General features: G+C 48.8%; 5 protein-coding genes and 6 pseudogenes across 26 annotated transcripts; 7 read left to right on the top strand and 4 right to left on the bottom strand.

The window, feature by feature from the left end:
- Window positions 1-33268: 33268 nt before the first annotated feature.
- On the bottom strand, window positions 33269-250801 carry LOC141407972 (SH3 domain and tetratricopeptide repeat-containing protein 1-like). 6 transcript variants are annotated; one of them, XM_074005880.1, is made up of 4 exons: window positions 250098-250801; window positions 248516-248636; window positions 246350-246546; window positions 33269-33492 (listed from the first exon to the last, which is right to left on the bottom strand). In XM_074005880.1, exons 1-4 carry the CDS (start codon window positions 250518-250520, stop codon window positions 33385-33387), a joined length of 849 nt encoding a protein of 282 aa, XP_073861981.1. In that variant the 5' UTR covers window positions 250521-250801; the 3' UTR covers window positions 33269-33384. The 6 variants fall into 6 exon arrangements, with proteins under 6 accessions (XP_073861981.1, XP_073861979.1, XP_073861976.1 ...); XM_074005878.1 differs by having other exon boundaries at window positions 33269-33495; XM_074005875.1 differs by lacking the exon at window positions 33269-33492 and adding an exon at window positions 220154-220703.
- LOC135966376 (SH3 domain and tetratricopeptide repeat-containing protein 1-like) lies at window positions 42651-60984 on the bottom strand (the record flags this gene model as incomplete). The annotated part of the gene is given in 14 exon segments (XM_065525145.2): window positions 42651-45578; window positions 45581-45784; window positions 45786-45815; window positions 48500-48693; window positions 49755-49889; window positions 49892-49904; window positions 50592-50714; window positions 52034-52225; window positions 54690-55165; window positions 55168-55188; window positions 55191-56128; window positions 56130-56364; window positions 58072-58113; window positions 60843-60984. Coding segments are annotated over 14 exon segments (2769 nt in total), but the record flags the coding sequence as incomplete, so codon positions are not given.
- LOC141407981 (uncharacterized) lies at window positions 106579-108231 on the top strand (annotated as a pseudogene).
- LOC135966377 (SH3 domain and tetratricopeptide repeat-containing protein 1-like) lies at window positions 250112-296097 on the bottom strand. 5 transcript variants are annotated; one of them, XM_074005872.1, is made up of 3 exons: window positions 295929-296097; window positions 252252-254401; window positions 250112-250248 (listed from the first exon to the last, which is right to left on the bottom strand). In XM_074005872.1, exon 2 carries the CDS (start codon window positions 253389-253391, stop codon window positions 252279-252281), a length of 1113 nt encoding a protein of 370 aa, XP_073861973.1. In that variant the 5' UTR covers window positions 253392-254401; window positions 295929-296097; the 3' UTR covers window positions 250112-250248; window positions 252252-252278. The 5 variants fall into 5 exon arrangements, with proteins under 5 accessions (XP_073861973.1, XP_073861972.1, XP_073861975.1 ...); XM_074005871.1 differs by lacking the exon at window positions 250112-250248 and adding an exon at window positions 256041-256082 and having other exon boundaries at window positions 251583-254401; XM_074005874.1 differs by lacking the exon at window positions 250112-250248 and adding an exon at window positions 256041-256082 and having other exon boundaries at window positions 252728-254401.
- A 9289-nt stretch (window positions 296098-305386) lies between these two features.
- Window positions 305387-306537, top strand: LOC141408126 (uncharacterized; annotated as a pseudogene).
- A 48356-nt stretch (window positions 306538-354893) lies between these two features.
- LOC135966378 (uncharacterized) lies at window positions 354894-355890 on the top strand (annotated as a pseudogene).
- An 86403-nt stretch (window positions 355891-442293) lies between these two features.
- On the bottom strand, window positions 442294-504655 carry LOC135966379 (SH3 domain and tetratricopeptide repeat-containing protein 1-like). Of its 13 annotated transcripts, none has more exons than XM_074005863.1 (6): window positions 504433-504655; window positions 467274-467315; window positions 464057-465634; window positions 461331-461481; window positions 457578-457774; window positions 442294-442527 (listed from the first exon to the last, which is right to left on the bottom strand). In XM_074005863.1, the coding sequence occupies exons 3-5, from the start codon at window positions 464622-464624 to the stop codon at window positions 457759-457761; spliced, it is 735 nt and encodes a 244-aa protein (XP_073861964.1). In that variant the 5' UTR covers window positions 464625-465634; window positions 467274-467315; window positions 504433-504655; the 3' UTR covers window positions 442294-442527; window positions 457578-457758. The 13 variants fall into 13 exon arrangements, with proteins under 13 accessions (XP_073861964.1, XP_073861963.1, XP_073861962.1 ...); XM_074005859.1 differs by lacking the exons at window positions 442294-442527; window positions 467274-467315 and adding exons at window positions 443607-447218; window positions 459744-459865; XM_074005862.1 differs by lacking the exon at window positions 467274-467315 and having other exon boundaries at window positions 442294-442524.
- A 4579-nt stretch (window positions 504656-509234) lies between these two features.
- Window positions 509235-518712, top strand: LOC135966152 (taste receptor type 2 member 19-like; annotated as a pseudogene).
- Window positions 518713-536076: 17364 nt separating this feature from the next.
- LOC102131095 (large ribosomal subunit protein uL30 pseudogene) lies at window positions 536077-536992 on the top strand (annotated as a pseudogene).
- A 3290-nt stretch (window positions 536993-540282) lies between these two features.
- Window positions 540283-541078, top strand: LOC123567634 (taste receptor type 2 member 20-like; annotated as a pseudogene).
- A 7847-nt stretch (window positions 541079-548925) lies between these two features.
- On the top strand, window positions 548926-551438 carry TAS2R14 (taste 2 receptor member 14). The gene has a single exon (XM_005570145.4). The coding sequence runs from the start codon at window positions 549637-549639 to the stop codon at window positions 550594-550596; it is 960 nt and encodes a 319-aa protein (XP_005570202.3). The 5' UTR covers window positions 548926-549636; the 3' UTR covers window positions 550597-551438.
- The last annotated feature ends 13977 nt before the right edge of the window (window positions 551439-565415 follow it).

A 565415-nucleotide genomic window follows, 5' to 3' on the forward strand; every position in this document is an offset into this window, starting at 1 on the left:
ATCCTAGCTCTCCTCTCTCACTGCTCCCCTCGTGTGTGGCAGAAATCATATGCCCTGAAGTTTACCAGTCCCTTCATTTGAAAATCAGTTAATGTATGCGATCCTCATGAGAATTTTACTTTTTATAAAAGCAATCACAAAGACTGGGTTTTGTGAAACCAGTGTTTTATGTGTGTATTATAATTGCACTCACAATAAGCTTTGTCTTCTAAATATTCCATGTTTCAGATTAGCACTGGAATCATGCCCTGGAGTGAGTAGTTTTGCTTTTCCGCTTTTATTTTTGGCTAAGGTAAAGTTGAGAACGTTGTGATATTAGGTGTAGTGAGCCCTTTTAGTTCCTTCTATGTCTGTTTTCCTTTAAGCCAAAAGCAGCAGACTGATACCAGTTTGTGAGCACCAGGCATCTCCCAGGCCTTTCCTGGGTCTTCCCTCCGCTGTCTCGTGGACAGAGCAGTCACTCATGGAAGGTGAACCTGAGAATCCCTGTGTGGAATTAAGTAAATGTCATAGCTCTCTTCTGTGATGAACTGAATCATATTAGGCCCAGTAAATTGTAACAGCAGGCTTTGCACATACAAAGCATTGAACACCAGGACAGGTAACCAGGCTGTGACGCTTCTGGTCCTGCCCAAGACCTGCGGTATCACAGCGCATTTAACATACTGGCAGCATTGAGTGTTTGAAAACATTGTGTATGTACCATGTCCGTGATTTTCGAGGGCCTGGATAAACACCTCTGTGGGTATCGCAGTCTTTATCAATGGGAGCTTAAGGTTAGTACTGGGGCAGACTGTATTAAAGAATCAAGGTCTCTTGAGTATGTTTCAGTTTTCCCATGAAGAAGAAAGATGTTAGCTGTTCTTTCCCGGACTGTGGCTATCCGAGTGCCCCAGCACAGTCACTCACACGTTTACCTCATTTCCATTTAACCGGGCTGGGCTTGGGCCAGAGTACTTCGGTTGCCAAATGTCATATGAGGCTGACGAACTGTCTTCTGCTTCATCATTAGCATATGGAAATACTGTTTTCCAAAGCATACTCTACTTTATCACTTGGGTTTATATAAAATAATGGAACCGTTACTTTAACTGTGCAGTTTCCTATGCTTGGTTATTTAATTGCAGAAAGATAACGGTTTTATTTTGCTAAAATCTGTGCTAGGAATTGTGCCAGATCTTTGTGAAATGCCCAGTTTACTAGCTTAAGGTATATATCTTTGTATGAAAAGAAAAAGCCTATTGCTAAAAGGAGCGTTGTCTTTATCGATGCAAAAAGCTTTAAACTTATTGGCCGTGTAGTCAGTAAAATGCATCAGAATGTGACGAAAATGGAGAAAACATTGAAGTTTTAAAATCTGCTATGCAGTTTTCTTCAACTCCCTTGCAAGATACTTAATTTGAATAAAAGACAGAATAAAGTGTTCCCATTGAGGAAAGTTGGCAGGAGAATGTGTTCGGAACCTGAGCAGTCCTGCCATGCTCGTCTGTGATGTGGTGGTGTTCATGGTATCACTTTTACAGAACTTTAAGAATGCTGCTTCTGCGAATAAAAATACATTTTATTCTTAGCATTCCAGTTTTGAGATGTGTAAAACGTGTTAATGGTTTCTTTCCCTTACAGAATTTGCTTGTTGTTCTTTTTTTTTTTCTAAATGTCTACAAGACTCTGAAGCACATTAATCACTTTAAAAGAAAAGAAAAAAAAAAAAAGGCGGGGCGTGATGGCTCATGCCTGTAATCCCAGTGCTTTGGGAGGCCGATTGTTTGAGCCTGGGAGCTTGAGACACAGGAAACCAGCCTGGGCAACCTGGTGAAATCCCATCTCTACTGAAAACACACAAATTAGCTCAGTGTGATGGCTGCACACCTGTAGTCCCAGCTACTCCAGAGGCTGAAGAGAATCACTTGAGCCTGGGACACGGACCTTGCAGTGAGTGGAGATCACGCCCCTGCTGTCAAGCCTTGTTGACAGAGTTGGGATCCTGTCTGAAAAACAGCAACAATAATAACTTATGGGTGAACTGCTCGGCTGCTCTCTGTCTAGAGTAGAATAAATCCAATTACATTTTTGTCTTTTATTAGCATTGAAATTTTCTAAATCATCTCTTTGTTTTCATTACATTGTAGCAATATATTGCTGCTTAGAGTCTGGAACAAGTAGGTTTCTCTTGATCAGGTTCTTACTGAGTTGCTAAAACTTAGAATGATTTTCCCCACCTTGAATGTGACTTATAGAACTTTGCCTTTTGAGGTGTGATGTGCTGCATTTGACAGCAGACACAGGAACACCCAAAGAATTCACTTACGGGCTAAAATGTACATGCTTTGTAGTGTTTCCCTCCTAAAATGAAAACGGTACCTCTCATTTGTGGGTCGATGATGCTATTTGCTGAAAACTTGTTAAATTTTAGGGTTTTTTTTGAGACGGAGTCTTGCCCTGTTGCCCAGGCTGGAGTGCAGTGGCATGATCTCAGCTCACTGTAAACTCCGCCTCCCGGCTTCACGCCATTCTCCTGCCTCAGGCTCCCGACTAGCTGGGACTACACGTGCCCGCCATCATGCCTGGCTAATTTTTTGTATTTTTAGTAGACACGAGTGTTTCACCGTGTTAGCCAGGATGGTCTCGATTGCCTGACCTTGTGATCCGCCTGCCTCATCCTCCCAAAGTGCTAGGATTACAAGTGTGAGCCGCCGCACCTAGGCGAAAACATGTTTGTTTACTGCCTCAGTCCTCAGTTGGGTAGCCCTGTTCTTGGTAGGACATTCAGGGAGTGTGGGGACGTCTTGAGTCTTGAAAGGCGCCCTCTGCGAGATGGGAATTTTCCAGCTGCTTATTTAGGGAATCCTGCCAGCTGTCATTGACTGCAGAGCGCAGTTTCCTGGCTGCCCTGGTCTTTGAGGGGAGTGAGACTGAGGGGTCATTTTCCCACCTGGACCAACGTGTTTATTAAACCTGGCTTGTGGATCATTTGGATCTTGTTATGAAGGAAAAACCACATCTGTGTCTTTCAGATGAGTGGAAGTCATGGTAAAAATTTTTATTTTTTTTTGGCTACTATGGAGAAGTTTTGTCCTTGTGACCTGTGAATACAGTCACGGGAGAGCAGAATGTTCACGGTGTGGGTGCTAACAGTGTACATACAGAGTCACGTTCTTCACAAGAGAAAAATATTTTTCTCATTACAACCTCGGTAAGAAGCTGGCAGTACTCTTGTTTTTGGAGGGGTGTGAAGGGAATATTGAGAAAGTATCAACGTTAGACTCGCCCACTCTGCAAATTCTGTACCAGCTGGAGTGAGGCCCCCGTGATGGAAAGATGCAACCCTCTGCCCAGAAGGAGGTGAATTTTGGTGGCGCTCAGGATGCGCGGTTCATCTCTATATAAAGGCAGAGCGTGAAACGCCGTGGAGGCTGAGAGAAGAGATGTGGTTAGCAAGTATGAGTGAGACATTTGGGGCTTGTTAGCACCTGACGTGTGTGCAGCAAGCTTTGCCATGTGCACGCGTGTGATCCTTAGAACACTGGCGTGTGGAGCCGTGAGGCTATCGAGGGCCCCAGCTCCCGGCAGGCTGAGGAGTTCCCTGTTACCACCAGGATAACCGTGATTGAAGGCTGTCACTCAATCCCCAGTCCCAGAAGGGGCTCCTTTCAGAGAGGAAAACACCCCTAGAGCCTCTGGCAGAATTCGGTGATTTTTATTATTACGTTGCTTAGATTTCACAAACATGAAACCAAGAACATATTTCAGAATGCTTATGGTTCTTTTGTAACCATGGAAAGAAAGTAATTTGCAGTTGATGGACAGTTTGCGGAAGCCGAACTGCCTACATCATGAACACGGCGCTCTCCCTACCGCCCTGGGCCTTGCTCCGGTTTGCTGGGGAGGCTTTGCAGGGCCTCTTGGCTGGGATACCTCTCCCATGTTGCTGCCCCTGGTCACAGCCATACTGCTGGGCACCTGCGCCGTGAGGACACTGAGTGGACATGGAGCCATGGGGCAGCAGTTGGTCATGAGGTGGCATCCACATGGTCTGAAACAGGTTTCTGTTCATTAAGAATGATCATTGCAATAAAAACATAGAGTGAAAGAAAACCCTCTACTGACCTGAGAATGCGTCAGCTGAGTTGGATGGGGAAGTGGAGTGAGGAAGGTGAGGGCTGAAAGGAAATGAGGGAGGGAGAGGAAAGGAGAGAAGAGAAGCGAAAGCGGGAGGGAGGATGGGAGTGAAGAGGGAGATGGAGGAGAAGGAAGAGAGGGCGGTGGGCAGGAGCCTGGGAAATGAGCCCCAGAACCGGTTCCTGACCCTCGTGGGTGCGTCAGAGCTGATCTTCCAGGAGAGGCGGCCCGGGAAGGCTGCCCCTTAGGAAGTGAGGGCCGGGAGGAGCTGATTTTTTGGCTCTCAGTGGGGCTGTTGCTGACCTGAGATGCAGTTGACAGTTATCCCGAAGAGGTAAGAGGTCGTCTGCACAGCCACCATTTGCCGTCAGGTTGGAGAGAGAAGTGCTCGTCCCCATGAGTTCTTTCTATTGTGGATTTTTCCCAGTTTAGCTGATCAGCCTGTCAGTGGAAATGTCAGGGATTACTAACATGTCTCCATTCTACAGAGCAGTCGGCCAGCTTCCGATCCTGTCGTTGTTGGGGGCACCACTCCCGACCTGTCGTTAGGCCAGTGCCAGCCCAGCGTGGGAACTGCAGCCTGAGGCGCTGGGAAGCCTGTGGGGCTTTTGCTGCCGGGGCTCTGATGGGAGTTGTGCACTGAAAGAATGATGTCCCTTGAGCAGAGCCTGGCGAGGAGGGGGTGCTGCTGTTGCTGCAGTACATGGAATTTCAATGACGAATGAAATGCCCTTTTAATTATGACCAGAGCTCTATGCTCTGCGTTTCTTCAATGGAAATGTGCTGAAATGAATTTGCTGTTAATTGGTTGCCTCATGCAAGACAGTGTGCTTGGGAGCAAAGTAGGATGTGGACTTACCTACAGAACTTCCTTCTCTCAACAGACTATAATCAGTTGGATGGTGCTACACAGGAATACGTGAGAATTCATGTGAGAAAGGTGATAGGTGCAGATCTGTGTGACCAGCAGGTGTGGGGGGAGGTTTGAGAAAAGCTTTTGGCTGAAGTGGTGTCAGGTGCAGGTGCTGAAGTGTGATGTCTGGCTGGATGGAAGAGCACATGCCTCTAGGCTGCAGGAAACAGATAAAAGAGGAGGTGGGCACACGTGGGTCATGTCTTAGGAATGGTAGCAATTCAGGCAGACCCAGGATCAGGCTCCCACGGGGGAGGAGTGGACTTTAGGACCCAGGGAGCATGGGGTGGGGGTCATGCCCAGGCTGCTGCAGGGCTTGCTGCTGTGTCAGTAGGGCCCTGTGCTTGGCCTCTTTAAAACTGTTTCCTGATCCATAAAATGGGCACTACAAAATCCACCTTGTGACACTGAAGCTTAAATGAGATGATCTACATGGTGCCTTCCTTGCCTTTCTGACATCATAGGCTCACAGCTATGGTGGCAGTGACAGGCTGGATGGAATGCTGGAGCCACTTTGTGTCTGGTGAAGCCACATGGATTTGTGCAGTGCTTGTGACTGTCTCTGAAAGCCTTTGGTCATGGCAGTGGCAGCCTCGAGTGGCTCTTGGCATATTTCAGTCTGTAGAGTGCAAGGTTGGCTGGAGCTCCGAGGCCATTGATACTATCCAGGGGTGAGCTGATGGGACCCTAAAACTTGGGGGAAGGTCGAGAGGAGTTGGCCGCCAGAAGTATTGTAGATTTCTGGCTTCAAGAACTTGTTGATTTATGGACACAGGAAGGTAAACCCAGATGCCTCCAAAATTTTAAGTCCAGAAGAAAGGTGGGAGTGTACAATTGTTGACTAGGTCATGGTTGCCCTGTCCCTTTCTTTCTGACCATCGTTTCTCCTCCCTCCCCTTGCCTTATGTGGGCAGGAGGGCCTGAGTCTGTACAGTGGTCTGTTTCATGGTGATGATGGCCGATTATTACCCTGCAGTAAGAAGTCTCTCCACTTTATTTTGCAGCAGTAGTTAAATAAATTTAAGGAATAATGGTGAAGTGGAATTTGTTTTGTTTTTGCCTTTTTTTTTTTTTTTTTTTTGAAGTATGATTTATGTGAATGTTCTTCCCAATTTCACTGATCACTTTGAGAGGCCAAAACATGCTTTGGTTTGTTATTTTGTGTTTGACTTTGAGCTAGTTTATTTTCTCACAGAATTACATTCCTTATTTGGGCTTTTACAAAACTGAAACACAGGATGGTGCATCTCCATTGAGGGTTGTTCTGAAGTGTGACTTTTCTTGGCATGCTTGAGAATCAGTGACATTATTTTATAGAAACACTTTGTAACTGACAACAAAGCTTTAGAAGCTGTTGTAAAGGGCAAGGTAGGCAACGTGTTATGCTTTGTGGGTCACAGAATTCTCTGCATATTTTTCTTTTGTTAAAACTTCAAAGTGTAAAAATCACTTGTGGTTCCCTGGCCAAGGCTGGTTCGGGGATCATGGTTTGCAGACCCTTGACAGCACCTTACCTGAAAGCTGATCTCCCTGCTCAATGAAGTGAGTAGGAGCCCACCTCATAGGTTCAGCTAGAAAGATGCTGCCCTCATGCTGGAATTTGCTTCAAACAAACTTGAAAGTTCTGGCACCGCTGCTCATTTCCGTACTGTTGCAGGTCATCTAAAATACGGAGGGTGCCTTGGCGTTTTGATTTTGTTACTCCTCTTTATCGGTTCTGAGATGGCTTATCGAGGGTTAGACATTTTCAGAAATGATCAGGCAGAGCCGCAGCCATCTTGCAGATCAAGTGAGGTTTTTTCTGAAAGTTTGTTACAGGCTTAAATTTCTGATCCCTTTCCATCCACTGATTTTGTATGATTGGTTTCTTTTTGTTCCCATTTGGGTCTATGAAACTTGTTGAACAGCGTCTCCCCACCACGGTAGAACTTTAGCTCTGATTTCATGCATGAGTAGGTATCCTCATTTCTCATTTGCGATGAGAAAGTGCTGCAGGTCCTGCATGGCTTCCGTCTCTTCCCTGCACACGGATGGATGTGGGAGTTATTTGAGGTGTGTGAACTTGCTACCCTTAGAGCCTCCAGGTTCACTCCCCTGGACCACACTCCTCCCTCCTGGTTCACGCCCCTGGACTGTACTCCTCCCTCCTCCCCTGGACTGCACTCCCCCCTCCTGGTTCACTCCCCTGGACTGCACTCCTCCCTCCTGGTTCACTCCCCTGGACTGTACTCCTCCCTCCTGGTTCACTCCCCTGCGCCGCCACCCCTGCGCCGCCACCCCTGCCTCCTGGTTCACTCCCCTGGGCCCCCACTCCTCCCTCTTGGAGCTCAGTAGTTTCTGCTGTGCTTGTGCCAGCATGATAAGGCTGAGTGGCAGCTCCAGGGCTGTGGCAGCTCACACAGCTGTGACATTAGTGCAGAGAACCGCGGGGATGCAGCTGCCCTTGCTGTGACGCTTTGAGTGTTGTAGTCGGGGTGGGAAGCTGGGTGGGACGTGGATGTCCCAGGGTGGGACAGGAGCCTCCCCTCAGCCTCTGTCAAACACTTCTCAGCCAGGTGTGGTGGCTCATGCCTGTAATCCCAGCGCTTTAGGAGGCCGGGGCAGGCGGATCACCTGAGGTCAGGAGTTGGAGACCATCTTGGCCAACATGGTAAGACCCTGTCTCAACTAAAAATTAGCCGGGTGAGGTGGTACCCACCTATAGTCCCAGCTACTCTGGAGGCTGAGGCAGGGGAGGATCCCTTGAACCTGGGAGGTGGAGGCTGTTGTGAGCAGAGATCACACCACTGCATTCCAGCCTGGATGACAGCAAGACTCTGTCACAGAAAAACAAAATGAAACTTCTCTATATCATGCTCACAGCTTGTAAGCAGAGGAGAGAATGTTTGTTTGGCAGAAATATTCAGATTTAGGAAGTCTTTTCTGATTAAGAGAATCAACAACTCAGTTAATCGTCTGCCAACTTTCAGTCGTGTTGTGGCTGGGAGCAGGGGTGGCTGTTAAAACAGGTGCCTGTCTTTGGGAGGCCGAGGCGGGTAGATCACAAGACCCAGGAGCTGGAGAGCAGCCTGACCAACATGGTGAAACCTCATCTCTACTAAAAATATAAAAGCTAGCTGGGTGTGGTGGCGTGCACCTGTAATCCCAGCTATTCAGGAGGCTGAGGCAGGAGAATTGCTTGAATCTTGGGAGGTGGAGGTTGCAGAGAGCTCAGTCAGGGGTGGGTGCCGGCTCCCGCAGATAGAAGAGCCAAGCGTCCTGCAGGAGGCCAACGTGTGCACTGGGAGTTTCCAGGTGCGTGTCCTGGTACACGGCCCAGAGGCTCCTGACAAGGCTCAGTGCACCAGGCACACAGTGGACTGTTGGTGCCTGATCCAACGAGGGAGTGAGTGAGGGCCGAGACACAGGTGCGGGGATGCACGGGACGGTGTAGAGTCAGGTGGAGAGTCATGCTGTGGGGTCCGGAAGAGACTGGTTCGAGAATAAATGGGACGGGGGTACATGTAGGTGGAGAGTCATGCTGCTGTGGTCTGGGAAATGTGTTTTTGCTTCTATCTGAGAAGGTGGACCTGAGCATTTCTGTGCTTTGGCATTTAATCTGTGCACTATCCTCCATGGGGTGCGTGTCTCTGTGGTAGAGGACACCCCGGGCACAGTGGATGTCAGCGGCCGTGGCTGGACTCAGGGTCCATGAAAGTTGCGTGATCGAACGTGTTTGGTACATTCTCAGCTCCTGCCCAGGTGCCTCCCAAGCATCGGGTGTTGTGGCTCCCCACAGCCTTCCCATCTGCGTGTAGCATGACCACCACCTTCCTACCATGTGTTTGTCCTACCACGGATGCCGTGTCTAACGGACGCTGTGCTCTCCAGCTACTTTCCTATAATCAAAAGCCTTGACTTTGCCTGTGTTTCAGAGACAACAGGGTATTAATCTTTCATGATTGCTCTGAGGATTTCCAAAAGCAAATGCATCTTACAGGATGCAAGATAGAGGAGACAGTAATTACAGATGACTTTTCTCAGTCTTTTGATTGTGGTAAAGTTATATAGCATTTGAACCATTTTTAAGTGTATGGTTTGGGGGCATTAAGTGTGTTCACACTGTCGTGCCGCGATCACCACCATCCATCTCCAGAGCTTCCTGGTCTCCCCATGCTTGAAACTCGGTCTACCGAACACTAGCTCTCCTCCTGCCGCAGCTCTGGGAAGCATACAGATTGCTTGCAAAATAGGCTTTTTCAGTAAGAGAAGGGGTGAGGAGAAGAGCTCTCAAAACTCTCTTGAGATTTGAGGAAGTGTTTTAGGTTTTGCTCTCTGGTTCCCAGTGTAAAGGAGCTATTGAAGACGTGGGAAGGCAAAGGTCTGTGATCTCAGGAAGTGCTGGGCTGGGCAGCTTTCCCGCTGTGATGGGGACACTTGCCCTCAAACCCTCTTGAGATAATCGCGTGAGGATGGTGCTGTATTGTGACAGCTCTGAACTTGGTCTCCTCCAACGTTGCCAAGTACATAAACTTTGGTGGTTGCCGTCTAGTGTCTGCGAGAGACCTAGAAATGGAACATTGTTGACTTTAGAACACACTCATTCTTATAACACTCTACCTGTTCTCATCAGTAGGAAATACGCTGTGTCCTTTTTTTTTTTTTTTTTTTTTTTTTGCTTTAATAGTCTGTGTTGCAGTAGCAGTAGTTGCAGCAGACGCTACTTCTGGTTCATGGTTATTGCCAAACACAAGCTTCTGGAAACCGTGTGAAAAATGAAGGGGAAAAGTGGTTTTTTGCCTAAGGCTTTTTTGAACATCTTCTTTTTTCTGGAATATCTGTTGTGGTGTGAAACATTTTCAATTTAGGGAGTTGTAACGTGTTTTATTCTGGTTAGCTTTGAAACTCCATGTTTCTGCATGTCATGGGGTTGCTTTATCCTGTTATTCTATGATATAGCTGGTTTTCAAAACTATTGGTTATTTCACTTTAAAAACCAAAGCAGCTTACAGTATGAGTGTGATTCCCATAAGAATTTAATTGTAAAATTGATTCGTGTTCAATAAACTTACTGGAATGACTCGTTAGATCAATGGACAAAAAGGTGATAAGAACATGTCAAGTCTCTGGGCCAGGAAGGACTTGCAAATAATACACGTGATACACAGGAATTTCTTAACAAAAGATTAGATTTGGTACATAACTGTTTAAAATCTCTGTATTTTCTATTATAGCCATTCCACAGTGCCCACGGGGGTGGGCTGCAGGACTGCCTATGGATACCAAGGTCTGTGGGCGCTCAGGTCCCTGGTATAAAATGGCATCATGTTTGTATATGACATACGCACATCTTCCTGCAGACTTTCAGTCATGTCAGGGTTGCTTGTAACACCTATACCATGGACATGCCATGCGAGTAGTTGTTAAACGATATTGCTTACTGAATAATAAAGTCTGAATGCTTGGTACAAACACCCTAAAGTGTTCTCGATCTATGCTTGGTTGAATCCACAGGCCTGGAACCCCGGGATAGAGTACAGACTCTAGAAGCAAAATGAACAAATAAAGAACTTGAGGTCAGCAGTGACGGGTGTGGGATCACACTGAATCTCTTGTGTTTTGCTGTCTGTGTCACTACAGAGTGTAAACGGGGACCATTTTTGGCTTAAGGTAAAATAGGTAACAGGAAACACTATGGAATGGGCACGAAGGCGCGCCCCTCATTACCACATGTTACAGCCAAGCCCCTGCCTCCTGGGGAAGAATCTGTTCTGTGGGGAGACTAGACGTTGATGATTTCTGGACATGTGAAGGGAAATGCCCTCCAAGAAGCGTGGCTTTGGCTGGAGCACATCAGACGAGAGTTAGCGTGGTGTGGAGTTGCCACAGTGCCCCTCACACCTGCTGCTTCTCTCCTCTCCTCACCCCTGGCCCTGGTTCTGACCCTGGCCCTGGCTCTGGCTCTTACCAAGGGAGGAAAGTTCAGCTCCAGCTGAACCCCACACAGGGCTGTGGGTCTCTAGGGTAGGTGCTACCTTCTCCTGAACAGGCTGTGGCAGAGGAGGGTCTGGCCGTACTTGAGCTGTGAGCGATGCTCTCAGAGATCCAGCATCGTGCAAACCCAGGTGCTGAAGGTCCCTTCTCCACCGTCCTGCAGGGAGAGGGGTCTGTTCCTGCTTCCCCTCCACCTGAGCTGACTTCTTGTCTGTCCTGTACACCTCGCTCTTAAGAGCAGTTATTGTTAAAAATAATCATCCAGCAGACAAATACCATAAGGTGACAGCCTAGGAGGGTAGATGGGGCTGGAAGGTGGTTTCCTGAATAACAGGGTTCAGGTTCCTGTTTTGGCGTCACTCAACCCAAGGCCCCGGGGCAATTGAAATATTGTTAGCAAAACACCCATGTTGTATCTGAGTTTTTTTTTTAAAGGAATGGGCGCAAACTTCTAACAGGGACCTGCCAGAAGAGAAGGATTTCTTCTCTGCAAAGCGAAGGTCAGGGCTGATTGGCATTTGCCACCTGGGACTAGCAGGGACCCAGGCTGCTTCCCTCCTGCTGCCCGACCCCTGCCCCTCCAGCTCCTGCCCCTGTTCCTGTTCCCACCAGCAGGAAGAGGAGTGGGTAGGTGCCTTTTCTCCTTTAAGGGGATGAGGTGAGAGTTGCACTTGCCATTTCGCTAGTCCCTGGAGTGATTCTCCAGCATGGATGGGAGTTGGGTTTGGCGGCCTGAGCCCCGTGAAGCTGGGGTTGCTGTTCCCTGAGCAGCAGGAAGCCGGGACTCTGGGGAGTGGGGTCAGAGGGTAGCCTTTGCTGCATCCCCAGGAGGGGCCCCTCGTCCCAGTTGACATCACTGCAGAAGGGGGTGTGGGGTCTCATGGTCCATTGATAAATAGAACGTTCCTTTTTTTTTTTTTTTTTTTTTTTTTTTAAGTACATCAAACCCTAATTCCTTCGGCCTTTACTAAAGTGGCATTTTGTGATTCCACATGATTGCATTATACCCGCAGGAGAGAATGCTTCCTGTAAACCAGAAGCGTCTGAGATAGTTCTTGGCCCATTCAGAAAGTTCATTTTCCCAAGGTTAAAGACACAGCCTCAGGAGGGGTTGAGGACACACCCGGGACACCAGCCTTAGGAGGGGCTGAGGATGCGCCGTGACAGTCTCAGGTCCTGGACATGTGCCCAAGGTGTGTGGGGCACAACTTGGTCTTACACATTTTAGGGAGATGTGAGACGTCAATATATGAGATGTTCGTTGGTTTGGTCCAGGAAGGAGGGATGACTCGAAGCGGGGAGGGGTTTCCAGGTCACAGGTAGATCAGAGACAGATGCGTTTCTGGTGAACCTTTCTAGAGAAAGCAGTAAGATCTGTATTTGTCTCCGTGTGCAGATGGTGACTTTGAGTTCTGTCCTCTGTCCCTGAGGAATTTCCTTGTGGACCAACGGTTGTGAGGGAGGAACGTGGCTTTTTTTTTTTTTTCTTCCCTCTAGTCTCTGTTAGGAGCATGGGAGGCAGGTTTGCCCTAAGCCGTTTCCCACCTTGACTTCCCTTTAGCTTAGTGATTTTGGGGTCCTGAGATGTATTTTCACTTCATACTTCTGAACACACTGGCACTCTAAACAGCGTAGTAGGAGGTTGTCTGATTTAGAAGAAGAAACTATTTGGAAGGACATGAGCACCTTTCCCCTTGAGAGAAACAAGCGTTTGTCTATTTGCCCCAAGGCTATTACGCTGCCCGGGGTGGGCCCCCTTAGAAAGCTGTGCCTCTCTGAGCACCTGCCTGTGGAATCTGGTGACTTTGAGGTTAATCCAGCAGCGACATGTTTTGGAAAGCAGATTGTCTCTTAAAGTGTTGATTATGATTCTAACACCGGAATTTCAATGTGTATTTTCCACCCTTCTTACTTTGTCTCCTCATACCCTGAGATGCTGCTGCATTTGCCCTTAGGCTTCATTGAGGGGAGGGTCAGTTCTGGCCCTTTCTTTAGGTGTTGATCTTGAATGGACAGAATCGAGATTCAGAAAAACCCTTGAGCTGTGAGAGTGTGCTTGTATCTATGTCAGTGGAATTCATGTGTTAAACTCAGTTAATAGTTTAAGAAATATCAATTCTAGGCTGAGCATAGTGTCTCACACCTTTAATCCCAGCACCTTGGGAGGCTGAGGTGAGCAAATTCAGTTTTGAGCCCAGGAGTTTGAGACCAGCCTGGGCAACATAGCAAGACCCTGACACTACAAAAAATTAAATAGTGGTGGTGTGCACCTGTGGTCCCAGCTACTCAGGAGGTTGAGGCTGCAGTGAATCGTGATAGCACCACTGTACTTACGGTGCACTGTGCCTGAGTGACAGAACGAGAACCCCTGCCACCACCCACACACACACGTCCTCACACACACACGCCCACACACACACATACACAAAGTGTCAATTCTAAATGGACAAAAATGAGACCTTTTAAGTGGAAAAACATCCCGTTTGGTTGCTCTACTTGGGTAACTGTTGACTCTTTTGCCAGGAAGAAAATGCAGCGGCCAGGTCTGCTGGGACCACCTGTTAAGGCTACTCTGGGCCTCATGGTTTGAGAAGGCTCTGTCCAGGGGACAGTGGGAGGTGGGAGTGGCTTAAGGCCTAGAAGCCAGTTCTTGTGGTTCAGCGTGACTGAGGGTGTGGAGCTGGGGGCAAGGATCTTCAGGGCATGAGAGGGTAAATGGATGGGCTTCCAGGATGAGCCCCGGTGACTTTGCCTGGTTTACATCCATCGAATACAAATCCACAGGCTCTTACTCTAGAAGCTTCTGCCGGGGCTGATGGACTGGTCTGGGGACAGAGGGTGCCTTCTGGTTTAGGAAGAGCACTTAGTCACCTAGATCTAGGACTTATGGCACTGCAGGGGACTCATGACACTCGGAGCAGCAGCCATCTGCATTCTAGACTTGGTTCTAGGCAAAGTATTTTGGAGCCTGTTGGAACCCTGTGTTGTTTATCTGTAAAACAAGTTAGAGTTGTAAATAGCTAAAACCTATTTTTAAAATTTTGTCACAGAATATGGCAGTTGTGGTGGAGCCTGGCCAGAGACCCCCACACTCGGACACTGCCGCGTGCTGGGGTTGCAAGCGTTGCCTTCATCGGCTGCCTCTCCTGGCGTGTCTGTTCTTGACACGGGTGCCCATCGAGGTTCGGCCTGTGGGACTCGTGCAGCCATTTGTCTGTGTTCCTCTGAGGTTCCGCAGATTTCACGGTTCTGTGGCAGAGCGTATGGTATCTACTAGCATCCTGATTTCCCCAAACCCCAGGACAGACCAAGAATTCCTTACACACAGCTGCAGAGGGCCCCAGGGTGTGGATTTGTGGGTGACGCAGCCTTTCCCCAGCTCGGCCTTCATCTCCAGAGTTGGCTTTAGGGCGACAGAAGCTTCCGTCAGACTGGGGGGCCCTGAAGCTTTGGTGGTAGGAATTGGGTGACCAGCACGGATGATACCCCATTTCTTTGCATTTGTAGCAATAGTTGCTAATATGACCTATGAAATGTACAGAGGAAGGAAAAAAGGAGGTTTTATTTTCAGAGTAAGTCTGTGCTTTGGGAAATGTGGTCTCGGGGGAGCTGTAAGCACACATCCTTCAGGAAGGGGGGAGGCCGCGGCGTTAAACGTTCCGGTTTTTGTTTGCTGTGTGTGTTCATCGGGCTCATGGAATGTCTGAACGTTTACAGGGAAAGTGGGGCTTCTTCATCCGGTTCGTGGAGTGTCTGAACACTTACAGGGAAAGTCTAGCACATACGCGGTGAGTTAACCTGTAATATCCATACTCGCCTTGGGGCTAGTGAAACATTTGAAATGAGGCGGACTCAGCGTGTCATGTACAAAGGTGAGTTGTTGGGCACAGACGTTTATGCGCAGCCTCAGTCACAGCCAGGACTGGCTCAGGGTCTGCGGCTTCTGGCGGGAAGGGACACTCACGAGGCCATTCTCTCCAGTCGGCGCTGCCGGCAGGGTCCCAGGGTGGGGCTGTCTGGTTGGCTGGTGTCGGAAGTCCACCCAGGTCCCGTGGGCAGCATTCCTCTAAACCAGGCTTCTGTCTGATGGAGGAGACTTCAGGCTGGTTAACAAACTGCACAGGAGTTAGTGTCGTGGGGCTTCGGGGCTGACCTTCCTCCCTGTGATGCCGATTACATTTTTCTCCGGGCCTCATTGTAGCCACAGAGAATCCACCTCGTCTGACAGCAGGGGGTGCCATGTTGACATAGTAATTTATTGTATTAACCTTTTTATTACTATTTTAATAAAAGACTTTTTTTTTCTTTTTAAAGTGATAGGGTCTTGCTGTGTTGCCCAGGCTAGTCTTGAACTCCTGGTCTCAAGCAATCCTCCCATCTCAGCCTCCCAAAGTGCTGGGCTTATGGTCGTGAGCCACTGCGCCCAGCCTACAGCCATGTTTTTAAAACTCGACAGTTTAAAAACACTGCTCCTTTCACCCCTCAAGCAGGATGGTTGGCCTTGTACAAACTGGGGTGTCAGGACCTTGGTCCCCCTTTTATTTTTCCCTTTCTTTGGCCTCAAGTTCTGATGGAAACAGCAGAAACTAAATGGGCATTAGTTGAGTCTTCCGTTACTAAAGCCAGAATTCTCACTAGTTAGAGATGTTTGTCCCCAGGATCCCAGAAAGCTGTTTTGAATCAAGCCTATGGCAAATAAGTAAGGAACTAAAGCCTTAGTCCTCTGCTTAGTATCTGGGAAATGTGTTGTTGCTCACACCCTTGGATCTGTGCTCACGTGTTGCATCTCATCACGGGGAGCAGAGTCACCCTGTGGAATAAAGCCCGGCTTACGGTGGCACGTCGGGATGCTTCGGGCTGTCAATCCCTCAGACGGCGGCAGACATGGAGACTCAGCATTGCATGCAGAGCCCGGGCAACAGGGGTGCATCCTCCTTAGAGACCACACAGCCGGTCAGCAAGGTGGACACCCGGGCAAATGGTCCTGATGGGCTCACCGCACGGTGGTGAAAAGGAATTGGTTAGCAAAGAAATGAAACTCGCTTGTGGGTCCCAGCTACTTGGAAGGCTGAGGCGGGAGGATTGCTTCAGCCAGAAGGTCAAGGCCACGATGAGTCATGATTGTAATACTGCACTCTGGCCTGGGTGACAGAGCGAGACTCCGACTCAAAAAATAAAAGGAAAGCAAGCTCAACCCTTACTCTCCATAGCAGGAGGGAGAATTTATCAAAGTAACTGAAACAAAAATCTTAGATGATGTAATTTCAGTGGCTAAATGAGCTGTCCAGCCCACGTGGCTGGCTCACAACGCAACAGAGCCAGGTGCTGCTGCAGCTGCCCTCCCACCCGATCGCTTGTGGACGTTTTCTGTTTTCCCATATCTCTTTTGGATACGTAGCTCCCTCCTTTATAGTTAAGCATCAGTAAAACAGGTTGTCTATTTTGAGACCTAATTATGGTGTCTTTTAAGGACAGAAAATGAAGCAGGTGAGAGGAGCATGGAGATGTGGTGAATAGATTTAGATGAATATTTAGTACTTGGCACCACTCTGATCCCTTCTTCTTCTCTCATGCTTAATTACAGCTGCCGCCTCCTAGCACAGAACACTTTCAGCTCTGTGAGTAGGAATTAGATTTTCTAAATCAGAAGTTTCAGTTAAGCAGTATTTTACATGAATGGCCAGTCCCTAAGTGTTCTCTGTACGGGTGTGTGGTATAGAGGAAGGAACGGGGGCTTGGGGCAGGGTCTATGGTGCAGTGTCCTGGTTCCCATCTGTGAGATGAGGTCCATGAAATGGCCTAGAATGTTCAGACTGTGGAGATTGAATGGCTCTGCCCACTCCTGGGAAGCCTCGAGTCTAACTCGACTTGGGCTGGTTTTAGGGAGATGCCGGCAGCGCTGTCCTCACAGTTCACTGGGAGGGGCTCTGGCACCGTCCCCATCAGGTGTCTCATGATCAGCCCAGCTTGCTCATCTTAGAAGCTGCTGGTCGTGTTCTCGTTCCTGTTTGTTGCGTGTTACTTAAGTTCTGTTCATGTGGGGACCTAGGAAGTTCCACAGTGAGAGGAGAGCTGCTGAGCCGCCTTCCTGCCTGGACGCCAGCCCCACGGAGGACCGTGACTGCTTGAGGTTGGCTTCTGCCCCCGGCGTCACCTGTGGACACATTGATGCAGTGGTAGTTTCTAAGCTCCTGGGGCACACAGCGCGGTTGTGTGGATCCACAGGACACTCTGGCGTTCAAGCACGTGCTCCCGGAGGAGAGGACCCGCCATCTGCGCAGGCCCTCCTGATGCCAAGATGGTCGTGCGATAAATGCACAAAGCGCATCTCCAGCAAAAGGCCGCCGAGTGTCCACATCCAGGATATCCACCACGGTGGCTTTTTGGTGTTAATACGATGAATGTGAGCAGCAGGTGGTCTGCGTTCTGGGGGGGTGTGACTGTGCCACTGCAGTTTTGTTCTCATGTCTTGATGAGCATGAACGGCTCCTGACGAGGGTAGGTAAGGATGCTGTGACCGGAGACTCTGCAGGATTGTAGCTTCAGGAACAAAGGAGGTTTTCTCTCTTGCAAACCCTTCAGGGAGGAAGTTCCAGGCTGGTGACTACTCCATGAGGTATTTGGGGATCCAGGTTCCTTCCAGACCCCTGCTTTGCGTTCCCAAGGACACAGCTGTCCTTGCTGTGGTTGGGACTGGGTGAGTGCCACGCTGGCAGAGCGGGGTGTAGGGGTGAGGCTTAGGGTGAGAGTGTCCATGATTTACCTAATCTACATAATGACAGGGAGCTGGGAGTAAAGTGTAGCCATGGTCTGGAGGACGGATGTTGGTGAAGGACTGGCTGCACTCACCGCAGCTGGCCCAGGGATGGGGAAGGATGGCTGATCATGCCACTCAACGGTGCCTGGTTCTTTCAGATTTGACTTTCTTATGGATTTTCTGCTGTAAAGAGGAGAGAGCCTGTGGTTCTAGGCCAAGCATCTCACTCATCTCAAAGCATCTTATATCCCTTAGCCAACATTTATGTCAAGTTTTAGAAGTCCTACAAACTGGCAAGCATTTCTCAATCTGGTTTAACAATTGGATTTTATATCTGTCTGCATCTCTATTTACATCTATGTGGTTATTTGACACCCTGTAGTACCTTTGTAATAGGTTCTCTTTGGTGGAATTTATTTTCAACAAACCCTTGCTGCTACTAGAATTTTCAAGGTTGCAAGTAGAAAGGAGAGAATAAAAACCACATCTTCTCTAATTTTAAAATTTGTTGTTCCTCAAATCACACCCGAAGTACAAATATTACAAATTACAAAAGCAGCCAGAATCAAGAGATTTCTGGGTGATTCTGGCTAATCAGCAGTATTTGCTGGGGTGTGTGCAGCAGAGCAACACACCAAGAAGCCCGGGATGGGGGAGAGTTGGGAGGCCAGGCTGTGACTCCAGAGGTGCTGTTGCCTCAGGGTGAGGAGCTAGATGCAGAGAGGATAAATGGCCGCAGGTGCGACCACCGCCGTCCTTGCTGCGGTACGGGAGCCTTTGTATGGGGGCCTTTGTGAGCTGAGTTATGAACCAGGTGAAGGCCGTGCAGGCGTCAGAGAATCCAGGCCAGACACGAGGGGTGGAGGCTTGGCGGAGGTGAAGAGCCAGACAGCCTCACTAAATGCGGTGGCTCACTGCAGACAGCATCCATCAGTCGCTAGACAGACAGGCTTGATCTTCAGCTCCTACGACAGCTGCCCTTATCCTGTCTGCCTCCACCTTCTGAGGCCTATAGGCATCTCAAATGTGTGTTTCTTAAACAGATTTGGATGAGTTGCTTTCTGCATAACACACCTGGACAGACAGAGGCTGGTTCTTCACAATGGCACCAGGGACTTGGCGGGGACTGGCAGGACAGAGGCACAGCACCAGCTCCCTGGGAGAAGACAGTGCCTGTGGGATGGAGGAAAGAAGAGGCACACAGTGCTGAGGTGTGAACTCTAGTTTGCTCTTAGACATGACACACATGCTTTCCGGAGGTTTCCACGAAGCACCGTTAAAGCCACCAGTGTGGACGGGTCCTAAGATCAGGAGACCCAGAACATACGTGTATTTGAAATCCTTCACGTGCTGCAATCTCTTCAAAGAGGACCACAGGTCATCTCTAATAATGTTGTAAAATTAATTTTTTAATAAGTGCCATGGCTTTTTGTGTGTGTGTGGGGGGGGTAGGGCTGGTCTGTGACAGTAAAACAGATTCAGTGACATAGCTGGTGGGTGTTGGTTCTGGGCCCCAATTGGGCAGTTGTATGAAAACAAACCAAAAAGTCTCCACAGTGGTATGAACAGAAACACCTGGATTACGTGTTTTCATGTATTTAACATAAATGCACACATTTGTATTCTAAACACACATTTTTCTATATGTAATAAAATTCACACCTTTAAGTATTTAGCATAGAAACAGCTGTGCAGCATCTTCTCCATGCCCGCAGACACCCGGACGTTCTGAGTGGAAACCGCACTGCTGTGGACTTTGTGAGTGGTGAGCCGTGCACAGATATGGGCTGTGTTTGCTGTGTCCGCTGACGCAAGCCCTGGTCAGTCCTGTTTCAGGTGGATGTTTTCCCTTGTAGTTCCCTTCTCTTGTTCTGTTTGTAAGTTCAGTAAACTCGGGACCAATGGTGAACAGTAGGCGTAGAGGAGCACGGTGTCGGCAATTAAGGAAAATCCACGCCAGACCTTGCTGAAGCAGGAGGCGTGTGGAGTTCAATGCCTGTGTGAGCCATGACTGGTGAGGGCCTCTGGGTAGCAGCTCATCTGGGCTACTTGGAAATGCAGATTCCTGGGCACAGACCTGAGAGGCCCTGGAGTGACCACCCTCCAGGGATTCCGCCCAAACTTGGCCATCTTGTCTTTTGGCAGATCACCCGTGCCCAGCTGTCTCATTGAGATGCCCAGCCATCACAGTTACCTGCACAGCTGGTGTGGGTGTGCCAATGGGTGTACGGGACTGGCCTGTCTTCCTTTCTCCCCCTATGAAGTGTTTGAAGGTCTGTTATCCTACCCTGTTCTCTCCCTGTCCTCAGTGGGCAAGCAGGAGCTTCATTTTCACTTGCAGATGAGGAAAATTCTGAAAGTCTCATAAAGCAGGCAGGATCATCTTCAGAATCTTCTTTGTTCCAATCAGCTCTGATATTTTCACTTGGAAAGACGTTTCCTCAAACACTTTGCATTCGTTCTGTATGAGAAGTTGTGTATGAGAAGTGCTGTAGACTTTCCTGTTGTTTTAGTAATTAGGATCTGTTCTGTTGTCCATCACAAACGTATATATTTTCATTCTGAGACACGCTGAGTCAGTCTTTGCAGTCCAGAGGGATTTCATGTGCATTCATAGAAGCTTCCATCAGAAACCACATTCCAAATAGCTGTGGACATACAACCTGCTTGTGACTTTGGGAATTGCCAAAGTCAAATTCTCTCTCGATTTGAGGCTTTAGGAGCTTTAGAAATCTTGAAATTATAAAACGAAGATGTGACAAAATTAAGTGTATGTCAAACAAAAGAGATACTATGCTGCGGGTTTTAAGGGCTGTGGTGCATTATTTCGTTATCTTTAAGGATGTCGTGTTCCACCCAAGTTACAAATACATGAAATAATTTAAACATAAGGTGACCCCTTCAGAACATCCTGGATTTGGTCTTGATCTTCTGCCCTTGAAAATGAGATTTTTTTTTTTTTTTCTTGAAAATGTGATTTTTTTTTTTTTTCTTGAAAATGTGATGGTCCTAAACTGTGTGTCTAGACCATCTCATCTGAATTGCTTTGGAAACATCTGCACGGGCATCTTTCTCTTCTTGGGTATAGAGAGAAAGACATCATTATGCTTTAAAATAGCAAAAGTCCCGTAGAGCAGTTTTTCTGAAACTAAGGAGCTATTGTTGGAAATCAAGGTGTGTAGCAAGTTATAGAATCTCTCAGTGAAAGTGATTATTTAAAATAGAAATCTTAGTTTTTAAAATAAAATGCTAATAGAGAACGTTTTGTTCACAAGAATCTAAAATGTTACGTCTTTGTTTAGAATTTAAGGATAGTAATTTGCTTCTGAGATCTTTGTGACTGAGATTTGAAATCTTAACTATGGTTTATCAATGTTTTATATATATGCATGTATGCATATATATATGTAAGGTATATAACACAAAAATAAGCATGTATGTATTTACATTTCTATACCCTTCTATAATGTGTATACTTCTAGTCACACAGAGGTCTAAGTGACTATGACTTTATTTGATGACCAAGAGGGTAATTAAATAATTTTCCTGCTCTTAGCCTTGCTTTTGCATCTGATCAGGGACCCTGCGAAGTGCGCCTCCCATGTTCCAGGCTTCACACAGCCCATGCCAGGTTTTGGAAGCAGGAGTTTGTCTGCAGCCACTTCGGGAAGCAGGTGGTTGCCTAGAGCTCCAGGCTGTCTCCAGTCCAAGCCTCCCTGGGTAGAAGCTGCCCCACTAGGGGCCTGGACATGGATGTTGGGGCCTGGAGCCAGGGACTGCTCCGGAAGAAGCGCTCCTGTCACTGCTGGGCATGAGAACCGAGGACAGGAGGTGGAACCAGCCTCGGGCCAGTGCACGGCCTCCCGGGAGTGCTTGCGGGAAGCCCCAGCCGCCCTTTCCTGACCCCACAGCCAGCACCAAACTGTGAGATCCCCTTGGCCCACCCCTCAGGTTCCTAAAATGGTTAGGGTTTCCTGGGCTGTGAATTTTTAAGTCTAGGCTAAAAAGTCCTGGGACAGACTCACAGGGTTCTTCATGTAGAAACGACGAGGGTGCTGGTGACTCAGAGCAGGCACTGCACCCTTACTCCAGGGTCCTTTGCGTCAGGTGGAAATGAGCGTGTGGGTCACACAGAGTCCCTGCATCCTCGCTCCAGGCATTGCTCTTTGGTTTCTTAATTAATAAGCCTTGATAATGATAATGTGTTCTCCCCAGAGTAGAGTTTCCGGTTACGGAGGCTCAACTGTAAATGCCGTGCCAGGTCAAATACGCTGAGATCTGGGCCAGGTCCTGCTTCCTGCCCATGGCCAAGGCAGGTCCTTCATTTGGGAGGTGACCCAGAGGGACATCTGAGAGGCCTGCCTGTCCCCGAAGGATGAAGCCACTGGCCTTCACACTCTGCTCTGGCCTCCATCAGCTCCTTCCTACCTGCAAACTGCCTGCTTTTATGTTGCCATCGTTGGAGATATGTTAGGAACTTCGTATGGAGCGACCCCCATAGGACAAGCAGATCGTGGAAAGGTGGGAACCAGGGCTGGGAGGGTGGTGACCATGGCCAAAATGAGAACCGCGGTGGGCTGGGAGGTCCATCTTCTGTCTAAAATGTTTTTTAAAATAGTATCTCAGGAGCATGAGAGGGCAGGCCACAGACGAAGAGAACGTATCTGTAGAAGACTCATCTGATAAAGGCTGTTATCTAAACCATGCAAGGAACTCTCAAAACAAGAAAATGAACAACCTGATTAAAAATGGAAAAAAGACCTGGACAGATACCCCAGCAAAGAAGATACACAGATGGCAAATCTACACATGGAAAGATGGCCCACGTCTTATGTCATAGAGTGAGGCGCCAATGCACACCCACCAGCCTGGTCAATACTGGAACTCTGACACGACCATGAGCTGGTGGATGTGTGGGCATCAGGACCGTCACTCATCGCTGGGGGAAGTGGGGCAGCTGCTGTGGGAGGCAGCGTGGCAGTTTTCCATGGAACTAAGCACTCCGACCACAGGAGCAATCACAGTCCTGGACGTTCACTCAGAGGAGCTGAAAATTTACTTCCACGAGGAAATGTGCACACAGATGTTCACAGCAGCTTTATAGCTTTATTTATGATTGCCAAAACTAGAAAGCAACCAAGATGCACTTCAGTAAGTGAATGGATAAACTGTGTTACGTCAGAAACTGGGATATTACTCAGCACTAAAAAGAACTGGACCAGTAAGCCATGAAAAGACACGGATCTTAAACGCATGTTGCTAAGTGAGTCTCCAATCTGGAAAGGCTGCCTGCTGTGTGAGTCCAACCGCAGGACAGTCTGGAAAAGGCAAAGCTGTGGAGACAGTAAAATGGTCAGCGGCTGCCAGGGGTTGGGGAAGGGAGGGATGAATGGGAAGAGCATAGGGGGATGTGTAGGTTGGGGAAGCAACTCCGGATGGGGCTTTCATGGGGGATCCATGCCGTTCCATGTCTGTGAAACCCACAGAGTGAGCAGCAGCAGGCCGAGCCCTCGTGTGAGCTGTGGACTCTGGGTGGTGGTGCCGCGTTGATGCGGGTCTGTCGGTCGTATAGAAGTGCTGCTCTGGTGGGGGCAGGAGAATGATGGAGGCTCTGCCTGTGCTGGGGAAGAAGATAGAAATGTGAGGACTCTGTACTTTCCTCCTGATTTTGCTGTGAACTGAAAACGGCTTCTAAAAACGTCTATTGAAAAGGCAAACAAGAAAGAATGCTAGCCAAAGAGTGCTAGCCAGATAGCATCTGTGTGAGGGTGTGGCCTGTGTTCTACGTTCAGTATTTCCCTGTTAGAATACACATATCTGAATTACTCAGAAGTTAAACCTTTGCATTAAGTAACTCACTACAAAGTTACAGTATCAGCTTGAGCACTGCCAGGATAGCCAGGATCCTGTATCCTGACCAGCTTCTCCCCTTACAGGTGCAGTGACACCCACGGCCTCACGCCAGTGAGCAGCAGGGCTGGGACCAGGAGTCAGGCTTTGGGGGACGGAAAGGAAGTGAGATCTGTAAGCCCGTGGCAGGGAGGAGCCCATGGCAGGGAGCCGGCAGGGATTTTTTTTTTTAAACCAGTTTTCCTTATCGCTGAGGCCTTCTTAGACTTGGGGAGTTGGGAATCCCCACTCTCGGGCACCTCAGAAACCAAAGGCTGCTCCTAATCCTCATGTTCCAGATGCCTCAGGGGGAGGTACCTGGGTTGTTGGATGCAGTTCATTATTTACTGCTCGGTGGAATTTGCCCCCAGCATTTCTGGTGGTTTTTAAGAGCTGATGCTTAAGCTGCTTAAAATCACACATGGATATTGATTTACCTGTAAAAGTTAAGAATGGAATTTGAGTTCAAAGGTTTGTGAAAATGTTCAAGTTTGTGTACTAATATATACGTTACATTTCTGGAAATATCTAAAAGTCCAGGATTTATATTAAACACTTCTCTTGATTTTTGTAATATCCACCTGTCATATTTCCATTTGGTTAATAGATGTCAGAGGGCTTAAATTTTGAGTGCCTGAATTCACTGAATTTAAAACTTCTTACCTCAAATGTAATTAAACTGAATGTAGCCAACAGTATTATAAGTTTTGATTAAAATATATATAAAAGCACATATCCATGAGCATGCAGATGGGGGCAAGATATTAAACCATGGAAGTAGAATTAGTGTTCTTTGTTTTCTGAGAAGACAAACTTTTAAAAAACCAAGGGGTCTTACAACTTTTTAGTTTCCAACTTACTTACCCTAAAGTGAAAGTTTGGCAGGAGAAGATTGACAGCAGCAGAAGAGTAGATCCTGGGCGAGTGTAGGCTCTGGGAGCAGCGGGGTGAGTGCTGGAAGGAGCTGGCTGGAGGCAGAGCAGGGAGGTGCTCAGGCAGGTCAGGATGGCCTCAGGGAACGTGGCTCAGTGAGTGAGAAAGGGTTCACATTTCCTGGAGAGCCCTTGTCTCTGCCCATGGAAAACCCAGACTCCTTCCAACTGGGATGTGCATCTCATGTAAAAGTTACTACTCCCAGAAAGGAAGCCAGTGGATATAGAATTTTTTTTGTATGCAGAAATTACTTTAAATTTGTTTTTAATCTTATCCTTTTCTTCCCCCATCTTAGTGTCTAGTGACTTCCTGCAGGTAATGCACACATCTTAGGAGAGCGCTGTATTTCAGTTGCTGTTGGCTCTGATGTGACTTTGTGGTGTCTGAGGTTCTGCCCAGAGCGTGGCGCTCTCTGCTGAGCGTTGCTTGTTGAAGGCCCGTGTGGAAACTTTGCCTGTAAGCTCGTCGACCCCAGCAGTCTTGGTTCAGAAACCTTTGGACTTGCTGAGACTTCACAGGGCCTGCTAAACTTTCTTGCGTGACCTTTTCATTTTAGTGTTCCCCATTAATTCAGATGTTTTCCAGAAGGTAAGTAAGCTGCTGAATGCAGGGTGGGGGGTGCCCTCCATTGGCCCTGGGGAGAAGCATCGCTGTTTCTCCGGGTGGAGCTTCCCTCCCGCCATGGTGTGCTCCAAGATGGAGTAGGGTTCTTTGGCAGAAGTAACCGTCAAAGGCCCTTGTCTCAGCGGCAGGGTGGCTGTGGGTGTGCGGCCTTGCGGCCATACGGGCCCCTCCCTGTCAATGGCACCAAGGAGAGGAGCAGGGGGAGGCCTGGGATCTGTGCTTCCGAGACTGCGTCGTCTGTTTGTAACTAGACATGCAGAGAAAGTGTTGGAGATAAGCAGGAGACAGTGTCTGTCCCTATTGAGCTCAGGCGTGCCGTCTCAATCGGCCCCCTTCCAGGCTCGCTGTGCCAGCTGAGCGCCCAGGCCTGACTTCCCACCAGGGCAGAGGCCCCGTGTATGTGGGGTGGGGGGGAGGGTCTTGCTTTATTGCGGTATCCAACGCCACGCGGGGTCAGCGATTGAGTTCAGAAACCTCAAAAACTCAGCAGTGCAGACTTTGGACATGACCCGTCCAGCCCTGGGGCTCTTTCTCTGAATTTCCTTCCATGGTATCCTCATCCCAGAGGCTCCTGTCCCCGCACGGCTGTTGGCAGCTTCACAGCTTCCTCTGCCTCCCCTCCCAGGCCCTGGTGTGGCTGGGGCAGCTGGTGGCTGTGCAGACCCCACAGCCAGTAGATCGTTGGTGCCAATGGCTTGGGTCTGGGTTACCTGAGCCAAGGACTCCAGTGCACGGCTGAGCTCACCCTGAATTGACTGGATTGGAAGGCCTTGGGTTGTAGAGAGGCAACCAGAAGATTGCGGATCGAAGGACAATCTGCAAAGGAGAAAGGGAAATAGGTGTGCTGGATGGGCAACTGGAGAAGTCTGTGCAGAGCCTGGGACCCGGTACAGATGCAGAGCTGGCATGGGGAATCCGGTGACACGGCCACCGTGGAAGTGGGCAAAGTCAAAGGCTTCAGACTGACAAGGAGGGGCTGGTCTAAAACGATCCTCCTTTTCCTTTAATCGTAGCAACTGTTGACTTACAGGGTGGGGGAATGAGATCTGTGGTGGTGGCGAGGAGAGACAGGGATTTTAATTAAACCCCTCTTTCTGGGAGAGGGGAGTAGCCGTCTCTGTAGGACGGTGAGCATTGTCATCTCAGGCAGCTCAGGCTGCTGTAACGAAACACCATTGACTGAATGGCTTATGAACAACAGAAATTTGTTTCTCGTAGTTCTAGAGGCTGGAAGGTGGGATCAGGGTGCCGTACGGGTGGGTTCCGGTGTGGGCCCCTTCCTGGTTCACACACACCTTCTCTCTGGCCCTGACACAGTGGGAGGGTGATGGATTTGCTGGGCTCCTTGTCTGAGGCACAAACTCCATTCACGGGGCTCCAGCCTCAGGAACTCATCACCTCCCAGAGACCTCCTGACAGCATCGCATTGAGGGTGAGCATTTCAACCTGTGTTTCGGGGGACAGGCAGGTGGTTCATAACCGTCAGCCTCTTTGTGTATTTCTGACTCAACGTTGAGTCTGCATTGGGCTGTCCAGGGAACAGAGCCTGTGTGGACACTGAGCGAGGTCAGAGCTGCAAGCATGTACACATCGGGGGTAGGGGAGCTGCCAGGGCTGTGAGAAGGGGGTTTCAGCATCAATCAGAGCTGCTTTCCTGCCAAATGTACTCATAAGCTATCCTGGCAACATTTGCTTTTCGTGAAGGAGTCGGTCAGGCAGGGCAGCAGGCGGTGTTGCCAGAAGCTTAGAACTGATGGTCAGCAGAGAAGGGGCAGAGGCCATGACCTTGGTGTGGTCAGCAGTGCCAGGTGTCTGCCCTCCAGGCCTCACACCTGTGACTGTGCATAGACTGAGCCGACTGGGGCTGCCAGCCAGTGTGGCACTCATGCAGGTGATTATTGGGGTGTGCTTTCTATGTAATGTTCCCTCAACCCTATCCCCACCCCTCCAGTTTCTGTGCCTAGCAGAAATCATGCTGCATCTCCTTGATGAAGCATTGAGTTTCCTGTGGAGGTGTAGGAAGAGCACGATTTGGCTCACGTCAAAATACTTTGCAGTGAAGCTGCGTGGAAGAGGATTTTAGGCTTCCATTTGATGTTTCAGACAATGCCTGAGTGTTACAGGGCCCTCTTGCTTGTTAAAAAACACCAGATGAGAAAGGCTACTGGTTAATAAGGGAGACGTTTTACATTAGCGCAGAGAGGGTGGCTTGAGATAAATTCAGTGTAACGTAGGTGTGTTTGTAAGCCGTGAAAGGGACCATCTCTCTGCTGGCGACACATGTTGTATGGATTTTGTTCTGAAAAAGGATGACTGGCTTTCAGTAGAATCATTCCAAAATTCACCTGGAAGGCGTCCACATGGTGCCTTGTTTTCTTCTGACATTCTGGGCACCACGAGGAATTACTCTTGTCTTCAGCACTAGCAGGAGACTTTTCCTGAACACATGCTCCTCTTTGGCGTTGTGGGTGTGAGGGGGTCAGAGTGACCCTGTCTTCCTGGAGCTTTCGGACACCATGGGGACAGTGGGGCACGATGTCGGGCTCGGGTGGGATGGAGGCTTTCCCCAGAAAACAGCTGCCGATTCCAGGGCGGCCCTCGACCCCTCCTCCCTCTGTTCCTCCACGTCATGTCTGAATTAAGGTGGTTCTATCATAGCGGGGGTGTCATGTTAACTGGAAGTGTGCTTTTGTTCTGGGCGGTAAATAAATTAATGGTACATTTGCCAAGGACAGCGAGATGTGATTTGAGGAATCCAGTGTGGAAAAGGAGAAGGGGCTTGGCGGGGTGGGGACGTGTGTGATGGGAGCAGAAAGGAGCAGCCATGAAAGCTGGTGGGATGGAGGGGCCGCGCCCGCATTTCCATGGGGTCCATCGATGTTTGTGCCACTAGACCTGAACCTCTGTCTCCACTTCTAAAACCTGCATAGTGAGGAAGCCCCTGATGGGCCTGAGTTGTTACTTCCCATGGCCATTGCTGGGAAGGGCCCCGGACGCCTCTCCTGGCTGGTGACGGCCCCGGGACTAGACACTGGCTTCGTCCTGACCTCTGCGAGGGGCTTGGGCTCCACGCACAGCAGGTACCTGCGCATGCCTTTGGACGTGAGATGTTGGCGCTTGGCTTGGAGGCCACCGCGATCTGGGTGTGGTCAGGACTGGCTCATCCTTTGGGGAGAGAGCACCTGCCCGGGGGCTTCTCTGAGGTGCATAGCCCTGCAGTGCCCTCACAGGATGCCCTGTCCTGCGGGGACTTCCCGCCATTCCCATGGACCCTCAGGTGTGGGAGCCAAGTGTGGTGTGTGTGTGTCCCGGGTGGGGGTGCTGAGGACACCACGTGCCTGCTCGTGCGAAGACCCGAGGCACTGCATGGGCTCATTTCCAGGGGCCTGTTGGCATCTGGGGGCCTGTGGGTGTCTTTCCACTGGCAGGAAATAATGGGTGGCCCATGTTACCTTTTTGGTCTTTTCTTTTTTTTTTTTTTTTGCCAAAAAGCCCTAATGCCAACGTTGCAGTCCTGCTGTGGGAACCACCCATCTCAGGCTCACTGGCCCTTCTGTTTCTGGGCTGTTGCAGTGTTGTGTTGGGATAACTGTGTTAACTTCGTTTGAATTTTCTTCCTGTTCCTTTGGAATAAGTGTCGATAGTTTGTGCTGCTTGTTCACCCCAGAGGCAAGGGTGTCCTTTAGGCCTGGCAGAGCACAGCGGTGCAGGGAGGTGCTGGGCCTCGGCCTCCCTTGTCCGCAGCCCTCACTGCACGTCTGCTCTTCACTCCTCGTGCACACGGCCGGGGTCACGGGCTGCTCACTCTGCTGTTTGAGATCCTCTGAAAAGGTGATGCTTACACTGAAGGGAGATTGGGGGTGTTTGGCTGATTTTAAATAGGAGGAAATGACGGTAACAGAATGAGCAATGCCTAGCACTTAGTCTCAGGCCTGAGAAATTGTGTTTTAGAAGCAAGGTATCCTCAACTCCGGTTTTCTTCAAATTAAATCTTTTAAAGATTCCACAAATAACAAATAGTTAAAGCCTAAAACTATGTAACAGAAGGCCTAGAGCCCAAGCCACTGCCACCTCTGATTCCAAGACACCTCATCAACTTGGTCCTCTTCCTCAGAGAACCCCACTTCTGCTCCTCCCTCCACACTCCTCTTCCTCCCCCTGCCCCTCCCTTTCCCTTGGACAGCCCTCTCCTTCCCCCACTTCCTCGGACAGCTTTCTTCCTCTTCTTCTCCCTGCCTGTCCTTGGGCAACCTCCTTGGAACTCCGGTTGAAATTCACTGGTCTGTGGGGCCACCCATTTGACAGACGAGCATGCTGAGGCTCAGGCACAAGTGAGTGACTCAGACCCGCGCAGAGGCTGACCCAGAGGCCGTACCAACGGGTTGTCACTAATGCAAGAGAAGCAATGATGCGGCTTCACTGATCTCCAGGGAAAGCAGATCGATAACAGGTTATAAACATGGGAACATTTTGGAAAAGCCGTCGTCCACCTGTCAGCTTCATCTCTCCTGCCCGGAAGATGTAGGGAGAACCTGCCTTCAGCCCACCCTCATCCCGTAACAGGACAGAGGACAGGGGCAGAGACCCAAGTCCTGTCAGTGCCCTCAGGAAACCCCCGTTTCCTCCTCACGGTGGAAGTGGAAACCATCCCGCTGGATGATCTTCCCGGGGAGACCCTCCACCCTGAAAGCGAGGAATCTGGTTTGAGCGCACACACATTCTTGGTGCCATCACTTTCTGTGGCTGAACACTGCGTACGTGGCCCGTTATTCTTGCTAGTCCGGTGTTACTGGGTCCTGGGAGTTTCTGTGGGCTGATGGCAAGTGTTTACCATTGTGTTTAGAGAGAACAGAACTTTTTTGTGTCGAAATCACATGATAACCATTGCCATGTGATTCCTTGGGTTGGTTGGGGCGGGGGATGCTCAAGTTTTTTCTGAGGTCTAAGTGCTTGTTTGAGACAGTCTCACTTTGTCACCCAGGCTGGAGTGCAGTGGTGCGATCTTGGCTCGCTGCAACCTTTGCCTCCTGTGTCAAGCAGTTCTCCCTGCCTCAGCCTCCCGAGTAGCTGGGATTATAGGTGTGTGCCACCACGCTTGGCTAATTACAAAAATTTCTAATACAGGAAGGGTTTTGCTGTATTGGCCAGGCTGGTCTCGAACTCCTTACCTCAAGAGATTGGCCCACCTTGGCCTCCTAAAATGCTGGGATTACAGGCTTGAGCCACTGTGCCCGGCCCGATCCTGACATCTTTTAAAGCTGCCTTCATGTACCAAAAGCCAGTCTATGTTTGAAAATCAGCCTTGTTGAAGAGCCTAAGAGGAGAGGGATATACTTCAGCTAGGTGAATAACTATGCATATGTTAAAAATATGGGCCAAAATCTACCCCAAATATTAACTTTTTTGTTTTGTGCTACTACTGAAGTTGCTTAGCTGTGGAAATGAGGTGATTGCAGGCACCTAGAATTTGATCTCCTTCACTTCCACGATGGGAAGAAATTCTCCAAGAAGCACAGGAATCTGACTTTCTGATATTGAGACTCCTAGGCGTCAAGCCCCATGGAAGGGGTGGTGATTACATGAGCGTTGGCGTTGATGTGGGCATCCTCCAAGCCGGACGCAGGGAGCAGGGAAGGGCAGAAAGAACAGGCCCCTCAGGAGCCATGAGAAAATAAAGTGTTGGCAGCAGTGGTGAGGGTTGGTGTCAGGGGCCAGGAAGAGGTGGCGAAGGGGGAGCATGTGCCTCAAGGCAGCCCTGGAACCCGCAGTCCCTGCAGGGAGGTCTGATCTGCAGGGGACATGGATGGCCAAGCGGCAAGGCCCACAGACAGCCTGGACTCTGCTGCCTCAGAACTCTGGTGGACGTTGCAAATGGCCCCACAGGGTTGCAGTGCACATTCCTCGGACAGAAAGAAGACGCTTGGAACTGTTCCCGGCACGAAGCCAGTGCCCTGTGAACAGTGGCTGCTGCTGTCGTGACTGAGTGCCGTCCAACTGGGGACATTTGCTCTGCTCAGTTCACTGCCTTCAACAAGCTTGACGCATTGAACGAGGGCTCAGTCGATAATGTACTCTGTAAATACTGTCTCCCGGCTAGAGTGAGCAAAGCCCAGGGAGCGGGTGGTTCTTCAGTATTACTCAGGTGTTTGTGGCAGGGCCAGCTGTGCGGCTGCCAGAGCGAATGTGACCAGGAAGCCTCTGTCCCCCCGAGGTGGCCAGCGATCCTGTTACATGTGCCATAGGCAGAAGGTGGGCACTGCTGGGGAACTTGCTCATGTTCCTGTTTTCTGATTGGAAATTCAAGGTTTCTGAGCATCCTACTTCGAATTTGTACATTGCTGAGACTTGTACACATTTCAACGCTTGTTTTTTTCTGCTTTTCAGATCTATACAACCTGGCGTTTGGCCATGGCTTCCAGGACAGGCTGGATGCAGAGTGAAGTCCTCTCCTCACTGTCAATGCTTGCAGATGTCTTCTTGTATAAACTTCGTATTTCTTGAGACTTTCAATTAGGTTTTTACTTAACTGGACTTTTAAAATTGCCATGCACATAACTCTACCAGTTACAATCTTGAGCTAACATGGGTTTTTGGTTTTTGGTTTTTGGTTTTACTTTGATGAATGTTTAACATTTGCATGCTGGATGTGGGGGTGGAGGTCATTTATCTGCTTTTCATTGCCTTATTGGTTATACTTAGTGACTTTCAGGTAAGGTGTGGAAGGCGTGGTACAGGGTGAATTGCAGGCCGCACTGTGGCGCCGTGGAGGACAGGTGCGGGCTGCAGTGGTGTGCACAGTGGATGAGAGACAAGAGTAGACTTCCATCCTTGAGGGAAACACACAACAATTTAAAAAACTGATCGTCTAGCTTACATGAGGTCCAACAAATTCAGTTTGCAAAGTTTAACTTCCAAGTTAATTTAGTAATTTTTCCCCTAAGTCATTAATTTAGTAGCTTATGTTTAAATATATTTCTTTTGTCTAAAGGAGGCCATAAATTCTAAAATGAATGACTAAACATGTAATAATTTAGGCATACAGCACCTGAAGGGAAAACTGCCAGTATGCTAAAATATTGGATACAGATGCTTTTAAAAAATATAATGTAGCATTCTTACAATGCATGTGCTCTTAGCGTGTAACTTGGTGGGTAGTTTTGAACTATATTTGTGGGAATGTGTATCTTGAATACTTGAGGCTACCACTGCAGATGTGTGTGTGAGATGTATAAATACTGAATGTTATTCTCCCTTCCCTTAAATGGAAAACATTAGCTCCCTTTTATTTCCATTTTTATTTTTTATTTTTTGAAGTGGACTCTTGCTCTCGTTGCCCAGGCTGGAGTGCAATGGCACAATCTCGGCCCACTGCAATTTCTGCTTCCCGGGTTGAAGTGATTCTCCTCTCTCAGCCTCCTGAGTAGCTGGGACTACAGGCACCCGCCACCACGCCCAGCTAATTTTTGTATTTTTATTAGAGATGGAGTTTTGCCATATTGGCCAGGCTGGTCTTAAACTCCTGACTTCAGGTGATCTGCCCACCCCGACCTCCCAAAGTGCTGGGATTACAGGCGTGAGCCACCGTGCCCAGCCAGCTCCCTTCTGTAATGATTTTTTATACAGTTGTTTTTGCTTTTTGTTTTTTTGAGACGGGGTCTCACTGTGTCACCCAAGCTGGAGTGCAGTGATGCAAATGTAGGCTGACTGCAGCCTTCACCTCCTGGGCTCAGGTGATCCTCCCACCTCAGCTTCCTGAGTAGCTGGGAATAGACACATGTCACCACGCCCAGCTAATTTTTTTTTTTTTTTGTATTTTTAGTAGAGACAGGGTTTTGCCATGTTTTCCAGGCTGGTCTCGAGCTCCTGGGCTCAAGCGATCTGCCCGCCTCAGCCTCCCAAACTGCTGGGATTACAGGCGTGAGCACCACATCTGGCCCATTTTTTTTTTTTTTCCTTCCAGGATTAGAAGTTGACTTTCAGAAAACCCTTCAACCTTGCAAACTTAATTTTCCATAACAATATGCCTCTAGGATAAAAACAAGACAGAAAGAAAGTATGTGTGGACTGCAGTTAAAAATTTTCTACACAGCATAGCTTAGGAGAGTTGACATTTACAAAGAGCAGGAGGCCCCTTCAGTGCCTTCTAGGCATTGGGAATGGCGATCTGTGGGCGACCCTAACGTGTGCGGCGTCCTGAGACTTGATCGTGGTGCTCACGCTTTTCCCGAGGGCCCACCGGGAGTACCAGAGACTCTTCTTCTGCAGTCGGCCAGCCAGGCAGCAGCTGCTGGAGAAGGAACAAACAGTAAAAGACAGATGTACACGGTGTTGTTGTGGCAGAGAGGTTAAAACCAGGCTCACTCTGTTCTTACAGTTTTAAAAAAAACTAATAATGAAGTCCTTGAATATGTATTGCATTTCAGGATTTTAAAGCAGTTATGGGTGTGTCTGTGTGTCTCTCTAGCTCCCGGGTGCTACCTGTGAAGAGAGCTCAGAGACACCACCTTTCCTTGCTGAGGTGACAGGGTCTGGAGAGGTGTGAACCCCGTGGTGAGGGGGGTGACTGACCTGGGGGGAGGCTGGGTCAGCAGTGGGGATCCACCCCCACTACACGTTTCTGTAGGGAATCCACAGTTCTAAGTCTTTATGATCTGGGTAACATGAACCTGGAAGAGGTGTTATTTTTTAAGAAGTAAGTGCCATGCTCTTTTTTCCTCATACTTCCCCATGTTTAAGCAGCATTGAAGGATAAGGCACTAGTAGCATGTTGGTTTGGAAACAATCTTGTTGGTTATTTTACCTTGAATCTGATACTAAGGTTGCCTGGTAACAGAAGTTTTCCTTTAACAACATGGAACTCTGTTGAATCTGTTGCCCCATTGGCTGAGCAGTCTGAAGTCAGTGCCCTGGCAGCTAAAGAGGCCTTAGAGGAAGGCCTTGGAGGAAGCCGCTGGATGGGCAGGAGGCACCCCCCTTGATTGAGGGAGAGAGGTGCAGTTTGCAGGGACCCCACGTGGCACTTGTGGCTCTCTCCTGCCCCCTGCTGGCTGCCAAGCAGCCTCGCCACAGTGTGCTCAGCGTGAATGTTCACGGGGCAGGCCAAGGCTTTTGTTCCAGAAACACTGACTTCAGAAACCGCAGGCTGTGTGTGTTGAGCATGGCAAGAAAGACTTACGTGTGTCTTAAACCTCTTGAACAAAGCAAGTTGATGTTTCAAATGCATCTCCAAGGCTAATGACTTTGCTATGGTCAATATTCAGGAGAAAATAGGGTTTGATGAAATAGAAGCACAGGAGTGGCAAGTGAGGTGCTTGTGCCCCGTATGACTAAGCGATGTCCTGGCCGTTCCACACCATGGCCTCTGAGCAGCCAGCGTGCAGATACTGGGTGAATTTAGATGGGACTCCTGGAACTGTCGGCCGTCCGGGAGAAGTACGAGGAGTTGTGCCTATGATCATGGTTCCCGCTACTGTGTCCAGCAATGTGCCGCGTTCCGATTTCAGCATGGGGCAGACACAGCCCTGAACACTATCACTGAGGTAAGTCCCAGTGCGCCCCGCCAGGTGGGCGCCCGCTGATGCTAACCCGATGGCCCCGGCCATTATTATCTACCAGTGCGCTAGAAACAGCCTTTTACAAATACCCTGAATGAGAGCTTCTCGTTCTTTTCTCCCCCCTGGAAAAGTAGGTTTTTAGACTGAACATTTTTGATCTCACTCCCAAAAAAGTTTTATCGCCTCTTCTGTGTGGCCACCGGCCCGGACTTAGCGTGGCCAAGACCCCGGATGTGCCCGTGAGTACCTGCAGCGCTGAGGATGGCTGGGCCGCAGTCTCCTGTGATTGCACCAGCATTAAAATCCGCTTTTTCTTTTTTTTAATGTTGAGCCTAAATTTTCTTTGAGCCTCCAATTCCCATTATGAGGAACCCCTACCTTGATGCTGAGGGTAGAAATTGAACTGAATGTTTTATAATTGTAGTCATTGTTCTGAACGCACCACTGCATTTGTTATCTCTTTGGTCTTGGCTGTTGACCTCATTTTCCCCTTTGTAAACTGGGGATGTTAAATTACATCTAAGGCAATATTGGGACTAGTTTAGTTTTTTTGCCAAGAGACAATACTGAAACATACTCTTCTGTTTGTTTTTTTCTTTGTGAGACAAGGTCTTACTCTGTCACCCAGGCTTGAGTGCAGTGGTGTGATCTCGGCTCACTGCAGCCTCGACCTCCTGGGCTCAGGTGATCCTCCCACCTCAGCCTCCCGAGTACCTGGGACCACAGGCACATACCGCTATTCTGGGCTAAAAGAAATATATGCCTATCCTCATGTTTGTGAATCACTTGGTGATTCACGTGGGAATCTGAACCGTACCTAACGCAGGAAGCATTTCATTTTTTTAAAACTTGATGTCTAAAATTTTCCAGAAATTCTCAAGTTTTGATTTTTCTTGTGCGACTTAGTTCTCACGAATATTTTTCAAAGTTTTTTTTTTTTTTTTGTAAACCCTTGGCATGCAACTTATTTTGAGCACTGGTAATTAAAATAACAAGATTTTAACATACAGCTCAAATGGTTACAAATGCTTAGCACTCATTTCTTGCTTTTCTGAGTGTCTTAAACTTTCTTCACTTTCTTTGTGAAGGAAACCTGCCCAGGTTTTCCCGTGTTCACTGGCTTTGGGGACAACTTTCACCTTACTTTTGGCAGTCACTAATCTCTGACCTAGACATTGCTTCTGTAATCCTGGTGACGGGCGTCACGGCTTTGCTGCTGTGGGTCCAGCCCGGCTCTGGGCTGACCTTCACGCTGGGAACATGAACATGAGTGTCTGTTTCACAGAGGGGGAATTCCAGCATGGCTTTCACTGCTTTTTCACCAGCTTTAGCTGGATTTTTGAGTCTGTGAAAGTTGGGTATGCAATGGGAGGGATTGAAGCTTCTTTTTTCCCTAATCGTTACCTAATTGGCGCTTGCCCAGAGGGAATGGGTGGAGAATTTGAGAGCAGTCACTGCAGTTAGCTGAGCATCTGAAGATGTGGGACAAAGCTGGTGTTGATCTCCCTGTGACACTTTATTTTCAAGTTTCCACACAAAGCATAGATGCTTGTGGTATGTGATGTACACTTTCATTCAGGAAGAAAATCTCTCTTTAATTCCAGCGTCCTCTGCTATAAATAACTTTTTTTTTTTTTAGATTGTAAATATGTAACAAATGTGTAGGGTCAAAATTTGAAAACCAAAACACGTGAGGCAAACACCCCACAAATGGTCAGTTCCACCCGCTTTGAGGGACTGTGTGATTTTATTATGCGATTGTTTTAAATTCAGTTTTTCATTCATTCGAGTTTCTGAAAGCTAGGTTAAAGAATTTTGTTTTCTTTTTTTTTTTTTTTTTTTTTTTTTTTTTGGAGACAGGGCCTCACTCTGTTTCCCAGGCTGGAGTGCAGTGGTGAAATCATGATTCACTGCAGCCTCGACCTCCCAGGCTTAGGTGATCCTCCCACCTCAGCCTCATGAGTAGCTGGGACTATACGTGCATGCCACCGTGCGTGGCTAATTTTTTGTATTTCTACAGAGACGAGGTCTCCCTGTGTTGCCTGGGCTGGTCTCGAACTTCTGGGCTCAAGCAATCCCCCTGTCTTGGCCTCTCAAAGCACGGGGGTTACAGGGATGAGCCACTGTGTCAGACCTTAAGTTAACTGATTACAATAGAGAAAGAACTGGAGCGTGTAGTTAGTTGAGCCTCCCGTTGGCCAGGCACAGCCACCTTAGTGTGTTTGTGTGTGTCCTCATTGCCCTTCTGATCCTGAGCTCCGAGGAATGAGGCTGTCTTGGGAGTGCTGTGGTTCTAGTCTCGTGATGGGTGAGTGACGCCGGCTGAGCTGATCGAGGTCACCCTGGCAAATGCTGCAGCTGCTCAGGAGTCGGGGCAGGGACGAGAAAGCCGCCGAGGATCCCTCCGTGGACCCCTGAAGGGAGAGGGACCGAGATGTGGACATGGCAGCTGTTTTCTCCAGAGCCCTGTTTACTGACGGCCAAACAGGGTGAATCCTGAGAAGGTTTGAATTTGGGTCTGAACTGGGCTCGTCTGGCCGTAGAACAGGAGCTGGTGGCGAACTCAAAAAATGAGGGCATGAGGCAACTTGACGTGGGTGACTCCAGGTCACTCCAGCCACTGTCCTGAAGCCGTCAGAGGCTGAGGATGTGTGGGAGTGAGCGTCTCTTCCCTGTCTGGCCACACACCCTCTGTGACCCGTGACTCCTGGCCTGGCCCTGGGCAGAATTTATGTTTGCGGTCTGTGGATGGCTCCAGTTGTTCAGTCAATTTGGTGATTCTCATGGGGTGATTGTGCCCCAGGGGATGTTTGCACCGTCCAGGAAGGTTTCTGGTTAGAACTGGGAGAAGGGATGCTTCCAGCACCTGGGACTGGAGACAAGGGACGCTGCGGAAAGTTCCTCCAAGCACAGGGCGAGCTCCATAGTAGGCGTCTGGCTCAGGACGTGGCCATGTTGCGCTTCAGAAGTCCTGGGCGGATCTGATGTGGTGAAGTCGTCATCTGCTTTGGACACGTGCGTCCTCATCCTCATCCTCACTGATGATTTGCTTCTTGCCAGCATTGATGCTTAGCTGACGCCATAGCCCCTCAGAATCTATGCGGTGCTGGCGAGTGGGTCTTCCCGGCAGAACAGAATGAATGGAATATCTCAGAGCAGGTGTTACACATTCTCAGGATGTGGCTGCAGGGAGTTTCGGTTGGACTCTTCATTCCTTAGCGCTGGCTGGTGCATTACTCTGTCCTGTAAGCTTGATCAGGTCACATCAGAAACACAGTAGGTGGGTGCCACGCTGCTGTCAGGTGTCGTGAAGGTGGCGGTGACCACAGCCTTGTAATTCCTTGTCATAGTGGCCCCACCACAGACCCAGGGGCCCGGCTGTGTTTGGTCTTGAGAGTTTTATGCTTTTCTGGGCAGGGTCTCCCCTGTCTTGAAGCTTCCCTGCCCTTTTTTGGAGACTGAAGGAAGGGAAGAGGGGAGAGAGGATTTGCAGCAATGTGGCCATTCCCACAGATTTCAATGTGGAGTTAAGGAGCTGAGACCCCCCCACCTGCCCTCTTGTGTGCCTCAGGCCCCTCCTGGCCCCGGGTCACCCACAGCCTCTGGCTTCCGGCAAGGGCTTCTTGGAGAAGCAGCCAGCTCCCCGCAGCCAGTCTTGGTCAGTCCTGAGCTAGGGTATTCCACAGTAAAGGAGTGACGTCACCTGTCTGAAAAGCATAAGGAGCCCCGCATGTGGTGGTCCTGAGGGGGCCACATCCTGGGCACCAGGCCAGTGAGTATCCCCAGATGAGTGTTTCTGGCTGGGAAGCAGGCTGGCATTCGGATTGAAGTCCTGCAAAGACTGCCATGGCCAGAGCCTGTACAGAGCAGCCCAAGAGCTGGGCATATGCTGGGCCTGGGTGGACGTGGAGGCTGTCCCATGGGGGCACGGGGGCCCCTGCTCACAGCTCACCTCGTGGTCACCCAGCACTGACCCACCCACCTTACCCTCCTACCCACCACGCTGTGAACTCACCTGCCACGGATCTCTACTCACTGTCCAAAGCCCTCTGCCCACACACGGGCTCCTGGCCTTGGGATGCTTTGGGTTGCACCAGGGCTGCAGAGCCTGGGTCGCTCACTGTCCAACTCTCCTGGGGAGATGTGGGCCCCGCCCTGTGTCCCAACAGTAGCATTTCTGCAGCAGATGTGGGGATATTCACAGGAAGAGGGACACATCCAAGTCCATAAATAGTTGGTTTTGCCACCAAGTGGATGACAAAACACCTTGCTGTGTGGGGCCGCTTGGAGGTGGGAACAGTGGGCGTGTGGACCTGTCCGGCTGTTACCTTGGTTAACACCCTGAGGTGGAGTCTGAAAAACCCCGGTGCACACAAGCTTGAGAACTGCTCCCATTTCTGACACCAGAGCCCATTTCCCAGTGGAACCCCAGAGCAGCAACTCAGGTTCTTGCTCGCGTGTGTGGCTTTGTGTGCGGCTTCCCGAGGGCAGAAATGGCAGCCTCCCGCCGGAGAGCAGAGATGCGGCCCGGGGCTGAGTGTGGCCCCCCGGTTATCCAGCTGCCTGCCTCCTTCCCTGCCTGCGCGGGGAGGCCGCCTCTGCACGATGATGGCGGTCACTTGGTGTGGTCCTTACAGCTGTGGGCCCCATCCCACTCATCCTTGCCTGCCTGCAGAAAGCTACAGGACTGGCTTTGGCTTTAAACGTCCTGACCGCCCTGGCCTCCCTTACCCACAATGAGATGCCGAGAGCTGAGCTGTCCCGCTCGTGACTAACTCGCCACTGCCTGCAACCTGCTCTGCTGCTTGCCTCACACCCACCCTGCTGTGCTGCCTGCAGGCCTCCCCTTTCATGAGGACCTGGGCTGTGCCCAGGCAGCCCCCTGTGTCACTGAGGCCTGTCCTGCTCCCACATGACCTCCAGAGCTCCTCTGGGCTCCTTGACCCGCATGAACCGGCTTTCCCTGGTGACTGAGGTCCCTCCTGTCGCTTCCTGGACCTCAGCGCAGGCCCTGGGGCTGGCAGGTGAGCACCCAGCACCCCCGCTAACCGCTTGGCCCTGCTGCTTCATGCTTACAAGAGCACGTGTGACATGGCCAAGGCATGAGGCCACCACCAGGAGCTTTGCATCCCCCGTGTGTGGTGCCAGCCACGATTAGCAACAATGTCCCGGGGACAGAAATAAGCCTGGGCACAGACACTGGCCTGAATGCTGTTGTCCAGGTAAGAGAACCCCGTTTCCTCCCATTGCTTTCTTTTATTTTAGCAACTTGTTTCTTCTGTGCTAAGAATGAGCCAGATTTATTATTACTCTTTCCCCCCAACCCTTTGCTAGCTTGGCTTTATGTCGGTCATACTGGCCAGAACAGGGTAAATTTTTAGCTTCTCTGCCTTAGGGAGAGCCTGTCTTTATTGATTGAAAGTGAGATGATATATCCAGTCCTTGGGGTCCTGTTTCTATGCCACCTAGACGAGGGGAGCGTTAGCACCATTTCTGTGGAGCCGGCCTCTCCTGCCTGCGTTGACGAGCGAGGCTGCAGGGCCAGCTGCGGGATCCTGCAGGAAGGGGTTTGAGTGCCTGGTACCTACGAGCTCTGGGACAGAGCCGTGCCCACTGGGGGCCGCTGCCTGGAACCATAGCCTTCCTGGTGAGATGAGAGGTTCTTTAGAGAGCTGAAATCATGCCCTCCTCGGCAGGCAGCTACACCAACATGTGCTGTTGGAGGAGTGGATTCTGCCGGTCATGGGTGTGGTGCTGACACCCGCATGGTGGCCCCTCCAGTCCCTGATAAGCTGATCCACCTCTATGGTCAGGTAGTTCCACAGTCCTTTGCTGCAGAGAGGGTCCTCACTCAGCTGCAGACGGGATGGCGGCCACCTTGGCACGTTGGGGTCACATCAGTGGCTTGGTTGCCTGGTGCCTCCTGGAGAGCAGCCGCAGGCCTTTACCTTAGATGTTCACATCCAAAAGGCCTCCAGAGTTTGCGGTGAAAACTCCCAGCCCTGTTGAAGACTCCTTAGTTCAGCGTGGCACAGAACCTCGGAAAACAGTAGTTCTGCTCCGGGTTCTTCCTTCAGAACTGAGTTCCAGTGCAGGGAAGAGAGCAGAGGGGCCATGAGGTCAGCTGAAGCCTCCTGTGCCTCCCTCTTGAGCTGAGGGCCATCTCTCTCCTGGGCTTTTCCCTGTTGCGTTCCCTAGTGCTATGCTGGCCTTGCCGAGGCTGGCCCCGGCTCGTTTCCTGGACTTCCTTGGGCCCCGCGCTTGACTCCTGTCCGTTGAATGCCATTAGGGTCCGGTCATCGCTGGCTTCACTCTCCTTCAGCACCTTGTAGATGTCCACACGTGCTTCCACCCTCGCACCCCGCACGTGGTGCAGCATTACCCCGGCCAGTCAATTTTTTGGTCAGACACTGTTTATCAGGCCGTCATAGGAGATTCCATAGAAAGGCCACAGGTCGAAGAGGCTGTTACTCCCAATATCGCAGGGGCCGTGGCTCTACACCCCTCCTGTGATATTGTTAATATCCTAGGGAAGAGAGGTTTATACTACACCCAATATCGCAGGGGGTGTACCCCCACCCAGTGATATTGTTCTTAATGTAATCCACCCCCCACCACCAGGGATATCGTTCTTAATATCCAGGGGAAGACAGGATAACATTATGCCCAATATTGCAGGGCAGTGTACACACCCTCTGTGATGATGTTCCTAGTATCCAAAGGTAGAGACGATGATATTACTGGCCATATCGCAGGGGGTGTACACCCTTCTGGGATGTTGTTTTTGACATTCAGTGGGGGAGAGGATGACATTAATCCCAATATCGCAGAAGGTGTACAGACCCCTGTGATGTAGTTCCTACTGTACAGGAGAAAGAATATTGCTCTCAGTATCGCAGGGGGTGTAACCACACTGCCCCCCGAATATTGTTCCTAATATGCAGCGGAGTGGAGGCTGATAGTACTCCCAATATCCCAGAAGGTGCACACACACCTGTGATAGAGTTCCTAATATCCAGCGGGAAAGAGGCTGATTTTACTTTCGATATCGCAGTGGGTGTACACCGCCCCCAACCCTGGGGCATCGTTCCTAATATCCAGGCGGGAAGAAGATGACACAGCTGACAATATCGAAGGGGGTGGACAATTCTTCTGTGATATGGTTCCTCTTATCCAGGGGGTGAGTGGACGATATTACTCCCAATAAAGTAGGAACCTTACAGCCACCCTGGGATTTTGTCCTTAATATCCACAGGGGGGAGGTGATATTACTACCAATATTACAAGGGGTGTACACCCCTCCTGTGATACTGTTTCTTATATCCAGGAAAGGAGAAGATGGCGTTACTACCAATATTGAAGAGACGTACAACCCCCATGGGATATTGTTCTAAAGATACAGGTTGAAAGAGGTTGAGATTCCATCCAATATAACAAGGGGTGTACACCCCGCCTGTGGTATGCATCGTAAAACCTAGAAGAGAGAATGACATTGCTTCCAAAAACACGGTGTGTACACCCACCCTGTGATATTGTTCCTGTCATCTAAAGGAAGAGATGATGATGCTACTCCCGCTACCAGAGAAGGTACACACCCCCCTGTGATACTGTTCCTCGTAACTTGTGGGCGAGAGCATGATATTACTTCCAATATGACAGTGGCTTGACAGCCAGTCTGTGACATTGGTTCTGCACACCAACTCCGTGCCCCTCGTTTCCCATGCGTTCTCTCCTCACTGTTGGAACCTCGGGGGAGGCTTTGTCTTTGGTTACAGATGAAGAGATGAAGGGTCTGAGAGGTTAAGTAAGTTACTGGAAAGGGGTCCCGATCCAGACCCCAAGAGAGGGTTCTTGGATCTCACAGAAGAAAGAATTCGGGGCAAGTTCATAAAGTGAAAGCAAGTTTATTAGGAAAGAAAAGAATTAAAAGCATGGCTACTCTGGTCGGGTGCAGTGGCTTACTCCTGTAACCCCATAACTTTGGGATGCCGAGGCAGGTGGATCATCTGAGGTGAGAACTTCGAGACCAGCCTGGTCCAACATGGCAAAACCCTGTCTCCACTAAAATACAAAAGATTAGCTGGGTGTGGTGGCAGGTGCTTGTAGTCCCAGCTACTAGGAAGGCTGAGGCAGGAGAATCGCTTGAACCCAGGAGGCGGAGGTGGTAGTAAGCCAAGATCACGCCACTGCATTCCAGTCTGGGCAACCTCCAAAAAAAAAAAAGAATGGCTGCTACATAGGCAGAGTGGCCCCAAAGGCTGCTGGTTGCCCATTTTCATGGTTATTTCTTGATCATACGCTAAACAAGGGTTGGACTATTCATGAGTGTTCCAGGAAAGGGGTTCCAGTAATTCCCAGAACTGAGAGTTTCTGTCCTTTCCTTTTTAGACCATGTAGGGTAACCTCCAGATGTTGCCATGGCATCTGTAAACTGATGGCGCTGGTGGGAGTGTCTTTCAGCAGCTAATGCATTATAATTAACACATAATGAGCCATGAGGACAATCAGAGGCCACTCTCGTGGTCATCTTGGGTTTGGTGGGCTTTGGCTGGCTTCTGTACTGCAACCTGCTTTATCAGCAAGGTCTTTATAACCTGTATCTTGTGCCGACCTCCTATCTCATCCTGTGACTAAGAATGCCTAGCCTCCTGGAAATGCGGCCCAGCAGGTCTCAGCCTCCCTTTACCCAGCCCCCATTGAAGATGGAGTTGCTCTGGTTCACGTGCCTCTGACAAGTTGGCGTGGGTTGAATGTTCTCTAGTGTGTGGTTGTTGGAGCTGTTCCTAGGAGTAAGAAGTATTGTCAGTAGGAAATAGGCCTCTATTAGCCCTGGAGCAGGCAGTCTGCCCCAGTAGGTCGACCTCATTTTAGTGGTGACCAAACTGGGGCTCAGAGAAATCAACTCCCTCACCCCGCACCCCCAGACTGAGTGGTGGGCTGGGGTTTGAATGTGGGGCTTGAAGACCCATCATCTCCTCTGGTCCCCCAGTCTCTGCTGCCCAAGAGGAACAGGATCCCAGGATCCAGGCCCCTCATGGCACTAGCCACGGTGGGTGGAGATGGGGAGGCACAGTTCCAAAGTCCCCCAGACTCTGAGGCGGGTCGGGGGCCGAGAGCAACCTGGACCTGCGGACCCCACCCTGAGAAGAATGGCTGCAGGCTCGGCCCAGCGGGCAGGAGGTCTGTGTCCTCAGTAAACGTGACGGCGCTTCCCGCTGCTCCAGCCAGGCCGAGCCGTCTTCATGTTTCCAATCATGCGGCCTCCAATTCCCAAGATCAACCCACAGAGACAGCGATCTGGGGTCAACATGAATGAGGCTTGTCAGCAGATCTGACCCACTGCTTCCCGCCAGCCCCGCGGCAGGTTCTGGAAAGCTCTCTGCTGCCCCCTGGTGGGGAGGCTCCGGGCAGGGCTCTGGCTCTCCCAGAACCTCCAGGCTCTGTCACCTCTGCTGGGTGGAAAGCCAAACCAGGACTGAAGCAGCAGATGGGTGCCTGATTCCTTCTCAGAGCTCCTCCCACTGGCAAGTCTCTCTCCGGGCCTCAGTTTCCCCTTTCATTAAACGAGGGGCTTGGGGGATACCAAGGAGTGGTAACTGCTTAGTGAGGATGGGAGGTTTCTTCTGGGGAGATGAAAACATTTTGAAACTAGATGGCGTGAGTGGTTGCACAGGACTGTGAATGCACAAATGCCAACACATGATTGGCGTTGAAATAGTTAATCACATGCGATGTGAATGTCACCTCATTTAAAGTTTAAAAGAGGGGCCTGGGAGAGTGCAATGTATGTAAGAATCACGTGGGACACCCACAGTCTCTGAACCTCGGTTTACTTGCTGTAAACTGGCAAAGAGACCGTGTGAGCCATGTTCCCTGGGGCCAAGAGATTCCAAGAAGGAAAACCTGGATTCCTGGGACTGGGATGAGGGCTGGGGGCCGGAAGAGGAGGGGTATGTGGGGACGGCTTGGGGGGCAGCCCAGATAAGGCTTTCAACATTGGGCAGCAGCGTCTACATAGGCAGTCTGTGTAGATCCCTGCATCTCACTTCCCGCAGGGCTGATCAGTGGCCAAAGGTGGGACTGGCCAGGCTCGGCCCAGCCAAGTCTGGGAGCAGAGGACACTGAGTGAGGGATCCCCGGGGCCACCCTCACTGGCCTGTGGCTCTCCTGACACAAGAGAGGATCAGGAGCTGACCTTGGGTCCTAATGGGGGACACCTTCCTGGCAGCAGGCTGGCAGGGTGGTGTGTTGGTCAGTGTACTGGGCTCTGTCTCCGCCCCTACCTGCTTTGTGATGGTGGGCCAGACACTTAACCTCTCTGTGCCTCTGTTTCTTCAATGGTGAACAGGGGCACTAGCAGCCCCCACATCCGGGCACAGTGGCCTGAAGGTTAAAGGCAAGGGTGGCATGAGACCTACAGCAAAAGCTCTGAGCAGGGAGCTGCCCAGGGAGTTCACCATCTCCCTTCTGGCCACCAAGGAAACCGAGGCTCATGGTGACCTGGCCCAGGTGTGTTGGACTCAGGGTCCTTCCCATTCCCAAGATCAGAGGGCTGCCACCAGGGAAGGAGCTGGCCCCTAGACACACCCCAGGAAGCACACAGGGAAGGATGCCCCGGGGATTTCGGTAGGTTATTGCAAAAAAAAAAAAAAAAAAAAAAAAAAAAAAAAAAAAAAAAAAAACTTTACTGCTATTTGACCCCTGCTTTCATGCCTCCATTTCCCAGAAAATGAGCCACGGGAGGCAGGAGACCACCCTCCTTGCACAAAACCCACTCCCTCGGATGCTGTCCTCAGCGAGGGTGGCTGGGGGCCAACCTAAGGGGGCCCACCCGCAGAGTGGCAGAGGAGGCGGGTGGACCCTGCGGACGTTGAGCTCTGTGGCGAAGGTCCTGGCCTTCTGGTAGAAGAAGAGCGACTTCTCGCGGTCCAGGAGAAAGTTGTGGGAGATGGTGGCCAGCCGCGTGTAGATCTTCAGCTGTGCCTCCTTGTTGCCCAGGTCCACAGTGGTTGCCAGTGCCAGCTTGGTAGTACCCGGCTGCATCAAACGGGTCCTGAAGGGGACAGGCCATGGTCAGCAAAAGGGGGACTCAGAGTCTGTCTTCCCAGAGGGCGTTCCTGTCTCCGGGTCCTTCCATATGTCCAGCCAATCCTGGCTCACCCCATGAGCCCTAAAGCCTGTGACACTGCTGTGGTCTCAGCTGCAGGAGGTGGGGATGACCCTGACACCCCTGGAATACTTCCTGACTGTCCCTACGCCCCCACTCACATGCAGCCTCCTGCCCCAGTCCCACCCTCTCTGCAGGCAGTGGCTGCTTTCCCCATGGGCTGAGGTCAGGGCCGATCCTGCCTGCTCTGAGAGTTCCATGCAGGACCCATGGCTCCAAGCCCCAGCAGGGGCACAGCGTTGAGTGACCCAGGCTCCCCTCTGGCCCCTGTCCTTGCTGACCATTTCCAGGCCCTCCAAGGGCCAGGCCAGGTACACAACCATCTCCCAGGTGTCCTCTCTGGCAATGTTCCCTGAAATATTGACGGAGCGTGACTCCCCAGACATCCACTCCTGTTTTCAATGCATCTTTGGCTCAAACTCACCATCCCTGGGTTGGCCTCCCATACCTCCTCCTTGACCGTCCCATCCCCCACCCGGCTTCTCCCCAGGTGCCGCCTCCACATGGGGGTCACCCAAGGGACCTAAGTCTCGAGCCTGGCCTGTCCCCCTTTACCATCTCAAGATGCCTCCCAGGGCCAAGGGCAAAGTCCAAGATGCAGCAGTCCATTCCCTGACTGCCCCGCCCCACACACGGAGCAGGGGCGTGAGAAGGCCCTGAGTCTCCGCCCAGCCGAACACTGGACTCTGTGCTGGGTGTATGGCTGAGCCTAACATCCTTGCTCCCAGGCTGAGGGACCTGGGAGTGAACACTGACCATACAGGGTGGCCCGGGCTGTGGTAGAGGGAAGCCCAGAAGCCTGTGGGGGGCCCAGGAGGCCCCAGACTCAGCCAGGGGTGGGAGGCAAGGGCTTCCTGAAGGAGTGGGGGCATCCCAAGTAAACAGGAAGGAGCCAGCCAAAGCATATGTCTCTGCGTATGCGTGTGTGTGTCCTCCAGGAAGGAGTTGCTCAGTGCAGGCAGGCCTGTGTGTGTGTGTGTGTGTGTGCGCCTGAGTGTGCGTGTGCCTGTACATGTCAATGTGCCTGTAGTGTGTGCAGCAGCTAGTGAGTGGCAGGCTGAGCCAGGACACACCTAATCCACCCTATTCCAGGGCTCACTCTCATGTGTAGACTAAAGGGGACCCCATTTTAGAGGCAATCAGCAAGGATGCCCATTTACCCCTGCCTCTCCGCCAGCCTTCCAGGCCCCATCCAGCCCGGCTTTCTCTCCCACTCCTCTGGGCCCTGGGTCCAGAGCCTCCTATACAAGGAGGAGGGTGTGGCCTTGGAAAGACAGCCTCCCTTGGGAATTCCAAAGGGGCCTTCCTGTGGACAGCATAGTCACGATGAGGCCCAGAGGGCTGTGCATGGGAAGGAGGTTGAAGGAGGCCTCTGCCCCTCGACCTCAACCGTGGACGTTGGCATCTCAGGTACTACTTGGCCGTTTCCTTCCTCCTGGGCAGGCGGAGTGGGTGGCAGGCTTGACCAAGAGAGAGAGAGGCCTCTTCTGGGAGGCCCGTCCCCTGGATCCCAGGTGAGCCCCTGAGCAGTGAGCAGTGTCCCTCTGGGCCTGACACCTGGCACCTCCCTGTCTGGCTGGGACCTGGGAGGCCACCGTGACAGCTTCTGAGCACCAGGTGTCACCAGCACTGGGCGGGGGCCTCCTGGGCAGCCCCAGGCCTGTGGTGGGGGATTCGGGGTGGGGTCTTAAGGCTGCCCCAGCTCCTCATGTTGTTCTAAGGTCCCCAAGATCTCAGTTCCTGGACTGGAGTGCCCTGGCCCCTCAGCCCATAAGGAGCACTGACGCAGTACCAGTGCGATGCTGAGGAGGGGTGGGCACCTCGTGGACAGAGGGGTGCAGACATCCCAGGTCTGAGTCTGCCACTCCCAGCTCTCCACTCCTCCAGGGCTGGGGGCAGAGGGAGTACAGGTCCCAGCATCTTCCCTCGAGATAGACCCGACCCAGCAAGGCCTCAGTCTGGCTGGCTTGGGCCCCACCCCATTGCACCTGCCCTGCGCTGGGGTTTCCCTGTCTGTGAAGCACACGGTAAGACACTGGCCCCACCCCACCCTTCCTGGGTGATGTGAAGATTCAAGGTGTCTCGGGACTCCAGGAAGGAGTTGCTCGGTGCAGGCTGGCACCCTGGGCAGGCTTCCTAGAGGAGGCGCTGGGATTTGGGTTGGATCTTGCAACGTGGATTCAACGTGAGGATGATGCCATCCTCCTAAATGTCCTCCTCCCGACCCTGTTTTTGTCAAATGCAACTTGACACTTGACTGTCAAGACTCAGCTTTGGTGTCACCTCCTCCAGGAGGGCCTCCCGACTACGCTCCCCCTTTACCCAGAGGCCACCATTGCATACTCATGTGTCAGCCTCCTTGGCTGAGACTGAGTTCTTGGTGGGGCCTGGCCAGCTTGGGAGCTGGGTTGTATCTGCTAACCTTGCCGGCTCCTCCAGCCAGGTGCAGAGCTCCCGGGAGGCCACTGGGCCATTCCTAAGGAAGGCTGGAACCCAGGCCTCTGGGGTCTGGGTGGAGATCCCTCTCCAAGGGGGCCGGGAACACCCCGAGCCCTGCCCCTCCCACCCACCTTCAGGTCGTAGATGATGTCGCCGAGCACCAGGTACACCTTCAGGTAGTAGAGGGTCTCCTGGTCGAACTCCAGCGGCGAGTTGCAGAGCGACAGGGCCTTGAGATAGAAGTGCTCCGCCAGCTCGCCGTCACCCAGCCGGTGGTGCAGGGCGGCCAGCCGGTGGTAGGCCATGCACTCATTCAGCCAGTCCCCTGGGGTGTAGGCCAAAGGGGCAGGTGTGAGGACGTGGCTTCCTTGGGCAGGCAGGGCACAGGCCCCTTAGGAGCAGGTATGCAGACCCCGGGCAGCCCCTGGCTTGCCTCCAGGCACCTGCAGTCACCTGGGCAGCTCTGGCCAGTCCCTTCCGGGTTCCCAGACTCACTTTCCCATCTGCAAAGCAGAACTAATAAGGCCTGCCCCCGTCTACTGTGAGGCTTTGGCAAAGTCGGACTTGGATGGCCCAGCTCTGCCTACACATAGTGACCTGCCTTTGCTCACTGGTTTTAACCAGGGGAGCCCAAAAACCATGCAGTCCAGGTGCTCCAGGGCTCCAGGCAACCCACAGACGTGACATCCGACTCTTGGGTGTGTCACGATCAGAGCCCCCTACCCTGGGGAGTCACTGCGTGCCTGAGCTCCAGGTCCCCCCACAGATGTGCAAACCCACCTCGGCTGTCTCCGATATCTTTCCCTTTTCAGGGCGAGTGCCGTGGAGCCTGCATTCAATGCATTCCCACACAGCTGCACACCTACTGTGTACTGGGCCCGGGGCACAAGGCGCTGGGGCATGCGGCCTGCCCAGGGCTCCCTGCCCCTGGAGGCAGACAGACAACCCTGGCACAGCACCAGGGGATGCCCGACCTTAAAGGGCAGGCTGCTGGGAGGGGAACTGGGACTTCATCAGCCAGAGAGCTGTGTGCTTGATGAGGGTGGGAAGGGCACAAGAGAAAGGGAATATGCCATTCAGCCAGGCACAGGGACCAACGAGATGCCTGGCATGTCTGGAAGGCACAGGCCACACTGGGCAGCCCTTGTGGTCAGCAGCGGGAAGAGGCAGAGGAAGCAGAGCTCAGCCAGGCAGGGGGCTCAGCACCGCGTGAGAGACCTCGGGATGTGCCCCACGGCCAGACGGGGAAGCCAGCTGACCAGATCTGCCTGCCTGGGCAGAAGATCAGGAAAATCCGGCAGGTGTTTCAGCTCCTTCCCTGAAGACCTGGAGGCTGGGCTCTGGCAAAGTGTGGGTCCTGGCAGGGTGGGGGCTCAGGGGACTTACCCAGAGTGATGCTGAGTGCTAGGGCCATGTGGGCAAACTCCGTGCCCTCCTGGGCTTCCTCCAGCGTGGCCAGCAGTGCCACCAGCTTGTTGCACAGCCACAGCTCCGCCTTGCAGTTGCCGGTAGTCACTGCTGGGGCAGGGCCCGGTCCTACCACACAGGCAGGTGGGGTCAGGCTTCCCGCAGCACCCACCTTGTCCAGCGCCCCCCTCAGAGCCCGAACATGTGCTTGGAGCTTCCCACGCCCCAGCTACCCCTGGATCTCGACGCAGCTCTGTGCTCTCAGATAAAGCACAATTCAAACACCCAAGTTGGGGGCTGAAGAGTCACCCGAGGCCCATCCAGCTACACCCGGCAGCCTCAGACCCAGCCTCTCCCACCTGGGCACCGGGGGTCTGACTGGGGGGAGCCAGCACTCCTCTCTAAAAACATATTTATCTCTGCCCAGGGCTGAGCCACACCGTGAGCTCAGAGAAAGGGAGAAGCCGTCCCCGCTTTGGGATGCATGCAGTCCTGGACCTCCCACTGACATGCTGTGTCCTTTGACATGTCCCTGTGCCTCTCTGAGCCTCAGTTTCCTCATCTGTAAGATGGGGACAGGACTTCCTGCTCATGGTTGCTTGAGAGCATCAGGTGCAAGGGTAAGGCCATTGCCATGTCCAGGCCCCAAGCATTTGTCCCAGGCACAGTATCATTCCCGGGGAGACCACTAGGAAACCAAGCATGTGCATGGGTGGCCCTGCCTCCAGGTGCGAGGCCTCTGCCCTGCCACACCTGTGCCTCAGCCCTCCAGGTGCCCCCTGAGGCTCACCCACATCAGCCCACAGGCCAGCTCACCGGGTAGAAGGACACGGCTTTCTCCCGCTCCCAGGCCCCACTGAAGAATATGTCTCCAGCTGCCTCAAACAGCTCCAGCCCCAGGTTGGGGTCGCCTGTGTACAGGGCCACATTCTGTGCCCCCTGAAAGGAGGCAGAAGTTCCCTCAAGACCCACACCTGGCGAGGTGGCCACGCCCACCTTCACCAGCCTCCTTCCTGTCACACACTGCAGGTACACCTGAGCATTTTTCAGACCCTGGGCATTAGGGCTGCCCCCACCACTGGCATGAGGACAATGAACTGCTGAACCTGAGTGCCAGGAGGTGACTGAGCAGCTGCAGCCCGGGAGCCCGACACCTGTGAATCCTACCACCAGGGCTAGCCCTAGCCCACTCTCCCTGGATTCAAACCAGTCTCCGTGGCCCCCAGATTGCTGGGAGCCCATCCCCCGGCTCCTTTCTGCATTGCCACATCCCTGCCACAGCTCCGGACTGCACACCAACAGTGTTTGTGGGTGGGCCTGGTCCCCTCTTGGCCATGAGCTCTTGATCCCTCTCCTCAGCTCAAGGAGGTATACAGCAGGTGCTCAATGATGAAAGCTTCACCAGGTTCATGGGCTTCACAAGTTGTTCCAGATCACACTGTTTGGGAAAGCCTCTGAAAACAGCCGCTACGATAGATGCATTTTGTAAGGAGATGTGCCACGTGTCGCCTGGAGCAGGTTCTTCTGTGTGTTAACTGAGTGGCCACATTATTTGAGCATGTGCTGTACACCAGCAGGTGCTGGGCACTGTGAGGGGCCCCGCCTCTGCCCTCAGGGAGAAGATGCTGGCCATTGGGGGAGGATATGAGGGAACCAGTTGGACAGAGGGAAAAGGCATACAACAGATGCTCAGCAGTGGCTTAGGAATGAGTGGATGGATGGATGAATGGATCAATAGATGTATAGACATGGATGGATGGATGGACAGATGAATGGGTGGGTGGTTAGAATGTTGTGTGTATGTATGGGTAGGTAGACAATGTATGGATGGGTGGAGGGTAGATGATGTATGTGCATATGGATGGATAGATGGGTGGATAGACCAATGTATGGATAAACAAATGGACAGATGAATGGAGGGATGTATTAATAGGTAGGTTGGTGGGTGGATGGATAATGGAAAAATGGATGAACAGGTGAATGGATGGACGAACAGGTGAACAGAAGGATGAACAGTTGGATGGATGATGGATGGACCCACAGGTGGATGGGTAGATGATGGAAGGATGGATGGATGAACAGGTAAACATGATGGACGGATGAATGGATGGGTGGATGGACACGTGAATGGATGGATAGACGGGTGAATAGATGGATGATAAAAGGATGGATGAATGGACAGATGGATGGATGGATGAATGGATGGACAGACAGACAGTGAACAGCACAGGGGCCCTCCTGCAGCCCTTGCCACTCACCTGGATGTACAGGTCCACCAACTCGCTCTGCTGCTGGATGTAATAGATCTTCCCTGCTTGCAGCCAGGCATGTGCTGCCAACTCTTTCTTCTGGAGGTCAGTGAAAATCCCCAGACTTCGTTTGGTGTAGTCCAGAGCGGATTTGTAGGCCCTGGAATCAGACACAGTGTCAGAACAAGGGCTCTCATCCTCCTGGAACCAGTCTGCCTCCTCCCGTGGGTCTGGTGACAGATGAATCTGGAATGTGGGGACTGGGAATGGCCCCCTTGTGTGTGCAGTGTTCTGCCCTTCCCAGGCTGCTGGGAGGGCCAGGGTGAACACACACGGCATGGAAAAGATGAAGGACATCCTTCTGAGGGAATCGAGCATCATGCTGCCCTGTGGCAGGAGAAGTGTGCTAGTCCATCTCCCCTGCCTCCCAGACATGGCCTGTGTCTTCTCCAGACGCACCAGGAGACGTTAGTATTCAGAGGCTATCTAGGCCGATGGTTCTCAAGATGTGCAGGCATCGCAGTCACCCCGAGGCCTGTCTGTATAGCTTGCTGGCCCTGCCCCCAGACCTTCTGGCTCCACAGGCCTGGGCCAGGCCCTAGAACTCCCACTTGCCACAAGCTCCTAGGTGACATGGATGCTGCTCTGCTGGTCCAGGCACCATACTTTGAGAAGCATGGCTCTAGCACACTGGCCCATTTTCCTTCTGTGAACCTGAGGCCAAGACTGGAGCCAGTCTCCCAGGTCCCCATGGAATCTGGCTCCTTCCCTGCTCTCTCAGTAAGTCCGACAGTCGAGAGGGTGTGACTGCAGCAATGTCACCGGGCCCTGTGAGTGGGGTGGCCAGGGCCATGGTTACCCCACCAGGTCAGGATGCTCGGGGGAAGCCAAGTGGGCCACATATGGGACGTGAGACCTTGAAACCCTGCCCCAGGGAAGCGGGTGACACAACGGGCTCTGGCTGCTGTGGTCACATTTAAGGGGACAGATGAAGGCCAGGAGTGAAGACTCGGGGCAGGCAGAGGTCAGATGATGAAAGCCACCCTAGTAGAAGAATAGCCCCGACTGCACGTACTGCCTCTGCTGGGGTTGAGATGACCTTTGGGGAGGTGTGCAGGCAGGGATGGGAAGACGTGTCACCCAACAAGAGAGGCTCAAGCTGGGACTCGGGCCATCCGCAGCCCTGGGACGACCCCAGGCCCAGCAGCTCAAAGAATCTGATGCCAAGAAACCAGATGATCCCAAGGACAGGGGCTGCTGTGGCCCTGGGCCAGCTTCCCTGTGCTCCCCCTCCCTGCCCTGCCCCCCCCCCGCCCTCTTTGTGCCCCTCCCCGCAGTGGGGGCTTGGGCGCTGGGTTCCTGGAGGGTCTCCTTCTAGTCAGAGAATGCCCCTGGGGAAGAAGCCTGGGTCTGAACCCCCCACCCCTCCTTGGGCAGATGTGCGGGACCGGGGCCCCTTCACACGGTCCTCTCCAAAATCTCATCCCTCCTAGGGCCAGGAGTGGGTGACAGGCCTGTGCTGGGAAATGGGCAGATTTGGCCACAGCCCCTGGGGCTCTGGGCCAGGCCACAGGAGGCACCTCTGAGTGGTCTCACTATGCCATGACGTCCATCCTGGGAGGATGGACAAAGCACTGCAAGGCAGAGGGGATCCGCAACAGCATCCCTTGTCTTGGTCATTTCCCTAGACTCAACTTCCTCATCTATCCTATATCCTATTCCTGCGGCCTAGCTTTCAGACAGCCCTGCCCACCTACTGTCCGTTCACTGCTCAGTCTGCAGTGACTGTTCTATAGCACTCCATGGCTCCCCAGTGCTCTTGGGGAAAAGGCCAAGCCACAGCCTGAGGCCCCAGGCCCTGCTTAGATCTGCAGAAGAGCTGCTCACCATACAGCACCCAACCCACCCACTCCCAACTCTGCACCTCCCTATGTAAGCCCGGCTCACTCAACCCTGCTCACACTCCCGCTCACCCACCACCCACCACCATTCACCCACCGCCACTCATCCTCACTAGCTCACCCCTGGGCCTTCACACAGGCTACACCACCAGCCCCTCTCCCCTACCACCACCATCTATTACTTGACTAAATCCTCTCAACCCTCTGGTCCCACACTAAAGAGACTTCCCTAACCCGGGGCCAAGTGCTGCCCCGCCATCATGCCACTCACCCTTTTGTGGCTTCTCTGGCCTGAAGCTCACATTCCCATGTTCAGCCCCTGCCACCCGAGGACCCCACAAGCCCCATTTGTGGGTGGGGCCTGGCCCACTCTGCACAACAAACTGCTTTTGCATGAACCGCTCTGCGGCTTTGGGCAATCACCTGCCCCGTGTCCTCTGTGAAGTGGGATGACAGGTGCACAGGCTGCCGCTATACCAAGCAGATAACATGGGCACAAGAACCGGCATTCCAGGCCTGGCTCATGGAGGGGCCCCAAGTCCCAGCTCAGCAGAGCCTGCCTCCACCCCAGGGTTATGTCTAGGGATTCCCAGCATGCAGGACTTTCAGTGCTCAAGGCAGGATGGTCCCTGGGCAAACCGGGAAGAGCTGGCTGCCCCAGTAGGGCACAGAGGGCCTGCCCCTGCATGGGAACGGCCTGTCTCCAGGGCGCTTGACAACATCTGCTGTTGGCCATGACGCAGCACTTTCGATGGTGGAAAAACCATCACTTGTTTCTGAATCACAAACCCCAGGTGTGCTCTGACCCAGGTGGCCACGGAAGGTGCACAGGAGGAACTGGGGCACTCACTCTCCACGTGGCCCATCTCCACGGCGACCAGACGGGCCCACTCATAGTAGCCCTTGCCCTGCTGAGCCGGGCCCTGGTGGGTGCAGAGGTGGCCCAGCTGCAGGAGCACATGGGTGAAGTCCCGGCCACACTCTCCACAGGGCAGCCTCGAGAACAGCCTCATGGCCTCCAGGAGGTCGTGCTGGGCCAGCCTGCTGGCACCCACATGCAGGCACCGGGCCCCAAAGTTGGCCAGCACCACTGCCTGGTTCCTCCGCTGGCCCAGGTCCCGAGCCACCCGTAGGGCACGGTAGTAGCTCTCGGCTGCCTGCCTCATCCGACCCGTCCTCTTCAGAGCCATGGCCCCCATGTTGGCAATCACACCCTCCTGGTCCTCGCTGGCCACCACTGGACAGACTGCAGGATGTCCAGGCCACTGGGCTCTGCCCATGAAGCACGTGCAGGCAGTCCACGATGGCACGGACTCCGGCAACAGCACTGGCTTCCACCGCGTGCGTCAGGAAGGTGATGGCCGGGCCGTGGTAGCCACGGTGGCTGTACAGCTGGACCAGGCAGGCGTGGAGAAGCCCGCGCAGCGCCTGGCCTGTGCCCGGGGTTAGGGAGGCCAGCGCTCGCCTGAGGTAGTGGGAAGTCTGGGTGGGCAGGCTGTGGGGCTGGAGGACGTTCTGGAGCACCAGGTTCATGCTCCTCAGCGAGTCCTGTGCCCTCAATGAGGCCACCTTGACACAGCTCAGCACCAGGTGGGGCAGGCACTTGCAGCTGTAGATGTCAGCTAGGAGTAGGTGACAGTCTGAGAGCCACGCAGCCTCTGGGGCTCCCGAGTCCCTGTGCAAAAGCAGCAGCTGCTCTAGGAAGGGCAGGGCCTCCTCGGGCTGCTTGAGGTGCACGTGGTGCCTGGCCAGCAGGAAGCAGGCCCGGGCCTCGGCCTGCAGGCTCTGGCCACCCACCGCCTGCCGCAGCGCCAACTGTAGGAGCTCTCCCTCCACCTCAGTGCTGCAGATGTGGCCAGGCGTCCCCAGGAGCAGGGCCATGGCTTTGGGAACCACCTGTGTACACTTCTCTCGGTTCTTCTGCTTCCAGTAAATGCTGGCCAGGTTGGCATACACACCCACCACCAGGAACAGGTCCCCAAAGCTGCCCTCCAGGGCCCCCGGTGCTTCCTCAAAATACACCCAGGCCTGGGACAGCTTGAGCCTCCTGCTGCACAGCCGCCCCAGGAGGAAGCAGAGTCTGGCCAGGGCCGTGACGAGGCCAGCTTTCTTGGCCGCCCCTCGGGCCTGTGTCAGGTGCCCAGTCAGCTCCTCGTCGCTAAAGCTGCAGAACACGCTGCTCAGCCATGGCAGCGCCACGTCAGCTGGCCTTGTACCCGGGGGCGTTCAGGAACAGCAGCAGTGAGCTCAGGGCCTCTGGGTCCTCCCAGTCATCCTCAGCTTCCAAGCAGAAGGAGGGCTCCTCGGGGTCCTGCAAGCTCACGTTGCTGGATGCTGGCTCCTGGGGGCAGCCTGGGCAGGTCTTACATTGTTCCAGAACATTCTTCATCTTCCGCAGGGTCTCCTGTGGCTCCGGGCCCAGGCAAGGTGGAGGTATTTCTGCAAGTCACAAAAACACCTAGACAGATTAGAGTCTAGCAGTGAGTCCTTGGTCCACTGGGGAAAGGGTCCCCGCATCCCTGCCCCCTGTGTCCCTGGTGCAGCTTGCCATGAGCCCTTGAGAATTATGCGCAATACAAACCCGGGGCCTGGAGCACGTAGGAACTCCGGCACTATGGGGACAGAACACGCAGGCCCGTGGCCCGACTATCCTACAAAATCACCCTCCCGTCCTGCTTTGTCGCCCACCTGACAGCACGGTTTTAGGGCACTATGTCAGCTCAGTGATCCCTCAGAGATGCCTTTCCCTTTAGAAAGCAAGCCTAACTGGACCCATGTATATGCAGCACTACAACTACCAATGTAACTTTTGTCAGCATATCCGGCCCCCCGATGGGGTAAAGGAATCCATGAAATGCCCAACAGCCAATCAGCTATTGATCAGCTCAAAAGTTGCTATGCAAAATTGGTAAAGCCACCGACAGCACAGGACAGGGATGTTGTACCCATGTACCCAGCTCCGTGCACGGAAACGGACCATCCCTGCAGGAAGGATGGGAAAGCTTCCAGGCCCCTGTGGCCACCTTCACCTTGGATGGTCTGAAAACCTGAACCCCACAGTTCCTAAAGGGTTAACAAAGGCCAGGCTGCTCAAGCAGCCCGCTGGCATCTGCTGGCTTCTTAGCCAAAGCCCCCTCCCAGAGGTGAGCAAACAAGCGCATTTCCTGTTGGAAAACCTGGGATGAAAGGAGGCATTACTGGGAAAGAAAAAACCTAGATTTAAACAGACTCTGTTTCAAGCTCACATGTAAAAAGGATTTTCAATACAAACTGTCTCCTTTTTCATCTGTAAAGCCTTGGAATTAAAAAAATAAATATGATTTAGAGACAAATGTCTGACTTGACTACACTAGATTAGCTAAGAAATCTCCCCCACCCGGCAGAGGCACACAGCCCCTCCCAGCCACTACCCTGGCCTCGAGGGCAGCTGGAAAGCCACGTGCCTTTGTTCCAGGGACTTCGGCAGAGGGTGGAACCACCCCCTCCCCGAGGCAAACCTACAACAGCCTTCCCTTCCCCACTGGCTTCGCGGGCCGCCTCTGGGACCTTGTGCCTGCATCCCAAATGTACTGGGATGGATCCCATTCCCAGGGAACTTCCAAGGGCCTTTGGGGCGTCCACATCACCAGGCTGTCCACATGCGGACCCTGTGTGAGGGGAAGAGACAAAGCCGTATAGGGGAGACGGGAGGGCCTCCCTGAATCAGCCCCTCAGGAAGGAGCAGACCCTTCAGGGACCTCAGTTGAGGCCCCTGCAACCTAAGACTCTGAATTCTGCCACCCACTGAGGGCAGTGTGGCCTCCCACCTCTGAGGCAGAGCACAGGGCGAGCTGCAGCTTCTCCAGGTCATGAGAAAGGAACCCACAGCTACACGTGGGTCCCAGCAGTGGAAAGGATGCCCCGCCTCTGTCGGGGACCAGGCGGGGGCCAGCATGTTCACTGGAAGAAGTGTGGGACCCCACAGCCTCCAGTGCCAGAGTAGATGGGAGGTTCAGGCCCACTTCAGGCGACGTCCCCCCAGCCCACACCACAGAAGGGTGACAGCCGGATCCAATGCCCACCGTACTCAGCTCTGTCACCTCCCCTGGCATTACCCCAAGGCCCAGCTCATAACCAGAGGAAGCCTGAGCCACGGGCAAAACCCACCTCGTTCCTGCGGCTGCTCGGTCTCAGCTTCCTCTACTGAGTCTGGCAAGGGAGAAAAGAGAAGCCATCAACACCCCCAGCCAGCGCCTCTGGTCCCATGTCAGCTTGAGTTGGTGTCGGTGTTGCAGGGTGAGAGCATTGCAGGGTGCAGGGGTTGAAAGTAATATCAGTCTCTTCCCTCCTGGATCATGGGAACAACATCACTGGGGGGTGTACACTTTCTGCGATATTGGGAGTAACATCGTCTTCTGTGCCTTGGAATATTAAGGACAATATCACGGGGGGGGGGGCGTGTACATCTTCTGCAATATTGGGAATAATATTATCCTCTCTCCCCCTGCAAATTCGGAAAGCTATCACAGAGTGGGTGTTCACCTCCTGCGATATGGGGATTAATACCATCTTCTCCCCTTCCGGATATCAGGAAGAGTATCACACGGGGGTGTACAGTGTCTGCGATACTGGGAGTAATATCAACCTCTCGACCTTGGGATATTAGGAACAATATCCCAGGCTGGGTGTACGCCTCCTGCTCTATGGGGAGTCATATCATCTTCTCCCTTCCAGAATATTAATAACAATATCTCATGGCGAGTGAACACAGCCTGTGATACTGTAATTATTATCCTCCTCTCCCCCTCTGGATACTAGGAACAATATCACAGAAGAGCTGTACCCTCCCTGCGATACTGGGAGTAATATCATACACTTCTGTGAATATTAGGAGCAATATGACCGGGTGGCTGTCCGTTCATTGCTATGTTGGGAGTCATGTCATACTCTACCCCCCTGGATATCAGGATCAGTGTCACAGGGTGAGTGTACACCTACTGCGATATTAAAACTAATATCATGCTCTCTGTCCCTGGATATTAGGAATGACATCACAGGTATGTGTACACCCCCAGCGGTATTAGAAGCAATAATATTATAAATTATTAAACATCAATGATTGATTTTAATAATTTTCAGTCTGGTCTCGAACTCTTGACCTCAGGTGATCTGCCCGCCTCGGCCTCCCAAAGTGCTGGAATTACAGGCGTGAGTCACCGTGCCCGGCCAACACTTCTTGACATCTCTTTTTGGACCTCAAATTTAGCATGCCCAAAACGCACTTTTGATTCCCCCTGCTATAACCCACTCCTCCCAGTCTTCCCAATCCCAATAACAGCATCTCTAGTCTTCCAGTTACTCAGACTAAAATCCTTGACATCATCCTTAAAACTTCTTTTTCTCTCTCTTGTCATCCAACCCATTTAAACTCTCCTTTCAAAACATATGCCAGACCTAACCAATTCTCACCTTCCTCATCCTTTCCAACCAGGTCCAGCCCTCATCATACAGCTCTGGGTAACTGCAAAAGCCTCCCAATCGCCAGGCACAGTGCCTCACGCCTGTAATCCCAGCACTTTGGTAGGCCAAGGCAGGTGGATCATCAGAGGTCAGGAGTTCAAGACCAGCCTGGCCAACATGGTGAAACCCCTCTACTAAAAATACAAAAAATTAGCCGAGCATGGTGGTGGGCACCTGTAATCCCAGCTATTTGGGAGGCTGAAGCAGGAGAATCACTTGAACTCAGAAGGCAGAGATTACAGTGAGCCGAGATCGTGCCATTGCACTCCAGCCTTGGAGATAAGAGCGAAACTCCATCTCAGAAGGTTAAAAAAAAAAAAAGCCTCCCAACCCACCTCTCTCCTTCTGCCTTTCACCCTACCCTGCATTCTACCTTCCACTCTCAAACGTTTCAGGAAAAAAAAATTATATCCACAGAGAGAGAAAGAGAAAATACAAATGGGGTGAAATGTTTGGGGAATCTGAGGGAAGAGCATACAGGAATTCTCTCTACTATTTTTGCAACTTTTCCAAAATTCTGGATTATTTCGAATTCAAGAGTTAAACAAAGAAAAAAAACAAAAAACAAAAAAACCACTATCTCCTTTTGTGAATCCATCCTGTCTTTCCCCTGGCAACTGAAGGACGTTCTCAACTAAACACATCTATTTTTTCATGAACAGTAAAAGAATCCTTGCCTAGTTTTGTCTTTCTGTGCTTGGCAGTAGAAGTGTGTGTGAGTGTGTGTGTGTGTGTGTTTCATATATATGTGTATATACGTGTGTGTGGTGTGTGTATATATAGAGAGAAATATATATGTGTGTGTATATATATAAATATATATTGCATATTGGCAATGATAACGTGTATATATATAAATATATGTGTGTGTGTATATATATGTAATACATACCCCATAGCCTGTCCTTAACCAGTTCTAAACTTAGTGGGAAGAATACATACCTAAGCAGAGAATTTCAAAATAATATGATGAATATTTTGACAGAGGGATGCGTTGCTATGGAACACGTTGCTAAGACACAAAACCTCCTAGATGGGACAAGGAATGAACTAAGTTTTGCACCTATAGGCACCCCCACTGATATCCTCACAAACTTTTATAGTTATATGCATTTGCTTCCCCCGGAACCCCCGTTTCATAAGGGTTAGTCCTAGAGCCTAGTAAGTTCCTACTACAGCTGGCACACGTATGCCATTCAAGAAACAGTGGCTGAGTGAATGACGAGTTAAGAACCATTTGTCAGCCAGTGCTCAGTAATACAACACGCACTGGTATGCAAATTATATTTGTGTTGAAAGCAAGGGCAGGATCACAAATTGTCTTTCCAGAGAAAGCAAACCTCAAAAACTTCTTTGCCCTAGTAAAGCACGTTATAAGAAGCTCCCCTTATATAACAGAAAACCTCCTCATTCGTTACCAATGGCACGTAAACCTAGTACGCCTCCGCCTCTGATGACATCTCTTCCATCCCCAGGGCTAGATAAAGGAGGTTCTGGAAACCCTGGTAGTAGTGAAGGTGGCTCCCAGCTCTGACAGTCTTGAACCCTGCGGCGCGGAGGTCACACAGCAGAAGAACAACCGAGGGAAGCATCAGCAGGCTCCGAATATGTTTGAACCAGAGACGGCAAATAGGCTGCAACCAACTGAAAACACCAGAGATTCACGGTGGCCACCTGAGGGGTTGTGCTCTTAAAAAACAAAAATTAAAAATAAAAAGTAAAAAAGTGAAAAAGGAAGGGGTCAAGAATCCATCAGGTCTGACTGAGACGTGTGTCAGTGACTAACACCTCATATGGCAAAGCACTCCGGTGCGCTTTGGGTCCCCACAGCTTCAGCAGTATTCAAACGCGTGTGCTGAACTAAGACTAAGCCATGGGAATACCCCCAGCAACTCTGCCAGGAGAAACAGCTCACGTGGATTTAGCTAGAAATACTGTTGTCTTTAACAAATTAACACTGAATAAATCCTGACTTATTAGAGCCTGCGAGAATGACATTCTCAATGATAACAGTTATCACGACAATCTCCAAACATCTGCAATCCTGCAAGGAGGAACTGTGACAGCACAGGCCACATGTCCAGAATGCTTCCCAGACTGCCTGTTACAGAATAAAAGAAATGAAAACCCCCTAAGAATGTCTTCACTCACGTTTAGCCAGTTGTTCCTTTGTGTATCTCTGTGCTAAAATGGCCATTCTTCCCCACAGCCTGAAGTCCTATGCTAAAATAAATGAGACTCACATGAAGCCAGAAACGTTCAGATGCGAGGAAACCAACACAAACGAAATGGGCTGGAGAGTGTGGCCAGGAGGATGGTACTTCCCAGGAAGCAATTACTCCATCTCTGCCCACGAAGCAGGCAGCTGTCACTGTCCCCCAGGCCCACGCCAGCCACTCGCAGTAGGTTCTAACCAAACTACCTCCAACAATCAACGTAAATACACCACACAATTGGCTTCTAAAAGGACACCTTGCAACCAACAAGAAACTGTAAGCACAACTTTGAAAAACTGTGCAACTAAAAACCTTGGAGAGGGATAAACACTGCCACATTTTGACTCAAATACTGTTACGTGGTAGCACTGCAATAATTCACTGAAACGAAAGAATGAATGAGGAATATGTTTACATAGGAATCAGGGGAAGCATGACTAATCATTTAAAGAAACAGGTCAAGAAACTGCTAGGTTCAGATGCTACCGTGAGACACTGTCAGGGCCTTAGGCAAATTCACTTCTCTTGGTCGTGTTTCCAGGCTCATCAAAAACCAGCTTTGGACTAGGGAACCTGTTGCTTTCCAACGCCTTCCTTCTGCGATTCCAGCCCAGATTTCAGGACTGCTCTCCCACTTGGTATATGAAAGCGCTTTCAGTGTATAATAGCAAGAGTACATTTCTGTGTTGAATGCGGTTTGGGACCTACTCTATGAGGAACAATATCACCATGTAACTTTAAGCATCATGACAAGGCGCACTCTAGAGAAGGATAACACATAGGATGTGGCCACACGCCTGTGCATGCCTGGCAGGGAGATGGGGAATAAGATGTGGCCACACGCCTGTGCGTTCCTGGCAGGGAGATGGGGAAGTCTCGTGTAGTGAGGCCAGGGGGGCCGGTTGTACCTTGACATCCGCAGTCCACATCAAGTTCACAACGTCCTTCTGACATCAAACCACAGGTATCACATACTTTTCCATCCTTTCCACCCAAGATTAAAATATGCAGAGCATCGTGATAAAGACTCCTCCATCACCAGCATGTTGGCTCTCGTTCTGTAGAATTATATACTTTCAGTGCAAAATGATCCCCAGGCTGCAGCGGCAAGCAAGACTGGCCTCCGTGGGGACAGCAGGCCCTGCAGCAGCCACCACTCCTCTCGCCACAGTCTGATGCAGCTGCAGAGAAGCTGTGGCTGAGGCCATTCACTTTGTGAGAGAACCACACAGGAGGGAAAAGGTAGGGAAGGTAGGGAAGAGGGCAATGTGGGCCTCTGAGTCCAAGCCAAGCCATCGCATCCCCTGTGACTTGCACGTATATGCCCAGATGGTCTGAAGTAACTGAAGAATCACAAAAGAAGTGCAAATGCCCTGCCCCACCTTAACTGATGACATTCCACCACAAAAGAAGTGAAAATGGCCAGTCCTTGCCTTAAGCGATGATATTATCTTGTGAAATTCCTTTTCCTGGCTCATCCTGGCTCAAAAACCTTCCCCACTGAGCACACTGTGACCCCCCCACCACTCCTACCCGCCAGAGAACAACCCCCCTTTGACTGTAATTTTCCTTTACCTACCCAAATCCTATAAAACGGCCCCACCCTTATCTCCCTTCGCTGACTCTCTTTTCGGACTCAGCCTGCCTGCACCCAGGTGATTAAAAAGCTTTACTGCTGACACAAAGTCTGTTTGGTGGTCTCTTCATACGGACGCACATGACAGGCAGGTGCAGAGCCAGGGAAGGACCTGTGATGAGAACAGAAAGGAATTCGCCTCCCTGTATGCACACTCGGATTTTATGACAATGTGGGCAGGGGGCTGAACTGGATGCCTGAGAACATTCCTCCAAGTTCTTTTGCTGATTTTCTAAATATTGATGTAAAATCTGAACTCAGACAAAATTTTTTTAAATCGCTTTAATCAACATCTTTGTCTGGTGCTCAGCATCATGTCCACATGATCATCTAGAAAACCAACTTCTGTTCTAAGGCTCACATCTTCCTATAAAGTCCCAGGGATTTTACAAGGGAATGCACCTCTCATTCGCATCTAGAACACACACAACTACCATTAAAGAAATGCTTAATTTGCTTACACGATTTTTTAAACACCCAGATTTGAAATACAATAGAGAAGATAACTTTTTGATAGTTCCGCTTTTGAACTGCGAACTGCGAACTTCGAGTGGAGAAAATAACCTACCATGATTTCTAACCAGTCAACAACCTGTCTTCCCTGGCTGCAGTAGGAGTAGTGTTTCTGAGCTCTTTCTGGGTTCTTTCTGAAAAAGAACCCAGCTGGTTAGGGGACAGATAATCAGCAGTTGTCAGCGGGCTTCCCGGGTCCCACATCCCCACGTGATACATGGAAGTAAAAAGCTATCAATGACCAAGCATCTGAACGCTTATCCCACCTCCCCATCTGCTTCTTCTGCCACGCAAATTTAAAATTAATAAGGCTGCTATTAGAGAACAGAGTTGGTGCTGCGTCTGTCTTCCTAAAATTATGGATAATTACCAGCCCATAATGGCTTCAAATCAGATTTGAGTAGTCCCTTAGACAGGAAGCTAAAGTGCCTCAGCCCTAAACTGAGAAGAAAACAGAAACTGGAAGGCTTTAGGTTTGATTTTTTCCCCCTTGTTCTAAAGTTGCTGTTCCCAAATCTCCTTCTACTGTCTTGTTTAGAAAATGTATGGGAAACAGGGAATTTAAAGACATTATAGAAATGGACACTTTTTCTAGGTACAAACTTTGTGAACATGATTTTCAGCTGCTGGGCTTTTTCTCCACAAACTGTGAGCCTGGAGTACATTTTCTCCCTCGTGGTTACACATTCAGAGTCAGGGAAGGTGGCTTTAGCAGTAAAGAGGGGACTGCAGTGAGAAGTGACCGGGCACTGAGAAGGGCAGACAGGGACTCTACCTCGGTGGCCTGCAGTGCTCCCGGGCCTCGGCCTTTACTTTTCTATCTGTACAAGGGATCTAAAGGCCCGTGATTCTAGGCCACGACAGCTCTTCATACACACATACGCAAACATCACATGCCTATGTCAAAAGCTGTGACACTTGGCTGATTTCCTGAAGAAGTTATCTTGTATCATTTCTACTCAAGTACTCCACTTCCTTCCAGACAAGTATCTGAGGATGATGGGCTATCCCACAGCAATGTGTGTAACCTCTCCTGCTCACGATCCCTGTTCACACAGCATTTTCCAAAACCATTTGGCGTGAAGTGACAGAAGAAAGAAGAATAAGGTTCTTTCAGCCCATTCATTCATTCATTCAACAAATACTATCTACGTGCCAGGCACTGGTATATCACCAGGGAGATATATATAGATATAGATATAGATATAGATATAGATATAGATATAGATATAGATAGATAGATAGATAGACCTCAGATATAACAGGGAACATATATTTTTGTAGGTGGAGACAGACAACCAAAAAGCATGTTCAAGAGTGATCAATGCTGTAGAGGAAACACACCAGGAAACAGGAAAGAACAATACCCCTAGCCACCCTACACTGGGGTGATGCTAGCGTTACAAAATGGAAACAGCGGCCGGGCGCAGTGGCTCACACTTGTAATCTCAGCTCTTTGGGAGGCTGAGGCAGGCAGATCACCTGAGTTCCAAGATCAGCCTCACCAACACAGCGAAACCCTGCCTCTACTAGAAACACAAAAATTAGCTGGGCATGGTGGCACACGCCTGTAATCCCAGTTACTCAGGAAGCTGAGGCACAAGAATCACTTGCACCTGGGAGGCAGAGGTTGTAGTGAGCCGAGATCGCACGGCTGCACTCCAGCCTGGGCCGAGATCGCACCACTGCACTCCAGCCTGGGTGACAGAGCAAGACTCTGTCTCAAAAAATAAAAAATAAAAATACAATGTAAACAGAGAATAAGATACCAAAAGAAAGAACATGAAAGATTAATTGTAACAAAAGGCTTTGTAAGCTGATACTTTCCTTTCTTGCCCCTTACAAATGGAAAAAAAGGGCGGGTAGGGGGTAGCATCAAAATGATGGTGATGTTTTAAGCTGGCTTCGGGTTTCAGATGTCTGACAGCCACACTCATGTACTTCAAGGAAAAAGCTCTGTAAGCCATCTGGGCAATGGTTTAATGTCTTTTTTTTTTTTTCCAGAGAGTTTTTAAAATACAGGAAAACGTGTGTGTTTCTTTAGCTGCCCTGTGCCTGCACACGTGCAAACTGTGCTAACAGATTTTTCCACGTTTTGCTGAATTTGCCAGCTTGCCATAAACAGGCTTCCATATCTTTTCTTAATTGTCTATAAATAGCACAAACACCCAAAAATGCAAATCAAGACAAGCTGTCCCTTCAACTGCTGCTGCCAATACCACGAGTAACTCCAGTGATAGACTATGTTTAGCCATAATGACCCATTAGCATTCTTTTTCCTCTAAAATGTTGAAAGAATAACATTGAGTGTGCACTCACGAGGTGCCAGGCTCTGAGTTTTATCTCGTTTAGTTCTTGTTGAAATCCTGTAAGATCAGTACCATATTCTCTCATTTTTCATCAGTGAGGAAACTGAGGCCTAGAAAGGCTAAGTAAGTTGTCCATGGTCACAGGTTATTTAGGAACTTTTCTCCAAACTTTCAAAAGTTAACTACTGTCACTATTACAAATGGGTTTCTCTTTGTTTGTTTGTTTTGAAACAGGGTCTTGCTCTGACCAGGCTGGAGTGCAGTGGCGTGATGATGGTTCACTGCAGCCTCGACCTCCCGGGCTCAAGTGATTCTTGCATCTCAGTCTCTCCAGTAGCTGGGATTACAGGCTTGAGCCACCACACTTGGCTAATTTTTTAATTTTCATTTTTTGTAGGGATGGGGTTTCACCATGTTGCCCAGAGACTGGTTCTGAACTCTGGGCTCAAGAGATCCTCCCAGGTCGGCCTCCCAAAGTGCTGGGATTACAGGTGTGAGCCACTGTGCACAGCCCTACAAATGTGACTTATACAAAGTCCGAGCAGTGACAGGAAGAGAACAGAGACTTCAGCGAAGTCTCCTGGCTGTGGCAACACCATATCCCTCCTCCATACCGTCACGTGTCTACACCCACCAAGCTCCTAGACGTTGAAGGCAGCTCAGAGACGAAACAGCAGTAAAGAAAGAGAAGGTGCAGACATGTGTCTTGATTTCAGCGCCAGCGTGCCTCTCTGCCCTGCAGCTGCACAGGCAGAAACCAGGGGCCGGGAGTCTGAGACAGTGCGTTTGGTTCCTGGCAGGTAATCTTTTGGGAGACCATCCCATACAATTAGTGTTACACTTCTCAAAAAGGAAGTGTGACTTTTATAGAAAAATCGCTTCCATTTGGGAGAAAGGTTTAATAAAACCACAAAAGGATAATACATTCATACAACAAATTAAATTCATCCGCCACAAACTGAAATCCCAAAGCTCTCTGGGCTGCTTTTCTGAGCTGAAATTCAACTCCAGTTGAGAAACAGGTCCACTTTCCTAAAAAGATTTCTTTTTCACATGTCTTAAATAAAAATTCCTTTCTCTCACTTGTCATTTTCCAGATTTAATGGCTCTGTTGGCCTTCCTCTCATTTAGGCCATGAGCACTGACTGCATGTCGGCTACGGCCAGGACTCCAAGGGAGGCACCCTGGGGAACACAGATGACCACAGCACAGTGACACCCTCAGGGAACACACACGGGGAAGGCAAGATGATACAATCGCAGCCTTCACACAGAAAAGAACTTGGCATCCATACCCCGTCCCATTTCTAGAAAACAACGATGCTGAGTCAGAAACATTTACCGAACAGCCTGCAGTGTGGAGGCAGCACGAGGGGGTCCATGCGGGGAAGAGCACCTTCAGAAGGGGGCATGCAAACAACCTGGAGGCAGGAGACGCCCCCACGCACAAGGGCCAGCCTGGGGCCCTGCGGAAATGCCCACGCATCTGGGAGGAGGGAAAGAGGACAAGATACTTAAATGCTCCAAAATGAATAGAAACCTCCCAAGAACCTCCTCCGAAATGGGGCAGGGATTTACAAAAGACCCAAGCAAGCATGCGCAGTTACCTGAGCATAGCGCCACGAGAGCGAGCTATCGAGGAAGAAACAGGGTCCCTAGAAGCCTGAGCCTCTACTCCCAGCTCTGTGACTCATTCACCCTATGACCTTGGTGAAGGCTCTTAGCTTCTGCGAGCCACAAGAGAATCATGGGAAAACAGAAGCATATGAAAACAGAGCATATGAAAACTGCTCTTTTTCACAGAACTGCTGAGGGAATAAAATCAGATAATGGATTTTAAAATTCTCTGTGAATTACGAAGCAAAATACAAACATATGAAATCATTCTTACCATTAATAACAGCACTGTAAAATTAAGAGCAGAGTTAAGACTGCAGCACTTTGCAACCCCCGACTCCCCAGAGAAATAGTGAGTCCAGCCGATGTATTCGGGGAACCCCAGTATCTTGGCTTCGAGAGCCTCAAACAGCTCATGAACTCTGACAATATCACTCCAGCCCAGTGCTCATTAAGTTCTCCAAGACAGCCAACTGACAGAAAATACTATAGCTTTTTCAGCTGGGCTTGAAGCGCTGCACGCTCACAGCACAGCTAAACAATGAAGAGGTTTTCTGCCACTAGACTCAAAAGCTGGCTTTTGTAGATTCCCATAGAAAGAACATTCAAGGCCAGGCGTGGCGGCTCACGCCTGTAATCCCAGCACTTTGGGAAGCCGAGGCCGGAGGATCACCTGAGGTCAGAAGTTCAAGAACAGCATGGCCACTATGGCGAAGCCCTGTCTCTACTAAAAATACAAAAATTAGCCAGGCATGCTGATGGACACCTGTAATCCCAGCCACTCGGGAGGCTGAGGCAGGAGAATCGCTTGAACTCAGGAGGCCGAGGTTGCAGTGAGCTGAGATCACGCCACTGCGCTCCAGCCTGGGCGACAAGAGCGAAATTCCATCTCAAAAAAAAAAGAGCATTCTTTTTTGCTGATGTTAAATTTCCTGTGCTTAACACAGAGAAATCATACAACACTGAAATCCTGAAAAACTTATCATAAAAAGCATTTAGTGACTGAAAAGACATTCAATATAATCTGTAACAGTGAGTTCCCCTCCTCTTTCCAGCCAGCTCCACTAACGCTGTGACCCTTAACAATGCTTTCACTAACACAGAGGAAAATTAATAGGACCGCTTACCCCTCTCAGCTGACAGTTAAAGCAGTGCTTCTCCCTGGGCTCACTAAAGATGACCTTTACCCAAAACCAGGCTGCAACGACCCCGTAAATGTTGACTAACAATTTCAAAATTCCCATGTTCTTTGTCCACTCCTAAGGAAGATGAACTAAAGCCAGGTGTCTCCAAGTCAGAACTAACAGAGGCCTTAAACATCAGATGGCCCATCCCCTTCTTTCATAACCGGGGGGATCTAAAGCCAAGATTATGGAAGAAAACAGCCTGTTTAGTAACAAAGCAAAAACCAAAGCCTAGTCACCTAACCTCTGGTCCAGGACTCCTGCAGCAGTCCAGCACCCACAAAGGATGAGTCTCCCTAACCAGAAACTCCGAAATCCACAACTTTTCAGTGCCGACGTGATGCTCAACGAAATGTTCATTGGAGCAGCTCAGACTCTGGATTTTTGAATTCAGGATGCTCAACTAGCAAGTATAATACAAATATTCAAAAATCCAAAAATGTAAAAAAATCTGAGACACTTCTGGTTCCAAGAAGTTTGGATGAGGGATATTCAGCCTGCATTTTTTTTCCCCCCTCTAATGAAGGAAATTAAAAATGAGGCCCGAGCAAAGCCATTCAATCCATACTAAAGCCATTCAATAGTTTAATTAGTACCCATTGAAAGTTAAGTGCTACCCACAGATATTTAAAAGGATGAATTCATACATGCCCATAATCCCAGAATTTGGAAGGCCAAGGCGGGAGGATCACCTGATGTCAGGAGTTCAAGACCAGCCCAGCCAGCATGGTGAAACTCCATCTCTACTAAAAATGCAAAAATTAGCCGGGCCTGGTGGCTCACACCTGTAATCCCAGCTACTCGGGAGGCTGAGACACGAGAATCGCTTGAACCTGGGGGGAGCATGTTGCAGTGAGCCAAGATCACACCACTGTACTCCAGCCTGGACGACAGAGCAAGACTCTGTCTCAAAAAAAAAAAAAAAAAAAAAATTAATTTAAATTGTGTTTTCACATGGAGCGCATGTTCCCAGAACACAAGCCCTGCCCTATGCTCCAAGGGCACACAGGGTGCCCCTTTATCTTAATACTCACCATATTCTATGGCAGCCGTTGGCACATGTCTGTACATCACACTAGACTTCCTGCGCATGAGGCAGGGATCATATATTATTACCTCTCTGTCCCCAATGTCTGGCCTAGAAGACACTCAGTAAATGATTACTGAACTAAGTCAGTTACTAAGACATTTTAAACTTGTATTAACAAAATTGATTTAATAAGTTTGCCAATGCAGCGTTCATACCACACAGCTTAAATCTCAACCTGCAGATTTATCTTGTGTTCTGCTAGATTATCACCTATTAACATTCAGGAGGCACCTAGTGTGTGCTAGGCATTACTAATTGCTAGGGACCTAGCAGTGACAAAACAAAATTCGTTGTTTAAAGAGAAGTTCTAGTGAAAAGAGGAATAGAAGGAACAGGCTAGATTGATGAGAGAGCTAAGAAAAGGACAGGCTGCCATGGGAAGCACCTGGTCTTGTCTGGATGGTACACAGTTAACGAAGTCTGAGTGCTTCGTACAGCGTAAGATCATCTCCTCCAAAGAAGCTAATGAAGCTTTGATTCCCCAGTACCACAAGTCACCACAAAGGTGCGCACAGCCACATGCTTAGTGTAGGAAGTGAAACCAAACAAACAAAGTACCAACTTCCAGAGGCAACGGTCCAATTATGAAATCTTCTGGCTACGTTCAATTGAAATTCAAGGTATTCAAGAGGCCAATATTTAAGTGATAAATTAACTCAATCACTTAAAACTAGTCTTTGGTTCAAGAGGTAAGGGTATACTACCTTTTACAAATTTATTAGCTCTTAATATTTACATTTAAATATGATGATGACGGTGTAATAATAACTTCACTGATAGTTTCTATGTGTTAGGCACCAAACTAAGCACTTTACACACACATTTGCACAATCCTATGAGATGATAATGACCCCTTGTCATCCCATTTCACAGATGAAAGTCAAGTTTACATAAGCTTAAAAACTTGCCCCAAATGACATAGCTAGTTAGCAAAACCCAGGCAGCCTGACTCCGTAGGCCTTGCTTAAAGAAGTAATATTTATAAACTGTCCAGCACAGCGGTGGTACAAACAAGAGTTTAATAAATGCCTAACGAGCACTTCATACCCAAAATCATTTCCTGCCAATCAAACGAGACTTACTCTGGTTCTGCAGAACCAACTGTCAAATTATTGTTCCATGAAGAAAAGGTGGAATGGGTAGAGGTCACAACAGAGTGAATAACTGGTAAATATACTTCATGGCAGGTAGTAACAGGATGTGGCATTTAGGCTATTTCCACATTGGTTTGCATAACACTTTTTTTCACAGTTCTAAAGCACAAGAGCCATTTTAAGCTGGTGAAAGCATAAGGCATGTCTACGATCCAGGACTCCAATTCACTGTGGATCAGTGGATCTCAACCTTTACGGTATATCAGAACCACCTGGAGGATTTTAACAGCACTATAGCTGCCCAGGCTCCATTCCTGCAGATTCTATTTCAACTGGTTGGGAGTAAGCAACGCATGCTTTTTTCACAGCCCCCCAGATGCAGCTAGGTTTGCAAACCACTGTCCAAGACGCTCTCACATTTCCGCTCAGTTCAACACACACTCGCTGAGATTCTAAGCACTACGAATCGGGCTAAGTTAACAAGTCAGGCTCCACTCCCTAATAATATTGGCAAAGAAACCAATATCAGAGATTTATTCCAGTCCAAACCAAATAAATTGCCAGGTGAAAAAAATCCCCTGGTATAGTTTGTCATACAAAACAACTTCCTGTATCTTCCCAGTCAGTAGCCTAGGGACTGACTCTGAGCGATGAGAATTCAGAACCAGGGGAAAATGCCAGTCTGAGGCATCTGCCACACTCCTAGCACACCCCCAAAAGTGCCCAGCTACACTTCACATCCACTGTCCTAACAGGGGTCAAAATAGAGAAGAGCAGTGCAATACAGAAAACAGAGCCTGCTGGACATCAAAAGGCTGGGGAATTCCAGTCCTAGCCCTGCTACCAATCAGTCTGGTCACTTCTCTCTGGTCTTGGTGTGGCCAACAGTTACGCGAGAGGGTGAGGCATAAAAACACAGATGTTAGGCAACCTCCAGCATCCAAAATACAGAGAAATTAAAAAGCATTAAGGTGATATCAAGGAATGTATGCCATCAACCAGAAAAGTAACTGAAGTATTCCTTTTCCCTTTTCTTTTTTTGAGACGGAGTCTCGCTCTGTCACCCAGGCTGGAGTGCAGTGGCCAGATCTCAGCTCACTGCAAGCTCCGCCTCCTGGGTTCACGCCATTCTCCAGCCTCAGCCTCCTGAGTACCTGGGACTACAGGCGCCCACCACCTCGCCCGTCTAGTTTTTTGTATTTTTTAGTAGAGACGGGGTTTTACCGTGTTAGCCAGGATGGTCTCGATCTCCTGACCTCGTGATCCACCCGTCTCGGCCTCCCAAAGTGCTGGGATTACAGGCTTGAGCCGCCGCGCCCGGCCCCCGCTTTTCCCATTCTTAAGAAATCAAAAGTGGAAGCAGAAAATTGAGCAATCAGCCTACCAAGTTGACTGGGGCAACAAAATACACTCACGGATTCTGCTCATAACAGCGGGGGTGACAAACCAACAGGAGAACGGCAGAGCGTCCCTCTCTCCTCTGTCCACCCATGCCACGAGCCCGTGAGTGCGTCCACATGCAGCGCCCAGTCTCCTGTTCCACTGACGCCAGTGTCCACTCACCGCAAGCCTACCATGTGCCACATGTGCTATGATGCTCCCTCATCTCATCACCATAGACATCCCTGCTGGAGGTGAGTATGTGACAGACGAAAATCACGGAGGCCTAGGGAGGTTGAGACCAGCATTCCCACTGCGGTGAGGGCGTGCTTCAGAGGGGACTCCACGGCTGGGCCCTCCATGCCGCTCTCCTCAGTGATCACTCCCAGACCAGAGCAGCCAGGGTGGATTGTCTTCCTCTCACTATTTTCAGCCCCTTGGCTGACCCAGTATTCCCCCAGAAAGCTATGGAGTCCTGCCAGCTCTGAGGCCACAAAGCCATAAACGCACGGGACACACAGCCCATCTGTCTCTAACGGGTCTTTTACTTGTCATGCTGGTCATTTCTAAGAGCAGATGGGTTAAGAAAGACTTGGCAAGTTACCATGAAATGACCCCTCCGCTCCTCCTCCCTGGGGGAAGGCTGACTACCGAGCAGTCAGGCCGGCTTTCTGTCCCCAAGGAGCCAGAGAAAATCTCACCAAATATAGGCAGGAGACAGCGGCCTCCTTCCTACAGCTGGAGTGGGGAAGGGTCCTCTCGGGCCTTTCAAACTGCATGAGAACCAAACTGTGAGCTGTACTGACCCGGGCCTCGCCCATGTTGCAGGCATGTACAACACAGGCTCTCAGTGGTATCATCAGGCAGAACTACGAATGTACTTTCCATTGTTTTCATACAATGATTCCAGAACCGCTATCCACACAGCTCCACTTCTCACACATACGACGTGCTTCACGGATTACACAGCATGTTCACCATGCCCCTCATCCGCTCCTCCCAGCAGCCTTGTGTGATCCCTTGAGTATGCTTCCTCATCTCCATTTCTTAAGAAATGGAGTTTCTGAGGTTATGAAACCAAAACTTTCCCAAGAACATCCAGCTAGAATTAGAACCAGGATATGAGGGCTTCTGATTCTAGAACCAGTATTTGTGCCACTGTTCCACATGGGCCCCTCCAGGGATTTCTGCCTGATCTTAAAATGCAGACAGCAAATCCGTCTCTCTAGAGTCCTGGGGTTCCCAATACACAAGAAGTCAAACTTCTAACAGAAAGCTTGTACTTATTTGGAAGGCTACCTGGGATATTTCTTTTAAGTTAGTTTGTTCATGTTTTGGAAAGATTGTTCCAATGGCAATGCAGGGAATGAAGTGTAGAAAGGATTCCATGATGAGGCAGAGAAACAATTCGGTGGCTCTTACAACAGTCCAAATGAGGCATGAGGCGCAACCAGAAAGGACGGAGGGAAAATGCATTGGAAAGCAATGCAAAATGAAGCCCACTCAGACCCAGGATGGAAAAAAGGAGATTAAGCATGATGGTGGTTTCTAGTTTGAAAGACTGATGAACAAGGATGTCACTAACTACTGCAGAGTGGTATCTGGGGCCTGGGTGCACCAGTTTGTTTAACCATTCACCTGCTGAGCAGTCTCTGGGCTGTTTCCAGTTTCTAGCCTTTATAAATAATGCTGCTATGAACAGATACATAGAGGCTTTTGTGTGAACATAAGTCTTCATTTCTCTGGGATAACCGCCCATGAATGTGAGTGCTGCATCCTACGGCAATTGCACGTTTATTTTTAAAGAAACTGTCAAACTGTTTTTCAGAATGGCTGTACCATCTTCCATTCCCACCAGCCAAGTGTAAGTGATCCCGTTTCCCCGCATCCTCACCAGCATTGGTCTTGTTACTACTTTTTATTTTAGCCATTCTGACACTTGTATAGTGACTTGGCTTTAGTGTGCATTTTTCTGATGGCTGATGACGTTGAACATCTTTTCATGTGCTTATATGTTATCTGAAATGTCTCTTCTGGTCTTTTATTCATTTTCAAAGTAGATGGTTTGGTTTCACTGCTGAATTTTGATCGTTCTTTATAAATTATAAATATGAGTCCTTTATCAGACATGTGGTTTGCAAATAGTTTCTCCCAGTCTCTAGCTCCTCTTTTCATGTTTATTTTGCATTTTACATTTTGGTCCATGATCCATTTTGAGTTAATTTTTGTACGAGGTATAAGGTTTAGATCAGAGTTCAGGTTTTTTTCCTATGAATAATCAGGTAGCCAGTAATTTTTTTTAAGAGACAAGGTTTCACTCTGTCACCCAGGCTGGAATGCAATGACAAGATCAGAGCTCACTGCAGCCTCGACTCCTGGGCTCAAGTTATCCTCCTGCCTCAGCCTCCTGGAGTAGCTGGGACCATAGGCAGGTGCCACCATGCCCAGTTAATTTTTTTAGTTTTTGTAGAGACAGGGTCTTGTACCATGTTACCCAGGCTGGTGTGGAACTCCTAGGCTCAAGTCATCATCCCACTTATATGGGGCCAGGCAGTGGCACATGCCTGTAATCACCGCACTTTGGGAGGATGAAGCAGGAGAATCACTTGAACCCAGGAATTCCAGACCAGCCTGAGCAACAGAGGGAGGCCCTGTCTCTGCAAAAAATTTTAAACATTAGCTGGGCATGGTGTTGTACACCTGAGGTCCCAGCTACTTGGGAGGCTCAGGTGGGAGGATCTCTCAAACCCGTGAGGCTGAGGCTGCAGTGAGCCATGATCACACCACTACACTCCAGCCTGGGAGACAGTGAGACCCTGTCTCAAAAAAAAAAAAAAAAAAAAAAAAAAAGCTAGAGCATCGCCCATGTTAAAGACAGGTATTGTCTTTTTGAAAATTTATTACTGTTATATAATGGACATGTAAAATGTCCAGTTTGAAAGTCTGAAAATATATAAGTCTAAGTATTCTTACCTTAAAATTCTGATTCCTATCTAAGATATCACATACTGTTTACATAAGTATCACAATGTCTGGACAACAACTAAAAATGTGTACGAGGGAGAAAAATGAGCATGTATGCCTATTAATTAAGGTACATTTCCCCCTTATTACATAAACAAGTCATCACTGCAAACCCCTGTGACTGTATCCAAAGCAAGCCTACAGTTTTACTTCTCTGTATTATAAAATGCAAGGCTAAAATTCAAATACTCTACATTTCCTGAAGCCAAGGGTAGTTTACTTAAAATAAATGCCTAGGGTCTATATCAAAAACATGAAAAAGCTAGCTACTTCATAGCCATTCCAATCTAAGTTCAGCTTTTTCTTTTTTAATTGACATGTAATTGTGTCCTGTACATATGTATGGAGTACCCATAGTGATGTTATAATACATGTAATGTATGTGATCAGCGTAATTAGCATATCCACCATCTCAAACATTTATCATTTCTTCGTGTTGGTAACGTTCAATGCCCTTCCTCCAATTATCTGGAACTATATATTCTTTTTTTTTTTTTTTTTTTTTTTTTTTTGAGACAAAGTGTCGCTTTGTTACCCAGGCTGGAGTGCAGTGGTGCGATCTCGGCTTGCTCACTGTAGCATCCGCCCCCCGGGTGCCAGTGGTTCTCATGCCTCAGCCTCCCGAGTAGCTGGGATTACGGGCGCCCGCCACTGCACCCGGCAAATTTTTGTATTTTTTAGTAGAGGTGGGGTTTCACCACATTGACCAGGCTGGTCTTGAACTCCTGGCCTCAAGTGATCCACCCACCTCAGCCACCCAACAGTGCTGAGATTACAGGTGTGATCCACTGCGCCCAGATAATTTTTGTGTTTTTAGTAGAGACGGGGTTTCACCATGTTGGCCAGGCTGGTTTCAAACTCCTGACATCAGGTGATCTGCCTGCCTCGGCCTACCAAAGTGCTGGGATATCAGCGTGTGCCCCGCGCCCAGCCAGCTGCTCTAGCTTACATTCCCCTACAGTGTGTAAGAGCTCCCTTGTCTCCATATCCTCGCCAGCACTTGTTATTTTTTGTCTTTTTGATAATACCCATCCTAACAGGTGACATGATACCTCACTGCAGTTTTGATTTGCATTTCTCTGATTATAAGTGATACTGAGCATTTTTTTCACATATTTTTTGGCCATTTGTATGTCTTCTTTCAAGAAATGTCTGTTCGGTTGGGTATGGTCACACAAACTTGTAAGCCTAGCACTCAGAACGCTAAGGTAGGAGGACAGCTTGAGCCTAGACCAGGCTAGGCAGCATAGCAAAACCCTAGCTCAAAAAAAAAAAAAAAAAAAGGAAGAAGAAGAAGAAGAAGAAAGAAGAAAGAAGAAAGAAGAAGAAAGAAGAAAGAAGAAAGAAGAAAGAAGAAGAAGAAGAAGAAGAAGAAGAAGAAGAAGAAGAAGAAGAAGAAGAAGAAGAAAGAAGAAAGAAGAAAGAAGAAAGAAGAAAGAAGAAAGAAGAAAGAAGAAGAAGAAGAAGGAGGAGGAAGAAGGAAGAAGGAAGAAGGAAGAAGGAAGAAGGAAGAAGAAAGAAGAAAGAAGAAAGAAGAAGAAAGAAGAAAGAAGAAAGAAGAAAGAAGAAAGAAGAAAGAAGAAAGAAGAAAGAAGAAAGAAGAAGAAGAAGAAGAAGAAGAAGAAGAAGAAGAAGAAGAAGAAGAAGAAGAAGAAGAAGAAGAAGAAGAAGAAGAAGAAAGAAATATCTGTGTCTATTCAGCTTTTTGACCTCCAAAAATTAACAGCCCATTTTGGAATTGGATGACCTGTCTGATTCAGAGACAATCTGTGTTTGGTTCTACTCTGCTACTTCCTATGTGACTTTGGGAAGTTCCCTTAACCACTTTGAGCTCAACTTCCCCAATATTAACCAGGAATAAGTACCACCTACCTCTGCTGGTTAACGCTGAGGACTGAAAGGAGAACCTCCACAACGCCACTTGACAATGCCGCCTGGCGGAACCCCCTCAATGCGGGACTGCTAGGATCATCTGAAGCCAAGTACAACCTTCCTTTCCACTTTCCCAGGCTCACTCTACATACGATTAGCAAGGAATAGCGAATAAAGGAAACCAAAATAATTGCTTCATTTTTAATAAGAAATTTTTTAAAAGTGGGGGTGGTGGAAAAGTAGGAGGGAGAGGAGGGGAAGGAAAAGCAGCCAGTCACAAGTTCTAGTCCAGGGCTCATCCCCGGCCTCCTGACTCAGGTAATCACCAGTCCCCACCTCCTGGGGAGGGGTACTTTCTCGGCTGGCTTCAGCCACATGGAAGGCACTGCCACAGGTGTTCAGAAACCAGGAGCACCTTGAAATGGGCAATGTGCTTTGGGTAGCAATTTCCCTAAAGAAACCACGGCACAAAAGTGACCCACATAGGAGGCACCAACGGCTGTAAATACTTGGTGGCAAAAACTGATGTCATACCTTCTGTACAGGAGACACACACCCAAATACAACTTGCCAAAATAGCAGAGACAAAAATACAGCAGACATCCAGTGCCATTCTGTTACAGAAATATTTATATCCCAAAGCCAGGGACCTCTCTGGAACACTGTCTTTATTTCCACGTTTCATGGAAGATGTTTGAGTGCACTCACCGGTGTCTCAACAAACTTCCAGCCCCTGCTCTAAACCCTGTGGCTCCTCAGCAAAACCCAAAAACAAGTACCAGTTTTCCCTCCAAATGGGAAATTTCCTGACCTAGCGAAACCAGCATCAAAACCACTTATGAGATAGCTGATTCCAGGCGAAGCCCTCTAGTCCAGGATGACTCCCCTCCTGCAGGAGCGGGAAGGGTGGGCACAGCACTGGCCTGCCAGACCACATCTCCAGGCAGTTTGAAACCATGGCTGCTCAGGTGAGCCATGACAAAAATCAAAACCAAGTATCTCTGAAAAGTATGTATGTCAAGAACCAGACCTCGGACCAGACTCAGCAGAAATGAATGTTGCAAGGCTTGTTCAGACACCTCCTCTCCATGCCCCCTCTCCCCGGGACCTCCCTCCTTTCACTACGGGCCCAGGGCCAATGGACCGCTCCCTTTACCTCTAGTCCAGTGCAATTTCAGGCTGTACCAGACCCTGAAATGTATTCACTGAATGCACTATTTCTTGAAATGATCGTAAATCACCTGACTACAACAACAATTGTTTTAAAAGTGTTCTCTCTCTCTCTCGGGAATCGTGCCATGAGTTTAAGCAAGCAGCTTTGCTTCTCTCTACTGCAATTCTATCATTTGCAAAATGTTAACAATTACTGTGTTCACCCATAGCATTATTGTAAAAAGCCTTAAGACCCACTTATGTAGCCTGCCTGGAACACGGCAAACGTCCACTGAAGGTGAGTTATCTGTAGCTATTATTACCTAGCACTCCAGCGAACAAAAGGAGTCGATCAGGTCTCATTGTATCACCATGAAAGGATGTCCACGTAGACTGCAGAGTGGGAGTGGGGGGGACTCAATGTTTATCAGGTACTATTTTGTTTTTTACAAAGTGTACATATACATTTGTAGGTACACTGGAAAAGTTCTGGAAGGAAATACACCCAGTGTTAATAGTGACTACCCCAAAGACACATTCATCCAAACACACAACAGAAAAACACTTTCTTTCTGTCTTCCATATCATTTGAACTATTTTCAATAAGCATCTATGGCTTTTGTAAAGTTTTTGAAAGGAATTTATTGCAATTTTTTCTGGAGAAACAAGCAGGAGCATGAAAAAAGTGGAAACAGAAGGTAAAATGGAATGGGACTCAGTGGAATGGAGTCCAAGCCAGGCTCAGCAGGCACACGAACCACACACCTCTCACTACAACTCAACACCAGCTCTCTCTTCTCTTGGTCCAATGGCCCAAGACTTAGAGATAAAATGTCTATTGTGATCACATCAATCACACCAAGGAGCTTGGAACCACCCTTCCAAACTCCTGTGGTTCTGTGTACCTGCCCGGGGCTGTTAGCTTTCCTCTTGTGTCTTCGGCTGGCCTGTAGCCCCCTAGTGGTGGAAATGCACCCTGACACTTAGCCATCATCCCCGCAACACTCAGCACCGCAGAGACCAGGGCAGTGATGCCCACTCGGACTGTGATTCTACTTATAAAGCAAAGGACCAGGGGCCAGATGCGACTTGTCTGTGGTAACTCACCAGCTGTTGCTTGAACCAGAACAAAGCCAGGTCTCCTGATGCCCAGAAAAGAGCTAGTGCCTGTTCCGCTAGAAACGTGGTGAAAATGTTTTGCTTGCTGTGAAAAGATGCACTACTGGAGAAGATGGGTGCAACTTCCCATGGAGCCGCTCGGCCCAGATCACCAGGCAACAGGGCTGCCGGATGAGACACTCGGCCCAGATCACCAGGAAACACGGCTGCCAGATGAGACACTCGGCCCAGATCACCAGGAAACATGGCTGCCGGATGAGACACTTGGCCCAGATCACCAGGAAACAGGGCTGCCGGATGAGACACTCGGCCCAGATCACTAGGAAACAAGGCTGCCGGATGAGACACTCGGCCCAGATCCCCGGAAGCAGGGCTGCCGGATGAGACATGGGGCCCAGATCACCCGGAAACAGGGCTGCTGGATGAGACACTCGGCCCAGGTCACCAGGACACAGGGCTGCCGGATGAGACACTCGGCCCAGATCACCCGGAAACAGGGCTGCCGGATGAGACTCTCGGCCCAGATCACCCGGACACAGGGCTGCCGGATGAGACACTAAGCCCAGGTCACCCGGACACAGGGCTGCCGGATGAGACACTAAGCCCGTCCACCGGAAAGGAAATCTGGCTGGGCAGTGCAGGGAAATTCACACAGGTTACCCTGGCCTAACAGCAGCAACAACATGAACAAAGCAAAAAATACCTGACTGGAAAGTCGTAGCCTGGCTAGCAAATTCGAAACAGAGCCACAATCCTAGCAGCACACATCACTGCAACACAGAGCTTCCATCAGTGTGTGCACACTTCAATTAGAAATGTAAAATGTCCATGTTTTTGGAACAAGGGGGCTATTTGTGTGTGTGTGTGATGTTAAACAAAACAGCTCAGAAGAAACTGTTGGCAAGGAAATAGAAGTAGGCACCCTTATACGTTGACAGTGAGATAACGGTATGGCCCTAACGGAAGGGAATCCAGGAACACCCATCAACATTTAAAATGCGCAGAACCCTGGATCCCACAATTCCATTTCTAGCAAAGCATCTTATGAACATATTCACGTAAATATGCAAGAATTATCTACAACTCAGCATTGATTAATCCAAATGGCTGGGAACAACCTAAATACTTACCAGTGGGGAACTGGTGGAGAACAGTGTTTATCTTATGCCAACATCTATGTTTTTAAAAAGAAGACACATACGCTGGGCACAGTGGCTCACGCGTGTAATCCCAGCACTGAGAGGCTGAGACAGGTGGATCATGAAGCCAAGATATCCAGACCATCCTGACCAACATGATGAAACCCCGTCTCTACTAAAAATACAAAAATTATCTGGGTGTGGTGGTGCACGCCTGCAGTCCCAGCTACTCAGGAGGTTGAGGGAGGAGAATCGCTTGAACCCGGGAGGTGGAGGTTGCAGCGAGCTGAGATCATGCCAGCCTGGTGACAGAGCAAGACTCTGTCTTGGAAAAACAAACAAACAAAAACTGGCAACAGTGGTCACAGGGCGGTGATGGGAGTAGGACTTCCTTTCACTCTCCAGGACCTTTTGAATGCCGCTCATATTACATATTCAAACTATATGACTACAGTAAATATTTTCAAAGTAACTATGAAAAACTGGGGGAATAATAATATCTAACACACAGGACTGCTGTATAAAGGATGAAAAACATTAAGCACTATCAGAGTTCAAAGGAAGCAAGATTAATTCTAGCTTGGATGTCAGAGCGAGGATCATGTAAAGGAAGTATTTCAAGTCTTGAAGGAGGGAGAAGATTTAAAGAGGCAGAAGTGTGAAGAAGATGTCCCAGATGGAGATAAGAACACAGGTGAAGAAGATGAAGAGATGAGAAGGTATAAATTCTAAGTGCAGTTTTCAGGCTGGGCTTCAGAACAGGGCTTAGGCAACAAGCTGGAGTGCAAGGCTGATGGTGGGAATGGAAACACTGAAACCCAAACTTGCATATCACGCCCAGATCATGAGCCTTGAATGCCAAGCCAGGGAACCCGTCCTCGATCATAACAACAAAAAAGTCACTGGGCCGGGTGCGGCGGCTCATGCCTGTAATCCAGTGCTTTGAGAGGCTGAGGCGAGAGGACTGCTTGAGGCCAGGAGTTTGAAACCACTCTGGACAACACAGCAAGACTCTGTCCTTACAAAAAATTTAAAAATTAGCTAGGCAGGATAGCAAACCTGTAGTCCCAGCTACTCAGGAGGCTGAGGCGGGAGGATCACTTGACCCCAGGAATTTAGGGTTACAGTGAGTTGTGATGGCACCTGCATTCCAGCCTGAGCAACAGAGCAAGGGCATGTCTCAAAAATCAAATAAAATGAAATTAAATCACTAAAAGTTTGTATAGACATAAAGTATAAAATCATACCATATATGATTTAATCCAGATATATAATATAAATTAGAGGGGGAAAAGAGAAATTAGGAAGCTATTATAAGAAGACAAAACTCAACTAAGACATGTGCAAAGGCCCTGGGCTCACAGCGCTATCTTTATATAAAGGAATGAACTACCACATTTATTTTCATGGCATCACCAACTTAAATACAGACTACATTATTCTGGAACCATCTCTGCATCAGTCAAATCAGATGGCCATAATACCATAGGCAAATACCATAAAAAAACACCATAGGCTGTGTGGTTTAAACATTAGTTTATTTGTCCAAGATCAAGGTGTCGGCCAACTCAGTTCTGGGACAGGGACCTCTTCCTGGCTTGCAGACAGCCACCTTTCTTCTTGTTTCCTCACACCAGGGCAGTGGGAGCTCTCTGCTTTCTCCTCTTCTTTTCTTTTTTGAGACAGAGTCTCGCTCTGTTACCAGGCTGGAGTGCAGTGGCACAATCTCAACTCACTGCAACCTCTGACTCCCTGGTTCAAGTAACTCTCCTGCCTCAGCCTCCCGAGTAGCTGGGATTACAGGCACGTGCCACCACAACCAACTAATTTTTGTATTTTTAGTAGAAACAGGGTTTCAGGATGGTCTCAATCTCCTGACCTCGTGATCTGCCCACCTTGGCCTCCGAAAGTGCTGGGATTACAGGTGTGAGCCACCACACCTGGCCTGGTTTCTCTTCTTCTAAGGACACTAATCCTGTCAGACCAGGGCCCACGCTCATGACCTCATCTAACCCTAATCACCTCCCAAAGGTCCTATCCCCTAATACCGTCACACTGGCAGTTAGGGCTCCAGTACAAGAATCTGGGGGAGACATAAACATTCAGTTTATAGCAAGGTCTTTTCAATCCTGTTGAAAAAACAACCAACTGAGTAGGCGAAGAAGTACCTTATATGTAAGCAAGTCAGGATTTTTCATATTTCTGCTAACACATTAAAGTCAATTTAAAATGTCTGATAACAAGAGTCAGAAGCAGAGATAAATGGAAGTTACTTACTCTGCATTTTAGGCCCACATTGAGCTGTCTTTCAACGACATTGTGGCACAAAGAACATTACTTTCTATTCCTGGTTTTGCCACCAAAAAAGCTGGAACATTTCCCTGTATTTCTATTTATCTCTAAAATCACTGGGCTGACCTAGAAGACCTCCAAGGTCCCTTCCATTCACAAACTCCACAAATAACTTCCTACAAACAGAGGCTACACAAATAAACTACACTGACGAGGGGGAAAGCTAACACTAGCAAACAATGAGATGCACACAAGACAAGACGTATAGAGAACTGGGTCAACCACAAACTGGTGGACGATGAGCCGGCAGGGGATAAAAACACATTCCCTAACGATGGAAAGAGAGGCAGTGGCGCCGAGGTATTATTGTTGAAGATTTCCTGTTTTAAATCTTCAAGATAAATGGCCCAATTGTTTATATTCATTCTGATTAAATGTGAACGTGAAAACTTCCTCCGGGGGACACAGACATCTAAAAAGTTCCCAATGTATCCAATCCGTCATTTGATATTTTTAATGACAAGAAAAATGAGGGACTGAATATACAAACAGACCATGCCTGATCATATGTATAAAGACAGAACTCAGACCACAACCTGCAGCTGCCCACCCAGGAAACCAATCCCCTATCTACAGTCAACAGCCAGGAGGCCAGCCAGGCTAGCACATCAGACAGGAAGCCAGACTGCTCTCTCTCCACAACCCAGAAACTAAACCACAACTCTGTCCCACGTGGCCAGGACTTGACTCAAAACTAACAGCCACCCTAATTTTGGCCCCTGTTTCCCAGGTAGGATCATTCAGAGAAAGCCAAATACGCCCCTAACCAATCACATAGGACACCCCGCTTCTGCACAGCCACGTCCAGCCCCCACAACAGCCGCCACTGGGAGCCGTTCTTTTCCATCTTGAAGCTTCCCCGCTCCTCATCTGCCACTCACTTGCATGTCAGTCTCTGCCACACGCAAGTGACGGTGCCGACTCCCTTACCACAGCAGCTCTGAGAAAGTCGCCTCTGCCTGTCTCATGTGGGCGGCCTTCCTTTATTTCCCCCAAAGAGTAAGTCTTAAATGAGGGGCTTCTCTCTATATGGCCAAGCTATGGCAGATTCCAAGCCTGGAAAGACCATACACCCCTCAGGTCCTCTTTCCACAAAACACAGCTTCCTTGAGTTCTTCAGTCACTCCCCACCAACCAGGGAAGGAACCACGTGTTATGGGAAGATCAAGGGCCTTGAAGTCAAACTTCTAAGTTCAGCAAGTACTTCATCTTTCCATTTAATAGATTACATGGCCTTGGCCAGGCATGGTGACTCACACCTGTAATCCCAGCACTTTGGGAGGCTGAGTCAGGCGGATCACCCGAGGTTGGGAGTTCAAGACCATCCTAACCAACATGGAAAAACTCCGTCCCTGCTAAAAATACAAAATCAGCCTGGCGTGGTGGCGCATGCCTGTCATCCCAGCTACTCGGGAGGCTGAGGCAGGAGAATCACTTGAACCTGGGAAGCAGAGGTTGTGGTGAGCTGAGATTGCACCATTGCACTCCAGCCTGGGTAAGAAGAGCAAAACTCTCTCAAAAAAAAAAAAAAAAAAAAAAAATGACGTGACCTTGAATAATCTTCTTAACTTCTCTAAGCCTCTATCTTCATCTTCAATAAAATAATTTTACCTCCAAGATTGCATTAAATGGAATCCCACATGTAAAACAGCTGATAAATATTAGGGGCCTAACAGCTGTGCGCTCCTACTGCTGCCCCACTTTACCCCAAGGGAGAAGCGCAAGACGTCCAGAAAAAGCCTGTTGACCCCTACACGTCAGCATCCTGTGTTCACACAAGGCACAGTGGCATCCAGACTTACCGGGGTCGCCCAAATACAAGACATGTTTTGATTTTTCAACTTAGATACACATGGCTTCTAACGTTCACCATATATGATCCATAATTTAGAAGAGATTTTCCTACACTACCCCGCGGTTCTATTTTAGCAGACTTAGATGTGCCATAATAGCTCACTCTCTTAAGCCCTCTTCAGTATCAAAAACAAAACTTTAATCTGTAACACAGTTATCAGCAGTGAAAGTGGAAAAAGTACCTATGAGTCAAAATGACCCTCTGGCCCGCCCCGCCCCACCGTACAAAAAGCCGTTCAGGAGGATTTGGGCCGATTAAGAGAATGCTGTCTGTATTCCCAGGGACAGACAAACGCCTACCCTGGTTAGAAGCTGTGCTGCTCAGCCTCCAGGGTAGAAAGCTCCCCACACCCTCTACCCAAGGAGAAGAGAAGCACATGGGGTGGCCAGGCTCCAGCATGTGGACTGCTGAGTGTGGTTTCTGCAGTCCAGGTCACCGCCCTGGGTGAAGCTCTTCCTTCCTTCTTTTCCACCCAAGTGGCCAAGGTCGTACGGCTGCTGTAGGGCCTCTTCCCTAGGATAAGTCAGCCCAGCCATTCCCCTTCCCCTTCCTTTTTTTTTTTTTTTTTTTTTTTTTTTTTTTTTTTTTTGAGACGGAGTCTCCCTCTGTCATCCAAGCTGGAGTAGTACAGTGGCGCAATCTTAGCTCACTGCCACCTCTGCCTCCTGGGTTCAAGCAATTCTCCTGCCTTGGCCTCCCAAGTACCTGGGATTACAGGCGCCCGCCACCACACCCAGCTAATTTTTATATTTTTAGTAGAGACAGAGTTTCAACTGGTTGGCCAGGCTGCTCTCGAACTCCCGACCTCAGGTGATCCACCTACCTCGGCCTCCCAAAGTGCTGGGATTACAGGCATGAGCCACTGCGTCTGGCCGAGTCAGTCCAACCATCCTAACTTTTTGTTCTGGCAAAATTACTCTCTTCCACGTCTACCTTCCAAGTAGCTACATCAGAGATCTGGCCTTGGGGCAGGCTTGAAGAATCCCCGTTTTTGGTCCTCAAGAGGTCCTACCAGGGTCTGGGACAATTCCAAGGCTTGTGTTCTTAAAGAGGAAAGAAACCTCACATACACAGCTCTCACAGAGCTCAGGCGAGCCCGTATCGGAAGCAAGGCTTGGGAGGCGGCCCTAAGGTTTGGGTGTGCCATCTATGATAACAGCTAAGAGATCTGAAGCCAGCTGTCTGGGTTCAAACCTCAATTCCAACAGCACTGGCTGTGTGATGTTAGACAACGTCCCCAGCCTCTCTGTGGTTCCGTTTCCTCACGGTAAAAGGGCCACAATAATAGAGCTGCTCTCAAAATTAAGTGAATTCGTGCATATAAGGTATTCAGAACAATGCTTGGCACATGGAGGAGTTCAACAGACACGTATTGAACAGAGTAACTTAGCAATTAGTAAATATACTCATGCAGGCCAGGGGCGGTGGCTCACACCTGTAATTCCAAAACTTTGGGAGGCTGAGGCCAGAGGGTCACTTGAGCTCAGGAGTTTGAGACTAGCATGGGCAACACAGCAATATTCCATCTCTAAAACTGTGTTTGTGTAACATATATGTATATATACACTCATATATTCACAGTGTATTTATAATATACAAAATAGTTGGAATACAGACTTAACTATTCACAATGGTTACTTCTAGAGAAGGGGGAATGCAAATTTCAGCTTTTTATCCCACACATATATTCTTGTATCATCTGAAATATTTAAGCCAATTGTATGTATAAATTTGCCCCGAAACACATAGCAGAACACTGTAGTTTTGACTCAAAAATCTTCAAATCATGATGGAATTGTTCTGTGAAAGTAAAGTTAGAGAGATGAAAAGTCTCCCTCCAGCCTAAATGCTCTTTCATCTGACCTATATTACACACACCAATGCAGACGCCCCAATCCTTTCCCCACTGTCACAAGAATTTTTCAGAGAACTGCATTCCCCTTTACAAACTAGATGATAGTTAGAGTTACCAGGCAAGAACGTGGATCCAGTTCTGCTTTTTCAAAGCCCAATGTTCCTCACATAATAGCAATGCATTCTTCAACCGGTCAACTGCCCCCAACACCTGAGCTCTCTGTTGTACACAACTCAACCAGGCCTGGGAGAAAGCAGGTGCAAATTTCACTTACTCAGTAACAACACATCCCGCCTGATTCTTCTGCTGGGCTAGTTCTCAAGTCATCTTTTCCTAAGCTTTCATTCGGCTCTACCACACGTACCCAGGCTGGGTCAAATACTTTACCAGGTTTTTTTTTTTTTTTTTTTTTTTTTTTTTTTTTTTTGAGACGGAGTTTCACTCTGTCGCCCAGGCTGGAGTGCAGTGATGCCATCTCAGCTCACTGCAACCTCTGCCTCCTGGGTTCAAACAATTCTCCTGCTTCAGCCTCCCAAGTAGCTGGGACTACAGGCGTGCCACCACACCCAGCTAATTTTTGTATTTTTAGTAAAGATGGGGTTTCACCATATTGGCCAGGCTGGTCTCAAACTCCTGGCCTCGTGATCCACCCGCCTCTGCCTCCCAAAGTGCTGGGATTACAGGCCTGAGTCACTGCACCTGGCCTACTTTACCAGTTTTATTCCTGAATTAAACCTGTTATTACTATCAATAATGTCAATCAGTGCCATTTCATTCACCGTATGACACACACACACAAAGCACTTCATACTCGCTCCACCTATCTGCTTTTCTGCAATGGCCACAGTGTTCCCCATCTTACATGAGAGGCACAGAGAAAGACAATGACTTCTCCAAGGTTCTGTAATTCACAATCAGTGGCAGAACCAACATGCCCAACTAGGTCTGGCCAAAGCCTGTGTTTCAGCCACACCACCTCGTTGCTGCCCCGAAGGTTCAGTGGGCAAGTAACAGATCACTCCGATGGCAGAGGCTTCAGAAATGCCTTCCACCATGGTACAAGGGACGGTTCGCTCTCAGGAGGGGAGGCAGGGGTGGGAATCAGCACACAGTTCTGCTAGGTTTCTCATGCAGGGCACAGACTACGTATTTTGTGCCTTGCTTTGCACGTGAAATGTCTCCTGCCCCCTGTACAACAGCTTTCTTTGTCCTCTCCACATAAAAGTACAACTGAGTTCCTCAGGGGCAGGCAGTGATCACTGCCCTGTGCCACACCTGACTGATGTCCAAACAGGAGGACACACAGGCTCTTCTCTTATGGCCCAGGCTGCCCCCATCTGCTAAGCATCGAAAACTACACACAGGATTCGCAGAACATGAATGACATGGAGGTGACTGCTTTATCTCTGTTGAAAACTTACTGCACTATACTAAAAAAGAGAATTCAGGAAAAGCTGAGCATTTGAGGCTGGCTGGCTGTAATCTTCAGCTGCTGAGAAAGCCTCAGCTGCTGGGTTCCACTTTGGAAATCCAACTCCTCCCTCAAAGTCCAACTCAAGTACATCTCCTCTGCGATACCCGCCCCCTTCCTCCCTTTCACAAGCATGTGTTCTCTCTGCAGTCCCAGAGCATTCTATCGTCACCTCTGGAGCCACACTGTCCCAGCCTACAGCCAGCTCAGTGCACAGCTGCCTCTCCCTGTGTGTACCTGCAGGCCCCACCTGGTCTGGAAGGCTGCCTCCTTCTCCTCCACACAGAGGTGGCACTCAGGAACTACTGAAGGACGGAGGGAGTGGATGAGGAAGATCACGCAAGGGCCACAGGGAGTGGCCTGCAGCTCCCAGCAGGAAGAGCCCCTGCCCTGCCAATCCGGAGGTGCTGGCTCTGTTCTCAGCAGGGCCGCTAAAAGCTCCGTTATAACAGCTCTAGGCCACAACGGTCAACTTGGTGTCAGGCCCTAGAGACACCAAAACTCCTAACAAATAAAGAGGCCGCGTATGCAGCTTGCTGGTTAAAAGCACAGGCTTTGGAGTCAGAGCTTCAATTCCACTTATTATGTGACCTTGAGCAAGTTACTCAATGCATCAATCTCATTTTGTCACTGGCAAAATGAGGACATTATCTGCCACACAGTGTTGCTGAAAAAGTTAAGAGAGGTGACAGACGCAAAGTGCTTGGCACTTACTTACTCTTACTGGTTTATTACAAAGAAGAGAACACAGGAACAGCCAAATGTAAGAGACGCACAGGGCACACCACGGGGCAGAGAGGTCGGGGCTCCCATGCCGTCCCTGGAAGTGCCGCCGTCCCTGGAAGTGCCACCTCCCCAGCACCAAATGAGTTCACCAAACCAGAAGCTCTCCAAACCCAATATTTGGAGGGTTTTATGGAGTTTTCATAACATAGACATGATTAAGACATTGGCTACTCGTGACTAGCTCAATCTCCAGCCTGTCTCGTCTCCCCTCCCAGAGGTAGGGGTGGGGCTGATATGTCCAACTCTTTACTCATGACTCATCTTTCTGGCAACCAGCCCTAATCCTGAACCTGTCCAGGGGCCCGAAGCCACCTGTCATCTCATCATACAAAAGACACTCCTAATACCCCAGAGATTCCAAAAGTCTTAGAAGCTCTTGTGTCAGGTATTGAAACCTAAGACCAAATATTATAACCAATGATGTTTCTATCACTCAGGAAATTACAAGGGTTTTAGAAGCTCTGGGCCAAAAACCGGGAAGAATACTAAATACATACACTATTGTACTATGTAGCCCACATCACAATAATTTTTTTTTTTGAGAGAGTCTACCTCTGTTGCCCAGGTTGGAGTACAGTGGTGCAATCTCAGCTCACTGCAACCTCCACCTCCCAGGTTCAAGCAATTCTTGTGCCTCACCCTCCTGGGTAGCTGGGACTACAGGTGTGCGACACTACAACTGACTAATTTTTGTATTTTTTAGTAGAGACGGGGTTTCACTGTGTTGGCCAGGCTGGCCTTCAACACCTGGCCTCAAGTGATCTTCCTGCCTCGGCCTCCCAAAAATCTGGGATAAGTCACAAGCCACCATGCCTGGCCTCACTACCACAATAATTATACTGAGAGGATGGGGGAGAAAAACGTGGGCGCCGGGCGCTGTGGCTCAAGCCTGTAATCCCAGCACTTTGGGAGGCCGAGACGGGCAGATCACGAGGTCAGGAGATCGAGACCATCCTGGCTAACACGGTGAAACCCCGTCTCTACTAAAAAATACAAAAAACTAGCCGGGCGACGTGGCGGGCTCCTGTAGTCCCAGCTACTTGGGAGGCTGAGGCAGGAGAATGGCGTAAACCCGGGAGGCGGAGCTTGCAGTGAGCTGAGATCCGGCCACTGCACTCCAGCCTGGGAGACAGAGCGAGACTCCGCCTCAAAAAAAAAAAAAAAAAAAAAAAAAAAAAAAAAACCTGGGCAACAGGAGCAGGGGGGAGGGTAAGCAACCTGAATCCTTGTCTTCCACAGTAGGACATCTCCCTGTCTTTCACACAATCTAGAAGCACCAGCTAAAACATAAACATAGTAACCTCCAAGGAGCAGGAATCAGGGTGAAGAAGGGTAAGGTAGGGGATTGCTGGGTTTTGTTCTAAGCCTTGTTAATTTCTGATTCTTAGAGCTGTATGCCTGCACACCTTTGTAAAAATGAGTATTTACCTGTAATCCCAGCACTTTGGGAAGCCAAGGTGGGAGGATCACGAAGTCAGGAGATGGAGACCATCCTGGCTAACACGGTGAAACCTCGTCTCTACTAAAAATACCAAATATTAGCCGGACGTGGTGGCGGGCGCCTGTAGTCCCAGCTACTCAGGAGGCTGAGGCAGGTGAATGGTGTGAACCTGGGAGGCAGAGCTTGCAATGAGCTGAGACCACGCCACTGCACTCCAGCCTGGGTGACAGAGCGAGACTCCGTCTCAAAAAAAAAAAAAAAAAAAAAAAAAAAAAGAGAGAGAGAATTTAATGTTTAAACAAAATCTGATACTTGACCAACAACAATAGTATATTAAGTGATATGGTTTTTTGTTTTTGTTTGAGAGAGGGCCTTGCTCTGTTGCCCAGGCTGGAGTGCCGTGGTGCAATTCTAACTTACTACAGCCTCAAATTATTGGGATCAGGTGATCAACTTCCTGAGCAGCTAGAACCACAAGTGTGCACCACCACGCCCAGCACTTTTTTTTTTTTGGTAGAGGTGGAAGTCTCGCTATGTTGCTGGTCTTAAACTCCTGACCTCAGTGGATCCTACTGCCTCAGCCTCCCTAAGTGCTGGGATTACAGATGTGAGCCACCACACCAGGCCCAAGTGGTGTATCTAAAATTTTTTGGAATCCAACCACTTTGAAAATGTATGGAGAGTTATAAATAGTCTCCCCATAAACACACATGGATGCATATACACAAAATTGTTGCACAGGATTTTGGGGACTTCATAAATTTCTGAAAGCCAGGTTAAAAACCTTAGAATTATAGATTCTGGTTTCTCTTTTTTTTTTTTTTTTTCCTTTTCTTTGTTGTTTTTCTTTTTTTTGAGACAGAGTCTCACTCTGTCGTCCAAGCTGGAGTGCAGAGGCCTGATCTCAACTCACTGCAAGCTCCGCCTCCCATGCATTCTCCTCCCTCAGCCTCCCGAGTAGCTGGGACTACAGGCGCCCGCCACCTCGCCCGGCTAATTTTTTGTATTTTTAGTAGAGGCAGGGTTTCACCATAGCCAGGATGGTCTCAATCTCCTGACCTCGTGATCTGCCCTCCTTGGCCTACCAAAGTCTGGGATTACAGGCGTGAGCCACCACGCCTGGCCCTAGATTCTGGTTTATTAAAGGAAATGTATTTCAAGTCAGAGCTTGTCATTTATTGCATAGGAAAATAAAAACTTAGTTAAAAAAATCAAAAACACCCACATGATAAAATGAGGTCCTGCTTGGTTTTAAACTACTTGGTGACCATCAGTTGTTTTCTTGACCACGGGATGCACCTAATTCCTAACTATGAATAAAGGTGCAAACATTGTTTATTGGGCTTTTGGCTTCAGCCTTGAAACAATCAGATTCTCTCAAACTCAAGAATGTGAATCGCTGTTGGGTTGATACAGCTGTTTGCATTCTAGAAATGGACCTGGAATCATGTACTTTTCGCCCATGAAGAGTCCTTTGCGTAAAACTTGAAAAGGCAAGGTCCCAAATTCCCCATATGGGTGTTTCTTCCAGTAGAGGAATTACTCTAATGACTTCTTAGCAAAACTTACATAATCAGAGCAGACCATCAAAATACTCCTAAACACAAAGTTTAGCTCCGTTTCTGATGGACCTCTCTCCACTGCTATGAATCTCACCAACAGCCTCACATCAAGTCAGAGGAATGTTTTTTTTCATTTAAGAAGGATCTTCCTGGCTGGGTGCGGTGGCTCACGCCTGTAATCCCAGCACTTTGGGAGGCCAAGGTGGGCGGATCATGAGGTCAGGAGTTTGTGACCAGCTTGGCCAACAAAGTGAAACCCCGTCTCTACTAAAAATACAAAAATTAGCCGAGCTTGGTGGCTCGTGCCTGTAGTCCCAGCTACTCAGGAGACTGAGGCAGGAGAACTGCTTGAACCCGGGAGGTGGAAGTTGTGGTGAGCCAAGATCGTGCCACTGCACTCCAGCCCGGGCAAGAGAATGAGACTCCGTCTCAGAAAAAAAAAAAGAGGGATCTTCACGTTCCTGCCAATTTGCAAAAAAAAAAAAAAAAAATTGGTATCTCTTAACCAGAGGCAATGAAAAGCACCTCCCAGGCTGCTGTAGTAAGTGGATCGGTAACTGTGGTGGGAGATTCCAACCCCCTAGACCTGTGACTATGTCACACAGCAAAAGAGCTTTGCCACAGGCCTTAGGAGGAGTATCCTGGGCTATCCAAGGAGGTCCAATCTAATCCCATGAGCCTCTAAGAGCATAGAACTGGCCAGGCACGGTGGCTCACGCCTGTAATCTCCACACTTTGGGAGACTAAGGCGGGTGGATCACGAGATCAAGAGATGGAGACCATCCTGGCTAAAATGGTGAAACCCCATCTCTACTAAAAATATAAAAGTTAGTCGGGCGTCATGGCGGGCACCTGTAGTCCCAGCTACTCAGGAGACTGAAGCAGGAGAATCACTTAAACCCGGGAGGTAGAAGTTGCAGTGAGCTGAGATCATGCCACCGCACTTCAGCCTGGGCAACAGTGCAAGACTCCATCTCAAAAAAATTTTTTTAAATAGGGCATAGAACTTTCTCCGAGTGGAAGAAGAGAAATGCACACACGGGAACTGGAGAGCCTGACCAGGTCCCTGGCCTAGCTAGTCCTGAGCTGATGGGACCACATGCAAAGACCAGATAGAGGCCTCAGGAGCTGAGGGCAGCTCCCAACAGATGGCCAGCAAGGGAACAGACACCTCAGTCCTGCAACCACAAGGAACTATATTTGGCCAAAAGCACTTGGAAACAGTTCTATAGTGAGGAATGCAGCCCAGCCCACGTGGTGATTTTTGCCCAGTGACACCCACGTCAGACTTCTGCCCCACAGAACTGTGAGGTGATACAATTTCGATTGTTTTAAGCCACTAAATTTGTGGAAATGTGGTAAAGCAGCAACAGAAATGAATAACAGTGATTTACGTGGAAACCCCTAGAAGTGTCTGGCACGGTGTTGACACCTGACAAGCGTTTCCTGATTTCCTTACATCGCAAGGCAAGGCTGGCCACACTCCATCCAAAACAATAGATGATAGACTTGTTCTGACAAAACAGATTCAGTGAATTATAAATGGCCCAGAACACCTACAGATTTTAGGTTTCAGGTCAGTGATTGCCTTTCCTTTCACTTAGAAACCTCCCAATGCTCATCTTACTGATAAACTCTAAGTACCATGCAGGAGACTAAACACCAGACAAACCCAGCCCCAGATGCCCCGAGGGAGCCCATCCCAGCACTCACTCCGTTGCACTGAAATGATGTCCAGGTCAGTTGATCCCACTAGAACAAGAACTCCAGCTCTCCATGTGTGAGTCACCAGGGCTGCCTCTGCATCTCTGCTTCTAGGATGGTGCTTCTGCACTTCACAGGAAATCTGTATCAATGTTTGTCAACACTATGTATGACAGTGTCACTTAATATCTGCACAGAAAACATCAATTCTCTGAGGACTAGGGCCGGGTTTATTAGCCTTTGTACTCCCACTGCCACTGTCTGGGACATCAGAGGCACTCGGTAGAAGTAGGTGAAGAGAAAGAAAAGGCAGAGGAGAGAGGAAAGCAGGACCAACACTGCAGACACAGATTCTGAGGTGGCTGGAGGACAGACAGTGCAGAGAAACTTCCTGGATGCTGGAATGGGGTTCACTGTGATACCTGCTGCTGGATTTCAAATGTCAAAGGTGATGCTTTGCTGACCTTGACCTCTGACTGCCCTTCAGCTTTCCCAACCTCAAGACAGGGCACTTAGAAACTGCAATGTGAAGAAATTATGCTTCATTAAAGCATGGGAATGTTATTTACATGGACGTTCATTACTTCATTTTTTACGTGGGAATGTAAATAATTGAAGAGATTGTTAAAGACTAAATCATGCACATTCAATAACTTTGTAAAATATTAATGATACCTGAAACACAAATTTTGATGTTCCCCAAAAATGCTAAAATATAAAACAATACTGGCCAATTAAAGATAGAAAACAATCCTAATGAAGCTCCCCAACAGACACATTAAAACTTCTCTGTACATTAAACACTTGGGATTTCAAAGGAAAACCCAGATTCATTCCATTCTTAAATACAGTGTTTTTGTTTTGTTTTGTTTTAATCTTAGGTAATACAATATTTCATTTAAAATTTACAAAATTCCATTACATTCATGATTTCATTTGATCCTCAAAACAATCTCCTGAGTTAGGCAGAATAGATATTATTAACAACTAACTCCATTTTATAGGTAAGGGAACTGAAGTTCAGAAAGTATTTGGACTTAACAAAAGCTTTAATAGGGCCACATATCGAAACCAAATCCTCTGCTCAAAAGAACTAGAGTAAGTTTTTTGTATTTTTAGTGGAGATGGGGTCTCACCGTGTTAGCCAGGATGGTCTCCATCTTCTAACCTCGTGATCTGCCTGCCTTGCCCTCCCAAAGTGTTGGGATTACAGGTGTGAGCCACCACACTCGGCCACAAGTGGTAATTTTAAACTATGCTTCAAACCATTACACAAAGCCAAGTACATCTACTCAAGGCACTCTCAAATTTCCATTTATTCCCATTTTACTCAACCAAATAAAATGTTAAATTAGAACATATTTCACATGACACTTAAAAGGTCAACAAACTGCTCCTGAAAAGTTCTGAGCTCAACAACTCCATTAATGAGAAAAAAACAAACCAACTGGATAGAGTGAAGATGCTGCACATAAAACACAATTGTGAAGAATATGCAAGATATTGCCAAAAAGCTGCTTAAGCTTTCATCATAGATACTTGTCCTTAACTCCAAGATAAAGTATATACTCATGTAACTAAACTCGTTTAAAAGGAAAAAAAGGGGAAGAAGAAAAAGAATTTCCATTTTAGAATCCACATTTTCAAAGGCCTCCATTACTTACACCATTGCCGGGAAGAGAATTTTTCTCTGCTATATTTGCTTGAAAGAATTAAAGGTGTAGGGCAAAGATTCTTGGAACTTATGTAGTTTGCCATCCTCAAAAGTAAGAAAAATGAAGCCCAGAAGAGAAGGCCTTCCAGGAAAATTCCAGAGCCGGAGGTAGACCCAGTACATTGTTTTTGTTTTTGTTTTGAGACGAAGTCTCACTCTATGGCCCAGGCTGGAGTGCAGTGGAGCCATTTCGACTCACTGCAACCTCCGCCTCCTGGGTTCAAGCTATTTCCTGCCTCAGCCTCCTGAGTAGCTGCGATTACAGGCGCCCACCACCACGCCCAAGTAATTTTTGTATTTTTAGTAGAGACAGGGTTTCATCATGTTGGCCAGGTTGGTCTCGAGCTCCTGACCTCAAGTGATCCGCCTGCCTAGACCTCCCAAAGTCCTGGGATTACAGGCGTGAGCCACAGCGCCCGGCAGACCTGGTAAGTTTTAATCAAGTACTCCGAACTATGCAACAAACACTAGGAACTAATAGAAAAAAAAATTAATCTAAAAGCCCTCTGGAGAGTCAAAGAATTGCAGATTTAAAATAGCATGAATACTTGGATTCATGGTATTGAAAAAGGACCTCGCATTTACCCGCATGTACAAACTGCCTGCCCACCTCTATCAGAGCATTTTTCAAGCTGTGCTACAGTTAACTATGTACTGCCCAAAGCCAATCTGTCCCTGCAGATCATAAGCTCTTAAAGACCAGGACTTCAGGAGAACAAGCAAAACTTCAGAGAGAAGGGAGCCACCGAAACAGAGTTCATAGCAATGGGTCCGCAGGAGCTGATGACTGGAGGTGCGCGTAGTGTTGGGGTCTGGGACAGTGGAGGGCAGAGAAGGCAAAAGGGTCTGCATGACACGCTACAGGGCTAGGAGCCACAGCTGCGGTGATTAGTTCAGTTTTCTCTTGTATGCCTGTTATTTATACACCATCTCTTGTTCAGAAAGAACTTCAGGTTGAGTATTTGGACTCCTTGAACTTTCTGCTGTTTGTCTCCGGGACTTTTAACACTCTTAAAAGGGGGAAACTGTCTAGTTTGATTTTGCTTCCTGGGACATTACAGGTTTTTCAAAAGTTTGATGAAAGCATTCACTAAGGAGTGATTCCACTTTCTTTGGTGGCTGAGAAATACAGCGTCTGAGGGGCAGCATCAGGTCTTCCCATCAAGCTGAGGTCGGAGTCTCCCCACCCATGGACCTCACCCTGGCTCTCTCCTCATAAATCTGACCTCTAGCTGTAACTGCCTTGGCCTCATTCCCTGCGTGTGGATGCTCCTGCTTGAAACGCATTTTCCGGCCCGCCAAATTTTGGGGAGAGTTTCTTCCACTCTCCAGGCGCTGAGAGCTACAAAGTTTAATCTGACTTTCCAGATTTTTTTTCTTCCCATTACTAACGGAAGAAATCAAGAAGCGCCAGGCAGAAGGGCCCTGCTTCCTCCAATCAGAGCTCAGCCCGGGGCCAGAGCTGGAAGCGCGGCGGTGGGACGCGGTGACAGCCCCTCGCCCCCCCCCCCACCGGACGCGCCAGCCAGGGCAGAGGTCTGTGCGGCCGCTGCGCGACAGCTTCGGGCGCGCGCCTCTCGCTTCCTCCCGCCCGGCAAGTGAGAGGATAAATCACGGGTTGGGGGCAGTGCGCCCCGACCAACAGCGCCCCCAGGACACAGACAACCACTACACCCGCGTCCCAGGTGGGGTCGACCCAGACGAGCCACGGGGCGGCGCACAGCCCCACTAGCAGGGCGGCCAGGACCCACGCGCGCGGGTCCACGCAGCCACCTATATAGGTGACAAAACACTCAGGAAGCCGTCATGCGGGCCGTGAAAGAGCCCCCACCCAGAGTCACGGACTCCCTCGTTCGAGGGTCCGCGCAGTCCCTTCGGTGATAGCCAAGCAGTCTCGCTGCGAGGGAGGGCGGGGAGGGCGACGGAGTGTCCCACTCGCGGTGACCCGGACCCGTCCCACGAGTGGGTCCTCGCAGGACGCCCTCTGCCGCACACGGGGACCAGCCACGCCGCGGGGGCACCGGGCAGAAGTCAGCGCCCGGGTCCATGCAGTCCCCTCCGCGGCAGACGCGGGGAGCCGGGGAGCAGTGGGGACCGGCCCCCACCCGCAGGGCGACCGGGACCACCGCGCGGGCCCACGCGGTGTCGCAGGAGGCGCGAAGCCCCCGGTGGCACCCGAGGCCGAGACAAAGCCCAGGCGCACGGACCCCGGATCCCGACCCCGGACCCTAAGGAGCCCAGCTCGAAGCAGCCACGCCTGGGGCAGAGACCCCCGCCCGGTCCGGAGAGCCGGTCGCCGGTCGCGCCGTCTCACCTCAGGCCGCCGCCTCGCAGCGCTCGCTCCTAGCCGCGGCGCCTGGGCCGACTGGAGGGCAGCTGAGCAGCCGACAGAGCCGCGGCAGCCTCAACAATGAAGCCCCGGGGCGGGGCCGCAGCCTCCGCTTCAGCCCGTGTTCCCCGCTCAGGATCCGGCTGGGATCACTGAGCTGCAGCTGGCGCTGGGCTGCCGCGGGGACACACACACAGCGCAGGCCACACGGCCCCGACCGCCGCCCCGCCCCCAGTGGAGCCGGGCGCCCAGGGCCCGCCCCCCGGCCAATGGGGAGCGAGCTGCGCGGAGAGGGCGGGGCCTGGGGAACAAAGGGAAGTTGGGAGGGGGCGGCGCTGGGACTGGGCGTGCGGGGTCCCTCGGGAGGACCGGACCCTAGAGCTGGCCGGATTCTGGCCTTCTAGAAGACCCAGCTCAACGTCCACTTGGAGTCTGCTCTACGGGACCCGCTCATCTCAAGCCCAGAACTCAGGCTTTTAGGGCAGAGAGCGAGATACAGGCTTGCTTTACAAAAAGGGAAACTGAGGTCCAAGGAATAGGATTGCCTGCTGCCCAAAGTCACCTAGTCCCATTCACTCGTTCACCTTGTCATTCAGCAAACATTTGGAAGCACGTATGGTGGGCGTTAGGAGTGAAATAGGGCCGGGCACGGTTACTCGCGTCTGTAATCTCAGCACTTTGTGGGGCCGAGGCAGGTGGATCACTTGAGGCCAGGAGTTCGAAACCAGCCTGGCCAACAAGATGAAACCCCGTCTCTACTAAAAAGACAAAAACTTAGCCGATCGTGGTGGCACGTACCTGTGGTCCCAGCTACTGGGGAGGCTGAGGGAGGAGAATCGTTTGAACCCGGGAGGTGGAAGTTGCAGTGGGCTGAGATTGTGCCACTGCGTGCACTCCAGCCTGGGCGACAGAGTGAGACTCTGTCTCCAAAAAAAAAGAAAATTAATAGATGGGAAGTAGAAGCGAACTTAGGCCTTCCCTGAAGGAGCTCGGCCAAAGAGTACCTGAAATGTCTCTGCATCTCTTTAAGGTCTGATAAAGGAACGAGGAGCGAGCACTAATCACCTCCCTTTCCTGCCTCAGAGCTTTCATGTGTTTGCTGTTCCCCGCCTGAAATGCCAAGTACCAATGATATTTATTTGTTTATAGAAATGGGGTCTCCCTATGTTGCCCAGGCTGGTCTCAAACTCCTGGCCTCAAGCTATCCTCTTGTCTGAGCCTCCCAAAGTGTTGGGATTACAGGCATGATCCACTGTCCCCAGCCCTGATCGTTTTTAAAACCTCTTTCCTCATCTTATTTGAGCTTCCTGCATCATGTGACCCCACACCCTTGGTTTTCCTGTACCTCTATAGCGGCTCCTCTGTGGGTGCCAGGGACCCACCCCTTTCTCTGCCCAACTTGTATATGTCTGGGCTCAGGTCAAATGCCCTTCCATTTGCAGTGGGCACTGCTACAGGAAATCTCTTGCCCTTCCGGGCTTCACAAACCATCCACATGCTCTGCTGCCTGCCAGACATCCATCCCAGTCAGATGCCCAGCCCTGACCTTTCCCAAAGCCCCAGCTGGACACAGGGAAGCATCTCAAATTTTCTGCGGGCCAAAACAGAGTGCTTTATTAGTGCCCTAACCTGCTCATCCACATTCTTGTGATTCTCTGTAAACAGCCCCTCCATCCACACACCTGCTCAGGTGAAAAATCTCACATCCTCCTTCAGTCCTTCCTCCCCGAACCTCTCAGCAGCCCTCTGCCTTCCTAGGACGCTGAGCACCCCTCACTCCCAGCGCCAGCTGGGGTGCTGTCTGAGTGGCTGCCTCCCACGTGGCATGAAGTGTGACCTCTCGCCCAGTGTGGTGGCTTACACCTGTAATCACAGCACTTTGGAAGGCTGAGGCGGGCAGATCGCTTGAGGCCAGGAGACTGGGACCAGCCTGGCCAATATGGTGAAAGTAAAATACAACAATTAGCCAGGCATGGTAATGCATGCCTATCATCCCAGCTACCCTACCCAGGAGGCTGAGGCAGGAAAATTACTTGAACCTGGGAGGCAGAGGTTGCAGTGAGCCAAGGTCACACCACTACACTCCAGCCTGGGCAACAGAGTGAGACTGTCGCAAATATAAAAAAAAAAAAAAAAAGAAGAAGAAGAAGAAGGAGAAGAAGTGTAACCTCTCTAAGGCAAGGCAGTGTCCCACTCTGATTCACTTCCATGTGCAAAACAGGACCTGCACTCTGAAGGCACTCTGTCAGGGAGGCTGCTGGGATGGGTGGATGCACAGTTAAGGTCTTCATGGTGGCTGGGGCTGACCCCATCCCCATCGCTCTTCCCACACACACCTGCACACTCATCACTGCCACACTTGCACCCACCACTGAAAGCCTGGCCCCTAATCTGATTTGCCTAACAAGGTCCCCGGATGAAGAACACATGCTTCCCTACATCTCCCCTGCTAGGGCCCCACCGTGTTCTGGGATGTACTCAGGGATCAGGAGAACAAAACCTCAGGGAGTGAAAGGACATTCCAGGGTGCAGGCCTCTGCATCCCCCTCCATGCCCTCACCCCTGCCTGACACACCCTCACCCCTGTACCTGGCCAGCTCCTACCAACCCTTAAAGTCTCACCAAGTTCAATGGTGGCAGCCACACCCTGAAGTGACTGACCCCCCAATGACCTATGCCCTTACATAGTCTTCCTGACCTTGGGTACGAGCAAAACCGGTGACTGGCTTCTAACCCACAGAGCCTGGCAAAAGCAATGGGATGTCAGTGTCACAGTGCATCACCTTCGCACACTAGAGAGAGAGGTTTCGCCTGCAGGCGCTGCAGGAGGGAGATGCTGTGCTGAGAAAGGACCTTTGAGGGGGCCCCATAGGCAAGGAAGCAAAAAGCTGGGCCCTTGCCAAGCGGGTCCGAGGAAATGAATTCTGCCAATAACCTCAGCGGACCTGGAAATGGATTCTGCCCTGGTTGAGCCTCACATGAGGATGCAGCCCAGCTGCTTAGCGTGAGATCCCAAGCAGAGGACCTGCTAAAATGTGCTCAACTCCTATCTTGCCAAAATTGGCTTAAAGGTGTGTGTTGTTTTAAGCTTCTAAGTGTTTAGTTATTGCCTATGAAAGTGTTAAAGCATGAGACAATAACTTAGGTCCCCTCCCCATCACACACACTCTTCTTTCTGGCATTCATCACAGTTATACTTATTGATTTAAAATCTCCCTCTTGGCTGGGCACAGTGGCTCAGGAGTTCCAGACCAGCCTGGCCAACATGGTGAAAATCCATCTCTACTAAAAATACAAAAATTAGCTAGGCGTGGTGGTGCATACCTGTAATCCCAGCTACTCAGAAGGCTGAGGCAGGAGAATTGCTTGAATCCAGGAGGCAGAGGTTGTAGTAAGCCGAGATTACACCATTGCACTCCAGTCTGAGTGACAAGAACAAAACCCTGTCTCAAAAAAAAAAAAAAACTGTCTCTTGCCACTAGCATGAAGGTCCCATGAGAAGAAAAATGGAAACTCTTGCTCATAACAGTGCCCCAAATGCCCAGCACGGTGTAGCTCTAGGGCAGTTGGTCGATGGTGGACGCTGCTGGTTGGAGGGCCCAGCTGGCCCTCCCAGCTGCCTTCTTCCTGATCACATTCCATTATAGAGAACAGAATAGTTTCTTGCCTTTCCAGAGTCCCTCTTAGTGGGGATTGGCCAAGTGACATTGTCCTGCCCCGGGAGACATAAGTGGAAGTTGGCTGAAAGGTTTCTAGCTGTGGTGTGCTGGGGCGATTTGAACCAGGACATGAGAGCTGACCGTCCATTGTTCGGGAATTCTGCAAGATGGCTGTTCAACACATTCAGTACTTAAAAATATTAAATAATATAAATTCACAAACTAAAAAATGCATTAGACCAGATGCAGTGACCCACGTCTAACACATTGGAAGGCTGAGGCAGGAAGATCAGTTGAGCCCAGGAGTTTAAGACCAGTTTAGGCAAAAAAGGAAGACCCTGTCTCTACAAAGAATTTTAAAATTAGCTAGGCATGGTGGGGTGTGCGTGCAATCCTAGCCACTCAGGAGGCTGAGGTGGGGGCATCGCTTGAGCCCTCTGTGCAAGGCTCCAATGAGCTATGATAGTGTCACTGCACTCCAGCCTGGGTGACAGAGCCAGACCTTGTCTCAGAAATAAACATATTTTATATATTAATAAATTTATAATAAATGTATTTTATATATACATTTGTGTATTATAATTATATATTTAGACATAAATATATATTTTTTGTTTTATTTATTTATTCATTTCGAGATGGAGTTTAACCCTCTTTGCCCAGACTGGAGTGCAATGATGCAATCTGGGCTCACCGCAACCTCCATCTCCCGGGTTCAAGTGATTTTCCTGCCTCAGTCTCCTGAGTAGCTGGGATTATAGGCACGCACCACCACGCCTGGCTAATTTTGTATTTTTAGTAGAGATGGGGTTTCTCCATGTTGGTGAGGCTAGTCTCAAACTCCTGACCTCAGGTGATCTGCCCACCTCGGCCTCCCAAATTGCTGGGATTACAGGTGTGAGCGACCGTGCGCAGCCTATATTATATATTTATATATTATAATTATGTATATTAATTTTATATAATTATATATAAATATAAATATAAAAACTTTCCCTGCCTTCTCTTGTTTCTACCTACAGTCAGTCCCATGACTTCAAATACTATCCACACGTAGTAATTTTAAATGTATATTTTACATATATACATATATATATATATATATATATTTTTTTTTTTTTTGAGACGGAGTCTCGCCCTGTCGCCAGGCTGGAGTGCAATGGTGCAGTCTCCGCTCACTGCAATCTCTGACTCCCGGGTTTAAGTGATTCTCCTGCCTCAGCCTCCCAAGTAGCCGGGCTTATAGGTGCCCACCACCATGTCCAGCTAATTTTTGTATTTTTAGTAGAGACAGGGTTTTGGCATGTTGGCTAGGTTGGTTTCGAACTCCTGACCTTAATTGATCACCCGCCTCGGCCTCCTAAAACGCTGGGATTTCAGGCGTGAGCCACTTTGACCAAAATATTTTTCTGTTTCCAAACATTTTACATGACAGGAAAGCGGAGAATAAATCATCTGACACTCTACTGTAAAAAAGTCTTTGCGCCTCTCTTCTTTTCATCTTTCCTAAGTGTACATATTACCAAAATGTCTTTAGGTTGAGGTCCCCCTGTGAAAACTTTACAGGGTGTTGTGTCCTCAGCCACCCTCCTGTCTTTTCCTAGTCCTGGCATTTTAGAACTGTCTGGGGATGACCCAGGATACCCACTGTGGCCATGTCTATTGGAGGGTCTAGTGAGTATGAGTATCAACCCCGGGGTCATCTCATCGCCAAGGACAGCCTGAGGTAGGGGGTAGAGTCTCTCAGGGGAGCAGCTGGATGCTCTTGGCCTTAGAGGAATCTCCTGGTATAGTTTCATCTACAGTGGTGACCCCTTAGGGTCATTAAAATTTGAGGACATTAAAATTATGGACAATACAATGTAATGTCATTAAAGTTAGGTCTTTAAAGTTGTTCCTCCAGCCCGAGTTTTTATTCCTCGGAGACACGTTGATGGTCTGCCAATCGGATGCTGACATTGAGAGGAAAAGGCAGAAATGATTTCTGCTCTCTAGATTGTCCCAGACTTGTGAAGAGAGAAAAACTGTCCCAAAGGACAAGGAAAACCCACCCCAGAGAGGATGTACAAGAACCTGAATATTCAAATGCACTTAAGGCACACAGGAGGACAAAGAGCAGTGCCAGTGCCTCCTAGGTGGTCACTGAGTACTTTACTGAACAGGATGGGTGTCCCGAGGGATAGAATGGCCTGCCGTGACACTTAGAAAGGTCTGCGTTGGAGTCAGCACTGCCTCTCCCTGAGTTTGTTACCTTGAAAAGGCTTGTCCGCTTATTTGAGTTTCAGTTTTTCATTGACTGTAAGATACATTTTGTCAGTACAGCTTGAAAGATAAAAATACTATTTCCAAAGAAGCAAGGTAAAATGATATATTTTATTTGCTAAAAATTCATATTTATTTCTTCCCCAGAGTGAGTGTAGTAAGTTTTAAAGGTCTGTTCTATTTATGGATAATTTCAAATGGAATTGTATTACTTAGCTTTGTAAATGCTACTAGTGAAATAAAAGTGTGATAGATAAATTGATGATTTACAAAGATTCACCAAAATGTCACTTCCCCTCTTGTAGCGTGGTGAAGAATTTATAAGAGTGGACACATCTGTATCCTCTTATCTGGATATATGAGGGTTTTTGTTTTGTTTTGTTTTGTTTTTTTGAGACAGAGCCTCATTCAGTCACCCAGCCTGGAGTGCAGTGGCATGATCTCAGCTCACTGCATCCTCTGTCTCCCGGGTTCAAGCAATTCTCCTGCCTCAGCCTCCCAAGAAGGTGGGATTACAGGCGCCCACCATCACACATGGATAATTTTTCATATTTTTAGTGGAGACGGGGTTTCACCATGTTGGCCAGGCTGGTCTTGAACTCCTGACCTCAGGTAATCCAACCGCCTTGGCCTCCCTTAGTGCTGGGATTACAGGTGTGAGCCACTGTGCCCGGCCTCTGAGGGTTTTTGTCGTTGTTGTTGTTGTTGTTTGTTTTTTTGGAGACGCTGTCTTTCTCTGTAGCCCAGCTAGAGTGCAGTGGCGCCATCTCTGCTTACTGCAACCTCCGCCTCCCAGGTTCAAGTGATTCTCCTGTGTCAGCCTCCCAAGGAACTGGGATTATAGGCACCCACTACCACACCTAGCTAATTTTTGTATTTTTAGTAAACACGGGGTTTTAGGCCCGGCACAGTGGCTCATGCGTATAATCCCAGCACTTTGGGAGGCCAAGGTGGGTGGATCACGAGGTCAGGAGTTCCAGACCAGCCTGGCCAACATGGTGAAAACCTGTCTCTACTAAAAATACAAAAAAATTAGCTGAGCATGGTGACAGGCACCTGTAATCCCAGCTACTCAGGAGGCTGAGGCAAGAGAATTGCTTGAACCCGGGAGGTGGAGGTTGCAATGAGCCAAGATCTTGCCACTGCACCCCAGCCCAAACGACAATGCGACAATGCGACAATGCGAGACTCTGTCTCAAAAAACAAACAAACAAACGAACAACAAAAAGACGGGATTTTGCCATGTTGGCCAGGCTGGTCTCAACCTCCTGACCTCAGGTGATCGTCCGCCTCAGCCTCCCAAGGTGCTGGGATTACAAGCGTGAGCCACCACTCCCGGCCCATTCCATTTTCTTTTTATTCCCTAAATTTTAATATGTTTGAGTTTGTCTGTTCCTTTATCACTTTTTTCTTACATAAAAAAAATTCTGCCTAATCCTTCATAAAAAAAAAAAAATGTTGCTGTGACTTCTGAAAGTGTTTTGGTTTTTTTTATCTTTCATATTTGAATATATAATAAGTTGACTATTGTTCATGGAATAGAGAAGAATGCAATGCATTTTCCCAAGTAGATGCTAGCCTGGTTTGCCTCATATTTTAATGTGCATGTGATTTCTTTTTCTATTCTACAGTGCCTATTCTCTCATTCATCAGCTTTCCATATAAATGCTGGGTCATTAAGACTTTTTCTTCCCTTGGTCTGCTTGCTCATCTCTCTGCTAATACTGTGCTGTCCTGAATATTTTCGTTTGAAAATCTTAGAAGTATGTTAGACAAGCCATCACTCTTTTTTTAGATGACTAAAAATCATTAGACATTTGTCATTTTTACTCTGTATGAAAAAGTAGTTTTTCTTGCCTAAAACAACCTGATTTGGGAATTTATGTGATTTCATAGGATTAACATCTGGAAGTGGTGACATTAATGTCATTTTAAAAAACATGTGTCATATTTCCTCTTATTCCTTTCTGCCTTGACATTGTGCAATAGAAATTTTAAAAATTATTGTATTAGTATTATTAAATATCAACTATTGGTTTTATTTTCTTCTCAATTGAATTTAATAAGCCTATTGTCTCTTGGTGTAATCACATGGAATGGGCTCAACTGCCCAGTTAACAAGCGACAGCACATGTAAAATATTGTCTACCAGGGAAAGTCATTGAACACTTACTGTTCAGACTGTGTTTTGGCGTCTGGTTCCCTAAGCACCACTGCAGTGACACAAAATAATAGATCTTCAGCAGAAAAAGTTCTGGCAAATATATTGCATAAGTAATTCTTATTCTTATTACTTGGGTTGGTGGAATCCCTTTCAAAATGTAAGTTACTAATACAAACGAAGATTGAACTTTGTGAGCAGGCATTTTTAAGAATAAGTAGTCTCAGGACTGATAATATTAACTCACTTATGCACATCAGGTAGGACTTTATTATGGCACATACTAGAAATGTACAAAGTGAAGTTACAAGGTAACTCCTGGCAGCACATCTTACTCCCTGGATTCTCTAATGAGATGGGTGTTTCTACTTTGCTGTTGTCTTTTTGAAAAGTTCAATTCTAGCATTAGTACTGCCGTGTGGGAGGGAGTATGTGTGAACAGAGTAAGAGTTGTGACAATCAAGTCATAGAATATATGCTTGGAAATTTTAGAATCATGTACATAGCTTATGAATTGAGTATAGGTTCCCAGGGCTGTCAGTCTCACCTATCCTTCTATACATATGTGTGGAATGTTCTAGGACTCCGTGGCTTTTGAGGATGTGGCTGTGAACTTTACCCAGAAGGAATGGGCTTTGCTAGATTCTTCTTAGAAGAATCTCTACAGAGAAATGATGCAGGAAATCTGCAGGAATCTGGCTTCTGTAGGTGAGAATGACAACACATTTCACTTAATTACAGAAGTATTTCCCTATCATCAGTGCTATTTGTGATTTGGAATGTGGCAAGGGAATGATTTGGTGAAGAAATCAGACATGGGCACTGTGTACAATGAACATGAAATCTAGTAATGTTTCTACAGTTTGTAATAATTCATGATAATTTTGTGGGTCTGCATTTTAGGAAACAAATGGAAAGACCAGTATATTGAAGATCACTTCGAAAAACCTGGGAAAGATATAAGATAATTTGCACTGAGAAGAGGAAATAAAGTCCTCTGAAAGAATCTTAGCATGTCATGAACTTAAAAACAAGCAATCAAAACAAATAAGAGTCACTGTAAATTTATTTCTTTTTAGAAAAATTTCACCCAAAATGTAACGTACTTCAGTGTAGCAGTCAGTGTTTGGAAAACAGTTTACTTGAAAATAGTACTACAAAATTGTGTATATGAATCTTACTATGTTGGTCATAGCCATGCAGGTGGTAGGTGTGTTTTCAGTAGTAACCCATTTACTTTCAAATAATTCGGTCATGGCAAAAAAAAAAAAAAAAAAAAGGCATTTTCCCTGGTATTGGCAGCAGTGTAAGTCCAAGACCTATTAATAAGTAGAAAGTTACTAAACCAAGCAATAAAAATGTGCTTGTCATTTTTTTACAGAAATCATATGTCACAGAGACTGTGTGAAAGCAAAGAAGGTAGTCAGTATGATGGACAAGTTGTCAGCCAAATTCCAAATCTTGATCTGAATGAGAACATTTCTACTGGATGAAAGCAATGTGAATGTAGTATTTGTGGAAAAGTCTTTGTACGTCATTCCCTCCTTAATAGGCACATCCTAGCTCACTCAGGATACAAACCATATGGGGAGAAGCAATATAAATGTGAACAGTGTGGGAAATTCTTCGTTTCTGTTCCAGGTGTTAGAAGACACATGATAATGTATAGTGGAAATCCAGCTTATAAATGTACGATATGTGGGAAAGCTTTTCATTTTCTCAATTCAGTTGAAAGACATCAGAGAACTCACACAGGAGAAAAACCCTATAAATGTAAATAGTGTGGTAAAGCGTTCACTGTTTCCGGTTCTTGTCTAATACATGAATGAACTCACACTGGAGAGAAACCCTACGAATGTAAGGAATGTGGGAAAACATTCAGATTTTCTTGTTCTTTTAAGATGCATGAAAGGACTCACACTGGAGAAACACCCCATAAATGTACCAAATGTGATAAAGCCTTCAGCTGTTCCACTTCCCTTCGTTACCATGGAAGCATTCATACTGGAGAGAGACCCTAGGAATGTAAACAATGTGGCAAAGCCTTTAGTCAATTGAGTTCCCTTTGTAACCATAGAAGTACTCATACTGGAGAGAAAGCCTATGAATGTAAACAGTGTGACCAAGCCTTCAGTCGCCTCAGTTCCCTTCACCTCCAGGAAAGAATTCATACTGGAGAAAAACCCTATGAATGTAAGAGGTGCGGTAAAGCCTACAGTCGTTCCAGTCACCATACTCGCCATGAAAGGAGTCATGATACAGAGGCTGCGTGTAGTGACTCAGCCTATAATCCCAGCAATTTGGGAAGCTAAAGTGTGTGTATTGCTGGAGCCCAGGAGTTCATAACTAGCCTGGATTAAAACAATGTGAAACAACCTGGGCAACATGGTGAAACCCTGTCTCTACAAAAAATAAAATAATGCCGGGCACGGCGGCTCACTCCAGGTACTCAGGAGGCTGAGGCAGAAGAATGGCGTGAATCCAGGAGGTGGAGCTTGCAGTGAGCCGAGATTGCACCACTGCACTCCAGCCTGGGCAACAGAGCGAGACTCCATCTCGAAAGAAAGAAAGAAAGAAAGAAAGAAAGAAAGAAAGAAAGAAAGAAAGAAAGAAAGAAAGAAAGAAAGAAAGAAAGAAAGAAAGAAAGAAAATAATTAGCTGGGCATGGTGGCACATTTCAGTTGTCTTAGTTCTTTTTCAAGGACATAAAAAGCTACGGGGGGTTGGGGGAAATCCTGTGCATGCCGATCACGGGGTCAGGAGATCGAGACCATCCTGGCCAACATGGTGAAACCTCGTCTCTGCTAAAAATACAAAAATTAGCTAGGTGTGGTAGCATATGCTTACAATCCCAGCTACTCAGGAGACTGAGGCAGGAGAATCACTTGAACCCAGGAGGCGGAGGTTGCAGTGAGCCGAGATTGTGCCATGGCACTCCTGCCTGGCGACAGAGTGAGACCCCATCTCAAAAATAAATAAATAAATAAATAAATAAATAAATAAAGCCCCTTGAATGTAAGAAATGTGGTAAAACATTTACTCTTTCCCATTCCCTCAAAAACATGAAAGAGCTCACACTGCAGAGAAACCTTAAGAATGTAGGAAATGTGGTCAAGCCTTCAGATTTTCCTGTTTTTGAAGATTTGGGAGGACTCAGAGTGGAGAAAAGCCTTTTTAATTTTAAAAATTTTAAAAATTTAAATTTGTGGTAAGGCCTTCAGTTGTGTTAGTTCCATTTGAAGACATCAGCTCATTCCTGAGAAAAACCCTATGAATGTCCCGAATGTGGGAATGTTTCATTTCCCTCATACCCACTGAAGGACATATGAAAATGCACACTGTAGCTGGCTGGACCTTGTAAATACAAGAACGTATACAGGATTAAAACTCTAATAGTTTAGAAACGGCAAGAATATTTTCAGTTTTCAGATTTACTTGAAAAGTCATGTGAAAACTCCCACTGGAAAGAAGTTCTATAAGTGAAGCTTTTCTAATTTGGAAAGCCTGATGCAAATTAATTATCGTGCAGTGCTTGAAAAAAATGTATGAAATTTAACACAAGTTACAAGTGTATTGTTTTTATCAGTGGCTTATTCTTAAAGAGTCTTGAGTATGCATTTCATCTTGTTTTGCAGGGAAACCTTGAGGTGAGAGTTCTGTCAATGCTCTTTAAGCAGTAGTACTTGAATTTCAGAGATAATGATATTTTCTTAAGTTTGTTGGTAGAATGTTTGTCTCTTCATTTGATAATGTGCTGGATTCATGGTTGAATTTTGATGTTTTTCTAATATGTAAATAAGTTTAATTTTTTTTTTTTTTGAGATGGAGTCTCACTCTGTTGCCCAGGCTGAAGTGTGGTGGTGTGATCTTGGCTCACTACAACCTCCGCCTCCTGGGTTTAAGTGATTCTCCTGCCTCAGCCTCCTGAGTAGCTGGGACTACAGGTGCCCACCACTACGTCCAGCTAATTCTTTGTATTTTTAGTAGAGACAGGGTTTCGCCATGTTGGCTATTCTGGTCTTGAACTCCTGACCTCATGATTTGCCCGCCTTGGCCTCCCAAAGTGCTGGGATTGCAGGCATGAGCCACCGCACCCGACCAGATAAGTTTCATTTGTATGTATTGTCCTCTGATTAATGGACCAGTGAACAATGATTGTGAATTGTTAGGATTGTCTTACTAGCCTCATTTGGCAAATTTTGGTTATCCCTTGTCCATTACACATATTCCACCATTTTTTATTAAAGGAAAAACTACTCTTGATGTAAAGATGTTTATTTTTTGCTAATAATGAGTTGGTATTAATTCCTAAGTACATAAACTTTACCATAGAGTATCATCTCGTGAGTTCTTTGCATCTGTTGCCCTTTATTCTTTATGATTTCTGTCGTTATTTGGATCGTTCACTTTGAATGAAGGAGAGAGAATTGAAATAGGACAATATGTTGCAACCAATCAGAGGGAAGAGACATTCAGTCTCTCAGTCACATATGATAGTGTTGGGCTTTTCATCGATGCCTTTGGTATTGTAGTAGATAGTATTACACCATTATGGTATTATAATTTATATACTGTATTTTATAGTATTACAGTCTTACCAGTCAGTGTCACATGATTCAGTTCCCTACCAGCCAACAGACAAGCCAATCACATCCTCCTGTAGGAACAAAGGAGCATGCTCGGCCGGGTGCGGTGGCTCACGCCTGTAATCCCAGCACTTTGAGGGGCTGAGGCGGGCGGATCAGGAGGTCAGGAGTTTGAGACCAGCCTGACCAACATGGTGAAATCCCATCTCTACTAAAACTACAAAAATTAGTCGGGCGTGGTGGCATGTGCCTGTCCTCCCAGCTACTCAAGAGGCTGAGGCAGGAGAATCTCTTGAACCCAGGAGGCAGAGGTTGCAGTGAGCTGAGATTGTACCTTTACACTCTGGCCTGGGTGACAGAATGAGATTGTCTAAAAAAAAAAAAAAGAAACCATTGCAATGAACACATTTTTGCCAATGAGAAATAAACTTGTTTATTCCATGTTTTCAGGGTTCAATGAACTCTTGGAAAGCATTTTCTGCATCCTGCTGGTTGTGTAAGTGTTTTCCCTGCAAAAAGTTGTCAAGATGCTTAAAGAAGTGGTAGTTGGTTGGCGAGAGGTCAGATGAATATGGCAGATGAGGCAAAACTTCATAGCCCAGTGTATTCAACTTTTGAAGCCCTGGTTGTATGACATGTGGTCAGGCGTTGTGTAGAACTGGGCCCTTCCTGTTGACCAGTACTGGCTCCAGATGCTGTAGTTTTCTGTGCATCTCATCGAATGGCTTGGCATACTTCTCAGATGTAATGATTTCACCAGGATTCAAAAACTGTAGTGGATCAGAAGACCAGCAGCTGACCACCAAACAGTGACCATGACCATTTTGGTGCAAGCTGGACTTTGGGAAGTGGTTTGGAGCTTCTTCTCAGTTCAACCACTGAGCTGGCTGTTGTATGAAATCCACTTTTCGTGGCATGTCATAATCTGATCAAGAAATGGTTCATTGTTGTTTCACAGAATAAGAGAAGATGGCACTTGAAAAGAATGCTTTTTAAAATATTTGGTCAGCTCATGAGGCACCCACTTATCAAGCTTTTCCAACTTTCCAACTGGCTTCAAATGCCAGATGACCATAGAATGGTCGACATTCAGTTGTTTGCCAACTTCTCGTGTGGCTGTAAGAAGATCAAATTCACTGGTTGCTCTCAATTGGTCGTTATCAACTTCCGGCGGCTGCCCACTACGCTCCTCATCTTCAAGGCTCTCGCCTCCTTTGCAAAATTTCTTGAACCACTGCGCTGTACATTACTTAGCAGTTCCTGGGCCAAATGCGTGCATATTGTGAGGTGTCTCCCCTGCTTTAGGACCCATTTTGAACTCAAATAAGAAGGTTGCTTGAATTTGCTTTTTGCCTGACATCATTTCTATAGTCTAAAATAAATAAGTCATTAGAAAAAAAAAAAAAAGACAAGAAATGCCAATTAAAATGATGAATAACATAACCACATTTATTTAAGAGTGTATTCCAGTATCAAACAGCAAATTCCAAGAATGCAAAAACTGCCATTACTTTTGTACTCACCTTATAGTAATTTGTGTGATTTCTTCTTTTCTTTGTTAGCCTGGCTTGATAGTGACCAATTTTGTTGATCTTCATGAAGAAACAGCTTTGTTCTATTGCGTTCTTCTGTTGATTTTCTGTTTTCAGTGCCATTGACTTCTCATCTTGTTCTTATTTCTTTTGAGTGAATTTGGCTTATATTGTTCTTTTTCTTTTTCTTTCTTCTTTTGTTTTTTTTTTTTTTTTTTTTTTTTTTTTTTGAGACTTAGTTTCTCTCTGTCGTCCAGGCGACCTTGCTCTGTCGCATGAGGTCAGGAGATCAAGACCATCCTGGCTAACAAGGTGAAACCCCGTCTCTACTAAAAATACAAAAAATTAGCCGGGCGTGGTGTCAGGTGCCTGTAGTCCCAGCTACTCAGGAGGCTGAGGCAGGAGAATAGCATGAACCCAGGAGTTGGAAATTGCAGTGAGCCGAGATCGTGCCACTGCACTCCAGCATGGGTGACAGAGCAAGATTCCGTCTCAAGAAAAGAAAAAAAAGAAAATGTATTAGCTGGGCATGGCGGTGCATGCCTGTAATCTCAGCTATTCGGGAGGCTGAGGCAGGAGAATTTCTTGAACTGAGAGCCGGGAGGCAGAGGTTGCAGTGAGCCGAGATCATGCCACTGCAGGCCAGTGTGGGCTACAGAGCGAGACTCTCTCTCAGAAAAAAAAAAATAATAATAACATATATATATATATACACACACACACAGACACACGCACATTTTTACATATATATATATATGAAGTATATCCTATGAGAGTAGGTGTTCCAGAAAACCTCATTTACACACAGAATCTGAATGGGGGCCCATGTCACACCCGCCATTTTTTCATCTTTGCGGCTGGGCGTTTCTCCTCTTCTCTGCTGGACTCTGCTGTTTCCCACAAGGTCTTCAGATAGTCTGCCCTGAATCCTACAACTAGGAGATGAGAAACACAGAGTGACACCAGCAGGAGAACATAAACATGCGGTGATAGTTGTCCTCCTCCTGCAGAGTCCAGTGCAGCTGGTGCCCTAGCTAAGCCTGGGGGCCAGCATGCCCGATGGTAGTCTGGGAATGCTGCCGTCAGGGTCCCCACAATGGGCACCCAGCCTGTGCCCTTGCACTCTGCATGACCGTGACCATTGTCACCTCAAAGTCCCTGGGTACAGATCAATGCATCCTACCAGAGCTGCATGTGAGGAAGGACCACGTGAGTCCCGGGAAAGAACTGAGGCCCTGCAGGGGGAGGTGGCTAGGACTGAGACCTGATACCTGTGTGGAGAATCGTCTGTGGGTGTGAGTGGCACTGTGGGGTCAACTCCCGGGTTCTGCTGCTCCCCCTCCTCAAAGATTAGGTCCTGAGCTGGGGCTGGCGTGTGTGTGGCACCTGGAACTGTAGGGCCACCACCCATGTGTGAGGCCATCATGGGGACCTGAACACGGTGTCGTCTGCAGACCCCACCCGTCCATTGGCCCCAATTCCTGGCCAGCTTCTGCCAAGGTGAGACGGTGGAATTTGGAAGGTGGGTATAAGCTGAAGCCTGTCCCCCAGTGGCTGACGTACAGGGTGACACTCTCTGTGTCGGGGAAAGAGAGATCAGACTGTTATTGTGTCTATGGAGAAAGACGAAGACATAAGAAAGTCCATTTTGATCTGTACTAAGAAAAATTCTTCTGCCTTGAGATGCTGTTCATCTGTAACCCCAGCCCCAATCCTGTGCTCACAGAAGCATGTGCTGTGTTGACTCAAGGTTGAATGGATTTAGGGCTATGCAGGATGTGCCTTAGTGAAAATGTGTTTGCAGGCAGCATGCTTGATAAAAGTCATCACCATTCTCCAGTCTTGAGTACCCAGGGACACAGTGCACTGCGGAAAGCGTCAGGGACCTCTGCCCAAGAAAGCCTCGGTATTGTCCAAGGTTTCTCCCCACTGAGGCAGCCTGAGATATGGCCTCCTGGAAAGAGAAAGACCTGACCGTCCCCCAGTCCGACCCCCATAAAGGGTCTGTGCTGAGGAAGATTGGTGAAAGAGGAAGGCCTTTTTGCCCTTCAAGAGAAGGCATCTGTCTCCTGCTCATCCCTGGGAATGGAATGTCTCGGGGTAAAACCTGACCATACATTCTATTTACTGAGATAGGAGAAAACCGTCTTATGGCTGGAGGTGAGACATACTGGCGGCAATACTGCTCTTTACTGTATGGAGATGTTTGTGTAAAGTCAAACATCAATCTGGCCGACGTGCACATTGAGGTACAGCACCTTTCCTTAAACTTATTTATGACACAGAGTCCTTTGCTCACATGTTTTCCTGCTGACCCTCTCCCCACCACTACCCTGTAATCCTGCCACATCCCCCTTGCTGAGATAGTAGAGATAGTGATCAATAAATACTGAGGGAACTCCAGAGACCGGTGCCGGTGCGGGTCCTCCATATGCTAAGCGCAGGACCCCTGGGCCCACTTTTCATCCTCTATACTTTGTCTCTGCATCTTATTTCTTTTCTCAGTCTCTCGTCTCCACCTTTCGAGAAATACCCACAGGTGTGGAGGGGCAGGCCCCCTTCACTCATGCCACCCTTGCCCTCACCTAGCTCTCTCATACCTGGGATTCTAAGGGGTCTGCCCCAGGGTTGCATGCCCACTGCCAATCAAAGGTGAGCACGTCGATGCCTCCTGGATGTGGGGTTACTGGTGGTCAAGGCCTGGCAGTGTGTGGAGGATCTTCTCAGAGGGGCCATGGGGCCAGGGATGGGGCAGTAACTCCACCCTGCACAGGAACCACAGTCCCCAGCCAAGCCGGCCCAAGTATTCCAGGTGCTGTCCACCCCGCATGCACACGTCCAGGCTCCAGGTGGCCTGGCAGAGAGGGATGGCCTGGTGGGCAGCTGAGAAGCCAGAATGAAGGGGACGTGCACTGCCATCCGCAGTCTGGCAGCCAGGAGCAGGGAGGCTGTGGTCTGGTGAGCGAGGGGGATTGGGGAAGAGCGGGCAGCCCAGTCGGCCTGATTTACCAGTGAATGAGCTGTGGGCGGAGCTGCTCCTGGCTGAGGGCTTGGGTTGGGGCAGTATGTTTGGACCTCCTGGGCTCCAGGCTGCCAGGTGCCTTCCCAGGGTCTGAATGTCCTACTGTGACCTGTTTCCTCACCTGGCCCAGAGGACAGATAGGGAAGGCTTCTTTTGAGGATAAGGCAGGGTAATCCCTGTAGGCCCTCATTAGCTTGCCTATCCTCCAGGTCTTTTTGATTTCTTTTTTCTCTTCTTTGTTATGAGACTCTGGAGAATTGTCCTCCAGCCTGTCTTCAGCTGGGGAGGTGGAAAGGCTGGACCTTGCCCTTGGCTTCAGGGCCCCTTCTGGGTGCCCCCTCCTCCTAGGGTTTTTAAAAGCATATACTTGGCAACATACCCTGTACCTGAAAGAGCTGCAGAGAACCTCCTGCATGTCCAAACCAGAACACTTTGTTCCCTGACCCTCATCACACCCCAAAGCCCAAATCCTTTCAGGTGGCCAGCTTCAGACAAGAGTCTGAACTCAATGCTTGTTTTCTGGGGTCTACAGAGGCCCGTATGATGGGGCTATCTCCATTCTACCCCTGTGCCTCCCCCAATCCATTAGGAGCCTCAATTCCAGTGATCCCTAACTGGCAGCAAGGTTCCCCAGGCAAGGAATGCAGCCCTCCCCAAGATGCTGGCCTGGCCATGTCCCAATGGACATCAGTCCTAGAGCAAGAGGTCCAAGGCAGGGAGTTTCACCCCCCATTTCTCCAGGTGTGGTGACCTTTCTGGGTTCCTAGCCTTCAAGATGGGATTTTTACACTGTACCACAGTGGGGGAAACTGAGGCACAGGGCTGGTGAGCAGTAAAGAAAGAAAACCTCTGTGACAAGGAAATATGTCCCTTGCCCAGCACAGCCACTCCAGGATAGCACCCTTTGGGATGTACCGCTGAGCTGTTCTTGGCACGTGGCATGGCAGATTGTGGAGTTGGGGGTGGGGGTGTGGCAGGAGCAGGTAATTTTGGACCCACCATGGGGAGGAATGGGACATTGCCCCTTTCCCCACACCTTGGGCACAGCAGCAATTTTCTTCTCTGATGTGTGTGGGCACCAATGCCTATGTGGGTGTGGGTGCGTCCTCCCCTTTTGTTGATGAAGAACCTTCCTGCAGCCGTTGGGGTGGGTATGGGCACCAGGTGTGCCTGGCAGCAGGGTGGTGCCTGTGGAGGCTTGGCTGCTATATATCTCACTGCCACCTCCCCAGGGGAAGCAGACCCTGTGCCCTTAGTGCCCCTCATGCCCAGTCCCTCACATTCTTCACTTGGCATCCCCCTGCCTGATTCTCCCAACTCAGCCCCTGCCAGGTTTCTCCAGGGGCTGTGGGCCCTGGGATGGGATCAAAGGAGGCAGCAACTGTGCTGCCTGACTCTACCTGAAGTCGGGGATTCCTGGCCGCTACTGGCATCTGGTGGGCAGGGTAGGTGGGGAGGTCAGGGGTCAGTTTTTCCACTCCCCAGCCGGCACTGTCTAAGTCACTAGGTGTAACTGGCCTGGAGGCTGATCTGTGTCCTCCACAGTCCCTTGATGCATTATATTGAAGCTAGCCCTTGTGTGAATGACAAGACCTGGTGTTACCACCCGGATGAAACCAGAACCGAAAGACTGTTGCACTTGGGCCCAGAGCCTGGGGCTGAGGCTGCCATGACCACCCTGTTCTCTTCCTTCTGGGGTCCCCAGGAAGCTCCCAGGACTGAATGATCCCCACAAAACACAGTGGCCAGGATGGGAGGGCTGGAGATCAACTGCCCCCCCGCCCCTACCACCAGAACCAAGAGGCCCCCATGGAGGTTGGCCCTGAGCTGTGGGTCCCTGTGGGATGCAGGCTCCCACGGATACTTCAGGGGATAAGCATGGGTCCTCCTGACTGACAAGAGCCTGGTGGGCACTGGGCGTGTGGGCTCTGTGTAGGTGGGTTGGACAGCACTGGGCCTAGCCAGGGAGCCAGGGACTAGTGTGGCCAAAGTGGGCAGCAATATGTTGCCAGAACCAAAACTACAGTGCAACCAGCCCGGCTGGTAGGGAGAAGGAGGCCTGCCTAGCAGGACCATCCACTCCTGTCCCGGTCCCAAGCCTAGACTGCCTGCCTGTACTGGACATTGCCTGGTCCAGGAGGCCTGGGTATGATGGTCAGGTGGTGTGTCCCTGGGTTCCAGGCCTGGGTGTTCCCTTGGGAGCTGAGCATCCTCTGGGCAGAAGGAGGGTCTGTGGTCCACTGTTTGCATCTGCCCCTGGGGGTTTGCCCCCACCTCAGCTTCTCAGCCCACATGGGGACGTGGCCAGGGCTCCTCACCTGCTCTGTGGCTCCAGGTCTGATCAGCTCACTTGGTGACTCTGAAAGCTTCCTCCCCAAAGCTTGGGTCCTCATCTGTGGGAATGGGGTGTCCCAGGCCCCCTGCAGGCAGGAACCCACCCCCAGCTCCTCTGGTGGGCCCTCCTGGGCTTTCTTACCTACTGGCTTCTGAGACCCAGCTGGCCAAGCTTGGTGTCCTATTTTTATTTTGGCCTTTTTCTCAGTGTGTGTTTTCTATAACTACTGCTGTGTAGAACCTCTATATGAGTGTTAGGTAGAGAATCTTGCCCATCCAGAGGTCCCCCACACCAGAGAGCCTCCATTCAGCACCCCTGGGCTGGTCCTGCCTGTGCTCCGCTTGGTGTGAATGTTGAGTGTGACTGATCCACATAGCTGTTTGACCCTGCATCTCCTTCTTTCTTGTTGCTGAGGCCAGTTCTGTTCTCTCTTTCTCCACCTGAACTGCACTTGAAGGTATGATGAAGGATGAGAAGTGGTTGCTAAGAAGGATCCTCCTGCAGCGAATCCACCGTGAGGAGGCTGCACTGGCCCAGCCTGTCCTTTCCTTCTCTAAGCTCATTCCAGAGGTCGGCAAGGGGCAGCCTGTCCCTGCCTGCTCTTCTGGCCCGTAAATCAAGAATGGATTTTATATTTCCAAATGATTGAACAAATAAAAAAATAACACTTCATGACACTGAGACGTTTCCATGTCCATAAGTAAAGTTTGATGGGGGTGCAGTCATGCCCATCTCTTCACAGGCCACCTGCAGAAGCTGCTGTCGTTCAGCCAGGGCAGAGATGCATTCCTGAGACAAAGATCAGCTAGCAAAGCTGAAAATACTGACTCCTGGCTCTTTAGGGAAACAGTTTCCAGTCCCTGGTTTAAAGGCTGTGTGGCAGGAAACCAGGATCTTGGTCAGATTGTTCCTCATTCAGAGCCTGCTGTGGCCTTCGCTAGTATGTCTGCAAAGTTTGAGTGCTATGGTGCCTCTCATGGGGGCGTTGAGCTCTGTCGTGCTAGATTTAAGGATGTCTGCCTCATGGTCATGTCTCACCAACAGAGACCCTGTGGCTAGATTCAAACTAGCAGGAACAGTTGGTCTTTGGCAGCAGGGATACCTTAGAGCTGAGCTGCCACCCACCCTGAGGTGGTCCCATGACACCCACTGTCTGGGTCAAGGTTGGGGCAGGGCTAGTGTCCTGAGCTGCTGTGCGATGTGGATCGTAATAGCCAGGGGGGGAGAGGGGGCTGCTATTACTCCCCATATCGCGGGGGGTGCCTCACCCCCCTGCGATGTGGATCGTAATAGCCAATCACTCCCCCTTGCAATGTGTGTCCATTATTAGCAGTCTCTTTTGTTCAGGATATTAGCAACAATTTCACAGGTTGTGTGTACACAGCCTGCGATTGGAGAACAAATACCATAATCTGCACCTCCGGATATTAGGAACCATATCACACAATGGGTGTACACTTTTTGGGAGATTTGGGGTAATGTCGTCCTGTGTTTCCCTGAATATTCGGAGACACATCACAGGGCGGCTGTATACCCACTACTCTCTTGGCAGGAACATCATACTTTACCTACTGGAAATTAGGAGCAATATCACAGACTGGGTGTCAAGCCACTGTCATATTGGAAGTAATATCATGCTCTTCCCCACACGTTATGAGGAACAATATCACAGGGGGGTGTGTACCTTCTCTGGTAGTGGGAGTAGTATCATCCTTTCTTCCTTTAGATGACAGGAACAATATCACAGGGTGAGTGTACACCCCGTGTGTTTTTGGAAGCAATGCCATTATCTCTTCTTCTAGGTTTTACGATTCATATCACAGGTGGGGTGTATACCCCTTGTTATATTGGATGGAATCTCATTCTCTTTCAACCTGTATCTTTAGAACAATATCCCATAGGGGCTGTCCATCCCTTCAATATTTGTACTACTACCATCTTCTCCTTTCCTGGATATAAGAAACAATATCACAGGAGGGGTGTACACCCCTTGCAATACTGGCAATAATATCACCTCTCCCCTGTGGTTATTAAGGACAAAATCCCAGGGTGGCTGTAAGGTTCCTACTTTATTGGGAGTAATATCATCCACTCACCCCCTGGATAAGAGGAGCCATATCACTGAAGAAGTGTCCACCCTCTTTGATATTGTCAGCCATGTCATCTTCTTCCCACCTGGATATTAGGAATGATACCCCAGGGTTGGGGGCGGTGTACACCCACTGCCATATCGAAAGTAAAAGCAGCCTCTTTCCCGCTGGATATTAGGAACTATATCACAGATGTGTGTGCACCTTCTGGGATATTGGGAGTACTATCAGCCTCCACCCCGCTGCATATTAGAAACAATATACGGGGGGCAGGGAGGTTACAGCCCCTGCGATATTGAGAGCAATATTCTTCTCTTTCCCCTGTACAGTAGGAACTACATCACAGGGGTCTGTACACCTTCTGCGATATTGGGATTAATGTTATCCTCTCCCCCACTGAATGTCAAAAACAGTATCACAGGAGGGTGTACACTCCTCAGGATATGGCCAGTAATGTCATCGTCTCTACCTTTGGATACTAGGAACAACATCACAGAGGATATGTACACTGCCCTGCAATATTGGGTATAATGTTATCCTCTCTTCCCCTGGATATTAGGAATGATATCCCTGGTGGTGGGAGGTGGAGTACATTAAGAACAATATCACTGGGTGGGTGTACACCCCCAGTGATATTGGGTGCAGTATCATCCTCTGTTCCCTAGGATATTAAGAACAATATCACAGGAGGGGTGTACAGCCACAGCCCCTGCATTATTGAGAGCAATAGCATCTTCTCCACTCTCAATATAAGGAACAATATCCCAGGGTGGGTGTACATCCCCTGCGACACTGGGCATAATGTCATCGTCTCCCAATATGGATATTGGGCATAGTGTCACAGGGGGGTGTATGCTTTCTTCGATATTGGGAGCAATATCATCCTCTCCTCTCAGGATTGTAGGCAAAATACAGAAGGGGGTTTACAACTTGTGCGATATGGGCAGTGATATCATCCTCTCCCCACCTAGATGTTAGGAACTATATCACAGGCGGCTGTACATGTCTTGCGATATTGGGAGTCATATCATCCTCTCCCATCATGGATATTAACAACAATATTACAAAGGTGGTGTACACCCCCTGTATATTCAGAGAAATATTATGCTCTCCCCTTCGGGATATTAAGAACAATATCGCAGGAGGTGTGTACAACCACTGCGATATTGGGAGTAATATCATCCTCTCCCCCTGAATATAAGAAACAATATCACAGGAGGATGTACAGCCCTTGTGATATTGGCAGTCATATCATTTTCTCTCCCTCTGGATATTCGGAACAATATCACAGTGGGTGTGTACACCCCCTACGATATTACCGCTAGTATCATCGTCTCCCTCCCAGGATATAGGGAACAATATCACAAGGGGCTGTAAACCCCCTGCACTATTGGGAGTAATATCTTCCTCTCCCCCGCTGGCTATTAGAAGCAATGTCACAGAAGGGGTGTACACCCCCTGCTCTATTGCGAGTGATATCGTCCTCTCCGTCCCTGGATATAAGGAATCACATCACTAGGGAGAGTACACCCCCTGCAATATTGAGACTAATATGATCTTCTCGCCCCCTGGATATTAGGAACCATATCACGGGGGTGGTGTACACCCCCTGCGAAATCGGAAGAAATATCATCCTTTTCACCTTTGGAACACTTTTTAACAGAGCTTTGTATGTGGTGAAGACTCGAGTGATTAATCGAATGTTTCATCAGGTGCGGTTCTTCTGTTTCCCAGTTTTGACACAACATTTGGTGAAATTTCCAGAGACTCCTGTGGTCAGCCTCACGGTTTCACTCTGTCACTTTCTAATGCAGTATTCTTTGGGAGTCTTTCAAATTAAGCGCCGTCATTTAAAAATAAGTTTTATAATATGCAGTTTCAGGTTAATTCTGTACCTTTGTGTCTCAGGCAGTGGCTCCCCACCTGTGATTAGTCAGAAAGGTTCAAGCAGTTTTCCAGGGCGGGCTTTGCATTTCTTGGAACTATTAAGAGCGCCTTCCTGCTTCCGTGGTGATTGGCACGCAGTGTACGTGAGGCCTTGCGTGGCTTAGCCTCTTCTGCAGGTTTAGAGGTCACTTTCTGTTCCTCCCCAAGCCTGCTCTGCTGTGCCAAGTGTTCACTGTGGGTGACGGTCACACTGTGTGGCACAGGCCACCGAGGCCACAGGGCAGGCTCCACGTAGAGGAGTCTGCAGAATGGCAGAGCCCGGCCCCCTTGCCGCCCTTCACAGGGAGTAGAAAGCGCAAACCTGTGATCAGAGCTGTGCTAGCCCAGAAAGCCTCCGAACAGGTTTAATCGAGGAATCGGCTCCTACCAACTGCCCATGTTTAGGATGTGTCTGAGTTTTTGTGATTTTTCCTGCACTGAAGCCACTGGGCTGGCTCTGAGTCACCGACATGGGACATCACGTTGCTCCGACAGGAAGCGGCGGGGGAGGTGGGCCTCATAGAGTCTTGCGGCAGTGATAATTAAGGGCTTGTTGCCCCTTGGGACAGCCAGTTGAAGCTCTTTGTAATTGTCAGCGTAAACAGTGACCCGCAGAGGATACGGCTGTAATTCAGGCTGGCATGATTGATTGTCATCCTTGGTATCAGGTACTAGCCTCTAAAGTGACGGTACCCATAGACCTGCTCCAGGAGGGCAGCTCCTGCCAAACACTTATGCCCCTGGGCCCCTGCATCCCAGGTCTTGCTGGCAGCCAGGCCTACAGCTGTGGGTACAGCGGGGTCTTCATGGCACTGAGCGCCTGTCTCGTTGCTTGTGGTGCACAGCCCTATCTCCCTCGGCATCCCCAGGGCAGCTCCACTGTCCCACCCCCCGTCGATGGGTCCCCCGGCAGCCGTGGGTGCGGGTGGGGGCGGCTGCCGGGGGGCCGATCGCGGGGGGTGTCCCACCCCCCGTCGATGGGTCCCCCGGCAGCCGTGGGTGCGGGTGGGGGCGGCTGCCGGGGGGCCGATCGCGGGGGGTGTCCCACCCCCCGTCGATGGGTCCCCCGGCAGCCGTGGGTGCGGGTGGGGGCGGCTGCCGGGGGGCCGATCGCGGGGGGTGTCCCACCCCCCGTCGATGGGTCCCCCGGCAGCCGTGGGTGCGGGTGGGGGCGGCTGCCGGGGGGCCGATCGCGGGGGGTGTCCCACCCCCCGTCGATGGGTCCCCCGGCAGCCGTGGGTGCGGGTGGGGGCGGCTGCCGGGGGGCCGATCGCGGGGGGTGTCCCACCCCCCGTCGATGGGTCCCCCGGCAGCCGTGGGTGCGGGTGGGGGCGGCTGCCGGGGGGCCGATCGCGGGGGGTGTCCCACCCCCCGTCGATGGGTCCCCCGGCAGCCGTGGGTGCGGGTGGGGGCGGCTGCCGGGGGGCCGATCGCGGGGGGTGTCCCACCCCCCGTCGATGGGTCCCCCGGCAGCCGTGGGTGCGGGTGGGGGCGGCTGCCGGGGGGCCGATCGCGGGGGGTGTCCCACCCCCCGTCGATGGGTCCCCCGGCAGCCGTGGGTGCGGGTGGGGGCGGCTGCCGGGGGGCCGATCGCGGGGGGTGTCCCACCCCCCGTCGATGGGTCCCCCGGCAGCCGTGGGTGCGGGTGGGGGCGGCTGCCGGGGGGCCGATCGCGGGGGGTGTCCCACCCCCCGTCGATGGGTCCCCCGGCAGCCGTGGGTGCGGGTGGGGGCGGCTGCCGGGGGGCCGATCGCGGGGGGTGTCCCACCCCCCGTCGATGGGTCCCCCGGCAGCCGTGGGTGCGGGTGGGGGCGGCTGCCGGGGGGCCGATCGCGGGGGGTGTCCCACCCCCCGTCGATGGGTCCCCCGGCAGCCGTGGGTGCGGGTGGGGGCGGCTGCCGGGGGGCCGATCGCGGGGGGTGTCCCACCCCCCGTCGATGGGTCCCCCGGCAGCCGTGGGTGCGGGTGGGGGCGGCTGCCGGGGGGCCGATCGCGGGGGGTGTCCCACCCCCCGTCGATGGGTCCCCCGGCAGCCGTGGGTGCGGGTGGGGGCGGCTGCCGGGGGGCCGATCGGGGGGCGTGTCCCACCCCCGTCGATGGGTGGCAGCCGGGGGCAATGGGTGGCAGCTGTTGGTTTTGAGATTACTAGGGGTGCCTTGCAGATATCACAGAATTTATGTTCTCCTGTTACCATAAGGGGATTGGTGGCGTCCTCTCCCTTTCCCGATATCTGGAAGAATATCACTGGTTGTACCACTGTGTCTTCCATTCTGGGAGTAAGATGGAGCTGTCTGCCTTGGAATATTAAGTAGAATGTTCCAGGGTGGCTGTACACCCTCTGCCATGTTGGGAGTTATAATAACCTGTCCCCTCCATGGATATTAGGAACAATATCCCAGGCTGGGTGTTCCCCTCCTGCTATACGGTATGTAATAACACCCTCTCCCTTCCACGATATTAATAATGATATCGCCGGGGTGGTGAACACAGCCTGTGCATTATTATCATCCTCCACCTCTTCTGGTACTGGTAACAATATCACAGAAGATCTGTACAGTTCCTGCGATACCTGGAGGAATAGCCTAGACGTCTTTCGGGAATATTATGAGTAATATTACCGTGTGGCTGTCCATTCATTGCTATGTTGGGAGTCATGTCATACTCTACATCCCTGGATATTAGTATCAGTGTCACGGGGTGAGTGTACACCTACTGCGATATTAAAACTAAAGTCTTGCTCTCCGTCCCTGGATATCAGGAACCATATCACAGGTAGGTATACACTCCTCGTGGTATTAGGAGTAATAATATGGTTATTAATCATCAATGATCGATTTTAATAATTATCAATGATTCTAATTATTAATTGGATACAATTATTACTTGTGGATAATTCTTTTAAACACATGATTAGGCATGCCTGAAATTAATTATTAATATTAATGTCATTGAACAATATTATTAGTCTCTAATACTAATTATTATTTCATTACCTGCATCAATGTGTATTGATTTAAGGAACATTAGTTTTTGATATCATTATTTAATTATTAATAGTCATATTATTATTAATTATTATGACAAATCCTTAATATATGAAACCAGTATTAATTTTTACTATGTTTTCTGTGATCATTAATATTGATAACTACTAATAATTTTTATAATATTTATTAATATTAATAATTAATAGACTTGTTCCTGATATCCACTGGGGAGAAGATGATATTACTTTCAATATCACAGAAGGTGTACACGCCCCCTGTGAGAGTAGTACCAATTTCCGTGTGGGAGGGGATGATATGATACCCAATATAACAGGGAGCAGGTACTCTCCCGGGATAGTGTTCTGAATAATCAGGGAGGAAGAGGTTGATATGACATCTGATACACCTGGTGAGGGTGGACACATTGAGGGTCTACACCTGTCTGTGAAAGACATCATAATTTGCAGAGGGGATGCTATAACTCATAACTCACAATATCAGAAACAGGATGTGAGGGCACTATGGCCTGCAGCAGTTGGGGGGGCTGGTGGGAGCAGCTGCTGGGAGGCCGATTGCGGAGGGTGGCCGACGCCCCGGCGATGGGGTCCCCAGCAGCCGGGGAATCGGTTGGGGGCAGCTGCTGGGAGGCCGATCGGGGGGCGTGTCCCACCCTCCGTCAATGGGTCCCCCAGCAGCCGGGGGGTCATGTGGGGGCGGCTGCTGGGAGGCCTATCGGGGGGCGTGGCCCACCCCCCGGTGATGGGTCCCCCAGCAGCCGGGGGCAATGGGTGGCAACTGTTGGTTTTGAGATCACTAGGGGTGCCTTGCAGATATCACAGAATTTATGTTCACCTGTTACCGTAAGGGGATTGGTAGCATCCTCTCCCCTTCCTGATATCTGGAAGAATATCACAGGTTGTACTACTGTGTCTGCCATACTGGCAGTAAGATGGAGCTGTCGGCCTTGGAATATTAATTAGAATGTTCCAAGGTGGATGTACACCCTCTGCCATGTTGGGAGTTACATCAACCTCTCCCCTCCATGGATATTAGGAACAATATCCCAGGCTGGGTGTTCCCCTCCTGCTATACAGAGTGTAATAACACCCTCTCCCTTCCATGATATTAATAATAATATCGCCAGGGGGGTGAACACAGCCTGTGCATTATTATCATCCTCCACCTCTCCAGGTGCTGGAAACAATATCACAGATCTGTACACTTCCTGCGATACCTGGAGGAATAGCCTAGACATCTTCCGGGAATACTAGGAGTAATATTACCGGGAGGCTGTCCATTCATTGCTATGTTGGGAGTCATGTCATACTCTACACCCCTGGATATTAGGATCAGTGTCACGGGGTGAGTGTACACCTACTGTGATATTAAAACTAAAGTCTTGCTCTCCGTCCCTGGATATCAGGAACCATATCACAGGTAGGTGTATGCTCCCCGTGGTATTAGGAGTAATAATATGGTTATTAATCATCAATGATCGATTTTAATAATTATCAATGATTCTAATTATTAATTGGATACAATTATTAATTATGGATAATTCTTTTAAACACATGATTATGCACGCCTGAAATTAATTATTAATATTAAGGTCATTGAACAATATTATTAGTCTCTAATACTAATTATTATTTCATTACCTGCATCAATGTGTATTGATTTAAGGAACATTAGTTGCTGATATCATTATTTAGTTATTAGTAGTTATATTATTATTAATTATTATGACAAATCCTTAACATATTAAACCAGTATTAATTTTTACTAAGTTTCCTGTGATCATTAATATTGATAACTACTAATAATTTTTATTACATTTATTAATATTTATAATTAATAGACTTGTTCCTGATATCCACTGGGGAGAAGATGATATTACTTTCAATATCACAGAAGGTGTACACGCCCCCTGTGATAGTACTACCAATTTCCGTGTGGGAGGGGATGATATGATACCCAATATCGCAGGGAGCAGAAACTCTCCCCGGATAGTGTTCTCAATATTCAGGGAGGAAGAGGTTGATATGACACCCGATACACCTGGTGAGGGTGGACACATTGAGGGTCTACACCTGTCTGTGAAAGAGATCATAATTTGCAGAGGGGATGCTATAACTCATAACTCACAATATCAGAAACAGGATGTGAGGGCACTATGGCCCCCAGCAGCCGGGGGATCGGGTGGGGGCAGCTGCTGGGAGGCCGTTCGGGGAGCGTGGCCCACCCCCCCCCACCGGCGATGGGGCCCCCTACAGCCAGGGGCAATGGGTGTGGCAGCTGTTGGTTTTGAGATCACTAGGGTTGCCTCGCAGATATCACAGAATTTATGTTCACCTGTTACCGTAAGGGGATTGGTAGCATCCTCTCCCCTTCCTGATATCTAGAAGAATATCACAGGTTGTACTACTGTGTCTGCCATACAGGGAGTAACATGGAGCTGTCGGCCTTGGAATATTAAGTAGAATGTTCCAGGGTGGATGTACACCCTCTGCCATGTTGGGAGTAATATCAACATCCCCCTCTATGGATATTAGGAACAATATCCCAGGCTGGGTGTACCCCTCCTGCTGTACAGAGTGTAATATCACCCTCTCCCTTCCCCGATATTAATAACAATATCCCTGGGCGTGTGAACACAGCCTGTGAATTATTATCATCCTCCTTCCCTCCGGGTACTAGGAACAATATCACAGAAGAGCTGTACACTCCCTGCGATATTGGTTGAAATAGCCTAGACTTCTTCTGGGAATATTAGGTGCAATATTACTGTGTGGCTGTCCATTCATTGCTATGTTGGGAGTCATGTCATACTGTACACCCCTGGATATTAGGATCAGTGTCACGGGGTGAGTGTACACCTACTGCGATATTAAAACTAAAATCTTGCTCTCCGTCCCTGGATATCAGGAACCATATCACAGGTAGGTGTACATTCCCACTGGTATTAGGAGTAATAATATGGTTATTAAACATCAATGATCGATTTCAATAATTATCAATGATACTAATAATTAATTGGATACCATTATTAATTATGTATAATTCTTTTAAATACATGATTATGCATGCTTGAAATTAATTATTTATATTAATGTCATTGAACAATATTATTAGTCCCTAACACTAATGTTTATTTTATTACCAGCATCACTTTGTATTGATTCAAGGAAGATTAATTGCTGTTATCATTATTTTATTATTAATAGTGATATTACTATTAATTATTATGACAAATCATTAATGTTTTAAACCAGTATTAATTTTCACTAAGTTTACTGTGATCATTAATATCGATAATTACTAATAATTTTTATTACATTTATTAATATTAATAAGTAATAGACTTGTTCCATCTTCCGGGGAGAAGATGATATTACTTTCAATGTCACAGAAGGTGGACATGCCCCCAGTGATAGTACTATGAATTTCCGTGTGGGAGGGGATGATATGATACCCATTATCGCAGGGAGTAGTAACTCTCCTGGGATAGTGTTCTTAATATTCAGGGAGGAAGAGGATGATATGACTCCCGATACACCCTCTGAGGGTGGACACATTGCGGGTATACACCCATCTGTGAAAGAGGGCGTAATTCCCAGATGGAGAGATGATTTTACTCACAATAGCGGAAACAGGCTGTGAGTCCTCTGTGCCTCCCAATAGCCAAGGGGCGAGGCGGAGTGGCTGTTGGGAGCCAGATCACGGGCGCGCCTCACCAAAGAAAGCGGCGAGGTGCAGAGTGAGAGTGCGAAACAAAGAGAGTGAGTCACACACACACACACACACACACACATACACACACACACACACAGAGAGAGAGAGAGAAAGAAAGAAAGAAACAGGAAGAGTGAGAGAAACCGAGAGAGAGATAGAAAAAGTGAGAGAAGCAGAGACACAGAGAGACATAGAAAGATGGAGAAGGAGATGAGGGGAAGAGAGAAACAGAGATATACACAGAGTCTTAAAAGGATACAGAGAGAGACAGTGCAACCAGGAGAGAGACGCACACAGGGAGAAACAGAGACAGACAAAGTGAGAGGCAGAGAGAGATGGAAAGAGAGATGGGGAGAGGGACAGAAAGAGAGAAGCAAAAGCACAACATTCGTTGAATTGCTTCTCCCTGAAGTCAACATTCTATTTCTGCACTTTCAGTCACCACCAAGAATCTTTCTATGTCACCTGTCCTCCTTCCTTCCCCATCTTCCTCATGCCCTCTTACTAAAGCCTCCTGAAATCTGCCTTCCCAATGACAACTCCTCCTTGAAATGTCACCGCTGACTTCCAAACCACCAGCAAATAAAAAAGGTTTTTAAAACAATTACTTCCACCTCTTTCTCAGTTTTGCTAAAGGTTATGGTGCTGTTTCTTAATACCTCTCTCGAAAATCTTTCTCTCTGTTTTTTATTTCTTTGCATGAATTAACATCGAGATAGAGCACAACATATCATAGTGAATATAGACTATAAATGATGTTTTGTGCATACCTTATTTTTAGTGATATACACTGTATAAGTAATTTATTTTTGCCATTTGTTTCTTACTATGGTTTGAAAGTGTCCCCCAAATTTCAAGTGTTGGAAACTGAATCCCCCATGTAGTAGTGCTGAGGGGAGGGATCTTTAAGGGGTGATCAGGTCATGAGGGTTTCACCCTCGTGAGTGGACTAATGTTGTTATTGGTGTAATGGGTTCCTTATCACAAGAGTTGGTCTGTTACAAAAGTGAGTTTGACCCCTCTTACTCCTTCATGCTCTCTTGCCCTTCCACCTTCCTGTGGGCTGACACAGCACAAAGATCCTTGCCAGATGTCCACCACCCCTTAACCTTGTACTTCCCACTTCCAGGACTGTGAGAAGTGAATCTTTGTTTTTGTAAATTACCCAGTCTCAGACACTCTGCTAAGAGAAGCAGAAAACAGGCTAAGACAAAATGTTTTAGGATCCTCTTCCCTCACAGTTGCAGTAAGAAGTTTATAGCTTTGTTTTGCTTTGTGGAAGATACAATGCTAAATAATAGGCATAACTTTGAAGGTTTCTCCTCCCATCCAAATATTTGATTCATTTTAAAATTTCTATTACACTGAGCTGTTAACCCTTGCTACTGATGCCTCAGAGATGTCTGGAAGAAAACCACGGAGGAAACCTTGAATGCCATGTAGTCTGTCTTATCTAAGTGCTCTCTGGACTTCGAGAAGGCTCTTTCTGTGAACCAGAGAGCTAACAATGTAGACCAGCTCAAGACACTTTCCTGGAAAAGCTCTCAGAACATAGCCATTCCCGGGGAGCATCACAGCTTTTAAACTTCACAACAGGCACCAGAGAGCAGTCAGAAGACCATGGAACATTTTGCCTGAATTCCTTCCAGCATTGTGTTCCAGGAACCTTGAAACTCCCTCTCCCTCTACATGGGTCTTAGGTTTCTCTTTCCAAATCCAAACAGACTTGTTTTTAAACAATCCCCAAGAAGACGACATCTTAGCATTACATATAATTGAGTTGTAAATCTTCTAAATTCAGAAAGAAAGAATATGGAAATCATTCAGAAGCCCTTCAGTTTTTAATGAGAAGAATCTGCAGTGAGGGGAAGACTCTTTTTATCCTGCGAATTCCTGGCGTACTTCTTCCACACATGATCCTTGCTTGTGTCTCTCTCCAAACCTCTCTGTGAATAACCCACTCATCCTTCCAAGCTCAACTAACACGCTATGTGACAGAAACAGTTGCTTCAGTATCCATTTCCTCCTCCTCTTGTGACCAAGGCTCTGCACTAAATGCTTCATTCCCCAGCTGTCTTTGTGCACCCATGCGGCCATGTGGGTCCATTCTGGCCCATGTGATATAAGTAGAATTGTTGAGCAGGACGTCCAAAAGGACTCCTTAAAAGGAGCCAAGCTACTGGGTATGGCTCTTTCTTATTTTTTCTTTTTCCTGCTGCTTTGAATGCAGCTGTGATTGCAGGAACAAAGCTGCTATCTTGGGGCATGAGGTGATCTAGAAGATACAACCACCTTCAGTCAAAGTGCCTGAGGGAATGATAGGAGAAGCTGGGCTCTCTGATAAGATCACAGATCCAGTGCACAGGGGAGGACTGCCTGCTTTCAGATTCCGTTCATGTGAAAAGACAGACCTTTATAGGTGTGAACCTCTGTCAGCTTGAGTCTTCTGTTTTATGCAGCCAAACTTAACCCTAACTGCCACACACCGTCTACTCATATTTTATGACGCTCTCTCTAATCTCTTAGGTAATTGTGTCCCCCCAGAAACCTATGGAGAGCTGAAGGGGTTTTAGGGTCATGGAATCCACCCTCCTCCTCTGGTAAAAGAGGACAAAGAGCAGAGAGCTGAGCGATGGCTGAGGCATGCGATTGTAAACCAAAAGGTACCTGAGACCGATCTCAATCCATTTAAAAGTTAATTCTGCCAAGGTTAAGGACGTGCTTGGGAGAAAAAAACATGGAATCACAGAAACAGTCTGTGGTCTGTGTCTTCCTCCCAAGACGATTTTGAGGGTTTCAGTAGTTAAAGGGGAAGGGTGGGCTGGAGGGAAGGGTGGGCTGGAGGGAAGGGTGGGCTGGAAGGGAAGGGTGGGCTGGAGGGAAGGGTGGGCTGGAGGGAAGGGTGGGCTGGAGGGGAAGGGTGGGCTGGAGGAAAAGGGTGGGCTGGAGGGGAAAGAGGGAGTCTGTGGTCGTCCTCAGGTTGCAAGAGAAAGAGAGCAGGTGGGGAATGGTCAGTTACGTCTTCATCTCACACGCAATAAATCAGTCCTTTACATAAGATAAGGTGAACATAGAACAGCTTCCTATGGAGATACGTAACCCTTTATCTGTAGCTATCTGCTTAGGAACAAAAGGAAAGGCAGTTTCTCGTATGATTCAGCTTCCAGCTTAATGTTTTCTTCCTTTTTGGCTGTGAATTGGGGTGCCGCGGCTTTATTTTCCCTGCACACTATGTTGTGTGTGAAAATTGTTGTTCGGGACCCAGAGTTATTAACTTCCTCCAGCTACATCCCTTAGCTCAATTTCCATTTGGAGTGGCTTCTGGAAGGCTGGAATTGAAATCCACCAGTGCCCATTTCAAGGTGTTCCCAGCATCGCCCGGATACGCTTCCCTGTGGATGCAGGTCAGTCATCATAATGCACAGAAACAGCGCTGACCTCAGCCTGGAGCCATTGCCCTGAAAGGGGATTCTTCCCAGCTCGGGCCTGAGACTGATCTCTGAGAAGTGGCCGCTCCATCCCTGAACACTTCCTGCTTGTGTCTCCTTACTTCCTAGAGATCACGGCATTCAGGCTCAGAATGCCGCAGGCCTATCCCACTGGAAGCTGCCGAGGTGCCTCCTGGCACACAGGACGCCCGGCACGGCAGCAGCATCAAGGGACCAGCAGGGAAGAGGCTGCAGTGATTTGGGGGAACAGCCTGAAAATCACCTGGAGCCTGGTGGCAGGTGGTCCCACCTCCTCCCAATATTAGGTCCCAGAGAAAATGACAATATGAGCAACTCATGTCACCATTATTAGCAGAGTCTTTTTATTCTTTCCTTAATTTTTTGCCATTAAGTTGAGCTCTATCGGTCCATTCTCTTTTCTTTTCTTTTCTTTCCTTTTTAGACAGAGTCTTGCTCTCTTGCCCAGACTGGAGTGCAGTGATGCGATCTCTGCTCACTACAAGCTACACCTCCCGGCTTCACGCCATTCTCCTGCCTCAGCCTCCTGAGTAGCTGGGACTACAGGCACCTGCCACCATGCCTGGCTAATTTTTTGTATTTTTAGTAGAGACGGGGTTTCACCATGTTAGCCAGGATGGTCTTGATCTCCTGACCCCGTGATCCGCCCGCTTTGACCTTCCAAAGTGCTGGGATTACAGGCTTGAGCCACCCCACCAGGCTTATAGGTCCATTTTCTGCTTTTAATGCCACCAATCCATGAAATTCTAGATCTGCTTCTGTAAAAAAAAGTTTCATTTTCATTATTTTATTATTCATTACATTAATTCTATTATTTTATTCTCTTTGTTTTTTTAAGAAGAATTTCAGCGTGAGAGGGGCTATCCCTGCTGCCTTGTGGCTGCAGAAGGAGAGAGAAGGAGCCTCTCCAAAAAAGGGTTTCATGAAAGCCCTGAGACGAGATATTCACTTTAGAGGGTTCAGGACAAGGACACTCACTTTGTTCTGTGCGGTGTGGAGATGCGGGTGAGCGTTCCTCAGTGGCACCACCTGGTTCCCTCTTGTCCTCAGCTGCCAGTGTACCCTGGGACATGTCATTTGGACAAAACACTTTTCCATGTCTGCCCTCCATTCCACGGAGGCAGGAGAAAAGGGTCTGGAGGCAGGAACAAAAGTCCGATTCACCCTGACTTCGGAGAATTAATCAAATGGAAACTTTTGGGCTATGACAGGAAATATCCTCTCCATTTACACAGGGCATACACTGAGTACATGACTTTGTAATTTTACTTCATCCTCTTCATTTACATAGGGTACACATCAAGTAACCAATGGAAACCTCTAAAGGGGATTTGAACCCCAGAAACTTCAGTAACGGGCTCCCTGTGCTCAGGTGCTCCCACTCTGTGGAGTGTGCTTTCATTTTCTGTAAATCTCTAATTTGCTGCTTCATTCTTTCCTTGCTCCATTTTTGCATTGTGTCCAAGTCTTGGTTCAAGACACCAAGAACCTGGACACCGTCGACCAGTAACATTATCTTAATATCTTGTTTTAAAACTGAATTCTGTTTTTCATCTGTTCACCTAGTTTTTAGAAAATTACAGTAAAATACAACTTGGAACTTACCACAGCTTAATACGGGGGTCACTATGAGCTATACAACAAGTTTGATGTTTAAAAGTTTGCAGCATTTTTTATTGCTCTTTCATTTACATACTACAGTAAATATTTTATTTTTTATGTTTAATTATGAAATATATGACACAAAGGAGTCTATAAAATTTGGGTGGGCACGGTGGCTCATGCCTGTAATCCCAGCACTTTCGGAGGCTGAAGCAGGCGGATCATTTGAGGTCAGGTGTTCGAGACCAGCCTGGCCAACCTGATGAAACCCGTCTCTACTAAAAAAATACAAAAAGTTAGCTGAGCATCATGGCAGGCACCTGTGATCGCAGCTACTCGGGAGGCTGAGGTGGGAGAGTTGTTTGAACCCAGGAGACAGAAGTTGCAGTGAGCCGAGATCGTGCCATTACACTCTAGCCCGGGCTACATGAGCAAAACTCCACCTCAAAAACAAACAAACAAAAACTGAATGTATAATCCGATAGATTAATAATTGCGCTGATGTCATCATCCATTAGCATCGAGGGTCTTGAAAGGCTACAATATGCCCTTCTTTGATAACCTGGGTCTCCCTTCTTCACCCAGACATAGGACTAATGTGTTAATGTTTGTCTTGCTTTTCATAAGGTTTATCATTTCTGTGTATATTATTAAGCAATAGCACATACTATGGTGTGTGAACTGTATAGGGAATAGCAGTGTATTTTTCAGAAATTTCCTTTGTTCACTGTAATTTTTCATTGTTGATGCTGCTAAGTGCCGTTCATTTTCACTTCGGTATCATATTCCACAATGTGACTAGGGCAGCTTTTTCCCTTGATAGAGGTGTGTTTGGATGGCTTTCAGGTGTTTTCTATGTCTACAATCACTGCCTAAATATTCTTGCCCCGTATATGTCTCTTGGAGAAGACCGTGCAAGGGCATTTCTAGGGCAGACATGCCGGAGAAGGCAAGTGTGAGGCCACAGAGGGGCGTGTCTAGCTTTTTATGAAATACAGTCTCTTAACAGGAGCAACAGCAGTGGATACTTTGCCAGCAGTTGATCTTTTCCACCTTTTGGATTTTTGTGGCTCTGCTGAACTTGTTTCTTGAATTACTGGATGTATCCACAGTACTTTGTTTACTTAAGTTTTGTAACGTTTTGCACGCGGACTTATCTTCCTTAGAATTTTACGTGGGGAGATATTTTGAGGACAGGGTTGCATTGTTTCAGCAAAGATGTTCACTCACATGGGGTAGGGGTGAAGTGAGCAGCCGCCTGGTGCCGCGTCGATTTGACACATGCTCTCGAGGTCTTCCAGCACAAACTCTTGGAGGACTGCTTCTCATCAGTTCTCAGGGTCAGTGGTTTTCCCCCCCACCCAGCACCAATGCAGGGACAGCTGCTCTCCTTGCTGCTCCTGCTCTGAGGTGGGCTTTTATTTTAAGTCTAAGATGTCAGATTTCTGACCTCATTTTGGAGAGACATCCGGTTTTGTTTCTGATGCCCCATCCTCTGTGCAACTGTCTAAACAGAAAAAAAAATTCCACTTTGGTTCCTGCCAATTGCTTATTGACTGCTGTGGATTCCATCCTTCAATGCCAGCTCAGTAATGCACTTACAAAGATGCATTTTGGTAGGTTTTACTCCCCCTTTCCATCATCTTCATGCTGGGTCCAGGACTTCTTTTCCTCTGTGATTAAGATGCCACAATGGGCTTGGCATGGTGGCTCTTGCCTGTAATCTTAGCACTTTAGGAAGCCAAGGTGGGTGAATCACCCGAGGCCAGGGGTTCAAGACCAACCTTGCCAACATGGTGAAACTCTGTCTCTATTAAAAGTGCAAAAAATTACCCGGCATTATGATGCATGCCTGTAATCTCAGCTATTTGGGAGGCTGAGGCAGGAGAATTGCTTGAACCGGGACCCGGCAGGCGGGGGTTGCAGTGAGCCGAGATCATGCCACTGCACCCCAGCATGGGCTACAGAACGAGACTTTGTCTCAAAAAAAAAATATATATATGTATATGTATATTTATATATATATATATTTGAAGTATTATCCAATGAGAGCAGGTGTTCCGGAAGACCTCATTTAAATACAGAATCTGATTGGGGGCCCATGTCACACCTGCCATTTTTTCATCTTTGCAGCTGGGCTTTTCTCCTCTTCTCTGCTGGACTCTGCTCTTTCCCACAAGGTCTTCAGAAAGTTTGCCCTGAATCCTACAACCAGGAGATGAGAAGCACAGAGTGACACCAGCAGGAGAACATGAAGATGCAGTGATAGTTGTCCTCCTTCTGCAGAGTCCAGAGCAGTGCACTCCTACTGCTGGTGCCCTAGCTAAGCCTGGGGGCCAGCATGCCCGATGATAGCCTGGGAGTGCTGCAGTCAGGGTCCCCACAATGGACACCCAGCCTGTGCCCTTGCACTCTACTTGAGCGTGGCCATTGTCACCTCAGAGCCCCTGAGTACAGAGCAATGCATCCTACCAGAGCTGCATATGAGGAAGGACCACGTGAGTCCCGGGAAAGAGCTGAGGCCCTGCAGGGGGAGGTGGCCAGGACCGAGACCTGATGCCTATGTGGAGAGTCGTCTGTGGGTGTGAGTGGCACTGTGGGGTCAGTTCCCGGGTTCTGCTGCTCCTCCTCCTCAAATATCAGTGTCTGAGCAGAGGCTGGCGTGTGTGTGGCACCTGGAACTGCAGGGCCACCACTCATGTGTGAGGCCATCATGGGGACCTGAACATGGTGTGGTCTGCAGACCCCACCCATCCATTAGCCCCAATTCCTGGCCAGCTTCTGCCAAGATGAGAGGGTGGAATCTGGAAGGTGGGCGTAAGCTGAAACCTGTCCCCCAGTGGCTGACATACAGGGTGACACTGTCTGTGTGGGGGAAAGAAAGAGAGATCAGACTGTTATTGTGTCTATGTAGAAAGACGAAGACATAAGAAAGTCCATTTTGATCTGTACTGGGAAAAATTCTTCTGCCTTGAGATGCTGTTCATCTGTAACCCCAGCCCCAACCCTGTGCTCACAGAAGCATGTGCTGTGTTGACTCCAGGTTGAATGGATTTACGGCTGTGCAGGATGTGCCTTAGTGAAAATGTGTTTGCACCTCCTGGGCTCCAGGCTGCCAGCTGCCTGCCCAGGGTCTGAATGTCCTACTGTGACCTGTTTCCTCACCTGGCCCAGAGGACAGATAGGGAAGGCTTGTTTTGAGGATAAAGCAGGGTGATCCCTGTAAGCCCTCATTAGCTTGCCTGTCCTCCAGGTCTTTTTGATTTCTTTTTTCTCTTCTTTGTTATGAAACTCTGGAGAATTGTCCTCCAGCCTGTCTTCAGCTGGGGAGGTAGAAACGCTGGACCTTGCCCTTGACTTCAGGGCCCCATCTGGGTGCCCCCTCCTCCTAGGGTTTTTAAAAGCATATACTTGGCAACATACCCTGTACCTGAGAGAGCTGCAGAGAACCTCCTGCATGTCCAAAGCAGCACACTTTGTTCCCTGACCCCAGGCCCTCATCACACCCCAAAGCGCAAATACTTTCAGGTGGCCAGCTTCAGACAAGAGTCTGAACTCTATGCTTGCTTTCTGGGGTCTACATAGGCCCATATGATGGGGCTACCTCTATTCTACCCCTGTGCCTCCCCCAATCCATTAGGGGCCTCAACTTAGTGATCTCTAACCGGGAGCAATGTTCCCTAGGCAAGGAATGCAGCCCTCCCCAGGATGCTGGCATGGCCATGTCCCAATGCACATCAGTCCTGGAGCAAGAGGTCCAAGGCAGGGAGATTCACCGCCCGTTTCACCAGGTGTGGTGACCTTTCTTGGTTCCTAGCCTTCAAGATGGGATTTTTACACTGTGCCACGGTGGGGGAAACCGAGGCACAGGTCCGGTGAGCGGTAAAGAAGGAAAACCTCTGTGACTAGGAAACATGTCCCTTGCCCAGCACAACCGCTCCAGGATAGTACCCTTTGAGATGTATTGCTGAGCTGTTCTTGGCACATGGCATGGCACTGTGGTGGAGGTCAACAGCTTGTGGAGTTGGGGGTGGGAGTGCTGGCAGGAGCAGGTAATTTTGGAGCCACCATGGGCAGGAAGGGGACAATGCCCCTTTCCCCACAACTTGGGCACAGCAGCAATTTTCTTCTCTGATGTGTGTGGGCACCAATGCCTATGTGGGTGTGGGTGCGTCCTCCCCTTTTGTTGATGAAGAACCTTCCCGCAGCCGTTGGGGTGGGTATGGACACCACGTGTGCCTGGCAGCAGGGTGGTGTCTGCGGAGGCTTGGCTACTATATGTCTCACTGCCACCTCCCCAGGGGAAGGAGACCCTGTGCCCTTAGTGCCCCTCATACCCAGTCCCTCACATTCTTCACTTGGCATCCCCCTGCCTGATTCTCCCAACTCAGCCCCTGCCAGGTTTCTCCAGGGGCTGTGGGCCCTGGGATGGGATCAAAGGAGGCAGCAACTGTGCTGCCTGCCTCTGCCTGAAGTAGGGGATCCCTGGCCGCTACTGGCATCTGGTGGGCAGGGTAGGTGGGGAGGTCAAGGGTCAGCTTTTCCACTCCCCAGCCTGCACTGCCTAAGTCACCAGGTATAACTGGGCTGGAGGCTGATCTGTGTCCTCCACAGTCACTTGATGCATTACATTGAAGCCAATCCTTGTGTAAATGACAAGACCTGTTGTTACTGCCCAAATCAAACCAGAACCTAAAGACTGTTGCACTTGGGCCCAGAGCCTGGGGCTGAGGCTGCCATGACCACCCTGTTCTCTTCCTTCTGGGGTCCCCAGGAAGCTCCCAGGACTGAATGATCCCCACAAAACCCAGTGGCCAGGATGGGAGGGCTGGAGGTCAACTCCCCCACCCTGCCCCTACCACCACAACCAAGAGGCCCCCATGGAGGTTGGCCCCGAGCTGTGGGTCCCTGTGGGATGCGGGCTCCCACGGATACTTCAGGGGATGAGCATGGGTCCTTCTGGCTGACGGGAGCCTGGTGGGCACAGGGTGTGTGGGGTCTGTGTAGGTGGGTTGGACAGCACTGGGTCTAGCCAGGGAACCAGGGACTGGTGTGGCCAAAGTGGGCAGCAATATGTTGCCAGAACCAAAACTACAGTGCAACCAGCCCAGCTGGTAGGGAGAAGGAGACCTGCCTAGCAGGACCATCCACCCCTATCCCGGTCCCAAGCCCAGACTGCCTGCCTGTACTGGACATTGCCTGGTCCGGGAGGCCTGGGCATGATGGTCAGGTGGTGTGTCCCTGGGTTCCAGGCCTTGGTGGTCCCTTGGGAGCTGAGCATCCTCTGGGCAGGAGGAAGGCTTGCGGTCCACTGTTTGCATCTGCCCCTGGGGGTTTGCCCCCGCCCCAACTTCTCAGCCCATACGGGGATGTGGCCAGGGCTCCTCACCTGCTCTGTGGCTCCAGTTCTGATTAGCTCACTTGGTGACTCTGACAGCTTCCTCCCCAAAGCTTGGGTCCTCATCTGTGGGAATGGGGTGTCCCAGGGACCCTGCAGGCAGGAACCCACCCCCAGCTCCTCTGGTGGGCCCTCCTGGGCTTTCTTACCTACTGGCTTGTGAGACCCAGTTGGCCAAACTTGGTGTCCTATTTTTATTTTGGCCTTTTTCTTAGTGTGTGTTTTCTGTAACTACTGCTGTGTAGAACCTCTATATGAGTTTTAGGTAGAGAATCTTGCCCACCCAGAGGTCCGCCACCCCAGAGAGCCTCCATTCAGCACCCCCGGGCTGGTCCTGCCTGTGCTCCGCTTGGTGTGAATGTTGAGTGTGACCGATCCACACGGCTGCTTGACCCTGCATCTCCTTCCTTCTTGTTCCTGAGGCCAATTCTGTTCTCTCTTTCTCTACCTGAACTGCACTTGAAGGTAAGATGAAAGATGAGAAGTGGTTGCTAAGAAGGATCCTCCTGCAGCGAATCTGCTGTGAGGAGGCTGCACTGGCCCACCCTGTCCTTTCCTTCTCTAAGCTCATTCCAGAGGTCGGCAAGGGGCAGCCTGTCCCTCCCTGCCTGCTCTTCTGGCCCGTAAATCAAGAATGGATTTTACATTTCCAAATGGTTGAACAAATAAAAAAAATAACACTTCATGACACTGAGACGTTTCCATGTCCATAAGTAAAGTTTGATGGGGGTGCAGTCATGCCCATCTCTTCACAGGCCACCTGCAGAAGCTGCTGTCATGCAGCCATGGCAGAGTTGCATTCTTGAGGCAAAGATCACTTGGCAAAGCTGAAAATACTGACTCCTGGCTCTTTAGGGAAACAGTTTCCAGTCCCTGGTTTAAGGGCTGTGTGGCAGGACCCCAGGATCTTGGTCAGATTGTTCCTCACTCAGGGCATGCTGTGGCCTTCGCTAGTATGTCTGCAAAGTTTGAGTGCTATGGTGCCTCTCATGGGGGCATTGAGCTCTTTCGTGCTAGATTTCAGGGTGTCTGCCTCATGGTCATCTGTCTCACCAACAGAGACCCTGTGGCCAGATTCAAACAAGCAGGAACTGTTGGTCTTTGGCAGCAGGGATACCTTAGAGCTGAGCTGACACCCACCCTGAGGTGGTCCCATGACACCCACTGTCTGGGTCAAGGTTGGGGCAGGGCTGGTGTCCTGAACCGCCGTGCGATGTAGATCATAATAGCCAGCGGGGGAGAGGGGGCTATTACTCCCCACATCGCGGAGGGTGCCTCACTCCCCTGCGATGGGGATCTTAATAGCCAATTAATCCCCACCGCAATGTGTGTCCATTATTAGTAGTCTCTTTTTTTCAGGATATTAGGAACAATTTCACAGGTTGTGTGTACACAGCCTGCGATTGGAGAATGAATACCACAATTTGCACCTCTGGATATTAGGAACCATATCACACAATGGGTATACACTTTTTGGGAGATTTAGGATAATGTCATCCTGTGTTTCCCTGAATATTCGGAGACATATCACAGGGCGGCTGTACACCCACTACTCTCTTGGCAGGAACATCATAGTTTACCTACTGGAAATTAGGAGCAATATCACAGACTGGCTTTCAAGCCACTGTCGTATGGGAAGTTAAATCATGCTCTCCCCCACAAGTTATGAGGAACAATATCACAGGGGGTGTGCACCTTCTCCAGTAGTGGGAGTAGCATCACCATCTCTTCCTTTAGATGACAGGAACAATATCACAGGGTGGGTGTACACCCTGTGTGTTTTTGGAAGCAATGTCATTCTCTCTTCTTCTAGGTTTTACGATTAATATCACAGGCTGGGTATATACCCCTTGTTGTATTGGATGGAATCTCATCCTCTTTCAACCTGTATCTTTAGAACAATATCCCATGGGGACTGTCCATCCCTTCAATATTGGTACTAATATCATCTTCTCCTTTCCTGGATATAAGAAACAATATCACAGGAGGGGTGTACACCCCTTGCAATACTGGTAATAATATCCCTCTCCCCTGTGGTTATTAAGGACAAAATCCCAGGGTGGCTGTAAGGTTCCTACTTTACTGGGAGTAATGTCATCCACTCACCCCCTGGATAAGAGGAACCATATCACTGAAGAGGTGTCCACCCCCTTCGATATTGTCAGTCGTGTCATCTTCTTCCCGCCTGGATATTAGGAATGATACCCCAGGGTTGGGGGCAGTGTACACCCACTGTGGTATCGAAAGTAAAATCAGCCTCTTTCCCGCTGGATATTAAGAACTATATCAATGGTGTGTGTGCACCTTCTGGAATATTGGGAGTACTATCAGCCTCCACCCCGCTGCATATTAAGACCAATATTCAGGGGGCAGGGTGGTTACAGCCCCTGCAATATTGAAAGTAATATTCTTCTCTTTCCCCTGTACATTAGGGACTACATCACAGGGGTCTGTACACCTTCTGCGATATTGGGATTAATGTTATCTTCTCCCCCACTGAATATCAAAAACAATATCACAGAAGGGTGTACACTCCCTGCGATATGGCCAGTAATATCATCGTCTCTACCTTTGGATAGGAGGAACAACATCACAGAGGGTGTGTACACTGCCCTGCAATATTGGGTATAATGTTATCCTCTCTTTCCCTGGATATTAGGAACGATATCCCTGGTGGTGGGGGGTGGATTACATTAAGAACAATATCACTGGGTGGGTGTACACCTCCTGCGATATTGGGTGTAGCATCATCCTCTCTTCCGTAGGATATTAAGAACAATATCACAGGACAGGTGTAGAGCCACGGCCCCTGCGTGATTGGGAGCAATAGCATCTTCTCCCCCTCTCTATATAAGGAACAATATCCCAGGGTGGGTGTACATCCCCTGCGATATTGGGCGTAATGTCATCGTCTCCCAACGTGGATATTGGGCATAGTGTCACAGGGGGGTGTATGCCTTCTTCGATATTGGGAGCAATATCATCCTCTCCCCTCAGGATTGTAGGCAAAATATCGAAAGGGTTTTACAACTCGTGTGATATGGGCAGTAATATCATCCTCTCCCCACTTAGATGTTAGGAGCTGCATCACAGGCAGCTGTACACTTCTTGTGATATTGGGAGTCATATCATCCTCTCCCATCATGGATATTAAGAACAATATTACAAAGGAGGTGTACACCCCCTGCCATATTGAGAGAAATATTATGTTCTCCCCTTCGGGATATCAGGAACAATATCGCAGGAGGTGTGTACAACCACTGCGATATTGGGAGTAATATCATCCTCTCCCCCTGAATATAAGAAACAATATCACAGGAGGATGTACACCCCCTGTGATACTGGCAGTCATATCATTTTCTCTCCCTCTGGATATTTGGAACAATATCACAGTGGGTGTGTACACCCCCTGCGATATTACCACTAGTATCATCGTCTCCCTCCCAGGATATAGGGAAGAATATCACAAGAGGCTGTACACCCCCTGCAATATTGGGAGTAATATCTTCCTCTACCCCGCTGGCTATTAGGAACAATGTCACAGAAAGGGTGTACACCCCCTGCTCTATTGGGAGTGATATCGTCCTCTCCTTGCCTGGATATTAGGAACCATATCACTAGGGAGTGTACACCTCCCACAATAATGAGACTAATATCACCCTCTCTCCCCATGCATATTAGGAATCGTATCACAGGGGTGGTGTACACCCCCTGCGAAATCGGAAGAAATATCATCCTCTCCACCTTTGGAACACTTTTTAACAGAGCTTTGTATGTGGGGAGGACTCGAGTGATTAATCGAATGTTTCATCAGGTGCGGTTCTTCTGTTTCCCAGTTTTGACACAACATTTGGAAAATTTCCAGAGACTCCTGTGGTCAGCCTCACGGTTTCACTCTGTCACTTTCTAATGCAGTATTCTTTGGGAGTCTTTTAAATTAAGCACCGTCATTTAAAAATAAGTTTTATAATATGCAGTTTCAGGTTAATTCTTTACCTTTGTGTCTCAGGCAGTGGCTCCCCACCTGTGAGTAGCCAGAAAGGTTCACGCAGTTTTCCAGGGCGACCTTTGCATTTCCTGGAACTATTAAGAGCTCGTTCCTGCTTCCGCCGCGATTGACACGCAGTGCGCGTGAGGCCGTGCGTGGCTTAGCGTCTTCTGCAGGCTTAGAGGTCACTTTCTGTTCTTCCCCAAGCCTGCTCTGCTGTGCCAAGTGTTCACTGCGGGCGACGGTCACACTGTCTGGCACAGGCCACCGAGACCACAAGGCAGACTCCACGTAGCGGAGCCTGCAGAATGGCAGAGCCCAGCCTCCTTGCCGCCCTTCACAGGGAGCAGAAAGCACAAGCCTGTGATCAGAGCTGTGCTAGCCCAGAAAGCCTCCGAACAGGTTTAATTGAGGAATCGGCTCCTACCAACTGCCCATGTTTAGGATGTGTCTGAGTTTTTGTGATTTTTCCTGCACTGAAGCTACTGGGCTGGCTCTGAGTCACTGTCATGGGACTTCACGTTGCCCCGACAGGAAGCCGCGGGGGAGGAGGTCTGCACAGAGGCTTGCCACCATGATAATGAAGGGCTTGTTGCCTCTTGGGACAGCGAGTTCAAGCTCTTTGTAATTGTCAGTGTAAACAGTGACCCGCTGAGGACACGGCTGTAATTCAGGGTGGCATGTTTGATTGTCATCGTTGGTATCAGGTACCTGCCTCTAAAGTGACGGTACCCGTAGTGCGGCTTCAGGAGGGCAGCTCCTGCCAAACACACGTGCTCCTGGGCCCCTGCAGTCAAGGTCTTGCTGCCAGCCAGGCCTGCAACTGTGGGTGCAGTGGTATCTTCAGGGCACTGAGTGCCTCCCTCATTTGCTTGTGGGGCCCAGCCCTCCATCCCTCCCGGTCCCCAGTGCAGCTCCTCCCTGGGTTCTCCCAGCCCCATGCACACCTCCGTCTTCACAGCTTCCCTAGTTTTCTCGTGGGCGCCATAGGTGGGTGCCTGGGCAGGGTTCGTGTGTTAGTTGAGTTCTCTCCAGCCTTCCCTGGCTCGTGGTTCAGCAGGTCCCTTCAGATGAGTCAGCCAGCTGTGTGCCTGCATGTTCAGGATACTTGTCAGGGGCTCCCTCAGGTCACAGCAAGACCCAAGCTCACCTCCTCCAGGGGACTTTGGAGCCCGCCCTGGAGAGACACCAGCCACGTCCAGAGGGGCCGCCCAGGTCCCCGCGGGCTGGTGGGAGTGACTTCTGAGCCACTCGAGGCCCCACTTTGTGTTCCTACACCCCACAAAGACACTTAAAGCTCCATGTTCTGGTGCCGTGTGCCTCTCCAGTGTGGCACACAAGCCTGGACGGGGATCTGAGCGGGCGCTGCCTTCCTCAGGCTGCGCTTGTGTTTGGGGGCTCCTGGAGCACTGGTGGCTGTGATTCCCGCCGCTGTCTGGGCTCCCCTAGACGGTCTCACCCGCAGCCTGAGGGCCACATCAGCAGCCACCGAGGAGCCGGCAGGTCCGGCGTTGGTCCCACTCAGTCCTTCTCGACTTTGGTGACAGAGGAGACAGCAAAACTTCAGCTGGGAGCCCCAGGCCTTCTCTGCTTGGGGCCCTGGGACTGAGATAGCACAGATCCTGCCATCCACTGCTGGAGGCCCTGCTGTGCGCCTCCTTCCTCTGGTCAGGGGCCGCGCCCTTGAGCTGGGCAGCTCCAGGTCCTCACACTCAGGGGCTCGGGGCGGGTCCTGGCTGCAGAGAGAAGGAGAAGGGCGACGTTTTGAGCCCAACTGTGTTGGCTTCATCTTCTGCCTCTTGTCCCTAAATGCATTTGCAAAGTTTTCCAGGTGAAAACTCAGATGGGATTTTTAATGACTGGAATCTGTGAATTCCATGGAAGCCAAGTCTGTCCACCTCTTTCACCCACCTCACTTCTCCCCATTGGGGCTGATTTTGGCAGTGTTCATAGGGGCATGGACGAAAGGGGTGGTGGCCAGCCCTCAGCCCTGCGTCCCTCCCCTCCTCCCCTCAGCGCCACAGCATTTCAGTGTCATCCCCTTCCCTGCACGCGTCCTCATGAAAACCAAGTGCAGCTGGAGGGAGATGCCTGTGCCCGCTCCCGTGACCTTCCCGGCCAGCCCGGCTGCAGTGGCCCCTCAGCAAGCATCTGCCTGGTGCTGCCTCCGTGCCCCTCCCATCACCTGACGCTCCTACTCCCGAATCTTCAAGCGTGTGCTCCGTGCAGCCACCTCACGGGCTCCCCAGGAACGGAGACAGTGTCTTACGCAGGTCAGAATGCTCTTCTCTGTCCACTGAATAGTCCAACACAGAATCATTCCTCTGTGATTATTTATGCTTTGTCATGTAGAACTGGAATAAAGAAAAAGTGAATTTAGACATTACAGCCATCAGGTTGAAGCTAGGTAATTGCATTAGGGAATTAAATGAAAGCATTTGAGCTTCTCGAGCTCTAATTCCACATCTTCGTATCTCCATCACCCCATAGCCAGTGTCTAACACAGCTCTTGGTCTAGGAGTTTCTTGACAAATGCTTATTGAATTGAACGGGACTGAGCTTAACATTCCCACCCAGAGTTAGAAGCCAGTCCCTGAGCAAATTGCATTTCGAACGTGAATTTGATGTTACTGTGGTAAGGGGTGTCCTACACGTCATAATTCCTAGTCAATATCGGGTATTTAGTCAAATAGACTCAAGTATAGAGAGGCATGGCCCATCTGGTGAAAGGGCAAGGCACAGTGCTGTAGGTCCAAGTCCCCAATATCAACTATGAAAATAAAACATTGTCACCTCCAATTACAGCCCTGTCCTCTGCTGGTCCCTGTTTACGCTACCAATTATAAACAGCTTGAACTTGCTGTCCTGAGAGGCAACACACCCTCCATTCTGTCTGCAGTGCGGCTGCCTTGGTGGATGGAACATGCCCCTCCTCCCTCCCTCCCCCCTCCTCTCTCCCTCCCTCCCCCCTCCTTCTTCCTGTCTTCTGTCACCTTTCTCCCCCAACCTTCTCTCCTGGTCGAGGGACAGAAGAGAAGAGACCTCCGGAATCTTCTGCTTCATCCAAGCAGCTTGGGGGCAGCATCAAATGCTACAATTTGGCTGCCCCAGCAGGTGCCTCAGGGCAGCCTTTCTAATGGGAATCCTGGAATCATGTCTTTCCTTAATGTGTCCTAAAGGCTGGAGGACATGAAGTGAAACAATGCTCCATGCTCAGTGCTGCGATTTTGTGTATTTATTGGACTTACTTTGAAATTAAACTAAATGATACCCAAGGTAGAGCATTAAAAAAAAAAAGGTAAAAACAGGCTATGGTGTTTGAAAAACAAACAAAGCCATTTGGTTTGTTAGTTTGTTCTTAGACCTTCACAGGCTCCTACGTCACACGTTTCAGTTTCTCAGCGAGTGACATTCTCTACAGAAGCCGTGTCAGTCTCTTGTTTGATGATGTCAGCCACAGCAGAAAGAAGCACTCCGTAGGCCTCGTGCTCAGCACCTTGGCGTGAGTTCCTGCCGTCTTCTGTTCATGCTCATCACAGCTCTGTGCAGTGGGCATCCTCCTGATCCATGTGGGAGGGTAGAGGATGGAAGTGGAAGGCTGAGTGACGGCAGGATCACATGAGGGGTCTCTCCCGAGGTAGAGAGGGGAACCGGCCCAGGACCTCAGTGCCCATCGCGTCCTTCCTCCTCCTCCTATGCTTCTCTGTGACTGTTTGACTCAGGATGCAGGGACAGACGTGAGTATGTGCAGAGTGTGTGTGCACTCCTGGGGTGTGTGCTCATATTGGCTGGGAGGGATGTGAGCGTGTACAGAGCATGTGTGCACACCTTGGGGGTATGTGCTGGCGTTGGCAGGGACAGATGTGAGCACGTACAGAATGTGTGTGCACACCTTGGGGATGTGTGCTGGCGTTGGCAGGGACAGATGTGTACAGAGCGTGTGTGCACACCTCGGGGGTGTGTGCTGTCATTGGCATGGACAGACTTGAGCACGTACACAATGTGTGTGCACACCTTGGGGATATGTGGTGGCATTGGCAGGGACAGATATGTACAGAGCGTGTGTGCACGTCTCGGGGTTGTGTGTTGGTGTTGGCACGGACAGACGTGAGCGTGTAGAGAGAATGTGTGCACACCTGGGAGTGTTTGCTGGTGCTGGCACGGACAGACGTGAGCGTGTACAGAGCGTGTGTGCACACCTGGGGGTGTGTGCTTATGTTGTTTTGTAAGCGGCAAATACGTGGCCCGTTGCCTACGGCGGCCCTGCGACCGTGCTGAGTCCAACAGTGGCCCTCGGGTTGGGGCCTCCATCTCCCCAGACAGCACTCGAGTGTCTTGAGGTTTCAGATTCTTCCTCTCCGGGTACTTGGGCCTCCTCAGGACCAAGCATCAGAACCAGCCAACTGCAAACTACAAGAACGTTCAAATGCATCTTCAGTAGGAAAAACAAAAGCAATTGGAATAATTTTCCAACACGACCCCGTGGTTAAGCCGTTAGATGCTCCAGCCAACAGATTGAGTCACTTTAAAATTCACACCAATTAAAATGGTTGTGAGAGTTGCAGAGCTTTATCGCTAAACCTTGAAATAATTGAAGCGTTCTGCTCCGCTTGCTTACAAACTAGGGTTGAAGATAACTTTCATTCAAAGTAGCAACCTTCTAAATCCAGTTTAGATGCGAGGCTCCCACTGACACAGGAAGAGACAGTGGTCCTTGTTTATTCTCCTGTGTTCAGATACTTTGTCATTTTTTCTTTGTATCCTGATCATCACTTCTGCTTTTCCAATTCAAACTAAAGGGAGTTTAGTTCTGTTTTAGAGAAGCTGTGGTTAGTGGTCTCTTTTCATGGTTTGCTTAATCTCTTCAGTTTGGTGCTTACATTTACCCAAATGGACTTTTCTTTAGTAAGACGGTGCCATAGCCCAGGGCTTCTCCTTCCATATCTGCTCCCCAGGAGACCCCCCAGGAATGGGAGCTGGAGATCCAGCCCCTCTCCGTGTGCCGTTTTCTTTGAGTCCAATGTAGGTTTGGCTCAGAGAAGAAAACAGGCCTCCGGGTTGGGTGCCTCTGACTGCTTGCTTGTGAAATGTGTAATGATAAGGCGCCTTCCAAACTAATTTTACACATTGATAGTTGTAGCTTGAAGTATCGCTGCAGTCATAAGAATAAGAAACACTCCCATAAAGTAGATAAACAGAAAAAAGCCATAAAAGTTTAATAAAGGGCAAATAAAATGGTGTTGTAAGAAGGTACAGTGGGAAATGCTCTCAGTCCACCCAGATCGGCTGTGGCGTCCTCCTGTAAATACATTCAGCTACGTGTGGCCCTGATCACAATCACTACTGTGAATCGTGATCCAAAATGTTCTTGGGAGCGGATGCCTGGACTGTGCCAGCAGCAGAGTCTGATTGGGCGTCACGGCGGTGATGTGCTTAGCGCGGCCAGCTGGGCTGAGGGGTGGCCACCCGTGCACTCGCCACGTGCAGCCACTATTCTGGTGATGGAGTTGCACGCTTCACAGCTTGTCCACCTGGGCTCCTTAAAGTACCGGGAACCCAACCGCAGGTGGGTGCCTCCCGACATGGGAGCTTTCTTTTTTATCCAGGGCCCTCTGGCGCTGCAGACCCCAGTCACCGGTCCCTTGAGCCCACGGGGAGGCACCACAGGACTCCGCTGGGCCATGGAGGTCCCCGAGCAGGTGGTCATTTGTTGCTTATGAAGTGGTCCATGGCCTGTGAGTTTATTCCCGGGGTCTGTGTGGGCGAGAGTAACCAGTTCACAGCTGGGCACTTACCCCTTACACAGGTGACACTAGTTGAAGTGGAATCTATATTAGCTCATACAGGAGTACGTGAGGAGCTAGGAGGGTGGGGAGGCATGGTCCTAGCGTTAGAGTCTGGGCTCCTGACGTTCTGTGTCTTCCTGTTGAGGGGCCGTCAGGGCCGCTGTGGGTCCTGAAGACAGTGGGTGCCATATGGACCAGGGGGTGCGCAAGCCTCTAGAGGTTGCGGGAGGCAAGGAGACGGTCGCTTTCCCAGAGCCAGCCCTGCCGACACCTCGATGTTAGGTGGTGGGACCTGTTTTGGACTCCAGCTTCCAGAAATGTGAGAAAATAAGTCAGTGTTTAGGGCGCTAAATTTGGGGTGATTTAGTGGAGAAATAGAAAACTAGTCCACGAAGGTGCACGCATTGAAATGTGCTCTGTCCAGGTGTTCACAGTGGCGTGAGGGGGATGGCATCAGGGTTCTGGGAACCGTGCAGTTTTACTGAAGGAAGGGAGCTCGCCACGCCTTTCCTCATGTAACTGAAGGTATGTATGCCTGCCACACCGCCCAGGAGACAGGGACTAGAATTCGGACTTTATTTCTTATGGGAACCAAGCCACAGTCAGAACACGGTGAGGGCTGAAATGAGCTTCCTACAGCCTGAACTGGGAAGAGGAGTGGCAAGTAGTTTGTGTTTTTCTACACAGACCTGTCCTTTCAAGTTTTAAGTTCTGGAAAAAGGGAGAAGCTAGACACACCTCGGCGAGGGACAGTGTTTCTGGAGGTGGTGTGGCTTCAGCCTGAACGTGGCCATGTGGCTGGGAGACTCAGAAACTGCCCTCCAAGGGCACTCATCTGTTCCTTATTGCACTAATACCTCATTTATAGAAATCCACAGAAATTCCAGAGCAGTGCGGGAGGCCTCTGGTCTGGATGGGTTTGTGTGGACCGAGGGCGTGGGGTGTTGTCCCAAGTGCTTATCCTGATCTGGCAGAGGCTCTGTTCCCAAATAATTCCACAGTTTCAGAGCCTATATGTGAGGGATAGTCTTGTAACTTTGTTGCATATAAAGGAAACAAAGTATGTCTTGAGGGTCCAAAAATCCATTTAGTAGTCATGGCTGTAAACTCACACATGGGGCTTTGGGATGGAGTGAAAAGCACCGTCACCTGGCGTGGACGCTGCGTGGTATTTTTAGTGTGGTGGCTTGCTCGTGCCTTGGGCGCCATCTGCGGTGTGAGCAACAGCTGTGCAGTTGAGAGATGTGGGCAGGTCAGCTTGCTCCTCCAGGTGCGTGCAGGCATCCGGGTGAGGGGCCTGGGATGAGGCCACGTCAGTGGCAAGGAGCTTGGTTGTGTCAGCAGATATGTCTGCCTCTACGGTCCAGCAAGCCAGCCAGAACCCAGTTTTCCTTTGGTCATCTAATGCCAGAAAAAAAACTGTTTCTTAGAGATTCTCATAATTTATATTAATGAACCATTTGACCATACATAAAATGTTATAAATGCATGAGGCTTTACAACTTGGCAGATATGTAACTCACATGTTATGATTGAATCAAACTGTTGAAGATACTTGTTTCACTTGAAGGTTTTTAGCATTTTATGCACAAACCAAATGCCAATAGCATTTTGAAAGAGTGTTTTGGAATTTTAAACAGAGTGAGACAGTACTGGGTCTCTGGGATGCTGGTGAGGTGGACGTGACCTCAAGCTCTTGGAGCTTGCAAGCAAGCAGGATTCCTAAATTGTCACACCTGCAGTGCTGGAAGTCAAAGTGGATTTCTGTAAACGAGGTATTAGTGCAATAAGGAACAGATGAGTGCCCTTGGAGGGCAGTTTCTGAGCCTCCCAGACACCCCAGGGGGAAGTAGGGGAGGGGTGCAGTTACCCACCAGAACCTGGACGGTGGAGCCGGGTTTGCAGGTGGCCCTACGTGGCAGGTCATTACGTGCAATAAGGAACAAGTGAGCGCCCTTGAGGGCGGTTTCTCAGCCCTCTTGGGAACCGCAAGTGGAAGAAGACCCAAGGTGGGGGGTGGGGGGTCAGTTATTCCCTGGAGCCTGGATGGTGGCGCCGGGTTTGCTGGTGGTCCTGCGTGGCAGGTCATTACGTGCAATAAGGAACAAGTGAGTGCCCTTGAAGGCAATTTCTCGGCCTGCTTCAGAACTGCAAATGGAAGACGTCCCAAAGTGGGGGGGGGGGGGAGATGGTCAGTTATCCAGTGGGACCGCGTTTGCTGGTGGCCGCTGCATGGCAGGTCACTGCGTGGAGCCATGGGAGGTGAGTGGAGTGGGAATGGAGGACGCACCCTCCACAGCTACTTCTGGGAGTTGACTCTGGTAGCAAAGGGGGCATAGAGGGATTCCCATCAGGGGCAACACGGCTGGTGTCCCACGTGTACTGGACGCCGAGGTGTGGCTATATGTGATCTCAGTCTCCACAGTCACCCTGGGACGTGGGTTCAGTTACCTTTCCATTTCTCAGTTGAGAAATCTCACAGGCTCACATCACAGCTGGGTGGGTTAGAACTCATGTCTCAGGCAGGATTGGTCCCAGAGCCCAGCTCTTACCCCACCTGCTCTTTTCAGTCCACCAATCTTGAGAGGGGTGTGTGGTGGTGGTGATGGGCGGCTGAGAAACCAAAACAGTAGAAGGGGGGGCAGGAAATAAACCAGGCAGGAGACACAGGCAGTGCTTGGGAGGTCTGCGTGGGGTCTGGGTGTGGGGGGGGCACCTCTGGGCCTGTGAACCCCATTCTGTGCTCCTGGCTTGCCCAACCTTGGCCCTCAGCCACATGTTGCACACTTTACGTGAAATCTCAGTCCCTCGCGTGGTGTGGGCATCTTTTCTCCCTGACTTTGCCTCTCCTTAAATCACGGAGTCTCAGTGGGGGTGGCAGGGTGGTTGGTGGTCCCTGTAATTTGCCTTCCACCTCCCCATCCTTGTCCTATCCGGCCTGTTACCTGAATCTGCCTCTTCAGAGCCTGCAAATGAGTGGAGGCCACGGCAGCCTCTCACTGACCGGCCTCTCAAACTTGTTTATTCATCAGAGTTGTGTTAAATGCTGATTCCTAGGCACCCCATTAGACTCTACGCCTGCCTGACATGGGTACTTTGAGTAAAGTACAGAGGGTTGTTGGGCTGTTGTAGGAGGGAATTTGCATTTGCAGAATGTCCACTGTGGTCCTTCCAGCACTCTCCACACACACGTGGCATTAAGCCTGGAAGATCTCTGGTTGCTGTGCTGGTGAGGAAGCCTCAGTTGAACGAGGGGCTGCTGGGGCTCGGACTTGATTCCTGGGCTGGGGGCTGCGGGCTTGTTCTCTTCAGTGGGCCTGCTGATGGGATGCCCTGGGAAGTCCTGCTGTGCACTCGGGGGAAGGTGCAGAGACAGGCTCAGGGAATACAGACCATGGATTTAAAAATTCCTACTGGAAAATCTTTTATGAGCAAATTTGCATCTGACTGAAGACAATCAGTGCTTGAATAGTTGGTTTGTTTACAAAATTGATCCTATGAGCAAACAGATTAAAGTTATCATTCATGCCTTGTCTATAATGTAAATAGGAGCTATTACCACAACCTAAATTAGCTTTACATTTTGTATCAGATTGCTGTCCAGATTACAAACGGCTGCTTGATAATGTAATTGAGAAAATGGAGGAATTTAGTACTTGGAACCCAGAGTGAAGAGAACAGAATTGCTTTGATTTCTCAAAAGTGTGTGACTGAGGGGGTGACCTGGGGTGAAGAGAAGTGGGGAGTCATTACCCTGGAGGAGATGATCTGCCCCAGCCTTTCTCAGCTGTCTTCTCGATAAAACAAAGGGGCGATAAAAGGAAAAATTCAGCACTGAGTTCGTCTATGCCCTGAGCTTCTCATACGGTCATTAATGTGACCGGGCTATATCTGTGAAGCCTCCATAGAGGCACAAAGGAATTAGGCTAGAGTAAGGCAGCCAGCGGCCTCTGGTGTTTGGACCGCGTGTCATTTCCTAAAGCCCTTTTGGGTGGAATGACAGTCGCAATGTCTGTTCGGAGGAGTGTAATCTCACATATGAGATGCAGAATTTAAACACCAAAGCCAGGAAGCTTGGTGGGAGTGGCTGTCTTCCAAGTGCTTTTCTGTGCTGCCGTGGACGAGGCCTGGATGTGTCATCTGTTGGTGAGATCCACTGGTGAAGGGGCTAAGCAAACCCTGGGGGGTGGGGGGGTGGTGTGTGAAGTTACATCTTTTCTGGCATCCCAAGTAAATACATTTTGTAAAACTTGTGAATTTGACCCTGACCCTAACCCTGAGTGTTGAAGTCTGGTGCAGTGTCTTGAGCCCTCTTCTGCATTGAGGGTGAGTGACTGTAAATGACCGATTCCTCAGTGGTGAAGGTTCAAATTTAGCTTCCCTGAGGAAGCCAGACCTCAGTCACATGTATCTCCATTGTAAACACTGCGGCCCCTAGGCAGGTGGCTGCAAGTTTCCAGGCCCTCCTTGGAGAAGCAGCCATGCGGTGCTTGGTGATTTGACAACATCAGCTACCTTCTGTCTTCTGTCTAATCACGGTACTAAATGATTCTCCTACAAGGAAATGGATCTGATTTCTTCCCCAATCGTTGGAAGAAGCAGCCTGCCTAGGGACTGCACCATCCTCTGCACTTTCACAGCGAAGCTTGTGTCTGTCTCTGAGGAGTGTCACGTGTGTCGCGGGAATCGCGGGAATTGCCTCAATTCTTGCTTTTGAGGGCTCAGGCAGCTCTGCCTGTTTCACCTGGGATGAGCAGCGGGTGGTCTCTGGCTGCTGTGGGACTAGGGCTTGGGGTGCCTCATCACATCCGGTGGCCTGTCCAGGTGGGCATCATTGTCTTGCCTGTTGGCTGAGGCAGCGGTGATGCCATGGGAGTCATGCTTGTGTCAGGGCCAACCCAGTTCTTCCCATGCACACCTCTCCTGCTGGAGTGCCTGTCCTTATGATGACGTGTTGAATTAGCGTGGAGAACGGAGAGAGGCTCTGGGCCTCTCCTTCCCATTCTTACTCCCTGGAGCTGTGATGCCCGACAAGGGAGCCCATAGCCTGAGACTCCTTTAATTAGAATAAAGATTTGATTACATAGCTAATCACACTGGAAAAGAACTTCACAGGTTCAATTCCAGATTCAGCCCTTTGGGTCTAGTGGCCACGTTTCAGGGCTCAGCAGCTGTAGGTGGCTGTTGCCTTCGAGTTGGCTGAGCACTTTGGGACGTTTCCAGTTCAGCAGGCAGTTCTCTTGCATGGCTCTGCCTGTGGTGAGGGCACCTCAGCTGGAGACCCTTGTGGGGATCCCTTAGGCATCTGGCTGCAGCCAGGCTGCACGGTTCCTGTGCCCCGGGTCCTCTGCAGGCCCAGATGGATCCCACCACAGAGCCAGCACTGCTAGACTTGTGGTACTGTGTGCAGACACCAGAGGGGCAGGTCCAGGCCTTGCAGGGGCTGGGGTGACTGGCCTCTTTGGCCAGGCTCCTGTCTCCGAGTCTTCATGGGAAATGCATCCACCATCCACACCGTGCACCAGAGGAAAACTGCAGGCTTCTCTGTGGATGGTGAATTGAGATCATGCAGAGTGACTAGGCTTGGGCTCCTGACCAGCGTGGAACCTGATGATACCTTTAGGTGGAACCTGACATGCCTCCGTGTGTACATGGCAAAGAGAATGCAGCATTGTCAGCTTGAATCCAGATATGCTCCCGTTTTGAGGTGGAAGGTTCTGGGAGTATTGACCGTTGGTGATTGTCCTCCGTGGAAGACTTTGAATGCTGGCACTGGTTTAGGATAACCCTGGTATCCTGGTCCTGTATGTGGGCATCCCTGAATATCCCGGGCTGGAGGAAGGCAGGGCAGATGGGAGGGTGATAAGCGGTGAGGTGTTTCCAGCTGTGGGGAGTGATGCCATCAGATGGCCGAGATCGGGAGGGTGGTGGCCGGGGGACCAAAGCAGGGGTGCGTGGAAATGCCATGTTTCCTGGGGCGTGGGGAGGACCTGTTGAACTCTATTCCTGGGCAACAGTTCTTCCATTCTCAGGAATCGGTGCCATTGTAAATGAGTAGCAAATTCTGTAATTGCTCTAACTACTTACTGTTAAGTCCCCATCCCAATTACCGTGAATTAGCAACAGTGATAACAGCTTGCCTGGTCAAGCCTTGCCAAGAAAAACAGTGGAACTGGTTTTAGTTGCCTTGAGTTCCCTCCAAATCAGATTCCTTAGCGGCTTGTGTCTCCACAGCTGCTGCAGTTCCCCCTGGGCGTGGCAGGCACGTTCCAGACATTCACATCTCAGTCAGATGCGGGTGTGCATATTATTTATAGAAAATCGCACTGCGCTGTGATTGGCTTGAGCTGACATTTTCTAGGTGGGAGGTGGAGGCCAAGGACCTGTGAGGGACTGTCCTCGTGTCCGAGTGTCCTCTCATTGGAGCAGGTGCACATCTGTTATTCAACAGTTCTAATGGGATGAAATTAGAAATACGAATTTTTAAAATTCACGTGTTATGAACTTTCTTCAGTGATTTCCTCTGAAATGAGAGACTATTTGTGGACAAGGCACTTAGCCTGCAGCTCTCCTGAGAACTGTCCTAGACCTCGATGCTGTCCTATGGCCTCTTCCTGGGTGTGGGGTGCTCTGCTTGAAGCAAAACCAAAGGAAAGAACGTGGTCATTGTGCATCACTACTGCAGCCAGCTCAATGCACACCCACTGGGAGGGGGGCCGGACCACTTAACATTTTAAATGCATTTAACATTAAACCAGCAAGTCAGCCAGTGCTTTCTGTAACCAAGCTGCCTGGCTCATGGGAACCTGACACTTTTTGGAAGAGAATACTTGTGTCTGTGGAGTGTCAATTTTTGTCTCATTTCTTGAGACTTTGTTCAAAGTGATGAACGTGTGTAAATTAGGACATTTTTGTGTAAATTGGGCCACAGAGCTCTCTAGGCACAGTCAGGGGAGTAAACGGTTGTGAAAGATGCCGCCTGATGTGAACCATGGCCAGGCACTTTGGAACCTGGGATCCCATCTCCAGCCTTTCAAAGGACGTAGAGGAATATAAAATGCAGACGCAAGAGTTTATATTTTGGGCATCTCTGTTCTTTTGAAATCAAAGTGCAAAAAGTTTGCCTTGAGTTCTTGCCCCATACTTGTTTTTCTCCTGAGGTTTTAAAATTTTCTTAACTGTGCTTTTTTCTCCCCCGGTCCTTGGGGACCTTCTATCTTCATATCTTCTTAAAAGATATGGTTAAATTCAACACTGAAATTTAAAAACATGGTTTCATACTATTTTTCTTTTAACCGATGTATCTGACATTGGTGAAGAACTAAGTGGGCGTGTTGGTTTATTTTTACTTTTTTGTGAGAGTCTTGCTGTGGTGCCCAGGCTGGAATGCAGTGGCATGATCTTGGCTCACTGCAGCCTCACCTCCTGGTTCACGCCATTCTCCTGCCTCAGCCTCCTGAGTAGCTAGGATTGTAAGTGCCTGCCACCATGGCTGGTTCATTTTTGTATTAGTAAAGATGGGGTTTCAACATGTTGGTCAGGCTGGTCTTGAACTCCTGACCTCAGGTGATTCACTCACCTTGGCCTCCCAAAGTGCCGGGATTACAGGCAAGAGCCACCACACTCGGCCTGGGATATTCTTAATTGTAACTGTAACAGATCCCTTTAATAAAAACAAAACAGAACAACAACAACAAAAAACCCAGCTGTCTGAAAAGTCCCAAAATTAAAGAGCTCACTTGGACACGGATTTGGACACCAGTGGAGTGGCCCAAAACAAACCATAGTTACATGGGCCATTCGGCCTGTTAGATCCTTAGGGTATTTGAAGTCGTGGGGATATTTGCATTTCTGCCTCTGGATATCGTGCTAGTATGAATTCGACTAGTGTTTGAGGGCCAGGCTCAGATCTGGGAAAATGAGCCCCTGTCCTCATGGTTCTTCTCTTCTGTGTGTGTGTGTGTCTTAGGAAAATAGAAAGCATAAGAGATTTTTTGTCAATGAGCTGGGAAGATGGGAAAACAAGCTTAAGATGTTGACTTATTTAGAAGAAGGGAAGTGCAAGGAATACTCAGATTTGCTGCTACAAAAAGAGGCCCCTGGCGGAGGCTGTTTCAGAGGTGGGATCTCTCTGAGAAAGGTGGTAAGAGGCAATAGGATGCCCCATCTGGTTTAGCAGAGATGGGGTAAGTTAGTATCCCCAAAACAGCCTCAGCATTCTGGAAAAGGCTTCGGAAAACCAGCTAGGGTGTGGGACCTTGTTGGCCGCTGGGTAGAAGGAAAACATTGCTGGTCCTGAGGACTGTACTGTTCTTCAACTGCTATAAAGAGCTACTTGAGGCTGGGTAATAAGGAAAATAAGGTTTAATCGGCATACAGTTCTGTGGGCTGGACAGGCTTCTACATCTGGGGAAACTGACAATCAGGGTGGAAGGTGAAGGGGAGGCAGGTATGTCTTCACATGGCTGGAAGGGGAGAGAGTGAAGGGGAAGGTGCCATGCACCTCCAAACAACTAGATCTCAGGAGAACTATCATGAGGACAGCACGTGGAGGATTGTGCTAAACCAGTAGAAACCACCCCCATGAATCAATCACCTCCCATCAGGGCCCACTTCCAACACAGAGTTACAGTTCAGCATGAGGTTTGGGTGGGGACACACAGCCACACCATGTCAGGCTTCCCATTCTTCTGCATGTGCTTGGCAAATGCTTCTGTCACTTGTTTTGGTTTTTGTTGATATATAATATGTGTACATATTTTCAGAGTGCATGTGATATCTTGATTCATCCCTATATTGATCAAATCTGGGTACTTGGGATGTCTTTCACTTGAAATACTTTCTTTTCCTTGTGCTGGTAATGTTCAAGTTATTCTCTCCTAGCTGTTTTGAAATACACAGTAGATGACCCACTGCCATCCACCTGCTGATTTATCAATAGTAGGTCTTGTGCTCCCGTTAGGCTGTGTGTTTGTGCCTGTTACCAGCCTCTGCCCATCCTGCTTATGATTGGGCTCTGCTGGGCCCTGTTGGCCACCTACTCTTGGCCTCCATGAGATCTGCTCTCAGCTCCTGCTTATGAGTGAGAACATGCGCCGTTTCTTTGTTTGGCTCGTTTGCTTAACGTCATGTCCTCCAGCTCCATCCATGCTGTCGTGGATGACAGGGCTCTCCACTGTGGTGGAGTATTGCTCCTGTGTATGTTCAGGCCACATTCCCTTCATCCCCTGTTGATGGGCACTCAGGTGATTTCGGACCTTGGCTGCTGTGGATGGTGCTGCATTGAAGCCGGGAGCAGTCACTGGCTTTATACTCGGGGGACGTGAGCCACTTTGATGTTCTCAAGCAGCGTATCCCCAAAATCCTCCATGGAATGCCGCATTCCTTTGTGCCCACGGCTTCCACTAGGATGAACCGCTGGGAAGGGACTTTGAGTGAACGCTTGGGTTTCTGTCTTTAACTGGTACCTGATGGCACTGACCAAGTAGGGGTCCCAGTGACCCTGGACACTGCCTCACATAAGGTCCAAAGATGCAGTTAGGTTCTTTTTTTAACTTTAAAAAAAAAAAAAAAAAAAAGCTTTTGACCTGGTTAAGCTATAGCATTATCAGTGTTTTTCATATTGAAAAGATGTATATTTTATTTTCTAAGAAGGAAAAAAATCCTGTTAAATACTCTAACCACAGATTAAATCATGTCAAGGAAAGAGGTACTATTTTGGGGGAAAATCACCCCTTCATGTCAAAGATGAAGGAGATTACTTACATAATTTGAGTTAATTATGAAATCTTAAGTGGTTTTGAGAAGACAAACTGTGGACGCTGCAAGACATGAGACTGAGGCTGATTTAATGTTAGTCAGCCCTGATAGAATGCGGCTATTTAAAGCTTGCTCCAGTATTGCTTGATAGATTGTAAGTTATTGTAAAGAGCTGTTTGATGCTTTTATTTTACAAAATATTGAGAAAAAGTTTGACAGCCAAGGAACAGCCTTCAACCAGTTTCTATCACCAGAAAAATTTGTCCTGTTAATTCCAGAATTTACTTTTGGAAAGTTCCTCTCGGCAGAGCAGAGGTATTGGTGGTTGAATGGTGACTTGAATTTAGGTGAAGACCGTTAAATATTTCATAGTCATGTTTCTCTTGGTGGTTTTAGCAATTTTATATTATATTTAGAACTGCGAGTCAAACCAAATGTGTTCTTTTGCTTTTGTGATACTCCTTTGTTTGTATAACTATATGGTAAAGAATGATAAAATGTGTATAGGTTATTTTTTCTGTGTAGATATTAGGATTTTTAGGGGAACAAATTAATCATTCTAATAGACATTGCGCTGTATGTTGGGTCCTTTGCATTTTGAATCAGTATAATGAGGACCACTTGAAAGTATGTTTCTATACAAGATCTTTTATATACTGACTTGTGTTATACAAAATCCTTCATCCTCTAAGACTAAGCAATGGGTTGGAGGAGAGGTTTAATCCCCCATTAGGTCTATTCCAAATGCCCAGAATTGAATGCAAGTAACAATTATGCTTTTGAAGTGGGGTGTGTGTGGGGGCGGGGTGTGGACTCCTTTTGAGGTCATGGGAGGGAGGTAAAGCAAAGATCAGATTTGCTGAAGAACATTTGTGCATATTCTAGTGGAGAAGTCATATGACTTGACTGCACTTGCGTACTCTGATTTTGGTTTCATTAGTGTCCATAGCCACAAGCCTCAGCCGCCTCTGGGAACCACACTGAGGGGCTGTGGTGAGGGTTATTACAGAGTGGTGTGTCTTAGTGAATGGCACAAATGGCCTTGTGGGCCTACTTTGGGTTTGCTTGAACCTGTAGATTGTTAAACTAATTTTAGTTTAACATTTTGAGGATTATAAATTGTGATTCTTGTCTAAGAAGGTGTTTCTATTGTCTCTGAAGACAGGAGCCACAATACAGATGGTCCCTGGCTCACAATGGTTACATTTGTGAGTTTTTTTTTTTTTTTTCAACCTTGTGATGGTGTGAACTAGTCACACTCAGTGAATTGTTCGACCCGAGATGGGCTGCCTCTGGATGAACCCGTTGTAAGTTGAAACTATTATGTCAAATGCCCTTTCTATTTAGGATATTTTCAGCTTACACTGGGTTTATTGGAACAGTTTCATCCCATGGTAAGTCAGGGAACATATGTGCTCATAAAAGTAGAGACGATCTCATAGATACCATGAGATATAATGTCTCTGATGTTATCGAGATACGATGAAAACAATCAAGTGGGACTTGGAAGCCTTGGAGGGACTCACATGGGTGGCTCCTGGAATGCAAACGTGGGCGCCACTGGCTTGTGGATGTGAGGTCTTTGCCTTCTGCTTAGTCCAGTGGGTTATTGACTGCTCTCCAGGGCAGAGAGGTCCGGTGTTCCTGTGTTTAGGTGTTTGAGCTGCCTTAAGAGGCTAGGTCAGTTCTCACTGGTGTCTTCAGGGCTTTAGGCCTTCGGAACAAGCGGGAGGAAGCACGACTTTGGAGAGCTTTGGAAAGCTCAACGGACTTCAGGGCCATCCCCTTGGCAGGAGAGAGCTCCACTGGAGGCGAGCAGGGTGCCCTGCAGGCCTGTGCAGGGCCCAGGAATGTACGGACGTTGTGAGGGCCACAGGACACAGATCGGTCTTGGCTCACAACTGGTGTGATGGCCACGCAGCATTTCTGGCAGGTACATGAATGCGGGGACTTAGGTTTTGGGGTGTGTGTCCTGGTTGCCTAGTTGCTTGGAAGACCCCTATTCAGACCCCAGCCTGAGTTACCGTGACAGGCCTCCCGTTTCACAGGCCACAAGGAAGCCGTGGCGTCAGTCACTCGGTGCCCACCAGATGTCAGATGTGCGTGTGTATCTTCCCTGGTCTCGGAATGGGTCTTGTTTTGAGGTTATAGTAAACGTTCTTTAAGAGGGGTTTTTGGATTTTTTGTTTGCGAGGAGGCAGCAGGGAGAGCTTGAGCAGTGAGATCCCCTTCCCAACCAATGCGATTTCAGATCAGAGTAGGTAATTACGGCAGCGGAGCTGCGAGATCACCTTCCCAACCAATGAGAATTCAGATCACAGCAGGTAATTAGGGCAGTGGGGCGGGTGGCAGAACCCTGAACTGTGGCTGTTTCTGGTGTCTTTCCCCCGCGGACAGAGCGTGCTGGGGCCTCCGTGGTCCTCTGTGGGGTGGGTGGAGCGCATGAGCTGGGTGCTGCTGGGCCGTGGCTGGCTCCCCAGCCCGGGGTTTGTGCAGGACTCCTTCTGAAGACAATTTGGAACCCAGAAAGCAGCACTGAGGAGAACGGGTTTGTGCGTTTCTGGATCCTTGGTGCTTCCCAGTCTCAGACGCTGCGCAGGCTCTGAGGGGTCTCACCAGGGAGACTTGCACAGTCGGCCCCGGGGTGGAGTGGGGCTGCAGCGGGTCTTGCAGGAGCCGGAAGGTGGGGGTGAGTGTCTCGCAAGTGGGACCTTTCAAATGGGCCCAGCAGGATGCATCTGTGGAAATGGTGCCACCTAATGCGGGGCTGTGGCCAGCAGGACCTGAAAGGCTACAGCGGGCTGTGTTTCTGCTCTCTTGAGAGTCTCTGCACAGTTTTCCTTGGTTTTTGTCTGTTTGGAGGACGCTTCCCCTTTTCTTGGGCTTTCCTAGCCTTCTGAGCTTCCTTGTTAAGTATGACAAAGCCCTGAGAGGGCATTTTTATGGCATAATTATATTATCCTGGTGGCTGGGTTAATGACCTGCAAATGCGGGTGACTCAATAGCTCTGAGGGTGTTCACTATCCAAGACAGAGGTGGGAAGGAAATGTTCAGGCAGGCGTCAGAGGATCTGTTCTCTGCTTTACACTGGGGCCCTGGTTCACTGACAGTCTTCACACTCCATCCAAAATGGGGATAATGAAGTCTCACGGATTCGGCGTCAGCTGAGAGCTGCCTCCAGCACAGTCCTGTGTGAGTAACAGTTTGTATGTTTGGTGCGAAGGGCGGGCGTCATTTGATCTTATTTGTGGTGGTGCTTATTGGTGGCTTTTCCGTAAGGAATTTAGACTTTATTAGCTTTGGCAAGGGAATCCTGAGTGATAAATTGGAAGAATGTTTCAGGAAATTCTGGAACCTGCAGTGAATCTGGAATCTGTTTGAAGTTGAGATTTGGATTCTCATGATTTCCTAATGCTACCCCAAAACCCAGTAGTTGAGACAGTCGTAGAGCTTCAGTTGTGCTGCCCCAGTTCCCCATTTTAAAAGGAACACGTTGCTTTCATCTAGAATGTTCTGAGCTCTGAGTGCTGCTGGCGGAGTGACCAGCCCTCTGCATCAGAGGGGAAGCCAGGGCTGCGCTCACGACGTCGCAGCAGCTGGGAGCTGACCCTGGACCTCAGGCACGTGTGCTGCTGACCATTTTCTGTAAACTCCAAGGGTGCAGTGTTCTCCTTGGCGCTTTACAGTCTTCTGAAGCTTTTGAGGTGTCTGCACCTTACAGATTTTACCGAAGTAGACGGCCTTTTCCCACACCCTTGTGCTGAGTTTTGTCAGAGGCTGGTGTGTGGGAAGCACCACACCCACATCCTGTCAGGGAAGACTCTGGTGCCCAACTGAGGTCAGAGTGGAAATTTGTTTTTCCTTCCCTCCAGTCTGGTCCAGCTGCTCCCTGCTTGGCCAGAAGAAAATCATGCTTATCTAAGTCATAGGCAAACCCCCTAAGTCAAACATTTGTCTTTTTTCTTTATTATACCAGTTTAGTTTATATGTGAATGATAGATAGAGAAATGTCTTTTTAGGGGAAAATTAATTTCTTTAATCACAGAGAACTTTTTGGATTAAAAACTGCAATCAAGAGGCTATTTTGTAATAAGATCTAGTTAAATACTACAGTTGAAAGCTCCTTGTATTAGATCTTAAACTTGGGCCCGGTGTGTGTGTCAGCACGCTCGTGCTCATGAGGCCAGGCTCAGCTGTGAACTACAGGCACGGTACATACTTTCTGGTTGCTTTTTTGAAAGTCTTACTGCTTGGCCTCTCTGACTCAAATGTCGAGTTACATTGATTCTGTTCAGAATGATCATCCTTCTATCTAGGGTCCAGTCATCTTCCTCTTCTTTGTCTCCTACAGTACTGTGTATTTAATAGTCAAATATTTTATAGGTTATATGGGTGACTGATCTGTTCATTAGGAAAACAATGCCAATTTTTACATCATTATAATGGACTTGTTAAATGATTATGTTAGTATAATGAAGTTTACATGGCAAAAGAGGCTTTGCAGATGTGACTGTAACGGACAGTGAGATGGGGGAGGACCCTGGGTTGTCCAGGAGTGGTCCAGTGTCCTCACATGTGCCTTGATGAGAGGGAGTATGAGAGTCTGCCTCAGGAGGAGACCTGAGGATGAGATAGGGGCCAGAGGGCTGTGGGGCTGAGGGCAGGGGTGGGGCAGGGGCCGGAGGGGCATGGGGACAAGGGTGGGGCAGGGGCCAGAGGGGGGTGCAGGGCTGAGGCTGGGGCAGTGGTCGGAGGGGTGTGGGACTGTGAGCCAAGCTGCATGGTGTGACCTCTATAAACTGGGAGACTCCAGGCAGGAACACAACCTACTGACCCCTTGGCTTCAGCCCTGGGACTCCTGACTTCCAGGGCTGAGAGGAGGTTTGCATTTGTGGTAATTTGTTGCAGCAGCAATAGGAAGTTAATGCATTGTATCTGCTCTTCACCTCCAAACCTTTGAAAAGTAACCGTGTTGTATCGGCCTTTTGTGTGCCCTAAATTCTAATGAGATGGTTTGTAGAAAGTAATGGACACAAACGATGGCAGAACAGAAAGGTGGAGAGAAGCAGTGTCTTCTGTGGTTCTGTAGTTTGGGTCTGTGAAGTTAGATTTCGGTCAGAGTGTGTGGTCTTGTTCAGTGTATACCTGGAGTACTTGTTCAGAGCTCCTGGGGGAGTGGTCTTTAACACTGTTGGGATTAAAGCTTCAAGCACATCAGAGAGTTCCTGAGTCAGTGTTAGGTGACCTTCGAATAAGAGTTGGCATGTAGAATCTGCCCACTTTACTAGTATGAAGCAGCAAAATCTTTTTTTTTTTTTTTTTTTGAGATGGAGTCTCATTCTGTCACCCAGCCTGGAGTACAGTGGTGCGGTCTCAGCTCACTGCAACCTCCGCCGCCTGTGCTCAAGTGATTCTCCTGCCTCAGCCTCCAAATTGCATGATTTATTTTCCTGTTTTATATACTTAGTATATGAAAACTCTGCAAACTTTATTAATACAAATGACATGCCAGAACTTATGAGAATCCAGCATTTTCCCAGGCAAATTAGTAGTGATGTGGAATTCTGGGCTGGTTTGGTTTTATAAGACGTAGCGGTGGATTCTTTGCCTAATTTCTGCGGAGCTAACAATTGTTAATCACCCAGCACTCTTACCTCCCCCAACAGCTCAGGTGAGGGGTGCTACCCCCGCTGTCGTGTTGACAGGTGGGAGACTGAGGCTTAGATGAGCAGGTGACATGTTACTGTCCAAACCCACCCACCCCGTAGTTTCCTGCCATGGCTCAGTTATCTTCCTGCAAGAAAGGATAGATGCCCTGATGCTGGGTAGAATTCCTTGGGAACCCCTTTCCATCCTCCAGGGAGTTCGTGCTTTATGGTGGTGGCTCACGGGGAGGCCTCTGGCCCACTGAGAATGTGATTCATATTGTAACATGACTGTCTCTCTGTCCGGCTGCTGTCGATTGGGTGATTTGTAAGCACATTTATTGCTCACAGTTCTGGAGGCTGGGAGGTCCAAGGTCAAGGCACCTGCAGATCTGGTGCCCCAGGGCCTGTGGCTTACAGTTGGCAGCATCTCACCGGGTCTCGCATGGCAGCAGGCGTCTCATCAGGCCTCACGTTGTGGAGGAGCAGGAGGGCTCCTTCAGGCCTCCCAACAAGGACACCAACCCCAGTTCTGAGAGCGGGGCCTCCCAAAGACCCTCCCTACCTCTTAGTTTCCCACTGGAGATGGTTTCAGCATGAGTCTTTGGGGACATTCAGGCCAGAGCCGTTGCTCTGCTGTGGTGTCAGGGCTGCCATGGCATCACTACTGCAGCAAAGCCACAGCCTCTCATCTGCATTTGCTGCAGGAGGAAGATGCAGGTGCCTGTGCAAGTTGGGGTTCAGTGCAAGAAGTGGAGACTCTCTGGGAGTCTTAGCAGGAGGAACCTAAGGGCTTTGAGAACTGACACCTTAGGACTGTAGTTTTCTTCAGACTGTTAAAACCTTGGTGTGTGACAATACTGAACATTGCCTGAGCCTTGTGATCCTGTAAAACTGATGGTTAAGACATTCCCCCTCCCCACAACTGCGTCCCCACTTTTACTGCAAGAAGCCCCTTCCCATGTGGCTTAGGCTGACTTTCGGATGACCATTTACCGAGGACAGGGCGAGACACAGGCCTTCAAATCCCCCTTCTCTGCCTTATAAATGATTAGCTAAACTGCCTGTTCCCACTGATGAATCAGAACAAAACGCTTGTTAGCCAAATCTTGGTTCCTCCTCTTCTCTCCTTACCCGAGCCTGAGGCCCCTCTGAGGAAACCTCTGATCCCCAATCAGCCACCCCTTCGCTTCCCCCACCGCTTCCTCCTGGCCTTGTTTCCCCTTCCCTGTGAAGGAGGGAGCAGTTCTGGCTGCTCTGAGATGCTGGCAGGCCTGCCGTTGGAGCAGTGGACACCTCCCACCTTGAAATGGTTCTTCGTGGTGCGGTTGCGCCTAGGGGGGTGGACTTGTCTTTGACTGTTGCCTTCCGCAGAGGATGGTTAGGGTGGGCAGGAAAGAATTCTCTGCTACAAGTCTGCATTTCAGGCTGTTTCCAGAAGTGGGAATTCTCATACCCTGCAGTCTGGGAATGGATTTCGTTTCCCAACTTCAGGTGGAGTTGAAATTGAGTGAGGCAACCCAGCACATATCTGGAGCCAGGAACTAGAGCCGTTTTTAAAGTGGCAGTTTCTCTGTAAGATTACAAAAAAAAAAAAAAAAAAAAAAAAAAAAAAAAAAATGCACTCAGCACATTTCTTTCTTTCTCCCATGCATTTGGCCTTCTACAATGGGAATGGTGGTTTTTTGAAGCATGGATATAGTTTTAAATTTTGGAAACCTTAATGTAGCTTCTTAAAATGTTTGCCTGATTATCTGGAGATTTACTAAACCTTTGGAGTGGTAATAAGTTGATCTATATGACTCTGCTTTCTATGATGCAATGAAAGTAGTATAATTAAAACCTCTGCAGCTGGGTTCAGCAGGCGATTGGCCAAAACAAATTCTGCCTTTTGGTTTTCTTGAACCTAACAAGGGAGTAGAGTGTAAGCTGAAGTGGCAAATTCATTTCAGAGCACGCCAGAGCCATCAACAATTGAGCAGCCTTCTCAGGTGAACGTGTAACGTGCCGTGAGTCTTTTTTTTTTTTTTTTTTTTTTTTTTTTTTTTGAGATGGAGTCTCCCTCTGTCGCCCAGGCTGGAGTGCAGTGGCCAGATCTCAGCTCACTGCAAGCTCCGCCTTCCGGGTTCACGCCATTCTCCTGCCTCACCCTCCCGAGTAGCTGGGACTACAGGCGCCTGCCACCTCGCCCGGCTAGTTTTTTGTATTTTTTTGTAGAGATGGGGTTTAACCGTGTTAGCCAGGATGGTCTCGATCTCCTGACCTCGTGATCCACCCTTCTCGGCCTCCCAAAGTGCTGGGATTACAGGCTTGAGCCACCGCGCCCGGCCCGTGCAGTGAGTCTTGACAAGCCTGCCTACTGATGTGTGCACGTGACACCATGGAGCCACACCTAGGAAGATGTGGTTTTTGTAAGAAGCTTTGGAAATCCAAAGTTCAACTTAATTATCCGACTTTGTTACAGAAAAAGCTTTGACCAAGATGACCAAAGACCTGATTGTCTCATGGTCGAGACGTGGTTGTAAAATTGCCCTTACTTGGTGCCCATCAGTGTTGGTCCACAGTGATACTCCTCCCACCTCACTGAATAGTTTGGAGACTGAAATGAGACTGTGAACATCTCCTTAAGGTGAAAAGGGCTCTGGGGCATCCGGGAATATCCGCACACCCGTGACCATTCCCCTTTAAGGTGGAAAGGATGGCTGGGTCATGCGGGAGCATCCGCACACCCGTGGCTGTCCTCTTTAAGGTGGAAAGGGCTGCTGGGGTGCCCAGCAATATCTGCACACTCGTGGCCATTGTGGCTGTCCCTCTTTCTGCTCAGTCACCTCTGGGTTCCCGCATTCAGGCTTTGGGACACTCATGAGCAGCTCATCCCCCTGGGCTGGTGAGGATGTAGTGGGAGGTTGTTCTGAGGCTCTGTCACCGTCTGCCCTGTCATGAGCTGGGCAAGGCAGCGGCAGTGACCCTGGAGGAGTCTGGTTAGTGAGGGCTCCGGCAGGAAGTGCCGAGGCTTGAGGTGGCTCTGCCAGTCGTAACCAAATGTCTTTCCTCTTATTTCCACGATTCCTTCTAGTTCTGCGCCATGCACTGCAGAGTCTCTGTGTGTCTATAAATACACATTAATTACGATACAGGTGTCTCTTTCCCCTCTGGGGCTGGGCCTAGGTAGTGAAGTGCAAGACCCCCTTACTGCTGGATGCCCACCAGCACGAGGCACTGCCCGCCCTGCTGACGAATGCCTACAGCGAGTCCTGGAAGCTCCCTCCTGAGCACCTGGCCTGTTGACGGTGTACACGGGAGATAGATGAGCTCCCCTTGCCCCACCCTGAGCAGAGACTGAGGAGGTGGCGGCAGCGCTGTCCCCCATGGTGCATCCTGGGAGCATGGAGGAAAAGTCTGTTCATGCTTAAAACAGCCCATCCTCTCAAAAGCAGGGTGACAACCACATTTACATCTGGAATCTTATAAAAGGGCCCATCTCTTTGAGAGAAGAACGTGGCATGTGTGTGTGTACCTCCTTTTTTTTTTTTTTTTTTTTTTTTTTTTTTTTTTTTTTTGAAAAAGACAGTCTCCCTCTGTCACCCAGGCTGGAGTGCGGTGGTGTGATCTCAGCTCACTGCAAGCTCTGCCTCCCGGGTTCACACCATTCTCCTGCCTCAGCCTCCCTCCCGGGTAGCTGGGACTACAGGCGCCCGCCACTATGCCTGGCTAATTTTTTGTACTTTTAGTAGAGACCGGATTTCACTGTGTTAGCCAGGATGGTCTCGATCTCCTGACCTCGTGATCCGCCCGCCTCGGCCTCCCAAAGTGCTGGGATTACAGGTGTGAGCCACTGCCCCGGGCCATATGTGTGTACTTCTTTACAAGTCTTGCCCGACCTTTGCATTTAAAAATTATTGAAAAACTTAATGTACCTGACAAGAACTTTATAGGTTTCCTCAAGTAAAAATTTGAAAAAGTTAAGTGAACCCATAATGGATTTATTTCTATGAGTCCCACACTTGGATTTCAAAGGTGGGCAAAACATCTCAGTTCTTCAGCCTGATTTCCGTGGAATCTTGAAGGAAACGTGCTGACGTTGCTGCGCGGATTTTGTTATGTGGTGGTGACAAGTGGGGCTGGTCATGAAACAACTGGAGCGATCCCTGTCCTTTCTGTGCTCCTGTTGGACACTAGGCACGTGCTTGGGTGTTTTCTGTGTGTATGGACAAGATTAGGATAGAATTTCCGGACGATCCACACGGTGGTATCTTCTCCCTTTTCTGTTATAACGTGTCTTCTGCTGCTTCTACATAGACCAAGTATTTCTCTTGCCTGTCTACATAAACGCTGTTTAACAAAAACTGTATTGTAGACATGTGAAGCAGAATTCCACATTATAAAGCAGATAGAGATAACTGAGTATACTGTTTTGTGGAAGGTTTAAAATGATTTTTAGCTTTTTCCCTGAAAGAGGGAATAATTTTAAGTTTTTCCCTGAAATAGGGAAGAATGAAATGGGAAAATTTTTCCATTTAATTGTTAGATTATATTTAATTATTTGTTAGATTATTCATGTATTGCAAGGGAAAAAGGAACTACATCACCCCATGTACCCAAGTGAAAATTTAAAGGGTATGGGCAAATTCGTTTGAACTCCTTTAAATTTTTTTTTTTTTTTTTTTTTTTTTTTTTTTTTTTTTTTTTGGACAGTCTCACTCTGTTTCCTAGGCTGGGTGTAGTAGTGCAATGACAGCTCACTGCAACCCCAACCTTCAACCCCAGGCTCAAGTGATTCTCCTGCCTCAACCTCTCCAACTGCTGGGATTTACAGGCATTAACCACCACACACAGCTTATCACCTCTTGGACACTAACTTTGAGTTTGGGCATTCAGTGAACTATATTTTGGTTAATTCCCAAAGTTTCTCACTGTTTATCTTTAATTTGCTAAAAATCTAAATGTATTGTGAAATGGATTAGATTTCCTTAGCATTCACGGATTCCCTGTTAATGGGGCAGAGACGTAGAAGGCGTTCGGACATCATCAGGGTTGCAGTTGAGTGCTTGCCCCGTACACACTGGAGCTCTGGGCTCTGTGGCCCCACGGGGGTCCTCTGTCCACTGAGGGGGCTGGGTTACCTGGAAGGTCCCTCCAGCCTCTGCGATTTTGCCCTTTTCAGGTTAACATCTCCTCGTTGTCCTGGACAGCATTGCCTTTCGTTCACTGACCCACGAGTGAACAGCTGGCCAGTGGCCAGGGCTGCTTCCTTCAGCTGGGAGGTGGTGATGTGATTTCACTTCTGTGGAGCTTGGTTCTTGGTGTATTAGGGGTTCAGTTGTATCTTGATTTTTAATCTGCACCTCTGAATTGCTCTTTTGATTGCAAAGAGATTGCTTGTTGGATTTGTTTCTGAATATTTCGTGGATAACAGGAGAACTTTGCTTATCTGTGTGTTCCTTTAATGTGTTTTTGCTGGGCATGTACATGGGTGTCTTAGCCCTTAGCCCACTTTCTGTGTGTGGTAGATTCATTCTAATCATTTATGTGAAGTCTCTCTTGTATTAAGGCCAGAGGACGTGGGGTGCCGTCTCCCTAAACTCGGGGGAAATGGCATTGTTCTGCCTTCCTCGCTGGGAACGCTGGGGTTTCCAGGTGTCTGGACTTGGCTCCCACACTGGGAGAGTGGCTGTGGCTTCTGGAGCTCGTTTTGTGTGGGACCAACTCCTTCACTTGCTTTATTCCCCGCTGTCTTTGCTACTTTATGATGAAGGGATGAGGGAGTTGAGCCCGGGGGCCAGGCCTGTGCCTGAAAGGCTCGATGCAGAAACTCCTCGTGGGAAGGATGTTCCCTGAGGGCAGCTTGGAGTCTTTCGCTACTTTTAATAGAGAAGTAACTATTGACATGGTTCTATTCTGCTAGTGATGTTTCAAAATAATTGGTGTAGAGTTACGAAGACGTCCGAGACACCCATGATCCACTCCGGGCCAGTGCCAGTCATTGTGCTGAGATGCCTTCAGACCACATTCAGATGCCAAAGATTCTTGCTTGGTTATTCTCAAACTTATGAGAATCTAAAATACGGGCCACGGTGTGGGTTTTCTCTTGAGCCCCCGTGCCTTTGCTTTGCAGTTTGGGAATGAATGACTTCATCAAGGGGAAAGAATTTGAGGAAGGAGCCTCTGAAGCTAGGAGGGGGTGGGGAGGGGCGGTGGCAGAGGGAAAAGGAGTTGTAGGGGGAGGAGCCAGGCTGGGGCTGGGGGGTCTCCCCATGATGCTCCCCCACCCCTGGCGCGAGGCCCCAGGGAGGGACTGACTTTCCCACAGGAAATGTGTATGATTGCGTGTCTGTTTTGTGGGTTGGCCATTTGGATTGAGGGAATGTCCGTGTTGTGATTCTTTATTGATTCGAAGGTTGAAAAGGTTTGTGCTCAATACAGGGGTCTCTTAGTGCGATGGGAAACATGATCACAGCCGCCTTCGGGGTGGGAAGGGTCCTCAGTGGTGGCCGGTGCTGGCCTTCACCTCCCTGGGTGAGCTGCCTTCAGGGTGGGAAGGGAGGTCCTCTGTGGTGGCCGGTGCCAGCAGGCCTTAGCCTCCCTGGGTGAGCTGCCCTCAGGGTGGGAAGGGAGGTCCTCAGTGGTGGCCGCTGCCGGCCTTCGCCTCTCCGGGTGAGTGCTGCCCCATCCCTGGCGTCTCCGACTCCTTGCCTGGCACCTTCCTCGTTGGAGGCCGTGATCCATCAACCTTGTCCATGCGTGTCCTGCAGACTAGTGCTGACTGCAGGTCCAGGGGTGGTCAGAGGAGGCCAGAGGAGGCCCTCGTGATGCAAAGCTAAACACTGAATGAATGCGCTGCTGAGTGCATGAGCCGCGTCAGCCCAAGAGTCCGGGTAGGAGGGAACTGCGGGGTTGGAGGGAATACTGGATAGATGGATGCTTTCCTCGGCCCCTGGGGGCATGGCCAGGTCCGTGCTCAGACCCTCCTGGTTTCTCCCATAATTCCATAAATAGCAAGGGAAGGACTCGGGGCACCCAGGGACCTCATGGGTATAAGCTGTGTCCTCGCGTGGCCCCAGCTGTGGCCAGTGACGTTATTCTCTTTAACCTCAGGCTTATTTTGTATAAAAACACAAAGGGACAGAAGTAGTTCAAGGGCCTCTAAAGACTTACGTAATTGCTAATAGGCCTACTTTTATGATTTCTTATGTATTAAGAGCAAATCATGAAACAAACTCATTTCTGTTTGAAGAAATCTTTACTGATCTCTTTTTTGTGGAAAGCAACATTGATTCTTTGCTTAGTGAGAGCGTTAGTGCCCTCCTGCCCAGCGCCGCTGTCCTCGGCACACACCTCTGTCCACTGGTCTCCATTCATCTTTCCGTTTAGAATTGTAGGAGGGGCGCTGGGATCTTAGGGCTAGAAAGAAACTCTGAAGACCACTTGTTTTAGGGGCAGCTTTTAGTCAGGGCTCTCCAGAGAGACAGCCAGCCAGCCACGTGTGCGTGTGTCTCCAGGGGAAGGCTTGCTGCAGGGGCTACAGAGTCCAAGAAGTCGCAGGACCCACAGCCTGCAAGCTAGAGTCCTGGGAGGGTGTGGCTTGAAGACTTGAGGAGCAGAGGGTGCAGATCCCACCCGGGTCTGAGGAGCTGAGACCCAGGAGCACGGGTGGCAGAAGACGGATGTCACTGGCCCATCAGCCAGACAGGTGGAGTGAGCCCAGTCTTCCCTGCCTTGCTGTTTTACTCGAGCCCTGGGTGGATAGGGTGGTGCCCCCAACACCGGCGAGGATGGGTCTCCACTCAGTCCAGAGGCAAACATGCATCTCACACAGAAATAATGCAGAACCAGCCATCTGGGAACCCAAGGCACGCTCAGGTCGAGGCACAAAACGAACGCCGCGCGTGGCCCTGACGTCTGCGTGTTCGCATCACTCCACGCGCATTGCTCGGTCATCGCCTCGGTGAGTTTGTAAGCTCGTGTGGTTCTGGGGGTCTTTGCCCCGGGTGGTGGTGGTGACAGGCTCCCCACTGCCCCAGCTCAGGTGTGGAAGGTGATGCCACCAACGGGTCCTTATTTCTCAGACACTTGAGCGGGTGCTCTGTGCAGCCAGTTCCACCTGCAGCAGCATCTGTGTTCCCTACGCCGATTCCATTCGCAGTGTGTGCCTGCCTTCTGTTGGGGTGCAGCCTTCCTTCAGGGAGGAACTGTGTCCTGTTCGCCTATGTCTCCTGTGGTGTGTATCATGGCTGAATAAGTAGCTATAGGATACCTCGGTGGCTGAATGACAGGTTCATTGGAAGGAAAACTTTACACTTTTTTTTCTTTTTGAGATGGAGTTACACACTCAGCGCCCAGGCTGAAGTGCAATGGTATGATCTCAGCTCATTGCAACCTCTTCCTCCTGGGTTCAAGTGATTCTCCTCCCTCAGCCTCCCAAGAAGCTGGGGTTACAGGCGTCTGCCACCATGCCTGGCTAATTTTAGTATTTTCATTAGAGACGGGGTTTCACCATGATGACCAGGCTGGTCTTAAACTCTTGACCTCAGATGATGCACCCACCTCGGCCACCCAAAGTGCTGGGATTATGGCCATGAGCCGCTGCACCCAACAACTTAATACCCTTTTTGTTTTTGTTTTTTTTAATCATAATGGGCTTGTTAAATGCTTACATCAATGTTTATTTTTAAAAATGTTATCTGTGACCTTTCAGCTTTTCATAGCACTTCTCGTGTGAATATTTTTAAAAAAGCCCTTTCATCGTGGGGGAGAAGGAGTTATTCCTTTCAGCAGAGGGATATGGAGGAACAGGCCTTAGTGGGTCTGAGCACAGGCAGTCACCCCAGCCTTGGTGCTTGCTTAGGTCTGTTCTCCATTCACCGTAGCAGCGTCCACTCTCATTGTCAGCTTGTAAAAATAAGCTTCTTCCTCTTTCTAATCAGAATGAACAGTTAGTTTGTTAACCGTCATGTTAAGGTATCAAGAATGATGGCTTTCAGGCCTCAGATATGACACAAGTAGTAAATGCAGCTGACCCTGAACGACATGGGTTTTGAGCTTCGAAGGATCACTTATGTTAATTTTTTTTCCAACCTAACCCTTACTGAGAAAACGTGGCTTTGTGGAGGGCCGACGTTTCCTACATGCGGTTCCATGGGGTGGCCGTGGGATCCTGTAGATACGTAGATTTGGGTAAACTCGGGGAGTGTTCTGGAATCTATGTCCCTGTGTATACAGAGGGACAACTGCAGCTTTTTAAAAGTTTGTGTCCTGCCTTGTCCTAAAAAGGCTCCAAGGTGGATGCAAAATTATTTCATTCTTTTGGTTTCCTTGGTGGGATATTGATGTTTATTCTTCAGTGTCTAAAATCCTGAGTGAAAAGAGTTGGTGCTTCAGGAACAAAGCCAGTCTGGAAACACATACTGAGATATCCACCTTTTCTTCATGGTTTCACAAAAGGTCATGATCATATTTTATTCGGTTGAACCGTAGCAAACTGCCAATATTTGCTGTTTTTGGCCTACAAAATGGCAAGTTCATACAATATTAAAAACAAAGGCTTCCTGGATGGGGAGAATAGGAATCGGTAAAAACCTGAAGTTGTCTGTCATGGCCTGTGAGTCACAGGTAAATAAACCTGTGTGAGGGGAGGTTGGCTGTACAGTATTTTCTTCTGTTTTGAGACTGTCAGAAAAAGATCAGTTCTATTCCGTTGGGTCCCTGCGCCTCAGCTTTGCTGCAGAGGGGACTTGCCATTATACTTCGTGTCCGCAGTGCCCAGGAGGCTGACGCCACATAGAAGACCTATAGGTCGGTGAACATGAGCAGGCATTGGACACGCTGTGCACCTTGGGACGCATCTGAGAAATGTGTGCTTGCAACAGGTCTGGGGTGAGGGCGTGTTCCATCTCCTCTCTCTTCTCTGACTTTGCAGACCTTTGAAGTTGGTCCCCTGGAAAGTGAAATTAGTTAATGCTGATGAGCTCGAGGTCAAAGCCGGAATCAGGCTCATCATTTCCTGCAGTGTTCACAGCAGCAGGTCATAAACTCGACATGACCTGAACCCAGAGAGTCGAGGTTCCGCCCTGCTTTGTGACTCGGTTGTGTGTGGTCTTGAGAAAGTGAACATGGGTTTTCTTGATTCTGAGGGGGCCGAAGAGACCCGCTCTTCACTAGGGGTGTGAAGCATTGGACCTTCCCATCAGGAGGCAGCAGGGACTCGAGAAAGCCCCACATGCCCTCCAGTTCCCTTATGTTGAAATGGTTTGTACTGGGCCATGCCGGGTCATTTTCGGAGGTAAGTGGGGCGTTCACATGGAGGTATACACTATTCTTGGTGTCAGGTGCGAGAGTTGAATTTGTAGAAGCTGTACAGATAGGAAAGAGCCTGGCAGGGAGTGCTGTTTACACGGAACCGATTTAACGCGAGGTCTGCGCTCTCCCTGGGTCCTTGTCTGACCAGTGTCTCCCAGTCTGCAACGGGATGTTCACGTGACTCGGCGCTATTGTCCCACTCTGTAGATGTCTGAGGTTCCGTGCGCGGTTGCTGTTAGAGTGAGTTGTGATAATGAACTGAAACAGTGAACAAACCCTGAATTGGTTAGCACTGGTTCCACGGCCACTTCTGCTGTGGTTGGAGTCATTCATATTAAAGTGTGCTGGACTCCTACGCAGAGCTCTGAATTCCAGAGACCCTTTAACTCGGCAGCTAACCAGCTGCTTCCTTCAGAAGACATTTGAGTCCCCTTTACCTGCCAGGGTGACCCTGGGAGTTTGAAGATGAGTGAGACAAGCCCTCCCCGTCTTATGGATTTTACTGTCCAGAGGGGGAGACAGATGTGGATGGTGAAGGAGGCCCTATCAGAGGTCAGCGCACATCCGTTTTATTTCTTCAGCACTTGCTGTGTTCAGGCGGTGTCCCGGGCCATGTGCAGAGCATCTGGGGACCCTGCCCATGGCATCCCAGGCACAGTTAGCATCTGCACCATCTTCATACTTGGCCTGAGTTTTGGGGGAAGTACCGAGGACGGCTTCTGTCTTTGCCGGAGAGGGTTGGAAGTCAGGGCAGCCCTCCACAGGGAGATGATCGCCAGCTGATTCCTCAAGAAAGAGAGGTGGTCCCCACATGGGCGGAGCAGGGCAGCATGCACAGACCTGGCTGTGGGGTCTGGGGCAGGTGCATCTGAGTGGGGTCTGCTGTGAGACAGCAGGGGTGAGGTGTGAAGGCAGTTGGAATTTACAGGATAAATTATCACTAAGGCGATGCTCGGTTAACAGATAAAATCGGGACTCTCTGGGGTAAACTTGGACTTAAGGTTACCCTGGGCAAGGGTGTTATCAGGCTCTGAAGGCAGAGATTTAGGAAATTGGGGCAGAGCTGAGCCCCAGACGAGGATGAAGACCACCCTTGCGGGGATGTTGAATGAGACAGGGGTGGAAACCCAGTGAATGTCTTGGGGTCAGTCCAGCAGGAAGGCAGCAGAGGACACCAGTGCCCTCAAAGGCCCTGTGGATTTTACAGGCATGAGCCACTGCTCCCTGATGCTACTGGTAAAATTTCTAAGCAGCTCTCTCTCATACCCACTCCTGTATTTTTTTGTTTTTAAACCAGGTTTATGGCTGTATTTTTTCCAAGAAAACTAAACAGTTACCTGTTTGAAGTAAAAATAACACCTGTTTAAAAACCAAAAATGTCAATTTGCACAGAAGTTTCCAAATACCCAGCTGGTTTGAGCCTTGCATTGCAGTGTCACTACCTGCTCTTAAATTTCTACACGATGTATAGATAGCGAGGCAGGGACAGCTGGTACATCTTCAGGTTTCGATTCTACTATCTTGGGCTATATTTTCATTTATTTTGGCACACCTGTGGGTGTGGGGAGCAATGCCAGGTATTTATTTTGAAGCTTGTCAAAGGAACAGTTGGGAAGATGTTCACATTTTTAGAATTTTCATAGTAATAGTTATAATTTACAAAGTATTTAAAATTGTGTAGTCATCATTCTGCTTTTTGCTAGATGTACCCCTCAACAGGGTTGCTAGCTATAATTCTACATCACAGGATTCAGAACAGTACCCTTTTGGAGCAGATGCCTGTAATCGAGGAATTCCGCCTAGTCAGTTCACTTTAAGCGTGTTTAAAAGATTTTCTTTATCCTAGTTGGCACCTGTGGCTATAGTTGGTTTTCACTGCTGTGGAATATTCCATGATGGAAACAGTAATTCATCTCTTTTTGATATCGGTGGACATCTGGATTATTTTGGGAGAGTGTGTATGTCTATTCAGCCTTCATTTTTTCAGGATTTTTTGTAGAAGATAGTGTAACAGTGAAATATCCTCTGCTACGGAGCCAACACGAACCCTGATTACAGCCACACAGACTCTCACACAGACTCTCATGCCTTGTTACCAGTACACAGAACCAGTTTCTTAAGTTGAAACCCAGTAGCAGATCCTGAAGTCATGTGAACTTGTCCTCCGATCTTACACTTGGAATTCACTTTTTATTACTATGTCTGCTAATTAGGAAGCATATCAATTATACAGAAATCTGAGAATGTATAATTATACGTTTATAACAGAGAAAAGCTTATTTAATACCCCGGAACACATGGCTATGTTTTTCCCTCATGCCCCACCACTGTTTTCTTTGCTTGAAATGTGAAATGACACTTGAATACAGTTTTCCAGTGACTGTTAGACTGACATAGTTCTTCAGAGACAGCACATGTAAAGCACATGGAGAATTTCTGTTTGTGGAATGTGATTTCCCGGTCGCCTCATTCAGGCTGCCGCCGCCTTCCCCTTTGGCCGCCTGCACCGTGGGACGTCTGAGGAGGTCACTGTTTCATCCTCTGGAAGTTCTGAAAAGGAAGGAGGAGAGGAGGGCGTCTCACGCTTAAAGTGAACTGACTAGGCGGAATTCCTCGATTACAGGCATCTGCTCCAAAAGGGTACTGTTCTGAATCCTGTGATGTAGAATTATAGCTAGCAACCCTGTTGAGGGGCACATCTAGAAAAAAGCAAAATAATGACTACACAATTTTAAATTCTTTGTAAATTATAACTATTACTATGAAAATTCTAAAAATGTGAACATCTTCCCAACTGTTCCTTTGACAAACTTCAAAATAATATCCCCTTTATGTTGGTCCTTCAAGCTTTCATTTGGAGTCTCGGCTGCCTTAGTGGTTGCTGCCTTTATGTCCCTAGCTTGTGGCTTGGTCCTTCTGTCTAACTCACAGGCAGACAGATGGATAGGAAAGTTGTGTTCAGCCAACAGCTTGATCATACTCTCAAGGCTCATATCGACTGGGTATTTGGAGACGTCTGTGCAAATTGGCATTTTGGGTTTTTAAATATGGTGTCTTATTTGTACTTCAAATGGGTAACTGGTTCTCTTGGAAAAGAGATAGCCATAAAGCTGGTTTAAAAAAAAAAAATGGGAGTGGGTGTGAGAGAGTGGCTTAGAAATTACACCAGTAATGGCAGGGCGTGGTTGCTTATGCCTGTAATTCCAGCACTTTGAGAGGATGAGGCAGGTGGCTCACCTGAGATCAGGAGTTGGAGACCAGCCTGGCCAACATGATGAAACCCCGTCTGTACTGAAAATACGAAAATTAGCCGGGCACGGTGACGGGGACCTGTAATCCCAGCTACTTGGGAGGCTGAGGCAGGAGAATCACTTGTACCCGGGAGGCAGAGGTTGCAGTGAGCCGAGATCGCGCCACTGCACTCCACCCTGGGGCGACAGAACAAACTCTATCTCAAAAAAAAAAAGAAAAAAAGAAAAACACCCCGGTAATGGAAACCTGACTGCGTCATCTGTGATGGAGATGGCGGATTATTTCACTTTTAGTGACAGGATGAATTGGATATGTTTGCAGTATTGATCTTGACAAGTGAAATGGTCAGAACCAAATGTGCCCCTCAGCTTGGGCCTCGCGGTTGGCAGAAGACTCTGGCGGGCAACAGACTGGAGACTCGGAGACCGAGGGGAGAATTCTCACGCCCTGACGCTGTTGCAGTCACTGCTTCTGGACTCCTGCTGGAGTGAGCGGCCCCTTCGCCTTGCAGGTTTTGGTGCAGTGGAGACCTTAGGACCTGCCCCTCCTGGCACACCTGTGGGTGTGGTGAGCAGTGCCAGGGCTGAGGCATAGGTGCTGAGCCCGGAACGTGGGACTGGAGAGGCTGCACACACCGGGCGGCAGGCATCTGCTCCAGCAGCCGGGGTTTCCGCAAAGGGGCGGGGCGATGGTTTTCTTCCTTGAATTTGGGTGGGGAGGGTGTCCTGGGGTACTGTGTCTGCACTTGTGTTGCTCTGAGGTCAAGGTGTGGCCCCGAGTCCCTGTCCCTCTGCCAAAGTGAGGGTTTGCCCATTTTCAGGTCAGATTTCCCTTGGGTCCGGGCCTCTAGGAGTGGGGGGCATCGAAGGGGGCGTGAGCATGGTGGACGCGCGTCGGCCTCTTCCTCTCCCCCTCCCCCCAGCTCCTGGGCTGTGTGTGAAGAGCTGCCCATCGGAATCGCCCTCCTGCCTGGTGTCTCATTCACCACAAATCATTCTCACTGTGGACTTGCCCTGGGCTTGCCCTGGAGCAAGCTTTGGGTCTACGAGTCTCTGCGCCTGGACTTCCTCCTGGGACCTCCGCCACTGTCCCGAGGGCCCTGGTGCCACTTTTCCAGTGGGACCCAAGCCTTGGGCAACTGCGACCCCAGATTCGGTTGCTTTCCCTGACGTCTCATTCCAGCACGAGTGCTCACCTCACTCAGTGCAGAGCCTCAGGTTCCCTTGAGATCCCCAGACAGAATCTTCCAATTTAACAAGATCGTTGGTGACAAGATTTGAGCGGCACTGATTTAACTCAGTTTCCAGAATTTAAGTTCCCAAGACACAGTCCTGCTCCTTTCCTGCCCTCATCCTGTGTGGATGCGGGGTTTCTGGAGGGTGGGGCTGAGGCAGTGGCTGCTGTGGGATTTCAGTTTCCGGAGGGTGGGGCTGAGGCAGGTCAGCAGCAGGGGGATGAATGGCTCATTATTGTTCGTTCAATGCCTTGAGGGATAGCTAGGATTAATGACCTTTATAGGATTGTAGGTTTGGGGTTTTTTTTTTTTTTTTTTAAAGCGAATTGGATTTCATGTGGGGCAACCTACAGCAGTGTGGCCTCACCACGTGCCCAGCAAGTCACCTGCTGACACTGTTACTGTGTGTGTTCCCATCATCCCACGAGGTGGCCACAGTTTTCACCGCATTTTTCTGACATGAAACTTGGAGAGCAAAGGGTTTAAGAAACTCCTGAAGCCACACTGTCAGCGGGACCCGGGTGGTCTGACCTTAGACCCTGCATTGTTTACCCCTCGCCACGCTGTCAGCAGACCCGCGAGGTCTGGCCTTGGAACTCACGCTGGTTGCCCCTCCCTGCCACGTTGTGGGGTTTTTCCTGCTTCGGGGCAGCGTTTGATAGCTTGTGAAATAATACCAAGACTTACTACAAGTGGATATGCCATTCTCTGAGATCCAGAACATTCCTTGGACCTGGCCTTGCGGATGTCACGTAAGGGGAGGTAAAAAGCATTTTCACTGTGGTCATTGGGGCTCCTGAAATAGTGTTCTTCCCAGTGAAAGTTCACCATAAAAATCTGTTAACTCAATACTGTGAACAGGAAGGAGGTGTGTTGGGCTCTAGTTAAATGTCTCAGAGCCACAGAAGTAAATGTGAGGGCACCATCAGAGCACAGCCTCCTGGAGGAGGCCGAGGACGTTTGCCTGGAGGGTTTGCCGTGAAGCAGGACTTGGGCAGGCCTGGTCGGTCTGGAGAGGCCTCTGGCATGATGTAAGTTAGTTGAAGTAGTTGAGGGGTGGTGGCGTGAGGTCAGTGGTCCCCGAGGAAGCCCCTAACAAGGCCGGTTGCGGTGGGATGGAAAACTGCCCTTCAGTGGCTGTAATCCTGGCTTCACGGGTCCGACATACATTCCTGCACTTTGGATACTTGGATCGCAGCCAGGTCAGATGGTCCTGAAAGGACATTCGGGCTGTGACGGCTGCACCCATTCTCAGCATCTGCAGGGACTTTGCGGGTGTGTGTTTCCATTTTCTTTCAGAGGCTCAGCACAATTTAATTCTCTCTCCCAGAGAAGTCTCGAGAAATAGAAGGACACGTGGAATGAAGGACGTGATTGAAGAGAGTGTGGTGTGGTCTTCGACCTTGTTTTGCCTTGGTTGGTGCTCAAGAACTCCGCCTGCCCTGGGCTGAGCGTTTCTGCCAGGAATTCCTGCCTTTTATCCTGCCTCTGAGGCCCGTTGAGACACTCCAAGAAGCTTCTTTAACAAATTGCCTTTTCCTTTTACAGCCGTTGGATATATTTGCAGCAAAACAAAGGAATAACCCCCCAATGTGGTGATTGTTGGAACCGAAATGTCGATTCCCTCCTGGGCAGGGGTCGCCGCGAAGGATCACCGACACGAGATTCACAGCAGAGAGTTATTTATTACTAGCGCGCTAGGGTCCCAAGCTCTAAGTTGGCCCTGGGACCCCGACTGCTTGTTACAGGCTGTTTATATAGGCAAACATAAGTTCAAACACAGCTTAGGGCGCGAAATTCAAACAAAGCTTTAAGCGCGTGGTAATTGGGTCTGTCTATGGCCTGAGCAAGGTGTCTTGTTCTAATTGGTTAGAGCAGGACCTTATGAGGTTTTTTTTTCCAGGAGTTGTTGATTCCGGGAACTTCGAGGCAGGGTGGGACCCCATGAGGTTGTTTCAGGAATTGGCAGGGTGGGACCCTATCAGGGTGGGACCCTATCGAGGCAGGGTAGGACCCTATCCAGAGCCACCTGGTGTTAATTTTTTTAAGTTCTTTTTTTATGAGGCCTAGTTTCTAAGTTTTATGCGGCCTAGTTTCAGTGATTAAATGCATTTAAGTATAGATAACATTCAGTCTTGAAGGGCCTGGGGTTTTAATCATCTTTGGGTCATGTAACCAGCGTTGTTGGTGATTCAAGTCTCCTGACAGCTCTGTTCTGCCACGTTCTTCAGTTTTGAATGATCTTCCTGGTTGTACCTTGGAGCGGCGTTTGTGGCAGTAGAGAGGAGAGTGGTGGTTCCCAGAGGCTGGGAAAGGACAGAGGTGAAGCCTCTGCAGGACGCCAGTCTTCCTGGTTTAGGGGTTTCGGGCTCAGCCACCTTCCTGTGTCAGTGTAAATTATACCCAGGATCATTTTCACTCCCCCCACTTTAGTTGAACATTGGATCTTCAGGATGTGTGCGCCCACGTCACCTGGGCCATGATCCTGGAGCTGGGTGAGACTGTGATTCCTGGTTTTATAGAATTACTTGGGGATTATAAAAACTAAAAGCGCTTTGAGGCATTCAAATGTTATTTCTTGAACGTAATTTATGTGTAGTTCTTGGGAAACATTTCTCTGAGGAAGCATCTATAATTTTTGTTTTCTGCTGCTCAGTGCTAGAAAGAATTGTGCAACACTTGAGTGAGAGCGGCGTTATTCCCCTCCCTCCGCCATGCAAGCAAGATTAAATGTGCCTCTGGCTCCCCTCGGTCTTCTCGCCTGGTGTGGCAGTGTGCTGCCTTCCGTCTTCTCTCTGGGGAGAATTAGTGGTGTTTGTGTGTGCTGCTCAGCTCAGCGTGGTGGTGCGGGTGAGGAGCTTGGTTTTGTTAGGTGATCCTCCCAGGCGCGCCTCCTGCCTCCCCAGGCCTTGTTCTAAACTGACAGATAACTGGTGTGTTTTGGAAGAGGACAGCTGCAGGGCAGGAGAGCGTTTGTTCAGACTTTCTCCTTGCACTGACGTTTGAGACCTGGTCCAGCCTGGGTCCCTCTACCACTCCCTCCCTGTAACTGTGTGTTGCAAACCACTCCCTCCCAGTAACTTTTCTTTCAGAGGTTTGGAAATGTGACTTAACTCATCTTCAATTTAAAGCATACTATTAAATTTTAATGTTGAAACTGATATATTTTATGACCTTTATTTGATTTCTCTTGATTTTTTTTTCCCCATATGAGACATGGCATCTTAAGGGAGACAACCTGGTTTTGGCCGCCTTTCCTAAGGATGGAAGTGAATTCTGAAAGCCCTTTAGGCAGCAAAACACTCAGGGAACCGTTATTATGGCTATGTCTGTCCACGTAAAGCGAACACGACTCATAAGCAGAAAAAAAATGCAGCCCGGGGGCAAGGTGAGCACTAATGCTGCCTGTGCCTGGCCTCCCCGCCATGAGGAACAGAAGTGCAAGCGGAGGTGGTTGATTAGCCTCCAAGCTGGGTCTGCGCCCCCCTCACATCCCTCTGCATCTGCAGGGGCACAGGTCGTGCTGCCACCCCTCGCTCAGTGCCAGGGCTGATGCGTCAGGAACAGGTGGGGCTGTCCGCCCCTTGTTCAGTGCCAGGGCTGATCTGTCAGGATGCCTCGTGCTCATCTGGTCCTCGTGTCTTCATCACCAGCCTTCTGCTCGTACTGGGCTTGTTATTACCTTGGTATGGGTTGTGGAGCGGTGCTCAGTCCTCCGAGGGAATCGGCCCTTAGCCGATTCATATTCAACAGGACCGGGGAATGGGTGCTTGTTCCATGTCCTGGATCCCAGGAAGCCTGTGCCCTGGACCCTGTAATGCCCAGGGTCTTCCTGAGAAACCCCGGTGCCACTGGAGCACAGCCCGGCCCGGCCCCCTCCAGGCATCCCTGTTTCTCCGCTTTGTAACTGCATTTGTGTGTAGCAGGTCTTCCAGGACTTAGACGTTGCTTGGTGTGAGCCAGGTTTTGTGTGGAAAGAGGACAGGTCATAAGCAGAAGCCTGAGCCCTGGTCCGAGCCAGCAACCAACCAACCCAGAGCCATCTTTTATGCTTCCAGATTCTGTTGCCAAAAACTTACCCATGGACATTGAGGGTGATGCACTTCTGCTCCGAGACGTCTGTGGCCTCAGCTGGAGGGATGGAAAGGATGTGGAGCCTCTTCACTCCTGGCCTGGGCTTGGACCTGCTGTGCAGCCTCTCAGGGGCACCAGGGCCCCCGTGTGTCACAGCGGCCTCGGGTTGGTGGCACTGCCCCAGGATGTCCCAGGCTTCATGATGTCCAGGCTCCCCTGGCATGGCGGCCTCAGGTCGGGGGCCCTGCTCCGATGGACATCTCAGGCTCCATGATGCTAGGGCCTCCTTGTGCCATGGCGGCCTCGAGATGGTGGCACTGCCCCAGGGTGTCCCAGGCTCCAAGGCCAGTGTTCCTTCCAGCAAGGGCAAGTTGTACTGTAAGGTCTAGTCTCGGAAGGTGCCTGGGGTCCTATCCTTCAGAGCGGTCCCACGCCCACCACAAATCAAGCCAGGGGAGGCTCTGCCAGAATTTGCAGCTGTGTTTCAGGTGGTCCCACCAGGCCTCTTATTTTGGCCTAGCCATGTATATAATTCTTTTTCTCTTTGGTTTTTTCGAGACAAGGTCTCACTTTTGTTGCCCAGGCAGTGGTGTGAGCACAGCTTACTGTAGCCTCGACCTCCAAGGCTCAAGCGATCCTCCTTCCTCAGCCTCCTGAGTAGCCAGGACCCACAGGCACATGTCCCCATGCCTGGCTTATTTTTGTTTTTTTTGTAGAGATGGAGCTTTGCAATGTTGCCCAGGCTGGACTCGAACTCCTGGACTTAAGCAGTCCAGCTTCCTCAGCCTCCCAAAATACTGAGATCACAGGCATGAGCCACCGTGCTTGGCCAAGCATGTTTCTAATTTCAAAATTAAGAGGACCCAGAGCCAGTTAATGACGTCTCTACTGGAACATGCTGCTTATAGTACATTAAGAAAAATCGTCCAGAACTTGGAAAGGGGCTGGTCAGACACAGTCCTTTGAGGTTGTCTGAGCCCCTGGGGTCTTTAACCATCTGGAGGGATGTACCATGTCAGACTCACTGTTGTCGATGGGCTGAAGCCCAGGTTTCGTGAGGTCACATGTCGGCTTGTAGGACTTTCTCTGGCAGAGAGATGTGAGTGACTTCTGTTCACTGAGAGGCTCATCTCAGGGACTTCATGGCCTGAGGGACGGCAGCCTGTTTGAGCTGATCAAGCAATCTCATGCTACCCTTATTTTTTGAAATGAGTGTGTGAGTGACTTTTCACACGTTCTTTGAAGCGGCTTCTTGCCCGTGTTATTTGTTAAGGAACGAATGCTTTTTTTTTTGATCCCTCATCCCCTTTCTTTGTGGTGTTCCAGTCTCGGTTCTCACGTGTTCTGCTTCTACGGGAATTTCTGACGCTGCTAAGTGTAGAAAGCACTGAGGAGGCTGTGCTCCTGTCCCCTGTGAGCCTTCCAGGTGGCCTCCTCTCCCCTCCAGGGAGTCAGGAGGAACCTTTCAAACCCTTCTTAATCTTGTTTTCATGTTTTTGTTTTAACAGATTTCTTGGCATCTTCTCCCTTATCCAGAAGTGAGGGTGAACGCCAAGTTATTCACAGGAGTCAAGAGACCACACACAGCCCAAAGTGACATTTGTTTCCCTGAAATGATTTGTGTGTGTTCACCTTAAAATGCAACTCAGCAAAACAGGTATGTTTTGAGGAATGACTTTAAATTACCCAGGTAAAAATGTGACAGTTCAATTTCATCCAGTCTGTGCAGGTGTCCATCATCCCTTCTGTGGTTGCGTGTGAGTTTATGTGACTTGTGGTTATTTTTGAAGAAAGAAAATCTGTTGTTGCTGAGGACTTCAGATGGTGCGCTGGGATTGTGTGGGGCGGACATCGGGGGCTTCAGTGTGTGGCTTCCTTGAAGAGGTTCAAATTAAGGCTGAGCGTCCCTACTCCAAAATGCTCTGAAACAAACATTCCAAGCTCCCTCATGACACTCGAAGGAAATGCTCTTCGGAGCACTTTGGATTTCAGGCTGGGGATGCTCAACCAGAAAGTGAAATATTGCAAGACCCTTCTTGTCCCAGGAGCTTGGATGAGGACATGTGGCCTGTGCCGGGCATCCCTGGCGTGCGTGGCAGCCTGGGCTCCCTGGACTGGTTTTGTAGGAGCCACAGAAGGAAAGAGGCTCAAAGTGGCCATGCCTGACTCCTGAGAAGGGCGGACCAGAAGGGGGTGGGCACGGAGGGCAGCAGCGGAGTCCCCAGCGTCTGGAGCTCCTGTCCCTGTTGGAGCTGAGAGCCTCCTTTAGTTGTGGCCTCTGCCCTGTCAGCAGCCACTGAGGCCTGGAGGGGAGCTGGGGGCTGAGAGAGGAGGAAGGATGATAGGCCTGCTTCTGGAGAGGGCCAGGATCAGCCTGTGCTAGCCTCGTGTGCTACTCCTGCATCCAGGGTGCACGGATTCCTCGTGGCGCAGCAGTTCCCGGGGTGCACAGCGCTCTTGTGTGCAGTAACAGCTTTGTCTCCAACCCTTGGAGGCAAGTTACCTTTTATTCCCCCACAGTGAAAAGAGGAAGAAAATCTTATAGAAATGCATTTGCTGGAATGTCTATTTTCCGATAAAACATCGTACGCTTAGGCGAAATCTGAAAGTGTCTCCTAGTGAGTCCCGTGTGTAGAGTAAGAACAGTTCACGCATATCTTAAAGCAGGTAGATCTAGGAACACAGAGCATCCCGGTGCTAGGACGGAGTTTTCCACTAACTCTGGGAATGGAATCTGTAGAGCCTCGGGTGCTTTTGCACCATGAGGTTAGCCAGGTTAGCGAGGGTGCACTCACAGCCCCGCCTGTGCCGCATCCCTTCTGCTAGAGCGTCTGCTGGGGCCTGCGTGAGTCGCCTGAGCATTGCTGTTACCTTTTTCACTTGAGCCTTTTTACCGAATACTAGGATAAACTTGACCTCACATACTTTGTGGGGAGAGAGAGAAAAGTATATCTGGGACCTCTGTAATTATATGTTGGAAAATAGATTTGGGCAAAATATTTCTGCGTATGCGTGCTTGGTGGGCATGGGGTTCCCTGCCGCACCCTGAGGCACGTTCGCACATTTTGATTTAATCTTGAGCCTATGGCAACAAAACTGTAGAAGCTGGCAATGACTTACTTTCTAAAATCTAGAAATAAACATACACTTGGAATCATAATCTATTGGACTTCTTTGTAAAACCTGATTTGAGCTATCACTTTTGCTTTGTATAAACAATTTCATTTTTTTATTTAACGTGGCGTAGAATGAATGGAACAAATATTCAAACTCAAATTTAAAAATGAAGAATTGTTACCATTTTGTTTTTGTATCAACATATTGCTTCACCGAGTTTCTTATTATAATAGTTATACTTTCTCTGAATGTGGCACAATTGTTATAGAATTAAGAAAAAGATTGGGCATGCTGACTTATGCTTGTAATGGCAGCTCTTTGGGATGCCAAGGCAGGAGGATCACTTGAGGCCAAGGAGTTCAAGACCAGCCTGGACAACATAGCAAGACCCCATCTCTATAACAATCTCTATAACAGAAAAATTAGCTGAGTGTGGTGGTGCATGCCTGTGGTCCCTGCTACTCTGGAGGCTGAGGTGGGAAGATCACTTAAGGCTACAGTGAGCTGCGATTGCTCCACTGTACTCCAGTCTTGGCGACACAGCCAAGACCCTGTCTCAGAAAAAAAAAAAAAATCCAGAAATATCATTTTCTTTTTTAATCATCCCAAAAGAGAAATCGGTTTTTTCTAAGAATGTCAAGAGTAACTGATAAGATTCTTTCCTTGCATTGTTTCTCCTTTTCAAGTATTTAGAGTATTCTGTCCACATGGTCTCTCGTCATCTCGTTACAAATCAGCAGGTGTCTTCGAGGTTAGTGGTGGTTCTCTGTGTTGCACCTTGGAGAACAGCCATCATGAAACCTCTTACCATGATCGTGCACATTGTAGTCCCAATTAAAATCCTCTGTAGAGCGCCTGTGCTGCTTATTAGAACAGAACTTTGGTTGTGCTAAAACGTGCATTCAGCTAATGGTTTTAAGTTCATATCTGAGATGATGTTGTATAATTCATTAGGCATATGGGATCAGTAATGATAGAAGATAATTCTGGCTGATGTCATTTAGAGGATATTTTTCACATCAAGTTAAAACTTCCTTCGTGATAGTCATTTTGGGATTCATTTAAATATGTGGTTTATTTCATAGCTCAAATTTTCATTAGTCATTTCATAACATAGGATTTTGAAAGCAGATTTGGCAAAACCTTTCTAACAAAATGTTTGCTTATGATGTCCCAGGGAACAGCACTCAGAATTGCTGGTAACTGTGGTACATTTTTAAGGCTGATGATAGAAGTCACTTGAACAGTAAGGGCTTCTTCGTGAGGCAGATGGGGTTTTGAACCCTGACCCTCCTGATACGCCAGCCCTGACCCTGGCCTTCTCTCCTCTCCTCTCCACTGGGAGATGAGAAGGTTCCAGCATCCACCTCACAGGCCGTCCTGAGAACCTGGGACTAAGGGCTTGTGTTCCTCTTGCAGGTGGCACAGTTGTGAGGGCTTGACGATATATACACTGCAGGCTGCCAGTGTCGGGATAATCCAGTTTTAGTTAAAAGGTGGGATTTGCTTTGCTCCCGTGCGGACCAGGTGCGGTGCTGCTGTTTCAGCAGGTGTGCGGATCCTCTTGGGTGGTCAGGTGGACAAGGAGTCACTGATTCCGATTCCCAGGGTTAGATGTGAGGGAACCATGGACCTCATGTGTTCAGAGGGAAGGGGAGTAAAAAGCTTCCCTTGTAATTCCAGGACTGTCTGTCCCAGGAATGCCAAACCACTGGCTTTCACTTGATGCTGTCATAGGTGGTACTGTATGGAAATGAGGACTCATGTTCCGCATACCTGGGCCAGTACCCGTCTCCCTCCAGGGCCGTGGCCGAGCCCTCCTGATTTCGCTGGGTTTCCAGCCTGGGGATCTGTAAGCCCAGTGACGTCTCCGGTCTCAGCCCCCGCTCCCCTTGGGGACAGGAGGTGGCTTCAGGAGACTGGTGATGAATGCCTGAATGAAGCCGACTTGTGACTGCAGTTCTAAGGGCCTCCCTGGGTGTTAGATGTCAGTAAATGACACCTGTGTGTCGATCTCATGTGATGAAACAGTGGGAGAAACCAAAGCTTGTGGAGTCTGCAGGTTCTGGACTGGGGGGTGTGTGCACCTGTGTACTTGGTGAGGGGTGTGATGTCTGGAATGAGTGTGCACGTGTGTCACGTTTGTGCGTGTGTGGGGAGTGTATTTAGCAGGTGTGGGTGGAGTGAGCATGTTCATGTGTGTCGTATGTATTTGAGGGTGTGTGTGGAGCGTGTACACGCATCACATTTGGTGAGTGTATTTGAGGGTGTGTATGGAGTGCATACATGTGTTTGTATAGTATTGGGTGAAGGGGTGGCGTGTGTGGAGTAAGCATGCACACGTGTGTGCTGTGTGTGGGGTTTCTACCTGGTCCTCCCCTGAGCCTGCTCCTGGGCCCTGCTGTCCTGGCAGCTTTACAGTTTGGTGTGTCTTTGATTCTGGAAGATTCTGGAACCAGATTCTGAAGCTGTGATCACAAACTTGCAGCCCTGGAGGACGCCGGCCCGTGGAGCTGGTGTGAGGGTCTCTGTGCTGGCCTCTCCCTGGGCTCTGTCCACAGCAGAGCGTGTCTGATGATTGAGCTGTGCGGGTCTGTGGCTCCCCAGCCTCCAGTCAGCCCTCAATTCTGTCCTGCCTCTGTTTTTCTTGCTGAGGGGCTCCGAGAAGCAGTGCCTGGGATGACGTTTTCACCCTGGGGTTGCTTCGCCAGCTGCCCAGGTGCTGGCTGCCTGAGCCCTGCTGCCGTCCTGGGTGGACGGGGCTGGCGCGGGGACATCCCTGAGCACCTGTGGGGGAGGCAGGTTTAGGAAGTGCCAGAGGTGAGTGGTTTCCTTCCAGACTTGATTTTCTGGAAAGTTCTGGGCCTCATATTTTTCCCTAAGGGAAGTTAGAAACTGAGTTTCTCTTTAGGGGAACGTCTTTGCAGCATCTGTTTGAATGTTCTCCAGGTGTGGAATACTCAGGGCCGTGTGTGTTTGGGAACATCCGTGTCCTGAGCGAATTCAGTAGGGAATGGAGAGAGGCCTCCTGTCAGCTTGGCCTCTGTTTTGAGTTTGTGAGGGTTGACGGCTGCTGGTATGCCAGGGAGAGTAAAACACTGGGCGCCGTGGGATGGGAATGTTCGCTCTGACAAGGTCAGTGGGAAAGTGTCTAAACAAACGTTGCTGTTCTCCTGGCTCCTCGGGGTCGAGCTTGTTTTGTGGTGTTGAGGGAAAGCTACCCTTGTTCCTGTTCCTCACCATTTGAATGGTGTCCAGGGCCTGTTCCGCTGGAGAGGTGATGCTCATGAGTGGGGGTCAGGTCACAGGCTGCGAGGTGATTTGGAATCTTTCAGCTGATTTCCTAAAAACACAGGTGCCTGGTAAAGATGTTCCTGATTAGCTAAAACATTTCAACAGGATGTGATAGCTGGTGGTGGTTCAAAGACTATCACAATTTTCCTGTTACTTTTTAAATGCCTGTTGAATAGGGGAAGATTCACATATTTTTCTTTTCCTGTCTGCATACTTGATATTTCGTTTTTTGTTTTATATGTGGGTGTGCAGTTAACTGGATTTAGAAGCAGTCTCAGCCCTGGGGAGACTTCAGGGCAGCCTCAGTCAGTGATGAAGGGAGGCAGGGATTGGGGGGCTACCTCCTTCATAGGATGGACACCAAGGGCCAGAGGTCAGCAATCTCAGTGAGGTCACAAAGACGGGCACACCCAGCACCCTCGCCCCTGTGCCTCTCCTTCACGTTTGCCTCTGCTCAAAGCTGCTCTCCTAGGTCATCACGGGTGATCTCTTGGCGTGTGCTTGGTTCTTGCAGAAGTGGTGTCTGGCTGTGGTCAGTGTGGGCCCTCAGGACTTCCATGTTTTTGGCTCACATCAATACTGGGCAGTGGTGTACGTTTGTTTTGGAGTGGTTGGTCGGGTGGATTTTGGCTTTGCCAACTCATTTAATATCTGCTTCTCCTGTTTCTGTATCAGGTGTTCTCTATTTGGTTAGAAGGGGGATGAAGGTGGTGGAACTGCTTCCGGCTCTTGAGCGCCTGCTAAGAGCTGTTTGGCGTGCACAGATCCATTTCGGCACAATCTCAAGAGCAGTCCTGGGCGGTGCAGAAAGCAAGGCCCAGGCGAGGCTGTGTCGGACACAGGAGGGCCCTGACCTGTGTGCTTTCGGCCTCTGAGCCACCCCTCTCCTGACTGCTTACAAAGCTGTATCGATAATGAAATCTGCGCATTGAAAATTCGCTAGAGGAATGCCATTTCCAAGGATCTTACTGTGGACCTTCTGTAAAGGTTCGCTGTAGAATAATGAATTGCCTTTTAATGCAGGTACCAAACAGGCTCCCTGGGATAACTCATTCCATACAAACTTTTTAAAGTAATGTTCCCAACCAGCTGTCCTATACATTCTTTCTACTAAGAGGTGCTCCTCTCCTGTGCGCTTTAGTGATATCCTGTGTTTGCTTTGCATGTGCTTGGATTTTCAGAAGAAACCGTGTTTGCAGATACACTTGGAGTACAACATTCCTCTTCCTATTAGTGTAGATGCTCCATTGGAGGAGATATTCTCATGCATTTGTGTGTTTTGTGGGGAATAAAAGTAGTCACTGGCTTTTGCAAACCTAGAAGATGCCCAAAAGTTGATACATGTGAAAATATGCGGCCACTGCCATAAATCCCCTTGTATGATGTGTGGCAAAGTGGTCTGTGTGTTCTGTCTGTGGAGAAAATTAGTCTTCCCTATTTTCCCAAGAGGTAACACTTGAATAGACACCAAAAATTGTCTTATTTGAAAATGATACCTTCTTTCCATTGTTATGAGACTATGTCATAGGAACTCACACATGTAATTGTTTTCTCCAGTTGGAACTTCCAGGTTTTGTCATAGTCCCTTTGTGTCATTACAGTGTCTGGTTCCACTTTATTTAAAGCAGGAAGAGACCAGCCATGTGGCCTCACTGGTGCTACCCAAGCACAGCGTCTCATAAGGGCATGAACACTTGGTTTGGAGACACGCTGTTCTTCCTGATAGAAACCCTATCATGCCATTCTTTAGTCTCCTGCGGGGTTTCTTCCACCCTAAATGCACCCAGTTTCTGTTGGTTTTTAGTTTATTTGTATTTTCTGAGACAGGCTCTTGCTCTGTCACCGAGGCTGGCATGCAGTGGCGTAATCCCGGCTCACTGCAGCCTGGACCTCCCTGGCTCAGGCGATCCTCCCACCTCAGTCGCCCGAGCAGCTGGGACCTCAGGCGCGCACCAGCGTGCCTGGCTAATTTTCTTTTCTTTGTTGTAGGGATGGGGTCTTGTTACGTTGCCCAGGTGTGGCTCTGTTTTCTGTTGAGTGTACAGTGGGTTTTTATGGAGAACCTCTGTATTTGGGTTGGGTGTGTGGCATCCTGGTCAGGAAGCTGCCCTCAGGCTTCCTTCCTGCCCAGCAGGGTCACGAGTGATGTCTCCACCTGGGCTGGTGTGTGTGCTGGCCAGTAGGGCTTAGTCCTGGACTGCAGACTGGTACTGGTCCATGGTCTGTTAGGAACCGGGGTTATAGCAGGAGGTGAGTGGTGGGCAAAGTGAGCATGTCCGCCTGAGCTCTGCCTCCTCTTGGATCAGCGGCAGCATTAGATCCTCCTAGATGCTGGGACCCTCTCGTAAGCTGCGTGTTCTCCTAGGTGCTGGGGTCCAATCATAAGCTGTGTGTTTTCATAGGCGTTGGGGCCCTATTGTAAACTGGATGTGAGGGATCTCGGAGGTTCTCCTTATGAGGATCCAATGCCTGACCTGAGGTGGGACAGTTGCATTTCAAAACCACCCCCCAGAAAAATTGTCTTCCACGAAACCCATCCCTGGTGCCAAAAAGGCTGGGGGACAGCTGGCCTAACGCGTGGATGATGTCAGTAGATTTTTGGACTCGGGCCACAGTTGGAGAGGATTAGACTTTGAAAGGTGGGGGATTGAAGGCTTCTAAAGGGCAGGTTTTCATCTCCAGTGGGGCCTGGGCAGAACTGGGTAGAACTGACCCAGAACCTGATGACTAGTCAGGCTAGCTCACTGCATCCTGTGTATGCAGCCTTGCTGTTTATTCAATTGTCTCGTCATGTGGTGGATTCCATCCACAGCCTCAGAGTAGTGGAACCCATTACTTCAAGGCTGACCTGATTTAACTTTATCAAAAAAATTAAAATCATTGAGTATAAATCTTCCAGACACCCGTATCCTTTCTTTTTCCAGAGGCTTTTAAATATTGCAACTTAAAAATCTTCAAAAATAACTTTAAAAGAAAACCTCTAAGTACATTTTTGATGAGCGTCCTTGACAGCTTTAATATGTGAAGTAAATTACCTTGACTTTTGTATTCCTAGAAACTCGTTCATATTTGCAGAAGACTTTGTATTTTGTCAACAGTGGCCACTATTTTGTGACCATCATACCTGTCGTTTCATTTAGAAAGTTGGATGTGGATGTATTAACTTCTCAGACATACAAACACATGGGCTGTTTGTTTTTGATTTTGATTTTTTTTTGTCCCCCCACCCCCCAAGCTAAATTCAAGAAAGGGAAACAAGTAGACTAGAGTAAGTACCAGAAAGCGTCTAAGTGGCTGGGTGGGGGATCCTACTATGGTGTTGCATTGTGTTCTGCCGGACATTGCTCCTCAAAAAGCTGACCCTGAAAGGGCTGGCATTGCCCTCACTCTGGGACATTCGTCTGTCTCACCAGAAAATGAAGAATCTGCCAGAGTACCATGAGTCAAATTCAGTCAAAACTCGATTAAATAAAAGAGGCTTTGTCTCAAAGGCCAAAACATGAGGACACACTTCTAATTTTTAAGGAGCGCTTCGTCGTGAGTCAGTCCTGACGTGTACTGCATTAGGAAACCTCTGAACTTCCACGGTCAGGCCCAGAGCTCTGAGGGAAAGTGGTTGTGCCCTTCCCACTGTTTCTGTCACTAGTTTTATTCATTAATTTCCTTAAAACCCTTTTTGTATGAGTTCTATTATAGTTTGGAAAAAAATTCACATAGGTAGAACTGGAAGCGTTTCCGCAGTGTTAATACTCATGACCTAAAGTTCTGGAAATGTACACACTAATACATATACATGCTGCATATGTATGTACACTGTTGCATATGTGTATACTTTAGACTTTATACGTTAGTGTACTGATGTACATTGTATACATGTGCATATGTGTACACTGTGCATGTGTATGCGTGCTGTAGTGCACCTACATACATTGGATAAGAATGTACGCTATATGCATGCGTATACATATAGCAAATAGCATACCTGTGTACACACGGATGTGCATGTGTATGCCATATGCATGTACATACAGGTTATAGTATATCTGTATACTTTTTACATATAGATGTGTGTACATGCTATGCATGTGCATACATGTTAGCATACCTACGTACACATGCCATATGGATAGGGATGTGTGTATGCTCTATGCTTGCACACGTAGTGAACTCTTGTACACTATACATATGTGGATGTGTACACTATGCAGGTACACTACATGGATCTGGATGTGTGTGCACTCTGTACGCATGTAGTGCACTTATGTACACCATACGTATTTGGATGTGTGTATGCTCTCTGCATGTACACGTGGTACAGTGTACCATATACGTATATTATGTGAGTGTAAATGTGTGTGCGTTCTATGGCACCAGGAATAGGGCTCCCGCAGGGATCCAAGAACGCACCATCTCGCTGGCACCAGAGTGTAGGATGAAAACAGTTGTTTGTTGCAACCGAGTTGAAATTTGGCAGGTTCCTATACCCTTTGTAACGATTAAGGAACAATCGCTTCATTGATGTGTGTGTTCCTGAAATCACAAACAGCTCTGTGAGGTGTGTCTCATCCCCAGATGAGAGAGGGAACCAAAACAATGACTCGGTCACTGAAGTGAGGTAGAACGAACATAGCAGCTGTCTAGCTTTCCATATTATAACTTTGTCAGCAGCTCAATGAGAAATCGCCACTCATCAGGAAATGTGTCCATTTTCTACTGTTCTTTATTCGTGGCATATTTACTGCCTTGTGCTATTCCTCACGATGTAGCAAAATCCCTTCTAGAGTTGTGAATATAAACAGTTCATGACAAATGTAGTATATTCTTTGTTAACATTGAAAATGATATGTAAGTTCATCTTCAGGTACTGTTTGGAAGGATGAGAAGATATTTAGGACAAAAGAATAGAGAGCTTTCAAGTAAACAGGGAAAATAAGGGCTTAGTGCAAAATATTTCCAAATTTGGAATTTGAGAATAATAAATCTCACATCTATGATCATAGGTAGTTTTTTGGGTTTTTAACATTAGTACTTGGTTTTCCATGCCTTTGGGAATTTTCCTCCTGATGGAGGACTGCAAGAATAATCTGATTTTTCAGAACAGAAGGGACAGTCTGTCTCTAAAGGTAAATTCCAGGTTCTACCATAGAGAAATAGAAATTGCTGCCAATTTTCTGTAAGGTTCTTCAGTTCTTTCCTCTTCTGTGGTTAAAAAACCATCTCTGGGGCTGGGCGCGGTGGCTCACGCCTGTAATCCCAGCACTTTGGGAGACTGAGGTGGGTGGATCACGAGGTCAGGAGATCAAGACCATCCTGGCTAACACGGTGAAACCCCGTCTCTACTAAAAATACAAAAAATTAGCCGGGTGTGGTGGCGGGCGCCTGTAGTTCCAGCTACTCGGGAGGCTGAGGCAGGAGAATGGTGTGAACCCGGGAGGCGGAGCTTGAAGTGAGCTGAGATCATGTGCCACTGCACTCCAGCCTGGGCGACAGAGCGTGACTCCATCTCAAAAAAAAAAAAAAAAAAAAAAAAACCATCTCTGGGTTTAGTCTCAGCCAAGTTCCTCTTCTCAGGTTGCCTTACATTTCTCACAGCTGTTGAGAGTTGTCATCATTTGTAGTTAACTTGTTGAAAGCAAAAGCTTGTACTAGTTAGATCTGAGCACCTTGAAGACAAGGCTTTGTTTTATATTTTTAATGAGCAGCAGGGTGATGGCAGGGCTAGGGCCCTTCATCCCATCATGCGTTCCCCTGAGCTTTCAGAGTTCCCACTGCGTGCTGAGTGTGGTGTTGGCTGTTTAGGGTTTAAATAGGAATACGAGGCTCTGCAACTTGGTATACTCTTACCTCCTTCATAGAGAGCTTGGTGACAGCTTAGCATGATAAAGTATACACAACAGGTGTGCAAACTCTTACGGCCCCACTGAAAGGGTATTGATTTAAACGTGACTAATTTCTCATGTTTATTTTTGCCTTTATTCCTAGTTACAGTCCTGATACTTTTTCTTCCTTTACCATCTTGCTAATCGCTAGTGAATTAGTGATAAACTATATTTATGTGTCCTCTAAATCTAGCGACTTAATTGCAGGTCATTCTTCTTGTACCATCTGTCAGTGCTATGTCAGGATGGCTCAGTTTTACGTTGTCAAAGGATTAACTACGGCAGGATGTAGCCTTTCTGGAACTTGCTCTCTTATGAAATATCGGCACTTTATTTTTTGTTATACGTGAGGTGTGCTCAAATGTAAACATTCTGAGCTGTGTTAGAAGGATATACAAGATTGTAATGAAGTAAACAACAACTTGATCAAGTATCAGCTAATGAATTTTATATTTTAAGTACATGGAACGTGGACCTTGGCAATCAGTTTTCATCTTGACCTTTTACTTTTTTGTTAGAATCTTGCTCTGTCATCCAGGCTGGAAGGGTGGAGCACAGTAGTACGATCTCCATTCACTGCAACCTCTACCTCCCAGGTTAAAGCGATTCTTATGTCTCAGCCTCCCTAGTAGCTGGGGTTAGAGGGTGTGTGCCACCATGCCCGGATAATTTATTTTTAGTAGAGGTGGAGTTTTGCCATGTTGGCCAGGCTGGTCTCCAACTCCTGACCTCAAGCGATCCACCCACCTCAGCTTTCCAAAGTGCTGGGATTACAGGTCTGAGCCACCATCCCTGGCCTGACCTTCTGTTCTAATATTGGTTATTCAGTCTCGATGATAGCGCCTGGTTGTATTAAATTGGGGTAGAAAGCACAATTGAAATGAATTTGGTTGTGTATGTACGTGCTGACTTAGCGTTCATGGCAGCACTGTGAGTTGGGCATTGTTCCTGAAGGAAGGCCAGATGGGTAAGTCGGGGCTTAGATATGGGACTTGTGGGCAGTCACTGCTGTCCCATGGCTGAGATCAGGCCTGTCTGACGCCTGTACCCCGAACTCTTCTTAACACACGAACCAAGCAGTTGTCAAGAGTCAGTGCTTGAGTGTGATGTGGCCCGTGGTGTTTGCCTCACAGCGTGACTTTGGCTCGGGGTAACAGGGCAACATCTCCCTCCCTCTTGCGGCTGCCTGGGAGTCCCAGGAGAACCCACTGATACCGTTTATAAATGCCGGACATCGAACCTTCTGCTTGGTGCCAGCACATCTGGAATCGGACAGCGCGGTTAGATTCTCAGCCAGCAAACCCGTACAGGAGTGTGTGAACTCTGCGTTTGCTTCTCCCGGACAAAGGTGAATTCCTGGTCACTACTGGATGGCAACAGGTGTGGCCTCAGGAGCAGCATGGAGATGGGCACTCTGGTGCAGGAAAAGCAACTGCATGAGGGGTGGGGAACGTGACAGACGAGCTCAGCTCTTACCGTGGGGTGGGGGGGGGTGTATGGGTAAGACCAGATTTTCTCATTGTTGCCCCTTTCTGAAAAGGACCCTGAATTGACTTCTCTGTGGCACCTCGTGCCTCCTTGTCAGGTTGGAGGAGACTGCGCCTCTGGCTCAGGCTCTGCTTGCAGTGAGACAGAAGCCGCTGTTGCTTGCCCTGCGCTCCCTGTGACGTCCTCTGTGCTGTTCTCCTCCAGGAACAGTTCTGCTGAGCAAGCTTGGACTCTGCTCCCTTCTGCTCTTGGATTTCATGTCTGGAAGGCTTTTCTTCTTTCCTGGTTTTTGATGATGCTGTGCTATGTTTTTGCAAGGATCACACGTACCCATAGCCGGGAGAAGCCCCTTTGCAACTTTAACATCTTGACGCTCTCAAGCAGAGCTTGCTATCGAAGTTGACAGACTCCTGGGTTTTTGTTTTGGCAGAAACTGAATGTCAGTCCTAGGACAGCTTCAGCACACTTGATCCTAGCTCTCCTCTCTCACTGCTCCCCTCGTGTGTGGCAGAAATCATATGCCCTGAAGTTTACCAGTCCCTTCATTTGAAAATCAGTTAATGTATGCGATCCTCATGAGAATTTTACTTTTTATAAAAGCAATCACAAAGACTGGGTTTTGTGAAACCAGTGTTTTATGTGTGTATTATAATTGCACTCACAATAAGCTTTGTCTTCTAAATATTCCATGTTTCAGATTAGCACTGGAATCATGCCCTGGAGTGAGTAGTTTTGCTTTTCCGCTTTTATTTTTGGCTAAGGTAAAGTTGAGAACGTTGTGATATTAGGTGTAGTGAGCCCTTTTAGTTCCTTCTATGTCTGTTTTCCTTTAAGCCAAAAGCAGCAGACTGATACCAGTTTGTGAGCACCAGGCATCTCCCAGGCCTTTCCTGGGTCTTCCCTCCGCTGTCTCGTGGACAGAGCAGTCACTCATGGAAGGTGAACCTGAGAATCCCTGTGTGGAATTAAGTAAATGTCATAGCTCTCTTCTGTGATGAACTGAATCATATTAGGCCCAGTAAATTGTAACAGCAGGCTTTGCACATACAAAGCATTGAACACCAGGACAGGTAACCAGGCTGTGACGCTTCTGGTCCTGCCCAAGACCTGCGGTATCACAGCGCATTTAACATACTGGCAGCATTGAGTGTTTGAAAACATTGTGTATGTACCATGTCCGTGATTTTCGAGGGCCTGGATAAACACCTCTGTGGGTATCGCAGTCTTTATCAATGGGAGCTTAAGGTTAGTACTGGGGCAGACTGTATTAAAGAATCAAGGTCTCTTGAGTATGTTTCAGTTTTCCCATGAAGAAGAAAGATGTTAGCTGTTCTTTCCCGGACTGTGGCTATCCGAGTGCCCCAGCACAGTCACTCACACGTTTACCTCATTTCCATTTAACCGGGCTGGGCTTGGGCCAGAGTACTTCGGTTGCCAAATGTCATATGAGGCTGACGAACTGTCTTCTGCTTCATCGTTAGCATATGGAAATACTGTTTTCCAAAGCATACTCTACTTTATCACTTGGGTTTATATAAAATAATGGAACCGTTACTTTAACTGTGCAGTTTCCTATGCTTGGTTATTTAATTGCAGAAAGATAACGGTTTTATTTTGCTAAAATCTGTGCTAGGAATTGTGCCAGATCTTTGTGAAATGCCCAGTTTACTAGCTTAAGGTATATATCTTTGTATGAAAAGAAAAAGCCTATTGCTAAAAGGAGCGTTGTCTTTATCGATGCAAAAAGCTTTAAACTTATTGGCCGTGTAGTCAGTAAAATGCATCAGAATGTGACGAAAATGGAGAAAACATTGAAGTTTTAAAATCTGCTATGCAGTTTTCTTCAACTCCCTTGCAAGATACTTAATTTGAATAAAAGACAGAATAAAGTGTTCCCATTGAGGAAAGTTGGCAGGAGAATGTGTTCGGAACCTGAGCAGTCCTGCCATGCTCGTCTGTGATGTGGTGGTGTTCATGGTATCACTTTTACAGAACTTTAAGAATGCTGCTTCTGCGAATAAAAATACATTTTATTCTTAGCATTCCAGTTTTGAGATGTGTAAAACGTGTTAATGGTTTCTTTCCCTTACAGAATTTGCTTGTTGTTCTTTTTTTTTTTCTAAATGTCTACAAGACTCTGAAGCACATTAATCACTTTAAAAGAAAAGAAAAAAAAAAAAAAGGCGGGGCGTGATGGCTCACGCCTGTAATCCCAGTGCTTTGGGAGGCCGAGGCAGGCTGATTGTTTGAGCCTGGGAGCTTGAGACACAGGAAACCAGCCTGGGCAACCTGGTGAAATCCCATCTCTACTGAAAACACACAAATTAGCTCAGTGTGATGGCTGCACACCTGTAGTCCCAGCTACTCCAGAGGCTGAAGAGAATCACTTGAGCCTGGGACGCGGACCTTGCAGTGAGTGGAGATCACGCCCCTGCTGTCAAGCCTTGTTGACAGAGTTGGGATCCTGTCTGAAAAACAGCAACAATAATAACTTATGGGTGAACTGCTCGGCTGCTCTCTGTCTAGAGTAGAATAAATCCAATTACATTTTTGTCTTTTATTAGCATTGAAATTTTCTAAATCACCTCTTTGTTTTCATTACATTGTAGCAATATATTGCTGCTTAGAGTCTGGAACAAGTAGGTTTCTCTTGATCAGGTTCTTACTGAGTTGCTAAAACTTAGAATGATTTTCCCCACCTTGAATGTGACTTATAGAACTTTGCCTTTTGAGGTGTGATGTGCTGCATTTGACAGCAGACACAGGAACACCCAAAGAATTCACTTACGGGCGAAAATGTACATGCTTTGTAGTGTTTCCCTCCTAAAATGAAAACGGTACCTCTCATTTGTGGGTCGATGATGCTATTTGCTGAAAACTTGTTAAATTTTAGGTTTTTTTTTGAGACGGAGTCTTGCCCTGTTGCCCAGGCTGGAGTGCAGTGGCATGATCTCAGCTCACTGTAAACTCCGCCTCCCGGCTTCACGCCATTCTCCTGCCTCAGGCTCCCGACTAGCTGGGACTACACGTGCCCGCCATCATGCCTGGCTAATTTTTTGTATTTTTAGTAGACACGAGTGTTTCACCGTGTTAGCCAGGATGGTCTCGATTGCCTGACCTTGTGATCCGCCTGCCTCATCCTCCCAAAGTGCTAGGATTACAAGTGTGAGCCGCCGCACCTAGGCGAAAACATGTTTGTTTACTGCCTCAGTCCTCACTTGGGTAGCCCTGTTCTTGGTAGGACATTCAGGGAGTGTGGGGACATCTTGAGTCTTGAAAGGCGCCCTCTGCGAGATGGGAATTTTCCAGCTGCTTATTTAGGGAATCCTGCCAGCTGTCATTGACTGCAGAGCGCAGTTTCCTGGCTGCCCTGGTCTTTGAGGGGAGTGAGACTGAGGGGTCATTTTCCCACCTGGACCAACGTGTTTATTAAACCTGGCTTGTGGATCATTTGGATCTTGTTATGAAGGAAAAACCACATCTGTGTCTTTCAGATGAGTGGAAGTCATGGTAAAAAAAAATTTTTTTTTTTTTTGGCTACTATGGAGAAGTTTTGTCCTTGTGACCTGTGAATACAGTCACGGGAGAGCAGAATGTTCACGGTGTGGGTGCTAACAGTGTACATACAGAGTCACGTTCTTCACAAGAGAAAAATATTTTTCTCATTACAACCTCGGTAAGAAGCTGGCAGTACTCTTGTTTTTGGAGGGGTGTGAAGGGAATATTGAGAAAGTATCAACGTTAGACTCGCCCACTCTGCAAATTCTGTACCAGCTGGAGTGAGGCCCCCGTGATGGAAAGATGCAACCCTCTGCCCAGAAGGAGGTGAATTTTGGTGGCGCTCAGGATGCGCGGTTCATCTCTATATAAAGGCAGAGCGTGAAACGCCGTGGAGGCTGAGAGAAGAGATGTGGTTAGCAAGTATGAGTGAGACATTTGGGGCTTGTTAGCACCTGACGTGTGTGCAGCAAGCTTTGCCATGTGCACGCGTGTGATCCTTAGAACACTGGCGTGTGGAGCCGTGAGGCTATCGAGGGCCCCAGCTCCCGGCAGGCTGAGGAGTTCCCTGTTACCACCAGGATAACCGTGATTGAAGGCTGTCACTCAATCCCCAGTCCCAGAAGGGGCTCCTTTCAGAGAGGAAAACACCCCTAGAGCCTCTGGCAGAATTCGGTGATTTTTATTATTACGTTGCTTAGATTTCACAAACATGAAACCAAGAACATATTTCAGAATGCTTATGGTTCTTTTGTAACCATGGAAAGAAAGTAATTTGCAGTTGATGGACAGTTTGCGGAAGCCGAACTGCCTACATCATGAACACGGCGCTCTCCCTACCGCCCTGGGCCTTGCTCCGGTTTGCTGGGGAGGCTTTGCAGGGCCTCTTGGCTGGGATACCTCTCCCATGTTGCTGCCCCTGGTCACAGCCATACTGCTGGGCACCTGCGCCGTGAGGACACTGAGTGGACATGGAGCCATGGGGCAGCAGTTGGTCATGAGGTGGCATCCACATGGTCTGAAACAGGTTTCTGTTCATTAAGAATGATCATTGCAATAAAAACATAGAGTGAAAGAAAACCCTCTACTGACCTGAGAATGCGTCAGCTGAGTTGGATGGGGAAGTGCAGTGAGGAAGGTGAGGGCTGAAAGGAAATGAGGGAGGGAGAGGAAAGGAGAGAAGAGAAGCGAAAGCGGGAGGGAGGATGGGAGTGAAGAGGGAGATGGAGGAGAAGGAAGAGAGGGCGGTGGGCAGGAGCCTGGGAAATGAGCCCCAGAACCGGTTCCTGACCCTCGTGGGTGCGTCAGAGCTGATCTTCCAGGAGAGGCGGCCCGGGAAGGCTGCCCCTTAGGAAGTGAGGGCCGGGAGGAGCTGATTTTTTGGCTCTCAGTGGGGCTGTTGCTGACCTGAGATGCAGTTGACAGTTATCCCGAAGAGGTAAGAGGTCGTCTGCACAGCCACCATTTGCCGTCAGGTTGGAGAGAGAAGTGCTCGTCCCCATGAGTTCTTTCTATTGTGGATTTTTGCCAGTTTAGCTGAGCAGCCTGTCAGTGGAAATGTCAGGGATTACTAACATGTCTCCATTCTACAGAGCAGTCGGCCAGCTTCCGATCCTGTCGTTGTTGGGGGCACCACTCCCGACCTGTCATTAGGCCAGTGCCGGCCCAGCGTGAGAGCTGCAGCCTGAGGCGCTGGGAAGCCTGTGGGGCTCTTGCTGCCGGGGCTCTGATGGGAGTTGTGCACTGAAAGAATGATGTCCCTTGAGCAGAGCCTGGCGAGGAGGGGGTGCTGCTGTTGCTGCAGTACATGGAATTTCAATGATGAATGAAATGCCCTTTTAATTATGACCAGAGCTCTATGCTCTGCGTTTCTTCAATGGAAATGTGCTGAAATGAATTTGCTGTTAATCGGTTGCCTCATGCAAGACAGTGTGCTTGGGAGCAAAGTAGGATGTGGACTTACCTACAGAACTTCCTTCTCTCAACAGACTATAATCAGTTGGATGGTGCTACACAGGAATACGTGAGAATTCATGTGAGAAAGGTGATAGGTGCAGATCTGTGTGACCAGCAGGTGTGGGGGGAGGTTTGAGAAAAGCTTTTGGCTGAAGTGGTGTCAGGTGCAGGTGCTGAAGTGTGATGTCTGGCTGGATGGAAGAGCACATGCCTCTAGGCTGCAGGAAACAGATAAAGGAGGAGGTGGGCACACGTGGGTCGTGTCTTAGGAATGGTAGCAATTCAGGCAGACCCAGGATCAGGCTCCCATGGGGGAGGAGTGGACTTTAGGACCCAGGGAGCATGGGGTGGGGGTCATGCCCAGGCTGCTGCAGGGCTTGCTGCTGTGTCAGTAGCGCCCTGTGCTTGGCCTCTTTAAAACTGTTTCCTGATCCATAAAATGGGCACTACAAAATCCACCTTGTGACACTGAAGCTTAAATGAGATGATCTACATGGTGCCTTCCTTCCCTTTCTGACATCATAGGCTCACAGCTATGGTGGCAGTGACAGGCTGGATGGAATGCTGGAGCCACTTTGTGTCTGGTGAAGCCACATGGATTTGTGCAGTGCTTGTGACTGTCTCTGAAAGCCTTTGGTCATGGCAGTGGCAGCCTCGAGTGGCTCTTGGCATATTTCAGTCTGTAGAGTGCAAGGTTGGCTGGAGCTCCGAGGCCATTGATACTATCCAGGGGTGAGCTGATGGGACCCTAAAACTTGGGGGAAGGTCGAGAGGAGTTGGCTGCCAGAAGTATTGTAGATTTCTGGCTTCAAGAACTTGTTGACTTATGGACACAGGAAGGTAAACCCAGATGGCTCCAAAATTTTAAGTCCAGAAGAAAGGTGGGAGTGTACAATTGTTGACTAGGTCATGGTTGCCCTGTCCCTTTCTTTCTGACCATCGTTTCTCCTCCCTCCCCTTGCCTTTGTGGGCAGGAGGGCCTGAGTCTGTACAGTGGTCTGTTTCATGGTGATGATGGCCGATTATTACCCTGCAGTAAGAAGTCTCTCCACTTTATTTTGCAGCAGTAGTTAAATAAATTTAAGGAATAATGGTGAAGTGGAATTTGTTTTGTTTTTGCCTTTTTTTTTTTTTTTGAAGTATGATTTATGTGAATGTTCTTCCCAATTTCACTGATCACTTTGAGAGGCCAAAACATGCTTTGGTTTGTTATTTTGTGTTTGACTTTGAGCTAGTTTATTTTCTCACAGAAATACATTCCTTATTTGGGCTTTTACAAAACTGAAACACAGGATGGTGCATCTCCATTGAGGGTTGTTCTGAAGTGTGACTTTTCTTGGCATGCTTGAGAATCAGTGACATTATTTTATAGAAACACTTTGTAACTGACAACAAAGCTTTAGAAGCTGTTGTAAAAGGCAAGGTAGGCAACGTGTTATGCTTTGTGGGTCACAGAATTCTCTGCATATTTTTCTTTTGTTAAAACTTCAAAGTGTAAAAACCACTTGTGGTTCCCTGGCCAAGGCTGGTTCGGGGATCATGGTTTGCAGACCCTTGACAGCACCTTACCTGAAAGCTGATCTCCCTGCTCAATGAAGTGAGTAGGAGCCCACCTCATTGGTTCAGCTAGAAAGATGCTACCCTCATGCTGGAATTTGCTTCAAACAAACTTGAAAGTTCTGGCACCGCTGCTCATTTCCGTACTGTTGCAGGTCATCTAAAATACGGAGGGTGCCTTGGCGTTTTGATTTTGTTACTCCTCTTTATCGGTTCTGAGATGGCTTATCGAGGGTTAGACATTTTCAGAAATGTTCAGGCAGAGCCGCAGCCATCTTGCAGATCAAGTGAGGTTTTTTCTGAAAGTTTGTTACAGGCTTAAATTTCTGATCCCTTTCCATCCACTGATCTTGTATGATTGGTTTCTTTTTGTTCCCATTTGGGTCTATGAAACTTGTTGAACAGCGTCTACCCACCACGGTAGAACTTTAGCTCTGATTTCATGCATGAGTAGGTATCCTCACTTCTCATTTGCGATGAGAAAGTGCTGCAGGTCCTGCATGGCTTCCGTCTCTTCCCTGCACACGGATGGATGTGAGAGTTATTTGAGGTGTGTGAACTTGCTACCCCTAGAGCCTCCAGGTTCACTCCCCTGGACCACACTCCTCCCTCCTGGTTCACTCCCCTGGACCACACTCCTCCCTCCTGGTTCACTCCCCTGGACCGCCACCCCTGCCTCCTGGTTCACTCCCCTGGACCGCCACCCCTGCCTCCTGGTTCACTCCCCTGGACCACACTCCTCCCTCCAGGTTCACTCCCCTGGACCACACTCCTCCCTCCTGGTTCACTCCCCTGGACCACACTCCTCCCTCCTGGTTCACTCCCCTGGACCACACTCCTCCCTCCTGGTTCACTCCCCTGGACTGTACTCCTCCCTTCTCCCCTGGACTGCACTCCTCCCTCCTAGTTCACTCCCCTGGACCACACTCCTCCCTCCTGGTTCACTCCCCTGGACTGTACTCCTCCCTCCTCCCCTGGACTGCACTCCCCCCTCCTGGTTCACTCCCCTGGACTGTACTCCTCCCTCCTGGTTCACTCCCCTGGACTGTACTCCTCCCTCCTGGTTCACTCCCCTGCGCCGCCACCCCTGCGCCGCCACCCCTGCCTCCTGGTTCACTCCCCTGGGCCCCCACTCCTCCCTCTTGGAGCTCAGTAGTTTCTGCTGTGCTTGTGCCAGCATGATAAGGCTGAGTGGCAGCTCCAGGGCTGTGGCAGCTCACACAGCTGTGACGTTAGTGCAGAGAACCGCGGGGATGCAGCTGCCCTTGCTGTGATGCTTTGAGTGTTGTAGTCGGGGTGGGAAGCTGGGTGGGACGTGGATGTCCCAGGGTGGGACAGGAGCCTCCCCTCAGCCTCTGTCAAACACTTCTCAGCCAGGTGTGGTGGCTCATGCCTGTAATCCCAGTGCTTTAGGAGGCCGGGGCAGGCGGATCACCTGAGGTCAGGAGTTGGAGACCATCTTGGCCAACATGGTAAGACCCTGTCTCAACTAAAAATTAGCCGGGTGAGGTGGTACCCACCTATAGTCCCAGCTACTCTGGAGGCTGAGGCAGGGGAGGATCCCTTGAACCTGGGTGGTGGAGGCTGTAGTGAGCAGAGATCACACCACTGCATTCCAGCCTGGATGACAGCAAGACTCTGTCACAGAAAAACAAAATGAAACTTCTCTATATCATGCTCACAGCTTGTAAGCAGAGGAGAGAATGTTTGTTTGGCAGAAATATTCAGATTTAGGAAGTCTTTTCTGATTAAGAGAATCAACAACTCAGTTAATCCTCTGCCAACTTTCAGTCGTGTTGTGGCTGGGAGCAGGGGTGGCTGTTAAAACAGGTGCCTGTCTTTGGGAGGCCGAGGCGGGTAGATCACAAGACCCAGGAGCTGGAGAGCAGCCTGACCAACATGGTGAAACCTCATCTCTACTAAAAATATAAAAGCTAGCTGGGTGTGGTGGCGTGCACCTGTAATCCCAGCTATTCAGGAGGCTGAGGCAGGAGAATTGCTTGAATCTTGGGAGGTGGAGGTTGCAGAGAGCTCAGTCAGGGGTGGGTGCCGGCTCCCGCAGATAGAAGAGCCAAGCGTCCTGCAGGAGGCCAACGTGTGCACTGGGAGTTTCCAGGTGCGTGTCCTGGTACACGGCCCAGAGGCTCCTGACAAGGCTCAGTGCACCAGGCACACAGTGGACTGTTGGTGCCTGATCCAACGAGGGAGTGAGTGAGGGCCGAGACACAGGTGCGGGGATGCACGGGACGGTGTACAGTCAGGTGGAGAGTCATGCTGTGGGGTCCGGAAGAGACGGGTTCGAGAATAAATGGGACGGGGGTACATTTAGGTGGAGAGTCATGCTGCTGTGGTCTGGGAAATGTGTTTTTGCTTCTATCTGAGAAGGTGGACCTGAGCATTTCTGTGCTTTGGCATTTAATCTGTGCACTATCCTCCATGGGGTGCGTGTCTCTGTGGTAGAGGACACCCCGGGCACAGTGGATGTCAGCGGCCGTGGCTGGACTCAGGGTCCATGAAAGTTGCGTGATCGAACGTGTTTGGTACATTCTCAGCTCCTGCCCAGGTGCCTCCCAAGCATCGGGTGTTGTGGCTCCCCACAGCCTTCCCATCTGCGTGTAGCATGACCACCACCTTCCTACCATGTGTTTGTCCTACCACGGATGCCGTGGCTAACGGACGCTGTGCTCTCCAGCTACTTTCCTATAATCAAAAGCCTTGACTTTGCCTGTGTTTCAGAGACGACAGGGTATTAATCTTTCATGATTGCTCTGAGGATTTCCAAAAGCAAATGCATCTTACAGGATGCAAGATAGAGGAGACAGTAATTACAGATGACTTTTCTCAGTCTTTTGATTGTGGTAAAGTTATATAGCACTTGAACCATTTTTAAGTGTATGGTTTGGGGGCATTAAGTGTGTTCACACTGTCGTGCCGCGATCACCACCATCCATCTCCAGAGCTTCCTGGTCTCCCCATGCTTGAAACTCGGTCTACCGAACACTAGCTCTCCTCCTGCCGCAGCTCTGGGAAGCATACAGATTGCTTGCAAAAGAGGCTTTTTCAGTAAGAGAAGGGGCGAGGAGAAGAGCTCTCAAAACTCTCTTGAGATTTGAGGAAGTGTTTTAGGTTTTGCTCTCTGGTTCCCAGTGTAAAGGAGCTATTGAAGACGTGGGAAGGCGAAGGTCTGTGATCTCAGGAAGTGCTGGGCTGGGCAGCTTTCCCGCTGTGATGGGGGCACTTGCCCTCAAACCCTCCTGAGATAATCGCGTGAGGATGGTGCTGTATTGTGACAGCTCTGAACTTGGTCTCCTCCAACGTTGCCAAGTACATAAGCTTTGGTGGTTGCCGTCTAGTGTCTGCGAGAGACCTAGAATTGGAACATTGTTGACCTTAGAACACACTCATTCTTGTAACACTCTACCTGTTCTCATCAGTAGGAAATACACTGTGTCCTTTTTTTTTTTTTTTTTTTTTTTTTGCTTTAGTAGTCTGTGTTGCAGTAGCAGTAGTTGCAGCAGACGCTACTTCTGGTTCATGGTTATTGCCAAACACAAGCTTCTGGAAACCATGTGAAAAATGAAGGGGAAAAGTGGTTTTTTGCCTAAGGCTTTTTTGAACATCTTCTTTTTTCTGGAATATCTGTTGTGGTGTGAAACATTTTCAATTTAGGGAGTTGTAACGTGTTTTATTCTGGTTAGCTTTGAAACTCCATGTTTCTGCATGTCATGGGGTTGCTTTATCCTGTTATTCTATGATATAGCTGGTTTTCAAAACTATTGGTTATTTCACTTTAAAAACCAAAGCAGCTTACAGTATGAGTGTGATTCCCATAAGAATTTAATTGTAAAATTGATTCGTGTTCAATAAACTTACTGGAATGACTCGGTAGATCAATGGACAAAAAGATGATAAGAACACGTCAAGTCTCTGGGCCAGGAAGGACTTGCAAATAATACACGTGATACACAGGAATTTCTTAACAAAAGATTAGATTTGGTACATAACTGTTTAAAACCTCTGTATTTTCTATTATAGCCATTCCACAGTGCCCACGGGGGTGGGCTGCAGGACTGCCTATGGATACCAAGGTCTGTGGGCACTCAGGTCCCTGGTATAAAATGGCATCGTGTTTGCATATGACATACGCACATCTTCCTGCAGACTTTCAGTCATGTCAGGGTTGCTTGTAACACCTATACCATGGACATGCCATGCGAGTAGTTGTTAAACGATATTGCTTACTGAATAATAAAGTCTGAATGCTTGGTACAAACACCCTAAAGTGTTCTCGATCTATGCTTGGTTGAATCCACAGGCCTGGAACCCCGGGATAGAGTACAGACTCTAGAAGCAAAATGAACAAATAAAGAACTTGAGGTCAGCAGTGACGGGTGTGGGATCACACTGAATCTCTTGTGTTTTGGTGTCTGTGTCACTACAGAGTGTAAATGGGGACCATTTTTGGCTTAAGGTAAAATAGGTAACAGGAAACACTATGGAATGGGCACGAAGGCGCGCCCCTCATTACCACGTGTTACAGCCAAGTCTCTGCCTCCTGGGGAAGAATCTGTTCTGTGGGGAGACTAGACATCTGGACATGTGAAGGGAAATGCCCTCCAAGAAGCGTGGCTTTGCCTGGAGCACGTCAGATGAGAGTTAGCGTGGTGTGGAGTTGCCACAGTGCCCCTCACACCTGCTGCTTCTCTCCTCTCCTCACCCCTGGCCCTGGCCCTGGCCCTGGCCCTGGCCCTGGCCCTGGCTCTGGCTCTGGCTCTGGCTCTGGCCCTGGCCCTGGCCCTGGCCCTGGCCCTGGCCCTGGCTCTGGCTCTGGCTCTGGCTCTGGCTCTGGCTCTGGCTCTGGCTCTGGCCCTGGCTCTGGCTCTGGCTCTTACCAAGGGAGGAAAGTTCAGCTCCAGCTGAACCCCACACAGGGCTGTGGGTCTCTAGGGCCCGTGCTGCCTTCTCCTGAACAGGCTGTGGCAGAGGAGGTTCTGGCCGTATTTGAGCTGTGAGCGATGCTCTCGGAGATCCAGCATCCTGCAAACCCAGGTGCTGAAGGTTCCTCCTCCACCGTCCTGCAGGGAGAGGGTCTGTTCCTGCTTCCCCTCCACCCGAGCTGACTTCTTGTCTGTTCTGTACACCTGGCTCTTAAGAGCAGTTATTGCTAAAAGTAATCATCCAGCAGACAAATACCATAAGGTGACAGCCTGGGAGGATAGATGGGGCTGGAAGGTGGTTTCCTGAATAACAGGGTTCAGGTTCCTGTTTTGGCATCACTCGACCCAAGGCCCCCAGGCAATTGAAATATTGTTAGCAAAACACCCATGTTGTATCTGAGTTTTTTTTAAAGGAATGGGCGCAAACTTCTAACAGGGACCTGCCAGAAGAGAAGGATTTCTTCTCTGCAAAGTGAAGGTCAGGGCTGATTGGCATTTGCCACCTGGGACTAGCAGGGACCCAGGCTGCTTCCCTCCTGCTGCCTGACTCCTGACCCTCCAGCTCCTGCCCCTGTTCCTGTTCCAACCAGCAGGAAGAGGAGTGGGAAGGTGCCTTTTCTCCTTTAAGGGGATGAGGTGAGAGTTGCACTTTCCATTTCGCTAGTCCCTGGGGTGCTTCTCCAGCATGGATGGGAGTTGGGTTTGGCGGCCTGAGCCCCGTGAAGCTGGGGTTGCTGTTCCCTGAGCAGCAGGAAGCCGGGACTCTGGGGAGTGGGGTCAGAGGGTAGCCTTTGCTGCATCCCCAGGAGGGGCCCCTCGTCCCAGTTGACATCAGTGCAGAAGGGGGTGTGGGCTTCATGGTCCATTGATAAATAGAACGTTCCTTTTTTTTTTTTGAAGCACATCAAACCCTAATTCCTTCGGCCTTTGCTAAAGTGGCATTTTGTGATTCCACATGATTGCATTATACCCACAGGAGAGAATGCTTCCTGTAAACCAGAAGCGTCTGAGATAGTTCTCGGCGCATTCAGAAAGTTCATTTTCCCAAGGTTAAAGACACAGCGTCAGGAGGGGTTGAGGACACACCCGGGACACAGCCTTAGGAGGGGCTGAGGATGCGCCGTGACAGTCTCAGGTCCTGGACATGTGCCCAAGGTGTGTGGGGCACAACTTGGCCTTACACTTTTTAAGGAGATGTGAGACATCAATATATGAGATGTTCGTTGGTTTGGTCCAGGAAGGAGGGATGACTCCAAGCGGGGAGGGGTTTCCAGGTCACAGGTAGATCAGAGACAGATGCGTTTCTGGTGAGCCTTTCCAGAGAAAGCAGTAAGATCCGCATTTATCTCCGTGTGCAGATGGTGACTTTGAGTTCTGTCCTCTGTCCCTGAGGAATTTCCTTGTGGACCAACGGTTGTGAGGGAGGAACGTGGCTTTTTTTTTTTTTTTTACCTCTAGTCTCTGTTAGGAGCATGGGAGGCAGGTTTGCCCTAAGCCGTTTCCCACCTTGACTTCCCTTTAGCTTAGTGATTTTGGGGTCCTGAGATGTATTTTCACTTCATACTTCTGAACACACTGGCACTCTAAACAGCGTAGTAGGAGGTTGTCTGATTTAGAAGAAGAAACTATTTGGAAGCACATGAGCACCTTTCCCCTTGAGAGAAACAAGCGTTTGTCTATTTGCCCCAAGGCTATTACGCTGCCCGGGGTGGGCCGCCTTAGAAAGCTGTGCCTCTCTGAGCACCTGCCTGTGGAATCTGGTGACTTTGAGGTTAATCCAGCAGCTAGATGTTTTGGAAAGCAGATTGTCTCTTAAAGTGTTGATTATGATTCTAACACCGGAATTTCAATGTGTATTTTCCACCCTTCTTACTTTGTCTCCTCATACCCTGAGATGCTGCTGCATTTGCCATTAGGCTTCATTGAGGGGAGGGTCAGTTCTGGCCCTTTCTTTAGGTGTTGATCTTGAATGGACAGAATCGAGATTCAGAAAAACCCTTGAGCTGTGAGAGTGTGCTGATATCTATGTCAGTGGAATTCATGTGTTAAACTCAGTAATAGTTTAAGAAATATCAATTCTAGGCTGAGCATAGTGTCTCACACCTTTAATCCCAGCACCTTGGGAGGCTGAGGTGAGCAAATTCAGTTTTGAGCCCAGGAGTTTGAGACCAGCCTGGGCAACATAGCAAGACCCTGACACTACAAAAAATTAAATAGTGGTGGTGTGCACCTGTGGTCCCAGCTACTCAGGAGGTTGAGGCTGCAGTGAATCGTGATAGCACCACTGTACTTACGGTGCACTGTGCCTGAGTGACAGAACGAGAACCCCTGCCACCACCCACACACACACGTCCACACACACACACGCCCACACACACATACACAAAGTGTCAATTCTAAATGGACAAAAATGAGACCTTTTAAGTGGAAAAACATTCCGTTTGGTTGCTCTACTTGGGTAACTGTTGACTCTTTTGTCAGGAAGAAAATGCAGCGGCCAGGTCTGCTGGGACCACCTGTTAAGGCTACTCTGGGCCTCATGGTTTGAGAAGGCTCTGTCCAGGGGAGAGTGGGAGGTGGGAGTGGCTTAAGGCCTAGAAGCCAGTTCTTGTGGTTCAGCGTGACTGAGGGTGTGGAGCTGGGGGCAAGGATCTTCAGGGCATGAGAGGGTAAATGGATGGGCTTCCAGGATGAGCCCCGGTGACTTTGCCTGGTTTACATCCATCCAATACAAATCCACAGGCTCTTACTCTAGAAGCTTCTGCCGGGGCTGATGGACTGGTCTGGGGACAGAGGGTGCCTTCTGGTTTAGGAAGAGCACTTAGTCACCTAGATCTAGGACTTATAGCACTGCAGGGGACTCATGACACTCGGAGCAGCAGCCATCTGCATTCTAGACTTGGTTCTAGGCAAAGTATTTTGGAGCCTGTTGGAACCCTGTGTTTGTTTATCTGTAAAACAAGTTAGAGTTGTAAATAGCTAAAACCTATTTTTAAAATTTTGTCACAGAATATGGCAGTTGTGGTGGAGCCTGGCCAGAGACCCCCACACTCGGACACTGCCGCGTGCTGGGGTTGCAAGCGTTGCCTTCATCGGCTGCCTCTCCTGGCGTGTCTGTGTTCTTGACACGGGTGCCCATCGAGGTTCGGCCTGTGGGACTCGTGCAGCCATTTGTCTGTGTTCCTCTGAGGTTCCGCAGATTTCACGGTCCTGTGGCAGAGCGTATGGTATCTACTAGCATCCCGATTTCCCCAAACCCCAGGACAGACCAAGAATTCCTTACACACAGCTGCAGAGGGCCCCGGGGTGTGGATTTGTGGGTGACGCAGCCTTTCCCCAGCTCGGCCTTCATCTCCAGAGTTGGCTTTAGGGCGACAGAAGCTTCCGTCAGACTGGGGGGCCCTGAAGCTTTGGTGGTAGGAATTGGGTGACCAGCACGGATGATACCCCATTTCTTTGCATTTGTAGCAATAGTTGCTAATATGACCTATGAAATGTACAGAGGAAGGAAAAAAGGAGGTTTTATTTTCAGAGTAAGTCTGTGCTTTGGGAAATGTGGTCTCGGGGGAGCTGTAAGCACACATCCTTCAGGAAGGGGGGAGGCCGCGGCGTTAAACGTTCCGGTTTTTGTTTGCTGTGTGTGTTCATCGGGCTCATGGAATGTCTGAACGTTTACAGGGAAAGTGGGGTTTCTTCATCCGGTTCGTGGAGTGTCTGAACACTTACAGGGAAAGTCTAGCACATACGCAGTGAGTTAACCTGTAATATCCATACTCGCCTTGGGGCTAGTGAAACATTTGAAATGAGGCGGACTCAGCGTGTCATGTACAAAGGTGAGTTGTTGGGCACAGACGTTTATGCGCAGCCTCAGTCACAGCCAGGACTGGCTCAGGGTCTGCAGCTTCTGGCGGGAAAGGACACTCACGAGGCCATTCTCTCCAGTCGGCGCTGCCGGCAGGGTCCCAGGGTGGGGCTGTCTGGTTGGCTGGTGTCGGAAGTCCACCCAGGTCCCGTGGGCAGCGTTCCTCTAAACCAGGCTTCTGTCTGATGGCGGAGGAGACTTCAGGCTGGTTAACAAACTGCACAGGAGTTAGTGTCGTGGGGCTTCGGGGCTGACCTTCCTCCCTGTGATGCCGATTACATTTTTCTCCGGGCCTCATTGTAGCCACAGAGAATCCACCTCGTCTGACAGCAGGGGGTGCCATGTTGACATAGTAATTTATTGTATTAACCTTTTTATTACTATTTTAATAAAAGACTTTTTTTTTCTTTTTAAAGTGATAGGGTCTTGCTGTGTTGCCCAGGCTAGTCTTGAACTCCTGGTCTCAAGCAATCCTCCCATCTCAGCCTCCCAAAGTGCTGGGCTTATGGTCATGAGCCACTGCGCCCAGCCTACAGCCATGTTTTTAAAACTCGACAGTTTAAAAACACTGCTCCTTTCACCCCTCAAGCAGGATGGTTGGCCTTGTACAAACTGGGGTGTCAGGACCTTGGTCCCCCTTTTATTTTTCCCTTTCTTTGGCCTCAAGTTCTGATGGAAACAGCAGAAACTAAATGGGCATTAGTTGAGTCTTCCGTTACTGAAGCCAGAATTCTCACTAGTTAGAGATGTTTGTCCCCAGGATCCCAGAAAGCTGTTTTGAATCAAGCCTATGGCAAATAAGTAAGGAACTAAAGCCTTAGTCCTCTGCTTAGTATCTGGGAAATGTGTTATTGCTCACAGCCTTGGATCTGTGCTCACGTGTTGCATCTCATCACGGGAAGCAGAGTCACCCTGTGGAATAAAGCCCGGCTTACGGTGGCACGTCGGGATGCTTCGGGCTGTCAATCCCTCAGATGGCGGCAGACATGGAGACCCAGCATTGCATGCAGAGCCCGGGCAACAGGGGTGCATCCTCCTTAGAGACCACACAGCCGGTCAGCAAGGTGGACACCCGGGCAGATGGTCCTGATGGGCTCACCGCACGGTGGTGAAAGGAATTGGTTAGCAAAGAAATGAAACTCGCTTGTGGGTCCCAGCTACTTGGAAGGCTGAGGCGGGAGGATTGCTTCAGCCAGAAGGTCAAGGCCACGATGAGTCATGATTGTAATACTGCACTCTGGCCTGGGTGACAGAGCGAGACTCCGACTCAAAAAATAAAAGGAAAGCAAGCTCAACCCTTACTCTCCATAGCAGGAGGGAGAATTTATCAAAGTAACTGAAACAAAAATCTTAGATGATGTAATTTCAGTGGCTAAATGAGCTGTCCAGCCCACGTGGCTGGCTCACAACGCAACAGAGCCAGGTGCTGCTGCAGCTGCCCTCCCACCCGATCAGTTGTGGACATTTTCTGTTTTCCCATATCTCTTTTGGATACGTAGCTCCCTCCTTTATAGTTAAGCATCAGTAAAACAGGTTGTCTATTTTGAGACCTAATTATGGTGTCTTTTAAGGACAGAAAATGAAGCAGGTGACAGGAGCATGGAGATGTGGTGAATAGATTTAGATGAATATTTAGTACTTGGCACCACTCTGATCCCTTCTTCTTCTCTCATGCTTAATTACAGCTGCCGCCTCCTAGCACAGAACACTTTCAGCTCTGTGAGTAGGAATTAGATTTTCTAAATCAGAAGTTTCAGTTAAGCAGTATTTTACATGAATGGCCAGTCCCTAAGTGTTCTCTGTACTGGTGTGTGGTATAGAGGAAGGAACGGGGGCTTGGGGCAGGGTCTATGGTGCAGTGTCCTGGTTCCCATCTGTGAGATGAGGTCCATGAAATGGCCTAGAATGTTCAGACTGTGGAGATTGAATGGCTCTGCCCACTCCTGGGAAGCCTCGAGTCTAACTCGACTTGGGCTGGTTTTAGGGAGATGCCGGCAGTGCTGTCCTCACAGTTCACTGGGAGGGGCTCTGGCACCGTCCCCGTCAGGTGTCTCATGATCAGCCCAGCTTGCTCATCTTAGAAGCTGCTGGTCGTGTTCTCGTTCCTGTTTGTTGCGTGTTACTTAAGTTCTGTTCATGTGGGGACCTAGGAAGATCCACAGTGAGAGGAGAGCTGCTGAGCCGCCTTCCTGCCTGGACGCCAGCCCCACGGAGGACCGTGACTGCTTGAGGTTGGCTTCTGCCCCCGGCGTCACCTGTGGACACATTGATGCAGTGGTAGTTTCTAAGCTCCTGGGGCACACAGCGCGGTTGTGTGGATCCACAGGACACTCTGGCGTTCAAGCACGTGCTCCCGGAGGAGAGGACCCGCCATCTGCGCAGGCCCTCCTGATGCCAAGATGGTCGTGCGATAAATGCACAAAGCGCATCTCCAGCAAAAGGCCGCCGAGTGTCCACATCCAGGATATCCACCACGGTGGCTTTTTGGTGTTAATACGATGAATGTGAGCAGCAGGTGGCCTGCGTTCTGGGGGGGTGTGACTGTGCCACTGCAGTTTTGTTCTCATGTCTTGATGAGCATGAACGGCTCCTGATGAGGGTAGGTAAGGATGCTGTGACCGGAGACTCTGCAGGATTGTAGCTTCAGGAACAAAGGAGGTTTTCTCTCTTGCAAACCCTTCAGGGAGGAAGTTCCAGGCTGGTGACTACTCCATGAGGTATTTGGGGATCCAGGTTCCTTCCAGACCCCTGCTTTGCGTTCCCAAGGACACGGCCGTCCTTGCTGTGGTTGGGACTGGGTGAGTGCCACGCTGGCAGAGCGGGGTGTAGGGGTGAGGCTTAGGGTGAGAGTGGCCATGATTTACCTAATCTACATAATGACAGGGAGCTGGGAGTAAAGTGTAGCCATGGTCTGGAGGACGGATGTTGGTGAAGGACTGGCTGCACTCACCGCAGCTGGCCCAGGGATGGGGAAGGATGGCTGATCATGCCACTCAACGGTGCCTGGTTCTTTCAGATTTGACTTTCTTATGGATTTTCTGCTGTAAAGAGGAGAGAGCCTGTGGTTCTAGGCCAAGCATCTCACTCATCTCAAAGCATCTTATATCCCTTAGCCAACATTTATGTCAAGTTTTAGAAGTCCTACAAACTGGCAAGCATTTCTCAATCTGGTTTAACCATTGGATTTTATATCTGTCTGCATCTCTATTTACATCTATGTGGTTATTTGACACCCTGTAGTACCTTTGTAATAGGTTCTATTTGGTGGAATTTATTTTCAACAAACCCTTGCTGCTACTAGAATTTTCAAGGTTGCAAGTAGAAAGGAGAGAATAAAAACCACATCTTCTCTAATTTTAAAATTTGTTGTTCCTCAAATCACACCCGAAGTACAAATATTACAAATTACAAAAGCAGCCAGAATCAAGAGATTTCTGGGTGATTCTGGCTAATCAGCAGTATTTGCTGAGGTGTGTGCAGCAGAGCAACACACCAAGAAGCCCGGGATGGGGGAGAGTTGGGAGGCCAGGCTGTGACTCCGGAGGTGCTGTTGCCTCAGGGTGAGGAGCTAGATGCAGAGAGGATAAATGGCCGCAGGTGCGACCACCGCCGTCCTTGCTGCGGTATGGGAGCCTTTGTATGGGGGCCTTTGTGAGCTGAGTTATGAACCAGGTGAAGGCCGTGCAGGCGTCAGAGAATCCAGGCCAGACACGAGGGGTGGAGGCTTGGTGGAGGTGAAGAGCCAGACAGCCTCACTAAATGCGGTGGCTCACTGCAGACAGCATCCATCAGTCGCTAGACAGACAGGCTTGATCTTCAGCTCCTACGACAGCTGCCTTTATCCTGTCTGCCTCCACCTTCTGAGGCCTATAGGCATCTCAAATGTGTGTTTCTCAAACAGATTTGGATGAGTTGCTTTCTGCATAACACACCTGGACAGACAGACAGGCTGGTTCTTCACAGTGGCACCAGGGACTTGGCGGGGACTGGCAGGACAGAGGCACAGCACCAGCTCCCTGGGAGAAGACAGTGCCTGTGGGATGGAGGAAAGAAGAGGCACACAGTGCTGAGGTGTGAACTCTAGTTTGCTCTTAGACATGACACACATGCTTTCTGGAGGTTTCCACGAAGCACCGTTAAAGCCACCAGTGTGGACGGGTCCTGAGATCAGGAGACCCAGAACATACGTGTATTTGAAATCCTTCACGTGCTGCAATCTCTTCAAAGAGGACCACAGGTCATCTCTAATAATGTTGTAAAATTAATTTTTTAATAAGTGCCATGGCTTTTTGTGTGTGTGTGGGGGGGGTAGGGCTGGTCTGTGACAGTAAAACAGATTCAGTGACATAGCTGGTGGGTGTTGGTTCTGGGCCCCAATTGGGCAGTTGTATGAAAACAAACCAAAAAGTCTCCACAGTGGTATGAACCGAAACACCTGGATTATGTGTTTTCATGTATTTAACATAAATGCACACATTTGTATTCTAAACACACATTTTTCTATATGTAATAAAATTCACACCTTTAAGTATTTAGCATAGAAACAGCTGTGCAGCATCTTCTCCATGCCCGCAGACACCCGGACGTTCTGAGTGGAAACCGCACTGCTGTGGACTTTGTGAGTGGTGAGCCGTGCACAGATATGGGCTGTGTTTGCTGTGTCCGCTGACACAAGCCCTGGTCAGTCCTGTTTCAGGTGGATGCTTTCCCTTGTATTTCCCTTCTCTTGTTCTGTTTGTAAGTTCAGTAAACTCGGGACCAATGGTGAACAGTAGGCGTAGAGGAGCACGGTGTCGGCAATTAAGGAAAATCCACGCCAGACCTTGCAGAAGCAGGAGGCGTGTGGAGTTCCAATGCCTGTGTGAGCCATGACTGGTGAGGGCCTCTGGGTAGCAGCTCATCTGGGCTACTTGGAAATGCAGATTCCTGGGCACAGACCTGAGAGGCCCTGGAGTGACCACCCTCCAGGGATTCCGCCCAAACTTGGCCATCTTGTCTTTTGGCAGATCACCCGTGCCCAGCTGTCTCATTGAGATGCCCGGCCATCACAGTTATCTGCACAGCTGGTGTGGGTGTGCCAATGGGTGTACGGGACTGGCCTGTCTTCCTTTCTCCCCCTATGAAGTGTTTGAAGGTCTGTTATCCTACCCTGTTCTCTCCCTGTCCTCAGTGGGCAAGCAGGAGCTTCATTTTCACTTGCAGATGAGGAAAATTCTAAAAGTCTCATAAAGCAGGCAGGATCATCTTCAGAATCTTCTTTGTTCCAATCAGCTCTGATATTTTCACTTGGAAAGACTTTTCCTGAAACACTTTGCATTCGTTCTGTATGAGAAGTTGTGTATGAGAAGTGCTGTAGACTTTCCTGTTGTTTTAGCAATTAGGATCTGTTCTGTTGTCCATCACAAACGTATATATTTTCATTCTGAGACACGCTGAGTCAGTCTTTGCAGTCCAGAGGGATTTCATGTGCATTCATAGAAGCTTCCATCAGAAAACACATTCCAAATAGCTGTGGACATACAGCCTGCTTGTGACTTTGGGAATTGCCAAAGTCAAATTCTCTCTCGATTTGAGGCTTTAGGAGCTTTAGAAATCTTGAAATTATAAAATGAAGATGTGACAAAATTAAGTGTATGTCAAACAAAAGAGATACTATGCTGCGGGTTATAAGGGCTGTGGTGCATTATTTCGTTACCTTTAAGGATGTCGTGTTCCACCCAAGTTACAAATACATGAAATAATTTAAATATAAGGTGACCCCTTCAGAACATCCTGGATTTGGTCTTGATCTTCTGCCCTTGAAAATGAGATTCTTTTTTTTTTTTTTCTTGAAAATGTGATTCTTTTTTTTTTTTCTTGAAAATGTGATGGTCCTAAACTGTGTGTGTAGACCATCTCATCTGAATTGCTTTGGAAACATCTGCACGGGCATCTTTCTATTCTTGGGTATAGAGAGAAAGACATCATTATGCTTTAAAATAGCAAAAGTCCCGTAGAGCAGTTTTTCTGAAACTAATGAGCTATTGTTGGAAATCAAGGTGTGTAGCAAGTTATAGAATCTCTCAGTGAAAGTGATTATTTAAAATAGAAATCTTAGTTTTTAAAATAAAATGCTAATAGAGAACGTTTTGTTCACAAGAATCTAAAATGTTACGTCTTTGTTTAGAATTTAAAGATAGTAATTTGCTTCTGAGATCTTTGTGACTGAGATTTGAAATCTTAATTATGGTTTATCAATGTTTTATATATATGCATGTATGCATATATGTATGTAAGGTATATAAAACAAAAATAAGCATGTATGTATTTACATTTCTATACCCTTCTATAATGTGTATACTTCTAGTCACACAGAGGTCTAAGTGACTATGACTTTATTTGATGACCAAGAGGGTAATTAAATAATTTTCCTGCTCTTAGCCTTGCTTTTGCATCTGATCAGGGACCCTGCGAAGTGCGCCTCCCATGTTCCAGGCTTCACACAGCCCATGCCAGGTTTTGGAAGCAGGAGGTTGTCTGCAGCCACTTCGGGAAGCAGGTGGTTGCCTAGAGCTCCAGGCTGTCTCCAGTCCAAGCCTCCCTGGGTAGAAGCTGCCCCACTAGGGGCCTGGACATGAATGTTGGGGCCTGGAGCCAGGGACTGCTCCGGAAGAAGCGCTCCTGTCACTGCTGGGTATGAGAACCGAGGACAGGAGGTGGAACCAGCCTCGGGCCAGTGCACGGCCTCCTGGGAGTGCTTGCGGGAAGCCCCAGCCGCCCTTTCCTGCCCCCACAGCCAGCACCAAGCTGTGAGATCCCCTTGGCCCACCCCTCAGGTTCCTAAAATGGTTAGGGTTTCCTGGGCTGTGAATTTTCAAGTCTAGGCTAAAAAGTCCTGGGACAGACTCACAGGGTTCTTCATGTAGAAACGACGAGGGTGCTGGTGACTCAGAGCAGGCACTGCACCCTCACTCCAGGGTCCTTTGCGTCAGGTGGAAATGAGCGTGTGGGTCACACAGAGTCCCTGCATCCTCGCTCCAGGCATTGCTCTTTGGTTTCTTAATTAATAAGCCTTGATAATGAAAATGTGTTCTCCCCAGAGTAGAGTTTCCGGTTACGGAGGCTCAACTGTAAATGCCGTGCCAGGTCAAATACGCTGAGATCTGGGCCAGGTCCTGCTCCCTGCCCATGGCCAAGGCAGGTACTTCATTTGGGAGGTGACCCAGAGGGACATCTGAGAGGCCTGCCTGTCCCCGAAGGATGAAGCCGCTGGCCTTCACACTCTGCTCCGGCCTCCATCAGCTCCTTCCTACCTGCAAACTGCCTGCTTTTATGTTGCCATCATTGGAGATATGTTAGGAACTTCGTATGGAGCGACCCCCATAGGACAAGCAGATCGTGGAAAGGTGGGAACCAGGGCTGGGAGGGTGGTGACCATGGCCAAAATGAGAACCGCGGTGGGCTGGGAGGTCCATCTTCTGTCTAAAATGTTTTTTAAAATAGTATCTCAGGAGCATGAGAGGGCAGGCCACAGACGAGGAGAACGTATCTGTAAAAGACTCATCTGATAAAGGCTGTTATCCAAACCGTGCAAGGAACTCTCAAAACAAGAAAATGAACAACCTGATTAAAAAATGGAAAAAAGACCTGGACAGATACCCCAGCAAAGAAGATACACAGATGGCAAATCTACACGTGGAAAGATGGCCTGTGTCTTATGTCATAGAGCGAGGCGCCAATGCACACCCACCAGCCTGGTCAATACTGGAACTCTGACACGACCATGAGCTGGTGGATGTGTGGGCGTCAGGACCGTCACTCATCGCTGGGGGAAGTGGGGCAGCTGCTGTGGGAGGCAGCGTGGCAGTTTTCCATGGAACTAAGCACTCCGACCACAGGAGCAATCACAGTCCTGGATGTTCACTCAGAGGCGCTGAAAATTTAATTCCACGAGGAAATGTGCACACAGATGTTGACAGCAGCTTTATAGCTTTATTTACAATTGCCAAAACTAGAAAGCAACCAAGATGTGCTTCAGTAAGTGAATGGATAAACTGTGTTACGTCAGAAACTGGGATATTATTCAGCACTAAAAAGAACTGGACCACTAAGCCATGAAAAGACACGGATCTTAAACGCATGTTGCTAAGTGAGTCTCCAATCTGGAAAGGCTGCCTGCTGTGTGAGTCCAACCGCAGGACAGTCTGGAAAAGGCAAAGCTGTGGAGACTGTAAAATGGTCAGCGGCTGCCAGGGGTTGGGGAAGGGAGGGATGAATGGGAGGAGCATAGGGGGATGTGTAGGTTGGGGAAGCAACTCCGGATGGGGCTTTCATGGGGGATCCATGCCGTTCCATGTCTGTGAAACCCACAGAGTGAGCAGCAGCAGGCCGAGCCCTCGTGTGAGCTGTGGACTCTGGGTGGTGGTGCCGCGTTGATGCGGGTCTGTCGGTCGTACAGAAGTGCTGCTCCGGTGGGGGCAGGAGAATGATGGAGGCTCTGCCTGTGCTGGGGAAGAAGATAGAAATGTGAGGACTCTGTACTTTCCTCCTGATTTTGCTGTGAACTGAAAACTGCTTCTAAAAACGTCTATTGAAAAGGCAAACAAGAAAGAATGCTAGCCAAAGAGTGCTAGCCAGATAGCATCTGTGTGAGGGTGTGGCCTGTGTTCTACGTTCAGTATTTCCCTGTTAGAATACAAATATCTGAATTACTCAGAAGTTAAACCTTTGCATTAAGTAACTCACTACAAAGTTACAGTATCAGCTTGAGCACTGCCAGGATAGGCAGGATCCTGTATCCTGACCAGCTTCTCCCCTTACAGGTGCAGTGACACCCACGGCCTCACCCCAGTGAGCAGCAGGGCTGGGACCAGGAGTCAGGCTTTGGGGGACGGAGAGGAAGTGAGATCTGTAAGCCTGTGGCAGGGAGGAGCCCATGGCAGGGAGCCGGCAGGGATTTTTTTTTTTTAAACCAGTTTTCCTTATCGCTGAGGCCTTCTTAGACTTGGGGAGTTGGGAATCCCCACTCTCAGGCACCTCAGAAACCAAAGGCTGCTCTTAATCCTCATGTTCCAGATGCCTCAGGGAGGGAGGTACCTGGGTTGTTGGGTGCAGTTCATTATTTACTGCTCGGTGGAATTTGCCCCCAGCATTTCTGGTGGTTTTTAAGAGCTGATGCTTAAGCTGCTTAAAATCACACATGGATATTGATTTACCTGTAAAAGTTAAGAATGGAATTTGAGTTCAAAGGTTTGTGAAAATGTTCAAGTTTGTGTACTAATATATACGTTACATTTCTGGAAATATCTAAAAGTCCAGGATTTATATTAAATACTTCTCTTGATTTTTGTAATATCCACCTGTCATATTTCCATTTGGTTAATAGATGTCAGAGGGCTTAAATTTTGAGTGCCTGAATTCACTGAATTTAAAACTTCTTACCTCAAATGTAATTAAACTGAATGTAGCCAACAGTATTATAAGTTTTGATTAAAATATATATAAAAGCACATATCCATGAGCATGCAGATGGGGGCAAGATATTAAACCATGGAAGTAGAATTAGTGTTCTTTGTTTTCTGAGAAGACAAATTTTTAAAAAACCAAGGGGTCTTACAACTTTTTAGTTTCCAACTTATTTACCCTAAAGTGAAAGTTTGGCAGGACAAGATTGACAGCAGCAGAAGAGTAGATCCTGGGCGAGTGTAGGCTCTGGGAGCAGCGGGGTGAGTGCTGGAAGGAGCTGGCTGGAGGCAGAGCAGGGAGGTGCTCAGGCAGGTCAGGATGGCCTCAGGGAATGCGGCTCAGTGAGTGAGAAAGGGTTCACATTTCCTGGAGAGTCCTTGTCTCTGCCCATGGAAAACCCAGACTCCTTCCAACTGGGATGTGCATCTCATGTAAAAGTTACTACTCCCAGAAAGGAAGCCAGTGGATATAGAATTTTTTTTGTATGCAGAAATTACTTTAAATTTGTTTTTAATCTTATCCTTTTCTTCCCCCATCTTAGTGTCTAGTGACTTCCTGCAGGTAACGCACACATCTTAGGAGAGCGCTGTATTTCAGTTGCTGTTGGCTCTGATGTGACTTTGTGGTGTCTGAGGTTCTGCCCAGAGCGTGGCGCGCTCTGCTGAGCGTTGCTTGTTGAAGGCCCGTATGGAAACTTTGCCTGTAAGCTCGTCGACCCCAGCAGTCTTGGTTCAGAAACCTTTGGACTTGCTGAGACTTCACAGGGCCTTCTAAACTTCTTGCGTGACCTTTTCGTTTTAGTGTTCCCTATTAATTCAGATGTTTTCCAGAAGGTAAGTAAGCTGCTGAATGCAGGGTGGGGGGTGCCCTCCATTGGCCCTGGGGAGAAGCATCGCTCTTTCTCCGGGTGGAGCTTCCCTCCCGCCATGGTGTGCTCCAAGATGGAGTAGGGTTCTTTGGCAGAAGTAACCGTCAAAGGCCCTTGTCTCAGCGGCAGGGTGGCTGTGGGTGTGGCCTCGCGGCCATATGGGCCCCTCCCTGTCAATGGCACCAAGGAGAGGAGCAGGGGGAGGCCTGGGATCTGTGCTTCCGAGACTGCGTCGTCTGTTTGTAACTAGACATGCAGAGAAAGTGTTGGAGATAAGCAGGAGACAGTGTCTGTCCCTATTGAGCTCAGGCGTGCTGTCTGAATCGGCCCCCTTCCAGGCTCGCTGTGCCAGCTGAGCGCCCAGGCCTGACTTCCCACCAGGGCAGAGGCCCCGTGTATGTGGAGGGGGGGAGGGTGGGGGGGAGGGTCTTGCTTTATTGCCGTATCCAACGCCACGCGGGGTCAGCGATTGAGTTCAGAAACCTCAAAAACTCAGCAGTGCAGACTTTGGACATGACCCATCCAGCCCTGGGGCTCTTTCTCTGAATTTCCTTCCATGGCATCCTCATCCCAGAGGCTCCTGTCCCCGCACGGCTGTTGGCAGCTTCACAGCTTTCTCTGCCTCCCCTCCCAGGCCCTGGTGTGGCTGGGGCAGCTGGTGGCTGTGCAGACCCCACAGCCAGTAGATCGTTGGTGCCAATGGCTTGGGTCTAGGTTACCTGAGCCAAGGACTCCAGTGCACGGCTGAGCTCACCCTGAATGGCTGGATTGGAAGGCCTTGGGCTGTAGAGAGGCAACCAGAAGATTGCGGATCAAAGGACAATCTGCAAAGGAGAAGGGGAAATGGGTGTGCTGGATGGGCAACTGGAGAAGTCTGTGCAGAGCCTGGGACCCGGTACAGATGCAGAGCTGGCATGGGGAATCCGGTGACACGGCCACCGTGGAAGTGGGCAAAGTCAAAGGCTTCAGACTGACAAGGAGGGGCTGGTCTAAAACGATCCTCCTTTTCCTTTAATCATAGCATCTGCTGGCTTACAGGGTGGGGGAATGAGATCTGTGGTGGTGGCGAGGAGAGACAGGGATTTTAATTAAACCCCTCTTTCTGGGAGAGGGGAGTAGCCGTCTCTGTAGGACGGTGAGCATTGTCATCTCAGGCAGCTCAGGCTACTGTAACGAAACACCATTGACTGAATGGCTTATGAACAACAGAAATTTGTTTCTCGTAGTTCTAGAGGCTGGAAGGTGGGATCAGGGTGCCGTATGGGTGGGTTCCGGTGTGGGCCCCTTCCTGGTTCACACACACCTTCTCTCTGGCCCTGACACAGTGGGAGGGTGACAGATTTGCTGGGCTCCTTGTCTGAGGCACAAACTCCATTCACGGGGCTGCAGCCTCGGGAACTCATCACCTCCCAAAGACCTCCTGACAGCATCGCATTGAGGGTGAGGATTTCAACCTGTGTTTTGGGGGACAGGCAGGCGGTTCATAACCGTCAGCCTCTTTGTGTATTTCTGACTCAACATTGAGTCTGCATTGGGCTGTCCAGGGGACAGAGCCTATGTGGACACTGAGCGAGGTCAGAGCTGCAAGCATGTACACATCGGGGGTAGGGGAGCTGCCAGGGCTGCAAGAACGGTGTTTCAGCATCAATCGGAGCTACTTTCCTGGCAAACGTACTCATAAGCTATCCTGGCAACTTTAGCTTTTCATGAAGAGTCGATCAGGCAGTGGGGGCAGCAGGCGGTGTTGCCAGAAATTTGGAACTGATGGGCAGCAGAGAAGGGGCAGAGGCCATGACCTTGGTGTGGTCAGAAGTGCCAGGTGTCTGCCCTCCAGGCCTCACGCCTGTGACTGCAGAGACTGAGCCGACCGGGGCTTGCCGGCCAGTGTGGCTCTCATGCAGGTGATTATCGGGGTGTGCTTTCTATGTAATGTTCCCTCAACCCCATCCCCACCCCACCAGTTTCTGTGCCTAGCAGAAATCATGCTGCTCTCCTTGATGAAGCATTGAGTTTCCTATGGAGGTGTAGGAATAGCACGATTTGGCTCACATCAAAATACTCTGCAGTGAAGCTGCACAGAAGAGGATTTTAGGCTTCCATTTGATGTTTCAGACAATGCCTGAGTGTTACAGGGCCCTCTTGCTTGTTGAAAAACACCAGATGAGAAAGGCTACTGGTTAATAAGGGAGACGTTTTACATTAGCGCAGAGAGGGTGGCTTGAGATAAATTCAGTGTAACGTAGGTGTGTTTGTAAGCCGTGAAAGGGACCATCTCTCTGCTGGCGACACATGTTGTATGGATTTTGTTCTGAAAAAGGATGACTGGCTTTCGGTAGAATCATTCCAAAATTCACCTGGAAGGCGTCCACATGGTGCCTTGTTTTCTTCTGACATTCTGGGCACCACGAGGAATTACTCTTGTCTTCAGCACTAGCAGGAGACTTTTCCTGAACACATGCTCCTCTTTGGCGTTGTGGGTGTGAGGGGGTCAGAGTGACCCTGTCTTCCTGGAGCTTTCGGACACCATGGGGACAGTGTGGCACGATGTCGGGCTCGGGTGGGATGGAGGCTTTCCCCAGAAAACAGCTGCCGATTCCAGGGCGGCCCTCGACCCCTCCTCCCTCTGTTCCTCCACGTCATGTCTGAATTAAGGTGGTTCTATCATAGCGGGGGTGTCATGTTAACTGGAGTGTGCTTTTGTTCTGGGCGGTAAATAAATTAATGGTACATTTGCCAAGGACAGCGAGATGTGATTTGATGAATCCAGTGTGGAAAAGGAGAAGGGGCTTGGCTGGGTGGGGACGTGTGTGATGGGAGCAGAAAGGAACAGCTGTACAGGCTGGTGGGATGGAGGGGCCGCGCCCGCATTTCCATGGGGTCCATCGATGTTTGTGCCACTAGACCTGAACCTCTGTCTCCACTTCTAAAACCTGCATAGTGAGGAAGCCCCTGATGGGCCTGAGTTGTTACTTCCCATGGCCATTGCTGGGAAGGGCCCCGGACGCCTCTCCTGGCTGGTGACGGCCCTGGGACTAGACACTGGCTTCGTCCTGAGCTCTGCGAGGGGCTTGGGCTCCACGCACAGCAGGTACCTGCGCATCCCTTTGGACGTGAGATGTTGGCGCTTGGCTTGGAGGCCACTGCGATCTGGGTGTGGTCAGGACTGGCTCATCCTTTGGGGAGAGAGCACCTGCCCGGGGGCCTCTCTGAGGTGCGTAGCCCTGCAGTGCCCTCACAGGATGCCCTGTCCTGCGGGGACTTCCTGCCATTCTCCTGGACCCTCAGGTGTGGGAGCCAAGTGTGGTGTGTGTGTGTCCGGGTGGGGGTGCTGAGGACAACACGTGCCTGCTCGTGCGAAGACCCGAGGCACTGCATGGGCTCGTTTCCAGGGGACCGTTGGCGTCTGGGGGCCTGTGGGTGTCTTTCCACTGGCAGGAAATAATGGGTGGCCCATGTTACCTTTTTTGTCTTTTTTTTTTTTTTTTTTTTGCCAAAAAGCCCTAATGCCAACGTTGCTGTCCCGCTGTGGGAACCACCCATCTCAGGCTCACTGGCCCTTCTGTTTCTGGGCTGTTGCAGTGTTGTGTTGGGATAACTGTGTTAACTTCGTTTGAATTTTCTTCCTGTTCCTTTGGAATAAGTGTCGATAGCTTGTGCTGCTTGTTCACCCCAGAGGCAAGGGTGTCCTTTAGGCCTGGCAGAGCACAGCGGTGCAGGGAGGTGCTGGGCCTCGGCCTCCCTTGTCCGCAGCCCTCACTGCACGTCTGCTCTTCACTCCTCGTGCACAAGGCCGGGGTCAAGGGCTGCTCACTCTGCTGTTTGAGATCCTCTGAAAAGGTGATGCTTACACTGAAGGGAGATTGTGGGTGTTCGGCTGATTTTAAATAGGAGGAAATGACGGTAACAGAATGAGCAATGCCTAGCACTTAGTCTCAGGCCTGAGAAATTGTGTTTTAGAAGCAAGGTATCCTCAATTCCGGTTTTCTTCAAATTAAATCTTTTAAAGTGTCCACAAATAACAAATAGTTAAAGCCTAAAACTATGTAACAGAGGGCCTAGAGCCCAAGCCACTGCCACCTCTGACTCCAAGACACCTCAGCAACTTGGTCCTCCTCCTCAGAGAACCCCCCTTCTGCTCCTCCCTCCACGCTCCTCTTCCTCCCCCTCCCTTTCCCTGGACAGCCCTCCCCTTCCCCCCTTCCTCGGACAGCTTTCTTCCTCCTCTTCCCCCTGCCTGTCCTTGGGCAACCTCCTTGGAACTCCGGTTGAAATTCACTGGTCTGTGGGGCCGCCCATTTGACAGACGAGCATGCTGAGGCCAAGGCACAAGTGAGTGACTCAGACCCGCGCAGAGGCTGACCCAGAGGCCGTACCAACATGTTGACACTAATGCAAGAGAATCAATGATGCTGCTTCACTGATCTCCAGGGAAAGCAGGTCGATAACAGGTTATAAACATGGGAACATTTTGGAAAAGCCGTCGTCCACCTGTCAGCTTCATCTCTCCTGCCTGGAATATGTAGGGAGAACCTGCCTTCAGCCCACCCTCATCCCGTAACAGGACAGAGGACAAGGGCAGAGACCCAAGTCCTGTCAGTGCCCTCAGGAAACCCCCGTTTCCTCCTCACGGTGGAAGTGGAAACCATCCCGCTGGATGATCTTCCCGGGGAGACCCTCCACCCTGAAAGCGAGGAATCTGGTTTGAGCGCACACACATTCTTGGTGCCATCACTTTCTGTGGCTGAACACTGCGTACGTGGCCCGTTATTCTTGCTAGTCCGGTGTTACTGGGTCCTGGGAGTTTCTGTGGGCTGATGGCAAGTGTTTACCATTGTGTTTAGAGAGAACAGAACTTTTTTGTGTCGAAATCACATGATAACCATTGCCATGTGATTCCTTGGGTTGGGTGGGGCGGGGGATGCTCAAGCTTTTTCTGAGGTCTAAGTGCTTGTTTGAGACAGTCTCACTTTGTCACCCAGGCTGGAGTGCAGTGGTGCGATCTTGACTCGCTGCAACCTTTGCCTCCTGTGTCAAGCAGTTCTCCCTGCCTCAGCCTCCCGAGTAGCTGGGATTATAGGTGTGTGCCACCACGCTTGGCTAATTACAAAAATTTCTAATACAGGAAGGGTTTTGCTGTATTGGCCAGGCTGGTCTCGAACTCCTTACCTCAAGAGATTGGCCCACCTTGGCCTCCTAAAATGCTGGGATTACAGGCTTGAGCCACTGTGCCCGGCCCAATCCTGACATCTTTTAAAGCTGCCTTCATGTACCAAAAGCCAGTCTATGTTTGAAAATCAGGCTTGTTGAAGAGCCTAGGAGGAGAGGGATATACTTCAGCTAGATAAATAACTATGCATATGTTAAAAATATGGGCCAAACTCTATCCCAAATATTAACTCTTCTGCTTTGCGTTTTATATCCATTTATGATTATTCTTTCAGTATTAAGATTTTTAAAGATTCTTTTGATAATTGTGGACAAATTACTATTAAAACTCAACTGCATTTGTAACACTTTAAAGAACTAACTAATGACATTATTTTTCTCGGAGGCATTTTGGATAGTTACATAATTGTTTATCTCTTTGCCAGAAATCTTTTTTTCCAGAGCAGAAACCTGAAAAGAAACATTCCTTTGCATTAAGTGCTATTTCACTGTGTGACAATCAAGTTTTGAATGTGAGAACAAGATCATCGTGTATTTTTGGGATAATTCTTGCTTAATAGTGATAATGCTAAGTGTTAAAATTATGGAACAATTTGTTTCTTTGAAAATTACCATTTGCCTGCTCATCAGGTGGGAGCTGATGAGAACGTGGATGTAAAAATTAAATTGTATTTAGCTTGTATAAAAGAAGTTTAAAAAAGCTTTTTTGTTTTGTGCTACTACTGAAGTTGCTTAGCTGTGGAAATGAGGTTATTGCAGGCACCTAGAATTTGATCCCCTTCACTTCCACGATGGGAAGAAATTCTCCAACAAGCACAGGAATCTGACTTTCTGATATTGAGACTCCTAGGCGTCAAGCCCCATGGAAGGGGTGGTGATTACATGAGCGTTGGCGTTGATGTGGGCATCCTCCACGCCGGACGCAGGGAGCAGGGAAGGGCAGAAAGAACAGGCCCCTCAGGAGCCATGAGAAAATAAAGTGTTGGCAGCAGTGGTGAGGGTTGGTGTCAGGGGCCAGGAAGAGGTGGCAAAGGGAGCATTTGCCTCAAGACGGCTCTGGAACCCGCGGTACCTGCAGTGAGGTCTGGTCTGCAGGGGACGTGGACGGCCACACAGCGAGGCCCACAGACAGCCTGGACTCAGCTGCCTCAGAACTCTGATGGACGTTGCAAACGGCCCCACAGGGTTGCAGTGCACATTCCTCGGACAGAAAGAAGATGCTTGGAACTGTTCCCGGCACGAAGCCAGCACCCTGTGAACAGTGGCTGCTGCTGTTGTGACTGAGTGCCATCCAACTGGGAACATTTGCTGTGCTCAGTTCACTGTCTTCAACAAGCTTGACGCATTGAACGAGGATTCAGTTGATAATGTACTCTGTAAATATGCTCTCCCGGCTAGAGTGAGCAAAGCCCAGGGAGCGGGTGGTTCTTCAGTATTAGCCAGGTGTTTGTGGTGGGGCCAGCTGTGTGGCTGCCAGAGCGAATGTGACCAGGAAGCCTCTGTCCCCCCGAGGTGGCCAGCGATCCTGTTACACGTGCCATAGGCAGAAGGTGGGCACTGCTGGGGAACTTGCTCATGTTCCTGTTTTCTGATTGGAAATTCAAGGTTTCTGAGCATCTTACATTGAATTTGTACATTGCTGAGACTGTACACCTTTCAACGCTTGTTTTTCTCTGCTTTTCAGATCTATACAGCCTGGCATTTGGCCGTGGCTTCCAGGACAGGCTGGATGCAGAGTGAAGTCCTCTCCTCACTGTCAATGTTTGCAGATGTCTTCTTGTATAAACTTCGCATTTCTTGAGACTTTCAATTAGGTTTTTACTTAACTGGACTTTTAAAATTGCCATGCACATAACTCTACCAGTTACAATCTTGAGCTAACATGGGTTTTTGGTTTTTGGTTTTACTTTGATGAATGTCTAACATTTGCGTGCTGGATGTGGGGGTGGAGGTCATTTATCCGCTTTTCATTTCCTTCTTGGTTATACTTAGTGACTTTCAGGTAAGGTGTGGAAGGCGTGGTACGGGGTGAATTGCAGGCCGCACTGTGGCGCCGTGGAGGACAGGCGCGGGCTGCAGTGGTGTGCACAGTGGATGAGAGACAAGAGGAGACTTCTATCCTCGAGGGGGAAACACAACAACCTAAAAAACTGATCATCTAGCTTACATGAGGTCCAACAAATACAGTTTGCAAAGTTGAACTTCCAAGTTAATTTAGTAATTTTTCCCCTAAGTCATTAATTTAGTAGCTTACCTTTAAATATATTTCTTTTGTCTAAAGGAAGTAATAAATTCTAAAACGAATGACTAAACATGTAATAATTTAGGCATACAGCACCTGAAGGGAAAACTGCCAGTATGCTAAAATATTGGGTACAGATGCTTACAAAATATAATGTAGCATTCTTACAATGCATGTGCTCTTAGCGTGTAACTTGGTGAGTAGCTTTGAACTATATTTGTGGGAATGTGTATCTTGAATACTTGAGGCCACCACTGCAGATGTGTGTGTGAGATGTATAAATACTGAAAGTTCTTCTCCTTTCCCTTAAATGAAAAACATTAGCTCCCTTTTATTTTTATTTTTGAAGTGGACTCTTGCTCTTGTTGCCCAGGCTGGAGTGCAATGGCACAATCTCGGCCCACAGCAATTTCTGCTTCCTGGGTTGAAGTGATTCTCCTGTCTCAGCCTCCTGAGTAGCTGGGACTACAGGCACCCGCCACCACGCCCAGCTAATTTTTGTATTTTTATTAGAGATGGAGTTTTGTCATATTGGCCAGGCTGGTCTCAAACTCCTGACTTCAGGTGATCTGCCCACCCCGACCTCCCAAAGTGCTGGGATTACAGGCGTGAGCCACTGTGCTCGGCCAGCTCCCTTCTGTAATGATTTTTTATACAGTTGTTTTTGCTTTTTGTTTTTTTGAGATGGGGTCTCACTGTGTCACCCAAGCTGGAGTGCAGTGACGCAAATCTAGGCTGACTGCAGCCTTCACCTCCTGGGCTCAGGTGATCCTCCCACCTCAGCTTCCTGAGTAGCTGGGAATAGACACATGTCAGCACACCTAGCTAATTTTTTTTTTTTTTTTGTATTTTTTTGTATTTTTAGTAGAGACAGGGTTTTGCCGTGTTTTCCAGGCTGGTCTCGAGCTCCTGGGCTCAAGCGATCTGCCCGCCTCAGCCTCCCAAACTGCTGGGATTACAGGCGTGAGCACCACATCTGGCCCATTTTTTTTTTTTCTTCCAGGATTAGAAGTCGACTTTCAGAAAACCCTTCAACCTTGCAAACTTAATTTTCCATAATAATATGCTTCTAGGATAAAAACAAGACTGAAACAAAGAAGTATGTGTGGACTGCAGTTAAAATTTTTCAACACAACATAGCTTAGGAGAGTTAACATTTACAAAGAGCAGGAGGGACCCCTTCAGTGCCTTCTAGGCATTGGGAATGGCGGTCTGTGGGTGACCTTAAGGTGTGCGGCGTCCTGAGACGTGATGGTGGTGCTCACGCTTTTACCGAGGGCCTCCTCCCAGAGTACCAGAGGCTCTTCTTCAGTTGGCCAGCCAGGCAGCAGCTGCTGGAGAAGGAACAAACAGTAAAAGACAGATGTACACGGTGTTATTGTGGCAGAGAGGTTAAAACCAGGCTCACTCTGTTCTTACAGTTTTAAAAAACTAATAATGAAGTCCTTGAATATGTATTGCATTTCAGGATTTTAAAGCGGTTATGGGTGTGTCTGTGTGTCTCTCTAGCTCCCAGGTGCTCCCTGTGAAGAGATCTCAGAGACGCCACCTTTCCTTGTTGAGGTGACAGGGCCTGGAGAGGTGTGAACCCCATGGTGAGGGGGGTGACTGAGCTGGGGGGAGGCTGGGTCAGCGGTGGGGATCCACCCCCACTCCACGTTTCTGTAGGGAATCCACAGTTCTAAGTCTTTATGATATGGGTAACATGAACCTAGAAGAGGTGTTATTTTTTAAGAAGTAAGTGCCATGCTCTTTTTTCCTCATACTTCGTGTTTAAGCAGCATTGAAGGATAAGGCACTAGTAGCATGTTGGTTTGGAAACAATCTTGTTGGTTATTTTACCTTGAATCTGATATTAAGGTTGCCTGGTAACAGAAGTTTTCCTTTAACAACATGAAACTCTGTTGAATCTGTTACCCCGTTGGCTGAGCAGTCTGAAGTCAGTGCTGTGGCAGCTGAAGAGGCCTTGGAGGAAGCCGCTGGATGGGCAGGAGGCACCCCCCTTGATTGAGGGAGAGAGGCGCAGTTTGCAGGGACCCCACGTGGCACTTGTGGCTCTCTTCTGCCCCCTGCTGGCTGGCCAAGCGGCCTCGCCACAGTGTGCTCAGTGTGAATGTTCACGCAGCAGGCCAAGGCTTTTGTTCCAGAAACACTTCAGAGAGGGCCAGCCGAGTGTGTTGAGCATGGCAAGAAAGACTTAAGTGTGTCTTAAACCTCTTGAACAAAGCAAGTTGATGTTTCAAATGCATCTCCAAGGCTAATGACTTTGCTATGGTCAATATTCAGGAGAAAATAGGGTTTGATGAAATAGAAGCACAGGAGTGGCAAGTGTGGTGTTGTGCCCCCTATGACTAAGCGATGTCCTGGCCGTTCCACACCATGGCCTCTCAGCAGCCAGCGTGCAGATACTGGGTCAATTTAAATGGGACTCCTGGAGCTGTCGGCCGTCCGGGAGAAGTACGAGGAGTTCTGTGTGCCCATGGTCATGGTTCCCGCTACTGTGTCGAGCAATGTGCCGCGTTCGGATTTCAGCATGGGGCAGGCACAGCCCTGAACACTATCACTGAGGTAAGTCCCAGTGCGCCCTGCCAGGCCGGCGCCCGCTGAGGCTAACCCGAGGGCCCCGGCCCTTTTTATCTACCAGTGCGCTGGAAACAGGCTTTTACAAATACCCTGAATGAGAGCTTCTCGTTCTTTTCTCCCCCCTGGAAAAGTAGGTTTTTAGATTGAACATTTTTGATCTCACTCCCAAAAAAGTTATATCGCCTCTTCTGTGTGGCCACCGGCCCGGACTTAGCGTGGCCAAGACCCCGGGTGTGCCCGTGAGTACCTGCAGCGCTGAGGATGGCTGGGCCGCAGTCTCCTGTGATTGCACCAGCATTAAAATCCGCTTTTTTTTTTTTTTTTAAATGTTGAGCCTAAATTTTCTTTGAGCCTCCAATTCCCATTATGAGGAGCCCCTACCTTGATGCTGAGGGTAGAAATTGAACTGAATATTTTATAATTGTAGTCATTGTCCTGAACGCACCATTGCATTTGTTGTCTCTTTGGTCTTGGCTGTTGACCTCATTTTCCCGTTTGTAAACTGGGGATGTTCAGTTACATCCAAGGCAATATTGGGGCTAGTTTAGTTTTTTTGCCAAGAGACAATAATGAAACAAACTTTTCTGTTAGTTTTTTTCTTTGTGAGACAAGGTCTTACTCTGTCACCCAGGCTTGAGTGCAGTGGTGTGATCTCGGCTCACTGCAGCCTCGACCTCCTGGGCTCAGGTGATCCTCCCACCTCAGCCTCCCGAGTACCTGGGACCACAGGCACATACCGCGATTCCGGGCTAAAAGAAATATATGCCTATCCTTAAGTTTGTGTGTCACACTTGGTGATTCAGGTGGGAATCTCAAGATCCGTACCTAACGCAGGAAGCATTTCATTTTTTTAAAACTTGATGTCTAAAATTTTTCAGAAATTCTCAAGTTTTGATTTTTCTTGTGCGACTTAGTTCTCACGAATATCTTTCAAAGTTTTTTTTTTTTTGTAAACCCTTGGCATGCAACTTATTTCTAGCGCTGGTAGTTAAAATAAGCTTTTAACATACAGCTCATATGGTTAGAAATGCTTAGCACTCGTTTCTTGCTTTTCTGAGTGTCTTAAACTTTCTTTGTGAAGGAAACCTGCCCAGGTTTTCCCGTGTTCACTGGCTTTGGGGGCAACTTTCACCTTATTTTTGGCAGTCACTAATCTCTGACATAGGCATTGCTTCAGTAATCCTGGTGACGGGCGTCACGGCTTTGCTGCTGTGGGTCCAGCCCGGCTCTGGGCTGACCTTCATGCTGGGAACGTGAACATGAGTGTCTGTTTCACAGAGGGGATTCCAGCATGGCTTTTACTGCTCTTTCACCAGCTTTAGCTGGATTTTTGGGTCTGTGAAAGTTGGGTGTGCAATGGGAGGGATTGAAGCTTCTTTTTTCCCTAATCGTTACCTAATTGGCACTTGCCCAGAGGGAATGGGTGGAGAATTTGAGAGCAGTCACTGCAGTTAGCTGAGCATCTGAAGATGTGGGACAAAGCTGGTGTTGATCTCCCTGTGACTTTTTATTTTCAAGTTTCCACACAAAGCATAGATGCTTGTGGTATGTGATGTACACTTTCATTCAGGAAGAAAATCTCTCTTTAATTCCAGCGTCCTCTGCAATAATTAACTTTTTTTGTTTTTTTTTTTTTTTTTTTAGATTGTAAATATGTAACAAACGTGTAGGGTCAAAATTTGAAAACCAAAACACGTGAGGCAAACACCCCACAAATGGTCAGTTCCACCCGCTTTGAGGGACTGTGTGATTTATTATGCGATTGTTTTAAATTCAGTTTTTCATTCATTAGAGTTTCTGAAAGCTAGGTTAAAAAATTTTGTTTTCTTTTTTTCTTTTTTTTTTTGGAGACAGGGTGTCACTCTGTTTCCCAGGCTGGAGTGCAGTGGTGAAATCATGATTCACTGCAGCCTCGACCTCCCAGGCTTAGGCGATCCTCCCACCTCAGCCTCCTGAGTAGCTGGGACTATACGTGCATGCCACCATGCGTGGCTAATTTTTTGTATTTCTACAGAGATGAGGTCTCCCTGTGTTGTCATGGCTGGTCTCAAACTTCTGGGCTCAAGCAATCCCCCTGTCTTGGCCTCTCAAAGCACGGGGGTTACAGGGATGAGCCACTGTCGGACCTTAAGTTAACTGATTACAATAGAGAAAGAACTGGAGCGTGTAGTTAGTTGAGCCTCCCGTTGGCCAGGCACAGCCACCTTAGTGTGTATGTGTGTCCTCATTGCCCTTCTGATCCTGAGCTCCGAGGAATGAGGCTGTCTTGGGAGTGCTGTGGTTCTAGTCTCGTGATGGGTGAGTGACACCGGCTGAGCTGATCGAGGCCACCCTGGCAAATGCTGCAGCTGCTCAGGAGTCTTGGCAGGGACGAGAAAGCCACCGAGGATCCCTCTGTGGACCCCTGAAGGGAGAGGGACCGAGATGTGGACATGGCAGCTGTTTTCTCCAGAGCCCTGTTTACTGACGGCCAAACAGGGTGAATCCTGAGAAGGTTTGAATTTGGGTCTGAACTGGGCTCGTCTGGCCGTAGAACAGGAGCTGGTGGCGAACTCGAAAAATGAGGGCATGAGGCGACTTGACGTGGGTGACTCCAGGTCACTCCAGCCACTGTCCTGAAGCCGTCAGAGGCTGAGGACGTGTGGGAGTGAGCGTCTCTTCCCTGTCTGGCCACACCCTCTGTGACCCATGACTCCTGGCCTGGCCCTGGGCAGCATTTATGTTTGCGGTCTGTGGATGGCTACAGTTGTTCAGTCAATTTGGTGATTCTCATGGCGTGATTGTGCCCCAGGGGATGTTTGCACCGTCCAGGGAGGTTTCTGGTTAGAACTGGGAGAAGGGATGCTCCCAGCACCTGGGACTGGAGACAAGGGACGCTGCGGAAAGTTCCTCCAAGCACAGGGCAAGCTCCATAGTAGGCGTCTGGCTCAGGACCTGGCTGTGTTGCACTTCAGAAGCCCTGGGCGGATCTAATGTGCTGAAGTCATCATCTGCTTTGGACACGTGTGTCCTCATCCTCATCCTCACTGATGATTTGCTTCTTGCCAGCATTGATGCTTAGCTGACACCACAGCCCCTCAGAATCTATGCGGTGCTGGGGAGTGGGTCTTCCGGGCAGAACGGAATGAATGAAATACCTCAGAGCAGGTGTTACACATTCTCAGGATATGGCTGCAGGGAGTTTCCGTTGGACTCCTTTCATTCCTTAGCGCTGGCTGGTGCATTACTCTGTCCTGTAAGCTTGATCAGGTCACATCAGAAACACAGTAGGTGGGTGCCATGCTGCTGTCAGGTGTCGCGAAGGTGGCGGTGACCACAGCCTTGTAATTCCTTGTCATAGTGGCCCCACCACAGACCCAGGGGCCCGGCTGTGTTTGGTCTTGAGAGTTTTGTGCTTTTCTGGGCAGGGTCTCCCCTGTCTTGAATCTTCCCTCCCCTTTTTTGGAGACTGAGGAAGGAAAAAGAGCGATAGGGAAGAGGGGAGCGAGGATTTGCAGCAATGTGGCCATTCCCACAGATTTCAATGTGGAGTTAAGGAGCTGAGACCCCCCCACCTGCCCTCTTGTCTGCCTCAGGCCCCTCCTGGCCCCGGGTCACCCACACCCTCTGGCTTCCAGCCAGAGCTTCTTGGAGAAGCAGCCAGCTCCCCGCAGCCAGTCTTGGTCAGTCCTGAGCTAGGGTATTCCACAGTAAAGGAGTGACATCACCTCTCTGAAAAGCATAAGAGCAGCCCCCCACATGGTGGTGCTGAGGGGGCCACATCCTGGGCACCAGGCCAGCGAGTATCCCCAGATGAGTGTTTCTGGCTGGGAAGCAGGCTGGCATTTGGATTGAAGTCCTGCAAAGACTGCCATGGCCAGAGCCTGTACAGAGCAGCCCAAGAGCTGGGCATGTGCTGAGCCTGGGTGGACGTGGAGGCCATGCCATGGGGCACGGGGGTCCCTGTTCACAGCTCACCTCGTGGTCACCCAGCACTGACGCACCCACCTTACCCTCCTACCCACCACGCTGTGAACTCACCTGCCACGGATCTCCACTCACTGTCCGAAGCCCTTAGCCCACACGGGCTCCTGGCCTTGGGATGCTTTGGGCTGCACCAGGGCTGCAGAGCCTGGGTCACTCAGTGTCCAACTCTCCCGGGGACATGTGGGCCCCACCCTGTGTCCCAAAGGTAGCATTTCTGCAGCAGATGTGGGGATATTCACAGTAAGAGGGACACATCCAAGTCCATAAATAGTTGGTTTTGCCACCAAGTGGATGACAAAACACCTTGCTGTGTGGGGCTGCTTGGACGTGGGAACAGTAGGCGTGTGGACCTGTCCTACTGTTACCTTGGTTAACACCCTGAGGTGGAGTCTGAAAAACCCCGGGGCACACGGGCTTGAGAACGGCTCCCAGTTCTGACACCAGAGCCCATTTCCCAGTGGAACCCCAGAGCAGCAACTCAGGTTCTTGCTCGCGTGTGTGGCTTTGTGTGCGGCTTCCCGAGGGCAGAAATGGCAGCCTCCCGCCAGAGAGCAGAGATGCGGCCAGGGGCTGAGTGTGGCCCACCGGTAATCCAGCTGCCTGCCTCCTTCCCTGCCTGTGCGTGGAGGCCGCCTCTGCACGATGACGGCGGTCACTTGGTGTGGTCCTTACAGCTGTGGGCCCCATCCCACTCATCCTTGCCTGCCTGCAGAAAGCTACAGGACTGGCTTTGCCTTTAAACGTCCTGACCGCCCTGGCCTCCCTTACCCACAATGAGATGCCGAGAGCTGAGCTGTCCCGCTTGTGACTAACTCGCCACTGCCTGCAACCTGCTCTGCTGCTTGCCTCACACCCACCCTGCTGTGCTGCCTGCAGGCCTCCCCTTTCACAAGGACCTGGGCTGTGCCCAGGCAGCCTCCTGTGTTGCTGAGGCCTGTCCTGCTCCCACACAGCCTCCAGAGCTTCCCTGGGCCCCTTGACCCGCATGAATGGGCTTCCCCTGGTGACTCAGGCCCCTCCTGTCGCTTCCTGGACCTCAGTGCAGGCCCTGGGGCTGGCAGGTGAGCACCCGGCACCCCCGCTAACGGCTTGGCCCCGCTGCTTCAGGCTTACAAGAGCGCGTGCGACATGGCCAAGGTAGGAAGCCACCATCAGGAGCTTTGCATCCCCCGTTTGTGGTGCCAGCCACGATTAGCAACAATGTCCCGGGCACAGAAATAAGCCTGGGCGCGGACACTGGCCTGAATGCTGTTGTCCAGGTAAGAGAACCCCGTTTCCTCCCATTGCTTTCTTTCCCTTATTTTAGCAACTTGTTTCTTCTGTGCTAAGAATGAGCCAGATTTATTATTACTCTTTCCCCCCAACCCTTTGCTAGCTTGGCTTTATGTCGGTCACACTGGCCAGAACGGGGTAAATTTTAACTTCTCTGCCTTAGGGAGAGCCTATCTTTATTGATTGAAAGCGAGATGATATATCCAGTCCTTGGGGTCCTGTTTCTATGCCACCTAGACTAGGGGAGCGTAAGCACCATTTCTCTGGAGCCGGCCTCTCCTGCCTGCATTGACTAGCGAGGCTGCAGGGCCAGCTGTGGGATCCTGCAGGAAGGGGTTTGAGTGCCTGGTACCTACGAGCTCTGGGACAGAGCCGGGCCCACTGGGGGCCGCTGCCTGGAACCATAGCCTTCCTGGTGAGATGAGAGGTTCTTTAGAGAGCTGAAATCATGCCCTCCTTGGCAGGCAGCTTCACCAACATGTGCTGTGGGGGGAGTGGATTCTGCCGGTCATGGGCGTGGTGCTGACACCCGCATGGTGGCCCCTCCAGTCCCTGATAAGCTGACCCACCTCTATGGTCAGGTAGTTCCACAGGCCTTTGCTGCAGAGAGGGTCCTCACTCAGCTGCAGACGGGATGGTGGCCACTTTGGCACGTGGGGTCACGTCAGTGGCTTGGCCGCCTGGCGCTTCCTGGAGAGCAGCCGCTGGCCTTTACCTTAGATGTTCACATCCAGAAGGGCTCCAGAGTTTGCGGTGAAAACTCCCAGCCCTGTTGAAGACTCCTTAGTTCAGCTTGGCACAGAACCTCAGAAAACAGTAGTTCTGCTCCGGGTTCTTCCTTCAGAACTGAGTTCCAGTGCAGGGAAGGGAGCAGAGGGGCCGTGAGGTCAGCTGAAGCCTCGTGTGCCTCCCACTTGAGCTGAGGGCCATCTCTCTCCTGGGCTTTTCCCTGTTGCGTTCCCTAGTGCTATGCTGGCCTTGCCGAGGCTGGCCCCAGCTCGTTTCCTGGACTTCCTTGGGCCCCGCGCTTGACTCCTGTTCGTTGAATGCCATTAGGGTCCGGTCATCGCTGGCTTCACTCTCCTTCAGCACCTTGTAGATGTCCACATGTGCTTCCACCCTCGCACCCCGCACGTGGTGCAGCATTACCCCGGCCAGCCAATTTTTTGTCAGACACTGTTTATCAGGCCATCATAGGAGATTCCATAGAAAGGCCACAGGTCGAAGAGGCTATTACTCCCAAACATGCAGGGGCCGTGGCTCTACACCCCTCCTGTGATATTGTTAATATCCTAGGGAAGAGAGGATGATACTACACCCAATATCGCAGGGGGTGTACCCCCACCCAGTGATACTGTTCTTAATGTACTCCACCCCCCACCACCAGGGATATTGTTCTTAATATCCAGGGGAAGACAGGATAACATTATGCCCAATATTGCAGGGCAGTGTACACACCCTCTGTGATGTTGTTCCTCCTATCCAAAGGTAGAGACGATGATATTACTGGCCATATCACAGGGAGTGTACACCCTTCTGTGATATTGTTTTTGATATTCAGTGGGGGAGAGGATAACATTAATCCCAATATCACAGGTGTACAGATGCCTGTGATGTAGTTCCTACTGTACAGGAGAAAGAGAAGAATATTGCTCTCAGTATCGCAGGGGGTGTAACCACACTGCCCCCCGAATATTGTTCCTAATATGCAGCGGGGTGGAGGCTGATAGTACTCCCAATATCCCAGAAGGTATACACACACCTGTGATAGAGTTCCTAATATCCAGCGGGAAAGAGGCTGATTTTACTTTCGATACTGCAGTGGGTGTACACCGCCCCCAACCCTGGGGTATCGTTCCTAATATCCAGGCGGGAAGGAGATGACACGGCTGACAATATCGAAGGGGGTGGACAATTCTTCTGTGATATGGTTCCTCTTATCCAGGGGGTGAGTGGACGATATTACTCCCAATAAAGTAGGAACCTTACAGCCACCCTGGGATTTTGTCCTTAATATCCACAGGGGAGAGGTGATATTACTACCAATATTGCAAGGGGTGTACACCCCTCCTGTGATACTGTTTCTTATATCCAGGAAAGGAGAAGATGGCGTTACTACCAATATTGAAGAGGTTTACAACCCCCATGGGATATTGTTCTAAAGATACAGGTTGAAAGAGGTTGAGATTCCATACAATATAACAAGGGGTGTACACCCCGCCTGTGATATGAATCGTAAAACCTAGAAGAGAGAATGACATTGCTTCCAAAAACACGGTGTGTACACCCAACCTGTGATATTGTTCCTGTCATCTAAAAGAGATGATGATGCTACTCCCACTACCAGAGAAGGTACACAACCCCCTGTGATATTGTTCTTCATAACTCGTGGGCGAGAGCATATTACTTCCAGTATGACAGTGGCTTGACAGCCAGTCTGTGACATTGGTTCTGCACACCAACTCCGTGCCCCTCGTTTCCCATGCGTTCTCTCCTCACTATTGGAACCTCGGGGGAGGCTTTGTCTTTGGTTATAGATGAAGAGATGAAGGGTCTGAGAGGTTAAGTAAGTTACTGGAAAGGGGTCCCGATCCAGACCCCAAGAGAGGGTTTTTGGATCTCACAGAAGAAAGAATTTGGGGCAAGTTCATAAAGTGAAAGCAAGTTTATTAGGAAAGAAAAGAATTAAAAGAATGGCTACTCTGGCTGGGCGCAGTGGCCGACTCCTGTAATCCCGTAACTTTGGGATGCCGAGGCAGGTGGATCATCTGAGGTGAGAACTTCGAGACCAGCCTGGTCCAACATGGCAAAACCCTGTCTCCACTAAAATACAAAAGATTAGCTGGGTGTGGTGGCAGGTGCCTGTAGTCCCAGCTACTAGGAAGACTGAGGCAGGAGAATCGCTTGAACCCTGGAGGCGGAGGTTGTAGTGAGCCAAGACCACGCCACTGTATTCCAGTCTGGGCAACAGAGACGAGACTCCATCTCAAAAAAAAAAAAAAAAAAAAAAAAAAGAATGGCTGCTCCATAGGCAGAGTGGCCCCAAAGGCTGCTGGTTGCCCATTTTCATGGTTATTTCTTGATCATACGCTAAACAAGGGTTGGACTATTCATGAGTGTTCCAGGAAAGGGGTGGGCAATTCCCAGAACTGAGAGTTTGTCCTCCCTTTTGAGACCATGTAGGGTAACCTCCAGATGTTGCTATGGCATCTGTAAACTGTCATGGCGCTGGTGGGAATGTCTTTTAGCAGCTCATGCATTATAATTAACACATAATGAGCTGTGAGGACAATCAGAGGTCACTCTCGTGGTCATCTTGGGTTTGGTGGGCTTTGGCCGGCTTCTGTACTGCAACCTGCTTTATCAGCAAGGTCTTTATGACCTGTATCTTGTGCCGACCTCCTATATCATCCTGTGACTAAGAATGCCTAGCCTCCTGGAAATGCGGCCCAGCAGGTCTCAGCCTCCCTTTACCCAGCCCCCATTCAAGATGGAGTTGCTCTGGTTCACGTGCCTCTGACAAGTTGGCCTGGGTTGAATGTTCTCTAGTGTGTGGTTGTTGGAGCTGTTCCTAGGAGTAAGAAGTATTGTCAGTAGGAAATAGGCCTCTATTAGCCCTGGGGCTGGCACTCTGCCCCAGTAGGTCGGCCTCATGTTAGTGGTGACCAAACTGGGGTTCAGAGAAATCAACTCCCTCACCCCGCACCCCCAGACTGTGAGTGGTGGGCTGGGGTTTGAATGTGGGGCTTGAAGACCCATCATCTCCTCTGGTCCCCCAGTCTCTGCTGCCCAAGAGGAACAGGATCCCAGGATCCAGGCCCCTCATGGCACCAGCCAGGGTGGGTGGAGATGGGGAGGAACAGTTCCAAAGTCCCCCGGACTCTGTTGTTGCTGAGAGCAACGCGGACCTGCGGACCCCACCCTGAGAAGAATGGCTGTAGGCCCAGCGGGCAGGAGGTCTGTGTCCTCAGTAAACGTGACGGCGCTTCCCGCTGCTCCAGCCAGGCCGAGCCGTCTTCATGTTTCCAATCAGGCGGCCTCCAATTCCCAAGCTCAACCCACAGAGACAGCGATCTGGGGTCAACATGAGGTTTGTCAGCAGCTCTGACCCGCTGCTTCCCGCCAGCCCCGCGGCCGGCTCTGGAAAGCTCTCTGCTGCCCTCTGGTGGGGAGGCTCGGGGCAGGGCTCTGGCTGCAAGCATGGGGCTCCCCTGTGGCGCTCCCAGAACCTCCAGGCTCTGTCACCTCTGCTGGGTGGAAAACCAACCCAGGACTGAAGCAGCAGATGGGTGCCTGATTCCTTCTCAGAGCTCTGCCCACTGGCAAGTCTCTCCGGGCCTCAGTTTCCCCTTCCATTAAACGAGGGGCTTGGGGGATACCAAGGAGGGGTAACGGCTTAGTGAGGATGGGAGGTTTCTTCTGGGGAGATGAAAACATTTTGAAACTAGATGGCGGGAGTGGTTGCACAGGACTGTGAATGCACAAATGCCACCACATGATTTGCGTTGAAATAGTTAATCACATGCGATGTGAATGTCACCTCATTTAAAGAGTTTAAAAGAGGGGCCTGGTCATTTAAAGTGTTTAAAAGAGGGGCCTGGGAGAGTGCAGTGGATGTGAGAATCACGTGGGACACCCACAGTCTCTGAACCTCGGTTTCCTTGCTGTAAACTGGCAAAGAGACCGTGTGAGCCGTGTTCCCTGGGGCCAAGAGAGTCCAAGAAGGAAAACCTGGGACTCCTGGGACTGGGATGAGGGCCGGGGGCCGGAAGAGGAGGGGTATGTGGGGGACGACTTGGGGGGCAGCCCAGATAAGGCTTTCAACACTAGACAGCAGCGTCTACACAGGCAGTCTGTGTAGATCACTGCATCTCACTTCCCGCAGGGCTGACCAGTGGCCAAAGGTGGGACTGGGAGGCTCCGCCCAGCCAAGTCTGGGAGCAGAGGACACTGAATGAGGGATCCCTGGGGCCACCCTCACTGGCCTGTCGCTCTCCTGACACCACAAGAGGATCAGGAGCTGACCTTGGGTCCTAATGGGGGACACCTTCCTGGCAGCAGGCTGGCAGGGTGGTGTGTTGGTCAGTGTACTGGGCTCTGTGTCTCCGCCCCTACCTGCTGTGTGACGGTGGGCCAGACACTTAACCTCTCTGTGCCTCTGTTTCTTCAATGGTGAACAGGGGCACTAGCAGCCCCCACATCCGGGCACAGTGGCCTGAAGGTTAAAGGCAAGGGTGGCATGAGACCTACAGCAAAAGCTCTGAGCAGGGAGCTGCCCAGGGAGTTCCACCACCATCTCCCTCTGGCCGCCAAGGAAACCGAGGCTCATGGTGACCTGGCCCAGGTCTGTTGGACTCAGGGTCCTTCTCATCCCCAAGATCAGAGGGCTGCTACCAGGGAAGGAGCTGGCCCCTAGTAGACACACCCCAGGAAGCACACAGGGAAGGATGCCCTGGGGACTTCGGTATGTTATTGCAGAAACAAAAAAAAAAAAAAAACCTTTATTGCTATTTGACCCCTGCTTTCATGCCTCCATTTCCCAGAAAATGAGCCACGGGAGACACCAGGAGAGGCAGGAGACCACCCTCCTTGCACAAAACCCACTCCCTCAGATGCTGTCCTCAGCGAGGGTGGCTGGGGGCCAACCTAAGGGGGCCCACCCGCAGAGTGGCAGAGGAGGCGGGTGGACCCTGCGGACGTTGAGCTCTGTGGCGAAGGTCCTGGCCTTCTGGTAGAAGAAGAGCGACTTCTCGCGGTCCAGGAGAAAGTTGTGGGAGATGGTGGCCAGCCGCGTGTAGATCTTCAGCTGTGCCTTCTTGTTGCCCAGGTCCACGGTGGCTGCCAGTGCCAGCTTGGTAGTACCCGGCTGCATCAAACGGGTCCTGAAGGGCACAGGCCATGCTCAGCAAAAGGGGGACTCAGAGTCTGTCTTCCCAGAGGCCGTTCCTGTCTCCGGGTCCTTCCATATGTCCAGCCAATCCTGGCTCACCCCATGAGCCCTGAAGCCTGTGGCACTGCTGTGGTCTCAGCTGCAGGAGGTGGGGATGACCCTGACACCCCTGGAATACTTCCTGACTGTCCCTACGCCCCCACTCACATCAAGCCTCCTGCCCCAGTCCCACCCTCTCTGCAGGCAGTGGCTGCTTTCCCCATGGGCTGAGGTCAGGGCCGATCCTGCCTGCTCTGAGAGTTCCATGCAGGACCCATGGCTCCAAGCCCCAGCAGGGGCACAGCGTTGAGTGACCCAGGCTCCCCTCTGGCCCCTGTCCTTGCTGACCATTTCCAGGCCCTCCACTGGCCAGGCCAGGTACAAAACCATCTCCCAGGTGTCCTCTCTGGCAATGTTCCCTGAAATATTGACAGAGTGTGACTCCCCAGACATCCACTCCTGTTTTCAATGCATCTTTGGCTCAAACTCACCATCCCTGGGTTGGCCTCCGATACCTCTTCCTTGACCGTCCCATCCCCCACCCGGCTTCTCCCCACGTGCCTCCTCCACATGGGGGTCACCCAAGGGACCGAAGACTCGTGCCTGGCCTGTCCCCCTTTACCATCTCAAGATGGCTCCCAGGGCCAAGGACAAAGTCCAAGATGCAGCAGTCCATTCCCTGACTGCCCCGCCCCACACACGGAGCAGGGGCGTGAGAAGGCCCTGAGTCACCGCCCAGCCGAACACTGGACTCTGTGCTGGGTGTATGGCTGAGCCTAACATCCTTGCTCCCAGGCTGAGGGACCTGGGAGTGAACACTGACCATACAGGGTGGCCCGGGCTGTGGTAGAGGGAAGCCCAGAAGCCTGTGGGGGGCCCAGACTCAGCCAGGGGTGGGAGGCAAGGGCTTCCTGAAGGAGTGGGGGCATCCCAAGTGAACAGGAAGGAGCCAGCCAAAGCATATGTCTCTGCGTATGCGTGTGTGTGTCCTCCAGGAAGGAGTTGCTCAGTGCAGGCAGGCCTGTGTGTGTGTGTGTGTGTGTGTGTGTGTGTGTGTGTGTGTGTGTGTGTGTGTGTGTGTGTATATGCCTGAGTGTGTATGTGTCTGTGCATTTCAGTGTGCCTGTAGTGTGTGCAGCAGCTAGTGAGTGGCAGGCTGAACCAGGACACACCTAATCCACCCTATTCCAGGGCTCACTCTCATGTGTAGACTAAAGGGGACCCCATTTTAGAGGCAATCGGCAAGGATGCCCATTTACCCCTGCCTCTCTGCCAGCCTTCCAGGCCCCATCCAGCCCGGCTTTCTCTCCCACTCCTCTGGGCCCTGGGTCCAGAGCCTCCTATACAAGGAGGAGGGCGTGGCCTTGGAAAGACAGCCTCCCTTGGGAATTCCGAGGGGGCCTTCCTGTGGGAAGCTGGCCTGTGCTGACAGCATAGTCACAATGAGGCCCAGAGGGCTGTGCCCCTCGACCCTAGCCGTGGACTTTGGCCTCTCAGGTACTACTTGGCCCTTTCCTTCCTCCTGGGCAGGCGGAGTGCGCGGCAGGCTTGACCAAGAGAGAGAAAGGCCTCTTCTGGGAGGCCCGTCCCCTGGATTCCAGGTGAGCCCCTGAGCAGTGAACAGCGTCCCTCTGGGCCTGACACCTGGCACCTCCCTGTCTGGCTGGGACTTGGGAGGCCACCGGGACAGCTTCTGAGCACCAGGTGTCGCCAGCACTGGGCGGGGGCCTCCCGGGCAGCCCCAGGCCTGTGGTGGGGGATTCGGGGTGGGGTCTTAGGGCTGCCCCTGCTCCTCATGTTGTTCTAAGGCCCCCAAGATCTCGGTCCCTGGACTGGAGCGCCCTGGCCCCTCAGCCCATAAGGAGCACTGATGCGGTGCCGGTGCGATGCTGAGGAGGGGTGGGCACCTGCTGGCCAGAGGGGTGCAGACATCCCAGGTCTGAGTCTGCCAGTCCCAGTTCTCCACCCCTGCAGGACTGGGGGCAGAGGGAGTACAGGTCCCAGCACCTTTCCTCGAGACAGACCCGACCCAGCAAGGCCTCCGTCTGGCTGGCTTGGGCCCCGCCCCATTGCGCCTGCCCTGCGCTGGGGTTTCCCTGTCTGTGAAGCACATGGTAAGACACTGGCCCCACCCCACCCTTCCTGGGTGATGTGAAGATTCAAGGTGTCTCGGGACTCCAGGAAGGAGTTGCTCAGTGCAGGCTGGCACCCTGGGCAGGCTTCCTAGAGGAGGCGCTGGGATTTGGGTTGGATCTTGCAATGTGGATTCAACATGAGGATGATGCCATCCTCCTAAGTGTCCTCCCCCCCGACCCTGTTTTTGTTAAATGCAACTTGACACTTGACTGTCAAGACTCAGCTTTGGTGTCACCTCCTCCAGGTGGGCCTCCCGACTACGATCCCCCTTTACCCAGAGGCCACCATTGCCCGCTCATGTGTCAGCCTCCCTGGCTGAGACTGAGTTCTTGAGGGTGGGGCCTGGCCAGCTTGGGAGCTGGGTTGTATCTGCTAACCTTGCCGGCTCCTCCAGCTGGGTGCAGAGCTCCAGGGAGGCCACTGGGCCATTCCTAAGGAAGGCTGGAACCCAGGACTCTGGGGTCTGGGTGGAGATCCCACTCCAAGGGGGCCGGGAACACCCCGAGCCCTGCCCCTCCCACCCACCTTCAGGTCGTAGAAGATGATGTCGCCGAGCACCAGGTACACCTTCAGGTAGTAGAGGGTCTCCTGGTCGAACTCCAGCGGCGAGTTGCAGAGCGACAGGGCCTTGAGGTAGAAGTGCTCCGCCAGCTCGCCGTCGCCCAGCCGGTGGTGCAGGGCAGCCAGCCGGTGGTAGGCCACGCACTCATTCAGCCGGTCCCCTGGGGTGCAGGCCAAAGGGGCAGGTGTGAGGACGTGGCTCCCTGGGGCAGGCAGGGCACAGGCCCCTCAGGAGCAGGTATGCAGACCTCGGGCAGCACCTGGCTTGCCTCCAGGCACCTGTGGTCACCTGGGAAGTTCTGCCCAGTCCCTTCCAGGTTCCCAGACTCACTTTCCCATCTGCAAAGCAGAACTAATAAGGCCTGCCCCCGTCTACTGTGAGGCTTTGGCAAGTCGGACTTGGATGGCCCAGCTCTGCCTACACATAGCCACCTGCCTTTGCTCACTGGTTTTAACCAGGGGAGCCCAAAAGCCATGCAGTCCAGGTGCTCCCGGGCACCAGGGCTCCAGGCAACCCACAGACGTGACATCCGACTCCTGGGTGTGTCACAATCAGAGCCCCCTACCCTGGGGAGTCACTGCGTGCCTGAGCTCCAGGTCCCCCCACAGATGTGCAAACCCACCTTGGCTGTCTCCGATATCTTTCCGTTTTCAGGGCGAGTGCCGTGGAGCCTGCATTGAATGCATTCCCACACAGCTGCACACCTACTGTGTACTGGGACCCGGGGCACAAGGTGCTGGTGCATGCGGCCTGCCCAGGGCTCCCTGTGTCTGGAGGCAGACAGACAACCCTGGCACAGCACCAGGGGATGCCCAGCCTTAAGGGGCAGGCTGCTGGAAGGGGAACTGGGACTTCATCAGCCAGAGAGCCGTGTGGTTGATGAGGGTGGGAAGGGCACAAGAGAAAGGGAATATGCCATTCAGCCAGGCACAGGGACCAACGAGATGCCTGGCATGTCTGGAAGGCACAGGCCACACTGGGCAGCCCTTGTGGTCAGCAGCGGGAAGAGGCAGAGGAAGCAGAGCTCAGCCAGGCAGGGGGCTCTGCACCGCGTGAGAGACCTCAGGATGTGCCCCACGGCTGGACTGGGAAGCCAGCTGGGCAGATGTGCCTGCCTGGACAGGAGACCAGGAAAATCTGGCAGGTGTTTCAGCTCCTGCCCTGAAGACCTGGAGGCTGGGCTCTGGCAAAGTGTGGCTCCTGGCAGGGTGGGGGCTCAGGGGACTTACCCAGAGTGATGCTGAGTGCTAGGGCCATGTGGGCAAACTCCAAGCCCTCCTGGGGTTCCTAGGGCCATGTGGGCAAACTCCAAGCCCTCATGGGGCTCCTCCAGCGTGGCCAGCAGTGCCACCAGCTTGTGCACAGCCGCAGCTCCGCCTTGCTCCGACTATGGTTCCCCGTAGTCACTGCCAGGAGCAGCGCCCGGTCCTACCACACGGGCAGGTGGGGTCAGGCTTCCCGCGGCACCCACCTTGCCCAACGCCCTCCTCAGAGCTCGAACATGTGCTTGGAGCTTCCCACGCCCCAGCTACCCCTGGATCTCGACACAGCTCTGTGCTCTGGGATAACGCACGGGTCAAACGCTCAAGTTAGGGGCTGAAGAGTCACCTGAGGCCCATCCAGCTACACCCGGCAGCCTCAGACCAGCCTCTCCCACCTGCGCACCGGGGGTGTGACTGGGGGGAGCCGGCACTCCTCTCTGCTCTAAAAGCACCACATTTATCTGTGCCCAGGGCTGAGCCACACCGTGAGCTCAGAGGAAGGGAGAAGCCGTCCCCGCTTCGGGCTGCATGCAGTCCTGGGCCTCCCACTGACATGCTGTGTGTCCTTTGACATGTCCCTGTGCCTGAGCCTCAGTTTCCTCATCTGGAAGATGGGGACAGGACTTCCTGCTCATGGTTGCTTGAGATCAAGTGCAAGGGTAAGGCCACTGCCATGTCCAGGCTCCAAGCGTTTGTCCCGGGCAGGGGGCACAGTCAGTATCATTCCTGGTGAGACCACTAGGAAACCAAGCATGTGCATGGGTGGCCCTGCCTCCAGGTGCGAGGCCTCTGCCCTGCCACACCTGTGCCTCAGCCCTCCAGGTGCCCCCCTGAGGCTCACCCACATCAGCCCACAGGCCAGCTCACCCGGTAGAAGGACACGGCTTTCTCCCACTCCCAGGCCCATTGAAGAATATGTCTCCAGCTGCCTCAAACAGCTCCAGCCCCAGGTTGAGGTCGCCTGTGTACAGGGCCACATTCTGTGCCCCTGAAAGGAGGCAGAAATTCCCTCAAGACCCACACCTGGCGAGGTGGCCACGCCCACCCTCGCCAGCCTCCTTCCTGTCACACACTGCAGGTACACCTGAGCATTTATCAGACCCTGGGCATTAGGGCTGCCCCCACCACTGGCATGAGGACAATGAACTGATGAACCTGAGTGACAGGAGATGACTGAGCAGCTGCAGCCCGGGAGCCCGACACCTGTGAATCCTACCACCAGGGCTACCCCTAGCCCACTCTCCCTGCACTCAAACCAGTCTCCGTGGCCCCCAGATTGCTGGGAGCCCATCCCCTGGCTCCTTTCTGCATTGCCACATCCCTGTCACAGCTCCGGGCCACACACCAACAGTGTTTGTGGGTGGGCCTGGTCCCTTCTTGGCCATGAGCTCTTGATCCCTCTCCTCAGCTCAAGGAGGTATACAGCACGTGCTCAATGATGAAAGCTTCACCAGGTTCGTGGGCTTCACAAGTTGTTCCAGATCACACTGTCTGGGAAAGCCTCTGTAAACAGCCGCTACGATAGATGCATTTTGTAAGGAGATGTGCCACGTGTCGCTTGGAGCAGGTTCTTCTGTGTGTTAACTGAGTGGCCACATTATTTGAGCATGTGCTGTATACCGGCAGGTGCTGGGCACTGAGGGGCCACGCCTCTGCCCTCAGGGAGAAGATGCTGGCCACTGGGGGAGGATATGAGGGAACCAGTTGGACGGAGGGAAAAGGCATACAACAGATGCTCAGCAGTGGCTTAGGAATGAGTGGATGGATGGATGGATGGGTGTGTGGACAGACGGATGCTTGGGTGGATGGACAGATGAATGGGTGGGTGGTTAGAATGATGTGTGTATGTATGGGTGGGTAGACAATGTATGGATGGGTGGAGGGTAGATGATGTATGTACATATGGATGGATAGATGGGTGGATAGACAAATGTATGGATAAATGGACAGATGAATGGAGGGATGTATTAATAGGTAGATTGGTGGGTAGATGGATGGATGGACGAATGGGGGAATGGATGGAAGGATGAAGAGGAGGATGGATGATGTATGGATGGAAGGATGAACAGGTGAATGGATGGATGGACGGATGGATGATGGAAGGATGAACAGGAGGTGAGTGGATAGATGGATGGAAGGAAAGACAGGTGAATGGATGGATAGAAGGATGAACAGCTGAATGGATGGATAATGGGAAAATGGATGAACAGGTGAACAGATGGATGGACAGGTGAATGGATGATAAAAGGATGGATGGATGATGGATGGATGGACCCACAGGTAAACAGATGATGGAAGGATGAATGGATAGATGGGTGAATAGATGGATGATAAAAGGATGGATGAATGGACAGATGGATGAACAGGTAAATAGATGATGGAAGGATGAATGGATGGATGGACAGAGAGTGAACAGCACAGGGGCCCTCCTGCAGCCCTTGCCACTCACCTGGATGTACAGGTCCACCAGCTCGCTCTGCCGCAGGATGTAATAGATCTTCCCTGCTTGCAGCCAGGCATGCGCCTCCTTCTCTTTCTTCTGGAGGTCAATGAAAATCCCCAGACTTCGTTTGGTGTAGTCCAGAGCGGATTTGTAGGCCCTGGAATCAGACACAGTGTCAGAACAAGGGCTCTCATCCTCCTGGAACCAGTCTGCCTCCTCCTGGGTCTGGTGACAGATGAATCTGGAATGTGGGGACTGGGAACGGCCCTCTTGTGTGTGCAGTGTTCTGCCCTTCCCAGGCTGCTGGGAGGGCCAGGGTGAACACACACGGCATGGAAAAGATGAAGGACATCCTTCTGAGGGAATCGAGCATCGTGCTGCCCTGTGGCAGGAGGAGTGTGCTAGTCCATCTCCCCTCCTCCCAGACATGGCCTGTGTCTTCTCCAGACACACCAGGAGCCGTTAGTGTTCAGTGGCTATCTAGGCCGATGGTTCTTGAGATGTGCAGGCATCGCAGTCACCCAGAGGCCTGTCTGTATAGCTTGCTGGCCCTGCCCCCAGAACTTCCGGCTCCACAGGCCTGGGGCAGACCCTAGAACTCCCACTTGCCACAAGCTCCTAGGTGACATGGATGCTGCTCTCCTGGTCCAGGCACCACACTTTGAGAAGCATGGCTTTAGCACACTGGCCTGTATTCCTTCTGTGAACCTGAGGCCAAGACTGGAGCCAGTCTCCCAGGTCGCCATGGAATCTGGCTCCTTCCCTCTTCCCGACACTCGAGGAGGTGTAACTGCAGCAATGTCACCGGGCCCTGTGGGTGGGGTGGCCAGGGTCATGGTTACCCCACCACATCAGGATGCTCGGGGGAAGCCAAGTGGGCCACATATGGGATGTGAGACCTTGAAACCCTGCCCCAGGGAAGCAGGTGACACAACTGGCTCTGTCTTCTGTGGAAAGAAGCCACAGGTGGCTGCTGTGGTCACATTTAAGGGGACAGATGAAGGCCAAGAGTGAAGACTCGGGGCAGGCAGAGGTCAGATGACGAAAGCCACCCTAGTAGGAAGAACAGCCCAGACTGCACGTACTGCCTCTGCTGGGGTTGAGATGACCTTTGGGGAGGTGTGCAGGCAGGGATGGGAAGACGTGTCACCCAACAAGGGAGGCTCAAGCTGGGACTCATGGGCCATCTGCAGCCCTGGGACGACCCCAGGCCCAGCAGCTCAAAGAATCTGATGCCAAGAAACCAAATGATCCCAAGGACAGGGGCTACTGGGGCCCTGGGCCAGCTTCCCTGTGCCCCCTCCCTGCCCTACTACCCCACCCCCTTTGTGCCCCTCCCCGCAGTGGGGGCTTGGGCGCTGGGTTCCTGGAGGGTCTCCTTCCAGTCAGAGAATGCCCCTGGGGAAGAAGCCTGGGTCTGAACCCCCCACCCCTCCTTGGGCAGATGTGTGGGACCGGGGCCCCTTCACACGCTCCTTTCCAAAATCTCATCCCTCCTAGGGCCAGGAGTGGGTGACAGGCCTGTGCTGGGAAATGGGCAGATTTAGCCACAGCCCCTGGGGCTCTGAGCCAGGCCACAGGAGGCACCTCTAGTCTCACTATGCCATGACGTCCATCCTGGGAGGATGGACAAAGCGCTGCAAGGCAGAGGGGATCCGCAACAGCATCCATTGTCTTGGCCATTTCCCTAGACTCAACTTCCTCATCTATCCTCTGCAGCCTAGATTTCGGACAGCCCTGCCCACCTACTGTCCGTTCACTGCTCAGTCTGCAGTGACTGTTCTATAGCACTCCATGGCTCCCCAGTGCTCTTGGGGAAAAGGCCAAGCCACAGCCTAAGGCCCCAGGCCCTGCTTAGCTCTCCAGAAGAGCTTCTCACCATCCAGCACCCAACCCACCCACTCCCAACTCTGCACCTCCCTGCGTAAGCCCGACTCACTCAACCCTGCTCACACTCCCGCTCACTCACCACCATTCACCCACTGCCACTCATCCTCACTAGCTCACCCCTGGGCCTTCACACAGGCTACACCACCAGCCCCTCCCCGCCCCCACCACCATCACCTATTACTTGACTAAATCCAATCAACCCTCTGGTCCCAGACTGAAGAGTCTTCCCGAACCCGGGGCCAAGTGCTGCCCCGCCATCACGCCACTCACCCTTTTGTGGCTTCTCTGGCCTGAAGCTCACATTCCTACATTCAGCCACTGCCACCTGAGGACCCCACAAGCCCCATTTGTGGGTGGGGCCTGGCACACTCTGCACAACAAGCTTTTGCATGAACTGCTCTGCGGCTTTGGGCAATCACCTGCCCCATGTTCTCTGTGAAGTGGGATGACAGGTGCACAGGCTGCCGCTATACCAAGCAGATAACATGGGCACAAGAACCGGCGTTCCAGGCCTGGCTCATGGAGGGGCCCCAAGTCCCAGCTCAGCAGAGCCTGCGTCGACCCCAGGGTTATGTCTAGGGATTCCCAGCACGCAGGCCTTTCAGTGCTCAAGGCAGGATGGTCCCTGGGCAAACCAGGAAGAGCTGGCTGCCCCAGTAGGCACAGAGGGCCTGGCCCTGCATGGGAACGGCCTGTCTCCAGGGCACTTGCCAACATCTGCTGTTGGCCATGACTCAGCACTTTCGATGGTGGAAAAACCACTTGTTTCTGAATCACAAATTCCAGGTGTGCCCTGACCCGAGTGGCCCTGGAAGGTGCACAGGACAACCCGGGGTACCCACTCTCCACGTGGCCCATCTCCACGGCGACCAGACGGGCCCACTCGTAGTAGCCCTTGCCCTGCTGAGCCGGGCCCTGGTGGGTGAAGTCCCGGCCACACTCCCTGCAGGGCAGCCTCGAGAACAGCCTCATGGCCTCCAGGAGGTAGTGCTGGGCCAGCCTGCTGGCACCCGCGTGCAGGCACCGGGCCCCGAAGTTGGCCAGCACCACTGCCTGGTTCCTCCTCTGGTCCAGGTCCCAAGCCACCCGTAGGGCGTGGTAGTAGCTCTCGGCTGCCTGCCTCGTCCGGCCCGTTCTCTTCAGAGCCACGGCCACCATGTTGGCATTCACGCCCTCCTGGTCCTCACTGGCCACCACTGCATCCTGGACAGACTGCAGGATGTTCAGGGCCGCTGGGCTCTGCCCCTGAAGCACGTGCAGCCAGGCCACAGCCACCAGGCGGTCCATGATGGCACGGACTCCGGCAACAGCACTGGCTTCCACCGCCTGAGTCATGAAGGTGATGGCCGGGCCGTGGTAGCCACGGTGGCTGTACAGCTGGGCCAGGCTGGCGTGGAGAAGTCCGCGCATTGCCTGGCCTGTGCCCGGGGTTAGGGAGGCCAGCGCTCGCCTGAGGTAGTGGGGAGGCTGTGGGGCTGAAGGACGTTCTGGAGCACCAGGTTCACGCTCCTCAGCGAGCCGGCCAGCGAGTCCTGTGCCCTCAATGAGGCCACCTTGACACAGCTCAGCACCAGGTGGGGCAGGCACTTGCAGCTGCCGATGTCAGCTAGGAGTAGATGACAGTCTGAGAGCCACGCAGCCTCTGGGGCTCCCGAGTCCCTGTGCAAAAGCAGTAGCCGCTCTAGGACGGGCAGGGCCTCCTCGGGCTGCTTGAGGTGCACGTGGTGCCTGGCCAGCAGGAAGCAGGCCCGGGCCTCGGCCTGCAGGCTCTGGCCACCCACCGCCCACCGTAGCACCAGCTGCAGGAGCTCCCCCTCCACCTCAGTGCTGCAGATGTGGCCAGGCGTCCCCAGGAGCAGGGCCACAGCTTTGGGAACCACCTGTGTACACTTCTCTCGGTTCTTCTGCTTCCAGTAAATACTGGCCAGGTTGGCGTACACAGCCACCACCAGGAACAGGTCCCCAAAGCTGCCCTCCAGGGCCCCCGGTGCTTCCTCAAAGTACACCCAGGCCTGGGACAGCTTGAGCCTCCTGCTGCACAGCCGCCCCAGGAGGAAGCAGAGCCTGGCCAGGGCCATGACGAGGCCAGCTTTCTTGGCCACCCCTCGGGCCTGTGCCAGGTGCCCAGTCAGCTCCTCGTCGCTAAAGCTGCAGAACACGCTGCTCAGCCATGGCAGCGCCACGTCAGCTGGCCTTGTACCCGGGGGCGTTCAGGAACAGCAGCAGTGAGCTCAGGGCCTCTGGGTCCTCCCAGTCGTCCTCAGCTTCCAAGCAGAAGGAGAGCTCCTTAGGGTCCTGCAAACTCACGTTGCTGGATGCTGGGGGCAGCCTGGGCAGGTCTTTGTTATATTGTTCCAGAACATTCTTCATCTTCTGCAGGGTCTCCTGTGGCCCCGGGCCCAGGCAAGGTGGAGGTATTTCTGCAAGTCACAAAAACACCTAGACAGATTAGAGTCCAGCAGTGAGTCCTTGGTCCACTGGGGACAGGGTCTCCGCATCCCCGCCCTCTGTGTCCCTGGTGCAGCTTGCCATGAGCCCTTGAGAATTATGTGCAATGCAAACCCAGGGCCTGGAGCACGTAGGAACTCCGGCACTATGGGGACAGAATACGCAGGCCTGTGGCCCGACTCTCCTACAAAATCACCCTCCTGTCCTGCTTTGTCACCCACCTGACGGCATGGTTTTAGGGCACTATGTCAGCTCAGTGATCCCTCAGAGATGCCTTTTCAGGCCCCCCGATGGGGTACAGGAATCCATGAAATCCCCAACAGCCAATCAGAGCTATTGATCAGCTCAAAAGTTGCTATGCAAAATTGGTAAAGCCACTGATGGCACAGGACAGGGGTGTTGTAGCCATGTACCCAGCTCCGTGCAGGGAAACGGACCATCCCTGCAGGAAGGATGGGAAAGCTTCCAGGCCCCTGTGGCCACCTTTACCTTGGATGGTCTGAAAACCTGAAGCCCACAGTTCCTAAAGGGTTAACAAAGGCCAGGCTGCTCAAGCAGCCCCCTGACGCCTGCTGGCTTCTTAGCCAAAGCCCCCTCCCAGAGGTGAGCAAACAAGCGCATTTCCTGTTGGAAAACCTGGGATGAAAGGAGGCATTACTGGGAAGGAAAAAACCTAGATTTAAACAGACTCTGTTTCAAGCTCACATGTAAAAGGTATTTTCAATACAAACTGTCTCCTTATTCGTCTGTAAAGCCTTGGAATTAAAAAAATAAATATGATTCAGAGACAAATGTCTGACTTGACTACACTAGATTAGCTAAGAAATCTCCCCCACTCGGCAGAGGCACACAGCCCCTCCCAGCCACTACCCTGGCCTCGAGGGCAGCTGGAAAGCCACGTGCCATTGCTCCAGGGACTTTGGCAGAGGGTGGAACCACCCCGTCCCTGAGGCAAACCTACAACAGCCTTCCCTTCCCCAATGGCTTCCCGGGCTGCCTCTGGGACCTTGTGCCTGCATCCCAAATTTACTGGGATGGATCCCATTCCCAGGGAACTTCCAAGGGCCCTTGGGGCGTCCACATCACCAGGCTGTCCACATACGGACCCTGTGTGATGGGAAGAGACAGAGCCATAGAGGGGAGAAGGGAGGGTCTCCCTGAATCAGCCCCTCAGGAAGGAACAGACCCTTCAGGGACCTCAGTTGAGGCCCCTGGAACCTAAGGCTCTCAATTCTGCCACCCGCTGAGGGCAGTGTGGCCTCCCACCTCTGAGGCAGAGCACAGGGCGAGCTGCAGCTTCTCCAGGTCATGAGAAAGGAACCCACAGCTACACGTGGGCCCCAGCAGTGGAAAGGATGCCCCACCTCGCTCGGGGACCAGGCGGGGGCCAGCATGTTCACTGGAAGAAGTGTGGGACCCCACAGCCTCCAGTGCCAGAGTAGACGGGAGGTTCAGGCCCACCTCAGGTGACGTCCCCCAAGCCCCCAGCCCACACCGCAGAGGGGTGACAGCCGGATCCAATGCCCACCATACTCAGCTCTGTGACTTCCCCCAGCATTACTCCAAGGCCCAACTCAACCAGAGGAAGCCTGAGCCACCGGCAAAACCCACCTCGTTCCTGCGGCTGCTCGGTCTCAGCTTCCTCTACTGAGTCTGGCAAGGGAGAAAAAAGAAGCCATCAACACCCCCAGCCAGCGCCTCTGGTCCTACGTCAGCTTGAGCTGGGTGTCAGTGTTGCAGGGTGAGAGCATTGCAGGGTGCAGGGGTTGAAAGTCATATCATCCTCTTCCCTCCTGGATCATGGGAACAACATCACTGGGGGGTGGACACTTTCTGCGATATTGGGAGTAACATCGTCTTCTGTGCCTTGGAATATTAAGGACAATATCACGGGGGCGGGGGCGTGTACATCTTCTGCAATATTGGGAATAATATTATCCTCTCTCCCCCTGCAAATTCGGAAAGCTATCACAGAGTGGGTGTTCACCTCCTGCGATATGGGGATTAATACCATCTTCTCCCCTTCCGGATATCAGGAAGAGTATCACACGGGGGTGTACAGTGTCCGCGATACTGGGAGTAATATCAACCTCTCGACCTTGAGATATTAGGAACAATATCCCAGGCTGGGTGTACGCCTCCTGCTCTATGGGGAGTCATATCATCCTCTCCCTTCCAGGATATTAATAACAATACCACAGGGCGGATGAACACAGCCTGTGATACTGGAATTATTATCCCCTTCTCCCCCTCCAGATACTAGGAACAATATCACAGAAGAGCTGTACCCTCCTTGCGATATTGGGAGTAATAACATACACTTCTTCTGTGAATATTAGGAGCAATATCACCGGGTGGCTGTCCGTTCATTGCTATGTTGGGAGTCATGTCATACTCTACCCCCCTGGATGTTAGGATCAGTGTCACGGGGTGAGTGTACACCTACTGCGATATTAAAACTAATATCATGCTCTCTGTCCCTGGATATTAGGAATGACATCACAGGTAGGTGTACACCCCCTGCGGTATTAGAAGCAATAATATTATAAATTAGTAAACATCAATGATCGATTTTAATAATTATCAGGCTGGTCTCAAACTCTTGACCTCAGGTGATCTGCCCGCCTCGGCCTCCCAAAGTACTGGAATTACAGGCATGAGCCACTGCGTCCGGCCAACACTTCTTGACATCTCTTTTTGGACCTCAAACTTAGCATGCCCAAAACGTACTTTTGATTCCTTCTGCTATAACCCACTCCTCCCAGTCTTCCCGATCCCAATAACAGCATCTCTAGTCTTCCAGTTACTCAGGCCAAAATCCTTGACATCATCCTTAAAACTTCTTTTTCTCTCTCTTGCCATCCAACCCATTTAAACTCTTCTTTCAAAATATATGCCAGACCTAACCACTTCTCACCTTCCTCATCATTTCCAACCAGGTCCAGCCCTCATCATAGCGCTCTAGGTAACTGCAAAAGCCTCCCAATCGCCAGGCACAGTGCCTCACGCCTGTAATCCCAGCACTTTGGTAGGCCAAGGCAGGTGGATCATCAGAGGTCAGGAGTTCAAGACCAGCCTGGCCAACATGGTGAAACCCCCCCTACTAAAAATACAAAAAATTAGCCGAGCATGGTGGTGGGCGCCTGTAATCCCAGCTATTTGGGAGGCTGAAGCAGGAGAATCACTTGAACTCAGAAGGCAGAGGTTACAGTCAGCCAAGATCGTGCCATTGCACTCCAGCCTGGGAGACAAGAGCGAAACTCCATCTCAGAAGGTTAAAAAAAAAAAAAGCCTCCCAACGCACCTCTCTCCTTCCGCCTTTCACCCTACCCTGCATTCTACCTTCCACTCTCAAACATTTCAGAAAAAAAAAAAATTATATCCACAGAGAGAGAAAGAGAAAGTACAAATGGGGTGAAATGTTTGGGGAATCTGAGGGAAGAGCATACGGGAATTCTCTGTACTATTTTTGCAACTTTTCCAAAAGTCTGGATTATTTCGAATTCAAGAGTTAAACAAAGAAGAAAAATAAAAAAACCACTATCTCCCTTTGTGAACCCATCCTGTCTTTCTCCTGGCAACTGAAGGACGTTCTCAACTAACACATCTATTTTTTCATGAACAGTAAAAGAATCCTTGCCTAGATTTGTCCTTCTGTGCTTGGCAGTAGAAGTGTGTGTGTGTGTATTTCATATATATGTGTGTGTGTGTGTGTGTTAGTGTGTGTGGTATATATAGAGAAGGAGAAATATATATGTGTGTGTATATATATAAAAATATATATTGCATATTGACAATGGTAATGTGTATATATAAATATGTGTGTGTGTGTGTGTGTGTATATATAATACATACCCCATTAGCCTGTCCTTAACCAGTTCTAAACTTAGTGGGAAAAACAGATACCTAAGCAGAGGATTTCAAAATAATATGAATATTTTGACAGAGGGATGCGTTGCTATGGAACATGCTGCTAAGACACAAAACCTCCGAGATGGGCAATGAATGAACTAAGTTTTGTACCTATAGGCACCCCCACTGATATCCTCACAAACTTTTATAGTTACATGCATTTGCTTCCCCCGGGACCCCCATTTCATAAGGGTTAGTCCTAGAGCCTAGTAAGTTCCTACTACAGCTGGCACACGTATGCCATTCAAGAAACAGTGGCTGAGTGAATGACGAGTTAAGAACCATTTGTCAGCCAGTGCTCAGTAATACAACACGCACTGGTATGCAAATTATATTTGTGTTGAAAGCAAGGGCAGGATCACAAATTGTCATTCCAGAGAAAGCAAACCTCAAAAACTTCTTTACCCTACTAAAGCACATTATAAGAAGTTCCCCTTATATAACAGAAAACCTCCTCATTCGTTACCAATGGCACGTAAACCTAGTACGCCTCCGCCTCTGATGACATCTCTTCCATCCTCAGGGCTAGATAAAGGAGGTTCCAGAAACCCTGGTAGTTGTGAAGGTAGCTCCCAGCTCTGACAGTCTTGAACCCTGCGGGCGCAGAGGTCACACAACAGAACAACAACCGAGGGAAGCATCAGCAGGCTCCAAATATGTTTGAACCTGAGACGGCAAATAAGCTGCAACCAACTGAAAACACCAGAGATTCACGATAGCCACCTGAGGGGTTGTGTTTTAAAAAACAAAAACAAAAAATAAAAAGTAAAAAAGTGAAAAAGGAAGGGGTCAAGAATCCATCAGGTCTGACTGAGACATGTATCGGTGACTAACACCACATATGGCAAAAGCACTCCGGTGCACTTTGGGTCCCCACAGCTTCAGCAGTATTCAAAGGTGTGTGTTTCCCTAAGACTAAGCCACGGGAATACCCCCAGCAACTCTCCAAGGAGAAACAGCTCACATGGATTTGGCTAGAAATACAGTTGTCTTTAACAAATTAACACTGAATAAATCCTGACTTACTAGAGCCTGCGAGAATGACATTCTCAATGATAACAGTTATCACTACAATCTCCAAACATCTGCGATCCTGCAAGGAGGAACTGTGACAGCGCAGGCCACATGTCCAGAATGCTTCCCAGACTGCCTGTAACAGAATAAAAGAAATGAAACCCCCCCTAAGAATGTCTTCACTCACATTTAGCCAGTTGTTCCTTTGTGTATCTCTGTGCTAAAATGGCCATTCTTCCCCACAGCCTGAAGTCCTATGCTAAAATAAATGAGACTCACATGAAGCCAGAAACGTGCAGATGCGAGGAAACCCGCACAAATGAAATGGGCTGGAGGATGGTACTTCCCAGGAAGCAATTACTTCATCTCTGCCCACGAAGCAGGCAGCTGTCACTGTCCCCCAGGCCCACGCCAGCCACTCGAAGTAGGTTCTAACCAAACTACCTCCAACAATCAACGTAAATACACCACACAATTGGCTTCTGAAAGGACACCTTGCAACCAACAAGAAACTGTAAGCACAACTTTGAAAAACTGTGCAACTGAAAACCTTGGAAAGGGATAAACATTGCCACATTTTGACTCAAATACTGTTACATGGTAGCACTGCAATAATTCACTGAAACGAAAGAATGAATGAGGAATACCTTTATATAGGAATCAGAGGAAGCATGACTAATTATTTAAAGAAACAGGTCAAGAAACTGCTAGGTTCAAATGCTTCCGTGAGACACTGTCATGGCCTTAGGCAAATTCACTTCTCTTGGTCGTGTTTCTAGGCTCATCAAAAACCAGCTTTGGACTAGGGAACCTGTTGCTTTCCAATGCCTTCCTTCTGCGATTCCAGCCCAGATTTCAGGACTGCTCTCCCACTTGTTATATGAAAGCACTTTCTATGTATAATAGCAAGAGTACATTTCTGTGTTGAATGCGGTCTGGGACCTACTCTATGAGGAAGAATATCACCATGTAACTTTAAGCATCATGACAAGGCGCACTCTAGAGAAGGATAACACATAGGATGTGGCCACACGCCTGTGCGTTCCTGGCAGGCAGATGGGGAAGTCTCATTTCGTAAGGCCAAGGGGGCCCGCTGCACCTTAACATCCTCAATCCACGTCAAGTTCACAATGTCCTTCTGACATCAAACCACAGGTATCACATACTTTTCCATCCCTCTACCCAAGATTAAAATATGCAGAGCACCGTGATAAAGACGCCTCCATCACCAGCATGTTGGCTCTCGTTCTGTAGAATTACATACTTTCAGTGCAAAATGATCCCCAGGCTGCAGCGGCAAGCAAGACTGGCCTCCATGGGGACAGCAGGCCCTGCAGCAGCCACCACTCCTCTCGCCACAGTCTGATGCAGCTGCAGAGAAGCTGTGGCTGAGGCCATTCACTTTGTGAGAGAACCGCACAGGAGGGAAAAGGTAGGGAAGGTAGGGAAGAGGGCCATGTCGGCCTCTGAGTCCAAGCCAAGCCATCACATCCCCTGTGACTTGCACGTATATGCCCAGATGGCCTGAAATAACTGAAGAATCACAAAAGAAGTGCAAATGCCCTGTCCCGCCTTAAATGATGACATTCCACCACAAAAGAAGTGAAAATGGCCAGTTCTTGCCTTAAGCGATGATATTATCTTGTGAAATTCCTTTTCCTGGCTCATCCTGGCTCAAAAACCTCCCCCACTGAGCACCTTGTGACCCCCCTATTCCTGCCCGCCAGAGAACAACGCCCCTTTGACTGTAATTTTCCTTTACCTGCCCAAATCCTATAAAACAGCCCCACCCTTATCTCCCTTCGCTGACTCTCTTTTTGGACTCAGCCCGCCTGCACCCAGGTGATTAAAGAGCTTTATTGCTGACACAAAGCCTGTTTGGTGGTCTTTTCACATGGACGTTCATGACAGGCAGGTACAGAGCCAGGGAAAGACCTGTGATGAGAGCAGAAAGGAATGCGCCTCCCTGTACACACTCAGATTTTATGACAATGTGGCCAGGGGGCTGAACTAGATGCCTAAGAACATTCCTCTAAGTTATTTTGCTGATTTGCTAAATATTGATGTAAAATCTGAACTCAGACAAAAATTTTTTAAATCGCTTCAATCAATATCTTTGTCTGGTGCTCAGCATCATGTCTACATGATCATCTAGAAAACCAACTTCTGTTCTAAGGCTCACATCTTCCTATGAAGTCCCAGGGATTTTACAAGGGAATGCACCTCTCATTCGCATCAAGAACACACACAACTACCATTAAAGAAATGCTTGATTTGCTTACACCATTTTTTTAAACACCCAGATTTGAAATACAATTGAGAAGACAACTTTTTGATAGCTCTGCTTTGGAACTGCGAACTGCGGATGGAGAAAATAACCTGCCGTGATTTCTAACCAGTCAACAACCCGTCTTCCCTGGCTGCAGTAGGAGCAGTGTTTCTGAGCTCTTTCTCGGTTCTTTCTGAAAAAGAACCCAGCTGGTTAGGGGACAGATAATCATCAGTTGTCAGCGGGCTTCCTGGGTCCCACATCCCCATGTGATACGTGGAAGTAAAAAGCTATCAATGACCAAGCATCTGAAAGCTTATCCCACCTCGCCATCTGCTTCTCCTGCCACGCAAATTTAAAATTAATAAGCCTGCTATTAGAGAACAGAGTTGGTGCTGCATCTGTCTTCCTAAAATTACGGATAATTACCAGCCCATAATGGCTTCTAATCAGATTTGAGTAGTCCCTTAGACAGGAAGCTAAAGTGCCTCAGCCCTAAACTGAGAAGAAAACAGAAACTCGAAGGCTCTAGGTTTGATTTTTTCCCCCTTGTTCTAAAGTTGCTGTTCCCGAATCTCCTTCTACTGTCTTGTTTATAAAATGTATGAGAAACAGGGAATTTAAAGACACTATAGAAATGGCCACTTTTTCTAGGTACAAACTTTGTGAACATGATTTTCAGCTGCTGGGCTTTTCCTCCACAAACTGTGAGCCTGGAGTACATTTTCTCCCTCGTGGTTACACATTCAGAGTCAGGGAAGGTGGCTTTAGCAGTAAAGAGGGGACTGCAGTGAGAAGTGACTGGACACTGAGAAGGGCAGACAGGGACTCTACCTCGGTGGCCTGCAGTGCTCCCGGGCCTCGGCCTTTACTTTTCTATCTGTACAAGGGATCTAAAGGCCCGTGATTCTAGGCCACGACAGCTCTTCATACACACACACGCAAACATCACACGCCTATGTCAAAAGCTGTGACACGCGGCTGAGTTCCTGAAGAAGTTATCTTGTATCATTTCTACTCAAGTACTCCACCTCCTTCCAGACAAGTATCTGAAGATGATGGGCTATCCCACAGCAATGTGTGTAACCTCTCCTGCTCACGATCCCTGTTCACACAGCATTTTCCAAAAGCATTTGGCGTGAAGTGACAGAAGAAAGAAGAATAAGGTTCTTTCAGCCCATTCATTCATTCATTCATTCATTCAACAAATACTGACTATCTACGTGCCGGGTACTGGTATATCACCAGGGAGATATACATAGATCTCAGATATAACAGGGAACATATATTTTTGTAGGTGGAGACAGACAGCCAAAAAGTATGTTCAAGAGTGATCAATGCTGTAGAGGAAAATACACCAGGAAACAGGAAAGAACAATACCCCTAGCCACCCTACACTGGGGTGACGCTAGCATTACAAAATGGAAACAGGGGCCAGGTGCAGTGGCTCACACTTGTAATCTCAGCTCTTTGGGAGGCTGAGGCAGGCAGATCACCTGAGTTCAGGAGTTCAAGATCAGCCTGACCAACACGGCGAAATCCTGTCTCTACTAACACACAAAAATTAGCTGGGCATGGTGGCACACGACTGTAATCCCAGTTACTCAGGAAGCTGAGGCACAAGAATCACTTGCACCTGGGAGGCAGAGGTTGGAGTGAGCCGAGATCGCACCACTGCACTCCAGCCTGGGCCGAGATCACACCACTGCACTCCAGCCTGGGCCGAGATCGCACCACTGCACTCCAGCCTGGGCCGAGATCACACCACTGCACTCCAGCCTGGGCCGAGATCGCACCACTGCACTCCAGCCTGGGTGACAGAGCAAGACTCTGTCTCAAAAAATAAAATATAAATGTAAACAGAGAATAAGATACCAAAAGAAAGAACATGAAAGATTAATTGTAACAAAAGGCTTTGTAAGCTGATACTTTCCTTTCTTGTCCCTTACAAATGAAAAAAAAGGGCGGGTAGGGGGTAGCATCAAAATGATGGTGATGCTTTAAGCTGGCTTCAGGTTTCAGATGTCTGACAGCCATACTTGTACTTCAAGAAAAAGCTCTGTAAGCCATCTGGGCAATGGTTTAATGTCTTTTTTTTTTTTTTTTTCCAGAGAGTTTTTAAAATACAGGAAAACGTGTGTGTTTCTTTGGCTGCTCTGTGCCCGCACATGTGCAAACTGTGCTAACAGATTTTTCCACGTTTTGCTGAATTTGCCAGCTTGCCATAAACAGGCTTCCATGTCTTTTCTTAATTGTCTATAAATAGCACAAACACCCAAAAATGCAAATCAAGACAAGCTGTCCCTTCAACTGCTGCTGCCACGATGACAGCGAGCGACGATTGGCCAAATCAATACGCGGAGACTGAAGCTGTCGGGCAGAGAGCACAGGGCCGACTGCTTTTCCCATAGCGTTTAAAGAAACAAGCGGAAATGGCTCTCCACACAGGACAGACACGTCCTTTGTTCTTTGAATAAATACTGCCAATGCCCAAAATACTTTCTCCATCACACCATCTATATGGAATTCAAGTTCCTTCCAATACCATGAGTAACGCCAGTGATAGACTATGTTTAGCCATAATGACCCATTAGCATTCTTTTTCCTCTAAAATGTTGAAAGAATAACATTGAGTGTGCACTCACGAGGTGCCAGGCTCTGAGTTTTATCTCGTTTAGTTCTTGTTGAAATCCTGTAAGATCAATACCATATTCTCTCATTTTTTCATCAGTGAGGAAACTGAGGCCTAGAAAGGCTAAGTAAGTTGTCCATGGTCACAGGTTATTTAGGAACTTTTCTCTAAACTTTCAAAAGTTAACTACTGCCACTATTACAAATGGGTTTCTGTTTGTTTGTTTGTTTTGAGACAGGGTCTTGCTCTGACCAGGCTGGAGTGCAGTGGCGTGATGATGGTTCACTGAAGCCTCGACCTCCCGGGCTCAAGTGATTCTCACACCTCAGCCTCTCCAGTAGCTGGGATTACAGGCATGAGCCACCACACCTGGCTAATTTTTTAATTTTCATTTTTTGTAGGGATGGGGTTTCACCACGTTGCCCAGAGACTGGTTCTGAACTCTGGGCTCAAGAGATCCTCCCAGGTCGGCCTCCCAAAGTGCTGGGATTACAGATGTGAGCCACTGTGCACAGCCCTACACATGTGACTTGTACAAAGTCCGAGCAGTGACAGGAAGAGAACAGAGACTTCAGAGAGTCTCCTGGCTGTGGCAACACCATATCCCTCCTCCATACCGTCACGTGTCTACACCCACCAAGCTCCTAGACGTTGAAGGCAGCTCAGACGAAACAGCAGTAAAGAGAAGATGCAGACATGCATCTTGATTTCGGCTCGAGTGTGCCTCTTTGCAGCTGCACAGGCAGAAACCAGGGGCCGGGAGTCTGAGGCAGTGCGTTTGGTTCCTGGCAGGTAATCTTTTGGGAGACAATCCCATACAATTAGTGTTACACTTCTCAAAAAGGAAGTGTCACTTTTATAGAAAAATCGATTCCATTTGGGAGAACGGTTTAATAAAACCACAAAAGGATAATACATACATACAACAACAAATTAAATTCATCCGCTACAAACTGAAATCCAAAGCCCTCTGGGCACACAGCTGCTTTTCTGAGCTGAAATTCAACTCCAGTTGAGAAACAGGTCAACTTTTCTAAAAAGATTTCTTTTTCACATGCCTTAAATAAAAATTCCTTTCCCTCACTTGTCATTTTCCAGATTTAATGGCTCTGTTGGCCTTCCTCTCATTTAGGCCATGAGCACTGACTGCATGTCTGCTACAGCCGGGACTCCAAGGGAGGCACCCTAGGGAACACAGATGACCACAGCACAGCGACACCCTCAGGGAGCACACACGGGGAAGGCAAGATGATACAATCGCAGCCTTCACACAGAAAAGAACTTGGCATCCATACCCCGTCCCATTTCTAGAAAACAACGATGCTGAGTCAGAAACATTTACCGAACAGCCTGCAGTGTGGAGGGGGCTCCATGCGGGGAAGAGCACCTTCAGAAGGGGGCATACAAGCAACATGGAGGCAGGAGATGCCCCCACCCACAAGGGCCAGCCTGGGGGTCTGCAGAAATGCCCATGCATCTGGGAGGAGGGAGAGAGAACAAGATACTTAAATGCTCCTAAATGAATAGAAGCCTCCCAAGATCCTCCCCCGAAATGGGGCAGGGATTTACAAAAGACCAAACCGAGCATGCGCAGTTACCTGAGCATAGCGCCACGAGAGCGAGCTATCGAGGAAGAAACAGGATCCCTAGAAGCCTGAGCCTCTACTCCCAGCTCTGCGACTCATTCACCCTATGACCTTGGTGAAGGCTCTTAGCTTCTGCGAGCCACAAGAGAATCATGGGAAAACAGAAGATATGAAAACTGCTCTTTTTCACAGAACTGCTGAGGGAATAAAATCAGATAATGGATTTTAAAATTCTCTGTGAATTACGAAGCAAAATACAAACGTATGAAATCATTCTTACCATTAATACCAGCACTGTAAAATTAAGAGCAGAGTTAAGACCACAGCATTTTCCACCCCCCTACTCCCGAGAGAAACAGTGAGTCCAGCCGATGTATTCGGGCAACCCTAGTATCTAGGCTTCCAGAGCCTCAAACAGCTCATGAACTCTGACAATATCACTCCAGCCCAGTGCTCATTAAGTTCTCCAAGAGAGCCAACTGACAGAAAATACTACAGCTTTTTCAGCTGGGCTTGAAGCCCTCCAAGCTCACAGCACAGCTAAACAATGAAGAAGAGGTTTTCTGCCACTAGGCTCAAAAGCTGGCTTTTGTAGATTCCCATAGACAGAACATTCAAGGCCAGGCGTGGCGGCTCATGCCTGTAATCCCAGCAATTTGGGAAGTCGAGGCAGGAGGATCACCTGAGGTCAGAAGTTCAAGAACAGCATGGCCACTATGGCGAAGCCCCGTCTCTACTAAAAATACAAAAATTAGCAGGGCATGCTGGCGGGCACCTGTAATCCCAGAAACTCGGGAGGCTGAGGCAGGAGAATCGCTTGACCTCAGGAGGCTGAGGTTGCAGTGAGCTGAGATCACGCCACTGCGCTCCAGCCTGGGCGACAAGAGTGGAATTCCATCTCAAAAAAAAAAAAAAAAAAAAAGCATTCTTTTTTGCTGACGTTAAATTTCCTGTGCTTAACACAGAGAAATCATACAACACTGAAATCCTGAAAAACATATCATAAAAAGCATTTAGTGACTGAAAAGACATTCAATATAATCTGTAACAGTGAGTTCCCCTCCTCTTTCCAGCCAGCTCCACTAACGCTGTGACCCTTAACAATGCTTTCACTAACACAGAGGAAAATTAATAGGACTGCTTACCCCTCTCAGCTGACAGCTAAAGCAGTGCTTCTCCCTGGGCTCACTAAAGATGACCTTTACCCAAAACCAGGCTGCAACGACCCCGTAAATGTTGACTAACAATTTCAAAATTCCCATGTTCTTTGTCCACTCCTAAGGAAGATGAACTAAAGCCAGGTGTCTCCAAGTCAGAACTAACAGAGGCCTTAAACATCAGATGGCCCATCCCCTTCTTTCACAACCGGGGGATCTAAAGCCGAGATTATGGAAGAAAACAGCCTGTTTAGTAACAAAGCGAAAACCAAAGCCTAGTCACCTAACTCTGGTCCAGAACTGCTGCGACAATCCAGCACCCACACAGGATGAGTCTCCCTAACCGGAAACTCCGAAATCCACAACTTTTTGAGTGCTGACGTGACGCTCAACGAAATGTTCATTGGAGCAGCTCAGACTCTGGATTTTTGAATTCAGGATGCTCAACCAGCAAGTATAACACAAATATTCAAAAATCCAATAATGTAAAAAAATCTGAGACACTTCTGGTTCCAAGCAGTTTGGATGAAGGATATTCAACCTGCATTTTTTCTTTTTTTTCCCTCTAATGAGGGAAATTTAAAATGAGGCCAGAGCAAAGCCATTCAATCCATACTAAAGCCATTGAATAGTTTAATTAGTACCCATTTAAAGTTAAGTGCTACCCACAGATATTTAAAAGGATGAATACATACATGCCTATAATCCCAGAACTTTGGAAGGCTGAGGCAGGAGGATCACCTGATGTCAGGAGTTCAAGACCAGCCCAGCCAGCATGGTGAAACTCCATCTCTACTAAAAATGCAAAAATTAGCTGGGCCTGGTGGCTCACACCTGTAATCCCAGCTACTTGGGAGGCTGAGACACGAGAATCACTTGAACCTGGGGGGCGCACGTTGCAGTGAGCCAAGATCACACCACTGTACTCCAGCCTGGACGACAGAGCAAGACTCTGTCTCAAAGAAAAAATAATAATAATAATAATTTAAATTGTGTTTTCACATGGAGCGCATGTTCCCAGAACACAAGCTCTGCCCTATGCTCCAAGGGCACACAAGGTGCCCCTTTATCTTAATACTCACCATATTGCATGGCAGCCGTTGGCGCGTGTCTGTACATAACACTAGACTTCCTGTGCATGAGGCAGGGATCATATATTATTACTTCTCTGTCCCCAATGTCTGGCCTAGAAGACACTCAGTAAATGATTAATGAACTAAGTCAGTTACCAAGACATTTTAAACTTGTATTAACAAAATTGATTTAATAAGTTTGCCAATGCAGCGTTCATACCACACAGCTTAAATCTCAACCTGCGGATTTATCTTGTGTTCTGCTAGATTATCACCTATTAACATTCAGGAGGCACCTAGTGTGTGCTAGGCATTACTAATTGCTGGGGACCTAGCAGTGACAAAACAACATTCCTTGTTCAAAGAAAAGTTCTAGTGTAAAGAGGAATAGAAGGAACAGGCTAGATTGATGAGAGAGCTAAGAAAAGGACAGGCTGCCATGGGAAGCACCTGGTCTTGTCTGGATGGTACACAGTTAACGAAGTCTGAGTGCTTCGTACAGCGTAAGATCATCCCCTCCAAAGAAGCTAATGAAGCTTTGATTCCCCAGTACCACAAGTCACCACAAAGGTGCGCACAGCCACATGCTTAGTGTAGGAAGTGAAACCAAACAAACAAAGTTCCAACTTCCAGAGGCAACGGTCCAATTATGAAATCTTCTGGCTACGTTCAATTGAAATTCAAGGTATTCAAGAGGCCAATATTTAAGTGATAAATTAACTCAATCACTTAAAACTAGTCTTTGGTTCAAGAGGTAAGGGTATACTACCTTTTACAAATTTATTAGCTCTTAATATTTACATTTAAATATGATGATGACGGTGTAATAATAACTTCACTAATTAGTTTCTATGTGTTAGGCACCAAACTAAGCACTTTACACACACATTTGCACAATCCTGTGAGATGATAATGACCCCTTGTCATCCCATTTCACAGATGAAAGTCAAGTTTACATAAGCTTAAAAACTTGCCCCAAATGACATAGCTAGTTAGCAAAACCCAGGCAGCCTGACTCCGTAGGCCTTGCTTAAAGAAGTAATATTTATAAACTGTCCAGCACAGCGGTGGTACAAACAAGAGTTTAATAAATGCCTAACGAGCACTTCATACCCAAAATCATTTCCTGCCAATCAAACGAGACTTACTCTGGTTCTGCAGAACCAACTGTCAAATTATTGTTCCATGAAGAAAAGGTGGAATGGGTAGAGGTCGCAACAGAGTGAATAACTGGTAAATATACTTCATGGCAGGTAGTAACAGGATGTGGCATTTAGGCTATTTCCACATTTGTTTGCATAACACTTTTTTTCACAGTTCTAAAGCACAAGAGCCATTTTAAGCTGGTGAAAGCATAAGGCATGTCTACGATCCAGGACTCCAATTCACTGTGGATCAGTGGATCTCAACCTTTACGGTATATCAGAACCACCTGGGGGATTTTAACAGCACTATAGCTGCCCAGGCTCCATTCCTGCAGATTCTATTTCAACTGGTTGGGAGTAAGCAACGCATGCTTTTTTCACAGCCCCCCAGATGCAGCTAGGTTTGCAAACCACTGTCCAAGACGCTCTCACACTTCTGCTCAGTTCAACACACACTCGCTGAGATTCTAAGCACTACGAATCGGGCTAAGTTAACAAGTCAGGCTCCACTCCCTAATAATATTGGCAAAGAAACCAATATCAGAGATTTATTCCAGTCCAAACCAAATAAATTGCCAGGTGAAAAAAATGCCCTGGTATACTTTGTCATACAAAACAACTTCCTGTATCTTCCCAGTCAGTAGCCTAGGGACTGACTCTGAGCGATGAGAATTCAGAACCAGGGGAAAATGCCAGTCTGAGGCATCTGCCACACTCCTAGCACACCCCCAAAAGCGCCCAGCTACACTTCACATCCACTGTCCTAACAGGGGTCAAAATAGAGAAGAGCAGTGCAATACAGAAAACAGAGCCTGCTGGACATCAAAAGGCTGGGGAATTCCAGTCCTAGCCCTGCTACCAATGAGTCTGGTCACTTCTCTCTGGTCTTGGTGTGGCCAACAGTTACGCGAGAGGGTGAGGCATAAAAACACAGATGTTAGGCAACCTCCAGCATCCAAAATACATAGAAATTAAAAAGCAGTAAGGTGATATCAAGGAATGTATGCCATCAACCAGAAAAGTAACTGAAGTATTCCTTTTCCCTTTTCTTTTTTTGAGACGGAGTCTCGCTCTGTCACCCAGGCTGGAGTGCAGTGGCCAGATCTCAGCTCACTGCAAGCTCCGCCTCCTGGGTTCACGCCATTCTCCAGCCTCAGCCTCCTGAGTACCTGGGACTACAGGCGCCCACCACCTCGCCTGGCTAGTTTTTTGTATTTTTTAGTAGAGACGGGGTTTTATGGTGTTAGCCAGGATGGTCTCGATCTGCTGACCTCGTGATCCACCCGTCTCGGCCTCCCAAAGTGCTGGGATTACAGGCTTGAGCCCCCGCGCCCGGCCCCCGCTTTTCCCATTCTTAAGAAATCAAAAGTGGAAGCAGAAAATTGAGCAATCAGCCTACCAAGTTGACTGGGGCAACAAAATACACTCACGGATTCTGCTCACAACAGCGGGGGTGACAGACCAACAGGAGAACTGCAGAGCGTCCCTCTCTCCTCTGTCCACCCATGCCACGAGCCCGTGAGTGCGTCCACATGCAGCGCCCAGTCTCCTGTTCCACTGACGCCAGTGTCCACTCACCGCAAGCCTACTATGTGCCACATGTGCTATGATGCTCCCTCATCTCATCACCATAGACATCCCTGCTGGAGTTGAGTATGTGACAGACGAAAATCACGGAGGCCTAGGGAGGTTGAGACCAGCATTCCCACTGCGGTGAGGGCGTGCTTGAGAGGGGACTCCACGGCTGGGTCCTCCATGCCGCTCTCCTCAGTGATCACTCCCAGACCAGAGCAGCCAGGGTGGATTGTCTTCCTCTCACTATTTTCAGCCCCTTGGCTGACCCAGTATTCCCCAGAAAGCTATGGGGTCCTGCCAGCTCTGAGGCCACAAAGCCATAAACGCACGGGACACACAGCCCATCTGTCTCTAACGGGTCTTTTACTTGTCATGCTGGTCATTTCCAAGAGCAGATGGGTTAAGAAGGACTTGGCAAGTTATCACGAAATGACCCCTCCACTCCTCCTCCCTGGGGGAAGGCTGACTAGCCAGCAGTCAGGCCGGCTTTCTTCCCCCACTCCCTGCATTCCTGTCCCCAAGGAGCCAGAGACAATCTCACCAAATATAGGCAGGAGACAGTGGCCTCCTTCCTACAGCTGGAGTGGGGAAGGGTCCTCTCGGGCCTTTCAAACTGCATGAGAACCAAACTGTGAGCTGTACTGACCCGGGCCTCGCCCATGTTGCAGGCATGTACAACACAGGCTCTCCGTGGTATCATCAGGCAGAACTACGAATGTACTTTCCATTGTTTTCATACAATGATTCCAGAACCACTATCCACACAGCTCCACTTCTCACACATACGACGTGCTTCACGGATTACACAGCATTTTCGCCATGCCCCTCATCTGCTCCTCCCAGCAGCCTTGTGTGATCCCTTGAGTATGCTTCCTCATCTCCATTTCTTAAGAAATGGAGTTTCTGAGGTTATGAAACCAAAACTTTCCCAAGAACATCCAGCTAGAATTAGAACCAGGATATGAGAGCTTCTGATTCTAGAACCAGTGTTTGTGCCACTGTTCCACATGGGCCCCTCCAGGGATTTCTGCCTGATGTTAAAATGCAGACAGCAAATCCGTCTCTCTAGAGTCCTGGGGTTCCCAATAGACAACAAGTAAAACTTCTAACAGAAAGCTTGTACTTATTTGGAAGGCTACCTGGGATATTTCTTTTAAGTTAGTTTGTTCATGTTTTGGAAAGATTGTTCCAATGGCAATGCAGGGAATGAAGTGTAGAAAGGATTCCATGATGAGGCAGAGAAACAATTCGGTGGCTCTTACAACAGTCCAAATGAGGCATGAGGCGCAACCAAAGGACGGAGGGAAAATGCATTGGAAAGAAATGCAAAATGAAGTCCACTCAGACCCAGGATGGAAAAAAGGAGATTAAGCATGATGGTGGTTTCTAGTTTGAAAGACTGATGAACAAGGATGTCACTAACTACTGCAGAGTGGTATCTGGGGCCTGGGTGCACCAGTTTGTTTAACCATTCACCTGCTGAGCAGTCTCTGGGCTGTTTCCAGTTTCTAGCCTTTATAAATAATGCTGCTATGAACAGATACATAGAGGCTTTTGTGTGAACATAAGTCTTCATTTCTCTGGGATAACCGCCCATGAATGTGAGTGCTGCATCCTACGGCAATTGCACGTTTATTTTTTAAGAAACTGTCAAACTGTTTTTCAGAATGGCTGTACCATCTTCCATTCCCACCAGCCAAGTGTAAGTGATCCCGTTTCCCCGCATCCTCACCAGCATTGGTCTTGTTACTACTTTTTATTTTAGCCATTCTGACACTTGTATAGTGACTTGGCTTTAGTGTGCATTTTTCTGATGGCTGATGACGTTGAACATCTTTTCATGTGCTTATATGTTATCTGAAATGTCTCTTCTGGTCTTTTATTCATTTTCAAAGTAGATGGTTTGGTTTCACTGCTGAATTTTGATCGTTCTTTATAAATTATAAATATGAGTCCTTTATCAGACATGTGGTTTGCAAATAGTTTCTCCCAGTCTCTAGCTCCTCTTTTCATGTTTATTTTGCATTTTACATTTTGGTCCATGATCCATTTTGAGTTAATTTTTGTACGAGGTATGAGGTTTAGATCAGAGTTCAGGTTTTTTTCCTATGAATAATCAGGTAGCCAGTAATTTTTTTTAAGAGACAAGGTTTCACTCTGTCACCCAGGCTGGAATGCAATGACAAGATCAGAGCTCACTGCAGCCTCGACTCCTGGGCTCAAGTTATCCTCCTGCCTCAGCCTCCTGGAGTAGCTGGAACCATAGGCAGGTGCCACCATGCCCAGTTAATTTTTTTAGTTTTTGTAGAGACAGGGTCTTGTACCATGTTACCCAGGCTGGTGTGGAACTCCTAGGCTCAAGTCATCATCCCACTTATATGGGGCCAGGCAGTGGCACATGCCTGTAATCACAGCACTTTGGGAGGATGAAGCAGGAGAATCACTTGAACCCAGGAATTCCAGACCAGCCTGAGCAACAGACGGAGGCCCTGTCTCTGCAAAAAATTTTAAACATTAGCTGGGCATGGTGTTGTACACCTGAGGTCCCAGCTACTTGGGAGGCTCAGGTGGGAGGATCTCTGAAACCCATGAGGCTGAGGCTGCAGTGAGCCATGATCACACCACTACACTCCAGCCTGGGAGACAGTGAGACCCTGTCTCCAAAAAAAAAAAAAAAAAAAAAAGCTAGAGCATCACCCATATTAAAGACAGGTATTGTCTTTTTGAAAATTTATTACTGTTATATAATGGACATGTAAAATGTCCAGTTTGAAAGTCTGAAAATATATAAGTCTAAGTATTCTTACCTTAAAATTCTGATTCCTATCTAAGATATCACATACTGTTTACATAAGTATCACAATGCCTGGACAACAACTAAAAATGTGTACGAGGGAGAAAAATGAGCATGTATGCCTATTAATTAAGGTACATTTCCCCCTTATTACATAAAAAAGTCATCACTGCAAACCCCTGTGACTGTATCCAAAGCAAGCCTACAGTTTTACTTCTCTGTATTATAAAATGCAAGGCTAAAATTCAAATACTCTACATTTCCTGAAGCCAAGGGTAGTTTACTTAAAATAAATGCCTAGGGTCTATATCAAAAATATGAAAAAGCTAGCTACTTCATAGCCATTCCAATCTAAGTTCAGCTTTTTCTTTTTTAATTGACATGTAATTGTGTCCTGTACATATGTATGGAGTACCCATAGTGATGTTATAATACATGTAATGTATGTGATCAGCGTAATTAGCATATCCACCATCTCAAACATTTATCATTTCTTTGTGTTGGTAACGTTCAATGACCTTCCTCCAATTATCTGGAACTATATATTCTTTTTTTTTTTTTTTTTTTTTTTTTTTTTGAGACAAAGTGTCGCTTTGTTACCCAGGCTGGAGTGCAGTGGTGCGATCTCGGCTTGCTCACTGTAGCATCCGCCCCCCGGGTGCCAGTGGTTCTCATGCCTCAGCCTTCCGAGTAGCTGGGATTACGGGCGCCCGCCACTGCACCCGGCAAATTTTTGTATTTTTTAGTAGAGGTGGGGTTTCACCACATTGACCAGGCTGGTCTTGAACTCCTGGCCTCAAGTGATCCACCCACCTCAGCCACCCAACAGTGCTGAGATTACAGGTGTGATCCACTGCGCCCAGATAACTTTTGTGTTTTTAGTAGAGACGGGGTTTCACCATGTTGGCCAGGCTGGTTTCAAACTCCTGACATCAGGTGATCTGCCTGCCTCGGCCTACCAAAGTGCTGGGATATCAGCGTGCGCCCTGCGCCCAGCCAGCTGCTCTAGCTTACACTCCCCTACAGTGTGTAAGAGCTCCCTTGTCTCCATATCCTCGCCAGCACTTGTTATTTTTTGTCTTTTTGATAATACCCATCCTAACAGGTGACATGATACCTCACTGCAGTTTTGATTTGCATTTCTCTGATTATAAGTGATACTGAGCATTTTTTTCACATATTTTTTGGCCATTTGTATGTCTTCTTTCAAGAAATGTCTGTTCGGTTGGGTATGGTCACACAAACTTGTAAGCCTAGCACTCAGAACGCTAAGGTAGGAGGACAGCTTGAGCCTAGACCAGGCTAGGCAGCATAGCAAAACCCTAGCTCAAAAAAAAAAAAAAAAAAAAGGAAGAAGAAGAAAAGAAGAAGAAGAAGAAGAAGAAGAAGAAAGAAGAAAGAAGAAAGAAGAAAGAAGAAGAAGAAGAAAGAAGAAAGAAGAAGAAAGAAGAAGAAAGAAGAAGAAAGAAGAAGAAAGAAGAAGGAAGAAGAAAGAAGAAAGAAGAAGAAGAAAGAAGAAAGAAGAAAGAAGAAAGAAGAAAGAAGAAAGAAGAAGAAGAAGAAGAAGAAGAAGAAGAAGAAGAAGAAGAAGAAGAAGAAGAAGAAGAAGAAGGAGAAGAAGAAAGAAAGAAAGAAAGAAAGAAATATCTGTGTCTGTTCAGCTTTTTGACCTCCAAAAATTAACAGCCCATTTTGGAATTGGATGACCTGTCTGATTCAGAGACAATCTGTGTTTGGTTCTACTCTGCTATTTCCTATGTGACTTTGGGAAGTTCCCTTAGCCACTTTGAGCTCAACTTCCCCAATATTAACCAGGAATAAGTACCACCTGCCTCTGCTGGTTAACGCTGAGGACTGAAAGGAGAACCTCCACAACGCCACTTGACAATGCCGCCTGGCGGAAGCCCCTCAATGCGGGACTGCTAGGATCATCGGAAGCCAAGTACAACCTTCCTTTCCACTTTCCCAGGCTCACTCTACATACGATTAGCAAGGAATAGCGAATAAAGGAAACCAAAATAATTGCTTAATTTTTAATAAGAAATTTTTTAAAAGTGGGGGTGGTGGAAAAGTAGGAGGGAGAGGAGGGGAAGGAAAAGCAGCCAGTCACAAATTCTAGTCCAGGGCTCATCCCCGGCCTCCTGACTCAGGTAATCACCAGTCCCCACCTCCTGGGGAGGGGTACTTTCTCGGCTGGCTTCACCCACATGGAAGGCACTGCCACAGGTGTTGAGAAACCAGGAGCACCTTGAAATGGGCAATGTGCTTTGGGTAGCAATTTCCCCAAAGAAACCACGGCACAAAAGTGACCCACGTAGGAGGCACCAACGGCTGTAAATACTTGGTGGCAAAAACTGATGTCATACCTTCTGTACAGGAGACACACACCCAAATAAAACTTGCCAAAATAGCAGAGAAAAAAACACAGCAGACATCCAGTGCCATTCTGTTACAGAAATATTTATATCCCAAAGCCAGGGACCTCTCTGGAACACTGTCTTTATTTCCACGTTTCATGGAAGATGTTTGAGTGCACTCACCGGTGTCTCAACAAACTTCCAGCCCCTGCTCTAAACCCTGTGGCTCCTCAGCAAAACCCAAAAACAAGTACCAGTTTTCCTTCCAAATGGGAAACTTCCTGACCTAGCGAAACCAGCATCAAAACCACTTATGAGATAGCTGATTCCAGGCGAAGCCCTCTAGTCCAGGATGACTCCCCTCCTGCAGGAGCGGGAAGGGTGGGCACAGCACTGGCCTGCCAGACCACATCTCCAGGCAGGTTGAAACCATGGCTGCTCAGGTGAGCCATGACAAAAATCAAAACCAAGTATCTCTGAAAAGTATGTATGTCAAGAACCAGACCTCGGACCAGACTCAGCAGAAATGGATGTTGCAAGGCTTGTTCAGACACCTCCTCTCCATGCCCCCTCTCCCCGGGACCTCCCTCCTTTCACTACGGGCCCAGGGCCAATGGACCGCTCCCTTTACCTCTAGTCCAGTGCAATTTCAGGCTGTACCAGACCCTGAAATGTATTCACTGAATGCACTATTTCTTGAAATGATCGTAAATCACCTGACTACAACAACAATTGTTTTAAAAGTGTTCTCTCTCTCTCTCGGGAATCGTGCCATGAGTTTAAGCAAGCAGCTTTGCTTCTCTCTACTGCAATTCTATCATTTGCAAAATGTTAACAATTACTGTGTTCACCCATAGCATTGTTGTAAAAAGCCTTAAGACCCACTTATGTAGCCTGCCTGGAACACAGACCCTGTCACACGGCAAACGTCCACTGAAGGTGAGTTATCTGTAGCTATTATTACCTAGCACTCCAGCGAACAAAAGGAGTCGATCAGGTCTCATTGTATCACCATGAAAGGATGTCCACGTAGACTGCGGAGTGGGAGTGGGGGGGACTCAATGTTTATCAGGTACTATTTTGTTTTTTACAAAGTGTACATATACATTTGTAGGTACACTGGAAAAGTTCTGGAAGGAAATACACCCAGTGTTAATAGTGACTACCCCAAAGACACATTCATCCAAACACACAACAGAAAAACACTTTCTTTCTGTCTTCCATATCATTTGAACTATTTTCAATAAGCATCTATGGCTTTTGTAAAGTTTTTGAAAGGAATTTATTGCAATTTTTTCTGGAGAAACAAGCAGGAGCATGAACAAAGTGGAAACAGAAGGTAAAATGGAACGGGACTCAATGGAATGGAGTCCAAGCCAGGCTCAGCAGGCACACGAACCACACACCTCTCACTACAACTCAACACCAGCTCTCTCTTCTCTTGGTCCAATGGCCCAAGACTTAGAGATAAAATGTCTATTGTGATCACATCAATCACACCAAGGAGCTTGGAACCACTCTTCCAAACTCCTGTGGTTCTGTGTACCTGCCCGGGGCTGTTAGCTTTCCTCCTGTGTCTTCGGCTGGCCTGTAGCCCCCTAGTGGTGGAAATGCACCCTGACACTTACCATCATCCCCACAACACTCAGCACCGCAGAGACCAGGGCAGTGATGCCCACTCGGACTGTGATTCTACTTATAAAGCAAAGGACCAGGGGCCAGATGCGACTTGTCTGTGGTAACTCACCAGCTGTTGCTTGAACCAGAACAAAGCCAGGTCTCCTGATGCCCAGAAAAGAGCTAGTGCCTGTTCCGCTAGAAACGTGGTGAAAATGTTTTGCTTGCTGTGAAAAGATGCACTACTGGAGAAGATGGGTGCAACTTCTCATGGAGCCGCTCGGCCCAGATCACCAGGCAACAGGGCTGCCAGATGAGACACTCGGCCCAGATCACCAGGAAACACGGCTGCCAGATGAGACACTCGGCCCAGATCACCAGGAAACATGGCTGCCAGATGAGACACTCGGCCCAGATCACCAGGAAACAGGGCTGCCGGATGAGACACTCGGCCCAGATCACTAGGAAACAAGGCTGCCGGATGAGACACTCGGCCCAGATCACTAGGAAACAAGGCTGCCGGATGAGACACTCGGCCCAGATCACTAGGAAACAAGGCTGCCGGATGAGACACTCGGCCCAGATCACTAGGAAACAAGGCTGCCGGATGAGACACTCGGCCCAGATCCCCGGAAGCAGGGCTGCCGGATGAGACATTGGGCCCAGATCACCCGGAAACAGGGCTGCTGGATGAGACACTTGGCCCAGGTCACCAGGACACAGGGCTGCCGGATGAGACACTCGGCCCAGATCACCCGGAAACAGGGCTGCTGGATGAGACACTCAGCCCAGGTCACCCGGACACAGGGCTGCCGGATGAGACACACGGTCCAGATCACCCGGAAACAGGGCTGCCGGATGAGACACTAAGCCCGTCCACCGGAAAGGAAATCTGGCTGGGCAGTGGAGGGAAATTCACACAGGTTACCCCGGCCTAACAGCAGCAACAACATGAGCAAAGCAAAAAATACCTGACTGGAAAGTCGTAGCCTGGCTAGCAAATTCGAAACAGAGCCACAATCCTAGCAGCACACATCACTGCAACACAGAGCTTCCATCAGTGTGTGCACACTTCAATTAGAAATGTAAAATGTCCATGTTTTTGGAACAAGGGGGCTATTTGTGTGTGTGTGTGATGTTAAACAAAACAGCTCAGAAGAAACTGTTGGCAAGGAAATAGAAATAGGCACCCTTATACGTTGACAGTGAGATAACGGTATGGCCCTAACGGAAGGGAATCCAGCAACACCCATCAACATTTAAAATGCGCAGAACCCTGGATCCCACAATTCCATTTCTAGCAAAGCATCCTATGAACATATTCACGTAAATACGCAAGAATTATGTACAACTCAGCATTGATTAATCCAAATGGTTGGGAACAACCTAAATAGTTACCAGTGGGGAACTGGTGGAGAACAGTGTTTATCTTATGCCAACATCTATGTTTTTAAAAAGAAGACACATAGGCTGGGCACAGTGGCTCACGCGTGTAATCCCAGCACTGAGAGGCTGAGGCAGGTGGATCATGAGGCCAAGATATCCAGACCATCCTGACCAACATGATGAAACCCCGTCTCTACTAAAAATACAAAAATTATCTGGGTGTGGTGATGCACGCCTGTAGTCCCAGCTACTCAGGAGGTTGAGGCAGGAGAATCGCTTGAACCCGGGAGGTGGAGGTTGCAGCGAGCTGAGATCATGCCAGCCTGGTGACAGAGCAAGACTCTGTCTTGGAAAAACAAACAAACAAACAAAAACTGGCAACAGTGGTCACAGGGCGGTGATGGGAGTAGGACTTCCTTTCACTCTCCAGGACCTTTTGAATGCCGCTCATATTACATATTCAAACTATATGATTACAGTAAATATTTTCAAAGTAACTATGAAAAACTGGGGGAATAATAATATCTAACACACAGGACTGCTGTATAAAGGATGAAAAACATTAAGCACTATCAGAGTTCAAAGGAAGCAAGATTAATTCTAGCTTGGATGTCAGAGCGAGGATCATGTAAAGGAAGTATTTCAAGTCTTGAAGGAGGGAGAAGATTTAAAGAGGCAGAAGTGTGAAGAAGATGTCCCAGATGGAGATAAGAACACAGGTGAAGAAGATGAAGAGATGAGAAGGTATAAATTCTAAGTGCAGTTCTCAGGCTGGCTGATGGTGGGAATGGAAACACTGAAACCCAATCTTGCATATCACGCCCAGATCATGAGCCTTGAATGCCAAGCCAGGGAACCCGTCCTCGATCATAACAACAAAAAAGTCACTGGGCCGGGTGCGGCGGCTCATGCCTGTAATCCAGTGCTTTGAGAGGCTGAGGCGAGAGGACTGCTTGAGGCCAGGAGTTTGAAACCACTCTGGACAACACAGCAAGACTCTGTCCTTACAGAAAATTTAAAAATTAGCTAGGCAGGATAGCAAACCTGTAGTCCCAGCTACTCAGGAGGCTGAGGGGGGAGGATCACTTGACCCCAGGAATTTAGGGTTACAGTGAGTTGTGATGGCACCTGCATTCCAGCCTGAGCAACAGAGCAAGGGCATGTCTCAAAAATCAAATAAAATGAAATTAAATCACTAAAAGTTTGTATAGACATAAAGTATAAAATCATACCATATATGATTTAATCCAGATATATAATATAAATTAGAGGGGGAAAAGAGAAATTAGGAAGCTATTATAAGAAGACAAGACTCAACTAAGACATGAGCAAAGGCCCTGGGCTCACAGTGCTATCTTTATATAAAGGAATGAACTACCACATTTATTTTCATGGCATCACCAACTTAAATACAGACTACATTATTCTGGAACCATCTCTGCATCAGTCAAATCAGATGGCCATAATACCATAGGCAAATACCATAAAAAACACCATAGGCTGTGTGGTTTAAACATTAGTTTATTTGTCCAAGATCAAGGTGTCGGCCAACTCAGTTCTGGGACAGGGACCTCTTCCTGGCTTGCAGACAGCCACCTTTCTTCTTGTTTCCTCACACCAGGGCAGTGGGAGCTCTCTGCTTTCTCCTCTTCTTTTTTTTTGAGACAGAGTCTCGCTCTGTCACCAGGCTGGAGTGCAGTGGCACAATCTCAGCTCACTGCAACCTCTGACTCCCTGGTTCAAGCAACTCTCCTGCCTCAGCCTCCCGAGTAGCTGGGATTACAGGCACGTGCCACCATACCCAACTAATTTTTGTATTTTTAGTAGAAACAGGGTTTCAGGCTGGTCTCAATCTCCTGACCTCGTGATCTGCCCACCTCGGCCTCCCAAAGTGCTGGGATTACAGGTGTGAGCCACCACACCTGGCCTGGTTTCTCTTCTTCTAAGGACACTAATCCTGTCAGACCAGGGCCCACGCTCATGACCTCATCTAACCCTAATCACCTCCCAAAGGCCCTATCCCCTAATACCATCACACTGGCAGTTAGGGCTCCAGTACAAGAATCTGGGGGAGACATAAACATTCAGTTTATAGCAAGGTCTTTTCAATCCTGTTGAAAAAACAACCAACTGAGTAGGCGAAGAAGTACCTTATATGTAAGCAAGTCAGGATTTTTCATATTTCTGCTAACACATTAAAGTCAATTTAAAATGTCTGATAACAAGAGTCAGAAGCAGAGATAAATGGAAGTTAGTTACTCTGCATTTTAGGCCCACATTGAGCTGTCTTTCAATGACATTGTGGCACAAAGAACATTACTTTCTATTCCTGGTTTTGCCACCAAAAAGCTGGAACATTTCCCTGTATTTCCATTTATCTCTAAAATCACTGGGCTGACCTAGCAGACCTCCAAGGTCCCTTCCATTCACAAACTCCACAAATAACTTCCTACCAACAGAGGCTACACAAATAAACTACACTGATGAGGGGGAAAGCTAACACTAGCAAACAATGAGATGCACACAAGACAAGACGTATAGAGAACTGGGTCAACCACAAACTGGTGGATGATGAGCCGGCGGTGGATAAAAACACATTCCCTAACGATGGACAGAGAGGCAGTGGTGCCGAGGTAGTATTGTTGAAGATTTCCTGTTTTAAATCTTCAAGATAAATGGCCCAATGTTTATATTCGTTCTGATTAAATGTGAACGTGAAAACTTCCTCCAGGGGACACAGACTTCTAAAAAGTTCCCAATGTATCCAATCCGTCATTTGATATTTTTAATGACAAGAAAAATGAGGGACGGAATATACAAACAGACCATGCCTGATCATATGTATAAAGACAGAACTCAGACCACAACCTGCAGCTGCCCACCCAGGAAACCAATCCCCTATCTACAGTCAACAGCCAGGAGGCCAGCCAGGCTAGCACATCAGACAGGAAGCCAGACTGCTCTCTCTCCACAACCCAGAAACTAAACCACAACTCTGTCCCACGTGGCCAGGACTTGACTCAAAACTAACAGCCACCCTAATTTTGGCCCCTGTTTCCCAAGTAGGATCATTCAGAGAAAGCCAAATACCCCCCTAACCAATCACATAGGACACCCCGCTTCTGCACAGCCACGTCCAGCCCTCACAACAGCCGCCACTGGGAGCCGTTCTTTTCCATCTTGAAGCTTCCCCACTCCTCATCTGCCACTCACTTGCATGTCAGTCTCTGCCACACGCAAGTGACGGTGCCGACTCCCTTACCACAGCAGCTATGAGAAAGTCGCCTCTGCCTGTCTCATGTGGGCGGCCTTCTTTTTTTTCCCCCAAAGAGTAAGTCTTAAATGAGGGGCTTCTCTCTATATGGCCAAGCTATGGCAGATTCCAAGCCTGGAAAGACCATACACCCCTCAGGTCCTCTTTCCACAAAACACAGCTTCCTTGAGTTCTTCAGTCACTCCCCACCAACCAGGGAAGGAACCACGTGTTATGGGAAGATCAAGGGCCTTGAAGTCAAACTTCTAAGTTCATCAAGTACTTCATCTCTCCATTTAATAGATTACATGGCCTTGGCCAGGCATGGTGACTCACACCTGTAATCCCAGCACTTTGGGAGGCTGAGTCAGGCGGATCACCTGAGGTTGGGGGTTCAAGACCATCCTAACCAACACGGAAAAACTCCGTCCCTGCTAAAAATACAAAATCAGCCTGGTGTGGTGGCGCATGCCTGTCATCCCAGCTACTCGGGAGGCTGAGGCAGGAGAATCACTTGAACCTGGGAAGCAGAGGTTGTGGTGAGCTGAGATAGCACCATTGCACTCCAGCCTGGGTAAGAAGAGAAAAACTCTCTCAAAAAAAAAAAAAAAAAAAAAAAAAAAATGACGTGACCTTGAATAATCTTCTTAACTTCTCTAAGCCTCTATCTTCATCTTCAATAAAATAATTTTACCTCCAAGATTGCATTAAATGGAATCCCACATGTAAAACAGCTGATAAATATTAGGGGCCTAACAGCTGTGCGCTCCTACTGCTGCCCCACTTTATCACAAGGGAGAAGCGCAAGACGTCCAGAAAAAGCCTGTTGACCCCTACACCTCAGCATCCTGTGTTCACACAAGGCACAGTGGTATCCAGACTTACCGGGGTCGCCCAAATACAAGACATGTTTTGATTTTTCAACTTAGGTACACATGGCTTCTAACGTTCACCATATATGATCCACAATTTAGAAGAGATTTTCCTACACTACCCCGCGGTTCTATTTTAGCAGACTTAGATGTGCCATAATAGCTCACTCTCTTAAGCCCTCTTCAGTATCAAAAACAAAACTTTAATCTGTAACACAGTTATCAGCAGTGAAAGTGGAAAAGGTACCTATGAGTCAAAATGACCCTCTGGCCCGCCCCGCCCCACCGTACAAAAAGCCGTTCGGGAGGATTTGGGCCGATTAAGAGAATGTTGTCTGTATTCCCAGGGACAGACAAACGCCTACCCTGGTTAGAAGCTGTGCTGCTCAGCCTCCAGGGTAGAAAGCTCCCCACACCCTCTACCCAAGGAGAAGAGAAGCACATGGGGTGGCCAGGCTCCAGCATGTGGACTGCTGAGTGTGGTTTCTGCAGCCCAGGTCACCGCCCTGGGTGAAGCTCTTCCTTCCTTCTTTTCCACCCAAGTGGCCAAGGTCCTACGGCTGCTGTAGGGCCTCTTCCCTAGGATGAGTCAGCCCAGCCATTCCCCTTCCCCTTCCTTTTTTTTTTTTTTTTTTTTTTTTTGAGGCGGAGTCTCCCTCTGTCATCCAAGCTGGAGTAGTACAGTGGCGCAATCTTAGCTCACTGCCACCTCTGCCTCCTGGGTTCAAGCAATTCTCCTGCCTTGGCCTCCCAAGTACCTGGGATTACAGGCGCCCGCCACCACACCCAGCTAATTTTTATATTTTTAGTAGAGACAGAGTTTCAACTGGTTGGCCAGGCTGCTCTCGAACTCCCGACCTCAGGTGATCCACCTGCCTCGGCCTCCCAAAGTGCTGGGATTACAGGCATGAGCCACTGCGTCTGGCCGAGTCAGTCCAACCATCCTAACTTTTTGTTCTGGCAAAATTACTCTCTTCCACGTCTACCTTCCAAGTAGCTACATCAGAGATCTGGCCTTGGGGCAGGCTTGAAGAATCCCCGTTTTTGGTCCTCAAGAGGTCCTACCAGGGTCTGGGACAATTCCAAGGCTTGTGTTCTTAAAGAGGAAAGAAACCTCACATACACAGCTCTCACAGAGCTCAGGCGAGCCCGTATCGGAAGCAAGGCTTGGGAGGCGGCCCTAAGGTTTGGGTGTGCCATCTATGATAACAGCTAAGAGATCTGAAGCCAGCTGTCTGGGTTCAAACCTCAATTCCAACAGCACTGGCTGTGTGATGTTAGACAACGTCCCCAGCCTCTCTGTGGTTCCGTTTCCTCACGGTAAAAGGGCCACAATAATAGAGCTGCTCTCAAAATTAAGTGAATTCGTGCATATAAGGTATTCAGAACAATGCTTGGCACATGGAGGAGTTCAACAGACACGTATTGAACAGAGTAAGTTAGCAATTAGTAAGTATACTCATGCAGGCCAGGGGCGGTGGCTCACACCTGTAATTCCAAAACTTTGGGAGGCTGAGGCCAGAGGGTCACTTGAGCTCAGGAGTTTGAGACTAGCATGGGCAACACAGCAATATTCCATCTCTAAAACTGTGTTTGTGTAACATATATGTATATATACACTCATATATTCACAGTGTATTTATAATATACAAATTAGTTGGAATACAGACTTAACTATTCACAATGGTTACTTCTAGAGAAGGGGGAATGCAAATTTCAGCTTTTTACCCCACACATATATTCTTGTATCATCTGAAATATTTAAGCCAATTGTATGTATAAATTTGCCCCGAAACACATAGCAGAACACTGTAGTTTTGACTCAAAAATCTTCAAATCATGATGGAATTGTTCTGTGAAAGTAAAGTTAGAGAGATGAAAAGTCTCCCTCCAGCCTAAATGCTCTTTCATCTGACCTATATTACACACACCAATGCAGACACCCCAATCCTTTCCCCACTGTCACAAGAATTTTTCAGAGAACTGCATTCCCCTTTACAAACTAGATGATAGTTAGAGTTACCAGGCAAGAACGTGGATCCAGTTCTGCTTTTTCAAAGCCCAATGTTCCTCACATAATAGCAATGCATTCTTCAACCGGTCCACTGCCCCCAACACCTGAGCTCTCTGTTGTACACAACTCAACCAGGCCTGGGAGAAAGCAGGTGCAAATTTCACTTACTCAGTAACAACACATCCCGCCTGATTCTTCTGCTGGGCTAGTTCTCAAGTCATCTTTTCCTAAGCTTTCATTCGGCTCTACCACACCTACCCAGGCTGGGTCAAATACTTTACCAGGTTTTTTTTTTTTTTTTTTGAGACGGAGTTTCACTCTGTCGCCCAGGCTGGAGTGCAGTGATGCCATCTCAGCTCATTGCAACCTCTGTCTCCCGGGTTCAAACAATTCTCCTGCTTCAGCCTCCCAAGTAGCTGGGACTACAGGCGTACCACCACACCCAGCTAATTTTTGTATTTTTAGTAAAGATGGGGTTTCACCATATTGGCCAGGCTGGTCTCAAACTCCTGACCTCGTGATCCACCCGCCTCTGCCTCCCAAAGTGCTGGGATTACAGGCCTGAGTCACCGCACCTGGCCTACTTTACCAGTTTTATTCCTGAATTAAACCTGTTATTACTATCAATAATGTCAATCAGTGCCATTTCATTCACCGTATGACACACACACACAAAGCACTTCATACTCGCTCCACCTATCTGCTTTTCTGCAATGGCCACAGTGTTCCCCATCTTACATGAGAGGCACAGAGAAAGACAATGACTTCTCCAAGGTTCTGTAATTCACAATCAGTGGCAGAACCAACATGCCCAACCAGGTCTGGCCAAAGCCTGTGTTTCAGCCACACCACCTGGTTGCTGCCCCGAAGGTTCAGTGGGCAAGTAACAGATCACTCCGATGGCAGAGGCTTCAGAAATGCCTTCCACCATGGTACAAGGGACGGTTCCCTCTCAGGAGGGGAGGCAGGGGTGGGAATCAGCACACAGTTCTGCTAGGTTTCTCATGCAGGGCACAGACTATGTATTTTGTGCCTTGCTTTGCAGGTGAAATGTCTGCTGCCCCCTGTACAACAGCTTTCTTTGTCCTCTTCACATAAAAGTACAACTGAGTTCCTCAGGGGCAGGCAGTGATCACTGCCCTGTGCCACACCTGACTGATGTCCAAACAGGAGGACACACAGGCTCTTCTCTTATGGCCCAGGCTGCCCCCATCTGCTAAGCATCGAAAACTACACACAGGATTCGCAGAACATGAATGACATGGAGGTGACTGCTTTATCTCTGTTGAAAACTTACTGCACTATACTAAAAAAGAGAATTCAGGAAAAGCTGAGCATTTGAGGCTGGCTGGCTGTAATCTTCAGCTGCTGAGAAAGCCTCAGCTGCTCGGTTCCACTGTGGAAATCCAACTCCTCCCTCAAAGTCCAACTCAAGTACATCTCCTCTGCAATACCCGCCCCCTTCCTCCCTTTCACAAGCATGTGTTCTCTCTGCAGTCCCAGAGCATTCTATCGTCACCTCTGGAGCCACACTGTCCCAGCCTACAGCCAGCTCAGTGCACAGCTGCCTCTCCCTGTGTGTACCTGCAGGCCCCACCTGGCCTGGAAGGCTGCCTCCTTCTCCTCCACACAGAGGTGGCACTCAGGAACTACTGAAGGAGGGAGGGAGTGGATGAGGAAGATCACCCAAGGGCCACAGGGAGTGGCCTGCAGCTCCCAGCAGGAACAGCCCCTGCCCTGCCAATCCGGAGGTGCTGGCTCTGTTCTCAGCAGGGCCGCTAAAAGCTCCGTTATAACAGCTCTAGGCCACAACGGTCAACTTGGTGTCAGGCCCTAGAGACACCAAAACTCCTAACAAATAAAGAGGCCGCGTATGCAGCTTGCTGGTTAAAAGCACAGGCTTTGGAGTCAGAGCTTCAATTCCACTTATTATGTGACCTTGAGCAAGTTACTCAATGCATCAATCTCATTTTGTCACTGGCAAAATGAGGACATTATCTGCCACACAGTGTTGCTGAAAAAGTTAAGAGAGGTGACAGACGCAAAGTGCTTGGCACTTACTTACTCTTACTGGTTTATTACAAAGAAGAGAACACAGGAACAGCCAAATGTAAGAGACGCACAGGGCACACCACGGGGCAGAGAGGTCGGGGCTCCCATGCCGTCCCTGGAAGTGCCGCCGTCCCTGGAAGTGCCACCTCCCCAGCACCAAATGAGTTCACCAAACCAGAAGCTCTCCAAACCCAATATTTAGAGGGTTTTATGGAGTTTTCATAACATAGACATGATTAAGTCATTGGCTACTCGTGACTAGCTCAATCTCCAGCCTGTCTCGTCTCCCCTCCCAGAGGTAGGGGTGGGGCTGATATGTCCAACGCTTTACTCATGACTCATCTTTCTGGCAACCAGCCCTAATCCTGAACCTGTCCAGGGGCCCGAAGCCACCTGTCATCTCATCATACAAAAGACACTCCTAACACCCCAGAGATTCCAAAAGTCTTAGAAGCTCTTGTGTCAGGTATTGAAACCTAAGACCAAATATTATAACCAATGATGTTCCTATCACTCAGGAAATTACAAGGGTTTTAGAAGCTCTGGGCCAAAAACCGGGAAGAATACTAAATACATACACTATTGTACTATGTAGCCCACATCACAATAATTTTTTTTTTTTGAGAGAGTCTACCTCTGTTGCCCAGGTTGGAGTACAGTGGTGCAATCTCAGCTCACTGCAACCTCCACCTCCCAGGTTCAAGCAATTCTTGTGCCTCACCCTCCTGAGTAGCTGGGACTACAGGTGTGCGACACTACAACTGACTAATTTTTGTATTTTTTAGTAGAGACGGGGTTTCACTGTGTTGGCCAGGCTGGCCTTCAACACCTGGCCTCAAGTGATCTTCCTACCTCGGCCTCCCAAAAATCTGGGATAAGTCACAAGCCACCATGCTTGGCCTCACTACCACAATAATTATACTGAGAGGATGGGGGAGAAAAACGTGGGCGCCGGGCGCGGTGGCTCAAGCCTGTAATCCCAGCAGTTTGGGAGGCCGAGACGGGCAGATCACGAGGTCAGGAGATCGAGACCATCCTGGCTAACACGGTGAAACCCCGTCTCTACTAAAAAATACAAAAAACTAGCCGGGCGACGTGGCGGGCTCCTGTAGTCCCAGCTACTTGGGAGGCTGAGGCAGGAGAATGGCGTAAACCCGGGAGGCGGAGCTTGCAGTGAGCTGAGATCCCGCCACTGCACTCCAGCCTGGGAGACAGAGCGAGACTCCGCCTCAAAAAAAAAACAAAAAAAAAAAACCTGGGCAACAGGAGCAGGGGGGAGGGTAAGCAACCTGAATCCTTGTCTTCCACAGTAGGACATTTCCCTGTCTTTCACACAATCTAGAAGCACCAGCTAAAACATAAACATAGTAACCTCCAAGGAGCAGGGATCAGGGTGAAGAAGGGTAAGGTAGGGGATTGCTGGGTTTTGTTCTAAGCCTTGTTAATTTCTGATTCTTAGAGCTGTATGCCTGTACACCTTTGCTAAAAATGAGTATTTACCTGTAATCCCAGCACTTTGGGAAGCCAAGGTGGGCGGATCACGAAGTCAGGAGATGGAGACCATCCTGGCTAACACGGTGAAACCTCGTCTCTACTAAAAATACCAAATATTAGGCGGACGTGGTGGCGGGCGCCTGTAGTCCCAGCTACTCAGGAGGCTAAGGCAGGTGAATGGTGTGAACCTGGGAGGCAGAGCTTGCAATGAGCTGAGACCACGCCACTGCACTCCAGCCTGGGTGACAGAGCGAGACTCCGTCTCAAAAAAAAAAGAGAGAGAGAGAATTTAATGTTTAAACAAAATCTGATACTTGACCAACAACAATAGTATATTAAGTGATACGGTTTTTTGTTTTTGTTTGAGAGGGCCTTGCTCTGTTGCCCAGGCTGGAGTGCCATGGTGCAATTCTAACTTACTACAGCCTCAAATTATTGGGATCAGGTGATCAACTTCCTGAGCAGCTAGAACCACAAGTGTGCACCACCATGCCCAGCACTTTTTTTTTTTTTGGTAGAGGTGGAAGTCTCGCTATGTTGCTGGTCTTAAACTCCTGACCTCAGTGGATCCTACTGCCTCAGCCTCCCTAAGTGCTGGGATTACAGATGTGAGCCACCACACCAGGCCCAAGTGGTGTATCTAAAATTTTTTGGAATCCAACCACTTTGAAAATGTATGGAGAGCTATAAATAGTCTCCCCATAAACACACATGGATGCATATACACAAAATTGTTGCACAGGATTTTGGGGACTTCATAAATTTCTGAAAGCCAGGTTAAAAACCTTAGGATTATAGATTCTGGTTTCTCTTTTTTTTTTTTTCCTTTTCTTTGTTGTTTTTCTTTTTTTTGAGACAGAGTCTCACTCTGTCGTCCAAGCTGGAGTGCAGAGGCCTGATCTCAACTCACTGCAAGCTCCGCCTCCCATGCATTCTCCTCCCTCAGCCTCCGGAGTAGCTGGGACTACAGGCGCCTGCCACCTCGCCCGGCTAATTTTTTGTATTTTTAGTAGAGGCAGGGTTTCACCATAGCCAGGATGGTCTCAATCTCCTGACCTCGTGATCTGCCCTCCTTGGCCTACCAAAGTCTGGGATTACAGGCGTGAGCCACCGCGCCTGGCCCTAGATTCTGGTTTATTAAAGGAAATGTATTTCAAGTCAGAGCTTGTCATTTATTGCATAGGAAAATAAAAACTTAGTTAAAAAAATCAAAAACACCCACATGATAAAATGAGGTCCTGCTTGGTTTTAAACTACTTGGTGACCATCAGTTGTTTTCTTGACCACGGGATGCACCTAATTCCTAACTATGAATAAAGGTGCAAACATTGTTTATTGGGCTTTTGGCTTCAGCCTTGAAACAATCAGATTCTCTCAAACTCAAGAATGTGAATCGCTGTTGGGTTGATGCAGCTGTTTGCATTCTAGAAATGGACCTGGAATCATGTACTTTTCGCCCATGAAGAGTCCTTTGTGTAAAACTTGAAAAGGCAAGGTCCCAAATTCCCCATATGGGTGTTTCTTCCAGTAGAGGAATTACTCTAATGACTTCTTAGCAAAACTTACATAATCAGAGCAGGCCATCAAAATACTCCAAAACACAAAGTTTAGCTCCGTTTCTGATGGACCTCTCTCCACTGCTATGAATCTCACCAACAGCCTCACATCAAGTCAGAGGAATGGTTTTTTCATTTAAGAAGGATCTTCCTGGCTGGGTGCGGTGGCTCACGCCTGTAATCCCAGCACTTTGGGAGGCCAAGGTAGGCGGATCATGAGGTAAGGAGTTTGTGACCAGCTTGGCCAACCAAGTGAAACCCCGTCTCTACTAAAAATACAAAAATTAGCCGAGCTTGGTGGCTCGTGCCTGTAGTCCCAGCTACTCAGGAGACTGAGGCAGGAGAACTGCTTGAACCCGGGAGGTGGAAGTTGTGGTGAGCCAAGATCGTGCCACTGCACTCCAGCCCGGGCAAGAGAATGAGACTCCGTCTCAGAAAAAAAAAAAGAGGGATCTTCACGTTCCTGCCAATTTGCAAAAAAAAAAAAAAAAAAAATTGGTATCTCTTAACCAGAGGCAATGAAAAGCACCTCCCAGGCTGCTGTAGTAAGTGGATCGGTAACTGTGGTGGGAGATTCCAACCCCCTAGACCTGTGACTATGTCACACAGCAAAAGAGCTTTGCCACAGGCCTTAGAAGGAGTATCCTGGGCTATCCAGGGAGGTCCAATCTAATCCCATGAGCCTCTAAGAGCATAGAACTGGCCAGCCACGGTGGCTCACGCCTGTAATCGCCACACTTTGGGAGACTAAGGCGGGTGGATCACGAGATCAAGAGATGGAGACCATCCTGGCTAAAATGGTGAAACCCCATCTCTACTAAAAATACAAAAATTAGTCGGGCATCATGGCGGGCACCTGTAGTCCCAGCTACTCAGGAGACTGAAGCAGGAGAATCACTTAAACCCGGGAGGTAGAAGTTGCAGTGAGCTGAGATCATGCCACCGCACTTCAGCCTGGGCAACAGTGCAAGACTCCATCTCAAAAAACTTTTTTTAAATAGGGCATAGAACTTTCTCCGAGTGGAAGAAGAGAAATGCACACACGGGAACTGGAGAGCCTGACCAGGTCCCTGGCCTAGCTAGTCCTGAGCTGATGAGACCACATGCAAAGACCAGATAGAGGCCTCAGGAGCTGAGGGCAGCTCCCAACAGATGGCCAGCAAGGGAACAGACACCTCAGTCCTGCAACCACAAGGAACTATATTTGGCCAAAAGCACTTGGAAACAGTTCTATAGTGAGGAATGCAGCCCAGCCCACGTGGTGATTTTTGCCCAGTGACACCCACGTCAGACTTCTGCCCCACGGAACTGTGAGATGATACAATTTCGATTGTTTTAAGCCACTAAATTTGTGGAAATGTGGTAAAGCAGCAACAGAAATGAATACAGTGATTTACGTGGAATCCCCTAGAAGAGTGTCTGGCACGGTGTTGACACTTGACAAGCGTTTCTTGATTTCCTTACATCGCAAGGCAAGGCTGGCCACACTCCATCCAAAACAATAGATGATAGACTTGTTCTGACAAAACAGATTCAGTGAATTATAAATGGCCCAGAACACCTACAGATTTTAGGTTTCAGGTCAGTGATTGCCTTTCCTTTCACTTAGAAACCTCCCAATGCTCATCTTACTGATAAACTCTAAGTACCATGCAGGAGACTAAACACCAGACAAACCCAGCCCCAGATGCCCCGAGGGAGCCCATCCCAGCACTCACTCCGCTGCACTGAAATGATGTCCAGGTCAGTTGATCCCACTAGAACAGGAACTCCAGCTCTCCATGTGTGAGTCACCAGGGCTGCCTCTGCATCTCTGCTTCTAGGATGGTGCTTCTGCACTTCACAGGAAATCTGTATCAATGTTTGTCAACACTATGTATGACAGTGTCACTTAATATCTGCACAGAAAACATCAATTCTCTGAGGACCAGGGCCGGGTTTATTAGCCTTTGTACTCCCACTGCCACTGTCTGGGACATCAGAGGCACTCGGTAGAAGTAGGTGAAGAGAAAGAAAAGGCAGAGGAGAGAGGAAAGCAGGACCAACACTGCAGACACAGATTCTGAGGTGGCTGGAGGACAGACAGTGCAGAGAAACTTCCTGGATGCTGGAATGGGGTTCACTGTGATACCTGCTGCTGGATTTCAAATGTCAAAGGTGATGTTTTGCTGACCTTGACCTCTGACTGCCCTTCAGCTTTCCCAACCTCAAGACAGGGCACTTAGAAACTGCAATGTGAAGAAATTATGCTTCATTAAAGCATGGGAATGTTATTTACATGGACGTTCATTACTTCATTTTTTACGTGGGAATGTAAATAATTGAAGAGATTGTTAAAGACTAAATCATGCACATTCAATAACTTTGTAAAATATTAATGATACCTGAAACACAAATTTTGATGTTCCCCAAAAGTGCTAAAATATAAAACAATACTGGCCAATTAAAGATAGAAAACAATCCTAATGAAGCTCCCCAACAGACACATTAAAACTTCTCTGTACATTAAACACTTGGGATTTCAAAGGAAAACCCAGATTCATTCCATTCTTAAATACAGTGTTTTTGTTTTGTTTTGTTTTGTTTTTATCTTAGGTAATACAATATTTCATTTAAAATTTACAAAATTCCATTACATTCATGATTTCATTTGATCCTCAAAACAATCTCCTGAGTTAGGCAGAATAGATATTATTAACAACTAACTCCATTTTATAGGTAAGGGAACTGAAGTTCAGAAAGTATTTGGACTTAACAAAAGCTTTAATAGGGCCACATATCGAAACCAAATCCTCTGCTCAAAAGAACTAGAGTAAGTTTTTTGTATTTTTAGTGGAGATGGTGTCTCACCGTGTTAGCCAGGATGGTCTCCATCTTCTAACCTCGTGATCTGCCTGCCTTGCCCTCCCAAAGTGTTGGGATTACAGGTGTGAGCCACCACACTCGGCCACAAGTGGTAATTTTAAACTATGCTTCAAACCATTACACAAAGCCAAGTACATCTACTCAAGGCACTCTCAAATTTCCATTTATTCCCATTTTACTCAACCAAATAAAATGTTAAATTAGAACATATTTCACATGACACTTAAAAGGTCAACAAACTGCTCCTGAAAAGTTCTGAGCTCAACAACTCCATTAATGAGAAAAAAACAAACCAACTGGATAGAGTGAAGATGCTGCACATAAAACACAATTGTGAAGAATATGCAAGATATTGCCAAAAAGCTGCTTAAGCTTTCATCATAGATACTTGTCCTTAACTCCGAGATAAAGTATATACTCATGTAACTAAACTCGTTTAAAAGGAAAAAAAGGGGAAGAAGAAAAAGAATTTCCATTTTAGAATCCACATTTTCAAAGGCCTCCATTACTTACACCATTGCCGGGAAGAGAATTTTTCTCTGCTATATTTGCTTGAAAGAATTAAAGGTGTAGGGCAAAGATTCTTGGAACTTATGTAGTTTACCATCCTCAAAAGTAAGAAAAATGAAGCCCAGAAGAGAAGGCCTTCCAGGAAAATTCCAGAGCCGGAGGTAGACCCAGTACATTGTTTTTGTTTTGGTTTTGAGACGAAGTCTCACTCTGTGGCCCAGGCTGGAGTGCGGTGGAGCCATTTCAACTCACTGCAACCTCCGCCTCCTGGGTTCAAGCTATTTCCTGCCTCAGCCTCCTGAGTAGCTGCGATTACAGGCGCCCACCACCACGCCCAAGTAATTTTTGTATTTTTAGTAGAGACAGGGTTTCATCATGTTGGCCAGGTTGGTCTCGAGCTCCTGACCTCAAGTGATCCGCCTGCCTAGACCTCCCAAAGTCCTGGGATTACAGGCGTGAGCCACAGCGCCCGGCAGACCTGGTAAGTTTTAATCAAGTACTCCGAACTATGCAACAAACACTAGGAACTAATAGAAAAAAAAAATTAATCTAAAAGCCCTCTGGAGAGTCAAAGAATTGCAGATTTAAAATAGCATGAATACTTGGATTCATGGTATTGAAAAAGGACCTCGCATTTACCCGCATGTACAAACTGCCTGCCCACCTCTATCAGAGCATTTTTCAAGCTGTGCTACAGTTAACTATGTACTACCCAAAGCCAATCTGTCCCTGCAGATCATAAGCTCTTAAAGACCAGGACTTCAGGAGAACAAGCAAAACTTCAGAGAGAAGGGAGCCACCGAAACAGAGTTCATAGCAATGGGTCCGCAGGAGCTGATGACTGGAGGTGCGCGTAGTGTTGGGGTCTGGGACAGTGGAGGGCAGAGAAGGCAAAAGGGTCTGCATGACACGCTACAGGGCTAGGAGCCACAGCTGCGGTGATTAGTTCAGTTTTCTCTTGTATGCCTGTTATTTATACACCATCTCTTGTTCAGAAAGAACTTCAGGTTGAGTATTTGGACTCCTTGAACCTTCTGCTGTTTGTCTCCGGGACTTTTAACACTCTTAAAAGGGGGAAACTGTCTAGTTTGATTTTGCTTCCTGGGACATTACAGGTTTTTCAAAAGTTTGATGAAAGCATTCACTAAGGAGTGATTCCACTTTCTTTGGTGGCTGAGAAATACAGCGTCTGAGGGGCAGCATCAGGTCTTCCCATCAAGCTGAGGTCGGAGTCTCCCCACCCATGGACCTCACCCTGGCTCTCTCCTCATAAATCTGACCTCTAGCTGTAACTGCCTTGGCCTCATTCCCTGCGTGTGGATGCTCCTGCTTGAAACGCATTTTCCGGCCCGCCAAATTTTTGGGAGAGTTTCTTCCACTCTCCAGGCGCTGAGAGCTACAAAGTTTAATCTGGCTTTCCAGATTTTTTTTTCTTCCCATTACTAACGGAAGAAATCAAGAAGCGCCAGGCAGAAGGGCCCTGCTTCCTCCAATCAGAGCTCAGCCCGGGGCCAGAGCTGGAAGCGCGGCGGTGGGACGCGGTGACAGCCCCTCGCCCCGCCCCCCGGACGCGCCAGCCAGGGCAGAGGTTTGTGCGGCCGCTGCGCGACAGCTTCGGGCGCGCGCCTCTCGCTTCCTCCCGCCCGGCAAGTGAGAGGATAAATCACGGGTTGGGGGCAGTGCGCCCCGACCAACAGCGCCCCCAGGACACAGACAACCACTACACCCGCGTCCCAGGTGGGGTCGACCCAGACGAGCCACGGGGCGGCGCACAGCCCCACTAGCAGGGCGGCCAGGACCCACGCGCGCGGGTCCACGCAGCCACCTATATAGGTGACAAAACACTCAGGAAGCCGTCATGCGGGCCGGGAAAGAGCCCCCACCCAGAGTCACGGACTCCCTCGTTCGAGGGTCCGCGCAGTCCCTTCGGTGATAGCCAAGCAGTCTCGCTGCGAGGGAGGGCGGGGAGGGCGACGGAGTCTCCCACTCGCGGTGACCCGGACCCGCCCCACGAGTGGGTCCTCGCAGGACGCCCTCTGCCGCACACGGGGACCAGCCACGCCGCGGGGGGACCGGGCAGAAGTCAGCGCCCGGGTCCATGCAGTCCCCTCCGCGGCAGACGCGGGGAGCCGGGGAGCAGTGGGGACCGGCCCCCACCCGCAGGGCGACCGGGACCACCGCGCGGGCCCACGCGGTGTCGCAGGAGGCGCGAAGCCCCCGGTGGCACCAGAGGCCGAGACAAAGCCCAGGCGCACGGACCCCGGATCCCGACCCCGGACCCTAAGGAGCCCAGCTCGAAGCCGCCACGCCAGGGGCAGAGACCCCCGCCCGGTCCGGAGACCCGGTCGCCGGTCGCGCCGTCTCACCTCAGGCCGCCGCCTCGCAGCGCTCGCTCCTAGCTGCGGCGCCTGGGCCGACTGGAGGGCAGCTGAGCAGCCGACAGAGCCGCGGCACCCTCAACAATGAAGCCCCGGGGCGGGGCCGCAGCCTCCGCTTCAGCCCGTGTTCCCCGCTCAGGATCCGGCTGGGATCACTGAGCTGCAGCTGGCGCTGGGCTTCCGCGGGGACACACACACAGCGCAGGCCACACGGCCCCGACCGCCGCCCCGCCCCCAGTGGAGCCGGGCGCCCAGGGTCCGCCCCCCGGCCAATGGGGAGCGAGCTGCGCGGAGAGGGCGGGGCCTGGGGAACAAAGGGAAGTTGGGAGGGGGCGGCGCTGGGACTGGGCGTGCGGGGTCCCTCGGGAGGACCGGACCCTAGAGCTGGCCGGATTCTGGCCTTCTAGAAGACCCAGCTCAACGTCCACTTGGAGTCTGCTCTACGGGACGCGCTCATCTCAAGCCCAGAACTCAGGCTTTTAGGGCAGAGAGCGAGATACAGGCTTGCTTTACAAAAAGGGAAACTGAGGTCCAAGGAATAGGATTGCCTGCTGCCCAAAGTCACCTAGTCCCATTCACTCGTTCACCTTGTCATTCAGCAAACATTTGGAAGCACGTATGGTGGGCGTTAGGAGTGAAGTAGGGCCGGGCACGGTTACTCGCGCCTGTAATCTCAGCACTTTGTGGGGCCGAGGCAGGTGGATCACTTGAGGCCAGGAGTTCGAAACCAGCCTGGCCAACAAGATGAAACCCCGTCTCTACTAAAAAGACAAAAACTTAGCCCATCGTGGTGGCACGTACCTGTGGTCCCAGCTACTGGGGAGGCTGAGGGAGGAGAATCGTTTGAACCCGGGAGGTGGAAGTTGCAGTGAGCTGAGATTGTGCCACTGCGTGCACTCCAGCCTGGGCGACAGAGTGAGACTCTGTCTCCAAAAAAAAAGAAAATTAATAGATGGGAAGTAGAAGCGAACTTAGGCCTTCCCTGAAGGAGCTCGGCCAAGGAGTACCTGAAATGTCTCTGCATCTCTTTAAGGTCTGATAAAGGAACGAGGAGCGAGCACTAATCACTTCCCTTTCCTGCCTCAGAGCTTTCATGTGTTTGCTGTTCCCTGCCTGAAATGCCAAGTACCAATGATATTTATTTGTTTATAGAAATGGGGTCTCTCTATGTTGCCCAGGCTGGTCTCAAACTCCTGGCCTCAAGCTATCCTCTTGTCTGAGCCTCCCAAAGTGTTGGGATTACAGGCATGATCCACTGTCCCCAGCCCTGATCGTTTTTAAGACCTCTTTCCTCATCTTATTTGAGCTTCCTGCATCATGTGACCCCACACCCTTGGTTTTCCTGTACCTCTATAGCGGCTCCTCTGTGGGTGCCGGGGACCCACCCCTTTCTCTGCCCAACTTGTATATGTCTGGGCTCAGGTCAAATGCCCTTCCATTTGCAGTGGGCACTGCTACAGGAAATCTCTTGCCCTTCCGGGCTTCACAAACCATCCACATGCTCTGCTGCCTGCCAGACATCCATCCCAGTAAGATGCCCAGCCCTGACCTTTCCCAAAGCCCCAGCTGGACACAGGGAAGCATCTCCAATTTTCTGCGGGCCAAAACAGAGTGCTTTATTAGTGCCCTAACCTGCTCATCCACATTCTTGTGATTCTCTGTAAACAGCCCCTCCATCCACCCAGCTGCTCAGGTGAAAAATCTCAAATCCTCCTTCAGTCCTTCCTCCCCGAACCTCTCAGCAGCCCTCTGCCTTCCTAGGACGCTGAGCACCCCTCACTCCCAGCGCCAGCTGGGGTGCTGTCTGAGTGGCTGCCTCCCATTCGGCATGAAGTGTGACCTCTCGCCCAGTGTGGTGGCTTACACCTGTAATCACAGCACTTTGGGAGGCTGAGGCGGGCAGATCGCTTGAGGCCAGGAGACTGGGACCAGCCTGGCCAATATGGTGAAACTAAAATACAACAATTAGCCAGGCATGGTAATGCATGCCTATCATCCCAGCTACCCTACCCAGGAGGCTGAGGCAGGAAAATTACTTGAACCTGGGAGGCAGAGGTTGCAGTGAGCCAAGGTCACACCACTACACTCCAGCCTGGGCAACAGAGTGAGACTGTCGCAAATTTAAAAAAAAAAAAAAAGAAGAAGAAGAAGGAGAAGAAGTGTAACCTCTCTAAGGCAAGGCCGTGTCCCACTCTGATTCACTTCCATGTGCAAAACAGGACCTGCACTCTGAAGGCACTCTGTCAGGGAGGCTGCTGGGATGGGTGGATGCACAGTTAAGGTCTTCATGGTGGCTGGGGCTGACCCCATCCCCATCGCTCTTCCCACACACACCTGCACACTCATCACTGCCACACTTGCACCCACCACTGAAAGCCTGGCCCCTAATCTGATTTGCCTAACAAGGTCCCCGGATGAAGAACACATGCTTCCCTACATCTCCCCTGCTAGGGCCCCACCGTGTTCTGGGATGTACTCAGGGATCAGGAGAACAAAACCTCAGGGAGTGAAAGGACATTCCAGGGTGCAGGCCTCTGCATCCCCCTCCATGCCCTCACCCCTGCCTGACACACCCTCACCCCTGTACCTGGCCAGCTCCTACCAACCCTTAAAGTCTCACCAAGTTCAATGGTGGCAGCCACACCCTAAAGTGACTGACCCCCCAATGACCTATGCCCTTACATAGTCTTCCTGACCTTGGGTACGAGCAAAACCGGTGACTGGCTTCTAACCCACAGAGCCTGGCAAAAGCAATGGGATGTCACTGTCACAGTGCATCACCTTCGCACACTAGAGAGAGAGGTTCCGCCTGCAGGCGCCGCAGGAGGGAGATGCTGTGCTGAGAAAGGACCTTTGAGGGGGCCCTGTAGGCAAGGAAGCAAAAAGCTGGGCCCTTGCCAAGCGGGTCCGAGGAAATGAATTCTGCCAATAACCTCAGCGGACCTGGAAATGGATTCTGCCCTGGTGGAGCCTCACATGAGGATGCAGCCCAGCTGCTTAGCGTGAGATCCCAAGCAGAGGACCTGCTAAAATGTGCTCAACTCCTATCTTGCCAAAATTGGCTTAAAGGTGTGTGTTGTTTTAAGCTTCTAAGTGTTTAGTTATTGCCTATGAAAGTGTTAAAGTATGAGACAATAACTTAGGTCCCCTCCCCATCACACACACTCTTCTTTCTGGCATTCATCACAGTTATACTTATTGATTTAAAATCTCCCTCTTGGCTGGGCACAGTGGCTCAGGAGTTCCAGACCAGCCTGGCCAACATGGTGAAAACCCATCTCTACTAAAAATACAAAAATTAGCTAGGCGTGGTGGTGCATACCTGTAATCCCAGCTACTCAGAAGGCTGAGGCAGGAGAATTGCTTGAATCCAGGAGGCAGAGGTTGTAGTAAGCCGAGATTACACCATTGCACTCCAGCATGAGTGACAAGAACAAAACCCTGTCTCAAAAAAAAAAAAAAAAAAAATTGTCTCTTGCCACTAGCATGAAGGTCCCATGAGAAGAAAAATGGAAACTCTTGCTCATAACAGTGCCCCAAATGCCCAGCACGGTGTAGCTCTAGGGCAGTTGGTCGATGGTGGACGCTGCTGGTTGGAGGGCCCAGCTGGCCCTCCCAGCTGCCTTCTTCCTGGTCACATTCCATTATAGAGAACAGAATAGTTTCTTGCCTTTCCAGAGTCCCTCTTAGTGGGGATTGGCCAAGTGACATTGTCCTGCCCCGGGAGACATAAGTGGAAGTTGGCTGAAAGGTTTCTAGCTGTGGTGTGCTGGGGCGATTTGAACCAGGACATGAGAGCTGACCGTCCATTGTTCGGGAATTCTGCAAGTTGGCTGTTCAACACATTCAGTACTTAAAAATATTAAATAATATAAACTCACAAACTAAAAAATGCATTAGACCAGATGCAGTGGCCCACGTCTAACACATTGGAAGGCTGAGGCAGGAAGATCAGTTGAGCCCAGGAGTTTAAGACCAGCTTAGGCAAAAAAGGAAGACCCTGTCTCTACAAAGAATTTTAAAATTAGCTAGGCATGGTGGGGTGTGCGTGCAATCCTAGCCACTCAGGAGGCTGAGGTGGGGGCATCGCTTGAGCCATCTGTGCAAGGCTCCAATGAGCTATGATAGTGTCACTGCACTCCAGCCTGGGTGACAGAGCCAGACCTTGTCTCAGAAATAAACATATTTTATATATTAATAAATTTATAATAAATGTATTTTATATATACATTTGTGTATTATAATTATATATTTAGACATAAATATATATTTTTTGTTTTATTTATTTATTCATTTCGAGATGGAGTTTAACCCTCTTTGCCCAGACTGGAGTGCAATGATGCAATCTGGGCTCACCGCAACCTCCATCTCCCGGGTTCAAGTGATTTTCCTGCCTCAGTCTCCTGAGTAGCTGGGATTATAGGCACGCACCACCACGCCTGGCTAATTTTGTATTTTTAGTAGAGATGGGGTTTCTCCATGTTGGTCAGGCTAGTCTCGAACTCCTGACCTCAGGTGATCTGCCCAACTCGGCCTCCCAAATGGCTGGGATTACAGGTGTGAGCGACCGTGCGCAGCCTATATTATATATTTATATATTATAATTATGTATATTAATTGTATATAATTATATATAAATATAAATATAAAAACTTTCCCTGCCTTCTCTTGTTTCTACCTACAGTCAGTCCCATGACTTCAAATACTATCCACACGTAGTAATTTTAAATGTATATTTTACATATATACATATATATATATATATATTTTTTTTTTTTTGAGACGGAGTCTCACCCTGTCGCCAGGCTGGAGTGCAATGGTGCAGTCTCCGCTCACTGCAACCTCTGACTCCCGGGTTTAAGTGATTCTCCTGCCTCAGCCTCCCAAGTAGCCGGGCTTATAGGTGCCCACCACCACGTCCAGCTAATTTTTGTGTTTTTAGTAGAGACAGGGTTTTGGCATGTTGGCTAGGTTGGTTTCGAACTCCTGACCTTAATTGATCACCCGCCTCGGCCTCCTAAAACGCTGGGATTTCAGGCGTGAGCCACTTTGACCAAAATATTTTTCTGTTTCCAAACATTTTACATGACAGGAAAGCGGAGAATAAATCATCTGACACTCTACTGTAAAAAAATATTTGCGCCTCTCTTCTTTTCATCTTTCCTAAGTGTACATATTACCAAAATGTCTTTAGGTTGAGGTCCCCCTGTGAAAACTTTACAGGGTGTTGTGTCCTCAGCCACCCTCCTGTCTTTTCCTAGTCCTGGCATTTTAGAACTGTCTGGGGATGACCCAGGATACCCACTGTGGCCATGTCTATTGGAGGGTCTAGTGAGTATGAGTATCAACCCCGGGGTCATCTCATCGCCAAGGACAGCCTGAGGTAGGGGGTAGAGTCTCTCAGGGGAGCAGCTGGATGCTCTTGGCCTTAGAGGAATCTCCTGGTATAGTTTCATCTACAGTGGTGACCCCTTAGGGTCATTAAAATTTGAGGACATTAAAATTATGGACAATACAATGTAATGTCATTAAAGTTAGGTCTTTAAAGTTGTTCCTCCAGCCCGAGTTTTTATTCCTCGGAGACACGTTGATGGTCTGCCAATCGGATGCTGATATTGAGAGGAAAAGGCAGAGATGATTTCTGCTCTCTAGATTGTCCCAGACTTGTGAAGAGAGAAAAACTGTCCCAAAGGACAAGGAAAACCCACCCCAGAGAGGATGTACAAGAACCTGAATATTCAAATGCACTTAAGGCACACAGGAGGACAAAGAGCAGTGCCAGTGCCTCCTAGGTGGTCACTGAGTACTTTACTGAACAGGATGGGTGTCCCGAGGGATAGAATGGCCTGCCGTGACACTTAGAAAGGTCTGCGTTGGAGTCAGCACTGCCTCTCCCTGAGTTTGTTACCTTGAAAAGGCTTGTCCGCTTATTTGAGTTTCAGTTTTTCATTGAATGTAAGATACATTTTGTCAGTACAGCTTGAAAGATAAAAATACTATTTCCAAAGAAGCAAGGTAAAATGATATATTTTATTTGCTAAAAATTCATATTTATTTCTTCCCCAGAGTGAGTGTAGTAAGTTTTAAAGGTCTGTTCTATTTATGGATCATTTCAAATGGAATTGTATTACTTAGCTTTGTAAATGCTACTAGTGTAATAAAAGTGTGATAGATAAATTGATGATTTACAAAGATTCACCAAAATGTCACTTCCCCTCTTGTAGCGTGGTGAAGAATTTATAAGAGTGGACACATCTGTATCCTCTTATCTGGATATATGGGGGTTTTTGTTTTGTTTTGTTTTGTTTTTTTGAGACAGAGCCTCATTCAGTCACCCAGCCTGGAGTGCAGTGGCATGATCTCAGCTCACTGCATCCTCTGTCTCCCGGGTTCAAGCAATTCTCCTGCCTCAGCCTCCCAAGAAGGTGGGATTACAGGCGCCCACCATCACACATGGATAATTTTTCATATTTTTAGTGGAGACGGGGTTTCACCATGTTGGCCAGGCTGGTCTTGAACTCCTGACCTCAGGTAATCCAACCGCCTTGGCCTCCCTTAGTGCTGGGATTACAGGTGTGAGCCACTGTGCCCGGCCTCTGAGGGTTTTTGTTGTTGTTGTTGTTGTTTGTTTTTTTGGAGACGCTGTCTTTCTCTGTAGCCCAGCTAGAGTGCAGTGGCGCCATCTCTGCTTACTGCAACCTCCGCCTCCCAGGTTCAAGTGATTCTCCTGTGTCAGCCTCCCAAGGAACTGGGATTATAGGCACCCACTACCACACCTAGCTAATTTTTGTATTTTTAGTAAACAGGGGGTTTTAGGCCCGGCACAGTGGCTCATGCCTGTAATCCCAGCACTTTGGGAGGCCAAGGTGGGTGGATCACGAGGTCAGGAGTTCCAGACCAGCCTGGCCAACATGGTGAAAACCTGTCTCTACTAAAAATACAAAAAAATTAGCTGAGCATGGTGACAGGCACCTGTAATCCCAGCTACTCAGGAGGCTGAGGCAAGAGAATTGCTTGAACCCGGGAGGTGGAGGTTGCAATGAGCCTAGATCTTGCCACTGCACCCCAGCCCAAACGACAATGCGACAATGCGACAATGCGAGACTCTGTCTCAAAAAACAAACAAACAAACGAACAACAAAAAGACGGGATTTTGCCATGTTGGCCAGGCTGGTCTCAACCTCCTGACCTCAGGTGATCGTCCGCCTCAGCCTCCCAAGGTGCTGGGATTACAAGCGTGAGCCACCACTCCCGGCCCATTCCATTTTCTTTTTATTCCCTAAATTTTAATATGTTTGAGTTTGTCTGTTCCTTTATCACTTTTTTCTTACATAAAAAAAATTCTGCCTAATCCTTCATAAAAAAAAATGTTGCTGTGACTTCTGAAAGTGTTTTGGTTTTTTTTATCTTTCATATTTGAATATATAATAAGTTGACTATTGTTCATGGAATAGAGAAGAATGCAATGCATTTTCCCAAGTAGATGCTAGCCTGGTTTGCCTCACATTTTAATGTGCATGTGATTTCTTTTTCTATTCTACAGTGCCTATTCTCTCATTCATCAACTTTCCATATAAATGCTGGGTCATTAAGACTTTCTCTTCCCTTGGTCTGCTTGCTCATCTCTCTGCTAATACTGTGCTGTCCTGAATATTTTCGTTTGAAAATCTTAGAAGTATGTTAGACAAGCAATCACTCTTTTTTTAGATGACTAAAAATCATTAGATATTTGTCATTTTTACTCTGTATGAAAAAGTAGTTTTTCTTGCCTAAAACAACCTGATTTGGGAATTTATGTGATTTCATAGGATTAACATCTGGAAGTGGTGACATTAATGTCATTTTAAAAAACATGTGTCATATTTCCTCTTATTCCTTTCTGCCTTGACATTGTGCAATAGAAATTTTAAAAATTATTGTATTAGTATTATTAAATATCAACTATTGGTTTTATTTTCTTCTCAATTGAATTTAATAAGTTTATTCTCTCTTGGTGTAATCACATGGAATGGGCTCAACTGTCCAGTTAACAAGCGACAGCACATGTAAAATATTGTCTACCAGGGAAAGTCATTGAACACTTACTGTTCAGACTGTGTTTTGGCGTCTGGTTCCCTAAGCACCACTGCAGTGACACAAAATAATAGATCTTCAGCAGAAAAAGTTCTGGCAAATATATTGCATAAGTAATTCTTATTCTTATTACTTGGGTTGGTGGAATCCCTTTCAAAATGTAAGTTACTAATACAAACGAAGATTGAACTTTGTGAGCAGGCATTTTTAAGAATAAGTAGTCTCAGGACTGATAATATTAACTCACTTATGCACATCAGGTAGGACTTTATTATGGCAGATACTAGAAATGTACAAAGTGAAGTTACAAGGTAACTCCTGGCAGCACATCTTACTCCCTGGATTCTCTAATGAGATGGGTGTTTCTACTTTGCTGTTGTCTTTTTGAAGAGTTCAATTCTAGCATTAGTACTGCTATGTGGGAGGGAGTATGTGTGAACAGTGTAAGAGTTGTGACAATCAAGTCATAGAATATATGCTTGGAAATTTTAGAATCATGTACATAGCTTATGAATTGAGTATAGGTTCCCAGTGCTGTCAGTCTCACCTATCCTTCTATACATATGTGTGGAATGTTCTAGGACTCCGTGGCTTTTGAGGATGTGGCTGTGAACTTTACCCAGGAGGAATGGGCTTGGAAGAATCTCTACAGAGAAATGATGCAGGAAATCTGCAGGAATCTGGCTTCTGTAGGTGAGAATGACAACACCTTTCACTTAATTACAGAAGTATTTCCCTATCATCAGTGCTATTTGTGATTTGGAATGTGGCAAGAGAATGATTTGGTGAAGAAATCAGACATGGGCACTGTGTACAATGAACATGAAATCTAGTAATGTTTCTACAGTTTGTAATAATTCATGATAATTTTGTGGGTCTGCATTTTAGGAAACAAATGGAAAGACCAGTATATTGAAGATCACTTTGAAAAACCTGGGAAAAATATAAGATAATTTGCACTGAGAAGAGGAAATAAAGTCCTCTCAAGGAATATTAGCATGTCATGAACTTAAAAACAAGCAATCAAAACAAATAAGAGTCACTGTAAATTTATTTCTTTTTAGAAAAATTTCACCCAAAATGTAACGTACTTCAGTGTAGCAGTCAGTGTTTGGAAAACAGTTTACTTGAAAATAGTACTACAAAATTGTGTATATGAATCTTACTATGTTGGTCATAGCCATGCAGGTGGTAGCTGTGTTTTCAGTAGTAACCCATTTACTTTCACATAATTCGGTCATGGCAAAAAAAAAAAAAAAAAAAAAAAAAAAAAATGCATTTTCCCTGGTATTGGCAGCAGTGTAAGTCCAAGACCTATTAATAAGTAGAAAGTTACTAAACCAAGCAATAAAAATGTGCATGTCATTTTTTTACAGAAATCATATGGCACAGAGACTGTGTGAAAGCAAAGAAGGTAGTCAGTATGATGGACAAGTTGTCAGCCAAATTCCAAATCTTGATCTGAATGAGAACATTTCTACTGGATGAAAGCAATGTGAATGTAGTATTTGTGGAAAAGTCTTTGTACGTCATTCCCTCCTTAATAGGCACATCCTAGCTCACTCAGGATACAAACCATATGGGGAGAAGCAATATAAATGTGAACAGTGTGGGAAATTCTTCGCTTCTGTTCCAGGTGTTAGAAGACACATGATAATGTACAGTGGAAATCCAGCTTATAAATGTGCGATATGTGGGAAAGCTTTTCATTTTCTCAATTCAGTCGAAAGACATCAGAGAACTCACACAGGAGAAAAACCCTATAAATGTAAACAATGTGGTAAAGCGTTCACTGTTTCTGGTTCTTGTCTAATACATGAATGAACTCACACTGGAGAGAAACCCTACGAATGTAAGGAATGTGGGAAAACATTCAGATTTTCTTGTTCTTTTAAGATGCATGAAAGGACTCACACTGGAGAAACACCCCATAAATGTACCAAATGTGATAAAGCCTTCAGCTGTTCCACTTCCCTTCATTACCATGGAAGCATTCATACTGGAGAGAGACCCTAGGAATGTAAACAATGTGGCAAAGCCTTTAGTCGATTGAGTTCCCTTTGTAACCATAGAAGTACTCATACTGGAGAGAAAGCCTATGAATGTAAACAGTGTGACCAAGCCTTCAGTCGCCTCAGTTCCCTTCACCTCCAGGAAAGAATTCATACTGGAGAAAAACCCTATGAATGTAAGAGGTGCGGTAAAGCCTACACTCGTTTCAGTCACCATACTCGCCATGAAAGGAGTCATGATATAGAGGCTGCGTGTAGTGACTCAGCCTATAATCCCAGCAATTTGGGAAGCTAAGGTGTGTGTATTGCTGGAGCCCAGAAGTTCATAACTAGCCTGGATTAAAACAATGTGAAACAACCTGGGCAACATGGTGAAACCCTGTCTCTACAAAAACTAAAATAATGCCGGGCACGGCGGCTCACTCCAGGTACTCAGGAGGCTGAGGCAGAAGAATGGCGTGAATCCAGGAGGCGGAGCTTGCAGTGAGCCGAGATTGCACCACTGCACTCCAGCCTGGGCAACAGAGCGAGACTCCATCTCGAAAGAAAGAAAGAAAGAAGAAGAAAGAAAGAAAGAAAGAAAGAAAGAAAGAAAGAAAGAAAGAAAGAAAGAAAGAAAGAAAGAAAGAAAGAAAGAGAAAACAAAGAAAGAAAGAAAGAAAGAAAGAAAAGAAAGAAAGAAAGAAAGAAAGAAAGAAAGAAAGAAAGAAAGAAAGAAAGAAAGAAAGAAAGAAAGAAAGAAAGGAAAGAAAGGAAAGAAAGGAAGAAAGAAAGGAAGGAAGGAAGGAAGAAAGAAAGAAAGAAAGAAAGAAAGAAAGAAAGAAAGAAAGAAAGAAAGAAAGAAAGAAAGAAAGAAAGAAAGAAAGAAAATAATTAGCTGGGCATGGTGGCACATTTCAGTTGTCTTAGTTCTTTTTCAAGGACATAAAAAGCCACGGGGGGTTTGGGGGAAATCCTGTGCATGCCGATCACGGGGTCAGGAGATCGAGACCATCCTGGCCAACATGGTGAAACCTCGTCTCTGCTAAAAATACAAAAATTAGCTAGGTGTGGTAGCATATGCTTACAATCCCAGCTACTCAGGAGACTGAGGCAGGAGAATCACTTGAACCCAGGAGGCGGAGGTTACAGTGAGCCGAGATTGTGCCATGGCACTCCAGCCTGGTGACAGAGTGAGACTCCATCTCAAAAATAAATAAATAAATAAATAAATAAATAAATAAATAAATAAAGCCCCTTGAATGTAAGAAATGTGGTAAAACATTTACTCTTTCCCATTCCCTCAAAAACATGAAAGAGCTCACACTGCAGAGAAACCTTAAGAATGTAGGAAATGTGGTCAAGCCTTCAGATTTTCCTGTTTTTGAAGATTTGGGAGGACTCAGAGTGGAGAAAAGCCTTTTTAAATTTTAAAAATTTTAAAAATTTAAATTTGTGGTAAGGCCTTCAGTTGTGTTAGTTCCATTTGAAGACATCAGCTCATTCCTGAGAAAAACCCTATGAATGTCCCGAATGTGGGAATGTTTCATTTCCCTCATACCCACTGAAGGACATATGAAAATGCACACTGTAACTGGCTGGACCTTGTAAATACTAGAACGTATACAGGATTAAAACTCTAATAGTTTAGAAACTGCAAGAATATTTTCAGTTTTCAGATTTACTTGAAAAGTCATGTGAAAACTCCCACTGGAAAGAAGTTCTATAAGTGAAGCTTTTCTAATTTGGAAAGCCTGATGCAAATTAATTATCGTGCAGTGCTTGAAAAAAATGTATGAAATTTAACACAAGTGTATTGTTTTTATCAGTGGCTCATTCTTAAAGAGTCTTGAGTACGCATTTCACCTTGTTTTGCAGAGAAACCTTGAGGTGAGAGTTCTGTCAATGCTCTTTAAGCAGTAGTACTTGAATTTCAGAGATAATGATATTTTCTTAAGTTTGTTGGTAGAATGTTTGTCTCTTCATTTGATAATGTGCTGGATTCATGGTTGAATTTTGATGTTTTTCTAATATGTAAATAATTTTTTTTTTTTTTTGAGATGGAGTCTCACTCTGTTGCCCAGGCTGAAGTGTGGTGGTGTGATCTTGGCTCACTACAACCTCCGCCTCCTGGGTTTAAGCGATTCTCCTGCCTCAGCCTCCTGAGTAGCTGGGACTACAGGTGTCCACCACTACGTCCAGCTAATTCTTTGTATTTTTAGTAGAGACAGGGTTTCGCCATGTTGGCTATGCTGGTCTTGAACTCCTGACCTCATGATTTGCCCGCCTTGGCCTCCCAAAGTGTTGGGATTGCACCCAAAGTGCTGCCACCGCACCCGACCAGATAAGTTTCATTTGTATGTATTGTCCTCTGATTAATGGACCAGTGAACAATGATTGTGAATTGTTAGGATTGTCTTACTAGCCTCATTTGGCAAATTTTGGTTATCCCTTGTCCATTACACATATTCCACCATTTTTTATTAAAGGAAAAACTACTCTTGATGTAAAGATGTTTATTTTTTGGTAATAATGAGTTGGTATTAATTCCTAAGTACATAAACTTTACCATAGAGTATCATCTCGTGAGTTCTTTGCATCTGTTGCCCTTTATTCTTTATTATTTCTGTCGTTATTTGGATCGTTCACTTTGAATGAAGGAGAGAGAATTGTAATAGGACAATATGTTGCAACCAATCAGAGGGAAGAAACATTCAGTCTCTCAGTCACATATGATAGTGTTGGGCTTTTCATCAATGCCTTTGGTATTGTAGTAGATAGTATTACACCATTATGGTATTATAATTTATATACTGTATTTTATAGTATTACAGTCTTACCAGTCAGTGTCACATGATTCAGTTCCCTACCAGTCAACAGACAAGCCAATCACATCCTCCTGTAGGAACAAAGGAGCATGCTCGCCGGGTGCGGTGGCTCACGCCTGTAATCCCAGCACTTTGAGGGGCTGAGGCGGGCGGATCACGAGGTCAGGAGTTTGCGACCAGCCTGACCAACATGGTGAAATCCCATCTCTACTAAAACTACAAAAATTAGTCGGGCGTGGTGGCATGTGCCTGTCCTCCCCGCTACTCAAGAGGCTGAGGCAGGAGAATCTCTTGAACCCAGGAGGCAGAGGTTGCAGTGAGCTGAGATTGTACCTTTACACTCTGGCCTGGGTGACAGAATGAGATTGTCTAAAAAAAAAAAAAGAAACCATTACAATGAACACATTTTTGCCTATGAGAAATAAACTTGTTTATTCCATGTTTTCAGGGTTCAATGAACTCTTGGAAAGCATTTTCTGCATCCTGCTGGTTGTGTAAGTGTTTTCCCTGCAAAAAGTTGTCAAGATGCTTAAAGAAGTGGTAGTTGGTTGGCGAGAGGTCAGATGAATATGGCAGATGAGGCAAAACTTCATAGCCCAGTTTATTCAACTTTTGAAGCCCTGGTTGTATGACATGTGGTCAGGCGTTGTGGAGAACTGGGCCCTTCCTGTTGACCAGTACTGGCTCCAGATGCTGTAGTTTTCTGTGCATCTCATCGAATGGCTTGGCATACTTCTCAGATGTAATGATTTCACCAGGATTCAAAAACTGTAGTGGATCAGAAGACCAGCAGCTGACCACCAAACAGTGACCATGACCATTTTGGTGCAAGCTGGACTTTGGGAAGTGGTTTGGAGCTTCTTCTCAGTTCAACCACTGAGCTGGCTGTTGTATGAAATCCACTTTTCGTGGCATGTCATAATCTGATCAAGAAATGGTTCATTGTTGTTTCACAGAATAAGAGAAGATGGCACTTGAAAAGGATGCTTTTTAAAATATTTGGTCAGCTCATGAGGCACCCACTTATCAAGCTTTTCCAACTTTCCAACTGGCTTCAAATGCCAGATGACCATAGAATGGTCGACATTCAGTTGTTTGCCAACTTCTCGTGTGGCTGTAAGAAGATCAAATTCACTGGTTGCTCTCAATTGGTCGTTATCAACTTCCGGCGGCTTCCCACTACGCTCCTCATCTTCAAGGCTCTCGCCTCCTTTGCAAAATTTCTTGAACCACTGCGCTGTACATTAATTAGCAGTTCCTGGGCCAAATGCGTTCATATTGTGAGTTGTCTCCCCTGCTTTAGGACCCATTTTGAACTCAAATAAGAAGGTTGCTTGAATTTGCTTTTTGCCTGACATCATTTCTATAGTCTAAAATAAATAAGTCATTAGAAAAAAAAAAAAGACAAGAAATGCCAATTAAAATGATGAATAACATAACCACATTTATTTAAGAGTGTATTCCAGTATCAAACAGCAAATTCCAAGAATGCAAAAACTGCCATTACTTTTGTACTCACCTTATAGTAATTTGTGTGATTTCTTCTTTTCTTTGTTAGCCTGGCTTGATAGTGACCAATTTTGTTGATCTTCATGAAGAAACAGCTTTGTTCTCTTGCGTTCTTCTGTTGATTTTCTGTTTTCAGTGCCATTGACTTCTCATCTTGTTTTTATTTCTTTTGAGTGAATTTGGCTTATATTGTTCTTTTTCTTTTTCTTTCTTCTTTTTTTTTTTTTTTGAGACTTAGTTTCTCTCTTTCGTCCAGGCGACCTTGCTCTGTCGCATGAGGTCAGGAGATCAAGACCATCCTGGCTAACAAGGTGAAGCCCCGTCTCTACTAAAAATACAAAAAATTAGCCGGGCGTGGTGTCAGGCGCCTGTAGTCCCAGCTACTCAGGAGGCTGAGGCAGGAGAATAGCATGAACCCAGGAGTTGGAAATTGCAGTGAGCCGAGATCGTGCCACTGCACTCCAGCATGGGTGACAGAGCAAGATTCCGTCTCAAGAAAAGAAAAAAAAGAAAATGTATTAGCTGGGCATGGCGGTGCATGCCTGTAATCTCAGCTATTCGGGAGGCTGAGGCAGGAGAATTTCTTGAACTGAGAGCCGGGAGGCAGAGGTTGCAGTGAGCCGAGATCATGCCACTGCAGGCCAGTGTGGGCTACAGAGCGAGACTCTCTCTCAGAAAAAAAATAATAATAATAACATATATATATATATACACACACACACAGACACACACACATTTTTACATATATATATATATGAAGTATATCCTATGAGAGCAGGTGTTCCAGAAGACCTCATTTACACACAGAATCTGAATGGGGGCCCATGTCACACCTGCCATTTTTTCATCTTTGCAGCTGGGCGTTTCTCCTCTTCTCTGCTGGACTCTGCTGTTTCCCACAAGGTCTTCAGATAGTCTGCCCTGAATCCTACAACTAGGAGATGAGAAACACAGAGTGACACCAGCAGGAGAACATAAACATGCGGTGATAGTTGTCCTCCTCCTGCAGAGTCCAGTGCAGCTGGTGCCCTAGCTGAGCCTGGGGGCCAGCATGCCCGATGGTAGTCTGGGAGTGCTGCAGTCAGGGTCCCCACAATGGGCACCCAGCCTGTGCCCTTGCACTCTGCATGACCGTGACCATTGTCACCTCAAAGTCCCTGGGTACAGATCAATGCATCCTACCAGAGCTGCATGTGAGGAAGGACCACGTGAGTCCCGGGAAAGAACTGAGGCCCTGCAGGGGGAGGTGGCCAGGACCGAGACCTGATGCCTGTGTGGAGAATCGTCTGTGGGTGTGAGTGGCACTGTGGGGTCAACTCCGGGTTCTGCTGCTCCCCCTCCTCAAAGATTAGGTCCTGAGCTGGGGCTGGCGTGTGTGTGGCACCTGGAACTGTAGGGCCACCACCCATGTGTGAGGCCATCATGGGGACCTGAACACGGTGTCGTCTGCAGACCCCACCCGTCCATTGTTCCCAATTCCTGGCCAGCTTCTGCCAAGGTGAGAGGGTGGAATTTGGAAGGTGGGTGTAAGCTGAAGCCTGTCCCCCAGTGGCTGACATACAGGGTGACACTCTCTGTGTGGGGGAAAGAGAGATCAGACTGTTATTGTGTCTATGGAGAAAGACGAAGACATAAGAAAGTCCATTTTGATCTGTACTAAGAAAAATTCTTCTGCCTTGAGATGCTGTTCATCTGTAACCCCAGCCCCAATCCTGTGCTCACAGAAGCATGTGCTGTGTTGACTCAAGGTTGAATGGATTTAGGGCTATGCAGGATGTGCCTTAGTGAAAATGTGTTTGCAGGCAGCATGCTTGATAAAAGTCATCACCATTCTCCAGTCTTGAGTACCCAGGGACACAGTGCACTGCGGAAAGCGTCAGGGACCTCTGCCCAAGAAAGCATCGGTATTGTCCAAGGTTTCTCCCCACCGAGGCAGCCTGAGATATGGCCTCCTGGAAAGAGAAAGACCTGACCATCCCCCAGTCCGACCCCCATAAAGGGTCTGTGCTGAGGAGGATTGGTGAAAGAGGAAGGCCTTTTTGCCCTTCAAGAGAAGGCATCTGTCTCCTGCTCATCCCTGGGAATGGAATGTCTCGGGGTAAAACCTGACCATACATTCTATTTACTGAGATAGGAGAAAACCGTCTTATGGCTGGAGGTGAGACATACTGGCGGCAATACTGCTCTTTACTGTATGGAGATGTTTGTGTAAAGTCAAACATCAATCTGGCCGACGTGCACATTGAGGCACAGCACCTTTTCTTAAACTTATTTATGACACAGAGTCCTTTGCTCACATGTTTTCCTGCTGACCCTCTCCCCACCACTACCCTGTAATCCTGCCACATCCCCCTTGCTGAGATAGTAGAGATAGTGATCAATAAATACTGAGGGAACTCCAGAGACCGGTGCCGGTGCGGGTCCTCCATATGCTAAGCGCAGGACCCCTGGGCCCACTTTTCATCCTCTATACTTTGTCTCTGCATCTTATTTCTTTTCTCAGTCTCTCGTCTCCACCTTTTGAGAAATACCCACAGGTGTGGAGGGGCAGGCCCCCTTCACTCATGCCACCCTTGCCCTCACCTAGCTCTCTCATACCTGGGATTCTAAGGGGTCTGCCCCAGGGTTGCATGCCCACTGCCAATCAGAGGTGAGCACGTCGATGCCTCCTGGATGTGGGGTTACTGGTGGTCAAGGCCTGGCAGTGTGTGGAGGATCTTCTCAGAGGGGCCATGGGGCCAGGGATGGGGCACTAACTCCACCCTGCACAGGAACCACAGTCCCCAGCCAAGCCGGCCCACGTATTCCAGGTGCTGTCCACCCCGCATGCACACGTCCAGGCTCCAGGTGGCCTGGCAGAGAGGGATGGCCTGGTGGGCAGCTGAGAAGCCAGAATGAAGGGGACGTGCACTGCCATCCGCAGTCTGGCAGCCAGGAGCAGGGAGGCTGTGGTCTGGTGAGCGAGGGGGATTGGGGAAGAGCGGGCAGCCCAGTCGGCCTGATTTACCAGTGAATGAGCTGTGGGCGGAGCTGCTCCTGGCTGAGGGCTTGGGTTGGGGCAGTATGTTTGGACCTCCTGGGCTCCAGGCTGCCAGGTGCCTACCTAGGGTCTGAATGTCCTACTGTGACCTGTTTCCTCACCTGGCCCAGAGGACAGATAGGGAAGGCTTCTTTTGAGGATAAGGCAGGGTAATCCCTGTAGGCCCTCATTAGCTTGCCTATCCTCCAGGTCTTTTTGATTTCTTTTTTCTCTTCTTTGTTATGAGACTCTGGAGAATTGTCCTCCAGCCTGTCTTCAGCTGGGGAGGTGGAAAGGCTGGACCTTGCCCTTGACTTCAGGGCCCCTTCTGGGTGCCCCCTCCTCCTAGGGTTTTTAAAAGCATATACTTGGCAACATACCCTGTACCTGAAAGAGCTGCAGAGAACCTCCTGCGTGTCCAAACCAGAACACTTTGTTCCCTGACCCTCATCACACCCCAAAGCCCAAATCCTTTCAGGTGGCCAGCTTCAGACAAGTGTCTGAACTCAATGCTTGTTTTCTGGGGTCTACACAGGCCCGTATGATGGGGCTATCTCCATTCTACCCCTGTGCCTCCCCCAATCCATTAGGAGCCTCAATTCCAGTGATCCCTAACTGGGAGCAAGGTTCCCCAGGCAAGGAATGCAGCCCTCCCCAGGATGCTGGCCTGGCCATGTCCCAGTGGACATCAGTCCTGGAGCAAGAGGTCCAAGGCAGGGAGTTTCACCCCCCATTTCACCAGGTGTGGTGACCTTTCTGGGTTCCTAGCCTTCAAGATGGGATTTTTACACTGTACCACAGTGGGGGAAACTGAGGCACAGGGCTGGTGAGCAGTAAAGAAAGAAAACCTCTATGACTAGGAAACATGTCCCTTGCCCAGCACAGCCACTCCAGGATAGCACCCTTTGGGTTGTACCGCTGAGCTGTTCTTGGCACGTGGCATGGCAGCTTGTGGAGTTGGGGGTGGGGGTGTGGCAGGAGCAGGTAATTTTGGACCCACCATGGGGAGGAATGGGACATTGCCCCTTTCCCCACACCTTGGGCACAGCAGCAATTTTCTTCTCTGATGTGTGTGGGCACCAATGCCTATGTGGGTGTGGGTGCGTCCTCCCCTTTTGTTGATGAAGAACCTTCCCGCAGCCGTTGGGGTGGGTATGGGCACCATGTGTGCCTGGCAGCAGGGTGGTGCCTGTGGAGGCTTGGCTGCTATATGTCTCACTGCCACCTCCCCAGGGGAAGGAGACCCTGTGCCCTTAGTGCCCCTCATGCCCAGTCCCTCACATTCTTCACTTGGCATCCCCCTGCCTGATTCTCCCAACTCAGCCCCTGCCAGGTTTCTCCAGGGGCTGTGGGCCCTGGGATGGGATCAAAGGAGGCAGCAACTGTGCTGCCTGCCTCTACCTGAAGTCGGGGATTCCTGGCCGCTACTGGCATCTGGTGGGCAGAGTATGTGGGGAGGTCAGGGGTCAGTTTTTCCACTCCCCAGCCTGCACTGCCTAAGTCACTAGGTGTAACTGGCCTGGAGGCTGATCTGTGTCCTCCACAGTCCCTTGATGCATTATATTGAAGCCAGCCCTTGTGTGAATGACAAGACCTGTTGTTACCACCCGGATGAAACCAGAACCGAAAGACTGTTGCACTTGGGCCCAGAGCCTGGGGCTGAGGCTGCCATGACCACCCTGTTCTCTTCCTTCTGGGGTCCCCAGGAAGCTCCCAGGACTGAATGATCCCCACAAAACACAGTGGCCAGGATGGGAGAGCTGGAGATCAACTGCCCCCCCCCGCCCCTACCACCACAACCAAGAGGCCCCCATGGAGGTTGGCCCTGAGCTGTGGGTCGCTGTGGGATGCAGGCTCCCACGGATACTTCAGGGGATGAGCATGGGTCCTCCTGACTGACAGGAGCCTGGTGGGCACTGGGTGTGTGGGGTCTGTGTAGGTGGGTTGGACAGCACTGGGCCTAGCCAGGGAGCCAGGGACTAGTGTGGCCAAAGTGGGCAGCAATATGTTGCCAGAACCAAAACTACAGTGCAACCAGCCCAGCTGGTAGGGAGAAGGAGGCCTGCCTAGCAGGACCATCCACTCCTGTCCCGGTCCCAAGCCCAGACTGCCTGCCTGTACTGGACATTGCCTGCTCCAGGAGGCCTGGGTATGATGGTCAGGTGGTGTGTCTCTGGGTTCCAGGCCTGGGTGTTCCCTTGGGAGCTGAGCATCCTCTGGGCAGAAGGAGGGTCTGTGGTCCACTGTTTGCATCTGCCCCTGGGGGTTTGCCCCCACCTCAGCTTCTCAGCCCACATGGGGACGTGGCCAGGGCTCCTCACCTGCTCTGTGGCTCCAGGTCTGATCAGCTCACTTGGTGACTCTGAAAGCTTCCTCCCCAAAGCTTGGGTCCTCATCTGTGGGAATGGGGTGTCCCAGGCCCCCTGCAGGCAGGAACCCACCCCCACCTCCTCTGGTGGGCCCTTCTGGGTTTTCTTACCTACTGGCTTCTGAGACCCAGCTGGCCCAACTTGGTGTCCTATTTTTATTTTGGCCTTTTTCTCAGTGTGTGTTTTCTATAACTACTGCTGTGTAGAACCTCTATATGAGTTTTAGGTAGAGAATCTTGCCCATCCAGAGGTCCCCCACACCAGAGAGCCTCCATTCAGCACCCCTGGGCTGGTCCTGCCTGTGCTCCGCTTGGTGTGAATGTTGAGTGTGATCGATCCACACGGCTGCTTGACCCTGCATCTCCTTCTTTCTTGTTGCTGAGGCCAGTTCTGTTCTCTCTTTCTCCACCTGAACTGCACTTGAAGGTAAGATGAAGGATGAGAAGTGGTTGCTAAGAAGGATCCTCCTGCAGCGAATCCACCGTGAGGAGGCTGCACTGGCCCAGCCTGTCCTTTCCTTCTCTAAGCTCATTCCAGAGGTCGGCAAGGGGCAGCCTGTCCCTGCCTGCTCTTCTGGCCCGTAAATCAAGAATGGATTTTACATTTCCAAATGGTTGAACAAATAAAAAAATAACAGTTCATGATACTGAGAAGTTTCCATGTCCATAAGTAAAGTTTTATGGGGGTGCAGTCATGCCCATGTCTTCACAGGCCACCTGCAGAAGCTGCTGTCGTTCAGCCAGGGCAGAGATGCATTCCTGAGAGAAAGATCAGCTGGCAAAGCTGAAAATACTGACTCCTGGCTCTTTAGGGAAACAGTTTCCAGTCCCTGGTTTAAAGGCTGTGTGGCAGGAAACCAGGCTCTTGGTCAGATTGTTCCTCATTCAGAGCCTGCTGTGGCCTTCGCTAGTATGTCTGCAAAGTTTGAGTGCTATGGTGCCTCTCATGGGGGCGTTGAGCTCTGTCGTGCTAGATTTAAGGATGTCTGCCTCATGGTCATGTCTCACCAACAGAGACCCTGTGGCCAGATTCAAACTAGCAGGAACTGTTGGTCTTTGGCAGCAGGGATACCTTAGAGCTGAGCTGCCACCCACCCTGAGGTGGTCCCATGACACCCACTGTCTGGGTCAAGGTTGGGGCAGGGCTAGTGTCCTGAGCTGCTGTGCGATGTGGATCGTAATAGCCAGGGGGGAAGAGGGGGCTGCTATTACTCCCCATATCGCGGGGGGTGCCTCACCCCCCTGCGATGTGGATCGTAATAGCCTATCACTCCCCCTTGCAATGTGTGTCCATTATTAGCAGTCTCTTTTGTTCAGGATATTAGGAACAATTTCACAGGTTGTGTGTACACAGCCTGCGATTGGAGAACAAATACCATAATCTGCACCTCCGGATATTAGGAACCATATCACACAATGGGTGTACACTTTTTGGGAGATTTGGGGTAATGTCGTCCTGTGTTTCCCTGAATATTCGGAGACACATCACAGGGCGGCTGTACACCCACTACTCTCTTGGCAGGAACATCATACTTTACCTACTGGAAATTAGGAGCAATATCACAGACTGGGTGTCAAGTCACTGTCATATTGGAAGTAATATCATGCTCTTCCCCACACGTTATGAGGAACAATATCACAGGGGGGTGTGTACCTTCTCTGGTAGTGGGAGTAGTATCATCATTTCTTCCTTCAGATGTCAGGAACAATATCACAGGGTGAGTGTACACCCCGTGTGTTTTTGGAAGCAATGCCATTATCTCTTCTTCTAGGTTTTACAATTCATATCACAGGTGGGGTGTATACCCCTTGTTATATTGGATGGAATCTCATTCTCTTTCAACCTGTATCTTTAGAACAATATGCCATAGGGGCTGTCCATCCCTTCAATATTTGTACTACTACCATCTTCTCCTTTCCTGGATATAAGAAACAATATCACAGGAGGGGTGTACACCCCTTGTAATACTGGTAATAATATCACCTCTCCCCTGTGGTTATTAAGGACAAAATCCCAGGGTGGCTGTAAGGTTCCTACTTTATTGGGAGTAATATCATCCACTCACCCCCTGGATAAGAGGAGCCATATCACTGAAGAAGTGTCCACCCTCTTTGATATTGTCAGCCATGTCATCTTCTTCCCACCTGGATATTAGGAATGATACCGCAGGGTTGGGGGCGGTGTACACCCACTGCAGTATCGAAAGTAAAATCAGCCTCTTTCCCGCTGGATATTAGGAACTATATCACAGGTGTGTGTGCACCTTCTGGGATATTGGGAATACTATCAGCCTCCACCCCGCTGCATATTAGAAACAATATACGGGGGGCAGGGAGGTTACAGCCCCTGCGATATTGAGAGCAATATTCTTCTCTTTCCCCTGTACAGTAGGAACTACATCACAGGGGTCTGTACACCTTCTGCGATATTGGGATTAATGTCATCCTCTCCTCCACTGAATGTCAAAAACAGTATCACAGGAGGGTGTACACTCCTCGGGATATGGCCAGTAATGTCATCGTCTCTACCTTTGGATACTAGGAACAACATCACAGAGGGTATGTACACTGCCCAGCAATATTGGGTATAATGTTATCCTCTCTTCCCCTGGATATTAGGAACGATATCCCTGGTGGTGGGAGGTGGAGTACATTAAGAACAATATCACTGGGTGGGTGTACGCCCCCTATGATATTGGGTGCAGTATCATCCTCTGTTCCCTAGGATATTAAGAACAATATCACAGGACGGGTGTACAGCCACAGCCCCTGCATTATTCAGAGCAATAGCATCTTCTCCACTCTCGATATAAGGAACAATATCCCAGGGTGGGTGTACATCCCTTGCGACACTGGGCATAATGTCATCGTCTCCCAATATGGATATTGGGCATAGTGTCACAGGGGGTGTATGCTTTCTTCGATATTGGGAGCAATATCATCCTCTCTCCTCAGGATTGTAGGCAAAATACCGAAGGGGATTTACAACTCGTACGATATGGGCAGTAATATCATCCTCTCCCCACCTAGATGTTAGGAACTATATCACAGGCGGCTGTACATGTCTTGCGATATTGGGAGTCATATCATCCTCTGCCATCATGGATATTAAGAACAATATTACAAAGGTGGTGTACACCCCCTGCATATTGAGAGAAATATTATGCTCTCCCCTTCGGGATATTAAGAACAATATCGCAGGAGGTGTGTACAGCCACTGCGATATTGGGAGTAATATCATCCTCTCCCCCTGAATATAAGAAACAATATCACAGGAGGATGTACACCCCATGTGATATTGGGAGTCATATCATTTTCTCTCCCTCTGGATATTCGGAACAATATCACAGTGGGTGTGTACACCCCCTACGATATTACCACTAGTATCATCGTCTCCCTCCCAGGATATAGGGAACAATATCACAAGGGGCTGTAAACCCCCTGCAATATTAGGAGTAATATCTTCCTCTCCCCTGCTGGCTATTAGGAGCAATGTCACAGAAGGGGTGTACACCCCCTGCTCTATAGCGAGTGATATCGTCCTCTCCGTCCCTGGATATTAGGAACCACATCACTAGGGAGAGTACACCTCCTGCATATTGAGACTAATATCATCTTCTCGTCCCCTGGATATTAGGAACCATATCACAGGGGTGGTGTACACCCCCTGCGAAATCGGAAGAAATATCATCCTTTCCACCTTTGGAACACTTTTTAACAGAGCTTTGTATGTGGGGAAGACTCGAGTGATTAATCGAATGTTTCATCAGGTGCGGTTCTTCTCTTTCCCAGTTTTGACACAACATTTGGTGAAATTTCCAGAGACTCCTGTGGTCAGCCTCACGGTTTCACTCTGTCACTTTCTAATGCAGTATTCTTTGGGAGTCTTTAAATTAAGCGCCGTCATTTAAAAATAAGTTTGATAATATGCAGTTTCAGGTTAATTCTTTACCTTTGTGTCTCAGGCGGTGGCTCCCCAGCTGTGAGTAGTCAGAAAGGTTCACGCAGTTTTCCAGGGCGGCCTTTGCATTTCCTGGAACTATTAAGAGTGCGTTCCTGCTTCTGCGGCGATTGGCATGCAGTGTACGTGAGGCCTTGCGTGGCTTAGCCTCTTCTGCAGACTTAGAGGTCACTTTCTGTTCTTACCCAAGCCTGCTCTGCTGTGCCAAGTGTTCACTGCGGGCGACGGTCCCACTGTCTGGCACAGGCCACCGAGGCCACAGGGCTGACTCCACGTAGTGGAGCCTGCAGAATCGCAGAGTCCGGCCCCCTCGCCGCCCTTCACAGGGAGTAGAAAGCGAAAGCCTGTGATCAGAGGTGTGCTAGCCCAGAAAGCCTCCGAACAGGTTTAATCGAGGAATCGGCTCCTACCAACTGCCCATGTTTAGGATGTGTCTGAGTTTTTGTGATTTTCTCTGCACTGAAGCTACTGGGCTGGCTGTGAGTCACCGTCATGGGACTTCACCTTGCTCCGACAGGAACCGGTGGGGGAGGTGGGCCACACAGAGTCTTGCGGCAGTGACAATGAAGGGCTTGTTGCCTCTTGGGACAGCGAGTTCAAGCTCTTTGTAATTGTCAGCGTAAACAGTGACACGCTGAGGACACCGCTGTAATTCAGGGTGGCATGATTGAATGTCATCCTTGGTATCAGGTACCTGCCTCTAAAGTGACGGTACCCATAGTCCTGCTCCAGGAGGGCAGCTCCTGCCAAACACGCATGTCCCTGGTCCACTGCATCCAAGGTCTTGCTACCAGCCAGGCCTGCAGCTGTGGGTGCAGCAGGATCTTCAGGGCACTGAGTGCCTCTCTCGTTTGCTTGTGGGGCCTAGCCCACTGTCCCTTCCGGTCCCCAGTGCAGCTCCTCTGTCGATGGGTCCCCCGGCAGCCGTGGGTGCGCGTGGGGGCGGCTGCCGGGGGCCGATCGCGGGGGGTGTCCCACCCCCCGGCGATGGGTCCCCCGGCAGCCGTGGGAGCGGGTGGGGGCGGCTGCCGGGGGGCCGATCGCGGGGGGTGTCCCACCCCCCGGCGATGGGCCCCCGGCAGCCGTGGGAGCGGCTGGGGGCGGCTGCCGGGGGGCCGATCGCGGGGGGTGTCCCACCCCCCGGCGATGGGTCCCCCGGCAGCCGTGGGAGCGGCTGGGGGCGGCTGCCGGGGGCCGATCGCGGGGGGTGTCCCACCCCCCGGCGATGGGGCCCCCGGCAGCCGTGGGTGCGGCTGGGGGCGGCTGCCGGGGGCCGATCGCGGGGGGTGTCCCACCCCCCGGCGATGGGGCCCCCGGCAGCCGTGGGTGCGGCTGGGGGCGGCTGCCGGGGGGCCGATCGCGGGGGGTGTCCCACCCCCGGCGATGGGGCCCCCGGCAGCCGTGGGTGCGGCTGGGGGCGGCTGCCGGGGGGCCGATCGCGGGGGGTGTCCCACCCCCCGGCGATGGGGCCCCCGGCAGCCGTGGGTGCGGCTGGGGGCGGCTGCCGGGGGGCCGATCGCGGGGGGTGTCCCACCCCCCGGCGATGGGGCCCCCGGCAGCCGTGGGTGCGGCTGGGGGCGGCTGCCGGGGGCCGATCGCGGGGGGTGTCCCACCCCCCGGCGATGGGGCCCCCGGCAGCCGTGGGTGCGGCTGGGGGCGGCTGCCGGGGGGCCGATCGCGGGGGTGTCCCACCCCCCGGCGATGGGGCCCCCGGCAGCCGTGGGTGCGGCTGGGGCGGCTGCCGGGGGGCCGATCGCGGGGGGTGTCCCACCCCCCGGCGATGGGGCCCCCGGCAGCCGTGGGTGCGGCTGGGGGCGGCTGCCGGGGGGCCGATCGCGGGGGGTGTCCCACCCCCCGGCGATGGGGCCCCCGGCAGCCGTGGGTGCGGCTGGGGGCGGCTGCCGGGGGGCCGATCGCGGGGGGTGTCCCACCCCCCGGCGATGGGGCCCCCGGCAGCCGTGGGTGCGGCTGGGGGCGGCTGCCGGGGGGCCGATCGCGGGGGGTGTCCCACCCCCCGGCGATGGGGCCCCCGGCAGCCGTGGGTGCGGCTGGGGGCGGCTGCCGGGGGGCCGATCGCGGGGGGTGTCCCACCCCCGGCGATGGGGCCCCCGGCAGCCGTGGGTGCGGCTGGGGGCGGCTGCCGGGGGGCCGATCGCGGGGGGTGTCCCACCCCCCGGCGATGGGGCCCCCGGCAGCCGTGGGTGCGGCTGGGGGCGGCTGCCGGGGGGCCGATCGCGGGGGGTGTCCCACCCCCGGCGATGGGGCCCCCGGCAGCCGTGGGTGCGGCTGGGGGCGGCTGCCGGGGGGCCGATCGCGGGGGGTGTCCCACCCCCCGGCGATGGGGCCCCCGGCAGCCGTGGGTGCGGCTGGGGGCGGCTGCCGGGGGCCGATCGCGGGGGGTGTCCCACCCCCCGGCGATGGGGCCCCCGGCAGCCGTGGGTGCGGCTGGGGGCGGCTGCCGGGGGGCCGATCGCGGGGGGTGTCCCACCCCCGGCGATGGGGCCCCCGGCAGCCGTGGGTGCGGCTGGGGGCGGCTGCCGGGGGGCCGATCGCGGGGGTGTCCCACCCCCCGGCGATGGGGCCCCCGGCAGCCGTGGGTGCGGCTGGGGGCGGCTGCCGGGGGCCGATCGCGGGGGGTGTCCCACCCCCCGGCGATGGGGCCCCCGGCAGCCGTGGGTGCGGCTGGGGGCGGCTGCCGGGGGGCCGATCGCGGGGGGTGTCCCACCCCCCGGCGATGGGGCCCCGGCAGCCGTGGGTGCGGCTGGGGGCGGCTGCCGGGGGGCCGATCGCGGGGGGTGTCCCACCCCCCGGCGATGGGGCCCCCGGCAGCCGTGGGTGCGGCTGGGGGCGGCTGCCGGGGGGCCGATCGCGGGGGGTGTCCCACCCCCCGGCGATGGGGCCCCCGGCAGCCGTGGGTGCGGCTGGGGCGGCTGCCGGGGGGCCGATCGCGGGGGGTGTCCCACCCCCCGGCGATGGGGCCCCCGGCAGCCGTGGGTGCGGCTGGGGGCGGCTGCCGGGGGGCCGATCGCGGGGGGTGTCCCACCCCCCGGCGATGGGGCCCCCGGCAGCCGTGGGTGCGGCTGGGGGCGGCTGCCGGGGGGCCGATCGCGGGGGGTGTCCCACCCCCCGGCGATGGGGCCCCCGGCAGCCGTGGGTGCGGCTGGGGGCGGCTGCCGGGGGGCCGATCGCGGGGGGTGTCCCACCCCCCGGCAGCCGTGGGTGCGGCTGGGGGCGGCTGCCGGGGGGCCGATCGCGGGGGGTGTCCCACCCCCCGGCGATGGGGCCCCGGCAGCCGTGGGTGCGGCTGGGGGCGGCTGCCGGGGGGCCGATCGCGGGGGGTGTCCCACCCCCGGCGATGGGGCCCCCGGCAGCCGTGGGTGCGGCTGGGGGCGGCTGCCGGGGGGCCGATCGCGGGGGGTGTCCCACCCCCCGGCAGCCGTGGGTGCGGCTGGGGGCGGCTGCCGGGGGGCCGATCGCGGGGGGTGTCCCACCCCCCGGCGATGGGGCCCCCGGCAGCCGTGGGTGCGGCTGGGGGCGGCTGCCTGGGGGCCGATCGCGGGGGGTGTCCCACCCCCCGGCGATGGGGCCCCCGGCAGCCGTGGGTGCGGCTGGGGGCGGCTGCCGGGGGGCCGATCGCGGGGGGTGTCCCACCCCCGGCAGCCGCGTGGGTGCGGCTGGGGGCGGCGGCCGGGGGGCGGATCGCGGGGGGGGTCCCACCCCCCGGCGATGGGTCCCCCGGCAGCCGTGGGTGCGGCTGGGGGCGGCGGCCGGGGGGCCGATCGCGGGGGGGGTCCCACCCCCCGGCGATGGGTCCCCCGGCAGCCGTGGGTGCGGCTGGGGGCGGCGGCCGGGGGGCCGATCGCGGGGGGGGTCCCACCCCCCGGCGATGGGTCCCCCGGCAGCCGTGGGTGCGGCTGGGGGCGGCGGCCGGGGGCCGATCGCGGGGGGGGTCCCACCCCCCGGCGATGGGTCCCCCGGCAGCCGTGGGTGCGGCTGGGGGCGGCGGCCGGGGGGGCCGATCGCGGGGGGGGTCCCACCCCCCGGCGATGGGTCCCCCGGCAGCCGTGGGTGCGGCTGGGGGCGGCGGCCGGGGGGCCGATCGCGGGGGGGTCCCACCCCCCGGCGATGGGTCCCCCGGCAGCCGTGGGTGCGGCTGGGGCGGCGGCCGGGGGGCCGATCGCGGGGGGGGGTCCCACCCCCCGGCGATGGGTCCCCCGGCAGCCGAGGGTGCGGCTGGGGGCGGCGGCCGGGGGGCCGATCGCGGGGGGGGTCCCACCCCCGGCGATGGGTCCCCCGGCAGCCGAGGGTGCGGCTGGGGGCGGCGGCCGGGGGGCCGATCGCGGGGGGGGTCCCACCCCCCGGCGATGGGTCCCCCGGCAGCCGTGGGTGCGGCTGGGGGCGGCGGCCGGGGGGCCGATCGCGGGGGGGGTCCCACCCCCCGGCGATGGGTCCCCGGCAGCCGTGGGTGCGGCTGGGGGCGGCGGCCGGGGGGCCGATCGCGGGGGGGGTCCCACCCCCCGGCGATGGGTCCCCCGGCAGCCGTGGGTGCGGCTGGGGGGCGGCGGCCGGGGGGCCGATCGCGGGGGGGGTCCCACCCCCCGGCGATGGGTCCCCCGGCAGCCGAGGGTGCGGCTGGGGGCGGCGGCCGGGGGGCCGATCGCGGGGGGGGTCCCACCCCCGGCGATGGGTCCCCCGGCAGCCGTGGGTGCGGCTGGGGGCGGCGGCCGGGGGGCCGATCGCGGGGGGGGTCCCACCCCCCGGCGATGGGTCCCCCGGCAGCCGTGGGTGCGGCTGGGGGCGGCGGCCGGGGGGCCGATCGCGGGGGGGGTCCCACCCCCCGGCGATGGGTCCCCCGGCAGCCGTGGGTGCGGCTGGGGGCGGCGGCCGGGGGGCCGATCGCGGGGGGGGTCCCACCCCCCGGCGATGGGTCCCCCGGCAGCCGTGGGTGCGGCTGGGGGCGGCGGCCGGGGGGCCGATCGCGGGGGGGGTCCCACCCCCCGGCGATGGGTCCCCCGGCAGCCGTGGGTGCGGCTGGGGGCGGCGGCCGGGGGGCCGATCGCGGGGGGGTCCCACCCCCCGGCGATGGGTCCCCGGCAGCCGAGGGTGCGGCTGGGGGCGGCGGCCGGGGGCCGATCGCGGGGGGGGTCCCACCCCCCGGCGATGGTCCCCGGCAGCCGTGGGTGCGGCTGGGGGCGGCGGCCGGGGGGCCGATCGCGGGGGGGGTCCCACCCCCCGGCGATGGGTCCCCCGGCAGCCGTGGGTGCGGCTGGGGGCGGCGGCCGGGGGGCCGATCGCGGCGGGGGTCCCACCCCCCGGCGATGGGTCCCCCGGCAGCCGTGGGTGCGGCTGGGGGCGGCGGCCGGGGGGCCGATCGCGGGGGGGGTCCCACCCCCCGGCGATGGGTCCCCCGGCAGCCGTGGGTGCGGCTGGGGGCGGCGGCCGGGGGGCCGATCGCGGGGGGGGTCCCACCCCCCGGCGATGGGTCCCCCGGCAGCCGTGGGTGCGGCTGGGGGCGGCGGCCGGGGGGCCGATCGCGGGGGGGGTCCCACCCCCCGGCGATGGGTCCCCCGGCAGCCGTGGGTGCGGCTGGGGGCGGCGGCCGGGGGGCCGATCGCGGGGGGGGTCCCACCCCCGTCGATGGGTCCCCCGGCAGCCGTGGGTGCGGCTGGGGGCGGCGGCCGGGGGCCGATCGCGGGGGGGGTCCCACCCCCCGGCGATGGGTCCCCCGGCAGCCGTGGGTGCGGCTGGGGGCGGCGGCCGGGGGGCCGATCGCGGGGGGGGTCCCACCCCCCGGCGATGGGTCCCCGGCAGCCGTGGGTGCGGCTGGGGGCGGCGGCCGGGGGCCGATCGCGTGGGGGGGTCCCACCCCCCGGCGATGGGTCCCCCGGCAGCCGTGGGTGCGGCTGGGGGCGGCGGCCGGGGGGGCCGATCGCGGGGGGGGTCCCACCCCCCGGCGATGGGTCCCCCGGCAGCCGTGGGTGCGGCTGGGGGCGGCGGCCGGGGGGCCGATCGCGGGGGGGGGTCCCACCCCCGGCGATGGGTCCCCCGGCAGCCGTGGGTGCGGCTGGGGGCGGCGGCCGGGGGGCCGATCGCGGGGGGGGTCCCACCCCCCGGCGATGGTCCCCCGGCAGCCGTGGGTGCGGCTGGGGGGCGGCGGCCGGGGGGCCGATCGCGGGGGGGGTCCCACCCCCCGGCGATGGGTCCCCCGGCAGCCGTGGGTGCGGCTGGGGGCGGCGGCCGGGGGGCCGATCGCGGGGGGGGTCCCACCCCCCGGCGATGGGTCCCCGGCAGCCGTGGGTGCGGCTGGGGGCGGCGGCCGGGGGGCCGATCGCGGGGGGGGTCCCACCCCCCGGCGATGGGTCCCCCGGCAGCCGTGGGTGCGGCTGGGGGCGGCGGCCGGGGGGCCGATCGCGGGGGGGGTCCCACCCCCCGGCGGTGGGTCCCCGGCAGCCGTGGGTGCGGCTGGGGGCGGCGGCCGGGGGGCCGATCGCGGGGGGGGTCCCACCCCCCGGCGGTGGGTCCCCCGGCAGCCGTGGGTGCGGCTGGGGGCGGCGGCCGGGGGGCCGATCGCGGGGGGGGTCCCACCCCCCGGCGGTGGGTCCCCGGCAGCCGTGGGTGCGGCTGGGGGCGGCGGCCGGGGGGCCGATCGCGGGGGGGGTCCCACCCCCCGGCGGTGGGTCCCCCGGCAGCCGTGGGTGCGGCTGGGGGCGGCGGCCGGGGGGCCGATCGCGGGGGGGGTCCCACCCCCCGGCGGTGGGTCCCCCGGCAGCCGTGGGTGCGGCTGGGGGCGGCGGCCGGGGGGCCGATCGCGGGGGGGGTCCCACCCCCCGGCGGTGGGTCCCCCGGCAGCCGTGGGTGCGGCTGGGGGCGGCGGCCGGGGGGCCGATCGCGGGGGGGGTCCCACCCCCCGGCGGTGGGTCCCCCGGCAGCCGTGGGTGCGGCTGGGGGCGGCGGCCGGGGGGCCGATCGCGGGGGGGGTCCCACCCCCCGGCGGTGGGTCCCCCGGCAGCCGTGGGTGCGGCTGGGGGCGGCGGCCGGGGGGCCGATCGCGGGGGGGGTCCCACCCCCCGGCGGTGGGTCCCCCGGCAGCCGTGGGTGCGGCTGGGGGCGGCGGCCGGGGGGCCGATCGCGGGGGGGGTCCCACCCCCCGGCGGTGGGTCCCCCGGCAGCCGTGGGTGCGGCTGGGGGCGGCGGCCGGGGGGCCGATCGCGGGGGGGGTCCCACCCCCCGGCGGTGGGTCCCCCGGCAGCCGTGGGTGCGGCTGGGGGCGGCGGCCGGGGGGCCGATCGCGGGGGGGGTCCCACCCCCCGGCGGTGGGTCCCCCGGCAGCCGTGGGTGCGGCTGGGGGCGGCGGCCGGGGGGCCGATCGCGGGGGGGGTCCCACCCCCCGGCGGTGGGTCCCCCGGCAGCCGTGGGTGCGGCTGGGGCGCGGCGGCCGGGGGGGCCGATCGCGGGGGGGGTCCCACCCCCCGTCGGTGTGGGTCCCCCGGCAGCCGTGGGTGCGGGTGGGGGCGGCGGCCGGGGGGCCGATCGCGGGGGGTGTCCCACCCCCCGTCGGTCGGGTCCCCCGGCAGCCGTGGGTGCGGGTGGGGGGCGGCGGCCGGGGGGCCCGATCGCGGGGGGTGTCCCACCCCCCGTCGGTGGGTCCCCGGCAGCCGTGGGTGCGGGTGGGGGCGGCGGCCGGGGGGCCGATCGCGGGGGGTGTCCCACCCCCCGTCGGTGGGTCCCCCGGCAGCCGTGGGTGCGGGTGGGGGCGGCGGCCGGGGGGCCGATCGCGGGGGGTGTCCCACCCCCGTCGGTGGGTCCCCCGGCAGCCGTGGGTGCGGGTGGGGGCGGCGGCCGGGGGGCCGATCGCGGGGGGTGTCCCACCCCCCGTCGGTGGTCCCCCGGCAGCCGTGGGTGCGGGTGGGGGCGGCGGCCGGGGGGCCGATCGCGGGGGGTGTCCCACCCCCCGTCGGTGGGTCCCCCGGCAGCCGTGGGTGCGGGTGGGGGCGGCGGCCGGGGGGCCGATCGCGGGGGGTGTCCCACCCCCCGTCGGTGGGTCCCCCGGCAGCCGTGGGTGCGGGTGGGGGCGGCGGCCGGGGGGCCGATCGCGGGGGTGTCCCACCCCCCGTCGGTGGGTCCCCCGGCAGCCGTGGGTGCGGGTGGGGGCGGCGGCCGGGGGGCCGATCGCGGGGGGTGTCCCACCCCCCGTCGGTGGGTCCCCCGGCAGCCGTGGGTGCGGGTGGGGGCGGCGGCCGGGGGGCCGATCGCGGGGGGTGTCCCACCCCCCGTCGGTGGGTCCCCCGGCAGCCGTGGGTGCGGGTGGGGGCGGCGGCCGGGGGGCCGATCGCGGGGGGTGTCCCACCCCCCGTCGGTGGGTCCCCCGGCAGCCGTGGGTGCGGGTGGGGGCGGCGGCCGGGGGGCCGATCGCGGGGGGTGTCCCACCCCCCGTCGGTGGGTCCCCCGGCAGCCGTGGGTGCGGGTGGGGGCGGCGGCCGGGGGGCCGATCGCGGGGGGTGTCCCACCCCCCGTCGGTGGGTCCCCCGGCAGCCGTGGGTGCGGGTGGGGGCGGCGGCCGGGGGGGCCGATCGCGGGGGGTGTCCCACCCCCCGTCGGTGGGTCCCCCGGCAGCCGTGGGTGCGGGTGGGGGCGGCGGCCGGGGGCCGATCGCGGGGGGTGTCCCACCCCCCGTCGGTGGGTCCCCCGGCAGCCGTGGGTGCGGGTGGGGGCGGCGGCCGGGGGGCCGATCGCGGGGGGTGTCCCACCCCCCGTCGGTGGGTCCCCCGGCAGCCGTGGGTGCGGGTGGGGGCGGCGGCCGGGGGGCCGATCGCGGGGGGTGTCCCACCCCCCGTCGGTGGGTCCCCCGGCAGCCGTGGGTGCGGGTGGGGGCGGCGGCCGGGGGGCCGATCGCGGGGGTGTCCCACCCCCCGTCGGTGGGGTCCCCCGGCAGCCGTGGGTGCGGGTGGGGGCGGCGGCCGGGGGGCCGATCGCGGGGGGTGTCCCACCCCCCGTCGGTGGGTCCCCCGGCAGCCGTGGGTGCGGGTGGGGGCGGCTGCCGGGGGGCCGATCGCGGGGGGTGTCCCACCCCCCGTCGGGTGGGTCCCCCGGCAGCCGTGGGTGCGGGTGGGGGCGGCTGCCGGGGGGCCGATCGCGGGGGGTGTCCCACCCCCCGTCGGTGGGTCCCCCGGCAGCCGTGGGTGCGGGTGGGGGCGGCTGCCGGGGGGCCGATCGCGGGGGGTGTCCCACCCCCCGTCGGTGGGTCCCCGGCAGCCGTGGGTGCGGGTGGGGGCGGCTGCCGGGGGGCCGATCGCGGGGGGTGTCCCACCCCCCGTCGGTGGGTCCCCCGGCAGCCGTGGGTGCGGGTGGGGGCGGCTGCCGGGGGGCCGATCGCGGGGGGTGTCCCACCCCCCGTCGGTGGGTCCCCCGGCAGCCGTGGGTGCGGGTGGGGGCGGCTGCCGGGGGGCCGATCGCGGGGGGTGTCCCACCCCCCGTCGGTGGGTCCCCCGGCAGCCGTGGGTGCGGGTGGGGGCGGCTGCCGGGGGGCCGATCGCGGGGGGTGTCCCACCCCCCGTCGGTGGGTCCCCCGGCAGCCGTGGGTGCGGGTGGGGGCGGCTGCCGGGGGGCCGATCGCGGGGGGTGTCCCACCCCCCGTCGGTGGGTCCCCCGGCAGCCGTGGGTGCGGGTGGGGGCGGCTGCCGGGGGGCCGATCGCGGGGGGTGTCCCACCCCCCGTCGGTGGGTCCCCCGGCAGCCGTGGGTGCGGGTGGGGGCGGCTGCCGGGGGGCCGATCGCGGGGGGTGTCCCACCCCCCGTCGGTGGGTCCCCCGGCAGCCGTGGGTGCGGGTGGGGCGGCTGCCGGGGGGCCGATCGCGGGGGGTGTCCCACCCCCCGTCGGTGGGTCCCCCGGCAGCCGTGGGTGCGGGTGGGGGCGGCTGCCGGGGGGCCGATCGCGGGGGGTGTCCCACCCCCCGTCGGTGGGTCCCCCGGCAGCCGTGGGTGCGGGTGGGGGCGGCTGCCGGGGGGCCGATCGCGGGGGGTGTCCCACCCCCCGTCGGTGGGTCCCCCGGCAGCCGTGGGTGCGGGTGGGGGCGGCTGCCGGGGGGCCGATCGCGGGGGGTGTCCCACCCCCCGTCGGTGGGTCCCCCGGCAGCCGTGGGTGCGGGTGGGGGCGGCTGCCGGGGGGCCGATCGCGGGGGGTGTCCCACCCCCCGTCGGTGGGTCCCCCGGCAGCCGTGGGTGCGGGTGGGGGCGGCTGCCGGGGGGCCGATCGCGGGGGGTGTCCCACCCCCCGTCGGTGGGTCCCCCGGCAGCCGTGGGTGCGGGTGGGGGCGGCTGCCGGGGGGGCCGATCGCGGGGGGTGTCCCACCCCCCGTCGGTGGGTCCCCCGGCAGCCGTGGGTGCGGGTGGGGGCGGCTGCCGGGGGGCCGATCGCGGGGGGTGTCCCACCCCCCGTCGGTGGGTCCCCCGGCAGCCGTGGGTGCGGGTGGGGGCGGCTGCCGGGGGGCCGATCGCGGGGGGTGTCCCACCCCCCGTCGGTGGGTCCCCCGGCAGCCGTGGGTGCGGGTGGGGGCGGCTGCCGGGGGGCCGATCGCGGGGGGTGTCCCACCCCCCGTCGGTGGGTCCCCCCGGCAGCCCGTGGGTGCGGGTGGGGGCGGCTGCCGGGGGGCCGATCGCGGGGGGTGTCCCACCCCCCGTCGGTGGGTCCCCCGGCAGCCGTGGGTGCGGGTGGGGGCGGCTGCCGGGGGCCGATCGCGGGGGGTGTCCCACCCCCCGTCGGTGGGTCCCCCGGCAGCCGTGGGTGCGGGTGGGGGCGGCTGCCGGGGGGCCGATCGCGGGGGGTGTCCCACCCCCCGTCGGTGGGTCCCCCGGCAGCCGTGGGTGCGGGTGGGGGCGGCTGCCGGGGGGCCGATCGCGGGGGGTGTCCCACCCCCCGTCGGTGGGTCCCCCGGCAGCCGTGGGTGCGGGTGGGGGCGGCTGCCGGGGGGCCGATCGCGGGGGGTGTCCCACCCCCGTCGGTGGGTCCCCCGGCAGCCGTGGGTGCGGGTGGGGGCGGCTGCCGGGGGGCCGATCGCGGGGGGTGTCCCACCCCCCGTCGGTGGGTCCCCCGGCAGCCGTGGGTGCGGGTGGGGGCGGCTGCCGGGGGGCCGATCGCGGGGGTGTCCCACCCCCCGTCGGTGGGTCCCCCGGCAGCCGTGGGTGCGGGTGGGGGCGGCTGCCGGGGGGCCGATCGCGGGGGGTGTCCCACCCCCCGTCGGTGGGTCCCCCGGCAGCCGTGGGTGCGGGTGGGGGCGGCTGCCGGGGGGCCGATCGCGGGGGGTGTCCCACCCCCCGTCGGTGGGTCCCCCGGCAGCCGTGGGTGCGGGTGGGGGCGGCTGCCGGGGGGCCGATCGCGGGGGGTGTCCCACCCCCCGTCGGTGGGTCCCCCGGCAGCCGTGGGTGCGGGTGGGGGCGGCTGCCGGGGGGCCGATCGCGGGGGGTGTCCCACCCCCCGTCGGTGGGTCCCCCGGCAGCCGTGGGTGCGGGTGGGGGCGGCTGCCGGGGGGCCGATCGCGGGGGGTGTCCCACCCCCCGTCGGTGGGTCCCCCGGCAGCCGTGGGTGCGGGTGGGGGCGGCTGCCGGGGGGCCGATCGCGGGGGGTGTCCCACCCCCGTCGGTGGGTCCCCCGGCAGCCGTGGGTGCGGGTGGGGGCGGCTGCCGGGGGGCCGATCGCGGGGGGTGTCCCACCCCCCGTCGGTGGGTCCCCCGGCAGCCGTGGGTGCGGGTGGGGGCGGCTGCCGGGGGGCCGATCGCGGGGGTGTCCCACCCCCGTCGGTGGGTCCCCCGGCAGCCGTGGGTGCGGGTGGGGCGGCTGCCGGGGGGCCGATCGCGGGGGGTGTCCCACCCCCGTCGGTGGGTCCCCCGGCAGCCGTGGGTGCGGGTGGGGGCGGCTGCCGGGGGGCCGATCGCGGGGGGTGTCCCACCCCCCGTCGGTGGGTCCCCGGCAGCCGTGGGTGCGGGTGGGGGCGGCTGCCGGGGGGCCGATCGCGGGGGGTGTCCCACCCCCCGTCGGTGGGTCCCCCGGCAGCCGTGGGTGCGGGTGGGGGCGGCTGCCGGGGGGCCGATCGCGGGGGGTGTCCCACCCCCGTCGGTGGGTCCCCCGGCAGCCGTGGGTGCGGGTGGGGGCGGCTGCCGGGGGGCCGATCGCGGGGGGTGTCCCACCCCCCGTCGGTGGGTCCCCCGGCAGCCGTGGGTGCGGGTGGGGGCGGCTGCCGGGGGGCCGATCGCGGGGGGTGTCCCACCCCCCGTCGGTGGGTCCCCCGGCAGCCGTGGGTGCGGGTGGGGGCGGCTGCCGGGGGGCCGATCGCGGGGGGTGTCCCACCCCCCGTCGGTGGGTCCCCCGGCAGCCGTGGGTGCGGGTGGGGGCGGCTGCCGGGGGGCCGATCGCGGGGGGTGTCCCACCCCCCGTCGGTGGGTCCCCCGGCAGCCGTGGGTGCGGGTGGGGGCGGCTGCCGGGGGCCGATCGCGGGGGGTGTCCCACCCCCCGTCGGTGGGTCCCCCGGCAGCCGTGGGTGCGGGTGGGGGCGGCTGCCGGGGGGCCGATCGCGGGGGGTGTCCCACCCCCCGTCGGTGGGTCCCCCGGCAGCCGTGGGTGCGGTGGGGGCGGCTGCCGGGGGGCCGATCGCGGGGGGTGTCCCACCCCCCGTCGGTGGGTCCCCCGGCAGCCGTGGGTGCGGGTGGGGGCGGCTGCCGGGGGGCCGATCGCGGGGGGTGTCCCACCCCCCGTCGGTGGGTCCCCCGGCAGCCGTGGGTGCGGGTGGGGGCGGCTGCCGGGGGGCCGATCGCGGGGGGTGTCCCACCCCCCGTCGGTGGGTCCCCCGGCAGCCGTGGGTGCGGGTGGGGGCGGCTGCCGGGGGGCCGATCGCGGGGGGTGTCCCACCCCCCGTCGGTGGGTCCCCCGGCAGCCGTGGGTGCGGGTGGGGGCGGCTGCCGGGGGGCCGATCGCGGGGGGTGTCCCACCCCCCGTCGGTGGGTCCCCGGCAGCCGTGGGTGCGGGTGGGGGCGGCTGCCGGGGGCCGATCGCGGGGGGTGTCCCACCCCCCGTCGGTGGGTCCCCGGCAGCCGTGGGTGCGGGTGGGGCGGCTGCCGGGGGGCCGATCGCGGGGGGTGTCCCACCCCCGTCGGTGGGTCCCCCGGCAGCCGTGGGTGCGGGTGGGGGCGGCTGCCGGGGGGCCGATCGCGGGGGGTGTCCCACCCCCGTCGGTGGGTCCCCCGGCAGCCGTGGGTGCGGGTGGGGGCGGCTGCCGGGGGGCCGATCGCGGGGGGTGTCCCACCCCCCGTCGGTGGGTCCCCCGGCAGCCGTGGGTGCGGGTGGGGGCGGCTGCCGGGGGCCGATCGCGGGGGGTGTCCCACCCCCCGTCGGTGGGTCCCCCCGGCAGCCGTGGGTGCGGGTGGGGGCGGCTGCCGGGGGGCCGATCGCGGGGGGTTGTCCCACCCCCCGTCGGTGGGTCCCCCGGCAGCCGTGGGTGCGGGTGGGGGCGGCTGCCGGGGGGCCGATCGCGGGGGGTGTCCCACCCCCCGTCGGTGGGTCCCCCGGCAGCCGTGGGTGCGGGTGGGGGCGGCTGCCGGGGGGCCGATCGCGGGGGGTGTCCCACCCCCCGTCGGTGGGTCCCCCGGCAGCCGTGGGTGCGGGTGGGGGCGGCTGCCGGGGGGCCGATCGCGGGGGGTGTCCCACCCCCCGTCGGTGGGTCCCCCGGCAGCCGTGGGTGCGGGTGGGGGGCGGCTGCCGGGGGGCCGATCGCGGGGGGTGTCCCACCCCCCGTCGGTGGGTCCCCCGGCAGCCGTGGGTGCGGGTGGGGGCGGCTGCCGGGGGGCCGATCGCGGGGGGTGTCCCACCCCCGTCGGTGGGTCCCCCGGCAGCCGTGGGTGCGGGTGGGGGGCGGCTGCCGGGGGGCCGATCGCGGGGGGTGTCCCACCCCCCGTCGGTGGGTCCCCCGGCAGCCGTGGGTGCGGGTGGGGGCGGCTGCCGGGGGGCCGATCGCGGGGGGTGTCCCACCCCCCGTCGGTGGGTCCCCCGGCAGCCGTGGGTGCGGGTGGGGGCGGCTGCCGGGGGCCGATCGCGGGGGTGTCCCACCCCCCGTCGGTGGGTCCCCCGGCAGCCGTGGGTGCGGTGGGGGCGGCTGCCGGGGGCCGATCGCGGGGGGTGTCCCACCCCCCGTCGGTGGGTCCCCCGGCAGCCGTGGGTGCGGGTGGGGCGGCTGCCGGGGGGCCGATCGCGGGGGGTGTCCCACCCCCCGTCGGTGGGTCCCCCGGCAGCCGTGGGTGCGGGTGGGGGCGGCTGCCGGGGGGCCGATCGCGGGGGGTGTCCCACCCCCCGTCGGTGGGTCCCCCGGCAGCCGTGGGTGCGGTTGGGGGCGGCTGCCGGGGGGCCGATCGCGGGGGGTGTCCCACCCCCCGTCGGTGGGTCCCCCGGCAGCCGTGGGTGCGGTTGGGGGCGGCTGCCGGGGGGCCGATCGCGGGGGGTGTCCCACCCCCCGTCGATGGGTCCCCCGGCAGCCGTGGGTGCGGGTGGGGGCGGCTGCCGGGGGGCCGATCGCGGGGGGTGTCCCACCCCCCGTCGATGGGTCCCCCGGCAGCCGTGGGTGCGGGTGGGGGCGGCTGCCGGGGGGCCGATCGCGGGGGGTGTCCCACCCCCCGTCGATGGGTCCCCCGGCAGCCGTGGGTGCGGGTGGGGGCGGCTGCCGGGGGCCGATCGCGGGGGGTGTCCCACCCCCCGTCGATGGGTCCCCCGGCAGCCGTGGGTGCGGGTGGGGGCGGCTGCCGGGGGGCCGATCGCGGGGGGTGTCCCACCCCCCGTCGATGGGTCCCCCGGCAGCCGTGGGTGCGGGTGGGGGCGGCTGCCGGGGGGCCGATCGGGGGGCGTGTCCCACCCCCCGTCGATGGGTCCCCCGGCAGCCGTGGGTGCGGGTGGGGGCGGCTGCCGGGGGGCCGATCGGGGGGCGTGTCCCACCCCCCGTCGATGGGTCCCCCGGCAGCCGTGGGTGCGGGTGGGGGCGGCTGCCGGGGGGCCGATCGCGGGGGGTGTCCCACCCCCCGTCGATGGGTCCCCCGGCAGCCGTGGGTGCGGGTGGGGGCGGCTGCCTGGGGGCCGATCGCGGGGGGTGTCCCACCCCCCGTCGATGGGTCCCCCGGCAGCCGTGGGTGCGGGTGGGGGCGGCTGCCGGGGGGCCGATCGCGGGGGGTGTCCCACCCCCCGTCGATGGGTCCCCCGGCAGCCGTGGGTGCGGGTGGGGGGCGGCTGCCGGGGGGCCGATCGCGGGGGGTGTCCCACCCCCCGTCGATGGGTCCCCCGGCAGCCGTGGGTGCGGGTGGGGGCGGCTGCCGGGGGGCCGATCGGGGGGCGTGTCCCACCCCCCGTCGATGGGTCCCCCGGCAGCCGTGGGTGCGGGTGGGGGCGGCTGCCGGGGGGCCGATCGGGGGGCGTGTCCCACCCCCCGTCGATGGGGCCCCCAGCTGCCGGGGGCAATGGGTGGCAGCTGTTGATTTTGAGTTTACTAGGTGTGCCTTGCAGATATCACAGAATTTATGTTCACCTGTTACCGTAAGGGGATTGGTGGCGTCCTCTCCCTTTCCTGATATCTGGAAGAATGTCACAGGTTGTACCACTGTGTCTTCCATTCTGGGAGTAAGATGGAGCTGTCTGCCTTGGAATATTAAGTAGAATGTTCCAGGGTGGCTGTACACCCTCTGCCATGTTGGGAGTTATAATAACCTCTCCCCTCCATGGATATTAGGAACAATATCCCAGGCTGGGTGTTCCCCTCCTGCTATACGGTATGTAATAACACCCTCTCCCTTCCACGATATTAATAATGATATCGCCGGGTTGGTGAACACAGCCTGTGCATTATTATCATCCTCCACCTCTCCAGGTACTGGAAACGATATCACAGAAGATCTGTACACTTCCTGCGATACCTGGAGTAATAGCCTAGACGTCTTCCGGGAATATTAGGAGTAATATTACCGTGTGGCTGTCCATTCATTGCTATGTTGGGAGTCATGTCATACTCTACATCCCTGGATATTAGGATCAGTGTCACGGGGTGAGTGTACACCTACTGTGATATTAAAACTAAAGTCTTGCTCTCCGTCCCTGGATATCAGGAACCATATCACAGGTAGGTGTACACTCCCCGTGGTATCAGGAGTAATAATATGTTTATTAATCATCAATGATCAATTTTAATAATTATCAATGATTCTAATTATTAATTGGATACAATTATTAATTGTGGATAATTCTTTTAAACACATGATTAGGCATGCCTGAAATTATTAATATTAATGTCATTGAACAATATTATTAGTCTCTAATACTAATTGTTATTTCATTACCTGCATCAATGTGTATTGATTTAAGGAACATTAGTTGTTGATATCATTATTTAATTATTAATAGTCATATTATTATTAATTATTATGACAAATCCTTAATATATGAAACCAATATTAATTTTTACTATGTTTTCTGTGATCATTAATATTGATAACTACTAATAATTTTTATAACATTTATTAATATTAATAATTAATAGACTTGTTCCTGATATCCACTGGGGAGAAGATGATATTACTTTCAATATCACAGAAGGTGTACACGCCCCCTGTGATAGTACTACCAATTTCCGTGTGGGAGGGGATGATATGATACCAAATATAACAGGGAGCAGGTACTCTCCCGGGATAGTGTTCTGAATAATCAGGGAGGAAGAGGTTGATATGACATCTGATACACCTGGTGAAGGTGGACACATTGAGGGTCTACACCTGTCTGTGAAAGACATCGTAATTTGCAGAGGGGATGCTATATCTCATAACTCACAATATCAGAAACAGGATGTGAGGGCACTATGGCCTGCAGCAGCTGGGGGGACGGGTGGGGGCAGCTGCTGGGAGGCCGATTGCGGGGGGTGGCCGACGCCCCCGTGATGGGGCCCCCAGCAGCCGGGGAATCGGTTGGGGGCAGCTGCTGGGAGGCCGATTGGGGGGCGTGTCCCACCCTCCGTCGATGGGTCCCCCAGCAGCCAGGGGGTCGGGTGGGGGCGGCTGCTGGGAGGCCTGTCGGGGGGTGTGACCCACCCCCCAGTGATGGGGCCCCCAGCAGCCGGGGGCAATGGGTGGCAGCTGTTGGTTTTGAGATTACTAGGGGTGCCTTGCAGATATCTCAGAATTTATGTTCACCTGTTACCGTAAGGGGATTGGTAGCATCCTCTCCCCTTCCTGATATCTTGAAGAATATCACAGGTTGTAATACTGTGTCTACCATACTGGCAGTAAGATGGAGCTGTCGGCCTTGGAATATTAATTAGAATGTTCCAAGGTGGATGTACACCCTCTGCCATGTTGGGAGTTACATCAACCTCTCCCCTCCATGGATATTAGGAACAATATCCCAGGCTGGGTGTTCCCCTCCTGCTATACAGAGTGTAATAACACCCTCTCCCTTCCATGATATTAATAATAATATCGCCAGGGGGGTGAACACAGCCTGTGCATTATTATCATCCTCCACCTCTCCAGGTACTGGAAACGATATCACAGAAGATCTGTACACTTCCTGCGATACCTGGAGGAATAGCCTAGATGTCTTCCGGGAATACTAGGAGTAATATTACCGGGAGGCTGTCCATTCATTGCTATGTTGGGAGTCATGTCATACTCTACACCCCTGGATATTAGGATCAGTGTCACGGGGTGAGTGTACACCTACTGTGATATTAAAACTAAAGTCTTGCTCTCCGTCCTGGATATCAGGAACCATATCACAGGTAGGTGTACACTCCCCGTGGTATTAGGAGTAATAATATGGTTATTAATCATCAATGATCGATTTTAATAATTATCAATGATTCTAATTATTAATTGGATACAATTATTAATTATGGATAATTCTTTTAAACACATGATTATGCACGCCTGAAATTAATTATTAATATTAATGTCATTGAACAATATTATTAGTCTCTAATACTAATTATTATTTCATTACCTGCATCAATGTGTATTGATTTAAGGAACATTAGTTGCTGATATCATTATTTAGTTATTAGTAGTTATATTATTATTAATTATTATGACAAATCCTTAACATATTAAACCAGTATTAATTTTTACTAAGTTTCCTGTGATCATTAATATTGATAACTACTAATAATTTTTATTACATTTATTAATATTTATAATTAGTAGACTTGTTGCTGATATCCACTGGGGAGAAGATGATATTACTTTCAATATCACAGAAGGTGTACACGCCCCCTGTGATAGTACTACCAATTTCCGTGTGGGAGGGGATGATATGATACCCAATATCGCAGGGAGCAGGAACTCTCCCGGGATAGTGTTCTGAATAATCAGGGAGGAAGAGGTTGATATGACACCCGATACACCTGGTGAGGGTGGACACATTGAGGGTCTACACCTGTCTGTGAAAGAGATCATAATTTGCAGAGGGGATGCTATAACTCATAACTCACAATATCAGAAACAGGATGTGAGGGCACTATGGCCCCCAGCAGCCGGGGGATCGGGTGGGGGCGGCTGCTGGGAGGCCGTTCGGGGAGCGTGGCCCACCCGCCCCCACCGGTGATGGGGCCCCCTACAGCCAGGGGCAATGGGTGGCAGTTGTTGGTTTTGAGATCACTAGGGTTGCCTCGCAGATATCACAGAATTTATGTTCACCTGTTACCGTAAGGGGATTGGTAGCATCCTCTCCCCTTCCTGATATCTAGAAGAATATCACAGGTTGTACTACTGTGTCTGCCATACTGGGAGTAACATGGAGCTGTCGGCCTTGGAATATTAAGTAGAATGTTCCAGGGTGGATGTACACCCTCTGCCATGTTGGGAGTAATATCAACATCCCGCTCTATGGATATTAGGAACAATATCCCAGGCTGGGTGTACCCCTCCTGCTGTACAGAGTGTAATATCACCCTCTCCCTTCCCCGATATTAATAACAATATCCCTGGGCGTGTGAACACAGCCTGTGAATTATTATCATCCTCCTTCCCTCCGGGTACTAGGAACAATATCACAGAAGAGCTGTACACTCCCTGCGATATTGGTTGAAATAGCCTAGACTTCTTCTGGGAATATTAGGTGCAATATTACCGGGAGGCTGTCCATTCATTGCTATGTTGGGAGTCATGTCATACTGTACACCCCTGGATATTAGGATCAGTGTCACAGGGTGAGTGTACACCTACTGCGATATTAAAACTAAAATCTTGCTCTCCGTCCCTGGATATCAGGAACCATATCACAGGTAGGTGTACATTCCCACTGGTATTAGGAGTAATAATATGGTTATTAAACATCAATGATCGATTTCAATAATTATCAATGATACTAATAATTAATTGGATACCATTATTAATTATGTATAATTCTTTTAAATACATGATTATGCATGCTTGAAATTAATTATTTATATTAATGTCATTGAACAATATTATTAGTCCCTAACACTAATGTTTATTTTATTACCAGCATCACTTTGTATTGATTCAAGGAAGATTAATTGCTGTTATCATTATTTTATTATTAATAGTGATATTATTATTAATTATTATGACAAATCATTAATGTTTTAAACCAGTATTAATTTTCACTAAGTTTACTGTGATCATTAATATCGATAATTACTAATAATTTTTATTACATTTATTAATATTAATAAGTAATAGACTTGTTCCATCTTCCGGGGAGAAGATGATATTACTTTCAATGTCACAGAAGTTGGACATGCCCCCAGTGATAGTACTATGAATTTCCGTGTGGGAGGGGATGATATGATACCCATTATCGCAGGGAGTAGTAACTCTCCTGGGATAGTGTTCTTAATATTCAGGGAGGAAGAGGATGATATGACTCCCGATACACCCTCTGAGGGTGGACACATTGCGGGTATACACCCATCTGTGAAAGAGGGCGTAATTCCCAGATGGAGAGATGATTTTACTCACAATAGCGGAAACAGGCTGCGAGTCCTCTGTGCCTCCCAATAGCCAAGGGGCGAGGCGGAGTGGCTGTTGGGAGCCAGATCACGGGCGCGCCTCACCAAAGAAAGCGGCGAGGTGCAGAGTGAGAGTGCGAAACAAAGAGAGTGAGTTACACACACACACACACACACACACACACATACACACACACACACAGAGAGAGAGAGAGAAAGAAAGAAAGAAACAGGGAGAGTGAGAGAAACCGAGAGAGATAGAAAAAGTCAGAGAAGCAGAGACACAGAGAGACATAGAAAGATGGAGAAAGAGATGAGGGGAAGAGAGAAACAGAGATATACACAGAGTCTTAAAAGGAGACAGAGAGAGACAGAGCAACCAGGAGAGAGACGCACACAGGGAGAAACAGAGACAGACAAAGTGAGAGGCAGAGAGAGATGGAAAGAGAGATGGGGAGAGGGACAGAAAGAGAGAAGCAAAAGCACAACATTCGTTGAATTGCTTCTCCCTGAAGTCAACATTCTATTTCTGCACTTTCAGTCACCACCAAGAATCTTTCTATGTCACCTGTCCTCCTTCCTTCCCCATCTTCCTCATGCCCTCTTACTAAAGCCTCCTGAAATCTGCCTTCCCAATGACAACTCCTCCTTGAAATGTCACCGCTGACTTCCAAACCACCAGCAAATAAAAAAGGTTTTTAAAACAATTACTTCCACCTCTTTCTCAGTTTTGCTAAAGGTTATGGTGCTGTTTCTTAATACCTCTCTCGAAAATCTTTCTCTCTGTTTTTTATTTCTCTGCATGAATTAACATCGAGATAGAGCACAACATATCATAGTGAATATAGACTATAAAGGATGTTTTGTGCATACCTTATTTTTAGTGATATACACTGTATAAGTAATTTATTTTTGCCATTTGTTTCTTACTATGGTTTGGAAGTGTCCCCCAAATTTCAAGTGTTGGAAACTGCATCTCCCATGTAGTAGTGCCGAGGGGAGGGATCTTTAAGGGGTGATCAGGTCATGAGGGTTTCACCCTCGTGAGTGGACTAATGTTGTTATTGGTGTAGTGGGTTCCTTATCACAAGAGTTGGTCTGTTACAAAAGTGAGTTTGACCCCTCTTACTCCTTCATGCTCTCTTGCCCTTCCACCTTCCTGTGGGCTGACACAGCACAAAGATCCTTGCCAGATGCCCACCACCCCTTAACCTTGGGCTTCCCACTTCCAGGACTGTGAAAAATGAATCTTTGTTTTTGTAAATTACCCAGTCTCAGACACTCTGCTAAGAGAAGCAGAAAACAGGCTAAGACAAAATGTTTTAGGATCCTCTTCCCTCACAGTTGCAGTAAGAAGTTTATAGCTTTGTTTTGCTTTGTGGAAGATACAATGCTAAATAATAGGCATAATTTTGAAGGTTTCTCCTTCCATCCAAATATTTGATTCATTTTAAAATTTCTATTACACTGAGCTGTTAACCCTTGCTACTGATGCCTCAGAGATGTCTGGAAGAAAACCACGGAGGAAACCTTGAATGCCATGTAGTCTGTCTTATCTAAGTGCTCTCTGGACTTCGAGAAGGCTCTTTCTGTGAACCAGAGAGCTAACAATGTAGCCCAGCTCAAGACACTTTCCTGGAAAAGCTCTCAGAACATAGCCATTCCCGGGGAGCATCACAGCTTTTAAACTTCACAACAGGCACCAGAGAGCAGTCAGAAGACCATGGAACATTTTGCCTGAATTCCTTCCAGCATTGTGTTCCAGGAACCTTGAAACTCCCTCTCCCTCTACATGGGTCTTAGGTTTCTCTTTCCAAATCCAAACAGACTTGTTTTTAAACAATCTCCAAGAAGACGACATCTTAGCATTACATATAATTGAGTTGTAAATCTTCTAAATTCAGAAAGAAAGAATATGGAAATCATTCAGAAGCCCTTGAGTTTTTAATGAGAAGAATCTGCAGTGAGGGGAAGACTCTTTTTATCCTGCGAATTCCTGGCGTACTTCTTCCACACACGATCCTTGCTTGTGTCTCTCTCCAAACCTCTCTGTGAATAACCCACTCATCCTTCCAAGCTCAACTAACACGCTATGTGACAGAAACAGTTGCTTCAGTATCCATTTCCTCCTCCTCTTGTGACCAAGGCTCTGCACTAAATGCTTCATTCCCCAGCTGTCTTTGTGCACCCATGCGGCCATGTGGGTCCATTCTGGCCCATGTGATATAAGTAGAATTGTTGAGCAGGACGTCCAAAAGGACTCCTTAAAAGGAGCCAAGCTACTGGGTATGGCTCTTTCTTATTTTTTCTTTTTCCTGCTGCTTTGAATGCAGCTGTGATTGCAGGAACAAAGCTGCTATCTTGGGGCATGAGGTGATCTAGAAGATACAACCACCTTCAGTCAAAGTGCCTGAGGGAATGATAGGAGAAGCTGGGCTCTCTGATAAGATCACAGATCCAGTGCACAGGGGAGGATTGCCTGCTTTCAGATTCCGTTCATGTGAAAAGACAGACCTTTATAGGTGTGAGCCTCTGTCAGCTTGAGTCTTCTGTTTTATGCAGCCAAACTTAACCCCTAACTGCCACACACCGTCTACTCACATTTTATGACGCTCTCTCTAATCTCTTAGGTAATTGTGTCCCCCCAGAAACCAATGGAGAGCTGAAGGGGTTTTAGGGTCATGGAATCCACCCTCCTCCTTTGGTAAAAGAGGACAAAGAGCAGAGAGGTGAGCGATGGCTGAGGCATGCGATTGTAAACCAAAAGGTACCTGAGACCGATCTCCATCCATTTAAAAGTTAATTCTGCCAAGGTTAAGGACGTGCTTGGGAGAAAAAAACATGGAATCACAAAAACAGTCTGTGGTCTGTGTCTTCCTCCCAAGACGATTTTGAGGGTTTCAGTAGTTAAAGGGGAAGGGTGGGCTGGAGGGAAGGGTGGCCTGGAGGGAAGGGTGGCCTGGAGGGAAGGGTGGGCTGGAGGAAAAGGGTGGGCTGGAGGGGAAAGAGGGAGTCTGTGGTCATCCTCAGGTTGCAAGAGAAAGAGAGCAGGTGGGGAATGGTCAGTTACGTCTTCATCTCACATGCAATAAATCAGTCCTTTACATAAGATAAGGTGAACATAGAACAGCTTCCTGTGGAGATACGTAACCCTTTATCTGTAGCTATCTGCTTAGGAACAAAAGGAAAGGCAGTTTCTCGTATGATTCAGCTTCCAGCTTAATGTTTTCTTCCTTTTTGGCTGTGAATTGGGGTGCTGAGGCTTTATTTTCCCTGCACACTATGTTGTGTGTGAAAATTGTTGTTCGGGACCCAGAGTTGTTAACTTCCTCCAGCTACATCCCTTAGCTCAATTTCCATTTGGAGTGGCTTCTGGAAGGCTGGAATTGAAATCCACCAGTGCCCATTTCAAGGTGTTCCCAGCATCGCCTGGATACGCTTCCCTGTGGATGCAGGTCAGTCATCATAATGCACAGAAACAGCGCTGACCTCAGCCTGGAGCCATTGCCCTGAAAGGGGATTCTTCCCAGCTCGGGCCTGAGACTGATCTCTGAGAAGTGGCCGCTCTATCCCTGAACACTTCCTGCTTGTGTCTCCTTACTTCCTAGAGATCACGGCATTCAGGCTCAGAATGCCGCAGGCCTATCCCACTGGAAGCTGCCGAGGTGCCTCCTGGCACACAGGACGCCCGGCACGGCAGCAGCATCAAGGGACCAGCAGGGAAGAGGCTGCAGTGATTTGGGGGAACAGCCTGAAAATCACCTGGAGCCTGGTGGCAGGTGGTCCCACCTCCTCCCAATATTAGGTCCCAGAGAAAATGACAATATGAGCAACTCATGTCACCATTATTAGCAGAGTCTTTTTATTCTTTCCTTAATTTTTTGCCATTAAGTTGAGCTCTATCGGTCCATTCTCTTTTCTTTTCTTTTCTTTCCTTTTTAGACAGAGTCTTGCTCTCTTGCCCAGGCTGGAGTGCAGTGATGCGATCTCTGCTCACTACAAGCTACACCTCCCGGCTTCACGCCATTCTCCTGCCTCAGCCTCCTGAGTAGCTGGGACTACAGGCACCCGCGACCATGCCTGGCTAATTTTTTGTATTTTTAGTAGAGACGGGGTTTCACCATGTTAGCCAGGATGGTCTTGATCTCCTGACCCCGTGATCCGCCCGCTTTGACCTTCCAAAGTGCTGGGATTACAGGCTTGAGCCGCCCCACCAGGCTTATAGGTCCATTTTCTGCTTTTAATGCCACCAATACATGAAATTCCAGATCTGCTTCTGTAAAAAAAAGTTTCATTTTCATTATTTTATTATTCATTACATTAATTCTATTATTTTATTCTCTTTGTTTTTTTAAGAAGAATTTCAGCGTGAGAGGGGCTATCCCTGCTGCCTTGTGGCTGCAGAAGGAGAGAGAAGGAGCCTCTCCAAAAAAGGGTTTCATGAAAGCCCTGAGACGAGATATTCACTTTAGAGGGTTCAGGACAAGGACACTCACTTTGTTCTGTGCGGTGTGGAGATGCGGGTGAGCATTCCTCAGTGGCACCACCTGGTTCCCTCTTGTCCTCAGCTGCCAGTGTGCCCTGGGACATGTCATTTCGACAAAACACTTTTCCATGTCTGCCCTCCATTCCACGGAGGCAGGAGAAAAGGGTCTGGAGGCAGGAACAAAAGTCCGATTCACCCTGACTTCGGAGAATTAATCAAATGGAAACTTTTGGGCTATGACAGGAAATATCCTCTCCATTTACACAGGGCATGCACTGAGTACATGACTTTGTAATTTTACTTCATCCTCTTCATTTACATAGGGTACACATCAAGTAACCAATGGAAACCTCTAAAGGGGATTTGAACCCCAGAAACTTCAGTAACGGGCTCCCTGTGCTCAGGTGCTCCCACTCTGTGGAGTGTGCTTTCATTTTCTGTAAATCTCTAATTTGCTGCTTCATTCTTTCCTTGCTCCATTTTTGCATTGTGTCCAAGTCTTGGTTCAAGACACCAAGAACCTGGACACCGTCGACCAGTAACATTATCTTAATATCTTGTTTTAAAACTGAATTCTGTTTTTCATCTGTTCACCTAGTTTTGAGAAAATTACAGTAAAATACAACTTGGAACGTACCACAGCTTAATACGGGGGTCACTATGAGCTATACAACAAGTTTGATGTTTAAAAGTTTGCAGCATTTTTTATTGCTCTTTCATTTACACACTACAGTAAATATTTTATTTTTTATGTTTAATTATGAAATATATGACACAAAGGAGTCTATAAAATTTGGGTGGGCACGGTGGCTCATGCCTGTAATCCCAGCACTTTCGGAGGCTGAAGCAGGCGGATCATTTGAGGTCAGGTGTTCGAGACCAGCCTGGCCAACCTGGTGAAACCCGTCTCTACTAAAAAAATACAAAAAGTTAGCTGAGCATCATGGCAGGCACCTGTGATCGCAGCTACTCGGGAGGCTGAGGTGGGAGAGTTGTTTGAACCCAGGAGACAGAAGTTGCAGTGAGCCGAGATCGTGCCATTACACTCTAGCCTGGGCTACATGAGCAAAACTCCACCTCAAAAACAAACAAACAAAAACTGAATGTATAATCCGATAGATTAATAATTGCGCTGATGTCATCATCCATTAGCATCGAGTGTCTTGAAAGGCTACAATATGCCCTTCCTTGATAACCTGGGTCTCCCTTCTTCACCCAGACATAGGACTAATGTGTTAATGTTTGTCTTGCTTTTCATAAGGTTTATCATTTCTGTGTATATTATTAAGCAATAGTACATACTATGGTTTGTGAACTGTATAGGGAATAGCAGTGTATTTTTCAGTAATTTCCTTTGTTCACTGTAATTTTTCATTGTTGATGCTTCTAAGTGCCGTTCATTTTCACTTCGGTATCATATTCCACAATGTGACTAGGGCAGCTTTTTCCCTTGATAGAGGTGTGTTTGGATGGCTTTCAGGTGTTTTCTATTTCTACAATGACTGCCTAAATATTCTTGCCCCGTATATGTCTCTTGGAGAAGACCGTGCAAGGGCATTTCTAGGGCAGACATGCCGGAGAAGGCAAGTGTGAGGCCACAGAGGGGCGTGTCTAGCTTTTTATGAAATACAGTCTCTTAACAGGAGCAACAGCAGTGGATACTTTGCCAGCAGTTGATCTTTTCCACCTTTTGGATTTTTGTGGCTCTGCTGAATTTGTTTCTTGAATTACTGGATGTATCCACAGTACTTTGTTTACTTAAGTTTTGTAACGTTTTGCACGCGGACTTATCTTCCTTAGAATTTTATGTGGGGAGATATTTGGAGGACAGGGTTGCATTGTTTCAGCAAAGATGTTCACTCACATGGGGTAGGGGTGAAGTGAGCAGCCGCCTGGTGCCGCGTCGATTTGACCCATGCTCTCGAGGTCTTCCAGCACAAACTCTTGGAGGACTGCTTCTCATCAGTTCTCAGGGTCAGTGGTTTTCCCCCCCACCCAGCACCAATGCAGGGACAGCTGCTGTCCTTGCTGCTCCTGCTCTGAGGTGGGCTTTTATTTTAAGTCTAAGATGTCAGATTTCTGACCTCATTTTGGAGAGACATCCGGTTTTGTTTCTGATGCCCCATCCTCTGTGCAACTGTCTAAACAGAAAAAAAAATTCCACTTTGGTTCCTGCCAATTGCTTATTGACTGCTGTGGATTCCATCCTTCAATGCCAGCTCAGTAATGCACTTACAAAGATGCATTTTGGTAGGTTTTACTCCCCCTTTCCATCATCTTCATGCTGGGTCCAGGACTTCTTTTCCTCTGTGATTAAGATGCCACAATGGGCTTGGCATGGTGGCTCTTGCCTGTAATCTTAGCACTTTAGGAAGCCAAGGTGGGTGAATCACCCGAGGCCAGGGGTTCAAGACCAACCTTGCCAACATGGTGAAACTCTGTCTCTATTAAAAATGCAAAAAATTACCCGGCATTATGATGCATGCCTGTAATCTCAGCTATTTGGGAGGCTGAGGCAGGAGAATTGCTTGAACCAGGACCCGGCAGGCGGGGGTTGCAGTGAGCCGAGATCATGCCACTGCACCCCAGCATGGGCTACAGAACGAGACTTTGTCTCAAAAAAATATAAATATATGTATATGTATATTTATATATATATATATTTGAAGTATTATCCAATGAGAGCAGGTGTTCCGGAAGACCTCATTTAAATACAGAATCTGATTGGGGGCCCATGTCACACCTGCCATTTTTTCATCTTTGCAGCTGGGCTTTTCTCCTCTTCTCTGCTGGACTCTGCTGTTTCCCACAAGGTCTTCAGAAAGTTTGCCCTGAATCCTACAACCAGGAGATGAGAAGAACAGAGTGACACCAGCAGGAGAACATGAAGATGCAGTGATAGTTGTCCTCCTTCTGCAGAGTCCAGAGCAGTGCACTCCTACTGCTGGTGCCCTAGCTAAGCCTGGGGGCCAGCATGCCCGATGATAGCCTGGGAGTGCTGCAGTCAGGGTCCCCACAATGGACACCCAGCCTGTGCCCTTGCACTCTACTTGAGCGTGGCCATTGTCACCTCAGAGCCCCTGAGTACAGAGCAATGCATCCTACCAGAGCTGCATGTGAGGAAGGACCACGTGAGTCCCGGGAAAGAGCTGAGGCCCTGCAGGGGGAGGTGGCCAGGACCGAGACCTGATGCCTATGTGGAGAGTCGTCTGTGGGTGTGAGTGGCACTGTGGGGTCAGTTCCCGGGTTCTGCTGCTCCTCCTCCTCAGATATCAGTGTCTGAGCAGAGGCTGGCGTGTGTGTGGCACCTGGAACTGCAGGGCCACCACTCATGTGTGAGGCCATCATGGGGAACTGAACATGGTGTGGTCTGCAGACCCCACCCATCCATTAGCCCCAATTCCTGGCCAGCTTCTGCCAAGATAAGAGGGTGGAATCTGGAAGGTGGGCGTAAGCTGAAGCCTGTCCCCCAGTGGCTGACATACAGGGTGACACTCTCTGTGTGGGGGAAAAAAAGAGAGATCAGACTGTTATTGTGTCTATGGAGAAAGACGAAGACATAAGAAAGTCCATTTTGATCTGTACTGGGAAAAATTCTTCTGCCTTGAGATGCTGTTCATCTGTAACCCCAGCCCCAACCCTGTGCTCACAGAAGCATGTGCTGTGTTGACTCAAGGTTGAATGGATTTAGGGCTGTGCAGGATGTGCCTTAGTGAAAATGTGTTTGCACCTCCTGGGCTCCAGGCTGCCAGCTGCCTGCCCAGGGTCTGAATGTCCTACTGTGACCTGTTTCCTCACCTGGCCCAGAGGACAGATAGGGAAGGCTTGTTTTGAGGATAAAGCAGGGTGATCCCTGTAAGCCCCCATTAGCTTGCCTGTCCTCCAGGTCTTTTTGATTTCTTTTTTCTCTTCTTTGTTATGAAACTCTGGAGAATTGTCCTCCAGCTTGTCTTCAGCTGGGGAGGTAGAAAGGCTGGACCTTGCCCTTGACTTCAGGGCCCCATCTGGGTGCCCCCTCCTCCTAGGGTTTTTAAAAGCATATACTTGGCAACATACCCTGTACCTGAGAGAGCTGCAGAGAACCTCCTGCATGTCCAAAGCAGCACACTTTGTTCCCTGACCCCAGGCCCTCATCACACCCCAAAGCGCAAATACTTTCAGGTGGCCAGCTTCAGACAAGAGTCTGAACTCTATGCTTGCTTTCTGGGGTCTACATAGGCCCATATGATGGGGCTACCTCTATTCTACCCCTGTGCCTCCCCCAATCCATTAGGGGCCTCAACTTAGTGATCTCTAACCGAGAGCAATGTTCCCTAGGCAAGGAATGCAGCCCTCCCCAGGATGCTGGCATGGCCATGTCCCAATGGACATCAGTCCTGGAGCAAGAGGTCCAAGGCAGGGAGTTTCACCGCCCGTTTCACCAGGTGTGGTGATCTTTCTTGGTTCCTAGCCTTCAAGATGGGATTTTTACACTGTACCACAGTGGGGGAAACCGAGGCACAGGTCCGGTGAGCGGTAAAGAAGGAAAACCTCTGTGACTAGGAAACATGTCCCTTGCCCAGCACAACCGCTCCAGGATAGTACCCTTTGAGATGTATTGCTGAGCTGTTCTTGGCACGTGGCATGGCACTGTGGTGGAGGTCAACAGCTTGTGGAGTTGGGGGTGGGAGTGCTGGCAGGAGCAGGTAATTTTGGAGCCACCATGGGCAGGAAGGGGACATTGCCCCTTTCCCCACAACTTGGGCACAGCAGCAATTTTCTTCTCTGATGTGTGTGGGCACCAATGCCTATGTGGGTGTGGGTGCGTCCTCCCCTTTTGTTGATGAAGAACCTTCCCGCAGCTGTTGGGGTGGGTATGGGCACCACGTGTGCCTGGCAGCAGGGTGGTGCCTGCGGAGGCTTGGCTACTATATGTCTCACTGCCACCTCCCCAGGGGAAGGAGACCCTGTACCCTTAGTGCCCCTCATACCCAGTCCCTCACATTCTTCACTTGGCATCCCCCTGCCTGATTCTCCCAACTCAGCCCCTGCCAGGTTTCTCCAGGGGCTGTGGGCCCTGGGATGGAATCAAAGGCGGCAGCAACTGTGCTGCCTGCCTCTGCCTGAAGTCGGGGATCCCTGGCCGCTACTGGCATCTGGTGGGCAGGGTAGGTGGGGAGGTCAAGGGTCAGCTTTTCCACTCCCCAGCCTGCACTGCCTAAGTCACCAGGTATAACTGGGCTGGAGGCTGATCTGTGTCCTCCACAGTCACTTGATGCATTACATTGAAGCCAATCCTTGTGTAAATGACAAGACCTGTTGTTACTGCCCAAATCAAACCAGAACCTAAAGACTGTTGCACTTGGGTCCAGAGCCTGGGGCTGAGGCTGCCATGACCACTCTGTTCTCTTCCTTCTGTTGCACTTGGGCCCAGAGCCTGGGGCTGAGGCTGCCATGACCACCCTGTTCTCTTCCTTCTGGGGTCCCCAGGAAGCTCCCAGGACTGAATGATCCCCACAAAACACAGTGGCCAGTATGGGAGGGCTGGAGGTCAACTCCCCCACCCTGCCCCTACCACCACAACCAAGAGGCCCCCATGGAGGTTGGCCCCGAGCTGTGGGTCCCTGTGGGATGCGGGCTCCCACGGATACTTCAGGGGATGAGCAGGGGTCCTTCTGGCTGACGGGAGCCTGGTGGGCACAGGGTGTGTGGGGTCTGTGTAGGTGGGTTGGACAGCACTGGGTCTAGCCAGGGAACCAGGGACTGGTGTGACCAAAGTGGGCAGCAATATGTTGCCAGAACCAAAACTACAGTGCAACCAGCCCAGCTGGTAGGGAGAAGGAGGCCTGCCTAGCAGGACCATCCACCCCTATCCCGGTCCCAAGCCCAGACTGCCTGCCTGTACTGGACATTGCCTGGTCCGGGAGGCCTGGGCATGATGGTCAGGTGGTGTGTCCCTGGGTTCCAGGCCTTGGTGGTCCCTTGGGAGCTGAGCATCCTCTCGGCAGGAGGAAGGCTTGCGGTCCACTGTTTGCATCTGCCCCTGGGGGTTTGCCCCCGCCCCAACTTCTCAGCCCATACGGGGATGTGGCCAGGGCTCCTCACCTGCTCTGTGGCTCCAGTTCTGATTAGCTCACTTGGTGACTCTGACAACTTCCTCCCCAAAGTTTGGGTCCTCATCTGTGGGAATGGGGTGTCCCAGGGACCCTGCAGGCAGGAACCCACCCCCAGCTCCTCTGGTGGGCCCTCCTGGGCTTTCTTACCTACTGGCTTGTGAGACCCAGTTGGCCAAACTTGGTGTCCTATTTTTATTTTGGCCTTTTTCTTAGTGTGTGTTTTCTGTAACTACTGCTGTGTAGAACCTCTATATGAGTTTTAGGTAGAGAATCTTGCCCACCCAGAGGTCCGCCACCCCAGAGAGCCTCCATTCAGCACCCCCGGGCTGGTCCTGCCTGTGCTCCGCTTGGTGTGAATGTTGAGTGTGACCGATCCACACGGCTGCTTGACCCTGCATCTCCTTCCTTCTTGTTCCTGAGGCCAATTCTGTTCTCTCTTTCTCTACCTGAACTGCACTTGAAGCCAAGATGAAGGATGAGAAGTGGTTGCTAAGAAGGACCCCTCCTGCAGCGAATCCGCTGTGAGGAGGCTGCACTGGCCCACCCTGTCCTTTCCTTCTCTAAGCTCATTCCAGAGGTCGGCAAGGGGCAGCCTGTCCCTCCCTGCCTGCTCTTGTGGCCCGTAAATCAAGAATGGATTTTACATTTCCAAATGGTTGAACAAATAAAAAAATAACACTTCATGACAGTGAGACGTTTCCATGTCCATAAGTAAAGTTTTATGGGGGTGCAGTCATGCCCATCTCTTCACAGGCCACCTGCAGAAGCTGCTGTCATGCAGCCAGGGCAGAGTTGCATCCTTGAGGCAAAGATCACTTGGCAAAGCTGAAAATACTGACTCCCAGCTCTTTAGGGAAACAGTTTCCAGTCCCTGGTTTAAGGGCTGTGTGGCAGGACCCCAGGATCTTGGTCAGATTGTTCCTCACTCAGGGCCTGCTGTGGCCTTCGCTAGTATGTCTGCAAAGTTTGAGTGCTATGGTGCCTCTCATGGGGGCATTGAGCTCTTTCGTGCTAGATTTCAGGGTATCTGCCTCATGGTCATCTGTCTCACCAACAGAGACCCTGTGGCCAGATTGAAACAAGCAGGAACTGTTGGTCTTTGGCAGCAGGGATACCTTAGAGCTGAGCTGACACCCACCCTGAGGTGGTCCCATGACACCCACTGTCTGGGTCAAGGTTGGGGCAGGGCTGGTGTCCTGAACTGCCGTGCGATGTAGATCATAATAGCCAGCGGGGGAGAGGGGGCTATTACTCCCCACATCGCGGAGGGTGCCTCACTCCCCTGCGATGGGGATCTTAATAGCCAATTAATCCCCACCGCAATGTGTGTCCATTATTAGTAGTCTCTTTTTTTCAGGATATTAGGAACAATTTCACAGGTTGTGTGTACACAGCCTGCGATTGGAGAATGATTACCACAATTTGCACCTCTGGATATTAGGAACCATATCACACAATGGGTATACACTTTTTGGGAGATTTGGGATAATGTCATCCTGTGTTTCCCTGAATATTCGGAGACATATCACAGGGCGGCTGTACACCCACTACTCTCTTGGCAGGAACATCATAGTTTACCTACTGGAAATTAGGAGCAATATCACAGACTGGCTTTCAAGCCACTGTCGTATGGGAACTTAAATCATGCTCTCCCCCACAAGTTATGAGGAACAATATCACAGGGGGTGTGCACCTTCTCCAGCAGTGGGAGTAGCATCACCATCTCTTCCTTTAGATGACAGGAACAATATCACAGGGTGGGTGTACACCCTGTGTGTTTTTGGAAGCAATGTCATTCTCTCTTCTTCTAGGTTTTACGATTAATATCACAGGCTGGGTATATACCCCTTGTTGTATTGGATGGAATCTCATCCTCTTTCAACCTGTATCTTTAGAACAATATCCCATGGGGACTGTCCATCCCTTCAATATTGGTACTAATATCATCATCTCCTTTGCTGGATATAAGAAACAATATCACAGGAGGGGTGTACACCCCTTGCAATACTGGTAATAATATCCCTCTCCCCTGTGGTTATTAAGGACAAAATCCCAGGGTGGCTGTAAGGTTCCTACTTTACTGGGAGTAATGTCATCCACTCACCCCCTGGATAAGAGGAACCATATCACTGAAGAGGTGTCCACCCCCTTCGATATTGTCAGTCGTGTCATCTTCTTCCCGCCTGGATATTAGGAATGATACCCCAGGGTTGGGGGCGGTGTACACCCACTGTGGTATCGAAAGTAAAATCAGCCTCTTTCCCACTGGATATTAAGAACTATATCAATGGTGTGTGTGCACCTTCTGGGATATTGGGAGTACTATCAGCCTCCACCCCGCTGCATATTAAGACCAATATTCGGGGGGCAGGGTGGTTACAGCCCCCGCAATATTGAAAGTAATATTATTCTCTTTCCCCTGTACATTAGGGACTACATCACAGGAGTCTGTACACCTTCTGCGATATTGGGATTAATGTTATCTTCTCCCCCACTGAATATCAAAAACAATATAACAGAAGGGTGTACACTCCCTGCGATATGGCCAGTAATATCATCGTCTCTACCTTTGGATAGGAGGAACAACATCACAGAGGGTGTGTACACTGCCCTGCAATATTGGGTATAATGTTATCCTCTCTTTCCCTGGATATTAGGAACGATATCCCTGGTGGTGGGGGGTGGATTACATTAAGAACAATATCACTGGGTGGGTGTACACCCCCTGCGATATTGGGTGTAGCATCATCCTCTCTTCCGTAGGATATTAAGAACAATATCACAGGGCAGATGTAGAGCCACGGCCCCTGCGTGATTGGGAGCAATAGCATCTTCTCCCCCTCTCTATATAAGGAACAATATCCCAGGGTGGGTGTACATCCCCTGCGATATTGGGTGTGATGTCATCGTCTCCCAACGTGGATATTGGGCATAGTGTCACAGGGGGGTGTATGCCTTCTTCGATATTGGGAGCAATATCATCCTCTCCCCTCAGGGTTGTAGGCAAAATATCGAAAGGGTTTTACAACTCGTGTGATATGGGCAGTAATATCATCCTCTCCCCACTTAGATGTTAGGAGCTGCATCACAGGCGGCTGTACACTTCTTGTGATATTGGGAGTCATATCATCCTCTCCCATCATGGATATTAAGAACAATATTACAAAGGAGGTGTACACCCCCTGCCATATTGAGAGAAATATTATGTTCTCCCCTTCGGGATATCAGGAACAATATCGCAGGAGGTGTGTACAACCACTGCGATATTGGGAGTAATATCATCCTCTCCCCCTGAATATAAGAAACAATATCACAGGAGGATGTACACCCCCTGTGATACTGGCAGTCATATCATTTTCTCTCCCTCTGGATATTTGGAACAATATCACAGTGGGTGTGTACACCCCCTGCGATATTACCACTAGTATCATCGTCTCCCTCCCAGGATATAGGGAAGAATATCACAAGAGGCTGTACACCCCCTGCAATATTGGGAGTAATATCTTCCTCTACCCCGCTGGCTATTAGGAACAATGTCACAGAAAGGGTGTACACCCCCTGCTCTATTGGGAGTGATATCGTCCTCTCCTTGCCTGGATATTAGGAACCATATCACTAGGGAGTGTACACCTCTCACAATAATGAGACTAATATCACCCTCTCTCCCCATGCATATTAGGAATCGTATCACAGGGGTGGTGTACACCCCCTGCGAAATCGGAAGAAATATCATCCTCTCCACCTTTGGAACACTTTTTAACAGAGTTTTGTATGTGGGGAGGACTCGAGTGATTAATCGAATGTTTCATCAGGTGCGGTTCTTCTGTTTCCCAGTTTTGACACAACATTTGGAAAATTTCCAGAGACACCTGTGGTCAGCCTCACGGTTTCACTCTGTCACTTTCTAATGCAGTATTCTTTGGGAGTCTTTTAAATTAAGCGCTGTCATTTAAAAATAAGTTTTATAATATGCAGTTTCAGGTTAATTCTTTACCTTTGTGTCTCAGGCAGTGGCTCCCCACCTGTGAGTAGCCAGAAAGGTTCACGCAGTTTTCCAGGGTGACCTTTGCATTTCCTGGAACTATTAAGAGCTCGTTCCTGCTTCCGCCGCGATTGACACGCAGTGCGCGTGAGGCCGTGCGTGGCTTAGCGTCTTCTGCAGGCTTAGAGGTCACTTTCTGTTCTTCCCCAAGCCTGCTCTGCTGTGCCAAGTGTTCACTGCGGGCGACGGTCCCACTGTCTGGCACAGGCCACCGAGACCACAGGGCAGACTCCACGTAGCGGAGCCTGCAGAATGGCAGAGCCCAGCCTCCTTGCCGCCCTTCACAGGGAGCAGAAAGCACAAGCCTGTGATCAGAGCTGTGGTAGCCCAGAAAGCCTCCGAACAGGTTTAATTGAGGAATCGGCTCCGACCAACTGCCCATGTTTAGGATGTGTCTGAGTTTTTGTGATTTTTCCTGCACTGAAGCTACTGGGCTGGCTCTGAGTCACTGTCATGGGACTTCACGTTGCCCCGACAGGAAGCCGCGGGGGAGGAGGTCTGCACAGAGGCTTGCCACCATGATAATGAAGGGCTTGTTGCCTCTTGGGACAGCGAGTTCAAGCTCTTTGTAATTGTCAGTGTAAACAGTGACCTGCTGAGGACATGGCTGTAATTCAGGGTGGCATGTTTGATTGTCATCGTTGGTATCAGGTACCTGCCTCTAAAGTGACGGTACCCATAGTGCGGCTTCAGGAGGGCAGCTCCTGCCAAACACACGTGCTCCTGGGCCCCTGCAGTCAAGGTCTTGCTGCCAGCCAGGCCTGCTACTGTGGGTGCAGTGGTATCTTCAGGGCACTGAGTGCCTCCCTCATTTGCTTGTGGGGCCCAGCCCTCCATCCCTCCCGGTCAACAGTGCAGCTCCTCCCTGGGTTCTCCCAGCCCCATGCACACCTCCGTCTTCACAGCTTCCCTAGTTTTCTCGTGGGCGCCATAGGTGGGTGCCTGGGCAGGGTTCGTGTGTTAGTTGAGTTCTCTCCAGCCTTCCCTGGCTCGTGGTTCAACAGGTCCTTTCAGATGAGTCAGCCAGCTGTGTGCCTGCATGTTCAGGATACTTGTCAGGGGCTCCCTCAGGTCAGAGCAAGACCCAAGCTCACCTCCTCCAGGGGACTTTGGAGCCCGCCCTGGAGAGACACCAGCCATGTCCAGAGGGGCCGCCCAGGTCCCCGCGGGCTGGTGGGAGTGACTTCTGAGCCACTCGAGGCCCCACTTTGTGTTCCTACACCCCACAAAGACACTTAAAGCGCCATGTTCTGGTGCCGTGTGCCTCTCCAGTGTGGCACACAAGCCTGGACGGGGATCTGAGCGGGCGCTGCCTTCCTCAGGCTGCGCTTGTGTTTTGGGGCTCCTGGAGCACTCGTGGCTGTGATTCCCGCCGCTGTCTGGGCTCCCCTAGACGGTCTCACCCGCAGCCTGAGGGCCACATCAGCAGCCACCGAGGAGCCGGCAGGTCCGGCGTTGGTCCCACTCAGTCCTTCTCGACTTTGGTGACAGAGGAGACAGCAAAACTTCAGCTGGGAGCCCCAGGCCTTCTCTGCTTGGGGCCCTGGGACTGAGATAGCACAGATCCTGCCATCCACTGCTGGGGGCCCTGCTGTGCGCCTCCTTCCTCTGGTCAGGGGCCGCGCCCTTGAGCTGGGCAGCTCCAGGTCCTCACACTCAGGGGCTCGGGGCGGGTCCTGGCTGCAGAGAGAAAGAGAAGGGCGGCGTTTTGAGCCCAAGTGTGTTGGCTTCATCTTCTGCCTCTTGTCCCTAAATGCATTTGCAAAGTTTTCCAGATGAAAACTCAGACGGGATTTTTAATGACTGGAATCTGTGAATTCCATGGAAGCCAAGTCTGTCCACCTCTTTCACCCACCTCACTTCTCCCCATTGGGGCTGATTTTGGCAGTGTTCATAGGGGCATGGACGAAAGGGGTGGTGGCCAGCCCTCAGCCCTGCGTCCCTCCCCTCCTCCCCTCAGCGCCACAGCATTTCAGTGTCATCCCCTTCCCTGTAGGCGTCCTCATGAAAACCAAGTGCAGCTGGAGGGAGATGCCTGTGCCCGCTCCCGTGACCTTCCCGGCCAGCCCGGCTGCAGTGGCCCCTCAGCAAGCATCTGCCTGGTGCTGCCTCCGTGCCCCTCCCATCACCTGACGCTCCTGCTCCCGAATCTTCACACGTGTGCTCCGTGCAGCCACCTCACGGGCTCCCCAGGAACGGAGACAGTGTCTTACGCGGGTCAGAATGCTCTTCTCTGTCCACGGAATATTCCAACACAGAATCATTCCTCTGTGATTATTTATGCTTTGTTATGTAGAACTGGAATAAAGAAAAAGTGAATTTAGACATTACAGCCATCAGGTTGAAGCTAGGTAATTGCATTAGGGAATTAAATGAAAGCATTTGAGCTTCTCGAGCTCTAATTCCACATCTTCGTATCTCCATCACCCCATAGCCAGTGTCTAACACAGCTCTTGGTCTAGGAGTTTCTTGATAAATGCTTATTGAATTGAACGGGACTGAGCTTAACATTCCCACCCAGAGTTAGAAGCCAGTCCCTGAGCAAATTGCATTTAGAACGTGAATTCGATGTTACTGTGGTAAGGGGTATCCTACACGTCATAATTCCTAGTCAATATCGGGTATTTAGTCAAATAGACTCAAGTATAGAGAGGCATGGCCCATCTGGTGAAAGGGCAAGGCACAGTGCTTTAGGTCCAAGTCCCCAATATCAACTATGAAAATAAAACATTGTCACCTCCAATTACAGCCCTGTCCTCTGCTGGTCCCTGTTTACGCTACCAATTATAAACAGCTTGAACTTGCTGTCCTGAGAGGCAACACACCCTCCATTCTGTCTGCAGTGCGGCTGCCTTGGTGGATGGAACATGCCCCTCCTCCCTCCCTCCCCCCTCCTCTCTCCCTCCCTCCCCCCTCCTTCTTCCTGTCTTCTGTCACCTTTCTCCCCCAACCTTCTCTCCTGGTCGAGGGGCAGAAGAGAAGAGACCTCCGGAATCTTCTGCTTCATCCAAGCAGCTTGGGGGCAGCATGAACAGCTGCAATTTAGCTGTCGCAGCAGGTGCCTCAGGGCAGCCTTTCTAATGGGAATCCTGGAATCGTGTCTTTCCTTAATGTGTCCTAAAGGCTGGAGGACATGAAGTGAAAAATGTTCCATGCTCAGTCCTATGATTTTGTGTATTTATTGGACTTACTTTGAAATTAAACTAAATGATACCCAAGGTAGAGCATTAAAAAAAAAAAGAAAAAACAGGCTATGGTGTTTGAAAAACAAACAAAGCCATTTGGTTTGTTGGTTTGTTCTTAGATCTTCACAGGCTCCTAGGTCACACGTTTCAGTTTCTCAGCGAGTGACATTCTCTGCAGAAGCCGTGTCAGCCTCTTGTTTGATGATGTCAGCCACAGCAGAAAGAAGCACTCCGTAGGCCTCGTGCTCAGCACCTTGGCGTGAGCTCCTGCCGTCTTCTGTTCATGCTCATCACAGCTCTGTGCAGTGGGCGTCCTCCTGATCCATGTGGGAGGGTAGAGGATGGAGGTGGAAGGGTGAGTGACGGCAGGATCACATGAGGGGTCTCTCCCGAGGTAGAGAGGGGAACCGGCCCAGGACCTCAGTGCCCATCGCGTCCTTCCTCCTCCTCCTATGCTTCTCTGTGACTGTTTGACTCAGGCTGCAGGGACAGACGTGAGTATGTGCAGAGTGTGTGTGCACTCCTGGGGTGTGTGCTCATATTGGCTGGGAGGGATGTGAGCGTGTACAGAGCATGTGTGCACACCTTGGGGGTATGTGCTGGCGTTGGCAGGGACAGATGTGAGCATGTACAGAATGTGTGTGCACACCTTGGGGATATGTGGTGGCATTGGCAGGGACAGATGTGTACAGAGCGTGTGTGCACACCTCGGGGGTGTGTGCTGTCGTTGGCATGGACAGACTTGAGCACGTACACAATGTGTGTGCACACCTTGGGGATATGTGGTGGCATTGGCAGGGACAGTTGTGTACAGAGCGTGTGTGCACACCTCGGGGTTGTGTGTTGTTGTTGGCACGGACAGACGTGAGCGTGTACAGAGAATGTGTGCACACCTGGGAGTGTTTGCTGGTGCTGGCACGGACAGACGTGAGCGTGTACAGAGCGTGTGTGCACACCTGGGGGTGTGTGCTTATGTTGTTTTGTAAGCGGCAAATACGTGGCCCATTGCCTAGGGCGGCCCTGCGCCCGTGCTGAGTCCAACAGTGGCCCTCGGGTTGGGGCCTCTATCTCCCCAGACAGCACTCGAGTGTCTTGAGGTTTCAGATTCTTCCTCTCCGGGTACTTGGGCCTCCTCAGGACCAAGCCTCAGAACCAGCCAACTGCAAACTACAAGAACGTTCAAATGCATCTTCAGTAGGAAAAACAAAAGCAATTGGAATAATTTTCCAACATGACCCCGTGGTTAAGCCGTTAGAAGCTCCAGACAAGAGATTGAGTCACTTTAAAATTCACACCAATTAAAATGGTTGTGAGAGTTGCAGAGCTTTACCGCTAAACCTTGAAATAATTGAAGCGTTCTGCTCCGCTTGCTTACAAACTAGGGTTGGGGATAACTTTCAGTCCAAAGTAGCAACCTTCTAAATCCAGCTTAGATGTGAGGCTCCCGCTGACACAGGAAGAGACAGTGGCCCTTGTTTATTCTCCTGTGTTCAGATACTTTGTCATTTTTTCTTTGTATCCTGATCATCACTTCTGCTTTTCCAATTCAAACTAAAGGGAGTTTAGTTCTGTTTTAGAGAAGCTGTGGTTAGTGGTCTCTTTTCATGGTTTGCTTAATCTCTTCAGTCTGATGCTTACATTTACCCAAATGGACTTTTCTTTAGTAAGACGGTGCCGTAGCCCAGGGCTTCTCCTTCCATATCTGCTCCCCAGGAGGCCCCCCAGGAATGGGAGCTGGAGATCCAGCCCCTCTCCGTGTGCCGTTTTCTTTGAGTCCAATGTAGGTTTGGCTCAGAGAAGAAAACAGGCCTCCGGGTTGGGTGCCTCTGACTGCTTGCTTGTGAAAGGTGTAATGATAAGGCGCCTTCCAAACTAATTTTACACATTGATAGTTGTAGCTTGAAGTATCGCTGCAGTCATAAGAATAAGAAACACTCCCATAAAGTAGATAAACAGAAAAAAAGCCATAAAAGTTTAATAAAGGGCAAATAAAATGGTGTTGTAAGAAGGTACAGTGGGAAATGCTCTCAGTCCACCCAGATCGGCTGTGGCGTCCTCCTGTAAATACATTCAGCTACGTGTGGCCCTGATCACAATCACTACTGTGAATCGTGATCCAGAATGTTCTTGGGGGCGGATGCCTGGACTGTGCCAGCAGCTGAGTCTGATTGGGCGTCACGGCGGTGATGTGCTTAGCGCGGCCAGCTGGGCTGAGGGGTGGCCACCCGTGCACTCGCCACGTGCAGCCACTATTCTGGTGATGGATTTGCACGCTTCACAGCTTGTCCACCTGGGCTCCTTAAAGTACCGGGAACCCAACCGCAGGTGGGTGCCTCCTGACATGGGAGCTTTCTTTTTTATCCAGGGCCCTCTGGCGCTGCAGACCCCAGCCACCGGTCCCTTGAGCCCACAGGGAGGCACCACAGGACTCCGCTGGGCCATGGAGGTCCCCGAGCAGGTGGTCATTTGTTGCTTATGAAGTGGTCCATGGCCTGTGAGTTTATTCCCGGGGTCTGTGTGGGCGAGAGTAACCAGTTCACAGCTGGGCACTTACCCCTTACACAGGTGACACTAGTTGAAGTGGAATCTATATTAGCTCGTACGGGCGTACGTGAGGAGCTAGGAGGGTGGGGGAGGCATGGCCCTAGCGTTAGAGCCCGGGCTCCTGACATTCTGTGTCTTCCTGTTGAGGGGCCGTCAGGGCCGCTGTGGGTCCTGAAGACAGTGGGTGCCATATGGACTAGGGGGTGCGGAAGCCTCTAGAGGTTGCGGGAGGCAAGGAGACGGTCGCTTTCCCAGAGCCAGCCCTGCCGACACCTCGATGTTAGGTGGTGGGACCTGTTTTGGACTCCAGCTTCCAGAAATGTGAGAAAATAAGTCAGTGTTTAGGGTGCTAAATTTGGGGTGATTTAGTGGAGAAATAGAAAACTAGTCCACGAAGGTGCACGCATTGAAATGTGCTCTGTCCAGGTGTTCACAGTGGCGTGAGGGGGATGGCATCAGGGTTCTGGGAACCGTGCAGTTTTACTGAAGGAAGGGAGCTCGCCACGCCTTTCCTCATGTAACTGAAGGTATGTATGCCTGCCACACCGCCCAGGAGACAGGGACTAGAATTCTGACTTTATTTCTTATGGGAACCAAGCCACAGTCAGAACACAGTGAGGGCTGAAATGAGCTTCCTACAGCCTGAACTGGGAAGAGGAATGGCAAGTAGTTTGTGTTTTTCTACACAGACCTGTCCTTTCAGGTTTTAAGTTCTGGAAAAAGGGAGAAGCCACACACCTCGGCGAGGGACAGTGTTTCTGGAGGTGGTGTGGCTTCAGCCAGAACGTGGCCATGTGGCTGGGAGGCTCAGAAACTGCCCTCCAAGGGCACTCATCTGTTCCTTATTGCACTAATACCTCATTTATAGAAATCCACAGAAATTCCAGAGCAGTGCGGGAGGCCTCTGGTCTGGATGGGTTTGTGTGGACCGAGGGCACGGGGTGTTGTCCCAAGTGCTTATCCTGATCTGGCAGAGGCTCTGTTCCCAAATAATCATTCCACAGTTTCAGAGCCTATATGTGAGGGATAGTCTTGTAACTTTGTTGCATATAAAGGAAACAAAGTATGTCTTGAGGGTCAAAAAATCCATTTAGTAGTCATGGCTGTAAACTCACACATGGGGCTTTGGGATGGAGTGAAAAGCACCGTCACCTGGCGTGGACGCTGCGTGGTATGTTTAGTGTGGTGGCTTGCTCGTGCCTTGAGCGCCATCTGCGGTGTGAGCAACAGCTGTGCAGTTGAGAGATGTGGGCAGCTCAGCTTGCTCCTCCAGGTGCGTGCAGGCATCCGGGTGAGGGGCCTGGGATGAGGCCACGTCAGTGGCAAGGAGCTTGGTTGTGTCAGCAGATATGTCTGCCTCTACGGTCCCGCAAGCCAGCCAGAACCCAGTTTTCCTTTGGTCATCTAACGCCAGAAAAAAAACTGTTTCTTAGAGATTCTCATAATTTATATTAATGAACCATTTGACCATACATAAAATGTTATAAATGCATGAGGCTTTACAACTTGGCAGATATGTAACTCACATGTTATGATTGAATCAAACTGTTGAAGATACTTGTTTCACTTGAAGGTTTTTAGCATTTTATGCACAAACCAAATGCCAATAGCATTTTGAAAGAGTATTTTGGAATTTTAAACAGAGTGAGACAGTACTGGGTCTCTGGGATGCTGGTGAGGTGGACGTGACCTCAAGCTCTTGGAGCTTGCAAGCAAGCAGGATTCCTAAATTGTCACACGTGCAGTGCTGGAAGTCAAAGTGGATTTCTGTAAACGAGGCATTAGTGCAATAAGAAACAGATGAGTGTCCTTGGAGGGCAGTTTCTGAGCCTCCCAGACACCCCAGGGGGAAGTAGGGGAAGGGCGAAGTTACCCACCAGAACCTGGACGGTGGAGCCGGGTTTGCAGGTGGCCCTACGTGGCAGGTCATTACGTGCAATAAGGAACAAGTGAGCGCCCTTGAGGGCGGTTTCTCAGCCCTCTTGGGAACCGCAAGTGGAAGAAGACCCAAGGTGGGGGGTGGGGGGTCAGTTATTCCCTGGAGCCTGGATTGTGGCGCCAGGTTTGCTGGTGGTCCTGCGTGGCAGGTCATTACGTGCAATAAGGAACAGGTGAGTGCCCTTGAAGGCAGTTTCTCGGACTGCTTCAGAACTGCAAGTGGAAGACGCCCCAAAGTAGGGGGGGGGGGATGGTCAGTTATCCAGTGGGACCGCGTTTGCTGGTGGCCGCTGCATGGCAGGTCACTGCGTGGAGCCATGGGAGGTGAGTGGAGTGGGAATGGAGGACGCACCCTCCACAGCTACTTCTGGGAGTTGACTCTGGTAGCAAAGGGGGCATAGAGGGATTCCCATCAGGGGCAACACGGCTGGTGTCCCACGTGTACTGGACGCCGAGGTGTGGCTATATGTGATCTCAGTCTCCACAGTCATCCTGGGACGTGGGTTCAGTTACCTTTCCATTTCTCATTTGAGAAATCTCACAGGCTCACATCACAGCTGGGTGGGTTAGAACTCATGTCTCAGGCAGGACGTTGGTCCCAGAGCCCAGCTCTTACCCCACCTGCTCTTTTCAGTCCACCAGTCTTGAGAGGGGTGTGTGGTGGTGGTGATGGGCGGCCGAGAAACCAAAACAGTAGAAGGGGGGGCAGGAAATAAACCAGGCAGGAGACACAGGCAGTGCTTGGGAGGTCTGCGTGGGGTCTGGGTGTGGGGGGGCACCTCTGGGCCTGTGAACCCCATTCTGTGCTCCTGGCTTGCCCAACCTTGGCCCTCAGCCACATGCTGCACACTTCAGGTGAAATCTCAGTCCCTCGCGTGGTGTGGGCATCTTTTCTCCCTGGCTTTGCCTCTCCTTAAATCACAGTCTCAGTGGGGGTGGCAGGGTGGTTGGTGGTCCCTGTAATTTGCCTTCCACCTCCCCATCCTTGTCCTATCTGGCCTTTTACCAGAATCTGTCTCTTCAGAGCCTGCAAATGAGTGGAGGCCACGGCAGCCTCTCACCGGCCTCTCAAACTTGTTTATTCATCAGTTGTGTTAAATGCTGATTCCTAGGCACCCCATTAGACACTCTACGCCTGCCTGGCATGGGTACTTTGAGGAAAGTACAGAGGGTTGTTGGGCTGTTGCAGGAGGGAATTTGCATTTGTAGAATGTCCACTGTGGTCCTTCCAGCAGTCTGCACGCACACGTGGCATTAAGCCTGGAAGGACCTCTGGGTGCTGTGCTGGTGAGGAAGCCTCAGCTGGACGAGGGGCTGCTGGGGCTCGGACTTGATTCGTGGACTGGGGGCTGCGGGCTTGTTCCCTTCAGTGGGCCTGCTGATGGGATGCCCTGGGAAGTCCTGCTGTGCACTCTGCGGAAGGTGCAGAGACAGGCTCAGGGAATACAGACCATGGATTTAAAAATTCCTACTGGAAAATCTTTTATGAGCAAATTTGCATCTGACTGAAGACAATCATTGCTTGAATAGTTGGTTTATTTACAAAATTGATCCTATGAACAAACAGATTAAAGTTATCATTCATGCCTTGTCTATAATGTAAATAGGAGCTATTACCACAACCTAAATTAGCTTTACATTTTGTATCAGATTGCAGTCCAGATTACAAACGGCTGCTTGATAATCTAATTGAGAAAATGGAGGAATTTAGTACTTGGAACCCAGAGTGAAGAGAACAGAATTGCTTTGATTTCTCAAAAGTGTGTGACTGAGGGGGTGACCTGGGGTGAAGAGAAGTGGGTGGAGTCATTACACTGGAGGAGATGATCTGCCCCAGCCTTTCTCAGCTGTCTTCTCAATAAAACAAAGGAGCGATAAATGGAAAAATTCAGCACTGAGTTCGTCTATGCCCTGAGCTTCTCATACGGTCATTAATGTGACCGGGCTATATCTGTGAAGCCTCCATAGAGGCACAAAGGAATTAGGCTGGAGTAAGGCAGCCGGCGGCCTCTGGCGTTTGGACCGCGTGTCATTTCCTAAAGCCCTTTTGGGTGAAATGACAGTCACAATGTCTGTTCAGAGGAGTGTAATCTCACATATGAGATGCAGAATTTAAACACCAAAGCCAGGAAGCTTGGTGGGAGTGGCTGTCTCCCAAGTGCTTTTCTGTGCTGCCGTGGATGAGGCCTGGATGTGTCATCTGTTGGTGAGATCCACTGGTGAAGGGGCTAAGCAAACCCTGGGGGGTGGGGGGGTGGTGTGTGAAGTTACATCTTTTCTGGCATCCCAAGTAAATACATTTTGTAAAACTTGTGAATTTGACCCTGACCCTAACCCTGAGTGTTGAAGTCTGGTGCAGTGTCTTGAGCCCTCTTCTGCATTGAGGGTGAGTGACTGTAAATGACCGATTCCTCAGTGGTGAAGGTTCAAATTTAGCTTCCCTGAGGAAGCCAGACCTCAGTCACACGTATCTCCATTGTAAACACTGCGGCCCCTACGCAGGTGGCTGCAAGTTTCCAGGCCCCCCTCGGAGAAGCAGCCATGCGGTGCTTGGTGACTTGATAACATCAGCTACCTTCTATCTTCTGTCTAATCACGGTACTAAATGATTCTCCTACAAGGAAACGGATCTGGTTTCTTCCCCAATCGTTGGAAGAAGCAGCCTGCCTAGGGACTGCACCGTCCTCTGCACTTTCACAGCGAAGCTTGTGTCTGTCTCTGAGGAGTGTCACGTGTGTCGTGGGAATCGCGGGAATTGCCTCCTTAATTCTTGCTTTTGAGGGCTCAGGCAGCTCTGCCTGTTTCACCCGGGATGAGCAGCGGGTGGTCTCTGGCTGCTGTGGGACTAGGGCTTGGGGTGCCTCATCACATCTGGTGGCCTGTCCAGGTGGGCATCATTGTCTTTTGCCTGTTGGCTGAGGCAGCTGTGATGCCATGAGGGTCATGCTTGTGTCAGGGCCAACCCAGTTCTTCCCATGCACACCTCTCTGCTGGAGTGCCTGTCCTTATGATGACGTGTTGAATTAGCGTGGAGAATGGAGAGAGGCTCTGGGCCTCTCCTTCCCATTCTTACTCCCTGGAGCTGTGATGCCCGACAAGGGAGCCCATAACCTGAGACTCCTTTAATTAGAATAAAGATTTGATTACATAGCTAATCACACTGGAAAAGAACTTCACAGGTTCAATTCCAGATTCAGCCCTTTGGGTCTAGTGGCCACGTTTCGGGGCTCAGCAGCTGTAGGTGGCTGTTGCCTTTGAGTTGGCTGAGCAGTTTGGGACGTTTCCAGTTCAGCAGGCAGTTCTCTTGCATGGCTCTGCCTGTGGTGAGGGCACCTCAGCTGGAGACCCTTGTGGGGATCCCTTAGGCATCTGGCTGCAGCCAGGCTGCACGGTTCCTGTGCCCCGGGTCCTCTGCAGGCCCAGATGGATCCCACCACAGAGCCAGCACTGCTAGACTTGTGGTACTGTGTGCAGACACCAGAGGGGCAGGTCCAGGCCTTGCAGGGGCTGGGGTGACTGGCCTCTTTGGCCAGGCTCCTGTCTCCGAGTCTTCATGGGAAATGCATCCACTATCCACAACATGCACCAGAGGAAAACTGCAGGCTTCTCTGTGGATGGTGAAGTGAGATCATACAGAGTGACTAGGCTTGGGCTCCTGACCAGCGTGGAACCTGATGATACCTTAAGGTGGAACCTGACATGCCTCCGTGTGTACATGGCAAAGAGAATGCAGCATTGTCAGTTTGAATCCAGACGTGCTCCCGTTTTGAGGTGGAAGGTTCTGGGAGTATTGACCGTTGGTGATTGTCCTCCGTGGAGGACTTTGAATGCAGGCACTGGTTTAGGATAACCCTGGTTTCCTGGTCCTGTATGTGGGCATCCCTGAATATCCCGGGCTGGAGGAAGGCAGGGCAGATGGGAGGGTGATAAGCGGTGAGGTGTTTCCAGCTGTGGGGAGTGATGCCATCAGATGGCAGAGAGCAGGAGGGTGGTGGCCGGGGGACCAAAGCAGGGGTGCGTGGAAATGCCATGTTTCCTGGGGCGTGGGGAGGACCTGTTGAACTCTATTCCTGGGCAACAGTTCTTCCATTATCAGGAATCGGTGCCATTGTAAATGAGTAGCAAATTCTGTAATTGCTCTAATTACTTACTGTTAAGTCCCCATCCCAATTACCATAAATTAGCAACAGTGATAACAGCTTGCCTGGTCAAGCCTTGCCAAGAAAAACAGTGGAACTGGTTTTAGTTGCCTTGAGTTCCCTCCAAATCAGACTCCTTAGCGACTTGTGTCCCCACAGCTGCTGCAGTTCCCCCTGGGCGTGGCAGGCACATTCCAGACATTCACATCTCAGCTCAGATGCAGGTGTGCACGTTATTTATAGAAAATCGCACTGCGCTGTGATTGGCTTGAGGTGACATTTTCTAGGTGGGAGGTGGAGGCCAAGGACCTGTGAGGGACTGTCCTCGAGTCCGAGTGTCCTCTCATTGGAGCAGGTGCACATCTGTTATTCAGTTCTAATGGGATGAAATTAGAAATATGAATTTTTAAAATTCACGTGTTATGAACTCTCTTCAGTGATTTCCTCTGAAATGAGAGACTATTTGTAGACAAGGCACTTAGCCTGCAGCTCTCCTGAGAACTGTCCTAGACCTCGATGCTGTCCTATGGCCTCTTCCTGGGTGTGGGGTGCTCTGCTTGAAGCAAAACCAAAGGAAAGAACATGGTCAGTGTGCATCACTACTGCAGCCAGCTCAATGCACACCCACTGGGAGGGGGGCCGGACCACTTAACATTTTAAATGCATTTAACATTAAACCAGCAAGTCAGCCAGTGCTTTCTGTAACCAAGCTGCCTGGCTCACGGGAACCTGACACTTTTTGGAAGAGAATACTTGTGTCTGTGGAGTGTCTATTTGTCTCATTTCTTGAGACTTTGTTCAAAGTGATGAACGTGTGTAAATTAGGACATTTTTGTGTAAATTGGGCCACAGAGCTCTCTCGGCACAGTCAGGGGAGTAAACGGCTGTGAAAGATGCCACCTGATGTGAACCATGGCCAGGCACTTTGGAACCTGGGATCCCATCTCCAGCCTTTCAAAGGACGTAGAGGAATATAAAATGCAGATGGGAGAGTTCATATTTTGGGCATCTCTGTTCTTTTGAAATTAAAGTGCAAAGAAAAAGTTTGCCTTGAGTTCTTGCCCCATACTTGTTTTTCTCCTGAGGTTTTAAAATTTTCTTAACTGTGCTTTTTTCTCCCCCGATCCTTGGGGGAACTTCTATCTTCATATCTTCTTAAAAGATATGGTTAAATTCAACACTGAAATTTAAAAACATGGTTTCATACTATTTTTCTTTTAACCGATGTATCTGACATTGGTGAAGATGTGAAGACATAAGTGGATGTGTTGGTTTATTTTTACTTTTTTGTGAGAGTCTTGCTGTGGTGCCCAGGCTGGAATGCAGTGGTGTGATCTTGGCTCACTGCAGCCTCACCTCCTGGTTCACGCCATTCTCGTGCCTCAGCCTCCTGAGTAGCTGGGATTGTAAGTGCCTGCCACCATGGCTGGTTCATTTTTGTATTAGTAAAGATGGAGTTTCAACATGTTGGTCAGGCTGGTCTTGAACTCCTGACCTCAGGTGATTCGCTCACCTTGGCCTCCCAAAGTGCTGGGATTACAGGCAAGAGCCACCACACTCGGCCTGGGATATTCTTAATTGTAACTGTAACAGATCCCTTTAATAAAAACAAAACAGAACAACAACAACAACAAAAAACCAGCTGTCTGAAAAGTCCCAAAATTAAAGAGCTCACTTGGACACGGATTTGGACACCAGTGGAGTGGCCCAAAACAAACCATAGTTACATGGGCCATTCGGCCTGTTAGATCCTTAGGGTATTTGAGGTCGTGGGGATCTTTGCATTTCTGCCTCTGGATATCGTGCTAGTATGAATTCGACTAGTGTTTGAGGGCCAGGCTCAGATCTGGGAAAACAAGAGCCCCTGTCCTCATGGTTCTTCTCTTCTGTGTGTGTGTGTGTGTGTGTGTCTTAGGAAAATAGAAAGCATAAGAGATTTTTTTCAATGAGCTGGGAAGATGGAAAAACAAGCTTAAGATGTTGACTTATTTAGAAGAAGGGAAGTGCAAGGAATACTCAGCTTTGCTGCTACAAAAAGAGGCCCCTGGCGGAGGCTGTTTCAGAGGTGGGATCTCTCTGAGAAAGGTGGTAAGAGGCAAATTGGATGCCCCATCTGGTTTGCCAGAGATGGGAAAAGTTAGTATCCCCAAAACAGCCTCAGCATTCTGGAAAAGGCTTCGGAAAACCAGCTAGGGTGTGGGACATTGTTGGCCGCTGGGTAGAAGGAAAACATTGCCGGTCCTGAGGACTGTACTGTTCTTCAACTGCTATAAAGAGCTACTTGAGGCTGGGTAATAAGGAAAATAAGGTTTAATCGGCATACAGTTCTGTGGGCTGGACAGGCTTCTACATCTGGGGAAACTGACAATCAGGGTGGAAGGTGAAGGGGAGGCAGGTATGTCTTCACATGGCTGGAAGGGGAGAGAGTGAAGGGGAAGGTGCCATGCACCTCCAAACAACCAGATCTCAGGAGACCTATCATGAGGACAGCACGTGGAGGATTGTGCTAAACCAGTAGAAACCACCCCCATGAGTCAATCACCTCCCATCAGGGCCCACTTCCAACACAGAGTTACAGTTCAGCATGAGGTTTGGGTGGGGACACACAGCCACACCATGTCAGGCTTCCCATTCTTCTGCATGTGCTTGGCAAATGCTTCTGTCACTTGTTTTGGTTTTTGTTGATATATAATATATGTACATATTTTCAGAGTGCATGTGATATCTTGATTCATCCCTATATTGATCAAATCTGGGTACTTGGGATGTCTTTCGCTTGAAATACTTTCTTTTCCTTGTGCTGGTAATGTTCAAGTTATTCTCTCCTAGCTGTTTTGAAATACACAGTAGATGACCCACTGCCATCCCCCTGCTGATTTATCAATAGTAGGTCTTGTGCTCCCGTTAGGCTGTGTGTTTGTGCCTGTTACCAGCCTCTGCCCATCCTGCCTATGAGTGGGCTCTGCTGGGCCCTGTTGGCCACCTACTCTTGGCCTCCATGAGATCTGCTCTCAGCTCCTGCTTATGAGTGAGAACATGCGCCGTTTCTTTGCCTGGCTCATTTGCTTAACGTAATGTCCTCCAGCTCCATCCATGCTGTCGCGGATGACAGGGCTCTCCGCTGTGTGGTGGAATATTGCTCCTGTGTATGTTCAGGCCACATTCCCTTCATCCCCTGTTGATGGGCACTCAGGTGATTTCGGACCTTGGCTGCTGTGGATGGTGCTGCATTGAAGCCGGGAGCAGTCACTGGCTTTATACTCAGGGGACGTGAGCCACTTTGATGTTCTCAAGCAGCCTATCCCCAAAATCCTCCGTGGAATGCCGCATTCCTTTGTGCCCATGGCTTCCACTAGGATGAACCGCTGGGAAGGGGCTTTGAGTGAATGCTTGGGTTTCTGTCTTTAACTGGTACCTGACTGCACTGACCAAGTAGGGGTCCCAGTGACCCTGGACACTGCCTCACATAAGGTCCAAAGATGCAGTTAGGTTCTTTTTTTAACTTAAAAAAAAAAAAAAAAAAAAAAAAAAAAAAAAAAAAAGCTTTTGACCTGGTTAAGCTATAGCATTATCAGTGTTTTTCATATTGGAAAGATGTATATTTGATTTTCTAAGAAGGAAAAAAATCCTGTTAAAGACTCTAACCACAGATTAAATCATGTCAAGGAAAGAGGTACTATTTTGGGGGAAAATCACCCCTTCATGTCAAAGATGAAGGAGATTACTTACATAGTTTGAGTTAATTATGAAATCTTAAGTGGTTTTGAGAAGACAAACTGTGGATGCTGCAAGACATGAGACTGAGGCTGATTTAATGTTAGTCAGCCCTGATAGAATGTGGCTATTATTGAAAGCTTGCTCCAGTATTGCTTGATAGATTGTAAGTTAATGTAAAGATCTGTTTGATGCTTTTATTTTACAAAATATTGAGAAAAAGTTTGACAGCCAAGGAACAGCCTTCAACCAATTTCTATCACCAGAAAAATTTGTCCTGTTAATTCCAGAATTTACTTTTGGAAAGTTCCTCTCGGCAGAGCAGAGGTATTGGTGGTTGAATGGTGACTTGAATTTAGGTGAAGACCGTTAAATATTTCATAGTCATGTTTGTCTTGGTGGTTTTAGCAATTTTATATTAAATTTAGAATGGCGAGTCAAACCAAATGTGTTCTTTTGCTTTTGTGATACTCCTTTGTTTGTATGACTATATGGTAAAGAATGATAAAATGTGTATAGGTTATTTTTTCTTTGTAGATATTAGGATTTTTAGGGGAACAAATTAATCATTCTAATAGACATTGTGCTGTATGTTGGGTCCTCTGTATATTGAATCAGTATAATGAGGACCACTTGAAAGTATGTTTCTATACAAGATCTTTTATATATTGACTTGTGTTATACAAAATCCTTCATCCTCTAAGACTAAGCAATGGGTTGGAGGAGAGGTTTAATCCCCCATTAGGTCTATTCCAAATGCCCAGAATTGAATGCAAGTAACAATTATGCTTTTGAAGTGGGGTGTGTGTGTGTGTGGGGGGGGTGGACTCCTTTTTAGGTCATGGGACAGAGGTAAACCAAAGATCAGATTTGCTGATGAACATTTGTGCATATTCAAGTGGAGAAGTCATATGACTTGACTGCACCTGCGTACTCTGATTTTGGTTTCGTTAGTGTCCATAGCCACAAGCCTCAGCCGCCTCTGGGAACCACACTGAGGGGCTGTGGTGAGGGTTATCACAGAGTCGTGTGTCTTAGTGAATGGCACAAATGGCCTTGTGGGCCTACTTTGGGTTTGCTTGAACCTGTAGATTGTTAAACTAATTTTAGTTTAACATTTTGAGGATTATAAATTGTGATTCTTGTCTAAGAAGATGTTTCGATTGTCTCTGAAGACAGGAGCCACAATACAGATGGTCCCTGGCTCACAATGGTTACATTTGTGAGTTTTTTTTTTTTTTTTTTCAACCTTGTGATGGTGTGAACTAGTCACACTCAGTGAATCGTTCGACCCGAGATGGGCTGCCTCTGGATGAACCCGTTGTAAGTTGAAACTATTATGTCAAATGCACTTTCTATTTAGGATATTTTCAGCTTACGCTGGGTTTATTGGAACAGTTTCATCCCATGGTAAGTCAGGGAGCATATGTGCTCATAAAAGTAGAGATGATCTCATAGATACCATGAGATATAATGTCTCTGATGTTATCGAGATACGATGAAAACAATCAAGTGGGACTTGGAAGCCTTGGAGGGACTCACATGGGTTGCTCCTGGAATGCAAACGTGGGCGCCACTGGCTTGTGGATGTGAGGTCTGTGCCTTCTGTTTAGTCCAGTGGGTTATCGGCTGCTCTCCAGGGCAGAGAGGTCCAGTGTTCCTGTGTTTAGGTGTTTGAGCTGCCTTAAGAGGCTAGGTCAGTTCTCACTGGTGTCTTCAGGGCTTCAGGCCTTCGGAACAAGCGGGAGGAAGCACGACTTTGGAGAGCTTTGGAAATCTCAACGGACTTCAGGGCCATCCCCTTGGCAGGAGAGAGCCCCACTGGAGGCGAGCAGGGTGCCCTGCAGGCCTGTGCAGGGCCCAGGAATGTACGGACGTTGTGAGGGCCACAGGACACAGATCGGTCTTGGTTCACAACTGGTGTGATGGCCACGCAGCATTTCTGGCAGGTATATGAGTGCGGGGACTTGGGTTTTGGGGTGTGTGTCCTGGTTGCCTAGTTGCTTGGAAGACCCCTATTCAGACCCCAGCCTGAGTCACCGTGACAGGCCTCCCGTTTCACAGGCCACAAGGAAGCCGTGGGGTCAATCACTGGACGACCACCAGATGTCAGATGTGCGTGTGTATCTTCCCTGGTCTCGGGATGGGTCTTGTTTTGATGTTATAGTAAACGTTCTTTAAGAGCAGTTTTTGGATTTTTTATGTTTGCGAGGAGGCAGCAGGGAGAGCTTGAGCAGTGAGATCCCCTTCCCAACCAATGCGATTTCAGATCACAGTAGGTAATTACGGCAGTGGAGCTGCAAGATCACCTTCCCAACCAATGAGAATTCAGATCACAGCAGGTAATTAGGGCAGTGGGGCGGGTGGCAGAACCCTGAACTGTGGCTGTTTCTGGTGTCTTGCCCCCGCGGACAGAGCGTGCTGGGGCCTCCGTGGTCCTCTGTGGGGTGGGTGGAGCACATGAGCCGGGTGCTGCTGGGCCGTGGCTGGCTCCCCAGCCCGGGGTTTGTGCAGGACTCCTCCTGAAGCCAATTTGGAACCCAGAAAGCAGCACTGAGGAGAACGGGTTTGTGCGTTTCTGGATCCTTGGTGCCTCCCAGTCTCAGACGCTACGCAGACTCTGAGGGGTCTCACCAGGGAGACTTGCACAGTCGGCCCCGGGGTGGAGTGCGGCTGCACCGGGTCTTGCAGGAGCTGGAAGGTGGGGGTGAGTGTCTCTCACAGGACCTTTCAAATGGGCCCAGCAGGATGCATCTGTGGAAATGGTGCCACCTAATGCTGGGCTGTGGCCAGCAGGACCTGAAAGGCTACAGCGGGCTGTGTTTCTGCTCTCTTGAGTCTCTGCACAGTTTTCCTTGGTTTTTGTCTGTTTGGAGGACGCTTCCCCTTTTCTTGGGCTTACCTAGCCTTCTGAGCGTTCTTGTTAAGTATGACAAAACCATGAGAAGGCATTTTTATGGCATAATTATGTTATCCTGGTGGCTGGGTAAATGACCTGCAAATGCGGGTGACTCAATAGCTCTGAGGGTGTTCACTATCCAAGACAGAGGTGGGAAGGAAATGTTCAGGCAGGCGTCAGAGGATCTGTTCTCTGCTTTACACTGGGGCCCTGGTTCCCTGACAGTCTTCACACTCCATCCAAAATGGGGATAATGAAGTCTCACGGATTCGGCGTCAGCTGAGAGCTGCCTCCAGCACAGTCTTGTGTGAGTAACAGTTTATATGTTTGGTGCGAAGGGCGGGCGTCATTTGATCTTATTTGTGGTGGTGCTTATTGGTGGCTTTTTCCTAAGGAATTTAGACTTTATTAGCTTTGGCAAGGGAATCCTGAGTGATAAATTGGAAGAATATTTCAGGAAACTCTGGAACCTGCAGTGAATCTGGATGAAATTGAGATTTGGATTCTCATGATTTCCTAATGCTACCCCGAAACCCAGTAGTTGAGACAGTCGTAGAGCTTCAATTGTGCTGCCCCAGTTCCCCATTTTAAAAGGAACATGTTGCTTTCATCTAGAATGTTCTGAGCTCTGAGTGCTGCCGGCGGAGTGACCAGCTCTCTGCATCAGAGGGGAAGCCAGGGCTGCGCTCACGACGTCGCAGCAGCTGGGAGCTGACCCTGGACCTCAGGCACGTGTGCTGCTGACCATTTTCTGTAAACTCCAAGGGTGCAGTGGTCTCCTTGGCGCTTTACAGTCTTCTGAAGCTTTTGATGTGTCTGCACCTTACAGATTTTTCCGAAGTAGACGGCCTTTTCCCACACCCTTGGGCTGAGTTTTGTCAGAGGCTGGTGTGTGGGAAGCACCACATCCACATTCTGTCAGGGAAGACTCTGGTGCCCAACTGAGGTCAGAGTGGAAATTTGTTTTTCCTTCCCTCCAGTCTGGTCCAGCTGCTCCCTGCTTGGCCAGAAGAAAATCATGCTTATCCAAGTCGTAGGCAAACCCCCTAAGTCAAACATTTGTCTTTTTTCTTTAATATACTCATTTAGTTTATATGTGAATGATAGATAGAGAAATGTCTTTTTAGGGGAAAATTTCTTTAATCACAGAGAACTTTTTGGATTAAAAACTGCAATCAAGAGGCTATTTTGTAATAAGATCTAGTTAAATACTACAGTTGAAAGCTCCTTGTATTAGATCTTAAACTTGGGCCCGGTGTGTTTGTCAGCACGCTCGTGCTCATGAGGCCAGGCTCAGCTATGAACTACAGGCACGGTACATACTTTCTGGTTGCTTTTTTGAAAGTCTTACTGCTTGGCCTCTCTGACTCAAATGTGGAGTTACATTGATTCTGTTCAGAATGATCATCCTTCTATCTAGGGTCCAGTCATCTTCCTCTTCTTTGTCTCCTACAGTACTGTGTATTTAATAGTCAAATATTTTATAGGTTATATGGGTGACTGATCTGTTCATTAGGAAAACAATGCCAATTTTTACATCATTATAATGGACTTATTAAATGATTATGTTAGTATAATGAAGTTTACATGGCAAAAGAGGCTTTGCAGATGTGACTGTAACGGACAGTGAGATGGGGGAGGACCCTGGGTTGTCCAGGAGTGGTCCAGTGTCCTCACATGTGCCTTGATGAGAGGGAGTATGAGAGTCTGCCTCAGGAGGAGACCTGAGGATGAGATAGGGGCCAGAGGGCTGTGGGGCTGAGGGCAGGGGTGGGGCAGGGGCCGGAGGGGCATGGGGACAAGGGTGGGGCAGAGGCCGGACGGGGGTGCAGGGCTGAGGCCGGGGCAGTGGTCAGAGGGGTGTGGGGCTGTGAGCCAAGCTGCATGGTGGCCTCTATGAATTGGGAGACTCCAGGCAGGAACACAACCTACTGACCCCTTGGCTTCAGCCCTGGGACTCCTGACTTCCAGGGCTGAGAGGAGGTTTGCATTTGTGGTAATTTGTTGCAGCAGCAATAGGAAGTTAATGCATTGTATCTGTTCTTCACCTCCAAACCTTTGAAAAGTAACCGTGTTGTATCGGCCTTTTGTGTGCCCTAAATTCTAATGAGATGGTTTGTAGGAAATAATGGACACAAACGATGGCAGAACAGAAAGTTGGACAGAAGCAGTGTCTTCTGTGGTTCTGTAGTTTGGGTCTGTGAAGTTAGATTTCGGTCAGAGTGTGTGATCTTGTTCAGCGTATACCTGGAATACTTGTTCAGAGCTCCTGGGGGAGTGGTCTTTAACACTGTTAGGATTAAAGCTTCAAGCACATCAGGGACAGAGTTCCTGAGTCAGTGTTAGGTGACCTTCAAGTAAGAGTTGGCGTGTAGAATCTGCCCACTTTACTAGTATGAAGCAGCAAAATCTTTCTTTTTTTTTTTTTTTTGAGCTGGAGTTTCATTCTGTCACCCAGCCTGGAGTACAGTGGCGCGGTCTTGGCTCACTGCAACCTCCGCCGCCTGTGCTCAAGTGATTCTCCTGCCTCAGCCTCCAAATTGCATGATTTATTTTCCTGTTTTATATACTTAGTATATGAAAACTCTGCAAACTTTATTAATACAAATGACATGCCAGAACTTATGAGAATCCAGCATTTTCCCATGCAAATTAGTAGTGATGTGGAATTCTGGGCTGGTTTGGTTTTATAAGACGTAGCGGTGGATTCTTTGCCTAATTTCTGCGGAGCTCACAATTGTTAATCACCCAGCACTCTTACCTCCCCCAACAGCTCAGGTGAGGGGTGCTACCCCCGCTGTCGTGTTGACAGGTGGGAGACTGAGGCTTAGATGAGCAGGTGACATGTTACTGTCCAAACCCACCCACCCCGTAGTTTCCTGCCATGGCTCAGTTATCTTCCTGCAAGAAAGGATAGATGCCCTGATGCTGGGTAGAATTCTTTGGGAACCCCTTTCCATCCTCCAGGGAGTTCTTGCTTTACGGTGGTGGCTCACGGGGAGGCCTCTGGCCCACTGAGAATGTGATTCATGTTGTAACATGACTGTCTCTCTGTCCGGCTGCTGTCGATTGGGTGATTTGTAAACAGACATTTATTGCTCACAGTTCTGGAGGCTGGGAGGTCCAAGGTCAAGGCACTTGCAGATCTGCTGCCCCAGGACCTGTGGCTCACAGATGGCAGCATCTCGCCGGGTCTCGCGTGGCAGCAGGCGTCTCCTCGGGCCTCATGTGGTGGAGGAGCAGGAGGGCTCCTTCAGGCCTCCCAACAAGGACACCAACCCCAGTTCTGAGAGCGGGGCCTCCCAAAGACCCTCCCCACCTCTTAGTTTCCAATCACTACTGCATCAGAGCCACAGCTTCTCATCTGCATTTGCTGCAGGAGGAAGATGCAGGTGCCTGTGCAAGTTGGGGTTCGGTGCAAGAAGTGGAGACTCTCTGGGAGTTTTAGCAGGAGGAACCTAAGGGCTTTGAGAACTGACACCTTAGGACTGTAGTTTTCTTCAGACTGTTAAAACCTTGGTGTGTGACAATACTGAACATTGCCTGAGCCTTGTGATCCTGTAAAACTGATGGTTAAGACATTCCCCCTCCCCACAACTGCGCCCCCACTTTGTTTACTGCAAGAAGCCCCTTCCCATGTGGCTTAGGCTGACTTTCAGATGACCATTTACCGAGGACAGGGCGAGACACAGGCCTTCAAATCCCCCTTCTCTGCCTTATAAGTGATTAGCTAAACTGCCTGTTCCCACTGATGAATCGGAACAAAACACTTGTTAGCCAAATCTTGGTTCCTCCTCTTCTCTCCTTACCCGAGCCTGAGGCCCCTGTGAGGAAACCTCTGATCCCCAATCAGCCACCCCTTGGCTTCCCCAATTGCTTCCTCCTGGCCTTGTTTCCCCTTCCCTGTGAAGGAGGGAGCAGTTCTGGCTGCTCTGAGATGCCGGCAGGAATGCCGTTGGAGCAGTGGGCACCTCCCACCTTGAAATGGTTCTTCGTGGTGCGGTTGTGCCTAGGGGGGTGGACTTGTCTTTGACTGTTGCCTTCCACAGAGGACGGTTAGGGTGGGCAGGAAAGAATTCTCTGCTACAAGTCTGCATTCCAGAAGTGGAGTTTGCATTCCAGAAGTCTGCAAACAAACAAGTCTGTTTCCAGAAGTGGGAATTCTCATGCCCTGCAGTCTGGGAATGGATTTCTAATGTCCCAGCTTCAGGTGGAGTTGAAATTGAGTGAGGCAGCCCAGCACACATCTGGAACCAGGAACTAGAGCCGTTTTTAAAGTGGCAGTTTCTCCGTAAGATTACCAAAAAAATGCACTCGGCACGTTTCTTTCTTTCTCCTATGCATTTGGCCTTCTAAAATGGGAATGGTGGTTTTTTGAAGCATGGATAGAGTTTTAAATTTTGGGTATTGTAAACCTTAATGTAGCTTCTTAAAATGTTTGCCTGATTATCTGGAGATTTACTAAACCTTTGGAGTGGTAATAAGTTGATCTATATGACTCTGCTTTCTATGATGCAATGAAAGTAGTATAGTTAAAACCTCTGCAGTTGGGTGCAGCAGGCGATTGGCCAAAACAAATTCTGCCTTTTGGTTTTCTTGAACCAAACAAGGGAGTAGAGTGTAGGCTGAAGTGGCAAATTCATTTCAGAGCACGCCAGAGCCATCAACGATTGAGCAGCCTTCTCAGGTGAACGTGTAACGTGCCGTGAGTCTTGACAAGCCTGCCTACTGATGTGTGCACGTGACACCATGGAGCCACACCTAGGAAGATGTGGTTTCTGTAAGAAGCTTTGGAAATCCAAAGTTCAACTTAATTATCCGACTTTGTTACAGAAAAAGCTTTGACCAAGATGACCAAAGACCTGATTGTCTCATGGTCGAGACGTGGTTGTAAAATTGCCCTTACTTGGTGCCCATCAGTGTTGGTCCACAGTGATACTCCTCCCACCTCACTGAATAGTTTGGAGACTGAAATGAGACTGTGAACATCTCCTTAAGGTGAAAAGGGCTCTGGGGCATCCGGGAATATCCGCACACCCGTGACCATTCCCCTTTAAGGTGGAAAGGATGGCTGGGTCACGCGGGAGCATCCACACATCTGTGGCTGTCCTCTTTAAGGTGGAAAGGGCTGCTGGGGTGCCCAGCAATATCTGCACACCCGTGGCCATTGTGGCTGTCCCCCTTTCTGCTCAGTCACCTCTGGGTTCCCGCATTCAGGCTTTGGGACACTCATGAGCAGCTCATCCCCCTGGGCTGGTGAGGATGTAGTGGGAGTTTGTTCTGAGGCTCTGTCACCGTCTGCCCTGTCATGAGCTGGGCAAGGCAGCGGCAGTGACCCCGGAGGAGTCTGGTCAGTGAGGGCTCCGGCAGGAAGTGCCGAGGCTTGAGGTGGCTCTGCCAGTCGTAACCAAATGTCTTTCCTCTTATTTCCACGATTCCTTCTAGTTCTGCGCCATGCACTGCAGAGTCTCTGTGTGTCTATAAATACACATTAATTACGATACAGGTGTCTCTTTCCCCTCTGGGGCTGAGCCTAGGTAGTGAAGTGCAAGACCCCCTTACTGCTGGATGCCCATCAGCACGAGGCACTGCCTGCCCTGCTGACGAATGCCTACAGCGAGTCCTGGAAGCTCCCTCCTGAGCACCTGGCCCTGTAGACGGTGTACATGGGAGACAGATGAGCTCCCCTTGCCCCGCCCTGAGCAGAGACTGGGGAGGCGGCGGCAGTACTGTCCCCCATGGTGCATCCTGGGAGCATGGAGGAAAAGTCTGTTCATGCTTAAAACAGCCCATCCTCTCAAAAGAAGGGTGACAACCACATTTACATCTGGAATCTTATAAAAGGGCCCGTCTCTTTGAGAGAAGAACTTGGCATGTGTGTGTGTACCTCTTTTTTTTTTTTTTTTTTTATTTTTTTTATTTTAAAGACAGTCTCCCTCTGTCGCCCAGGCTGGAGTGCAGTGGTGTGATCTCAGCTCACTGCAAGCTCCGCCTCCCGGGTTCACACCATTCTCCTGCCTCAGCCTCCCTCCCGGGTAGCTGGGACTACAGGCGCCCGCCACTATGCCTGGCTAATTTTTTGTACTTTTAGTAGAGACGGGATTTCACTGTGTTAGCCAGGATGGTCTCGATCTCCTGACCTCGTGATCCGCCCGCCTCGGCCTCCCAAAGTGCTGGGATTACAGGTGTGAGCCACTGCCCCGGGCCATATGTGTGTACTTCTTTACAAGTCTTGCCCGACCTTTGCATTTAAAAATTATTGAAAAACTTAATGTAACTGACAAGAACTTTATATGTTTCCCCAAGTAAAAATTTGGAAAAGTTAAGTGAACCCATAATGGATTTATTTCTGAGTCCCACACTTGGGTTTTAAAGGTGGGCAAAACATCTCTCAGTTCTTCAGCCTGATTTCCGTGGAATCGTGAAGGAAACGTGCTGAAGTTGCCATGCGGATTTTTTTATGTGGCAGTGACAAGTGGGGCTGGTCATGAAACAACTGGAGCGATCCCTGTCCTTTCTGTGCTCCTGTTGGACACTAGGCACGTGCTTGGGTGTTTTCTGTGTGTATGGACAAGATTAGGATAGAATTTCCGGATGATCCACACGGTGGTATCTTCTCCCTTTTCTGTTATAACGTGTCTTCTGCTGCTTCTACATAGACCAAGTATTTCTCTCTTGCCTGTCTACATAAACGCTGTTTAACAAAAACTGTATTGTAGACATGTGAAGCAGAATTCCACGTTATAAAGCAGATAGAGATGACTGAATATACTGTTTTGTGGAAGGAAGGTTTAAAATGATTTTTAGCTTTTCCCTGAAAGAGGGAATAATTTTAAGTTTTTCCCTGAAATAGGGAAGAATGAAATGGGAAAATAAATTTTTCCATTTAATGGTTAGATTATATTTAATTATTTGTTCGATTATTCATGTATTGCAAGGGAAAAAGGAACTAGATCACCCCATGTATCCAAGTGAAAATTTAAAGGGTATGGGCAAATTCGTTTGAACTCCTTTAAATTTTTTTTTTTTTGGACAGTCTCACTCTGTTTCCCAGGCTGGGTGCAGTAGTGCAATGACAGCTCACTGCAACCCCATCCTTCAACCCCAGGCTCAAGTGATTCTCCTGCCTCAACCTCTCCAACTGCTGGGATTTACAGGCATGAACCACCACACACAGCTTATCACCTCTTGGAGACTAACTTTGAGTTTGGGCATTCAGTGAACTATATTTTGGTTAATTCCCAAAGTTTCTCACTGTTTATCTTTAATTTGCTAAAAATCTAAATGTATTGTGAAATGAATTAGATTTCCTTAGCATTCACGGATTCCCTGTTAATGGGGCAGAGACGCAGAAGGCGTTCGGACATCATCAGGGTTACAGTTGAGTGCTTGCCCCGTACACACTGGAGCTCTGGGCTCTGTGGCCCCACGGGGGTCCTCTGTCCACTGAGGGGGTCGGGTTACCTGGAAAGTCCCTCCAGCCTCTGCGATTTTGCCCTTTTCAGGTTAACATCTCCTCGTTGTCCTGGACAGCATTGCCTTTCGTTCACTGACCCACGAGTGAACAGCTGGCCAGTGGCCAGGGCTGCTTCCTTCAGCTGGGAGGTGGTGATGTGATTTCACTTCCGTGGAGCTTGGTTCTTGGTGTATTAAGGGTTCAGTTGTATCTTGATTTTTAATCTGCACCTCTGAATTGCTCTTTTGATTGCAAAGAGATTGCTTGCTGGATTTGTTTCTGAATATTTCGTGGATAACAGGAGAACTTTGCTTATCTGTGTGTTCCTTTAATGTGTTTTTGCTGGGCATGTACATGGGTGTCTTAGCCCTTAGCCCACTTTCTGTGTGTGGTGGATTCATTCTAATCATTTATGTGAAGTCTCTCTTGTATTAAGGCCAGAGGATGTGGGGTGCTGTCTCCCTAAACTAGGGGGAAATGGCATTGTTCTGCCTTCCTCCCTGGGAACGCTGGGGTTTCCAGGTGTCTGGACTTGGCTCCCACACTGGGAGAGTGGCTGTGGCTTCTGGAGCCCGTTTTGTGTGGGACCGACTCCTTCACTTGCTTTATTCCCCGCTGTCTTTGCTACTTTATGACGAAGGGATGAGGGAGTTGGGCCCGGGGGCCAGGCCTGTGCCTGAAAGGCTCGATGCAGAAACTCCTCGTGGGAAGGATGTTCCCTGAGGGCAGCTTGGAGTCTTTTGTTACTTTTAATAGAGAAGTAACTATTCACATGGTTCTATTCTGCTAGTGATGTTTCAAAATAATTGGTGTAGAGTTACGAAGACGTCCGAGACACCCATGATCCACTCCAGGCCAGTACCGGGCATTGTGCTGAGATACCTTCAGACCACATTCAGATGCCAAAGATTCTTGCTTGGTTATTCTCAAACTTATGAGAATCTAAAATACGGGCCATGGTGTGGGCTTTCTCTTGAGCCCCCGTGCCTTTGCTTTGCAGTTTGGGAATGAATGACTTCATCAAGGGGAAAGAATTTGAGGAAGGAGCCTCTGAAGCTAGGAGGGGGTGGGGAGGGGCGGGGGCAGAGAGAAAAGGAGTTGTAGGGGGGAGGAGCCAGGCTGGGGCTAGGGCGTCTCCCCATGATGCTCCCCCACCCCTGGCGCGAGGCCCCAGGTACTGACTGACTTACCCACAGGAAATGTGTATGATTGCGTGTCTGTTTTGTGGGTTGGCCATTTGGATTGAGGGAATGTCCGTGTTGTGATTCTTTATTGATTCGAAGGTTGAAAAGGTTTGTGCTCAATACAGGGGTCTCTTAGTGCGATGGGAAACGTGATCACAGCCGCCTTCGGGGTGGGAAGGGTCCTCAGTGGTGGCCGGTGCTGGCCTTCACCTCCCTGGGTGAGCTGCCTTCAGGGTGGGAAGGGAGGTCCTCTGTGGTGGCCGGTGCCAGCAGGCCTTAGCCTCCCTGGCTGAGCTGCCCTCAGGGTGGGAAGGGAGGTCCTCAGTGGTGGCCGCTGCCGGCCTTCGCCTCCCCGGGTGAGTGCTGCCCCATCCCTGGCGTCTCCGACTCCTTGCCTGGCACCTTCCTCGTTGGAGGCCGTGATCCATCAACCTTGTCCATGCGTGTCCTGCAGACTAGTGCTGACTGCAGGTCCAGGGGTGGTCAGAGGAGGCCCTCGTGATGCAAAGCTAAACACTGAATGAATGCGCTGCTGAGTGCATGAGCCGTGTCAGCCCAAGAGTCTGGGTAGGAGGGAACTGCGGGGTTGGAGGGAAGACTGGACAGATGGATGCTTTCCTTGGCCCCTGGGGGCATGGCCAGGTCCATGCTCAGACCCTCCTGGTTTCTCCCATAATTCCATAAATAGCAAGGGAAGGACTCGGGGCACCCAGGGACCTCATGGGTATAAGCTGTGTCCTCGCGTGGCCCCAGCTGTGGCCAGTGACGTTATTCTCTTTAACCTCAGGCTTATTTTGTATAAAAACACAAAGGGACAGAAGTAGTTCAAGGGCCTCTAAAGACTTACGTAATTGTTAATAGGCCTATTTTTATGATTTCTTATGTATTAAGAGCAAATCATGAAACAAACTCATTTCTGTTTGAAGAAATCTTTACTGTTCTCATTTTTGTGGAAAGCAACATTGATTCTTTGCTTAGTGAGAGCGTTAGTGCCCTCCTGCCCAGCGCCGCTGTCCTCGGCACACACCTCTGTCCACTGGTCTCCGTTCATCTTTCCGTTTAGAATTGTAGGAGGGGCGCTGGGATCTTAGGGCTAGAAAGAAATTCTGAAGACCACTTGTTTTAGGGGCAGCTTTTAGTCAGGGCTCTCCAGAGAGACAGCCAGCCAGCCACGTGTGCGTGTGTCTCCAGGGGAAGGCTTGCTGCAGGGGCTACGGAGTCCAAGAAGTCCCAGGACCCACAGCCTGCAAGCTAGAGTCCTGGGAGGATGTGGCTTGAAGACTTGAGGAGCAGAGGGTGCAGATCCCACCCGGGTCTGAGGAGCTGAGACCCAGGAGCACGGGTGGCAGAAGATGGATGTCACTGGCCCATCAGCCAGACAGGTGGAGTGAGCCCAGTCTTCCCTGCCTTGCTGTTTTACTCGAGCCCTGGGTGGATAGGGTGGTGCCCCCAACACCAGCGAGGATGGGTCTCCACTCAGTCCAGAGGCAAACATGCATCTCACACAGAAATAATGCAGAACCAGCCATCTGGGAACCCAAGGCACGCTCAGGTCGAGGCACAAAACCAACGCCGCGCGTGGCCCTGACGTCTGCGTGTTCGCATCACTCCACGCGCATTGCTCGCTCATCGCCTCGGTGAGTTTGTAAGCTCGTGCGGTTCTGGGGGTCTTTGCCCCGGGTGGTGGTGGTGACAGGCTCCCCACCGCCCCAGCTCAGGTGTGGAAGGTGATGCCACCAACGGGTCCTTATTTCTCAGACACTTGAGCGGGTGCTCTGTGCAGCCAGTTCCACCTGCAGCAGCATCTGTGTTCCCTACGCCAATTCCATTCGCAGTGTGTGCCTGCCTTCTGTTGGGGTGCAGCCTTCTTTCAGGGAGGAACTGTGTCCTGTTCGCCTATGTCTCCTGTGGTGTATCTCATGGCTGAATAAGTAGCTATAGGATACCTCGGTGGCTGAATGACAGGTTCATTGGAAGGAAAACTTTACACTTTTTTTTCTTTTTGAGATGGAGTTTCACACTCAACGCCCAGGCTGAAGTGCAATGGTATGATCTCGGCTCATTGCAACCTCTCCCTTCTGGGTTCAAGTGATTCTCCTCCCTCAGCCTCCCAAGAAGCTGGGGTTACAGGCGTCTGCCACCATGCCTGGCTAATTTTAGTATTTTCATTAGAGACGGGGTTTCACCATGATGACGAGGCTGGTCTTAAACTCTTGACCTCAGATGATGCACCCACCTCGGCCACCCAAAGTGCTGGGATTATGGTCATGAGCCGCTGCACCCAGCAACTTAATACCGTTTTTGGTTTTTTTTTTTTTTAATCATAATGGGCTTGTTAAATGCTTACATCAATGTTTATTTTTAAAAATGTTATCTGTGACCTTTCAGCTTTTCATAGCACTTCTCGTGTGAATATTTTTTAAAAAGCCCTTTCATCGTGGGGGAGAAGGAGTTATTCCTTTCAGCAGAGGGATATGGAGGAACAGGCCCTAGTGGGTCTGAGCACAGGCAGTCACCCCAGCCTTGGTGCTTGCTTAGGTCTGTTCTCCATTCACCGTAGCAGCGTCCACTGTCATTGTCAGCTTGTAAAAATAGGCTTCTTCCTCTTTCTAATCAGAATGAACAGTTAGTTTGTTAACCGTCATGTTAAGGTATCGAGAATGATGGCTTTCAGACCTCAGATATGACACAAGTAGTAAATGCAGCTGACCCTGAACGACATGGGTTTTGAGCTTCGAAGGATCACTTCTGTTAATTTTTTTTCCAACCTAACCCTTATTGAGAAAACGTGGCTTTGTGGAGGGCCGACGTTTCCTACATGCGGTTCCATGGGGTGGCCGTGGGATCCTGTAGATACGTAGATTTGGGTAAACTCGGGGAGTGTTCTGGAATCCATGTCCCTGTGTATACAGAGGGACAACTGCAGCTTTTTAAAAGTTTGTGTCCTGCCTTGTCCTAAAAAGGCTCCAAGGTGGATGCAAAATTATTTCATTCTTTTGGTTTCCTTGGTAGGATATTGATGTTTATTCTTCAGTGTCTAAAATCCTGAGTGAAAAGAGTTGGTGCTTCAGGAACAAAGCCAGTCTGGAAACACATACTGAGATATCCACCTTTTCTTCATGGTTTCACAAAAGGTCATGATCATATTTTATTCGGTTGAACCGTAGCAAACTGCCAATAGTTGCTGTTTTTGGCCTACAAAATGGCAAGTTCGTACAATATGAAAAACAAAGGCTTCCTGGATGGGGAGAATAGGAATCCGTGAGAACCTGAAGTTGTCTGTCATGGCCTGTGAGTCACAGGTAAATAAACCTGTGTGAGGGGAGGTTGGCTGTACAGTATTTTCTTCTGTTTTGAGACTGTCAGAAAAAGATCAGTTCTATTCCATTGGGTCCCTGCGCCTCAGCTTTGCTGCAGAGGGGACTTGCCATTATACTTCGTGTCCGCAGTGCCCAGGAGGCTGATGCCACATAGAAGACCTATAGGTCGGTGAACATGAGCAGGCATTGGACACGCTGTGCACCTTGGGACGCATCTGAGAAGTGTGTGCTTGCAACAGGTCTGGGGTGAGGGCGTGTTCCATCTCCTCTCTCTTCTCTGACTTTGCAGACCTTTGAAGTTGGTCCCCTGGAAAGTGAAATTAGTTAATGCTGATGAGCTCGAGGTCAAAGCCGGAATCAGGCTCATCATTTCCTGCAGTGTTCACAGCAGCAGGTCGTAAACTCGACATGACCTGAACCCAGAGAGTCGAGGTTCCGCCCTGCTTTGTGACTCGGTTGTGTGTGGTCTTGACTAAGTGAACATGGGTTTTCTTGATTCTGAGGGGGCCGAAGAGACCCGCTCTTCACTAGGGGTGTGAAGCATTGGACCTTCCCATCAGGAGGCAGCAGGGACTTGAGAAAGCCCCACATGCCCTCCAGTTCCCTTATGTTGAAATGGTTTGTACTGGGCCATGCCGGGTCATTTTCGGAGGTAAGTGGGGCGTTCACATGGGGGTATACACTATTCTTGGTGTCAGGTGCGAGAGTTGAATTTGTAGAAGTTGTACAGATAGGAAAGAGCCTGGCAGGGAGTGCTGTTTACATGGAACCAATTTAACGCGAGGTCTGCGCTCTCCCTGGGTCCTTGTCTGACCAGTGTCTCCCAGTCTGCAACGGGATGTTCACGTGACTCGGCGCTATTGTCCCACTCTGTAGATGTCTGAGGATCTGTGCCCGGTTGCTGTTAGAGTGAGCTGTGATAATGAACTGAAACAGTGAACAAACCCTGAATTGGTTAGCACTGGTTCCACGGCCACTTCTGCCGTGGTTGGAGTCCTTCATATTAAAGTGTGCTGGACTCCTACGCAGAGCTCTGAATTCCAGAGACCCTTTAACTCGGCAGCTAACCAGTTGCTTCCTTCAGAAGACATTTGAGTCCCCTTTACGTGCCAGGGTGACCCTGGGAGTTTGAAGATGAGTGAGACAAGCCCTCCCCGTCTTGTGGATTTTACTGTCCAGAGGGGGAGACAGATGTGGATGGTGAAGGAGGCCCTATCAGAGGTCAGCGCACATCCGTTTTATTTTTTCAGCACTTGCTGTGTTCAGGCGGTGTCCTGGGCCATGTGCAGAGCATCTGGGGACCCTGCCCATGGCATCCCATGCACAGTTAGCATCTGCACCATCTTCATACTTGGCCTGAGTTTTGGGGGAAGTACCGAGGACGGCTTCTGCCTTTGCCGGAGAGGGTTGGAAGTCAGGGCAGCCTTCCACAAGGAGATGATCGCCAGCTGATTCCTCAAGAAAGAGAGGTGGTCCCCACATGGGCGGAGCAGGGCAGCATGCACAGACCTGGCTGTGGGGTCTGGGGCAGGTGCATCTGAGTGGGGTCTGCTGTGAGACAGCAGGGGTGAGGTGTGAAGGCAGTTGGAATTTACAGGATAAATTATCACTAAGGCGATGCTGGGTTAACAGATAAAATCGGGACTCTCTGGGGTAAACTTGGACTTAAGGTTACCCTGGGCATGGGTGTTATCAGGCTCTGAAGGCAGAGATTTAGGAAATTGGGGCAGAGCTGAGCCCCAGACGAGGATGAAGACCACCCTTGGGGGGATGTTGAATGAGACAGGGGTGGAAACCCAGTGAATGTCTTGGGGTCAGTCCAGCAGGAAGGCAGCAGAGGACACCAGTGCCCTCAAAGGCCCTGTGGATTTTACAGGCATGAGCCACTGCTCCCTGATGCTACTGGTAAAATTTCTAAGCAGCTCTCTCTCATACCCACTCCTGTATTTTTTTGTTTTTAAACCAGGTTTATGGCTGTATTTTTTCCAAGAAAACTAAACAGTTACCTGTTTGAAGTACAAATAACACCTGTTTAAAAACCAAAAATGTCAATTTGCACAGAAGTTTCCAAATACCCAGCTGGATTGAGCCTTGCATTGCAGTGTCACTACCTGCTCTTAAATTTCTACACGATGTATAGATAGCGAGGCAGGGACAGCTCGTACATCTTCAGGTTTCGATTCTACTATCTTGGGCTATATTTTCATTTATTTTGGCACACCTGTGGGTGTGGGGAGCAATGCCAGGTATTTATTTTGAAGCTTGTCAAGGGAACAGTTGGGAAGATGTTCACATTTTTAGAATTTTCATAGTAATAGTTATAATTTACAAAGTATTTAAAATTGTGTAGCCATCATTCTGCTTTTTGCTAGATGTACCCCTCAACAGGGTTGCTAGCTATAATTCTACATCACAGGATTCAGAACAGTACCCTTTTGGAGCAGATGCCTGTAATCGAGGAATTCTGCCTAGTCAGTTCACTTTAAGCGTGTTTAAAAGATTTTCTTTATCCTAGTTGGCACCTGTGGCTATAGTTGGTTTTCACTGCTGTGGAATATTCCATGATGGAAACAGTAATTCATCTCTTTTTGATATCGGTGGACATCTGGATTATTTTGGGAGTGTGTGTATGTCTATTCAGCCTTCATTTTTTCAGGATTTTTTGTAGAAGATAGTGTAACAGTGTAATATCCTCTGCTACGGAGCCAACACGAACCCTGATTACAGCCACACAGACTCTCACACAGACTCTCATGCCTTGTTACCAGTACACAGAACCAGTTTCTTAAGTTGAAACCCAGTAGCAGAACCTGAAGTCATGTGAACGTGTCCTCCGATCTTACACTTGGAATTCACTTTTTGTTACTATGTCTGCTAATTAGGAAGCATATCAATTATACAGAAATCTGAGAATGTATAATTATACATTTATAACAGAGAAAAGCTTATTTAATACCCCGGAACACATGGCTATGTTTTTCCCTCATGCCCCACCACTGTTTTCTTTGCTTGAAATGTGAAATGACACTTGAATACAGTTTTCCAGTGACTGTTAGACTGACATAGTTCTTCAGAGACAGCGCATGTAAAGCACATGGAGAATTTCTGTTTGTGGAATGTGATTTCCCGGTCGCCTCATTCAGGCTGCCGCCGCCTTCCCCTTTGGCCGCCTGCACCGTGGGACGTCTGAGGAGGTCCCTGTTTCATCCTCTGGAAGTTCTGAAAAGGAAGGAGCAGGAGAGAAGGACGTCTCACGCTTAAAGTGAACTGACTAGGTGGAATTCCTCGATTACAGGCATCTGCTCCAAAAGGGTACTGTTCTGAATCCTGTGATGTAGAATTATAGCTAGCAACCCTGTTGAGGGGCACATCTAGCAAAAAGCAAAATAATGACTACACAATTTTAAATTCTTTGTAAATTATAACTATTACTATGAAAATTCTAAAAATGTGAACATCTTCCCAACTGTTCCTTTAACAAGCTTCAAAATAATATCCCCTTTATGTTGGTCCTTCGAGCTTTTATTTGGAGTCTCGGCTGCCTTAGTGGTTGCTGCCTTTATGTCCCTAGCTTGTGGCTTGGTCTTCTGTCTAACTCACAGGCAGACAGATGGATAGGAAAGTTGTGTTCAGCCAACAGCTTGATCATACTCTCAAGGCTCAAATCGACTGGGTATTTGGAGACGTCTGTGCAAATTGGCATTTTTGGTTTTGAAATATGGTGTCTTATTTGTACTTCAAATGGGTAACTGGTTCTCTTGGAAAAGAGATAGCCATAAAGCTGGTTTAAAAAAAAAATGGGAGTGGGTGTGAGAGAGTGGCTTAGAAATTACACCAGTAATGGCAGGGCGTGGTTGCTTACGCCTGTAATTCCAGCACTTTGAGAGGATGAGGCAGGTGGCTCACCTGAGATCAGGAGTTGGAGACCAGCCTGGCCAACATGGTGAAACCCCGTCTGTACTGAAAATACGAAAATTAGCCGGGCACGGTGACGGGGACCTGTAATCCCAGCTACTTGGGAGGCTGAGGCAGGAGAATCACTTGTACCCGGGAGGCAGAGGTTGCAGTGAGCCGAGATCACGCCACTGCACTCCACCCTGGGGCGACAGAACAAACTCTCTCAAAAAAAAAAAAAAAAGAAAAAGAAAAAGAAAAACACCCCGGTAATGGAAACCTGACTGCGCCATCTGTGATGGAGATAGCGGTTTATTTCACTTTTAGTGACGGGATGAATTGGATATGTTTGCAGTATTGATCTTGACAAGTGAAATGGTCAGAACCAAATGTGCCCCTCAGCTTGGGCCTCGCGGTTGGCAGAAGACTCTGGCGGGCAACAGACTGGAGACTCGGAGACCGAGGGGAGAATTCTCACGCCCTGACGCTGTTGCAGTCACTGCTTCTGGACTCCTGCTGGAGTGAGCGGCCCCTTCGCCTTGCAGGTTTTGGTGCAGTGGAGACCTTAGGACCTGCCCCTCCTGGCACACCTGTGAGTGTGGTGAGCAGTGCCAGGGCTGAGGCACAGGTGCTGAGCCCGGAACGTGGGATGGGAGAGGCTGCACACACCGGGCAGCAGGCATCTGCTCCAGCAGCCGGGGTTTCCGCAAAGGGGCGGGGCGATGGTTTTCTTCCTTGAATTTGGGTGGGGAGGGTGTCCTGGGGTACTGTGTCTGCACTTGTGTTGCTCTGAGGTCAAGGTGTGGCCCCGAGTCCCTGTCCCTCTGCCAAAGTGAGGGTTTGCCCATTTTCAGGTCAGATTTCCCTTGGGTCCGGGCCTCTAGGAGTGGGGGGCATCGAAGGGGGCGTGAGCATGGTGGACGCGCGTCGGCCTCTTCCTCTCCCCCTCCCCCCAGCTCCTGGGCTGTGTGTGAAGAGCTGCCCATCGGAATCGCCCTCCTGCCTGGTGTCTCATTCACCAGAAATCGTTCTCACTGTGGACTCTTGACTCAAATGTAATCCAGGAATGGAACGTGCTGTTGCTGGATGCCACACGCAGCATCGGGAGCTGAGTTGGGGGTTATATGATCTTACCCCACACCTTAGAAGTGAAGATTATCGTTGTCAGGCCTCTGAGCCCAAGCCAAGCCATCGCATCCCCTGTGACTTGCATGTATATGCCCAGATGGCTTGAAGTAACTGAAGAAGTACAAAAGAAGTGCAAATGCCCTGCCTGGACTTAACTGATGACATTCCACCACAAAAGAAGTGAAAATGGCTGGTCCTTGCCTTAAGCAATGATATTATTTTGTGAAATTCCTTTTCGTGGCTCACCCTGCCTCAAAAAGCTCCCCCACTGAGCACCTTGTGACCCCCACTGCTGCCCGCCAGAGAAAAACCCCCCCTTTGACTAATTTTCCTTTACTTATCCAAATCCTGTAAAACGGCCCCACCCTTACCTCCCTTCGCTGACTCTTTTGGGACTCAGCCCGCCTGCACCCAGGTGAAATAAACAGCCGTGTTGCTCACACAAAGCCTGTTTGGTGGTCTCTTCACACGGGCTCGCATGACAATAGTTAAGGAGATACTGAAGTCTTTGCCAGCTCCAAGAGCTTTTTCAGTTTGTGTCGGGCCATTTTAGGCAGAAGGAAAAGCTTGCTTAGAGAATCTTACAGAAATGTTTGGTGCAGCGCCATTCATGGAATAAATGTGTAACTTTCTGTGGCGGCCCTCTGGAAGGAGATGCACTTTGAGTGCACCCTGGCCTGCTCGCTACAAGAATCGGCCCGTGTCACCCCGCTTTCCTTGGGTCTGCAGGTGGCCGTGGAAGGGAAGATGATCAGGAATGCTGGTGACAGTTACCGGTGCGTGTTGATGTGTGCTGCTTTCTGCAGGTGAGAACATTTCTCTTGAATAAACATCGCATCAGGATGATGACTGCAAGATATTTGAGTCTCATTCAATAGTGTTTCTGAGTTTCTTCTGTTTTTAATCTGCTTTCTAGCACTAGGCAAGTGAAGACATGGAAAGTAAAAACCCATCGAACTTGTAGAGACGTAGTGTTGTGTAGGAGCAGACTGTAGCCTCTGGCTCTGTTTCAAGATTGTAGGAAACTCTTAGCTGGCATGGTCAGGGTGTAAATTATCTTGTTTAATTGAAATGTAAATGAGTCAAAGCTGGCGCCTGCATTGTTGATGAAATACCAGATTTTAAAGGAACATGTCGATATGCAGTAAGATACCAGCAAAGTTCCTTGCTGAGGTTCGGCGCGGGTTCGGAGGAGCTGGGCCTTACTTGTCACCAGGGTCGTCTCTGGGAGCAGATGCTCAGTGTGGGCAATAGTCACTTAGCCTTTCCAGAGCCCAGGAACAGCTCGCTGTGGTGTTTTTAGAACCTGTATTTTGAGTCAGTTTGTCCCACTTGACTCGAAGTTGCTGCGCAGTTTCAGACCTTTGCCTCGCACCGTGCGCTCATTTTCTTGTTCCCTGATAACTGCCTCGGTTGCCCCCGGCCTGACATTCGAGCCTCGTCGTTCACGGACACAAGCTCCGTGGTGGGGCCCAGGCCACGACTCCGGCTTGCACAGTTCCGTGCCTGTCACCGTGGTTTATCACATCACTCCCAGGATCTCCCGTTTACAGGAAGAGTGTCCCTTTCCTGCAGGCCCTGTGTGGTGTGGAAAGCACCCCTCCCTGCCTTTCTCCTGTTTGAACTGTACCGTGAAGCTACTGCTGTTCTAGTCAACCGTCAGAATTTAAGGAACGGTGATTTATGTAACTTATCACATGCTTCTCAGCAGTTCTTTATGAATTTCATTCTGTTGTGAAATGATTGCAGTTTTCATGGCTATGCTGGTCTCACGTTGTGGCCCTTGGTAACTATCTTGAAATGAATTGCCTTCCCCATTGTGTGTTAAGGTTTTGCCTGGGAGCTGTTGAGCCCTCACCTCTGCTTAGGGCGGTGGCTTTGCTCTCCTGACAAGAGGAAGAATCTTATTTAAAGCATTTCTAATGTGGTTTTTGCTTCCAGACAGCATTACTTTTTTCACAAAGAGACAGCCACTAAAAACGTGGAAACACGTAGAATCCTTTGAGGAAACGTGTGTGTCTCTAACTTGCTATAAGATAGAATTGGAATTTGTAATGGTTTTCTTTTCTAGAGTCTGGGTAGAATAGGGAGACAGTGTAATAAAAGCTAATTTTGAAATGAAGAATTTGAAAGATTTTCAGCAGCAATAGCTCTAGGAAGTCACCCTGGAAATGTTTTTAAAGATGTTCAGTAGCAATAGCTCTAGGAAGAGTCACCCTGGAATTGCTTCTTGAGCATTGGTTTCCTGGCTATATGTTCCGACTTTCATTTTTAAGTTTTGCTGTGAGTTGGGGATGTGTGGGAATAACCATCCCCAGGTGTTGGGTAGGAGTGGCCCTGCAGGGGTGCGTGTGCCCTGAGGCCTGGGGCACTGTTTCAACCTAGCTTGGAACATGGGGACTCTTGTCAGTGGCTGGAGTAAGAGTACCAGCCTGGCAGGCTGGGGGAGCCCTGGGGTGGTCTGGGCACTGTCCTCCCTGCCTGCAGGATGGCAGCTGGAGGAGCTCGAAGGCTGACTGCCTCGTGGCTGTCAGCAGAGCAGCCCCTCCTGGCCCTGGAGCAAGCTTTGGGTCCACGAGTCTCTGCGCCTGGACTTCCTCCTGGGACCTCCGCCACTGTCCCGAGGGCCCTGGTGCCACTTTTCCAGTGGGACCCAAGCCTTGGGCAACTGCGACTCCACATTCGGTTGCTTTCCCTGACGTCTCATTCCAGCACGAGTGCTCACCTCACTCAGTGCAGAGCCTCAGGTTTGAGGCTCTGGTTTGAGGCATTCAAATGCTGTTTCTTGAAGGTAATTTATGTGTAGTTCTTGGGAAACATTTCTCTGAGGAAGCATCTATAATTTTTGTTTTCTGCTGCTCAGTGCTAGAAAGAATTGTGCAACACTTGAGTGAGAGCGGCGTTATTCCCCTCCCTCCGCCATGCAAGCAAGATTAAACGTGCCTCTGGCTCCCCTCGGTCTTCTTGCCTGGTGTGGCAGTGTGCTGCCTTCCGTCTTCTCTCTGGGGAGAATTAGTGGTGTTTGTGTGTGCTGCTCAGCTCAGCGTGGTGCGGGTGAGGAGCTTGGTTTTGTTAGGTGATCCTCCCAGGCCCACCTCCTGCCTCCCCAGGCCTTGTTCTAAACTGACAGAAGAGGACTGTTTTGGAAGAGGACAGCTGCAGGGCAGGAGAGCGTTTGTTCAGACTTTCTCCTTGCACTGACGTTTGAGACCTGGTCCAGCCTGGGCCCCTCTACCACTCCCTCCCCGTAAGTGTGTGTTGCAAACCACTCCCTCCCAGTAACTTTTCTTTCAGAGGTTTGGAAATGTGACTTAACTCATCTTCAATTTAAAGCATACTATTAAATTTTAATGTTGAAACTGATGTATTTTATGGCCTTTATTTGATTTCTCTTGATTTTTTTTCCCCCATATGAGACATGGCATCTTAAGGGAGACAACCTGGTGTTGGCCGCCTTTCCTAAGGATGGAAGTGAATTCTGAAAGCCCTTTAGGCAGCAAAATACTCAGGGAACCGTTATTATGGCTATGTCTGTCCACGTAAAGTGAACACGACTCATAAGCAGAAAAAAAATGCAGCCCGGGGGCAAGGTGAGCGCTAATGCTGCCTGTGCCTGGCCTCCCCGCCATGAGGAACAGAAGTGCAAGCGGAGGTGGTTGATTAACCTCCAAGCTGGGTCTGCGCCCCCCTCACATCCCTCTGCATCTGCAGGGGCACAGGTCGTGCTGCCACCCCTCGCTCAGTGCCAGGGCTGATGCATCAGGAACAGGCGGGGGCTGTCCGCCCCTTGTTCAGTGCCAGGGCTGATCTGTCAGGATGCCTCGTGCTCATCTGGTCCTCGTGTCTTCATCACCAGCCTTCTGCTCGTACTGGGCTTGTTATTACCTTGGTATGGGTTGTGGAGCGGTGCTCAGTCCTCCGAGGGAATCGGCCCTTAGCCGATTCATATTCAAAAGGACCGGGGAATGGGTGCTTGTTCCATGTCCTGGATCCCAGGAAGCCCATGCCCTGGACCCTGTAATGCCCAGGGTCTTCCTGAGAAACCCCGGTGCCACTGGAGCACAGCCCGGCCCGGCCCGGCCCCCTCCAGGCATCCCTGTTTCTCCGCTTTGTAACTGCATTTGTGTGTAGCAGGTCTTCCAGGACTTAGACGTTGCTTGGTGTGAGCCAGGTTTTGTGTGGAAAGAGGACAGGTCATAAGCAGAAGCCTGAGCCCTGGTCCGAGCCAGCAACCAACCAACCCAGAGCCATCTTTTATGCTTCCAGATTCTGTTGCCAAAAACTTACCCATGGACATTGAGGGTGAGGCACTTCTGCTCCGAGACGTCTGTGGCCTCAGCTGGAGGGATGGAAAGGATGTGGAGCCTCTTCACTCCTGGCCTGGGCTTGGACCTGCTGTGCAGCCTCTCAGGGGCACCAGGGCCCCCGTGTGTCACAGCGGCCTCGGGTTGGTGGCACTGCCCCCGGATGTCCCAGGCTTCATGATGTCCAGGCTCCTCTGGCATGGCGGCCTCAGGTCAGGGGCCCTGCTCCGATGGACATCTCAGGCTCCATGATGCTAGGGCCTCCTTGTGCCATGGTGGCCTCGAGATGGTGGCACTGCCCCAGGGTGTCCCAGGCTCCAAGGCCAGTGTTCCTTCCAGCAAGGGCAAGTTGTACTGTAAGGTCTAGTCTCGGAAGGTGCCTGGGGTCCTATCCTTCAGAGCGGTCCCACGCCCACCACAAATCAAGCCAAGGGAGGCTCTGCCAGAATTTGCAGCTGTGTTTCAGGTGGTCCCACCAGGCCTCTTATTTTGGCCTAGCCAGGTATATAATTCTTTTTCTCTTTGGTTTTTTCAAGACAAGGTCTCACTTTTGTTGCCCAGGCAGTGGTATGAGCACAGCTTACTGCAGCCTCGACCTCCAAGGCTCAAGCGATCCTCCTTCCTCAGCCTCCTGAGTAGCCAGGACCCACAGGCACATGTCCCCATGCCTGGCTTATTTTTTTTGTAGAGATGGAGCTTTGCAATGTTGCCCAGGCTGGACTCGAACTCCTGGACTTAAGCAGTCCAGCTTCCTCAGCCTCCCAAAATACTGAGATCACAGGCATGAGCCACCGTGCTTGGCCAAGCATGTTTCTAATTTCAAAATTAAGAGGACCCAGAGCCAGTTAATGACATCTCTACTGGAACATGCTGCTTATAGTACATTAAGAAAAATCGTCCAGAACGTGGAAAGGGGCTGGTCAGACACAGTCCTTTGAGGTTGTCTGAGCCCCTGGGGTCTTTAACCATCTGGAGGGATGTACCATGTCAGACTCACTGTTGTCGATGGGCTGAAGCCCAGGTTTCATGAGGTCACATGTCGGCTTGTAGGACTTTCTCTGGCAGAGAGATGCGAGTGACTTCTGTTCACTGAGAGGCTCATCTCAGGGACTTCATGGCCTGAGGGACGGCAGCCTGTTTGAGCTGATCAAGCAATCTCATGCTACCCTTATTTTTTGAAATGCCTGTGAGTGACTTTTCACACGTTCTTTGAAGCGGCTTCTTGCCCGTGTTACTTGTTAAGGAACGAATGCTTTTTTTTTTGATCCCTCATCCCCTTTCTTTGGGGTGTTCCAGTCTTGGTTCTCATGTGTTCTGCTTCTACGGGAATTTCTGACGCTGCTGAGTGTAGAAAGCACTGAGGAGGCTGTGCTCCTGTCCCCTGTGAGCCTTCCAGGCGGCCTCCTCTCCCTTCCAGGGAGTCAGGAGGAACCTTTCAAACCCTTCTTAATCTTGTTTTCATGTCTTTGTTTTAACAGATTTCTTGGCATCTTCTCCCTTATCCAGAAGTGAGGGTGAACGCCGAGTTATTCACAGGAGTCAAGAGACCACACAGAGCCCAAAGTGGCATTTGTTTCCCTGAAATGATTTGTGTGTGTTCACCTTAAAATGCAACTCAGTAAAACAGGTATGTTTTGAGGAATGACTTTAAATTACCCAGGTAAAAATGTGACAGTTCAATTTCATCCAGTCTGTGCAGGTGTCCATAATCCCTTCTGTGGTTGCGTGTGAGTTTATGTGACTTGTGGTTATTTTTGAAGAAAGAAAATCTGTTGTTGCTGAGGACTTCAGATGGTGCGCTGGGATTGTGTGGGGCGGACATCGGGGGCTTCAGTGTGTGGCTTCCTTGAAGAGGTTCAAATTAAGGCTGAGCGTCCCTACTCCAAAATGCTCTGAAACAAACATTCCGAGCTCCCTCATGACACTCGAAGGAAATGCTCTTCGGAGCACTTTGGATTTCAGGCTGGGGATGCTCAACCAGAAAGTGAAATATTGCAAGACCCTTCTTGTCACAGGAGCTTGGGGCCATGCCTGACTCCTGAGAAGGGCGGACCAGAAGGGGGTGGGCACGGAGGGCAGCAGCGGAGTCCCCAGCGTCTGGAGCTCCTGTCCCTGTTGGAGCTGAGAGCCTCCTTTAGTTGTGGCCTCTGCCCTGTCAGCAGCCACTGAGGCCTGGAGGGGAGCTGGGGGCTGAGGGAGGAGGAAGGATGATAGGCCTGCTTCTGGAGAGGGCCGGCATCAGCCTGTGCTAGCCTCGTGTGCTACTCTTGCATCCAGGGTGCACGGATTCCTCGTGGCGCAGCAGTTCCCGGGGTGCACAGCGCTCTTGTGTGCAGTAACAGCTTTGTCTCCAACCCTTGGAGGCAAGTTACCTTTTATTCCCCCACAGTGAAAAGAGGTAGAAAATCTTATAGAAATGCATTTGCTGGAATGTCTATTTTCCGATAAAACATCGTACGCTTAGGCTAAATCTGAAAGTGTCTCCTAGTGAGTCTCGTGTGTAGAGTAAGAACAGTTCACGCATATCTTAAAGCAGGTAGATCTAGGAACACAGAGCATCCCGGTGCTAGGACGGAGTTTTCCACTAACTCTGGGAATGGAATCTGTAGAGCCTCGGGTGCTTTTGCACCATGAGGTTAGCCAGGTTAGCGAGGGTGCACTCACAGCCCTGCCTGTGCCGCATCCCTTCTGCTAGAGCGTCTGCTGGGGCCTGCGTGAGTCGCCTGAGCATTGCTGTTACCTTTTTCACTTGAGCCTTTTTACCGAATACTAGGATAAACTTGATCTCACATACTTTGTGGGGAGAGAGAGAAGTATATCTGGGACCTCTTTAATTATATGTTGGAAAATAGATTTGGGCAAAATATTTCTGCATATGCGTGCTTGGTGGGCATGGGGTTCCCTGCCGCACCCTGAGGCACGTTCGCACATTTTGATTTAATCTTGAGCCTATGGCAACAAAACTGTAGAAGTTGGCTATGACTTACTTTCTAAAATCTAGAAATAAACATACACTTGGAATCATAATCTATTGGACTTCTTTGTAAAACCTGATTTGAGCTATCACTTTTGCTTTGTATAAACAATTTCATTTTTTTATTTAACGTGGCGTAGAATGAATGGAACAAATATTCAAACTCAAATTTAAAAATGAAGAATTGTTACCATTTTGTTTTTGTATCAACATATTGCTTCACCAAGTTTCTTATTATAATAGTTATACTTTCTCTGAATGTGGCACAATTGTTATAGAATTAAGAAAAAGATTGGGCATGCTGACTTATGCTTGTAATGGCAGCTCTTTGGGATGCCAAGGCAGGAGGATCACTTGAGGCCAAGGAGTTCAAGACCAGCCTGGACAACATAGCAAGACCGCATCTCTATAACAATCTCTATAACAGAAAAATTAGCTGAGTGTGGTGGTGCATGCCTGTGGTCCCTGCTACTCTGGAGGCTGAGGTGGGAAGATCACTTAAGGCTACAGTGAGCTGCGATTGCTCCACTGTACTCCAGTCTTGGCGACACAGCCAAGACCCTGTCTCAGAAAGAAAAAAAAAAATCCAGAAATATCATTTTCTTTTTTAATCATCCCAAAAGAGAAATCGGTTTTTTCTAAGAATGTCAAGAGTAACTGATAAGATTCTTTCCTTGCATTGTTTCTCCTTTTCAAGTATTTAGAGTATTCTGTCCACATGGTCTCTCGTCATCTCGTTACAAATCAGCAGGTGTCTTCGAGGTTAGCGGTGGTTCTCTGTGTTGCACCTTGGCGAACAGCCATCATGAAACCTCTTACCATGATCGTGCACATTGTAGTCCCAATTAAAATCCTCTGTAGAGACGCCTGTGCTGCTTATTAGAGCAGAACTTTGGTTGTGCTAAAACGTGCATTCAGCTAATGGTTTTAAGTTCATATCTGAGATGATGTTGTATAATTCATTAAGCATATGGGATCAGTAATGATAGAAGATAATTCTGGCTGATGTCACTTAGAGGATATTTTTCACATCAAGTTAAAACTTCCTTCGTGATAATCATTTTGGGATTTATTTAAATATGTGGTTTATTTCATAGCTCAAATTTTCATTAGTCATTTCATAACATAGGATTTTGAAAGCAGATTTGGCAAAACCTTTCTAACAAAATGTTTGCTTATGATGTCCCAGGGAACAGCACTCAGAATTGCTGGTAACTGTGGTACATTTTTAAGGCTGATGATAGAAGTCACTTGAACAGTAAGGGCTTCTTCGTGAGGCAGATGGGGTTTTGAACCCTGACCCTCCTGATACGCCAGCCCTGACCCTGGCCTTCTCTCCTCTCCTCTCCTCTCCACTGGGAGATGAGAAGCTGCCAGCATCCACCTCACAGGCCGTCCTGAGAACCTGGGACTAAGGGCTTGTGTTCCTCTTGCAGGTGGCGCAGTTGTGAGGGCTTGACGATATATACACTGCAGGCTGCCAGTGTCGGGATAATCCAGTTTTAGTAAAAAGGTGGGATTTGCTTTGCTCCCGTGCGGACCAGGTGCAGTGCTGCTGTTGCAGCAGGTGTGCGGATCCTCTTGGGTGGTCAGGTGGACAAGGAGTCACTGATTCCGATTCCCAGGGTTAGATGTGAGGGAACCATGGACCTCATGTGTTCAGAGGGAAGGGGAGTAAAAAGCTTCCCTTGTAATTCCAGGACTGTCTGTCCCAGGAATGCCAAACCACTGGCTTTCACTTGACGCTGTCGTAGGTGGCACTGTATGGAAATGAGGACTCATGTTCCGCATACCTGGGCCAGTACCCGTCTCCCTCCAGGGCCGTGGCCGAGCCCTCCTGATTTCGCTGGGTTTCCAGCCTGGGGGTCTGTAAGCCCAGTGACGTCTCCGGTCTCAGCCCCCTTCCCCTTGGGGACAGGAGGTGGCTTCAGGAGACTGGTGATGAATGCCTGAATGAAGCCGACTTGTGACTGCAGTTCTAAGGGCCTCCCTGGGTGTTAGATGTCAGTAAATGACACCTGTGTGTCGATCTCATGTGATGAAACAGTGGGAGAAACCAAAGCTTGTGGAGTCTGCAGGTTCTGGACTGGGGGGTGTGTGCACCTGTGTACTTGGTGAGGGGTGTGATGTCTGGAATGAGTGTGCACGTGTGTCACGTTTGTGCGTGTGTGGTGAGTGTATTTAGCAGGTGTGGGTGGAGTCAGCATGTTCATGTGTGTCGTATGTATTTGAGGGTGTGTGTGGAGCGTGTACACGCATCACATTTGGTGAGTGTATTTGAGGGTGTGTATGGAGTGCATACATGTGCTTGTGTGTATAGTATTGGGTGAAGGGGTGGCGTGTGTGGAGTAAGCATGCACACGTGTGTGCTGTGTGTGGGGTTTCTACCTGGTCCTCCCCTGAGCCTGCTCCTGGGCCCTGCTGTCCTGGCAGCTTTACAGTTTGGTGTGTCTTTGATTCTGGAAGATTCTGGAACCAGATTCTGAAGCTGTGATCACAAACTTGCAGCCCTGGAGGATGCCGGCCCGTGGAGCTGGCATGAGGGTCTCTGTGCTGGCCTCTCCCTGGGCTCTGTGCACAGCAGAGTGTGTCTGATGATTGAGCTGTGCGGGTCTGTGGCTCCCCAGCCTCGAGTCAGCCCTCAATTCTGTCCTGCCTCTGTTTTTCTTGCTGAGGGGCTCCGAGAAGCAGTGCCTGGGATGACGTTTTCACCCTGGGGTTGCTTCGCCAGCTGCCCAGGTGCTGGCTGCCTGAGCCCTGCTGCCGTCCTGGGTGGACGGGCTGGCGCGGGGACATCCCTGAGCACCTGTGGGGGAGGCAGGTTTAGGAAGTGCCAGAGTGAGTGGTTTCCTTCCAGACTTGATTTTCTGGAAAGTTCTGGGCCTCATATTTTTCCCTAAGGGAAGTTAGAAACTGAGTTTCTCTTTAGGGGAACGTCTTTGCAGCATCTGTTTGAATGTTCTCCAGGTGTGGAATACTCAGGGCCGTGTGTGTTTGGGAACATCCGTGTCCTGAGCGAATTCAGTAGGGAATGGAGAGAGGCCTCCTGTCAGCTTGGCCTCTGTTTTGAGTTTGTGAGGGTTGACGGCTGCTGGTATGCCAGGGAGAGTAAAACACTGGGCGCCGTGGGATGGGAATGTTCGCTCTGACAAGGTCAGTGGGAAAGTGTCTAAACAAACGTTGCTGTTCTCCTGGCTCCTCGGGGTCGAGCTTGTTTTGTGGTGTTGAGGGAAAGCTACCCTTGTTCCTGTTCCTCACCATTTGAATGGTGTCCAGGGCCTGTTCCGCTGGAGAGGTGATGCTCATGAGTGGGGGTCAGGTCACAGGCTGCGAGGTTATTTGGAATCTGTCAGCTGATTTCCTAAAAACACAGGTGCCTGGTAAAGATGTTCCTGATTAGCTAAAACATTTCAACAGGATGTGATAGCTGGTGGCGGTTCAAAGACTATCACAATTTTCCTGTTACTTTTTAAATGCCTGTTGAATAGGGGAAGATTCACATATTTTTCTTTTCCTGTCTGCATACTTGATATTTCGTTTTTTGTTTTATATGTGGGTGTGCAGTTAACTGGATTTAGAAGCAGTCTCAGCCCTGGGGAGACTTCAGGGCAGCCTCAGTCAGTGATGAAGGGAGGCAGGGATTGGGGGGCTACCTCCTTCATAGGATGGACACCAAGGGCCAGAGGTCAGCAATCTCAGTGAGGTCACAAAGACGGGCACACCCAGCACCCTCGCCCCTGTGCCTCTCCTTCACGTTTGCCTCTGCTCAAAGCTGCTCTCCTAGGTCATCACGGGTGATCTCTTGGCGTGTGCTTGGTTCTTGCAGAAGTGGTGTCTGGCTGTGGTCAGTGTGGGCCCTCAGGACTTCCATGTTTTTGGCTCACATCAATACTGGGCAGTGGCATACGTTTGTTTTGGAGTGGTAGATCGGGTGGATTTTGGCTTTGCCAACTCATTTAATATCTGTTTCTCCTGTTTCTGTATCAGGTGTTCTCTATTTGGTTAGAAGGGGGATGAAGTTGGTGGAACTGCTTCCAGCTGTTGAGCGCCTGCTAAGAGCTGTTTGGCGTGCACAGATCCATTTCGGCACAATCTCAAGAGCAGTCCTGGGCGGTGCAGAAAGCAAGGCCCAGGCGAGGCTGTGTCGGACACAGGAGGGCCCTGACCTGTGTGCTTTCGGTCTCTGAGCCACCCCTCTCCTGACTGCTTACAAAGCTGTATCGATAATGAAATCTGCGCATTGAAAATTCTCTAGAGGAATGCCATTTCCAGGGATCTTACTGTGGACCTTCTGTAAAGGTTCGCTGTAGAATAATGAATTGCCTTTTAATGCAGGTACCAAACAGGCTCCCTGGGATAACTCATTCCATACAAACTTTTTAAAGTAATGTTCCCAACCAGCTGTCCTATACATTCTTTCTACTAAGAGGTGCTCCTCTCCTGTGCGCTTTAGTGATATCCTGTGTTTGCTTTGCATGTGCTTGGATTTTCAGAAGAAACCGTGTTTGCAGATACACTTGGAGTACAACATTCCCCTTCCTATTAGTGTAGATGCTCCGTTGGAGGAGATATTCTCATGCATTTGTGTGTTTTGTGGGGAATAAAAGTAGTCACTGGCTTTTGCAAACCTAGAAGATGCCCAAAAGTTGATACATGTGAAAATACGCGGCAACTGCCATAAATCCCCTTGTATTATGTGTGGCAAAGTGGTCTGTGTGTTCTGTCTGTGGAGAAAATTAGTCTTCCCTATTTTCCCAAGAGGTAACACTTGAATAGACACCAAAAATTGTCTTATTTGAAAATGATACCTTCTTTCCATTGTTATGAGACTATGTCATAGGAACTCACACATGTAATTGTTTTCTCCAGTTAGAACTTCCAGGTTTTGTCATAGTCCCTTTGTGTCATTACAGTGTCTGGTTCCACTTTATTTAAAGCAGGAAGAGACCAGCCATGTGGCCTCACTGGTGCTACCCAAGCACAGGGTCTCATAAGGGCATGAACACTTGGTTTGGAGACACGCTGTTCTTCCTGATAGAAACCCTATCATGCCATTCTTTAGTCTCCTGCGGGGTTTCTTCCACCCTAAATGCACCCAGTTTCTGTTGGTTTTTAGTTTATTTGTATTTTCTGAGACAGGCTCTTGCTCTGTCACCCAGGCTGGCATGCAGTGGCGTAATCCCGGCTCACTGCAGCCTGGACCTCCCTGGCTCAGGCGATCCTCCCACCTCAGTCGCCCGAGCAGCTGGGACCTCAGGCGCGCACCAGCGTGCCTGGCTAATTTTCTTTTCTTTGTTGTAGGGATGGGGTCTTGTTATGTTGCCCAGGTGTGGCTCTGTTTTCTGTTGAGTGTACAGTGGGTTTTTATGGAGAACCTCTGTATTTGGGTTGGGTGTGTGGCATCCTGGTCAGGAAGCTGCCCTCAGGCTTCCTTCCTGCCCAGCAGGGTCACGAGTGATGTCTCCACCTGGGCTGGTGTGTGTGCTGGCCAGTAGGGCTTAGTCCTGGACTGCAGACTGGTACTGGTCCATGGTCTGTTAGGAACCGGGGTTATAGCAGGAGGTGAGTGGTGGGCAAAGTGAGCATGTCCGCTTGAGCTCTGCCTCCTCTTGGATCAGCGGCAGCATTAGATCCTCCTAGATGCTGGGACCCTCTCGTAAGCTGCGTGTTCTCCTAGGTGCTGGGGCCCAATCATAAGCTGTGTGTTTTCATAGGCGTTGGGGCCCTATTGTAAACTGGATGTGAGGGATCTCGGAGGTTCTCCTTATGAGGATCCAATGCCTGACCTGAGGTGGGACAGTTGCATTTCAAAACCACCCCCCAGAAAAATTGTCTTCCACGAAACCCATCCCTGGTGCCAAAAAGGCTGGGGGACAGCTGGCCTAACGCGTGGATGATGTCAGTAGATTTTTGGACTCGGGCCGCAGTTGGAGAGGATTAGATTTTGAAAGGTGGGGGATTGAAGGCTTCTAAAGGGCAGGTTTTCATCTCCAGTGGGGCCTGGGCAGAACTGGGTAGAACTGACCCAGAACCTGATGACTAGTCAGGCTAGCTCACTGCCTGCATCCTGTGTATGCAGCCTTGCTGTTTATTCAATTGTCTCGTCGTGTGGTGGATTCCATCCACAGCCTCAGAGTAGTGGAACCCATTACTTCAAGGCTCACCTGATTTAACTTTATCAAAAAAAATTAAAATCACTGAGTATAAATCTTCCAGACACCCGTATCCTTTTTTTTTTCCAGAGGCTTTTAAATATTGCAACTTAAAAATCTTCAAAAATAACTTTAAAAGAAAACCTCTAAGTACATTTTTGATGAGCGTCCTTGACAGCTTTAATATGTGAAGTAAATTACCTTGACTTTTGTATTCCTAGAAACTCGTTCGTATTTGCAGAAGACTTTGTATTTTGTCAACAGTGGCCACTGTTTTGTGACCATCATACCTGTCGTCTCATTTAGAAAGTTGGATGTGGATGTATTAACTTCTCAGACATACAAACACATGGGCTGTTTGTTTTTGGTTTTGATTTTTTTTTGTTCCCCCACCCCCCTCCCCGAGCTGAATTCAAGAAAGGGAAACAAGTAGACTAGAGTAAGTACCAGAAAGCGTCTAAGTGGCTGGGTGGGGGATCCTACTATGGTGTTGCATTGTGTTCTGCCAGACATTGCTCCTCAAAAAGCTGACCCTGAAAGGGCTGGCATTGCCCTCACTCTGTGACATTCGTCTGTCTCACCAGAAAATGAAGAATCTGCCAGAGTACCGTGAGTGAAATTCAGTCAAAACTCGATTAAATAAAAGAGGCTTTGTCTCAAAGGCCAAAACATGAGGACACACTTCTAATTTTTAAGGAGCGCTTCATCGTGGGTCAGTCCTGACGTGTACTGCATTAGGAAACCTCTGAACTTCCACGGTCAGGCCCAGAGCTCTGAGGGAAAGTGGTTGTGCCCTTCCCACTGTTTCTGTCACTAGTTTTATTCATTAATTTCCTTAAAACCCTTTTTGTATGAGTTCTACTATAGTTTGGAAAAAAATTCACATAGGTAGAACTGGAAGCGTTTCCACAGTGTTAATACTCATGACCCGTTCTGGGTCTCGGTATATGTGTACTGTATAAATGTACATGTGTGTATGTGGTGTGTGCATACTAAGTGTATTTCACTGCATGTATTGACAGTGTATAGGTATGTACACTACATATGTCCTACACACGTACATGCTGTAGGCATGCATGTACACGTGTATGTGTGTAACTGGGCACTATGGTTATATGCACACTACTTGGACACCTATCTGTTCTGCATGTGTACATACATGCATGTGTTTAATGCCATATACATATCTGTGTACGTACACCATGTGGTTATGTGCACATTATTTGTACACATGTATATATACATATGTGCACACAAGCATGCATGTACACTACGCACACTAAAGTTCTGGATATGTACACACTAATACATATACATGCTGCATATATATGTACACTGTTGCATATGTGTATACTTTAGACTTTATACGTTAGTGTACTGATGTACATTGTATACATGTGCATATGTGTACACTGTGCATGTGTATGCATGCTGTAGTGCACCTACATACATTGGATAAGAATGTACGCTATATGCATGCGTATACATATAGCAAATAGCATACCTGTGTACACACGGATGTGCATGTGTATGCCATATGCATGTACATACAGGTTATAGTATATCTGTGTATACTTTTTACATATAGATGTGTGTACATGCTATGCATGTGCATACATGTTAGCATACCTACGTACACATGCTATATGGATAGGGATGTGTGTATGCTCTATGCTTGCACACGTAGTGAACTCTTGTACACTATACATATGTGGATGTGTACACTATGCAGGTACACTACATGGATCTGGATGTGTGTGCACTCTGTACGCATGTAGTGCACTTATGTACACCATACGTATTAGGATGTGTGTACGCTCTCTGCATGTACACGTGGTACAGTGTACCATATACGTATACTATGTGAGTGTAAATGTGTGTGCATTCTATGGCACCAGGAATAGGGCTCCCGCAGGGATCCAAGAACGCACCATCTCGCTGGCACCAGAATGTAGGATGAAAACAGTTGTTTGTTGCAACCGAGTTGAAATTTGGCAGGTTCCTATACCCTTTGTAACGATTAAGGAACAATCACTTCATTGATGTGTGTGTTCCTGAAATCACAAACAGCTCTGTGAGGTGTGTCTCATTCCCAGATGAGAGAGGGAACCGAAACAACAATGACTCGGTCACTGAAGTGAGGTAGAATGAACATAGCAGCTGTCTAGCTTTCCATATTATAACTTTGTCAGCAGCTCAATGAGAAATCGCCACTCATCAGGAAATGTGTCCATTTTCTACTGTTCTTTATTCGTGGCATATTTACTGCCTTGTGTTATTCCTCACGATGTAGCAAAATCCCTTCTAGAGTTGTGAATATCAACAGTTCATGAGAAATGTAGTATATTCTTTGTTAACATTGAAAATGATATGTAAGTTCATCTTCAGGTACTGTTTGGAAGGATGAGAAAGAAGATATTTAGGACAAAAGAATAGAGAGCTTTCAAGTAAACAGGGAAAATAAGGGCTTAGTGCAAAATATTTCCAAATTTGGAATTTGAGAATAATAAATCTCACATCTAAGATGGTAGGTAGTTTTTTGGGTTTTTAACATTAGTACTTGGTTTTCCATGCCTTTGGGAATTTTCCTCCTGATGGAGGACTGCAAGAATAATCTGATTTTTCAGAACAGAAGGGACAGTCTGTCTCTAAAGGTAAATTCCAGGTTCTACCATAGAGAAATAGAAATTGCTGCCAATTTTCTGTAAGGTTCTTCAGTTCTTTCCTCTTCTGTGGTTAAAAAACCATCTCTGGGGCTGGGTGCGGTGGCTCACGCCTGTAATCCCAGCACTTTGGGAGACTGAGGTGGGTGGATCACGAGGTCAGGAGATCAAGACCATCCTGGCTAACACGGTGAAACCCCGTCTCTACTAAAAATACAAAAAACTAGCCGGGTGTGGTGGCGGGCGCCTGTAGTTCCAGCTACTTGGGAGGCTGAGGCAGGAGAATGGCGTGAACCCGGGAGGCGGAGCTTGCAGTGAGCTGAGATCACGCCACTGCACTCCAGCCTGGGCGACAGAGCATGACTCCATCTCAAAAAAAAACCATCTCTGGGTTTAGTCTCAGCCAAGTTCCTCTTCTCAGGTTGCCTTACATTTCTCACAGCTGTTGAGAGTTTTCATCATTGGTAGTTAACTTGTTGAAAGCAAAAGCTTGTACTAGTTAGATCTGAGCACCTTGAAGACAAGGCTTTGTTTTATATTTTTAATGAGCAGCAGGGTGATGGCAGGGCTAGGGCCCTTCATCCCATCATGCGTTCCCCTGAGCTTTCAGAGCTCTCACTGCGTGCTGAGTGTGGTGTTGGCTGTTTAGGGTTTAAATAGGAATACGAGGCTCTGCGACTTGGTACGCTCTTACCTCCTTCATAGAGAGCTTGGTGGCAGCTTAGCATGATAAAGTATACACAACAGGTGTGCAAACTCTTACGGCCCCACTGAAAGGGTATTGATTTAAACGTGACTAATTTCTCATGTTTATTTTTGCCTTTATTCCTAGTTACGGTCCTGATACTTTTTCTTCCTTTACCATCTTGCTAATCGCTAGTGAATTAGTGATAAACTATATTTATGTGTCCTCTAAATCTAGCGACTTAATTGCAGGTCATTCTTCTTATACCATCTGTCAGTGCTATGTCAGGATGGCTCAGTTTTATGTTGTCAAAGGATTAACTACGGCAGGATGCAGCCTTTCTGGAACTTGCTCTCTTTTGAAATATCGGCACTTTTTTTTGTTATACGTGAGGTGTACTCAAATGTAAACATTCTGAGCTGTGTTAGAAGGATATACAAGATTGTAATGAAGTAAACAACAACTTGATCAAGTATCAGCTAATGAATTTTATATTTTAAGTACATGGAACGTGGACCTTGGCAATCAGTTTTCATCTTGACCTTTTACTTTTTTTGTTAGAATCTTGCTCTGTCATCCAGGCTGGAAGGGTGGAGCACAGTAGTACGATCTCCGTTCACTGCAACCTCTACCTCCCAGGTTCAAGCGATTCTTATGTCTCAGCCTCCCTAGTAGCTGGGGTTACAGGGTGTGTGCCACCATGCCCGGATAATTTATTTTTAGTAGAGGTGGAGTTTTGCCATGTTGGCCAGGCTGGTCTCCAACTCCTGACCTCAAGCGATCCACCCACCTCAGCTTTCCAAAGTGCTGGGATTACAGGTCTGAGCCACCATCCCTGGCCTGACCTTCTGTTCTAATATTGGTTATTCAGTCTCGATGATAGTGCCTGGTTGTATTAAATTGGGGTAGAAAGCACAATTGAAATGAATTTGGTTGTGTATGTACGTGCTGACTTAGCGTTCATGGCAGCACTGTGAGTTGGGCATTGTTCCTGAAGGAAGGCCAGATGGGTAAGTCGGGGCTTAGATACGGGACTTGTGGGCAGTCACTGCTGTCCCATGGCTGAGATCAGGCCTGTCTGACGCCTGTACCCCGAACTCTTCTTAACACACGAACCAAGCAGTTGTCAAGAGTCAGTGCTTGAGTGTGATGTGGCCCGTGGTGTTTGCCTCACAGCATGACTTTGGCTCGGGGTAACAGGGCAACATCTCCCTCCCTCTTGCGGCTGCCTGGGAGTCCCAGGAGAACCCACTGATACCGTTTATAAATGCCGGACATCGAACCTTCTGCTTGGTACCAGCACATCTGGAATCGGACAGTGCGGTTAGATTCTCAGCCAGCAAACCCGTACAGGAGTGTGTGAACTCTGCGTTTGCTTCTCCCGGACAAAGGTGAATTCCTGGTCACTACTGGATGGCAACAGGTGTGGCCTCAGGAGCAGCATGGAGACGGGGACTCTGGTGCAGGAAAAGCATCTGCATGAGGGGTGGGGAACGTGACAGACGAGCTCAGCTCTTACCGTGGGGTGGGGGGGGTGTGTGGGTAAGACCAGATTTTCTCATTGTTGCCCCTTTCTGAAAAGGACCCTGAATTGACTTCTCTGTGGCTCCTCGTGCCTCCTTGTCAGGTTGGAGGAGACTGCGCCTCTGGCTCAGGCTCTGCTTGCAGTGAGACAGAAGCCGCTGTTGCTTGCCCTGTGCTCCCTGTGACGTCCTCTGTGCTGTTCTCCTCCGGGAACAGTTCTGTTGAGCAAGCTTGGACTCTGCTCCCTTCTGCTCTTGGATTTCATGTCTGGAAGGCTTTTCTTCTTTCCTGGTTTTTGATGATGCTGTGCTATGTTTTTGCAAGGATCACACGTACCCATAGCCGGGAGAAGCCCCTTTGCAACTTTAACATCTTGACGCTCTCAAGCAGAGCTTGCTATCGAAGTTGACAGACTCCTGGGTTTTTGTTTTGGCAGAAACTGAATGTCAGTCCTAGGACAGCTTGAGCACACTTGATCCTAGCTCTCCTCTCTCACTGCTCCCCTCGTGTGTGGCAGAAATCATATGCCCTGAAGTTTACCAGTCCCTTCATTTGAAAATCAGTTAATGTATGCGATCCTCATGAGAATTTTACTTTTTATAAAAGCAATCACAAAGACTGGGTTTTGTGAAACCAGTGTTTTATGTGCGTATTATAATTGCACTCACAATAAGCTTTGTCTTCTAAATATTCCATGTTTCAGATTAGCCCTGGAATCATGCCCTGGAGTGAGTAGTTTCGCTTTTCCGCTTTTATTTTTGGCTAAGGTAAAGTTGAGAACGTTGTGATATTAGGTGTAGTGAGCCCTTTTAGTTCCTTCTATGTCTGTTTTCCTTTAAGCCAAAAGCAGCAGACTGATACCAGTTTGTGAGCACCAGGCATCTCCCAGGCCTTTCCTGGGTCTTCCCTCCGCTGTCTCGTGGACAGAGCAGTCACTCATGGAAGGTGAACCTGAGAATCCCTGTGTGGAATTAAGTAAATGTCATAGCTCTCTTCTGTGATGAACTGAATCATATTAGGCCCAGTAAATTGTAACAGCAGGCTTTGCACATACAAAGCATTGAACACCAGGACAGGTAACCAGGCTGTGACGCTTCTGGTCCTGCCCAAGACCTGCGGTATCACAGCGCATTTAACATACTGGCAGCATTGAGTGTTTGAAAACATTGTGTATGTACCATGTCCGTGATTTTCGAGGGCCTGGATAAACACCTCTGTGGGTATCGCAGTCTTTATCAATGGGAGCTTAAGGTTAGTACTGGGGCAGACTGTATTAAAGAATCAAGGTCTCTTAAGTATGTTTCAGTTTTCCCATGAAGAAGAAAGATGTTAGCTGTTCTTTCCCGGACTGTGGCTATCCGAGTGCCCCAGCACAGTCACTCACACGTTTACCTCATTTCCGTTTAACCGGGCTGGGCTTGGGCCAGAGTACTTCGGTTGTCAAATGTCATATGAGGCTGATGAACTGTCTTCTGCTTCATCGTTAGCATATGGAAATACTGTTTTCCAAAGCATACTCTACTTTATCATTTGGGTTTATATAAAATAATGGAACCATTACTTTAACTGTGCAGTTTCTTATGCTTGGTTATTTAATTGCGGAAAGATAACGGTTTTATTTTGCTAAAATCTGTGCTAGGAATTGTGCCAAATCTTTGTGAAATGCCCAGTTTACTAGCTTAAGTTACAGATCTTTGTATGAAAAGAAAAAGCCTATTGCTAAAAGGAGCGTTGTCTTTATCGATGCAAAAAGCTTTAAACTTATTGGCCGTGTAGTCAGTAAAATGCATCAGAATGTGGCGAAAATTGAGAAAACATTGAAGTTTTAAAATCTGCTATGCAGTTTTCTTCAACTCCCTTGCAAAATACTTAATTTGAATAAAAGACAGAATAAAGTGTTCCCATTGAGGAAAGTTGGCAGGAGAATGTGTTCGGAACCTGAGCAGTCCTGCCATGCTCGTCTGTGATGTGGTGGTGTTCATGGTATCACTTTTACAGAACTTTAAGAATGCTGCTTCTGCGAATAAAAATACATTTTATTCTTAGCATTTCAGTTTTGAGATGTGTAAAACGTGTTAATGGTTTCTTTCCCTTACAGAATTTGCTTGTTGTTCTTTTTTTTTTCTAAATGTCTACAAGACTCTGAAGCACATTAATCACTTTAAAAGAAAAGAAAAAAAAAAAAAAGGCGGGGCGTGATGGCTCATGCCTGTAATCCCAGTGCTTTGGGAGGCCAAGGCAGGCTGATTGTTCGAGCCTGGGAGCTTGAGACCCAGGAAACCAGCCTGGGCAACCTGGTGAAATCCCATCTCTACTGAAAACACACAAATTAGCTCAGTGTGATGGCTGCACACCTGTAGTTCCAGCTACTCCAGAGGCTGAAGAGAATCACTTGAGCCTGGGATGCGGACCTTGCAGTGAGTGGAGATCACGCCCCTGCTGTCAAGCCTTGTTGACAGAGTTGGGATCCTGTCTGAAAAACAGCAACAATAATAACTTATGGGTGAACTGCTCGGCTGCTCTCTGTCTAGAGTAGAATAAATCCAATTACATTTTTGTCTTTTATTAGCATTGAAATTTTCTAAATCATCTCTTTGTTTTCATTACATTGTAGCAATATATTGCTGCTTAGAGTCTGGAACAAGTAGGTTTCTCTTGATCAGGTTCTTACTGAGTTGCTAAAACTTAGAATGATTTTCCCCACCTTGAATGTGACTTATAGAACTTTGCCTTTTGAGGTGATGTGCTGCATTTGACAGCAGACACAGGAACACCCAAAGAATTCACTTATGGGCTAAAATGTACATGCTTTGTAGTGTTTCTCTCCTATAATGAAAACGGTACCTCTCATTTGTGGGTCGATGATGCTATTTGCTGAAAACTTGTTAAATTTTAGTTTTTTTTTTGAGACGGAGTCTTGCCCTGTTGCCCAGGCTGGAGTGCAGTGGCATGATCTCAGCTCACTGTAAACTCCGCCTCCCGGCTTCACGCCATTCTCCTGCCTCAGGCTCCCGACTAGCTGGGACTACACGTGCCCGCCACCATGCCTGGCTAATTTTTTGTATTTTTAGTAGACACGAGTGTTTCACCGTGTTAGCCAGGATGGTCTCGATTGCCTGACCTTGTGATCCGCCTGCCTCATCCTCCCAAAGTGCTAGGATTACAAGTGTGAGCCGCCGCACCTAGCTGAAAACATGTTTGTTTACTGCCTCAGTCCTCAGTTGGGTAGCCCTGTTCTTGGTAGGACATTCAGGGAGTGTGGGGACATCTTGAGTCTTGAAAGGCGCCCTCTGCGAGATGGGAATTTTCCAGCTGCTTATTTAGGGAATCCTGCCAGCTGTCATTGACTGGAGAGCGCAGTTTCCTGGCTGCCCTGGTCTTTGAGGGGAGTGAGACTGAGGGGTCATTTTCCCACCTGGACCAACGTGTTTATTAAACCTGGCTTGTGGATCATTTGGATCTTGTTATGAAGGAAAAACCACATCTGTGTCTTTCAGATGAGTGGAAGTCATGGTAAAAAAAAATTTTTATTTTTTTGGCTACTATGGAGAAGTTTTGTCCCTGTGACCTGTGAATACAGTCACGGGAGAGCAGAATGTTCACGGTGTGGGTGCTAACAGTGTACATACAGAGTCACGTTCTTCACAAGAGAAAAATATTTTTCTCATTACAACCTCGGTAAGAAGCTGGCAGTACTCTTGTTTTTGGAGGGGTGTGAAGGGAATATTGAGAAAGTATCAACGTTAGACTTGCCCACTCTGCAAATTCTGTACCAGCTGGAGTGAGGCCCCCGTGATGGAAAGATGCAACCCTCTGCCCAGAAGGAGGTGAATTTCGGTGGCGCTCAGGATGCGCGGTTCATCTCTATATAAAGGCAGAGCGTGAAACGCCGTGGAGGCTGAGAGAAGACATGTGGTTAGCAAGTATGAGTGAGACATTTGGGGCTTGTTAGCACCTGACGTGTGTGCAGCAAGCTTTGCCATGTGCACGCGTGTGATCCTTAGAACACTGGCGTGTGGAGCTGTGAGGCTATCGAGGGCCCCAGCTCCCAGCAGGCTGAGGAGTTCCCTGTTCCCACCAGGATAACTGTGGTTGAAGGCTGTCGCTCAATCCCCAGTCCCGGAAGGGGCTCCTTTCAGAGAGGAAAACACCCCTAGAGCCTCTGGAAGAATTCGGTGATTTTTATTATTACGTTGCTTAGATTTCACAAACATGAAACCAAGAACATATTTCAGAATGCTTATGGTTCTTTTGTAACCATGGAAAGAAAGTAATTTGCAGTCGATGGACAGTTTGCGGAAGCCGAACTGCCTACATCATGAGCACGGCGCTCTCCCTACCACCCTGGGCCTTGCTCCGGTTTGCTGGGGAGGCTTTGCAGGGCCTCTTGGCTGGGATACCTCTCCCATGTTGCTGCCCCTGGTCACAGCCATACTGCTGGGCACCTGCACCATGAGGACACTGAGTGGACATGGAGCCATGGGGCAGCAGTTGGTCATGAGGTGGCATCCACATGGTCTGAAACAGGTTTCTGTTCATTAAGAATGATCATTGCAATAAAAACATGGAGTGAAAGAAAACCCTCTACTGACCTGAGAATGCGTCAGCTGAGTTGGATGGGGAAGTGCAGTGAGGAAGGTGAGGGCTGAAAGGAAATGAGGGAGGGAGAGGAAAGGAGAGAAGAGAAGCGAAAGCGGGAGGGAGGATGGGAGTGAAGAGGGAGATGGAGGAGAAGGAAGAGAGGGCGGTGGGCAGGAGCCTGGGAAATGAGCCCCAGAACCGGTTCCTGACCCTCGTGGGTGCGTCAGAGCTGATCTTCCAGGAGAGGCGGCCCAGGAAGGCTGCCCCTTAGGAAGTGAGGGCCGGGAGGAGCTGATTTTTTGGCTCTCAGTGGAGCTGTTGCTGACCTGAGATGCAGTTGACAGTTATCCCGAAGAGGTAAGAGGTCGTCTGCACAGCCACCATTTGCCATCAGGTTGGAGAGAGAAGTGCTCGTCCCCATGAGTTCTTTCTATTGTGGATTTTTCCCAGTTTAGCTGAGCAGCCTGTCAGTGGAAATGTCAGGGATTACTAACATGTCTCCATTCTACAGAGCAGTCGGCCAGCTTCCGATCCTGTCGTTGTTGGGGGCACCACTCCCGACCTGTCATTAGGCCAGTGCCGGCCCAGCGTGGGAGCTGCAGCCTGAGGCACTGGGAAGCCTGTGGGGCTCTTGCTGCCGGGGCTCTGATGGGAGTCGTGCACTGAAAGAATGATGTCCCTTGAGCAGAGCCTGGCGAGGAGGGGGTGCTGCTGTTGCTGCAGTACATGGAATTTCAATGACGAATGAAATGCCCTTTTAATTATGACCAGAGCTCTATGCTCTGCGTTTCTTCAATGGAAATGTGCTGAAATGAATTTGCTGTTAATCGGTTGCCTCATGCAAGACAGTGTGCTTGGGAGCAAAGTAGGATGTGGACTTACCTACAGAACTTCCTTCTCTCAACAGACTATAATCAGTTGGATGGTGCTACACAGGAATACGTGAGAATTCATGTGAGAAAGGTGATAGGTGCAAATCTGTGTGACCAGCCGGTGTGGGGGGGGGAGGTTTGAGAAAAGCTTTTGGCTGAAGTGGTGTCAGGTGCAGGTGCTGAAGAGTGATGTCTGGCTGGATGGAAGAGCACATGCCTCTAGGCTGCAGGAAAGAAAGGAGGAGGTGGGCACACGTGGGTCGTGTCTTAGGAATGGTAGCAATTCAGGCAGACCCAGGATCAGGCTCCCACGGGGGAGGAGTGGACTTTACGACCCAGGGAGCATGGGGTGGGGGTCATGCCCAGGCTGCTGCAGGGCTTGCTGCTGTGTCAGTAGGGCCCTGTGCTTGGCCTCTTTAAAACTGTTACCTGATCCATAAAATGGGCACTACAAAATCCACCTTGTGACACTGAAGCTTAAATGAGATGATCTACATGGTGCCTTCCTTCCCTTTCTGACATCATAGGCTCACAGCTATGGTGGCAGTGACAGGCTGGATGGAATGCTGGAGCCACTTTGTGTCTGGTGAAGCCACATGGATTTGTGCAGTGCTTGTGACTGTCTCTGAAAGCCTTTGGTCATGGCAGTGGCAGCCTCGAGTGGCTCTTGGCATATTTCAGTCTGTAGAGTGCAAGGTTGGCTGGAGCTCCGAGGCCATTGATACTATCCAGGGGTGAGCTGATGGGACCCTAAAACTTGGGGGAAGGTCGAGAGGAGTTGGCCGCCAGAAGTATTGTAGATTTCTGGCTTCAAGAACTTGTTGACTTATGGACACAGGAAGGTAAACCCAGATGCCTCTAAAATTTTAAGTCCAGAAGAAAGGTGGGAGTGTACAATTGTTGACTAGGTCATGGTTGCCCTGTCCCTTTCTTTCTGACCATCGTTTCTCCTCCCTCCCCTTGCCTTTGTGGGCAGGAGGGCCTGAGTCTGTACAGTGGTCTGTTTCATGGTGATGATGGCCGATTATTACCCTGCAGTAAGAAGTCTCTCCACTTTATTTTGCAGCAGTAGTTAAATAAATTTAAGGAATAATGGTGAAGTGGAATTTGTTTTGTTTTGGCCTTTTTTTTTTTTTTTTGAAGTATGATTTATGTGAATGTTCTTCCCAATTTCACTGATCACTTTGAGAGGCCAAAACATGCTTTGGTTTGTTATTTTGTGTTTGACTTTGAGCTAGTTTATTTTCTCACAGAATTACATTCCTTATTTGGGCTTTTACAAAACTGAAACACAGGATGGTGCATCTCCATTGAGGGTTGTTCTGAAGTGTGACTTTTCTTGGCATGCTTGAGAATCAGTGACATTATTTAATAGAAACACTTTGTAACTGACAACAAAGCTTTAGAAGCTGTTGTAAAGGGCAAGGTAGGCAACGTGTTATGCTTTGTGGGTCACAGAATTCTCTGCATATTTTTCTTTTGTTAAAACTTCAAAGTGTAAAAACCACTTGTGGTTCCCTGGCCAAGGCTGGTTCGGGGATCATGGTTTGCAGACCCTTGACAGCACCTTACCTGAAAGCTGATCTCCCTGCTCAATGAAGTGAGTAGAAGCCCACCTCATTGGTTCAGCTAGAAAGATGCTGCCCTCATGCTGGAATTTGCTTCAAACAAACTTGAAAGTTCTGGCACCGCTGCTCATTTCCGTACTGTTGCAGGTCATCTAAAATACGGAGGGTGCTTTGGCGTTTTGATTTTGTTACTCCTCTTTATCAGTTCTGAGATGGCTTATCGAGGGTTAGACATTTTCAGAAATGATCAGGCAGAGCCGCAGCCATCTTGCAGATCAAGTGAGGTTTTTTCTGAAAGTTTGTTACAGGCTTAAATTTCTGATCCCTTTCCATCCACTGATCTTGTATGATTGGTTTCTTTTTGTTCCCATTTGGGTCTATGAAACTTGTTGAACAGCGTCTCCCCACCACGGTAGAACTTTAGCTCTGATTTCATGCATGAGTAGGTATCCTCACTTCTCATTTGCGATGAGAAAGTGCTGCAGGTCCTGCATGGCTTCCGTCTCTTCCCTGCACGCGGATGGATGTGGGAGGTATTTGAGGTGTGTGAACTTGCTACCCTTAGAGCCTCCAGGTTCACTCCCCTGGACCACACTCCTCCCTCCTGGTTCACTCCCCTGGACCACACTCCTCCCTCCTGGTTCACGCCCCTGGACTGTACTCCTCCCTCCTCCCCTGGACTGCACTCCCCCCTCCTGGTTCACTCCCCTGGACTGTACTCCTCCCTCCTGGTTCACTCCCCTGGACTGTACTCCTCCCTCCTGGTTCACACCCCTGCGCCACCACCCCTGCCTCCTGGTTCACTCCCCTGGGCCCCCACTCCTCCCTCTTGGAGCTCAGTAGTTTCTGCTGTGCTTGTGCCAGCATGATAAGGCTGAGTGGCAGCTCCAGGGCTGTGGCAGCTCACACAGCTGTGACGTTAGTGCAGAGAACCGCGGGGATGCAGCTGCCCTTGCTGTGACGCTTTGAGTGTTGTAGTCGGGGTGGGAAGCTGGGTGGGACGTGGATGTCCCAGGGTGGGACAGGAGCCTCCCCTCAGCCTCTGTCAAACACTTCTCAGCCAGGTGTGGTGGCTCATGCCTGTAATCCCAGCGCTTTAGGAGGCCGGGGCAGGCGGATCACCTGAGGTCAGGAATTGGAGACCATCTTGGCCAACATGGTAAGACCCTGTCTCAACTAAAAATTAGCCGGGTGAGGTGGTACCCACCTATAGTCCCAGCTACTCTGGAGGCTGAGGCAGGGGAGGATCCCTTGAACCTGGGAGGTGGAGGCTGTAGTGAGCAGAGATCACACCACTGCATTCCAGCCTGGATGACAGCAAGACTCTGTCACAGAAAAACAAAATGAAACTTCTCTATATCATACTCACAGCTTGTAAGCAGAGGAGAGAATGTTTGTTTGGCAGAAATACTCAGATTTAGGAAGTCTTTTCTGATTAAGAGAATCAACAACTCAGTTAATCCTCTGCCAACTTTCAGTCGTGTTGTGGCTGGGAGCAGGGGTGGCTGTTAAAACAGGTGCCTGTCTTTGGGAGGCCGAGGCGGGTAGATCACAAGCCCCAGGAGCTGGAGAGCAGCCTGACCAACATGGTGAAACCTCATCTCTACTAAAAATATAAAAGCTAGCTGGGTGTGGTGGCGTGCACCTGTAATCCCAGCTATTCAGGAGGCTGAGGCAGGAGAATTGCTTGAATCTTGGGAGGTGGAGGTTGCAGAGAGCTCAGTCAGGGGTGGGTTCCGGCTCCCGCAGATAGAAGAGCCACGCGTCCTGTAGGAGGCCAACGTGTGCACTGGGAGTTTCCAGGTGCGTGTCCTGGTACACGGCCCAGAGGCTCCTGACAAGGCTCAGTGCACCAGGCACACAGTGGACTGTTGGTGCCTGATCCAACGAGGGAGTGAGTGAGGGCCGAGACACAGGTGCGGGGATGCACGGGACGGTGTACAGTCAGGTGGAGAGTCATGCTGTGGGGTCCGGAAGAGACTGGTTCGAGAATAAATGGGACGGGGGTACATGTAGGTGGAGAGTCATGCTGCTGTGGTCTGGGAAATGTGTTTTTGCTTCTATCTGAGAAGGTGGACCTGAGCATTTCTGTGCTTTGGCATTTAATCTGTGCACTATCCTCCACGGGGTGCGTATCTCTGTGGTAGAGGACACCCTGGGCACAGTGGATGTCAGCGGCCGTGGCTGGACTCAGGGTCCATGAAAGTTGCGTGATCGAACGTGTTTGGTACATTCTCAGCTCCTGCCCAGGTGCCTCCCAAGCATCGGGTGTTGTGGCTCCCCACAGCCTTCCCATCTGCGTGTAGCATGACCACCACCTTGCTACCATGTGTTTGTCCTACCACGGATGCCGTGTCTAACGGACGCTGTGCTCTCCAGCTACTTTCCTATAATCAAAAGCCTTGACTTTGCCTGTGTTTCAGAGACGACAGGGTATTAATCTTTCATGATTGCTCTGAGGATTTCCAAAAGCAAATGCATCTTACAGGATGCAAGATAGAGGAGACAGTAATTACAGATGACTTTTCTCAGTCTTTTGATTGTGGTAAAGTTATATAGCACTTGAACCATTTTTAAGTGTATGGTTTGGGGGCATTAAGTGTGTTCACACTGTCATGCCGCGATCACCACCATCCATCTCCAGAGCTTCCTGGTCTCCCCATGCTTGAAACTCGGTCTACCGAACACTAGCTCTCCTCCTGCCGCAGCTCTGGGAAGCATACAGATTGCTTGCAAAATAGGCTTTGTCAGTAAGAGAAGGGGCGAGGAGAAGAGCTCTCAAAACTTTCTTGAGATTTGAGGAAGTGTTTTAGGTTTTGCTCTCTGGTTCCCAGTGTAAAGGAGCTATTGAAGACGTGGGAAGGCGAAGGTCTGTGATCTCAGGAAGTACTGGGCTGGGCAGCTTTCCCGCTGTGATGGGGGCACTTGCCCTCAAACCCTCCTGAGATAATCGCGTGAGGATGGTGCTGTATTGTGACAGCTCTGAACTTGGTCTCCTCCAACGTTGCCAAGTACATAAGCTTTGGTGGTTGCCGTCTAGTGTCTGCAAGAGACCTAGAATTGGAACATTGTTGACTTTAGAACACACTCATTCTTATAACACTCTACCTGTTCTCACCAGTAGGAAATACACTGTGTCCTTTTTTTTTTTTTTTTTGCTTTAATAGTCTGTGTTGCAGTAGCAGTAGTTGCAGCAGACGCTACTTCTGGTTCATGGTTATTGCCAAACACAAGCTTCTGGAAACCGTGTGAAAAATGAAGGGGAAAAGTGGTTTTTTGCCTAAGGCTTTTTTGAACATCTTCTTTTTTCTGGAATATCTGTTGTGGTGTGAAACATTTTCAATTTAGGGAGTTGTAACATGTTTTATTCTGGTTAGCTTTGAAACTCCATGTTTCTGCATGTCATGGGGTTGCTTTATCCTGTTATTCTATGATATAGCTGGTTTTCAAAACTATTGGTTATTTCACTTTAAAAACCAAAGCAGCTTACAGTATGAGTGTGATTCCCATAAGAATTTAATTGTAAAATTGATTCGTGTTCAATAAACTTACTGGAATGACTCGTTAGATCAATGGACAAAAAGATGATAAGAACATGTCAAGTCTCTGGGCCAGGAAGGACTTGCAAATAATACACGTGATACACAGGAATTTCTTAACAAAAGATTAGATTTGGTACATAACTGTTTAAAACCTCTGTATTTTCTATTATAGCCATTCCACAGTGCCCACGGGGGTGGGCTGCAGGACTGCCTATGGATACCAAGGTCTGTGGGCGCTCAGGTCCCTGGTATAGAATGGCATCGTGTTTGCATATGACATACGCACATCTTCCTGCAGACTTTCAGTCATGTCAGGGTTGCTTGTAACACCTATACCATGGACATGCCATGCGAGTAGTTGTTAAACGATATTGCTTACTGAATAATAAAGTCTGAATGCTTGGTACAAACACCCTAAAGTGTTCTCGATCTATGCTTGGTTGAATCCACAGGCCTGGAACCCCGGGATAGAGTACAGACTCTAGAAGCAAAATGAACAAATAAAGAACTTGAGGTCAGCAGTGACGGGTGTGGGATCACACTGATTCTCTTGTGTTTTGCTGTCTGTGTCACTACAGAGTGTAAACGGGGACTATTTTTGGCTTAAGGTAAAATAGGTAACAGGAAACACTATGGAATGGGCACGAAGGCACGCCCCTCATTACCACGTGTTACAGCCAAGCCCCTGCCTCCTGGGGAAGAATCTGTTCTGTAGGGAGACTAGACGTTGATGATTTCTGGACATGTGAAGGGAAATGCCCTCCAAGAAGCGTGGCTTTGCCTGGAGCACGTCAGACGAGAGTTAGCGTGGTGTGGAGTTGCCACAGTGCCCCTCATACCTGCTGCTTCTCTCCTCTCCTCACCCCTGGCCCTGGCTCTGGCCCTGGCCCTGGCCCTGGCTCTGGCTCTTACCAAGGGAGGAAAGTTCAGCTCCAGCTGAACCCCACACAGGGCTGTGGGTCTCTAGGGCCCGTGCTGCCTTCTCCTGAACAGGCTGCGACAGAGGAGGGTCTGGCCATACTTGAGCTGTGAGCGATGCTCTCAGAGATCCAGCATCCTGCAAACCCAGGTGCTGAAGGTTCCTCCTCCACCGTCCTGCAGGGAGAGGGGTCTGTTCCTGCTTCCACTCAACCCGAGCTGACTTCTTGTCTGTTCAGTACACCTGGCTCTTAAGAGCAGTTATTGCTAAAAATAATCATCCAGCAGACAAATACCATAAGGTGACAGCCTGGGAGGATAGATGGGGCTGGAAGGTGGTTTCCTGAATAACAGGGTTCAGGTTCCTGTTTTGGCGTCACTCGACCCAAGGCCCCCAGGCAATTGAAATATTGTTAGCAAAACACCCATGTTGTATCTGAGTTTTTTTTTAAAGGAATGAGCTCAAACTTCTAACAGGGACCTGCCAGAAGAGAAGGATTTCTTCTCTGCAAAGCGAAGGTCAGGGCTGATTGGCATTTGCCAGCTGGGACTAGCAGGGACCCAGGCTGCTTCCCTCCTGCTCCCCGACTCCTGCCCCTCCAGCTCCTGCCCCTGTTCCTGTTCCCACCAGCAGGAAGAGGAGCGGGAAGGTGCCTTTTCTCCTTTAAGGGGATGAGGTGAGAGTTGCACTTGCCATTTCCCTAGTCCCTGGGGTGATTCTCCAGCATGGATGGGAGTTGGGTTTGGCGGCCTGAGCCCCGTGAAGCTGGGGTTGCTGTTCCTTGAGCAGCAGGAAGCCTGGACTCTGGGGAGTGGGGTCAGAGGGTAGCCTTTGCTGCATCCCCAGGAGGGGGCCCCTCGTCCCAGTTGACATCACTGCAGAAGGGGGTGTGGGTTTTCATGGTCCATTGATAAATAGAACGTTCCTTTTTTATTTATTTATTTATTTTTTATTTTTTTTTAAAGCACATCAAACCCTAATTCCTTCGGCCTTTGCTAAAGTGGCATTTTGTGATTCCACATGATTGCATTATACCCGCAGGAGAGAATGCTTCCTGTAAACCAGAAGCGTCTGAGATAGTTCTCGGCCCATTCAGAAAGTTCATTTTCCCAAGGTTAAAGACACAGCGTCAGGAGGGGTTGAGGACACACCCGGGACACCAGCCTTAGGAGGGGCTGAGGATGCGCCATGACAGTCTCAGGTCCTGGACATGTGCCCAAGGTGTGTGGGGCACAACTTGGCCTTACACTTTTTAAGGAGATGTGAAACATCAATATATGAGATGTTCGTTGTTTTGGTCCAGGAAGGAGGGATGACTCGAAGCGGGGAGGGGTTTCCAGGTCACAGGTAGATCAGAGACAGATGCGTTTCTGGTGAACCTTTCTAGAGAAAGCAGTAAGATCTGTATTTGTCTCCGTGTGCAGATGGTGACCTTGAGTTCTGTCCTCTGTCCCTGAGGAATTTCCTTGTGGACCAACAGTTGTGAGGCAGGAACGTGGCTTTTTTTTTTTTTTTTCCCCCTCTAGTCTCTGTTAGGAGCATGGGAGGCAGGTTTGCCCTAAGCCGTTTCCCACCTTGACTTCCCTTTAGCTTAGTGATTTTGGGGTCCTGAGATGTATTTTCACTTCATACTTCTGAACACACTGGCACTCTAAACAGCGTAGTAGGAGGTTGTCTGATTTAGAAGAAGAAACTATTTGGCAGGACATGAGCACCTTTCCCCTTGAGAGAAACAAGCGTTTGTCTATTTGCCCCAAGGCTATTACGCTGCCCGGGGTGGGCCGCCTTAGAAAGCTGTGCCTCTCTGAGCACCTGCCTGTGGAATCTGGTGACTTTGAGGTTAATCCAGCAGCTAGATGTTTTGGAAAGCAGATTGTCTCTTAAAGTGTTGATTATGATTCTAACACCGGAATTTCAATGTGTATTTTCCACCCTTCTTGCTTTGTCTCCTCATACCCTGAGATGCTGCTGCATTTGCCCTTAGGCTTCATTGAGGGGAGGGTCAGTTCTGGCCCTTTAGGTGTTGATCTTGAATGGACAGAATCGAGATTCAGAAAAACCCTTGAGCTGTGAGAGTGTGCTGGTATCTATGTCAGTGGAATTCATGTGTTAAACTCAGTTAATAGTTTAAGAAATATCAATTCTAGGCTGAGCATAGTGGCTCACACCTTTAATCTCAGCACCTTGGGAGGCTGAGGTGAGCAAATTCAGTTTTGAGCCCAGGAGTTTGAGACCAGCCTGGGCAACATAGCAAGACCCTGACACTACAAAAAATTAAATAGTGGTGGTGTGCACCTGTGGTCCCAGCTACTCAGGAGGTTGAGGCTGCAGTGAATCATGATAGCACCACTGTACTTACGGTGCACTGTGCCTGAGTGACAGAACGAGAACCCCTGCCACCACCCACACACACACGCCCACACACACACACGCCCACACACACACATACACAAAGTGTCAATTCTAAATGGACAAAAATGAGACCTTTTAAGTGGAAAAACATCCCGTTTGGTTGCTCTACTTGGGTAACTGTTGACTCTTGCCAGGAAGAAAATGCAGCGGCCAGGTCTGCTGGGACCACCTGTTAAGGCTACTCTGGGCCTCATGGTTTGAGAAGGCTCTGTCCAGGGGAGAGTGGGAGGTGGGAGTGGCTTAAGGCCTAGAAGCCAGTTCTTGTGGTTCAGCGTGACTGAGGGTGTGGAGCTGGGGGCAAGGATCTTCAGGGCATGAGAGGGTAAATGGATGGGCTTCCAGGATGAGCCCCGGTGACTTTGCCTGGTTTACATCCATCCAATACAAATCCACAGGCTCTTACTCTAGAAGCTTCTGCCGGGGCTGATGGACTGGTCTGGGGACAGAGGGTGCCTTCTGGTTTAGGAAGAGCACTTAGTCACCTAGATCTAGGACTTATGGCACTGCAGGGGACTCATGACACTCGGAGCAGCAGCCATCTGCATTCTAGACTTGGTTCTAGGCAAAGTATTTTGGAGCCTGTTGGAACCCTGTGTTCTGTTTATCTGTAAAACAAGTTAGAGTTGTAAATAGCTAAAACCTATTTTTAAAATTTTGTCACAGAATATGGCAGTTGTGGTGGAGCCTGGCCAGAGACCCCCACACTCGGACACTGCCGCGTGCTGGGGTTGCAAGCGTTGCCTTCATCGGCTGCCTCTCCTGGCGTGTCTGTGTTCTTGACACGGGTGCCCATCGAGGTTCGGCCTGTGGGACTCGTGCAGCCATTTGTCTGTGTTCCTCTGAGGTTCCGCAGATTTCACGGTCCTGTGGCAGAGCGTATGGTATCTACTAGCATCCTGATTTCCCCAAACCCCAGGACAGACCAAGAATTCCTTACACACAGCTGCAGAGGGCCCCGGGGTGTGGATTTGTGGGTGACGCAGCCTTTCCCCAGCTCGGCCTTCATCTCCAGAGTTGGCTTTAGGGCGACAGAAGCTTCCGTCAGACTGGGGGGCCCTGAAGCTTTGGTGGTAGGAATTGGGTGACCAGCACGGATGATACCCCATTTCTTTGCATTTGTAGCAATAGTTGCTAATATGACCTATGAAATGTACAGAGGAAGGAAAAAAGGAGGTTTTATTTTCAGAGTAAGTCTGTGCTTTGGGAAATGTGGTCTCGGGGGAGCTGTAAGCACACATCCTTCAGGAAGGGGGGAGGCCGCGGCGTTAAACGTTCCGGTTTTTGTTTGCTGTGTGTGTTCATCGGGCTCATGGAATGTCTGAACGTTTACAGGGAAAGTGGGGTTTCTTCATCCGGTTCGTGGAGTGTCTGAACACTTACAGGGAAAGTCTAGCACATGCGCAGTGAGTTAACCTGTAATATCCATACTCGCCTTGGGGCTAGTGAAACATTTGAAATGAGGCGGACTCAGCGTGTCATGTACAAAGGTGAGTTGTTGGGCACAGACGTTTATGCGCAGCCTCAGTCACAGCCAGGACTGGCTCAGGGTCTGCGGCTTCTGGCGGGAAAGGACACTCACGAGGCCATTCTCTCTAGTCGGCGCTGCCGGCAGGGTCCCAGGGTGGGGCTGTCTGGTTGGCTGGTGTCGGAAGTCCACCCAGGTCCCGTGGGCAGCATTCCTCTAAACCAGGCTTCTGTCTGATGGAGGAGACTTCAGGCTGGTTAACAAACTGCACAGAGTTAGTGCCGTGGGGCTTCGGGGCTGACCTTCCTCCCTGTGATGCCGATTACATTTTTCTCCGGGCCTCATTGTAGCCACAGAGAATCCACCTCGTCTGACAGCAGGGGGTGCCATGTTGACATAGTAATTTATTGTATTAACCTTTTTATTACTATTTTAATAAAGACTTTTTTTTTCTTTTTAAAGTGATAGGGTCTTGCTGTGTTGCCCAGGCTAGTCTTGAACTCCTGGTCTCAAGCAATCCTCCCATCTCAGCCTCCCAAAGTGCTGGGCTTACGGTCGTGAGCCACTGCACCCAGCCTACAGCCATGTTTTTAAAACTCGACAGTTTAAAAACACTGCTCCTTTCACCCCTCAAGCAGGATGGTTGGCCTTGTACAAACTGGGGTGTCAGGACCTTGGTCCCCCTTTTATTTTTCCCTTTCTTTGGCCTCAAGTTCTGATGGAAACAGCAGAAACCAAATGGGCATTAGTTGAGTCTTCCGTTACTGAAGCCAGAATTCTCACTAGTTAGAGATGTTTGTCCCCAGGATCCCAGAAAGCTGTTTTGAATCAAGCCTATGGCAAATAAGTAAGGAACTAAAGCCTTAGTCCTCTGCTTAGTATCTGGGAAATGTGTTATTGCTCACACCCTTGGATCTGTGCTCACGTGTTGCATCTCATCACGGGAAGCAGAGTCACCCTGTGGAATAAAGCCCGGCTTACGGTGGCACTTCGGGATGCTTCGGGCTGTCAATCCCTCAGACGGCGGCAGACATGGAGACTCAGCATTGCATGCAGAGCCCGGGCAACAGGGGTGCATCCTCCTTAGAGACCACACAGCCGGTCAGCAAGGTGGACACCCGGGCAGATGGTCCTGATGGGCTCACCGCACGGTGGTGAAAAGGAATTGGTTAGCAAAGAAATGAAACTCACTTGTGGGTCCCAGCTACTTGGAAGGCTGAGGTGGGAGGATTGCTTCAGCCAGAAGGTCAAGGCCACGATGAGTCATGATTGTAATACTGCACTCTGGCCTGGGTGACAGAGCGAGACTCCGACTCAAAAAATAAAAGGAAAGCAAGATCAACCCTTACTCTCCATAGCAGGAGGGAGAATTTATCAAAGTAACTGAAACAAAAATCTTAGATGATGTAATTTCAGTGGCTAAATGAGCTGTCCAGCCCACGTGGCTGGCTCACAAGGCAACAGAGCCAGGTGCTGCTGCAGCTGCCCTCCCACCCGATCACTTGTGGACATTTTCTGTTTTCCCATATCTCTTTTGGATACGTAGCTCCCTCCTTTATAGTTAAGCATCAGTAAAACAGGTTGTCTATTTTGAGACCTAATTATGGTGTCTTTTAAGGACAGAAAATGAAGCAGGTGACAGGAGCATGGAGATGTGGTGAATAGATTTAGATGAATATTTAGTACTTGGCACCACTCTGATCCCTTCTTCTTCTCTCATGCTTAATTACAGCTGCCGCCTCCTAGCACAGAACACTTTCAGCTCTGTGAGTAGGAATTAGATTTTCTAAATCAGAAGTTTCAGTTAAGCAGTATTTTACATGAATGGCCAGTCCCTAAGTGTTCTCTGTACTGGTGTGTGGTATAGAGGAAGGAACGGGGGCTTGGAGCAGGGTCTATGGTGCAGTGTCCTGGTTCCCATCTGTGAGATGAGGTCCACGAAATGGCCTAGAATGTTCAGACTGTGGAGATTGAATGGCTCTGCCCACTCCTGGGAAGCCTCGAGTCTAACTCGACTTGGGCTGGTTTTAGGGAGATGCCGGCAGCGCTGTCCTCACAGTTCACTGGGAGGGGCTCTGGCACCGTCCCCGTCAGGTGTCTCATGATCAGCCCAGCTTGCTCATCTTAGAAGCTGCTGGTCGTGTTCTCGTTCCTGTTTGTTGCGTGTTACTTAAGTTCTGTTCATGTGGGGACCTAGGAGGTTCCACAGTGAGAGGAGAGCTGCTGAGCCGCCTTCCTGCCTGGACGCCAGCCCCACGGAGGACCGTGACTGCTTGAGGTTGGCTTCTGCCCCCGGCGTCACCTGTGGACACATTGATGCAGTGGTAGTTTCTAAGCTCCTGGGGCACACAGCGCGGTTGTGTGGATCCACAGGACACTCTGGCGTTCAAGCACGTGCTCCCAGAGAAGAGGACCCGCCATCTGCGCAGGCCCTCCTGATGCCAAGATGGTCGTGCGATAAATGCACAAAGCGCATCTCCAGCAAAAGGCCGCAGAGTTTCCACATCCAGGATATCCACCGCGGTGGCTTTTTGGTGTTAATACGATGAATGTGAGCAGCAGGTGGCCTGCGTTCTGGGGGGTGTGTGACTGTGCCACTGCAGTTTTGTTCTCATGTCTTGATGAGCATGAACGGCTCCTGATGAGGGTAGGTAAGGATGCTGGGACCGGAGACTCTGCAGGATTGTAGCTTCAGGAACAAAGGAGGTTTTCTCTCTTGCAAACCCTTCAGGGAGGAAGTTCCAGGCTGGTGACTACTCCATGAGGTATTTGGGGATCCAGGTTCCTTCCAGACCCCTGCTTTGCGTTCCCAAGGACACGGCTGTCCTTGCTGTGGTTGGGACTGGGTGAGTGCCACGCTGGCAGAGCGGGGTGTAGGGGTGAGGCTTAGGGTGAGAGTGGCCATGATTTACCTAATCTACATAATGATAGGGAGCTGGGAGTAAAGTGTAGCCATCCATGGTCTGGAGGACGGATGTTGGTGAAGGACTGGTTGCACTCACCGCAGTTGGCCCAGGGATGGGGAAGGAGGGCTGATCATGCCACTCAACGGTGCCTGGTTCTTTCAGATTTGACTTTCTTATGGATTTTCTGCTGTAAAGAGGAGAGAGCCTGTGGTTCTAGGCCAAGCATCTCACTCATCTCAAAGCATCTTATATCCCTTAGCCAACATTTATGTCAAGTTTTAGAAGTCCTACAAACTGGCAAGCATTTCTCAATCTGGTTTAACCATTGGATTTTATATCTGTCTGCATCTCTATTTACATCTATGTGGTTATTTGACACCCTGTAGTACCTTTGTAATAGGTTCTATTTGGTGGAATTTATTTTCAACAAACCCTTGCTGCTACTAGAATTTTCAAGGTTGCAAGTAGAAAGGAGAGAATAAAAACCACATCTTCTCTAATTTTAAAATTTGTTGTTCCTCAAATCACACCCGAAGTACAAATATTACAAATTACAAAAGCAGCCAGAATCAAGAGATTTCTGGGTGATTCTGGCTAATCAGCAGTATTTGCTGAGGTGTGTGCAGCAGAGCAACACACCAAGAAGCCCGGGATGGGGGAGAGTTGGGAGGCCAGGCTGTGACTCCAGAGGTGCTGTTGCCTCAGGGAGAGGAGCTAGATGCAGAGAGGATAAATGGCCGCAGGTGCGACCACCGCCGTCCTTGCTGCGGTATGGGAGCCTTTGTATGGGGGCCTTTGTGAGCTGAGTTATGAACCAGGTGAAGGCCGTGCAGGCGTCAGAGAATCCAGGCCAGACACGAGGGGTGGAGGCTTGGCGGAGGTGAAGAGCCAGACAGCCTCACTAAATGCGGTGGCTCACTGCAGACAGCATCCATCAGTCGCTAGACAGACAGGCTTGATCTTCAGCCCCTACGACAGCTGCCTTTATCCTGTCTGCCTCCACCTTCTGAGGCCTATAGGCATCTCAAATGTGTGTTTCTTAAACAGATTTGGATGAGTTGCTTTCTGCATAACACACCTGGACAGACAGAGGCTGGTTCTTCACAATGGCACCAGGGACTTGGCGGGGACTGGCAGGACAGAGGCACAGCACCAGCTCCCTGGGAGAAGACAGTGCCTGTGGGATGGAGGAAAGAAGAGGCATACAGTGCTGAGGTGTGAACTCTAGTTTGCTCTTAGACATGACACACAAGCTTTCCGGAGGTTTCCACGAAGCACCGTTAAAGCCACCAGTGTGGACGGGTCCTAAGATCAGGAGACCCAGAACATACGTGTATTTGAAATCCTTCACGTGCTGCAATCTCTTCAAAGAGGACCACAAGTCATCTCTAATAATGTTGTAAAATTAATTTTTTAATAAGTGCCATGGCTTTTTGTGTGTGTGTGGGGGGTAGGGCTTGTCTGTGACAGTAAAATAGATTCAGTGACATAGCTGGTGGGTGTTGGTTCTGGGCTCCAATTGGGCAGTTCTATGAAAACAAACCAAAAAGTCTCCACAGTGGTATGAACAGAAACACCTGGATTATGTGTTTTCATGTATTTAACATAAATGCACACATTTGTATTCTAAACACACATTTTTCTATATGTAATAAAATTCACACCTTTAAGTATTTAGCATAGAAACAGCTGTGCAGCATCTTCTCCATGCCCGCAGACACCCGGACGTTCTGAGTGGAAACCGCACTGCTGTGGACTTTGTGAGTGGTGAGCCGTGCACAGATATGGGCTGTGTTTGCTGTGTCCGCTGACGCAAGCCCTGGTCAGTCCTGTTTCAGGTGGATGCTTTCCCTTGTAGTTCCCTTCTCTTGTTCTGTTTGTAAGTTCAGTAAACTCGGGACCAATGGTGAACAGTAGGCGTAGAGGAGCACGGTGTCGGCAATTAAGGAAAATCCACGCCAGACCTTGCAGAAGCAGGAGGCGTGTGGAGTTCAATGCCTGTGTGAGCCATGACTGGTGAGGGCCTCTGGGTAGCAGCTCATCTGGGCTACTTGGAAATGCAGATTCCTGGGCACAGACCTGAGAGGCCCTGGAGTGACCACCCTCCAGGGATTCCGCCCAAACTTGGCCATCTTGTCTTTTGGCAGATCACCCGTGCCCAGCTGTCTCATTGAGATGCCCAGCCATCACAGTTAGCTGCACAGCTGGTGTGGGTGTGCCAATGGGTGTACGGGACTGGCCTGTCTTCCTTTCTCCCCCTATGAAGTGTTTGAAGGTCTGTTATCCTACCCTGTTTCCTCCCTGTCCTCAGTGGGCAAGCAGGAGGTTCATTTTCACTTGCAGATGTGGAAAATTCTGAAAGTCTCATAAAGCAGCCAGGATCATCTTCAGAATCTTCTTTGTTCCAATCAGCTCTGATATTTTCAGTTGGAAAGACGTTTCCTCAAACACTTTGCATTCGTTCTGTATGAGAAGTTGTGTATGAGAAGTGCTGTAGACTTTCCTGTTGTTTTAGTAATTAGGATCTGTTCTGTTGTCCATCACAAACGTATATATTTTCATTCTGAGACACGCTGAGTCAGTCTTTGCAGTCCAGAGGGATTTCATGTGCATTCATAGAAGCTTCCATCAGAAACCACATTCCAAATAGCTGTGGACATACAACCTGCTTCTGACTTTGGGAATTGCCAAAGTCAAATTCTCTCTCGATTTGAGGCTTTAGGAGCTTTAGAAATCTTGAAATTATAAAACGAAGATGTGACAAAATTAAGTGTATGTCAAACAAAAGAGATACTATGCTGCGGGTTTTAAGGGCTGTGGTGCATTATTTCGTTATCTTTAAGGATGTCGTGTTCCACCCAAGTTACAAATACATGAAATAATTTAAACATAAGGTGACCCCTTCAGAACATCCTGGATTTGGTCTTGATCTTCTGCCCTTGAAAATGAGATTCTTTTTTTTTTTTTTTTTCTTGAAAATGTGATTCTTTTTTTTTTTTCTTGAAAATGTGATGGTCCTAAACTGTGTGTCTAGACCATCTCATCTGAATTGCTTTGGAAACATCTGCACGGGCATCTTTCTCTTCTTGGGTATAGAGAGAAAGACATCATTATGCTTTAAAATAGCAAAAGTCCCGTAGAGCAGTTTTTCTGAAACTAAGGAGCTATTGTTGGAAATCAAGGTGTGTAGCAAGTTATAGAATCTCTCAGTGAAAGTGATTATTTAAAATAGAAATCTTAGTTTTTAAAATAAAATGCTAATAGAGAACGTTTTGTTCACAAGAATCTAAAATGTTACGTCTTTGTTTAGAATTTAAGGATAGTAATTTGCTTCTGAGATCTTTGTGACTGAGATTTGAAATCTTAACTATGGTTTATCAATGTTTTATATATATGCATGTATGCATATATATGTAAGGTATATAACACAAAAATAAGCATGTATGTATTTACATTTCTATACCCTTCTATAATGTGTATACTTCTAGTCACACAGAGGTCTAAGTGACTATGACTTTATTTGATGACCAAGAGGGTAATTAAATAATTTTCCTGCTCTTAGCCTTGCTTTTGCATCTGATCAGGGACCCTGCGAAGTGCGCCTCCCATGTTCCAGACTTCACACAGCCCATGCCAGGTTTTGGAAGCAGGAGTTTGTCTGCAGCCACTTCGGGAAGCAGGTGGTTGCCTAGAGCTCCAGGCTGTCTCCAGTCCAAGCCTCCCTGGGTAGAAGCTGCCCCACTAGGGGCCTGGACATGGATGTTGGGGCCTGGAGCCAGGGACTGCTCCGGAAGAAGCGCTCCTGTCACTGCTGGGCATGAGAACCGAGGACAGGAGGTGGAACCAGCCTCGGGCCAGTGCACGGCCTCCCGGGAGTGCTTGCGGGAAGCCCCAGCCGCCCTTTCCTGACCCCACAGCCAGCACCAAACTGTGAGATCCCCTTGGCCCACCCCTCAGGTTCCTAAAATGGTTAGGGTTTCCTGGGCTGTGAATTTTTAAGTCTAGGCTAAAAAGTCCTGGGACAGACTCACAGGGTTCTTCATGTAGAAACGACGAGGGTGCTGGTGACTCAGAGCAGGCACTGCACCCTTACTCCAGGGTCCTTTGCGTCAGGTGGAAATGAGCGTGTGGGTCACACAGAGTTCCTGCATCCTCGCTCCAGGCATTGCTCTTTGGTTTCTTAATTAATAAGCCTTGATAATGAAAATGTGTTCTCCCCAGAGTAGAGTTTCCGGTTACGGAGGCTCAACTGTAAATGCCGTGCCAGGTCAAATACGCTGAGATCTGGGCCAGGTCCTGCTTCCTGCCCATGGCCAAGGCAGGTCCTTCATTTGGGAGGTGACCCAGAGGGACATCTGAGAGGCCTGCCTGTCCCCGAAGGATGAAGCCACTGGCCTTCACACTCTGCTCCGGCCTCCATCAGCTCCTTCCTACCTGCAAACTGCCTGCTTTTATGTTGCCATTGTTGGAGATATGTTAGGAACTTCGTATGGAGCGACCCCCATAGGACAAGCAGATCGTGGAAAGGTGGGAACCAGGGCTGGGAGGGTGGTGACCATGGCCAAAATGAGAACCGCGGTGGGCTGGGAGGTCCATCTTCTGTCTAAAATGTTTTTTAAAATAGTATCTCAGGAGCATGAGAGGGCAGGCCACAGACGAGGAGAACGTATCTGTAGAAGACTCATCTGATAAAGGCTGTTATCTAAACCATGCAAGGAACTCTCAAAACAAGAAAATGAACAACCTGATTAAAAATGGAAAAAAGACCTGGACAGATACCCCAGCAAAGAAGATACACAGATGGCAAATCTACACGTGGAAAGATGGCCCACGTCTTATGTCATAGAGTGAGGCGCCAATGCACACCCACCAGCCTGGTCAATACTGGAACTCTGACACGACCATGAGCTGGTGGATGTGTGGGCGTCAGGACCGTCACTCATCGCTGGGGGAAGTGGGGCAGCTGCTGTGGGAGGCAGCGTGGCAGTTTTCCATGGAACTAAGCACTCCGACCACAGGAGCAATCACAGTCCTGGACGTTCACTCAGAGGAGCTGAAAATTTACTTCCACGAGGAAATGTGCACACAGATGTTCACAGCAGCTTTATAGCTTTATTTATGATTGCCAAAACTAGAAAGCAACCAAGATGCACTTCAGTAAGTGAATGGATAAACTGTGTTACGTCAGAAACTGGGATATTACTCAGCACTAAAAAGAACTGGACCAGTAAGCCATGAAAAGACACGGATCTTAAACGCATGTTGCTAAGTGAGTCTCCAATCTGGAAAGGCTGCCTGCTGTGTGAGTCCAACCTCAGGACAGTCTGGAAAAGGCAAAGCTGTGGAGACAGTAAAATGGTCAGCGGCTGCCAGGGGTTGGGGAAGGGAGGGATGAATGGGAAGAGCATAGGGGGATGTGTAGGTTGGGGAAGCAACTCCGGATGGGGCTTTCATGGGGGATCCATGCCGTTCCATGTCTGTGAAACCCACAGAGTGAGCAGCAGCAGGCCGAGCCCTCGTGTGAGCTGTGGACTCTGGGTGGTGGTGCCGCGTTGATGCGGGTCTGTCGGTCGTATAGAAGTGTGCTGCTCCGGTGGGGGCAGGAGAATGATGGAGGCTCTGCCTGTGCTGGGGAAGAAGATAGAAATGTGAGGACTCTGTACTTTCCTCCTGATTTTGCTGTGAACTGAAAACTGCTTCTAAAAACGTCTATTGAAAAGGCAAACAAGAAAGAATGCTAGCCAAAGAGTGCTAGCCAGATAGCATCTGTGTGAGGGTGTGGCCTGTGTTCTACGTTCAGTATTTCCCTGTTAGAATACACATATCTGAATTACTCAGAAGTTAAATCTTTGCATTAAGTAACTCACTACAAAGTTACAGTATCAGCTTGAGCACTGCCAGGATAGCCAGGATCCTGTATCCTGACCAGCTTCTCCCCTTACAGGTGCAGTGACACCCACGGCCTCACGCCAGTGAGCAGCAGGGCTGGGACCAGGAGTCAGGCTTTGGGGGACGGAAAGGAAGTGAGATCTGTAAGCCCGTGGCAGGGAGGAGCCCATGGCAGGGAGCCGGCAGTGATTTTTTTTTTTAAACCAGTTTTCCTTATCGCTGAGGCCTTCTTAGACTTGGGGAGTTGGGAATCCCCACTCTCGGGCACCTCAGAAACCAAAGGCTGCTCCTAATCCTCATGTTCCAGATGCCTCAGGGGGAGGTACCTGGGTTGTTGGATGCAGTTCATTATTTACTGCTCGGTGGAATTTGCCCCCAGCATTTCTGGTGGTTTTTAAGAGCTGATGCTTAAGCTGCTTAAAATCACACATGGATATTGATTTACCTGTAAAAGTTAAGAATGGAATTTGAGTTCAAAGGTTTGTGAAAATGTTCAAGTTTGTGTACTAATATATACGTTACATTTCTGGAAATATCTAAAAGTCCAGGATTTATATTAAACACTTCTCTTGATTTTTGTAATATCCACCTGTCATATTTCCATTTGGTTAATAGATGTCAGAGGGCTTAAATTTTGAGTGCCTGAATTCACTGAATTTAAAACTTCTTACCTCAAATGTAATTAAACTGAATGTAGCCAACAGTATTATAAGTTTTGATTAAAATATATATAAAAGCACATATCCATGAGCATGCAGATGGGGGCAAGATATTAAACCATGGAAGTAGAATTAGTGTTCTTTGTTTTCTGAGAAGACAAACTTTTAAAAAACCAAGGGGTCTTACAACTTTTTAGTTTCCAACTTACTTACCCTAAAGTGAAAGTTTGGCAGGAGAAGATTGACAGCAGCAGAAGAGTAGATCCTGGGCGAGTGTAGGCTCTGGGAGCAGCGGGGTGAGTGCTGGAAGGAGCTGGCTGGAGGCAGAGCAGGGAGGTGCTCAGGCAGGTCAGGATGGCCTCAGGGAACGTGGCTCAGTGAGTGAGAAAGGGTTCACATTTCCTGGAGAGCCCTTGTCTCTGCCCATGGAAAACCCAGACTCCTTCCAACTGGGATGTGCATCTCATGTAAAAGTTACTACTCTCAGAAAGGAAGCCAGTGGATATAGAATTTTTTTTGTATGCAGAAATTACTTTAAATTTGTTTTTAATCTTATCCTTTTCTTCCCCCATCTTAGTGTCTAGTGACTTCCTGCAGGTAATGCACACATCTTAGGAGAGCGCTGTATTTCAGTTGCTGTTGGCTCTGATGTGACTTTGTGGTGTCTGAGGTTCTGCCCAGAGCGTGGCGCTCTCTGCTGAGCGTTGCTTGTTGAAGGCCCGTGTGGAAACTTTGCCTGTAAGCTCGTCGACCCCAGCAGTCTTGGTTCAGAAACCTTTGGACTTGCTGAGACTTCACAGGGCCTGCTAAACTTTCTTGCGTGACCTTTTCATTTTAGTGTTCCCCATTAATTCAGATGTTTTCCAGAAGGTAAGTAAGCTGCTGAATGCAGGGTGGGGGGTGCCCTCCATTGGCCCTGGGGAGAAGCATCGCTGTTTCTCCGGGTGGAGCTTCCCTCCCGCCATGGTGTGCTCCAAGATGGAGCAGGGTTCTTTGGCAGAAGTAACCGTCAAAGGCCCTTGTCTCAGCGGCAGGGTGGCTGTGGGTGTGTGGCCTCGCGGCCATACGGGCCCCTCCCTGTCAATGGCACCAAGGAGAGGAGCAGGGGGAGGCCTGGGATCTGTGCTTCCGAGACTGCGTCGTCTGTTTGTAACTAGACATGCAGAGAAAGTGTTGGAGATAAGCAGGAGACAGTGTCTGTCCCTATTGAGCTCAGGTGTGCCGTCTGAATCGGCCCCCTTCCAGGCTCGCTGTGCCAGCTGAGCGCCCAGGCCTGACTTCCCACCAGGGCAGAGGCCCCGTGTATGTGGGGTGGGGGGGAGGGTCTTGCTTTATTGCGGTATCCAACGCCACGCGGGGTCAGCGATTGAGTTCAGAAACCTCAAAAACTCAGCAGTGCAGACTTTGGACATGACCCGTCCAGCCCTGGGGCTCTTTCTCTGAATTTCCTTCCATGGCATCCTCATCCCAGAGGCTCCTGTCCCCACACGGCTGTTGGCAGCTTCACAGCTTCCTCTGCCTCCCCTCCCAGGCCCTGGTGTGGCTGGGGCAGCTGGTGGCTGTGCAGACCCCACAGCCAGTAGATCGTTGGTGCCAATGGCTTGGGTCTGGGTTACCTGAGCCAAGGACTCCAGTGCACGGCTGAGCTTACCCTGAATTGGCTGGATTGGAAGGCCTTGGGTTGTAGAGAGGCAACCAGAAGATTGCGGATCGAAGGACAATATCCAAAGGAGAAAGGGAAATAGGTGTGCTGGATGGGCAACTGGAGAAGTCTGTGCAGAGCCTGGGAGCCGGTACAGATGCAGAGCTGGCATGGGGAATCCGGTGACACGGCCACCGTGGAAGTGGGCAAAGTCAAAGGCTTCAGACTGACAAGGAGGGGCTGGTCTAAAACGATCCTCCTTTTCCTTTAATCGTAGCATCTGTTGGCTTACAGGGTGGGGGAATGAGATCTGTGGTGGTGGCGAGGAGACACAGGGATTTTAATTAAACCCCTCTTTCTGGGAGAGGGGAGTAGCCGTCTCTGTAGGACGGTGAGCATTGTCATCTCAGGCAGCTCAGGCTGCTGTAACGAAACACCATTGACTGAATGGCTTATGAACAACAGAAATTTGTTTCTCGTAGTTCTAGAGGCTGGAAGGTGGGATCAGGGTGCCGTACGGGTGGGTTCCGGTGTGGGCCCCTTCCTGGTTCACACACACCTTCTCTCTGGCCCTGACACAGTGGGAGGGTGATGGATTTGCTGGGCTCCTTGTCTGAGGCACAAACTCCATTCACGGGGCTCCAGCCTCAGGAACTCATCACCTCCCAGAGACCTCCTGACAGCATCGCATTGAGGGTGAGCATTTCAACCTGTGTTTCGGGGGACAGGCAGGTGGTTCATAACCGTCAGCCTCTTTGTGTATTTCTGACTCAACGTTGAGTCTGCATTGGGCTGTCCAGGGAACAGAGCCTGTGTGGACACTGAGCGAGGTCAGAGCTGCAAGCATGTACACATCGGGGGTAGGGGAGCTGCCAGGGCTGTGAGAAGGGGGTTTCAGCATCAATCAGAGCTGCTTTCCTGCCAAATGTACTCATAAGCTATCCTGGCAACATTTGCTTTTCGTGAAGGAGTCGGTCAGGCAGGGCAGCAGGCGGTGTTGCCAGAAGCTTAGAACTGATGGTCAGCAGAGAAGGGGCAGAGGCCATGACCTTGGTGTGGTCAGCAGTGCCAGGTGTCTGCCCTCCAGGCCTCACACCTGTGACTGTGCATAGACTGAGCCGACTGGGGCTGCCGGCCAGTGTGGCACTCATGCAGGTGATTATTGGGGTGTGCTTTCTATGTAATGTTCCCTCAACCCTATCCCCACCCCTCCAGTTTCTGTGCCTAGCAGAAATCATGCTGCATCTCCTTGATGAAGCATTGAGTTTCCTGTGGAGGTGTAGGAAGAGCACGATTTGGCTCACGTCAAAATACTTTGCAGTGAAGCTGCATGGAAGAGGATTTTAGGCTTCCATTTGATGTTTCAGACAACGCCTGAGTGTTACAGGGCCCTCTTGCTTGTTAAAAAACACCAGATGAGAAAGGCTACTGGTTAATAAGGGAGACGTTTTACATTAGCGCAGAGAGGGTGGCTTGAGATAAATTCAGTGTAACGTAGGTGTGTTTGTAAGCCGTGAAAGGGACCATCTCTCTGCTGGCGACACATGTTGTATGGATTTTGTTCTGAAAAAGGATGACTGGCTTTCGGTAGAATCATTCCAAAATTCACCTGGAAGGCGTCCACATGGTGCCTTGTTTTCTTCTGACATTCTGGGCACCACGAGGAATTACTCTTGTCTTCAGCACTAGCAGGAGACTTTTCCTGAACACATGCTCCTCTTTGGCGTTGTGGGTGTGAGGGGGTCAGAGTGACCCTGTCTTCCTGGAGCTTTCGGACACCATGGGGACAGTGTGGCACGATGTCGGGCTCGGGTGGGATGGAGGCTTTCCCCAGAAAACAGCTGCCGATTCCAGGGCGGCCCTCGACCCCTCCTCCCTCTGTTCCTCCACGTCATGTCTGAATTAAGGTGGTTCTATCATAGCGGGGGTGTCATGTTAACTGGAGTGTGCTTTTGTTCTGGGCGGTAAATAAATTAATGGTACATTTGCCAAGGACAGCGAGATGTGATTTGATGAATCCAGTGTGGAAAAGGAGAAGGGGCTTGGCGGGGTGGGGACGTGTGTGATGGGAGCAGAAAGGAACAGCTGTACAGGCTGGTGGGATGCAGGGGCCGCACCCGCATTTCCATGGGGTCCATCGATGTTTGTGCCACTAGACCTGAACCTCTGTCTCCACTTCTAAAACCTGCATAGTGAGGAAGCCCCTGATGGGCCTGAGTTGTTACTTCCCGTGGCCATTGCTGGGAAGGGCCCCGGACGCCTCTCCTGGCTGGTGACGGCCCCGGGACTAGACACTGGCTTCGTCCTGAGCTCTGCGAGGGGCTTGGGCTCCACGCACAGCAGGTACCTGCGCATCCCTTTGGACGTGAGATGTTGGCGCTTGGCTTGGAGGCCACTGCGATCTGGGTGTGGTCAGGACTGGCTCATCCTTTGGGGAGAGAGCACCTGCCCGGGGGCCTCTCTGAGGTGCGTAGCCCTGCAGTGCCCTCACAGGATGCCCTGTCCTGCGGGGACTTCCTGCCATTCTCCTGGACCCTCAGGTGTGGGAGCCAAGTGTGGTGTGTGTGTGTCCCGGGTGGGGGTGCTGAGGACAACACGTGCCTGCTCGTGCGAAGACCCGAGGCACTGCATGGGCTCGTTTCCAGGGGACCGTTGGCGTCTGGGGGCCTGTGGGTGTCTTTCCACTGGCAGGAAATAATGGGTGGCCCATGTTACCTTTTTTGTCTTTTTTTTTTTTTTTTTTTTTTTTGCCAAAAAGCCCTAATGCCAACGTTGCTGTCCCGCTGTGGGAACCACCCATCTCAGGCTCACTGGCCCTTCTGTTTCTGGGCTGTTGCAGTGTTGTGTTGGGATAACTGTGTTAACTTCGTTTGAATTTTCTTCTTGTTCCTTTGGAATAAGTGTCGATAGCTTGTGCTGCTTGTTCACCCCAGAGGCAAGGGTGTCCTTTAGGCCTGGCAGAGCACAGCGGTGCAGGGAGGTGCTGGGCCTCGGCCTCCCTTGTCCGCAGCCTCCCTTGTCCGCAGCCTCCCTTGTCCGCAGCCTCCCTTGTCCGCAGCCTCCCTTGTCCGCAGCCTCCCTTGTCCGCAGCCCTCACTGCACGTCTGCTCTTCACTCCTCGTGCACACGGCCGGGGTCAAGGGCTGCTCACTCTGCTGTTTGAGATCGTCTGAAAAGGTGATGCTTACACTGAAGGGAGATTGTGGGTGTTCGGCTGATTTTAAATAGGAGGAAATGACGGTAACAGAATGAGCAATGCCTAGCACTTAGTCTCAGGCCTGAGAAATTGTGTTTTAGAAGCAAGGTATCCTCAATTCCGGTTTTCTTCAAATTAAATCTTTTAAAGTGTCCACAAATAACAAATAGTTAAAGCCTAAAACTATGTAACAGAGGGCCTAGAGCCCAACCCACTGCCACCTCTGACTCCAAGACACCTCAGCAACTTGGTCCTCCTCCTCAGAGAACCGCCCTTCTGCTCCTCCCTCCACGCTCCTCTTCCTCCCCCTCCCTTTCCCTGGACAGCCCTCCCCTTCCCCCCTTCCTCGGACAGCTTTCTTCCTCCTCTTCCCCCTGCCTGTCCTTGGGCAACCTCCTTGGAACTCCGGTTGAAAGTCACTGGTCTGTGGGGCCGCCCATTTGACAGACGAGCATGCTGAGGCCAAGGCACAAGTGAGTGACTCAGACCCGCGCAGAGGCTGACCCAGAGGCCGTACCAACGGGTTGTCACTAATGCAAGAGAAGCAATGATGCGGCTTCACTGATCTCCAGGGAAAGCAGATCGATAACAGGTTATAAACATGGGAACATTTTGGAAAAGCCGTCGTCCACCTGTCAGCTTCATCTCTCCTGCCCGGAAGATGTAGGGAGAACCTGCCTTCAGCCCACCCTCATCCCGTAACAGGACAGAGGACAAGGGCAGAGACCCAAGTCCTGTCAGTGCCCTCAGGAAACCCCCATTTCCTCCTCACGGTGGAAGTGGAAACCATCCCACTGGATGATCTTCCCGGGGAGACCCTCCACCCTCAAAGCGAGGAATCTGGTTTGAGCGCACACACATTCTTGGTGCCATCACTTTCTGTGGCTGAACACTGTGTACGTGGCCCATTATTCTTGCAAAGTACGGTGTTACTGGGTCCTGGGAGTTTCTGTGGGCTGATGGCAAGTGTTTACCATTGTGTTTAGAGAGAACAGAACTTTTTTGTGTCGAAATCACATGATAACCATTGCCATGTGATTCCTTGGGTTGGGTGGGGCGGGGGATGCTCAAGCTTTTTCTGAGGTCTAAGTGCTTGTTTGAGACAGTCTCACTTTGTCACCCAGGCTGGAGTGCAGTGGTGCGATCTTGGCTCGCTGCAACCTTTGCCTCCTGTGTCAAGCAGTTCTCCCTGCCTCAGCCTCCCGAGTAGCTGGGATTATAGGTGTGTGCCACCACGCTTGGCTAATTACAAAAATTTATAATACAGGAAGGGTTTTGCTGTATTGGCCAGGCTGGTCTCGAACTCCTTACCTCAAGAGATTGGCCCACCTTGGCCTCCTAAAATGCTGGGATTACAGGCTTGAGCCACTGTGCCCGGCCCAATCCTGACATCTTTTAAAGCTGCCTTCATGTACCAAAAGCCAGTCTATGTTTGAAAATCAGGCTTGTTGAAGAGCCTAGGAGGAGAGGGATATACTTCAGCTAGATAAATAACTATGCATATGTTAAAAATATGGGCCAAACTCTATCCCAAATATTAACTCTTCTGCTTTGCGTTTTATATCCATTTATGATTATTCTTTCAGTATTAAGATTTTTAAAGATTCTTTTGATAATTGTGGACAAATTACTATTAAAACTCAACTGCATTTGTAACACTTTAAAGAACTAACTAATGACATTATTTTTCTCGGAGGCATTTTGGATAGTTACATAATTGTTTATCTCTTTGCCAGAAATCTTTTTTTCCAGAGCAGAAACCTGAAAAGAAACATTCCTTTGCATTAAGTGCTATTTCACTGTGTGACAATCAAGTTTTGAATGTGAGAACAAGATCATCGTGTATTTTTGGGATAATTCTTGCTTAATAGTGATAATGCTAAGTGTTAAAATTATGGAACAATTTGTTTCTTTGAAAATTACCATTTGCCTGCTCATCAGGTGGGAGCTGATGAGAACGTGGATGTAAAAATTAAATTGTATTTAGCTTGTATAAAAGAAGTTTAAAAAAGCTTTTTTGTTTTGTGCTACTACTGAAGTTGCTTAGCTGTGGAAATGAGGTTATTGCAGGCACCTAGAATTTGATCCCCTTCACTTCCACGATGGGAAGAAATTCTCCAACAAGCACAGGAATCTGACTTTCTGATATTGAGACTCCTAGACGTCAAGCCCCATGGAAGGGGTGGTGATTACATGAGCGTTGGCGTTGATGTGGGCATCCTCCACGCCGGACGCAGGGAGCAGGGAAGGGCAGAAAGAACAGGCCCCTCAGGAGCCATGAGAAAATAAAGTGTTGGCAGCAGTGGTGAGGGTTGGTGTCAGGGGCCAGGAAGAGGTGGCAAAGGGAGCATGTGCCTCAAGACGGCTCTGGAACCCGCGGTACCTGCAGTGAGGTCTGGTCTGCAGGGGATGTGGACGGCCACACAGCGAGGCCCACAGACAGCCTGGACTCAGCTGCCTCAGAACTCTGATGGACGTTGCAAACGGCCCCACAGGGTTGCAGTGCACATTCCTCGGACAGAAAGAAGATGCTTGGAACTGTTCCCGGCACGAAGCCAGCACCCTGTGAACAGTGGCTGCTGCTGTTGTGACTGAGTGCCATCCAACTGGGAACATTTGCTGTGCTCAGTTCACTGTCTTCAACAAGCTTGACGCATTGAACGAGGATTCAGTTGATAATGTACTCTGTAAATATGCTCTCCCGGCTAGAGTGAGCAAAGCCCAGGGAGCGGGTGGTTCTTCAGTATTAGCCAGGTGTTTGTGGTGGGGCCAGCTGTGTGGCTGCCAGAGCGAATGTGACCAGGAAGCCTCTGTCCCCCCGAGGTGGCCAGCGATCCTGTTACACGTGCCATAGGCAGAAGGTGGGCACTGCTGGGGAACTTGCTCATGTTCCTGTTTTCTGATTGGAAATTCAAGGTTTCTGAGCATCTTACATTGAATTTGTACATTGCTGAGACTGTACACCTTTCAACGCTTGTTTTTCTCTGCTTTTCAGATCTATACAGCCTGGCATTTGGCCGTGGCTTCCAGGACAGGCTGGATGCAGAGTGAAGTCCTCTCCTCACTGTCAATGTTTGCAGATGTCTTCTTGTATAAACTTCGCATTTCTTGAGACTTTCAATTAGGTTTTTACTTAACTGGACTTTTAAAATTGCCATGCACATAACTCTACCAGTTACAATCTTGAGCTAACATGGGTTTTTGGTTTTTGGTTTTACTTTGATGAATGTCTAACATTTGCGTGCTGGATGTGGGGGTGGAGGTCATTTATCCGCTTTTCATTTCCTTCTTGGTTATACTTAGTGACTTTCAGGTAAGGTGTGGAAGGCGTGGTACGGGGTGAATTGCAGGCCGCACTGTGGCGCCGTGGAGGACAGGTGCGGGCTGCAGTGGTGTGCACAGTGGATGAGAGACAAGAGACTTCCGTCCTCCAGGGAAACACACAACAGTTTAAAAAACTGATCATCTAGCTTACATGAGGTCCAACAAATACAGTTTGCAAAGTTGAACTTCCAAGTTAATTTAGTAATTTTTCCCCTAAGTCATTAATTTAGTAGCTTACCTTTAAATATATTTCTTTTGTCTAAAGGAAGTAATAAATTCTAAAACGAATGACTAAACATGTAATAATTTAGGCATACAGCACCTGAAGGGAAAACTGCCAGTATGCTAAAATATTGGGTACAGATGCTTACAAAATATAATGTAGCATTCTTACAATGCATGTGCTCTTAGCGTGTAACTTGGTGAGTAGCTTTGAACTATATTTGTGGGAATGTGTATCTTGAATACTTGAGGCCACCACTGCAGATGTGTGTGTGAGATGTATAAATACTGAAAGTTCTTCTCCTTTCCCTTAAATGAAAAACATTAGCTCCCTTTTATTTTTATTTTTGAAGTGGACTCTTGCTCTTGTTGCCCAGGCTGGAGTGCAATGGCACAATCTCGGCCCACAGCAATTTCTGCTTCCTGGGTTGAAGTGATTCTCCTGTCTCAGCCTCCTGAGTAGCTGGGACTACAGGCACCCGCCACCACGCCCAGCTAATTTTTGTATTTTTATTAGAGATGGAGTTTTGTCATATTGGCCAGGCTGGTCTCAAACTCCTGACTTCAGGTGATCTGCCCACCCCGACCTCCCAAAGTGCTGGGATTACAGGCGTGAGCCACTGTGCTCGGCCAGCTCCCTTCTGTAATGATTTTTTATACAGTTGTTTTTGCTTTTTGTTTTTTTGAGATGGGGTCTCACTGTGTCACCCAAGCTGGAGTGCAGTGACGCAAATCTAGGCTGACTGCAGCCTTCACCTCCTGGGCTCAGGTGATCCTCCCACCTCAGCTTCCTGAGTAGCTGGGAATAGACACATGTCAGCACACCTAGCTAATTTTTTTTTTTTTTTGTATTTTTTTGTATTTTTAGTAGAGACAGGGTTTTGCCGTGTTTTCCAGGCTGGTCTCGAGCTCCTGGGCTCAAGCGATCTGCCCGCCTCAGCCTCCCAAACTGCTGGGATTACAGGCGTGAGCACCACATCTGGCCCATTTTTTTTTTTTCTTCCAGGATTAGAAGTCGACTTTCAGAAAACCCTTCAACCTTGCAAACTTAATTTTCCATAATAATATGCTTCTAGGATAAAAACAAGACTGAAACAAAGAAGTATGTGTGGACTGCAGTTAAAATTTTTCAACACAACATAGCTTAGGAGAGTTAACATTTACAAAGAGCAGGAGGGACCCCTTCAGTGCCTTCTAGGCATTGGGAATGGCGGTCTGTGGGTGACCTTAAGGTGTGCGGCGTCCTGAGACGTGATGGTGGTGCTCACGCTTTTACCGAGGGCCTCCTCCCAGAGTACCAGAGGCTCTTCTTCAGTCGGCCAGCCAGGCAGCAGCTGCTGGAGAAGGAACAAACAGTAAAAGACAGATGTACACGGTGTTATTGTGGCAGAGAGGTTAAAACCAGGCTCACTCTGTTCTTACAGTTTTAAAAAACTAATAATGAAGTCCTTGAATATGTATTGCATTTCAGGATTTTAAAGCGGTTATGGGTGTGTCTGTGTGTCTCTCTAGCTCCCAGGTGCTCCCTGTGAAGAGATCTCAGAGACGCCACCTTTCCTTGTTGAGGTGACAGGGCCTGGAGAGGTGTGAACCCCATGGTGAGGGGGGTGACTGAGCTGGGGGGAGGCTGGGTCAGCGGTGGGGATCCACCCCCACTCCACGTTTCTGTAGGGAATCCACAGTTCTAAGTCTTTATGATATGGGTAACATGAACCTAGAAGAGGTGTTATTTTTTAAGAAGTAAGTGCCATGCTCTTTTTTCCTCATACTTCGTGTTTAAGCAGCATTGAAGGATAAGGCACTAGTAGCATGTTGGTTTGGAAACAATCTTGTTGGTTATTTTACCTTGAATCTGATATTAAGGTTGCCTGGTAACAGAAGTTTTCCTTTAACAACATGAAACTCTGTTGAATCTGTTACCCCGTTGGCTGAGCAGTCTGAAGTCAGTGCTGTGGCAGCTGAAGAGGCCTTGGAGGAAGCCGCTGGATGGGCAGGAGGCACCCCCCTTGATTGAGGGAGAGAGGCGCAGTTTGCAGGGACCCCACGTGGCACTTGTGGCTCTCTTCTGCCCCCTGCTGGCTGGCCAAGCGGCCTCGCCACAGTGTGCTCAGTGTGAATGTTCACGCAGCAGGCCAAGGCTTTTGTTCCAGAAACACTTCAGAGAGGGCCAGCCGAGTGTGTTGAGCATGGCAAGAAAGACTTAAGTGTGTCTTAAACCTCTTGAACAAAGCAAGTTGATGTTTCAAATGCATCTCCAAGGCTAATGACTTTGCTATGGTCAATATTCAGGAGAAAATAGGGTTTGATGAAATAGAAGCACAGGAGTGGCAAGTGTGGTGTTGTGCCCCCTATGACTAAGCGATGTCCTGGCCGTTCCACACCATGGCCTCTCAGCAGCCAGCGTGCAGATACTGGGTCAATTTAAATGGGACTCCTGGAGCTGTCGGCCGTCCGGGAGAAGTACGAGGAGTTCTGTGTGCCCATGGTCATGGTTCCCGCTACTGTGTCGAGCAATGTGCCGCGTTCGGATTTCAGCATGGGGCAGGCACAGCCCTGAACACTATCACTGAGGTAAGTCCCAGTGCGCCCTGCCAGGCCGGCGCCCGCTGAGGCTAACCCGAGGGCCCCGGCCCTTTTTATCTACCAGTGCGCTGGAAACAGGCTTTTACAAATACCCTGAATGAGAGCTTCTCGTTCTTTTCTCCCCCCTGGAAAAGTAGGTTTTTAGATTGAACATTTTTGATCTCACTCCCAAAAAAGTTATATCGCCTCTTCTGTGTGGCCACCGGCCCGGACTTAGCGTGGCCAAGACCCCGGGTGTGCCCGTGAGTACCTGCAGCGCTGAGGATGGCTGGGCCGCAGTCTCCTGTGATTGCACCAGCATTAAAATCCGCTTTTTTTTTTTTTTTTAAATGTTGAGCCTAAATTTTCTTTGAGCCTCCAATTCCCATTATGAGGAGCCCCTACCTTGATGCTGAGGGTAGAAATTGAACTGAATATTTTATAATTGTAGTCATTGTCCTGAACGCACCATTGCATTTGTTGTCTCTTTGGTCTTGGCTGTTGACCTCATTTTCCCGTTTGTAAACTGGGGATGTTCAGTTACATCCAAGGCAATATTGGGGCTAGTTTAGTTTTTTTGCCAAGAGACAATAATGAAACAAACTTTTCTGTTAGTTTTTTTCTTTGTGAGACAAGGTCTTACTCTGTCACCCAGGCTTGAGTGCAGTGGTGTGATCTCGGCTCACTGCAGCCTCGACCTCCTGGGCTCAGGTGATCCTCCCACCTCAGCCTCCCGAGTACCTGGGACCACAGGCACATACCGCGATTCCGGGCTAAAAGAAATATATGCCTATCCTCAAGTTTGTGTGTCACACTTGGTGATTCAGGTGGGAATCTCAAGATCCGTACCTAACGCAGGAAGCATTTCATTTTTTTAAAACTTGATGTCTAAAATTTTTCAGAAATTCTCAAGTTTTGATTTTTCTTGTGCGACTTAGTTCTCACGAATATCTTTCAAAGTATTTTTTTTTTTGTAAACCCTTGGCATGCAACTTATTTCTAGCGCTGGTAGTTAAAATAAGCTTTTAACATACAGCTCATATGGTTAGAAATGCTTAGCACTCGTTTCTTGCTTTTCTGAGTGTCTTAAACTTTCTTTGTGAAGGAAACCTGCCCAGGTTTTCCCGTGTTCACTGGCTTTGGGGGCAACTTTCACCTTATTTTTGGCAGTCACTAATCTCTGACATAGGCATTGCTTCAGTAATCCTGGTGACGGGCGTCACGGCTTTGCTGCTGTGGGTCCAGCCCGGCTCTGGGCTGACCTTCATGCTGGGAACGTGAACATGAGTGTCTGTTTCACAGAGGGGATTCCAGCATGGCTTTTACTGCTCTTTCACCAGCTTTAGCTGGATTTTTGGGTCTGTGAAAGTTGGGTGTGCAATGGGAGGGATTGAAGCTTCTTTTTTCCCTAATCGTTACCTAATTGGCACTTGCCCAGAGGGAATGGGTGGAGAATTTGAGAGCAGTCACTGCAGTTAGCTGAGCATCTGAAGATGTGGGACAAAGCTGGTGTTGATCTCCCTGTGACTTTTTATTTTCAAGTTTCCACACAAAGCATAGATGCTTGTGGTATGTGATGTACACTTTCATTCAGGAAGAAAATCTCTCTTTAATTCCAGCGTCCTCTGCAATAATTAACTTTTTTTTTTTTTTTTTTTTAGATTGTAAATATGTAACAAACGTGTAGGGTCAAAATTTGAAAACCAAAACACGTGAGGCAAACACCCCACAAATGGTCAGTTCCACCCGCTTTGAGGGACTGTGTGATTTATTATGCGATTGTTTTAAATTCAGTTTTTCATTCATTAGAGTTTCTGAAAGCTAGGTTAAAAAATTTTGTTTTCTTTTTTTCTTTTTTTTTTTTGGAGACAGGGTGTCACTCTGTTTCCCAGGCTGGAGTGCAGTGGTGAAATCATGATTCACTGCAGCCTCGACCTCCCAGGCTTAGGCGATCCTCCCACCTCAGCCTCCTGAGTAGCTGGGACTATACGTGCATGCCACCATGCGTGGCTAATTTTTTGTATTTCTACAGAGATGAGGTCTCCCTGTGTTGTCATGGCTGGTCTCAAACTTCTGGGCTCAAGCAATCCCCCTGTCTTGGCCTCTCAAAGCACGGGGGTTACAGGGATGAGCCACTGTCGGACCTTAAGTTAACTGATTACAATAGAGAAAGAACTGGAGCGTGTAGTTAGTTGAGCCTCCCGTTGGCCAGGCACAGCCACCTTAGTGTGTATGTGTGTCCTCATTGCCCTTCTGATCCTGAGCTCCGAGGAATGAGGCTGTCTTGGGAGTGCTGTGGTTCTAGTCTCGTGATGGGTGAGTGACACCGGCTGAGCTGATCGAGGCCACCCTGGCAAATGCTGCAGCTGCTCAGGAGTCTTGGCAGGGACGAGAAAGCCACCGAGGATCCCTCTGTGGACCCCTGAAGGGAGAGGGACCGAGATGTGGACATGGCAGCTGTTTTCTCCAGAGCCCTGTTTACTGACGGCCAAACAGGGTGAATCCTGAGAAGGTTTGAATTTGGGTCTGAACTGGGCTCGTCTGGCCGTAGAACAGGAGCTGGTGGCGAACTCGAAAAATGAGGGCATGAGGCGACTTGACGTGGGTGACTCCAGGTCACTCCAGCCACTGTCCTGAAGCCGTCAGAGGCTGAGGACGTGTGGGAGTGAGCGTCTCTTCCCTGTCTGGCCACACCCTCTGTGACCCATGACTCCTGGCCTGGCCCTGGGCAGCATTTATGTTTGCGGTCTGTGGATGGCTACAGTTGTTCAGTCAATTTGGTGATTCTCATGGCGTGATTGTGCCCCAGGGGATGTTTGCACTGTCCAGGGAGGTTTCTGGTTAGAACTGGGAGAAGGGATGCTCCCAGCACCTGGAACTGGAGACAAGGGACGCTGCGGAAAGTTCCTCCAAGCACAGGGCAAGCTCCATAGTAGGCGTCTGGCTCAGGACCTGGCTGTGTTGCACTTCAGAAGCCCTGGGCGGATCTAATGTGCTGAAGTCATCATCTGCTTTGGACACGTGTGTCCTCATCCTCATCCTCACTGATGATTTGCTTCTTGCCAGCATTGATGCTTAGCTGACACCACAGCCCCTCAGAATCTATGCGGTGCTGGGGAGTGGGTCTTCCGGGCAGAACGGAATGAATGAAATACCTCAGAGCAGGTGTTACACATTCTCAGGATATGGCTGCAGGGAGTTTCCGTTGGACTCCTTTCATTCCTTAGCGCTGGCTGGTGCATTACTCTGTCCTGTAAGCTTGATCAGGTCACATCAGAAACACAGTAGGTGGGTGCCATGCTGCTGTCAGGTGTCGCGAAGGTGGCGGTGACCACAGCCTTGTAATTCCTTGTCATAGTGGCCCCACCACAGACCCAGGGGCCCGGCTGTGTTTGGTCTTGAGAGTTTTGTGCTTTTCTGGGCAGGGTCTCCCCTGTCTTGAATCTTCCCTCCCCTTTTTTGGAGACTGAGGAAGGAAAAAGAGCGATAGGGAAGAGGGGAGCGAGGATTTGCAGCAATGTGGCCATTCCCACAGATTTCAATGTGGAGTTAAGGAGCTGAGACCCCCCCACCTGCCCTCTTGTCTGCCTCAGGCCCCTCCTGGCCCCGGGTCACCCACACCCTCTGGCTTCCAGCCAGAGCTTCTTGGAGAAGCAGCCAGCTCCCCGCAGCCAGTCTTGGTCAGTCCTGAGCTAGGGTATTCCACAGTAAAGGAGTGACATCACCTCTCTGAAAAGCATAAGAGCAGCCCCCCACATGGTGGTGCTGAGGGGGCCACATCCTGGGCACCAGGCCAGCGAGTATCCCCAGATGAGTGTTTCTGGCTGGGAAGCAGGCTGGCATTTGGATTGAAGTCCTGCAAAGACTGCCATGGCCAGAGCCTGTACAGAGCAGCCCAAGAGCTGGGCATGTGCTGAGCCTGGGTGGACGTGGAGGCCATGCCATGGGGCACGGGGGTCCCTGTTCACAGCTCACCTCGTGGTCACCCAGCACTGACGCACCCACCTTACCCTCCTACCCACCACGCTGTGAACTCACCTGCCACGGATCTCCACTCACTGTCCGAAGCCCTTAGCCCACACGGGCTCCTGGCCTTGGGATGCTTTGGGCTGCACCAGGGCTGCAGAGCCTGGGTCGCTCAGTGTCCAACTCTCCCGGGGAGATGTGGGCCCCACCCTGTGTCCCAAAGGTAGCATTTCTGCAGCAGATGTGGGGATATTCACAGTAAGAGGGACACATCCAAGTCCATAAATAGTTGGTTTTGCCACCAAGTGGATGACAAAACACCTTGCTGTGTGGGGCTGCTTGGACGTGGGAACAGTAGGCGTGTGGACCTGTCCTACTGTTACCTTGGTTAACACCCTGAGGTGGAGTCTGAAAAACCCCGGGGCACACGGGCTTGAGAACCGCTCCCAGTTCTGACACCAGAGCCCATTTCCCAGTGGAACCCCAGAGCAGCAACTCAGGTTCTTGCTCGCGTGTGTGGCTTTGTGTGCGGCTTCCCGAGGGCAGAAATGGCAGCCTCCCGCCAGAGAGCAGAGATGCGGCCAGGGGCTGAGTGTGGCCCACCGGTAATCCAGCTGCCTGCCTCCTTCCCTGCCTGTGCGTGGAGGCCGCCTCTGCACGATGACGGCGGTCACTTGGTGTGGTCCTTACAGCTGTGGGCCCCATCCCACTCATCCTTGCCTGCCTGCAGAAAGCTACAGGACTGGCTTTGCCTTTAAACGTCCTGACCGCCCTGGCCTCCCTTACCCACAATGAGATGCCGAGAGCTGAGCTATCCCGCTTGTGACTAACTCGCCACTGCCTGCAACCTGCTCTGCTGCTTGCCTCACACCCACCCTGCTGTGCTGCCTGCAGGCCTCCCCTTTCACAAGGACCTGGGCTGTGCCCAGGCAGCCTCCTGTGTCGCTGAGGCCTGTCCTGCTCCCACACAGCCTCCAGAGCTTCCCTGGGCCCCTTGACCCGCATGAATGGGCTTCCCCTGGTGACTCAGGCCCCTCCTGTCGCTTCCTGGACCTCAGTGCAGGCCCTGGGGCTGGCAGGTGAGCACCCGGCACCCCCGCTAACGGCTTGGCCCCGCTGCTTCAGGCTTACAAGAGCGCGTGCGACATGGCCAAGGTAGGAAGCCACCATCAGGAGCTTTGCATCCCCCGTTTGTGGTGCCAGCCACGATTAGCAACAATGTCCCGGGCACAGAAATAAGCCTGGGCGCGGACACTGGCCTGAATGCTGTTGTCCAGGTAAGAGAACCCCGTTTCCTCCCATTGCTTTCTTTCCCTTATTTTAGCAACTTGTTTCTTCTGTGCTAAGAATGAGCCAGATTTATTATTACTCTTTCCCCCCAACCCTTTGCTAGCTTGGCTTTATGTCGGTCACACTGGCCAGAACGGGGTAAATTTTTAGCTTCTCTGCCTTAGGGAGAGCCTATCTTTATTGATTGAAAGCGAGATGATATATCCAGTCCTTGGGGTCCTGTTTCTATGCCACCTAGACTAGGGGAGCGTAAGCACCATTTCTCTGGAGCCGGCCTCTCCTGCCTGCATTGACTAGCGAGGCTGCAGGGCCAGCTGTGGGATCCTGCAGGAAGGGTTTGAGTGCCTGGTACCTACGAGCTCTGGGACAGAGCCGGACCCACTGGGGGCCGCTGCCTGGAACCATAGCCTTCCTGGTGAGATGAGAGGTTCTTTAGAGAGCTGAAATCATGCCCTCCTTGGCAGGCAGCTTCACCAACATGTGCTGTGGGGGGAGTGGATTCTGCTGGTCATGGGCGTGGTGCTGACACCCGCATGGTGGCCCCTCCAGTCCCTGATAAGCTGACCCACCTCTATGGTCAGGTAGTTCCACAGGCCTTTGCTGCAGAGAGGGTCCTCACTCAGCTGCAGACGAGATGGTGGCCACCTTGGCACGTTGGGGTCACGTCAGTGGCTTGGCCGCCTGGCGCTTCCTGGAGAGCAGCCGCTGGCCTTTACCTTAGATGTTCACATCCAGAAGGGCTCCAGAGTTTGCGGTGAAAACTCCCAGCCCTGTTGAAGACTCCTTAGTTCAGCTTGGCACAGAACCTCAGAAAACAGTAGTTCTGCTCCGGGTTCTTCCTTCAGAACTGAGTTCCAGTGCAGGGAAGGGAGCAGAGGGGCCGTGAGGTCAGCTGAAGCCTCGTGTGCCTCCCACTCGAGCTGAGGGCCATCTCTCTCCTGGGCTTTTCCCTGTTGCGTTCCCTAGTGCTATGCTGGCCTTGCCGAGGCTGGCCCCAGCTCGTTTCCTGGACTTCCTTGGGCCCCGCGCTTGACTCCTGTTCGTTGAATGCCATTAGGGTCCGGTCATCGCTGGCTTCACTCTCCTTCAGCACCTTGTAGATGTCCACATGTGCTTCCACCCTCGCACCCCGCACGTGGTGCAGCATTACCCCGGCCAGCCAATTTTTTGGTCAGACACTGTTTATCAGGCCATCATAGGAGATTCCATAGAAAGGCCACAGGTCGAAGAGGCTATTACTCCCAAACATGCAGGGGCCGTGGCTCTACACCCCTCCTGTGATATTGTTAATATCCTAGGGAAGAGAGGATGATACTACACCCAATATCGCAGGGGGTGTACCCCCACCCAGTGATACTGTTCTTAATGTACTCCACCCCCCACCACCAGGGATATTGTTCTTAATATCCAGGGGAAGACAGGATAACATTATGCCCAATATTGCAGGGCAGTGTACACACCCTCTGTGATGTTGTTCCTCCTATCCAAAGGTAGAGATGATGATATTACTGGCCATATCGCAGGGAGTGTACACCCTTCTGTGATATTGTTTTTGATATTCAGTGGGGGAGAGGATAACATTAATCCCAATATCACAGGTGTACAGATGCCTGTGATGTAGTTCCTACTGTACAGGAGAAAGAAGAATATTGCTCTCAGTATCGCAGGGGGTGTAACCACACTGCCCCCCGAATATTGTTCCTAATATGCAGCGGGGTGGAGGCTGATAGTACTCCCAATATCCCAGAAGGTATACACACACCTGTGATAGAGTTCCTAATATCCAGCGGGAAAGAGGCTGATTTTACTTTCGATACTGCAGTGGGTGTACACCGCCCCCAACCCTGGGGTATCGTTCCTAATATCCAGGCGGGAAGGAGATGACACGGCTGACAATATCGAAGGGGGTGGACAATTCTTCTGTGATATGGTTCCTCTTATCCAGGGGGTGAGTGGACGATATTACTCCCAATAAAGTAGGAACCTTACAGCCACCCTGGGATTTTGTCCTTAATATCCACAGGGGAGAGGTGATATTACTACCAATATTGCAAGGGGTGTACACCCCTCCTGTGATACCGTTTCTTATATCCAGGAAAGGAGAAGATGGCGTTACTACCAATATTGAAGAGGTGTACAACCCCCATGGGATATTGTTCTAAAGATACAGGTTGAAAGAGGTTGAGATTCCATACAATATAACAAGGGGTGTACACCCCGCCTGTGATATGAATCGTAAAACCTAGAAGAGAGAATGACATTGCTTCCAAAAACACGGTGTGTACACCCAACCTGTGATACTGTTCCTGTCATCTAAAAGAGATGATGATGCTACTCCCACTACCAGAGAAGGTACACAACCCCCTGTGATATTGTTCTTCATAACTCGTGGGCGAGAGCATATTACTTCCAGTATGACAGTGGCTTGACAGCCAGTCTGTGACATTGGTTCTGCACACCAACTCCGTGCCCCTCGTTTCCCATGCATTCTCTCCTCACTATTGGAACCTCGGGGGAGGCTTTGTCTTTGGTTATAGATGAAGAGATGAAGGGTCTGAGAGGTTAAGTAAGTTACTGGAAAGGGGTCCCGATCCAGACCCCAAGAGAGGGTTTTTGGATCTCACAGAAGAAAGAATTTGGGGCAAGTTCATAAAGTGAAAGCAAGTTTATTAGGAAAGAAAAGAATTAAAAGAATGGCTACTCTGGCTGGGCGCAGTGGCTGACTCCTGTAATCCCGTAACTTTGGGATGCCGAGGCAGGTGGATCATCTGAGGTGAGAACTTCGAGACCAGCCTGGTCCAACATGGCAAAACCCTGTCTCCACTAAAATACAAAAGATTAGCTGGGTGTGGTGGCAGGTGCCTGTAGTCCCAGCTACTAGGAAGACTGAGGCAGGAGAATCGCTTGAACCCTGGAGGCGGAGGTTGTAGTGAGCCAAGATCACGCCACTGTATTCCAGTCTGGGCAACAGAGACGAGACTCCATCTCAAAAAAAAAAAAAAAAAAAAAAAAAAAAAAAAAAGAATGGCTGCTCCATAGGCAGAGTGGCCCCAAAGGCTGCTGGTTGCCCATTTTCATGGTTATTTCTTGATCATACGCTAAACAAGGGTTGGACTATTCATGAGTGTTCCAGGAAAGGGGTGGGCAATTCCCAGAACTGAGAGTTTGTCCTCCCTTTTGAGACCATGTAGGGTAACCTCCAGATGTTGCTATGGCATCTGTAAACTGTCATGGCGCTGGTGGGAATGTCTTTTAGCAGCTCATGCATTATAATTAACACATAATGAGCTGTGAGGACAATCAGAGGTCACTCTCGTGGTCATCTTGGGTTTGGTGGGCTTTGGCCGGCTTCTGTACTGCAACCTGCTTTATCAGCAAGGTCTTTATGACCTGTATCTTGTGCCGACCTCCTATATCATCCTGTGACTAAGAATGCCTAGCCTCCTGGAAATGCGGCCCAGCAGGTCTCAGCCTCCCTTTACCCAGCCCCCATTCAAGATGGAGTTGCTCTGGTTCACGTGCCTCTGACAAGTTGGCCTGGGTTGAATGTTCTCTAGTGTGTGGTTGTTGGAGCTGTTCCTAGGAGTAAGAAGTATTGTCAGTAGGAAACAGGCCTCTATTAGCCCTGGGGCTGGCACTCTGCCCCAGTAGGTCGGCCTCATGTTAGTGGTGACCAAACTGGGGCTCAGAGAAATCAACTCCCTCACCCCGCACCCCCAGACTGTGAGTGGTGGGCTGGGGTTTGAATATGGGGCTTGAAGACCCATCATCTCCTCTGGTCCCCCAGTCTCTGCTGCCCAAGAGGAACAGGATCCCAGGATCCAGGCCCCTCATGGCACCAGCCAGGGTGGGTGGAGATGGGGAGGAACAGTTCCAAAGTCCCCCGGACTCTGTTGTTGCTGAGAGCAACCCGGACCTGCGGACCCCACCCTGAGAAGAATGGCTGTAGGCCCAGCGGGCAGGAGGTCTGTGTCCTCAGTAAACGTGACGGCGCTTCCCGCTGCTCCAGCCAGGCCGAGCCGTCTTCATGTTTCCAATCAGGCGGCCTCCAATTCCCAAGCTCAACCCACAGAGACAGCGATCTGGGGTCAACATGAGGTTTGTCAGCAGCTCTGACCCGCTGCTTCCCGCCAGCCCCGCGGCCGGCTCTGGAAAGCTCTCTGCTGCCCTCTGGTGGGGAGGCTCGGGGCAGGGCTCTGGCTGCAAGCATGGGGCTCCCCTGTGGCGCTCCCAGAACCTCCAGGCTCTGTCACCTCTGCTGGGTGGAAAACCAACCCAGGACTGAAGCAGCAGATGGGTGCCTGATTCCTTCTCAGAGCTCTGCCCACTGGCAAGTCTCTCCGGGCCTCAGTTTCCCCTTCCATTAAACGAGGGGCTTGGGGGATACCAAGGAGGGGTAACGGCTTGGTGAGGATGGGAGGTTTCTTCTGGGGAGATGAAAACATTTTGAAACTAGATGGCGGGAGTGGTTGCACAGGACTGTGAATGCACAAATGCCACCACATGATTTGCGTTGAAATAGTTAATCACATGCGATGTGAATGTCACCTCATTTAAAGAGTTTAAAAGAGGGGCCTGGTCATTTAAAGTGTTTAAAAGAGGGGCCTGGGAGAGTGCAGTGGATGTGAGAATCACGTGGGACACCCACAGTCTCTGAACCTCGGTTTCCTTGCTGTAAACTGGCAAAGAGACCGTGTGAGCCGTGTTCCCTGGGGCCAAGAGAGTCCAAGAAGGAAAACCTGGGACTCCTGGGACTGGGATGAGGTCCGGGGGCCGGAAGAGGAGGGGTATGTGGGGGACGACTTGGGGGGCAGCCCAGATAAGGCTTTCAACACTAGACAGCAGCGTCTACACAGGCAGTCTGTGTAGATCACTGCATCTCACTTCCCGCAGGGCTGACCAGTGGCCAAAGGTGGGACTGGGAGGCTCCGCCCAGCCAAGTCTGGGAGCAGAGGACACTGAATGAGGGATCCCTGGGGCCACCCTCACTGGCCTGTCGCTCTCCTGACACCACAAGAGGATCAGGAGCTGACCTTGGGTCCTAATGGGGGACACCTTCCTGGCAGCAGGCTGGCAGGGTGGTGTGTTGGTCAGTGTACTGGGCTCTGTGTCTCCGCCCCTACCTGCTGTGTGACGGTGGGCCAGACACTTAACCTCTCTGTGCCTCTGTTTCTTCAATGGTGAACAGGGGCACTAGCAGCCCCCACATCCGGGCACAGTGGCCTGAAGGTTAAAGGCAAGGGTGGCATGAGACCTACAGCAAAAGCTCTGAGCAGGGAGCTGCCCAGGGAGTTCCACCACCATCTCCCTCTGGCCGCCAAGGAAACCGAGGCTCATGGTGACCTGGCCCAGGTCTGTTGGACTCAGGGTCCTTCTCATCCCCAAGATCAGAGGGCTGCTACCAGGGAAGGAGCTGGCCCCTAGTAGACACACCCCAGGAAGCACACAGGGAAGGATGCCCTGGGGACTTCGGTATGTTATTGCAGAAACAAAAACAAAAAAAAAAACCTTTATTGCTATTTGACCCCTGCTTTCATGCCTCCATTTCCCAGAAAATGAGCCACGGGAGACACCAGGAGAGGCAGGAGACCACCCTCCTTGCACAAAACCCACTCCCTCAGATGCTGTCCTCAGCGAGGGTGGCTGGGGGCCAACCTAAGGGGGCCCACCCGCAGAGTGGCAGAGGAGGCGGGTGGACCCTGCGGACGTTGAGCTCTGTGGCGAAGGTCCTGGCCTTCTGGTAGAAGAAGAGCGACTTCTCGCGGTCCAGGAGAAAGTTGTGGGAGATGGTGGCCAGCCGCGTGTAGATCTTCAGCTGTGCCTTCTTGTTGCCCAGGTCCACGGTGGCTGCCAGTGCCAGCTTGGTAGTACCCGGCTGCATCAAATGGGTCCTGAAGGGCACAGGCCATGCTCAGCAAAAGGGGGACTCAGAGTCTGTCTTCCCAGAGGCCGTTCCTGTCTCCGGGTCCTTCCATATGTCCAGCCAATCCTGGCTCACCCCATGAGCCCTGAAGCCTGTGGCACTGCTGTGGTCTCAGCTGCAGGAGGTGGGGATGACCCTGACACCCCTGGAATACTTCCTGACTGTCCCTACGCCCCCACTCACATGCAGCCTCCTGCCCCAGTCCCACCCTCTCTGCAGGCAGTGGCTGCTTTCCCCATGGGCTGAGGTCAGGGCCGATCCTGCCTGCTCTGAGAGTTCCATGCAGGACCCATGGCTCCAAGCCCCAGCAGGGGCACAGCGTTGAGTGACCCAGGCTCCCCTCTGGCCCCTGTCCTTGCTGACCATTTCCAGGCCCTCCACTGGCCAGGCCAGGTACAAAACCATCTCCCAGGTGTCCTCTCTGGCAATGTTCCCTGAAATATTGACAGAGTGTGACTCCCCAGACATCCACTCCTGTTTTCAATGCATCTTTGGCTCAAACTCACCATCCCTGGGTTGGCCTCCGATACCTCTTCCTTGACCGTCCCATCCCCCACCCGGCTTCTCCCCACGTGCCTCCTCCACATGGGGGTCACCCAAGGGACCTAAGACTCGTGCCTGGCCTGTCCCCCTTTACCATCTCAAGATGGCTCCCAGGGCCAAGGACAAAGTCCAAGATGCAGCAGTCCATTCCCTGACTGCCCCGCCCCACACACGGAGCAGGGGCGTGAGAAGGCCCTGAGTCACCGCCCAGCCGAACACTGGACTCTGTGCTGGGTGTATGGCTGAGCCTAACATCCTTGCTCCCAGGCTGAGGGACCTGGGAGTGAACACTGACCATACAGGGTGGCCCGGGCTGTGGTAGAGGGAAGCCCAGAAGCCTGTGGGGGGCCCAGGAGGCCCCAGACTCAGCCAGGGGTGGGAGGCAAGGGCTTCCTGAAGGAGTGGGGGCATCCCAAGTGAACAGGAAGGAGCCAGCCAAAGCATATGTCTCTGCGTATGCGTGTGTGTGTCCTCCAGGAAGGAGTTGCTCAGTGAAGGCAGGCCTGTGTGTGTGTGTGTGTGTGTGTGTGTGTGTGTGTGTGTGTGTGTGTGCATTTCAGTGTGCCTGTAGTGTGTGCAGCAGCTAGTGAGTGGCAGGCTGAACCAGGACACACCTAATCCACCCTATTCCAGGGCTCACTCTCATGTGTAGACTAAAGGGGACCCCATTTTAGAGGCAATCGGCAAGGATGCCCATTTACCCCTGCCTCTCTGCCAGCCTTCCAGGCCCCATCCAGCCCGGCTTTCTCTCCCACTCCTCTGGGCCCTGGGTCCAGAGCCTCCTATACAAGGAGGAGGGCGTGGCCTTGGAAAGACAGCCTCCCTTGGGAATTCCGAGGGGGCCTTCCTGTGGGAAGCTGGCCTGTGCTGACAGCATAGTCACAATGAGGCCCAGAGGGCTGTGCCCCTCGACCCTAGCCGTGGACTTTGGCCTCTCAGGTACTACTTGGCCCTTTCCTTCCTCCTGGGCAGGCGGAGTGCGCGGCAGGCTTGACCAAGAGAGAGAAAGGCCTCTTCTGGGAGGCCCGTCCCCTGGATTCCAGGTGAGCCCCTGAGCAGTGAACAGTGTCCCTCTGGGCCTGACACCTGGCACCTCCCTGTCTGGCTGGGACTTGGGAGGCCACCGGGACAGCTTCTGAGCACCAGGTGTCGCCAGCACTGGGCGGGGGCCTCCCGGGCAGCCCCAGGCCTGTGGTGGGGGATTCGGGGTGGGGTCTTAGGGCTGCCCCTGCTCCTCATGTTGTTCTAAGGCCCCCAAGATCTCGGTCCCTGGACTGGAGCGCCCTGGCCCCTCAGCCCATAAGGAGCACTGATGCGGTGCCGGTGCGATGCTGAGGAGGGGTGGGCACCTGCTGGCCAGAGGGGTGCAGACATCCCAGGTGTGAGTCTGCCAGTCCCAGTTCTCCACCCCTGCAGGACTGGGGGCAGAGGGAGTACAGGTCCCAGCACCTTTCCTCGAGACAGACCCGACCCAGCAAGGCCTCCGTCTGGCTGGCTTGGGCCCCGCCCCATTGCGCCTGCCCTGCGCTGGGGTTTCCCTGTCTGTGAAGCACATGGTAAGACACTGGCCCCACCCCACCCTTCCTGGGTGATGTGAAGATTCAAGGTGTCTCGGGACTCCAGGAAGGAGTTGCTCAGTGCAGGCTGGCACCCTGGGCAGGCTTCCTAGAGGAGGCGCTGGGATTTGGGTTGGATCTTGCAATGTGGATTCAACATGAGGATGATGCCATCCTCCTAAGTGTCCTCCCCCCCGACCCTGTTTTTGTTAAATGCAACTTGACACTTGACTGTCAAGACTCAGCTTTGGTGTCACCTCCTCCAGGTGGGCCTCCCGACTACGATCCCCCTTTACCCAGAGGCCACCATTGCCCGCTCATGTGTCAGCCTCCCTGGCTGAGACTGAGTTCTTGAGGGTGGGGCCTGGCCACCTTGGGAGCTGGGTTGTATCTGCTAACCTTGCCGGCTCCTCCAGCTGGGTGCAGAGCTCCAGGGAGGCCACTGGGCCATTCCTAAGGAAGGCTGGAACCCAGGACTCTGGGGTCTGGGTGGAGATCCCACTCCAAGGGGGCCGGGAACACCCCGAGCCCTGCCCCTCCCACCCACCTTCAGGTCGTAGAAGATGATGTCGCCGAGCACCAGGTACACCTTCAGGTAGTAGAGGGTCTCCTGGTCGAACTCCAGCGGCGAGTTGCAGAGCGACAGGGCCTTGAGGTAGAAGTGCTCCGCCAGCTCGCCGTCGCCCAGCCGGTGGTGCAGGGCAGCCAGCCGGTGGTAGGCCACGCACTCATTCAGCCGGTCCCCTGGGGTGCAGGCCAAAGGGGCAGGTGTGAGGACGTGGCTCCCTGGGGCAGGCAGGGCACAGGCCCCTCAGGAGCAGGTATGCAGACCTCGGGCAGCACCTGGCTTGCCTCCAGGCACCTGTGGTCACCTGGGAAGTTCTGCCCAGTCCCTTCCAGGTTCCCAGACTCACTTTCCCATCTGCAAAGCAGAACTAATAAGGCCTGCCCCCGTCTACTGTGAGGCTTTGGCAAGTCGGACTTGGATGGCCCAGCTCTGCCTACACATAGCCACCTGCCTTTGCTCACTGGTTTTAACCAGGGGAGCCCAAAAGCCATGCAGTCCAGGTGCTCCCGGGCACCAGGGCTCCAGGCAACCCACAGACGTGACATCCGACTCCTGGGTGTGTCACAATCAGAGCCCCCTACCCTGGGGAGTCACTGCGTGCCTGAGCTCCAGGTCCCCCCACAGATGTGCAAACCCACCTTGGCTGTCTCCGATATCTTTCCGTTTTCAGGGCGAGTGCCGTGGAGCCTGCATTCAATGCATTCCCACACAGCTGCACACCTACTGTGTACTGGGACCCGGGGCACAAGGTGCTGGTGCATGCGGCCTGCCCAGGGCTCCCTGTGTCTGGAGGCAGACAGACAACCCTGGCACAGCACCAGGGGATGCCCAGCCTTAAGGGGCAGGCTGCTGGAAGGGGAACTGGGACTTCATCAGCCAGAGAGCCGTGTGGTTGATGAGGGTGGGAAGGGCACAAGAGAAAGGGAATATGCCATTCAGCCAGGCACAGGGACCAACGAGATGCCTGGCATGTCTGGAAGGCAGAGGCCACACTGGGCAGCCCTTGTGGTCAGCAGCGGGAAGAGGCAGAGGAAGCAGAGCTCAGCCAGGCAGGGGGCTCTGCACCGCGTGAGAGACCTCGGGATGTGCCCCACGGCTGGACTGGGAAGCCAGCTGGGCAGATGTGCCTGCCTGGACAGGATACCAGGAAAATCTGGCAGGTGTTTCAGCTCCTGCCCTGAAGACCTGGAGGCTGGGCTCTGGCAAAGTGTGGCTCCTGGCAGGGTGGGGGCTCAGGGGACTTACCCAGAGTGATGCTGAGGGCTAGGGCCATGTGGGCAAACTCCAAGCCCTCCTGGGGTTCCTAGGGCCATGTGGGCAAACTCCAAGCCCTCATGGGGCTCCTCCAGCGTGGCCAGCAGTGCCACCAGCTTGTGCACAGCCGCAGCTCCGCCTTGCTCCGACTATGGTTCCCCGTAGTCACTGCCAGGAGCAGTGCCCGGTCCTACCACACGGGCAGGTGGGGTCAGGCTTCCCGCGGCACCCACCTTGCCCAACGCCCTCCTCAGAGCTCGAACATGTGCTTGGAGCTTCCCACGCCCCAGCTACCCCTGGATCTCGACACAGCTCTGTGCTCTGGGATAACGCACGGGTCAAACGCTCAAGTTAGGGGCTGAAGAGTCACCTGAGGCCCATCCAGCTACACCCGGCAGCCTCAGACCAGCCTCTCCCACCTGCGCACCGGGGGTCTGACTGGGGGGAGCCGGCACTCCTCTCTGCTCTAAAAGCACCACATTTATCTGTGCCCAGGGCTGAGCCACACCGTGAGCTCAGAGGAAGGGAGAAGCCGTCCCCGCTTCAGGCTGCATGCAGTCCTGGGCCTCCCACTGACATGCTGTGTGTCCTTTGACATGTCCCTGTGCCTGAGCCTCAGTTTCCTCATCTGGAAGATGGGGACAGGACTTCCTGCTCATGGTTGCTTGAGATCAAGTGCAAGGGTAAGGCCATTGCCATGTCCAGGCTCCAAGCGTTTGTCCCGGGCAGGGGGCACAGTCAGTATCATTCCTGGTGAGACCACTAGGAAACCAAGCATGTGCATGGGTGGCCCTGCCTCCAGGTGCGAGGCCTCTGCCCTGCCACACCTGTGCCTCAGCCCTCCAGGTGCCCCCCTGAGGCTCACCCACATCAGCCCACAGGCCAGCTCACCCGGTAGAAGGACACGGCTTTCTCCCGCTCCCAGGCCCCATTGAAGAATATGTCTCCAGCTGCCTCAAACAGCTCCAGCCCCAGGTTGAGGTCGCCTGTGTACAGGGCCACATTCTGTGCCCCTGAAAGGAGGCAGAAATTCCCTCAAGACCCACACCTGGCGAGGTGGCCATGCCCACCTTCACCAGCCTCCTTCCTGTCACACACTGCAGGTACACCTGAGCATTTATCAGACCCTGGGCATTAGGGCTGCCCCCACCACTGGCATGAGGACAATGAACTGATGAACCTGAGTGACAGGAGATGACTGAGCAGCTGCAGCCCGGGAGCCCGACACCTGTGAATCCTACCACCAGGGCTAGCCCTAGCCCACTCTCCCTGCACTCAAACCAGTCTCCATGGCCCCCAGATTGCTGGGAGCCCATCCCCTGGCTCCTTTCTGCATTGCCACATCCCTGTCACAGCTCCGGACTGCACACCAACAGTGTTTGTGGGTGGGCCTGGTCCCTTCTTGGCCATGAGCTCTTGATCCCTCTCCTCAGCTCAAGGAGGTATACAGCACGTGCTCAATGATGAAAGCTTCACCAGGTTCGTGGGCTTCACAAGTTGTTCCAGATCACACTGTCTGGGAAAGCCTCTGTAAACAGCCGCTACGATAGATGCATTTTGTAAGGAGATGTGCCACGTGTCGCTTGGAGCAGGTTCTTCTGTGTGTTAACTGAGTGGCCACATTATTTGAGCATGTGCTGTATACCGGCAGGTGCTGGGCACTGAGGGGCCACGCCTCTGCCCTCAGGGAGAAGATGCTGGCCACTGGGGGAGGATATGAGGGAACCAGTTGGACGGAGGGAAAAGGCATACAACAGATGCTCAGCAGTGGCTTAGGAATGAGTGGATGGATGGATGGATGGGTGTGTGGACAGACGGATGCTTGGGTGGATGGACAGATGAATGGGTGGGTGGTTAGAATGATGTGTGTATGTATGGGTGGGTAGACAATGTATGGATGGGTGGAGGGTAGATGATGTATGTACATATGGATGGATAGATGGGTGGATAGACAAATGTATGGATAAATGGACAGATGAATGGAGGGATGTATTAATAGGTAGATTGGTGGGTAGATGGATGGATGGACGAATGGGGGAATGGATGGAAGGATGAAGAGGAGGATGGATGATGTATGGATGGAAGGATGAACAGGTGAATGGATGGATGGACGGATGGATGATGGAAGGATGAACAGGAGGTGAGTGGATAGATGGATGGAAGGAAAGACAGGTGAATGGATGGATAGAAGGATGAACAGCTGAATGGATGGATAATGGGAAAATGGATGAACAGGTGAACAGATGGATGGACAGGTGAATGGATGATAAAAGGATGGATGGATGATTGATGGATGGATGGACCCACAGGTAAACAGATGATGGAAGGATGAATGGATAGATGGGTGAATAGATGGATGATAAAAGGATGGATGAATGGACAGATGGATGAACAGGTAAATAGATGATGGAAGGATGAATGGATGGATGGACAGAGAGTGAACAGCACAGGGGCCCTCCTGCAGCCCTTGCCACTCACCTGGATGTACAGGTCCACCAGCTCGCTCTGCCGCAGGATGTAATAGATCTTCCCTGCTTGCAGCCAGGCATGCGCCTCCTTCTCTTTCTTCTGGAGGTCAATGAAAATCCCCAGACTTCGTTTGGTGTAGTCCAGAGCGGATTTGTAGGCCCTGGAATCAGACACAGTGTCAGAACAAGGGCTCTCATCCTCCTGGAACCAGTCTGCCTCCTCCTGGGTCTGGTGACAGATGAATCTGGAATGTGGGGACTGGGAACGGCCCTCTTGTGTGTGCAGTGTTCTGCCCTTCCCAGGCTGCTGGGAGGGCCAGGGTGAACACACACGGCATGGAAAAGATGAAGGACATCCTTCTGAGGGAATCGAGCATCGTGCTGCCCTGTGGCAGGAGGAGTGTGCTAGTCCATCTCCCCTCCTCCCAGACATGGCCTGTGTCTTCTCCAGACACACCAGGAGCCGTTAGTGTTCAGTGGCTATCTAGGCCGATGGTTCTTGAGATGTGCAGGCATCGCAGTCACCCAGAGGCCTGTCTGTATAGCTTGCTGGCCCTGCCCCCAGAACTTCCGGCTCCACAGGCCTGGGGCAGACCCTAGAACTCCCACTTGCCACAAGCTCCTAGGTGACATGGATGCTGCTCTCCTGGTCCAGGCACCACACTTTGAGAAGCATGGCTTTAGCACACTGGCCTGTTTTCCTTCTGTGAACCTGAGGCCAAGACTGGAGCCAGTCTCCCAGGTCGCCATGGAATCTGGCTCCTTCCCTCTTCCCGACACTCGAGGAGGTGTAACTGCAGCAATGTCACCGGGCCCTGTGGGTGGGGTGGCCAGGGTCATGGTTACCCCACCACATCAGGATGCTCGGGGGAAGCCAACTGGGCCACATATGGGATGTGAGACCTTGAAACCCTGCCCCAGGGAAGCAGGTGACACAACTGGCTCTGTCTTCTGTGGAAAGAAGCCACAGGTGGCTGCTGTGGTCACATTTAAAGGGACAGATGAAGGCCAAGAGTGAAGACTCGGGGCAGGCAGAGGTCAGATGACGAAAGCCACCCTAGTAGGAAGAACAGCCCAGACTGCACGTACTGCCTCTGCTGGGGTTGAGATGACCTTTGGGGAGGTGTGCAGGCAGGGATGGGAAGACGTGTCACCCAACAAGGGAGGCTCAAGCTGGGACTCATGGGCCATCTGCAGCCCTGGGACGACCCCAGGCCCAGCAGCTCAAAGAATCTGATGCCAAGAAACCAAATGATCCCAAGGACAGGGGCTACTGGGGCCCTGGGCCAGCTTCCCTGTGCCCCCTCCCTGCCCTACTACCCCACCCCCTTTGTGCCCCTCCCCGCAGTGGGGGCTTGGGCGCTGGGTTCCTGGAGGGTCTCCTTCCAGTCAGAGAATGCCCCTGGGGAAGAAGCCTGGGTCTGAACCCCCCACCCCTCCTTGGGCAGATGTGTGGGACCGGGGCCCCTTCACACGGTCCTTTCCAAAATCTCATCCCTCCTAGGGCCAGGAGTGGGTGACAGGCCTGTGCTGGGAAATGGGCAGATTTAGCCACAGCCCCTGGGGCTCTGAGCCAGGCCACAGGAGGCACCTCTAGTCTCACTATGCCATGACGTCCATCCTGGGAGGATGGACAAAGCGCTGCAAGGCAGAGGGGATCCGCAACAGCATCCATTGTCTTGGCCATTTCCCTAGACTCAACTTCCTCATCTATCCTCTGCAGCCTAGATTTCGGACAGCCCTGCCCACCTACTGTCCGTTCACTGCTCAGTCTGCAGTGACTGTTCTATAGCACTCCATGGCTCCCCAGTGCTCTTGGGGAAAAGGCCAAGCCACAGCCTAAGGCCCCAGGCCCTGCTTAGCTCTCCAGAAGAGCTTCTCACCATCCAGCACCCAACCCACCCACTCCCAACTCTGCACCTCCCTGCGTAAGCCCGACTCACTCAACCCTGCTCACACTCCCGCTCACTCACCACCATTCACCCACTGCCACTCATCCTCACTAGCTCACCCCTGGGCCTTCACACAGGCTACACCACCAGCCCCTCCCCGCCCCCACCACCATCACCTATTACTTGACTAAATCCAATCAACCCTCTGGTCCCAGACTGAAGAGTCTTCCCGAACCCGGGGCCAAGTGCTGCCCCGCCATCACGCCACTCACCCTTTTGTGGCTTCTCTGGCCTGAAGCTCACATTCCTACATTCAGCCACTGCCACCTGAGGACCCCACAAGCCCCATTTGTGGGTGGGGCCTGGCACACTCTGCACAACAAGCTTTTGCATGAACTGCTCTGCGGCTTTGGGCAATCACCTGCCCCATGTTCTCTGTGAAGTGGGATGACAGGTGCACAGGCTGCCGCTATACCAAGCAGATAACATGGGCACAAGAACCGGCGTTCCAGGCCTGGCTCATGGAGGGGCCCCAAGTCCCAGCTCAGCAGAGCCTGCGTCGACCCCAGGGTTATGTCTAGGGATTCCCAGCACGCAGGCCTTTCAGTGCTCAAGGCAGGATTGTCCCTGGGCAAACCAGGAAGAGCTCGCTGCCCCAGTAGGCACAGAGGACCTGGCCCTGCATGGGAACGGCCTGTCTCCAGGGCACTTGCCAACATCTGCTGTTGGCCATGACTCAGCACTTTCGATGGTGGAAAAACCACTTGTTTCTGAATCACAAATTCCAGGTGTGCCCTGACCCGAGTGGCCCTGGAAGGTGCACAGGACAACCCGGGGTACCCACTCTCCACGTGGCCCATCTCCACGGCGACCAGACGGGCCCACTCGTAGTAGCCCTTGCCCTGCTGAGCCGGGCCCTGGTGGGTGAAGTCCCGGCCACACTCCCTGCAGGGCAGCCTCGAGAACAGCCTCATGGCCTCCAGGAGGTAGTGCTGGGCCAGCCTGCTGGCACCCGCGTGCAGGCACCGGGCCCCGAAGTTGGCCAGCACCACTGCCTGGTTCCTCCTCTGGTCCAGGTCCCAAGCCACCCGTAGGGCGTGGTAGTAGCTCTCGGCTGCCTGCCTCGTCCGGCCCGTTCTCTTCAGAGCCACGGCCACCATGTTGGCATTAACGCCCTCCTGGTCCTCACTGGCCACCACTGCATCCTGGACAGACTGCAGGATGTTCAGGGCCGCTGGGCTCTGCCCCTGAAGCACGTGCAGCCAGGCCACAGCCACCAGGCGGTCCATGATGGCACGGACTCCGGCAACAGCACTGGCTTCCACCGCCTGAGTCATGAAGGTGATGGCCGGGCCGTGGTAGCCACGGTGGCTGTACAGCTGGGCCAGGCTGGCGTGGAGAAGTCCGCGCATTGCCTGGCCTGTGCCCGGGGTTAGGGAGGCCAGCGCTCGCCTGAGGTAGTGGGGAGGCTGTGGGGCTGAAGGACGTTCTGGAGCACCAGGTTCACGCTCCTCAGCGAGCCGGCCAGCGAGTCCTGTGCCCTCAATGAGGCCACCTTGACACAGCTCAGCACCAGGTGGGGCAGGCACTTGCAGCTGCCGATGTCAGCTAGGAGTAGATGACAGTCTGAGAGCCACGCAGCCTCTGGGGCTCCCGAGTCCCTGTGCAAAAGCAGTAGCCGCTCTAGGACGGGCAGGGCCTCCTCGGGCTGCTTGAGGTGCACGTGGTGCCTGGCCAGCAGGAAGCAGGCCCGGGCCTCGGCCTGCAGGCTCTGGCCACCCACCGCCCACCGTAGCACCAGCTGCAGGAGCTCCCCCTCCACCTCAGTGCTGCAGATGTGGCCAGGCGTCCCCAGGAGCAGGGCCACAGCTTTGGGAACCACCTGTGTACACTTCTCTCGGTTCTTCTGCTTCCAGTAAATACTGGCCAGGTTGGCGTACACAGCCACCACCAGGAACAGGTCCCCAAAGCTGCCCTCCAGGGCCCCCGGTGCTTCCTCAAAGTACACCCAGGCCTGGGACAGCTTGAGCCTCCTGCTGCACAGCCGCCCCAGGAGGAAGCAGAGCCTGGCCAGGGCCATGACGAGGCCAGCTTTCTTGGCCACCCCTCGGGCCTGTGCCAGGTGCCCAGTCAGCTCCTCGTCGCTAAAGCTGCAGAACACGCTGCTCAGCCATGGCAGCGCCACGTCAGCTGGCCTTGTACCCGGGGGCGTTCAGGAACAGCAGCAGTGAGCTCAGGGCCCCTGGGTCCTCCCAGTCGTCCTCAGCTTCCAAGCAGAAGGAGAGCTCCTTAGGGTCCTGCAAACTCACGTTGCTGGATGCTGGGGGCAGCCTGGGCAGGTCTTTGTTATATTGTTCCAGAACATTCTTCATCTTCTGCAGGGTCTCCTGTGGCCCCGGGCCCAGGCAAGGTGGAGGTATTTCTGCAAGTCACAAAAACACCTAGACAGATTAGAGTCCAGCAGTGAGTCCTTGGTCCACTGGGGACAGGGTCCCCGCATCCCCGCCCTCTGTGTCCCTGGTGCAGCTTGCCATTAGCCCTTGAGAATTATGTGCAATGCAAACCCAGGGCCTGGAGCACGTAGGAACTCCGGCACTATGGGGACAGAATACGCAGGCCTGTGGCCCGACTCTCCTACAAAATCACCCTCCTGTCCTGCTTTGTCACCCACCTGACGGCATGGTTTTAGGGCACTATGTCAGCTCAGTGATCCCTCAGAGATGCCTTTTCAGGCCCCCCGATGGGGTACAGGAATCCATGAAATCCCCAACAGCCAATCAGAGCTATTGATCAGCTCAAAAGTTGCTATGCAAAATTGGTAAAGCCACTGATGGCACAGGACAGGGGTGTTGTAGCCATGTACCCAGCTCCGTGCAGGGAAACGGACCATCCCTGCAGGAAGGATGGGAAAGCTTCCAGGCCCCTGTGGCCACCTTTACCTTGGATGGTCTGAAAACCTGAAGCCCACAGTTCCTAAAGGGTTAACAAAGGCCAGGCTGCTCAAGCAGCCCCCTGACGCCTGCTGGCTTCTTAGCCAAAGCCCCCTCCCAGAGGTGAGCAAACAAGCGCATTTCCTGTTGGAAAACCTGGGATGAAAGGAGGCATTACTGGGAAGGAAAAAACCTAGATTTAAACAGACTCTGTTTCAAGCTCACATGTAAAAGGTATTTTCAATACAAACTGTCTCCTTATTCGTCTGTAAAGCCTTGGAATTAAAAAAATAAATATGATTCAGAGACAAATGTCTGACTTGACTACACTAGATTAGCTAAGAAATCTCCCCCACTCGGCAGAGGCACACAGCCCCTCCCAGCCACTACCCTGGCCTCGAGGGCAGCTGGAAAGCCACGTGCCATTGCTCCAGGGACTTTGGCAGAGGGTGGAACCACCCCGTCCCTGAGGCAAACCTACAACAGCCTTCCCTTCCCCAATGGCTTCCCGGGCTGCCTCTGGGACCTTGTGCCTGCATCCCAAATGTACTGGGATGGATCCCATTCCCAGGGAACTTCCAAGGGCCCTTGGGGCGTCCACATCACCAGGCTGTCCACATACGGACCCTGTGTGATGGGAAGAGACAGAGCCATAGAGGGGAGAAGGGAGGGTCTCCCTGAATCAGCCCCTCAGGAAGGAACAGACCCTTCAGGGACCTCAGTTGAGGCCCCTGGAACCTAAGGCTCTCAATTCTGCCACCCGCTGAGGGCAGTGTGGCCTCCCACCTCTGAGGCAGAGCACAGGGCGAGCTGCAGCTTCTCCAGGTCATGAGAAAGGAACCCACAGCTACACGTGGGCCCCAGCAGTGGAAAGGATGCCCCACCTCGCTCGGGGACCAGGCGGGGGCCAGCATGTTCACTGGAAGAAGTGTGGGACCCCACAGCCTCCAGTGCCAGAGTAGACGGGAGGTTCAGGCCCACCTCAGGTGACGTCCCCCAAGCCCCCAGCCCACACCGCAGAGGGGTGACAGCCGGATCCAATGCCCACCATACTCAGCTCTGTGACTTCCCCCAGCATTACTCCAAGGCCCAACTCAACCAGAGGAAGCCTGAGCCACCGGCAAAACCCACCTCGTTCCTGCGGCTGCTCGGTCTCAGCTTCCTCTACTGAGTCTGGCAAGGGAGAAAAAAGAAGCCATCAACACCCCCAGCCAGCGCCTCTGGTCCTACGTCAGCTTGAGCTGGGTGTCAGTGTTGCAGGGTGAGAGCATTGCAGGGTGCAGGGGTTGAAAGTCATATCATCCTCTTCCCTCCTGGATCATGGGAACAACATCACTGGGGGGTGGACACTTTCTGCGATATTGGGAGTAACATCGTCTTCTGTGCCTTGGAATATTAAGGACAATATCACGGGGGCGGGGGCGTGTACATCTTCTGCAATATTGGGAATAATATTATCCTCTCTCCCCCTGCAAATTCGGAAAGATATCACAGAGTGGGTGTTCACCTCCTGCGATATGGGGATTAATACCATCTTCTCCCCTTCCGGATATCAGCAAGAGTATCACACGGGGGTGTACAGTGTCCGCGATACTGGGAGTAATATCAACCTCTCGACATTGAGATATTAGGAACAATATCCCAGGCTGGGTGTATGCCTCCTGCTCTATGGGGAGTCATATCATCCTCTCCCTTCCAGGATATTAATAACAATACCACAGGGCGGGTGAACACAGCCTGTGATACTGGAATTATTATCCCCTTCTCCCCCTCCGGATACTAGGAACAATATCACAGAAGAGCTGTACCCTCCTTGCGATATTGGGAGTAATATCGTACACTTCTTCTGTGAATATTAGGAGCAATATCACCAAGTGGCTGTCCGTTCATTGCTATGTTGGCAGTCATGTCATACTCTACCCCCCTGGATGTTAGGATCAGTGTCACGGGGTGAGTGTACACCTACTGCGATATTAAAACTAATATCATGCTCTCTGTCCCTGGATATTAGGAATGACATCACAGGTAGGTGTACACCCCCTGCGGTATTAGAAGCAATAATATTATAAATTAGTAAACATCAATGATCGATTTTAATAATTATCAGGCTGGTCTCAAACTCTTGACCTCAGGTGATCTGCCCGCCTCGGCCTCCCAAAGTACTGGAATTACAGGCATGAGCCACTGCGTCCGGCCAACACTTCTTGACATCTCTTTTTGGACCTCAAATTTAGCATGCCCAAAACGTACTTTTGATTCCTTCTGCTATAACCCACTCCTCCCAGTCTTCCCGATCCCAATAACAGCATCTCTAGTCTTCCAGTTACTCAGGCCAAAATCCTTGACATCATCCTTAAAACTTCTTTTTCTCTCTCTTGCCATCCAACCCATTTAAACTCTTCTTTCAAAATATATGCCGGACCTAACCACTTCTCACCTTCCTCATCATTTCCAACCAGGTCCAGCCCTCATCATAGCGCTCTAGGTAACTGCAAAAGCCTCCCAATCGCCAGGCACAGTGCCTCACGCCTGTAATCCCAGCACTTTGGTAGGCCAAGGCAGGTGGATCATCAGAGGTCAGGAGTTCAAGACCAGCCTGGCCAACATGGTGAAACCCCCCCTACTAAAAATACAAAAAATTAGCCGAGCATGGTGGTGGGCGCCTGTAATCCCAGTTATTTGGGAGGCTGAAGCAGGAGAATCACTTGAACTCAGAAGGCAGAGGTTACAGTCAGCCAAGATCGTGCCATTGCACTCCAGCCTGGGAGACAAGAGCAAAACTCCATCTCAGAAGGTTAAAAAAAAAAAAAGCCTCCCAACGCACCTCTCTCCTTCCGCCTTTCACCCTACCCTGCATTCTACCTTCCACTCTCAAACATTTCAGAAAAAAAAAAAAATTATATCCACAGAGAGAGAAAGAGAAAGTACAAATGGGGTGAAATGTTTGGGGAATCTGAGGGAAGAGCATACGGGAATTCTCTGTACTATTTTTGCAACTTTTCCAAAAGTCTGGATTATTTCGAATTCAAGAGTTAAACAAAGAAGAAAAATAAAAAAACCACTATCTCCCTTTGTGAACCCATCCTGTCTTTCTCCTGGCAACTGAAGGACGTTCTCAACTAACACATCTATTTTTTCATGAACAGTAAAAGAATCCTTGCCTAGATTTGTCCTTCTGTGCTTGGCAGTAGAAGTGTGTGTGTGTGTATTTCATATATATGTGTGTGTGTGTGTGTGTTAGTGTGTGTGGTATATATAGAGAAGGAGAAATATATATGTGTGTGTATATATATAAAAATATATATTGCATATTGACAATGGTAATGTGTATATATAAATATATGTGTGTGTGTGTGTGTGTATATATAATACATACCCCATTAGCCTGTCCTTAACCAGTTCTAAACTTAGTGGGAAAAACAGATACCTAAGCAGAGGATTTCAAAATAATATGAATATTTTGACAGAGGGATGCGTTGCTATGGAACATGCTGCTAAGACACAAAACCTCCGAGATGGGACAATGAATGAACTAAGTTTTGTACCTATAGGCACCCCCACTGATATCCTCACAAACTTTTATAGTTACATGCATTTGCTTCCCCCGGGACCCCCATTTCATAAGGGTTAGTCCTAGAGCCTAGTAAGTTCCTACTACAGCTGGCACACGTATGCCATTCAAGAAACAGTGGCTGAGTGAATGACGAGTTAAGAACCATTTGTCAGCCAGTGCTCAGTAATACAACACGCACTGGTATGCAAATTATATTTGTGTTGAAAGCAAGGGCAGGATCACAAATTGTCATTCCAGAGAAAGCAAACCTCAAAAACTTCTTTACCCTACTAAAGCACATTATAAGAAGTTCCCCTTATATAACAGAAAACCTCCTCATTCGTTACCAATGGCACGTAAACCTAGTACGCCTCCGCCTCTGATGACATCTCTTCCATCCTCAGGGCTAGATAAAGGAGGTTCCAGAAACCCTGGTAGTTGTGAAGGTAGCTCCCAGCTCTGACAGTCTTGAACCCTGCGGGCGCAGAGGTCACACAACAGAACAACAACCGAGGGAAGCATCAGCAGGCTCCAAATATGTTTGAACCTGAGACGGCAAATAAGCTGCAACCAACTGAAAACACCAGAGATTCACGATAGCCACCTGAGGGGTTGTGTTTTAAAAAACAAAAACAAAAAATAAAAAGTAAAAAAGTGAAAAAGGAAGGGGTCAAGAATCCATCAGGTCTGACTGAGACATGTATCAGTGACTAACACCACATATGGCAAAAGCACTCCGGTGCACTTTGGGTCCCCACAGCTTCAGCAGTATTCAAAGGTGTGTGTTTCCCTAAGACTAAGCCATGGGAATACCCCCAGCAACTCTCCAAGGAGAAACAGCTCACATGGATTTGGCTAGAAATACAGTTGTCTTTAACAAATTAACACTGAATAAATCCTGACTTACTAGAGCCTGCGAGAATGACATTCTCAATGATAACAGTTATCACTACAATCTCCAAACATCTGCGATCCTGCAAGGAGGAACTGTGACAGCGCAGGCCACATGTCCAGAATGCTTCCCAGACTGCCTGTAACAGAATAAAAGAAATGAAACCCCCCCTAAGAATGTCTTCACTCACATTTAGCCAGTTGTTCCTTTGTGTATCTCTGTGCTAAAATGGCCATTCTTCCCCACAGCCTGAAGTCCTATGCTAAAATAAATGAGACTCACATGAAGCCAGAAACGTGCAGATGCGAGGAAACCCGCACAAATGAAATGGGCTGGAGAGTGTGGCCAGGAGGATGGTACTTCCCAGGAAGCAATTACTTCATCTCTGCCCACGAAGCAGGCAGCTGTCACTGTCCCCCAGGCCCACGCCAGCCACTCGAAGTAGGTTCTAACCAAACTACCTCCAACAATCAACGTAAATACACCACACAATTGGCTTCTGAAAGGACACCTTGCAACCAACAAGAAACTGTAAGCACAACTTTGAAAAACTGTGCAACTGAAAACCTTGGAAAGGGATAAACATTGCCACATTTTGACTCAAATACTGTTACATGGTAGCACTGCAATAATTCACTGAAACGAAAGAATGAATGAGGAATACCTTTATATAGGAATCAGAGGAAGCATGACTAATTATTTAAAGAAACAGGTCAAGAAACTGCTAGGTTCAAATGCTTCCGTGAGACACTGTCATGGCCTTAGGCAAATTCACTTCTCTTGGTCGTGTTTCTAGGCTCATCAAAAACCAGCTTTGGACTAGGGAACCTGTTGCTTTCCAATGCCTTCCTTCTGCGATTCCAGCCCAGATTTCAGGACTGCTCTCCCACTTGTTATATGAAAGCACTTTCTATGTATAATAGCAAGAGTACATTTCTGTGTTGAATGCGGTCTGGGACCTACTCTATGAGGAAGAATATCACCATGTAACTTTAAGCATCATGACAAGGCGCACTCTAGAGAAGGATAACACATAGGATGTGGCCACACGCCTGTGCGTTCCTGGCAGGCAGATGGGGAAGTCTCATTTCGTAAGGCCAAGGGGGCCCGCTGCACCTTAACATCCTCAATCCACGTCAAGTTCACAATGTCCTTCTGACATCAAACCACAGGTATCACATACTTTTCCATCCCTCTACCCAAGATTAAAATATGCAGAGCACCGTGATAAAGACGCCTCCATCACCAGCATGTTGGCTCTCGTTCTGTAGAATTACATACTTTCAGTGCAAAATGATCCCCAGGCTGCAGCGGCAAGCAAGACTGGCCTCCATGGGGACAGCAGGCCCTGCAGCAGCCACCACTCCTCTCGCCACAGTCTGATGCAGCTGCAGAGAAGCTGTGGCTGAGGCCATTCACTTTGTGAGAGAACCGCACAGGAGGGAAAAGGTAGGGAAGGTAGGGAAGAGGGCCATGTCGGCCTCTGAGTCCAAGCCAAGCCATCACATCCCCTGTGACTTGCACGTATATGCCCAGATGGCCTGAAATAACTGAAGAATCACAAAAGAAGTGCAAATGCCCTGTCCCGCCTTAAATGATGACATTCCACCACAAAAGAAGTGAAAATGGCCAGTTCTTGCCTTAAGCGATGATATTATCTTGTGAAATTCCTTTTCCTGGCTCATCCTGGCTCAAAAACCTCCCCCACTGAGCACCTTGTGACCCCCCTATTCCTGCCCGCCAGAGAACAACGCCCCTTTGACTGTAATTTTCCTTTACCTGCCCAAATCCTATAAAACAGCCCCACCCTTATCTCCCTTCGCTGACTCTCTTTTTGGACTCAGCCCGCCTGCACCCAGGTGATTAAAGAGCTTTATTGCTGACACAAAGCCTGTTTGGTGGTCTTTTCACATGGACGTTCATGACAGGCAGGTACAGAGCCAGGGAAAGACCTGTGATGAGAGCAGAAAGGAATGCGCCTCCCTGTACACACTCAGATTTTATGACAATGTGGCCAGGGGGCTGAACTAGATGCCTAAGAACATTCCTCTAAGTTATTTTGCTGATTTGCTAAATATTGATGTAAAATCTGAACTCAGACAAAAATTTTTTAAATCGCTTCAATCAATATCTTTGTCTGGTGCTCAGCATCATGTCTACATGATCATCTAGAAAACCAACTTCTGTTCTAAGGCTCACATCTTCCTATGAAGTCCCAGGGATTTTACAAGGGAATGCACCTCTCATTCGCATCAAGAACACACACAACTACCATTAAAGAAATGCTTGATTTGCTTACACCATTTTTTTAAACACCCAGATTTGAAATACAATTGAGAAGACAACTTTTTGATAGCTCTGCTTTGGAACTGCGAACTGCGGATGGAGACAATAACCTGCCGTGATTTCTAACCAGTCAACAACCCGTCTTCCCTGGCTGCAGTAGGAGCAGTGTTTCTGAGCTCTTTCTCGGTTCTTTCTGAAAAAGAACCCAGCTGGTTAGGGGACAGATAATCATCAGTTGTCAGCGGGCTTCCTGGGTCCCACATCCCCATGTGATACGTGGAAGTAAAAAGCTATCAATGACCAAGCATCTGAAAGCTTATCCCACCTCGCCATCTGCTTCTCCTGCCACGCAAATTTAAAATTAATAAGGCTGCTATTAGAGAACAGAGTTGGTGCTGCATCTGTCTTCCTAAAATTACGGATAATTACCAGCCCATAATGGCTTCTAATCAGATTTGAGTAGTCCCTTAGACAGGAAGCTAAAGTGCCTCAGCCCTAAACTGAGAAGAAAACAGAAACTAGAAGGCTCTAGGTTTGATTTTTTCCCCCTTGTTCTAAAGTTGCTGTTCCCGAATCTCCTTCTACTGTCTTGTTTATAAAATGTATGAGAAACAGGGAATTTAAAGACACTATAGAAATGGCCACTTTTTCTAGGTACAAACTTTGTGAACATGATTTTCAGCTGCTGGGCTTTTCCTCCACAAACTGTGAGCCTGGAGTACATTTTCTCCCTCGTGGTTACACATTCAGAGTCAGGGAAGGTGGCTTTAGCAGTAAAGAGGGGACTGCAGTGAGAAGTGACTGGACACTGAGAAGGGCAGACAGGGACTCTACCTCGGTGGCCTGCAGGGCTCCCGGGCCTCGGCCTTTACTTTTCTATCTGTACAAGGGATCTAAAGGCCCGTGATTCTAGGCCACGGCAGCTCTTCATACACACACACGCAAACATCACACGCCTATGTCAAAAGCTGTGACACGCGGCTGAGTTCCTGAAGAAGTTATCTTGTATCATTTCTACTCAAGTACTCCACCTCCTTCCAGACAAGTATCTGAAGATGATGGGCTATCCCACAGCAATGTGTGTAACCTCTCCTGCTCACGATCCCTGTTCACACAGCATTTTCCAAAAGCATTTGGCGTGAAGTGACAGAAGAAAGAAGAATAAGGTTCTTTCAGCCCATTCATTCATTCATTCATTCATTCAACAAATACTGACTATCTACGTGCCGGGTACTGGTATATCACCAGGGAGATATACATAGATCTCAGATATAACAGGGAACATATATTTTTGTAGGTGGAGACAGACAGCCAAAAAGTATGTTCAAGAGTGATCAATGCTGTAGAGGAAAATACACCAGGAAACAGGAAAGAACAATACCCCTAGCCACCCTACACTGGGGTGACGCTAGCATTACAAAATGGAAACAGGGGCCAGGTGCAGTGGCTCACACTTGTAATCTCAGCTCTTTGGGAGGCTGAGGCAGGCAGATCACCTGAGTTCAGGAGTTCAAGATCAGCCTGACCAACACGGCGAAATCCTGTCTCTACTAACACACAAAAATTAGCTGGGCATGGTGGCACACGACTGTAATCCCAGTTACTCAGGAAGCTGAGGCACAAGAATCACTTGCACCTGGGAGGCAGAGGTTGGAGTGAGCCGAGATCGCACCACTGCACTCCAGCCTGGGCCGAGATCACACCACTGCACTCCAGCCTGGGCCGAGATCGCACCACTGCACTCCAGCCTGGGCCGAGATCACACCACTGCACTCCAGCCTGGGCCGAGATCGCACCACTGCACTCCAGCCTGGGTGACAGAGCAAGACTCTGTCTCAAAAAATAAAATATAAATGTAAACAGAGAATAAGATACCAAAAGAAAGAACATGAAAGATTAATTGTAACAAAAGGCTTTGTAAGCTGATACTTTCCTTTCTTGTCCCTTACAAATGAAAAAAAAGGGCGGGTAGGGGGTAGCATCAAAATGATGGTGATGCTTTAAGCTGGCTTCAGGTTTCAGATGTCTGACAGCCATACTTGTACTTCAAGAAAAAGCTCTGTAAGCCATCTGGGCAATGGTTTAATGTCTTTTTTTTTTTTTTTTTTCCAGAGAGTTTTTAAAATACAGGAAAACGTGTGTGTTTCTTTGGCTGCTCTGTGCCCGCACATGTGCAAACTGTGCTAACAGATTTTTCCACGTTTTGCTGAATTTGCCAGCTTGCCATAAACAGGCTTCCATGTCTTTTCTTAATTGTCTATAAATAGCACAAACACCCAAAAATGCAAATCAAGACAAGCTGTCCCTTCAACTGCTGCTGCCACGATGACAGCGAGCGACGATTGGCCAAATCAATACGCGGAGACTGAAGCTGTCGGGCAGAGAGCACAGGGCCGACTGCTTTTCCCATAGCGTTTAAAGAAACAAGCGGAAATGGCTCTCCACACAGGACAGACACGTCCTTTGTTCTTTGAATAAATACTGCCAATGCCCAAAATACTTTCTCCATCACACCATCTATATGGAATTCAAGTTCCTTCCAATACCATGAGTAACGCCAGTGATAGACTATGTTTAGCCATAATGACCCATTAGCATTCTTTTTCCTCTAAAATGTTGAAAGAATAACATTGAGTGTGCACTCACGAGGTGCCAGGCTCTGAGTTTTATCTCGTTTAGTTCTTGTTGAAATCCTGTAAGATCAATACCATATTCTCTCATTTTTTCATCAGTGAGGAAACTGAGGCCTAGAAAGGCTAAGTAAGTTGTCCATGGTCACAGGTTATTTAGGAACTTTTCTCTAAACTTTCAAAAGTTAACTACTGCCACTATTACAAATGGGTTTCTGTTTGTTTGTTTGTTTTGAGACAGGGTCTTGCTCTGACCAGGCTGGAGTGCAGTGGCGTGATGATGGTTCACTGAAGCCTCGACCTCCCGGGCTCAAGTGATTCTCACACCTCAGCCTCTCCAGTAGCTGGGATTACAGGCATGAGCCACCACACCTGGCTAATTTTTTAATTTTCATTTTTTGTAGGGATGGGGTTTCACCACGTTGCCCAGAGACTGGTTCTGAACTCTGGGCTCAAGAGATCCTCCCAGGTCGGCCTCCCAAAGTGCTGGGATTACAGGTGTGAGCCACTGTGCACAGCCCTACAAATGTGACTTATACAAAGTCCGAGCAGTGACAGGAAGAGAACAGAGACTTCAGCGAGTCTCCTGGCTGTGGCAACACCATATCCCTCCTCCATACCGTCACGTGTCTACACCCACCAAGCTCCTAGACGTTGAAGGCAGCTCAGACGAAACAGCAGTAAAGAGAAGATGCAGACATGCATCTTGATTTCGGCTCGAGTGTGCCTCTTTGCAGCTGCACAGGCAGAAACCAGGGGCCGTGAGTCTGAGGCAGTGCGTTTGGTTCCTGGCAGGTAATCTTTTGGGAGACAATCCCATACAATTAGTGTTACACTTCTCAAAAAGGAAGTGTCACTTTTATAGAAAAATCGATTCCATTTGGGAGAACGGTTTAATAAAACCACAAAAGGATAATACATACATACAACAACAAATTAAATTCATCCGCTACAAACTGAAATCCAAAGCCCTCTGGGCACACAGCTGCTTTTCTGAGCTGAAATTCAACTCCAGTTGAGAAACAGGTCAACTTTTCTAAAAAGATTTCTTTTTCACATGCCTTAAATAAAAATTCCTTTCCCTCACTTGTCATTTTCCAGATTTAATGGCTCTGTTGGCCTTCCTCTCATTTAGGCCATGAGCACTGACTGCATGTCTGCTACAGCCGGGACTCCAAGGGAGGCACCCTAGGGAACACAGATGACCACAGCACAGCGACACCCTCAGGGAGCACACACGGGGAAGGCAAGATGATACAATCGCAGCCTTCACACAGAAAAGAACTTGGCATCCATACCCCGTCCCATTTCTAGAAAACAACGATGCTGAGTCAGTAACATTTACCGAACAGCCTGCAGTGTGGAGGGGGCTCCATGCGGGGAAGAGCACCTTCAGAAGGGGGCATACAAGCAACATGGAGGCAGGAGATGCCCCCACCCACAAGGGCCAGCCTGGGGGTCTGCAGAAATGCCCATGCATCTGGGAGGAGGGAGAGAGAACAAGATACTTAAATGCTCCTAAATGAATAGAAGCCTCCCAAGATCCTCCCCCGAAATGGGGCAGGGATTTACAAAAGACCAAACCGAGCATGCGCAGTTACCTGAGCATAGCGCCACGAGAGCGAGCTATCGAGGAAGAAACAGGATCCCTAGAAGCCTGAGCCTCTACTCCCAGCTCTGCGACTCATTCACCCTATGACCTTGGTGAAGGCTCTTAGCTTCTGCGAGCCACAAGAGAATCATGGGAAAACAGAAGATATGAAAACTGCTCTTTTTCACAGAACTGCTGAGGGAATAAAATCAGATAATGGATTTTAAAATTCTCTGTGAATTACGAAGCAAAATACAAACGTATGAAATCATTCTTACCATTAATACCAGCACTGTAAAATTAAGAGCAGAGTTAAGACCACAGCATTTTCCACCCCCCTACTCCCGAGAGAAACAGTGAGTCCAGCCGATGTATTCGGGCAACCCCAGTATCTAGGCTTCCAGAGCCTCAAACAGCTCATGAACTCTGACAATATCACTCCAGCCCAGTGCTCATTAAGTTCTCCAAGACAGCCAACTGACAGAAAATACTACAGCTTTTTCAGCTGGGCTTGAAGCCCTCCAAGCTCACAGCACAGCTAAACAATGAAGAAGAGGTTTTCTGCCACTAGGCTCAAAAGCTGGCTTTTGTAGATTCCCATAGACAGAACATTCAAGGCCAGGCGTGGCGGCTCACGCCTGTAATCCCAGCAATTTGGGAAGTCGAGGCAGGAGGATCACCTGAGGTCAGAAGTTCAAGAACAGCATGGCCACTATGGCGAAGCCCCGTCTCTACTAAAAATACAAAAATTAGCAGGGCATGCTGGCGGGCACCTGTAATTCCAGCAACTCGGGAGGCTGAGGCAGGAGAATCGCTTGACCTCAGGAGGCTGAGGTTGCAGTGAGCTGAGATCACGCCACTGCGCTCCAGCCTGGGCGACAAGAGTGGAATTCCATCTCAAAAAAAAAAAAAAAACAAAAGCATTCTTTTTTGCTGACGTTAAATTTCCTGTGCTTAACACAGAGAAATCATACAACACTGAAATCCTGAAAAACATATCATAAAAAGCATTTAGTGACTGAAAAGACATTCAATATAATCTGTAACAGTGAGTTCCCCTCCTCTTTCCAGCCAGCTCCACTAACGCTGTGACCCTTAACAATGCTTTCACTAACACAGAGGAAAATTAATAGGACTGCTTACCCCTCTCAGCTGACAGCTAAAGCAGTGCTTCTCCCTGGGCTCACTAAAGATGACCTTTACCCAAAACCAGGCTGCAACGACCCCGTAAATGTTGACTAACAATTTCAAAATTCCCATGTTCTTTGTCCACTCCTAAGGAAGATGAACTAAAGCCAGGTGTCTCCAAGTCAGAACTAACAGAGGCCTTAAACATCAGATGGCCCATCCCCTTCTTTCACAACCGGGGGATCTAAAGCCGAGATTATGGAAGAAAACAGCCTGTTTAGTAACAAAGCGAAAACCAAAGCCTAGTCACCTAACTCTGGTCCAGAACTGCTGCGACAATCCAGCACCCACACAGGATGAGTCTCCCTAACCGGAAACTCCGAAATCCACAACTTTTTGAGTGCTGACGTGATGCTCAACGAAATGTTCATTGGAGCAGCTCAGACTCTGGATTTTTGAATTCAGGATGCTCAACCAGCAAGTATAACACAAATATTCAAAAATCCAATAATGTAAAAAAATCTGAGACACTTCTGGTTCCAAGCAGTTTGGATGAAGGATATTCAACCTGCATTTTTTCTTTTTTTTCCCTCTAATGAGGGAAATTTAAAATGAGGCCAGAGCAAAGCCATTCAATCCATACTAAAGCCATTGAATAGTTTAATTAGTACCCATTTAAAGTTAAGTGCTACCCACAGATATTTAAAAGGATGAATACATACATGCCTATAATCCCAGAACTTTGGAAGGCTGAGGCAGGAGGATCACCTGATGTCAGGAGTTCAAGACCAGCCCAGCCAGCATGGTGAAACTCCATCTCTACTAAAAATGCAAAAATTAGCTGGGCCTGGTGGCTCACACCTGTAATCCCAGCTACTTGGGAGGCTGAGACACGAGAATCACTTGAACCTGGGGGGCGCACGTTGCAGTGAGCCAAGATCACACCACTGTACTCCAGCCTGGACGACAGAGCAAGACTCTGTCTCAAAGAAAAAATAATAATAATAATAATTTAAATTGTGTTTTCACATGGAGCGCATGTTCCCAGAACACAAGCTCTGCCCTATGCTCCAAGGGCACACAAGGTGCCCCTTTATCTTAATACTCACCATATTGCATGGCAGCCGTTGGCGCGTGTCTCTACATAACACTAGACTTCCTGTGCATGAGGCAGGGATCATATATTATTACTTCTCTGTCCCCAATGTCTGGCCTAGAAGACACTCAGTAAATGATTAATGAACTAAGTCAGTTACCAAGACATTTTAAACTTGTATTAACAAAATTGATTTAATAAGTTTGCCAATGCAGCGTTCATACCACACAGCTTAAATCTCAACCTGCGGATTTATCTTGTGTTCTGCTAGATTATCACCTATTAACATTCAGGAGGCACCTAGTGTGTGCTAGGCATTACTAATTGCTGGGGACCTAGCAGTGACAAAACAACATTCCTTGTTCAAAGAAAAGTTCTAGTGTAAAGAGGAATAGAAGGAACAGGCTAGATTGATGAGAGAGCTAAGAAAAGGACAGGCTGCCATGGGAAGCACCTGGTCTTGTCTGGATGGTACACAGTTAACGAAGTCTGAGTGCTTCGTACAGCGTAAGATCATCCCCTCCAAAGAAGCTAATGAAGCTTTGATTCCCCAGTACCACAAGTCACCACAAAGGTGCGCACAGCCACATGCTTAGTGTAGGAAGTGAAACCAAACAAACAAAGTTCCAACTTCCAGAGGCAACGGTCCAATTATGAAATCTTCTGGCTACGTTCAATTGAAATTCAAGGTATTCAAGAGGCCAATATTTAAGTGATAAATTAACTCAATCACTTAAAACTAGTCTTTGGTTCAAGAAGTAAGGGTATACTACCTTTTACAAATTTATTAGCTCTTAATATTTACATTTAAATATGATGATGACGGTGTAATAATAACTTCACTAATTAGTTTCTATGTGTTAGGCACCAAACTAAGCACTTTACACACACATTTGCACAATCCTGTGAGATGATAATGACCCCTTGTCATCCCATTTCACAGATGAAAGTCAAGTTTACATAAGCTTAAAAACTTGCCCCAAATGACATAGCTAGTTAGCAAAACCCAGGCAGCCTGACTCCGTAGGCCTTGCTTAAAGAAGTAATATTTATAAACTGTCCAGCACAGCGGTGGTACAAACAAGAGTTTAATAAATGCCTAACGAGCACTTCATACCCAAAATCATTTCCTGCCAATCAAACGAGACTTACTCTGGTTCTGCAGAACCAACTGTCAAATTATTGTTCCATGAAGAAAAGGTGGAATGGGTAGAGGTCGCAACAGAGTGAATAACTGGTAAATATACTTCATGGCAGGTAGTAACAGGATGTGGCATTTAGGCTCTTTCCACATTTGTTTGCATAACACTTTTTTTCACAGTTCTAAAGCACAAGAGCCATTTTAAGCTGGTGAAAGCATAAGGCATGTCTACGATCCAGGACTCCAATTCACTGTGGATCAGTGGATCTCAACCTTTACGGTATATCAGAACCACCTGGGGGATTTTAACAGCACTATAGCTGCCCAGGCTCCATTCCTGCAGATTCTATTTCAACTGGTTGGGAGTAAGCAACGCATGCTTTTTTCACAGCCCCCCAGATGCAGCTAGGTTTGCAAACCACTGTCCAAGACGCTCTCACACTTCTGCTCAGTTCAACACACACTCGCTGAGATTCTAAGCACTACGAATCGGGCTAAGTTAACAAGTCAGGCTCCACTCCCTAATAATATTGGCAAAGAAACCAATATCAGAGATTTATTCCAGTCCAAACCAAATAAATTGCCAGGTGAAAAAAATGCCCTGGTATACTTTGTCATACAAAACAACTTCCTGTATCTTCCCAGTCAGTAGCCTAGGGACTGACTCTGAGCGATGAGAATTCAGAACCAGGGGAAAATGCCAGTCTGAGGCATCTGCCACACTCCTAGCACACCCCCAAAAGCGCCCAGCTACACTTCACATCCACTGTCCTAACAGGGGTCAAAATAGAGAAGAGCAGTGCAATACAGAAAACAGAGCCTGCTGGACATCAAAAGGCTGGGGAATTCCAGTCCTAGCCCTGCTACCAATGAGTCTGGTCACTTCTCTCTGGTCTTGGTGTGGCCAACAGTTACGCGAGAGGGTGAGGCATAAAAACACAGATGTTAGGCAACCTCCAGCATCCAAAATACATAGAAATTAAAAAGCAGTAAGGTGATATCAAGGAATGTATGCCATCAACCAGAAAAGTAACTGAAGTATTCCTTTTCCCTTTTCTTTTTTTGAGACGGAGTCTCGCTCTGTCACCCAGGCTGGAGTGCAGTGGCCAGATCTCAGCTCACTGCAAGCTCCGCCTCCTGGGTTCACGCCATTCTCCAGCCTCAGCCTCCTGAGTACCTGGGACTACAGGCGCCCACCACCTCGCCTGGCTAGTTTTTTGTATTTTTTAGTAGAGACGGGGTTTTATGGTGTTAGCCAGGATGGTCTCGATCTGCTGACCTCGTGATCCACCCGTCTCGGCCTCCCAAAGTGCTGGGATTACAGGCTTGAGCCCCCGCGCCCGGCCCCCGCTTTTCCCATTCTTAAGAAATCAAAAGTGGAAGCAGAAAATTGAGCAATCAGCCTACCAAGTTGACTGGGGCAACAAAATACACTCACGGATTCTGCTCACAACAGCGGGGGTGACAGACCAACAGGAGAACTGCAGAGCGTCCCTCTCTCCTCTGTCCACCCATGCCACGAGCCCGTGAGTGCGTCCACATGCAGCACCCAGTCTCCTGTTCCACTGACGCCAGTGTCCACTCACCGCAAGCCTACTATGTGCCACATGTGCTATGATGCTCCCTCATCTCATCACCATAGACATCCCTGCTGGAGTTGAGTATGTGACAGACGAAAATCACGGAGGCCTAGGGAGGTTGAGACCAGCATTCCCACTGCGGTGAGGGCGTGCTTGAGAGGGGACTCCACGGCTGGGTCCTCCATGCCGTTCTCCTCAGTGATCACTCCCAGACCAGAGCAGCCAGGGTGGATTGTCTTCCTCTCACTATTTTCAGCCCCTTGGCTGACCCAGTATTCCCCAGAAAGCTATGGGGTCCTGCCAGCTCTGAGGCCACAAAGCCATAAACGCACGGGACACACAGCCCATCTGTCTCTAACGGGTCTTTTACTTGTCATGCTGGTCATTTCCAAGAGCAGATGGGTTAAGAAGGACTTGGCAAGTTATCACGAAATGACCCCTCCACTCCTCCTCCCTGGGGGAAGGCTGACTAGCCAGCAGTCAGGCCGGCTTTCTTCCCCCACTCCCTGCATTCCTGTCCCCAAGGAGCCAGAGACAATCTCACCAAATATAGGCAGGAGACAGTGGCCTCCTTCCTACAGCTGGAGTGGGGAAGGGTCCTCTCGGGCCTTTCAAACTGCATGAGAACCAAACTGTGAGCTGTACTGACCCGGGCCTCGCCCATGTTGCAGGCATGTACAACACAGGCTCTCCGTGGTATCATCAGGCAGAACTACGAATGTACTTTCCATTGTTTTCATACAATGATTCCAGAACCACTATCCACACAGCTCCACTTCTCACACATACGACGTGCTTCACGGATTACACAGCATTTTCGCCATGCCCCTCATCTGCTCCTCCCAGCAGCCTTGTGTGATCCCTTGAGTATGCTTCCTCATCTCCATTTCTTAAGAAATGGAGTTTCTGAGGTTATGAAACCAAAACTTTCCCAAGAACATCCAGCTAGAATTAGAACCAGGATATGAGAGCTTCTGATTCTAGAACCAGTGTTTGTGCCACTGTTCCACATGGGCCCCTCCAGGGATTTCTGCCTGATCTTAAAATGCAGACAGCAAATCCGTCTCTCTAGAGTCCTGGGGTTCCCAATAGACAACAAGTAAAACTTCTAACAGAAAGCTTGTACTTATTTGGAAGGCTACCTGGGATATTTCTTTTAAGTTAGTTTGTTCATGTTTTGGAAAGATTGTTCCAATGGCAATGCAGGGAATGAAGTGTAGAAAGGATTCCATGATGAGGCAGAGAAACAATTCGGTGGCTCTTACAACAGTCCAAATGAGGCATGAGGCGCAACCAAAGGACGGAGGGAAAATGCATTGGAAAGAAATGCAAAATGAAGTCCACTCAGACCCAGGATGGAAAAAAGGAGATTAAGCATGATGGTGGTTTCTAGTTTGAAAGACTGATGAACAAGGATGTCACTAACTACTGCAGAGTGGTATCTGGGGCCTGGGTGCACCAGTTTGTTTAACCATTCACCTGCTGAGCAGTCTCTGGGCTGTTTCCAGTTTCTAGCCTTTATAAATAATGCTGCTATGAACAGATACATAGAGGCTTTTGTGTGAACATAAGTCTTCATTTCTCTGGGATAACCGCCCATGAATGTGAGTGCTGCATCCTACGGCAATTGCACGTTTATTTTTAAAGAAACTGTCAAACTGTTTTTCAGAATGGCTGTACCATCTTCCATTCCCACCAGCCAAGTGTAAGTGATCCCGTTTCCCCGCATCCTCACCAGCATTGGTCTTGTTACTACTTTTTATTTTAGCCATTCTGACACTTGTATAGTGACTTGGCTTTAGTGTGCATTTTTCTGATGGCTGATGACGTTGAACATCTTTTCATGTGCTTATATGTTATCTGAAATGTCTCTTCTGGTCTTTTATTCATTTTCAAAGTAGATGGTTTGGTTTCACTGCTGAATTTTGATCGTTCTTTATAAATTATAAATATGAGTCCTTTATCAGACATGTGGTTTGCAAATAGTTTCTCCCAGTCTCTAGCTCCTCTTTTCATCTTTATTTTGCATTTTACATTTTGGTCCATGATCCATTTTGAGTTAATTTTTGTACGAGGTATGAGGTTTAGATCAGAGTTCAGGTTTTTTTCCTATGAATAATCAGGTAGCCAGTAATTTTTTTTAAGAGACAAGGTTTCACTCTGTCACCCAGGCTGGAATGCAATGACAAGATCAGAGCTCACTGCAGCCTCGACTCCTGGGCTCAAGTTATCCTCCTGCCTCAGCCTCCTGGAGTAGCTGGGACCATAGGCAGGTGCCACCATGCCCAGTTAATTTTTTTAGTTTTTGTAGAGACAGGGTCTTGTACCATGTTACCCAGGCTGGTGTGGAACTCCTAGGCTCAAGTCATCATCCCACTTATATGGGGCCAGGCAGTGGCACATGCCTGTAATCACAGCACTTTGGGAGGATGAAGCAGGAGAATCACTTGAACCCAGGAATTCCAGACCAGCCTGAGCAACAGACGGAGGCCCTGTCTCTGCAAAAAATTTTAAACATTAGCTGGGCATGGTGTTGTACACCTGAGGTCCCAGCTACTTGGGAGGCTCAGGTGGGAGGATCTCTGAAACCCATGAGGCTGAGGCTGCAGTGAGCCATGATCACACCACTACACTCCAGCCTGGGAGACAGTGAGACCCTGTCTCAAAAAAAAAAAAAAAAAAAAAAAAGCTAGAGCATCACCCATATTAAAGACAGGTATTGTCTTTTTGAAAATTTATTACTGTTATATAATGGACATGTAAAATGTCCAGTTTGAAAGTCTGAAAATATATAAGTCTAAGTATTCTTACCTTAAAATTCTGATTCCTATCTAAGATATCACATACTGTTTACATAAGTATCACAATGCCTGGACAACAACTAAAAATGTGTACGAGGGAGAAAAATGAGCATGTATGCCTATTAATTAAGGTACATTTCCCCCTTATTACATAAAAAAGTCATCACTGCAAACCCCTGTGACTGTATCCAAAGCAAGCCTACAGTTTTACTTCTCTGTATTATAAAATGCAAGGCTAAAATTCAAATACTCTACATTTCCTGAAGCCAAGGGTAGTTTACTTAAAATAAATGCCTAGGGTCTATATCAAAAATATGAAAAAGCTAGCTACTTCATAGCCATTCCAATCTAAGTTCAGCTTTTTCTTTTTTAATTGACATGTAATTGTGTCCTGTACATATGTATGGACTACCCATAGTGATGTTATAATACATGTAATGTATGTGATCAGCGTAATTAGCATATCCACCATCTCAAACATTTATCATTTCTTCGTGTTGGTAACGTTCAATGACCTTCCTCCAATTATCTGGAACTATATATTCTTTTTTTTTTTTTTTTTTTTTGAGACAAAGTGTCGCTTTGTTACCCAGGCTGGAGTGCAGTGGTGCGATCTCGGCTTGCTCACTGTAGCATCCGCCCCCGGGGTTCCAGTGGTTCTCATGCCTCAGCCTCCCGAGTAGCTGGGATTACGGGCGCCCGCCACTGCACCCGGAAAATTTTTGTATTTTTTAGTAGAGGTGGGGTTTCACCACATTGACCAGGCTGATCTTGAACTCCTGGCCTCAAGTGATCCACTCACCTCAGCCACCCAACAGTGCTGAGATTACAGGTGTGATCCACTGCGCCCAGATAATTTTTGTGTTTTTAGTAGAGACGGGGTTTCACCATGTTGGCCAGGCTGGTTTCAAACTCCTGACATCAGGTGATCTGCCTGCCTCAGCCTACCAAAGTGCTGGGATATCAGCGTGCGCCCCGCGCCCAGCCAGCTGCTCTAGCTTACACTCCCCTACAGTGTGTAAGAGCTCCCTTGTCTCCATATCCTCGCCAGCACTTGTTTTTTGTCTTTTTGATAATACCCATCCTAACAGGTGACATGATACCTCACTGCAGTTTTGATTTGCATTTCTCTGATTATAAGTGATACTGAGCATTTTTTTCACATATTTTTTGGCCATTTGTATGTCTTCTTTCAAGAAATGTCTGTTCGGTTGGGTATGGTCACACAAACTTGTAAGCCTAGCACTCAGAACGCTAAGGTAGGAGGACAGCTTGAGTCTAGACCAGGCTAGGCAGCATAGCAAAATCCTAGCTCAAAAAAAAAAAAAAAAAAAAAAAAGGAAGAAGAAGAAGAAGAAAAAGAAGAAGAAGAAGAAGAAGAAGAAAGAAGAAAGAAGAAAGAAAAGAAGAAAGAAAAGAAAGGAGGAAGAAGGAGGAAGAAGGAGGAAGAAGGAGGAAGAAGGAGGAAGAAGGAGGAAGAAGGAGGAAGAAGGAGGAAGAAGGAGGAAGAAGGAGGAAGAAGAAGAAGAAGAAAGAAATATCTGTGTCAGTTCAGCTTTTTGACCTCCAAAAATTAACAGCCCATTTTGGAATTGGATGACCTGTCTGATTCAGAGACAATCTGTGTTTGGTTCTACTCTGCTACTTCCTATGTGACTTTGGGAAGTTCCCTTAGCCACTTTGAGCTCAACTTCCCCAATATTAACCAGGAATAAGTACCACCTGCCTCTGCTGGTTAACGCTGAGGACTGAAAGGAGAACCTCCACAACGCCACTTGACAATGCCGCCTGGCGGAAGCCCCTCAATGCGGGACTGCTAGGATCATCGGAAGCCAAGTACAACCTTCCTTTCCACTTTCCCAGGCTCACTCTACATACGATTAGCAAGGAATAGCGAATAAAGGAAACCAAAATAATTGCTTAATTTTTAATAAGAAATTTTTTAAAAGTGGGGGTGGTGGAAAAGTAGGAGAGAGAGGAGGGGAAGAAAAAGCAGCCAGTCACAAGTTCTAGTCCAGGGCTCATCCCCGGCCTCCTGACTCAGGTAATCACCAGTCCCCACCTCCTGGGGAGGGGTACTTTCTCGGCTGGCTTCACCCACATGGAAGGCACTGCCACAGGTGTTCAGAAACCAGGAGCACCTTGAAATGGGCAATGTGCTTTGGGTAGCAATTTCCCCAAAGAAACCACGGCACAAAAGTGACCCACGTAGGAGGCACCAACGGCTGTAAATACTTGGTGGCAAAAACTGATGTCATACCTTCTGTACAGGAGACACACACCCAAATAAAACTTGCCAAAATAGCAGAGAAAAAAATACAGCAGACATCCAGTGCCATTCTGTTACAGAAATATTTATATCCCAAAGCCAGGGACCTCTCTGGAACACTGTCTTTATTTCCACGTTTCATGGAAGATGTTTGAGTGCACTCACTGGTGTCTCAACAAACTTCCAGCCCCTGCTCTAAACCCTGTGGCTCCTCAGCAAAACCCAAAAACAAGCATCAGTTTTCCTTCCAAATGGGAAACTTCCTGACCTAGCGAAACCAGCATCAAAACCACTTATGAGATAGCTGATTACAGGCGAAGCCCTCTAGTCCAGGATGACTCCCCTCCTGCAGGAGCGGGAAGGGTGGGCACAGCACTGGCCTGCCAGACCACATCTCCAGGCACTTTGAAACCATGGCTGCTCAGGTGAGCCATGACAAAAATCAAAACCAAGTATCTCTGAAAAGTATGTATGTCAAGAACCAGACCTCGGACCAGACTCAGCAGAAATGGATGTTGCAAGGCTTGTTCAGACACCTCCTCTCCATGCCCCCTCTCCCCGGGACCTCCCTCCTTTCACTACGGGCCCAGGGCCAATGGACCGCTCCCTTTACCTCTAGTCCAGTGCAATTTCAGGCTGTACCAGACCCTGAAATGTATTCACTGAATGCACTATTTCTTGAAATGATCGTAAATCACCTGACTACAACAATTGTTTTAAAAGTGTTCTCTCTCTCTCTCGGGAATCATGCCATGAGTTTAAGCAAGCAGCTTTGCTTCTCTCTACTGCAATTCTATCATTTGCAAAATGTTAACAATTACTGTGTTCACCCATAGCATTGTTGTAAAAAGCCTTAAGACCCACTTATGCAGCCTGCCTGGAACACAGACCCTGTCACACGGCAAACGTCCACTGAAGGTGAGTTATCTGTAGCTATTATTACCTAGCACTCCAGCGAACAAAAGGAGTCGATCAGGTCTCATTGTATCACCATGAAAGGATGTCCACGTAGACTGCGGAGTGGGAGTGGGGGGGACTCAATGTTTATCAGGTACTATTTTGTTTTTTTACAAAGTGTACATATACATTTGTAGGTACACTGGAAAAGTTCTGGAAGGAAATACACCCAGTGTTAATAGTGACTACCCCAAAGACACATTCATCCAAACACACAACAGAAAAACACTTTCTTTCTGTCTTCCATATCATTTGAACTATTTTCAATAAGCATCTATGGCTTTTGTAAAGTTTTTGAAAGGAATTTATTGCAATTTTTTCTGGAGAAACAAGCAGGAGCATGAAAAAAGTGGAAACAGAAGGTAAAATGGAATGGGACTCAATGGAATGGAGTCCAAGCCAGGCTCAGCAGGCACACGAACCACACACCTCTCACTACAACTCAACACCAGCTCTCTCTTCTCTTGGTCCAATGGCCCAAGACTTAGAGATAAAATGTCTATTGTGATCACATCAATCACACCAAGGAGCTTGGAACCACCCTTCCAAACTCCTGTGGTTCTGTGTACCTGCCCGGGGCTGTTAGCTTTCCTCCTGTGTCTTCGGCTGGCCTGTAGCCCCCTAGTGGTGGAAATGCACCCTGACACTTAGCCATCATCCCCACAACACTCAGCACCGCAGAGACCAGGGCAGTGATGCCCACTCGGACTGTGATTCTACTTATAAAGCAAAGGACCAGGGGCCAGATGCGACTTGTCTGTGGTAACTCACCAGCTGTTGCTTGAACCAGAACAAAGCCAGGTCTCCTGATGCCCAGAAAAGAGCTAGTGCCTGTTCCGCTAGAAACGTGGTGAAAATGTTTTGCTTGCTGTGAAAAGATGCACTACTGGAGAAGATGGGTGCAACTTCTCATGGAGCCGCTCGGCCCAGATCACCAGGCAACAGGGCTGCCGGATGAGACACTCGGCCCAGATCACCAGGAAACACGGCTGCCAGATGAGACACTCGGCCCAGATCACCAGGAAACATGGCTGCCAGATGAGACACTCGGCCCAGATCACCAGGAAACAGGGCTGCCGGATGAGACACTCGGCCCAGATCACTAGGAAACAGGGCTGCCGGATGAGACACTCGGCCCAGATCACTAGGAAACAAGGCCGCCGGATGAGACACTCGGCCCAGATCACTAGGAAACAAGGCTGCCGGATGAGACACTCGGCCCAGATCCCCGGAAGCAGGGCTGCCGGATGAGACATGGGGCCCAGATCACCCGGAAACAGGGCTGCTGGATGAGACACTCGGCCCAGGTCCCCAGGACACAGGGCTGCCGGATGAGACACTCGGCCCAGATCACCCGGAAACAGGGCTGCCGGATGAGACATGGGGCCCAGATCACCCGGAAACAGGGCTGCTGGATGAGACACTCAGCCCAGGTCACCCGGACACAGGGCTGCCGGATGAGACACACGGTCCAGATCACCCGGACACAGGGCTGCCGGATGAGACACTAAGCCCGTCCACCGGAAAGGAAATCTGGCTGGGCAGTGGAGGGAAATTCACACAGGTTACCCCGGCCTAACAGCAGCAACAACATGAACAAAGCAAAAAATACCTGACTGGAAAGTCGTAGCCTGGCTAGCAAATTCGAAACAGAGCCACAATCCTAGCAGCACACATCACTGCAACACAGAGCTTCCATCAGTATGTGCACACTTCAATTAGAAATGTAAAATGTCCATGTTTTTGGAACAAGGGGGCTATTTGTGTGTGTGTGTGATGTTAAACAAAACAGCTCAGAAGAAACTGTTGGCAAGGAAATAGAAGTAGGCACCCTTATACGTTGACAGTGAGATAACGGTATGGCCCTAACGGAAGGGAATCCAGGAACACCCATCAACATTTAAAATGCGCAGAACCCTGGATCCCACAATTCCATTTCTAGCAAAGCATCCTATGAACATATTCACGTAAATATGCAAGAATTATGTACAACTCAGCATTGATTAATCCAAATGGCTGGGAACAACCTAAATAGTTACCAGTGGGGAACTGGTGGAGAACAGTGTTTATCTTATGCCAACATCTATGTTTTTAAAAAGAAGACACATACGCTGGGCACAGTGGCTCACGCGTGTAATCCCAGCACTGAGAGGCTGAGGCAGGTGGATCACGAAGCCAAGATATCCAGACCATCCTGACCAACATGATGAAACCCCGTCTCTACTAAAAATACAAAAATTATCTGGGTGTGGTGGTGCACGCCTGTAGTCCCAGCTACTCAGGAGGTTGAGGCAGGAGAATCGCTTGAACCCGGGAGGTGGAGGTTGCAGCGAGCTGAGATCATGCCAGCCTGGTGACAGAGCAAGACTCTGTCTTGGAAAAACAAACAAACAAACAAAAACTGGCAACAGTGGTCACAGGGCGGTGATGGGAGTAGGACTTCCTTTCACTCTCCAGGACCTTTTGAATGCCGCTCATATTACATATTCAAACTATATGACTACAGTAAATATTTTCAAAGTAACTATGAAAAACTGGGGGAATAATAATATCTAACACACAGGACTGCTGTATAAAGGATGAAAAACATTAAGCACTATCAGAGTTCAAAGGAAGCAAGATTAATTCTAGCTTGGATGTCAGAGCGAGGATCATGTAAAGGAAGTATTTCAAGTCTTGAAGGAGGGAGAAGATTTAAAGAGGCAGAAGTGTGAAGAAGATGTCCCAGATGGAGATAAGAACACAGGTGAAGAAGATGAAGAGATGAGAAGGTATAAATTCTAAGTGCAGTTTTCAGGCTGGGCTTCAGAACAGGGCTTAGGCAACAAGCTGGAGTGCAAGGCTGATGGTGGGAATGGAAACACTGAAACCCAAACTTGCATATCACGCCCAGATCATGAGCCTTGAATGCCAAGCCAGGGAACCCGTCCTCGATCATAACAACAAAAAAGTCACTGGGCCGGGTGCGGCGGCTCATGCCTGTAATCCAGTGCTTTGAGAGGCTGAGGCGAGAGGACTGCTTGAGGCCAGGAGTTTGAAACCACTCTGGACAACACAGCAAGACTCTGTCCTTACAAAAAATTTAAAAATTAGCTAGGCAGGATAGCAAACCTGTAGTCCCAGCTACTCAGGAGGCTGAGGCAGGAGGATCACTTGAGCCCAGGAATTTAGGGTTACAGTGAGTTGTGATGGCACCTGCATTCCAGCCTGAGCAACAGAGCAAGGGCATGTCTCAAAAATCAAATAAAATGAAATTAAATCACTAAAAGTTTGTAGAGATATAAAGTATAAAATCATACCATATATGATTTAATCCAGATATATAATATAAATTAGAGGGGGAAAAGAGAAATTAGGAAGCTATTATAAGAAGACAAGACTCAACTAAGACATGAGCAAAGGCCCTGGGCTCACAGTGCTATCTTTATATAAAGGAATGAACTATTTTTCATGGCATCACCAACTTAAATACAGACTACATTATTCTGGAACCATCTCTGCATCAGTCAAATCAGATGGCCATAATACCATAGGCAAATACCATAAAAAACACCATAGGCTGTGTGGTTTAAACATTAGTTTATTTGTCCAAGATCAAGGTGTCGGCCAACTCAGTTCTGGGACAGGGACCTCTTCCTGGCTTGCAGACAGCCACCTTTCTTCTTGTTTCCTCACACCAGGGCAGTGGGAGCTCTCTGCTTTCTCCTCTTCTTTTTTTTTTTTTGAGACAGAGTCTCGCTCTGTCACCAGGCTGGAGTGCAGTGGCACAATCTCAGCTCACTGCAACCTCTGACTCCCTGGTTCAAGCAACTCTCCTGCCTCAGCCTCCCGAGTAGCTGGGATTACAGGCACGTGCCACCACACCAAACTAATTTTTGTATTTTTAGTAGAAACACGGTTTCAGGATGGTCTCAATCTCCTGACCTCGTGATCTGCCCACCTCGGCCTCCCAAAGTGCTGGGATTACAGGTGTGAGCCACCATACCTGGCCTGGTTTCTCTTCTTCTAAGGACACTAATCCTGTCAGACCAGGGCCCACGCTCATGACCTCATCTAACCCTAATCACCTCCCAAAGGTCCTATCCCCTAATACCATCACACTGGCAGTTAGGGCTCCAGTACAAGAATCTGGGGGAGACATAAACATTCAGTTTATAGCAAGGTCTTTTCAATCCTGTTGAAAAAACAACCAACTGAGTAGGCGAAGAAGTACCTTATATGTAAGCAAGTCAGGATTTTTCATATTTCTGCTAACACATTAAAGTCAATTTAAAATGTCTGATAACAAGAGTCAGAAGCAGAGATAAATGGAAGTTAGTTACTCTGCATTTTAGGCCCACATTGAGCTGTCTTTCAATGACATTGTGGCACAAAGAACATTACTTTCTATTCCTGGTTTTGCCACCAAAAAAGCTGGAACATTTCCCTGTATTTCCATTTATCTCTAAAATCACTGGGCTGACCTAGCAGACCTCCAAGGTCCCTTCCATTCACAAACTCCACAAATAACTTCCTACCAACAGAGGCTACACAAATAAACTACACTGACGAGGGGGAAAGCTAACACTAGCAAACAATGAGATGCACACAAGACAAGACGTATAGAGAACTGGGTCAACCACAAACTGGTGGACGATGAGCCGGTGGTGGATAAAAACACATTCCCTAACGATGGACAGAGAGGCAGTGGCACCGAGGTATTATTGTTGAAGATTTCCTGTTTTAAATCTTCAAGATAAATGGCCCAATTGTTTATATTCATTCTGATTAAATGTGAACGTGAAAACTTCCTCCAGGGGACACAGACATCTAAAAAGTTCCCAATGTATCCAATCCGTCATTTGATATTTTTAATGACAAGAAAAATGAGGGACTGAATATACAAACAGACCATGCCTGATCATATGTATAAAGACAGAACTCAGACCACAACCTGCAGCTGCCCACCCAGGAAACCAATCCCCTATCTACAGTCAACAGCCAGGAGGCCAGCCAGGCTAGCACATCAGACAGGAAGCCAGACTGCTCTCTCTCCACAACCCAGAAACTAAACCACAACTCTGTCCCACGTGGCCAGGACTTGACTCAAAACTAACAGCCACCCTAATTTTGGCCCCTGTTTCCCAGGTAGGATCATTCAGAGAAAGCCAAATACGCCCCTAACCAATCACATAGGACACCCCGCTTCTGCACAGCCACGTCCAGCCCCCACAACAGCCGCCACTGGGAGCCGTTCTTTTCCATCTTGAAGCTTCCCCACTCCTCATCTGCCACTCACTTGCATGTCAGTCTCTGCCACACGCAAGTGACGGTGCCGACTCCCTTACCACAGCAGCTATGAGAAAGTCGCCTCTGCCTGTCTCATGTGGGCGGCCTTCTTTTTTTTCCCCCAAAGAGTAAGTCTTAAATGAGGGGCTTCTCTCTATATGGCCAAGCTATGGCAGATTCCAAGCCTGGAAAGACCATACACCCCTCAGGTCCTCTTTCCACAAAACACAGCTTCCTTGAGTTCTTCAGTCACTCCCCACCAACCAGGGAAGGAACCACGTGTTATGGGACGATCAAGGGCCTTGAAGTCAAACTTCTAAGTTCATCAAGTACTTCATCTTTCCATTTAATAGATTACATGGCCTTGGCCAGGCGTGGTGACTCACACCTGTAATCCCAGCACTTTGGGAGGCTGAGTCAGGCGGATCACCCGAGGTTGGGAGTTCAAGACCATCCTAACCAACATGGAAAAACTCCGTCCCTGCTAAAAATACAAAATCAGCCTGGTGTGGTGGCGCATGCCTGTCATCCCAGCTACTCGGGAGGCTGAGGCAGGAGAATCACTTGAACCTGGGAAGCAGAGGTTGTGGTGAGCTGAGATTGTACCATTGCACTCCAGCCTGGGTAAGAAGAGCAAAACTCTCTCAAAAAAAAAAAAAAAAAAAAAAAATGACGTGAACTTGAATAATCTTCTTAACTTCTCTAAGCCTCTATCTTCATCTTCAATAAAATAATTTTACCTCCAAGATTGCATTAAATGGAATCCCACATGTAAAACAGCTGATAAATATTAGGGGCCTAACAGCTGTGCGCTCCTACTGCTGCCCCACTTTACCACAAGGGAGAAGCGCAAGACGTCCAGAAAAAGCCTGTTGACCCCTACACCTCAGCATCCTGTGTTCACACAAGGCACAGTGGCATCCAGACTTACCGGGGTCGCCCAAATACAAGACATGTTTTGATTTTTCAACTTAGATACACATGGCTTCTAACGTTCACCATATATGATCCATAATTTAGAAGAGATTTTCCTACACTACCCCGCGGTTCTATTTTAGCAGACTTAGATGTGCCATAATAGCTCACTCTCTTAAGCCCTCTTCAGTATCAAAAACAAAACTTGAATCGGTAACACAGTTATCAGCAGTGAAAGTGGAAAAGGTACCTATGAGTCAAAATGACCCTCTGGCCCGCCCCGCCCCACCGTATAAAAAGCCGTTCGGGAGGATTTGGGCCGATTAAGAGAATGCTGTCTGTATTCCCAGGGACAGACAAACGCCTACCCTGGTTAGAAGCTGTGCTGCTCAGCCTCCAGGGTAGAAAGCTCCCCACACCCTCTACCCAAGGAGAAGAGAAGCACATGGGGTGGCCAGGCTCCAGCATGTGGACTGCTGAGTGTGGTTTCTGCAGTCCAGGTCACCACCCTGGGTGAAGCTCTTCCTTCCTTCTTTTCCACCCAAGTGGCCAAGGTCGTACGGCTGCTGCAGGGCCTCTTCCCTAGGATGAGTCAGCCCAGCCATTCCCCTTCCCCTTCCTTTTTTTTTTTTTTTTTTGAGACGGAGTCTCCCTCTGTCATCCAAGCTGGAGTAGTACAGTGGCGCAATCTTAGCTCACTGCCACCTCTGCCTCCTGGGTTCAAGCAATTCTCCTGCCTTGGCCTCCCAAGTACCTGGGATTACAGGCGCCCGCCACCACACCCAGCTAATTTTTATATTTTTAGTAGAGACGGAGTTTCAACTGGTTGGCCAGGCTGCTCTCGAACTCCCGACCTCAGGTGATCCACCTGCCTCGGCCTCCCAAAGTGCTGGGATTACAGGCATGAGCCACTGCGTCTGGCCGAGTCAGCCCAGCCATCCTGACTTTTTGTTCTGGCAAAATTACTCTCTTCCACGTCTACCTTCCAAGTAGCTACATCAGAGATCTGGCCTTGGGGCAGGCTTGAAGAATCCCCGTTTTTGGTCCTCAAGAGGTCCTACCAGGGTCTGGGACAATTCCAAGGCTTGTGTTCTTAAAGAGGAAAGAAACCTCACATACACAGCTCTCACAGAGCTCAGGCGAGCCCGTATCGGAAGCAAGGCTTGGGAGGCGGCCCTAAGGTTTGGGTGTGCATCTATGATAACAGCTAAGAGATCTGAAGCCAGCTGTCTGGGTTCAAACCTCAATTCCAACAGCACTGGCTGTGTGATGTTAGACAACGTCCCCAGCCTCTCTGTGGTTCCGTTTCCTCACTGTAAAAGGGCCACAATAATAGAGCTGCTCTAAAAATTAAGTGAATTCGTGCATATAAGGTATTCAGAACAATGCTTGGCACATGGAGGAGTTCAACAGACACATACTGAACAGAGTAACTTAGCAATTAGTAAATATACTCATGCAGGCCAGGGGCGGTGGCTCACACCTGTAATTCCAAAACTTTGGGAGGCTGAGGCCAGAGGGTCACTTGAGCTCAGGAGTTTGAGACTAGCATGGGCAACACAGCAATATTCCATCTCTAAAACTGTGTTTGTGTAACATATATGTATATATACACTCATATATTCACAGTGTATTTATAATATACAAAATAGTTGGAATACAGACTTAACTATTCACAATGGTTACTTCTAGAGAAGGGGGAATGCAAATTTCAGCTTTTTATCCCACACATATATTCTTGTATCATCTGAAATATTTAAGCCAATTGTATGTATAAATTTGCCCCGAAACACATAGCAGAACACTGTAGTTTTGACTCAAAAATCTTCGAATCATGATGGAATTGTTCTGTGAAAGTAAAGTTAGAGAGATGAAAAGTCTCCCTCCAGCCTAAATGCTCTTTCATCTGACCTATATTACACACACCAATGCAGACGCCCCAATCCTTTCCCCACTGTCACAAGAATTTTTCAGAGAACTGCATTCTCCTTTACAAACTAGATGATAGTTAGAGTTACCAGGCAAGAACGTGGATCCAGTTCTGCTTTTTCAAAGCGCAATGTTCCTCACATAATAGCAATGCATTCTTCAACCAGTCAACTGCCCCCAACACCTGAGCTCTCTGTTGTACACAACTCAACCAGGCCTGGGAGAAAGCAGGTGCAAATTTCACTTACTCAGTAACAACATATCCCGCCTGATTCTTCTGCTGGGCTAGTTCTCAAGTCATCTTTTCCTAAGCTTTCATTCGGCTCTACCACACGTACCCAGGCTGGGTAAAATACTTTACCAGGTTTTTTTTTTTTTTTTTGAGACGGAGTTTCACTCTGTCGCCCAGGCTGGAGTGCAGTGATGCCATCTCAGCTCACTGCAACCTCTGCCTCCCGGGTTCAAACAATTCTCCTGCTTCAGCCTCCCAAGTAGCTGGGACTACAGGCGTGCCACCACACCCAGCTAATTTTTGTATTTTTAGTAAAGATGGGGTTTCACCATATTGGCCAGGCTGGTCTCAAACTCCTGACCTCGTGATCCACCCGCCTCTGCCTCCCAAAGTGCTGGGATTACAGGCCTGAGTCACTGCACCTGGCCTACTTTACCAGTTTTATTCCTGAATTAAACCTGTTATTACTATCAATAATGTCAATCAGTGCCATTTCATTCACCGTATGACACACACACAAAGCACTTCATACTCGCTCCACCTATCTGCTTTTCTGCAATGGCCACAGTGTTCCCCATCTTACATGAGAGGCACAGAGAAAGACAATGACTTCTCCAAGGTTCTGTAATTCACAATCAGTGGCAGAACCAACATGCCCAACTAGGTCTGGCCAAAGCCTGTGTTTCAGCCACACCACCTGGTTGCTGCCCCGAAGGTTCAGTGGGCAAGTAACAGATCACTCCGATGGCAGAGGCTTCAGAAATGCCTTCCACCATGGTACAAGGGACGGTTCGCTCTCAGGAAGGGAGGCAGGGGTGGGAATCAGCACACAGTTCTGCTAGGTTTCTCATGCAGGGCACAGACTACGTATTTTGTGCCTTGCTTTGCACGTGAAATGTCTCCTGCCCCCTGTACAACAGCTTTCTTTGTCCTCTCCACATAAAAGTACAACTGAGTTCCTCAGGGGCAGGCAGTGATCACTGCCCTGTGCCACACCTGACTGATGTCCAAACAGGAGGACACACAGGCTCTTCTCTTATGGCCCAGGCTGCCCCCATCTGCTAAGCATCAAAAACTACACACAGGATTTGCAGAATATGAATGACACGGAGGTGACTGCTTTATCTCTGTTGAAAACTTACTGCACTGTCTTAAAAAAGAGAATTCAGGAAAAGCTGAGCATTTGAGGCTGCCTGGCTGTAATCTTCAGCTGCTGAGAAAGCCTCAGCTGCTCGGTTCCACTGTGGAAATCCAACTGCTCCCTCAAAGTCCAACTCAAGTACATCTCCTCTGCGATACCCGCCCCCTTCCTCCCTTTCACAAGCATGTGTTCTCTCTGCAGTCCCAGAGCATTCTATCGTCACCTCTGGAGCCACACTGTCCCAGCCTACAGCCAGCTCAGTGCAGAGCTGCCTCTCCCTGTGTGTACCTGCAGGCCCCACCTGGGCTGGAAGGCTGCCTCCTTCTCCTCCACACAGAGGCAGCACTCAGGAACTACTGAAGGAGGGAGGGAGTGGATGAGGAAGATCACCCAAGGGCCACAGGGAGTGGCCTGCAGCTCCCAGCAGGAACAGCCCCTGCCCTGCCAATCCGGAGGTGCTGGCTCTGTTCTCAGCAGGGCCACTAAAAGCTCCGTTATAATAGCTCTAGGCCACAGCGATCAACTTGGTGTCAGACCCTAAAGACACCAAACATCCTAACAAATAAAGAGGCCGCATAAGCAGCATGCTGGTTAAAAGCACAGGCTTCACAGTCAGAGCTTGAATTCCACTTATTATGTGACCTTGAGCAAGTTACTCAATGCATCAATCTCATTTTGTCACCGGCAATCACACCTGTAATCTCCGCACTTTGGGAGACTAAGGCAGGCGGATCACGAGATCAAGAGATGGAGACCATCCTGGCTAAAATGGTGAAACCCCATCTCTACTAAAAATAGAAAAATTAGTCGGGTGTCGTGGCGGGCACCTGTAGTCCCAGCTACTCAGGAGGCTGAAGCAGGAGAATCACTTGAACCTGGGAGGTAGAGGTCGCAGTGAGCTGAGATCACGCCACTGCACTCCAGCCTGGGCAACAGTGCGAGACTCCATCTCAAAAATTTTTTTTTAAATAGGGCATAGAACTTTCTCCGAGTGGAAGAAGAGAAATGCACACAGGGGAACTGGAGAGCCTGACCAGGTCCCTGGCCTAGCTAGTCCTGAGCTGATGGGACCACATGCAAAGACCAGATAGAGGCCTCAGGAGCTGAGAGCAGCCCCAAACAGACGGCCAGCAAGGGAACAGACACCTCAGTCCTGCAACCACAAGGAACTATATTTGGCCAAAAGCACTTGGAAACAGTTCTACAGTGAGGAATGCAGCCCAGCCCACGTGGTGATTTTTGCCCAGTGACACCCACGTCAGACTTCTGCCCCACAGAACTGTGAGATGATACAATTTCAATTGGTTTAAGCCACTAAATTTGTGGAAATGTGGTAAAGCAGCAACAGAAATGAATACAGTGATTTACGTGGAAACCCCTAGAAGAGTGTCTGGCATGGTGTTGACACCTTACAAGCGTTTCCTGATTTCCTTACATTGCAAGGCAGGGTTGGCCACACTCCATCCAAAACAATAGATGATAGACTTGTTCTGACAAAACAGATTCAGTGAATTATAAATGGCCCAGAACACCTACAAATTTCAGGTTTCAGGTAAGTGATTGCCTTTCCTTTCACTTAGAAACCTCCCAATGCTCATCTTACTGATAAACTCTAAGTACCAGGCAGGAGACTAAACACCAGACAAACCCAGCCCCAGATGCTCCGAGGGAGCCCATCCCAGCACTCACTCCGCTGCACTGAAATGATGTCCAGGTCAGTTGATCCCACTAGACCAAGAACTCCAGCTCTCCATGTGTGAGTCACCAGTGCTGCCTCTGCATCTCTGCTTCTAGGATGGTGCTTCTGCACTTCACAGGAAATCTGTATCAATGTTTGTCAACACTATGTATGACAGTGTCACTTAATATCTGCACAGAAAACATCAATTCTTTGAGGACCAGGGCCGGGTTTATTAGCCTTTGTACTCCCACTGCCACTGTCTGGGACATCAGAGGCACTCGGTAGAAGTTGGTGAAGAGAAAGAAAAGGCAGAGGAGAGAGAGGAAAGCAGGACCAACACCACAGACACAGATTCCGAGGGGGTTGGAGGAGAGGCAGGCAGGAAACTTCCTGGATGCTGGAATGCGGTTCACTGTGATACCTGCTGCTGGATTTCAAATGTCAAAGGTGATGTTTTGCTGACCTTGACCTCTGACTGCCCTTTAGCTTTCCCAACCTCAAGACAGGGCACTTAGAAACTGCAATGTCAAGAAATTATGCTTCTCATTAAAGCATGGGAATGTTATTTACATGGATGTTCATTACTTCATTTTTTACATGGGAATGTAAATAATTGAAGAGATTGTTAAAGACTAAATCATGCACATTCAATAACTTTGTAAAATATTAATGATAACTAAAACACAAATTTTGATGTTCCCCAAAAATGCTAAAATATAAAACAATACTGGCCAATTAAAGATAGAAAACAATCCTAATGAAGCTCCCCAACAGACACATTAAAACTTCTCTGTACATTAAACACTTGGGATTTCAAAGGAAAACCCAAATTCATTCCATTCTTAATACGGCATTTTTTTGCTTTTTGTTTTTTGTTTTTAAATCTTAGGTAATACAATATTTCATTTAAAATTTACAAAATCCCATTACATTCATGATTTCATTTGATCCTCAAAACAATCTCCTGAGTTAGGCAGAACAGGTATTACTAACAACTAACTCCATTTTACAGGTAAGGGAACTGAAGTTCAGAAAGTACTTGGACTTAACAAAAGCTTTAATAGGGCCACATATCGAAACCAAATCCTCTGCTCAAAAGAACTAGAGTAAGTTATCTTTTACATATTATTCATACTTATATCCTGTCAATATCCAAAAATGTTTTGAGGTAGCCTGCAATAATAGACACCTATCCAATAAAAACATTAAAAAGAAAAACGGGGGGGGGAAAAAACCAGCAGGTGACATGGGAGACAGAGGAAGGTAGATAGCAAAGGCTGAGACTTATAATCTAAGAAAACTTCATCTCTGACCTTCCAGTTCCAGGGAGATAATACTAAAGGAAACAAGATGGTTTATAGACTCATAAACTGACAAAAGACAAGTCGCATCAGTTCTTAACTATGAAACACTCCTAGCAGCCACAGCAAATCTCTAGGACAACATACCAATGGCATCAAAGCAAGAGTATACTTCAGTGATAGAGTGAATTAAGTTCCCTGTTTGGGACCCTGGCCAGGGCTAGAGAAAAGAATGCTGAAATGTAGAGTTCAAAAATACATCCTCTGTCAGCCAGGCGCACTGGCTCACGCCTGTAATCCCAGCACTCTGGAAGGCCAAAGCAGGCGGATCACGAAGTCAGGAGATGGAGACCATCCTGGCTAGCACAGTGAAATCCTGTTTCTACTAAAAATACAAAAAATTAGCCAGGCGTGGTGGCAGGCGCCTGTAGTCCCACCTGCTTGGGAGGTTGAGGCAGGAGAATGGTGTGAACCCAGGAAGAGGAGCTTGCAGCGAGCCGAGATCCCACCACTGCACTCCAGCCTGGACGACAGAGCAAAACTCTGTCTCAAAAATAAATAAATAAAATAAAACCCTTTAGAGAAAGGGTTTCACTCCATCACACAGACTGGAGTGCAGTGGCATGATTATAGCTCACTGCAGCCTCTAATCTTGGGCTCAAGTGATTCTCGCACCTCAGCCTCCCAAAGTGCTGGCATTACAGGTGTAAACCACAGCACCCGGCCTTACTATTTTAAAGAATTAATTACCATATTCCTTAGAGTTGTAGTTCCTTTATAGGTCATTCAACATGTGATGCAATTTTTTACAAGTAGTATTTTTTTTTTTTTTTTTTTTTGAGATGAAGTCTCACTCTGTCGCCCAGGCTGGAGTGCAGTGGTGCAATCTCAGCTCACTGCAACCTCCACCTCCCCGGTTCAAGTGATTCTCCTGCCTCAGCCTCCCGAGTAGCTGGGACTATAGGCATGTGCCACCACACTCGGCTAATTTTTTGTATTTTTAGTGGAGACAGGGTCTCACCGTGTTAGCCAGGATGGTCTCCATCTTCTAACCTCGTGATCTGCCTGCCTTGCCCTCCCAAAGTGTTGGGATTACAGGTGTGAGCCACCACACCCGGCCGCAAGTGGTAATTTTAAACTATGCTTCAAACCATTACACAAAGCCAAGTACATCTACTCAAGGCACTCTCAAATTTCCATTTACTCCCGTTTTACTCAACAAAATAAAATGTTAAATTGGAACATATTTCACATGACACTTAAAAGATCAACAAAATGCTCCTGAAAAGTTCTGAGCTCAACAACTCCATTAATGAGAAAAAAACAAACCAACTGGATATAGTGAAGATGCCGCACATAAAACACAATTGTGAAGAATATGCAAGATATTCCCAAAAAGCTGCTTAAGGTTTCATCATAGATACTTGTCCTTAACTCCGAGATAAAGTATATACTCATGTAACTAAACTCGTTTAAAAGGAAAAAAAGGGGAAGAAGAAAAAGAACTTCCACTTTAGAATCCACATTTTCAAAAGCCTCCATTATTTACACCATTGCCGGGAAGAGAATTTTTCTCTGCTATATTTGCTTGAAAGAATTACAGGTGTAGGGCAAAGATTCTTGGAAATTATGTAGCTTGCCGTCCTCAAAAGTAAGAAAAATGAAGCCCAGAAGAGAAGGCCTTCCAGGAAAATTCCAGAGCCGGAGGTAGACCTAGTACATTGTTTTTGTTTTTGTTTTGAGACGAAGTCTCACTCTGTGGCCCAGGCTGGAGTGCGGTGGAGCCATTTCGACTCACTGCAACCTCGGCCTCCTGGGTTCAAGCTATTCTCCTGCCTCAGCCTCCTGAGTAGCTGCGATTACAGGCGCCCACCACCACGCCCAACTAATTTTTGAATTTTTAGTAGAGACAGGGTTTCACCATGTTGGCCAGGTTGGTCTGGAGCTCCTGACCTCAAGTGATCCACCTGCCTAGACCTCCCAAAGTCCTGGGATTACAGGCCTGACCCACCGCGCCCGGCAGACCTGGTAAGTTTTAATCAAGTACTCTAAACAATGCAACACTAGGAAGTAATAGAAAAAAAATTAATCTAAAAGCCCTCTGGAGAGTCAAAGAATTGCAGATTTAAAATAGCATGAATACTTGGATTCATGGTATTGAAAAAGGACCTCGCATTTACCCGCATGTACAAACTGCCTGCCCACCTCTATCAGAGCATTTTTCAAGCTGTGCTACAGTTAACTATGTACTGCCCAAAGCCAATCTGTCCCTGCAGATCATAAGCTCTTAAAGACCAGGACTTCAGAACAAGCAAAAACTTCAGAGAGAACGGAGCCACCGAAACAGAGTTCATAGCAATGGGTCGGCAGGAGCTGATGCCAAGTGCGCGGTAGCGTTGGGGTCTGGGGCAGCGGAGGGCAGAGAAGGCAAAAGGGCCTGCATGACACGCTACAGGGCTAGGAGCCACAGCTGCGGTGATTAGTTCAGTTTTGTCTTATATGCCTGTTACTTATACACCATCTCTTGTTCAGAAAGAACTTCAGGTTGAGTATTTGGACTCCTTGAACCTTCTGCTGTTTGTCTCCGGGACGTTTAACACTCTTAAAAGGCGGAAACTGTCCAGTTCGATTTTGCTTCCTGGGACATTACAGGTTTTTCAAAGGTTTGATGAAAGCATTCACTAAGGAGTGATTCCACTTTCTTTGGTGGCTGAGAAATACAGCGTCTGAGGGGCAGCATCAGGTCTTCCCATCAAGCTGAGGTCGGAGTCTCCCCACCCATGGACCTCACCCTGGCTCTCCCCTCATAAATCTGACCTCTAGCTGTAACTGCCTCATTCCGTGGGTGCGGATGCTCCTGCTTGAAACGCATTTTCCAGCCCGCCAAATTCTTGGGAGAGTTTCTTCCACTCTCCAGCCGCTGAGAGCTACAAAGTTTAATCTGGCTTTCCAGATTTTTTTTTTTCTTCCCATTACTAACCGAAGAAATCAAGAAGCGCCGGGCAGAAGGGCCCTGCTCCCTCCAATCAGAGTCCAGCCCGGGGCCAGGGCAGGAAGCAGGGCGGTGGGACGCGCGGTGACAGCCCCTCGCCCCCCGGGACCCGCCGGACAGGGCAGAGGTAGGTGCAGCCGCTGCGCGACAGCGCCGGGTCGCGCCTCTCGCTTCCTCCCGCCGGGCAAGAGAGAGGATAAATCACTGGGCGGGGGCAGTGCGCCCCCACCAACCGCGCCCCCCGCGAACGGACCCCCACTACACGCGCGTCCCAGGCAGGGTCGACCCAGACGAGCCACTGGGCGGCGCACAGCCCCACTAGCAGGGCGGCCAGGACCCACGCGAGCGGGTTCACGCAGCGACCTACAGGTGACAAAACACTCAGGAAGCCGTCATGCGGTGCCGGGAAAGAGCCCCCACCCAGAGTCACGGACCCCCTCCTCCGAGGGTCCGCGCAGTCCCCTCGGTGAGTCTGGGGGAGCAGTATCGCTGCGAGGGAGGGCAGGGAGGGCGGCGGAGTCTCCCACTCGCGGTGACCCGGACCCCGCCCCATGAGTGGGTCCTCGCAGGGCCCCCTCTGCCCCACATGGGGACCAGCCACGCCGCGGGAGGACCAGGCAGAAGCCAGCGCCCGGGTCCATGCAGTCCCCTCCGCAGCAGACGCGGGGAGCCGGGGAGCAGTGGGGACCGGCCCCCAACCGCAGGGCGACCGGGACCCCCGCGCGGGCCCACGCGGTGTCGCAGCAGGCGCGAAGCCCTCGGTGCCACCCGAGGCCGAGACAAAGCCCAGGCGCACGGACCCCGGATCCCGACCCCGGACCCTACGGAGCCCAGCTTGGAGCCGCCACGCCCGGGGCAGAGACCCCCGCCCGGTCCGGAGACCCGGTCGCCGGTCGCGCCGTCTCACCTCAGGCCGCCGCCTCGCAGCGCTAGCTCCTCGCCGCGGCGCCTGGGCCGACTGGAGGGCAGCTGAGCAGCCGACAGAGCCGCGGCAGCCTCAACAATGGAGCCGCGAGGCGGGGCCGCCGCCGCCGCTTCAGCCCGTGTTCCCCGCTCAGTATCCGGCTCGGATCACTTAGCTGCACCTGGCGCTGGGATGCGGCCGGGACACACACCGCGCAGGCGCACACGGCCTCGCCCGCCGCCCCGCCCCCAGCGGAGCCGTGCGCCCAGGGCCCGCCCCCCGGCCAATGGGGAGCGAGCTGAACGGAGAGGGCGGGGCCTGGGGGAACAAAGGGAGGGGCGCGCCGCCGGGCGGCGCGGGGCGGCGCGGGGACTGGGCGTGCGGGGTCCCGCGGGAGGACCGGACCCAAGAGCTGGCCGGATCCTGGCCTCGTAGAAGACCCAGCTCAACGTCCACTTGGAGTCTGCTCTACAGGACGCGCTCATCTCAAGCCTAGAACTCAGGCTTTTAGGTCAGAGAGCGAGAGACAGGCTTGCTTTACAAAAAGGGAAACTGAGGTCCAAGTAATAGAATTACCTGCTGCCCGAAGTCACGTAGTCCCATTCACTCGTTCACCTTGTCATTCAGCAAACATTTGGAAGCACGTATGGTGGGCGTTAGGAGTGAAGTAGGGCCGGGCGCAGTTACTCGCGCCTGTGATCCCAGCACTTTGTGGGGCCGAGGCAGGTGGATCACTTGAGGCCAGGAGTTCGAAACCAGCCTGGCCAACAAGATGAAACCCCGTCTCTACTAAAAATACAAAAACTTAGCCGATCGTGGTGGTGCGTACCTGGGGTGCCAGCTACTGGGGAGGCTGAGGCAGGAGAATCATTTGAACCTGGGAGGTGGAGGTTGCAGTGAGCTGAGATTGTGCCACTGCATGCACTCCAGCCTGGGCGACAGAGTGAGACTCTGTCTCCAAAAAAAAAAATTAATAGATGGGAAGTAGAAGCGAACTTAGGCCTTCCCTGAAGGAGCTCGGCCAAGGAGTACCTGAAATGTCTCTGCATCTCTTTAAGGTCTGATAAAGGAACGAGGAGCGAGCACTAATCACTTCCCTTTCCTGCCTCAGAGCTTTCATGTGTTTGCTGTTCCCTGCCTGAAATGCCAAGTACCAATGGTATTTATTTGTTTATAGAAATGGGGTCTCCCTATGTTGCCCAGGCTGGTCTCAAACTCCTGGCCTCAAGCTATCCTCTCGTCTGAGCCTCCCAAAGTGTTGGGATTACAGGCATGATCCACTGTCCCCAGCCTTGATTGTCTTTAAAACCTCTTTCCTCATCTTATTTGAGCTTCCTGCATCATGTGACCCCACACCCTTGGTGTTCCTGTCCCTCCATAGTTGCTCCTCTGTGGGTCCCAGGGACCCACCCCCTTCTCTGCCCCACTTGTACATGTCTGGACTCAGGCCAAATGCTCTTCCATTTGCAGTGGGCACTGCTACAGGAAATCTCTTGCCCTTCCGGGCTTCACAAACCATCCACATGCTCTGCTGCCTGCCAGACATCCATCCCAGTCAGATGCCCAGCCCTGACCTTTCCCAAAGCCCCAGCTGGACACAGGGAAGCATCTCAAATTTTCTGCGGGCCAAAACAGAGTGCTTTATTAGTGCCCTAACCTGCTCATCCACATTCTTGTGATTCTCTGTAAACAGCCCCTCCATCCACCCAGCTGCTCAGGTGAAAATCTCAAATCCTCCTCCAGTCCTTCCTCCCCGAACCTCTCAGCAGCCCTCTGCCTTCCTAGGACGCTGAGCACCCCTCACTCCCAGCGCCAGCTGGGGTGCTGTCTGAGTGGCTGCCTCCCATTCGGCATGAAGTGTGACCTCTCGCCCAGTGTGGTGGCTTACGCCTGTAGTCACAGCACTTTGGGAGGCTGAGGCGGGCAGATCACTTGAGGCCAGGAGACTGGGACCAGCCCGGCCAATATGGTGAAACTAAAATACAACAATTAGCCAGGCATGGTAATGCCTATCATCCCAGCTACCCTACTCAGGAGGCTGAGGCAGGAAAATTGCTTGAACCTGGGAGGCAGAGGTTGCAGTGAGCCAAGGTCACACCACTGCACTCCAGCCTGGGCAACAGAGCGAGACTCTGTCGCAAATTTAAAAAAAAAAAAAAAAAAAAAGCAAGAAGAAGAAGTGTGACCTCTCTAAGGCAAGGCCGTGTCCCACTCTGATTCACTTCCATGTGCAAAACAGGACCTGCACCCCGAAGGCACTCTCTCAGGGAGGCTGCTGGGATGGGTGGATGCACAGTTAAGGGCTTCATGGTGGCTGGGGCTGACCCCATCCCCATCGCTCTTCCCACACACACCTGCACACTCATCACTGCCACACTCACACCCACCAGTGAAAGCCTGGCCTCTAATCTGATTTGCCTAACAAGGTCCCTGGATGAACAACACATGCTTCCCTACCTCTCCCCTGCTAGGGCCCCACCGTGTTCTGGGATGTACTCAGGGATCAGGAGAACAAAACCTCAGAGAGTGAAAGGACATTCCAGGGTGCAGGCCTCTGCATCCCCCTCCATGCCCTCACCCCTGCCTGACACACCCTCACCCCTGTACCTGGCCAGCTCCTACCAACCCTTAAAGTCTCACCAAGTTCAGTGGTGGCAGCCACACCCTAAAGTGACTGACCCCCCAATGACCTATGCCCTTACATAGTCTTCCTGACCTTGGGTACGAGCAAAACCGGTGACTGGCTTCTAACCCACAGAGCCTGGCAAAAGCAATGGGATGTCACTGTCACAGTGCATCACCTTCGCACACTAGAGAGAGAGGTTCCGCCTGCAGGCGCTGCAGGAGGGAGATGCTGTGCTGAGAAAGGACGTTTGAGGGGGCCCTGTAGGCAAGGAAGCAAAAAGCTGGGCCCTTGCCAAGCGGGTCCGAGGAAATGAATTCTGCCAATAACCTCAGCGGACCTGGAAATGGATTCTGCCCTGGTGGAGCCTCACATGAGGATGCAGCCCAGCTGCTTAGCGTGAGATCCCAAGCAGAGGACCTGCTAAAATGTGCTCAACTCCTATCTTGCCAAAATTGGCTTAAAGGTGTGTATTGTTTTAAGCTTCTAAGTGTTTAGTTATTGCCTATGAAAGTGTTAAAATATGAGACAATAACTTAGGTCCCCTCCCCATCACACACACTCTTCTTTCTGGCATTCATCACAATTATACTTATTGATTTAAAATCTCCCTCTTGGCTGGGCACAGTGGCTCAGGAGTTCCAGACCAGCCTGGCCAACATGGTGAAACCCCATCTCTACTAAAAATACAAAAATTAGCTAGGCGTGGTGGTGCAATCCTGTAATCCCAGCTACTCGGAAGGCTGAGGCAGGAGAATTGCTTGAATCCAAGAGGCAGAGGTTGCAGTAAGCCGAGATTACACCATTGCACTCCAGCCTGAGTGACAAGAACAAAACTCTGTCTCAAAAAAAAAAAAAAAAAAATTGTCTCTTGCCACTGGCATGAAGGTCCCTGAGAAGAAAAATGGAAACTCTTGCTCATAACAGTGCCCCAAATGCCCAGCACGGTGTAGCTCTAGGGCAGTTGGTCGATGGTGGACGCTGCTGGTTGGAGGGCCCAGCTGGCCCTCCCAGCTGCCTTCTCCCTGGTCACGTTCCATTATAGAGAACAGAATAGTTTCTTGCCTTTCCAGAGTCCCTCTTAGTGGGCATTGGCCAAGTGACATTGTCCTGCCCTGGGAGACGTAAGTGGAAGTTGGCTGAAAGGTTTCTAGCCGTGGTGTGCTGGGGTGATTTGAACCAGGACATGGGAGCTGACCGTCCATTGTTTGGGAATTCTGCAAGTTGGTTGTTCAACACCTTCAGTAGCTAAAAATACAAAATAATATAAACTCGCAAATTAAAAAATGCATTAGACCAGATGCAGTGACCCACGTCTAACACATTGGAAGGCTGAGGCAGGAAGATCACTTGAGCCCAGGAGTTCAAGACCAGCTTAGGCAAAAAAGGAAGACCCTGTCTCTACAAAGAATTTTAAAATTAGCTAGGCATGGTGGGGTGTGCGTGCAATCCTAGTCACTCAGGAGGCTGAGGTGGGAGGATCGCTTGAACCATCTGTGCAAGGCTCCAATGAGCTATGATAGTGCCACTGCACTCCAGCCTGGGTGACAGAGCCAGACCCTGTCTCAGAAATAAACATATTTTATATATTAATAAATTTATAATAAATGTATATTTATATATACATTTGTGTATTATAATTATATATTTAGACATAAATATATATTTTTTATTTTATTTATTTATGTATTTTGAGACGGAGTTTAACCCTCGTCACCCAGGCTGGAGTGCAATGACGCGATCTGGGCTCACTGCAACCTCCACCTCCAGGGTTCAAGTGATTTTCCTGCCTCAGTCTCCTGAGTAGCTGGGATTACAGGCACACACCACCATGCCTGGCTAATTTTATATTTTTAGTAGAGATGGGGTTTCTCCATGTTGGTCAGGCTAGTCTCGAACTCCCGACCTCATTGATCTGCCCACTTTGGCCTCTCAAATTGCTGGGATTACAGGTGTGAGCCACCGTGCCCAGCCTATATTATATATTTATATATTATAATTATGTATATTAATTGTATATAATTATATATAAATATAAATATAAAAACTTTCCCTGCCTTCTCTTGTTTTTACCTACAGTCAGTCCCATGACTTCCAATACTATCTACATGTAATAATTTTAAATGTATATTTTATATATATATATAAATATATATATATATATATTTTAGACAGAGTCTCGCCCTGTCGCCAGGCTGGAGTGCAATGGTGCAGTCTCAGCTCACTGCAACCTCTGACTCCCGGGTTCAAGTGATTCTCCTGCCTCAGCCTCCCAAGTAGCTGGGCTTATAGGCGTCCACCACCACATCCAGCTAATTTTTGTATTTTTAGTAGAGACATGGTTTTGTCATGTTGGCTAGGTTGGTTTCGAACTCCTGACCTTAGTTGATCGCCTGCCTCGGCCTCTTAAAGCGCTGGGATTACAGGCGTGAGCCACTTTGGCCAAAATATTTTTCTGTTTCCAAACATTTTATATGAGAGGAAAGCAGAGAATAAATCATCTGACACTCTACTGTAAAAAAAAAAAAATCTTTGTACCTCTTTTCATCTTTCCTAAGTGTACATATTACCAAAATGTCTTTAGGTTGAGGTCCCCCCGTGAAAACTTTACAGGGTGTTGTGTCCTCAGCCACCCTCCTGTCTTTTCCTAGTCCTGGCATTTTAGAACTGTCTGGGGATGACCCAGGATACCCACTGTGGCCATGTCTATTGGAGGGTCTAGTGAGTATCAGCCCCGGGGTCATCTCATCGCCAAGGACAGCCTGAGGTAGGGGGTAGAGTCTCTCAGGGGAGCAGCTGGATGCTCTTGGCCTTAGAGGAATCTCCTGGTATAGTTTCATCTAAAATGGTGACCCCTTAGGGTTATTAAAATTTTAGGACATTAAAATTAATGGACAATACAACATAATGTCGTTAAAGCTACATCATTAAAACTGTTCCTCCAGCCGGGGTTTTTATTCCTCGGAGACACATTGATGGTCTGCCAATCGGATACTGATATTGAGAGGAAAAGGCAGAAATGATTTCTGCTCTCTAGATTGTCTCAGACTTGTGAAGAGAGAAAAACTGTCCCAAAGGACAAGGAAAACCCACCCCAGAGAGGATGTACAAGAACCTGAATATTCAAATGCACTTAAGGCACACAGGAGGACAAAGAGCAGTGCCAGCGCCTCCTAGGTACTTTACTGAGTACTTTACTGAACAGGATGGGTGTCCCGAGGGACAGAATGGCCTGCCGTGACACTTAGAAAGGTCTGTGTTGGGGTCAGCACTGCCTCTCCCTGAGTTTGTTACCTTGAAAAGGCTTGTCCGCTTATTTGAGTTTCAGTTTTTCATTGACTGTAAGATACATTTTGTCAGTACAGCTTGAAAGATAAAAATACTATTTCCAAAGAGGCAAGGTAAAATGATGCATTTTATTTGCTAAAAGTTCATATTTATTTCTTCCCCAAAGTGAGTGTAGTAAGTTTTAAAGGTCTGTTCTTTTTAAGGGTAATTTCAAATGGAATTGTAGGGCTTAGCTTTGTAAATGCTACTGGTGAAATAAAAGTGTGATAGATAAATTGATGATTTACAAAGATTCACCAAAATGTCAGTTCCCCTCTTGTAGCATGGTGAAGAATTTATGACAGTAGACAGATCTGTATCCTCTTATCTGGATATCTGAGGGGTTTTTTTTTAGTTGTTGTTGTTGTTTTGGAGACGCTGTCTTGCTCTGTAGCCCAGCTGGAGTGCAGTGGCGCCATCTCTGCTTACTGCAACCTCCGCCTCCCAGATTCAAGTGATTCTCCTGTGTCAGCATCCCGAGTAACTGGGATTATAGGCATCCACCACCACACCCAGCTAATTTTTGAATTTTTAGTAAACATGGAGTTTTAGGCCTGGCACGGTGGCTCATGCCTGTAATCCCAGCACTCTGGGAGGCCAAGGTGGGCGGATCACGAGGTCAGGAGTTCCAGACCAGCCTGGACAACATGGTGAAACCCTGTCTCTACTAAAAATACAAAAAAATTAGCTGAGTGTGGTGGCAGGCACCTGTAATCCCAGCTACTCGGGAGGCTGAGGCAAGAGAATTGCTTGAACCCAGGAAGTGGAGGTTGCAGTGAGCCAAGATCTTGCCACTGCACCCCGGCCCAAGCAACAATGCGAGACTCTGTCTCAACAAACAAACAAACAAACAAACAAACAACAAAAAGACAGGGTTTTGCCATGTTGGCCAGGCTGGTCTCAACCTCCTGACCTCAGGTGATCGTCCGCCTCAGCCTCCCAAGATGGTGGGATTACAGGCATGAGCCACCACGCCCGGCCCACTCTATTTTCTTTTTATTCCCTAAATTTTAATATGTTTGAGTTTGTCTGTTCCTTTATCACTTTTTTCTTACATAAAAATTCTGCCTAATCCTTCGTGAAAAAAAAAAATCTTCCTGTGACTTCTGAAAATGTTCTGGTATTATCTTTCATGGAGTCCTCTCTCTAATAGTGTACTTGACATCTTCATTTGGATGTCTGACAAGAACTTGAACTAACTTGTCTAAACCAAATTACTCATCTTTCCTTCCATCCCCAAATCTGTTTCTCCTACAGTCTTTCGTTTTGTTAATGAACACTTCAGACTTTCAGATGCTTAGACGAAAAACATAAACATTTTCTTTCACATCTCATCTCAGCAAATTTGAGAGACTGTGTCTTCAAAAACATACATAATCTAATCCCTTGTCATCACTTCTGCCATACCCATCTAAACTTCTCCATTTCTTGCCAGGATAATTGCCATCAACTCCTAATTATTTTTTCTAGTTCTTCACGTTCCCCTGATGTATTCTCAAGGTAGCAGCCAGAGAGAGCCTATTAAATGCAAATTTGATCATGCCATTCTTCTGCTCCAGATTTTTCAGTGGCTTCTCAACTCATTCAGAGTAAGGCCAAAATCCTTATGAAGTCCTATAATCATCTGAGTGATCTGATTTTGTCTGCCTGTCTGTCCTAAAATGCCTGGCTCCTCCCATGCGAGCAACATTGGCCTTTGTGTCACTTCTTGAATATGCCAAGCATTACTTCAGGGATTTCATACTTGTGTTCTTTCTTCTTGGAATGCTCTTTCTCAGATATCAACACTAAACGTTACCACTCCTCAAATATCACTAAATCACTAAGTCATTGAGGTCTCCAATACTGCCTTGTTTAAAGAGAAATCTCACTTCCCTCTGCAGTTTTTAATTTTTTTAGATTTTATTTTAGGTTCAGAGGTATATGTGCAGGTTTGCTATATAAATAAATTTCATGGCATGGGAACTTGGTGTATAGATTATTTCATCACTCGGGTGATAAGCAGAGTACCTGATAGGTGCTTTTTGATCCTCACCCCCTCCTGCCCTCTGTCTTCATGTAGGGCCTGTTGTCTGTAGTTCCCTTCTTTGTGTCCACATGTATTTAATGTTTAGCTCCCACTTACAAGTGAACATGTGGTACTTGGTTTTCTGTTTCTGTCTTACATTCCCACCAGCAGTATAAACGCACAACCTTGACAGAGTATGTTTTTTGTTGTTGTTTTTGTTGTTTGTTGTTTTGTTTTGTTTTTAGTAATAGCCATTCTGGGGAGTGTGAGAGGGTATCTCATTGTGGTTTTGATTTGCATTTCTTTAATGATTAATTCATATTGAGCATCTTTTCATATGCTTGTTGGCTGTGTGTATGTCTTCACGTGAAAATTGTCCATGTCCTTTATTCACTTTTAAATGGGGGTGTTTGTTTTCTGCTTGCAAAATCAAGTTCCTTATAGAGTCTGGATATTAGGACTTTGTCAGATGCATAGTTAGCAAAATATTTTTGCCTATTCTTCAGGTTGTCTGTTTACTCCGTTGATAATTTCTTTTCTTGTGCAGAAGCTCTTTAGTTTAATTAAGTATTCCATTTGTCAGTTTCTGTTTTTATTGCAACTGCTTTTGGCATCTTTGTCATGAACTGTTTGCCAGGTCCTATGTCCAGAATGGTATTTCCTAGGTTATTTTTCAGGTTTTTTTTTTTTCTTTTTACAGTTTTAGGTTTTACACTTTAGTATTTAATCCAGCTTGCTTTGATTTTTGTATATATATAATGAAGGTGTCCAGTTTCAGTCTTCTGCATGTGACTAGTCAGTTATCTCAGCATTATTTATTGAATAGGGAGTCTTTCCCCATTGCTTGTTTTTCTTAACTTTGTTGAAGATCAGATGGCTGTAGGTGGGTGGCATTATTTCTGGGCTCTCTATTCTGTTTCCTTGGTCTATGTGCCTGTTTTTGTAACAGTGCCATGCTGTTTTGGTTACTGTAGCCTTGTAGTATGGTTCAAAGTTAGATAATGTGCCTCCAGCTTTGTTCTTTTTCCTTGGGATTGCCATGGCTATTTGGGCCCTTTTTAAAATTCCGTATGAACTTTCAAATAGTTTTTTCTACTTTGGTGAAGAATGTTGTTGGTAGTTTGTCAGAGATAGCATTGAATCTATAAATTACTTTGGGCAGTATGGGCATTTTAGCAGTATTGATTCTTTCTATCCATGAGCTTGGAATGTTTTTCCATTTATTTGTGTCATATTTTATTTCTGTGAGCAATGTTTTGTAATATTCTTTGTAGAGATATTTCACCTCACTAGTCAGCTGTATTCCTATATATTGTTTTCCTTTGCAGCTATTGTGAAAGGGATTGCTTTCTTTATTTGTCTCTGCCTGGATGTTGTTGATATATAGGAATGCTACTAATTTTTGTACATTGACTTTGTTTCCGGAGAATTTGCTGAGTTTGTTTATAAGATCAAGGAGATTTTGGGCAGAGACTGTTGGGATTTCTAGGTATTGAATTATATTGTCTGCAAACAGGGATAGTTTGACTTCTTCTCTTCCTATTTAGATGACTTTTATGTCTTTCTCTTGCCTGATTGCTTTGGCCAGGACTTCCAGTGCTATTGATTAAGAGTGGTGAGAGAAGATATCCCTGTCTAGTTCCTATCTTCCAGGGGAATACTTCCAGTTTTGCTTATTCGATATGATGTGGCCGTGTTTGTCATAGGTGGCTCTTATTATTATGAAGTATATACTTTCCATTCCTAGTTTGTTGAAAGTTTTTAATATGAAGAGATGTTAAAATTATTGAAAACCTTTTCTGTGTCTATCAAGATGATAATGTGGTTTTTGTTCATTAGTTCTGCTTATGTGATGAATCACACTTATTGATCTGCATATGCTGAAACAACCTTGTATCTTAGTGATAAAGCCTAGTTGTTTATGGTGGATTAGCTTTTTGATGTGCTTCTGGATTCAGTTTGCTAGTATTTTGTTGAGTACTTTTTCATCTATGTTTATTAAGGATATTGGTTTGAAGTTTTCTTTTTTTTGTTGTGTCTCTGCAAAGTTTTGGTATTAGGGTGCTGCTGGCTTTATAGAATGAGTTAGGGAGGAGTCTCTTTTCCTCAATTTCTTAGAATAGGTTCTGTATAAATCGTACAGTGCTTTGTTATACATTTGGTAGAATTCAGCTGTGAATCTGTCTGGTCCTGGGCTTCTTTTGGTTGGCAGGCTTCACTTGGGTAATGAGGTGGTTTGGTTTGAAGGCTCAGAGCCCCATTTCTACATTATAAGCAAAATAAAAATTAATTCATGGATTACAAGGGTGTACCTGTAGTTGAGATACCATATTTTATTTATTGGAATGTCATTTTGAGATCCAGTGCTGTACATTGAATTTTCCTATAAGGAGAGCTTGTGATTCTCAGGAATATTTACAAAAATGTTGGATATTTTAATGAAATGTCAAATATTTAGACATTAAGTAGACTTGAGAGTAACTTTAACAAAGGTCTAAGCATGAGAGATATGTTTGATATATTTTTATGGACTAAAAACCCTGAGAGAGAAAATAGGACTAATTTCACCAGGATGACCTCCTGGAAATTCATTTTCCATTTTGGAAATTATTTTTAAAATTCATTTTTTCTGGATAGGTGTACGTATGTGTGTGTGCCTGTCTATATGTGTATGTTTTATGAACTTGTTAACAATAATGTCATACAAAATAACTGGTTAGCAGGAGTAAGATTTTAAGGTGTATTGGTCTTCCCATGGTTCCCAAGAAAACTTTCGATGATTTTGATTAAAAAGTTTGGATTCTGTCTATTTAAATCTAGCATAAAAATTGGTCATAGTGATGATCCTAGTAATGACTAATTTCCCTTTAAGATTTAGATGTTTACTGTATGAACTATGTGGTACATTTTCCATAACTAACAGGTAAAGTTGCTGAACACAAATTATGGAGATGTGAAACGAGGAAAACATTGCAAAACACGAAAAGAATATGTCTTTATTTGCATGCTGGCAAACAAAAATTCAAGTTTCACTTCAACTTCAGTATGAATATTTCCAGTCTCTAACAAGAACAGACATTGAATAAATGAGTTAAGTTGAGCTGTTTGAAAATTAGAATGTTTTCCATAAATACATTATCGAATTCATCAATTAGCATAAATTTGTACTTTCTTGTTTGACACTGGTCACAATATTTGAAAGTAAAAAGAATGTTACTGCACATTCAGAAATCAGGTGCACAGAAAATTTAAGGTCAGGATATTAAAGGAATCACAGCCAGTGTTGTTAAGCCTTCATTTTTTCTATCTTTTTGTCTGTTCAGACAAGATAACTTTTCTACCCATATTTTCCATTCTAGTAGTGGTTATGTTTGTTCTTGGAAATTTTGCTAATGACTTCATAGCATTGGTAAATTCCATTGAATGGGTCAACAGACAAAAGATCTCCTCTGCTGACCAAATTCTCACTGCTCTGGCAGTCTCCAGAGTTGGTTTGCTCTGGGTAATATTATTACTTTGGTATGCAACTGTTCTGAATCCAGATTCATACAGTTTAGCAGTAAGAATTACTACTACTAATGCCTGGGCAGTAACCAACCATTTCAGCATCTGGGTTGCTACTAGCCTCGGCATATTTTATTTGCTCAAGATTGCCAATTTCTCCAACTTTATTTTTCTTCACCTAAAAAGGAGGATTAAGAGTATCATTCCAGTGATACTACTCGGGTCTTTGTTATTTTTGGTTTGTCATCTTGTTGTGGTAAACATGGATGGGAGTATGTGGACAAAAGAACATGATGGCAATATTGAGTTGGGAGATCAAATTGAATGATCCAATGCACCTTTCAGATATGACTGTAACCACGCTTGCAAACTTAATAACCTTTATTCTGTCCCTGATATCTTTTCTGTTGTTAATTTGTTCTTCGAGTAAACATCTCAAGAAGATGCAGCTCCATGGCAGAGGATCTCTAGATCCCAACACCAAGGTCCACATAAAAGCTTTGCAAACTGTGATCTCCTTCCTCTTGTTACTTGCTATTTACATCAATTTGGAATCTTAGGAGGAGGCTGCAGAAAGAACCTGTCCTCCTGCTCTGCCAAACTACTGCAATTATATATCCTTCATTTCATTCATCCTAATTCGGGGAAGCAAGAAGCTAAAACAGACCTTTCTTTTGATTTTGTGTCAGAGTAGGTGCTGAGTAAAAGACCTGAAACTCTCAAATTTCTAGATTCACAAGTGGGGCATCGTGTGTCTCCAAGAGAAAACAAACTGATGCTGTCTGGAGCATTTTATACTTTCTACTGGTTTTTCTGTATTGTATGTTTTTGAGTAATTTCCAAAAGTATATCTAGAAAAGTCTTTTACCTAAAGTTAGTCTAAAAAGTATCTATATATGCATGTGTGTGTGTATATGAAACACTGAAGAGAGAGTGACAATAACATAATCTTAATCATTTTTTACAAACTGCCAACTTATAGAAAATATAAGAAATTTTTCAGAATCATGAAGCCATGTGTATTTCACATATACATTTCATATTATCATATTTCATTTGAAAAATTTATAATCTCTACTTTTAATTGTTAAGAACTTGCAGCTTATTTCACAAAATCATTTCTCTTTTCCACTGTTATTTGTACCATACATAGGTACCATAGTGTGCTTAAACATGATTATTTTAACTTCTAGTTTTTTGAATGGTATGAGCATTCTATCCTAAATCAATAATGAGGTTTTATCCTTGGGGTAGTTTTTATTTCATAATGAATTCTAATTTTATGTTCAGTTTAAAGCAAACAATTATTGTTAGAACACTGTGCACAAAATAAAATTCAAGGATGACAAATATATTTGAAATACATTTTGTATATGTCTACCATAATCAGTACTGAGGAATATTAGATTTTATACAAGTATGTGAACAACTGAGAAAAAAGTCATATCTGTAATAGGGATGAAGAAAGAAACATAATACTGACCTCTTAAGTGCTGTTATAAGTCTCCATATACAGTCAGAAGAGTCATTTCTTTCAGTTTTTGAGGTAAAGAAAACCTTTTTGGAAATTGAGATCTGATACCAAATATTTCAATTTTTTTTCCTAAACCACTTCTGAGTTCCTGAATTGCCAATTATCTCCACTATCTTCCACATTTAACATTCTTTTTAAACATCACATAAATGAACTCAAATCTTTGTTACTTGAAAACATACTTAATGTAAAAATAGTATAGAAATTAGGAAAATCATTTGAATTATACATTCTGCAAATGTTAAAATGACATCTATGAAATCTATGTATTGATGATAGGAAATGACTTAAATATATGTTTTATTATAATGTAGTTGCAAATAATGCAACTATCCTTCGTTTCATTCATTCATCTTAATTCAGGGAAGCAAGAAGCTAAAACAGACCTTTCTTTTGATTTTGTGTCAGAGTAGGTGCTGAGTAAAAGACCTGAAACTCTCAAGTGGGACATGGTGTGTCTCCAAGAGAACACAAAGTAAGAGAAAGTGTGTTGACATATTCAGTGATAGTAAGTTCTATTATAGGAAAAAGTGTATAACATCATTAAACAAGTTAATTCTATAGACTGTGTCAATTCTTGGAGTTATGAAATTTTAACAATGTTATCTAAACCTTGAGGTAAATCATCTTATTTAGTTATTTATTTGTTTATCATATATCTTTCTTGGTACAATAAAAGCACCATAAAAGCAGAGATCATGTAGTTCTTGCTTACTGTTGACTCCCAGAACCTAAAAGATCGCATAAAAAATAGGTAGCCAAAAATATTTTGATGAACAAATAAATTAGTGAATACATGAATAAATTACATATATTGGGGTGGTGAACCAATGAAAATGAACCTCATCACAAAATCTACAGTTGCTTGAATTTTCCTGTTCTGGTTTCTGGTTGAGATGACAGGATTATCTAAGAAGAAGCATTTATCGGAGGAAAAGTGCGGCTATTCCATAAGTGTAGGGGAAATATCACTATAATATAACCTTGATGCAGTTATATCAGATGAAAAACATGGAGACAAGGTGGAACATCAAAATCAGATGGCACCTACTACAATACCTACAAAAAAGCATATATTTGTGGATATTTTTATATATTTTCTCAATTGTGAATGATATATTTATATTGTGATATTTCTAGCTAGTAATTATGTAAAGAAATGGCATTTAAATTTTAAAAATTGAGTTAGTTATGAATTACCTTACTAAAATGTGATTTTTATATAATATTTTAAATATCCTTTCTAAACGCACATTTTAATTGCTATATTATAAAAGTTACAGAAAAGTGAATGAATAATAAATTATACCACTGAATGAATATCTTAGCTTTAGGGGTCTAGAACTAGAGCCAATGTCTAATATTAATGTGATAACATTTCTTTGGAAAGTAAGTCCAGGGCAGCAATGGCAGGGACACGTGGAAATTGAGGCAAGAGCACGTGGAAATTGAGGCAAGAGCAGATGTGAAACAATGTGTTGGGATGCATTATAACAATGTATTGTGTATATGTGACTGTGTTGTGTCCATTTCACCACAAGGTGAGAGAGAGAGCATGGTGGTCATCAGATGCATGCACTTGGATCCCAGTACTTTTCCAGAAAGCTGCAAGAGGAAACCACAGCCGCCAATTAGTCCATGGAAGTGAGAGAGGAGGGAGAATATATCTGTTCAGCTGTCTTCTGTCTTCTATTTCCCATTGGCAAGGGTTTCCCTGAGGCAGAACCACCATCTCTGCTGTTCTGTTTTCCATCCTCCGGTCCCTTGGTGGCTGTTACGAAAGACAGACCTCATGCCCACAGTGTGGTGTTCCATTCATGCCCCAATAGGAGGGATGGTAGGATGATCTAGATCAGGCAAGGTGGTGGCCCAGAGAATAAGAGAGAGTTAAGGGAATCTGAGGAAGCACATGTTTGCGTCCAATACTGTCTACTCCTTGTACCACTCAGATTTGCTTATATCTTCCAATCATGGCTGGCTTTATGGGCATATGATTTCCACAGTTGCACAGAGTCTTGTGCTTAGAGGCGCTCATGCTTAGAGGGGCAATGGTTAGTCTTCATATTGCCTGCTCTATTAGCAGCATTGAACCTGGTTTATTTGGGGGATGCTGCCCTCTTCTGATTTTATCATTGTTCACTGGGAACCTCTTCTCAACCTCCTTTGCTAGTTCTTTCTCTTGTCTCTAATCTTCTGCCCCTGCTGTTTGGTTTTTGAGACAGAGGGCGCTCCTCTGCTGAAGAGGGAATGGTCTTGCACTAATTCCCTAGGGGTTTTCCCTCCCCTCTCTTGTGGATTTGTCAGAGACTTGGACAGAGTCCTATAATGCCCACTATGCCTGCCTCTAGAATGTTTGAATTCTGCTGGATCATCTGGCACAATGGGCAGAGCAGCTTGGGCCACATCCTATATCTGCTATGGAACCCTTTTTTGTTCTGGGTTCCACTTGAGACCAGTAGCCTTTGGAAACTCCATTAGTGAGTCACAGTAATATCCTCAAATGAGGAATATGTTGACTCCAAAATCCCAATAGGTCCAAAAAACACTGTGCCTTTTTTTTAGTGAGAACAATTATGTATCAGGCAACGAGCCATTTACTTTAAAAAGGATGTTTTCACACAAGGACCAGGAGCATTGGACCTCTAAAAACACCATCTATGTTATAAGTCGCTGAATCTTCTGAGGTTTATGTCTCTCTTCTTCCAGTATTTTACTTCTGTTCAAAGTAATACTATTTCACTATATTTAAGGAACTTGCTACTTCTTCCTTATGAATACCAATTAAAGTAATATTATTAACATATTGACTTAGCGTGATGTTTTGCAAAATGCCAATTAATCTGAAAACAGAAGTGACATAGCCCTAACATAAAACAGTGAAGCAGTGCTTTTCTTCTTACCACACCAAACAAATTGTTTTGATTTTCTCTCATAATGCGTGTAGATTAAAAAGCATTCACCAAATCAAAAACCACATACAAAGTGCCAGAAACCACGTTCTGCTCAGTGAAGGTACCACGTCCTAGAGAGCGTCTGCAAGTGCAATTAAGTTTATGCTAATGTGCATTCATCCTATAATCCATCTGATGTCGGCAGAGGCCAGATAGGCTAACTGAATAGGGATATAAAATGTACCAACCCCCTCAGTGTTCATTATCAAGAGGACTTAGGCTTCCTTTCAGTCGTTTATCTCTGCTTCCGTGAATTGGCTCAGTCCTGAGAACTGGCTGAGGGTCTTTGATTTGTCACATCAGAGGCTGATCTCAGGACTCAGCTTTTTCAGCTCTTCTTTCCTCTTGGTTTATAGTCATTTAGCAAAGTATGAAGCCTCTTCAACTATTGGCCTATCAGCCTATTCCAATGAGTCTGTTGCTGTCACCACTCCATTAAATCTGACATTTGTTAAGATCACCAGTGAGTGCGTGTTGCCAATGGTTAGTCTTCATGTTGCATGCTCTATTAGCAGCATTGAACGTGATTTATTGGGGGGATGCTGCCATCTTCTGATTTTATCGTTGTTCACTGGGCACCTCTTCTCAATCTCCTTTGCTGGTTCTTTCTCTTGTCTCTAAACTGAAAATGTCACACTCCCCAGGCTCTCAATTCTTCAATCTTTAATCAATCAGGCTTGTTTTGTTGGTGATCTCATGCCGTCTCCTTACTGATAAAGTAGTCAAATGGTTCAATAGAGAGGAATAAGGCTGATTATTCATTTATATATTCATATATATTATTTTAATATAGCAATGCAGATATTGGCAGATTAATACATGGGGGATTTTAATTATATAATGATCTACATATAATTATATAATGATATAAGTGAAGAAATACATAGATAGAATTATGGTTTACTAACCCATTTTTGACTTCTTGCATTTTGTACAATGTCTCAGTATCTGTTAGTATCTTATTTCTTAAGTTTTTTTCTCTATGATCAATTACTTATGAGTTAATTTTTGTGTACAGTATAAAATAAGGTTCTAAATTTATGGTTTTTTTCCTTCTCTTTCTACTCCCACTTCTTAGGTAAGTTCCTCTAGTCATGGCCTTACTTATTTTCTGTGTGTTGATGATGCCAACATTTAATCTTTCAGCTGAGATTTCAACGCTGGTCTCTGGAATCCTTTCTCTAGTAGCCTATTTGACATCTTCATTTGGATGCCTAACAAGAACTTGAACTAACATGTCCAAATCAAAATACTGTTCTTCCCTCCAATTGTCAGAATTGTGTCTTCTATAGTCTTTCCCTCTTCTGATAATGACCGCTTCAGACTTTCAGATGCTTAGACTAAAAAAATGGAGTCAACATTTTCTCTCTCAGAACTCATCTCTAAGGCATCAGCAAATTTTGTTGACTCTACCCTCAAAAACACAGAATCCAATCCCTTGTCATGACTCTGTCATACTAAACTGCTGCATATCCTGCCAGAATATTTGCCATCAGCTTCTAATTATTCTTTCGAGGTCTGCACATCCTTTTATCCTGATGTATTCTCAAGGCAGCAGCCAGAGAGAGCCTGCAAAAATGCAAATTTGATCATGCCATTCTTCTGCTCCAGATTTGTCAGTAACTTTCATCTAATTCAGAGTAAAGGCCAAATTCTTACAAAGTCTTACAATCATTCGAATGATCTGATTAAAACACCAAACACCTGGCTCATCCCATGCTAGCAACACTGGCCTTTGTGTCACTTCTTGAATATGCCAAGCATCGCCTCAAGGACTTCATACTTGTGCCCCTTCTTCTTGGACTGCTTTTTCTCAGATATCAACACTGAACATTATCACTCCTCAGATATCGTTGAATCATTGAGGCCTCCAATACTACCTTATTTAAAAAGAAATCTCATTTCACTTTGCAGTTTTTTTTTTCTTTTTTTTAGCTTTCATTTTAGGTTCCGGGGTGCATGTGCAGGTTTGTTAAGTAAGTAAATTGCATGTCTCAGGCACTTCATGTGCAGATTGTTTTGTCACTCGGGTGGTAAGCAGAGTATCCAATGATATCTCCTTTATCTTCACTCTACTCCTTTCCTCTGTTCACAAAGACCCTGGTGTCTGATGTTCCCTTATTTGTGCCCATATGTACTCAGTGTTTACCACCCGCTTATAACTGAGAACCTGTGGTATTTGTTTTCTGTTTCTGTGTTTGTTGGCTTAGGATAACGGCCTCCGGCTCCACCCATGTTACTACATCATCTTGTTATTGTTGTTTTTTTTCCTACTGACTGCATAGTGTTCCATGGTGTATATGTACTATATTTTCTTTATCCAGTCTACTATTTATAGTCATTTAGGTTTATTCCCTGTCTTTGCTATTGTGAATAGTTCTGTCATGAATATTTGCATGCATGTGTCTTTATGATAGAACAATTTATATTTCTTTGGATATATATCCAGTAATGGAATTGCTGGTTTGAATGGTAATTCTGTTTTAAGTTCTTTGGAAAATTGCTATACTGATTTCCACAATGGCTGGACTAATTTACCTTCTCACCAGTAGTGTGAAAGCATTCCCTTTCACCACAGTCTTGCCAGAATCTGTTGGTTTTTTTTTTTTTTTTTTTTTTTGAGTTTTTAGTAATAGCTATTCTGACTGGTATGAGATGGTATCTCATTGTGGTTTTGAATCACATTTCTTTAATGATTAGTTGTATTGAGCACTTTTTTCATGTTTGTTGGCTGTGTGTTTGTCTTCACTTGAAAATTGTTCATGTTCTTTATCAAATTTTTAATGGCGGTATTTGTTTTTTGCTTGTAAATGTGAATTCCTTGTATGTTCCACATATTACGCCTTTGTCAGTTGTACAGTTTACAAAATAGTTTCTCCCATTCTGCAGGTTATCTGTTTACTCTGTTGATAGTTTCTTTTCTTGTGCAGAAGCTCTTCAGTTTAATTAGGTTCCACTTTTCAATTTTTGTTTTTGTTGCAATTGATTTTGGTGTCTTTGCCATGAACTCTTTGCTAGGTTCTATGTCCAGAATGGTATTTACTAGGTTATTATTCTATGTTTTTAAAAAAACAGTTTTAGGTTTTACACTTTATTTAACCCAGCTTGCATTGATTTTTGTATATGTATAAGGAAGGTGTCCAGTTTCTATCTTCTGCACATGGCTATCCAGTTATCTCAGTACCATTTATAGAGTAGGGAGTCTCTCCTCCTTGCTTGTTTTTGTTAACTTTGTTGAAGATTAGATGGTTGTAGGTGGATGGCATTATTTTTGGGGTCTCTATTCTGTTCCCTTGGTCCACGTGCCTGTTTTTGTATCAGTACCATGCTGTTTTAGTTTCTGTATCCTTGTAGTATGGTTCAAAGTCAGGTAATGTTATACTTCCTGCTTTGTTCTTTTTGTTTGATATTGCCTTGGCTATTTGGGCTTTTTTTTAAAAATTCACAATGAATTTTAAAATAACTTGTTTCTAATTTTGTGAAGAACATCAATGATAATTTGACAGGAATAGCACTGAATCTGTACATTGGTTTGGGCAGTATGGGCATTTAAACAGTATTGATTCTTCCCATCCATGAGCCTGGAATGTTTTCCCATTTGTCTGTGTCTTATCTGATTTAATTGAACAGTGTCTTGTAATACTCTTTGCAGAGATATTTCACCTCCCTGGTCAGCTATATTCCTATATATTTTATTTTTTGTGACTATTGTGAAAGGGATTGCCTTCTTGACTTTTCTCTGCTTGAATTTTGTTGATATAGGAATGCTACTAATTTTTGTACATTGATTTTTGTATCCTGGGAATTTGCTGAGTTTATCAGTCCAAGGAGGTTTTGGCCAGAGACTGTAGGGATTTCTAGATATAAAATCATAATATGTGCAAACAGGGATAATTTGTCTTCTTCTCTTCCTATTTGGATGCCTTTTATTTCTTTCTCTTCCTGATTGCTTTGACCAGGACTTCCAGTACTATTGAATAAGAGTGGTGAGAGAGGACACCCTTGTCTTGTTCCTGTTTTCAAGGGGTAATGCTTCCAATTTTGCCCATTTAGTATGATATTGGCTGTGGGTTTGTCATGGGTGGTTCTTATTATTGTGAAGTATATATCTTCAATGCCTAGTTCATTGAGAGATTTTAATATGAAGATATATTGAATTTTATTGAAAGTCTTTTCTGCATTTACTGAGATAATAATGTGGTTTTTGTTAGTTTTACTTAAGTGATTTTTTTTTTTTTTTTTTTTTTTTTTTTTGAGATGGAGTCTCGCTCTGTGGCCCAGGCTGGAGTGCAGTGGCCGGATCTCAGCTCACTGCAAGCTCCGCCTCCCGGGTTTGCGCCATTCTCAGCCTCCCGAGTAGCTGGGACTACAGGCGCCCGCCACCTCGCCCGGCTAGTTTTTTGTATTTCTTTTTTAGTAGAGACGGGGTTTCACCGTGTTAGCCAGGATGGTCTCGATTTCCTGACCTCGTGATCCGCCTGTCTCGGCCTCCCAAAGTGCTGGGATTACAGGCTTGAGCCACCGCGCCCGGCCTTACTTAAGTGATGAATCACATTTATTGATTTACATTTATTGATTTACATATGTTTAACCAACCTTGTATCCCAGTGATAAAGCCTACTTGATTATGGTGGAATAGCTTTTTGATGTGCTGCTGGATTCAGCTTACTAGCATTTTGTTGAGTATTTTTTTAATCTATGTTTATCAAGGATGTTTTCTTTTTCTATTGTGTCTCTGCCTGGTTTTGGTATCAGGATGATATTTGCCTTGTAGAGTGAGTTAGAGTGGAGTCTCCTTAGTTTTTTTGAGTAGGTTTAGTATGAATGGTACCAGTTCTTCTTTATACATGTGGTAGAATTCTGCTGAGAATCCATAAGGTCCTAGGCTTTGTTTGTTTGTTTGTTTGGTAGGCTTTCTATTACTCTTTCAATTTGAAACTTATTATTAGTTTGCTCCGAGATTCAATTTCTTACTGATTCAATCTTGAAAGGTTGCATGTATGCAGTAATTTATCCATTTCTTCTAGTTTTTCTAGCTTTTGGGCATAGAGGTATTGACAGTAGCTTGGTAGGATTGTTTGTACTTCAGTGGGGTCAATGGTAATACCCATTTTGTCATTTTTGATCGTGTTTATTTGGATCATATCTCTTTTTTTCTTTATTAATCTGGTTAGGGGTCTATCATATTAATTTTATAAAAACATCAAATCCTGGATTCACTGACCATTTATATGTGTTTTTAAATTACAATTGCCTTCAGTTCAGCTCTGATTTTGGTTACTTATTGTCTTTTGCTAGCTTTGGCATTGGTTTGCTCTTGTTTGTTTAGTTTCTCTTGTGAAGTTAGGTTATTAATTTGAGATCATTCTAACTTTTTGATGTGGGTGTTTAGTGCTACAAACTTTCCTCTTAACACTGCCTTATCCATACCCCAGAGATTCTGGTATGTTGTATCTTTGTTCTCATTATGTTCAAAGAATTTATTGATTTCTGCGTTAATTTCAATATGTACCCAAAAGTCATTCAGGGAAGGCTGTTTAATTTCTATGTAATTATATGGTTTTAAGGTATTTTCTTAGTATTTATTTACATTTTTATTGTGCTGTGGTACAAGAATGTGGTTGGTATGATTTTCTCTGTTTTATATTTGCTAGGAATTGTTTTATGTTAGATCGTGTGGTTGATTTTAGATTATATGTCATATGCAGATGAGAAGAATGTGTATTCTGTTGTTTTGGAGTAAACTGTTTTGTGGATGTCTGTTAGGTTCATTTGGTTAAATGTCTATTTCAGGTCCTGAATACCTTTGTTAGTTTTCTGCATTGATGTTCTGTCTAATGCTGTTGGTGGGGTGTTGAAATCTCTTACTATTATTGTGCGGTTTCCTTAATTTTTTAATAGGTCTGTGAGAATTTGCTTTATGAATCTGGGTTGGGTGCATATACATTTAGAATAGTCATGTCTTCCTGCTGAATTGAACCTTTTTCAATTATGTAATGCCCTTCTGTTTCTTTCTTGATCTTTGCTGGTTAAAGACAGTTTTGTATGAAATTAGATCATCAAGGTCAGGTGCCATGGCTCAGTCTTGTAATACCAGTACTTTAGGAGCTGAGGTGGATGGATCACTTGACCCCAGGAGTTTGAGACTAGCCTGAGCAGCATGGCCAAATCCTGTCTCTATCAGGAAAAAAAATACAAAAATTAGCCAGTCATGGTGGTGCACACCTGTGGTCTCAGGTACTTGTGAGGCTGAGTTGGGAGGATTTCTTGAGACCAGGAGGTAGAGGTGGCAGTAGGCTGAGATTACACCACTGCACTATGGCCTGGGCAACAGAGTGAGACCCTACTCAAAACAAACAAACAATCAAACAAACAAAAAAACAAGAAAAAAAAAAGAAAAGTTAGAATAGCAACCCTGCTTCTATTTTCCATTTGCTTGGTAGATTTTTCTCAGTCTTTTAAATTTGAGCTTATGGGTATCCTTGCATGTAAGTGAGTCTCTTGAAGACACCATACCATTGCATCTTGCTTCTTTATCCAACTTGCCACTCTGTGCCTTTTAATTCAGGGGTTTAACCTGTTTACATTCAAGGTTAGTATTCATATGTGGGAATTTGATCCTTTCATTATGTTGTTAGCTGCTTATCATGCAGACCGGTTTCTGTGGTTACTTTATAGGATACTGGTCTATGTCCTTAAGTGTGATTTTGTTGTGGCCGATAATGGTCTTTTGTTTCTATGATTAGCAATCCATTCAGGACCTCTTGTGAGACAGGTCTGGTGGTAATGAAATTCCTTAACCTTTGTTTGTCTGAAAAAGATCCTATTTCTACTTCATTTACATGAAATTCTTGATTGGACATTCTTTTTCAAAAAGTTTCTGAATATGAGCTCCCGTCTCTTCCTGATAGTAGAGTTTCTGCTAACAGGTCCCCTGTTAGCTCGATGCTGTCCCCTTTGTAGGTGACCTGCCCTTTCTCTCTAGCTGCCTATGGCATTTTTTCTTTCATTTTCACCTTGGAGAATCTGATGACTATGTGTCTTGGGTATAGTCTTCTTGTGTAGTATTTCGTAGGGGTTCTTAGCATTTCCTGAATTTGAATGCTGGCCTCTGTAGCAAGGTTGAGGAAAATTTTATGGACTATATCCTGAAATAGGATTTCCCAGTTATTTGCCTTCTATTATTCCTGTATTTCATGGATGCCAATGAGTCATGTATTTAGTCTCTTAACAAAATCTTATATTTCTTGGAGGTTTTGTGCATTCTTCTTTATTTATTTATTTTTTTTAATTTTTCCCTGACTAATTTCAGAGAGCTGGTCTTGAGCTCTGAGATTCTTTCCCCAGCTGTGTTGATTCTGCTAACACTTGCATTTGTATTCTGAAATTCTTGAAGTGATGTTTTCAGCTCTATCAGATCAGTTGGAATTTTTCTTAAAATGACCATTTTGTCTTGTGCCTTCTGTATCATTTTATGGCATTCCTCAGAATCTTTGGATTGTGGTTTGACTTTCTGCTGAATCTCATTATCTTTGTTCCTATCCATGTTCTGAATCATATTTCTGCCTTTTCAGCCTGGGGGGGAACTAGTGTGGTCATTTGGAGGCTTTTTGAGTTGCCACAGTTATTGTGCTGGTTCTTTCTCATCTCTGTGGGCTGATATTCTTCAGTCTTTGAAGTTGCCATTCTTTAGATTTTTTTTTTTTTTTTCTGTTTTTATCTTCGTTGATGCACTTTGGGCTTTCACTGTGGATTCCATAAAATGAGTTTGTTTCTGGTAGATTTTTGGAGGGCCAAGGTTTCTAACTCTAACTCTGGGGTCTAGTTTTGGACCCCGGACTTTGTTCTCTAGCCCCTCAACATTGGGAATCTGCTGTGCTGGAAGGGCCACTGTGTTCCTGAATTGCTGGCCACAGCACTCTGAAGGGAGGTACCAGCCAAAGCTCTTCATTGAATAGTGACAGTGTAATGCAAGCTTGTTAACACATGCCAGCACCAGCAGTGTGGCAAGGTATGGGCTCTTGGACTAGGATGGGTTGCAGGCTGGCCCAAGGCTGCCAGCTTCCATGTGGGCATTGGCAGTAGCCTAAATTCATCTTTATACATGTGGGTATTTTCTCAACTAATTAGTTGAGAAAAATGATTAATTCCTGTTGAATTGCAATGGTGTGATTTTAAAAATCAGCTGACCATGAATGTCATTACTAATTTCCAGACTCTCAATTGTGTTTCATTGTTCTTTTGTCTCTCATGATGCAGTTACCACACTGTCTTGATTTAGTCCAGCAAACTTGTAGTAAACTTTGAAATTAGAAACTAATCCTCCAAATTTGTATTTTAAAAAATTATTTTATTGGCCTAATCACTTGGCATTTCCAGGTGTATTTTTGGAGTAGTTTTACATTTTCTGCAGAAAAAACTTTCTGTGATGTGATAAGGATTGCTTTATAAATTGCTCTTCACACATAAAGACTCTTCTTGTACTGGATTTCAGTTCAGATGGTCCTTATTGCTTGCAAGCTCTTTGATGAATACACACACAATTTTGGCCTTTTATTTACCTTATCCTTGTTGTTGCAGAAGGACATCTTGCTTTCTGGAACCTACTATATCTATTCAAAAGTGGAAGTTTTCACAGGTAACTTCTACATATCAAGTAACATAGAATCAAATAAAAAACTAGCAGTCCTTGTTTCCTGTCTGAACCAGACAGGTGAAATTGAAATTAGTTATACAAGTGTGTACTAACTCTTCATAAAGACTATCCAAAGAGGGTATTATTATCATCTGCATTTAACAGATGGCTATCCTAAGGCTGATAGTTGTTGTAAAATAGATTCTCAGATCATACCTATATGAAGCAGAGAACCTGATTTCCTGTCCTGGCAGTCTGACTCCAAGATCCTTTCTTAGAAACAATTATGCTGTAAAAACTTAAAATGAATAAAACCCAACATGGGATACTGATTTTAACATCTGTTAGTCTTAAACCATTAAATAATAAAAAATAAGTTAAAATGAAAGAAAAATATCCAAATAATCGTATACAGAGAAGTCAATATTCTTCAATCGAAAACACTTTTTTTAAGTGCTCAAAGAATATTTGCAGAAGTGCTGAATATTTAATTAATTAATATTTGAATATCAAATTGACTTACGAGAATGAATTCCTTAAAGGCCTAAGGATGAGAGATCAGTTCGATAAATATTGAAAACGGGCTGAAAATTCTGAGTGGGAAAATAGGGTCATTTCAACCTACATGACATCCCTAAAGTTTATTTTTCATTTTGGAAACTGTAGGACAAAAACTATTCCCATTCATGTGGGGTGTGTATATATGTGTATGGGTGTATATGTCTTCCCAAGAAAATCTTGAATGCTTTTGATAGGAAAAATTTAGATTCTGTTTACATGTATCTGGTATTGAGAAAAATAAATTAACAGCAGTCATGATGCAAGTTATGATCAAGCTTCCTTCAGAAATTTAGACATCCAATATACGATCTATGTATTGGGTTTAAAAATTTCCATAGCAAGTCATGTTGCTGAACACAAATTATGGCTACACAAGGAAAATATTGCAAAACAATGAAAGAGAATATGTCTTCATTTGCATGCTGGCGAATGAGAAATCAGCTTTTACTTCAAAATTATTATGAAAAAATGTCAGCTTATTGCAAGACAAGACTTTGTTTAAATAGTAGTTAATTTGAGCTGTTTTGAAAATTACGTGTTTTCCATAAAGACAGCATTGAACTCATCCATTAGTATGCCCCAGTGCTTTCCTGTTTGGCACTGGTCCCAGAATTTAATTTAGAAGAACCAAGAATTTTACTGCACGTTCGGAAATCAGGATCGCATGGAGTTTAAGATCAAGACCTTAAAGGGAATCATGACCATTGATATTAGGCTTGCCCTTTTTTTTTTTTTTTTTTTTTTTTGAGACGGAGTCTCGCTCTGTCGCCCAGGCTGGAGTGCAGTGGCCGGATCTCAGCTCACTACAAGCTCCGCCTCCCGGGTTCACGCCATTCTCCTCCCTCAGCCTCCCGAGTAACTGGGACTACAGGCGCCCGCCACCTCGGCCGGCTAGTTTTTTTGTTTTTTTTTTTTTCAGTAGAGACGGGGTTTCACCGTGTTAGCCAGGATGGTCTCGATCTCCTGACCTCGTGATCCGCCCGTCTCGGCCTCCCAAAGTGCTAGGATTACAGGCTTGAGCCACCGCGCCCGGCCTAGGCTTGCCCTTTTTTAATGTGTGTTTGCTCAGACATGGGAAGTTAACTACCAATCATTTTTTTCTATACTAGTAATGATAGAATTTGTATTTTCCTATGATGCCCATATTAAATGTATAATCATTTTAATATTTTAACACTTTTTTCATGAGTTCTTTCAAGGGTTGTTAAACAATTTAAACAACCTAATTTTCCCTTATGATATGCTGATAACTAATCATATTTTCACAAAGTCATTTGACACAATGTTTCATTTAAGAAAATATCTCTGGTATAACTCTACTTGCTGATAACAAAAAAGAATTTGAAACTTCAAGAAAGAAGATTAGAAAAGTTAATAATGCAATATGAATAAGTATATGATGCAATATGAATAAGTATATATAATTTATTCTTAAGAAATGTATGTGAAATCAGAGTCATAGAATGAAAAAAGAGTAATATGTAATTTTTAAACTAAAGTTGCATTTCAAATGTGAATAAAAAAGTATTGTAAAATGTTCAATAATATTTTATATAAATATAAAAGTTCAAAAATTATTCTGGTGTTTCTAATTTTGAAAAGGACATGAAGCACTGAAAATTTTCAGACACTTCTCTTAGGATTATCAATTGAAAGAATTTCTTTGTCTGAGCATGACGTTATCTGATTATGATGGAGGATCACCTCATAAGAACCAATATTTGTACTCCTACTCAAATACATATGAAAAAAGTGCATATCACTTTGTTTTAATAGCTAAAGTTGAGAAGTCTTCCAAATGACCATCAGTGATAAAATGATAAATAAATTATGGCATACTCAAACAGTCGAGTACTGTACAGCAATCAAAAAGCAAACCAGAGTGACATGTTTACAAAGAATTTACATAGCAAAGAAAATGAACAAATTTGAGCTAAATAGATAATATTCACAGATGTGAGAGGAATTACTAATATCGAAAAAACATTCAATTTTAAGTCAATTTATATGAAGTTTTCAAAAATACATTTTTAATACATTGTAATTTATTACATGTGTGGTAAAACTCTAAAATGAAATGTATGAGTGATTATCATAACAATTGGAATAGTTGGAAGGAAGAAAACTAAAGGGAAACGATATCAACAAGAAGGTATATATGGGGAGTGTCTGCATTTTTGGCAAATTTTATTTTTTGGCCAAGGTGTGGTAAACATGGGAGATACATTTGTAATTGTTTTCTCTAACTGTGCATTTAGGTTTTATTACTTTCCATAACTGTGTTATGTTCCACAATAGTAAAAATATTTAAAAATCAGAAAATAAAGTAAAATAATAAATAAAAAATTAAGCCGAAACTACATATGTGCATAGATACAATGGTATTATAATTATTGTGGTTTTCCTTAACAAAGAAGAATAGTGCATTGCAGCAGTAAGAAATACAAGCTAAAATTATAAGCTTTTCTTTAAACTAATTTTAAAAAGAAAATACGTGCTAGAAGTGTGAATTTAAATTCTTAATGCTAATCTTGGGCAGAGCCTTCAGGAGCAAGTGAAACCCTCTATGCCATTGCCTCCACAGTGGAACTGCTCTTGCCACTCTTGGACTAATGAAGGAGCAACGGTCTTAAGTCCCTTATTCATACCTCCAACAAGATGTAGTCAACCCAATGAGAGAAGCCCACTTAGACTCCCATGGGTCCCACAACTCCCACACCTCCCAATGCTGGTCATCAGACAGGGAACCCCTGACTCAGGCCCACAGCACAAACCCTCCATCTTGGACTGACTGCACTGAGCGATTGCTGACCTGCATCTCTCTGGGATGGAGCCCCCAAGGGTTGACTCTTGGACACAACCACTACTAAGATCTCTTCCAGTGCTGCCTCTAAGCTGGGAAAGGAACATAAACACTGAGATTGCACCAGAGCTGCAGTTGGCTGCTCAGGAATGCTAAGTTTTGAACTGTAGCCAGGACTGAAGGGCACAAGGAACCTACATCTTCAGAACACTGAGGGAACATGGCTGCAACTGTGAGGAAACATAGGGGAACCACATAATTGAGCAAGAGTCTATTGACTGACCAATAAGCTGAAGTGTCACCTGCTGGATTACACCCCAAAACTTCAACACCAAAAATGCCTCACTAACATAACACCCTCTGAAACCAGAGACACAGAGTCAGCTTCAGATAGACACCCTACACAATGCCTCTCCCTGGCAAAAACATCCAGAAAGGAAGTCTATTTACTGTACTCAGTATACACTGCAGTTAAAGAAACACCCACATACAGAGAAGAGAAAGAACCATTGCAGTCATTCTGGTAACTCAAATGGCCAGAATATCATATTTCCTCCAAAAGACTGTACCAGTTCTCCAACAAGAGTTCTTAACAAGGCTGAACTGGCTGGAATGACAGAAATAGAATTCAGAATATGACAGAAACGAAGATGATCGAGATTCAGGAGGAAGACAAAACCCAATCCAAGGCAAATAAGAATCACAGTAATGTGATACAGCAGCTGAAGGATGAAATAGCCAGTATAAAAAAGAATTTAATGGGTCTGATAGAGCTGAATAATACAAGAATTACTCAATGCAATCACAAGGATTATCAGCAGAATATACCAATCTGAGGAAAGAATTTCAGAATTTGAAGACTGGTTCTGTGAAATAAGACAGTCAGACAAAAATAAAGAAAAAATAATAAAAAGGAGTGAACAAAACCCCTGAGACGTATGGGATTATGAAAAGAGGTTAAATCTATAAATCATTGGAATCCCTGAAAGGGAGAGCCAGAAAGCCAACAACTTGGAAATTATATTTCAGAATATCGTTCACGAACTCTTTCCCAACCTTGCTAGAGAGGCCAACAGACATATTCAGGAAATACAGAGAACTCATGCAAGATTCTACACAGGATCATCTCCAAGATACATAATCATCAGATTTTCCAAGATGGAAATAAAAGAAAGAATGTTAAAGGCAGCCAGAAAGAAAGGGCAGGTCACCTACAAAGGGATTTCCATCAGGCTAACAGCAGATCTGTCAGCTGAATTCTTACAAATCAGAAGAGATTGGAGGCCTCCATTCAACACTCTTAAAGAAAAAAATCTTCAACCAAGAATTTCATATCCAACCAAATTAAGCTTTTTAAGTGAAGGAAAAGGAAGATTTTTTTCAGATAAGCAAATGTTGAGGAACTTTATTACCACCAGATCTGCCTTACAAGAGATCTTGAAAGGGGCACTTAGTATAGAAAAGAAAGACCACTACCAGCTAATAAAAAAATCCCCTTAAACACAGAGACCAGTGTTTAAAGCAACCATACAAACAAGCAAATGTAATGACAAGCTAACAGCACAATGACAGGATCAAATCCACACCTATCAATATTAATCTTGAATGTAAATGGGCTAAATGACACAGTTAAACAGCACAGAGTGGCAAGCAGGATTCCCACTACTGGGTATCTACCCAGGGAGAAAAAAGTCATTATACAAGAAAGATACTTGCACATGCATGTTTATAGCAGCACAATTCGGAATGCAAAATCATAGAACCAGCCCAAATGCCCATCAGTCAATGAGTGGATAAAGAAACAGATATAGATATAGATATAGGTAGATATAGATAGATAGATATAGACATAGATAGATAGATACCAAATATATAATCCTATATATATGTATATATGTAATGGAATACTACTCAGCGATACAAAGAAATGAATTAACAGCATTTGCACTGACTGGATGAGACTGGAGACTATTATTCTAAGTGAAGCAACTCAGGAATGGAAAATCAAACATTGTATATTCTCACTGATATGTGGGAGCTAAGATATGAGAATGCAAAGGCATAAGAATGATACAATGGACTTTGGCGACTTGAGGGGAAGTGTGGGAGGGGGACAAGGATGAAAGACTACACTGTTAGGGTGATGAGTGCATCAAAATCTCACAAATCAGCACCAAAGAACTTACTCATATAACGAAACACCATGTGATCCCCAATAACATTTGGAAAAAAAGTTAAAAAATAACATACTGGTGAGGTTGTAAAGAAAAGAAAACCCTTATACACTGTTGATGGAGGTGTAAATTAGTTCAACCATTTTGGAAAGCAGTATGACGATTTCTGAAAGAGCTCAAAGCAGAACTACTATTCGACCTAGCAATCCTATTACTGGATATATACCCAGAGAAACATGAAGCGTTCTACCATAAAGCTGCATGCATTCGAATATTCATTGCAGCATTGTTCACAATAGCAAAGACATGGAATCAACCTAAATGGCCATCAATGACAGACTGGATTTAAAAAAGTGGTATATATACACCATTGAATATTATGCAACCCATAAGAAAGAATGAGATTGTGTCTTTTGTGGGAACATGGATGCAGCTGGAGGCTATCATCCTTATCAAATGAATGCAGAAACAGAAAATCAAATAACACATGTTCTCACTTATAACTGGGAGCTAAATGATAAGAGCTTATGAACACAAAGAAGGAAATAACAGATACTGTGGTCTACTTGATGGAGGAAGGTGGGAAGAGGGAAAGTAGCAGAAAAGATAACTATTGGGTACTGAGCTTAATACCTGTAATAACATGTACAACAAACTCCCATGACACATGTTTATCTATGTAACAAATCTTCGCATGTACCCCCAAACCTAAAATCAAATTTTGTATATCTATATGTTGCTAGGCACCTTTTGTTCTTATTTCCAATTTAATTATTTACAATGCACATTTTGAAGTGGCAGAAATTAGTAAATTTCTAACACACTATATGACCAGAGATATTAAATATATAAAATAATTATCCCTAAATTTATCCCTAAGTAAAATAATTATACTCATATTGTTACCATTCAAATATCACAATTTGTGATCAATAGGTGCATACGTGTGTTTGACAAAATATTTTTCTGCTATACATTTCTTGGCTCTCTTAGAGAAAAAGCAGGGAAAAGTAAATGCTTTAAGGTATAAAACTTGTTTAGTGCAATCTTTGGGTTTTTTTTTTTTTTATTTGTCATGCTACTTTGGCTGCTATAACAAAATAATCCAGATTTAGTCATAGTAGCTGAGAATGTAAATAAGTATTTGAAAGAATTTGGCTTGCTAATGATGCTATTGATATATGTAATAAAGTTTATGTACTGTATAAATGCAGAGTCTTTGTACATGTTCAAATGAAAATTTAAAAAGAAAGAAAGAAACCAAACAGAGAGTACTATTTGTTGGAGGTCATGTTTGGCTTGATGTTTAGAATTTAAAAATTCCTTCAAAAATCAAAGAATCCAGTACCAACCCCAAAAAGTCCAGGACCAGACGGATTCACAGTCGAATTCTACCAGAGGTACAAAAAGGAACTGGTACCATTCCTTCTGAAACTATTCCAAACAATAGAAAAAGAGGAAATCCTTCCTAACTCATTTTATGAGGCCAGCATCATCCTGATACCCAAACGTGGCAGAGACACAATAAAAAAAGAGAATTTCAGGCCAATATCCTTGATGAACATCATTTCAAAAATCCTCAATACAATCCTGGGAAACAACTCTTTTTCCAGCTGGAACCATGGAGTGTGTAGAAGAGAAGAAGAAGAAGAAAGTTCTTGCTGTGCCAGAAACCCATAAGAAAAAGCGAAGGAATTTCGCAGAGCTGAAGGTCAAGCGCCTGAGAAAGAGGTTTGCCCAAAAGACACTTTGAAAGGTAAGGAGGAAGCTTATCTATGAAAAAGTGAAGCACTATCACAAGGAATATAGGCAGATGTACAGAACTGAAATTCGAATGGCGAGGATGGCAAGAAAAGCTGGCAACTTCTATGTACCTGCAGAACCCAAATTGGCATTTGTCATCAGGATCAGAGGTATCATTGGCATGAGCCCAAAGGTCCGCAGGGTATTGCAGCTTCTTCGCAATCTTCAGTGGAACCTTTGTGAAGCTCAACAAGGCTTCGATTAACATGCTGAGGATTGTAGAGCCACATATTGCATGGGGGTACCCCAATCTGAAGTCAGTAAATGAACTAAACTACAAGCGTGGTTATGGCGAAATCAATAAGAAGCGAATTGCTTTGACAGATAACGCTTTGATTGCTCGATATCTTGGTAAATATGGCATCATCTGCATGGAGGATCTGATTCATGAGATCTATACTGTTGGAAAATGCTTCAAAGAGGCAAATAACTTCCTGTGGCCCTTCAAATTATGTTCTCCATGAGGTGGAATGAAGAAAAAGACCACCCATTTTGTAGAAGGTGGAGATGCTGGCAACAGGGAGGACCAGATCAACAGGCTTATTAGAAGAATGAACTAAGGTGTCTACCATGATTATTTTTCTAAGTTGGTCAGTTAATAAATAGTACCTGCTCTCAAAAAAACAAACAAACAAACAAACAAAAAACAAAACTGGGAAACCGAATCTAGCAGGACATCAAAAAGCTTATCCACCACGATCAAGTCGACTTCATACCTGGGATGCAAGGCTGGTTCAATATACACAGATCAATAAACGTAATCCATCACATAAACAGAACCAATGACAAAAACCGCATGTTTATCTCAATAGATGCAGAAAAGGCCTTCGACAACATTCAACACCCTTCATGCTAAAAACTCTCAATAAACTAGGTATCGACGGAAAGTATCTCAAGATAGTAAGAGCTATTTACGAAAAACCCACAGCCAATATCATAGTGAATGGGCAAAACCTGGAAGCATTTCCTTTGAAAACCGGTACAAGACAAGTATGCCCTCTCTCAGCACTCTTATTCAACATAGTAATGGAAGTTCTGGCCAGGGCAATCAGGCAAGAGAAAGAAATAAAGGGTATTCAAATAGAAAGAGAGGAGGTCAAATTGTCTCTATTTGCAGATGACATGATTGTATATTTAGAAAACCCTGTCATCTCAGCCATCTCCTGGTCATTAGAGAAATGCACATCAAAACAACAATGAGATATCATCTCACGCCAGCTAGAATGGTGACCATTAAAAAGTCAGGAAACAACAGATGCTGGAGAGGATGTGGAGAAATAGGGACACTTCTACACTGTTGGTGGGGTATGAATTAGTTCAACCATTGCGGAAGACAGTGTGGGGATTCCTCAAGGATCTAGAACTAGAAATACCATTTGACCCAGTAATGAGATTACTGGGTACATACCCCAAGGTTTATAAATCATTCTGCTATGAAGACACATGCACACATATGTTTATTGCGGCACTATTCACAACAGCAAAGACTTGGAACCAACCCATATGTCCATCAATAATAGACTGGATAAAGAAAATGTGACACATATACACTGTGGAATACTATGCGGCCATAAAAAAGGATGAGTTTATATCCTTTGCAGAGACATGTATGAAGCTGGAAACCATCATTCTCAGCAAATTATCACAAGAACAGAAAACCAAATACTGCATGTTCTTACTCATAAGTGGGAGTTGAACAATGGAAACACATGGACACAGAGAGGGGAACATTACACACTGGGGCCTGTTGGGGGATCCGTGGCTAGGGTATGGGGAGCATTAGGAGAAATACCTAACATACGTGACAGGTTGATGGGTGCAGCAAACCACCATGGCATGTGTATACCTATGTAAGAAAGCTGCACGTTCTGCACATGTACCCCAGAAGTTAAAATATAATAAAAAAAGTTTTAAGAATTAATTAGGAGAAATATTCCATAAAAATGGTTAATTATGCTGCTCATCATATACCTAGGAAAAAATCCACCATTGATATGCATTCACATACAACTCTAAGAGAGCTGAAGTAGGAACTTTATTTTAGCTACAACCTGTGGAAATAAGAGAATGTTTTACCTGCAGTACCAAGATCTTTCCAAAGGTTTTCTACTAGCTTTATTACCTACCTCACATGTCAAAACTTTGCCATTCTTCATCTGTTCTTCTTTTGGTTCCTGAATTTCTGACACAACAAGAGTGGATGTATTTCCCACACTCTTGGTTTAGCAGAGTACCTATATTAGTTAATTAGTTGGTATTTTTGTTTGTTTGTTTTGCTAGAGGAACTCCTCCAAAACTGCATTGGATATTGATATCTCACATGTCTTTTGGGTTCAGTTTTTCTAAGCTGGGTTTGGTAGATGGCTCTGGTGGTTTGATGGGCCAAGTTCTGCATCTGGGAGCTAAAGTTTCGCCAGTTTAGGCCAGATCAGGCAGGGGCAATCTGACTCCGTTAGTTTCTTTTCTCCTTCTGGGAACAGTGTAGTAGCCAGGTGATGTTCTCTTGATAAATGGAAAAGAGCAAGGTAACCCGATGTAGAAACCATCTCAAATCCCCGTGTAAATTCTACCAATATTCTGTTCATTAAAATAAATTATGTGAGCGAACTGAGAATCCAGGGGTAAGGTAGTTAGTTACCTTGCCTGTGGTGGGAGGATACTGTAAGACTAAATATCAAAGGGTGTGATACTCAGAAACATTTACAAAATTGATAAGTATTTTAATGAAGTAATAAATACTTAAACATCAGATGGACTTGAGAGTAACTTTACTAAGGACCGAAGCATGAAAGATATGTTCGATACATATTTTCGTATGGGGTGAAAATGCTGAGTGGGAAAATAGGACTAACTTCACCAGGATGACCTCCTGGAAACTCATTTTCCAAGAAAATAACTCCTTCCATCCCTGAGGGGTGTAAGATTGTGTGTTTGTGTGTGTATGTGCGCATGTGCGTGTGTACATGTGTGTGTGTTTGTGTGTTTATGAGCTTGGTAACAATAAATTCATCCAAAAGTATTGGTTAGTAGCAACCAGATTTTAAGGTAGATTGACCTTCCTGTATTTCTCAAGAAACCTTTGGATAATTTTGATTAAAAAAAAGTTTGGATTCTATGGATTTAAATTTTGTATAAAAGTCAATCCATTATTGGTGATGATCCTATTTATGAATAAGCTCTTTTAACAATTTAGACATTTGCAGTATGAACTATGTACTGGGTGGTAAAATTTCCCTATTAACAACTGAAGCTGCTGAACACAAATTATGTATTGTTAAACAAGCAAAACATCGCAAAACAGTGAAAGAAGATACGTCTTTATTTGCATGCTGGCAAATGAATATTTAGGTTTCACTTCAACTTTAGTACAAATAATTCCATCCTGTTACAAGAACAGACATGGAATGAATAAGCTAATTTAAGCTGTTTTGAAAATAAGAATTTTTCCATAAAGACAGTATCAAATTCATCCATTAGCATAAGCTGGTGCTTTTTTCTTTGACATTGGTCACAGTGTTTAAAAGTAAAACGAATATTGTTGGGCGCGGTGGCTCACGCCCCTAATCCCAGCACTTTGGGAGGCCAAGGCGGGCGGATCACGAGGTCAGGAGATTGAGACCATCCTGGCTAACACGGTGAAACCCTGTCATTATGAAAAATACAAAAAATTAGCCGGGCGTGGTGGTGGGTGCCTGTAGTCCCAGCTACTCGGCAGGCTGAGGCAGGAGAATGGCGTGAACCCGGGAGGCGGAGCTTGCAGTGAGCTGAGATCGCGCCCTGCACTCCAGCCTGGGCGACAGAGCGAGACTCCGTCTCAAAAAATAAAAAATAAAAATAAAAATAAACAAATAAAAAGAATGTTATGGCACATTCAGAAATCAGGTGTATACAACTTTTAAGGTCAAGCTGTTGAAGAAATCACAACGGTTATATTAAGCTTGTATTTTTTTCTTTTTTTTTTTCCCCATTCAGATATGATAACTTTTCTACACATTGTTATTTCAATTACTGTACTGGTCCTATTTGTTATTGGAAATTTTGCCAATGGGTTCATAGTATTGATACATTTTATTGGCTGGGCCAAGAGACAAAAGATCCCCTCAGCTGATCAAATTCTCACTGTTCTGTCAGTCTCCAGAGTTGGTTTCCTCTGGACAGTATTGTTACATTGGTATTCAACGGTGTTTAATCCAGCTTCATAGAGTTTAGAATTAAGAATTACTGTTTATAATGTCTGGACAGTAATCAACCATTTCAGCATCTGGCTTGCTAGTAGCCTCAGCGTTTTTTATTTGCTCAAGATTGCCAATTTCTCCAACTTTGTTTTTCTTCACCTAAAAAGAGACTTAAGAGTGTCATTCCAGTGATAATGCTGGGGCCTTTGCTATTGTTGGTTTGTCATCTTGTGTTGGTAAACATGTATATGAATGTGTGGATAAAAGAATATGAAGGAAAAGTGACTTGGAAGATCAAATCGAGGGACACGATACATCTTTCAAACTTGACTATATCCACGCTTGCAAACTTAATACTTTTTACCATGTCCCTGACATATTTTCTGCTGTTAATGTCTTCTCTGAGTAAACATCTCAAGAAGATGCAGCTTCATGGCAAAGGAGCTCAAGATCCCAGCACCAAGGTCCACATAAAAGCTTTGCAAACCGTGTTTGCACAGTTTGCAGACTGTGTCTGCAAAGCTTTTATGTGCAGTTTCCTCTGTTCCTAATCATTTGGCTTTGGAAACCTAGGAGGCTGCACGATAAACCTGTCATCATGCTCTGCCATGCGATTAGAATCATACATCCTTCATTCCACTATTCATCCTAATTTGGAGAAGTAAGAAGCTAAAAAAGTCCTTTCCTTCTTTGTTGTTATTATTTTTTATTTTGGTCAGATTATGTGCTGAGTGAAAGAATGGAAACTCTCAACTTCCTGGATTCACCTTTGGGAAATCCTGTGTTTTCTAGGAGAAAACAAACTGATGGTGTCTGGGACATTTTATACGTTTTACTCGTTTTTCCGTAGAGTGTGTGTTTGAGTAATTTCCAAAGACCTAGAAAAGCCTTTTGCCTAAAGTTATCATAAAAGGTATGTATGTATGTATGTGCGTGTATATGTGTACAAAACACTTAAGAAACAGGTACGATAACATAATGTTAATCAAATTTTTTCCAAACTGCCAAATTACACAAAATATGGTAATAAGTTCCTCAGAATTATGAAATCATGTGTATTTCACATATGTATTTCATGTCATCATGTTTTATTTGAAAAATTTATGATCTTGATTTATAATTTTTAAGAACTGACAGCTTACCTCAGGAAATCATTGCTCCTTTCCATTGTGATTTGTACCATACATATGTACCACAGTGTGCTTGAATGTCATTGAACCTCTAATTTTTGGATAATAAGGACATTCAATTCTAAATCAATAATGAGGTTTTATCTTTGGGGTAGTTTTTATTTAATAATGAATTATAATTTTATGTTTAGTTTAAGGTGAACAGAATTATTGTTAGAAAACGATTCACACCATAAAATTCAAGGGTGACAAATCTATTTAGAATACATTTTATGTATGTCTAATATAAACAATACTGAGGAAAATGAAATTAGATATAAGTATGATATAAGTATGTGAACAGTTGAGAAAAAAATCATTTATATAATAGGGATGAAGAAACAATTATGACTTCTTCAGTGCTGTCATAAATCTCAATATGCAGTTAAATATGTCATTTATTCCAGTTTTTAAATCAAAAAAACAGTTTTTGAAGTTGAGACCTGATGTTGAATGTTTCAGTTTTTATTCTAAACCACTTCAGAGCCTCTGACTTGTCAATTATCTCTTTTATCTTCCACATTTAAAATTATTTTTAAACTTTACGTAAAAGAACTCAAATCTTCCCCACCTTAAAATTTTTCCAGTGTAAAAATGGTATACAAATGATGGAACATAATGAAAGGACATTTTCTGCAAATGTTAAAATGATGTGTATGAAATCTAAGTATTGCTGATAGAAAATCTCTTAAATATGTATTTTATTATAATCTTGTTTTAGGTGATGAAATGAGAGAAAGTGTGTTGACATATTCAGTGACAGCAACTTCTATTATAGGAAGGAAATGTATAAACTTGTTCAACAAATAAATTCTACATGACTGTATTAATTCTTGGTGCTATTAAATTTTTATAATGTTATCTAAACTTTGAGATAAATCATCTCTACATGTGATTTAGTTATTTGTTTATCACACATTTTTCCCGGTTCAAAAAAACCAGAGATCATACAGATCTTGCTTACTGTTGACTCCCTGGACCTAAAAGACAGCACATAGAATAAGTGGTCAAAACTGACATTCTGATGAACAAATAAACTGGTGAATATACGCATAAATTAAGTATATTGTGATGGTGAACCAATGAAAATGAAAGTCATCACAAAATCTATAGTAGCATGAATTTTCCTATTCTGCTTTCAGGTTACGATTGTAGGCTTATCCAAGAAGAAGCATTTCTTAGACCCAAAGTGTGGCTATTCCACAATTTTAGGGGAAATATCACCATAATATAGACTTGATGAAGCTATATCAGATGTATGACGTGGAGACAAGGTAGAACATGAAAATCAGATGGCACCTATTACAGTACTTTTTAAAAAGCATATTAAAGATTTTTGTATATATGCATATATTTTTATTGTGAATGATATGTGTGTATTATGATATTTTCTAGCTGGTTGTTGTGTAAACAGTAATGATGTTTGATTTTAGAAAATTCAATTACCAAACATCTTACTACAATGTTATTTGCATATAGTTTTAGTATCCTCTCTAAATGAATACTTTAATTGCCATATTATAAACTCACAAAAATGTGAATGAATTATAATTATAGAACTGAATGAATATCTTAACCTCAGGTTTCGTTTCTAGAACTAGAGCCAATGTCTGATATTAAAGTGATGATATTTAATTGGAAGGTAAGTCCAGGACAGCAATAGCAAGGACATGTGGAAATTGAGGCAAGAGCAGATGTGAACCTACGTATGGTGATGTATGTTATGACACTGCTGGTGTCCACTTCACAGTGAGGTGAGAGAGACAGCCAGTGGTCATCAGATGCATGCACTTGGCTCCCAGCACTTTCCAGAAGGGCTGCAAGGGGAAACTACAGCCAGCATTATTCCATGGAAGAGAAAGAGTAGGTAGAATGTATCTGCTCAGCTGTCATCTGTCTTCTATTTCCCCTTGACCAGGGTTTCCCTAAGGTAAAACTACCATCTCTGCTATTCTGCCTTCCGTCATCCAGTCCCTAGGTGGAGGTTATGAAAGTCAGACCTCATGCCCACAGTGTGATGATCCATTCAAGTCCCAAATGGAAGGATGATCTGGGTCAAGACAGGTACTGACCACGGGAATGGGGGACTGTTCTCCTTCACTCCTTGTGCCACTCAGATGTGCTCACGTCCTCCAGTCATGGCTGGCTTTACAATCATATGGCACGTGCAGTTGCACAAGGTCTTATGCTTAGAGGGGCTTGTACTTAGAGGGGCTCTATGCTTGGATTAATGTTCTGCACCTGCTGTTTTTGTTTTAGAGACAGAGGGCACTCCTTTGCTGAAGAGGGGATGGTCTTACTGTAATTCCCTAGGAGTTTGCTCTCCTCTCTTCTATGGGCGTAACAGAGATATGTACAGAGTGCTATGATGCCCACTATGCATACCTCTAGCAGCTTTGAATTCTGCTGACTCATCTGGCACAATGGGCAGAGGAGCTTGGGCCAGAGCCTATATCTGTTGTAGAGCCCTCTTTTGTTCTGGGTTTCATTTGAGACCAGTAGCCCTTAAGAAAATTCTGTCAGTACATCAGAGCAATATCCTCAAATGTGGTCGATGTTGCCTCCCAAATCCAAATAGGCCCCCAAAATACTGTCCCTCTTCTTTAGTGGTAAGTATATAGAGAGAAACATTCCATTTACTTTAAAAATGATGTCTTGACATGTGGACCAGGACCACTGTACCCCTAAAAGCATCACCAGTGTTTTAGGTTCCTGAATCTGCTGAGGTTTCTCTCTCTTCTTCTGGTATTTTATGTATGTTCATTGTTACAGTATTTTACTATATTTAAGGAACTTCCTACTTTCTGCTAATGGGTACCACTTAATGTAATATAATTAACATATTGAACTAGCATTACGTTTTGCAAAATATCAATTAAACTAAAAGTAGATGTGACATAGCCCTGACATAAAACAGTGACGCAGTGGTATTGTTCTTACTGTATTTACCAGCAGCTATACTCTGGTCAGTTAATGTTTATATATATAAAATATACATATATTTTAATCTTAAGTTCTGGGATACATGTGCAGAAGGTGCAGGTTTGTTACATAGGTATACATGTGCCAATGCTCATTTGCTGCACCTATCCACCTATCCACTAGGTATTAAGCCTCGCATGCTTTAGCTTTGTATCCTGATGTTCTCCGCCGACTACTGACAGGTCCCGGTGTACGTTGTTCCCCTCCCTGTGTTCAGGAGTTCTCATTGTTCAGCTCCCACTTATGAGTGAGAACATGTGGTCTTTGGTTTTCTGTTCCTATGTTAGTTTGCTGAGGATGATGGCTTCCAGCTTCATCCATGTCCCTGCAAAGGACGTGATCTTATTCCTTTTTATGGCTGCATAGTATTCTATGGTGTATATGTACCACATTTTCTTTATCCAGTCTATCATTGATGGGCACTTGGGTTGATTCCATGTCTCTGATATTGTGAATAGTGTTGCAATAAACATACATGTGCATGTATCTTTATAACAGAATGATTTATATTTCTTTGGGTATATACACAGTAATGGGTTATCGGGTCAAATTGTATTTCTGGTTCTAGATCCTTGGGGAATCCCCACACTGTCTTCCATAATGGTAGAACTAATTTACATTCCCACCAACAGTGTAAAAGCATTCCTATTTCTCCACAGCCTTGCCAGCATCTGACTTTTTAATACTTGCCATTCTGACTGGTGTGAGATGATATGGCATTGTATGCTAGTCAGATTGGTGATTATATGTATATTTTTATTCATTTATATATATTGACATAGATCACATTATGTAAAGTTTTTTTTTCTTGAGTAGTCAAAGTTACATTTAAAAGGAATACTACCGGTCGGGCGCAGTGGCTCACGCCTGTAATCCCAGCACTTTGAGAGGCTGAGGTGGGTGGATCACGAGGTCAGGAGATCAAGATCATCCTGGCTAACACGGTGAAATCCGTCTCTACTAAAAATACAAAAAAATTAGCCGCCATAATGGCTGGCGCGTATAGTCCCAGCTACTCGGGAGGCTGAGGCAGGAGAATGGCGTGAATCCGGGAGGCGGAGCTTGCAGTGAGCAGAGATAGCGCAACTGCACTCCAGCCTGGGCGACAGAGCGAGACTTCGTCTCAAAAAAAAAAAAGGAATACTACCAAAAAGCTAGGGAGATGAAGGAAGTTTCAATATTTTTACTTTAATCTCTGCTAAATGAGAGTTACGGTGACCTGGCATCTAAAATTTAAAAGCAATATAGGCCAGGAAGGATAAGGGGGAAGGGTATGAGGAGAGACTGATTAAGGGGTGTGGGGAAAAGAAAGAGATCAGCCTGTTACTGTGTCTATATAGAAAGAAGTAGACATAAGAGACTCCATTTTGTTCTGTATTTGAGATGCTGTTAGTCTGTGACCCTACCCCCAACCTTGTCCTTGCAAGAGACATGTGCTGTGGTAACTCAAGGTTTAATGGATTTTGGGCGTGCAGGGTGTGACTTTGTTCCTAGATAAGCTAGGTATTGTCTAAGGTTTCTCCCCATGTGATAGACTGAAACTATGCTGCCGAAAGGTTTATGGAGATGTTTGCATATGCATCTCAAGGCACAGCATTGTCCTTTGAACTTATTCATGTCACAGAGGTTTTTGTTCATATGTCTTACTGCCGATTTCCTCTTTTTTTTTTTGTTTAACCCTATTGTCCTGCCACTCCCCTGTCTTTAAGATGGTAAAGATAATTATCAATAAATACTAAGGGAACTCAGAGACCGGGGCCGGCGTGGGTCCTCTGTAAGCTGAGCGCCGGTCCCCTGGGCCCCGCTTTTCTCTATACTTTGTCTCTGTCTTATTTCTTTTCTCAAGTCTCTCGTTCCACCTAACGAGAAACACCCACAGGTGTGGAGGGGCAGGCCACCCCTTCAAAGGGGTACAAATGTAAAGTTTAATAAAAGACATAAGACCTAGTGTTTGGTAGATCTGTAGGGTGACTACAGTTTACAGTAATGTATTTAAAAATAGCTGGAAGAGAATGATTCAAATGTTTGTAATGTAAAGGAGAGAGAAATGTTTAAGAAAAAGGATATCTGAATTACATGGATTTGATATTTATGAATTTTGTTAATATATAAGGTAGGTGCAAAAGTAATTGCAGTTTTTGCCATTTAAAAGTAATAAATTATCTCATGCACTCCCAAAATAAATTTAAAAATAAAAAATAAAGTGAGAAGAAAAATCAGCAATATAGGTGTTGATTGTAACATGGGGAATTTTCATTATAGATGTAATAATCTCAGTAGAGAAATATATGGACAGGATGATGGTTGTTCAACAGAGTTTCTACTCTGCATTTGATACAATTAGCACATAAATTTTGATGCATAAAAAAGTTAAAATGAAACACATTAATCAGTTCTGTATATACCTAAATGAATGGATTAAGACACTGCTCTTCTCTGAGGAACTGACTTGTTATTCTAATTTCTGGATGTAGTGTGTTGGAATTATTATTTTTACCACTCTTTTTCTGAACAAGATTGCCTTTCCTTAAGAGCTGCTGTTCCAATGAAAACCTAGTGTTTTCAACCCAGCATGAATGATGCAAGTGCTGAGGGCCTTTGGGCGAGACCCTCTGGGATTCTTGTAGCTGTCACTGGAGACTTGAGCTCTGCTCTCTTTTCAAAGTATCCATGAAGTCTCAGCAGAACCCACCACACAACCCCTACCCACCATGGTAGTTTGTCTTTCTCTTTGTCTTTTTTCCCAACCTCATCTTTATGACCTGGATATGGCAAGGCTAGGGTAACCTTCTTGTCTCTACATGGATAGTATGTTTGTGCTTCTAGCCTTGGGATTTTTTCCTTAATATTTGCCCATGATAGCTGAGTTTGCCTTTTCAATAGCGCTCTTGACTAAATATACAGTAGTTTTCAAGATACTTTGGTTTTATTTTTATTTTATTTTTGCTCAGTATTGCTTCAGGGGACTGAAGGTGAGGGATCAGTTCTTCACAGTGGAACACCTTACTTCTCTCTCTGTCATCTTTGACATTTATGAGGCATATTTTTCTACTTTCTTCGGTAGCTGTTGCTGAATTTGTTTCATTGGTGCTTTGCTCATTTTACTTACTTTTTTAGCTATTGAAGAAGAATGACTGTATCAGGTTGCTGATTTCCCCATCTTGGCTAGACAGTATGTCATCCTTTATCTGCATTGGTCCCTGTAGTGAGGATCATGGAGCAAGCTTGCTGGGAGAGTGAGTACATGTGAAAAAAAGCTGAAGGTATTAGTTGCTGATGAAGCAAAATGTGCCCTACTGGGCAGGGGAGAGGCACAGAATAAGGATTCTTGCTACGTGGATGAACTCGTTCAAACACAGTGACTGCTTTATGAGACAACAGGCAGATTTCCACCCCTTCCCACATGTACAGAAAAAATATTTCCAAAGTCTCCAGAATATTTACGTTTAATACTATTTAATATAAACTTGCAAGTCTTTTTAAATGTGTTTAAAACTATCACAGTACTGCCGGGCGCGGTGGCTCAAGCCTGTAATCCCAGCACTTTGGGAGGCCGAGACGGGCGGATCACAAGGTCAGGAGATCGAGACCATCCTGGCTAACATGGTGAAAAACGTCTCTACTAAAAAATACAAAAAAAACTAGCCGGGCGAGGTGGCGGGCGCCTGTAGTCCCAGCTACTCGGGAGGCTGAGGCAGGAGAATGGCGTAAACCTGGGAGGCGGAGCTTGCAGTGAGCCGAAATCCGGCCACTGCACTCCAGCCTGGGCGACAGAGCGAGACTCGTCTCAAAAAAAAAAAAAAAAAAAAACTATCACAGTACTAAACATGAACTAGATGCATAATAAATGCTGAAAATAAAAAGCCTGAATTATTAAAGTGAAGAGAGAAAAAGATTTAGATCCCAAATAAACGTGTGTGTGTGTGTGTGTGTGCACGCGTGCACACGCGCATGTGTGCGCACATGTTTGGTGTTCATGTACTTGTAAAATAATAGAAAAGTATTATTCTTGGTACCCAGCGTTCTAGGAATAATGTCTTCAACAAGATTATTAGAAAACTCTGCTACTTTGTAGGAGGAACTTTGGATAACTATGAATAAGTCCCTTTACAGACTTAACTTTAAATAGCCATCTGATTTTTGTTTATTTTCTTTATTTTTATAATAAATTGACATATTTTACTTGCATACATTTATGAGGTATCAGATGTTGTTATGATTTATGAATACTATGTGGAATAATTAAATGAAACTAATTAACATATTCAAATGATAATATATTAACATAACAAATGTCAGGTAACTTTTTTTATGGTGACAAAACATTTGAAAGTTACTTTTTCAGCGATTTTGTAATATACAATACACTAATATTAACCATATTCACAATGCTGTTCAATAGATCTCAAAAAAGCAAAACAAAACTTATTACTTTGGTCTAATTGAGGCTCTGTACACTTTAACCATCATCTCCCCATTTTTATCCACCCAAACTCTGATGTAAAAATCCTCAGTGCTTAGAAAGTTTCATATACCAATTTTCGTAAAGATACTTCCCCAGAACTCAATTTGACAGACTGAAATATGTAGATAAGACAAAAAAAAAAAAAAAAAACCACAAACCAATGAAAATAAATATGTCTTTATTTGCATGTTTGCAAATGAGAATTCAGTGTTTCCTTTCTCACCAGCTACAAAAGACTTCAGCCTACTGTGTGTGAGGCACACGGCATCTGGATGAAGCTCAGCTGAGTTATCTGGGGAAATACAGAGATCTTTGTGACGAGAGCTTTAAACCCAGCCATTAGCAAATCTGGATGTTTGCTGGTTTAACATTCCCTTTTTAAAGGGAATATTTTACTGAATTTTCAAGAATCAGATATACATAGCATTTTAGATGAATGCATTAAGAAGTCTTCAGCAGTGATATTAGACATTGGGGCATTCTCTTACAGGCAATGGATGGTGTCATAAAGAGCATATTTACATTCATTTTAATTGTGGAATTTATAATTGGAAATTTAGGAAATAGTTTCATAGTACTGGTGAACTGTATTGACTGGGTCAAGAGAAGAAAGATCTCTTTAGTTGATCAGATTCTCATTGCTTTGGCAATCTCTAGAATTAGTCTGGTTTGGTCAATATTTGGAAGCTGGTGTGTATCTGTGTTTTTCCCAGCTTTATTTGCCACTGAAAAACTGTTAAGAATGCTTACTAATATCTGGACAGTGACCAATCATTTTAGTGTCTGGTTAGCTCCAATCCTAGGTACTTTTTATTTTCTCAAGATAGCCAATTTTTCTAACTCTATTTTTCTCTACCTAAAGTGGAGAGTTAAAAAGGTGGTTTTAGTGCTGCTTCTTGTGACTTTGGTCCTCTTGTTTTTAAATATTTTACTGATAAACATTCATATAAATGCCAGTATCAATGGATACAGAGGAAACATGACTTGCAGTTCTGCTTCATGCAACTTTATACGATTTTCCAGGGCTATTGCATTAACCAGCACTGTGTTCGTTTTAATTCCCTTTACTTTGTCCCTGGCAACTTTTCTTCTGCTCAGCTTCTCCCTGTGGAAACATCACAAGAAGATGCAGCACACTGTCAAAGGATATAGAGACGTCAGCACCAAGGCCCACAGAGGAGTTATGCAAACTGTGATCACTTTCCTCCTACTCTATGCCGTTTTCCTTCTGACTTTTTTCATATCAATTTGGACCTCTGTACGGTTGAAGGAAAATCAAATTATTATTCTTTCTGAGATGATGGGACTGGCTTATCCTTCAGGTCACTCATGTGTTCTGATTCTTGGAAACAAGAAGCTGAGACAGGCCTCTCTGTCAGTGCTATGGTGGCTGAGGTACAGGTTTAAACATGGGGAGCCCTCAGGTCACAAAGAATTTAGGGAATCATCTTGAATATGTTAGAAAAAAATAGTTCATAAGAAATTCTTGTATATTATGTAAATTTATACTTCCTCAAGATTCTTTCATTGTGTATAACTTTGTGAATTTTACAAAGGTATGTTTGGAATCAACACCATCCAAACATATCACAAATTAGGATATATGAAAGTATGTATATTACCATACAGAGAAGAATGTGAATACTATAAAGAGTTCTTATACAAACAGATAATATAGGTTTTGTATCAATCATTAATGTTTTTTGAGATTTTTAAATGAAAAACCTATAAGGTATAAGATACATGTGTATGTATGTATGTGACACAGTTACTAAAAATAGACTGCTTAACCTTACATCTCAATCTGGTAGATAAAGTACATAAAAGAATATGGAATTTTAGCACGTATATTAAATGTTTTTAATTTTTGTATAATATTTAGTACCTGATTAACATGTATGCAAAAAAGTAATTTGCTTTGTTTGTTGAATTAGAAGTCAGCTGCCTTACTAAATGATCACATTTGCTTTGCTCACTCTCTTGTCTTTGCAGATAGAAAATTATATCATCTGCATATAGTGATTTATAATGATTATTTTACTTCTCCATTTCACTACTTGTAATTCTTTTTTTTGGGATCAGTTGCATAATGAAATGGTTTGAACATTCAAAGTGTTAAGTAATTGTGATCGCAACTACTATCTTTGCAAATGGAGTGTTTTCTAGTGTTTTAACAGTAAACATAATACTGACTCTAGCTTTGAGATAAATTCTTTTAAAAATAATCTTCAGGGAGAATATTTGTTTCCTACATTCCTGTGTGTAGTATTATAATAAAATCTCTGTTAAAAACTATCAATTATTTTTGCTGTTTATTAAGATGATCATACTTTCGCTCTCTTCTGACCAATTAAAATAATACTTGTTAATGGTGGTACACCAAACAATGATATATCTTCTAGTCTATGCATTCTAGATTTAATAAAATACAATATATGTATTCATACACACACACACACACACACACACACAGAGAGAGACAGAGAGAGAGAGAGAGAGAGAAAATTACAACCTTAGAGGCAAATTGGAATTCAGAAAGTAGCTGCAAGGTAATGAGAGGTAATCTCCAAAAGGGGAAAATAATCCCAGTTTGAAAAACAAGAAAAATTGTGTCAAAGAATTGTATGCCAGAAGATGATTCATTTTTTCAAGGGCTAAGAAATGTAACTATAATCCTGAATTCTTTGCTAAAAATTTTTTCTGGGATTTGATTTAAATAATAACATTCCCCTCTCCCCTTAAAAAAAGACAAGGGCTGTTTACTAAGCATACCTCCTTACTGAAAATGCTACTAACCAATCTGCTTCAGAAAGAGTGTTATGGACGGACTTGTTTGTCTCCAAAATCCATGTGTTGAAGCCTACAATCTCAATGTGACTATATTTGGATATAAGACTTTTAAGTAGGTAGTTAAGGTTAAATTAGGCCATACAGTGAGGCCCTAATACAATAGGACAGGTTTCTTTATAAGAATAGGAAGAAACAGGCATCTGTGGGCACAGAGAAGACACAATGATGTATGATTCCATTTACACACCATTCTAGAATATGGAAATTAATCTATAGTGACAGAAAGCAGATCCACTGCACTCCAGCCTGGGCAATAGAGCGAGACTGTCCGTCCAAAAAAAAAAAAAAAAAAAGGAAGAAAGAAAAGAAAAGAACCATAAATTATTACCGTATTTTTTTATTTCAAAATAAACATTTGTACATATTTAGCATTGTGGAAATTGGGAGGTGTGGCACATTGCATTTTCCAAGGATAGTCAAACAGTATCCTTCATTTAACGTTTTCTTCCTACAGTGGGACTTTGACATCCTCTCTTGAAGGGGTGAGGTGTGACTTCACCGGATTGAACCCCTGCCATGACCAATAGCGTATGTCAGAAGTGATGTTTTGTGACTTTTGAGTCTATATCATAAAAATGCCATGCAACTCAAACTCGTCCTTTATAGAATTGGCACAGGCTTTGAGGAAGCCCATGCTGTGAAATAGAGATCTAAAATTTGTTTTTAAAATGATTGCATACCTAATTGTCCCCCAAAAATTTGGAAAAACCAAGTTTTTTTCAGTGATTGAATCACTGTCTGTATCATATTATTTCTTTACATGCATAACTACATATCAAAAAATTCATTTATCATTCTTTTCTACTGATCATGGCAATATTTCAGATGTCTTAGTCCTTTTAGTCCTTACAATAGTTTTGAGGATTTTTTTTGCATTGATGATAACTTTTCAGAGGAAAACATAGTATCTTAATATGATTGGGTGACTTTCACAAAGCCATACATTTTATAGGTATCAGCATAGTTAGGAAATACGATGGAGGTGGGAGGTGGGGGAGAGTAAAAGAGAGCGAGCGAGAATTACCTTATTTATTAAAACAGTTTAAATTCCTAGCATCAAATAACAAGAACTGCACAGGATTCAGTTGAAGAATGATCAAACTTTGATGCAGATTATACACTGCATCACAGTTTAATTTGTCAATCTGAATACATGTAAATTTCCAGATAGGAAAATACAGCATTAAAATAGAGCCAATTTTCCAGGTATTCCCATGTACATTGATTGCACCACTGTTCTCTCTTCCTGTCTGGGTTTGGTTTTGCTGATTCATAAACTCTGTTAATTTTCAATTCATCATTCCAATTCCACAATTTGATCTAAATTTGTGGTTTACTGTAATTTCTCTTTCATTTTCCTTGTTCTTGGGTATTAATTTCTTTTTTGCTTCTTCATCGCAAGTTTATTGGGACATTGGGAAGAGCAGAAATCAGTCCGTGTGTTCAATGCACTGTACATTTCAATACCCTAAGGATAAAGAAACACATTCCTATTACAGTTTAAAACAGAGTCTACAAATAGACCTTTTGTTTATTTGTTTTCTCTTTCATTTTAAATTTATTTAAGTTACTTTACAAAGCAGATTGTTATTATCTACGTTCCTAATTTCAACAGAAGCATTTGCTATCTTTTCTTCATTGGCTGCATAAAAATAACATGACCATAAGTTCATAATCAAATGGCTATTTCCACAAGTTTGTTGAGTAAACTGAACCTGTCTTTGCAACCCTAGAAACAATTTTAATTGACAAATAATATTTTATATTTTAATAAGCTGACAAATATAGTTTTCTATAACAAATGTACATGGTTTCAAGTCTATTACTTATCCATCTTTAGAACCACCAAAGCAAATCTCTCTGTATTGTAAGAAAATCATGGTGGGGCTTGGTGCCTCACGCCTGTAGTCTCAGCAATTTAGGAGGTTGAGGTGGGTGGATCACTTGAGGTCAGGAGTTCGAGGCCAGCCTGGCTCACATGGCGAAACCTCATCTCTACTAAAAATACAAAAACTAGCTGTGTGTTGTGGTGCATGTCTGTAATCCCAGCTACTTGGGAGACTGAGGTAGGAGAATTGCTTGAACTAAAGAGGGAGAGTTTGCAGTGAGCCAACATTACTCCACTGCACTCCAACCTTGGAAAAAGAGCAACACTCCTTCTAAAAATAAAAAATAAATAAAAAATAAACAAACAAAAAAAAAACAACCTTTATGCTTTTTAGTCAGCAGACATAGAAACACAATATTATAATAAAATACATAAAGAGTTTGAATGTATCTTTCATTTTTCTCTAACTTTATTTTTTAGCTAAAGCAAATCTATATTCAGGTTTCCCTGGTTATCTGAAAACACGTCTTTCTTACATTTTGTTGAACAGTTGAAGGCTTATTTAAATGAGCATCCAAACAAGATTGACATATTGCTTTTTGTCAGATGTAAATGGTCCATGAAACAAATAAAGCTTGAACTCTGAGGTCCTCCTTCTGCATAGACCCCTTCCAAGACTCTATTTATTCTAAACACAAGAAAAAGGTATTAACAAGTTTCATGAACTAGCATTGGCCCTATTTCTACCCATTTTTTAAACTTAAGCCTTTATTTTTTTTTTCTGTCTTCCACTTTCCCAAATGGTCATCCCCCAACACAAACTTCAGTAGTTGGGGGGATATCTGAAATTTTTTCTGAAAAGAAGACTTAGAAATTCCTACAGAAGTCAATTTCTAAATAATCTGATTCTTATATCTACAGATAAGAGCTAACTATATTCCAGCACTGGTCTAAATGCATAGTGGGATTGCAGATTGTATAATAGATGGGGGAATCCAGAAATTATTCTGTATTGATGTTCAAGGGTCCTATTAAAGTGAGGCTGCTTGTATGACTTTAAATTTTTGCTAATCCACTAGTTTTTACTTGGCAGAACATACTCCCTTTGAAATGCTACCCTACATCAGTATCTATAGGATTCTCACTTCTCAGTATAGAACAGATGTTAAATGTTAGCTTATGTCTTTTTTCCTTTATAATCCACGGGGTCATTAGAGAAAATCTCATGTTTGAATAAACAAGCAAGCAGCAGCTTCATGGCCCAAATTAATCTGGTCCTTTTTGCTAGTGTCTTGGCCCCACCTGTTTCCACACCTTCCTTTTTAGAGATGATGCTGACTGTGACACATATCAACACAGGGAGGTTCTTTGATTTTTAAAGTGAAGAGCAATTTCCTTGGAGATTTTACCCTTTAAAAAAGAAATTTATTTTCTGACTTCTCATACATGTCACTATTGTTTATTCTGAAGAGCCCATGACTGGAATACCAGGTACAACCAGTTATTTTTATATGTTTCTTTATTCTTGGTCTTTTGGTTTGTCTTGGGAGACATTCCAGGACAGATTTAATAAGTAAAACTCTGAAATTCTGCCCCCATTTTGTACCCTTCTTACCCAGTCATCATGTTCACATAGCTGAGTCCACACTTGGGGAGAAGAGAGAATACAGTAGTAACTTATGAGGACAGGTCCAGTTCACCTGCTACTCTTAGGAAGTTCTGACTGTGAGCGGACCAAGCCTTTAACCAAATCCTTCTCAGAGAGTGTATCTGCACTCCATTTCCATTGGCAGGATATCAGCCATGGCAGAACACCTTGGTAGTTAAGAAAAGGAGGAATTTATTTTCACAGACTCAGGGGAATCCTACATTTACTAATTCTACTGGAGACAGATAGCAGAATGCTTAGACACATGGTGAATGAATCTTACTGCAAGTGAATCAAACTGTTTCTTAATTGCAGATCAACCCAGCTACTCCACAGGCAACAGAGTCCATCTCAGCACCTGTTTGTGATTTTCATCCTTTTCAACCCTCATACCTTACTAGAGATTTCACGCCATTTTCAATGTGAATTTTAATCCTTCAAAAAAGAATTCAAAACTTCCACCAGATGTTAATATCAGCTATAAAATCGTATACAGATGTTAAAGACAATCTTTTTTCTCCCTGTTGCTGTTGTTGTTAAGAAGGTGAAGCAACTATTCTTAATTAATTTAATTTTATTTTAAGTTTCACTGTACATGTGCAGCATGTGCCAGTTTGTTACACAGGTCATGGTGGTTTGCTGCACCTGTCAGCCCGTCACCAAGATTTTTTTTTTCATTTTTTTTTTTAATTATACTTTAAGTTCTAGGGTACATGTGCATAACGTGAAGGTTTGTTACATATGTATACTTGTGCCATGTTGCTGTGCTGCACCCATCAACTCGTCAGCACCCATCAACTCGTCATTTACATCAGGCATAACTCCCAATGCAATCCCTCCCCCCTCCCCCCTCCCCGTGATAGGCCCCGGTGTGTGATGTTCCCCTTCCCGAGTCCAAGTGATCTCATTGTTCAGTTCCCACCTATGAGTGAGAACATGAGGTGTTTGGTTTTCTGTTCTTGCGATAGTTTGCTGAGAATGATGGTTTCCAGCTGCATCCATGTCCCTACAAAGGACACAAACTCATCCTTTTTTATGGCTGCATAGTATTCCATGGTGTATATGTGCCACATTTTCTTAATCCAGTCTGTCACTGATGGACATTTGGGTTGATTCCAAGTCTTTGCTATTGTGAATAGTGCTGCAATAAACATATGCATCACCAAGATATTAAGCTCTGCATGCATTAGCTATTTATCCTGATGCTGTCCATACCCCGACACTCCCCATAGGCCCCAGTGTGTGTTGTTCCCTTTTCTGTGTCCATGTGTTCTCACTGAAGCAACTATTTTAGTAACCATGAGTATCTGCCTTCTATCCATCACTTTCTAAGAAGGAAGTGAGAATCCTACAGATACTGATGTAGGGGAGCATTTCAAAGGTTTGATTCCATTTTACTTGAGCTTTGGAACAAGGCCACCACATAAGCACAGGACATAGTGAAGAATGAAATATATACAAAATAAATTAGTTAAGAAATAAAGCAAAGCCACCACTAAATTCTAGGAGATTGAGGAATTGTAGAAATCCAGAGAAGCACCGGATGTGCCTAGCTGAGGCATTGATCCTGGCTGAGTGGAGGGAATTGAAAAAGCATTGGGGAGGAACATTTTTTAGCTGTTCCCCATTTAATAGGGACTCAATAATTGTTCATTGGAATTGAATTTTGAGAGTGGTTTTTATTTTGTCAGGGAATATGTCACTTAGCTGCCTTGTGTTAATAAGCATGGTAATTTTATTGGTCCCTGATACTTTACGAACTCTCATTAACAATTTACAGGGCCATCAAAAACATGAAATTAATCCGTGGAAAGTTTATTAGTTTTCCTATGCTGCAATAACACGTTACCACAAAGTAAGTGATTTTGTAACTTCAAATTCAGAAATGTGTCACACTGTCTTACATCCGTATGGAAAGGCTAAGTTTCATGCTAGAGTTTCTAGGGAAGAATAAAATACCTCTTTCTTCCACATTTAAGGACCATGTGACTGCATTGGGTCCCCCTAGGTAATCCAGGAAAATCTCTCAACATTCAGGTCAACTGATTAGCAAATGTAATCCCCCTTTGTCATGTAAGTTAACATATTCATTGGTTCTGGGAATGAGGAAGTGTGTGTCCCTGGGAGGTCATTATCCTTCATAGCACACAATGGATGGGCATCTTACTCTCCTAGACCTGGTTTGGTTCAGTGCAGGGTGGCGAGTTACCCAGGCTTCTTCCAGATAGTCACATGAGGGTGCAAATGAATTCATATAAAATTAGATGTAATGCAAATATTTGTACTTTAAAGTATATATCTATGCAGTAGTATAAGTCAGAAACTGAAATGGCAGAAATCTACTTTTAATAACCATTTCCATTTAATGTAATTGTTGGTATTTCTAAGCCATTTGTGTTTTTCATATTTACACTACTTTTGATTGTTTTCTTTTTCCCGATCTCCTATGGATGCCTTAAAATGTTTTTTTGATTCCATTTTACTTGATCTGTAAATTTTTTGCATGACTCTCTATATAGCATTGTTAGTGGTTGCTCTGTGTTATGTAGCTATGAAAAACATAGTGTTTCACAATCTAGTGGTGTGCACATTTTACCCTATTAGTGAAATATGGAAAAATTGCTTCTTTGTCTTCTTAACCACTCCTGTTTGTAATAGAATCATATTAAACATATCTCTACATGCATTTAACCTCACAGTAAGTGTTGTCATTTTTGCTTTGACATAATTTATTGTCTTCCAATTTTGCAGCTGAGAAATCTGAACTGGGTCTCAATGGGTTAAATCCATGTCTCAAGGTTGAGTTCCTTTCTGCAGGCGCCAGAGAAAAATCTCACTATCTTGCCACATTCCGTAGTCCTCTTCCATCTTTAATGCTAGAAAGCTAGCAATGGCCATTTGAGCCATTTGAAACTCATGCAGAAAACTCGAGAAGGATAGAAAGATATTTTGTATTTACCTACTTTGTATTACCAGTTTTTATTTTTGGTTTATTGTCATTGTTGTGGTTGTTATTCATTACTGACGTTCCAAAATGTTCTCTTCTATCTTTTCTTTTATGATTATTGACCTTCATAGAACCATTTTATGTGATAGGTTTGTTGGAAAGAAATTATCTTAGACTTTTCTTTTCTGTCTTCGAAGAATGCCTGGATTTTCTTTTTATTATTGATGAGTAGTTTTATTGGACATAAATATCTGGTTGACACGTTTTTTCTTTCAGCACTTTAAATATTTTAGTTACCTTCTTCTGGTTATTCTGCTCTCTGGTAATAACACCATTGTTATTCATATTGTGTATTCATCTAGCTATGGTGTCATTTCTTTCTTGCTGCTTTCAAAACATTTGTTTTAGTTTTCAGAAATTTGACTACAGTCTCTCTTGCATGGATTTTCTTAGGTATATTCTGGTTTGCAATTGCCCGGCTTTTTGTATCTGTAGGTTTATGCCCATTGCAGTTTTGGAGAATTTTCAGTTATTATATCTTTGAGTTCTCTTTCAGTAACATTCTCATTGTTCTTCCCTTCTGAAGCTCAGATTTCATCATTACCACATTATTTGCTATAGCCTTTCATGTTTGTAATAGTATGTAAAATTTCACCCTGTGTTTATCAGAGTATATAATTGCTATTAATCAATCCCGAAGAATACTGACTCTTTCCTCCATCATTTCTGTCTGTTACTGATCACACCCAATAACATTTTATTTAATTTTATATGTTACATACCCCAGTATCAAAATTTCTATGTCATTATACTATACAGTTCCTTTTACCTGCTGGGAATGCTTTTTTCCATTTATTTTGAGAGTGTACACACTGATCTAAAATGGAAGGCTATAACACCTGCTTCAATGTGATTGAAAGTCTCATCGTTTCAACATCCAAATCTTTTCAAGGTTGTTATATGTTGATGGTTTAACTCCTTGGAAATTGGTCGATTGTTTCTGATTTTGTAAAGCTAGTTGAGTAATTTTCTATTTTACCCCACACACAGTATTTTCTCTGTTTAAAATACACAAAAATTTCAACGAGGCAAATTTTGGATATCGGAGGGTAGAGGCACTCATGCTTCATTGAGATCCACCCGCTGGTTCAGATGGCAGGGCGGTTTGTCCCGCTTACATTTTTCTACTTGGAGCTTCTGCCTGGATGATTCTCTATGACTCGTAATGAGATAAAGCTGTAAGTATATTTAACATCGAACCATAGATAGTGTGTACTGCATGGGTCCCGAACATCCTCTTCACAAAATCTTTATTTTTCTTTTGTGCACCCTATCCACTAAATCCTTTTTTCTCTTTTGTGCCCCATTTGCTCAACCCTCAACTGAACTTGAGCATTTCTTTATCCCTTTTTTCCCTACAAAAACACCAGAGTTTAATACCGGCTTAATTAGAGTCTATTATAGTACCCAGGTATGCCTGCTGTCTTCTGATGGGAGATTTACAGAGTGCAGGATAATGAGGTTGGGGTAAAAACTATGACTACAGGCCTGGCGCAATGGCTCACACCTGTAATCCCACTACTTTGGAAGGCAGACATGGGAGGATTCCTTGACACCAGGAATTTGAGATCAGTTTGGGCAACAGAGTGAGTCCCAGTCTTTACAAAAAATTACGAAAGGATCCTGGCTTTGTGGTTTGTGCCTGTAGTCCCAGTGTATTGGGAGGGTGAGCTGGGACAATTGCTTGAACCTGGGAAACTGAGGCTAAAGTAAGCCACGATTGTGTCTCTGTACTCCAGTCTAATAGAAAGAGCAAGTCAAAGTCAAACAAACAAACAAACAAACAAACAAAAAAAACAGACTAGAACAACGAAAAAGATTTTCTTTTTACTTGACTTCATGCTCCAGGGTTTCCCTTTTTACAGGGCATCTCCCAGTGTCGAGGGAGTCTAAAGCCTTGTAGTCTCTTACTTTTCTTCCACTCACGTATCACAGTGGCTCCATGCTACATCCCCCAGCACTCCTTCCCCAATTCCCACAGAGCCAAGTAGAATAGTGATTTGAGCACATATAAGCAATTTTAATCCCTACCATCCTTGATGTTTTACAATATTTTGGGAAGAGTTTGTAAGACCTTTTGTCTCACTTGACCCAGGGATAACTCAGGCCTAGTTCAAATCCTTAAAGGAACTGAGATCAGAGGAGAGGAAAGGAAGTGATAGAGAGATATGGAATAAGTGTCTTCATGCAAGTAAGCAAGACACATTTAATTTTATATTCAAGCAGTGCAGACATTGCTCAAAACTCAGTTGAATAAATATTTGAATTTTAGTTCTCCGCAAAGATCTACAACAGGGATGGGAGATCTTTAATCCTTCTACCTCCTGTTATCTGTGGAATAAAGCAAACATAAAAGTGTCATTTGGTAAGTTTGTTTCAATTCTACCATCAAATACCCAGTTTTCAACCATTTCCCTATTCTACACATTAATGAACAGCATAAAGGAAATTGTCATACATTTTGTTCAACATACCAGCTATTGATATGCCTTTTTTACATTATTAACTGAAAAATAATAAGCGTCCTTACAGATGTTATAAGATTACAAAACAAAAAGCATCCAAAGGATCTAAATTAGTATGCAATGTGGATGTCTAATGATTTTCTATCAGAACTCTCACCAATTGCCCTGTTTGATGACAAAAATGAACAGGAGCACTGTCATGGTGAAGTACTCTGCAGAAGCTTTCCAAGGCATTTGTCTACTAAAGTTTTGGCTTTCTCAAAATAGTCTCAGAATAAGCAGATGTTGTCATTCTTTGGCCCTCCAGAAAGTCAACAAGCAAAATGCCTTGAGCTTCCCAATAAACTCTTGCCATTACCTTTGCACTTTCCTCATCCACTCTTCCTTTGACTGGACCACTTCCACCTCTTGATCGCCATTGCTTTGATTGTGCTTTGTTTCAGGATTGTACTGATAAAGCCATGTTATATCTGCTGTCACAAATCTTTGAAGAAATGCTTCAGGATCTTTATCCCCCTTATTTAAATTTTCAGGGAAACCTCTTCTCTTTTCTGTCGCTGGTCTTGTTTCCACAGTTCGGGCATCCACAGAGTGAAAAATTTGCTCAACATTAATTTTTCAGTTAGAATCATGTAAGCTGAACCAATTAAAAAGCCTGGAGGAGGAGGAGGAGGAGGAGGAGGAGGAGGAGGAGGAGGAGAATGAGACAACAACAAGGAAGACCAGTGTGGCCATGTGGCCATAGCTGGATCAATTAAGTACACAGCAGTAAATTAGTTCAGAGACTGGTAGGGCTCCACCCAAAGGAACTTGACCACATTCAAAATTAGGATTTTGTTCTTATGGTGTAAAAGAGGGGGCCAGGCACAGTGGCTTATGCCTATAATCCCAGCACTTTGGGAGGCCGAGGTGGTTGTATTACCTGAGGTTAGGAGTTCAAGACCAGCCCGACTAATATGGTGAAACCTGTCTCTGTTAAAAATACAAAAATTATCTTGGTGTGGTGGCACATGCCTGTCATCCCAGCTACTTGGGAGGCTAAGGCAGGAGAATCACTTGAATCCAGGAGGCACAGGTTGCAGTGAGCCGAGATCGTGCCACCGCATCCAGCCTGGGTGACGGAGTGAGACTCCATCTCAAATAAATAAATAAATACATAAAGGAGGACACAAACTAAAAAACATATATGTGTAATATGATTATTAAGTAGTTACAGTGAGGAATTGACTCAAGAAAAAAATAGACTTGCAATTTGGGGTAAGGTAGAAATGAGGCTTGCTTAGATGGGCAGATAGTGTTGATTGTGCTAAAAATGGCTGCGATAGAAATGTATTTTGAAGGTTGAACTTTAACATAGCATAGTCTGTTTGACCTGATGTAATGTGATGTATGAGGAAGAGTCAAGAATGTCTTGTAGTTGGCAAAATCACACATATGAATATAGATGCTATTTACCAAGGTGAAACAGAGTTGAAAGACAATGAACTTGTAGCTGCAGGTGGGAAGCAGCAGAGGCAGAAGAAACCCGTGGAGACAGTGAGAGATCCCTGGAGATGTTGATAAAGTGTTCCAGGAAGAAAGATATGTTCAAGAGTGATATATTGCTCAGAGGTCAAGTGAGATGCATGACTGAAAATGGATTCCTGAATTGACTGGAATGAAGGTTAAAGATGACCGTCACACAATTGGAGTGCAAAGTATGAAAGGCTCTATAATGAACATGGAAGAAAACTTGGAGGTGAGGAAACTTGGAGGAAATACCGTCAATATATATTTCAAGAATTTTGCAATAAGAATAGCAGACAAATAATGTGATAGTAAAGAAATATTAAGAGTTTTAGGAAGACCTTTGTAAAAATGGGAGTTGCTTCAGCAGGCTTGTGCTGATTGAAATAATTCCATGGAGCATACAGGTAAGATTCAGGAGACAAAAGGATCATGTGCAGAATCGAAATCCTTGATTCCGCAATGTGATATAAAATCAAGTAGGAAGGGAAAAGATAGACTCAAGGAGGTTTCACTTAAGATAATAGGAGAGAACTGGGCTCCAGCTGGATGTGGGTTGGTCAACTTGGTAGCTATTGTGGTAAGATCATTCTGTTCTGATTCTTTTTGAATTTCTTAGTGAAAGCACTTAGGCTATCAGAGGAGACTGTGGCAGTTTTCTAATATTGAGCCATTCTCACCATCCTCTTTCAACATGGTAGATTATTTTCACACAGCATTTACTTATTTATTTACTTCTGAGTATTCTTCCTTTGCAGGTCTACTTATTTTCATTGATGAGCCTCACAGAATGAATTCTGAAGGAATGCTACCTTTCTTATAATTTAGAAAAATTTAAACTAGAATTATCTGCTCATAGTGATTAACAGATGCTGCAAAAGAATTTTCTGTGTTCATTGACATTGGAGATGACAGTGACAGTTGCTTGCAGAGAGTTTCCTATATGAACATCATTCATTTCTTTTAGGATTTTATATTCAATTTTTCTGACAATTCTTGAGTCATATTTGATAACTTATGTTAAAGTAATATTAATGTCATTGACATTTTTATATCAGAAGAGTTTTACATCTGTTATTTTTTTCAAAATTTTATACTTCTATGATTCATTTTTCCATCTCATTTTTGAAGTTTGTATTTTTTTCCTTTTTACTTAATGAAATTACATAATGTATGTATCTTTTATTTTCGCTCAAGAACTAGACTTTCCATCTGTTATAAATTAGATTGTGTCTCTGTTTTCTCATTCTAGATATTTTAATTTGGGTGGTACACAAACAAAGGTTGATATTATGTGAGCAATATTTCCCTATATTAACCAACACGTTCCTAAGCTATTAGATTTCAAAAGCCTGCATTTCTAATTGTCATAATTAAATTTCCATTTTAAATATCTACCAGTATAGACAACATACAAGCAGGCACTAACTATTTTTGAAAAAAGAGAACTAATTAGACTTTTACATATAGCCTGGTAAGAAAGAAAATGCTAAAAAACATATGAGGAGACAAAGTCATCCTATTTTGTTTGAAAGCCTAGAAAAAAGCAGTGTCAGAGACTATTTTACTTAGGTTTTTTGACAAAGAAATCTTAATATTTTTAACTTGGAGCATTTATTTCCTCATAATTTACTGTCTGCTATTATTTCTTAAAATCATTATTGGGGAGCAGACATGACATGATACTATAGGTATATGTTTCAAGAACTTTGCAATAAGGAAGGCAGACAAATAATGTCATAGTAAGGAAGAATTAAGAGCCTTAGGGAGACCTTAGTAAAAATGAGAGCTGTTTCAGCAAGTTTGTGCTGCTTGAAATAATCCCATGGAGCATACAGGTAAGATTCAGGAGACAAAAGGATCATGTGCAGAATCAAAATCCTTGATTAGGCAATGAGATAAAAAATCAAGTAGGAATGGAAAAGATAGAGGCAAGGAGGTTTCACCTAGGGTAATAGGAGAGAACCGAGCTCAAACTACATATGGATTGGTCAACTTGGTGGCTTTTGTGGTGAGATCATTCTGTTCTGATTGTTTTTGAACTTCTTAGTGAAAGCACTTAGGCTATCAGTTGAGATAGTAGCAATTTTCCAATATTGAGCCATCTTTATCATCCTCTTTCAACATGGTGGATTATCTTCTGCACAGATTGACTTGTTTATTTACTTCTGAGTATTTTTCCTTTGCAGGTCTACTTATTTTCATGAATGAGCCTCACAGAATGAATTCTGAATGTTTTTAGCCTTTGCTATAATTTCAAAAAACTTAAACTAGAGATATCTGTTCCTATGCTTAACAAATTCAACATAAGAATTTTCTGTGTTCATTGACATTGGAGATGACAGTGACAGTTGCTTGCAGACAGTCTCCTCTCAACATCATTCATTCCTCTTAGTTTATTTTACATTCAATTTTTCTGACAATTCTTGAGTCATATTTGATAACTTACATTAAAGTAATATTAGTGTCATTGAAATTTTTATATCAGAAGAGTTTTACATCATGTTTTCTGATTTTTTTCAAAATTTTACATATCTGTGATTAATTTCTCCCTCTCATTTCTGAAGTTTTTATTGTTTTCTGCTTTTTTAATGAAACTATAAGATGTTTGTATCTTTTATTTTCGCTTAAGAACTAGACTTTCTGTCTGTTATAAATTAGAGTGCTTCTCTGTTTTCTCATTCTAGATATTTTAATTTGGGTGGTACAAAGAAAAAAATGACATTATGCAAGCAATAATTTGCTATATTAACTAACACTTTAGAAATCTCTTAGATTTCAAAAGTCTGCATTTCTAATTGTCATAATTAAATTTCCATAAGGAGATACTATTTTTTTTTAAAAAAGAACTAATTAGAATTTTACAAAGAGCCTGATAAGAAAGAAAATGCTAAAAAAAAATATGAATACGCAATGTGTTCCTATTTTGTTTGAAAGCCTAGAGAAAACCAATGTCAGAGACTATTGC

The sequence above is a fragment of the Macaca fascicularis genome, chromosome 11 (genome assembly GCF_037993035.2).
Source record: "Macaca fascicularis isolate 582-1 chromosome 11, T2T-MFA8v1.1".
In the NCBI taxonomy this organism is placed as follows: domain Eukaryota; kingdom Metazoa; phylum Chordata; class Mammalia; order Primates; family Cercopithecidae; genus Macaca; species Macaca fascicularis.

What these genes read in the sequence shown, in the direction of transcription:
- TAS2R14 (XM_005570145.4), top strand. Translation starts at nt 549,637, where the DNA reads ATGGATGGTGTCATAAAGAGCATATTTACATTCATTTTAATTGTGGAA.
- LOC135966377 (XM_074005872.1), bottom strand. Translation starts at nt 253,391, where the DNA reads ATGCGCGGACTTCTCCACGCCAGCCTGGCCCAGCTGTACAGCCACCGT.
- LOC141407972 (XM_074005875.1), bottom strand. Translation starts at nt 250,520, where the DNA reads ATGTCTGGGAGGAGGGGAGATGGACTAGCACACTCCTCCTGCCACAGG. An exon ending in AAGCCGTGTCCTTCTACCGG is followed by an intron (nt 246,547 to 248,515) that starts GTGAGCTGGCCT and finishes CCTGCACCCCAG; the next exon opens with GGGACCGGCTGAATGAGTGC. An exon ending in TCATCTTCTACGACCTGAAG is followed by an intron (nt 220,704 to 246,349) that starts GTGGGTGGGAGG and finishes CTTCTTCCCCAG; the next exon opens with CACAGGCAGAGCCTCCATCA.
- LOC135966379 (XM_074005856.1), bottom strand. Translation starts at nt 464,624, where the DNA reads ATGCGCGGACTTCTCCACGCCAGCCTGGCCCAGCTGTACAGCCACCGT.